Genomic DNA, 473,989 nt, shown 5'->3' on the forward strand with positions numbered 1-473,989 from the left:
TTTGCTCCCAACACCCTGTTTTTGCTCCAGGCTCTTCAAAAGTGGCAGTTGGGTTTTTTGGTCTCTTTATATCTTTGGGGTCCAGAATTCGTCCCAACTGCACATGCACGCAGTTATTTTTAGTCCCATAGAGCTTCTGTGTATTTCGTTCCTCCAGGAGAGATGTGTCCAGGTGCAAACACTGCAGCAAAGGGTCCCAGGTCCCAGCCTGTCTCAATAAGAGCCGGAGAGCAACTTCCCCTTGGGCTTCTTGGGGAAGGGGAGGCATCCACCCCATCTGCCTCCCGCCTCGTCGCTGTGCTGTCAGGCACCTCCCAGCCAGGTGCACCCGAGGCCCAAAGCCAACACCAAGTTTCCTGCTGGGCCGGGCGAGTGAAGCGTCGCCCCCGCTCTCCTGCACCCCAGCCTCAGACAGCTGCTCCCCACCAGGAACACGTGATTGATGGAACCTCTCCAGAGAAATCCGCCTCGGCCTGCGCTGTAGGCAGAGCTGCTAATGATCACAGTTTAAATGGCTTTGGCAACAACAGAGCACAAAGGTCTTTAAAAGAGAGTCATCCCTTGTCTATCAGAAGAGCAGAGCCAGTTGTTAATACTTTATTACAGTTTATCTCCAGAGATGGGGGTGGAGAAGGGAGGCCTGGGGAGTCATTTCCATGTGTAGATAGACTCAGGCCTGACGTTTGTATGTCACCCGTGGCCAGAGTTCTTTTTTCTTTTTACTCCAGAGAGGAAAAGTAAAACTGAAGCTGCCCACTTAGCAGCTCAAGGCATCTCGTGCTGCTCAACAGCAGCTGGCACCGGGATGCCTTGGAGCTGTGTCCTCGTCACCAGGGATCTCTGTGCAACGGGCACAGCCCCAGCAGCCTTTCTGCCCCACGAGGCCAGGCGCGTGAGCGCTCCTTTGGGATCCTTCCCAAATCAGTCTGGGACCAAAGGATATCAGCTGCTGCCCCCAAATCAATACACTGTCTTCCACCATTTGTCTTCTTCTTGTTTGGATGTCTTTGGAATTTGTGTCTGAGAAGAGCGTCCTGGGACGTTTGTAGGTGAGGCTTATGGACTGTGAGCTGGGGGAGAGATGGGGAGAGGTCGAGTGGTGTGAGGAGGAGCTGGTGGTGGTTTAACAGGGTTATTAAGGGTGGAAGTTGTTGGGGTGGGGGTGGGTATCGCTGTGGGCAGAATGTAGCCTTGGAGCCTGGGGACTGGATTAGACAGGCTCCGGGATTGGAGCAGGGACTCAGGACATTTGAGGTAAAGGTTTTGAACCCATGAAGGCCTTTCTTTGTCTCTGCATCTCATCCCTTCTTGCTTCCTTCATTCCCTTCTGCATTCATGCATCAGAAAATACCAGCGTTTTGCATAGCACAGGGAGATCAGCTCGGTGCTTTCTGACCATCTAGAGGGGTGGGATAGGGAGGGTGGGAGGGAGACGCAAGAGGGAGAGGATATGGGGATATATGTATACGTATAGCTGATTCACTTTGTTATACAGCAGAAACTAACACAGCATTGTAAAGCAATTATACTCCAATAAAGATATATTTTTTTTAAAAAGTAGCCATGGTGAGGAAAGTTCTCACTTAGTCTTTGTAACCATCTTTAAAAAGAGTAGAGGATGTCCTATTCTATTATTCTATAACTACTGCTTTATAGACATATATTAAATTTAACAATGTAAAACTTTTAAATTATCTGTTAAATCTTATTTACAGAAAAAAAAGAAAATACCAGCGTTTGCCAGGTGCCAGCTCCTGGCGGCACAGCGGTGTAAAGACAAATGTATTTGTTCTCCTCACAGGGCTTCCACCCTCTTTGCCTCTCTGGGCAAGGCCCCCAGAGGTGAGTCATTCTACTGCGGGAAGCTAACTCCACCCCCGAGGCCTGATGGAGGGGCTCTTGTCCATAAACAGCTACCATGGGGCACAGCAGGAGGTGGGCAGATGTTGCTGGAGAGGGCACAGCAGCGGCCCTGCCAGAAACAGCCCTTAAATGGAAAACATGCAGGCAGCTCATGGCTTATTAAGTGAGGCTGTCTGACAAACCAGCGGATCTAGCCTGGAGAGGAGAAGGCAGGGTGGGCGGGGCACGCTACAGGATCTTCAAGATCTGAAGGGTGTCACAGAAGGAAAAAGGTGGAGGCGTTTATCGTGACCTCAGAGAACACAGTTTACAATGCTGGCTGGAAGCTACAGGAAAATTAATGTTGGCTTAAGGTAAGGAAAAATTATCTAAAACATAGAGCTGTCTGGAAACACGTGTGCTGCTCCCTTGAGGGGAGGAGTCCGCCTCCTTGGAGGAGACAGGCAGCATCTGTACCTCCTGCTGGTCACGGCGCAGGAGAGACGCCTGCACAGGGTGCACAGTGTGTCTGCACGATACCCAGTGTCCCAGCTAATTTTATGATTTTGAGATGCTATGAAACATTGAGCAACTTTATCTTAAAAACCACCACCACTCAATTTTAATTTGAGGGCTCCTTTCACATACAACTTTCTGTGGAGTGGGGAAGAAAGTTTCCAAGGCCTTGCCCGTCTCTGCTCCCTCTGGAAAACCATCGGAGGCACCTTCTCTCTTGAGTGTGTCATCTGGTAAACTCTGGGCAAACAGGGCCCAGTGCCTTATAAGCACAGGGAGGTTACACACGCTTCTGCGACCCTGGAAAACACACACTGTCCTTGTCCTGGTCTATGGTTCATTTTCAGATGGTGCTCTGAGGTCTTAATTCATTCTTATTTCCTTTTCTCAGGTTGAAGAGGCGAGAGTTAAATGCCGGTGGGTGAGTCGCCACCAGGATCGCTTCCCTCTGAGAAAGCAGCGTCACTCTGAAGGGAAGCTGGAATTCCTGGGGAATTTGGGGCCACGCCTGGGATGGCAGTGCAAGCAGAAGGCACCTGCCATGCACAGTGAGTGTCTCTCTGGGGTTCGCCGTGGCCATGAGTCTGACCTTTGACTCTCCCTGGTGGCTTGTCCCCAGGCCTCAGTGCTGGGCTGGATCCTACACGTGGCTGCCGCCACCTGGAACTTGCCTGAGCCAGCCCTCCAGGTTCTGGGCCTTTCCTTGTGAGGCAGGGGTGGGCACTGCAGGGAAGGACAGGGTGTGGGGAGTAACCATGCTAGCGATCGTGACTCTGGAGTCTGGCGCCGGAGGTTGTTTCAGCTTTGGGTGCCGGGGGGTGCGGGGGCGGTGTCATGCCAGGGCAGCGTTGCCTTGGTAAAGGCTGCCTTCCTGCCTGGAAGAGACTTGAACCCACTTGGAGGTTTTCAAAACCAGCCGGATTGCAGGAAAGAAAGAGGATGTCCTTCCTGTCACCTTTGATCTATCATGTTCTTCCTTCTCATGCACATCATGCCCACGTTGCTAAAACCACTGCATTTTTTCCAGGCAGCATCTCCCTGGTCGAGAGCCCAGGTGTTGTTACAACCTGCACCCATGCCCTGGTATCTCCGTGACATGGCCTGGCCCACGGGAAAGGAGAGACACCGACCCTTCGGAAAGACACTCAGTGACACCAGAGGCAGAAGCAAACAGCAAGGCTGACGGAGCCTCTCCCCACCCCCGTCTCCAAATGTAGCTGTTTTCTAACGGTCCCCCAGGAAGGAGATCTGGCCCTTGCTTCAGCATCCTGCATCAGCTTCTAACAGCCCCATGTGGGCTGAACGCTCCAGGAGGAATCCTGTGCCCCGTGGGCCCTCTCTGTGTATCTCCGTCACCGTGGCATCAGGCTCCTTCTAGCCCTGTTTCACTCAACGTTGATTGCAGCCTTAATACTCAAGTTCTTGATGAAATCCTCTCTTTGACTTTTGCTAACTTATAACACCCCTTCAAAGCCCCTGGGGTCCCAGAGGCACTGGGTTCTGGACCAAACACCAGGCGCCATCCCCCAGTCCCCCAGGTGAGTGTAGCCAGCGCGTCTCTAAAATGCCAAGTGGCCAGGCTGCAAGGGGACAGCCTGCCGAGGGTGCCCTTGCTGGTGGAGTGGGGCCTGGCAGGCTCGGGCGGTGCAGGGCGTCCCGTTACTCTGTGGCTTGACCTGGTTCACCGTCGGCTGAGGCCGGAGCCCAGACGGCAGGCCCGACTCAGCTGTATCCTCTGGTCCCACACAACGTCTTTGTCATGAAGCTGGGCAAGGACTGCTGAGTTCTTCCTTTCTGTTACTCCAGAATCATGCTCTGGGAGGGAAGGTGCTCCGGCCGGCCTGTCTTGGAAGACTAGGTTGAGGCTCCTAAGGTGGGATTTCAGCCCCTGTGGGGCTTTGATGTGCAGGGAAAGGAGAGGGGGCTGCTGAAGGTCTCACCGAGACCCAAAGCCATACGCAGAGCGTGAGGAGTCCAGCGCAGGCAGCAGATTCATTAGGCCAGTCTGGGAAGGCTGCTTCAGTCTTGGCGACGGTCGAGCTCCCAGGGGTCGTGACTACACCGCATATTCACTTGAATTCCCTCACGTAACCCAGCACAGAGATTTGCCCAAGTGGACAGACTAGGTCAGCGGAGCAGGGGGTGCAGCCTGGAGCCTGACTGTCTGGGTTCGGATCCCTGCTCTGTCATTCAGCCTTGGGACGTGGCGGCCGCGTCAGCCGCCCTCTCTGGGCCTCGGTGTACTTGTCTGTTCAATGGAGGCAGCGAGAATCCCTGCTTCTGAGGCCGTTGCATTTATAACAGTGTTTGGCTGACTCGTTCCCACTGTGCAGCGCCCGGCAGGCACTGGTAGAGGAGAGCGGAATCCAGGGGGCATCAGACTGGCGGCTGCCCCCGGGCGTAGACTTGGGCCCCTTGTCTCTGGCACTTATCTTTAACCCTGGTGTTTGTTAACTGTTTTACACGCTGGGGACTTTTGGAATTACTCAAATCACGTGACCAAGACGGCCCAGAAGAAGCCGGCACGAGGACTGAAACTCCACGGCGAGGCCGTGAGCAAGGACCAGCTGCGTCCTTTCTACGGTTCGCGCTCGGGCTCAAATGTACGGCTCAGCGGTGCCGGGCTCCGGGTTACGCCGCCCGGCTCCTCTTGAGTCCAGGGGTGTGTCAGGAGTGGGGCACACCCCGGGGCCCCAGCCCAGAATGCCGCTCAGATGAGTCTCCATGGGAATTTGTACTTAGCCCCTGGCCTTGCTGGCCCCAGGCTCTGGCCACCTGAGAAAGTGGCCGGAGACGACAGAAAATCACAGGATAAGTCACAGGCCAGGTGTCCGGGGAAGGGCCTGCGAGTGACCGTCCCGGGAGTCTTGTGCGGGGGAGGACGCCCTAGCAGAGGAACCCATGCTCAGCTCGGGCCCTCCCCGACCCCTCCCTCCCGAAAGCCTCAACCGACAGAAATCATCCCCAAGCGTGGGCGCCCGGCTTCTCTCACCCCTTCCCTTGCGCTAAGCTCGCTGTCGGGCAGGCACTGCCTCTGCCAGGCCCCTGGGCTTCCCTGGGCCCCGAGCTGCCCAGAGAACACCAGCAGGATGACTGCTGGCCCAGCTGTTTGGAATCATTTTGAGGATGAAGACAGTTAAGCTTGGCAGGAAGCCCGCCAACAAACCCCATCTCTTCTGTTGCACTCCCAGCAGCCCCTGTTCTCTCGTCCTCTCCTCCTCACCTTTCTATCCATCCGTAGGCGGCTGAGAGCGTCGGCCAACAGGCCTCCAGTTCCAGAGGCACCGGCTCAGTCCTGCGGCTTTGGAGAGTCTGGGTACTGGGGGAAGGGCTAACGGGATTCCGGAAGCCTCCCTCCCCGGGGAGGCGGGGCCAGATTCAGCCAAGGCCCCACCCTCTGTGCGAGGAGATGGCGTGCATTCCCCAGGCTGCCGCCCTGCTCTCTGCAGCAGACGCCTGGCCGTGGCGGCGGATGTGGAAACTGAGGCAGGGCTGAGGGAGGCTGTGGGCAACCCGGCATCCACCCAGGACCCCCTCAGGCTCTGCGCTCTGGCGAGCTCAGCGCTGCATCTGAAGAAAGTCCTCCGACAGCTCGGTTCCCCCTGCAAAGGCAGGACCAGCTGAAGAAGGGTCTGGAACTGGAGGGGCCCTGGGACAGCCAGGGAGGAGGTGACAGGGACAGCTGTGGTCCCTTTTAGTTCCCAGGCTCCACACCACTGCTGAATTCCTCTGAGCAGTGTCAGGGTCCCCGCAGCCACTGTTTTCCCACTGCTGTACCCCAGGGTCTAGAGCTGTGCTTGGCACATGGTGGCCTCTTGGCAAACCCGCCTCGACTGGGGACGGGCAGCATGGAGAGGGGCAGCAGGGGCTCTCAGGGCTCCAGGGCCCTTTCTGTTTCAGTCTTAGAATGGCCTGGGGGTTGGGGCGGGGGACCAGGGAAGCGGGCGCAGTGTGTCTCCAAGGCTCTCAGCCACCCCACCCCCACCCCGCCATCCCTGCCCGCCTTTACCCCACTGCCACCCCGCCGCCCTGCCACCCCATTCCCACAGCTTCCCTCCCCTCCTCCACCCTCTGACGTTAAGATGTTCACATTCGGTCTCACCTCGGTTGTCTTAAGTGTCAAAGTCTTAAGCCAAAGAAATAAATCTCTAAGATGACAGATCTCAGGCATCAACAGGAGAGAGGAAGGCCTGTCTTGGGGAGGGGGTGACAATGGGGACTTCAGGGGCACAGAAAATTCCCATGAGACCCAGCTCCCCGGCTCCCAGCCCAGGGGTGCCTTTCTGCTCAACACAGCCCCTCACTGCAGCCAGTCCAGGGGTCAGCGGTCTGCGAGGGCGGCTCCCCAGCTCACCTTCCCAGCTGCCTGGGTGTGGCCTGGGGACCAGGAGCCTGGGCTTCCAGAACAGATGATTTCAATTTAAGACGGCATTTGGGGAGAATACTGTTCCATTTGCTCGCTTTTCTTAGTCCTCCCTGCAAAACTCGATTCGATCAGCAGTGGATGAGAAAGGCCTGTTCTCATCCACTGAAAGAAAGAAAGGCCTGGGTTCTCATCCGGAAGAGGGCACTTGTGGGGGTAAAGAAACAGAGGCCGAGCAAACACTGGGTGGCCCTGAGCCCACCACACTCCCTGGTGGTTGACCTTTCATCCCATGTGGGACCCCAGAAAAGGCACGAGAGCACAGGGAGCCCCAGTGATGATTACGCCCAGGGACACATACCTGCTCATTGCCTGGTTCCCATTAAACCAGCCTGATCTCTTTAGGCCTTTGTTTATTTTCACGGCTGATGCAACCCAAGCAGACTGATGAGTCTGAATCTTGCTTTTTCTTATGTTGTTTCCTGTTTAGTTGAACGTGTTCAATATTTCTGTGCATATTCATCTCTCATCTGATGCTGCCAAAGAGAACCATGGCCCTTATTTCCTCTTCCAAAGCCATGGTCTGGACACGGTTCATCGTCAAAGGGAGAGAATCTTTGGGAAAGATGAAGGGTTTCGGTCCAGCCTCTACACCCTTTTGGAGTTGGACAAGCTGAGTTTCTAAAGTGAAATTGTTGGCTGGACTCGGAGTCCCAGCCCTGGGCCAGAATGAGATGTTCAGGAAAGGTGTTTCTAGGAGGCATGTTGCTCTGAAAATTTCCAAGTCTGGGCTTGAGGATTTGGGATAAAGTGACCCTCCTACGTTTCTGAGGTTCTCTTTCTCTTGGTTTCCTCGGGGATCCCTCTACCAGCCTAGCTCCGGGCCTGGCCAGAAGTAATGGCCCTGGGTTTGGAAATATCCCCAAGTATAATCTCCTCCAAGGGTTTTACCCGTCACTTGGAACTCCACTGGGCCTTTTAAAGTAGATTGAATCCATATGTTTCTGATTCATTTACACTTAACTCATCAGAATGTTCCCTTTTTTATGAGCGATTTGTTGTCTTAAGATGCCTTTTGTAGTCTTGTTTATAAGCATTTCTTTTACCCTTAGAAACAAGATACCGTGTCTTGTTAAAGCATGGGGGTAGGGGCAGTGGTGGTAAAAATATAACTTCAGGTCTGAGTTTTGGTTCACAAGAGGAAATGCAGTGTTTCAGCAGAGCTCTTTGGTTGGTCAAAAGATTTCTGTATTTGCTCAGAGCATGAGATGGGCAGTGGCTCTCCACACCCCTCCTCCTAGGTTGGAAACTTAGTGAGTGCTTCTCTGAGCACCAGTGTAACACTAGGCAAATTGCTTCATGTCTTTTCTCCTCAAATCCTTCATCTGTAAAATGGGGCTGCTAATACTCCCTGCCTCACAGGGCTGTCGTGGTAATAATGTGTTGAGGCTGTTGCAAAAGCATGAGTCATACAGAATTAGCAAGAGTTCCTTTAAACAGTGCCAAGCCCATGCATTGCTCTGTCCTTTCCTTCATATGCCACCCCTCTAGTCCACTTTAACTCCAATTAATCCTCCAGGACTGAGTTCAAACATCACCTGTTCTAAGACCTTCTCTGCTCACCAGCCTTGATCGTCAGTTTCTCCTCCGTGTCCCTGCACACGTCTTACACACTTCTCTGTTGTCAGTCTCCTCGCTTGTTGGCTTTTTGTTTATATAACCTGACGACCCCATTTGGAAACTGGCATCTCCTTGAGGGCAGGAAAGTGATATTCATCTTGGTTTTCCAAAGCCCAGGACAGAGTCTGACCCATAGGAGGTGCTCAACAATAGTCTGAAATTAAGGAGATAAAAACAGAAAAGGGGACACAACGCTGCCCATTCTTTTTGTACTCAGGATGAATCTGGTTAACTGTACGTGGTTTTATAAGGAAGGAGACTGATGGAGTGGTACAGTGACCACAGGGTCTTCAGCATAATGTGGGCTGGGTGTGGCGAGGGAGAGAAAGGGACCAGAGGAGACTTGGGATCTGAGCCACAGAGGCAGAGCAAGTTCTGTGGAGAAGGTGAAGAGTTCATTTTGGGATGTGTGGAACGCAACACTCAGGTGAAAATATCTTGCAAAATGTGGAAGTGTGGGCTGGGGAAAGTTTGGATCTATAGATGTTGAAACACTGAAGGGACTTCTGAAGTTAGGGTAGGTCATACCACAGGGGAAGTGTGGTCTCTTTGAGACCTTGGAACATAAACTATCAGCCACTAACATTTTTTATTTTTCTAGATATTTAGAGTATAAAGTTAGGTCATTCATTAGAGGTCTTTCTACATCATTTACAGCTATAAATTTCCCTCTTAGCACTTCTTTCACTGCATCCCGTAAGTTCTGATATGTTGTGTTTTCATTTTCACTTGTCTCAAGATATTTTACAGTTTCCCTTGTGCTTTTTTCTTTGACTCATTGGTTGTTGAGGAGTGTGTTGTTTAATTTCCACATATTTGTGGATTTTCCAGTTTCCCTTCTGCAATTGATTTCTAGTTTCATTCCATTGTGGTTGGAAAAGACACTTTGTATGCTTTCAATTTTTGAAAATCTGTTAAGACTTGTTTTGTGGCCTAACATATGGTCTATCCTGGACAGTGTTCCATATGCAGTTGAGAGAAATGTGTATTGTGCTGTTGTTGGGTGGAGTGTTCTGAATATGTCTGTTAGGTGCAGATGGTTTCTAGGTTTGTTCAAGTCTTCAATTTCCTTATGGACCTTCTGTCTGGTTGTTTTATCAGTTACTGAAAGGGGATATTGTAGTCTCCTACTGTTATACAGTAGTGTTTCTATCAGTGTTTGCTTCATATATTTGGAGCTCTGATTCCTGTTGCGTATATGTTTATACTTGTTATAGCTTCTTGGTGAATTGACCCTTTTATCAATATATCATGTCCTTCTTTACCTTTTGTAATAGCTTTAGACTTAAAGTATATTGTGTCTGGTTTTTGTATAGCCACCTCAGCTCTCCTTTTGTTACTATTTGCATGGAATAGCTTTTTCCATCTTTCACTTTCAATCTATATGTGTCCTTAGATCTAAAGTAAGTTTCTTATAGGCAGCATAAAGGTAGATCATGCTTTTTTATCCATTCTGCCAGTGTTTTTCTTTTTATTGCAAATTTTAAACTATTTACATTTAAAGTAAGTAGTAATAAGGAAAGACTTATGCCATTTTGTTAGTTTTCTGTATGTCTTATAGCCTTTTTTCCTTCATATCCTCTCTTACTGCCTTCCTTTGTGTTTAGTTGTGGGTTTTTTTGTTTGTTTGTTGTTTGTAGTGACATGTTTTGATTTCCTTCCTATTTCCTTTTGTGTATATTCTATGTGGGTTTTCTTGGTGGTTATCATGGGGATTATATATAACCATACTAAAGTTATAACAATCTATTTTGAATTGATACCAGCTTAACTTCAATTACATACAAAAACTCTACTCCTTTACAATTCCATTTGACCCCAACTTTATGTTATTGATGCCACAAATTACATCTTTATATCTTGTATACCAATTAACATAGATTTATAATTATTTTTATGCATTTCTCTTTTAAATTCTGTTGAAAATAAAAAGTGAAATTATAAAGCAAAATTAGAATAGTACTCACTTTTATATTTGTCCCTGCATTTACCTTTACCAGAGGTCTGTATCTTCCTAGGGCCGTGAGTAGCATTATAGCATCCTTGCATTTCAACCTGAAGGAGTCCCTGCAGCGTTTCCTGTAGGGCACAACCAGTGGTAATGAATTCCCTGTTTTTGCTTATCTGGGAGTATCTTAACTTCTCCCTCATTTTTGAAGGACAGTGTTGCTGAATATAGAACTCTCACCTGACAATTTTTTTCCTTCAGCACTTTAAATATATCATCCCATTGCCTCCTGGTCTCCGAGTGTTCCAATAAGAAATTTGGCCGATAATCTTACAGGGTATCCTTTGTACATGATGAGTAACTTTCCTCTTGCTGCTTCAAGATTTTTCTCTTTGTCTTTCAACAGATTAATTATAACGTGTCTCAGTGTGGGTCTTTTTGGTTTTATCCTGCTTGGAATTCATTGAGTTTTATGAATTCGTAGATTCATGCCTTTCCTTAAATTTGAGAAGTTTTCAGCCATTATTTCATCAAATAAGCTCTCTGATCCTTTTTCTCTTCTCCTTCTGGGACTTCCATAATGCATATATTGGTCTGCCTGATGAGGTTTTGTAAGTCTCGTAGGCTCTGTTCACTTTTCTTTATTCTTTTTTCTTTCTGCTCCTCAAACTTAATAATTGCAAATGTCCTGTCTTTGGGTTCATTGATTTTTTTCTTCTTCCTGTTCAAGTCTCTTGCTGAGCCCCTCTAGTGAATTTTTCAGTTTAGTTACAGATATCCCACACTTTTTGAAAGTTTGCTTTATGCCACTTCAGTTTTACAAAAGACCTATATTAGTAATTGTTTTTACTAACCAAAAGAAATCAGAAGAAAAAAGTGAAAATAGCATTCAGCATTTGTTTTGCAGTGAGCCATTTTAGAGACAGTACTTCCTCAGGAACTAGACTCAGTATCTCAGCATCAAGTCACCATAGTTTTGAACTCTGTCTGTGAGCATCTATGCTTTATCCTGATTTATTTTGTGCATCCATTAGCTACATGTATCCTAAGGTAATTTCTTATTTACTTTATGCCATTTTGGCTTACAAAAAGTTTCACAGAAATGCTGTACTTTCAGAGAGTGGGAAAAACCTTATTGTACTTTTCAGTTTCAGAATTTCTGTTTGGTTCCTTTATGTAATTTCTATCTCTATTCTCATTTTGTTCATATATTGTTTCCTGATTCCTTTCAGTTCTTTGCCCATGCTTTCCTTTAGCTCTTTAAGAATATTTTAGATGACTATTTTCTCACAGAAACAAAGAACAGATTGATGGTTGCCAGGGGCAATGGAGAAATGGGTAAAGGTGGTCAAATGTACTTCTAGTTATAAAATAAATAAGTCCTGATGATGTAATGTACAACATGGTGACTAGAGTTAATAATACTGTATAGTATATTTGAAAGTTAAGATCTTAAAAGTTCTCACAAGAAAAATAATATAACTCTGTCTGGTGATGGATGTTAACTAGAGTTACTGTGGTGATGATTTTGCAATATATACATATATCAAATCATTATGTTGTACACCTGAAACTAATATACTGTTATATGTCAATCATGTCTCAATATCAAATCAAATCAAATCTTTGGTACACACATTGAATTTCCTTACTAAAATCTGAGGAATTCTGAATTCCAAAACACAGTTGGTTCCAAGAACCAGATAAAGGATGTGGATATGTGTTAAAAGCAGTTGTCTCTGAGTACTGGGACATATACTTTATTTATACTTTTTGCATTTTCAATACTTTCTATATAGTACATATATTATTTTAAAAATTATAAAAATATCTTAACAAAGTACATATTCATTGCAGATATCACAGGACATCTGCTACCCATATTCTTTTAACAATTAATCCAGTTAGTTTCTTTAATATTGAAAGAAAGATAATACAGTTCTCCAAAAATTATAGAATCATCAGGCTTTTCACCAACAGGAATTTTCTTCCACTTTAATTATTCCAGATAAGGATGGGGTATTGCCTCGAATTTTTCTCCCACAGCCATTCATTTCCTTTAAGGAATAACTGGAAGCCAGCAGGCTTGTTTTAGAAGGAATTCACATGTCAGGTGACAGTGATTTTCAAACTTTTCTGCCAAACGGAATAGAATGGACAGGTATTCCCAGGGGCTTAAGAGCACAAACCCTGTCTGCTCCGTTCTCTTCTGTAACCTAGTTGTTACAGAACCTGGCAGGAGTGAGCAAATGGGTGAAAAAATGAATAAGCCAATAACTAATTTTCTCTATAGAGCATTGTGCAAAAATAATTCTACTTGCTGTACTTTAAGGATCAAAGAAACTCCTCATAGAAACACATAACTTACTTACATGTCTCTTTGGAAGTTAATCAGTAACTCCTAGAACCAGTAATTTTCTCAGTGGTCAACCTAGTTAAAAAAAAAAAAAAAAAGACAATTGTTTGAAGTCTTTGTCTTGTATCCAATGTTTGTATTGCTTCAGGGATGGTCTCTGCCATTTAATTTTTTTCCTTTGAATGGGCCATGTTTTACCGTTTCTTACCTGTTTTATTGTATGCTTGTGATTTTCTTTTGTTGAAAACTGAGCATTTGAAAAAACAGCTACCTCTCCCAGTGCAGACTGGCTCTGTGCTGGGAAAATCCTTAAGCAATTAGCCAGGCACGTTCTGAGCCTCTGGATCAGCTCACAGAGAAAGCTTCGGGCCTTCTCAGGTCTTTTCTGAGCATGTGTCTTGCATGGGCCTGTGTGTGGCTTTTCAATTACCCCATATACACAGTTGCTTATAAATGTCTTAACTGCACAGAGTCTCACCTCAGTTTCTCCTTGGGGCCTTAGATGGTTTACTGTGTGTCTCCACCCATAATCCTTTGTCCCAGACACCTGCAGGTCTGTAGTTTCCCTGCAGCTTTCCTGAGCAGTGCCAGGTGCTTCACTCTGCCTCAGATCTGAATTAGGTGAAACAGAGACCAGCCCTCCAAGCAGCGTCCAGATAGGTTATAACATTGCAAATCTTCTCTGCTTCCTCCTGTTCAAGGGAGGGGACTGGGAACAGCTGTGTCCTCCAAACCAAGACCAGGCCACACCAGGGAGAGGGCAGGGAAAGGACAAGCAAAAGCACCACAGAATTTCCTACTGTTTTGAGGGCGGCAATTTCTTTGAATGTGGCATTTTCTTTTTTTTTTTTAACATCTTTATTGGAGTATAATTGCTTTACAATGGTGTGTTAGTTTCTGCTTTATAACAAAGTGAATCAGCTATACGTATACATATATCCCCATATCCCCTCCCTCTTGCATCTCCCTCCTACCCTCCCTATCCCACCCCTCTAGGTGGTCACAAAGCACCGAGCTGATCTCCCTGTGCTATGCAGCTGCTTCCCACTAGCCATCTGTTTTACATTTGGTTGTATTTATAAGTTCATGCCACTCTCTCACTTCGTCCCAGCTTACCCTTCCCCCTTCCCACGTCCTCAAGTCCATTCTCTACATCTGTGTCTTTATTCCCGTCGTCCTGCCCCTAGGTTCTTCAGAACGATTTTTTTTTTTTTTTTAGATTCCATATATATGTGTTAGCATACAGTATTTGTTTTTCTCTTGGTTGCTGTAGACCTTGGATTGTTTTTCCATAACTCATATAAGATTATTTTATCCAATTTTTGGTTGTTTTTTTTTTTGATGTCTCCATGAGGAAATAAGGGAGTTTCCTAGTCTGCCATTTATTTTGCTGGTTTTTCTCTCCATTATTATTTTTATGACTCCTTTTCACCCCCTGGCTGACGCATATTCCTGACAAACCAAAAGGAAGGCAGATGAGGGTCACATGTGTGATACCAGATGAGTTTCTCCCATGGGTAGTATCTCTGCTACTTAGGAGCAACAAGCTATGAGAAACAGAGCCTTGGGAAGGCTAGCTCTTCCCATCCCAACCACTATTCCCAAATATCAAACAACTCTATCCTGGTATAACTGGACCAGGTGGTGATTTTTCCATGGTTGATCCAATGTGTGTCTCATTTTAGACAAGCAGCTCTGAAAAGACTCAGTTTCCCTGAAAGCAAAGTTGGACACAGGGGCATCCACGTAAATAGTTTATTTGGGAGGTGATTCCAAGTTGCAGAAATGAGGATGGGAGAGGGTGATAAACAGAAGAAAAAGCCAATATGAGAAAGTTCTGTGGCCACTGGGGGCTCAATTCTGTTGGACTTCCCAAGAAGTAGACAGAGCCATTCAAGCCCAGGAATTGCCCACAGGAAGGCTGGGGAGCCAGAGTACTTATTAACTGTAAAACGTTGTTCTTGGGGACACTAAATCTTTCCTCTGAGCTACGTATCCTGCATTTCCTGGGCTCCCGTCTATTTCTGAGGTATTACCCAGCCCGTAAGGCAGCAGTGGACTCTGCCATTGGTCAAGGGTGTCTGTGACTTGGCTCAAGTGGTACTCCGTGAAAACTGAGGATGCTGGTGGGGGTTGGGCAGGGTCAAAGGTGTCTGCAACATGGCAGTCATGCTACAGCCTCATAAGTATGTATGTTTGTTGTTCTGTCAAGCAGAACTCAACAGAGCAAATGCAGCATCTCACTTCTCCTCTAGCTCCTTGCTCTTTCCCTTCTCTCCTTTATCCTTGTCAAATTTCACCCATTAAAAAAGGTGTCAGTACCATAATATAGAGAAGTGAACCCTATGCTTTTCCAAGCCACTGGTGATATACAAGTTTTCCCTTTGTTTTCGTAGTTTCCTAGTGGCTGGTAATCAGAGATATACATCTCAATCCCAGAGGAAAATCCTTAGCGTATTCTTAGACTTTCCAAGGTGACTTTCTGGGTGTTGAGGAAGCAGGGGATCAGGGGTTCCCCAACAGCTATGGGTCTGACTAGTGACCCTGCACTGGTCCGTATTGGCTTCTATATGGGAAATGCAGCACAAAGGAGGTGCCCAACAGCCCTGCGTGTGATCTGCAGCCATTCATTCTCTTCTCCCTTAGGATTTCTTTCAGCTGAACAGTGGGCTCTCTGGCCTCTGCAACTAGAGAACATCACTAACATAACATAAACGCTGGGGAGCTGCTGAGAGCTGGAGACGGTTCACGCTGAAGAGCCGTGTGAGGTTTGACCTTCAGGGAGAAGCAACACCAAATCCCACCACCACAGGCTGCTTTGCGTTTGGATTTAGTGCACATGAGGCATAATAACAATTCGACAGATGTATTTGGAGGGGAAGGAAATTAAAAAGGCATCTCATTTGGAGTAAGGAGAGGGGGTAAAGAGAGAAGAAATTCTGTGAATGACAGCAGAGAGAACCTCTTCTAGACCTGCCAGAGGTATGAACCGTCAGGAATCATCAGCTCTATGAGAGGAGGGGCTTTCACTCTTACTTATGTGATTCTGTACTAAGTAATCCACGACTAGAACACAAAACACCCTGCGGTTGCACAAGTGTGGCTGCGTGAAAGGAGAGGGTTAGGAGGAGAGGCTCTGTTCTTGAGACAGCTGGGGACACTGGGTCAGAGAGTCTGGGATGGTTGCTGGAGTTGGACATTTAGCGGTAAATATCTAGGCTAAGATGTTCTGGGAAAGGTTGTCAAGACATGGGGCTTTAAATCTTGGGAGAAGATTTTTTTTGTAAGTTCACTTCAAATTCCCTAGAAACTGCTTATTTCACGATAATAAAAGGAACAAAAATAATCTACATGAAAACATCAATCACAGGAGGTTGAAAACGCAAACACACTGTGGCTGTAGACACCTGCAGATAAATTTTGGTTGCCTTCCTTAAGCAATGCCAGCTGTGGGTTTGCTTTCTCAAACCAAGATGGACTCTGTGAGGAGAAAGGAGAGGTAAGGGTTTCTCCACCAAAGACCCTACGTGTGTCTGGGGTAAGACAACTATATTCTATTACTTTCCTCCTCGAATCACTATTGTAATTTGAGGCTTACAGTAGTGGTGTAATGAATGTTTGTTCAACTAAATATCTCAATAGCCCGAAGTCTACTTGGATTAAGCAAATTTAAATGACTGAAGCTTTCCCACCCATTGTGTTCAGAGATAGTTTTTAAGAGAAGTTGATCAAAAGGCTTCAAACGGTGAAGGTGTATGTTTTACGGCACAGCGTAGTGATAGAAAGCATGAGCTTTGGTGTCAGATCTGAGTTTCTGGTTCTGATCTCGGAGAGGCAGCAATGAGTGGTGGCGTGAAGCGAGATCTTAGTTCCCTGCCCAGGAATTCAACCTGGGTAGCCGGGATGAAAACCAGGAATCCTAGCCACCAGATCCCGTGGCTTTTGCCCCTCGTGAAAAATGCATTTCTCACGGAGATGGAAACTATAAAAACAGGTACAAAGTTTATTATTAAAGACATAGCACAACAACAAGTGGGAGAGCACACAGAGAAACAGTTTGTTTAGTTAAGACAGAAGCAAGGCAGCGATGCACACCAGAGAGAAAGGGTGTGGGCGTCCTCCCGAATGAGGAGCGCAGTAAAGAGACTGTTAAGTCATTTATATAGGGCAGTTCTTCCGGGTCTTTGTTTACCTTTGGCCAATTACCTTTGGTTTCTTTTTCCACACCTGACCTGTCTTTCTGCGCATGTGCAATGTCTCCCTTGCCCCAAGGATGGGAAATATATGACCGCTTGATCCTTTACTCAAACAGGGTTTAGCCCCTCTCTGTCCCTGCCATGACTGTTATCTTAAGGCATCTACAGGAGACAAGTCCTGGCTGTTTACCTTGTCTCTGTCATTGCTTCCATCTCGGAGAGCAAACAGGAGGCTGGTCGTAAATGCCTAACCTGGAGCCTACCTATCTCCTGTCTCAGGAAATGTAAACAGGAGGCTAATTGTAAGTGTCCAGTCTGAAGCCCACTTTTTTCCTGCCTCGGTTTCACCATTTATTAGTTTCTTGACTGTGGGAAAATTGTTCAGCCTCTTTAAAGCTTAGTTTCATCAATTATAAAATGGATACAATAACTGTATGTACCCTAAGGAATTACGGAGATTAAATGAGAGAATTTCTTGTAGAATACTTAGCACAGTATTGTGCACAGAGAGCACACTCGGTGTTCCTTGTAGTTGGTCATCAATATCCTCCTCTTTTTTTCCTCCTCACCTAGAACAAGGATGAGTAAACTATGGCCTATGGCCAGTTTTTGTAAATAAAGTTTTATTGGAACACAGCCATGTCCATTTGTTTACATATTTCCTAGGGCAGGTTTCACCCTACAGGGCAGAGTTGAGTAATTGTGACAGAGACTGTATGGCTGGGAAAGTCTAAAATATTTACTATCTGACCCTTTGCAGAAAAGATTTGCTGACCCCTGCTCTAGAAGCATGAAAATCTGGGGAAGTGCTCATGCTGTTCTTGATCTTAATTTACCAGGATAACTTTGATTGGAAGAAACTAGATGAATGAGCCCATAAAGCAACAGAATATTATGTTTACTTCATAGGTTTCCAAAACATACTAAGGGGCAGAGATGAAGAAATGCTAAGAGGAAAAACAGAGATAGAATTTTTGGCTTAAAAGAAAAGGCACAGAAGCAAGCAGAGAAATCCTACTGACTTAGAGGATAATTGTTTCCATGGGCATTGAGCGTGTCTTAAGTTATTTTATTAAGAGAGAAATTCCTGTTTCTGAGTCCATAGATGTAATATGGAGAAAGTCATAAGGCATGTATATCATGGAAGTATTTGCACATAATAACAGATATGGTATTTGTTCCCAGTAATTTTTTTTTCCTTTAAATCTGACAGTCAAATACAGAGTACAGTGGAATTCCTGGTCTTCTAAAATTCTCCTTTTAGACTCGTAGATGAGAAAATCATCTTAAAACTCACTTGGAAGAAAGGAGTGACTAAAGTTGGAAACTTAGTAACATATTGGAAAGAGCCTAAAAAGGACCAAAAACAATACCTGAAAGATTAGATAAAAACTGCTCTAGGGGGCTTCCCTGGTGGCACAGTGGTTGAGAGTCCGCCTGCTGATGCAGGGGACACGGGTTCGTGCCCCGGTCCGGGAAGATCCCACATGCCGCGGAGCGGCTGGGCCCGTGAGCCATGGCCGCTGAGCCTGCATGTCCGGAGCCTGTGCTCTGCAACGGGAGAGGCCACAACAGTGAGGGGCTCGTGTACAGCAAAAAAAAAACAAAAAACAAAAACAAACTGTTCTAGGAAGATCAGCTGAAAGAGGGGGAGAAACAGAAGGGGCTTTCCCAGGGAGCGGAGTGTCTCTAAAGAAGAGACCCAGGCCAGGGGAGACCACAGGGCAGGGTTAGGGTTAAGATCAAGAAACTGGCCAGCCTCAGCCTAGGAGCCAGGATCCCTTCTGAGGCAAACGCCCGTCTTCCGGCCCAAGGTGCTGTGTTAGATGACCTTCTTGTTTCCCGTTGATCATCCAGAAGGAATGATGGACAACCATCGGTGCCCTGAAGTTTTGCTCATCTCTTTTCAAACTACCCTACGTAATCCTAGGACTGCGTGGGGACGCACTCTGTGGGCACATGGTGATTGCTGGGAAGTCGTTAAGAAACTGGTGTCCAGAAGTTCCCGAGTGTTTCTCTTTGTCTCTTAGATTGTTCTAAAGTGTGTAATTGTGATCACTGAAAACAGTGCCTGCAGAGCATGGGCTTAATTCATGATAGCTATTTTTATTTTCATTGTTGAAACCCAACTAGAAACTTTGGTTTTTGCTGTTTCATAAAGAAATGCTGGTTCTTTACAATGAACAAGCAAAAAGCAGTCTGTCTGAAAAGTCAGTGTAGTTTTCAGATTCTCACCCTTAGAAAGTCCTAATCTTAAACGCCCCCTTTTCCTCAATCTGTGATAAACACCTCATCTGGCAATTGGCAGAAGGAGCCACTGCCCAGGACCATTCACGAGCTACACATGTACAACCCCAATCTGCTTTTTGTTTCTAATTCTTGAATGAATGTCCTAAAATTCCCCATATGATAAAGTCCCTCTACCAGCTCTTTCTTTCCCAGGAACTCTATGATTGCTCTTTTGTAGATTTGCAGGATAAGAGAAATTTGAACATTTAAATAATAATATATTTTAAAAGGCATAATGGGGTTAGTTTAGGGAAAACAACCTATCTCACATCATGTGCAGAAGAAATCGATATGTTTTGGAGTTCATTGGGGAACCAGAGAATACTTGATTTTATGAGAGTATTAAGGTTTCATTGAATTACGTCTTTGTTCAAAGCAATTGGGTTCATCTACTGAAATGGGAAGTTTAACTCAGTGATCTTTGGGTAAAATAGTAAAATTTAAACCATGATGAGAATCTTTGGATGAATCGGTTCTTTTAACAAAGACTCTGTTGGGCCAGATTTTCGATGTTCCGTGGAGATGAGGTTGGTGGTGGCTATTGACGGCCTCTACAAGTAGCCAAGGCAAGCATGCCCAGTGCCCTTAAGTGGCCCAAGCACGTTGGAATAACTAGTGGAAGAGGATGCAGGAACACCAGGTCTTACTTATTAGGGGTTTGCCCCTAAGAGTTGAAGCTCCCAAACATCTCTAGACTTCAATTTCGTCATCTGTTCAAATAAGTATACAAACCTACTGGTGATCCCAAAATGCTGCTCTGAGGTCAAGCTAGTTACTTAAAACTCTCCAGGAGAGATTGTTAAGAAAAGACACCTCTTAGCGTAAATCTGGAAACAACTGAACTGTCCATCAGTAGGGGGCTGGTTAAGTAAGCTGTGGTAGATCCAACCCTAAGTGCCTTTTAAGAAGCATGAAGCAGACCTGCATGGTTGGCGTAGAAATATCCCTCAGTAATGCTATCAAGTGAAAAAAGCGACGTGCAGAGCAACAGGTGTGGTGAATTCCTCTTGTGCAGGTGAAAATGCAGAGATGGGGCATTGACTTGTTTTCTGTTTTTGTTTATTGAAGGATGTACAAGAAACTGTAAATTTATCTTTGTAAACTAACTGCTCTGCACATTTCAGGGATTATTAGTAATAACAATGATAATGTTATCAGTTAAGGATGTGTTCTGATGCCTTGTTTCCTTTGTGCCCTTCAACTTGTATCTATTACTATGTGATCACAAGCAGCTAACCTGGAGTTGTGGGAAAAACACTGCATGAACCGCGTCGACCTGCGTTTAAATCATCTACTAGTGAGTGATCTTGTGCAAGTAACTTCCCTTCTCTGGAGCTCAGTGTTCTCATCTTTTAAATGGGGTGGCTGGACGAGCAATCAAATGTGGGGCTTCTATTTTAACTTGCACGTGGTGTTTATCACCTATCTTGGAGACACAGACTCACAGAAACACACTCAAACAGAAAAACGAGAAATGATCATGAACTGAGTCTCAGCAAATACTTATGAGTACTTTCTTTGCTAGAACTTTTCTGTGGAGAATAGAGAGGAAATAACTGTCCTGGAGAAACTCTATGACCTCGTGTGAGAGAAAAAACATACTTGCATGAAATAAACAGCAAATAACATGCAGCCGCATAGGAACAACCCTGGATTTGTTTCTCTCATTGTGTGGGGCTCACTTGAAATATTACTCACCTGAAACTCAGGAAAACCAGCCTTAGCAGTGAACGTCAAACCCGAGTCCCTTGACCACACTTGCACTGATCTGTAAAATAAAGGATGAGATGGATGGTCACGAAGTTCCTTGGCAGTGATGACATCTATGACTGTGCCGTCTCTGAGAGCAGGTCCAAACTGAGGAATCGCTTTTCCCTGACACCACATTCAGCAGAGTCTCCACTTCCAGTTTAGGGCTCTGACAACCCCGTACAACTGCTGTGTGCAAAATCCCCCGAAGATAAAGTCTAAGAGCAGGGGCCCTCCCTGAGTCAGTCCCATTGTTTCTCTTGGGTCCACCCTGTCTGCAGTGCGTCGGAGGGGACTGAACTGGGGCACCCAGGTGGCTGTCCGGCGGCCCAGTCACAAAGGCCCCAGTTAGCAGGGGGACCAGCACAGGACAGGGGCTCTGGGCGGGTCAGACTTGACGCCTATCTTGACCCCATTGGCAGCCGGAGTCTGATAAAGACGTGATTGAGCTGAGGATTTCTTCTTGACAGCTTAACGGATGGCTGTAATTAGGGGGCCTGCACGGAGGGTGTGCAGACACAGACTCCATTGTTGGGAGGCTAAACGCTAGAAAGGTCAAGGCCAAAATATGGTATGAAAGAAGCTCAAGGTTTTCCAATACGGGTTGACTGGGCACGACCGAGTACACGGCTTCCTGTTGGTTCCTGGCCCCAGGATTGTCCTCGATGGTGGGTCTCTGCACTGGAGCTTCGATCCTTCAAGTTGTGACCCCAGAGACCAGCACCATGAAGGTGGAGTCTGAGAGGTTATCCGTGGAAGATCTCCGAAAGCACTGGACTTTCTCTCCTTCTCTGAGAACCATTTCCCCAAGAATGATAATCATGAGGATGACAGCAATAACCAAAACACATGCATAGATTTCTAATGTTACATTTAATCAATATTTGTTAGGTCTGTTTATGCCTTGTTGTCAAAATGATGATCAACGAAAGTGGCTTTAAGCCCAAGACAGTTTCTGAGACTTCTTAGGCCTTTTTCTTAGAAGCTAGAAGTCACAGCGTGCCAGCCATAACAAGATCCAACTTACGACGATAAAAAATACAGTGAGTTAAACACACAAAAAAATACAGTGAGTAATGGCAGTAACGTCCTCATAGAGGAAAACAACAGCTCATGATTTGGACACAAACCCAGGGAGTCAGTGAAACTCCCAGCCCTGGAGGGGTTACAGGCTGGACTTGGAAATATCCTTACCTGTCTCAGCACTAGTGAGTTCATTTCCTGGTGAAGTTGGTAAAGTAGACATCTCCGAGGAGGTTCAATAATCAAAGAATTAGATAATCCCAAGGTTGGAAGGGACTTGGGAGGCCACAGAGTCCAAAGCTTGTATTGTGTCTCTAATAGTTCTCCAAGTAGCCGACCCTCCTCTGCTGTAAGGATTCTGGCGTTCCGAAGCTCTGCCTATTTACATAGCCAATTCCAATTTGGGCAGCCATGAGTTTTGAAAACATTTCCTAATATTGGGCTAAAAGCTGTTTCTTTCTACCTTCCACTGATCAGACCTGCTGTACCCCTTGGAGTTACGTAGAACACGGCTAAGTCCCTCCTGTATATATAAACAAGACTGCCTATATGATTTGCGGGGCTTGATGCAAAATGAAGAGTCGGGCACCCCTGTTAAAAATTGTTAAGAATTTCAAGGTGGTGCCCACAGAGCATTGAGCCCCGCATGGCTGGACAGGTGAGCACACCTGTACGTAACCGTCTTGTTTCAATTCTGAATGACTGGACGTGGCAGAGTGAAAACAGAGGGAACATTTTTCCTCCACTTTGTGTTAAATTCTTTCTCAATTCCTTCTTCCCTCCTGCAGATCCCGTAGAATATTCAGGTCATTTTCAGGTATCAAAAAGTCCAGTGCTGTCTTTTATCAAACTCCAAACTCGCCTCTGATCGCTGCCTTTGCCTCCCCTGCCAGGCCTGGGGGCTGGAAAGCCTGTAGAGACCCGTCCCCCTCACTGGTCTTTCTGTCCTTCCCACGATTCTTGTTGCATCAGCTTTTGGGGGGCGCAAGGTGGTGGCAGAAGGGCCTTCCTTACGTGATGGGTACAGGTGTGATGGGGCAGCAGCGCCCTCTGTGCTGAGGACCCAAGGCTGCCTCTTCCTCTCACGGGGCTTTTCTAGGTTCTTTGAGCCCCTCCCACTTGGCATGTCCAACTGCTGTTTTCTGGTGTGGGTGTCGCCTGCCTTTGCTGGCTGCTCACAACATCCTCCTAGCCTGTGGCTGGTAGCTCACCTCAGTCCTCTTCTGCTGAGGTCACCCACCCTGCACCCCAACTTCAGTGGCCCCCTTGGATAGAAAGGTTTTCAAGCTGCTTCATGGCTGGTCTCTCCCCTGGGGTTCGTAGTTGGACCTTGGGAAGCAGGTCTTTGTGTCCCGCCTCTGGTATCGCTGCTGAGGTCCATGCAGCTTCCTCTTCATTCAGCCAACACGGTCCTCAAGCCCCCAAGCCAGAGACGGCCTTTTTCCTTCAGACTTTCTTTCATGCTCTTTCCTAATCCAAGGGGCGTGTGTCAAAGCCACTGGCCATTGGTGATGAAATTCAATCTCCAGCCCCTCTCCCCTTCCCTGGAGTTAGGGGTGGGGGTGGTCTGAAAGTGACAAACATCTAATCACCAAGGTTGGTTCCCCTGGCAACAAGCCCCCATCTAAGGTGACCTGGGGCTTTCCAAAGTCACCTCATTAACATAACAAAAGACACCTTGATTGCTTTCATAGCAGAAAATTCCAAGGGCTTTAGGAGCCCTGAGCTAGGAATGGGGACCAAGACCAAGTATATATTTCATATTATAAATCACATTATTATAGTGGAAAAATGGGTGAAGTTCAAATAAGGTCTGTACATTAGTTAAGAGTATTGGATCAATGATAATATCTTCCTTTCAATCATTTTACTATTATTTTATAAGATTTTAACATAAGGGGAGGCTGTGTGAAAGATGTATAGGAACTTTGCGTTATTTTTGCAACTTTTCTTTAAGTCTATCATTATTTCAAACAAGAAGCTTAAAAAACAGATTCACTGAGCACCTACCTATTCTGGGCTGTTCTCTGGGCCGGGGAGATCTTGGTGAACAAGACAGACGCAACTCTGAGGCTCGGAGCTCTGTCTGCAGAAGGACAAGTAAGCAGGTATTTTTAGTAGAGACAGTAAGTTAGGACAGGTGTATGGACACCATACAATGGAGAGAATATAAGAGGGTGAGAGCAAGCTGGAAGTGACATCTAAGCTGAACCCTGAAGACTGGGGAGGAGTTTTCCAAATAAAGTAGGGGCTCGTGGGAGTCAGATCTGGGGAGCCGTCCAGGCAGAAGGGACAAACTGTGCACAGGCGTGTCCTTTGGGGAAAGTATGTCCTGCGTGTGCTGGAGGGCAGGAAGGGTGGGTATGTGTGGTCTGGGGACAGGGGGTGAATGAAGGCAGCACGTTTATGAGAGAGAACGTCGAGGGGAGTGGGACCAGTTCGTGAAAGGTTCATCCATCCTGAGGAGGGTGTAGGCCCGGGAAGCCGTTGAAGGGTTCCCAACAGGGCTTTGAAACGAGGTTTGCGATCTGGAAAAAGCTCTGGGGCTGCCGAGGGGCTGGCTGATGGGCGGGGGCGAGGGCAGAGGCAGAGGAGCCCGGAGAGGCCGAGAGGTCACGTGGGTGAGAGGCCGCGGCCTGAGGGGCCCAGAAGTCCGCAGGTGACCAGCGTCTCTGGGTCCACTGCTGTCCCTGTAGGATGGGAAGGGATGGATGTAGTGCCTCTCGTGAGTCGCGTTCCCTGCTGGACACCTGACTCCCATCCTTCACTCTGCGCCTGCAGGAAGTGTGTGTGAGCTGCAGGTCACCCCTGTGTCACTTGCAGGTGACTCTGGTTCTGGGAGGTTCCACGGTTGACCCCCAGTCCCAGGGGAGTAAACATGCCCAAGTCTGTGTGACCCAGAGCTCATCCTTTCTTTACGGAAAACATCACACACAACACGACATCCCTTCAGGCGCTGGCTGGGGATCAGCCTCACTGATGACACCAAAAGAGCGGGGTTCGCGCTCCCCGCGGAGCCTTCGTTTACCTGGCGCCGAGCAGGGCCCACGGGGCACAAAGTCTGTTCTGCCCTTTCACATGCTGTTCTGGTTAGGGGTTTATGCAATGATTTAAAATGATTTCTCTTTCAGATCTGTGTACAGTTCTTTCCCACACTCAGCTGTGTTTCATGCTCAACTTAAATCCAGGTTCAAAGTTTTTCACAAGATGTTCTTGGATTATAAACTAAAGAGACCCAAAAGGCAGAGCTTTCAAAACGAACTAGGTCTCAAATTATGCAATTTCACGTCGGGGTTAAGTCAATAAATACATTCTTGTGTTGCTCTGGGCCATCCTAACATGTCCGTGGTTTCTAAAGTCAGCTTCTGGGTATTTATTCTCAAGGTCTTTCTCTTTGAACTCTGATGCCTTCCCTCCCCAGCTACAAAGGAACCCTTCTTTCCCTCTGGCCATTTAAACCTCCCCTCTGAGGATACATCGTTTGCCAGAACTTTCCATTACTTATCTTTCTGCAGGCCCTTAGCTGTCTCTCTCTGTAAAGGTGCCCACCGTGGCTCTCAGCTCTCCACGCCACTGAGCCTCAGAAAGGAACACACTTCCCGCAGAACCACCTACATCCAAGCTTAAGGGATCCGTTGATCTCCCAGAGCCCGTGATAGACACTGTTGCTGGTAATTTGCGTTCTGCCCAGGACAGCAACAATTCTTAGGACTTAGTCTTTGTGAGAAGATGGGATCCTGGCCTTCCCCAACCCCAAACACAAACAATAGCAATGAACCCTCTACTTGAGTTCCTTTGGGACCAATCCACCACTTAAGAGGAGAATGCCTTAGAGAACATTTTCATTCTCGTAACTGAGATATTTATCACTGAGAAGCATAGCCATGCCTGTGTCGCCAGGCGTTCTGGGTTATTTCAGCCAGACCTCAGGGCTGGGGTGAGGCTAGGAGTTCTCAGGCCAGTCATTTGGAAGCAGGACAAAATAAGACGTTACATGATAGTCTGGGCAGGTCCCAGGCAGGAGGAGAACGCCGTCTTAATCCAAGGGAATAGATTTTTGATGGTGAAAACTTCAGGTACCTTGTCAGCAGAGAGTGAAAAATTGCAGGGGGCCCCTGTTTTGTCCTTTTGCGATGCAGACCTTCCGAATTTTCTATCACTTCCATGTATTTTGGTACACGTGGGGATATTTCAAGGAATTTATGATGTTTAAATGGTGAATAAAATACAGTTTTCTCAAGTCAAACATTTGTTTACTTGGATACCAGATATTCAAATGTAAGTAAGATAAGAGTCCTGCAGCAAGGGGGAAAGTGGGGGCCGGCGGTGGTGGTGGGATGAACTGGGGGATTGGTATTGATATGTATACACTAATATGTATAAAACAGGTAACTAATAAGAGCCTGCTGTATAAAAAAATAAATAAAATAAAAATTTTTAAAAAGGTAAATTAATTTAAAAAAAAGAGATATGAGTCCTGCATTTGAGTAGTTTAAACTCTATCAGAGAGAAACAGATTTTAGCAGTAAACAAAGGATCACCATACAACTCATTAACCAAGGTTGTCGTGTTATGCAGACTCGCCATGGTGACACAGAGGAAAGAGCGTGTCTGCTCCAGGGTCACAGGCAGCTGCCTGGAGATTTTGAAAAAGTAGTTTGACACCATTGCCAAAGGTAAGGTGAGAGGTGAGGCATGGGAGAGGCATTTCACGCAAGGGCGAGTGACCAGCCGTCCTGGGAGAGGGGACTGAGGGGTCCCACCGTGCAGGACCTTCTGCAGCCAGAACAGTCCCAGGTCCCAAGCAGGCCCGGTGCTCAGCCCCTGGGGAGGGATGCAAGCAGGGGATGCATCGGCCCCTCCCTTTTTTTTTTTTTTTAACATCTTTATTGGAGTATAATTGCTTTACAATGGTGTGTTAGTTTCTGCTTTATAACAAAGTGAATCAGCTATACATATACATATGTTCCCCTATCTCTTCCCTCTTGTGTCTCCCTCCCACCCTCCCTATCCCACCCCTCTAGGTGGTCACAAAGCACTGAGCTGATCTCCCTGTGCTATGCGGCTGCTTCCCACTAGCTATTTTACATTTGGTAGTGTACATATGTCCATGCCACTCTCTCACTTCATCCCAGCTTACCCTTCCCCCTCCCCGTGTCCTCAAGTTCATTCCCTACATCTGCGCTTGTATTCCTGTCCTGCCCCTAGGTTCTTCATAACCGTTTATTTTTTCTTTTTAGATTCCATATATATGCGTTAGCATACGGTATTTATTTTTCTCTTTCTGACTTACTTCACTCTGTATGACAGACTCTAGTCCATCCACCTCACTACAAATAACTCAATTTCGTTTCTTTTTATGGCTGAGTAATATTCCATTGTATATATGTGCCACATCTTCTTTATCCATTCATCTGTTGATGGACACCTAGGTTGCTTCCATGTCCTGGCTATTGTAAATAGAGCTGCAATGAACATTGTGGTCCATGACTCTTTTTGAATTATGGTTTTCTCAGGGCATATGCCCAGTAGTGGGATTGCTGGGTCATACGGTAGTTCTATTTTTACTTTCTTAAGGAACCTCCATCCTGTTCTCCATAGTGGCTGTATCAATTTACATTCCCACCAACAGAGAAAGAGGGTTCCCTTTTCTCCACACCCTCTCCAGCATTTATTGTTTCTAGATTTTTTGATGATGGCCATTCTGACTGGTGTGAGATGATATCTCATTGTAGTTTTGATTTGCATTTCTCTAAAGATTAGTGATGTTGAGCATTCTTTCTTGTGTTTGTTGGTAATCTGTATATCTTCTTTGGAGAAATGTCTGTTTAGGTTTTCTGCCCATTTTTGGATTGGGTTGTTTGTTTTTTTGATATTGAGCTGCATGAGCTTCTTGTATATTTTGGAGATTAATCCTTTGTCAGTTGCTTCATTTGTAAATATTTTCTCCCATTCTGAGAGTGGTCTTTTCATCTTGTTTATGGTTTCCTTTGCTGTGCAAAAGCTTTTAAGTTTCATTAGGTCCCACTTGTTTATTTTTGTTTTTATTTCCATTTCTCTAGGAGGTGGGTCAAAAAGGATCTCACTATGACTTATGTCATAGAGTGCTCTGCCTATGTTTTCCTCCAAGAGTTTTATAGTGTCTGGCCTTACATTTAGGTCTTTAATGTATTTTGAGTTTATTTTTGCATATGGTGTTAGGGAGTGTTCTAATTTCATTCTTTTACATGTAGCTGTCCAGTTTTCCCAGCACCACTTATTGAAGAGGCTGTCTTTTCTCCATTGTATATTCTTGCCTCTTTTATCAAAAATAAGGTGACCATATGTGTGTGGGTTTATCTCTGGGCTTTCTATCCTGTTCCATTGATCTATTTTTCTGTTTTTGTGCCAGTACCATACTGTCTTGATGACTGTAGCTTTGTAGTGTAGTCTGAATCCAGGAGCCTGATTCCTCCAGCCCTGTTTTTCTTTCTCAAGATTGCTTTGGCTATTCGGGGTCTTTTGTGTTTCCATACAAATTGTGAAATTTTTTGTTCTACTTCTGTGAAAAATGCCATTGGTATTTGATAGGGATTGTATTGAATCTGTAGATTGCTTTGGGTAGTATAGTCATTTTCACAATGTTGATTCTTCTAGTCCAAGAACGTGGTATATCTTTCCATCTGTTTGTATCATCTTTAATTTCTTTCATCAGTGTCTTATAGTTTTCTGCATACAGGTCTTTTGTCTCCCTAGGTAGGTTTATTCACAGGTATTTTATTCTTTTTGTTGCAGTGGTAAATGGGAGTGTTTTCTTAATTTCTCTTTCAGATTTTTCATCATTAGTATATAGGAATGCAAGAGATTTCTGTGCATTAATTTTGTATCCTGCTACTTTACCAAATTCATTGATTAGCTCTAGTAGTTTTCTGGGAACATCTGTAGGATTCTCTATGTATAGTATCATGTCATCTGCAAACAGTGACAGCTTTACTTCTTCTTTTCCTATTTGGATTCCTTTTGTTTCTTTTTCTTCTCTAATTGCTGTGGCTAAAACTTCCAGAACTATGTTGAATAATAGTGGTGAGAGTGGGCAACCTTGTCATGTTCCTGATCTTAGTGGAAATGGTTTCAGTTTTTCACCATTGAGAATGATGTTGGCTGTGGGTTTGTCATATATGCCCTTTATTATGTTGAGGTAAGTTCCCTCTATGCCTACTTTCTGGAGGGATTTTTTTATCATAAATGGGTGTTGAATTTTGTTGAAAGCTTTTTCTGCATCTATTGAGATGATCATATGGTTTTTATCCTTCCGTTTGTTAATATAGTGTATCACATTGATTGATTTGTGTATACTGAAGAATCCTTGCATCCCTGGGATAAACCCCACTTGATCATGGTGTATGATCCTTTTAATGTGCTGTCGGATTCTGTTTGCTAGTATTTTGTTGAGGATTTTTGCATCTATGTTCATCAGTGATATTGGCCTGTAGTTTTCTTTCTTTGTGACATCTTTATCTGGTTTTGATATCAGGGTGATGGTGGCCTCATAGAATGAGTTTGGGAGTGTTCCTCCCTCTGCTATATTGTGGCAGAGTTTGAGAAGGATAAGTGTTAACTCTTCTCTAAATGTTTGATAGAATTCGTCTGTGAAGCCATCTGGTCCTGAGCTTTTGTTTGTTGGAAGATTTTTAATCACAGTCTCAATTTCAGTGCTTGTGATTGGTTTGTTTATACTTTCTATTCCTTCCTGGTTCAGTCTTGGAAGGTTGTGCTTTTCTAAGAATTTGTCCATTTCTTCCAGGTTGTCCATTTTATTGGCATATAGTTGCTTGTAGTAATCTCTCATGATCATTTGTATCTCCAGTGTCAGTTGTTACTTCTCCTTTTTCATTTCTAATTCTATTGATTTGAGTCTTCTCCCTTTTTTTCTTGATGAGTCTGGATAATGGTTTATCAATTTTGTTTATCTTCTCAAAGAACCAGCTTTTAGTTTTATTGATCTTTGCTATTGTTTCCTTCATTTCTTTTTCATTTATTTCTGATCTGATCTTTATGATTTCTTTCCTTCTGCTAACTTTGGGGATTTTTTGTTCTTCTTTCTCTAATTACTTTAGGTTGTAAGGTTAGGTTGTTTATTTCAGATGTTTCTTGTTTCTTGAGGTAGGATTGTATTGCTATAAACTTCCCTGCAAGAACTGTTTTTGCTGCATCCCATAGGTTTTGGGTCATCGTGTTTTCACTGTCATTTGTTTCTAGGTATTTTTTTATTTCCTCTTTGATTTCTTCAGTGATGTCTTGGCTATTAAGTAGTGTATTGTTTAGCCTCCATGTGTTTTTTTTTTTTTTACAATTTTTTTCTTGTAATTGATATCTAGTCTCATAGCATTATGGTTGGAAAAGATACTTGATACGATTTCAATTTTCTTAAATTTACCAAGGCTTGATTTGTGACCCAAGATATGATCTATCCTGGAGAATGTTCCATGAGCACTTGAGAAGAAGGTGTATTCTGTTGTTTTTGGATGGAATGTCCTATAAATATCAATTAAGTCCATCTTGTTTAATGTATCATTTAAAGTTTGTGTTTCCTTATTTATTTTCATTTTGGATGATCTGTCCATTGGTGAAAGTGGGGTGTTAAAGTCCCCTACTATGATTCTGTTACTGTCAATTTCCCCTTTTATGGCTGTTAGCATTTGCCTTATGTATTGAGGTGCTCTTCTGTTGGTTCATAAATATTTACAATTATTAGATCTTCTTGAATTGATCCCTTGATCATTATATAGTGTCCTTCTTTGTCTGTTGTAATAGTCTTTATTTTATTTTATTTTTTTTTCCTGTTCTTTTTTTTTTTTTTTTTTAGTCTTTATTTTAGAGTCTATTTTGTCTGATATGAGAATTGCTACTCCAGCTTTCTTTTGATTTCCATTTCCATGGAATATCTTTTTCCATCCCCTCACTTTCAGTCTGTATGTGTCCTGAGGTCTGAAGTGGGCCTCTTGTAGACAGCATATATACAGGTCTTGTTTTTGAATCCATTCAGCCAGTCTATGTCTTTTGGTTGGAGCATTTAGTCCATTTACATTTAAGGTAATTATTGATATGTACGTTGCTATTACCATTTTCTTAGTTGTTTTGGGTTTGTTATTGTGGGTCTTTTCCTTCTCTTGTGTTTCCTGCCTAGAGAAGTTCCTTTAGCATTTGTTGTAAAGCTGGTTTGCTGGTGCTGAATTCTCTTACTTTTGCTTGTCTGTAAAGCTTTTAATTTCTCCATCAAATCTGAATGAGGTCCTTGCTGGGTAGAGTAATCCTTGTTGTAGGTTTTTCCCTTTCATCACTTTAAAAATGTCCTGCCACTCCCGTCTGCCCTGCAGAGTTTCTGCTGAAAGATCAGCTGTTAACCTTATGGGGATTCCCTTGTATTTTATTTGTTGTTTTTCCCTTGCTGCTTTTAATATTTTTTCTGTGTATTTAATTTTTGATAGTTTGATAATATGTGTCTTGGCATGTTTCTCTTTGGATTTATCCTGTATGGGACTCTCTGTGTTTCCTGGACTTGACTTGACTATTTCCTTTTCCATATTAGGGAAGTTTTCAACTATAATCTCTTCAATATTTTCTCTGTCCCTTTCTTTTTCTCTTCTTCTGGGACCCCTATAATTCAAATGTTAGTGTGTTTAATGTTGTCCCAGAGGTCTCTGAGACTGTCTTTAATTCTTTTCATTCTTTTTTCTTTATTCTGCTCTGCAGCAGTTATTTCCACTATTTTATCTTCCAGGTCACTTATCCATTTTTCTGCCTCAGTTATTCTGCTAATGATTCCTTCTAGAGAATTTTTAATTTCATTTATTGTGTTGTTCATCATTGTTTGTTTCATCTTTAGTTCTTCTGGGTCCTTGTTAAATGTTTCTTGTATTTTCTCCATTCTATTTCCAAGATTTTGGATCATCTTTACTATCATTACCCTGAATTCTTTTTCAGGTAGACTGCCTATTTCCTCTTCATTTGTTTGGTCTGGTGGGTTTTTACCTTGCTCCTTCATCTGCTGTGTGTTTCTCTGCCTTCTCATTTTGCTTAACTTACTGTGTTTGGGGTCTCCATCAAAGACTGGAGGCTTTGTAGTTTCAGGCTGCAGGTTCGTCGTTGCCATTGTTTTTGGTGTCTGCCCCCAGTGGCTACGGTTGGTTCAGTGGGTTGTGTAGGCTTCCTGGTGGAGGGGACTAGTGCCTGTGTTCTGGTGGATGAGGCTGGATCTTGTCTTTCTGGTGGGCAGGACTGTGTCCGGTGGTGTGTTTTGGGGTGTCTGTGACTTTATTATGATTTTAGGCAGCCTCTCTGCTAATGGGTGGGGTTGTGTTCCTGTCTTGCTAGTTGTTTGGCATGGGGTGTCCTGCACTGTAGCTTGTGGGTCGTTGAGTGGAGCTGGGTCTTAGAGTTGAGATGGAGATCTCTGGGAAAGCTTTCGCCATTTGATATTACGTGGACCTGGGAGGTCTCTGGTGAACCAGTGTCCTGAACTTGGCTCTCCTACCTCAGAGGCACAGGCCTGACACCTGGCTGGAGCACCAAGACCCTGTCAGCTACATGGCTCAGAAGAAAAGGCAGAAAGAAAAGAAAGAAAGAAAGAAAAAAGGAAGGAAGCAAGGAAGGAAAGGAAGGAAGAAGAAAGAAAGAAAGAAAAGAAAAGAAAAGAAAAGAAAAATAATTATTATTAAAAATAAAAAAAGTAAAAAGTAATGAAAAAAAACAAAAATGGACAGACAGAACCCTAGGACAAATGGTAAAAGCAAAGGTATACAGACAAAATCACACACAGAAGCATACACATACACACTCACAAAAAGAGAAAAAGGGGAAAAAATATATATATATATATATCGTTGGTCCCAAAGTCCCCTGCCTCAATTTTGGAATGACTCGTTGTCTATTCAGGTATTCCACCGATGCAGCATACATCAAGTTGTGGGGAGTTTCTTGCCTTTTGGGAGGTCTGAGGTCTTCTGCCAGCGTTCAGTGGGTGTTCTGTAGGAGGTGTTCCACGTGTAGATGTATTTCTGATGTATCTGTGGGGAGGAAGGTGATCTCCACCTCTTACTCTTCCACCAATTTGAAGGTCTCTCCTCTCCCATTTTTATAACGGTCTGTTCTATGCATCAGTGTTCTTTTTCTTTTTAGGGTCCCTTTTTTTTCTCTGAGCTAGCAAGGATTTTGCTTATTATATGCTATTTATAGTGAGAGCTTCAAGCTCCGCTTTCAGTAACAAATTACACCTCATTTGCTCTTCTAAACAAATGCGGTGCTTCGGCAAAGGCCTTAATCGGAAGAAGAGAGAGTTGAGATGCTGTTACTGTCCCTTCTTTCTCTTTCTCCCCTTTTATTGACTCCTCCCCCTGCTGGTCTCCACCTGCTCCTGGGGCCCCAGGACCTTCATTTTAACACATCTTCCAAAGAAGTAGCAGGGAAGCCCATCTGATCCGGAGAAACTTGTTCCTGGTTCTGGCAGCAGCGATGCAAGAAGCAGCCGAACTGCACAGAGCGAATCCGCTGAGAATCTCAAGAGGGAGGCATCTGACAGAGTCATACTAACAATGACAGTATTTTGCTTCCTTTAGAAGCACTCCAAGTGCTTCACCCGTATTAGCTAATCTCGTGTGGTGAGGAGGTGTGATTACACCTAGCCAGGGGGTTATTGTCAAAGCCATCAGGCCACAGGAATTCCGTTGGTCACAGTATTTATAGTGGCTTCTTTTCCGTGTCTGATTCCCCACCCCTTCCTCTTTTTTTTTCTTTTTTTTTTTTTTTTTTTTTGCGGTACGCGGGCCTCTCACTGCTGTGGCCTCTCCCGTTGTGGAGCACAGGCTCCGGACGTGCAGGCTCAGCGGCCACGGCTCACGGGCCCAGCCGCTCTGCGGCATGTGGGAACCTCCCGGACCGGGGCACGAACCCGCGTCCCCTGCATTGGCAGGCGGACTCTCAACCACTGCGCCACCAGGGAAGCCCCTCCACCCCCCTTCCTCTTAAAGAGCCTCAGTATTGGTGAGAATGCATTTGTATCCTCACTCTTTAAAAACTAAACACGAGGGCTTCCCTGGATTCCCAGGCCCCCAGTGCCCTCCTGACTTCCCAGAGCCGTGGTGCCCTGACAAAGCTTCTGTTTTCCAGGGAATAGCTGGTATTCCCATTGTCCTATTCCTTGTGTATTTAATAAAGATTTGGAAGCGAGAGTAAAAGCAGGTGAAAGTTATGTGTTTGAGCATCAGACACACCTGAGTTCCATTCTTGCCTCTGTCACTTATTAGATGTGTCATCTCAGGAAAATCGTTTAATAACTCAGAGCCTGTTCTTTATCTGCACAACGATGACAGCACAGACCACCCCCAAAGAGTGCTGTGCAGAGACTGGGGACATGGGGCCCCTGCTCCACATCGTCACTCAGGGCCTCAGGCTGAGGTTGCCGGGTGGCTGAACCAAAAGGGAAAGAGAGCTCCCAAGCGTCTCTCGTTAGCATTTTAAATGGGTAACAGGCCCACCTACATCGGATGGGCTAGGACCAGTCACACGGTGCCACCTACCCACCCACAAAGGTTCTGGGAAGTGCAGTCCCCACGGGTGCCAGGAAAGCTGAGAGCCAGAAACAGCTGGCACCCCGTGCAGCGTGTAAAGCGGCTGGCACTGTGATGGGTGCGCTCTAAGGGCTGCATCCAGGCTAGCTAGATTTTAGTTTGGATCTGTTATATATAAAATGTTGTTTACGTACTATCTTAGTACATTCAGGAGTGTCCACGGCTGATAATTCATTGACGTATTACGTTCTCCCTTTCAGACGTACCCACAGTTGAAGAGAAGATTCATGGAGATGTGAGAGTAAACCTCGAGGAATGAGTCTCATCGGTAGCTCAGATGGTGGAAGGATTCAGGTTTCCAGAGGAGGCAGCATCTGGCCTGGTTTGGGCGTGTGGGTAGCATCTCAGACACAAGGAGCCAAGGGCGACCTCAGCATGGGGCACGGAGCACCCGAGTTCTCCGCTTCGGGCCTGGGAATTTATCTACAACTTGCTCATTTGTTTATTCATTGACTGGTTACTGAACGCTCCTGTGTGCCGGGCACCGGGGCTGTGGCCCTGAGAACAACAGACACTGCCTTCAGATGATGCATTTTAGGGGAGAAGACACATGAAGCACAAGTAGGTGGTGGTAACTGCAGAGCCAAGGGTGTCGGGTGTGCCGGGGTGCGCAGGGTGGGAGGGTGTAGCTGCTTTATCTGGGGTGGTCAGAGAAGGAATTGAGGGAGCAGGCCCTTGGGGAGCTGGGTGAAGAGCATCCCGGACAGAGGGGCTGCAGGACCAGGGAAGAGTGCCACGGTGGAGAGAACAGGATCTAGGAGTGGAGTATCAGAGCTTCGTTGGTTCTGCTACTGATTTGCCCTGGTTCTTGGACCCAGTGACAAAGCAACGTGATTGTGAGGATGGGCTAGGAGCTGGACCACGTGGATGTGAATCCCAGCTCTGCCACTTATGACTAGATGAGCTGGCAAGTTACTTAACCTTCCCAAGCTTCCATTTCGCCATCTGAAAATATGGGGGAAACCCCCGTCCTCCAGGCCCTCTTTGGGAGGATTAAATGAGTTAATTCATATAGAGCACAGAAACCAGGGCCGGACCTGCTATGAGCCCAAGCTGACAGCAGCTATTTCTATGACAGCAAGTTGTTTGCCCTCTATGGGGTGCAGTACTGTCATCCCAGATTGTGAGCTTCGGAGAGGTGGTCTTTTAAGTGCTCAACCCAAAGATTCTTGGAAATCTGATGTTAATTTACATGTTATTTTATGGACCATTTCATGTCATTTGTTAACTGCTTTTTTTTTTTTTTTACGGTCTGCCCCCATCACTGTCCTCTTGCAGGGTTTAGCTTCCTTCCAGTGATGTTGAGTATGGGGTCCTTCACTTGTCTTTGCTAGAATTCCACTTCTCTCTGCCTCACTGGTGGGCTTTATTCCTTCCGGGATCTTTACACAGCACTCAGTGCACTTAGTTGATTAAAAACATTTTCTCTATTAATTTCAATACACTGGCAAGGGATCTCTGTAGCAGAAACTTCAAAAAATGAAATTTCATTAGGTCCCAAATTGAGCTATTTGTAATGAGGTGGATGGACCTAAAGTCTGTCATACAGAGTGAAGTAAGTCAGAAAGAGAAAGACAAATACCGCATGCTAACACATATATATGGAATTTAAGAAAAAAAAAATGTCGTAAAGAACCTAGGGGTAAGACAGGAATAAAGACGCAGACCTACTGTGGATAATGGACTTGAGGATATGGGGAGGGGGAAGGGTAAGCTGTGACAAAGCGAGAGAGAGGCATGGATATATATACACTACCAAACGTAAAGTAGATAGCTAGTGGGAAGCAGCTGCATAGCACAGGGAGATCAGCTCGGTGCTTTGTGACCGCCTGGAGGGGTGGGATAGGGAGGGTGGGAGGGAGGGAGACACAAGAGGGAAGAGATACGGGAACATGTGTATATGTATAACTGATTCACTTTGTTATAAAGCAGAAACTAACACACCATTGTAAAGCAATTATACTCCAATAAAGATGTAAAAAAAAAAAAAAGAAAATGAAATTTCAGGCCTGTTTTCTGTTTGGAGACCAAGTGTCTGGGTCCACAAAATCACAGACACTCATGGATGGCCCTCCCTCCAACACTGTCCTGGATGCCAACAAAGCTTTGTACGGCCCACCTGACTACTGCCCTGGCCACGGTGCCCCATACAGTGGGACACTTGAAAATCCCTCCAGTCTCTCCAGAACTCATGGTGCAGTGCGAGCCTCAGTGCTGGGGACCAGCTGGTGCTCATATTGGATGGAAAGGGGGTTTAGAATGAAAACTGAAACCAGGGATCCGATATCTCTGGGTACCAGAGACGCCAGACTTCACTTCCCCAGCTGGGTGGTCAATTCCATAAGGACCCTGGTGAGGAGGGATCGGAAAGCCCGGACGGGAGTGCCAGTGCCACCATTTATGAACTCTGTGACCTGAGTCTCACGTTTCTTATCTATAAAATGTGGGTCTGCACCTTTGTTTTGATGAATAAATGACAATATGTGGCTTTATAAATTCTTTACTTATTATCCTGCATAAATAATGAATGTGCATATTTATCTTGCTAAATAAATAGACGGCGGCTCTTCAGTTTTAGATCCTGACAAGTCCACAACCTACTGAGTCTATTGTATTTCTTGGTCGGGTTGGAAGCAGAGAGAACAGTGCCTGGAGAGGGCTCTGGGTCCAGGTAAACCCAGCAGAGGGTGGACCTTGTGAGGGTGTCTCCCCCTTCTCCTTCACCCTGGGGATTACTTATTTATCAACTAGTGAGTGCAGGTTCATGCACCTGTAAATAAATCATGCTCTCAGCGATTCTCCCTTGCCCAGAGCATGTGGACCCTGACACCCGGGGAGGGGACATCTGGACCCAGCCTGAAGCCCCCGTCTGGTTCCGCGTCCTCACCCGGCTCCTTTCCTGCCACCTGTCACTCACACGCGCCCGCTCAGCCTGCAGGCTGCCTTGGCCGCCTCTGCCCTGGCTGCCCCTCTGCCCACATCAGCTTGCAGGCCGTCTAGAATCTCCCCACACCCCTCCCCATCCTGCCCACCAAGACGCCGTCTAGCACAGGGATTGTCCTTTTCATTCCTAAGTCCTGAGCCCACCTGGTCCCACAGTATGGCTTTAATTTATGTTGGGCGAACACATGGAAGGTCGAAGAAGCTGCGGGGAGAGAGAATGAATGGACTTCCTACCAGGCCTCCCGGCAACAGCTGCGCAGCTAGAACCCCAAACCGAGAATCCAGTTCCTACCTGGAGCTTTCCATCGAGTCAGGCTAGCTGGGGCCTGGCTGTGCTTCTGGGGCGGGGAAGCCGCGTTTGGCGGGGCCGCGGCGTCATCTCCTTTAGGATCGCCCTCCGCCCTCAGGGGCGCCACCTGCTCGCCACGGGGACGCTGCCCTCGCGCCCAGCTGGGACCGCTCTCCCTGCTTGTGGATGAGGCAACAGCGCCACCTGCTGGCCTTGAGGCCCCGGCCGCGGCCTGCCTCCGGAAGTCTCGGGCGCCCTCTGGTGGGCATTCAGAAGATGCAGCGCAAAAGTGGCCTGGTTACCCCCAGGGCGCCGAGAACCATGATGTCCCTGGGGCCCTTTCCACCTTTGATGTTTGAGCCATGCTATGGGCCCGCACTGGAACCAAGCCTAGAAAGCAAGGCTTTATAGCAACTTAGGATGCAGACGACCAGAGCCGTATGATGGAACAAGTTTCCAGACACAGATGACATGGCATGCTCTCTGGTGACAGAAGGTCCACACAGCTCCCCCAAGTGGCACATAGAGCCGTGGGAAAGGCGGTGGTGGTGAGAAAGAATTGTGGAGGAATTGGGAAGTAAAAAGAAGTGGAGGGAAAGGAAGGGGTGCTATTCTGACCTCCACACCCCTCCTCCAGGACTGAAATCACCAAGGAGGCCATTTGAGAAGAGCAGGCTGCAGTGTAGACAGCCTCTCCCCAGGAGGAGGTCTGCAGCATGTCCAGTTACCCTTGTCTGAGCCCTTCAGGAACACACCCGGCCCTGAGTGTCCCCTTGTCGCTGTCCTATTACTGCCGATCATTGTTGGCTCTGCTGGAGCTCAGCCGCCCTCGGCTCCTGTGTCAGCCATGTAAGCATCTCAGAGGGTTGGGAACGCGAGCCCAGCTTGAAATATACTTCCCTGAAGGGCTTATTTTGTTTTGGGACAAGTCTCATGCCAGTCTGTTCTGCCAAGAAATGATTGGTGTTGAACCGTTGGTTTCCATTGCTGTCAAACACAATCTTACACGGAGAGTAAGGGGGCAGTCACTCTGGAGGGCCAGCTGGGAAGGAAGGCTTCTGACTGGCTGGGACTTTCTTAGAAGCCCCTGGAGAAGTTTTTTTTTAAAGGAACATCTGGAATGGCTGATGTCCGATGAGCAGGACACTTTTCCAGTGGGTCCTGTCCATCTAAAGTGGCTGCAGTCAGATTCCACAGGTGTCCAGGGAGAAGGGTGAATAGAGGCCCAGAGCCCCAGCTTAGCTTTGGGCACAGGCTTGGATTTCCTCTATTCCAAATGCAGACAGTCCTGCAGGGTCCCGCCTAGCACACAAAGGTCGGGAAGAATGCAGAAGCAATGTCCCAGTGTTTGTGCAGGTCTTAGGTGACTGAAGGGAGTCTGGACAACATTGGTAGAGAAGCTTGCTTTCCATTCATGCCTCTTAAGACACCTGAAGGTGTGAGGAGGTGAAATTTGACGCTGCTGGCCTTGTTCTCGTGTTTGTTTTGTTTTTCATCCTCATACAACTTAATTGAATGCAAAACTAGTAGAAAATTCATAGCTCAGAATCTGTTCAGATGAATCGTCCCGTCAGACCCTGTTTTAGGAAGAGCTGACAGTTGGTTAGAAGTCAAAGACACTGACTTTGTGAGTGTTCACTGCATTCATTCTCCCTCCCTGGGCCTCAGTTTCCTACTCTGTACAGTTGGGGGTTGACTGACTTTCAAGGACTTTTATAGTTCTGATGCTCTTTGGTTCTTTAAAATGAAGCCTCATGTCATGCCGTGGTTGACTACCCAACACATTATCGTGCACAATGGCCCTTACTTTACCAAGGAATGTTCATCTGCTCATGCATTTCCCCACCCATTCATTCAGCAAACGGTGAGTGCCTGCAACGTTCTGGCACTGCTGTGGGCACCAAGGACAAGCTGGGAATAAAGCGAGGTCCTGGCTCACCTGGAGCTTGCAGTCTTGTGCGGGTCAGTCACACACAATAAAAAAACAATCTAAAAATGTGTAGCGTCGTGTACTGTCCTACAGCGTGAGACAACGTGATGACAGCCAGCTGGTAAGAAGTGCTAGGGAGACAAAGCGGGCAGGGGCCGTGGGATGAGGAAAGCTGTTTTCTAGACAGCGTGACCAGGAAAGTCCTCTCTGAGAAGAGAAGGTGGCATTTGGCAAGAGACGACGGATGCGGGCGTGAGAACTGCACGTCCGGGCAGGCACGCGGGCAGGAGGGCCGCACAGAGGCCGGACGCGAGTGTGCTGGGCCTGGCGGGGGGAGATAAGGAGGCTGCACGTGGGAAAGGAGGCTGCATCCCTGGATCCCATCTTGGGTTTTGATACCAAGTGTGATGGATGCCATTGGAGCTGGTGTGTTCTTGAGTCAGTGTTGTGAGCACGCCTCCCGGCACTGGGGGCGCCGAGAGGTAAACTACAGTCTCCGCGTGCAAGGGCCTCGAAGGCACCCGGGTGCCCACATGTGGCGGTAACGGGCGGTGGCAGGAACTGTGTGCGGGATGGAAGCAGCGGTGCAGGCTCCCGCCCTCGAGGAGCTCCGCCTAGGGCCTGGAGGCTGGGCGCTCCGTGCTGTGCCCATCAGGAGGCATGGCCCGGACCACCGAGAAGCGGCTCGAGCAGCCGTCTGGAAGGAGTCAGTGGGGCAGAGGCAGGAGTGGGAGGGATCCGTGTGGGCAATGGCTGGGCTGCCACAGCAGTTCTCACGGCAGAGGTGGCGGAGTGAGTGAGTGAGCAGGCTGGCCAAGGAGGCCAGGGCCCGCCCGCACTCCTCCCCGAGCTGCATGGGAAGGGGCAGATCCCCACCCAGAAGGTCATCACGACTGAGCGGCCAGGCCCTGCTGCCCTCTCTTGTGCACAAGCAGTGCATGGTCCCCCTTGAGGCCTCGGCCCCTTCAAGTGCTGAAAGGGATGGTTCCTCATAGACCACCAGGCCCCACCTGCCCTGCGGGTGAAGCCGTCGCCCCCAGGGGCCCAGCTAAGGAAGGATAGCATCTCAGCGTGGCCGTGAGCCCACGCGTTTCATCGTGTGACCGGCCGCTCCCTGCATCTGACTGAGCCCTCCAGATGCTCAAGGGCCTCCCGACCAGGGACCGCCTTTCTGTGAACCAACGTGATTGTCCAAAAGTGAGCCTGTCTGCACCTAGGCCTGTGTTTCCCCGTGTCTGCTTCTGGGCGGGAAGAGTTGCAGGACCCCAACTTACTGGGCACAGATCGGAGCCTAGGGCCTCCGGCCGTCTGTCTGCTGAGAGTTGGGACATGCAACACTCCCGGGACCAGCCGCCTTGAGCCGGGGCTGCCAGCAGCACGCCGGTGCCTGCCTGCTGCCACCGGCCATGAGATAATGTCTCTCCATTTTGGGACTGTGACATAGTTACATCAGACCTCTACGGCCAGTGCGCACATTCCAGGCCTGAGACCAGGGTGGCAGCAGAGAAACCTGAGCTGTGAGGAGACATTCTTAGGCTCAAAAATCACAAACCCGAGAGGGAAAGGCACTTGATCAGAAAACAACACCATTCAGGTTATTTTAATGCCCTGGATTTGCGCTGCCCTTTAAGTGGAGCCCCTTCTGTTGTGGGACTTTGGTGCCGAGTGACCCTGGGTCAGATGACTTTCCCTTGTCGTTAACTGAAGAATAAGGTCACGTCTGGCTGGGTGCGCTCCCCGAGTTGTGGTTCCGTCTGCGTTTTCCGTGAGCACACCTTGCTCTCAGACGGTGGCACAGCCCAGGTTCTGAGGCTCAGCGGCAGCCGGCCTGGTGTGAGTATACAGAGAACTCTCTTCCCTCCCCCAAGACAACTCCTGAAACTTCTCCCCTTTTCAAGCACTGTGGTGTTGAATGCCACCTGGGCAAGTTCTCTGACCACCTGAACTTGCAGCCAAGGCGTGGGGATGATTGTCACCTACTCGGAGAGTCCACCACCAATCCCTCAGACAGTCCGTCCATTCGTGAATTAAGCACTGTTTATGTCCCTGCTGAGTCCTGAGCATTTGCTACGTGCAACGTAGAGTACAAAGCCACAGACAACATAGGCCGTACTCGCAAGAGGTACATAATAAAAGTGCAAAAGACAAAACTTGTACGCAGAGAGTCAGAAACCAATGGTCCAGAATCAACTAGTCTGGCACCAATGAAAATAGCAAGAGGAAGGAAGAGAAGAGAGACTTTTCCAGTGGACACTTGGCCTGAGCGAATGCTGGGAGGTAGGAGGGAGAATCACCATAGCAACAAGTCACCCTGAGCCTTGTCTCTTAAGACTGAAGGAAGAAGGCCTTTCCCCAGGACAGTGGGAGTGTCTGCCTTCAGGCTGTCAGTAATACGGGATGAGAGAGCTTGGTTTATACACTTTTGAAACTTTAGAGGGTTGACACCCTGCCCAGAGCAACGGGAAGCAGCTTTGTTTAATGGAGTTCCAGGAGATGTTAGCTCTGGACCCAATAAACAGAGACTTGGATGAGCTTTTCACTGAAACGCGGATGGCCTTAGGTTCTGGTCTGCACGCTGAGGATGACACCCGTGGGGGCAGTGGAAATATCCCTGAGCTGGAAGCTGGGGGACTCGGGTTCTAGTCTTGGCTTCGGCAATGAAAACGACAAACATTTATTATGCACTGGTGCTAGAGCTTGTACTAAGGGTCCTAAGTGTAACCCCTTCTCCCGCCTGTTCTCTGTGAGGAGAGCTCCATGTCATTCCCATTTAATGAATGAAAAAACTAAGGCGCGGAGATTTTAAATCACCTACCGAAGGACACAGAGCTGAATCAGTGGTGGGGCTGGGATTCACACCTGCTTGTCGGTCGGCAGAACTATTTAATCCCTGTGCTGCTGCCTCTTGAAAAAATGGGTGACTGACCTTGGGCAAAAGTTTCTTTTTCAGTAAAATGAAGACACTAATAACTCCCCCAAATTACCTTAAAAAGTGATTGTCAAGATCTAAATAAAACATTGGATATGAAATACTTCATAATTGAGAAAGTCCTATACATGTGTAAAGTATTACATTCCTCAGAGGAATGATGAAAAGATAAAATGGAAGAAGAGCTGATGGAAAAGACTCTAGAAAAATGAAAAGCAGAAGTGTGTACTTTGATGATCAACCCGAGACAGGCTAATTGGGGATGAATAGGTCCTTGGACTCCATGGAAGTCTGGGGGTGTGGCTTATTCCTCAAAGCTGTATGGTAGCCTTAATCCATGTGCTTTTGGAAGGCTTAGAGAGGGAGAATGGAGGACAGGGACTTTTACTCTAGGAGCCCAGAGAAAGTCAAGACAGTCCTTCAGAGTCAAAGCTACATTCTTTCCTCCCTCACTTTCATCATGCTTCGTTCCTTCCTTCCTTCTTTCCTCAAACTGAGACCGAAATGAAGTGGAAGAAAATCTCTACTGAGATAAGAGTCAAGATGAAATATAATCATTCATTCGTTTTGATGACAAACATTCAGAAAGCATCATCACTGTTCCAGAAACTGGCCAGGAACTGGAAGGCACAGTCTTTGCTCTCTAACTGATGTGACAGAGCTGGACAGGGTTTCATCCAATATCCAGCCCATCCTCTGTATGGAAAGAAAGAAAGAAAAGTCCAGGGAAGTGAAGAGGTTTGTTCAAGGTCACCGTGCCCAGGCAGATGTGTGTTTCCTCCCCATTTCAGACATTCCCTTCTGGGTGGATTTGGGGTGAGGGAGGGGGAATTTGTTCACAATCCATATACTGCCCTGTGACAACAGTTCCAAAGAATGCCAGGTGATGTTTTTAAAGCTCACCTTTGAAATGGTTCTTTCTCTGCCTGTATACGCCTGAAGAGTTGAATAGGAACAATCTACATAGGGGTCTCATGGACTATCCATCGCCTGCTTTCCCGTGTCAAGGAGTGCTTCCCTGTAAGACTGAGATCAGCACCCACGTACACGGAGTTGTGTGTTCCTGTGAGGTGAAACAGTCAGTTACGGCCACTGAACACCTAACCGGTCCCCGTGGAGCTGACTCTGCGCTCCTCTCCCGTCTCACCTTCCCTTATCACGTGCTGGTGGCCGAATCTGCCCCCCTGACTGCAAGATAATTCACATCCTCTGGTGTGACCGCTCCCTCCCATTTCAGCTCAGCATTATAAACAAGACAAGATGTAATAAAAAGGTAAAAAAGACAAACAAAAATACCTTTCACCAGGGGCTGGGTTGGGGACTAGAGAGTACCTCTGTCATTGGGGGAAAACAACACCCCTTTTTAGTCCAGAATTCATCAGATTCCTCCTATGGTGATAGAGAGGTCCTTTCACCCCAGCAACCAGGAGGCTCCAGCTGGGCATGTGCTTCTGAGATGGGTCCTGGCTAAGGGCCGCCAGTCTGGGGCCTGCTTCTGGGGACGTCGGCACCTCCGATGAGACGGTCAGCCTGAGAGGCATGGGAGGTGGGGCCCGGTGTTACTGCTGCAGCTCTGAAACCTACTCAGACAGCCTCCTCCCACACTGATCTGAGAAGCTGGCAGATCTTTACAGCGGGGGTGCTGACAGACGTCTAAGGCTTCACCTCTGCTCAGTGGAAGGTTCCTGCTGTCATCTGGCATTTAAGGGGGGTTGCAGGGGTGTGGCTCCATTGTGGGCAGGAAGATGGAGAGAAAATTGCCAGATGGTGTTGAGGATTCCAAGTCTACCAGAAGAGAAAGAAAGACATTACTCACTGACACAAGAAGGCTGCCAACTCCACTTACAGATGCAGGCCTTTGTGTGCAGGCAAAGTCTGTCCCGAGCCCGTGTGAGAGGATGAAGGAACCAGCCATGGCCTCTGAGAATTTGTGAGACGACAGAATATTTAAGGGGAAACTAGGGAGATGCCACGGTGTAGTAGTTGGAGAAATCACAGTACGCAAGACAATCTGCCCCCAAGGGCTCTACAGCTGCTGGAGAGGACAGACAGGCACGTCCTCAGGGGCAGGTCAGGACAGACCTACTCCAGGTGCAGCTCCATGAGCACAGCTGGATACAGTCCAAGCAAGGTGTGCTGAGCCCAGCCAATTCAAGGGAAGCTTCTGTTTCATTACGTTTCAGTTCTTAAAAAGGAACCTCTTCATTACACATTGCTTCTCAGGGCAGCAGGTAAAAGGCACGCAGAACTATGAACAGATACAATCAGCAACCACTTCTGCTTTTACATGGCATCTTTCCCACTTGAGCATTAATTATTTGGCATTTTCTCCCTGCTTTTCAGAAAGTTTTCTCTAGGAGGTTGAACTTACAGAGATGATTTAAGGGAGAGGAAAGCTTCAGCAGTATCTCCAGAGGCTGTTTTGCATTTTCTAATGTCTGAAGTTTTTACAACAGGTTTTCCATGGAAAACTCAACAAGTCACTAAAGTCTCTGAGTCTCAGAACCCAGACTTAAAGTCAGGGGAAGAGATTCCCATGGCTAACCTTTCTAGTCATCTGTCCTGTCAGTTTGGACTGCTATAACAAAATCCCACAGGCTGGGTGGCTTCAACAGAAATTTATTTCTCATGGTTCTGGAGGCTGAGAAGTCCAAGATCAAGATGCTGGCAAGGTAGGTTTCATCCTGAGGCCGTTTCTCTTGGTTTGTAGGTGGCCACCTTCTCACTGGGGGCCCACGTGACCTCTTCATGTGCATGAGGAGAGGAAGCGCTGGTGTCTCTTCATGCAAGGGCACTAATTTCATCATGGGGGCTTCCACCCTCATGACCTCGTCTAAACCTAACTACCTCCCCCTGGCTCACCTCCTGATACCATCACACTGGGGGCTAGGGCTTCAACATAAAAATTCTGCAGTGGGAGGGACACAAGCATTTTGTCTACAACATTGTGCGAATAGTTTGGAACATGTAAAGAAAGCATTTATGAAAATGTTTAATCTTAGGGTCGATGGTTATTCTGATTTCACAGAAGGGAATACTAGGGCAATCTTCCTCACAGAATATCAAATATGGAGACAAGTATAAGAAATATCATACATTTAAGGTTTACCTGTAATTTTAAGTTGATGTCCATATTAATTTATCATAGAGACAATTAGACTAGTGGGACAGCCGAGTCAACCCACAAAGACTGGTAAGCTGATACAGGAGAAAAATTTAAGGAATAAAGAGACAGCAATTTTTGAGTTGCATAAGAAAGGAAAAATGACAGAGCTATGAAGTCTTTATAAAATTTTTTTTTCCTGTTATTATTTACTTAGTTTGGTTTTTAAGAAAAGGGTTTCAGAAATAAACACAGGAAAGGATTGGGTGAAGCAAACTATTGGTCCAAGGCTGCCTGCTATGAACAAGACTAGATGAGGAAAATTTCTATCACTTGGGAAACATCTACAGAAACCCTAATCTTATATAGATCTCAGGTCACTCCACTCCAGCAGTGGGCATTCTCCACATCCCAAACCTCAGGACGCGGAGCCTGCTGAAAGACAAGCTCTCACTCACCTCAATCCTCTCCAGACTGCTAGAAGGAGGTGCACAGCCCTGCTCTCCAAGCACTGAGGCCATGAGTATTACTGCCGTCTCCACACATGCATACTTATCTCCCCTCTTATCCGTCCAGACAAGCTCTCGCCTTGTAAGCAAATGCCGTATGCCACTCACAAGCCCATATCTGTGCAAGGCACACACCTGTACATGGGGGAAAATTCTGTTTCAAACATTAAAACAACAGCTTCTATCTCATCCAAACAGATCGTTGAAAAGGAAACTTTCTGGGTCCTCACCCATATGCAGGATATACAAAGCTGTCTGGAACAGATCTGGTATTAATTACCTAGTGCTCTACACTGGAATAAGTGCTTAATCCCAAGGAGGTTTACACTGGAGACTGACCAACCTGCCCTGGGGTGGATACACAACCAGTCTTGGCTCCAGAGACTATTCCACATCATGTGTTGTGCAAATGTGCACTGGCACAGGAATGGACTTCATTCCTCAGCAGATGGGATCCTTCTTCCGTGGGCCGACTCTTAAGATAATATATGACCCAAGCACTACATTGTCTAGAGCTTCCTACTTTTCACGAAATGCATCACTGTCTTAATTCTCAGACTGAACTTCTTCCTCCTTTACCTGCACTTGCCCTTTTTCAAGTCATGGCCTGGAGGCTCCTTCTGGGGCCCAGAAACAGCAGGCGACTTTCATGTTGACCTGCAGCTAATTTGGATGTCTTAGGTTCCTAAGTTTTCATTCTGATGGCAGCTGCCCAGTTTTGATCTGTGTTTGGGCAAAGAGTTGCAGCAGCAAACTTGGTGGGGAAGATAGCAAACACCTGTGAGAGTGAAGCGGCATTTATGCTAGGCTTCCTTTTCTTCATGGTTATTACTGTGTCTCTGAAGAGCTTTCCTTGCCGTATCTTAGACATGACTTAAACTATTAGAGAAGGTGTGAAATAGAGAATTTTGGATCTGGGACCAAAGGATTTCCAGAAAGCAAATGGGAGAGAAAGTTGTCTTTCTCTTCATGGAAACTGCATTCCTTACAAATCTGTGTCTGGGGCAGGAAGAAGTTGAGAATATTTCTTGCAGGCAGATTTTTGTTTTGTCTTCTGATCCCAGTGCGGTAAAGAGTAGGTGAAGGTGGGGACTTGGAAAGTAAACAGGGCACGCTGGGTGTTTTCGTGGCTGGATCATTTTAGAAACCATTTTCAAATCAGGACCAATTTTCTTTAAAAAGCGTATAGTTTTAGAACCTTACGGCCTACATACTTAGATGGCAAACAGCACTCTTATAAAACTGTGTGGGTTTTGGCGATAGAAAAATGAACTTCTTTCACTTGATATTTGCTTTAGAATAAAGATATAAGCTCCTAAAAAGGAAAACCTGGCTTCGCCTCATCCCTTTCTCCATCTTTTGTCCCCAGCAAATTCTTCTTTCATTCAACTTATTCACATACTTTACCTCCTAAGAGCTGATAAGCATAATAGTCTTTAATTAAACGAGCTTCAGTATTTATTTTGCACTAGGTAGATAAAAGGGTTGAGAAGGCACCAGGATATAACGCGAGTAGAACAGATACAATGTTCGTTGCCCTTGAAGAATTATAACCTCTTGCTGAAGACCCCACATGTATGCACAAGGACCTGAGAGGCAGCGTGTTGATAGGTAACTCTGAGTGGCACAATCAGATAAAGCTTTAAGGAGAAGGTTGACCTTGAATGGCTCTGACAGATAGAGGGTGCCCACCCACGCACAGCTGGAGGAAGGAAGGGCATCTACCTGGAGAAAGGGCATGGGCCAAAGGACAGAAGCAGGAGAGAGCAGAACACTGGCCCCTAGACTTCTGTGAAACTATCTCATCCAACTTCCTGGCTAAACCAACTCCATAATACATTCTGTCCCCAAGTAAAAGTCCTACTGCCAACCAAGCCCACATGATTCTCCTAGAGACACATGAAGCCTTAATGAACGGTGCCCTCACTGTTCTGGAAAGAATCTGGTTTGCCATCACTATGTTGAATTTGGACTCTGTGTATTTGTAAAGGATATAAACTCTAAAGAAAGGGCTGGTTTTTCTCCTCAATAAGGTCTGTCCTCCCTAATGGCAAGATATGAAATGAAGTGCAGACATTTTGCTAAATCATGGTAAATCTTTCTGACAGCTACAGGGGCAGAATGATTCTTTATCAAGGGGCACAGACAAAAGGGCTGATGCCCCAAGCTTACAGATCACCACACAATGCTATACCCAGCACAGAGAAGTCACAGCTTCTGTGGTCACGATAGTGCCTTTATCTGCAACCTCAGACTTTTGTGTTTATCTGTCTTGGTCTTTATCCCCCATTGATTAATCCAAGTGTCTGGAAGTAAGTATGACCCACTCTCCATTGGTCATAATAATATAGTGCAACAGTAACAGGGAACATATGGAGAAGAAAAAAACGTCGAAGTGTGCACGTGACCACATGTAAAATAAACAACAAGGATTTCCTGTATAGCACAGGGAACTATATTAAATATCTTGTAATAAACTATAATGAAAATAATCGAAACATTAAAAATGGATATACACATATATACGTATAACCAAATCACTTTGCTGTATACCTGAAACTAACAAACATTGTAAATCAACTACACTTCAATTGAGAAAAAGTCAAAGTGCGGATTATTTATACATAAGCCGCAGATTTGCCTCCTTAACCTCTGTGGCACTTTAATACCAAAATTAGCTTGCATTTCCTAAACGAACATTGGTGAGAAAGAGGCCTATCTGGGATAGGCCTGCCAGTCACTTGAGGGAAATGGCAGAGCTGCCCGCTACCCGTTAGTGACACTTAAAATGTCACTTAGGAAACGTTTTCTAAGTTTGGATCTTGATTCTATTACTTTCCTTTCATTCCCCTCCAGCCCTCCACACCCAGAAGCAGTGTGCCAGTGGCCCCTAGAGAAGCGCCTGTGGGTGAGGTCTGCAGGATCAAGATGTGTGGGGAAACCAGACTCTGTCCTACTGGTGAAGACGTCAAAGCCAGGAGTAGTTCTCTGTATCCTATCACTTGCTTGTGTGCACTTCCAGAAAAGCCGAGTTCACAGGTACTTTCAGACCAGAGACAGGTGGGAGTGCGCGGGACGCGGCAGGAGGGCTCAGCGAATCTGAGAAGAGCGCAGTGCACGTGCCACGGGGGCTGCTGGCGGCCGAACTTCCTCCACCGCTTCGTGCTGCCTCTGCTTCAACCCCGCTGCTCCTGGCTCACGGCCGGGAAACGTTATGATGATTTTCACTTGTTTCTTGCTTGACACATTCTTCTGAGTTCGTGTTTTCCTGCCTGTTTTTAAGAAAACCAGACCCTGCCGTCTCTGTGCACTACGAAGTAGCAGACCAGTCTCAGGGTGCGGGAGGGGCTTTGGGGTAGCTGCCAGTGTTCCGTGTGTAGCGGCCTCCTCACCCTTTACGCCACAGAGGAGCGACGGAGGCTTGCTGGCTGGAAACCCTTCCGCCTCCAGCGCTTTGTTCTCTGGCCCACCAAGGCAGTGCAAGCAAGCGCTGCCCTGTGACTTCCGGCTCTCCCGGTGGAAAGGGGACAGAGGAGCCGCGTTATGGCGGAGCCCGCCCAGCGGGCCTTCAAGGAGCGCAGCATCATGCTTTCCCTTCTCCCCCGTTACGGCTCCTGCTCCCGTCTGCAGCGCGCAGGACGGCGAGGAGCAACTGCAGGCTCCCGGGCCGCGGCGGCGGGGTCTGGCCAGAGCGCGGCCGCCGTCGGTCCGGAGCCAGGCTGCTCCACGGCTCCGTCCAGGAGCTGAGGAGGGGCCAGTAATGGCACCGCTGCGTCCCAGCAGGGCGCCGGCGCTTGACAAACCTGCTCTTACACGTGATCTCGATTGACTCTCAAAAGGGTTTTAACGTTTTCGCCCCTTTTTCTACCAGAGACCTGAGTCTCGGTGCAGGTGAGTTACCCAACCACATGGCGTCCTCAGAGCCGACTAGGTGGCAGGGCGAGGACTCCGCCACCTCATATGCAGGCAGCGGCGGGAACAGGCCGGGAGGGAGCAAGGGGGTCAGGAGGGGCTGAGGCAGGAGCCGAGTCCCAGGGGCAGGACCAGGCCGGGCGGTTCGCGCGCGTGTGGTCGAGCCCCCCGTTCCCGGTAGCAGGCCTGCAGATGACAGACGCTCTCAGGGGGACTCTTCCTTGACCCCCGCCGTGCAGAGGGAACCCACCGAGGTCCCTCACCCGCCGGGCCCTCGTGCTCACAGGCCCCCTCCGCCTGACCCCCCCCCCCCCCGGGGCTCCCGCCTCGGCTCTCACCCCTCCCTCCCCACACACCGGGCTCGCCCTGTGCTGGGCTGCACGCAGCTGTCTTTAAAATGTCTGGATTGCTGTAACATACACCAAAATGTGCCGTCTCAGCCACTTCGAAGTGTGCAATTTAGCAGGGTTACAAACACTCACACTGGTGTAGACGGGTCTCCAGGACTGCTTCCTCTCTCGTGAGGCGGAACCTCCGCACCCGCTACACGGCCACCCGTGGCCCTCGACCGCCATTACATCTGTCCTGTGTGCCTGGCCGCTCGGGGCACCTCAGATAAGAGGCCAGACAGGATGTGTATGCGGGGGACTCCCCGTAACTCTACCCACCTGGTTCACTGTGCTCTCCACCTGGACACCTCCCCATTGCTTCACCGGCTAATTCCCGTTAATCCTTTAGGAGTCAATTCAGATGTTATCACCTCAGGCTCTCCCTGGCTCCCCAGCCTCAATTAAGTGCCCCTCCTGTATATTTAGTGGTGCATTAGCTGCACCCAGTTGGAGGTGGCGACCGAGTCCTAAGCCCCTGATACTTGAGGTGCGGTTGAGGGCCTGCATTCTCACTGGCTACCTCTGGGAGCTTGTGAGAATGCAGTTCGCTAGGCCTTTACCAGGGTGCCAGGTCACTCACGCACACACTCCAGTTCAGTAAGCACTGTTCTCACTGGACGAGGGGCCTGGGCCAAACCCGGCCGCCGCCCTCTGTGTGAACAAAGCTTTATGCCAACAGCCGGTCATCTGAATACACACTGCCTGTGGCTGCTTTCACACCACAGTGGAAGGGCTGAGCAGCTGCAACAGAGACCACCATGTGGCCACACAGCCTAAAATACGTGTTCCCTGGCCCTTTACCACAGACGTCTACTAGACCATAGGCTCCTTCAAAGTGAGAACCCGTCTTATTTTGCTTTGTAAGAAGAAAGGCAAATTAGCACAATGGTTATGTGTGTGGGCCTGAGGGCAGACTGACAAGATTTGTATCTCAGCTCTGCCATTTCCCTCAAGTGACTGGCAGGTCACCGTCTCTGTGCCTCGTGTTCCCTTATAAAGTGGGGACAGAGAGTAGAACTACCTCACAGGGCTGATGTGTGGGTTATGTAAGGTAACGGACGTGAAGGGCTTCACGTGGCACCTTCCGCAAACATTACCCTTAGCTGGTTCGCTATTTTTAGAGCACCGGGGACTTTGGTGATGTTGGCGGGATGGCCCCTGCACCTGACACTGTTTATCAACGCCCATCCTCTGCTTCTTCCTTGCTAACATCTAATTATTTTTTCAGGTATCTAAACTTCCGGGAGAGTGACCTCCTCCCTGGGCGACAAACACGACTACGAGCCAGTCGTGGTCATGCATCCTCAATGTCAGTGGACTGGCTTAGGGGTGGGCAGTTCTGGCCAACGAGTCAGGAGAAGAGGAATCTTGGAGGGCTTCTGGAAAACGGTTTCCTCATTCTTTAGAAGAAAACGTGGGAGAGATGCCCCCGTTCTTTCATGGATATTTGTTATATGTGAATGTGATGCCCTGAAGCGCAGCAACTATGAAGGGAGGCAGTCTGAGGACGAGCTAACATGTTTACAAGGGCAAAGCAAAAAGATGGGAAGAATCTGGGCCCTCTATGAGGTCAGAGTTGTTGAATCCATCAACCCCTGGGCCTCACCCACTCAGGTACTGATCTGAGGGAAGACAAATGTTTCTAGTAATTTAATTTCAGGCTAAAGCAACCTAACTCATATAGCCAGGGACCATGCTGACACATATTTTTACTCCGCCCAGGACCTAACAACTGTTGTTGGGTGCCATGAGCAAAGGAAGAGTGGAAGTTGGAAATGAATGGGCTGGGTAGGGCAAAAGGAGAATCACGGATGTTCCAGGTTAGTGTAGGTCCAATTCTTCATTCATCACTCTCTCTCTCAGCTGGAGTATCTTTTCCTGAGACCTGTGGCTCGCTCCCAAATGCTTATCTCCCTTGTTGTCTGAACCTACTACCTAAACATGGGAGGTCGTTTCAGAGCCAGATGGGGTTTGATTATTTCCTTGACGATATCCATTATTTCCCTTCTGGGTAGGAGGAGGGTCTGCAGACAGCTGATCTTTTTGAGGCAGAGAGTATGGAGGCGGGGTCTCTTATAGAACACGAAATACAAGGAAGTGTTCTTTGGGCTGGAAGTATCAAAAGATTGCTTAGAATTTACCGTTATAGGGGTTTAACGGTGTTGTCAGCTTGTGTACTGGTTTTGTGTCATATCTGAGCCAGAACTAGTAGCAGAGATTCAAAGCAACATAGGTGGCAAGTACACATGAGAGCAAAGCATGGGGAGAGAAGGGCAGCAGAGCACGGGGCTGCCCCCCACCTCTCCTGGAGAGCACCCTGGCCCTGGCGGTGGGAGGGAGGGGCAGCACAGTGTCGCTGGGCCCCCTGCAGTCCCTCACCCTGCAGACACTTACCACAGGGAGAAATGCTGAGCGGCTTCTCCTGTGAGTGCCCCAGGTTGGGAGATGCTCTGAGAACTCTGGAGCCATAAAGTGACTGTAACAATTAACTTTTTGTTTTGTTTTGGTTTTGTTTTTTTTGCCGTACGCGGGCCTCTCACTGTTGTGGCCTCTCCCATTGCGGAGCACAGGCTCTGGATGCGCAGGCTCAGCGGCCATGGCTCACGGGCCCAGCCGCTCCGCAGCATGTGGGATCCTCCCGGACCGGGGCACGAACCCGTGTCCCCTGCATCGGCAGGCGGACTCTCAACCACTGCGCCACCAGGGAAGCCCAACAATCAACTTTTAAGGCAGAAGGAACCAAGTGACATGACCTTATTCATCCCCTTGCCTTTAGGCACTAACAGTACCACTAAAGCCCCCAATTACCTCACTACATGTTTGATGGTTAAAAGCCTTCCGGGGTGGGGTGTGGGGAAGCAGAAAGATTTCACAGGTTTCTCCCGTGAGCCGTTTTAATCTAAGAGAACTTTGACACTTGTCCTAGACCCACCCTGTTCTCGCCAGTCCAACCCCAAGACCCTCTTCCAAGTGGAAGGGTCCCAGTTCAGTGGCATCAGGCACGCCCCAGCAAGCGCAAGCTAAAGGGACGAGGGTGAGCGAACCCCCCGCGGTGAGACCTATGTGCAGCGCCTACCTCCTGGCTCTCCGTCCCTCCTTTCCTTCCACCAATTTCTACGAATTGTCCGTCTTTCTAATGGACGCCATGCCTTTGCTTTCACCACTGGTGCTCTTCAAGACTAATTAGATCCTGAAGGAACAGGAAGTAAAAAGCGGTTTCTGGGTAAGCTGCTAATGTTCGTGGCTTAGAGCTAAAGTGGCCTGCCAGAGACCTGCAGAGAAGAGAACCCTCACTCCTCCCTCCGGGCATTCTCAGCCAAGAGGCAAGTGCTTCCCTTCCCTCGGGCAGCTCTGGGCTGAATATGCAACTTGCCATTTGATTGGGTTGAAGGAAGACTGAGGAGGCCACAAAGGTCAAAACTCACTTGCTCTTGGGGAGGGGGTTAGAAAGCTAGTAAAGAAAACCTGCGGTGCAGCTGTCTCAGGAGAGGGTACGGAGGGTTGGGTGGATCTACCAGAAGTGTTGTCAGTCTGTGCTGGGGTCTTTGGGACAGGAAGAGTACAGCCACCCAGGGAGAAAGCCTGCACTGACACCCTCTACGGGGCCGATGTGCTGGAAGCACGCCTTGAGAAAGGTTTCCCTCCCTCTTGCGGGGCTGTTGGGAAGCTACGTAGGACCAGGGGTCTGGCTTTCCAGAGTGGTCCCAAATGAATTTTCAGTTTCCTGGTGGGAACAGCGAACTCAGAAGATTGTCTTCTCTAAGAAAATCTGGCTATGGTTTTTCTCCTGGTCTACCTAGAGCCTGCACTGGTGGGTGAGGCACACGTGTGCACAGGGCCAGGCTATCGGCAAACAACCTTAGGGAGGAGGGCAAAGGAGAGGCAAAAGGGGCTCATTCCTCTACCTCACAGCTTCCTTTTCCAAAGGAAGCAGGATCCGCCCACCAGCAACAGTCCAAACACCACCAAAGAGGCATGGAAATGGGTATGCATGCAACTGGTCCATATACCCCCTCATCGCCTGGTACAAATGGAGTATAAGTTGGGGGAGAACTGTGCCACTGAGACCCCAGGCCTTCTGAGCCACAGCCCAGTTCCAGAGACACAGCCCTCCTGACTGGTCTCTGGGTGGCAGAGTAATGCTCCCTTCCTAACCTTCGAAGAAATGGGTGAAATAACCTCTGGCTAAGGGGAGATGCCCATCTTCTTGGGGCTGCCTGGGGTGTCTGCGGCAGAGCTGGTTATGGCGGACTCCTCAGCAGAGGCACTGAGATCCAAGAATTCCAGGATGATGTCCCAAAGGCAGTAAATCAAATGCCTGAAACAAATGAACAAAACAACTCAGAGGAGGGTCTGGCTCGGTCTAGAGACACCAGATCCTGTTTATGACATTTATCTTCCCTCTCCCTTTCCCCTCTACTGATATCCTTAGTGGACTCCAAACATCAACAGCTGGACAAAGCCTCTGTCATGAAATGAAAGTCTGTTGAACTCATAAAGGCTATGACCTCAGTAAAGGTGGAGATGGTACTCGAGACTAGATGTTAGGAAATTCCACATTGCTTTATAGCTAGCTACATTAGCACATTGGCACTGCTCTGAAGAACTCTGAAGGAGGGAAAAATCCCTGTGATAACAACTTACTAAGAATTTTCAGGTTACCTGTGATGAGGTAAAGCCAGGAGCCTTGAGGTGCGAGAGTGAGCAGACACGGTGAGCTGCAGGACGGGGGTGAGAGGGGAGTGGGCGAGCACTCAACACGTGCAGAAGATTCCACCCCAAGGTACCAGCCAGGGAAGCACTGACCTCTCTGCACTATTCAAGGAGGTGCACCAGCATTTCTGGTCCCCTTATCAGAGGCCAACTCATCATCTTGTCTACCTCACATCAGGCAAAGACCCATGATGAAAGTACTGCCCAGGCCAAGGGCTGCTCTCGAGATGCTCACAGGGGCAGGCAGGTGTCAGGAAGGACAGGCCTGGGGGTGACAGGGCCTTTTCAGTAGCTCACGTCGGGGCCTGCATCGAGTTCTTCCAAATGCAAATGGTGGCTGGTCCCACCAGCTTCCGACCACCTGACACCTGCTCAGAAGCCAGCACAGTGGGTTTTACCCAGTGTGTGTGGACCTGGTCATCACACTCTGGGGCCAGGGCCCAGGGCAAGGAGAGACTGCGGCACCGTTCCTCTCAGTGAAGCTGTTCACCCAGAAACCCGAGATGCCTCAGACCAGAGACGGCATCAGCCGTGCCTACCGGTTGATGAGGGGCTGCCGCAGTGACTCCAAGACAAGACTCCAGCTCAGCCGGCATTTGTTCACCCCAAGGATTTCTACGACGATATCTGAAGAGGAAAAACAGATGTGGTTTTAGTGTCACCGCTGAAGCTTTAGCTTCTAAGGGGTTTGTCTCCTCAAGATATCTGCTGTCTTTAATCATATTGGGTACTTCTGGCACACCTCTGAACCACACAGCCAAACTAAAATCGTCAGAAAATAGGGAAAAGCCGAGAAAAATGTTTCTTAACTTTAGGTATCTAAATTAGAATGGGCCTCAAGAAACAATCTGGTAACCCGTCACTAAAGTGCAGGTACTTCTGATACAACATGTTAGGCTGGAGAACAGAGGTAAGTAAGAGTGAATAACACTGTCCAAGGCTAAGAGTTCACTACTGTACCCTGCTTCCCCCAGCACAACCAGAGGCAACAAACTGCCTTCCCCGCCCTCCAAAAGACCATATAAAGCAAAGGGAAAAAACCTTCTTCAGAGTTTGTTTTTATCTACCGCTAAGGACCATGCCCTTCACTCACTGGCCCCAAGTTACCAAGCTCAGCTTCTGCAGGACCTGTATCATTTTCTTCCCTGGTCCAAAGCAGAGACCCAGAGGTCTTCATCTGGTGGGAAAATGAAGAGACCTGCCCTAAAGTGAGCCTTCCCATTCCCTTAGCATCACTGGAAGTCCTGATCATTTTCCTGTTAGCCTCAGAAATGGTGGGTCAACAAATTTTTGCGTTTAGCCACAGTCAAGGCCCTTTTAAAAAACGGGGAAGGGTGTGGCTAATGGTGGTGAAGCGGAGGGGAAGGAACAGTTATTGGTATAATCAGTCTCACTGTCCAATCACCTGGCAGGACTCCCATCAGGCTCTGCAAAGCCTGTTTCTCAGCAGCCGCCTTCTGCTCCTGGGTCCTTACGGGTCGAGGATACTCAGGCAAAAGCCCGCCAGGCCAGATGGATTCCTGAAGAAGCCGGAGGTACTGCACCCAGCGCTGAGGACACGTCAGAGTAGCTACCTGCACCTCTAGCCACCTGTGGTCGAAGACAGAAGGGTCAGGTAAACCTGGAGGAAAGGATGCAGCGAGGTGTGAGTCATGTGAGCAATCAGAACAGAGCAAAGCCAAGTGAGCACCGACTCTCACAGGTGAAACCAAGCCAATCCACAACTTGGGATCACAGAATTTGAAGATGAGTAATAATACTATCATAATTATTCACTGAGTGTCTGCTATGAGGCACGTGTAGTATTAGGGGCTTTAGAACAGAACATTAAAGGGGCCTGTGGCTCTGGGGAAGCCTGCACCTTTCCAGCTGTCCTCCCCTGGAAAGCACCAGAACTTCTCAGTAACGTGTACACACAGCCTTCAGAGTGCAGGGTTTGGTGATTTTGTACAAATTCCTCTCCCCAGCCACCCTGTCCGTATCCAGTTGCTCTTCAAGCCCCCAGGACCTGTCCTGAGGACTCCCTTCGTCTGCCCCTTGCTCCTTACACACCGTTCCAGTAACAGAAATCTGTCCCTCTGGCAAAACCTGTTCAAACTCCACCTCCTCCACGAAATCCTTCCTGAGCATTCCAGCCAGAAATGCTCTCTCTCCTCAGGCCTCCTCTGGCACTCAGTTCTAGAACACAGATTTGGCACCAGAATTTCACTTTGGAACATGAATTATCTTCTCATGTATGTACAGCTTGACTTTTCCAGCTGAACTGTAAGCTCCACAAGAGTCCCCATAACAGAAACTTCCCAGGTGAAATAGTGGTTGACTGACTGGCAATTGTTCTTATTACAATGACAATTTACCCTCTGTCTTGCTTTCAAAAACGAGTCAGTAACTCTGAGGGGGCAGGTATACCAAACCTGCAGTTCCTGCAAGGCGTTTCAACGTTAATTCTTCGTTTGTCTCTGCATTTTTTCAGAGTGATACGGTCACTAGCTGGGGTTTAAGACTGCAGAGGCCTCCTTCGCAGGTCCCATTTTGAGACTGGCATGGCTGTGGCTGTGATGAATGAACCATCAGCCACGATACTCACGCACAGAAGACTCTATTTGGTACCGCACCACATGCAGCTCATGCCATCACTCTCAACCCGAGCTACTTGTCGCCCATCCAAGAGCAGAGGGGGCTGCCAACGCAAACTTTATTTAACCTCCACTCTGCCAGACAGTCTGCATTCCACTCAAGCTAGGCATTCCAGCTTTGGGGGCTGCAATCTCCCAAGCCCACGGCTCACAAATGATTCTAAGAATAGGAAGTCTGAAAGGTAATGGCAGGGCAAGAATGGCAGACGTCGATGGACATCAAGAGCGGCACAAAGCTGCCCCTGCCTAAAATAGCCACCACAATTGTATTGTTATTATTAGGGCCGCATCTCCTTCTTACAGGGCTTTTCATTCAGTGAGTCTAAGACGCCTGATGAAAGGGATCCAGTAGCAAGAATTCCTGTTCCTGTTTATAGAAGAGGGTCACCAAAGGGAGGTGGATGCGATGACCTGATCAGGTTCTCTGCAGGGAATCAAGTGACCCAACTCGTCTTCACCTCAAGTCACATACACTTGTGTGACTTTAGCTAAGGTGAAGGACCTGCACCAGCGTCTCACCTAAGTGATTTGAGGGAGAGGGGCAACGACCTGAGAGTCAAAAAATTTAAGTCCTCCAAAGGAGCCAGGAGAACCCTCAACAAGAAGGCTTCAGCCAGCATTGGTTCTAGCTCAGCTTCTCATGCACAGACGCATACAACAGGCTGGCTTGCCCTTCTCTTTGTCCTCAGGAGCCAGTAGTACCTGTGACTCAACTCTTCAGAGAGATCTTAACATCCACTCAACCCTTCCTCAGCTAAGCATAGCATACGACAGCAAACCTGGGCACCTCGGTCACCTTCAGGGCACGTTTTACAACATATGAGTCTCACGGTTTTGAATTAATGGTCATTCACTCGATGGGAACAGGACCTCGAGCTGCATTTGGGCAAGGAGGTCCTCTTTGTTCCCTCCCACAGTGACTGTCTCATGCACACATCCTTGATGCAAAACAAATGTGTGCACATGGCAAAATATAAACTTATACAAATATACTAGACTGTACCTCATCAAACTCTAAATGGGGGCATTGGGAAGAAGAACCAAAGCGTGAAAAAGTTAAGAGTAAGCTGTTCTTAACCTAGGAGTGGGAAGGTTAAAAAGAAATCTGTGTCTTGAAGCAAAAGGAATGGAACTTATGTGTCTGCAGTCCAGTGTGTCACAACAGTTTCCCAGCATCAGTTTCTGGAATCTGCTGCTATCACTATCAAGCTAACAGACAGCTCAAGTTCCAAGGGGGATACACACACACATGTCCCTTGGACTATTTACTATTTACAAATTATTTATAAGAAATCATCTACTAAATACAAATGTTATTGTTTACGTAATACAAGATGCATGAGGTAAATACACTAAAATAAATATGGTAGAGAATAGCCTCAAATAGCACTGGTTTTATTTTCTACTACTATTCTAGTTCTGATATTCGATTTAGGTATCTTCTTCTACCATCCTACCTTTTTCCCAAAGAAAAGAAGAAAAAAAGCCAAACCACATCTGTTCCGTCTGGCCATCTCTGAATGATTCAGAGCACAAAGAAGCCTTACTATGGGGCCCAGAATAGGCAATAAAATGAGAAAAAAACAACAACAGATGTAACTGAGACATGCAAGAGCCTCTATGATGCCAGACGTGGGATGCAGAGATCAGGGCATCCATTCCACTGGGCGCACATGTCCAGTCCACGCTCAAAGGAACCTGGTCTGAAACAGCTATACGCAGAGGGATGAAGCAGTGGCTATAAAGGAGACAGTTTAATACGAGGGCTTAAGATGGCACTTCAAGGTTAGCAGAAGGTCATTTTCCATCAAAACAGCAGAATCAAATCTCAAGAGGAAGGGGAGAAAGCTTTAAGGGACCACATCTAATTAGCCAAATTCCCCTCACTTCCTTTCTAAGATTGCTGCTATGGCTGAGTAGGAAGGCCCTGAATGAGTATGGTTTAATGGGGAGGGAGGGGGAGAAGGACAGTGAAATAATAACCGAAAATATTCACAAGAGCAATAACTATATTCTAACAAAAATGCCTGGTGCAGTCTAAATGAAAGACACTAACAGACTGCTTCCTGAATCCTCTTCACCCACTGGGCTGTACCTCTGTATCCAACACAAGGGCGATGATGCCTCAGCCACTTAAAACCAACCGGAAGTACCAAATACAGGTCAAAGAAAGAGAGAGAAAAAGAAGATGACGTTAAAGCTTCTGTCACTTTAAACAGACCTACAGACTGCAGGTGTCCACTCATCCTGTCACCCTAGAGCAGGGTTACCAGTCATCTAAATGGGTTGTTGGGCCCAGGATGTTTTTCAAACTGTGGCTGAACAGCATTAGAGGTCATGGCGTCTACTCTGTGGTTTGTGACAATGTTTAAAAGAACACCTAAATGTAAATGGATAAGAACAGAAAACATAAAAGTGCACCTCAAGTTTTGGGACCCTTTTACTTATGCATGTATATATGGATATAGCAGATCTGTATTTGTGTGTGTGTGTGCGTGTGTGTGTTCAGAGTGGGTCATGATGTAAAACGTATTTTTTACTGTGAGATGAAGTTTAAAAAAAGTTTGAAAAACATCGATATGGTACAAGGAATTAAGAGTTCCACGAGAAGGAGGAAAAAGCTCAAGCCACATCTTTAGCCTCCTGGAGACAGTCCCCACCTCCACCCGCCCCCAAGCGGCATAAACCCGAACACTGTGTTCTGTAGCACAGTCCTAGCACACTGCTCTGAGCATTTGCTCATGAAATCAGTAGGCCCAATCTACTGGGTGGAGAGAAAGGAGATCTTGAGGATGACGGTGCGGATCCAAGGTATTTCCCATTTTACCCAAGTTGTTTTTGCCAACTTCACACCTGATAAAAGTAACAGTTCCCTTCCCTCTGATTCCTTTCCCAGGCCTCTGCCTTCCTGCTATGGCCCCTTCGTGTGTTTACAGACAGTCCCTCCCGGTCTCTGCTCAGCTCTAGGCTTCCCAGTCCTACAGCAGCCAGACCCAGGTTGCTCGGCTGTGCCTGAGAGAGTTCAGGCCCTCTGAGTGTGTATCTAGGTCACCATCCTTTCCTGCCCTGTGTGGGGAGAAGAATGAGGAGGAAATGAACTTCAAGGGCAAGAAACTCCTGCTTCTTCCTCCCAGTGACTGTTGTGAAATCTGAAGTGGCTTGCAGAGTCTCACACAATTTCTTCTTTGATTTTTGCTTTTTCATGGTTTAAATCATGGATCCACATCTTTAAAACATGTGCTTCAAAGGAAGACTACTGACTGAACATCATGATTTAAGAATCTGAGTTCTATAGTTTTATAACTAGCCACAAAGTTTTTGTTTTTGATTAGTAACATATAAGTTGCAAATACAAAATTAATATGCTTTAATAATTGAAATATTTTTAACCAGGGAGGTTAAAGAAATCCTCTGTTGAACCTTAGAGGTTATCTTTTCCAATCTCACCAATTCACGAATGAAAACACTGCGGAAAAACAAGCATTTCATAGCAAGAGGCTTATAGAAACATACAACTTTAGAGCTGGAAGGAAAGAGGTTACCCTATCTAACCTCCTCCCGAAGTAGAAATCCCCTGTGTGATATCGTGGCAGAGCCAAGGGTTCTGGCCTCTGACTCCAGAAAGTTGGGCTTTTATCCTAGCTCTGCCACCAATGAGGAATGTGACTTTGGGGAAGTTGCTTAACTCCTGAAGAGGGTAATTTCAATTTATTAGGGATGCTTCTTAAATACTGGCACCAAAATCTGCCTCCTTGTAACTTCCAGTCATTGCTCCTATTTATACCCTCAGAAGTTTAACAGGAGGTATTAAAGTTGCTTGGTCAAATCTCTTTCAAAAGACAACACTATGCATTTTTAAATTCAGCTATTATGCTAAGTCTCCTCCACAAGGTATACATCTTTGATTCTGCCAACGTCAAGGCTGAGCACACAGAACACACTCAACATCAGACGAATGAAGGAGAGAAATGAACCATTCCTCATCCTGGTTCCCTCCTCTGGGTGTGGGCTGCTTTGTTATTCTCTTAAAACGGAGTGCCCAGAACCAAACACAACTTCCAGATGTGCCCTGACCAGTAAAAAAATGCAGATTAGTGTCTTGCTTGATCCAGACACCATACTTCTATTAATATAGTCAAAGACTGTGTTGGCTTTTTGGGCACACACATCAAAGCACTGACTCATACTGAGTTTGCAGTCAATTAGAACCCTAAGTCCACGTATGTACTTTAACAAAAAATCACATGCGCCTGTTAAGCCTAGACTTGGCCTTTTGTACTTGTGTAATTTTTTAAAAAATCTAAATTATGATTTATAATATTTATTTCTATTAAATTCCGTCTTGTTTGCTTTAGACTATCATTCTAATTCTTTTAATCCTTTTGAATCTTGACTTCTGTCACCCAGAGTATTAATTATACCTCTAAGATTAGAGTTACTTACAAATTTCTGATCAACAGGATCAGTTCAATGCTCTGTCACTAGAAAATGCCCTCCAGGCTATCAATCTATTAGCTACTTGGGCTAAAGACACTCAGTTAGCCATGGACCACTTAAAAGTACCACAGTCCAGACCATGTGTGTCCATATGGATATTAGGAAAATATGGCATAAGCTTGTGGAAATTCACAGGCAATATAACAACCAATGCACTCCTTTCACTTAACGGTCTGATAGTCCTGCTGAGCCAGGAAAGAAACCTTGCTAATCAGGCAGGCGCATTCCCACTGAACGCACACCGGGTTCCAGGGCTTGCTGCTTCTCTTCCCGCGTGTTCACAAAACATCTACTTAATAATCTACTTCAGAAACTTCCAGAGATAAATGTCAGGGTCAGGAGCCTGTGTCCATTTTTTAAAAGGCCAGATATTTGTCCATCTCCAACACAACACATCTCTATATGGAAATTTTCTTAATGATCTTAGGTCTTCAATGATAAATACAAATTCTTTCAGTTCCATGGAACAGAATTCATCTGGGTCAGGTACATGAGTTTTAAAGCAGACTGAATGCTCTCATTATTTTCATTCCTATTTTAGTCTTCAATTCTAGTTTAATCACATTTGCTCAATTCTTCTCGTTAGACCCGTTTCCTTTACAGAAAAAAACAAATTAAATACCCTAGGCAAAAAGTATACCAATTCATTGTTGAATAAATGATTTCTCAATGTAACCAGTTAATACTACAGCATCTGTTCCAAACAATTTACCTGTATTTTCTTTATTCTTCTTGTTTTTAACATATGCCTTTTTTTAAAAAAAATCTTTTCCACTAACATTTATCCACAATGTCAGCTCCTTCTGAGTCAAGCTTTTTGGACGCCATTCTTATCAGTTTTCATTTCTGTTGTCTGCATTACTCAGTATGTTTCTCCTTTCTCTGTTTTTTATATGTGCTCAGTTAACTACTCTGGTTTCATCTGATGCTGATTCTTTTCCTTTCTCACTGGAGTCATGTGTTTGTTTATTCCATTCACTCAGTACATACTGGTTGAGCTTCTTAAAAGTGCCAAAAGAATAAGACTGCAAACTTTTGAGGGGAGGGATCTCAACTCATTTTGGTATATTCCTCAGCATTTACTGTAAGAGTGCCCTTCACATAATAAGGCATCAAATATATACTGAATGAATCATCCTTATTCCAAAACTCTCAGCGATAGCTTCCAGTGTTAAAAACTTTAAGTTCACTTGTTATTATGGCATATAAGACAGGATTCTTTGTTATGTTCTTCTGTGAATTCTAGTACCTCTCACCTACCTCTACTTTCCTCTCTGTCAGCTGTTTTCCATTACATCCACTTGTAGCTGTATCTGAGTTTTTCTTGCAGCTTCTTCGTCTTTGCTGAGTTGACGGGTCTCCTGTCAAGTATACTCTTCCTACTCCCCTTGAGTTATGTTTTAACTGCAGTCAGGAGTCCACCAGGTGAGCATCATTTGCCAGAGGAAGAAAATTTAAAAACCTTTCCTCTGTACCAGCTACACAATTAACTATTCATTCCACATTTTCCTTTTTCTTCCAAAGACAGAGCTTACAGCTAAAAGAAAGGATGAAAATCTAGGCCTCCAAGTCCTGAAGTTTTCTACTAAAAATCTCAAAATTGTTAGAGATATAGTCCATGCTTCCTCCTGTGTCATTATTTCTTTTTACACAAAGGTAGGTAATAATCTATTGATTTATTGATTTAATAAGCAACAAGAAACTTTCAGTATCACAAGTCAGACATCCTGTTGAGAGGATACTATGCCGTTTTGTTAGTTATGCTTCTCAATCCACAGGTAGGAGACAGAGTCGCCCTAAACTTCTCCTCTCCTCCATCCCTAGTCCATGTGCCCCACGCAAGACCACATAATTATTGCAACAATTACTGAATCTAGTTGAGTGACCTCCTCAGTACTCAGTTTCTCATGAATTCATCACCCCTTTACTCTCGCTGTAGCAATCATCTTAGTTTCAGTCCCCATCACCTTTCATTTCTGTCAGTGTAACTCTTTCATAATTTGTCTCCCCGGCTCTAATGTTTCTTCCTTCCATTAACCCTCGACAGCACTATTTAAGTGCTTTTTCTAAGTTACAAAGTTGATCATGTCATCATCTATTTAAATTCTGTACATGGTTTCCTAATAAATGGGGTCAAATCCTACATTCTTTGAACAGCGCACAGGGCTCTGTATGGGTCGGTGCCTATTGAACTCTTCGGTGTAATCTCTGGCCACTCTGGTTGCATGTCGTATATTCCCAATCGTACCCGACTTCTCCGAGTACCACAAACAGGCCACACTGCTTCACAACTCTGCCTTCAATGCTCTTTTCTACAATGTCAGCTCTCGATTTCCCTTCATCCTTTAAATCCTATCTCAGATGTCATCTCCTCTATAAGCCTTCCCTGGGCTTCTCATAATTTACTTAGTCCCTTCTCTTAATCATGTGTAGAGTTCTTTTTAAAGTCCTAACTTTATACTATACCTCTTTATTTATAAGATTGCAGGGTAGGAATTTGGGGTCTTTTTTTGTATTTTAATCACTTAACATAGTGTCTGGCACATAGTAGGTAATCAATAAATATTAGTTACTACGTGAATTAATGATGTAAATGGGACAAACACTGGTCTTAAAGCATGGTGCACAGCTCAACCTAAGCTGTGTAGAAGGCAAACCTCCCAATACTTAAAGCAGGAAAAGAATAGTGAGCTCTTAATTATTTGTGCTTATGGAGGAGGACAATAATTTAAAAAAAATATAGACAATCTAGAATCCTTTGTATTTGGCATTTGAGATGTATTTACATAAACATTTGGCAGATTTATTCTCCTAAGAACTTTTTGTTTAGGCTAATATTAAAATTGAACTGTGTGCCAATACACTAGCTGTAGGGTGGATACTGTAAGAAGTATACTGGGTAATAAGTCCGCTGAGCTACAATTATGAATTCGTCATGAATAATCCATGCAATTTACACCTGGTTATGTACTCCCCCGGAAGGGAAGAGAGGTGGAAGGCAAGGGAGTGGGTCAGCTGGGCTTCGTGTCTGGCACACTCCGTAAATCCTAGAGAGGAGAGACAGCTGCCAGCAATCTGTGTTTTTGTTAGTTTTCCTGGCAAATAGGCCCAGAGGACAGAAGGGACTGAAAGTCAGACAAAAGCAAAGGGGTTATGAGGGCTGTGAGTCACACTTGTATTTTGGGAAGTGCTCCTGATGGATGGGGCAGCATCGGGCTGATTCCAACCCATTACTTGAATCTAGTAAGAAGAATATAAGGTAGCAGAATGTCTGGGTACAAACGGCCAAAAGCAAAGGTCTGCCTACCTTCGTAACAAATACAGAATGAGACGGAGCCGCTTGGGGGTTCTGTGTTCATGGGATAAATGAGATTGATGGCAAGTGGAAATGTTTAGAAATGTGCTCTAGACTTGAGCAGTGTGACACTTGTAGGATTCCAGTTTTAAAGATGATTACACAAATCTATGCCCCTCTGAAGGCCTTCAGGACAACTTTTCTCAGCCCCACACTATGTGGCCATAAATGTACCATAAACCAGCTCTGAAAAATCGGGACCGACAGACCTCAAAGCTGGGCAAAATCAGTCACACGTTTTGGATATCCGCCCGTTCTTCATCTGACCCAAGTAAAAGCAGCAGCAGGACATCTGTCTCACAATCAGTGACTCCCTCCGAGTCTCTGGAACCACCATGTCTCTCCTCCAAGTCTGAGAGATTCCTGTCCAGAAGAGGCCATCACAGTTTTCACCCCAACACTGCACATAAAACTGGTCCATACCCTTCAGGGCAAAAAACCCTCAGTAGCCAGAAGAGCCACAAAGGCTTCACATAGCGTGCTGTAATGAGTGAAAACAGCACTGAAAAGCCACACAACGCTGGGTTCTGGATTCCTTCTTAAGACTGATTCTTGCCTTGCTTCCTTCACAAAGTTATCGAGATGAAAGGAGAAAAATGAAAGCATTTTTGAAAGTGCTTGTGCGTTTGTGTATGTGTCAGAGAAAGACTCCTTTGGATCCTCTTGAAAAATTCTAGCAGATCCAAGGGACTAAATGATGGCAGGATGCTGAGGGGGCTTGGCACTTCATGCTTTAGTTTTCCTTTTGTAAGACTTACTCTCCTCCTGGCAGGTTCAGGGATGTAAATATTAGAAGGGCGAACCATCTTGGTACTGTCTACAAAGGTTGAGGAGGGGCTCCCTGGGGTGATGGGTAACTTGAGGACACTATTTCAGAATCCTTCCTAAAACGAGACCTATCTACACTAAACTATGAAACAATCACCACAGGGATTGCAGGATCCGAAGTGACTCCCCTTCCTTCTTTCCTTGGTCCCGTGTGAACAGCAAGCCTGGCTGGTTCTCAGTCACCAGGTAGTTATCCTGACCCTTTCCTTTCTCAGCACCTACGGTAGGGAGGTGGGTGGGGAAAGGAAAGGCTGATTAAAGTGGCCACGCATTCAGGAGAATCCTGTGTCTGGTGGAGGGTAAAGGTCAGGGAGAGGGAGAGAAACACTAGAGCTGCAGCACTGGGAAGAAGGGCAAGACACAAAGGAGGGCGGCAGCGGGAATTTAGTGGTTGTCTTGACAACCAGACCCCTGTTGTTCCCAGTGACTCCACCTCACAGGGAGATCTCCAGGCTCTGCTCTGGGCAAAGACGGTCACTACAGGAGGGGAGAAAGGAGGGGGATTTCTGGAGGAGGGAGAGGTGATGAGGAAGCGTGTGCTCCACTCGATGCGCCGGCTCCCAACGTCCACAAACACTAGCGATCACAGATTTAGAGTACGCTCGGCCACGATGTGGAAGAGAAGAATGTGGGATGTAGGTAAACAAGCAGACATGGCAGTTTCAAATTACGCTGTGAAAACGGCGAGAGTAAGCTGGAAAAGACTAGCCTTGAAGAGAACAAAGGATGAACGTTTGTTCTCTGATGAAGCAGATGTGGAAGTTAAGAAAGCAGGACAAACACTGGCAGAAGATGGGGAAGAAGGAAAGTGAGTATAATGAACAGAATCATCTTGGAGAAGAACTACCCGAAGGTATCTGTTCTAAGTTAAATGTCTACAGGCAGAATTTAAAAAACCTTTCCAAACAGGAGGCTATCCATCCTGACACTAAGAATACAGGACACAGCAGTGACAACTCCAGAGTCTCCACACAGCAGAGATTTGGGGGGCCCGACTTGTGGTTGGAAAATAAGAGGGAGAGAAGAGGTGGCAGAGGGAATACCTTGAAGCTGCATTTACACAGCAAGCACACTGTGTTTACATAGGTTCTGTATTTATGGGGGTTATATCACCCCAAGAAAACCTTTGGTCCTATAATTATATCAGTGTTAGATAAAAGTATGTTTCCCACCAGTTCACCTCAACTCCCCCCCCTGCTCCAGTACCAGACAGGCTGCAGGACACTTGGTGAAGTCTCTGTCTCAAGACAGAGGTAAAGGTCAAAACTGAGGCATTAACACTGGCTCCGTCTCCAAACCAAAGCTGATAGGAAAAAGCCAAACGATATCCACCCGTGGCTGAAAGCAACAGGCTGATAAGGTTCCCAGTAGCAGTGCAACCTGACAATCTCTACCTCAGTGACATGTGTATCTAGGACTTTGGTATCCTAGAAAGGCCTTCTTGAGCATAGGACCAACTAGCTTACAGAGAGTATTGACAAAATTTTTCAACCTCAGATGTCCAGCTGATTTTATCAGCTATAACAACCCTGGTTCACTCTGGGCTCCTGAGTCAAAACTGTTCTCAACAAAGCAGCTCTGGCACTGAATCCCCAAGCGGCTGCTCCAAGGGGCATCTTCTGGCAGCACACACTGCTCAGAGAAGTGCATGCTGAAGGACAATCAAAACGGGAGGAGGGGGAAGGATAAAAGAAACTGGGCTGGTCTCAGAGTCAAGGGCACGAAGGAGAGGGCAGATAAGCTGCCTCTGAATCATGGAGTGGGACAGCGAATGGTTTCATTACTATCACCACCAGGGCAAGGACCTAAAATTGCAGAATAAACAGCTCCCTCAAAGAAGGTAAATAGGTATCGTTTAACCTGTAGCGCCACCTGGTGCCCAGGGAGAAATCCCATCCTAACTCCCCCAAGCAGCAATGGCAGGCGGGCTTTCCATAATGTATTTAACAAAACAAAAGGATCTCTCTCTCCGCAAACAGACACTCAGAAAGGGGCTGGCTGAAAATATTCAAAATATGTTTAAAGGTTACTTTTAATTGTAAAAGTAAAAATAATGTCCCTTTCCCTCTTTAAAAACGTTTCAGTGCCTGGGACATTCTTTACCCTAAACCGGTCTAAATGATTCCTATAATGCAAGGTCTAGCTTTAAACACCTTCCTCTCTAACATTTACCCCCAAGAATCCTTACGATTTTTTTTTTTTTTACTGTGTTTATGGTCTACACTGTGTCATTTGGCCTCACACTGTTCAGTATTTCTGATTCTTATGGATTATCTCTTCTCTTAGGCTGAAAGGACCTTAACATAGAAATGATGCCATAGTAGGTCTGAAGAGCTAGCTCCCAACAAGTACTTAAGTAGACACAGGCATCAAATCTTACACAGACTTTTCAAAAATTATCTGTAAAGAGATCACCATACAAGAACCAAATGAAGTGAGTTTCCTAGAAAGTAAAGGAAGAGGGCTGGGAGTACCTGGGTTAAGGGGCAGCTCCCTGGTTCTGAAGCTCTGAGTTTCTGCTCTGGGTATGGCTTGGGGAGATGTTAAGTATGTGAGGAGGAGAGGATGGCGTTCAGAGATAGCTAACATGAGGGAAGAGACCCTGATCTGAAGGATGCAGAAAAGGCCATCTGTCTCATGGGGTCTTTGCTACTAACAGATCACAAAGCAAGCTCACTATAAAGACCTCGCCAAAAAACCACTGCAATGTAAACACATTATGTCCTACATCAGACGTGTGACTGCCCTAGCAAATAAGAGTCCCAAGGAAATGCAGAGCTGAATTGAAAGAGAAATTTATGGAGCAAAGGAAGAAACCATAATCCATGTTTCCTGAGAAACTCTGAATCGTAACTCTGATAATCTTTTTCTGACTGGATGAAGGATTTAGAAAAGAGATACCATAGGGAGACTATATAATTTCTGATCCAGAAGTGCTTTAAGAATACAGATGGAAATGAATTTATATGCTACCATCAAATACATGTGTCTCTGAGGCCGGTCAGATGGAAAGTAAGAGAGATTAGATGGAAGTAGTGCACAGGGACTTTCAGGTGAGGCCAATTCTAGTGGCCACTGCTTCGTGAGAAAGCTTGCTCAGTGGGGAGGCCCGTATGCAGTGGGAGGAGGGGCATAGGCTTGCAGGCCAGGATGACTTAAGTGGAATCTCAGATGTAGCCCTTACGAGCTCTATGATTCTGGGAAGCTTATTTAATCTGAGTATTATCTTCCTCACTTATAAAATACATGTCTACCTCAGAGAATTGAACTGCACCTTAGTATATAAAGTACACAGCTGCTTACCTGACATAGTTAGTATTTAATAAATGTCAGTTCCTTTTCTGTTGTAATTGCTCATGACCTTTTAGTGGTGGGCCCGGAGCTTCCCGTAAGATATAACCATCATCAGAAAGACCATTTAACTATCTGCTACTTAGACATGCCCACCGAGAAAGAGGCCCTTGAACGGACTCCACTCAGAGAACATCTAAGATTCTGGAGTGACTGAAGAGAATGGCAGAGGCAGAAGAGCTCACGGTCATCCGTTCATAATTGCCCTTAAGGGAAATGAATGTTCCCACCTGCGAACACAGCCCTCTCCAATGGTCCCATACACTGTCCATAAACCTTCTCCTGACCTTTCCTGAGAGATGGTTTGTAGAGACCTCTTTTCTAAGAAAACGATTCCATGGCCTGGCACAAGGTCCAGAGCTTGCCATTTAATTTTCTCCTGGACCCACTGCTTGCTGAACAACTTAACCTGACATATTCTTTTTTTTTCTTTTTCCTCTCTGTCTGCTTCCTGACTTCATGTACTTTTCTACTCTCCTATACCCATAGATCGCAGAACTTTCTCTTTTTTCCCAACTCTTCTGCCATGCTACTCCAATCCCACGTGCCCTCAACACACACACATGCTCACTCACCCACACTCACTCTTTAAGAAATCCTCACACAGATGCCAGGAATGTGTCTGCTGCCCTTTGACACAGAGTCTGATGCCATCTTCGGGGCCATGGGGAGGGCAGAGCCACAGGACGTGGCATTCGTGTACTCTGCTGCTAGCCTGGCTCGTATTTTTATCGTGGCTTTGCTCTGGGCATCCAGGCAGGGAACCGGGCCAGCTTCTTCTCATTCCTTCACTCTACATCAGGACTCCATAATAATCTCACCCCTCACCTTGGCTGGGTCTTCCTGCCCCAAACCTTCTACCGTCAATGGAGCACAGTACATCTCTCCTCCTTCCCTCCAACCCAGTCAGTGTCTGAGTGCTTGTCCAGTTCCCTAAACCTGATTCTCACGCATGCAGGGATACTGTCGGTTTCTCCTGTTTGCGGACATGAGCAGCGTACACAAGCTGCACTCACTCCCTGGCTTAGACTCTACCCCCACTCCTCTCCCCTCCCTTAGACTCTAAGTCCAAATAAGGAGTGCTCCTTCTTACATAATTGGACGTTCCCAGCACAGAAGCTGACACACGAGGTCAGGCGCGCGCGTGTGCAAGACTTCCCTTTGACTTAACGATGCCTTTTTTGGGCATCTAACTTCTCTTCAGCTCCCTGCCCCCTCTCTCTCCACACCACCACCAATCAAGGGAGATTTATGGAGCCTGGCTCAAATCAGAACTCTTCCAACCTTGGCTTGGAACGAGGGGTCAGAAGGTTGAATTTACTCTCTCTCTTCTTTTTCCCTTGCAGGCCAGAGATAGAGAAGGAGGGGGGAGGGGAGGGGAGTGAGGGAGAGAGAGAGAGATTGAGCCTGTGCAGGAGAGAGAAAAAGTGAGAGAGCGCATGCTTCTGATCTGGCAGCAGTCCCTGCATCCCAGGCAGTTAGTTATGCATACAGGTCTGTTAAGGGAGCAAGGAGAATAAGGAAAGCTGGAAGCCGAAGAAATTAACTTATCTTCTTGGAGATGATAATGCTGGAGGTCGGAAAATGATGACATTTTTAAAAGGAGATGCGTCTAAGTCTAGATGCCATCAGGGATGGCAGTGTGTTCAGGATAACCAGAGAAGTGGCGGTAGCTACCTGTGGCATCAACACCAACTCTCCTTCTCTTTAGAACTTAAAGAAAGAGAATCCAAGTATTCTGCGAAAGGATATGGCTCAGACACAAGTGGTTTCAGGGAGGGAACAAACATGCTGCCTCCAGAGGAGCAGTCAGGGGACAGTCTTGGAGGCCAGCACTGAACCGGCTGCGACCACCCACACCTCTCTGGCGTAGTGAGGACAGGTGGGGCAGGAGGTGCTTCGGCTTTGGGGAGGTATCACGTTCCAGCATATTTGCTTACCAAAGCAAATAACGCCCAAGAATGTTCCCTGCATGAACCTCTTTTTAAAAATAAAAATGCAAGCTGCCCAGGGAACAAGTAACATGGGCTGACTTTAGGGTGCTGCAGAGTACTCTGTGTTATATGTGAGTGGGCGTATGTAGAAATGCAGTTTTTGTTTTACAAACTGACTGGCAGTCTCCTCTTGCGGAATGTATACTGCTTTGAGTCAAAGATTTTGGGGCTGGCTTTTATCCTTTCAAATCATAGGGCAAACATGTGATCCTGAGAGACAGTCACTATAGCTGAACATCAGACAAACCTGGGTTCAGACTGCCTGTCGTATACTTATTAGCTCTGTGATCTTGAGTGAGCAAGCACAGTTCTTTGTGAGCCTTCGCATCTCTGAGATGGGATCACAGTGGGTCTTTCACGCGGCTTTTGAGGGCATTCAGTGATATGCTTGTAGTGCTCAGCACAGTGTCTGCACAAAGTAAACTCTCAACAAAAGCTTGCTGCATGGTAAATCCTGCAGCTGATAAGACTACTAATGTCTACACTCTGAACCCTGAACTAAGACCTGTCTTTTCCATGTGTACCATGCACATGGAACTTGCTGGTGTAGACCATGGGCCACAGGCATCAGATCCTCTGAGCCTCTGGAGGGGGCACTGGGATTCCTTCTCCGATGTCCATGACTTCTTGACTGCTATCTTAAGGAAGCTTCAAGAACAATGCGAACCCAGCACAAGATAGTTGAGAAGAGGGCCAAGTATATCATTAAAAAGGCTGGGAGTAATGATTTATAGAGAAAGGTGAAAGGCCGTGAACAGGGAGGAGTGAGACTCTTCATTTAATTCTAGTTTGTAGAGGCTCAGGGCAAGGAGGGTGTCAGCAGCTGTGTTCCTATTTCTGTTGCTGCTCATACAAAACAAAATGGACTTAAGAATAAAGTTTTATTAGCTATAAGAACTTTCTGACAGGAAGAAATATGGGGCAAGTCAACAAGTACAAAACATCATCACTTGGAAATACCTAGGATGAACAGAGGTGAACAGACCACAGTTACAGAGTTTTCCAAAAGTAACTAGCCCCAAAATTCTGTTCTTGCACAGTATTCATTTTGGCTTCATTCAAATTCACTATAAACATTCAGAATTTTCTCCCATTAACAACAAAAAAAGATGCCGCCCAATTAAAAAAAAAAAGTGAAAAGAGAAGAAAGTCAAGGGAAATTCAGCCACAAGCCCTCTCCCTGATTTTGTTTATGGCATAAGCTACCTTCACCAGACAGCCATCTACCCAGCTAACCAGGTGTGGTTCCAGTGGAACTGTCAGGGTATGGGGACGGAAAGGGGAGGAACTTAGCCTGACTCCAAGTTCTTCTCGTGAGGAAAAGTGCGACTTGATTCCAGCAGCACCAGTAAACCTGCACCCTGTACAGAACCTGTGCTTGTCTGTGCTGCAGGGAGACCAGGTGGTCTGCCGCCTGCTGTCAGACGCAGGGATGCTCTGGTTGTCACCTTTGCAAGTGAGTCCATTGGTATAAAGTCACCTTGAAAGGCCTCACACGCGGTCCTGTTTAGAAGAACAGGGGTTCTGTGCAATCGCAGAGACAGGCACAGTAGGAGCAGTGGATGCTGCAGAAGGAGACTGATCTGGGTGGGGCATCCTGAACAGGGGAGAGACTTTGGGGCCACTAGCTGGAGGAATCAGAAACAGAATGCACTTTTTACCCTTCTTTCCTTTTCCTGAAGCGCAAATATGAAGAGCTAACATTTACTGGACATGTTCTATGTACCTAGATATCTACTGATAGACATCAATACTGTTCCGAAGCCCAGAGAGATTAAAGACAGCAGAGTCGTAGTATACTGGAGTGGATAAGAACTTGGGCTTTGGAATACCTGGGTTTGATTTCTACCCTCACCAAGCATTCATTTTTTGATCACGGATAAGGTCCTCAGTTCTCACCCCTGCTAAACCGTAAAATATGTAAAAGTAGGGATCATGTCTTATACTGACCAGCTCTTAATATTTTTTCAGTGAATAAAGGAATAAGACCAAAACAATCACCCAGCTGGAGAGAGAGAGGAGTATTTTAAGGTAAAGTGGGATGTTTGCCACAATGCAGGCTTACCCATGTCTATGGTCGGGTCAAGTCAGTACTTACACCAGAGAGCACCGTCTATTTACTTCACACCCCACCCTCCACCTTACTGTCTCCTCCCTATCACGAGGCAATTTATGATCATCGCCCACTGAGGTAATGCAGCCCGGCCTGGAATTCTCACAGCCTGCAATTCCCCCGGATTTAATTCTTGTATTAAAGCTCCCTAGCTACATAAAATACCATTTCTTCAATGACCTTCCTGTAATTCCCCAAATACACTTCTCTCTCCTTTCTGGCCCAAGCTCTTTAATATTCTGGGTCATTCAAACTTCAGGTAACCTTCCTACCTTTTTTATATATGACTCTCAATCCTTTTTGAATTTCTCCAGATTCATCTGTACTTTTCTGTTACTACTGAGTAATTTCTTGTGTTCTGAAACGAATTTATCATGTAAATGACTTCAGGAGGTGGGGAGTCAACGACGACACACTAGCTCGTTTAGGATGTTCCCATTTTGGGGGAAGGTGAGCAAAGATAAGCCTAACAAAGGAAGAGAAATGAAGCCTCAATCAGCAACATTCACACATGACTGAACAAAACATACGAAGACTCTACTTTCCAGTATAAAGGTATTGAGAAGGGAAATGTTTATTCTTTTGTCCAATATTTAATGAGCATCTTCTATGTCCCAGGCCCTGTGGAAGCTGCTGGGGACATAAGCCAGTTCTGGCCCTTAAAGAACCACTGGTCTAGGGCAAGGTTTCTCAACCTCTGCACTACTGAGGATGTAGATACATCCTATTCAGCGTAGGATAATTCGTTGTTGCTTGGGGCGGAGAGGGTGCTCTCCTGGGTGCAGGATGTTTAGCAGCATCCCTGGTCTCTAGTCACATCCTGCCTCCCTTCCCAGTTGTGACAACCAAAAATATTTCCAGATATTGCCAAATACCGTGGGGGAAAACTGATACGCTGGGTGGTTCACTAGTTTTGGGAAAGTAGACCATTTCTCTAATATACTGTGTTAAGTATTATTATCAAAACTTTGACTAGAGAAGAAGACTCCTTAGATCCAGGGGAAAATGGGAGAGGATGCCATAAAAAGTTTCACAGAATAAATGACACTGAATGTTAATTTTTAAAAAATATTTAGCAGTAGGCCAAGAAGACAAGACGACGGGAAGTTCAGGACACAGGGAGAGAGCAGGAAAAGAACGAGTAGAGAAGACAATCAGGCAGAGACCAGAGGATGAAGAGAGGCCTGAAGGAAGAGCATCCACAGAGCACTGAGGCCACAGTGGGTGGCGTGCATGGGGAGAACTGAAGTGAGGCTGGGACCAGATCACACAAGAAAGGAGTTGGAATTTTACTACAATAAATGAATATATATTTTAAACACAGTGGAGCCCTTTTTCAAACAAAACCTTATCTAGACCCCCAGTCTATTTAACTGATCAAAATGGTCCACTCGGTTTTCCCCGTGGCTTCCAAGTTGGCTTCTGAAGCGCCTCTGTGGAACCCTAGAACTCTGGAAAGCATGTTGGGAAAATCACTCTTGTAGGCAACAGAGCACCCTGATGAATATTAAGTGCAGGATATATGTTCATATTTGCTTTTCAGAAAAAGCAGCCTTGAGACAGAGCTGAGTATGGAGGAGGGACAAGGGTGAAAGCGAGGCACAGAGACCAGTCAGCATTTTATACGTGGGCTTCACACGGAGACCAGTCTTCAGGCTGCGATACGTAGGAAGAAGCACGTTGGCTTTGGAGTTGTGCACATCCAGTTTCAAATTCCACTGTGTCATTTACTATGACCTTGGGTATGTTGCCTGACCTTGCCAAGCTCTACTTTCTTATTCTGTGAAATGGGGCTACCTACCTCACTTGGTTGCTGTAAGAAAATATATGCCAACAGAGGTCAGGTGCTGGAAATGATAAACACTCAGCAAATATAAACGTGCATCCTCTTCTTTCACTTAGTTTCCTAACGATGAAACCTTATTAAGACTCCCTGATCCTATGTAACTTTAAGTGTGGAAGGGGCAATTTAACTGCTTGTTGTTAATGGATTTCCTACTTGTTGCAGCATAGATACATAATTCTTAAGTTTTTATTTTTATTTTCTGAGTGGCCTATTAGCATGAGCCACATGCTAACAGAAGAGTTCAGGATTTGGCTTCTTCTTACTCCTGAATTATAAAATCTAAGTTTTAAATCCAAGTATCTTTCTATTCCTTACCATCCTGTGTCAGTAAGTGCTTCTTCAGTAGTGAATATGTACACCCCTCCCGGAGAAAATAATCTCTATTTTGAGCACTGACCAGTTTTCTCCTTGTCTTTCCTGTTGCTTATCGTCACAGTGACTATACACTGTTAGTTAAGAGACACGTCCACTGTAACAAGGTGGAAGGTATAGGGCCCGGGGGTAAAACTGGGTGGAGAACTGATCCTAGAGGAGGAAGAGTTCAGCTGAAGTATCTGAGATCACAGGTAGTGCCTGTCATTCAGTGGATGATGCCAGAAGTCTTACAGAAGCAGACCCATTCACACTTTAGACAACAAGGTGATACTCTCCAGGCACTCTTCATCCCTGTACCCCTAGAACAGAGATTTTATCTTCTCTTATGGCCACAGGTTTCCTGGACTCTATACTTTCCCTTTCTAGTGGAGAATTGGGCATCACATCCAACCCCTGTCCAACCTGAGACTCTAATGTGAAGCAGTCCTACCTCTGAATCAGGGTCCCAAAGATGAGATGAATAACTTTCTGCACGTTCTCCGTACATAGCCATCTCCACTGTTCCATCAGCAGCAAGAGAAGCAGATCCAGGGCTGTGTCAGCCAACTCTGTCTCTGTTCCTGGGGAATGAAAAGGCATCAAGAGTAACTCAGAAGAGACCCATACTTGAGGAACACATTTCAGTGCACTGGGTCTTCTCCATCTTTATATCAGTCGTCTTAAATTTTTGTAATCTATCTGTTTTCAAGAGATGTTTACTTCATTTCTACCAAGTTCAGTAACAGGCTCTGTATTTCTTTACAATTCTTTTATGTTCCTTAGTCACTTAGTAAGTATTGTTTATCTTTAAAAAGATTTTGCATATAATTATTTTGCCTCCCTAGCTTCTGTTTCTTTTGTACTTCCCCCAGGAAGCTGAATACATTTTGTTCCAAGGAAGTGCTCACAACTGGTGACTAACGGGAACCGGCAAGGTCCACTCCCTTCCATCCTTGTATTCCACCAGCCTCCACAAAGTAGCAAGGAAATGTTGTGAGCAGATCTGGGATTCACTTTTCTGTAAAAAACGTTGCTTTGAAAGCATCTCCATTACACAGAGCTGACGGGTTAGGATCCAGGAGATTTCAGTTCCATTTTGAGATAATATGTGGTTGTAGGCAAAACACTATACCCTTTGGTAAAATGCTATGACAATTACTCATTTCTTTCCTGTTTCAAAGACTGGAAGGACCACAAATACGCTCATACCCGTGCTGAGCTGAACTCTCTTAAATAGATGTATTTTATGGATGCAAGCGCTGTTCCCTAACCCTGTTCATGGGGTCCCATGTCACTTCTGATTTGCTTCACAGGAAACTGCCCCAGAAATACATACTGTTCCTGAATAAACCTCAGCTATAACCACAGCTACAGCTGTGATTAATGTTATAATTAATCACCAACAATCATTTTATTAGCCTAGGACCAAAGGGTATTCTCTGCACCAGCTTGCCCCAGCATTCCTTGCTTAAGGGTTCTTTAGAACATGAATGATTTCAAATTTGGATAAATCTGCTAGAACTGAACCTTACTTTCTTCTTAATCCCATCCAGTATACATTTTCTTTTTTCTGTACTGTATTTCAAGGGGGCATGGGAGCTGATGTGTCTGCTTTCTAGTCATTTGCTCAAAATGGGATATTCAGTTCCTTGGAAAATAACATTCCTTATTCACCCTCTTCAATTCTATCATTTTCTCAGGTTTAGCATTTACCCAGAGCTGCCATCACGTGGTGACAATTACTCATAGCAGTAAAAAATAAGCGAAAGCAAACAAGGCACCAGGTCCTCTTGATAAAAGTGGTAAATTATCTACCACGTGAGCATGTTGAGTCTCTCAGGGCTGGTAGAAGGGCTCAGGCATAAATTATCCCTTTAGAGATATAACGTTCAAAATTTAAAGACTTGATTTTGGCTAGAATTATATTATTTTACCCATCCCATCTTATTTATAATTTCTTAGAGCTCTCTGATGATTCTGCTGTCGTAACACTTCATTTACTTAACCAGTGAGATGTAAGCTCTGTGAACAGAGATGGGGTTGTAAACTCCATTTTTCACAGAGTTAAGCTGAGGTCCGTAGAGCAGAGGTCAGGTGACTGTGGGCACCTGAGAAACAATGGTGAAATCAGTCCTTTTTCCTTTTCTGAACCCAAGATTTTGTGATCTTTTATTTTCAGCGGGAGCCTTTGTTTTGGGGGATTTGAAAAACTTTCTTCTTATAAAAAGTTCTAGTTCTGCAAACCTACTAATATCCAGGGCTCCCAATTTTTCCTCTGTAGAAAACATCTGCACTGCTGGGAAGTAAACCTGCCCTGCCTCAAATGCTTACGAGGCGAGAGTGGTGTCCTCACCTCTTCCTCTCTGCTCTACCTTGGGTAACTTGGTGGTGTCATTTGCCACAGCAGTAAGTAAACCAGAAGGAACAGATCCAGGGGAAAAGATAAATTCCATTCTGCGAATGCTGTATTTCAGCTGCCCTATAGTACATCTACGTGCAGACTTCCAGTAGGCAGTTGGAAATACACCTCCAGTATTGAGGCATCACCAGCATATGTGTTAGGGCTGAAACCAACCAACAGATGAGATCACCCAGGAATGCGCAGAGTAAGAACAGAGAGCCAAAAATAAAGCTCTGGAAGGCTGAGGAGCCAGTAAAGGGGACTGAGGCAGGGCCACAAGAGGGGCAGAAAGAGAACCAGGGAAGTGGCACCACAGACATCAAGGGAAGAAAATTTCTAAATAAAGGGAGTCGCCCAAAGATATGCCAAAGCATGCCAAAAATAAATAATGATGGTATTATAACCGTAGATCTTATCTTGCTGGAACTCCCCGTTTACGAGCCACGCTCCTCTGCTCGACTCAGCTCTGGGACTGTGTCGTATTCCTCTCCGTATCCCAGCAGAGTACCTCAAACATTAGTGTTTAACACCTGGCTTGCTTAGCTGAACAGATGAGAAACTGAAGCAATGAATCCCAACAGTCCCAGGTCCCAGGTGGACTGTACCCTGGCTCCCTTCTCTGTCACTTACCTGGATCACTGTTGCTGAGGTCTTGGGCTGGCACGGCTGCACCTGACACGCAGTCATCCACACATCCCTTGGAGATTTGTTCAGAATCTTTTCCTGGGGCTTCTGCTGGCTGCGTTTCTAGTAACTTTGTCTGCTTTTCAATAAAGGATTCCATCCCAGACATGGAGAGGATCTCTGACTCCTGAAGAAAGAGCCAGTGGCATGTCACATGAAGAATGCAGAAAGCATCAGGCCAACTGCAGCACTTGTGGTTCCTCTGTTCCTTCCCTGCAAGTGTCATAAGTAGAGGACCCACTGACTCTGTGACCACCTAAGTTTTTTTTTTAACCTAAATTGCAAGGAAAACCATGCCTCTGTAGTCTCACTTGCCACAAAAACTTTGGGTTTTCTTCCAGGAACTGGCTTTCTCATTCTCTCATCCATTAGTCCAAGCCCACAACTCTTGAGAAGCCAACCTGCCAACCCAGAGCTAGTAGGAATTCCAAACCACTCTGAGAAAATACTCCTAGAATAAAAATCAGAGACCCAGATGTTGGTTAAGTCCTTTAGGAAGGCACCTAAGTCCTTTCTGATTTTGGAGACTGTCTCAGCTACCTATAACTGCAGATGCAACATCCCAGCTATTAAGTCCAAGAATTCTCCAGGGACTTCTTACCACACTGCCTTCCCGGAGACAATAGAGAATCTTCTCTTGTGTCTCAGTTATATTCAGTGCTGGAGCAATTTTACTGGATGGGAACCTCAGTCTGGACCTGGTACAGAAACGAAGAGCAGAAACAGTATGTAATTCATGGTCTTGATCCCCATACAAAAGGGCTGACAGGTATTAATACCTCAAGACAAGAACACCCATACTTATTCTTAGGAGCTTACTATGGTTCAGGGTCAGAGAGACCTAGCCCTGAAAACCCCCAAACAATATATATTCTTGCAATTCTTAATATACAGTGCAACACTTGCACTAAGCTATGCCTACCCTGCATTTGTGAAAGGACTTTTGCTAATGTAAAATAAGGACCAGTCAGTCACGGTTGTATTCCCATAGGCTAGAAGAGTGGCTAGCACATACTATGCACTCATTAAAAATGTGTTGAAGATTAAACAGACAAGTGGCACGGACCAAGGTTGTCCTTGTTGTTCACACCTTTTTGCACATCCACTATTCCCCTTGTGTTCCAAATAAAACCAGGGAAAGAACCACAAGTGCTAACCTCAATGTTTCAAGGAACAGCGTTCTTATAAGCACAGGCACCATGGTTACCCTTCAAAAATGGGCCCAGTAAAAAAAAAAGGCTAAGAATTGTGAGTGTTATTGCCGGCCCATGAAACATGACACATGACAGACAGACAGACACACACACATTCTACAACCCTCCATCCCCCATTCTCTCTCTCCCTTCGTAATGGCCCAGATACAGATACGAAGTGTCCAGGAAGGAAAGTGTGGTGCCCTTCCTTTCTACATGCTGGCTCTGAGTGCTGCCAGAGAGCACCTGGGGCCCTAGTGCAGGACAGAGTAGCAGCAATAGCCAGTGACTAAAATTGGCCCTGTAGGTGTCCATTCTAGCCCATTTCTGTTTACTGCTAGTACACTCAACTTCTGAGCCAAGATTTCCAGAAACGATGACAAACAGAGATCAGTCATAAGCCTTAATTCTTAAAGGGAAAGAAACATCTCAATTTTCCAGGGGAATAAAAAAGGAGAATATCCATATTCCAGAATTTTCCTTCTAATCAAAATTCTCTGGTCAGTTGGGGCCCTGGGTTCTCATGGCAAGACAAACATTCAGCAAGTGTGCCTGTGCAGGATCTCAGGCTCAGTCTGTGGTCTGGCTTTGTATAAAAATTGGTAGGTATGACCCATCTCCTCTCTTCTAGGGCCTAAGTGTGGGAATGGGCTTTGGCTGAAAACTGGGGATTAACCTGAGAACTGGGAATGGTTTCTCACTTGGTAGCCTTCTTGCCTTCTGGCTGGGGCTTGCTTTCTGTCTCGGCCTCACTCAGCTCCTCTGTGGGGCTCTGGGGCTCAGAGCGAGGAAATGCTGTCTTCAAGGTGTCCACGATAGCGCTCACCACCACCTGCAGGGGTCAGAGATGCAGGGTCAGACAGAAACCACAAAGGTGCTTTCTGCACCCAAGACAAGTAGACGGCTGGCCTATCTAGCAGAGCCTTATCTATCCACACAGACACTAGCTAATGACTTAGTGGAAACTCTCTCCCCTTTTCTCTCTGGCCATAAAAATCTTCTTCCTCACAGAGTTAAGACAAACAATGTCATGGGAAAAGAAGCCAAAACAATGGGATAAATAATAATCTGGAAGTTCTACAGGCTGGTGAAATACTTTTCATTTTCAATTTTTTTCTTTTCATACAGAAGAATTTTTTTTTTTTTTTGCCACGTTGGGTCTTTGTTGCTGCGTGTGGGCTTTCTCTAGTTGCGGCAAGCAGGGGCTACTCTTCGTTGTGGTGCGCGGGCTTCTCATTGTGGTGGCTTCTCTTGTCGCAGAGCACGGGCTCTAGGCATGCAGGCTTCAGCAGTTGCAGCACGAGGGTTCAGTAGTTGTGGCTCGCGGGCTCTAGAGCGGAGGCTCAGTAGTTGTGGCACACGGGATTAATTGCTCCCCGGCATGTGGGATCTTCCCAGATCAGGGCTGGAACCTGTGTCCCCTGCAATGGCAGGTGGATTCTCAACCACTGACCCACCAGGGAAGTCCTCATACAGAAGAATGATTTTTCATTTCCAAACTGATAATACTTTCACCAAGATGTGACTAAGTGGAAGGAATACAGACAGGAATATATGGAGGAAAGAAAGAGTGATAAAGATTAAGAAATACCCTCTAGAAACATATGTGATATAAAAATGCTCAGAGCAATTCACACAGAGTAAAAAATCTGATTTTTCAGTTAATTCGAACAATTTCTCTTCTTTAACTAGAGAAAGAATAACAAAAACCACTCAGGTTAAAGTTAAAGAATCTGGAATTGATATAAACTTCTCTACTCATAAGGACGAAATGAAACAATCCTCACTGAAGATTAAAAATTATTTCTATTTCTCAGAATGGGAAAATGACATACAGACATTTGCTAAAAAGAAAAAAGAACAAACAAATGAAACCCTAAAATATCCAAATGGAAGGAGACGTTTACTTTTCCTTTGGTGCCTCTGGCTCATTAATGAACACTGCTGGCTCAGAGCAGCGCAGCACCTGCTTGACTCTCTTCTGTGCTAGTCCTCCACGAGCACAGCCAGCACAGCCGAGGCAAGGCTGAAATGGTCAAGCAGGACCACAGTAAAGACCGGGGAACAGCAACCCAGGGCAAGAACACAGAGAACTGCATGAATGCGGATAACGTAGCTGAGAAAATACAACTCGCTCTCTCAGCTCACAGGACGGTAGTCTGCGGTGAGCGTGCATATCTGTCTTGTTCACTCCTGTATCATCAGCAACGCATACAGTACGTGGCTTTAAGTAGGCATGCGGGGGGCAGATGTTGAAAAAATCAATGAAGGAACACGTCAGCATGGAGGAACACACCTGCAGGGAACTCTGGGGATTTTACCTCGTCTATCCCTTTCTGATTTGCAGATTTTTCCTCACAGCAGTGAATGTCTCCTAACTCCCACCACATGAAGTTCCACTGTATCACTTTATCTCCTGAAGTCTAGATGAGAAGAGGGAGTGGCCTCTTCTGCCACAAAAGTCAGTGTTTTCTAACCTCTTAAAACATATGCATTTTTTGATAAGCAGAAACCTCAGCCTTCTGCCCTGGAGGTGCTAAAATCAATTGGCAACCTCTGCTCACAGGCTCCAGTGTGGTGCTCAAATGTCCTTCTCCTACCGTCTCCAAAGGTTCTGAGTTACCATCTCGAAGAAGGTACAGTTCTCTCACACTCTGTTCTCCAGCAGAGAATCACTACACAAACCTAAGTCCAGCTCGGTGTCCTGTCTTAGGGCTCTTTCCTGAGTGACCGACCCTGGGAATGACCTTCGTCTCCGGAAGAGACCTTGCTGCCCCACCTATCTGTGGAGATGCAGAAGCACCCTTACATGCCTCCCCTGGAATCGCAACGCCATGACATCCCTGGGAGACGTGTGTACACCGACTGTGGCGGGGTATCGTATCCTCATTAGCTGTTCACTGTTGTCCGGCAAGTAGACGACCTAACCAATACTGGCAACAGGTCTTGAAAATTCCAGTGCGTGTTCCACTTACTGCTGGGTGCTGCGTCTCCCACCCCCGCCTCCACACTGATGAGAAACTAAGGTTGAGCACGGCGGCCCCGCTCGTACCTTGTCTATTCTGGAGACCATGAACGGTTTCTTGACAAAGGCAATACGAGCATCTGTGTTCAGAGCAAGGAACTCCTGCATCTCCTCACTGTTAGCGATCTCAGGAATGGCACAGAGTTGCTGCAAGAGACACAAGGACTTCAAAGAGAAATTCTGGTCCCCAGCTCTCTCCACCTTGGCTTGGGTGTCTGCCTGGTGGCTGGAACGAGAGCAGAGGGTGCTGACCTTCAGGAATGATTCCAAGAGGCTCTTGCGGGCTTCCACTCTGTCACTATCCATGTTTCCAAATGGAAGATCTGGAAAGAGCTTCTTAGGACCCTTCACATCTTAAAAAAAAACCCGAAGTTAATTCATTAACATTCATTATGAGCCATTCCATATAAAAAGCGTCCTGTGTGTAAAGGAAATAGAATTGTTGAATGCATTTCCCGGGGATTTGTGTTCCCTCACCTGCCAGCTGGAGCTGAGAGGCGGCCCGAGGCTGGCGAGGGGGCTGGGTCCCAAGGCCTGGGGCTCATCCCTTCAGAGTCCCTACCCGGGTCCTCCCCTCCTTCGGATTTTTTTTACTTCAGGAGTTCCAAATATACCCCAGGGATATAATACAGACAACCTACTTTCCTTATTAATGACAATATTAAGGTATAAGAGGCCAAACACTATAGTGGTTATGAATAAGGGCCCGGAAGTTTAAATTTTGGCTCCAAGCCCTACTATAATAATGATCTTAGGCAACTTGCTTAATCTTTCTTTGTTTCTTTTCTGTAAAATGGGGATAATGATAGTATCTATCTTATAAGACTGTTATGAGAACTAAAAGAGCTAATAAGTATAAAGTGCTTAGTAGAGAACTGGGCATATATTCTCGGTATCAATTATTGTTATTAAGAAAGAAAATGTGCAACTGAAATACACAATTTATGCCAAAACTTATTAAAATGTTTGAGTGATCGCTGGCATTTTTTTAAAAAACAAAGTAGCTGCTTACTAGCTTATTTTTCGAGTAAAATTTTATGTTTTCTTATTGTTCCTGTGCCTCACAAGTACCAAACAGCACACCAAAAAGCCTGTTGTTAAAGGAAAGCTGGCAAGGATTTCTAGATGATATTTTAATATCTAAGTGCAATCGACCTATGAATTTGGAAAAGTTAATTTAACACCTCACACTACCTCACAGGCACAGGTGGACTGTGGAAGTTTCCTTCCTAAGCTTAAACTAGATGGGGCCCCAGAACAAAGCATTCGGTGGCAAAGAAGCACCTTGGAAAGAATGTCATTAGCACCGTCCAGCACTAAAACCCAAAATACCCAAAAGCAAACTGGGGGAGCACAGGATCCCTGAGGCTGCACTCTCCCCCTCCACCCTCCCCACAAACCAACAGGCCTCCAGCCTCTCAGATCAGGGTGGCTGGATGTGAACAGCAAGCAGGCATTCTGGGGCTGGGGTAACTCCTGACTTTTGATGAACTTTCGTAGATCGGATTTCTCCTCCAGACGGGTCTGCAGATTCAGGAACTCTCGGTAACGGCGGTTCACGGTGTGGTAGGCCAGCTGCTGCAGGCCACTGCTGCTCTCGCAGTCAAGGGCGGTCTCATACTGCCGGGTGAACAAATTTGTTTACTGCATCAGCTTACTGGCCACACAATAAGAGTAGAGTAGGGGTAAAGGGAGCAAGATGCTCCTATTCTGTTCCTGAACGTATTAGATCTGCTGTTGCTCTAAGTTGTAATGAGTAACTCAAACGGAGTGAATTACGGAACGACATGCATTTCCCAACAGACGTGGCCTAGGAAGTGAAAAATGAGTTTTACTGCCCTCCACTCCTTCTTCCATCTCAAAGCTCTCCCTGCAAACACTCTCTTTACTTATAACTCTTTTCAAATCCCAAAGACACAGGATAAAAAAGAAGGTACAACACTGATAAAAATGACACTGCCTCTTTCATCCCTAATTATGGGGTTGGATGTTATAAGGGGATAACCATCTTGTCATTACACGCAAGCAGTGATTATCTGTATTAGTTGGGGGAAGAAAAAATAATCCAAAACAGCTGATGAACAAAAATCATTTGTTTGCCTGGAATGCATTAAAGGAACATGTGTTTTTGTTTTGCTTTGGGCAAATTAATTATCATTCTTGGGAGTGACGCTGAATTTTTCTTCCCGAGCACAGGTCATCTGTATGATGAGAAGTCATGTGGAGACTAGAGATGTTTTAAGGGGTCAGAGTCTGCTGCCTTCATAGGCTTGGAGAGCTGGTATGTGGGAAATGACATCGGTGCTGAAAGTTCCCCCAGAGCGAGCACCCTGAACAGCATGAAAGCTGCAACTTCATACCTACAGGGGGAGACTTTTTGACAGAGTAGTTAAGATATAATAAATTCTGTGCAAGAACAATATATGTGCTTGTTCTCATTAAGAGTAGGTTACTGTTATTGTTTGGTTAAGGTATTATACTGTGGCAAGTGATGGAAGAAGCGATCTCCGTGTTGGTGGGACTTGAGGCTGGTGTTTAAAATTTTTCTAGAGGCAGAGAGAGGTATTCCTTATGAGCTGAAATGAGCAAAGTAGTCCCTGAGACCAGTACTGAGAAGGAAGGGTCTAGGTAAGACATGCAGGTGGAATTCAGGTTAGAGCGCTCAGACTTGGAGCCCCTGGGAGTTATGATGCTCTCTGTGGAACAGTCTGCTCCTTGAGGGACACTATTTGATACTGACACGGTCCCAAGCTTGGCTGCACCTCAAAATCACTTGGGCTACAAACTCTGCTGTCAGAATACGGATTCTGATAGGCGCTGACGGATTCTGAATGAGAATTTCCCAAGAATGGGCCCCAAGATTCGTATTTTTTAAAAATACAACTCTCCAGTTGACTTGGAGGCAGCTTATCCCCAGACCAGCTTTAGGGAACTGCTGCTTTAATCGAACCAGCCACCTGATCCATGAACCCCCTTCATATCATTTCTGCCAAGCAGTTCCTACTACTGCTCTTAAACATCTCTAGGAATGAAGAACTTGCTACCTTTCGATGTATATGTAGGTAAATAACCTTCCTTCCTAAAACAAAAAGTATGAAAGATACCCGTACTTAAAAAAAGAAAGAAATTAGCACGGAAGAAGTTTGGAAAGAATCTCTGGACAAGACTGTATCCATTGGGAACCACTGAAAAATATGACTCTCAGTATACAAGATTCTAGGATTGTTTGTGACGGTATCAGACAGAGGCCTACTCTGCTTCACAAATGAGCTTCAGACCATTCACATACAGATGCTGGCTGAATTAACCATAGCAAACTAAGTAAGAGTAGCCTCTCCCTCTCAAAACACTAGCTCCACTGACTCTGCTTTCCGACTCATTCCCAGACCAGAGTGGACAACCACAGTTCTAACCCTGTTACCTTCACCGTGTAGAGCGTGTATGGGTGGAATCCGGTGCCGCTGTGCTCTCGAGCAGTAATGGTGCCGGTAATACGAAGGTTCTGGATGATAACAGGGCCATCTGGACTGCTCAGGGGCTCAAAGCTGAAGGTGGCTGAGCTGAGGGGACCAGGTGGAGAGGAGGAGAGCAGTACCTGTGGGAGACTAGGATCTAGGGAGCTCACACCATTGGTGAGATCTTTCTCTAAGCACGAGGGTCGTGGGGGACACATCCTTTCTGGACTGGCCAGCAAAGTTGTAACAGAGGTGACATCTCCCTGCTCTACGTCCTTGTCTGCTGTGTCAATCTGGATCTCTGGGCAGGAATTCAGCATGGAGACAAGCAGGCTGGTCTCTGTTTCTGTTCCTGGACCCTCCTCAGCTTCTGCCCCTTCAATTCCTTCAGATCCCTCTTCATCCTTAGACTCCAGAGCCTGGGAACCCCCTAGGGCACACAGGGAGTCCTGAATCCTGGCAGAGAGGAAGGTGCCTGGGTTCACGAGCATGATGGTTTCTTTGCCCAGTTCAGACAACGGAGACTCCAGCTCTGCGTCTTCGGACAAGAACAGAGGCTGCAGGAAGTGAGAAGAGTTGTTTCCTACTTCTCTCTCTTCTAGCACTCCCCCCAAATCTCCCTCCAGTGCTTCATGGCCTTCTTCGACTTCTGGGGAGGGGTGTGAAGGCTCACTATAGTTTAGGAGCACTGAGGCTGGAGAAGGGGCTCTCGCATCTGCTAGACTCTGGACCTCCACAATCAGTGGCAGAGATGTGGGCACTGAGGGCTGTTCCAGGGCACTGGCTGGGCAGAGTGGTTTACCCACTCCTGCTGGGCCAGTTCTGGCCTTGGAAAAGATGCCCACTAGCACAAGGTGTATCCAGTCCGGATCTGAGAGCTTGCTGATCAGTGGTAACATGACATTGCAAGTAATGAGTTCCACCACTACATGGCGGCCGGTCCGGGTCTCCAAGTGGGGCTTTGGCACTAGGCCTTGAAGCAACACGTTCACAATGCCACGTGTGTAGGCGACCTCAGCCCTGGGACTCTGTACTGCAGGATGTGGGGCGGTGGCCTGGCAGTAAGCCTCCCAGAGCTGGGAGGGCTCAGCTGTGCCACTCTGCTTCCCCGTCGTGGCCTCCTTTGCCTGAAGATAGCTCTGCAAGTGACAACCACAGAGAGTGAGAACCCTCTGGGCAAGAGCATGGCTGTCCACCCTGGCCATCCTCCTCCGGAGCTCCTGGACCAACCCTCGCATGGCTGCCTCCATTTCCTCCTCGAAGGCAGGCTCCTGGCTCACTGTGCGATACCAGGACGACACGAAGTCCCGCATGACCATCCGGATGGTGCGGTCGATCTCCTGCTCCAGCTGCCTCTCGGCCTCGGGGTTTGGGGGGCAGACAGCCATGGGGATGAAGCGCTCCAGGTGCAGCCGACCCGAAGGCCCCACGATGGCGTCGGCGCCCAGCCATCCTCCCAGCACCAACAGCAGCGCAGACAGAAGGCACAGGAGCCACACGTTGACCAGGAGGTGGATGACCAGAAGCCAGCCGAGCACGGCCCCCAGGGCCACCAGCTTCCGGCTACTCAGCAGGTGACTGACGCTGGGCCCGGCCGGGGGCTCCTGCGCCGCGGTCGCGGTCTCTGCCTTCATGGCAGGCGGGAGGGGGCTCCCCGGACCAGCTGCCCCCTCCTCCATGTCAGAGCCGGCGATGGGGCGCCTACTGCGGCGCGGACACGAGAGCCGGGCGGCGGGCCCCGACGTCCTACAGGCAGGGCCCGGCGACAGGGGTGGCTCGACGGCTCGGCCTCTCCGCAGCCCCCTCCGGCCGGGGCGCGGCCCTCGAGGAAAACCCTTCGGCCTTCATGGTGCCAGGGCGGCGGCCCGCGGCCTCAGAGGGTGGGCAGGGCCATGGGCCCACAGAACATTCACGGACGCCGAGGACCGGGGCGCCCGGGAACGGCTCGCGCTGCGCCCCGCCCCGCTGAGTCCCACCTGCAGTGAACTTAGCGGCGTCTCCTCCGCGGCCTCACAGGGTTCCTCGCCGGGCTGGAACCGCCGGGCACCGGCGCTCCGCAGCCCGGCTCTTGTCTAAGCGGCCGTCCGGCCCGGCACCGGCGACCACTTCCGGGTCGGCGGGAGCGAGGCATGTCGGGAGAGCGCCGCGCGCCCCGCGGCCCGATGCGGCCCGGCGCGGCCCGGCTCCCCCTGGTGGTGAGAAGCCTCCGTGACCGCACAGCGCGAGCTAGCCAAGCGTGCGCCCACTTCCCAGAGATGGGGACCTGCGAGCAGGCTTGCAGGTAAGGACCCTCCGAGACTCACTTCCCGCTCTAGGGATTAAATGAAGTTTGCAAACACCGGGTACCGTTTAAGCAAACTCAGTAGTCCAATTACTTTAATCTCATTTGGGCATATTTTAGTTGGCCTGGTGATACATTTTAACATTCACCCCCTACTCCCCAGCGCCCGTCTCCCAACACCCAGCTCAGCTCAGCGAACTTGTGCTCAGGAATTGCTGAATACAAGGCATAAAACATTAACACAGAGATAGATTTATTCCTAAAATTTCATAATACCGTATAATAAAATCTTTTTTTTGTGATTTGGGGTTATTTGCTGGTGGCATTGCCCGAGCAATTAAATCTTTTGAGCATCTGCTAGGTTCAATCCCTGTGATAGGTAGTGTGGAGGAGTAGAAGCGGTCCTTGTCCTCAAGGACCTTGCAGATAATTGCGGAGACGAGTTCTTGGGTCATGAGTGCATATTTAATAATGCACGTCAGTATGGGATATGGTCAAATGCAAATTATTATACGTATGAGGGGAAGGAAAGGTCACCGTGGGTTGTAGTGGTTAAGGGAGACCTCAAAGAGAAGGGAGCCTTTCTGCTGCCTTTCTATTCCCCTCCATCTCTTCTTCCCTTTTCCTCCCCAAATATATAGGAAAAGAAAGCAGAGATAGAGATGTATGTTCAGACAGTCTTCTGATAGATTTGCTTGGGAATGTGCTCTGTTTGATTGGTTTTGGGTTTTTTGCCTTCAGTTGCCCACACAGACGGAATTACCTGTAGGAAAATTAAGTATTCGACAGTAGCACTGACCAGGTGTAAGAGTGTTGGTGCCAGTTTCATGTGAAGCCGGCTTCCTTCTGCATTTTGGCCCCCAGGAGCTCTGTGTGCATGTGGCTTTCCTTTTTATTTTGGCACGGGACGTGTATCATTTGTACAGGGCTGTTCATGGTTGTCTTCAGCACTCTCTGTGCTGTTAGCAGCTTTTCATCATGATGGCCTTAGTCCCCACATATTTAGAGGAATCTTCAGGCAAACTCCAACCCAAAATTGTGCCAACAGGAAGCACATCGTGGCTTCTCCTCTCATCTCCGTTTCAGCTATTGGGGTAAAGATCTCTTTTGAATGCAAAGGGAACCATTGTTTAGATGTGGGGCATAGTTCATGACTATCACTTCTAAAGCAAAAGTTGGATTTAGCATCAAAGTGCCCACAAAGCGAACTGGGCACATTCCTGAGCTCCCAGAACGCTGGCCACTTCACTGGTGCTCTGCTTCTCACAGAAAAGGAGCCTCAGAAGTGAGTGCTGCTGTCTTTGTCCTCCCAGACCATTCCATTGTCCTCAGGGGCAGTTAGAAGATCACAGAGAAATGTCCCTGCCACCGAGCCAAGAACTAAAATAAGAACTGGATGATGAGGACTTCCCTGTTGGTGCAGTGGTTAAGAATCCGCCTGCCTGTGCAGGGGACATGGGTTCGGGCCCTGCGCCGGTAAGATCCCACATGCCATGGAGCAACTAAGCCCATGTGCCACAACTGCTGAGCCTGTGCTCTAGAGTCTGCGAGCCACAACTACTGAGCCTGTGTGCCACAACTACTGAAGCCTGTGTGCCTAGAGCTCGTGCTCCACAACAAGAGAAGCCACCACAGTGAGAAGCCTGTGCACTGCAACGAGTAGACCCCGCTCGCTGCAACTAGAGAAAGCCTGCGCGCAGCAACAAAGACCCAACACAGCCAATAAATAAATAAATAAACTTATATATATATAAAAAAGAAGTGGATGTTGGAGGGACTGAGGATGAGTCTGAAGAATTCCCCAAGATGGTTCAGAGAGGAAGTTTACTCTGCAGCAGAATCTGGAATGCTCCGGGCAGGAAAAACTGACCTTGTAAGTGGGCGCTGTGCCACCTGACCAGATGGTCTGGAGCACTGAGGTAGCCGAGAGTGCCTTCCTGCTTCTGAAGTGGATACGATGAAGCAGCATCTGCAGATGAACGTGCCAGCGCACTTGTCATTTTGACTGGTGTGAGCTGCTGCCTGGGGGTCTGGGGCGAAGGGCCTCATTCTCCAAACAGATTAATCACTGGGGGGAGGTGGGAGCAGGACTGGTGTCTGGTGGTGGTGACGGTGTGTGGACATGGCGGGGGAGGCTGGCTGTTTGGCCATATCATTCACTATCTCTGAGATCCTTCTTTCTTTCCTTCTTATCATTTCTCAAAATACTCTAGGCATCTTGCCAGAGTGCTGGGGATAACAGGACACATAGGACACTGTAATTCACCTAAGGGGACTCAGTCTAGTTACAGGACAGAGACACTGTTGTTGTGAGTTTGTTTTTGTTTTTTTACATTTTGGCCATGTGGCATGTGGTATCTTAGTTCCCTGACCAGGGATCGAACCATGCCCACTATGGTGGAAGCACGGAGTTCTAACCACTGGACCGCCAGAAAGACACTGTTGTGTCTTGTTTTTCTTACACCTTTATTGGAGTATAATTGCTTTACAATGTTGTGTTAGTTTCTGCTGTACAACAAAGTGATATGTATACATATATACATATCCCCATATCCCCTCCCTCTTGAGCCTCCCTCCCACCCTCCCTATCCCACCCCTCTAGGTTGTCACAAAGCACCAAGCTGACCTCCCTGTGCTATGCAGCAGCTTCCCACTAGCTGTTTTACATTTGGTAGTGTATATATGTCAATGCCACCCTCTCACTTTATCCCAGCCTCCCCTTCCACCCCGCTGGTGTCCTTTTTTTTTTTTTTTGGTACACAGACCTCTCACTGCTGTGGCCTCTCCCATCGCGGAGCACAGACCCTGGACACACAGGCTCAGCGGCTGTGGCTCACGGGCCCAGCTGCTCTGCGGCATATGGGATCCTCCCGGACTGGGGCACGAACCCGTGTCCCCCGCATTGGCAGGCGGACTCCCAACCACTGTGCCACCAGGGAAGCACCCCCCCCCCCACCGGTGTCCTTAAGTCCATTCTCTACATCTGCGTCTTTATTCCTGCCCTGCCACTAGGTTCATCAGTACTGTTTTTCTAGATTCCTACATATGCGTTAGCATATGATATTTGTTTTTCTCTTTCTGATTTACTTCACTCTGTATGACAAACTCTAGGTCCATCCACCTCACTACAAATAACTCAATTTCATTCCTTTTTATGACGGAGTAATATTCCATTGTATATATGTGCCACATCTGCTTTATCCATTCATCCAATGATGGACACTTAGGTTGCTTCCATGTCCTGGCTATCGTAAATAGTGCTGCAATGAACATTGTGGTAGATGTCTCTTTTTGAATTATGGTTTTCTCAGGGTATATGCCCAGTAGTGGGATTGCTGGGTCATATGGTAGTTCTATTTTTAGTTATTTAAGGAACCTCCTTACTGTTCTCCCTAGTGGCTGTATCAATTTACATTCCCACCAACAGTGCAGGAGGGTTGCCTTTTCTCCACACCCTCTCCAGCATTTATTGTTTGTAGAGTTTTTGATGATGGCCATTCTGACTGGTGTGAGGTGATATCTCATTGTGGTTTTGATTTGATCTAATGATTAGAGATGTTGAGCATCTTTTCATGTGTTTGTTGGCAATCTGTATGTCTTCTTTGGAGAAATGTCTATTAGGTCTTCTGTCCATTTTTGGATTGGGTTGTTTGTTTTTTTGATATTGAGCTGCATGAGCTGCTTTTATATTTTGGAGATTAATCCTTTGTCAGTTGCTTTGTTTGCAAATATTTTCTCCCATACTGAGGGTTGTCTTTTCATCTTGTTTATGGTTTCCTTTGCTGTGCAAAAGCTTTTAAGTTTCATTAGGTCCCATTTGTTTATTTTTATTTCCATTTCTCTACGAGGTGGGTCAAAAAGGATCTTGCTGTGAATAATGTCATAGAGTGTTCTGCCTATGTGTTCCTCTAAGAGTTTGATAGTGTCTGGCCTTACATTTAGGTCTCTAATCCATTTTGAGTTTATTTTTGTGTATGGTGTTAGGGAGTGTTCTAATTTCATTCTTTTATGTGTAGCTGTCCAGTTTTCCCAGCACCACTTATTGAAGAGGCTGACTTTTCTCCATTGTATATTCTTGCCTCCTTTGTCAAAGATAAGGTGACCATATGTGCGTGGATTTATCTCTGGGCTTTCTATCCTGTTCCATTGATCTATATTTCTGTTTTTGTACCAGTACTATGCCGTCTTGATTACTGTAGCTTTGTAGTATAGTCTGAAGTCAAGGAGTTTGATTCCTCCAGCTCCATTTTTCTTTCTCAAATTGCTTGGGCTATTCAAGGTCTTTTGTGTTTCCATACAAATTGAAAATTTTTGGTTCTAGTTCTGTGAAAAATGCCATTGGTAATTTGATAGGGATTGCATTGAATCTGTAGATTGCTTTGGGTAGTATAGTCATTTTCATGTGTATTGTTTTGGTATGGTTTCGAATCCACTTGTTTGTGACTTAAGTTGACTTAATCCACTTCTTTATGACAAAAGACCCAAAAAAGTTGTTTTTAGAAGTAAAGTTGTTTTGATATAAGAATAAAGTATGTTGTGACGTCATCTCATCACTTGACCTTGATAAGCACTTAGCAGCTCATCTGCTGAGGGAACCCCTGGGGGCTTATCAATAAGAACATGTGGGGAAGCAACCCTGGGGAGGGGACACTGAGACTCTAAATACTGAGAGTTTGTGAGGAATATCTGAGAGTTTCTGCGTGGGCAAAAGCCACCGTTTGCTGATCTAGGTCTCTGAAGATCCTGAGACACCTGCTCCTGCCGTGGCCAGGCTGCTCTGGGCCGGCAGTGGTGGGAAGCTGTGCAGTGGTCTCAGGCAGAGAGGGGACAGCGTTCCTGCCAGAGGGGTGCTCCTCTGGGCAGTGGCACCAGCACTGAGAAGGTCCCTGGAGTGATAACCCTTGGAGCAGCCTTGCCTGGCCCCAGCACCCGCACCTCGTTCCCTAGCAACGTACGCTAGCAACAACGGACTCTAGTTGTGAGCTGGCAGCTGGAAGTCATCTCTTGGTGGCTTTCCCAGGTACCAGCTCGTATAAAGGTACAACTTGAACTACATTTGGTCTTTATTTCTTTCATCTCCCCTTGCCCGGAACAAGAGTGAAATTGATCATTTGTTTGGTGTCTATTATTTCTTTATGGGCTTATTAAGAGACATTACCCTGTGTGCTCTTTGCTTGTACAATTCCCACAGTGAACCTGTGCTCAATAAACTATTGGCAAAGACAAGCTCAGTCTCTGAGCTTAATTTTGCCCCCAAAACAAAACAGACATGTAAGTAGATAAATATAACTAAATGTTATCCCGTGGGGTATGCTAGTTGCAGTAGAAGTACAATAACCTGGGAACTCAGAGGAGGGTGGTCAACTGGGGAATTGGGTGATGCCATTAAAGTCTTCATAGAAAGTTTACTCTTCAGTTGGAAAAAGAAAAAGAGGTAAGCTATTTTAGGTGAATGGAGGGTACAGAGAGCAAGGGGAATGGTGGGGGGGCTTTTAGGTAGAGGCAGCCGTGAGAAACAAGCAGGGACAAGGCAGGGGTGCTGTAGCAAGAGGACAGGACGGAGGCAGCTCATGTCCCACCTCGATTTTCTCTCAAAAAGAGGAGTCATGGTAATGCAGGGAAAAGAGGGGTAGTGACGGGACAGGTGACTTGGGAAGAGTTGATGGTTTGGAATTATTGCTACAAGAATTAGAAGGAAGTAATGAAGGTTATGGAGAAAAAGGAAGGGGGACCAAGGGCCAAGCTGAGGTTAAATATCATGACTTTGTAGTGGTGCCAGTATGTGTTATTGAGCTGTTTTCTCCCGAGGTGTTTAGCACTCTCAGTATAGGAGAGGAGAAGGAAGGAGGCTGGTTTGCTGTGATATTTGAGGTGTCTGGGTAGAGGAAGTGAAAGGATGAGGTGTTCAGACCTTGACATCCTGAGGAGAGAGCTGTTCAGATTTAAATTCATGGTATCTGGGTGTCCAGGGAAGGAAATGCAATAGGAGAGGGAAATGAGTTGTGAGAACAGGGTTAGGGGTCCTGGGAGAGAGGGAGCGAGCCAGAAGAACGGGAGTCTGTGGTTATAGATTTGTCTCTTGGAGCCTGGGTTTGTGTGCTGATGGTGCTCTACCAAATTACTACAAACTCAGTACATTTATTCTCCTACAGTGCGAGAGGTCGGAAGTCTAGGCTGAGTTGGCAGGGTGGCATTCCTTTTGGAGGCTCTAAGGGAGGGTCTGCTTTCTTGCCCTTTCCAGCTGTCTGCATCCCCTGGCTCACAGCCTCATGTTACATCATCCTCTGCGTCTGTTGTCACGTCTCTTTCACTCTGACCTTCCTGTCTTCCTCTTACAAAGACCGTTGTGATTGCATTGAACCCTTCCAGACAACCAAGGAGAGTCTTCCCATGTCAAGATTCTTACCTTAATCACACCTGCAAAATCTCTTTTGCCATGTATGGTAACATAGTCACAGGTTCTGAGAATTAAGGTGAGGACATCTTTGGGAATCCATTATTTGACTTTCTACAGAACCTTCGTATCTAGAGATGAAAATGTTTCTGTGATGGTGAAGTCTGGGTGCGGCAAAGTAATGAGTTCCTGAAGTAGGGTATGGATAACGTATTAGGGCTGAGGAAGAAACTCTGAATCTGTTTTTTAGAGGCTGATCCACACAGGATTGGCAGTCACTAATGCTAAGCTAGGGAGAGGGACCATGGTCTTGGTACACATGTTCTCAGTAAATGAGAAGGACGGCCAGGAGGTTGATGGATGATATAATGAGAAGAGTAAAGTATGGAAATACCAAAAAAGGAGGAGGAGATTTTGCATAAATTAGAAAACGAGTCATCTGAAAGAAGCTATGCAGGGGCTGGGACATTGCTGTGACATCTCACACCCTGCCTTAGACGCAGTGTTGAAAAATAAATAGGTACCAGAAAGCAGCAGGGAAAAATTGCATATTATTTATTCATTCACTCTCTATTCATAAATCCATCCATCCATTCATCCAACAGACATTAACCAGATATTGAGAATTTAAAGCTGGATTTTATATGGTTGCTTTTCTTAAAGGATTCACAGTCTAGTGATAGGCACTGACACAATGTGTAAAGTTCTATAAAAAAAATGTGTCAGAACATGGGAATGCAGAGAATTAGGGGATGTTTCATGGAAGAGGTGACATTTGAGTGGGCCTTGGAGGATGGCTAAATTTCCCATGAAGATGAGAGGAACTGGTCATTTCAGGAATAAGGAGTACTGAGTAAGCTCCCGAACTAGTTTGCTGGGACTCTTATAATAATCTATATACCACAGACCTTCAGCAACAGAAATTTATTGACTCACAGTTCTGGAGGATGGAAGTCCAAGGTTAAGCTGTTGACTGGCCTCTATGGAGGCCTCTCTCCTTGGCTTGCAGATGGCGGTCTTGCTGTGTCTTCACATGTGCCTTTCCTTTGTGGTGCCTCCCCGGTGTCTCCCTCTCTTTTAAGGACACCAGTCATGTAGGATTAGGGTCCACCCATGTAACCTCATTTAACCTTAGTCACCCTTTAAAGGCCTGTATCTGTCAGGGTTCTCCAGGGAAACAGAACATATACACATATACCTATATGTACATGTAGCTGCACGTTTATTACGAGGAGTTGCCAGTGAGGCTGAGAAGTCCCAGGATGTGCCATTGGTGAGCTGGATGCCCAGGAAAGCTGGTGGTGTAATTTAATCTGAGCCTGAAAACCTGAGAACCAGGGAGCTGTGGTATAAATCCCAGTCCAGGAGCCAGAGAAGATGAGATGAGATGTCCCAGTTTGGTCAGTGAGGCAGGAGAAAAGGGGTAAATTCTTCCTCCTTCCTCTGCCTCTTGTTCTGTTCAGACCCTCAGGGGATTGGATGAGGCCCACCACGTTTGGGAGGATGCTTTACTTTACTGAGTCCACTGATTCAAATGTTAATCTCTTCCAGCAACACCTCACAGACACACCCAGAAATCATGTTTACTTTGAGCGCCCTGTAGCCAGTCATGTTAACATAAAATTAACTGTCACCAGGCCCTGTTTCTAGATACAGTCACTTCTAAGGTATACTGGGGGTTAGGACTTCAACATAGGAATTTTAGGGGGACACAATTCAGTCCCTAACAGTTCCTTTCTATCTGTGGGTTCTCTGAATGGTCACATTTTGATGATCAAGATACTGAAAAAGACAATGATGATTTTTTTTTAAAAAATTAATTTATTTATTTTTGGCTGTGTTGGGTCTTCGTTTCTGTGCGAGGGCTTTCTCTAGTTGCGGCAAGTGGGGGCCCCTCTTCATCGCGGTGTGCAGGCCCCTCACTATCGCGGCCTCTCTTGTTGCGGAGCACAGGCTCCAGACGCGCAGGCTCAGTAGTTGTGGCTCACGGGCCTAGTTGCTCCGCGGCATGTGGCATCTTCCCAGACCAGGGCTCAAACCCGTGTCCCCTGCATTGGCAGGCAGATTCTCAACCACTGCGCGACCAGGGAAGCCCGACAACGATAATTTTAATAGTTTTCAAGATTTGTTTTCATGGCACATAAAAATGGAAATAACAATGACCTGCAAGTTAACGAGACCTAGGCTTAAATTCTACGTCTGGCTGTACAAAATACTAAGTGTTCTAACAGTCTCTCCCATGGCAGAACAACTAGGTCCCTATTATAGAAAACACTTTCTGATGCATTGGGCTCCTAAGAGGATGAGAAGTATGTGATGAGTTCAAGGTACACTGTCTTGGCCCACTCCATTAAATTCCATAGTCATTAGCTACATTAACAGTTAAAAGAGAAAATTCATATTATCTCAGCAGATGCAGAAAAAGCATGTAATAATATTCAATATTCATTCATGACTTTAAACTAAAAGCAAAACAGAGAAACCTCATAGCAAACCATGATAGGAGGGTGTTTCCTTGACTTACAATATCATTCTGAATGGGAAACATAAAAGCATTTTTTCCATGCAGTCATTCTATTTAAATATGTTAACAGATCTATTGAGGTCTAATTGACATAAAATAAATTGCACATACTAAAAGCACACAAGTTGATAAGCTCTGACATATGTATACACCTATGAAACCACCACCACAGTCATGATAACGTATCCGTCATCTTCACAAGTTCCCTCCTGCCCTGTCAGCATTGCCCTGCCCCCTCCCCCAGGCTTTCTTTCACTTTAGAATAGTTTGAATTTTGCAGAACTTCACATATATGAAATCATACACAATGGATTTTGGTGTGTCTGGCTTCTCTTACCCAGCATAGTTATTTTGAGGTGGATCAATTGTTTATTCCTTTTTATACCTGAGAAGTGTGTTCCACTGTATGGATATATGATAACGTGCTTATTCATTAACCTATCGGTGGACATTGGATTGTTTGAAGTTTATGACTATTACAGATGAAGCTGGTGTGAACTTTTGTGTGCAAGTCTTTGGAGAGTATGGAGATATCCTTTCATATCCTTTCATTTCTCTTAGAAAAATGCCTATGGGGGCTGCCGAAGGCTCCAAACAGCATCCCTATTGATCACTGACATTCAAGCACCATTGATCTGCTGGGTCATGTGGCCCAAGTGGCAGAGCAGCATGCATTTCAGCCTGGACCGGTTGCAGAACCTTCTCTTGTTCTGGGCCCTAGTCAAAACTAGCAGCTTTTCATGTCACTTGGAAGTGGGCCAGAGTAACGACCCAAATGAGGAATAGGTTGCCTCTAAAATCCAAAGTGGGCCGCTAGGCATTGTGCCTGGGATATACAGGAATATCTCAACATGTACCACAGCACTGGATTTCTAGAAATTTCACGGAGGTGGAAGGCATCTGAATTTTTCTTGTATTTATTTCCCACCCTCTGATGTGCAAATGTCTTACCAATAAGTCTAGAATAGTCGCCAGTTCTAGCCTGCTAGCTCATCAATGTCATTAATATTATCAGTGGACTGAAACAGCATGATGTTCTGTGGAAGGTAAAGGCAGCCAAGTCTCTGTGGACGAACTTAACGACGTAAGGCTGGAGCACGGATGTACCCCTAAGTTAGGACAGTGAAGGCATGTTGCCAGCTTAACTGCTTCTGGTGGTCTTTACTTATAGCCATGAAGAAAGTAGCCTTTCCCAGATGAACAGCTGCATAACAGGTAGGAGGGATGTGTTAATATGTTCAAGCAGTGAAATCACATCTGGATATTACATCTGGAACAGCAGATGTAATTGGAGTCCCCACCTGATGAAGTTTATGATAATCCACTGCCAGTCTCCAAGATCCATCTGGTTTCTGCACTGACCAGATAGGGGAGGTGAACGCGGATGTGGTGGGAGTCACGGGCCCTGCATCCTTCAAGTCCTTTATGGTGGCGCCAATCTCTGATCCATCCAGGAACATGGCGTTGCTTTTGGTTTACTGTTTTCCTAGGAAGAGGCAGTTTTAGTGGCTTCCGCTTGGCCTTTTCTATGATAATAGCTCTCACTCTACAGGCTGGGGAGGCAGTGTGGGGATCCTGCCAATCACTCGGTATGTCTGCTCCAATTTCACATTCTGGAACTGTGGAAATAACCACAGGATGGGTTCATGGGCCCATCGGACCCACTGTGAGATGGACCTGAACTAAAACCCCATTGATCATCTCACCTCCACAAGCCCATACTCTGACTGATGGGCCACAGTGACATTTTGGGTCTCCTGGAATTAATGACAGTTCAGAACCTGTGTTCAGTAATCCCCCAAAGTCTGATTATTTTCCTTTTCCCTAATGAACAGTCACCCTGGTGAAACACGTTCAAGTCTGAGAATTGATTGAAGGGGCATCACCTTCTGTTTTGTTGATTCAAGTTAGACTTCTATACACTTGACCTAGAGCTCTTCTGCTTCATTTAGCAGATTGCCCATCTATTTCTCCTCTAGGGATGATGATCAACTAGCCAATGCCATAGGACCCTGTGAGTCAGATTATTCTGACTACTGCTTTGACCCGGCTGTCCTATGGTAATCACACCCACCTTGTCTTTGACGGTTAAGTGCCCCCACGTGACCCCTGCTACCATGGGATCCAATTATCTCTATCGCATTTAAGTATCTTATTCAGAGACGGTAGATCCTGCTGTCATTTCTGGGCTACAGAGAAGAGTGACCACAGTTAAGGTTGCCAGGGCTCCCCTCACCATTTATTTCCCCCTGGTTGTGGCGAAAGGCATGTCACTTGGACCCTCTCACACAGAGCGAGCAGGTCTTATGTGATAAATTCATTGTAACATTCTAATCTCCCTAATAAGCCTTTGGATACTTTCCTCTACAGTACACCAAGGCAGTTCTGGCATTTCATTTTCACGTGGTGTTGGCCAACTTTTTGTCCGTGTTTCAGCTAATCAACCAAACAAACAGTTAGGGAACTTTCAAACCCCTGAAGCTATAACATTGAATCCTGAATCTCTGCTTAGTGGGCCCATATCAATAAATTTGACCTGATCCAGTTCTACCATTTTTCCCACACCCTTAATGTCTATTACTACACATATTCTCCAGAGTTCTGTCTGTATAAATTGGAAAACTCATGCAGTTCTTTTCGAGTGTAGTACACCTCCTAACAGGTCACACTTTGTGTCTCACCGGTGGGGGCCTGCTGGGATTTGAATCCTGCTATAGGTCTAGAAACAAAGATGGGTCATCCTGGGGGGTGGGCCCTGAGGAGAGCCAGCAGCATCTTGCAAGGCAGCTACTCAGGACGGGTCATTACAGTTTCCTCAGGCAAAGTTGGGCTAACCTCTTCAGACGGGGAGAGAAGGGCTGCAAAGAAGACTCAGCGGGATTTAAGGGTTTAGTATCCCCAGCTGCATCAGGATCTGCCCCTATGTCCCCATTCCAATCTTCAGGATCCTGTTCCTTCCCAGACAGTGCTCTCTGTTTAACAGAGTGTATACCCTGTGAAGTTGAGAACTCAGTTTGCTTTGTAATTCAGCTGCTCGTAGGATGAGACTCTCAGTTAGGCTTTCAGAAATCTCAGTTCTGCCGCTGTAGGAGATGCAGTTTTCTTTCACGGATGGCATAGACACTTTCAGTTAATTGACGCTGCGTTTGAGCTGGGAACTTGAGGGCTTGAACTCTTCCTTTTCTTTTCCTACTTTCTCCAGTGCACTTAGGAGCAACCAGCCAATCTCATTATCCTTGTTATTTTAACTAAACTAGGTATCAAATACAGTCACCCAGCACCTTGCTTTTTATAAGTATTTGATTAGAGTATCCAGTGATGATATTTTGTATATTTTTTGCCACAGCACACCACAGACTATCAGTGCTTTTTACCACTGGAAGTGATGTCATTAATGCCTTTAAATATAGTCTGATTAGAGAACCAATTCCAGAGATCCCAAACCAATTCAGAAAACTTATACTTAAGATTCTGTTTCTCTCTCTCTTTATGTATGTCCTGCATATATAGAGACTTTAAATAACAAATATACGTTTATTATAGTATTTTAAATAATACATGTTTATGAATATATTAACTAAATAATAAATGTATATATGTATAAATTATCTATCTGTCTAGAGATTTGTTTCAAGGAATTGCCTCATGCAGTTGTAGGGGCTTGCATATCCAAAATCTGTAGGGCAGATCACAGGCAGAAATTGATGCTGCAGTGTTGAGGCAGAATTTCTCATTTGGAAAATCTCAGATTTTGGTCTGAAGGACTTTCAACTGTTGCGATGAGGCCCACCCACATTATCAAGGACAGTCTCCTTTACTTTAAGTCAATTGATTGTAGATGTTAACCACACCTACAAAATACTTCCACAGCTGCACCTAGATTAGTATAGATTAAATAACTGGGTGCTATGCCTAGCCAAGTCGAGGCATCAAAACTAACATTCACATCATCTAATAATTTTTCTATATCCATTGAAATAATCATATGGTTTGTTAATATATAAGTTTCTCTGACTAATGTTCTAATGCTAACCCAACCTTGGATTCCTGGGACAAGCCCCGTTTGGTCACAATATATTATTCTTTTTAAAAATATTATTCGATTTGATTGGCTAAAATTTTGTTAAGACTTTTTGCATCTGTATTTATGAGGGATATGTATAGCTGTAGTTCTCTTCTCTTGTAATGTCTTAGGTTTGGGTGTCAGAGGAATAGTCGCCTTAACGAATGAATTGAGTTCTTTATTTTCTATTTCTCTGCCATTATTCTTTTTTATGCTCTGCTAAAAATTTGGCTAACAAGATCCCTTTCAAGCTATGTTCTAGCTTTATTAGTGTTGGAATGATTATGTGGTTTTTGTGCATTTATTTCTAACCCATTTGTGTTATGTTTAAAGTCGGTTTCTTGTAGGCATAGAGTTCTTGCTTTTTTATCTATGCGGATGTTCAGACCATCTATATTTAATGTGCCAATTTATATGGTTGAGTTTCAGTCTACCATCTTGCTATTTGTTTTTCATTTGTCCCATCTATTCTTTGTTTCTTTTCTTCTGTTTTTCTTCCCTCTTTTGGATTAAATGAACATTTTAACGATTCTATATCTTCTTCTTTATTGCCTCATTTGCTATAATTTTTTAAGTGTTTCATTTAAGGTTTATAAGACACATTGTTAATTTAATACAGTCTACTTTCAGGTAATATTATGCCACTTTACATATAATTTAAGAATATTACAACAGTCTACTTCCATTTTTCTGTTTCTGACCATGGTGGTATTGCTGTCATACATTTAACTTCAGCATATTTTGTAATGCTGAAAAATATACATTTTATTATTTTTTTAAAAAATATATTTTATTATTTTTGCTTTAAAGAGTGAACTGCCTTTTAAAGGAACTTAAGTAATAAAAATATATTTTATATTTACCGATGTAGTTACCATCTCTGGTGCTCTTCATTTCTTTGGTAGAGAAGATATTTCCTTCTGGAATCATTTTCTTTCTGCCCGAAGGATTCCTTAATATTCTTTGTGGTGCCATTCTGCTGGTAATAAAAATTTCCACATTTTTTAATGCCTGAAAATGTCTTTATTTCACCTTTTAAAGGTGTGTTCTCTGGGGATGGAATTCAAGGTTGTTGACAGTTTCTTTTTTTTCCTCAGTTCTTTAAGGATATTGCTTCACTTTCTTCTGGCTTCCACTGTTTCTGATGAGAAATCTGTTACCGCTTTTATCTTTGTTCCTCTGATGAAACATACCTTTTATCTCTGGCTGCTTTGAATTTTTCTCTTAAGCTCTGGTTTTTAGTAATTTGATTATGATGTTCTTTCTTGTATATTTCTTCATGTTTCTTGTACTTGAGGTTTATTGAGGTTCTTGGGTCTGTGGATGTATAGTTTTCATCAGTTTTGGGAATATTGGCTATTATTTTCACCTGTATTTCTGCCCCTTATCCTCTTTTTTTCAGATTCCAAAAATACATATATTTGGTCTCTTGAATTTGCCAAACAGCTCACTGAGCCTCTGCTCATTTTTTTTTGTCTTTTTCCTTTCCATGTGTTTTTAAAAAATAAATTTACTTATTTATTTTTGGCTGCATTGGGTCTTCATTGCTGCACACGGGCTTTCTCTAGTTGCGGCAAGCGGGAGCTACTCTTTGTTATGGTGTGCGGGCTTCTCATTGCAGTGGCTTCTCTTGTTGCAGAGCACAGGCTCTAGGCGCGCGGGTTTCAATAGTTGTGGCACGTGGGCTCAGTAGTTGTGGCTCACGGGCTCTAGAACGCAGGCTCAGTAGTTGTGGTGCACGGGCTTACTTCCTCCATGGCATGTGGGATCTTCCCAGACCAGGGCTTGAACTCCTGTCTCCTGCATTGGCAGGCGGATTCTTAACCACTGCGCCACCAGGGAAGTCCCCTCTCCATGTTTTGTGTTGGATAGTTTCTATTGCTATGTCTTCAAATTCACTAATATTTTCTTTTGTGATATCTAATATACTGTTAATCTGTTCATTGTATTTTCTATCTCAGAAATTGTAGTTATCATCTCTTGAAGTCCAATTTGGGAATTAAAAAAAATTTTCCCCATCTCTAACATGTTAAATATTTCCTCTAGTTTCTGGAACTTATAGAATACAGTTGTGTCTTTGTCTGCTAATCCTGTCACCTGTATCATTTCTGGATGGTTTTTATTGAGATTCATTTTTTTCTTTATTATGTTTAGCATATTTCTCTTCTTCTTTGCATGGCTGGTCATTTTATACTGGATGTCACAGATTGTAAATTTTGTCTTGTTGTATGCCAGATATTTTCTATTCCTATAAATATTCTTGAGCTTTGTTCCAAGACACAGTTAAGGTACTTAGAAACAATTGATCCTTTTGGGTGTTAATGTGTCAGCGTTGTTGGGTGGAACCAGAACAATGTTTGGTTTGGGGCTAATTTTGCCCTACTACTTAGGCTAAATCCTTCTGGGTACCACAACTGATGTTTTTTGAATTGTTAGATTTTCTAGTCTGGCTGGTAGCAAACAGTACCGTTCTCATCCCGTGTCAGTGCTGGATACCATTTCTTCTTTTCCTTTTGAATGTCTTTCACCCACTGGTTTTGGGGAGTGTCCTCCCTTGCATGTGCTGATTAGTACTAAGTTGAAGGTTATAGAGGAATCCTCTGCAGATATTCAGTGTTCTCTGTCCAGATTTCTCCTCTGCAGTACTCTGTCCTGCAAGCTCTAGCCATCTTGGCCTTGAGACTTCCAGTTATATCGTCTCAACTCAGACCGCCTGTTTGTCTGCAGTGTGGCCTGGAAACCCTCTTTAGGCCATTCATTAGTAGAGCGAGTGTAGATGTCACCTTGTTTGTTCTTGTTTCTCAGGGATCACTTTGTTTTGTTGACTAATGTCCAGTGTCTTGGAAGACATTGTTTCATACATTTTTTTTCTGGTTTTATTATTTCAGGAGGGAGGGTAGATATGACCCGTCTTACTCCATCTTTTTCAGTTGTGGAATTACCACTTGCTTCCCACTCCTCTTTCATAAGTCACTCTTTTTTCTATTAGGACCTCAGATGCAGAGGGTGGTTCATCATTCTTTGCAATTCATGGCAGGTAACATTGGTATACATGAGGATCTTCTATTTTAATTTTCCACGTTTTTCCTTGGGCTCCTACTCTCATTATTTCCCCTACCATGAGTAATTATTTTAACGAGTTAATTTGTATATTTTTGTTGGAGTTCATGCAAATATGTATGTTGGGTTTTTTGTGTATTTTACATTTATACAAATGGTATTAAGGCATGAATCACTTTTTTTTAACTTAGCACTATGTGTTTAAGTTTCACTTATATTACCATGCATATATCTAATCTATTACTGCTTTCTGCTGTGTAGTAAACCATTGTATGCATCTAACACATTCATGTATTTACTCTCCCAGAGATAAAGAGAGATTTCCTTCCATATCCTATCACCAAATAATGCAATGACAAATATCCTTGTACATTTTCCCTCCTAGACTTAAGTGAGAAAACTGCCACAGTCCCCGCACACATAGAGCAAAACTCTTCTCTAATAACCCAAAGTCCCATTCAGGTAATGCACCTGGTTCAAAATCCAGGTATCTGGATGATGCTTATTCCTCTCCATCAGGTCTTATTTTAGTTTCTTGTGGTTTACTGATGAGAAAATAAAAGGCAAAGTACCTTCATACCAGTACTTCACATTCAATATGAAATAATGGGTATATGATTGCTAATTGTCTCCAGGAATTTGTTCTCCCTTTCCTCCTTTCAGTAGTACAGTTTTACTTGGGCACATGGCTGCTTGGCTACAGACCATATTTTCTAAACTCCCCTGCATGGAGGTGTGGACATATGACAAACATGGAGTCAATGCAATATACGTAAAAGTGATGTGTGCACCTTATGCATTACCTCCTTAAAGAGAAAATACTCACTCTGGACTTCTAACTAGCAAGGAATTCACAAGTTCCTTGTAGAATCAGAAAAAGAGGCCACAATCATGTATTAAGGATGACAGCTCTACTCTGCCAGCCTAAGACCTTGGGTTGCCTCTTAGAGTCCATTTTCTTTAGAGTATTAGCTCAGGAAAAAATAAACTTCTATTTTGGTGTCTTTTTTCTATAACAGCTTAGCCTTATTTATTTATTTATTTATTTTTTACATCTTTATTGGAGTATAATTGCTTTACAATGGTGTGTTAGTTTCTGCTTTATAATAAAGTGAATCAGTTATACATATACACATGTTCCCATATCTCTTCTCTCTTGCGTCTCCCTCCCTCCCACCCTCTCTATCCCACCCCTCCAGGCGGTCACAAAGCACCGAGCTGATCTCCCTGTGCTATGCGGCTGCTTCCCACTAGCTATCTACCTTACGTTTGGTAGTGTATACATGTCCATGCCTCTCTATCGCTTTGTCACAGCTTACCCTTCCCCCTCCCCATATCCTCAAGTCCATTCTCTAGTAGGTCTGTGTCTTTATTCCTGTTGTACCCCTAGGTTCTTCATGACATTTTTTTTTCTTAAATTCTATATATATGTGTTAGCATACACTATTTGTCTTTCTCTTTCTCACTTACTTCACTCTGTATGACAGACTCTAGGTCCATCCACCTCATTACAAATAGCTCAATTTCGTTTCTTTTTATGGCTGAGCAATATTCCATTGTATATATGTGCCACATCTTCTTTATCCATTCATCTGATGATGGACACTTAGGTTGTTTCCATCTCTGGGCTATTGTAAATAGAGCTGCAATGAACATTTTGGTACATGACTCTTTTTGAATTATGGTTTTCTCAGGGTATATGCCCAGTAGTGGGATTGCTGGGTCATATCGTAGTTCTATTTGTAGTTTTTTAAGGAACCTCCATACTGTTCTCCACAATGGCTGTATCACTTTACATTCCCACCAACAGTGTAAGAGGGTTCCCTTTTCTCCACACCCTCTCCAGCATTTATTGTTTCTAGATTTTTTTTTTTTTTTTTTTGCGGTACGCGGGCCTCTCACTGTTGTGGCCTCTCCCGTTGTGGAGCACAGGCTCCGGACGCGCAGGCTCAGCGGCCATGGCTCACGGGCCCAGCCGCTCCGCGGCATGTGGGATCTTCCCGGACCGGGACACGAACCCGTGTCCCCTGCATCGGCAGGCGGACTCTCAACCACTGTGCCACCAGGGAAGCCCTGTTTCTAGATTTTTTGATGATGGCCATTCTGACTGGTGTGAGATGATATCTCATTGTAGTTTTGATTTGCATTTCTCTAATGATTAGTGATGTTGAGCATTCTTTCATGTGTTTGTTGGCAGTCTGTATATCTTCTTTGGAGAAATGTCTATTTAGGTCTTCTGCCCATTTTTGGATTGGGTTGTTTGTTTTTTTGTTATTAAGCTGCATGAGCTGCTTATAAATTTTGGAGATTAATCCTTTGTCAGTTGCTTCATTTGCAAATATTTTCTCCCATTCTGAGGGTTGTCTTTTGGTCTTGTTTATGGTTTCCTTTGCTGTGCAAAATCTTTGAAGTTTCATTAGGTCCCATTTGTTTATTTTTGTTTTTATTTCCATTTCTCTAGGAGGTGGGTCAAAAAGGATCTTGCTGTGATTTATGTCATAGAGTGTTCTGCCTATGTTTTCCTCTAAGAGTTTGATAGTTTCTGGCCTTACATTTAGGTCTTTAATCCATTTTGAGCTTATTTTTGTGTATGGTGTTAGGGAGTGAGCTAATCTCACACTTTTACATGTAGCTGTCCAGTTTTCCCAGCACCACTTATTGAAGAGGCTGTCCTTTCTCCACTGTACATTCCTGCCTCCTTTATCAAAGATAAGGTGACCATATGTGCGTGGGTTTATCTCTGGGCTTTCTATCCTATTCCATTGATCTTTCTATTTTTGTGCCAGTACTATACTGTTTTGATTACTGTAGCTTTGTAGTATAGTCTGAAGTCAGGGAGCCTGATTCCTCCAGCTCCGTTTTTCATTCTCAAGATTGCTTTGGCTATTCGGGGTCTTTTGTGTTTCCATACAAATTGTGAAATTTTTTGTTCTAGTTCTGTGAAAAATGCCAGTGGTAGTTTGATAGGGATTGCATTGAATCTGTAGATTGCTTTGGGTAGTAGATCCATTTTCACAATGTTGATTCTTAAAATCCAAGAACATGGTATATCTCTCCATCTATTTGTATCATATTTAATTGCTTTCATCAGTGTCTTATAATTTTCTGCATACAGGTCTTTTGTCTCCTTAGGTAGGTTTATTCCTAGATATTTTATTCTTTTTGTTGCAATGGTAAATGGGAGTGTTTTCTTGATTTCTCTTTCAGATTTTTCATCATTAGTGTATAGGAATGCCAGAGATTTCTGTGCATTAATTTTGTATCCTGCTACTTTACCAAATTCATTGATTAGCTCTAGCAGTTTTCTGGTAGCATCTTTAGGATTCTCTATGTATGGTATCATATCATCTGCAAACAGTGACAGCTTTACTTCTTCTTTTCTTATTTGGATTCCTTTTATTTCCTTTTATTCTCTGATTGCTGTGGCTAAAACTTCCAAAACTATGTTGAATAAGAGTGGTGAGAGTGGGCAACCTTGTCTTGTTCCTGATGTTAGTGGAAATGCTTTCAGTTTTTCACCATTGAGGATGACGTTGGCTGTGGGTTTGTCATATATGGCCTTTATTATGTGGAGGAAAGTTCCCTCTATGCCTACGTTCTGCAGGGTTTTTATCATAAATGGGTGTTGAATTTTGTCAAAAGCTTTCTCTGAATCTATTGAGATGATCATATGGTTTTTCTCCTTCAGTTTGTTAATACGGTGTATCACATTGATTGATTTGCATATATTGAAGAATCCTTTCATTCCTGGAATGAACCCCACTTGATCATGGTGTATGATCCGTTTAATGTGCTGTTGGATTCTGTTTACTAGTATTTTGTTGAGGATTTTTGCATCTATGTTCATCAGTGATATTGGCCTGTAGTTTTCTTTCTTTGTGACATCCTTGTCTGGTTCTGGTATCAGGGTGATGGTGGCCTCGTAGAATGAGTTTGGGAGTGTTGTTCCCGCTGCTATATTTTGGAAGAGTTTGAGGAGGATATGTGTTAGCTCTTCTCTAAATGTTTGATAGAATTCGCCTGTGAAGCCATCTGGTCCTGGGCTTTTGTTTGTCGGAAGATTTTTAATCACAGTTTCAATTTCAGTGCTTGTGATTGGTCTGTTCATATTTTCTATTTCTTCCTGATTCAGTCTTGGCAGGTTGTGTATTTCTAAGAATTTGTCCATTTCTTCCAGCTTGTCCATTTTATTGGCATAGAGTTGCTTGTAGAAATCTCTCATGACCTTTTCTATTTCTGCAGTGTCAGTTGTTACTTCTCCTTTTTCATGTCTAATTCTATTGATTTGAGTCTTCTCCCTTTTTTTCTTGATGAGTCTGGATAATGGTTTATCAATTTTGTTTATCTTCTCAAAGAACCAGCTTTTAGTTTTATTGATCTTTGCTATTGTTTCCTTCATTTCTTTTTCATTTATTTCTTATCTGATCTTTATGATTTCTTTCCTTCTGCTAACTTTGGGGTTTTTTTGTTCTTCTTTCTCTAATTGCTTTAGGTGCAAGGTTAGGTTGTTTATTCAAGATGTTTCCTGTTTCTTAAGGTAGGATTGTATTGCTATAAACTTCCCTCTTAGAACTGCTTTTGCTGCATCCCATAGATTTTGGGTCGTTGTGTCTCCATTGTCATTTGTTTCTAGGTATTTTTTGATTTCCTCTTTGATTTGTTCAGTGATCACTTCGTTATTAAGTAGTGTATTGTTTAGCCTCCATGTGTCTGTATTTTTTACAGATCTTTTCCTGTAATTGATATCTAGTCTCATAGCATTGTGGTCAGAAAAGATACTTGAAAGAATTTCAATTTTCTTAAATTTACCAAGGCTAGATTTGTGACCCAAGATATGATCTATCCTGGAGAATGTTCCATGAACACTTGAGGAAAATGTGTATTCTGTTGTTTTTGGATGGAATGTCCTATAAATATCAATTAAGTCCATCATGTTTAATGTATCATTTAAAGCTTGTGCTTCCTTATTTATTTTCATTTTGGATGATCTGTCCATTGGTGAAAGTGGGGTGTTAAAGTCCCCTACTATGAATGTGTTACTGTCGATTTCCCCTTTTATGGCTGTGAGCATTTGCCTTATGTATTGAGGTGCTCCTATGTTGGGTGCATAAATATTTACAATTGTTATATCTTCTTCTTGGATCGATCCCTTGATCGTTATGTAGTGTCCTTCTTTGTCTCTTCTAATAGTCTTTATTTTAAAGTCTATTTTGTCTGATATGAGAATTGCTACTTCAGCTTTCTTTTGGTTTCCATTTGCATGAAATATCTTTTTCCATCCCCTTACTTTCAGTCTGTATGTGTCTCTAAGTCTGAAGTTGGTCTCTTGTAGACAGCAAATATATGGGTCTTGTTTTTGTATCCATTCAGCCAATCTGTGTCTTTTGGTGGGAGCATTTATTCCATTTATATTTAAGGTAATTATCGATATGTATGTTCCTATTCCCATTTTCTTAATTGTTTTGGGTTCATTATTGTAGGTCTTTTCCTTCTCTTGTGTTTCTTGCCTAGAGAAGTTCCTTTAGCAGTTGTTGTAAAGCTGGTTTGGTGGTGCTGAACTCTCTAAGCTTTTGCTTGTCTGTAAAGGTTTTAATTTCTCCATCAAATCTGAATGAGATCCTTGCTGGGTAGAGTAATCTTGGTTCCAGGTTTTTCTCCTTCATCACTTTCAGTATGTCCTGCTACTCCCTTCTGGCTTGCAGAGTTTCTGCTGAAAGATCAGCTGTTAATCTTATGGGGATTCCCTTGTGTGTTATTTGTTGTTTTTCCCTTGCTGCTTTAATATGTTTTCTTTGCATTTAATTTTTGACAGTTTGATTAATATGTGTCTTGGCGTATTTCTCCTTGGATTTATCCTGTATGGGACTCTCTGTGCTTACTGGACTTGATTAACTATTTCCATTCCCATATTAGGGAAGTTTTCAACTATAATCTCTTCAAATATTTTCTCAGTCCCTTTCTTTTTCTCTCCTTCTTCTGGAACCCCTATAATTCGAATGTTGGTGCATTTAATGTTGTCCCAGAGGTTTGTGAGACTGTCCTCAGTTCTTTTCATTTTTTTTTCTTTATTCTGCTCTGCAGTAGTTATTTCCACTATTTTATTTTCCAGGTCACTTATCCATTCTTCTGCCTCAGTTATTCTGCTATTGATCCCATCTAGAGTAGTTTTCATTTCGTTTATTGTGTTGTTCATCATTGTTTGTTTCATCTTTAGTTCTTCTAGGTCCTTGTTAAATGTTTCTTGCATTTTGCCTATTCTATTTCCAATATTTTGGATCATCTTTACTGTCATTATTCTGAATTCTTTTTCAGGTAGACTGCCTATTTCCTCTTCTTTTGTTAGGTCTGGTGGGTTTTTATCTTGCTCCTTCATCTGTTGTGTGTTTTTCTGTCTTCTTATTTTGCTTATCTTACTGTGTTTGGGGTCTCCTTTTTGCAGGCTGCAGGTTCGTAGTTCCCGTTGTTTTTGGTGTCTGTCCCCAGTGGCTAAGGTTGGTTCAGCGGGTTGTGTAGGCTTCCTGGTGGAGGGGACTAGTGCCTGTGTTCTGGTGGATGAGGCTGGATCTTGTCTTTCTGGTGGGCAGGTGCATGTCTGGTGGTGTGTTTTGGGGTGTCTGTGGAGTTGTTATGATTTTAGGTAGCCTCTCTGCTAATGGGTGGGGTTGTGTTCCTGTCTTGCTAGTTGTTTGGCATAGGATGTCCAGCACTGTAGCTTGCTGGTCGTTGAGTGAAGCTGGGTGCTGGTGTTGAGATGGAGATCTCTGGGAGATTTTCAGTGTTCGATATTTCGTGGAGCTGGGAGGTCTCTTGTGGACCAGTGTCCTGAAGTTGGCTCTCCCACCTCAGAGGCACAGCAGTAACTCCTGGCTGCAGCACCAAGAGCCTGTCATCCACATGGCTCAGAATAAAAGGGAGAAAAAGTAGAAAGAAAGAATTAGTAGAAGTAGAAAGAAAGAAAGGGTGGGAGGGAGGAAGGAAGGAAGGAGGGAAGGAAGGAATAAAAGAAAGAATATAAAGCAAAATAAAATAAAGTTATTAAAATAAAAAAATAATTTTTAAGAAAAAAAATTAAAGAAAACAAAAGAAAACGGACGGATAGAACCTTAGGACAAATGGTGGAAGCAAAGCTACACAGACAAAATCTCACACAGAAGCATACCCATACGCACTCACAAAAAGAGGAAAAGGGGAAAAAATCATAAGTCTTGCTCTCGAAGTCCATCTCCTCAATTTGGGATGATCCGTCGTCTATTCATGTATTCCACAGGTGCAGGTACATCAAGTTGACTGTGGAGATTTAATCCGCTGCTTCTGAGGCTGCTGGGAGAGATTTCCCTTTCTCTTCTTTGTTCGCACAGCTCCCAGGGCTCAGCTTTGGATTGGGCCCCGCCTCTGCGTGTAGGTTGCCGGAGGGCGTCTGTTCTTCGCTCAGACAGGACGGGGTTAAAGGAGCAGCTGATTCGCGGGTTCTGGCTCACTCAGGCCGGGGGCGGGGGGAGGGGCACGGAGTGCGGGGCGGGCCTGCGGCGTCAGAGGCGGCGTGACGTTGCACGAGCCTGAGGCACGCCGAGTGTTCTCCCGGGGAAGTTGTTTCTGGGTCCCGGGACCCTGGCAGTGGCGGGCTGCACAGGCTCCCCGGAAAGGGGGTGTGGAGAGTGACCTGTGCTCGCACACAGGCTTCTTGGTGGCGGCAGCAGCAGCCCTAGCGTCTCATGCCCGTCTCTGGCGTCCGCGCTTTTAGCCGCGGCTCGCGCCCGCCTCTGGAGCTCCTTTAAGCAGCGCTCTGAATCCCTTCTCCTCGCGCACCAGGCAACAAAGAGGTAAGAAAAAGTCTCTTGCCTCTTCGGCAGCTCCTGACTTTTCCCCGGACTCCCTCCCGGCCAGCCGTGGTGCACTAACCCCCTGCGGGCTTTGTTCACGCCGGCAACCCCAGTCCTCTCCCGGCGCTCCGACCGAAGCCCGAGCCTCAGCTCGAAGCCCCGCCCGCCCCGGCGGGTGGGCAGACAAGCCTCTCGGACTGGTGAGTGCCGGTCGGCCCTGATCCTCTGTGCGGGAATCTCCCCGCTTTGCCCTTCGCACCCCTGTTGCTGTGCTCTCCTCCGCGGCTCCGAAGCTTTCCCCCTCAGCCACCCGCGGTCTCCGCCCGCGAAGGGGCTTCCTACTGTGTGGAAACGTTTCCTCCTTCACAGCTCCCTCCCACTGGTGCAGGTCCCGTCCCTATTCTTTTGTCTCTGTTTTTCCTTTTTTCTTTTGCCCTACCCGGGTACGTGGGGGGCTTCTTGCCTTTTGGGAGGTCTGAGGTCTTCTGCCAGCGTTCAGTAGGTGTTCTGTAGTAGTTCCACGTTTAGATGTATTTCTGGTGTATCTGTGGGGAGGAAGGTGATCTCCGCGTCTTACTCTTCCGCCATCTTCCCGGAAGCCTCAACAGCTTAGCCTTTATCTTTACTAATACAGATAAGAAAAGATAATTAGCATGAAACTCGTATTTGGAAAGCAAAGAATGAGGAACACCAAAGGTCGTCAGATCTTGCTGGGCATGAATTGTGACAGCTCCCACCCTGGCAGGAGCGCTGGTGCTTGCCTAGCCCAGCTGGCTGCCCTTGGTGCTACTCTCTGGAAGTAAGTCCAGTTTCCATTGTTCCTTGTCTTTGTCCTCTGATTTTATTTTTGCTTTTCTTTTTTTCCTTTCCCACTGCTCTCCATAGATGTATCTAGAAAAGGTATTGGAAAATGTGCCTTTTTGGAACTGCATTATCTACACAGCCGAGTTCCTGCTAGTACAGTTTTGGGGCCCAACTGTAGCTTTAAGGGTTGAACATTCTTACATTTCTAAAGGCAAGGGTTTGGTTTTTGCATTAATATAATGCCTCACAAACTAAATAGCCTTCAATCTTTGCGTTTCTTATCAGCTCCTCGTAAAAGTAAACATATCCAATGATTGTTTCAGGTTGTAGTTTTTACATCCATCAGATCTCTTTTAGTTACTAGCTTTTGTGCTCAGCTCATAACTCTCTCAGTCAGTTTAATGGTAGCTGTATTAAAAACATTTGCAAAGGTGGTCTGGTGTGGAAAGGCATCATCCTTAGTCTGAGTGTTGCCGCTAGATTATCTCCCATTCTCCAGTTGGTGAGAACAGTTAATGGGAGATTCTTGAGAAAGGCTCTGAGTAGCAATCTCATTGCCTGTTGTTTGGGGATACAGAGTCTGTTGATTTTTCTAAGACAGCCCAACCCCAAATCCTAGTTTCAGTCAGCCAGATTGCAGCCTGTCTTTAAGGTTATGATGTGGAAGTTTCACATATTATTTCTCCCCATAGCCCGTTGCCCTGAAGTTGGTCATTTGGTCACACCTAGCTGCAAGGTAGCAGTGATTCCAGATAAAACTCATAGTGTCCTATTACTAAAAATAGAAAAAAAAAATATATGGTATAGTTAGCTGTCTCTGCCACACATGTAGATTGGAAATAAGAAACAAAACTCTTATCTTTTCAGATGTAATGACTTTTCAGTATAGAAACCTCAAATAATTTATTGACAAATTATTAGAAGTAATGAGAGGGTTTATCTAAGTGACTGTCTAAAGAACAATATCTAGAAATTATTTACATTTCTACATATAGTCAATAAAACGTTAGAAAATAATATTAAAAAATAAAATTTACAATAACAAAATTTTTTTAAAAAGATGCTTAGGTATAAATCTAACCAAACTTGTAAGAACTTTGTGGAGAAGATTATAAAATTTGATTGAAAGACATTAATGGTCAGTGTCCATGGAAAGAAATTCTCAATACTATAAAGATATTAATTCTCTTCCAATTAATTTATAATTCAATCCCAATAAAAATCCCAACAATGTTTTGAATGAAACATGACAGATTGATTCTATAATGTATATGGAAATTAAAAGGGTCAAGAATTGTCAGAATAATAAAGGAGAGGAATAAGGTAGAAGAACTTGCCCTACCAGATGTCAATTTTATTATAAAACTATGGTGATTAAGATTCTGTGCTATTGGTGTGAGGATTGACACATTGTCCAATGAAACAAGAAAGAGTCCTGAAACAGATTGATAAATATATATGATCCAAGAAGCTTCTAGATTAACTGGAGGAAAAAGGAAAGAAGGGACTATTCAATAATCTTTCTGGGACAATTGATTTTTCCACACCAAAAAAATGGTATAAGATCTCGACTGTAGAAAAAATCAATTCCAGATGCATTAAGGACTTAATACAAAAGCAAAACTTTAAAACTGTTAGAAGAAAATGTGGGAAAATGTATTTCAAATCTCAGGGTAGAGGAATATCTTTTAAAAAGACAAAAATCACTAATCAAGATAGAAGGATTGATGAATTTTATTACAGTAGACTTAGAATTTCTGTTCATCAAAGTCATGATGAAGAAAGTGGAAAGGCAAGCCATATACTAGCAGAAGTTATTTGCAACACATACTTGAAAATGCATTTCTATCTATAGACATAAAAAACTATAAACCACCAAGAAGAAAACCCAAATAACCCAATAAACAACCTAGCAAAGTAAATGAATAGGCATTCCATAGAAGAGAAGATATGATGAGAAAGCATTTAAAATTATTTTTAAACTTATTAGTAAATCAGAAAAACATAAATTAAGACTAAAATAAATGCATCCATTAGATAGGCAAAAATCAAAGCATTTAACTATATTCAGTATTAGAGAAGATGTAAATTAATAGGAACTCATACACACTCTGGTGGGTATGTGACTCTTAAAAAACGTTGGAAGACAAATTGGCCCAGTGAAATGGAACATTTATGTAGTTCATTTCCCATCAATCCCCCTCCGAGGTGTATATCCTATAAAAACTCTTCACATGTACACTGAGAGACAGATAAGATTGTTCATAGCAGTAGTTTTCATAATATAAAAAAATTGGACACATCTTAGGTACTCATTCCCAGAAGTACACCTACATGTAACAGCTTGGATAAATGTCAGTGACAAAACAAGTCTTTAGAACAGTGCTCCTCAAACTTTGTTATGCAGGCATACTGTCAAAATGAAGATTCTCATTTAGTGGATCTGGGCCAGTGCCCCAGATTCTGCATTTCTAACAAGCTTTTGGGTGATGCTGTTGCTGCTGGTCTGCAGATCACATTTTTGATTAGCAAGGGCCTAAGACTACATATAGTAAATACCTTCATTATGGAGCACAAAACCAAGATATACCAAGCAGTGTGTTATTTAGGTAAATTGTGCATATGTGTGGGATAAACTAACAAAAAAGGCAATTATAAAATTCAGCATAGTGGTTACTATTTGGGGGATCAGGACCAAGAGGAGTGCATTAGATAGATGTTATAGCTCTTAAGTTGTGTAGTGGATCATGGATTTGTTGTATTGACTGGCTCTGACCTCAACCTTTGGACATGGATTCATAATCAGTAGGGAGGCAGGATTAAGTTAGTAGACATTTTCAATCCTAACTATGCACCAGAATCACTTAGAGAGATTTTAAAAAAACACCAGTACCTACTCCCAGTTACCTGATGTTCTGATTTAACTGGTCTGGGTTGAAACTTGGGTGTGGTGTTTACTAAAAGATTGCCCTGCAGTGCTCATGTGTGACTAGGTCTGAGAACCATGGTAACAGACCACCCCTGATATTCCTCATAATCGTCTGTGATTTGAACATACAGAATTTTTTTCTTATTAGATTGACTTCTTGGAAAGGCTTTCCTGGTTCAGCTTAAATATCATGTTCTACAGTAACTGAAATAGGGCCTTTTAAACTGTAATCTCCCTGACCAGCAGGGGCTGTGTCGTCTGGCTCACCTTTTGTTCCCCTGTTCCCCTGTATGATACCCAGCAGAGTTGTCACCAAATGCACCTATGAAGGTACTGGTGAAGGATGGGTCACTGAATGTTAACCAGAGGTTTCCTCCAGGTCAATTTTTATCTTTCCTCTGAGTTCCCACAGCAATTTACATTGACTGCATTAAGGCAGTACTACTCAGTACAACTGTTGGCAGGTCTGTCTCTCCCACTTTACTGTGAGCTCCTCAAGGCCAGGCTCAGGGTTGTATTATTTTTAGACCCTCAGAGCTTAGTCCAGTGCCTCAATAACTGGTTGGCGAAGTAGCAGATAAATGACTTTTGAAAGATTTTCTGCAACGTGCTATGACACTTTGCTGCTTCAGTCAGTCATAATTTAATCATCCAGGAATCAAGGCTTCAGAAGCATCGGTCTGCAGAGAGGGTCTCGCTATTCAATCTGCAGAAAATAGATTTAACATTTTAGGGCAGTTTGAGGTTCACAGAAAAATTGAGCAGAGAGTACAGAGTGTACCCAATATGCTCTCTGCCCCCCACATGCACAGCCCTCCGCACGGTCGACATCCCGACTTCCCGCACCTCAGAGGTACATTTGTTATAATCGATGAACCTACACTGACATTATTATCACCCAAAGGCCATAGTTTCCATTAGGGTTCACTCTTTGTGTTGTACTTTCTATGAGTTTTGACAAATGTGACAGGTATCCACGATTAGAGTATCATCTAGAATAGTCACTGCCCTAAAAATCCTCTGTACTGCACCCATTCATCCCCACTGGCAACCACTGATTTTTTTATTGTCTTCATAGTTTTGCCTTTTCCAGAACGTCACATAGTTGGAATCGTATAATATGTAGACTTTTTAGATTGGCTTCTTTCACTTGGTAACAACATAGTTAAGTTTCCTCTATGTCTGTTCATGGCTTGACTGCTTGTTTCTCTGTGATGTTGAATAATATTCTGTTTTCTGGATGCACTATAGTTTATTTATCTATTCACCTATTGAAGGACATCTTGGTTGCTTCCAAGTTTGGCCAATTATGAGTAAAGCTGCAATAAACTTATGTGTTCAGGTTTTTGTGTGAACATAAGTTTTGAGCTCCTTTGGGTAAATACCAAGGAGTGGGATTGGTGTATCATATGGTAAGAGTATGCTTATTTTTGTAAGGAAGTGCCAAACTGTCTTCCAGAGTGTCTGTACCATTTTGCATTCTTATCAGTAATGAATGAGAGTTCCCGTTGCTTCACATCCTTGCCAGCATTTGGTGTTGTCAGTGTTCCGGAGTTTGGCCATTCTAATAGGTGTGTAGTGTATCTCACTGTTATTGTAATTTGCAATTCCCTAATGACATATGATGTTAAGCATCCTTTCATTTGCTTATGTTCCATCTGTATATCTTCTTTGGTGAGGTGTCTGTTTAGGTCTTTTACTCATTTTTAAATTGGGTTTCTCATTTTCTTATCGTCGAATTTTAGGAGTTCTTCGTATATTTTGAATGACAGTGCTTTGTCAGATATATCTTTTGAAAATTTTTTTATCAGTTTGTGGCTTATCTTCTCAATCTCATGACATAGATTTGTTTTCATATCTTTGATATAAAACTGAAATCTGATTATTTGCATTTTTATGCCAGAAGTGGAGAAGAGAAAAAAAATCTAGTTAATTGAGAGTTTAGGCTAATGCCCAGGTTGATTGAGGCTTTATTATCTCTGGCTTTGGCAGGCAGTGACATACCCATCATTTCCCCATCCCTTAAGTTGGGTGAGACAAAAAGACTGTCATGCCTTTATACTCATTCCATCTTCGTGCCTGGTCTCACTCTATCTCCCCTTACCTGGCCAAACTATTGATGGCCAGAAACGTGGGTGAATAAGAGTGACAACGAGGCCCCTTTCTTCTCTATCCCACATACTCTAGACTTTTATGACAGCTGATCACCAATGAGAAGGGGTTAAATGTACAGAAGGAGGAAGTAGACCAGTTGCACGAGTTGTATATTCCGCACTGGCTGTCTGTGAGCTAATCATTCAGTGGATGAAAGACTTCTTTGGAGCCAAAAGTTAGAGAGAGAGAGAGAGACTTGGGAATGTGCCCAGCATTTACTCTTGGAGCTCCTTGGGAGATGAGAATGGACCCGCAGAAGTCAATTCCTCGTGAAGGACAGGCGTCTTTGATGATAGACAAGCAAGAGGCTGTGGCCCTTAGCTCTGCTTGGGTCTGTTTACCGGCACTGACTGAGCCCAGGCAAACGGCTGTGGGAAATTTCCTTCACGAGCAGCCTGGGCTTGCAAGTGGGGGCCTCGCACGTCTTCTGGGCTTCACTGGGAAGCAGAAGCAATGGCGAGGTCCCTGAGAGCAAAGTGAAAGGGCCTTGGGAGGACAGTTTCAGAGTGTCGGAAGCTCAGGCGTAGTCCCTGCCTGTTCCTCCTGTCCGTGCCACTGGCCCTGCAGACAAACCTCGCCTAAGTCTTTCCTCTTGTCATGTTCAAGGCCCTATGTGTCTTGTTCCAGTTCATCTCTCCACCTAGCTGCACCTCCTTATACTTCCCTGCGTGAATCCTGCCCTGCAGAGGCCTCCTCCTCAGTGTTTTCCTGACACGCACGATGCCTCCCTTTCGGGCGCCTTTCTACTCTCTTGGCCTTTAACCCTCTCCCCTGGTCCTCTCATTCCTCCCTTAATCTTACCCAAAGGGAATTAAAGAACTCAAGTGTACTAGAAAGAGAGGAACTGGTCTTTTGTTCTTTGGTAGTACACTTGACTCTTGAACAACGTGGGTTTGAACTTTGCAGTTCACTTATACACACATTTAAAACAATTTTTTGTATGTATTTCTTTTAAAAAAAAATTTATTTTATATTGGAGTAGAGCTGATTAACAATGTTGTGTTAGTTTCAGGTGTACAGCAAATTGATTCAGTTATACATATACACGTGTCTATTCTTTTTCAAATTACTTCCCCATTTAGGTTATTACAGAGTATTGAGCAGAGTTCCCCATGCTGTACAGTAGGTCCTTGTTGGTTATCTATTTTATTTTTTATTAATTTTTATTGGAGTATAGTTGCTTTACAATGTTGTAATGTTTCTTGTTCTATAGCAAAGTGAATCAGTCATTCGTATACACATATCCACTCTCTTTTAGATTTCCTTCCCATTTAGGTCAGTACAGAGCATCGAGTAGAGTTCCCTGTGCTATACAGTAGGTTCTCATTAGCTATCTGTTGTATGCGTAGTAGTGTGTATATGTCAGTCCCAATCTCCCAATTCATCCCACCTCACTACACACATTTTTTTCAAGAGTAAATAGTACGGTACTATACTGTCTGAGGCTGGTCAAATCCGCGGATCCACTGTGCGCAGGGTTGGCGCCCCTAACCCCTGCCTTGTTCAAGGGTTAACTGTATTTGGAAAACAGCTTTAAACATGTGTAGGTGACTGGGAATTACTCTTCTACCTTTAGGCAGAACCTCACTGAAACGACTGCCAGGAACACCCAATTCTCAGAAAATGTCCTCCGGGAATTTCAGTAAGATGCAGTTTTGAGAGAGGGCACTTACTGTGCTGGTTAAGAGCATAGGCTCTGGGACAGGTACCCGAGATCCAATTTCAGTGCCATAATTTGAAAACTCTGGGCCTTTGGCCAGGTCAGCAAACCTCAGTTTTCTCATATGGGAATATTGATAACATTTACCTCCTAGGATTGTAAGGAGGGCTAAGCAAGTTTATATGTGTAAAATGCTTTAGAATCTGGTACATAGTATGTGCTATAGAGTATATGAATGTTTGCTACTAGTTTTAATGAGAAGTGAAAAATTTGGTTTTTCAGTAGACAACATTTTTCAGGCTCTTGGCACTCTTCATTATCTTTTTTTTTTCTTTACATCTTTATTGGAGTATAATTGCTTTACAATGGTGTGTTAGTTTCTGCTTTATAACAAAGTGAATCAGTTATACATATACATATGTTCCCATATGGGCACTCTTCATTTTCAAATGCTTCCTGTTAAGGTAGTGAGTGGGAAGTGGAGGGGAGGCTTCCTGAACACTGGAAGATCATTCCAAACATCTAGGTGTGGTGCTCAGCCCCAGGCCGGACACGGAACATGGATGCCTCATACTTTCTATCAACAGGTTTCCCAGGAGCCTCCTCCTCACCCCACCAGCCACACAAAGCCATTCTCCTGCTGCCACTCAGGTTTGTCTTCTGTAGCCATCTGCAATAGGGACTTGTCAAGGGTGAAATGAAAAATTTTATCATTATTTCTAATTCTTCTGGATGTGGATGTCATCAACGCATCAGGTTTAAAGAGGAAAGATGATGAATCGTGAATGTTTATGAGGAAATGGCAGCAATTATCATGATGGTAATGAAGAGGGAAGTGAAGAGATTGACCCACTGGGATGTTTCTCCCAGCCCAGGATGGTGGTGGCGTGGCTCCAGTGGTCTTGGGCGTTACCATTGTACCAAGATGGATGGAGTGTCTTACCCAGCAGCCCTTGCAGATTCACTATTTTTTTTTAGAACGATGTCTTGTGGAACCAGGTTTGCAAGTTTTACGTTGAGTGAACAGCTATTTCTTAAGTTATTTCAGCTGTAGAGTAGAGAATTGTTGAAATAAATGGCTGGAGAATTTGAATTGCATTCATTCTTGACATTGGAACTGACAAATAGCTTCATTCCCCCACTGAAATGGAAAGTTTATTACTTTGATATGCAGGCATGCCATGCAGGCAGGGGAGATGGGGTGTCCGCATTTTATTTTAGTGTAACTCTTCTACGATGCTGTGATAGAGTGAAATAAAATGATTTTCTGAAATCCTGTTGGGATCCATCCCTTGCCCCATTCTCCACATTCGACTGGAAATAAAACCAATTAAAACATTAATTTATAACTAGTATAAAACCCAATCTGACAGCTGGTTATTACTGTCTGAGCACGGAGTTCTCAGGGGGAATAGAACTGGTAGGTGGTGGAGGCAGCATGAGAACTCAGCATCCGGATGGATTGAGTTGCATCACCTGCTAGTCGGAACCTGCCCACCAGGTGCTGGGCATCTCCAAAGAGAAACCATCAGAGCTGGAGATCTGGAGGACAGACTTGCCAGAGTCCTGGAAACGCAATAATTGTAGATTTCTCCTTGACATTTTCTCAGCATTGGGGGCTTCTCACCGCCCTGCCAGCAGGAATCACTGCAAGGAGAGAGGCAATGAGTGTGGCATTCAAGGAAGCCATGAACACAGCGGAGTTGAGGGGTGGCGGGGATGCAGGCTTGCTGGAGTTGCTGGGATACTCACCTGGGCACTCCTGCTGCAGCTCAGCCCATCCTTCTGATGGTGTCATCAGAGGAAATGGAACACAGCTGTTCATCCTCTGCATACTAGCCTTTCCCATCTTAAAGTCCTTGATCACTGCATCTCCTCACCTTTTCCTCTCAAACTTGTCAGAGGCCTGCACATCTAACAGACTTCATGAATTGTAGCTTACCCGGTTCCACACTGGAGAACAGCCACTCCACTCACTCTGTTGACTTAATGCTGATCATTAATTTATAAAGACCTGATGAAAGGGCCTCATCCATATGGAAAGCACAGATTTCTTCTTCTTGTCTCCTTAGCATCCGGTGCCCATGGAATGATTCCTGCTCCCTGGTGGGAATCTCCAGTGCGGAGTGTGGTCATCAGTGCAGCCTATGTGAGACCCTTGTAGGTATTTCTGGCAACTTTCAAGCCAAAATCTGTACTGGAGCTGGAATTTGACCCTGACCGTTCAAGCACAACACAGCCCAGGACTTCTGGGACCCCCTCTTCCACAGGGCTTGAGAGAAGTCTTGTGTGGTCTTAGGGATCCAAAAAGCACTGTATCAGAGGAGCATGGGTGTGTCCAGTTCACTAAAGGAAAGCTCTTTCGTAGACGAGCTCACCTCAGTCCCTCAATAGGACCAGTGCCCGTTTCTCTGGAAGCTCTAGAATCTTAACTGTAGCGTGTGATCTCTGGTAGCTTTGCAGATACAATTAAAGCAGCAGCTGTGCCTGTGCCCAAGCGGAATCCTCTCCTGCCACACTCATCCTGACACTCCTCAGTGTAATTGCTTCATCCACATCTGCTTGACTTGAAAGCTCCCGGTTTCTTCTCTACTCCCCCTTATTAGAAGAAAATCAGGAATTGAAACCTGTGGTTAAAGAAAAAAGCTTCCAAGCCTGGGACCAAATCGGTTTTTTGCAGCCATTCATCTGTGCTAGGTAGTCCTGAGTTATGAAGCAGAGCACCAAGGCGTAACTTGAGGGGTCACAGAACCTGCTGTCCTGGGTACCATCCTAGGCATGCACATTGGAAAGGATCTTGAAGGATAGGAATTGAGTGTCCAAGGTAGAAGCAATTATGCCTTCTTCCAAGAGTGGTCTGAATGTTATTTTTCTATAAGAACTTCAGTATTCTGTGGGCTGGATAATAAAATGCTGATGGTATGGTGATGATTTCATGAGTTGAATTTCCCAAGTTATCTAGCTGCTGTTGCTAATGATAGCAGTTATCATTTTTGAGCCCTTACTATGGGCCAGTCATTATACCAAGCACTTTAATATTTCATTTTATTCAATCATCTGGTTTAATTCTTCTCTACCCTTGTATTCAGTGAGTGAACCAGATCACTCTCTTATAACTTGGTTATACTTACTCTAGGCCCAGTGATGACATGACTGCCAGAGCTGTTGGCTGTCATTTCCAGGCTAAAAGTCAGTAAAGATCTAGGCTCCAGGACATTCAGAAGAGAGAATAGAGATTTAAGCTCTATCAGTTTGCCAATAATATGGGAGACGTAATCCAGTTTTTCTACTAAAGCGGAAGGAGAGAGTTGTGAGTTAGTATCTGTTCTCTGTTGGATTCTGCTGGCCTTGACTTACAGGGCAGTGTTTATCAACAATTTGCATTCTTCTATTTCCCAGTGAACTGTGAACATGGTTGCATAACTTCCATGGGAAATCAGGTGTGTATGTTTCTGGGGCATGGTGGAGGGATGAGAGAGGACAGGTAAGATGGAGCACCGATTCTTCAGACTGATCCAGAAGGTCAAAATTCATTTCGAGTGAGTGTATCACTGATGTGGTAGTTCTGTCTCTGGAACATGTCTTATCTATTCTCATCTCTGTGTCTCTGCACATTGTTCCTTTATTCCTGGGTGGTCTTGGTCCCTCATATCTGATTTCCGATTTCTACTCCTCACCTTACAGATTCTTTCTAATCCTTGAAGACTTTCAACTCCTACTTAGACTTCTTTCTTTCCTATATCCTTTCTTTCCTTCTTTCCTTCCTTTTTGCCTTTGATTCTTGTCTGTACCATTAAAAATTTGGTCATCATATTGTTCAGTATAGAGGTCAAATGTGAAAGCATGTGGGCTTTGAAGCAAGATGGTTTGGGTTTCAATCCCAGCTCTTACACTTCCTATCTATATGACCATGGGAAAGCTCTTTAACTTCTCTGTGCCTCAGTTTCCTCATCTGTAAATAGGATTGGCCTTTTCTTGATGGTTTCCTTTTCTGTGCAAACGCTTTTAAGTTTAATTAGGTCCCATTTGTTTATTTTTGCTTTTGTTTCCTTTGCTTTAGGAGACAGATCCAAAAAAATATTGCCATGATTTATGTAAAAGAGTGTTCTGCCTATGTTTTCTTCTGTTAGTTTTATGGTTTCCGGTCTTACATTTAGGTCTTTAAACAATTTTGAGTTTACTTTTATATATGTGAGAAATTGTTCTAATTTAATTCTTTTACATGTGGCTGTGCAGCTTTCCCAGCACCATTTAAAGAACAGATTGTCTTTTCTCCACTGTATGTTCTTGCTTCCTTTGTCATAGATTAATTGGCCATAAGTGTGTAAGTTTATTTCTGGGCTTTCTATTCTGTTCCATTGATCTACATTTCTGCTTTTGTGCCAGTACCATATTGTTTTGATTACTGTAACTTCGTAGTATACTCTGAAGTCAGAGAATGTGATTCTTCCAGCTCTGTTCTTCTTTCTCAAGATTATTTTGGCTCTTTGGGGTCTTTTGTGTTTCCATTCAAGTTTTAAAATTGTTTGTTCTAGTTCTGTGAAAAACACCATTGGCATTTTGATAGGGATTGCATTGAATATGTAGATTGCCTTGGGTAGTATGGTCATCTTAACAATATTAGTTCTTAATCCATGAAAGTAGTATATCTGTCCATCTGTTTGTGTTGTCTTCTATTTCTTTCATCAGTGTCTTAAAGTTTTATGAGTACTGGTCTTTTACCTCCTTAATTAGATTTATTCCTAAGTATTCTTTTTGATGCAATTGTAAATGGGATTGTTTCCTTAATTTCTCTTTCTCTTAGTTCATCATTAGTGTATAGAAATGCAACGGATTCTAATAGGAAAATTCTATTAGATTTTCAATATTCATATTGTCAAGGAATTTTCTTGAATATCAAGATTCTAAGGCCAGAATCTTGGGACCAGAGTCCTTATGGTACTGGAAAAAGTTGAGGCTGCTCAGTCCACAGTGCCAGACACCCAGGCATGGTCAGCTTGCAGTTTCATGTTCTGATTAACCATTACCAGTGGGTTAATTTTGAGGTTACATATATAAAGATTCTGAGGTTCTTTCAAACCTTTCCTGAGGTTTGCGTTTGTTTCAAAGTATATTCATGTTCCACTTAAATCTGTTTTAAAATTCATATAACCTTGAATTTGTAACAGAACAAGGACATAACTTTTCAAAAGAAGCTGAACCATAAACATTACCAGGGAGCTGCACTTTTAATGTTTAAAAGGTAAACTTAAGCAACATATTGAAATTTCCCATATCTGATGGGGACTGTGGGGCATAGAGGGTGGACTATTGGGCAGAACAAGAGGCTGGCTTTCCCTCCGTCCAAAGAAACATGCGTAAGAAGGGATTGTTGTGGTATTATATTATGATATGTTTGTCTTTTATCCATTTGCAGTGTTGGTTGTGATGGTAAACTGAAGATGATTCATTGCTGGTAGATTGGTCTGGCTGCTGCAAGTGTTATGAGGGTGAAGGGGAGAAGAAGAGAGGTATTAGGCTAGGGTGGTGAGTCTTTGTGTTTGCCCAGGGAAGACGGAGACACCCAAGGAAAGCAGGGAAATCAGATTTCTGGGGGATGTTAAGATTAACTGAGGGAGTGTTTTTTACACATCAGACCATTACATGGCACAGAAAATTTATATTACAGATTAAAGCCCAAGAGATCTCTGGGTAAAAAAAAATTATGAAAAAGAATGAAAGATGAAGACAGATTAAAACAGAATTTTTCAGTGGATCTCAGATGTTTTCTGTAATGAGTAGCACATTCAATTGTATATGAAGTTAAGGTTATTTGTTGGCATGTGATTGATACTATCAGTATCTGAAGGTAATCAGAATTTTGTAATAAACAGACTAATGGCAGACTTTGAGGTTATAAGGAAGGATTATAGTGCATGGTTAAGAGTCTGTGTTCTCTTCCCAGTTGGAAATGGAGACTTAGCAAGTGGTTAACTAGAGCAATGGATCCCTGCTGTCTACTTGCTACGTATATCTTAGAATTCTCGAGGCAAGATGAGATTTCCCGTGGGAGTGAATATGGCCTGTCCTCCTGCCCTCTCCCCTTCACACCTGAAGAGCCATCCTCATTGTCTATCAGGATTCCATCCCAGCCTTCCACAACCTGGGTCTCAGATTTCTTGGGAAAGGATGCATAACAAAAGCCAAAATTATATACTCTTATCAGGAGAATTAAAGGCTCTAAAGGAGAAAGACTGCAGAGAGAAAACTGATGAAAATGCTAAAAAATCAGAATCGTGCATCTATGCACAGAGGGCCTTTTAACCGAGGTCTACAGATTTAGCTGAAGTGAAGAAATTATTCAATGCAAGCCTGCAGGGAAAACCAGGGGTAGATTAAGCAATGATTGATAAATTTAGCGGGTAATTATTTCTATTTTTTTAAAAGTTTTCTTTAATTGCATTTCCCTTTAAATGTGGAAGGTAAATTCCATATTTATGTGTTAGCATATGGTATTTGTTTTTCTGTTTCTGACTTACTTCACTCTGTATGACAGACTCTAGGTCCATCCACCTCACTACAAATAACTCAATTTCATTTCTTTTTATGGCTGAGAAATATTCCATTGTATATATGTGCCACCACGGGGAAGGATAAACTGGGACGAAGTGAGAGAGTGGCATGGACGTATATACACTACCAAATGTAAAATAGATAGCTAGTGGGAAGCAGCCACATAGCACAGGGAGATCAGCTTTGTGACAACCTAGAGGGGTGGGATAGGGAGGGTGGGAGGGAGATGCAAGAGGGAGGAGATATGGGGATATGTGTATATGTATAGCTGATTCACTTTGTTGTAAAGCAGGAACTAACACACCATTGTAAAGCAATTATACTCCAATAAAGATGTTGAAAAAAAATGTGGAAGGTAGGAGTCTTACGAGGAGTTCAGATAAGTCATTCAATGTTTGGCAACCTAGTAAAGAAACTATGAGATGTAGCTTGGAGTGTGAAATGTTAGGGATTCCCAGAGGGTGCTCATCCCTAGGGAAAGGGAACCTGGCCTACAAGCTTGACCTGAATTAGAAAGAGAGCCTCAGGGTCTGAAAGGAGAGTGATTCTGAGTACAATGTACTGTCTGCTGCATGGATTTGTAGGAGCACAGAGCAAACGCTTTGAGCCCCAGGTTCCTTAAGGTGGAAGCTGAAGTCATTGATTTGAGACTTTTTTCTTTTCTGAGATGGATATTTAGTGCTATAGATTTCCCTCTTACTACTGTGTTAGCTGTATCTCACAAATTTTGATATAATATGATGTGTGTATGTGTATTATATATGTGATACATTATATATAATACTTTCAGTTCCAAATACTTTCTAGTTTCACTATTGATTCCTTCCCTGATCAGTGTACATCTTAGCAGTGTGTTACCAGCTTCCAAATATTTGGGGAATTTTCCATATATCTTTCTGCAATTCATTTCTAATTTACTTTCATTGTGGTCAGAGAACATGTTTTGTATGCTGTGAATACTTTAAAATCTATCATATTATGGCCCAGAATATGATCTGCCTTGGTATGTGTTCTGTATGCACTTGGAAAGAATATGTATTCTGCTGTTGTTAGGTGAGGTGTTCTATAAATGTCAATTAGATCAAATTCATTGCTATATCCTTACTATATCCTTACTTATTTTTGGTCTAGTTGTTCTATCAGTTATTGAGAGAGCAGCATTGACGCCTCCAAGTATAATTGTGGATTTGTCTATACATCCTTGTGTTCTCTCTGCTTTTTTCTTTATAGTTTTGGAAAATTTTTTAGGTGCATAAAAATTTTTTAGGATTTTTATATCCTCTTGATAAATTAATCCATTTAATATTATTAAATGAGCTCTTTATTTCTGATAATATTGTTTCCTATGAAATCTACTTTGTTTTATGTTAATATTGCCACTCCAACTTTCTTTTGATTAGTGTTATATCTTTCCCTATCCTTTTGATTTTCATCTACTTTTGTTTTATAGTTAAGGTTTTTTGATAACTGAATAATATGTTGTTTCTTGTTTTATTCATTTTTATTCAATCTGAGGATCCCTGTCTTTTAATTCAGGTGTTTAGACCACTTACACTTAATTTAATTATTGATGGCTGGATTTAAATCTACTGTCTTACTATATGTTTTCTATTTGTTCTATCAATTATTCCCCCTTTTCATATTTTTCTGCCTTCCTTTGAATTATTTATTATAATTCCATTTAATATCTTTGTAATGTATTAGCTATATGTCTTTGTTATTTTAGCTGCGTCATAATCTGGACCTTTAACTTGTCATAGTCTACCTTCCAGTGATAACCTATTATATGTAGAGTATAAGAGTTTTACCACAGTATATTTCCATTTCTCTCTTCTCAGCCTTTGTGTTATTATTTTTTAAAATTTTATTGGAGTATAGTTGATTTATAGTGTTGTGTTAGTTTCGGGTGTACAGCATAGGGATTCAGTTATACATATACATGTATTCATTCTTTTTCAGATTCTTTTCCCATAAAGATCATTACAGAGTATTGAGTAGAGTTCCCTGTGCTCTACAGTAGGTCCTTGTTGGTTATCTGTTTCATATATAGTAGTGTATGTATGTTAATCCCAAGCTCCTAATTTATCCCTCCCCCCACCCACGTTTCTCCTTTGGTAACCATAAGTTTGTTTTCGAAATCTGTGAGTCTGTTTCTGTTTTGTTAAATAAGTTAACATATATCATTAAAAAAAAATTAGATTCCACATATGAGTGATATCATATTTGTCTTTCTCTGTCTGACTTAACTTCACTTAGTATGATAATCTCTAGGTCCATCCATGTTGCTGCAAATGGCATTATTTCCTCCTTTCTTATGGCTGGATAATGTTCCATTGTATATATCTACCACATCTTCTTTATCCATTCTTCTGTCGATGGACACTTAGGTTGCTTCCATGTCCTGGCTATTGTAAATAGAGCTGCAATGAACATTGTGGTACATGACTCTTTTTGAATTATGGTTTTCTCAGGGTATATGCCCAGGAGTGGAATTGCTGGATCACATGGTAATTCTAATTTTAGTTTTTTAAGGAACCTCCATACTGTTCTTCATAGTGCCTGTATCAATTTACATTCCCACCAACAGTGCAAGAGGGTTCCCTTTTCTCCACACCCTCTCCAGCATTTATTGTTTGTAGATTTTCTGATAATGGCCATTCTGACCAGTGTGAGGTGATACGTCATTGTAGTTTTGATTTGCATTTCTCTGGTAATTTGTGATGTTGAGCATCCTTTCATGTGCTTTTTGTCAGCCTTTGTGTTATTTTTAACAAACTTTTTACTTCTATAGATGTTATAAAACACATAGTATATTGTTATTACTTTTGCTTTAAACAGTATCATATTTCTTAAAAGTATTTAAATAATAAGAAAATTATCTTAACATATACCTATATAGTTTCCATTTCTGGTGCTTTTTATATGGATTGGGACTATTATCTGGATTTTTTTTTTTTTTTTTTTTTTTTTTACTGATTTGCTTGAAACAATTTCTTTAACTTTTCTTGTAGAGCAGGTCTTCTAGTAATGAATTCTTTCAGATTTTTAATGTCTGAAATAGTTTTTATTTCATACTCATTTTTGAAAGATATTTTCACTGGGTAAAGAAATGTAGGATCAAAGTTTTTTTCTTTCAGTACTTTGAAGTACTTCTGGCTTGTATTGTTATTCATGAATAATCTGTTGCCATCCTTATGACATATGTTCTTTTGTATATAACTGCTAGATTTTCTACTTACCGGTTTTAAGCAATTTGTCATGGTGTAGTTTTCTTCACATTTCTTGAGCTTAAGATTTGTTGAGATTCCTTGGAGCAGTGGAATTGTAGTTTTCATAAAATTTGGATAATGTATAGTCCTTATTTCTTCCAATATTTTTTCTGTCCCTCCCATCTCTTATTTAACTCTGTTTCCTGAATTCAAGGCGGGTGCTGGGCTCTGCTGGGGTTCCTTCCCCGAGCTCTCTCCAGGAAGTAGACTGAGCAATAATAGGGCTAAGCTTGTTTATTTCTCATCACTCAGCAGTCATTGTCCCTTGATGCCTAATGTGTTTAGGACCATTATTTCATTATCTGTCTTGATCTTTATCTGTTTTAGGTGGGAAGTGATATCCAGTTGCTGTTAACTTCTTCTAGGCTTATGGTTCATGTCTGGAGTGTTCTGGGACATGGACAGAAGTGCGGGGCAGGAGACGACTCTGCCTGGAATGGGTCCTGTCTCAGAATGGCACGTGTGCTGTTCCCTCTGCAGAGAACACTCTTGCACATACTGTTCACCTAGTTAACTCCTGTTAGTCGTCTAAGTCTCAATCTACACGTGACTTTGTTTAGAAGCCTGCTCTATGAGCATCTATCCTTTTTTAACTTCCCCTTTTAGATGATTCCATGGTATTCTGTACTTTTAGCTGCACTCACTCATAGTATATTTCTTTTCCTTGTCTTTCTTCACCACAAGGTTATAAGCTCTATGAGGACAGAGACATAGCTGTCTTATTTCCTGCAACAGTACAAGAGGGTTCCCTTTCTCCTACTGGATCAAAGTAGGTGTTTAGTAAATGTTTTTTTGACCAGTAAATAGGAGAAGATGAAAGCATTTGTGTGTGGTAGGGGCAATGGTGCCTGGTGGGTGATGGGTACACAGCATAAACATTAATTGTGGCTTGTGTCAACCACGTGGTAGCTGACTGAAATTACTGACCAGACAATGTACAAGCATATTTGAGATATGTACTAAAAAATTCCAGAAAAACTTCAGGGTTGGGAACAAAGGGAATTCTATAGGGTAATAAGATCTTTCATGGATAGATTTGTGGGTCAGGGAGAGTCAGTAAAATCTAGGTTATCATTATTGTGATCTTATCTGTCTTTATAGGCTGGTGTGCATGGGGATATACTATGTATATCATTATCATTATATCATAATATATCATTATATACTATGGTATCATGTATCATAATTTATAATGTTATATAGGAGAAATAGGTATTTTTATCTGTTTGTGTGTTGTTTGTTTTACCCCCCATGACGTAAACTCTGTGAAGTCAGGTGCTTGGTTTTTTTGTGTTGTCTGCCCCATCCCTGATTCTAGAGCCATCTTGTTCACATTGCAGTTACTCAATAAATATTGGTTAAATACATGAGTGAGATATATTTATACTACTCTATTTTAATTCTGTTTAAGTAGTATGCTAAACTACCATTTTTTTCTTTTTTGTTTATTTTTTTTAAACACAATTAAGTGGAAATCAAACTACATTCTCTCTTCATTTTATTATGCCTATCGGGACTCTGGCTACTGAGATTAAAACCGCTTAACTAAGGCTCCAATGTCCACCTGGTGGCAGCTTAACTTAATCACAGTCAAATTACCTCAGAGGAAATTAGCAGCTTTCCAAGAGCTGAGCTTGACAACTCAAAGCATGTAGAAGCCCCAGGGCGCCCATGTGTCCACACTGCACCTGGCTCTGGAGACAAGGGCAGCCCCACATTAAGCAGTGGGGAGACATCATTAAGGTTATGATTAAACTGCCTTGCAGGGCAAAAAAATAGCCTGCTGAGAGAAGGCCAAAGTCCTGCCAAAAACATCACTGCTTTGTTATTTATTACAAATTTCTGGTGATTTCCCTTCCTAAACCAAAAGTAGTAATGGGAGTATTACTGCCTCAGCATGCAGGTTGGCAGGATAAATACTAGGATGCACAGGGTTGGGTGTAATAGAAGCAGTGAATGAACAAGGATTTATATGTGCCCAAGAGGTAGAGTTCTAAGGGACAGCCAGGGTCAAGTACAGGGTAGGGTGCTCAGTAGGGAGACTTAAGAGCTGACCCTGGGAGGATCAGAGATATGGCCAAGATGGTTTTGACCTGAAGCAGATGGACTGCCAGATATTTTTTCAACAAAGATGGGTTTATTCAAGATGAGTAGAGAATTGCAATTAAGGGGCTGCAACCATGGCGAGCCATGTGCATGTCCCCCCATTTCAAGGGAAGGAGAACCCTTTTATAGGGGGGAAAAAAAAAGGAAGCTGGGAGGGCTGGAGTAAACAAAGAGTCCATGGCTTTTCATTGGCTGAGTCCTCACCAGGAAAGAAGTGTCTTTCATCTTCCTGTTGGGCTCTGCTATGGTCACAGGGCATGAGAGCTCCCCCTTCTGGTCTCCCAGTTCTACTTAATTGAGATTTCTGTTTATTAATTTTTTACAAAGGACACCTGAAGATCAGTAATTTGGGAAAGTGTGTGTGGCACTGGTGTTGAGGGCGGAGCAAATAGTTTTCAGGGTGATCTGACTTAGATCATCAGGATGGCATCTTTCCCTAGAGCTGCCTTTAATGGAAAGCTAAGAACATGTCAGCTCTTGGTGCCTGGATGTTGAGTACCACCTGCCCCTCCCTCCGTAGCTATTTTGGCTTATGATAACAGAGTGAGTTCCAGATGGGAAAGGCTTGACTCTATGTAGGTAATGCATTTCATGTGTCTATTAGGGCAAAGCAAAAAAAAAAAAAAATCAAATACCAGTGTTATTCTTTATCCATTGTTGCTGTTAGGGTTCAGTGCATGAAACAGAAACCACTCTGGGTCTCTTAGGCAGAAATGGCCTTAATATGGAAAATTAGGTGCTTCAAAATAATTGGAATTGCTGCAGAATGGAGTTGAGGGTTGAAATTGTTGAGCTCAAGGGCACAACACTAGAGCTGCAATCCAGGGATCAGAAAGCCACCGTCTTTGTCACAAATGCCTCTTGACACTCGTGGAGCTGGGGACTAGGCACTGGGATGCCAAGTCTGGCTGCCACCACTGCATCTTGATTCTCATATGTTCAGGACGTTACCTGCCAGCATAAACAGCAAAGTATAGCAGCCTTTGTTCACTTCCATCTTCCAAATATCACTCCAGTGGATCCAATGGCTAGAACCTAAGTTGGGTGCAGAGTCTGAGAGACTGGGGAGTGTGGGATTTTGTTTTCATTTTAGTATTCCTTTCTCTCTGGTGAGGCCAGGACCAGGGTGAAGCAGAGAGGCAGCCAGGGGCATGAAATTTACAGAGGTGCTCGCTCTCAGGGTCAGGCAGGTGCAGGTGTTCACCTCATAGTAGTACTGTGATAATTAAATGAGATAAATCTTTTACAGAACTTAGTGTAATTTTAACACGTGATGAGTGCTCACTAATTGCTGGGTCAATACCTTTTAGCTCTAGGGAGAAATGGAAAATGACATTACTTTCTCTTCTCCTATGAATATTCTTCAAAGAATTTTTTCCTTCGATGAATCTCTAGCCTTATGTTATATAGGCTTTTGAGGGTGATGGTCATAAGGCCAGTTTGGCCACTTTTCAGCGAGTCGTGCTGTGTGTGTGTAGCGCCTCTCTAGAATGTATGGGCGTCTGTTACCTTTATCCTAAGCTCTGAGCATTCAGCCACAAGGAAAGATCTTTTTAACATCTTGTCACACCTCCCTAATTCTTCCACACATAATGGCAGCCTGTGAAAATTATACCTTAGAATGTCATCATTTTTTACTTAATGATTGTTTGAAATATAGATACCCATAGAACAACTGAGATTGTTTCCATATTTTGGCTATCGTGAATAATGCTGTGATGAACATGGGGGTGCAGATAGCTCTTTGATATCATGATTTCATTTCTTTCAGGTATACACCCAGAAATGTAATTGCTGGATCATATAATAAAAATTATCATAGCTTAATTTTTTTGAGGCGCCTCCATACTATTTTCCACAGTGGCCGCACCAATTTACATTCCTGACAACAGTGCTCAAGGGTTCCCTTTTCTCCACACCCTAAGCAGCATTTGTTGTCTCTTGCTTTTTTTGTTGATTTTTTTCTTTTTGCAGTACGCGGGCCTCTCACTGTTGTGGCTTCTCCCATTGTGGAGCACAGGCTCCGGACGCGCAGGCTCAGCGGCCATGGCTCACGGGCCCAGCCGCTCCGCGGCATGTGGGATCTTCCCGGACCGGGGAACGAACCCCTGTCCCCTGCATCGACAGGCGGACTCTCAACCACTGCGCCACCAGGGAAGCCCCATGGACACTTCTTTAAGAATAAAGAGTTTAATAAATATCAATTAGAGATACCCTATTATTTGTGTTATTTAGGACGTTGATATCACTACTGATTATATTCCATCACTTGATGATTCATGGACTGAGGATGGGGGTGGACTAAAACTTCCCTCACTTACGGGCTCTGGCCATGTCTCCACTTCCAGAATTCATTACCTTGTTCTTAGCTGGACACTGCCCTTCCTATAATTGCTGCTTATTTGGAAATGAAGTTTTCAGGAAAATGTCTCAATTACCATTTTACACTTAATATGAGACATGTAAGGAAAGAGATAGTCCCTTTTGCTTCACAAATCACCATGAGGTTTTGGAACTTTGAGGGCTTTCTAGCTTTGCTGGAGCATGCGGTCACATACGCAGCAGTAGGTCCTTGAAGACAAAAATAGAGCAGCTATTTAGACTTCATGAACATGTTTGATTCTCTCAAGAATACATGGGGGAGGGTCATGGAGAATTGGAAATAAATGCATGATAGAGTTGTTCAGGAGCTTGGTGGCATCAGGTCAACATCTCTGTGAATCTCTTGACCTTTGCTTCATGTTTGTCATCTCATGGTTAGCAGATGGCTGCGGGGGATCCAGACATCATGTCCACATTCAAGGGAGGAAAGCATGGGAAAGGGGGAAAGACTTTGTTAGGTACATCCATTCCATTCCCCCCAAAAAACATAATCTCTCCCAGGAACGTCCTGCATGTGTGTCATTAGCCACCCAGACACTATGAGCTTTCAGGGAGGATGCAGAAGCAAGCATGTAGCCTGACACAGTGACGCCTCAAATAAAATCAAAGTTCAGTCAGCAAAGAAGAAGGGGGAAGTGAGCATTGAACAAGTGACTAACAGTACCTAACACAGTAGGGATTCAACTTATTTTTCTTTATATAGTGAACCTGTTTCTCAGAAGAGAAAAAGCCATTACTGATTTTTCACGACAATCTTTAAATTACAGGTCTCTCAGTCCGTGGGATTGAAATGAAACAAATCCTAGCAATAGACCCATGCCAGACTCAGAATCACTTTTTTATTTCAGTGAATAGTGCTGATGTGTTGAGCTCATTTCAGTAGCTGGATGCTTCCTACCCTAATAGGAGCATTGTCCCAGGAGCCTCCTCAGCTATGTATGCAAATACGTTCCTGTCAGATCCTAACATCAGTTTGACATACATGCTTCAACATAGTTGAATTCCTGTGGAAATTATTCAGGTGAAGAATAGGGCAGATGGAATGGCACCACACAAGTACGGGAAAAGCTGAAACAGTAAAGAAATAACAAGTCAGCAAGCATAATAAGTCATGGAGAGATTGGCTGGAGAGCAGGAAGGGGCCGTGTCATGCACAGGCTTGGAGGTCAATGGTAAGGGGCGAAGATTTTATTCTAAGCACAGTAAGAAGCTGTTGAGGCACTTAGTTCAAACAGAGTGCATGCCTGGTTTACCAACGTCACTAGTGTAGTCATCCATGGGAAAAACAATTTAAATGTGTTCAAATGTCTTTTGTTAAGTTGAATAAGCAATTTGTCAATTTCAGTGTATTCAATGAATTGCTTTGATAGGCGTCTCCTGTATGTCAGACATCCAAGGAGGAAACGCACCTGTGTGCATCAGAGGGGGCTCTCTGTAGACGTCTCTCCTCCCACTGCACAGAGCTGCAGAGTTCTCTGGCAAGTAAGTATCCCTTTCATGGGTTCTAGTTTCTCTTTTGTACTCTTATGCTGTTATGTATGAGTTTCATTATGTGTGTGCTCCCCAAATAACTGGACCTATCATGTCTATTAAAGAAACCAATGGACATTCTGACTCTTAGAAATGATTACTTTTGCTTAAGAAAACGTTTGGCTCCTGTAGGGGTAGGTAATATGGTAGAGGGGTAAGAGTGGATGGGAAGGTAAGTCAGGGGTCAATTCAGTAGTCTAAGTGAGAGAGCACGGGTACTTGGGTTAGATTGGTGCTAATGGACACGAAGAACCATGGGTGACTTGAGATGTATTTTGGAGGAAAAAAATTGAATTAACGATGGATTCAGTTAAGGAAGGCATACAGAGAGAATAATCAAGTATAACTTCCAGAGTGCTGGCAGAGTACCGGTTGCATACTAGTAAGGCTTATTGCATGAATGAGAAAAGGGGGTATGATAGCCACGACATGTACAATGCTTTCCAGTTTTAAAATATTTGAACCTACATCTTAAGATATGGTAGGACAGGGTTTATTATTTTACCTTCTTTGCAGACGTGGAAACAGAGGCTCACCGCCTCATAGTTCTGCTTTTGCCAATCTGGAGACTGGTCAGAGACAAAAGATGTGATGTGGGAAAGAGAGAGGACATACACAAAGAGGTCAGAGGAATCTTAGAGAAGAGGAAGTTAGAAGGCGGCGAGGAAAGTTGTGCGGGGATGGGGAAGAGACCTGGCGTAGCCGGGACCTGCGGGAGCTGTTGGAGGCACAGTGCGCTCTGAGTGGTGTGGGTGTAGGTGAGGGTTGGATTTCCTTTTGATGTGCTTGAAGAGATGTAAGGAAAAGATTGTTTTGTTTTGTTTTTTTGGTGGGGGTTTGTAATGACTTTTGATGGGTGAGGTATTTCTGCTTCTGTGTGATTCCAGGTAGAGACTGAGTTCATTAAGATTCCAGCTTTCATGCTGTTCATATCGTTTTGTTGCCTTGAGCACACATGTGAAATGGAACTTGAATGACGGCTGATTTGGAAAGCAGAGCATGATTTGGGGGCAGTGAGAAAATGCGTTTGACCAGTTTTATGTTAAACTTTGTGAAAGACAAGTTGGACGGGTCCATTAGATACAGGTTATAGAAGGCCTGGGAAAGAATGTGAATTGAAATCCTTACTCGCCAGATGTGCTGTAAATGCTCTGTCCTGCTGAAAAAAATTTTTAGAAATATAGAAAATTATTAAGATGATAAAAAATATTCATAGTACCATCAAGTGGAAAAAAACTTTTACTATTTTAGGGTGTTTCTTCTAGCCTTTTATATGGGTGCATGTATAAACGTGTGTAAAAACTTCATAATATTTTAATAATTGAAATTATAATATACATAACATTTTACAACATATTTAAAGTGCTCGGTGGACACTTTCATATTAAATAATCTTCACAAAATAATTGTTGAGGGCAACACAGTAGTTCATCATACGGGTGAACCATGAGTTATTTAACCCTTTCCTTACAGACTTTATTTTAGCTATTCTGCCATTTCTCTAGTGAATCTTATCATTTGCTATTTCTTTTTTAGCCATTATAAATGGCGCTAATTTGGTACGTGAAAAATTTTTCAGAATTAGAATCTTTTACTGGTCAGAGGTAGGTGGACACTGGTGCCCACTTTGGCAGCACATCTACTAAAATTGGAACAATACACAGATAAGCATGGCTCTTGTGCAAGGATGACATGCACATTCGTTAAACGTTCTATATATTTGGATGTCAGCTAGATGGTGATCATTTCACATTTTATACAAACGTCAAATCACCATGTGTTGTAGCTGAAACTCATGTAATGTTGTGTGTCAATTATACCTTAATTTTAAAAAAGTAATGGACACTTTTAGAGCCCTTTGTAGATGTTGCCCAATGGCCGTCTAGGTTTGAACCCCTTCGGATGCCTTTTAGCAAATGATTCGATTTCCTATTTCACTGTCTCCTCCCCAATACTGGGAATTAACTTTTAAAACATGAAAAATAATATCTCATGGTTTTCATTTGCATGTCTTTGGTTCCTAGAGAGTTTATTGGCTATTTTTCTTTCAAAACTTACATTCATGTGTTCTGTTTATCTTTCTCTTCTGTCTTCATCACTTAAGATAGCTTGGACCCAAAACAGAGCGGTAACTAAATAAATATTTTTACGATTGGCTGAAAATCCATTGGACTACCACCCAGGAACCAGTAATGCATACAGTTTTTGTGGCTCCTCTTCTATCCATCTTCCCAAATTTAATGATTTCTCCTATGAGATGTAGTATTCAGAGAAAATGTGATTTTTTTCCCTACTCCCTGTAATCCTAAGAGACATTCTGTCAGTTGAAATTTTCTCTCATCATTTTCACTGTTCTTCATACATCATTAGTGGGAGCTGTTGCGTTATGGGAGGGCAGTGTCTGGACTCCATATTTATTGAACTCTAATTGTGTGCCCAAATGAATATGCCAGCCGTGCAACTACCAATGTAAGTCTTAAAAACAATAATTTGCGTAACTAGCCGACAGGAAGGCTTGAGCTATTATTTAAGTTCATATATAACATTACATCGTCAAGTGTTAATTTATGCTCTGTTCTTTCCAGAATGATTGAGCTGTTGGTAGTTTTATTTATGACTCATGCTTAGATCCATTTTCCAGTGCTGATAATGTTGAGATAATGGGGATTTATAGTTCACCCTGACAAGAGGCCATAAAACAAATGGCTGGATGTTTTCTCTATTGCTACAGGCTCAATTTGTATCATAAAGTACTTAATAATTGTTATTAATGAACGCTCTGTGGTTGGTATATAGACACAGCTGGGCATCACATCTGTTATCAGACGGCCTGTGTTGAGTAAAGCACAAACACTGCAGGGAACTAATAGCTGCAAAAGGAAATGACATCACAGAGCCATAGGAAGTGCCATAGATATTAGCTGCACTGAGACAGAAGAGAATTAGGATAGATTTTAGGAGAAATGACAGAATTTGGCTCTTTTTAAAAATTTCCTTTCATGTGGATCACAAATATCTTCAATTGTGAGCCTGAGTTCCAGGTTCAATCCATATATTATATACGAGTAAAGCATATATCTTAGTTTTTAGATAAAAACAAATAAAAATAGACAAATTCAGCTTACCAACTTACCCTTCCAGGCTTATCTTCTGCTGCTCCTCTTGAAACACTCTGATGTTCCATCCAAATTGAGTTATTGCCTTTGTTTTTGCAGACTTAGGCTTTCCTGCCTGTGTGCTTTCCCTTATGTTTTTACCTCTATTTGAATCCATTTCCCTCAAACTATTTCAAAAGAAAAAGAACTTTCTTTCTTTGACTTTTCTTCCTTCCTCCCTCCCTTTCTTTTTCATTTTTCCTCTCCCCTCTCCTCTCCTTCCTGCCCTCCCTCCCTCCTTCCCTCTCTCCCTTCCTTCCTTCCTTCCTTCTTTCTCTTTCTCTGTCTTTTTTCCCCTTATTTGTCCACATTATCAACTTTCATTTTTTTCATTCACCATTGGCAAACATATGAATATATTTCATATGTGTCATTTGATTATATGTAGTCTTACAAAATAGGTTGTGCTTTGGGTGCCTGTTTTTTTTAATTTAAGGAAGTCATGGTAAATTATAGACCTCATTTTACTTCTTTAACTCAGCAATGAAATGCCAACCATGGGGTCCCGTGAACATCTAGTCCATTCTTTCTAAAGTTTCCTAAAACTCCATGTGTATCCACCAGATCCGATCTGTCCACTCGGTTGGTGATGGACACTCAGCTTGCTCTGAATCCCTATCACAGTAAGCAAGGTGATGATGGACATTTTAATGTATGTTGCTTGTGGGTCTCTGGAAGAATTTGCTACATTCCTGGGAGTGTAACTGCTGGGTCACAAAGTGTGTGTAAACTTGATTTGACTAAATGCCCACAGGTAGCTCTCGAGAATGCTTCACCATTCTTCTCTCTGTAGGAGTACATGTTGGTTCTTATATCCCTATGTTCTGCCAATAGTCGGGATTGCCTAGTTTTACATTTTAATCCCATTAACAGAGGTACAATGATATTTCATGATTGTTTTCCTTTGTGTCTGTGATTACCACTGAGAGTGAACCTCTCCTCACTGGCCTATTAGTCCTTGTGGTTCATTCTATTTTAATCACCCATTCATATTTTGGCCCATTTTTTCTCTTGGGTTATCTGTCTCTTGTGGACTTAAAGGAACTTCTTATATATTTGTACCTTCTCAGTTTTAGATATTGCAAATATTTTCTTACCATCTGTCATTTCTCCATTGACGCTATCCGTATTCTTCTCCATTAAACAAAAATAATTAGTTTTGATGTAATGATAGTTAACACATTTATGCCTGAGGATTTCTGCTTTTCAAGTATTTCAAAAAGAATTCTTCCCCACCTCTAAATCACAACTATAAATTCTGACACTTTCTTCTATTGATTTTCTATTTTATCTTTCATTAATCTATCTGTATTGTATTTTTATATGTGATGCTATTTAGGGATACAATTTTAGTTTCTCCCTAATATTAGATACAAAACAACCCACCCTTTCACCTTTGATTCGTGGTGCTGTATTTCTGTATTTATCGTATATTAAATTCTCACATATACATGGTCTTCTCTGAGTTTGCTCTTTTGTTCCATTGGCCTATTTGCCCATCAGTTCTCATATCAATAGCTGCTTACTTTATTACTCTATGTTAGGACAGGCAGTCTACCATGGGCACTGAGCATCCCTGAACATTCCTGCTAAGTGCGCCAAACCACAAGGCTTATTTATCCCCAAACCGAGCAGTTTCTGTACCTGGTCACATAGACAACCAGGTAGGTACGCGACCATAGCATGGCTACTTCTCACTCTCTGGTGGAGGAGACGGGGAAGAGAGAGGGAGAGACTGTCTTGTTTACTGCTTATGACAGAAGGCGCCATAACCACCTGGGTGGGGCTGTTTGGACCGCCGTTGTGCACCATTTTTATTGCTCCTACTGCTAAATGTAAAATTAGTATTGATGTTTTACATGCTTGTGCTATGAACCCTCATAAAATTCAAGGGGGATAGTCCCAATGGAAAGAGTCACTTTTAGAGAAATGATAGTTGGTACGACAGACCACCAATGAGGCTTCCTGTTGCCCCCATGTTGTACAACGGAAACAGTACAGAATTCCAGGAAGTGAAAAGGAAATCACAGTCTTGGGGTCTGTAAACCCCAAGGACCCTTTTGAGCTACAAGTATCTGCTACTGATAACTGTGCTGACTGAAACTAACATTGGTGTATGTTCGAGCAACACATGAATGTGTACTCTGCTGTTTTGGGATGTAATATTCATTAATACCAGTTATGTCGAGCTTGTTGATAATGCTGTTGAAATGCTCTTTATGCTTACTAATTTTCTGCCTGTCTTGTCTATCAGTTACTGATTGAGGAGTATTGAAACCTCTTTTCATAATTGTGGATTTGTCTGTTTCTCATTTCAGTTGTTTTTGCTTCATATATTTTGAATCTGTTATTAGATGTAAGCACATTTAAAATTGCTATTTTTTTATGAATTAATCACTTTATCCTTACTTTTTATCTCTGGCGGTAATACTTGTTATGAAGTCTGCCTCGTCTCACATTGTCTTAGCCATCCCAGCTTGCTTACAATTAATGTTTATATGACATAACTGTTCCTGTCTTCCACTTTTAACTTACCCAGGTCTTTATATTTGAGGTGGGTTCCTTGGATATCACATTCAGCTATCTTTCTGAAGTCCAATTTGAGAATCTTTGACTTAAATAGGAACGTATAGACCAAGAGTCAACAAATCATTTCTGTAAAGGGCCAGTTGGTAAATATTTTAGGCTTTTGAAGCATATAGTCTTTGCTGAAAATGCACAACTCTGCTGTTATAACATGGAATTAGAATCTTTTTAAGTTTCCATGTTACCTCCATTTTTTTTTTTTACTAATTAGGTAAAAAAAAAACTCTTTGTGTTTTCATTAGTGATTGCTGTATGGTTTATAATATACGTCTTTACCTTTTCACAGTATACCTTTAAAATAATATTGTAACACTTTACAGATTAATATTCCTAAATACTTTTACTTTCCACCCAGTCATTTGTGCTATCTTCTGTCACATATTTGCCTCTATTTATAAGTACTATAATGCATACTCATTACTTTTCCCCTAGCTTTATTGAGGTAAAATGGCACAAAATTATAATATATTTAAAGTGTACAGTGTGATTATTTGATATACAAATACATTGTGAAAGGATTTCTACTTTCAAGTTAATTAACACCTCACATATTTACCTCTTTTGGAGGGGTGAGAACGCAAATTCTATCCTTTTAGCAAATTTCAATTATACCATGCAGTATTATCAACATAATAACTGTGTTATACATTAGATCCTCAGAACTTATTCACCTTATGACTGAAATTTTGTGTGCTTTTACCAACCTCTCCCTATTTCCTCCACCCCCAACCCCTGACAACCACCATTCTACTCTCTGTTTCTATTAGTTCAAAAAAAATTTGTTTTTAGAGTCCATATATGTGTTATTATGAAGTATTTATCTTTCTCTGTCTGACTTACTTCATTTAGCATAATGCCCTCCAGGTTTATCCATGTTTCACAAATGGCAGGATTTCCTTCTTTTTAAAGGCTCAATAATATTCCACTGTGTGTGTGTTTGTGTGTGTGTGTGTGTGTGCCTGAGTGCATGCGTGTGTGTATGTATCACATTTTCTTTACCCATTTATCCTTTGATGGACACTTAGGTTGTTTCCTTACCTTGGCTGTTGTGAATAATGCTACAGTGAACATGGGAGTACAGATGTCTTTGAGATAATGATTTTGCTTCCTTTAGATATATGTCCGGAAGTGGGGTTGCTGGATCATGTGGCAGTTCTCTTTTTAATTCCTTGTGGAACCTCCATACTGCTTTCCATAGTGGCTGTACCAGTTTTTATTCCTACCAACAGTGTACAAGCGTTCACTGTTCTCCACATCTTTGCCAGCATTTGTAATCTCTTGTCTTTTTGATAATAGACATCCTAATAGATGTGAGGCGATACATCTCTTTTTTTTTGGTACTTCCCTGATGATTAGTGATGAGAACTTTTTCATGTACCTATTGACCATTTGTATATCTTCTTTGGGAAAATGTCTGTTCATGTGGGTTTCTCATTTTTAATTGGGCTTTTTGGTGTTTTGGTGTTGAGTTGTATGAGCTCCTTGTATATCTTGGATATTAACCCCTTATCAGATATGTGGTTTGCAAATGTTTTCTCCAATACCATAGGTTGCCTTTTCATTTTGTCAATGGTTTCCTTTGTTGTGGAGAATCTTTTTAATTTGATGTAGTCCCACTTGTTTATTCTTGCTTTTGGTGTCAAATCCAAAAAATTATTTCCAAGACCAGTGTCATGGAGATTTTCCCCTATGTTTTCTTCTAGGAGTTTTATAGTTTCAGGTCTTACATTCAAGTCTTTCATCCATTTTGAGGTATTTTTGTGAGTGGTGTAATATAGGGGTCCAGTTTCATTCTTTTGCTTGTGGATATCCAGTTTTCTCAACATTATTTATTAAATAGACTACCTTTTCCCCACTGCATTGCATGTTCTTGGCTCCTTTGTTAAGTATTAATTGACCATATACTCATGAGTTATTTCTGGGCTTTCTGTTCTGTCCCGTTGATCTATATGTCTGTTTTAATGCCAATACCATATTGTTTTGGTTACTAAAGATTTGCAATAGAGTTTAAAATCAGAAAGTATGATGCCTCCAACTTTGTTTCTCTTTCTCAAGATTTCTTTGGCTGTTTGGGGTCTTTTGTGGTTCCATACAGATTTTAAGATTGTTTTATCTGTTTCTGTGAAAAATGCTATTGGAATTTTGATAGGGATTGCATTGAGTTTGTACATGGCTCTGGCAGTATGGACATTTTAACAATATTAATTCTTCCAATCCATGAGGACAGAATGTCTTTCTGTTTATTTGTGTCTTCTTTAATTTCTTTCATCAATGTCTTATTGTTTTCAGTATACAGGTCTTTCACATTCTTGGTTAAATTTATTCCTAAGTATTTTATTGTGTTTTGATGCTATTATATGTGGGATTGTTTTCTTAATTTCTCTTTCTGATAGTTAGTTGTTAGTGTATAGAAAGGCAAGTGATTTTTGTACATTGATTTTGTATCCTACAACTTTACTGAATTTGTTTATTAGTTCTAACAGTTTGTTTTTTTTTTTTTTTTTGGTGTAGTCTTTAGGCTTTTCTATATGTAATATGTCATCTGCAGACAAACAGTTTTACTTCTTCCTTTCTGATTTGGATGACTTTTATTTCATTTTCTTGCCTAATTGCTCTGGCTAGGAACAAACTTCTAGTATTATGTTGAATAAAAGTGGTGAAAGTGGACATTCTTGTCTTTTCCCTGATCTTAGAGGAAATGCTTTTATTGTATGCTAAGGACACTCAGCTTTTCACTGTTGAGTGTGATGTTAGCTGTGGGCTTGTCATATATGGCCTTTATTATGTTGAGATACGTTCCTTCTCTACCAAATTGTTGCGAGTTTTTCTCATAAGACGATATTGAATTTTTTCAAGTGCTTTTTCTGCATCTATTGAGATGATTATGATTTTATATTTTATTCTATTAATGTAATGTGTTACATTTACTAATTTGTGTATGTTGAATCGTCATTGCATCCCAGGTATAAATCCCACTTTGTCATGGTGTATGATCCTTTTAACATACTGTTCAATTCTGTTTGCTAATATTTTGTTGAAGTTTTTAACATCAGTGTTCATCCGGGATGTTGGCCTGTAATTCTGTTTTATTATAGTATCCTTGTTTGGCTTTGTTATCAGGGTAAAGCTGGCCTCATTAAATGAATTTGACAGTGTTTCTTCCTCTTCTAATTTTTTGGAAGAGTTTGGGAAGAATTGGTATTAGTTCTTCTTTAAATGCTTGGTAGAATTCACCAGTAAAGCCATTTAGTTCTGGACTTTTCTTTGTTGGGATGTTTTTGATTACTAATTCAGTCTCTTTACTAGTGATTGGGATGAGGAGAGTGTTGAAATATATCCATCTTTTTTTGGTGTGACCTCTGAGCTGATGTAGAGAATGAAGAGGCTGAAATACTCTAAATAAATACTTCTGGCATATACAGATGCAGAGTCCACATAGAGTTGATGAGTACATCTCTGTGCCTTTAATAGCACGTGCCCCATGACTTAGGAAATGAAGGTACTGCTATGATTTTAAATTACTTAGAAGCTGGCTATTTAAACAATTTCTTACACCATCAAGGGTTGATATTTAACTTGGAGAAGGCATATTTGTTTAGAAGTAAATGTGAGGTGCTAGGTATATTAAAAAGATAATGGCTATCTCTGTGAATTGCTTTGGAAATGAAAACATGCTCAGAGGCAATAGTGGAGCTCTTACAAGGAAATGTGGGAATGTTTGGAACTTTAATAATAAAGTTCTAAACAGTAATGGACTAGCAGCTTGGCAGTATACTGAGCCAGGGGAGATGATACCCAGCGGGTTGTATGATGGAATGTTACAGGAACCATGAGAGGATGAAGCAGAGTGGTGGATAGATCAAGATTACCAAGTCTAGCTGGTGTCTTTGTCTCAGGTCTGAACATATCTGGGTTCTAAATTTGGGAAGCAATTCTGGAGCTCATCTAGCCCAGATCCTATCAAGTGCAAAAATATTCTTTAAAATATGTCACCCATTTTTGTTTGATTGCTCCCATTGACAGGGACCTCACAGCCAAAACAACCCATTTTCTCTTTGAAAAGCACTAGTTGATTGAAAGTTCTTCCTTGACTAATTCTAAAATCTGCCTCTCGTAAACTCACTCACTGGCTCTAGTTCTGTTCTCTGGGCAAACCAAGAGGAGTTCTGTACTCTTGGAATAATAATGCCCCTCTCATAGGCTCCATGCCTCCTTCAGTTGGCAGGAGGGTGGAGAGAGGGTGCAAGATTCCTACATATACCTGCCTCTTACCATTCACAGCCTCAGTTGTAACCACCAAAAATGTTTCCAGATATTGCCAGATGTCCCCTGGTTGGGGGGCAAAGTTGCTCTCCATTAAGAACCATTGTCCTAGATTCTCAGTTTTCAACCTCCTTTCCTTCAAACATTTTTCTCCTTTACAGCCAAATGTTTTGAGAGTTATCTTTATTTTCCTCATTTTTGTCTCCTATAAACCTCTCTTAATTTCATTTTAGCCAAGGCATCTGACCATGTCACTCCTCTAAAGCTGATCTTTTTTTTTTTTTTCTTTCTGGTACGCGGGCCTCTCACTGTTGCAGCACAGGCTCTGGACGCGCAGGCTCAGCGGCCATGGCTCCCGGGCCCAGCCGCTCCGCGGCACGTGGGATTTTCCCGGACCGGGGCACGAACCCGTGTCCCCTGCATTGGCAGGCGGACTCTCAACCACTGCGCCACGAGGGAAGCCCTAAAGCTGATCTTCTTAAGGTCACCAAAGAACTCCATGTTGCTAAATCCCATGTTCAGTGGTCAGTCATCATCTTACCTGACCTATCAGAAACGTTTGACATAGTTGATCACCTTTTTTATCTTTAAAGAAATTTCTTTACCTTCTAAGTCACCACAATCTTGACTTTTCTCCTACGTTATTGACTGATCTTTACCTCCTTTGCTAGTGCCTCTTTATTGCCTCATCCCCTGTAACTCAGTATGCTGCAGGGCCATGTGCTTGCCTTTCTTTTCTATTCTATCTACATTTTTCTCTTATGACCCCATCCAGTCTTTAAATAATATCCATATATTATTGGCCCCATAGTTTGATATCCAACTGGGCTTATCATTTTAACTTCATTCTCTTATCCAGCTGCTACTCAACATCTCAATTTGCATATATATCAGGCAGTTCAAACATGACATGCTCCAAAGCAAACTTCCAATTCTCCTCTCTAAATCTACTATTTTTGTAGTCTTTTTTTCACTGTGACACTGATCCAAGTCCTAAACAGCATATGATCTCTACTCCTGGATTTCTTTATGTTGTACACATGAATTCTAGACCAAAGTGTCTGTGTGTGCTGCTTTATAATGAATAGATGGGGAAAAACATTATGCAGGATTATCATTGGGGTTGGTGAAAATGTAGGCCTTTGACTTAAGCTTTCTTTTTTAATGTGTAAAAATGTTAAAAATCCTAATTAGACTAATACGACATGATCATTATAATAAATCCATTAGCTTATAAGGTATTAAGAGAAAGTAAAGGTCACACTGAAATACCCACCATTAATATTTTGGTGACCATCCTTACATGCATTTTTTTTTCAATATGTACTACACATTAATTTAAATAAATGGGATTTTGTTAATGTGTGTGTTTTGGATACATGTTTTAATGCCCTTTCCTCCTCTGTGCTCTGCCTTCCCCTACCCTGCTCATACTTCCTGAGAATAACAACATGGGGGGTGTACTTTGCATGCACAGCTTTCTCCATATTTATATGGTCGTGTTATAATAAGGCATCCAGTTTTGGTTTTCTTTGTATTTAGCCCTCTTGAACTTCTTTGATCATCTTGGATTTGTGAGTTAATGCTCTTAAAAAATAACATATAGGATATTTAGACCATTATTTCTTCAGATATGTTTTTATTGCTTTATTGCCTCTTCTTTTGGCCCAAGTCTGATTACACATATGTTCAATCATTAAATGTTTTCCCATAGGTAACTGAATCATTTCATTTCTAAATCTTTTTGTTTTTCCTGTTCTTCACTTTCAAAACATTTTTATATTTCTGTCCTCAAATTCATTGATACTTTCTTCTGAAGTTTTCAGTCTAGTGTTAAGACAGTCCAGTCCTTTGTTGTTGTTGTTTTTCCAGATATTGTACTTTTCTGTTCTAGAGTTTCCATTTAGTTCATTTTTTCGTGTGTGGTTTCCATTTCTCTGGCACATTCCCCCATCTGTTCATTCCTTATATCCATCTTTTTCTTTGAAATCTTGAACAATAATAGCATTAAAGTTCTTGTTATCTATTTTCAAGTTCTTGTTATCTGGGTTATCTTGGGTTCTATTTCTGTGCACTACTTTTTCTCATAACAGTGGGTCATATTTCTTGTTTCTTTTTTCCCGATATCTGATACAATTTTCATTATATTTTGGATATTGTAAATGTTATGTTGTAGGGTCTCTGGATTCATTAATGTTCTTCTGAAGAGTGATTATTTTTACTCTAATAGGCAGTTAAATAACTGGCTAATTACCTTGAAATTTTGGAGGCCGAGTTTTACACTTTGTTAGCAGTTTTGTTTTGTATTTGCCCTCAGTCCTATGGTGACATTCTTAGTTCTGGGATGTTGCCTTTATTTCTAAATATGATACCTCTGGGATTTCAGTGGAAGCCCAAGGTGTTTCTAAGTATTTCTAATTTAGTGTGATTCAAACTTCAAATTCTGCTTTCACTGTAGGGGGCAACAGGTGAATTGTCTCCTCAGTTTTGTCTTCATCTGTTGCTTTCTGCTGGACTCACTGAAGCCTTCTTCATGCATGTGCCGTTTGTGGGTCAGCCAAGGACTGAGTGGAGTTTATACACAGATTTTAGGGCTTGTTCTTCTCCAGTTTTCTCCATTCCTGGATTTTTCTTTTCAATTTCCAGTTTCTCTGGAATACTTGAACTTTGTCCCACGACTTTTCAAGTTAAAAAAACTGAGATTTTCTGCTTGGGTTCTAGAGGCCATGTACCATAAGGCCTCAGTGCCCTTAGATAAGAAGCCATATGTGCTGGTTACTTTTGTATGTCAGTTTGGCTGGGTTACAGTACTCACTCAATCAAACACTGTGATGTAGGTATTTTGTAGATGGGGTTAAGATCAGTCAGTTGACTTTAAGTAAAGCAGATTATCTTCTATAATATGAGTGGGACTCATTCAGTCAGTCTTAAGTATTTTCATATTTTCTATTATAATTTCCTCTGATCTTTCAATTACTTAGAAATTTTAATACATATTTCCAGCATATATGATTGTTAGCTGCATGATGGGTAACCTGATACGAATTACTCTGCCATATGACAGATCTGCATTTTTCCAATAATGTTGGACTAACCTTGCATTCCTGAGATAAACTTAATTTGGCCATTACACTAATACTATTATACATTACTTGATTTGATTTGCTAACATGTGCCTTTGGAGTTTTACATTGACATTCATAACATTAAAATTTCATAACATTCATGACATTAAAATTTGTCTATAATTTTTCCTTCTTGTACCAACCTTGTGAAGTTTTAGAATAAGTGATATGCCAGTTGCCTAAAATAAATTGATGTGTTTTTCTGTTATCTAGAAATATTTGTCTACCATTACTTTGTTTTTCTTTTTCTTGAATTTTAGGCAGAACCTGCCTGTAAATTTATCTGGACTTGGTATTGTTATTATGGAAAGATTAACTACAAGTTCAATTAAAAATGGTTATAGGACCATTGATATTTTCTATTTCTTCTTCCATAAATGATAGTAATCTATAATTTTCTTAGAACTGGTATCTTTTCTTTATGCCTTAAAATTTAGTGGCATGAAGTTTTTGATAATACTCACCTATAATTATTTTATTATCTGCCATATCTCCAGTTATACCAAGCTAGAGATACTTAATATTTTATTTTGTTGTTGGTGGTGGTAGGGTGGTTGTGGTGTTCTCTCTTTCTCTTTTTTATCTTGTTATACATTTGTGAAGTTTATTGGTATTTTCTGATTTTATTTTATTGGCTTTGCTGATCTTCATTATATTAAATTTTTAAAAAATTGAGATATAATTGACACATAACACTGTCTGAGTTTAAGGTATACAATGTGTTGGTTTAATACATTTATATATCACAATGTAATTACTACAGTAGTGTTAGCTAGTACCTTTATCATGTCACATATTTATCATCTCTTTTTTGTGTTAAGAACAGTTAAGATTTAGTCTCTTAGCAACTTTGAAGTTTATAATACAGTGTGGTTGATTATAATCTCTCTGTGCTTTATTAGATCTTCAAAACGTATCTATCTACTTACTGTAAATTTATATCCTTAAACAACATCTCCTCAACTCCCCCACCTCCTAGCCAGTGGTAACCACCATTCTACTCTGTTTTCACAAGTTCAGATTTTTTTAGATTACACGTGTAGGTGATATCATACAGTGTTTGTTGTTCTTTGTCTGACTTATCTCACTTAGCCTAGTGTCTTCACGGTCTGTGTAGGTTGTCACAAAATGGTAGGATTTCCTTCTTTCTCATGGCTAAATAGCATTCATATATATATATATGTGTGTGTATGTATACATACATATATATATGTGTGTGTATGTATCTATCTCACATCTTCTTTATCCATTCATCCACTGACAAATACTTAAGTTGTTTCCATATCTTGGCTGTTGTGAATAATACAGCAATGAACCTGCGTGTGTAGATATCCTTTTGAGATGATGATTTCAATTCTTTCAGATATATCCCCAGAAGTGGGATTGCTGGATCATATGGTAGTTCAGTTTTTAATTTTTGAGGAAAGTCATACTGTTTTTCATAATGGCTGTAGTAATTCTTTATTATTTTTTGCTTATTTCATTAATGGCTACTTTTAAATTATTATGCCCTTCAACTTTCTCCATATTTATTCTGATGTTCCTTTTTAAACTTATTAATGTTTATTTCTTTTTTCTATAATCTTTTCATTTTATCTTTTCTGTGTTTAATTTTTTAAAGAGTTGCCACGCTGCTTCCCACAGTGGCTGTACCATTTTACATACCCACCAGTAATGCACAAGGGTTCCAATTTCTCCACATCTTTGCTAACACTTATTATTCCCCTTTGTTGTTTATTGTTGTCTGTTATACTAGAGTTACCCACTTACTCAGGGGCCATATGCTGCCGTAAGTCATGAGAAATGACCAGGACTGGAGAAGTCACTTACAGAAATCCTGTTGTCACTTCACTGCCCACCCCCATCTCCCAGCTGACACTTCTTCTTTCCTTGGAGAAGAGCATCTCCTCCTTTCTCATTGCCTGCTGAATGGGCAAATCATGTAGAGTGATAGAATAATGCAGGAAAAGAGAGTTACTTTCACTGTTACATCCCTAGGTACCAACCTTCTTCACCACGTGAGCACTGCCTTCTTTGGAGGTGCTATGCTTGGAGAATGGTGGGGGGGCAGACAGAATTGAGTTCTTATGCAGGAAAGAGGCATCTAGAAATTGACTTAAGAAGGAATCCAGAAGAATGTAGTCAAAGGGGGTAGGTAAATCGAAACAAAAATCGGTGACTCACACAGATACAAACAGCCTACACTGCACCAAATGTTACCCCTACTGTCACCTGGGTTAATAGCACGGAGTTTTTCTTCACAAATAACTCTCTAACTATTTGTTGTCACTCAACAGTTATTTTTCTTTTCATAGAGACCACCCTTGGTGTTCATTTTAACCTTATGTCCCCTTTAAAAAATGCTTAAGACCAAAGAAAAGAAGAACAAAGTATAACAAAACATGAGGTAAGGTAAAAACCATGCTCAGAAGAAAATATATAACATTAAATACTTTTATTATTAAAGAAAACTAAAACTGAAAGGAACTTAGTAGTCCTCTTAAATTAGGAAAATACAACAAAAACTATTTCAGAAGAGGAGGTGGAGATTTAATAAAGAAAAAGGCAAAAGTCTATAAAATGTAAACATTTATTTTAGCAGTGTGATGTACAACGCATACAAAAGCTTGAAAGTACTTGCTAATATATATAAATATTTTACATGCTTGCCTGAGCTGCCATAGAATAAAGATCTGAAAGACTTGAGAAATGCAATGAACAAGCTTGACGTGATGGCCATATAGAGAACAATGTTAGGAGGAGGATACCCCTGATATGTCCTTTCCTGAGGGGGTAGATTCTACTGGAGTGACACCTCTGACCTCTCTGCAGTCCTGGCACACTCTTCGCTAAGGGATTAATTTGGCTCTTCAGAGTAGAAGGAAAAAGTGACATATAGATGCTAGACGCTTCCTCTTCTCTTTCCCCTGGAACCAAGCTTCCAACAGGGACCACACACTCTGCTTTGCTACTCGGTGCCGTCGTTGACCATAACAGCCACCACCAATTATCCAAGAGGGCCACCTGAGCCCAGCACTCTCTGTGACCAGATAGAAGCTGCTGCCTAAGTCTGAGGTTTAGTGTTAAAACACTTACTTTCCCATGGATATAAGCCATATTTGCTAACGTCAGCGCGGTCAGTAATAGAAATGATAGTTTGGACTCCATCTGTCAACTTTTTGTTTTACTCTTTGATTGTTACCAGCCCTCTTGTGGAAAAGTTAAGTATATATTGTTGGCAGCCTTCTAAAATCCGACAATAACTTCAAGAGGCACATTTTATGCAAATTCACATGGGACACATGAAAATGTACAACATGTAGGCACTATAGCAAGTCTCAAAACACTTCCAGGAATTGGTAACATACAAAATATACTCTCCTTCAGTTAAAAAGTCACTTAACAGAAATCAGTAACTGTGAGAAAACAATTTTTAAACTAATTTCTGAAATTATAAAATAAAGCATTTATAAATGATTGAAAGTTCAGAGGAGATATAATGGAAAATAAGAAAATGCTTAAGACTGAAGGATTAAAAAAAGTGCATATCAAAACTTGTGGGATACAGCTAACGTGGTACTTAGAATAAATTCCTGATCTTAAATCTTTATATTAGAAAAGAACAAAGGTTAAAAAGATGAAAAAGGGCTTCCCTGGTGGTGCAGTGGTTGGGAGTCCGCCTGCCGATGCAGGGGACATGGGTTCGTGCCCCGGTCTGGGCAGATCCCACATGCCGCGGAGCGGCTGGGCCCGTGAGCCATGGCCGCTGGGCCTGCGCATCCGGAGCCTGTGCTCCGCAGCGGGAGAGGCCACAGCGGTGAGAGGCCTGCATACCGGGGGAAAAAAAAAAAAAAAAATTAAACACAGAACTACCATATGATCCAGCAATTCCACTTCTAGGTGGAAGCATTGAAAGCAGGTACTCAGATACTTGTTCATAGCATTATTCACAACAGTCAAAATGTAGAAACAATCCCAATGCTCATTAATACATGATGGGATAAATAAAATGTGATATCTTCATACAATGAGTATATATTTATATAATGGAATATTACTCAACTGTAAAAAGAAATGAAATTCTGACAGACGCTATAACATGGAAGAACCTTGGAAACCATATACTATGTGAAATAAACCAGACACAAAAGGACAAATACTGTATGATTCCACTTATGTGAGGTATCTAGAATAGTCAAATTCAGAGACAGAAAATAGAACAGGTGGTTATCAGAGGCTGGGGGAAGAAAGGAATGGAAGTTATTCTTTAATGAATATGTTGGGGATTATGAAAAAATTCTGGAAATAGATAGTGATGCTTTTTCAACATTGTGAATGTACCTAATACCATACCACTGAATTGCAAACTTAAAAATGGTCAAAATGGTAAATTTTGTGTATGTTATTCCCCAATAAAAAAGCAAAAAATTGGGGAAAAATAACTCGTATAGTTCTTTAAATGCTTTTGCACCCATTTTCTTTGATCCTCTGGGTTATCCTCCCTTGCCATGCTCTTCCAGATCATCCTGTACTCATCCTTCTATACCACTGATCCCAGAAGGCTATAGTATTTGTTAAATTGTTGCCATCGCTAGACTGCAAGTTTTGAGAGGGCAGACTGTCTTTGTGTTGTTCACTGTTGTGACCCAGGACCTATTATGATGTCTGGCAAAGAGTAGGAGTTCAGATATTCCTTGAACACAATAACAAGTCTTACGGATATGTTAAATGATAGCTAGAAATCTCACGTCTTCTGACTCTAAATCTAGTCTTCTTTATTGGGGCAACTCCATATTTTCTATTGACTTCTCTACTTCCAAGTACTTCTAGCGTTTAGGCCAAACTGTATAGGTATGGATGGCAGCTTTATCTTTCCCTGAAATAGCTTTTGCAATGGGCACACTACTTTAGGTTTTAATTGTCAATTCCACTACAACCTGGAAGGTTTTTCCTGGTTTACCTGACATCACCTTTCCCTCATCACCTATAAGATTAGTTCTGAAAATATTAAGGTGGAATTTCCCAGGAAAAAATGGAACCGACAGGGACTTCCCTGGTGGCACCGTGGTTAAGAATCTACCTGCCAGTTGGCAGGGGACACCGGTTCGATCCCTGGTCCGGGAAGATCCCACGTGCCGCGAAGCAACTAAGCCTGTGCGCCACAACTACTGAGCCTGCGCTCTAGAGCCCACAAGCCGCAACTACTGAAGTCCGCGCGCCTAGAGCCCGTGCTCCACAACAGGAGAAGCCACTGCAATGAGAAGCCCACGCACCACAATGAAGAGTAGCCCCTGCTCGCTGCAACTAGAGAAAGCCCACGTGCAGCAACGAAGACCCAATGCAGCCAAAAATAAAAATAAAATAAATAATTTTTAAAAATGGAACTGACAGATCTGCAGCAATACTCCTGAATAAACCAGAGATGTAATCACTCATTATCATATTTTTGTTGAAAAGTTTCCTCTTACTCCTCACATCCTCCATCAATCCAAAGAGTTTCTAAGGCACATTGTTTTCAGAATGAAGGTCACCTCAATACCAAAAATAATGGACGTTTCCAGATAACAGTTTCCAAATGCATTATTTGTAAACATTTGGCTATTTTGGAATTTGGTGGAGGGCTGTCAAAGGCAAGTAGCCGAAAAGCACAAGAATTCTGTCTGTGTCCCAGGAGGGGAGAGGAAGAAGGCTTGAGAGGTAAGGGTGTTAGTTGTGTGAACACAGAATGTGGTGGGCAAGTTCGTTGGTGCTGTGACAGGACTGCCCCCAGCAGAGGGCGATGTTGGTCTGTGTGAAGCCTCCTGGGTACCCCCTCAACCCCGGCCCCAGCATCCTTTGATCATTGCAGTTTTGTGTTCTTGCCATTACTCTTTTTAGCTTTGGTGACCATAACCTTAGGAAAGCCTTGAGATCTGAGGTTTGGGCAGTGGTTCAAGGTTTACTGGGAAATACCGTATTCACTTTCTCAGGAAGGAAAGAGCTCTCTCTCGTTGACACCAAAGGCCTGGGGACAGTGGCTGGAGCTAAAATTAACAAGAAAGCGTTCAAGGCAAACAGCTCCATCTCTTCTTGCAGACACAGCTTCTTCTTCTCTTTGAACACTTGGCTTTGAAATCAAACCTATTTTCTGCAGGTTGGAAAGAAATGTGGGAGCAGGCAAGCCCTGTTTAAGTATGGCTTGTCTTGGAGAAGTGTGCTTCCAGGATTAAATTAGCTGAGCATGTGAGCAGATGACAGCCCAGAAAGACAGGGGAGTAATATAATTTTCATTCGACAGCAAGCTAAGGGACATCTTTGTAGCTCACGCAAGAAGCCTGGGAAATGCCAGGCAGTCATGAATGCTAAAGCCTTTGGGATCCCTGCCAAGGGGATGTGGCTTACATGCTCCAGGCCATGACATCTTCATAGGCAACATGGAGAGTGACAAGCTGGCTTACGCCGGAGGTTTTACACTTTGTATGCTTGAAGGCACTGCTTAGCCACCACTTCCTACTTTTGCAGACACCTGCACTTCCAGAGAGATTAGAAGGCATCTTTTACCCTTGAAGTGATAGTATTCAGTTACCCACGTGAGTGCAGAAGTGGGCATTGTGGAAAGAATTCTGTGGTCTCTTACCGTAGACGGCTGCTGGGGGTATTAATTCATGGATTTTTGCTTTAAAGTGTCAAGGCTCTTATTAAGAGTGGGGTGAACAGGAATCAGGCCTTGTGGCTAAGAGCTGGGGAAGGGTGGTTAAGGGGAGAAAATGTACGTTTACTGGACACTTGTGTCGTGCCTGCACTTTTCCTCTGTTAGCAACCTCACAGCCTTGTTGCATTGGGGCTTTTTTCTCCTCCTTTACCCTGTAGTCTACTTAGGAGAGTTTAAGGAATTCATCTGAACTTGCAGGGTTAGAGCCAGGATTGAACTCAGTTGTATCTGCCCACAAATTCCTGGCTCTTCCCCTGCGCCCCCAGCAACACTGGACTCCTCTGGGCTTAAGGAGATCAAATCTTTCCACATGTGTAGCTCAGCTGCCGTCCCAGGGAAGGTGCAGAAATTGTTAGAGGGAAAAGGGGCCTATGGGAGATGGGTGCATCCGCATCATAGCTTCTTTCCAGTGTCAAGGATGCAGACCAGCCCCCAAACTGCTTCTCTCTTGGGAAGGTTACAGCCCAGGCCAATATGGTCTGAGAACCATATTTTTTTTTTTTTTTTTTTTTTTGTGGTACGTGGGCCTCTCACTGTTGTGGGCTCTCCTGCTGCGGAGCACAGGTTCCGGATGCACAGGCTCAGTGGCCATGGCTCACGGGCCTAGCCGCTCCGCGGCAAGTGGGATCTTCCCGGACCGGGGCATGAACCCATGTCCCCTGCATCGGCAGGCGGACTGTCAACCACTGCGCCACCAGGGAAGCCCTGAGAACCATATTAATCAGAGCCCATGCTGTCAGGCTCCTGGGCCCAATCTGTAAAGTCTGCGTTCACCATGCAGAGGGCTCGGAGGCTTCTGGGAAGAAAATATTCCCGTGAAGAGGCTGTTTGTGGCTTTATTAAAACCTCTAGGAAGGAGTGCATTTTGGTACAGAGAAGAAATCATTGGGTCTAGGAGACAATGTAGTACTCAAATGTGTTCTGCTGACCAGCTTTGCCTGCATAGATTCTGAGGACGTGATGATGATGATGATAAAGACAGGGTGCCTGGCTAGATGAGGTCCCCGAGCAGCAGCTTTGGATTTGGTCCACATGAAATCAGCATGACCTCTGGGTCAGGGGTAAAGTGGGAAGTGGTGAACTCTGGCCAGTAATATGGTGCAGACAGAGTCCAGGAGGTGGGAGGACCACCGAGGAGTGAAGCAGTTTGCTCTGGGTGACTGGGAATCACTCATTATTTCTAAACGTGACCTGATACACTGCAGCCCCAAACTCCTCAGGCGTGGGAGGGGGTGCTTACCAAGACGCTGTCCTGTACGGGGAGAAGATGAAAGTGTTCCCCCAGATACAATGCAGTTTAAGCCCCAGCACGCGTGGGACGGCCCCGTTGTAAGCCTTCCTGTCTTTGCTCAGTTGCTGTCTCCTCTCAGAATGCTCTGTCTTCTGCAGCTGGTTCAGTCCTAGTCATTTTTCAAGACCCAGTTGTCACCTCTCTTTTCATTTTTCCTTCCTCATTGTCAAACATGGCACCAAATAGCCTGTTGATAAGTCCGAGCTGAGCTTGGCACTTACTGTGCTGAGAAAGAACACTGCATTGACAGACTTCTCAGAGGGTCTTAGGTGGGCTAGGGCAAAGCCAGGACACTCATGAAGTTTTGAAGTCTTGTTTAAGGCGAGTCTTTAAATGCAGAAGCTTGCTTAGGATTGCAGAACAGTGAAGATACGAGTCTACGATTGGTGGATACAGGGAGGTGAGGGTTTTGAGGACAGGATGGGAAGTGACTTGGATCATAAGCAATGAATTTGATGTTATCTATTGAAAAGTTGATCCATTTTAAATGGATTTGCAAGGATGTTCAGCTATTTGCAAAAGGTATCTTCCTGGGCAAGGGTTTCCTGGAAGAGTAGAGTCCTATTGGGGAAGATGGCAGGGTAGCCCCATCGTATGATACGGTACGATGGTAGCCCCATCATACGATGTGAGCTGTGAGCTGTGTGGGTGTGGATGGCTTTTGTTCTCACCATCCACGGAAGACGACTTCTCCCGCCGCGGTGAACATAGCCACCTGTTCACATTGCATCACAGCGCTCATCCCTGGACATGCCAACCTGTCCCCACATGTATGTCTCTTGAGGCCAGAGCTTACAAATAATCAGACACGCAAGCATCGAAAATGCTTGTGGAATTAATGAAAGAACATTTTCAAATGTGGTCCCTACACCACTAACGGTCTGTGTTATAGTTTACAGAGAAATTCTTCAATCCGTGTTCAGGTATGCTACTCCCCTGTCTTCCCTCCTCTTGCCCTGCCTCTGACACTCAAAGAATATGGGAGAAAAATGTGATCAATTTGGAGAGAGGAAGAAATATGAAGCTAAACCTCCTGCATCTAGTCGTTAATCAGAAGCATGGATGTATATTTCTGAGGGAGGGAAAATGGTCAAAATAAGCATTAAAGATGTAATGTAACTTAGATAAACCTGGCGTGAATTGTTGGCAGCCTGCCTTTTTCTTCTGAATTTGTGCATAAATTTCAAGCCGGGTTACTTTTCTGGCTACAGTATCATCATGCCTTCGTTTTCTTGCTTACTCTTCCAGAATCACTCAGAATGCAAGGTCTGAGCTTTGCTACAGTAATTGCTGGAGAGGGAGCTTGGCCAAACTAATCAGGGGTCACTTCACAAGTTTTCTCCTGGGTCCACAGCAGTCACTAGAAAGGAAACTCGGCCAGGACTCAGAGCCCCTGTGTTATTTGCCGTTTGTGTATTCAGACAGTACAGGGGGAGCATCTTCCAGCACTTTCTTCCCTATCCGTGACTCCACGTAGTATTGGAGTCTGCAGATTTTCTACTAGAGCCATCAGTGAAAGGATGAAAGAAGGTGAGTGGGGGGAGGGAGCTGAACCAGGGCAGGATTACAGTAGTGCCAGATAATAAGGATACCAATAATGCAGTGGGATGGATTCACATTTGCATAACAGCCTTGTCAATAAAAGCCCTTCCCATTTTCACTGAAGAAATTAAAAGGCAACAATCGATTCACTCTTCCTCCTGGTTACACGTGTGTGGGTCTCTTCTCTCTGTAGGCAATCTAGCTGACCAAATAGCAGGGAGGTACCATTTAGGGTTGCAGAGTCCCGAGAAAGGGAGGAAGAAAACAGGTGGTGTGTCCACATTGGTCCACTGCTGGTCAGAAGAGCAGTTCTAGACGGAAGGTGATGTCCTTTGAATAAAAGGGTGAAATTAAGAGTTAGCAGAGGATGGTTAATATCTTGGTGAAGAGCAAGGAGAGGTGACTAGTATTGACTAATAGCTGAAACTAATAGGTAACATTTATTGAGCCCTTAAATAATTTGTCTCACAACAGAATACTACACAGAAGTGAAAATGAAGGAATAACATCTATAACATGAACAAATCTCCCTAACAATTTTAAGGGCCAAAAGCAGGTCCCATACATGTCATACAATACTCTTTTTTATAAGGTTTAAAAATTCAACAGCACATTGTTAGGCATATACATGTTTATACAAATAAAACAGAAAAACTGGGAAATGATCCATACAGCATGCAGGTGGGCGGTTGTCTCTCTGGGAGAGGGAAGTGAGTTGGGAGGAGCTTATAGGTTGACGGGTTATTGGATGTTCATTATATTATAAATAAATGCATAAAATAAAAGAGAGTGCTGCATAGACAAATGATGGGCATGTGTCATGGGCCAAGGACACTATTAATTCCAATTCTGTGTACCTGCAGTGGACACAGACACAGACTCAGACACAGATATCAAACAAACAGCCGAACACAACACATCAGACTCTGAGCATGTGCCCTGGGCAGATGCTGGGCTCAGCATTTGGTATGTGTCATCTCATTGACTCCTTATGACCACTTCATGACATAGGTATGTTATAAACCCCATTTTACGTACAAGGGTATTAGGCTCAGAGAGGTTAAATCACTTGCCCGAGGTCCTGTGGAGGTCAGATGGTAAAACCAGGACTTGAACTAAGTCTAGCAGCTAAGCTCTATCTCTATCGTTCAGAATTCCTAGCTCAGTTCCTTCTTGAACCTTGACACTCCCTGGAGCTCCTCACTTTGGTTACACCTGCTGCCTTAGCACCTAGCATGTTATACAGCACTGGTCGGTCCGTGTGAAACACCCAACATCTCCTTTAGGCTGACGCTGCCACTGTGGGCCCTGCCCGAGGGAGTGGTGCTGGGTGGTCCTTACACGGACGTGTCCACTGCCTGACTCGATGTGAACACCTTACCCACCAGGGGTCTTGCCATAGTCTGGTGGTTGTTATGTGAGACGGTCTGAGGTAAGGGACTCAGCCTCGGAACTGAGGGTGCTAAGCTAATCAGCCTTGATTTCCCACAATTTGGATTGTAGGGTATGGACAGCATGGATGAGCTGATGGAGAATGGAGACAGCAAAGGGGAGAGAGGTCATGAGAAGCCAGGCAGGGCCTGAGACCAAGGAAGGGACACAGAACATAGTTATGACCTGTGATTCTCTAGATACATGTATGTACTACGCTTGCCCACCGTGTCATGTGTTCTCCTGAATGCAGTAGAAAAGCGAAGCAGGAGTAATTGTGGATGAGACATGGCGAACACCCTTTTCTTTATAATGTGTGCAAAAGACGCTTGTAAATGCACCTGCTTTTCTCAAACTAGAGATTTCCTTATAGCAGCCTTTTCTTAGGACTGACTTAGAGGCCACGGAGCATCTGGAGAGCCCAAGGAAGAAACCAGCATGAGGAAATAAAATTAAGTTGCAAACCTCCTTTGACATTTAAGAAAAATCAACAACCATCTAAGTGATGAGAGAGACCAGAAATATAACTGGCTGAATGTCAATTTTAAAACTAGAAAGATAGCTGCTACTTTATCTCACTGAGCAGGTGTTTCTGAGCAGTAAGTAACTCACGGATGGTCTATTAAACTTTAATGCTTGTGATAACAGCAAAGAGCATCTTGCTGCCCTCCTAAAAATACATACATACATATATATATATATAAAAATAAACGGCAATTTCCAACATTTATGCTTTACACCATTTTCTTTTCACAGTTGTATTACTGTGTTATCTTTTGCTATTATCTTGACCACAAGCCCCTGCTGCATGAAGCTGATTTGCCATCGTGGACAGAACAACCTAATGTAATTAACTATGTGGGAAGTGTACAGTGATCATTTCCACATAAAAAAGATTCTCTCCTTGAATGAGCACCCTCCCAATAAGGCACTGATTTCACTGCTTATAAAACAGGGGATGAGATGTTAATTTTTCTTGGAGTGGGGAGGCATGTTTTTTCCTTGCTTTCTTCATTTAGTTTAAACTCATCATCTCTGTGAGGTTTTTATTGAAATAGTAATTATGGCACATCAAAATGACTTTAAAAAATATACAGAAGAAAAAGATGGAGCAGTGTTAATTGGAAAAAGTTTAGATAGGAAGAGAGTTGCTATTTGAGTCAGCCCGATGAGAGTTATTACCTAATAATGAGGGTTTGCACTCCTATTACGCTGGCTTTTGTATCTGAGCCTTTAAAAACCATGAGCTAATGAAGCTTCCTTCCTGCTGTCATTGCCAGCTGATGAGTGGAGAAAATAAGGACCAGGTGAACTTGGCTTTTCTTCAGTTCAAACCGCTTATTAATGCCATGGTTTGGAATAAAACTTAGAAACTCCACCTCTCAGGTTCTCGTGCTTGTTTGTTTCTGAAGGGTAGAAAAATAAGCCACTCCAAAACATGCCATTTATGTTGAATTAAAGTTACTTAAGAAGCAGCCGGTGCCAGAAGGACTCTCTGATCCTCCTTTGTCCCCCCAAAGCATCTCCCAGGTGAACGATACCCTTCCTGTACCAGGAGGAAGAGAGACAGCCTTATCACCAGAGATTCAAGGCTGAGAAGGCTGTACAAACAGACCTTGATACTTCTCCACAAATTTACTACCCCAAGCCCAAATCCCACTGTCTTGTCAGTTCTTCACAAATGCACCGCCTCTTTGTCTAAAAGGTATACCAGCTGACTGCTTTGGTTATTACTTCTTTGAGTCTCATATATTTCCGGATTACTGTACGTGTGAAATTTGTTTTCCTCCCACGAATCTGTCTTGCGTCAATTTAATTACCAGGCCAGCCGAAGAACCTCGACGGGAAGAAGGGAAATGTTTTCCTCCCTACCTTCCTTTTTCTGGAAGATCAAGGTCCTCATTCTCTGCCCTGTACAGCGAGCTCCTGTAACCAAAAGTGGGGTTCAGCTGCTCGCTGCTCAGAAGCCAATAAAGAGGCCAGGGTGGTGGAAAGGAAAGTTTGCTTCATTTTGCATGCTGGCCACCGGGGTGGGGTGAGGTGTGGGGTGGATGCCTGTCCAAAGGCCGACTCCCCCCGCCCTCCTGCCGACAATCAGGGGGCGAGAGCCGTTATAGACAGAGGGAGGGGGCTACATGCAGAAACAGCACAGGTAGCTCTGACAGTCACCTTGAAATTGGTCATCCGTGGTCTGACCAGCATCACCTTGATTGTTCTAGATACAGTTAATCTTCAGTTCCAGGTTTGGTTTGTTTCCGTTTTTTGAGGCCAGTTCTTGGAATTGTGGAGGCTTATGTCATGGCTACAGCCTGGTCATCATGCAGTTAACTTCTTCCACCTGGTGGGGGTTTCAGTATCTATAAGACAGCTCACAGGTTACGGCTCAGAATAGTATCTATAGCCCTTAAGGAGGAACTAAAGGTCCTTGATGACTAAACTATTATTATTTGGTCTCCTTTGTTTTCCTTTGTTTCTGCATTTTCTCACTTGTCTGATTAACTTTGGCTAAAGTTCTTCCACAGACAAAAGGCAGGCTGAGGACACCGGGTTAGGGTTAGGGTTGGGGGGGCAGGACCTTAGGGTCCTGCTCTGTTTCAGTCCCAAGGTGCAGAGGTGGTGAGGAATAGTGGTGCCGTGTTGGGGAGCCGGATGTGAGAACTCATACCCAGTGGGGCTTAGTAGACCTCGCGGTTGAAACCAAGTCCTCTCATGGAAATGAGGAGGGGAGGAGAGTGGCACAGCTGTGTACAAGGGCAATTGTTACATAGTCAGGAATTTGCCCGCTGGTTGTTAAATCTGAGGTCGCTGGAAATCAGTCATAATGGGAGTATTTCACCTCGGATATCAACAAACACCGCGGTTAGGGCTCCCTCACAGCCACCGGAGGGAGGCCACCCCCCCCCCCCCCGCCAGCCTGCCCCAAGCCAGTTCACCGGCACACCAGTCAGAGTGTGTAAAGGGAACTGAGTTTCTGGGGTGTCAGAAGAGGGTTAGGGGCGGTGCAGGGGTTAGGCCTCGGTGCTCGCACTGCCGAGGGCCTGGGTTCGATCCCTGGTCGGGAACTAAGATCCCACAAAAAACTGTTTTGCATCCTGCATGAGAAGTAGGATGCTATAGTCCTAAATCAGAAGGTGACACTGAAACGGAGAGAGGGAGAAATTCCCTGGGAATTTAGGAAACTTGGGTTTATGCTGTAAATGCCAGTGAAATCTGAGTTTGGGGCCATCAATTAGGTGGCTTTGGGAAAATCTGTCACCAGAATCACGAAGTGTGTCTTTACCTTCGCTGGGAGTTTTGCCTTCTTGCTGTGTCCTCTTCCATCTCCATTCAATTCCTGTCATTGATCCATTAATTCATTCAGCAAGTTAGTGTTAATTCCTCCCTGAAGGAGTATTTTTATTTTAAATGGAAAGGCAGGAAGAAGCGGCCAAAACAATAAGCTAATGCTTAATTTCACATTTTGTGCAGATACTTTCCTACACATATTATAATTATTTACTGATTGAATCCTCAAAAACCCAATTAGATGCATATTGTTAATATCCATATTTTACAGACAAGAAAACAGGTTCTGAGAGGTTTATGTATCTCTCTTTTGGCAGTGCCTGGACAGAGCTTTTGCTCAATTAATATGTAGACAGTAACCTTTACATAGACATCTGGGTGCTAAAGAAGGCCATGCTGGGGTCCCTTTTCGAATTCTGTAGAGGAAAGAATACTGAATTAGAAGTCTGAATACCTGCATTCTAGAATCCTCCTCTGCTACTTATTTCATCTCCTGGAGACTCTCTTTTTCATGCAAATACCGATAACATCTCGTTTTCCTTCTTTGTTTTGATGATGGCTGAGGAGACGTTGTATGGAAGAGCTTTCTGGTTCATGGTGAGTTGTTTTGCAAATGTAAAACTAATTTCATTTTCTTCTTACTTGAGTCCTGTCTGCATCCCTTTTTTCTTACCGTCAGCTTTTCCCCATGGTCTCCATCAATCTAAGAGATTAATTTCTACGCCAGAGAAGGTGATGTTTTAAGTTATTTCCTTAAAATTTGCTAAGATCCTTGAACTGACAAGCAGTATTTTATAAAAATGCCGAGTTATCACACTGATGTCCAAATTTTTTCTTTTTCTTTTTCTTTTTTTTTTTTTTTTTGAGGAGCGCGGGCCTCTCGCTGTTGTGGCCTTTCCCATTGCGGAGCACAGGCTCCGGACACGCAGGCTCAGTGGCCATGGCTCACAGGCCCAGCCGCTCCGCGGCATGTGGGATCTTCCCGGACAGGGGCACGAACCCGTGTCCCCTGCATTGGCAGGCGGACTCTCAACCACTGCGCCACCAGGGAAGCCCTGATGTCCAAATTTATGCCTAATTCCTGGGAGAGGGGTCTCAGGTCCTCAGAACAAGCCTTAACCCATTACCCTGGCAGCACTCCAGGTACATACATACACGCATCTGTATGTGCAGTACGTTCATTTAAACTGATGGGGGAAACGGAGATGGACAGGACCAGTCATATGGCGAATGACTCATGCAGCACCAATAGCAAAACTGCAAGTCATCACGTCCTCTGCTGCTCTGAGCTTGCTGCAGAGAGCAAGGTCATATCAGCCCATCGCATCTACTGTCGCCCTTGTCTTCCTAATGTCCTTTCTGCTCCACCCACACGCGCTTGCCTTCTCTCAGAGCCTCAGAGCCTCTGGACCTCATCTCTCAAATCAGCCTCCAGGTCTGTCCGTCCACTCATCCCAGGAGGAAAGCCACCTTTCCTACACCAAGTTGCTCGTTCTGCCACCTGGGTCATACCCACCCACTCTAAAGGAAATGTGGCCTCCCTCCCCACGCACTGGGCAGGATCCTTCAGCCAGGGAAGGGCCAGCTTGCAGAGGCAGAATCGGGTCCCGCAAGCACAACAGACTTACCCTGCTGACAGCTTAAACTCTGCCCTGGGTGTCAGCAGTGGCTCTACGCCTAACTGGCCAATGTTGGTTCAAACAACCTAGAACTAGACTGTACTGTTCCAAGTCTGCTGCCGAGAGGAGCGCGCTTATAGGTTAACATGACTGAGCATTTATTAAGTGCCAGACACTCTCCTAAATGATTTACAGGCATCATCGCTTTTAATCCTCCCATCAACCCAGGAGGTAATTACTACTCTAATTCCCATCTTATAGGAGAACAAACAAACACAGAGAGGGAAGGAAAGTTGCCCAAGGCCACACCCTCAGTAGAATTGAGGAGCCTTACCCAAGAGTCTGCATTCTTCGACACACTCCTCTATTCCACCTCCTCCAAAAGTGATTTGGTGTATTACTTTCTTCCCACAGTGTAATGGCAGGGTGGGCTGTGTTAAGCAGTATCTTAAGAGGGGCCCATCATCCTGGTGTTACATCCTGTATAGTCTCTTCCCCTTATGTGTTGGGGGACAGGGCCTGGGACTTGCTTCTACCAGTAGAATAGGGCAAAGGTGATGGGGTGTCGCTTGTAGGACCTCGTTGCCTTATCTGAGCCTCGTCTCAGCAGCCTGGAGTGAAAGAGACTCCGATGCTGGCCTTGAAGAGGCAAATAGCCATGACCCGCCCATGGAGAGGGCCACATGGCAGGGAGCTGCTGGAGGGCTTTAGGGCCAGAAGGCTGTCTCTAGCCAACTGCCAGTGAGAAGCAGAGACCCTCAGTCTGCAAGGAAGCGAGCCCTGTCAGCAGTCTGAATGAGGTGGAGTTGGAGTTTCCCCAGTCGGGCTTCTCGGTGGGAATGCAGCCTGGCTCATACCTTGATGGCGGCCTCATGAGAGTCTGAGCACAGGGCTTAGTTAAGCCGGGCTGGGATTCCTAATACACAGGGTCTGTAAGACGACAAATAGGTATGATTTAAGCTGCTAGGTTTATGGTAGTTTGTTTGGCTGCAGTGGAAAACTAACCCAGGCTAAGGAATTTGCCCAAGGTCGAATCCTTAATAAAAGACAGAGCTGGGATTTGAACCCAGTTCAAATCGGAACACAGTGCTCTGCCACAAGTGCCATTTTCTTAGCCACTTCTTTATTCCACATCTTTCAAAAGTACATTTATAGATGATTTTCTGTTCAATAATGTAATTATTTCTTCAACTTTCTACTGCTTTAGCAACTCATAGCCCGTAATGTTCTTGACAGGAGAGAACTTCGAGGGGGCATTTGATATACCTTTCAAAGAGCTCATCCCCTCTTTGACTTTCTTTTGGTTGTTGACAACACTGCCAGTTGCATGTGTCACAGTCTCTGGCCACTTTAGACCCACTAGTGCCCTCACAGTAGTTTCAGGTTTTGAGGGGTCTGTACAGTGTCCCCTAAATTACATCATATTATATCGTAGGTAGGAAGATTAGATCTCTACGAAGAAAGCCATGAAGATTTTAGATGTGAGGAAATGTAGAATGTAAGAATGACATTTAAAGCACTTAGCTGGAGACGCTAAATAAATAAAGAGACCGAACAGGAAAGAAAGCTGACCAGGATAAAGGGCTATTTTGGCCTTGGGGTAGTATGTCAGATCCCTTGTTAAAAATGATTTTATAATTTGTGCCCTTGAGTCCACTCAGAATCGGGGCCATAATTTGCAGGACCCAGTGTCAAAGGAAATGCAGGGCCTCTTGTTCAAAAGTGAAGAATTTCAAGGCAATGAGAGCAGAACATGAAACCAAGCACGGGGCCCTTCTGAGTGGGGAGCTGTGAGGGGCTGCACAGACTGGTTCCATGAGGCCAGTCCTGAGCACAGTTCCCACAAATCCGAGGCGTCCTGGCTCTCTGGTGGTGATTGTTAGACGTGTATTCCTATTGTAATAATTCTTTTTCTCTCTGTGCGTCTAACCTGCCCACTTACTCAAAAGCGCTCTCAAGCCGATACCTAGAATTTACATAATGTCCCCCTTCCATCCCAACTGCCCTTCGCTACACTGGAGTGGGTTTAAAAAAAATTTTTTTTTAAATTTTAATTTAAAAAATTTTTATTTTATATTGGAGTAGAGTTGATTGACAATGTTGTGTTAGTTTCAGGTGTACAGCAAAGTGATTCAGTTATATGTATACACGTATCTATTCTTTTTCAAATTCTTTTCCCATTTAGGGTATTACAGAATATTGAGTAGAGTTCCCTGTGCTATACAGGAGGCCCTTGTTGGTTATCTGTTTTAAATATAGCAGTGTGTACGTGTCAATCGCAAATGGACTTATTTACAAAACAGAAACAGACTCACAGACTTAGAGGTGGACTTATGGTTCCCCGGGAGGAAGGGCTGTGGGGCGGGCAGGGATAGACTGGGAGTTTGGGATGCACTGGAGTTTTAATCTGTGAGGTAGGGTGAGCTCTTATCTTTACAGATCAGAGAATTTAATAGCAAAAATGGTTAATACTTTGCTCAAAGTCACACAGGAAATGTGGTTCGCTTTTATCTGCATCTTCTCCTCATAGGATCGTAAAGCTAAGTGAGGGCCAATTTCTCATCCTTGTCCTTACTTTGTGCCCCCTGCCCTCTGCCCCAGTCCAGCCCATCGTCCTAGTACACGCAGTGCCCTCAGGGTGGTGGCTCAGGATATACTGATCGTTTACAAGGTTGGTTGAAATTCATTGTTATGACCCAGGGAAGAGGCTTTTTGTGGGGATGAATGGAATGGACTTTCTGGGAGGTGACCAAGCATTCCAGTCCCACCGCCACCGGATCCTGGTCTTCTCCATCCCATCCTTTGTTCCTTTCTTTTCTATAAAGCCCTTGGGGAAGAGATTTCTCGCATAAGAAGCTATGTCCTTATGACAGCTCCTTTTGTGAACATTGTAACTGTTCTGAGAGGCATTTGGAGGTTTAAGCAATGAGGTTGAGGGGATTCAACTTTCCTGTACCATCGGATCACCTGCAGCCTAAGGTGCCAAGGCAGGCGGGGACTCAACTTTGAAAGAGCTTAGAGGTCCTTCTTCAGCACAGGCTGCCTTCGTTTCTCTCCCGTCCTTCTAACCCCTCAGTCTACTGACAGCACTGTCTGTAGTCTATAGCTCTCCTCCTGTTCTCAACACTGTTGGGGCAAAATCTATTTGATTTCTGCTCATCTTGTATGATTACAGTTACGTGTGTGGTCCAGTCCAGTTATGAACTTTTAGAGCTGGGACTTTAGACTAATTTAACCCAATCTCCTCTTTTCATCAAGAGGAAAACCAAGGCATTGCAGTTTTTAGGATAACACAACAATCACCAGCAAATCCAAGGCAAGACTCATGGCTTCTAATTGCACACCCACTGCGCTTTCCTGCACACCAGGCAACTCCTTTCTCTATGGAGTTATTTATTATCTTCCTGGCTATGACCTCAGCATGTTTATTCTTCCACGGTTGCCCTTGGTCCTAAGGTATATTAAATATCATTCTTCTTCAGCTGTGCACATGACTCCACACCAGGACTGTGTCCAGATCATCGTCTTGGATTCATCTCCTCTTCCCCTCTTCTTTTTGCAGGTGTGGGTGGGTGGTAGTGGTGATGTATACCAAACAGTTCCAATTCATTTATCCCTTCTCGATATTTCGTCTTTATTGATACTCAACTGTTAAAATTACACAAATTCTAACTTGAACACTGTCCAAATATTTGAGACCCAGCATGTTTAAAAGAACATAAAAGACCCTTCCCTCTCTCCTCCCATTCCCTTCAGTGTCTTCTGGCTGCTGCCCTGTGGTGAGCTTCTGTCCTTGGACGCTGAGTACCAATGATGATTTCTGTTGCACAGTCTGTCTTCTTGTCCTCATAGTTTACCTTCAAGGCATCCTCTTTTACGGTAGGATTTCAAAACTACAAGGCTCCAATTCACCATATGTTAGATACATCTATTGACATGAATTAAAGCTAGGTCTACAAGTGTCCAGACTCTGACTTTCTCCATTTTGTCCTCTCCATTTCCTTCAAATAGGAGCTAGGTCTTTGAGAAGAAAAATGGAAGAAATATGAGATCAGCAAACTACCCTTGACTTATTGGCTGACATTTGGTGCACAGATCACCACAACCTGTATGTGGAGGGAATGTCCTTTGGAAAGAAACACACTTCTGTCACGGTTCTCTCCCTCCAAGCTGGGCTCTGGGACTCTTCTGGGGGTCTAGCCATGCATTTTATCATTTCATAAGGTCTGATAACATCCCAAGATAGATTCCCTGGGTCAGATGAGTAGCTGCCCCAGTCAAGACTGGGGATATCTACCCATGAAGAGGCTCTGTCTGCCAGGAAGTGGAGTAGGGGAGAGAGGAACAAATATCCAGAGCTGCTGGCTGGCCGGGTCCTGGAAGGTAAGATTCTCGGAATCAGAGGGAAAGCGGAAATCAAGGGTGGTGGCCATTGAAGCACCATGGTCACTGCCAGAGATCTGTGTGTGGAGGCGCATCACTGACAAATGAGGCCAGCAGGAGTGTGCCACGTGCTGGATGGTGTGGCAGGAACTATTCAGATGCAGGCCTCAGTCGGTGGCATCTCCACACTGTGTTGACTTTTCTTTCCCATCATTTTGCATAATCCAAGTCCGTAACTCACTCACCTCTATTTCTGTTTTCTAACCTACTTCTTTTATTCTTTCTGCGTGACCCTTGCCAATGAACTGGGGGAGTGCAGCTGGTCACATCTGTGCTGAAACCCAATTGGACACAATGCTGATGTGTCCACAGCTCCACTCTGTCTGGACAAAATGGGCTGGAGATCAGTTCTATAGGTTTGCATATGTGGTGGGGTGTGTGTGTGCGTGTGTGTGTGCTGCAGGATTGGCTGCAAGCCTTTGATAGCAAACTGAACAATACTGTTTATATTCACATGGGGAAAGACTTGACTACAGTACTGAGCTCTTCACAGCGTAATTACAACTTGCTGAGTGCTGCGGCTCTGGTGAACAATGAAGATATAATCAGTGCACCTATTTGTCCTCCTGGATTCCAGCTGCTAAAGCAATTTCTTTTTTCACAGAACTGACAATTTGGCAGTTCTTGTGAAAATCCACCATTTCCCCCCTGAAATCCTGTGAAATGGAGCTTGCCGGAGGAAACACTGTGAAAGCAGCCCGGTCCCTGCATCATCTCCATGAAATTAGGCAGATCATATTTCCAGCACCGCCATCCTGATTGCATGTTTGTTTAAAATGACAGTTGATGTTGTGTATCTCTTTCATTAGGGAGGCTCAGCGATCTTGACATTATTAAGTAACGGCAGCCTTTCCTGCATGTAAACACGAATCCACAGAGACATCTCAGATAGCTCTTGAAGGAAAAGAAGGCTCTTGGAATGTGGGGAACCAACAGAAGGATCTCGGCCATATTTGCAATTTGGCAGGTGTATTATTAGCCACTCACAAGCAAGTCATTTTCCACGAGGCCTAAACACCAAGATTCAGAGGGCAGCCATCAGCATCTGGGTTCAAGCGCTTCAAGTGGCCCAATCAAGTAGAGGGGAAACGGGGGACTTCTGGAGGAGAGAGGAAGGCAGGGTAGGGCTCGTCGACTTTCTTTTCTCTTGTTCTTGGAGCCCTGGCTGCATTAAGCACCTCCTGCTGGATAATGACTTACACACAGACAGGAATGATCTCTTTGTTTTCTGAATATTTTGAATTGTATAGGCACCCTGAAGCCTTGATTCTAAGTGATCAGAGTTTTGTGGGCTGGGAGGCCTGGATATGATTTTTATGGTGTTTTCTCCTCAGGTGTTTTTAGGGTAGCCTGTTGCTACCCCTTTAATACCTAGGGTGCCCTCCATCAGAGGCCTTTGTGACGGTGGAACGTGGTGACACTCACTTCTGCTCCTCAGTCAGACGCATTTGTGGCTGTCCCTTCCTGGCCTGGAGTTCTTGCCTCCTGTCTCTCAGGCACTGACCCTCTGAAAACCTGCCTAGCTGCCTGAGAGCTATTCCAGCACAGCCTCTGCTTCTGCTCAGTCGTTGCCCCACCATCTTCCTACTCATCCCATCCAGATCCTGGCCTTGGGCCAGGTCTAGGTCTACACCCCACCCCCACCCCAATTCCAGCCACCTGTCCTCTTGTAGGGCTCCCCCGAGAAGTTCACACCACGCTGTGTCCTTAAAGAGGTGACCCCAAATTAACTCTTTGCTGACCTCATGTGGTCCACTGTGGTTCCACACAGGCCTCAGACCTCCAGCCCCCAGTCCCATCCCTGTGTTGGGAATGGAACCAACAGCAGGACAGTAATGATTCTTGTGAGAAGAGAGGGGTGGGCTTAGGTCTAAAATTATGCTTAGGTCTGTAAAAAAGGAGGCATGACCTCGGAATCTCAAAGTCATTGCTGTCCCCTCCCTCTCTCCTCTCTCCTCTTCCCCACAGAAGTCATTAATTTCACCTTGTAGGTCCTTCTCCAGAATGCGGAGTGGGAGGGTAGAGAAGGTGTTCCTGCCCAGACAAGTGTGCTAAAAACCACCACATACCACTCGAGCGCAGCAGAGAGTCTATTGTAGATAAATGGCCTCCAGATGGGGCACATTTTAATGTAACTACATTGACCACCACTGAAGGCTTGAATACACACTTTACTGAACTGCACAAGAGGCTGGTCCAACATCAGCATGAGAGCAAGAAAGCTCAATTACTCGCCTTATGTTATCAGTACACCCTGGAGATAGTAGCATCCGTCTCCACATAAGAGGATTGCAGTCTGGTTTGCCCAAGACAGTCTCCAGTTACATCCAAAGTCCTGGGTGAATTATTAAGAGCGCCTCCTTTCACTTTGAAAAGTATTCTGATTTGGATGACAAATTATGTGGTCACCCTACCTGCAGGTTACTTGGTGTCTTTAATTGTCCTAAGCCCCAGATGAGCAACAGTCAGAAAGTTTAGAGAGATGATTTTTATGTCCAAGTGAAGAAGGGTTTGGAAAGTGAGTTTATTAAGAGAACAGGTAAACAATAAGAATATATAATCAAGCAAAATACTGGAGATAGAGAAGAAATGACAAAAACTAGGAGGCTCGAGGGAAGTAAAACTTAGAAAGACTCTCAGAGGTGACAGTAAGTAGGGAACTTTCCTGGCTACTCTCCTTGGGAGGAGAGAAAGCAATTCTTTGCTTCAGCAGTTTGGACATTAAGGGTGTTTATTAATCAGGAAACTTTGATCTCTCTTCCTAGACCCTTGTCCCTTTGGTTCTCTTGAGGGTCTGTTTGGGTAAAGGATCAACCAGGCCCCTTGTCAAAGGAAGTGATGACATATTCTTCTTGTTCTCCAAAGTGCCTTTGTGGGAATCATCAATTTCTTGAACAGGAGAGTTGAGCTGGTGTTTGATCAGACAGGGGAAACCCACCATCTGCAATAGGCCGTGTGTCCGTCTGGAAAATTACTGAACTGCAGTACATCAAAACTATACACAAACAGAAATCAGTTGCTCGAGATCCCAGCTCTGACCACAAAGTCAATAAGAATGACAAGAATAAATTTGTTCTTCCCTTAAATGCTCTTAGAACACAAATGGAATGGGACTCAAATATGGCCAGATGTGTAAGAGGGGCCTTTGAAGACTGAGGATGAAGAAGAAATGAGAGAATCCAAGAGAGGATGATGTAGTCAAGGAAAAAAAGAAATAGACCAAGGAGGTAGATACGGTGGAAAGTACCAGAAAACAAGAGGGAGCTCCTCTTCTTCCTGAAACATTGCATAAACTATTTTTCTATAACTTTTTTTGTACCTCAAAGGAAGAAAAGGATAAATAGGTAATTGCCAATAGCTCTGTTATACTTGCCAGAAGCTTGGAAATGGCGATATTAGAGCCCTATAGAAAAGCATGCAGAATCATCACATTTAGGCAAAGTAATCATGATGATATATAAAAATAGTAATAATAGCTAATTCTTGTTGGACTCTAAGGATGTGTCAGGCATTTTCTGAAGTGTATTATGTTTATTAATTCATTTGATTTTTACAACTATTTTATGGGGTAGATCCTATTATCATCCTTATTGTACAAATGAGGAAACAGGTACAGAGAGGCTGAGATAAGTATGCAGTTCACATAATCAGTAAATGTCAGATTTGAGATTTAGGACAATTGGTTGGGAATGGAGATGAATGCCAGTTCTTGGTTCCATTCAAGATTCAGTGCATGGAGCGAGGGACATCGTGGAAGTTTTCCAGAGCCTAAATATAGAAACAAAGACACCTCAATCTTATGTATGTATTCAGGAAAGAAAACCAAGAGCCCATGATCGTGAGTGAGGTGAATGGATTTCCAGATATAAGTCACCCAAGATGTATTTGTGATCAATTCAACCTGCTCCCTTAATATTCATTATGTATGTGTTTCATAACTGAACTTGTTATATTGTTATTATTGCTTTTTTATAAGCATACTTGCCTGATATGTTAGCCTGAGGGTTGGAGATGTGGAGGATAAGTCAGACTAACATTTTATGAAACAGGTTTCTGGAGACGAATTGTGAAAAACAATGATTGGGATTCATAAGGAGAAGAATATGTGTCTTACAGAATGGAGGGAATTCATCCAAGCTCTGGCAGCAAGACCACAGAGCAAAACCAGGTCATGAAATTCCAGGAAAATGCTCTGAAGTTAAGCTGACCAACACTCTAGTCCTGATTTTCTGTTGCCTTTGTTTATCACTAGTAAAGCAGTTCTAAAGTATCTTTTCCCTCAAGGAGCTTATTATCTAGTTGGGAAGATGATCTTCATAAAAGTGTATGTGCTAATTTCAACCCAGGTAGACTGCAGACTCTTCAAGGTCAAAGACTGTATTATCTCAAGTAAAAGGTAATCCAACTAAAAGTGGCTTGACCAAGAAGACACCTATTATCTCACAAAGAGTTCAAAGACACGGTATGACCATGTTGATTAATGTGCTGCTTCAAAGTTATCCAGAGCTCCAGGGTCCGCTTCTCTGATTTTCTTGACTTTTCCCTCTTGGTCACAATATGGCTGCTGCACTTCCAGGAATCACAGACGATGTCAATGTCCAGAGTCAGAAAAGGAAATATCTATATCTTTGTTTCCTTTTTAAGAATAAGCAAGACCTTCCAAGAAGTCTTTCCACATACTTATCCTCATCAGTCATAGGCCAAGGTTGCCCCATATGCCCAGGACTAAACCGCTAACTTGGCAAGGCAGAATGAAGTTACCATGATTGCTGGCTTAGATCAGCAGGTCTCAAACTGTGGACCATGGATGTGTGGGGCCTCCAAGGTCCTTTCAGAGGGTCAGCAGAATCAAACAATTCTTGTAATAAGATTAAGACATTATTGGTCTTTTTGACTGTGTAGATATTTGGTATAAAAGCAGTGATGGGTAAAACAGATGGTACCTTATCATGAATCAAGGCAAAGGTATCAAACTGCACGAATAGGCACTGTGTTCTCCACTGCCACAAGCTCATAGTCTAGAAAGATGCCAGTTTCACTTTAAAACATCCTTGATGAAGCAGTAAAAATGACTAATTTTATTAAATCTTGTCCCTTAAATATTTAAAAAAAAATTTAACTTGTTTTAATTGTTAATTAAAACATGGATTTATAACATAAGTTTCATGTGTACAGCATTATATTTCTACTTCTGTATACCCTACAACGTGCTTACCACTAAAAATTAATTTTCCAGGGTACAGTTGTTTCTCTTTGCCCATTTTGCTCTCCCCCAATGCCCTCCCCTCTGGTAACCACTAGTCTGTTCTCTGTATTTATTTTGTTTTTGTTTGGTTTGTGTATTAGTTTTTAATATTCCACATATCAGTGAAATCATATGGTATTTGTATTTCTCCATCTGACTTATTTCACTTAGCGTGAAAACCTCAAGGTCCATCCATGTTGTCACAAGTGGCAAGATTTCATCCTTTTTTGTGGTATTAATCCATTGTATATATGTATACATATGTATACATTTTCTTCATTCATATGTCAGTGGGCACTTAGGTTGTTTCCATATGTTGGCTATTGTAAATAATGCTGCAGTGAACATGAGGGTGCAGGTATCTTTTCGGATTAGTGTTTTTGTATTCTTTGGATAACTACACGGGGGTGTAATTGCTGGATCATATGATAGTTCTATTTTTAAGTTTTTGAGGAAGTGACTGCACCAATTTACATTTCACCAACAGTGTCGGAGGATTCCCTTTTCTCCACATCCTGTCAACACTTGTTATTTCTTGCCTTTTTGATAATAGCCTTTCTGACAGGAGTGAGGTGATATTTCAGTGTGACTTTGATTTGCATTTCCCTATCAGTGATGTCTTTTCTTGTGCCTATTGGCCATCTATATGTCTTCTTTGGAAAAATGTCTATTTAGCTCCTCTGCCCATCTTTTTTTTTTTTTTTTTTTTTTGGGCGGTACGTGAGCCTCTCACTGCTGTGGCCTCTCCCGTTGTGGAGCACAGGCTCCGGACGCACAGGCTCAGCAGCCATGGCTCACAGGCCCAGCCGCTCCGCGGCATGTGGGATCCTCCCGGATCGGGGCACAAACCCGTGTCCCCTGCATCGGCAGGCAGACTCTCAACTACTGCGCCACCAGGGAAGCCCTGCCCATCTTTTAATTGGGTTTGTTGTTGTTGTTGAGTTATATGAGTTTCTTAATATATTTTGGATATTAACTAGTTATTGGATATATCATTTGCAAATATCTTGGCCCATTCCGTAGGTTGTCTTTTCATTTTAAAAAATTATTTATTTATTTATTTATTTGGGCCACAACATGTGGCTTAGTTCCCTGACCAGAGATCAAACTTGGGCCCTCAGCAGTGAGAGCACGGAGCCCTAACCACTGGATCACCAGGGGAATTCCCTGTCTTTTCATTTTATTGATGGTTTCCTTTGTTGTGCAGAAGTTTTTCAGTTTGATGTAATCCTATTTGTTTGTTTTTGCTTTATTCTCCCCTTTCCTGGGGCAACATTATCTAGAAAGATACTGCTAAGACCAGTGTCAAAGAGTGTACTGCCAGGGCTTCCCTGGTGGTGCAAAAAAAAAAAAAAAAAAAAAAAAGAGTGTACTGCCTATGTTTACTTCTAGGAGTTTTATGGTTTCAGGTCTTACCTTCAAGTCTTCAATCCAATTTGAGTTAACTTTTGTGTACAGTGTGAGATAGTGGTCTAGTTTCATTTATTTTGCATGTGGTTGTCCAGTTTTTCCACCACTTTTATTGAAGAGACTATCCTGTCACTATTGTATGTTCTTTGCTTCTTTGTCATAAGTTAATTGTCCATATATGCGTGTGTTTATTCTGGGGCTCTCAATTCTACTCCATTGATCTGTGTATCTCTTTTTCTGCCAGTGCCATGCTGTTTTGATCACTATGGCTCTGTAGTATAGTTTGAAATCAGGGACTGTGATACCTCCAGCTTTGTTCTTTTTTCTCAGTATTGCTTTAACTATGCAGAGTCTTTTGTGGTTGCATGTGAATTTTAGAATTTTTGGTTCATTTCTGTGAAAAATATCCTTGGGATTTTAACAGGAATTGGATTGAATCTGTAGATTGCTTTAGGCAATAAGGACATTTTGACAATGTTAATTCTTCCAACCCATGAGCACAGAATATTTTTCCATTTGTTTGTGTCTGCCTCAGTTTCTTTCGTCAGTGTCTTATAGCTTTCAGTGTACGGATCTTTCACCTCCTTGGTTAGATTTATTCCTAGGTATTTTATTCTTCTTGTTGCAATTTTAAATGGGATTGTTTTCTTAATTTCTCTTTCTGATAGTTCGTTGTTAACATACAGAAATGCAACACATTTCTGTGTGTTGATTTTTTATCCTGCAGCTTTGTTGTATTTATTATTTCTAATAGTTATTTTTGTGTGTGTGTGTGTGTGTGTGGCGTCTTTAGGTTTTCTATATATAAAACCATGCTATCTGCAAATACTGACAGTTTTATTTTTTTCCTTTCCAATTTGGATGACTTTTAACTTCTTTTTCTTGCCTAATTGCTCTGGCTAGAACTTCCAATACTATGTTGAAGAGGAGTGGTGAGAGTGAGCATCCTTGTCTTGTTACTAATCTTAGAGGTATAGCTTTCAATTTCTCACTGTTGAGTATGATGTTAGCTGTGGGTTTATATGGCTTTGATTATGTCAAGGTGTGTCCCTTCTATATCCACTTTATTGAGAGTTTTTATCATAAATGTGTGTTAAATCTTGTGAAATGCTTTTTCTGTATTTATTGAGATGATCATGCCATTTTTATCCTTCATTTTGTTAATGTGGTGTATCACGTTGATTAATTTGTAGATGTTGAACCATCCTTGCATCACTAATAAACCCTACTTGATCTTTTTGACGTATTATTGAATTTGGTTTGCTGATATTTTGTTGAGGATTTTTGTATCTATGTTTTCCAGAGAAACTAGCCTGTAATCTTCTTTTTTGTGTGTGTTGTCTTTGTAAAATGAATTAGAAAGTATTCCCTTCTCTTTAATTTTTTGGAATAGTGTGAGAAGAATAGGTATTAAATCTTCTTAGAATATTCGGTAGAATTCACCTCTGAAGCCCATCAGGTCCTTGTCTTTTGTTTTTTGGGGAGGTTTTTTGATTACTGTTTCAATCTCTGTACTAGTGATCAGTCTATTCAGATTTTCTATTTCTTCCTGATTCAGTCTCAGAAGGTTGTATGAGTCTAAGAATTTGTCCATTTCTTCTAGGTTGTCCAATTTGTTGGTGTATAGATAGTCATGATATTCTTTTATAAGTCTTTATTTTTCTATGGTATCTGTTGTTATTTATCATCTTTCTTTTCTGATTTTATTAAATATTTTTTTTAATATTCTGTGTGACAAAATGGGAAGTACACATAAAGCACTTCTGTTGCATTCTGAAGTATAAAGGTTATCTTGAGGCAAAAACACTTGGGTGATTATTTGAGTAGTAAGCTAAAGTATCCACTTTTTTCACAAAACACCACTTTCAGTTGAAAGAACCACAGACAAACTGTGGTTATTCAGACTTAGATATTTGGCAGAAAATTTCCCCCAAAGGAATGAAGTGAGTCACTTCAAAAAGAAAACAACTGACAGTATAGTCATCCCTCAGTATTTGTGGGGCATTTGTTCCAGGACCCCCGCAGATTCCAAAATCCATGAATGCTCAAGCCCCTTATATAAAATGACATAATATTTGCATATAATCTACACACATCCTCTTGCATACTTTAAATTATTTCTAGATTACTTATAATACCTAATACAATGTAAATGCTATGAAAATAATTGTAAAAGCAATGTAAATGCTATGTAAATATTTGCTGGATCATGGCAAATTCAAGTTGTACTTTTTGGAACTTTCTGGAAAAAACCTTTTCTGAATATTTTCAATCTGTTGGTTGAATCCACAGATGTGGGACCCATAGATACAGGAGGCCAACTGTATTTGTTGCCAAGGATAAAATTTGAGCTTTCAAATGAAAATTAGAGTTTCGGAAAAACCTGTATCTGTTACTGGCAGCTTGACATTGTCTTAAAGACTTTTTCTGATGAAATTAGTGGTGATATTAACAAATGTGTTCTTTTTTGATATTGCATAAGGGAAATAAGTGAACATTTGGAAGATCTGCATAATTTAGTGAACCAGTATTTTCCAAATGACCAAGGCATGCTGTTGTAAATTCATACATGGGTAAATGGTCCACTCAAATAGCAAGATAAATCAATGGATTTTAGTGCAATACAATATGAAAAGGTAATTCACTTGGTTTAAGATTCCACATTGCAACTAAGCTTAAAGAAACCACCAATTGCAAGTTTTCAAATATCAAAAAATATCCACAATTACCTGAAAAGCAAATACTCCTCTCTTTTAAAAATTGCATACCTATGTAATTAAAGGCTAAGTTTTCTTCATATACTTCAACCAGAACAAATATTACAACAGATTGAATGTAGAAGCAAAGATGAAAATTCAGCTGTTTTCTATTAAGCCATATAGGAAAGAGGTTTACAAAAGTGTAAAGCAATGCCACTTGTCTCAGCAAACTGTTTTGGAACATGTATTTTTCATTAAAAATATGTTAATTATGTTAATGTGTACTGGGTTCTTTTAGAAAAATTTACATACACATATTTAAAATTTTTCTCAATTTAAAATTCTAATCTATAGAATTTTAAATATCAATAGATATAAACCACATAAAACACATTGAGGCCCTCGATTATTCTGAAGGTGTAAAGGGGTCCTAAGACCAAAAAGTTTGGGAAGTGCTGGTTTAAAGACACAAGACTTATTTCTGGGCTTGGGATGGACCCAGTCTGCCTGGAAGCACGTGGCCACCTGAGACCTGGACCAGTTAGGAATCCTGTTAGAAAGGAACAGGTGGAGGCAGGGTGGTCGCCCAGTGTTTATCACAGGCTCCTTGTGAGGAAGGGAAAGAGGAAACATCAGCTACTCCTTCAGGGAGAGGAGACCATAGGCCAGGGCAGGAGACAAGGCCACTAGGTGATGATGACTCCTCCCCCTCCCGCTTTTATTTTAGAAAAGAAAGACTCAAACAATGTGGTACATGAGGAGGACAAGCGTCAGTGTCCAAAACAGAGTTGGAAAAGGCATCACAATCATTTCATCTCAACCTTCTTTCTTTTTTTTTAGCCTGTTTCTTATTTTTTTTTTTTTTTTGCGGTACGCGGGCCTCTCACTGCTGTGGCCTCTCCCGTGGCGGAGCACAGGCTCCGGACGCGCAGGCTCAGCGGCCATGGCTCACGGGCCCAGCCGCTCCGCGGCGTGTGGGATCTTCCCGGACCCCTGCATCGGCAGGTGGACTCTCAACCACTGCGCCACCAGGGAAGCCCCCTCTTATTTTTTTTAACATTGAACAATTTCCCATTTTTTTCCCGGGATTCATAGGTACATGCACATATACATACACAAAAGTTTGAAACATATACATACATTTTCCTAAAAGCTACTTTCCAGTGGGGCTGAAAGAGGTGTGCTTCAACTGAAACACACCAATCACAAACTACACAATTGTACGTGGAAAACCTTCAAGGAAAGTGTTATGTTTTGTTTTACTCTTTTGTTTTTCTTTCTTCTTTTGGAGGAGGCTGAAAAGGGGCAGGGGTAAAATAAGATTAAGTGGTGTTCTATCTTACTAAGCCAGATAATGTCAAGGATAAAACTATTAGAATGTTTTTAAAAAGACATGAATCTTCTGGGGCTTCCCTGGTGGTGCAGTGGTTGAGAGTCTGCCTGCCGATGCAGGGGACACGGGTTCGTGCCCCGGTCCGGGAGGATCCCACATGCCGTGGAGCGGCTGGGCCCGTGAGCCGTGGCCGCTGGGCCTGCGTGTCCGGAGCCTGTGCTCCGCAACGGGAGAGGCCACAGCAGTGAGAGGCCCGCGTACCACAAAGAAAAAAAAAAAAAAAGACATGAATCTTCTGACTTGACCACCAACACCTTGCCATGGAGCAGAAGGGAGAGGATCCAGCTTAAGCTATGGGTCTCTACACTGACAAAAGGATCATTGAAACTGTGGATCGGGCTTCCCTGGTGGCTCAGTGGTTGGGAGTCTGCCTGCCAATGCAGGGGACGTGGGTTCGAGCCCTGGTCTTGAGAGGATCCCACCTGCCGTGGAGCAACTGGGTCTGTGCTCCACAACTACTGAGCCTGCGCTCTGGAGCCCACGAGCCACAGCTGCTGGGCCTGCACACCTAGAGAAGAGGCCACCGCAATGAGAAGCCCGCGCACCGCGACGAAGAGTGGCCCCTGCTGCCCATAACTGGAGAAGGCCCACGCGCAGCAATGAAGACCCAACGCAGCCAAAAATAAATAAATTTATTAAAAAAACAGAACAAAATACCCCCAAATCTGCGTGGATCCAGCCCCAGATTCTTGAGGCTCCTTCCTGATACAGTCACCTCTGGATCATTGTCGTTCGTTCTACCTACCCTAACCCACATACTTATACAAGCCCTATCACCTCTCTGTCTCCTGGACTAGACCGTAAGCTGGTAGCAGGCCTTGTTCATACTCTCGTCTTCTCTGACTTTGCATTTCTAGGCCTAACACGTGTTTGGTATGTATTGGGGACTTAGTAATGCTTTTAAGGATAGTTGTGACCTGGAGCTATTTTCTACTCCTGAAGGAATACAGGTGTGAGGGCACCCCTGAGGTTACATGGAGCTTGGCGGGATACAGCTTGGCAGTCAGTTCCAGAGGAGACCAAAGGCCTGGTTTGGAGATGTCATATTGAGCTATCACTCTGGGGCCACCTGTAACCACCTTATTCCTGCCCCTTTTCTCCCCGACTCCTTGAGATTCTGTTTGTCTCCTGTTCCCCAGGGTCATCCCAGATCTGAACTAAGCTTTTCTTCAGCATCTTGGCCCCTGGCTGTGCAAGTCTGGGTTCCCATCTTGCTCCTGGTTCCATCTTACTCTCTCCCTATTGCACAAGCTGTTCCCTTGGCCTGAAATATTCTCCCCTCGTTTCCTCTCCAGTAAACACCCGCTCATCCCTCAAGACCCAGCTCCAGAGTTTCATGTCCTGTGACATTTTCCCTGGTTCCTCCAGGAAGGATGAACGACCTCCTTTCCCCCATAGCCTTCTGTTTGCATCTGTGTTACAGCCCTGCTTACCAAGGATCAGGCTTTGCTGTTTTCACATCTCCCGGACATGCTGGGAGCTCTCCGGGCCAGAGTCTTCGCCTTATCCCTCAACATGCGTACAGCACCTAGCAAAGAAGCAGCATGTGCTACGTGATCCACAGATGCTCGGGGTTCAGCGAGGGAACGAGGACAGCATCTCAGGTCTGAGTCTCTGGACCACTTGTCTGACCACGTCTTCATTTTCTACATAGTTCACCAGACCTGCTCACTCTCCTTTCTTTTTTCTGCTCTTCTTTGCCTTCAGAGCTGGAGCCTTTCATTGGGAGTCCTGGGAGCCCGCGTCTCACCCAGGGCCCAGCTGCTGAATAATCACTGCCAATTAGGATACACGGGTATTGTCGCAGGCCTCTCACTGTTGTGGCCTCTCCCGTTGCGGAGCAATAGGCTCTGGACGCGCAGGCTCAGCGGCCATGGCTCACGGGCGCAGCTGCTCCGCGGCATGTGGGATCTTCCCGGACCGGGGCACGAACCCGTGTCCCCTGCATCGGCAGGCGGACTCTCAACCACTGCGCCACCAGGGAAGCCCTGTTGCTGTTCTTAATGAAAGTTAGTAGATATTCTTTTGTTTTTTGTTTTGTTTTGCGGTACGCGGGCCTCTCACTGTAGAGGCCTCTCCCGTTGCGGAGCAACAGGCTCTGGACGCGCAGGCTCAGCGGCCATGGCTCACGGGCGCAGCTGCTCCGCGGCATGTGGGATCTTCCCGGACCGGGGCACGAACCCGTGTCCCCTGCATTGGCAGGCGGACTCTCAACCACTGTGCCACCAGGGAAGCCCGTATGCCATTATTTTTATGTGAAAACCCATTTTGAATTTCAAGGCAAGACCGCAAGCACCCATTTTTTCCCCCAGCCCAGTTTTGGGAAGGGAGGGAGTCTTCACATTTTCTCTTACACCGAGACTCAGCCCTGGGAGTGGAATTTGGAAGATGGACAGCCAGGGACTGTTCTGGTTCAGACCTTGTGTCCTTGCTCACCTGTGACTAGTGCCTGGTTTCACTTTCAGACGTTCCCAATTTGCACAATGCCATGAAATCCCTGAAAGATATGCTCCCCGCCATGACCCAACTTCAGAGGTGCTAAGAGCGACCCCAGGGGAGGAAGAGGGTGGGGTGGGGGAGGGGGAGAGCCTGGGGGGTATCCCAGGAATGTCTGTAGGGGCCCAAGGATCTCTTGTGACCACACCAGCCAGAAAGGTTGCTAACGAAGGCTCTGCCGTGTGGAATCCTGTGAGGGCTGATTTCTCCTTCAGGAACAGTGTGTGCTTCCAAAGAGAAAAAGGAAGAACACAAAATGGGAGGAACACCGGAGAAGCTCATTTCAAACTGGGCTTCGTGAGCCTGGGCGTCTCTTCTCCCCTCTGGGAAGAGAGAGAGGCAGCAGGTTTTATTCCCTGGAAATCCTGCTGACCACGGGAAGGAGGGAGATACAGCCAGATGCTCAGAGCGCCTCCTCCTCCCGGGCTGACGCTGTTTCCTGCCAAATAGAAAACGGCTGTGAAATGTCAGTTTGGGAGGTGTTGCTGAGCCTTCGCCGGTAACTCCTTCTCCTGGGGGTTTGGTGCAATCCCATCGTTCTGCCAGCGATTCCCCCTTCTGTCAGTCAGTAGACCCCCAAAGAATTGCCTGCACCAACTCCTCCGTTTCCCAGGGAAGCTGATCCCTAAGGGGAGGGGAAACGAGCTAATGAACCACATCAGAAGGCGAAGCAGAAGGCAGATCTCTCCTAGGAAGGTCAAGGCAGCACAGGCCTCCTTACGAGATGATACGGCAACAGGGTCCGGGACTGGGAGAGAATCTTCAGCGGCAAACTAGACCGAGTCGGAGGGGAAACGAAGGGAAGAACAGCGTCGGCGGCTTTTTACCCTGTGCGCCTCATAAAATGAATGATCAAAAGTAAATTACAGACTTGCAAATGGGTGGTTAACGACTGAGACAATATGAGTGCAGAGAGAAGCTCATCAAAACACACTGGGCAAGAGCGGGAACGGGAAGCACGGAATACAAATGACGCGCAGTAAAGTCGGAGCATCAAAGCGAAGGTCCCCCGGCGGGGGGCCGGGGTCGTCCCCCCACCATCCGGGGCAGCGAGGGGAGAACTCGCCGAGGCTGCTTTCAAAGGAGGAGGAGATGAAGGGACTGTGTGCAGGAAGGAACTAATAAGGGGGAGCACGTGCAAAGGAGGCAGCACAAGGCACAAAGCCCTGCTCCCTGGGAAGCTACGGGAACAGCCTTCTTCCTCTCCGGTGGGTGGGCCGGCATGGACCAGGGGCTGGGGAGAGCAGGGGAGGCGGCAGCCTCTCCACACCACCAAGGCCCTGCACGCTAGAAGTCACAGAGGAGGTGAGGCTGGGGTCAGGGAGCCCCAGGTGCAGGGAAGACCTCTGTGGAGCCTGCTTAGCGACCTAGCCCGTCAGCTGCTGCTAATTCCACGGGGACTTGAAGAAGAGGTGGTGAACTCAGGTTCCGGCAGTGCTTTAGTGGGAAGGAGGGAGCCAGGCAGAGCCCTGCTGCTGCGGTGAAACCGGCAATTCTAGGAGGCGTGCCCCACGGTAGTAACATCTTCACCATTTTGGAGGAGGATGGGGGCCTGAGGCGAACCTGTAGAGCCGCTGCTTCTCTAAGGAGGGTGGATGCCACTGCAGCCTGCAGAGCCATACACATACATCCAATGAATTCATCCAGTGAATTCCCTGGCAGTCCAGTGGTTAGGATTCCGCGCTTTCAGTGCAGAGGGCCTGGGTTCGATCCCTGGTTGGGGAACTAAGATCCCGTAAGCCTCGCGGCGCAGCCAGGAAAAAAAATAGACTGTGTTTGTTGTTGAATGTTGCAGTTTGTTGAGGGTATGGTAGGGGCACAGGGGAGGTAGTGGGGATTCTCAGCATCACAGCCAGTGCAGAGTCAGGCCATGCTAATTCTGCTCTAAAGCCGGCACATCTTGAGGTTGTTTATTGTGGGTGGAGAGAGGTTTCTTTTCTTTTTTATTGTATGTATATTTTTTTATCTTTTGGCCACGCCATGTGGCATGTGGGATCTTTGTTCCCCGACCAGGGATGGAACTTGCGCCCCCTGCATTGGAAGTGTGGAGTCTTAACCACTCGACTGCCAGGGAAGTCCCAAGGTTTCTTTAATTCTCTCTATGCCATCCTGTAGAAGGACCTCAGTGGGGTGCCCCAGAATCCACAAGGTGCCCTCAGGTGGTGATGCTCTTGGAAAGGGAATTAAGAGCAGCACTCTCTGTCAGAGGATTATAGAGGAGACGAATGACAAGGGAAAATGGAAAGGAAACGGACAGACAGCCTGCAGAGAGGTATTTCAACCTCAACACGAAACATTTGGTAGTAATTATAGAATAACCTTCATTTTAATGCAAATAAGCCTGTAATTAAGATAAGGGACCCACCATTTGGCAGCGTTTTTGTTTTTATTTTTAAAATTTTTTGGGGGGGTGACAATTAGGGTTTCTCAGACATTCCTCTGCTTTATTGATGAGTAGTCATTACGTTTATGGATTGTGTTGTGAGTGCAATATTTGGATAACTGCAGAATAGAAATTAGTGTCACTTACTTTCAGCTGCCCCCAGCAAAAGAAAAAAAAATGCGTGCAGTGCATAATGTTGACATAAGCAAAACTTGCTAAGTGGCATGGCCCTGGACGACACCACATAATGTGTTGCCCCAGGTCTCCAGGAGCCTGAGACAAATGCACTGAGTCTGGAATTACAGGAGGAAACAAACAGCTTTGGTGATGACTTCTAGCAGAGATTCTGAGTGCTTGCAGAGCGTCCTCAGTTATACCAAGTACCTTCCCTTGGTGGAAGATGGGAATCAAGGGCCCAATTTTTAGACGTTCTCTCAATAGGGTCTTCAGAGAGGGAGTATGTTGACCTGGCCTGCATGTTAGTTTATGACACGGAACAAGGCTCTTAACCTCTTTTGCCAAGTTAATATTGATCACTTCACATATCACCTGCTATTGACTCTGGTTGACTCACACTTTGGATTAGGAAAAGTCAGACCCCCAAGGTATATTGAAAACAAAAGGGCTCTTTGAGAGGTAAGCAGTCATTCATTTATTCATTCAACACACACACACACACACACACACACACACACACACACACACATTTATTTTTCTGTGTGTGTGTTTTTTTTTTAGCATCTACTAGCACCAGAGCTATTCTAGATGCTTGGTGATACAGTAGTGATACACAGGCATCTACCTGAGCTAAACCATCCACAGCATGCCTGGATCACTTCTGCAGGCACATCCGGCTGCCCTTTCTGGAGGCTTCGTCCAGCCACCTGGCCTTGATACCTCTTTTCTCTAACTCGTTGACTCATTTTGGGATGGAAACCTTCTTTTCAGCTAGAAAACATTAGAAGCGGAGGGTTTCCAAGCAGCTGAAAGGTCCAGCAAGTTCAATTTATTTCTTTAATTAGCAAGGGTGTTGCTTTAATAGTTCATTAGCCATCACTTAATTAAATAAAACTTTTTTTTCTCCTAAAATATACGGAACTCAAACTCAAAGCTCCTCAGACATTGTTCTCTTCCAGAGGTTTGTTAAGCAGTCTGAATGCTATGCTGTATCCGTCAGGAAGTAGTCACATAGTTGCCTCCTTAGGTTTTTTTTTTCAATTGTGCTTCGAAAGGATGCAGTATATTTCTAGGCTCCTTTGCTGGATTGGAGAAGTTTGGGACAATAAGCTGGGTACCCCGAGCAAAGACAAATTCAGATGCAAACCGGACAGGTCTGCCTCTGCTCACACAGGCTGCGGCAGACCCACACCACGCCCCCATTCTAACTTGTCCTCTGACACTTTCCTTCTCGATACTGAGAGGATTTTACAAAAAATTATATGCTTGAAATGAACATACCTTGCCTGAAAAGCTGATTTCATAGCTTTCCTTAGACTCTCTTTATCTCTATTAGGCATTATCTGTTTGTCTGGCTATAGACGTTTCCTAGGGAACCTAAGACACACACCCTTGGTAGAGTTTATACACGGCCACCAAGGACTGAGGTGTGTTGTTGGATTAACTGGGGGCTACTTAACAAAACCTTCATGTCTTTGAGTGTCTACTGTTGTATTCTCTGTGTCTACTGTTGTATCCTCTGGGGTGATTGTTAACTTCAAAAGCCATTTCAAGGTTCAGTAAAAGTCGTGGAGGTGAGGGGCCCACAGAGCCTTGGGTGCCCATCCTCACCATTCTGTATCACCCACACGGTGCACTGGCCGGCCGTTCTTCGGTGCCCACAGATATGTACGCTCATCCTTCATTTTAATCCAAGAGACACCTCCTCCATGGAGCCTTCTGTAATCTCCCTTAAGAGCACTGGAATAAACAAGCCATTCCTCCGTCCCTGTTCTGTAACAGATGCCTCCTTCCCTCTGCCCCCAAAGTGCTGTGTGAGTGCTAACAATAGTTGCTCCTATTCTCAAGGTAGAAAATGGACCTTAAGATTGTTGAAACTTACCATTTGGGGAATTGTATGCAGCTTCTACATTGGAACAATGTAGAACAATGTAGAAGCTGCCTAGGATTCCCCAAATGGTTCATTTTGGGTGTGTCCTGCCAAGCTTCCTTTGTAACGGGAGGGTCACCTTTTCAAGCATTGTATTCACGCGGCTTTGAGGCTAATATTGCCTGGAGTTCTTAGGAAGCCTGGAACTGGGGGACATGATCTCAATTCCCATACTTCAGACTTAGATATTCTATTTAATAGTTAAATAAGAATGTCTTCCTATCGCGTTTGGAGAGAATATCATGACGTTCATGGGCTTTGATTCCTCTAGTTGGAGCCTGAGAGTTGGGAAGGGCAACCTGACCTTGAGGCAAGGAGGACAAATTGAAGGGACTCCTGACCCGGGTGGTCAGTGGGCGCCAGTCACATGGCAGAAGGTTTAGAAAAAAGGTGACCATTCACGACCCCTGTGGAGAGACTTGTCGGTGGATTTGGGAGAATTATACATCATCATTTAATTTTAATTCTCCCTTTTAATTCTTGTAGTTCCTTTCCCCCCTAAACTTCAATCACGTTTTTAAACTACTGCAGTTCTGGGTGAGCTGTGCTTAGAGCTGTAATGGAGGGATCGAGGTCTATACCTTGGGGGATGGAGGTGGCGGAGGGCTGGGGTGGTGCTGAGAAGCAGCCGTGAGAAATCGGAGGGAATGGGCAGAAAAACCTGAGGCGGTGACTTGCAGAGAAAGCTGATGCGCAGCATGAAGATAGATTTGTGCAAGGTTCAAGTACTCCCGCCGGGGGAAGGGACTGGATTCCCTACAGTGCATCAGGGGGCCCAACCCCGTAATTCGGTTCTATCATTTGGTGTCCAAATGAATGATAAGCCCCCCCTGCCCTGCGAGGTTTTTTGGCCAGAGAACTTACTCACTCCGCTTGCTCTCTGACTTCTAGCCAGTTAAAAGTGGATCCAAGGATCTACATGGAGATCAAAAGGCAGCATTTGCTTTTTTACTGGTACATCTACATTGGAAAACATAGGAAAATTCAGGCACCTTAAATTTTGGGACCTGCAGAACGCTGGTGTGGGCAGGGACCACCAAGCTGCGGCAGGATGAAGAAGAGATGAGCATAAAAGATATTTTCAGATGTCTGCAACAGATACTGCTAATAATTCTGGGGTTCCTTGCGTACATTCAGCTTATTGGGAAACGTTCGATTCAGCTAAAGAGTAGTGAAAAAATATATATGTTATTTTGCCATCCAAGTTCATGGACTCCCTGAATTCTCTCCTTGGCTTCCCGAGGGGTCTGTGGACCAGATTAAGTAGTCCTTCCTTAGGAAGAAACTTAGTGAGCAAAAAAACCATCAACCAGCATTTTTAAGGGATCGATTGGGCTACAGAGACCCCGGTATCTCGACCATCCCTCCAGATGCATCTCCACAGTGAAGGTGGGGGAGTGTGTCTTTCTGGCCCAGCTGCCTCCGCCTACCCTGTGCTCTGCTCCAGATCTGCCCTGACTTGAGTTTTTTTGCTCTCTTCACTAGCTCACGGTGCCCTGAGCAGCCACCCACAGCCTGCTTCATTCTGAATTTCACAATGTTCCAAAGTGAGAAAAGCTCATTTAGTTTCCCCTCACTGTCTCCTGAAGGAAAAGCAAAACAAATACACACAAAATGACTGGTATCTTTCCAGATGCAGACAAATCACCTCCTTCCAGGACATTTTCTTTTCACTTTAGACAGCAGTGGGGGACTTGATCAGGAACACACAAGGATGGTTCATTAGGGATGGGGGAGGGGCACCCCAACAGTCACCGTCCTCACCCACTGCCTGCTGCTGTGAAGACCACAGGGAAAGGGGTACAGTCAGAACAGCACATGGTGGTTGGGGTGGGCTTTTTGTTGACCTTTCCGACAAACACTGGAGAATAAGGTCCCTCTGTGACTTCGATGTTGTCTTTGTCAAATGAGCTGTATTTGGACATGTCCAGGATTGTGAATGTCTTCACGAACCATTTAGCTGAGGGCCTACTATGTGCTCAGCACTATACACGGCGCTCTGTTGGCTGCAAAGAGGAATTCAGTGGTGAACAACAGTACACATCAGTTTTACTTCCCCACCCCTGCCTGCCACAGATTTTGGGATGGTTAACTTTATGTGTCAATGTGACCAGGCCATGGTGCCAGACACACGATCAAACATTGTTCTGGATGTTCCTGTGAAGGTTTTTTATGGAATGACATTAACATTTAAACTGGTGGACTTTGAGTAAAGCAGATTGCCCTCTGTAAATTGGGTGGGCCTCGTCCAATCAGTTGAAGGCCTGAATGGAACGAAGTCTGAGCTCCCAGAAGAAGAGGGAATCCTGCCAGCAGATGGCTTCCCGACTAGAACTGCAACATTGAATCTCCCCTGGGTGTCCCTCCTGCTAACCCACCTGGCAGATGTTGGACTTGCCAGCCTTCACCATCACATTAACCAATTCCTTATCATAAATCTTTTTCTACACACACACACACACACACACGTGCACACACACATACACACTGTTGACTCTGTTTCTCTGGAGAACCCTGATTAATACAGATATTTTACACCTTTCTCTTTCATCTGATTTGCTACTTTTAGGGCACATTTCCCCTGGTGCACGTTGTCTATGATCAGGTGCTCCCACAGCAGCATTGCTCTCTGTTTCCTTGGGGACTTGGCGGAGAAATTAGTCTATATCTTTAGCCTTGGATTTCTGCAGGGAGCATCCAGACTTGCAGGAATCACCTTTGACTTAAGCAAAGGAATAAGCAAGCTAAAAATGATTATAGAATACTCAAGTATTTGCTTTCTTCCATGAACTTGGAATAGAGTGATTCTCTCATCTGACAATGCAGTTGTTATAATCCTGGGCTACAGAGAAGGGGCTAAATCCCTGATACATCTAGTCCAGGGTTTAGAAGAGACAGGGTACAACTGGGAAACAGGCTTTGGTTCTGCCAGTTTCCTGCTATTCCTGCCCCATACCCTCTCCTCAGGGCGCACATGCTAATCCATGGCCTCAGTCTCCAGTGTCATGCTGGTGACTGTCGTGGCCCAGAGCAGCACTGAGTCCACAGTCCATACATCCAATGTGTCTTTTCTGCCCCTCTGGGATGTTTCATGGGCTGCTTAATCTTAACATGTTGAAATCTAAGTACATCATCTTTGCTGCAGATTCCAAGTCCTACCCCTTTCCTGTCTTCTGCCTCAGTGACTGTGCCTCTGCTTACCCAATTGTCTAAACCGGAAACCTGGGATTATTAATAGAATAGCCTAAATCTCTATCTTTTTCTTCCTTCCTTTTCAATAGTTTTGGTACAGTTCTTTATCCTTTCAGAACTACTTTATGGTGGTCTCTTTTCAGGGATCCCCTTTTTCTCTTTCACATTACCCTCCACACTGCTAACCCAGTGACTTTTCCCATGTTCAAATAGTTGTCTAGCCCTTTAAAATCCTATAAAGGCTTTCTATCAATTTCAGGATAATGTTTAAACCTCTCAGCATCGTGTATTATTACTGCTGCATAAAAAATAATTCCCAGACTTAGCGGCTTAAAGCAGCAAACGTTTACTCTGTCATACGGCTTCCGAGCGATAGGAATGTGAGTGTGGCTTGGCTGGAGTCCTGGCTTAGGGTCTCTCGTGGGGCTGCGGTCGAGCTTTTGGCCTGGGCTTCAGTCTCTGGAGACTTGGCTGTGGGATCTACTTCAAGCTCATTCACATGAGTGTTGGCAGGAATCTTCACTTTTTTACCTCATGGGTCTCTCCAGAGAGAGAGAGCACGAAAGATGGAAGCCGCAGTGCTTTATAGCCTAATTTCAGGTGTGGCACACCATCACTCCTGCTTTATGCTCTGGTCATACAGACCAACCTCCATGCAGGAGGGGACCACACAAATGTCTAGATGCTAGAATGCAGGGTTCATGGTGGGTCCACTTGGAGGCTGAGTACCATACACGGCATTTAGCGACTTTCAAAGATCTTGCTTTTGCTTACTTTTCCTGCTTCTTTTCTTATTATATTCTGTCAATCTCCCTCATCACCATTAACTACTTCCTCATACTCTGGCCTCTAGCTTCCAATGCACTGTGTCTTTCAAAACTGTTGGCCATTACGTGCTGCTCCCTCTGCTTGAAAAATCCTTTTAACCCTCTTTATTTTGCCTGGATAATTGTCTTGCCTTTTATGACTCCCTACTGCCAAAAGCCTCCATGACATCTTTTCCCCCAACTCTAGGTCTTTCTCTGTACTTTCACAGCAGCCCACATTTACCTCTCTCATGCTTCTTTAAATTCTCTTCTAATTATTAGTGTATGAATCCCCTACATTCTACTGTGATGTTTCTGAGCTCAGAGACAGTGGATTTTTTATCACCTACTTTATTCCCAACGTCACTCAAAATGCTGGAACACAATAGGAGTTTTAATAAATGTATGATGAATGAGTGAATAAATGAATGCACAGTTTGCTGCAGAATATGAATTTTAGGGAGGAAGGAATACAAGCCCTTCTATCAAATTTTATTACATCTCATAGCCTTGTGGGTCAGGAATACAGGAAAACTTACTCTGGCAATTCTTCTGCGTCACATGGCGTTGAGTGAAGTCACCTCAGTGGTATACGGCTTGCACATAAGCTTGTCTGGAAAGTTAAAGATGGCTTTGCTTCAGTGACTGGCACCTTGTAAGCCATGGCTAAAAGGGATCAGGCTCAGTTGGGAGGATCTATGTATGGCCTCACAAGAACAGGGGCTGGGCGTAGTCAGACTTCTTGTATGGCAGCTAAGGGCTCCCAAAGAGAGTGTTCCAGAAAAGCAAAGCAGAAGCTTCAGGACTGCTGACCTAACCTTGGGAGCATTGCTTAAACTGCATTTAGTGATTCAAGCGTGCAAAGAGCCAGCCCGTGTCCAAGAAAAGGATAATAGAAGGTCACGAGCACCAGGTGGCAAGGCTCACTGAGGAGCCAACTTCGGAGATTGGCTCCCACAACTCTAGCCAACTATTGTCCTGTTCTACCGGTGCTAAGTTTCTCTGCTATTGTTCCGGAAGTGTAATTTTCAAACGTTTTCATCCTGTCTTCATTAATAAGAAAGAGAAATGAGGATTACTGTTGTACATTTAGGTGGATGTGTAGCTGGATAAAAATCATAGACATAGGATATGTCTTTTGTTTTCACCATAAAATACATGTCAAACCTTAAAGGAAGGCTATACTGGCCTGACCAAAGGCTCCTTTCTTCATATTGCAACATGTCAGTGGATAGTTTGATGAAGAGTCTCAACTGCAGTGGAATCTCTTTCTTAAGGGAGTTTTGGAGGTGTAAAGGCCATTTTTGATTGTCACAAAGACAATCAAATGTTGTCACTAATACTTAATTGCATCCTGCAATGTATGGGCCAGTCCCATACAGCAAAGAATTATCCTGACCAAAATTCCATTAGCACTCCATATTGAGAAACACTGAACACATGAAGATAAGCCTCCCCCATTTGCTAATGTCACAACCTAATATGATTATGATGGGAGAGCACTGGCTCAATAGCAGATTATGGAGGAAAAAACAGAGGTTTTAGTTGGATGCAAGCTTGATAATAGCCAACACCACGATGTATCTGCCCAAAGTTACTGTTGTGTTAAGCTATATTAATAGAAATTTCAGTGCACTATATACTGGTCAGAGTTCTCTAGGAGTTTTATGGTCACTTCTGGGCACCTGGTTTTAAGAGTGGCATGGATGAATCAAAGAATGGCCACCAGGAGGACAGAGAGTCTAGAAGTCATGCCTTATGAGTGGGAAACACGATAGCTACCTTCAAATGTTTAAAATATTGTGTGGAAGAAGGATTAGGCATAGTCTTTGAGATGCTATAAAGCAACATTAGTATAAATGGAGGAAGACTTTTCTAACAATTGAAACAGTTTGTCAAAAAATGGAGCGTTTTGCCTTGTGGGATAATTAACCTTCCTTAGGAGCGTCCCGGTAGAACAGAACGGACTGCCGTGGACCATGGGGTGATTTGAAATGCACTATTACAAAGGGGACACTTGTATGGGGTGGTACCTCTAAATTACCTCCCATCATTATTGTTCTTTTAGGATTCGTGGACTCATGTTTATGAAATACTTGTGGACAACGTCTCTCCATACTTTTAGAATAATGTCTCAGCTCTTAATACATTTTTCTCATTTTGTAACCCCAAATAAGTCCCTTCAGCTATCTAAACTTTTGTTTCTTTGATTATAAAATAGGAAATCATAGTGCCTGACATATTTTCCTAACCAGATAGCTATGATAATCGAACTACATAATAGTATTAAACTGTAAAGTATATGAAAATATGAGAGATGATTTATTTTGTGTTCCACAAAAGCTGTGGCCAGTCAATGTGCATTCCTACAACTGTCTTATGTCAGAGAGAAATGTTTTAACATTCTTTTTAAAGGCCATTTGAATGACTTATAATTGTTTTCCTTTTCCCGATAAGGTGTGAAGGTCTCTAATAGCTGTCAACAAAGTGTCGTGGAGTGATTTAAGTGGCACTCACTCTTCTCTTATTGGTTGGCCTTTATTTGATCCAATACAGAGAACAACTTTTGAACAAAAGGGAGGAGGCAAGAAGGGGTGAAGGGGAAATACGTTAGATAAGCTGTTACTTAAATGATGTCTATTTTGGGAAAAAATGCCATCATCATCACCTTCAAAGACCAAATGTACATCGGCATCTACTCTCTTCCTTTGACATGGCCCCCTCCACAGTTACTGCAATAGCCCAAACTCCTCTGCTTGTTAGCAGAAACCATCGACAGGAAAAATAACACATGGACATAAGCTAACTTTTGTGGTTGTGGTTAAGAGATTCAGGTTTGCCAAATCAGCCCTTCCAAGTTCTAAGGAAGAAAACCAAATTATTGTTCATTTAATGTTTAATGAAATTTATTATAGCTAGTATGCTGGTTTCAGGTTGAATTTATGATACACTAATTTTCGAGTTTTATGTGTTTTATCTGTACTTTATAGCACATTGGGGTCTCTTGCATAATCAACATGTACAATACACTTATGCCCATTTTATGTGAGTTGGAGCTCAATTTTACTATTTTAAATGATTATAGAAGTTTATAGTTCCCCCCTTATATCATACTGCTAACAAAGTCTGTGATTTATTTGATGCCAAATTCTTGATGAGGAACACAAGTCCCAGTTATAGCAGTCTTCCTGTAGGGAAATGGCGTTTGGTTCATAACAATCCGCTTTAGTATGAGATTTCTAGGAATGCAGTTACACAGTGAAGCAACGGTATGCATTTTCACTAGAGGCCAGTGGCTGTTTTTGTTTGTTATTTGTTTTCTAAGGATAAAGATGATACTTCTTCCCAGTGGAAATACACATAAGCCCCCCCCCAGGAGTAAAAGTGATGCTTGATCTGTCCGTGGACCCGACCATTGTTTGTCTTCCGTGGCACTGAGTCCAGAGCCATGCCTCCCTCTACCCTTCTGCAAGGGTTCCCACATCAAATAACACACCGGAGAGGAATTGTTGAGAATACCTTGTGCAAGTCCCAGCCTGCACAACCAGCAAGAACACTGAGGTCCAGTGCTCCCAGGAGGGACTGATCAAGGCCACCGCACACTGAATTCAGATCTGAATGCAAACCCAGGGGGGTTTGTGCTATGCACGTGTCTCCTTACCATGGTGGTACCATAGATGCTGAAGCAAGCGGGAGGCACGTTGTGGATTTGGCATTCGATGCCTGCTATGGAAATGCCCCCACCCCCAGCCCTGCTGTTCCCCCCGACCCAGGTGCTCCGATTGTAATCCATACTCTCCCAGGGCATTGGGTAAAGTCTGGGAGGTTCTTTTTTTTTTTTAATTAATTTTTATTGGAGTATAGTTGCTTTACAACGTTGTGTTAGTTTCTGCTGTACAGCACAGTGAATCAGCTATACGTATACATATATCCCCTCTTTTTTTTTTGATTTCCTTCCCATTTAGGTCCCCACAGAGCATTGAGTAGAGTTCCCTGTGCTGTACAGTAGGTTCTCATCAGTTACCTATTTTATATATCGTAGTGTATATATGTCAATCCCAATGTCCCAGTTCATCCATCCCACTGCCCCCTTCCCCCCTTGGTATCCATACGTTTGTTCCCTAGAGACTGCCATACAGAGTGAAGTAAGTCAGAAAGAGAAAAATATGATATAATATCGCTTATATGTGGAATCTAGAAAAATGATACAGATGAACTTATTTGCAAAGCAGAAGTCTGGGAGATTCTAAAACCTCTGCAGAGAAAGGGGAAATGCCGTTTGAGGTGCCAGAGGAGAATTAATGGGACGGCCCCTGTGGTGGTTGCCCCCCATTCGCCGACCCCTCTGGGCCCAAGGCATCCCACGCCCAGATAACCTGCTTCCTCTGTGCTTATGTATGTGCCATCAGCCAACCCTTCAGCGAGAGCAGCAGCAGCCTTGATTTGTTTTCCCCTTCTACAGCTCTGTTGCTGGGAGAGGTGGATGGAACATTTAATTTGGCATTAAATTCTATTCTGGGGCATCGTCCCCTGTGGCAAAGGTGATGTGGATGGTTTGCATTTATGATTTTGCTCAGTTAAACTCATTTTTATGCCCAGGGGAGAGTTCCTGCTCAAGCTTTTCTTGCTTCTCTTGCAGTTTTATTTCTGATTTCATATAGGCGATTTCACAGAGTGAAAGAGTCTGCTTTCCCTTTGTAGCCAGACTGCCATTTTTCCATTAGAAGTGTTGGCAACAGCCTTGTTTCTGCATCTATGTGCAAAATAGCGCATTTGAATTCGGAGGGTAGTTCTGTTCTTGAGGGATGTGGTCTGTGTCAGCGGCAGACATGCCAGGGATGCGACGTGCATGTCGGGGAAGGGCGTTCATCTCAGCTCTCCCTTCCTTTTTGCGTGTTTACCTCTGATTTCATAGTGGGTGGTACGTACAGGGGAGGGTTTGCTTCTCTATCCTTGAATCACCTTCAGCTGGGTTGACAGCCAGCTTGCTCTGTGTATTAGTGTGTTAGATCCAGAATACACAGGAAATTGCTATCCTGCCACCCAAGGTGAGATCTCTTAAAGGCTCACGGCTTTGCTGAATTGCTGCGGCTCCCAGATCTGCTGGCAGCCCCCGTCTCGAGACCCCACAGCATTCTTAATTGCTGGTTTCTCTGCTAACAATTGCCCTCTGCCCTGTACTTCTTCTTAAGGTGGTCGCCTCTCCTCAGCACTCAGTTCCAAATTCCTTTCTCCAGAAACAAGAAAAAAAAGTTTCCCCCAGTTACGAAAGAGATAACAGGCCCCAAATGGAGTCACTTGTGCTCAGTCACCAAACTGTGACTTCATACCTCACCTAATTGCAGTTTCAACCTCTCCAGGGAGTGGGGTCTTCAGGTCATCTGGCATGACCTGGTCAGCACTGGTGAGGGGTCCTGCCTGGGAGACCCCTGACACCGCCCCAGGGGAAGGTGACCTTGCCTGACACAGTCGACTCTTTGCTGGAAACGTCCTTGTCCTGCCCTCTTTTACCTAGAAAAGTCTTCCATTTTGTACAGCTCTTCAGCGCTCCTTCCTATCTGCTGGGTGAGCTGGTACCCGATTCATGAATCAAGACCATAAGGCCTTTAAAATACACTCCGTTGAATTCTGTTTTCAACTCCCCAACTGTCCTTCTCCCACTGCAGCACTGACCACACTGGTCCTCTCGCCATTTTTCTGGCCTCTGTCTGGCCTCTTCCTTCAGTGTGTCCTTGGCAGGGATCAGCCTGTGTGTGGATACAGGAGTAGTGGGGGACAGGGCTGAGGCGAAGGGAGAAATTGAGGCACGAGGCACGGGGGGTGGGGGGGTGGACGGACATCGTCCCCTACCCCTTCTCCCTCTGCCCCTTCAGGGGTTTCTCCATCACTGAATCTTCCAGGTGGATACTTGCCCCTGGCACCCAGCCTGTTGGAATGCAAAACCCTTTGTTTCTGAGGAAGGCTTTCTTCCTCCTGTTTGTGAGGGAAAAGAAATAAAAAAGGAGAGAAAACCACAGTTAAGCTGCAAGCCCCACATAGAGCCTGAGGCTGTTGAAGACAAAAAGGTTTGTGAAAAATAAATTGAGAAACAGGCAAAAATGCCCCATAATTTTCTCTGTGCTTGGCCTGTTTCTACAGTTCCACTGTGGATGAACATTCTGTCCTAGCAGTGGCTCAGGACGTGGCTAACCAGGAACCAGTCCCCTAATGCCACGCAGACCCCACCACCCCAGAACTCTGGGGTGTGGACCCCCAGAAGGGGTCCCCCGAGGTCCGCGGGGCAGTAGACGCCATGAACGATTCCAGCGCCCATCGCTAGATGGAGCCGTTGCTACGCACAAGTCCAGCCCCCAGGGCCCTGGGGTAGGAACGAAGCCCTTAGCTGGGGGGGTGGGGGGGGGGTGGGCAGCATTTTTCGAGTGGTACTTGGTTAAGAGAATCCATTTCTCTTCCAGTTAGGCCAGAAGCCCAGCTCCTATCACAGGTGCGCAAGAATTCTGGGTGTGGATTCATTCAAGCATCCTTATGTGCGTGCGCACACACTCCCACCCACTACCTTTACCAACTATTTTCTTGAGGCCTGGACCAGTCCCACTGGCAGCCGCAGTCTCTCCAGGCGGCTCTTCTGTAGCCTGAAGCTCCCTGTTTTGGGGTGAGACTCTGGCTTTGTGAACACACAGCTTCCATGTAATTAGCTGTCTAATTGCTCGCCCACACTGAGCCCATGTGTGTGTTACTAATTATGATTTATTTAAAAGCCCTCTGCCATTCTTTGCTCTCTGCTTCCTCTCTGTTGAAGGGCCAAGGGAGGGATTTGATTTGCAAACTGTCGTGAATGGTAAGTTTACCTTCCTCTGCATGGTCTGGACTCTTCCTTCAAAATCCAGGCCTTGTCTTGGACCTCATCTCAGCAGCCTGCCTGCTGCCTGCTACCTCTCCCTCCTACCACACAGGGTCTAAGGACGGGGTGGCTGTACCACCTGGTAGGTAGCAACTACCACATCAGGTGTCACACGTGGTGACCCCCAGATCTGTATTTCTAACACAGAAATTACACCCGCCTTTCACACCCATGTGCACGGTTGCTCACCAGGCATCCCCCCCCTAAGTGCACATAGGCAGTTTCAACTCAACATGTGCACAACTGGATCCCAGCCTTAGCCCCAAACCCGTTCTCTCTATACCTCCTCTTGTCCGAGTTAGAGACCTAGAGTCCTTGAGTCCTCACTCTCCCTCACTCCCAATTTCTGCCTTCAGGTTTGATTAATTTACTTCCTGCTCTCTCTCCACCTGTCTGGGCTTCCCTGTTCTCCCTGCTGCTGTTGGAACCCAAACCTCCCATCCTGGCCTGGAGCACAGCCATGGTCTCCCACTTGTCTCCCTGTGTCCAGTCTTGAGACTCACACACATCTCACTCCATCCACAGCATGGCTGTAGGCTGATCTGCCTACACACCACGTGCCCTTGCCCCTCGCCTGTTCGAAAGCCCTCGCAGACCCCAGCACGTCTCATCAGGCCTTTCCCGAGGTGCGCTCTGTCCCCCCGCCCCATCTCCCGGGGTTCTTCAGCCTCGCCTGGCCTGCAGCTCCCTCAGGCCATGCTGCAGAGACACCCTCTCCATCCTGGCCTGGAGAGACCCACGTTCATCCCTCGGCTTAGCCTCACCTGTCCCCACAGGTGTAGGTGTTACACCTTCTGTCGGAGCCCTTATCGCAGGCAATTTCAGTCTTCCTTGCCTTATTCATCCCCCCCCGAGACGACCAGCTCCATGAGGGACCCCACTGGTCTCCCCAGCTCCCAACACCTAATGGTCACCCTGCAAGTGCTGAGTGGACAGACAGAAGCCACGATTCGCACCGGCTCTGCAGTGTGGTGTGTGTGTGTGTGTGTGTGTGAGAGAGAGAGAGAAAGAGAGAGAGAGAGAGAGAGAGGAGAGAGAGAGAGAGAGAGAACAGGAGTTATGGGGCTCACAGCAGGCCCTCAATCTCTCCCTTTTAGTTAATTATTATCTAAATGAAGACCCGCAGGGCACATGGCAGTTTGCTTGCCACCTGCCGGAGGCTGCCCACAGAGTGCAATATTCAGAGTATACAGATGTCCTCATAACAAATACATGCCCTGAAGGTGAGGAGAACCTTTGATAAAGGGATCCCTGCATAAGCAAAGGGCTGAGAATCAGGGGCTAGTCATCAAGGGCCCTGGATTCCGGACAGAGGGTGACTGGTCCCCCTCACTGCGAGGTGTAACCAGGGACAAGGAGGCACAGAGAGGGACGGGGGAAGACAGCGATGCTACTGCAGGCCTACTTTAGCTTGGAAATGGTCCCGGTGAAGCCTGGATGTGGACGTGGTACTTCCTGAGTGTGGGGGACACAGGGAAGCTGCGAAGGGCTGCCCAGGTCCCTGGAGCTCGCTGCTCAGCCCGGGGAAGGCCCTCGGCATCCAGCCTCCGACCCCCAGCCCCTTCTGGGTCTCCTTACTGCCTCACCCATCATGCCCTTCCCAGAGCAGCCTGATCTGGTGACCACGCCAGGTACAGGAATAGAGAGGCCCCGCCATCCTGGCCTGGCCAGGGACACGGTGATGGCAGCTGTCACCGCGGAGCCCCCGCTGCTGGCTGAGGTTTCGTCAGGTCTGCGTCACAGTTGGACTTCCCTCTTCCCAATCCATTCTCTTCTTTGTTTCCACAGATGTTGACCCCTGACTAATATATTGCACCCTGAACTCCATCTCAGAGTCAGTTTTAGAGAATCCAGCCTAGGGTGCAGCTGACCCAGGTTGGTAGTAAGATGCAGTTAGTCTACGGGGGAATTTTGGAGCTGGCTGGCTCACTCTCTGGCTGGCAAGAGGAGTCCTTCACTGCAGGCAGGTGGACTAAAGAGAGTCACCAGCACAAAGTCAGGGTCCAGTGGTTAAACCTCACTGATGGGGCACTGGCAGGAGGGGATACACTAGTGGACACCACATATCAGGTGTTTGAAAGGTATGGAGAAGATATTAGCTCTAAGGACAGCAGGACTGGATGGCTATTGCTAGGGGTTATTGATGCTCTGCAGAATGAAAAGAAACAGCTGAGAGTAACAGGCAACGGAAAGCCAGGTGTGAAAGCCAGAGGGTGTCTTTGGTTGCGAACAAAAGAGGTCAAGCAGATGGGCTGAGGAAGTTGAGGACCAGGGCCAGCGCTCTCGGGCAGAACAGTTGAGCTTCAATTACTAGGTTAACCACCCAGGTCGATGTGTGATTCAAAATATAGAAATTCTGAAAAATGCAAACTAACCTGAAGTGACAGAAAGAAGATGGGTGACTGCCTGGAGACAGAGGGGAAGGAGGGATTACCTAGGGCACTTGGGAACTTTCCGGTATGCTAATTATCTTGACTGTGCTGTTGGTTTCATAGATGTATACATGTGTCAAAACTTAATTGTATGCTTTGAACATGTGCAGTTCATTGTATGTCAGTTATACCCCCAATAAAGCTGTTGAAAAGAAAAGAAAAAAGAAAACAGTTGAGCTTCAATTACTAGGTAAAAGGCAAGTCTTTTATACCACGGGCAGGGCCCAGGTTCGTAACACTTGGGATTCTGGCTGACTGGTCAGGGGCCTGGAATGATAAAGGTGGGAAGATTGGAGGGTGGGGGGATGGGCACACGGAAGTGAGAGCCATGTGTGAAGGTCTTTGTACCGCACGTTAATGCCACCTGAGGTCATCCCCGGGGAAGAGGCACTAAACAACTGCCGAGATAAAATGACAGGCAAGTGGACATTAGCCATGGGCCTATGAATGAAGGGGCCGTGGTGGCCAGGATGGTGGGCACCACCAACGTGGTGGTTCTTGGTGGCCTCTCTGGAGGTGACCCTTGGGATGAAAAACCAGCAGTGTTGCCTTGTGAAGCTGTGGCCATCTTGTTAACTCACGATCTCGGACCTTCGGTTTGCTTTCCCTCCTTCCCTGTTTCTCTTCCTTTTCCTCTCATTCTTGTTTCCTAGCGTTTTGCCTGTCACCTCCCTTGTTGAGGGTTATCACTGAGCTTTGCCCCACGATCCATTTCCCAGGGAACCCAGGCCAAGACAAACAACTCACACTTACTGAGTTCTCAGTGAGTCAGACACTGTTCTTAGTGTTGTGTGGGTATCAACTCCTTTCTTCTCCATGTTAACATGACCAAGTGGGCACTATTTTCATCTCCATTGTGCAGATGAAGAAAGTGAAACAGAGGGTTTCGCTGACTTGCCCGAGGTCCCCCTGCTAGTCAAGCTAAGAACCAAGATTTAGGTCAGACATTCCGGCTCCTGAATTTATTGTCTTGCCTCTTGACGAACGGCCACTGTCAGAGCATCAGCTAAGACGTTCATGTTTCAAATATCACATGAGCTGGTACCTTTAGAAAGTCTCCTCTGATGGATACAGAAGAGGTATTGTTTATTTCTGAAAGGAAACTCCCTTTAACACCCTCTGCATTGAAAGACTTCTGTTTATTGAGTGTCTGTGATCGTTGCAGCCTGGGTTCGGAAAATGAATCTAGCCACAGATTTATTTGTTTATTTTTGTTCTTGTAGTTTGATTTTTGGTTGTCAATGCTGTCCGTTGACAGATACTCCCAGCTAGCAGCGCCTTCCTCTCTCCTCCTCTGTGTTTGCCCCACCGACCAGGTGTTGATAAGCACTGCCTTCCACTGATGCTCTAACTCAAAACCACAGAGAGGAGCTTCTGGTGGGCTGTGTGGCCTCGAGTGAGATGTTGGGGGAAAGGTGAACGGAGGGCCTGCCAGAAACTCGCGGCTTCTTACCGTGTGTCTGTTAACCTTCGCGTCCTGTTCCCACAGGGGTCTGTGGACACATTTGAAGTCCGTGAATAGCCTGAAATGTACGAAAATTTATGAGTAGATCAGCATCTGCATTTTTTTTTTTCTGGGAAGGAGTAAAGGGAGGATGTACACCTTTCATCAGGTTCTCAGAACCATTGCTATTATGGAAAAAAAAAACCCCTAAATTTTAAGCCTGGGTATTACTCCTTTCCGTGCAGCCTCATGTGAATCATTTCACAGTTGGGGGTCTCAGTTTCCTCGTGTGGAAATGGAACACTAGTACTTCATAATGTCCACATTTGCTGCAGTGGTCCCAGGAGATAAACACTGTCTGTAGAGGAACCTGATCTCCACGGGACCTGATCAGCATGGGGTGGGCGGTCATTCCTCCCTATGGATCCAAGATTGTAGGGGGTGGAAGGGGTGAGACTCTGACAGTAACCAAGTATGCATGTGTTAGGTTTGGCCCATCTGGAAGTTGACCTTCAGAAAGGACCTGAGTGTGAGTATACGTGGGAGGTGATGCCAGGATGCAGGTGGAGAAGTGCTTGTGTGAACGGGAGGGGACAGATCAGAGGCTGTTTCCGCGAGCAGCTTGGACTCAGTCCCAAAGTGACTGTTCCAACATGCCCCTGAGTTGTCAGCCCCAAGGGCCAAGCGTGCTCCTGAGGCCAGAGGAAGCGCTCGCGCAGAGGCACAGGTGCTGCATGAGTGGCCACCCACGTGGACTATCGTGTAAGGGCCAGGAGCAAGCCTTGTGGGCCTTGGCAGGGGTGGCCACAGCAAACTGTGGGGTAGAAGACAGCCACTTGCATTATTCGTATTGTATCCCAAGCATAGCTTCCTGCTAGAATCACCTGGAAGACTGAAAAAAAAAAACAATCAGTTTCCAGGACCTGTATTTGGGAAATTTTAATTCACTATGTCTAGGGCAAAGTCCGATAATGGACATTTTCCAAAGGATCTGTAGATAATTGTAATGATCAGTCAGTTTGGGAGACATGGCACTTAAAAAACCCATTTAATGTAGATATAATTTGCTCCATTTTGAAGGTAAGGAAACTGAGTCCTGATATGCTAAGTATTTTATGCAATATTTCTTGTAGATTATGGTGAAAGCAGAGTTCCAGTCAGCACCCATCTCTTTACCTTGGTGTCACGCTGCCTCTTCCAGAACCTCTTTCTCTTTTAGATGCCGCATCTCTTGAACTTCAAGGGAAAGGGTGGGACACGTGTCTGATGAAGTGGAGAATCCTAGCCTTGCTCCCGCCAAAGGCATCTGTGTTACCTACCAACAGAGCGAAGCCTCTGAGTGGTCTCCAGATATGCTCCTTTCTTATCATTTCCCCTGCCCTGGCCAGCTTCCTGACAGGCCATGCCTGGATTATTGAAAGTCCCCCTGCCTCACCTCCCTGCCTTCAGCCACCCCTTCCTCCAGCTCTGTGACCCCTGCCAACACAGCCTTTCTTTCCTGGAAACCAGCAGGGACTCCCCATTCCTTCTCTATCAAATGGGGTCAAACACTCCTGATGAGATGCAGAGCCCTCCACAACCCAGTTCCCATCCTGCATCTCCAGGCTTCATCTTGTGTCTCAAGGATGATTTATCAGTCAGCATCCTGGTAGGAAAACAGAAACCTCTCCAGGTATTTGAACAGAAACAGTTTAAAATAGGGACTTGATTAGCTGGGTTTTGGAGGACTGAAAAAAGCAAAAAGGGGACACTGGAGTATTACAGAGGCTAGAACTACAGGAAGCAGCTATGATCCTAAAGCTGGAAGGTCAAAGGGAAGAGATTGGGATTGTTAGAACCTGGAAGCTCCGAGGAGCTCTGTGGAAATGTGGCTCGGACCTTGGAGGAGGGGGAGCTACCCCACAGCTGTTGGAACCTCAGGAGCTCAGAGGGGGTCCTTCAGAGGCGGTCCCCACACCCGTGGGGGCTGAGGAGGGCTTACTCAGCTTCGGCGGTAGCTCAGGAGTTTGGAGAAAGTCCCTCGTGCTCCTGGGTTTACCTCTCTGATGAGGGGGGCTTGTATCTCTGAGGGATATAATAAGTCCAGCAGTCAGAGGGTTGGAGATTGGAATAGTTGTTGCTGTCAGGGTGACGAGCCATTGCTACAAGCCCACAGGAAGGGAGGAGTCTCATGCATGCCCCTGCCTTCCGGCCTCACCCCCGTGTGCCCTGTTGGTACGGCCTAAGAGGGAGCCAGCTGACAGAGGAGATGGGTAACGGGCAGCTCCCCAGCCCTGGCCCCATGTAGCTGGGTAAGGATGGTGCTTCCGCGCTGAGAGACGGCAGCTCGGGCGGGATGCTCGTCACCAGATACACTTGGCCCCTGTGCCTCTCAGTTGGGGCTCATGCTATCCTACCTTGTTGCAATTTTCTTTCCACCCACAGATTGGTCCACATCAACACTCAATGTCTCCTCTCTGTGCAGCCTTCCAGGCTGTTCCCAAGCCAGAAAAAAAAGCCTTTCCTTACTTGTCTTCCTCCAGCGTTCGTTCTTCTGTAAAGCAAGGATCACGTTGTGTTACCATTGCTTCCTTCAAATCTGTGTCTTCTGCTCAAAGGTGAACTCTTCAAGTGAACGATGTTGCTTTATTACTCTGTCTTCAAGAGTTCAGTGAGTGTGTGTCACATTGCCAAAGGCCAGGTGTATGAATGAAGAAATGGAGGAAGCGGCAGATTCCCGGCTTTCAGAATACAAAGTGCGAACGAGCGGACAGATCTAGGGGAGGTGGGTGGGCCTTGCCCTTTCTCCCTGTCAACAATCTTAACTGTTGCAAAACATGGAAACAAGAAAATAAAACAAGCGTTGCTTCTAGGATTGTTTTAGAATTTAGAAATCCCATTGGATTTCTAGCTCCCATGTCCCTTTGGTCCAAAGAAAACAGAATCTGACAGATGTTTGGTTCCATTCAGCATAGCTCACTTCTCTGTTCCCTTCTCTTTTACCTCTTTTCTCTTATTTCTGCAAGACCTTGATTGTTTCCCCCTAGCAAATAATTCCTGCTGAGGTGTTAATAATTGGTTTGAGGTTCTGGGGTAATTTTTGTTTTAATGTGAATTCCCAAAGACTGACAGTTCTTCTAGAATCTATATTGCTAGTGGCAGAATTTTAGATCTTTACAACAGGCTGTGAGTGAAGGTATTTTTGGAAGCCTTTGTATTCATCCTTGTGTTCCTAAAAACTCATTCAAATTCAGATCCAGCAAGTGCTCATCCAGCATTAGGTTATTCTCAGTATTCTATTAAGCACTTTTGCATTTGATGTATCACCAAATTGGATCTTCACAGCAACTCAGAGGTATTTATACCTAAGGAAACTGGGGATCAGAGAGATCAAATGAGTTGCCTGTGATCACACAGCACATAAGTGACAGGGCTGGAATTTAAATGCAGGTCCGTTTGACTCCATGCTCATGGCCCCTTTTCCATTAAGTCTGCTTATAAGTGGTCTCAGCTCCAAAATAGACCCTAATGCAGAAGGAAAAGCCAGGACCCTGTAGAGCAGGACCTTCTTCCTCCAGAGGGCAAGGATATATGGGTCCATAGTGCTTCAAAACGTCAGCCCCAGGTGATGCATGAGTCTCCTTCTCCCAAGGAGAAATTGACTGCAAGGCTGTGGTCCAGTAGCAACATCCCTTTGGATGGCCTTTCTGCTGGGTCACTTGACTTCCCTGACTGTGGGCTTTCTCTGCTGTGGAATTAGAGACTTGTGTGATACGATCTCCAAGGTTCCCTTCAGGTTGAAGAGAGAATAAATACCCCTGTTTTGGAATGCGGGGCTCTTTTACCTTCAAGGTCAAGGCCTCCATTGAGTCTTTAAGGACTCTCAGAAGATGATGAAGAGTCAGAAGTGTTGGGAACCTCAAATCTCTGGTTTAAAAATCAGCTGTTGTGGGGTAGGAGCCCCAACTGCCAGTTTATGACCTGTGGGGGAGATGAATCAGCAGGTCTTGGGCCCCAGCATGAACAAGTGTCCCCAACATAAACTTCAGGGGTCTAGGCCGACCACTCATGACAAATCCATGCCGATTAACCCAGTGCTTGCTTGCGCAGTATTTGGAATGGGTCTTAAGCTGCCTTGGGTAAATGCTAAATAATTCATGACGCTCTGGTCCTGCTATTGTGGCCTCCAACGGCTCTCGACTCTGCCCTTTTCTGCCGCCCCCCGAACTCCTGTGAATTACGGTTTGGGGAGGAAGACATGTGAGGATGCCAGTCCCCAGGGATCGGAGACACACACAGTCATGGTTTCTATGGTACCCTCGAGACCCCACGCTGCTGAGCCGCTCACATCTCTGATCCCAACATTTAGAGCTGCCTTGTAGTTCACCCGAGGACATGTTCCAGGGAAATCATAGAATATTTCTTAGTGTTATTACATTTTCTCCTGCACCTTTCATCCCAGAGGATACAAAAATGCTTTGCTAACAGAATATCCAGGGAGATTTTACCCATTTCTAAAATCAAGCTGCCCTTTCTTACTTTTTCCTCTCACCACACCCCTTCTATTTGCCTTCCCTCCCTCCATTTCCACCTGAATTTTTATGACCCTTCATTGCCTAACACAGATGTCTTACTCTGGTTGTGTTAATTTCCTATGGTGGCTGAGAAAAATTACTGCAAACGCGGTTGCTTATAACAATACACGTTTCTCCTCTTACGGTTCGGAGTCAGATATCCGGAATGCCTTTCACTGGGCCGAAACCAAGGTGTTGGCAGGCGGTGCTTCCCCCGAGGCTCCGGAGGAGACTTTTTCCTGCCTTCTCCCACTCTTAGGCTTGCGTTCCTCACACTCCTGGCTCACGGCCTCTTCCACCATCTTCAAGGGCAGCAGCATAGCATCTCTGGTTGTCTCTCCAGTCCATCTTCTCATTGCTTTCTCTTCTACACTGAAACCTCCCTCTGCCTTTCTCTTATAAGGACACTTCTGAAGACGTTTAGGGTCTACTGGCATAACCCAAGATAATCTCGTCATACCTGCAAAGTCACATTTGCCAATAAAGTAACAGGTTCCAGGAATCAGAGTTTCAGTATCTTTGGGGCCATCATCCAGCCTATCGCACCTGGCAATGAAGGCTCTTTTCACCTGACCAATGTCACCATATGATTTCCCACCACTCCCACCATACACCTTAGGCAACTGGACTGCTCAGCTCTGTTCAGAAAGTTTTGCATATTTCTGCTTTGGTGTCTTTACTCATGATTTTCTCTTTCTTTGGACCAGAAATGCTTCCTTTCCCCCATGGTTACCTGCCCTCCCCCTTCACCCGAGCTGGAGCGAATCCCTCTGAAGTGTGTGCCATTCCTCAGCTCGCTTACTTAAGGTTGGGCAGGGTGCTTTCTGGCTTTCCTGCTAGGCTGTGTGATCCCTGCCTGCGAGGACTCTCCATCCCTCACAAGACCCTCTGCCTGCCTTTCACATGGTGGGGGCCTTGAGTAAATGCCACATAGATTATTCCCACAGGAATGAAAGGACGGGGAAAGTTTGCAGGTTGATTCTACAAGCCACAATTTTGTCATGCATCAAATGTTTATTGTTCACTGAAAAATATTTATTAGGTTTTTCTCTGATTCCAGTCCAAATGACAGTGATGAACAGGTATGCCTTAGCAGTTAAGGAACTTAAGACTTTGAGACTTTGGACACTGAACAAACAAGTATGATTCCTGCAAAGTGAAAGAGAGGATCTGGGTGCTGTAGGAGCACCCACCAGGGGCCTATCTGACCTCACCGTGAGAGTCTGTGGAATTCGTTCAGCAATTAGAGCTTCTATTAAAAGGACAATCGTAACATTATTATTCATAACAAAGATCCACCTTTCATTTGCATAGTGCCTTTTATGAGGCGTGACCATAATGTAATAGAATGCTTTTTTAGTTTTTAAACAAACATAACAAATTATATTACGGGGAATCTCAGCGTTGGAAAGGATCTTAAAGGCCATGCTGTTCAACTCTCTTTCCGCTGCAGCTGTTCCGTGTGCAACATGCCTGGTGTGTATTTGAACATTCTGTAAGGAGTGTTGTTTTTCAGAAAAGTCACCTTGGATATACGTGTACATTAGAGAGTACAGAAGAAGGCAGGTGCCATATACATCTATCAATATATAAAATTTGTATATGTATCTATATTGTATATATAGATACATATGGGTATGTGTGTATATATGTGTAAATATGTATACACACAGAAGCACACACACATGCATATATATATGCACTTTTTAAGTCTGAACAAAACTGAAAGACAATTCACCATGTTTCCTGGCCTTGTATGTGTATAAAGACTTATAAAGACAGTTTCTGGTGAGGGGTTAAGTCTAGGTGGGGGAAGGAGAGAGAAGCTGCTCCAGTTCCGAGGTCTAGAGTTCAGTGAAACCTCAGTGCTGAAGGGAGAATTCGGTTAACAGATTAACCTAATAGCAATATATTAATACATTATGGATACAAATGATTTGTAAATGCAAAAGAAATTGGCTTATGCTAATGTACACACACATTTGTATGTATGTATGTATATGTACATGTTTGTAGCAACTGTGCTGCAATTCTGCAATTCTGAGAGAGGACTTCCAAAAATATTTTGGAAAATAGCATTATTGTTGGAACCCGCTGGGATATACCTATACTCTCTCAAAGTGACTAATTTGACCAGGAGCACATACATGCATATAAAAGTCTGGAGGTGTTTTAAAATTATTTCCTCTATAATTATCTCAAAACAGTTTCCAAGGGATAACATCTACACAACAGCTCTTCCCCTTTCCTAAAATGGAGGTCTAGGCTCAAGCAGGAGATGGCTTAGTGGAAAGACCATGAGCCTCAGGGTCACCAGACAGACATGAGGTCAGATCATGGCTCTCCCACTTAACTGTGTGGCCTTAATTAAGTTACTTGCTATCTCTTGAGTCAGTTTCATCTATAAAGTGAGGCTACTAACACTTTCTTCACTGGACAATTGCCAAGAGTAAATCTGCTTAGCACGTAGTGGAAGCTCAAGTTACAGTCTACCCTTTTATGAAGGGGCTGGGACTGGTCTTATATCCAGTTTTATGGTAAATAAAATAAGAATGTAAGATGCTTTTCCTAAGGTTCTATAATTTTCTGAATACAAAGGCCAGGTTAATTGTTTCTATGATTCTTTTTTTGTCCAAAAAGGTGTGCATGGGTTTTCCTTTTTTTTTTTTTTTGGAAATAAATACAAACATATGCTTCTGTGCACACGAACCTATACCCTCTTCTGACACTTTGTCTGACTTTTCAGCTACGGGGATTGGCCTCCTCACAGACTCAGGACAGGGTGCCCTGGGACCTTGTTTTTTGAAATCAGAATCTGTATCAGATGGCTTCATGGGGTAGCATATTTTAATACAAGGCTGCATCTTACAGTTTTCGGATGCTCTGATGACACAGGAAAGCTCACTTGAAGTCTAATCTCCTGCTTGACTCCTACCCCTGCAGTAGGTCGTTTGCCTGCAGGACTGTGCCCCGTTTGCCTCCAGCATGCAGTGCACTGAGCCCGCATCACCCTTTGCTCTCATTAAGTGAATCCACCCTAACCCTGGGGGTGAAAGGGTGGCTCGATCATAGGCAGGGAGCCAGGGTCACTGTGTCAGTGACTTGGGATTTATTTTGATGGTTAGATCTTACACAGCTGGGAAGGAACTGGCAAAGCGAAGGTCAGAAAGGGAGTGGGAGGGAGAGAAAATGAGCCAGCAACCAACCGGACCACCTGAGACTATGTCCAGCCTTGGGAACACAGGGGAGGCATTGCTCTCTGCAGCTGTCCCCTTTGTGGGTCCTCAGCAGGTGCTGAGCACGAGTCTGCGGCCGCTCGGCAGGGTCGGTAGATGAGAGGATAGACGATTGGTACGGGTTCACTCCTGCCTTCCATATCCTGTGCAAATTCTTGTTTTGACTGATTCCAACTTGCAAATATACAGACAAGAGATTCTGGGGTCAGTTGTTTCAGTTTCACCAAGTTGACACAGCGTCATCCATCAGTCACTTACTGAGGGAGACAAAGAAAAGCAGGTCCATTGCATGTGCACTTGCCTCCTCTCACCTGTACTCACCTCCAAGTCCCCGGCCCTTCTTGTGATGGGAAATTGGTATAAATAATAATTACTTAGTATTATTATTATTTTTATTGTGGTAAAATGTACACACAACTCTCATGGGTGATTCAACATGTTTTGAAAGATATCTATATGTATGTACATATATATATATACACATATATATACCTATGTAATCAATGCCCCAGTGAAACCTTGTAAGCTTGGAAACCAGTTCTCGTGAGCTCTCCAAATTTGTTCTTTTTCAGATTGTAAAGGCTATTCTAGCCCTTTGGTTTTTTATATACATTTTAGAGTAAAATTCTTAATGCCTGTGAAATGTCTGGTTGGAATTTTTATTGGGATTGCATTTACTCATTAGAAAATTTGGGGACAGTTGACACTAATAATATTGGCTCTTCAAATCCATGAATGGCATTTATCTCTTTATTAATTTATATTTTCTTTAATCTCAGCAATATTTTATAGTTTTCAATGTGGATCTTCAGCACATCTTTTGTTAATTTTATTCTTAAGGGCTGTATGTCTCGTGATGTTATGGTAAATGGTATTTTAAAATTTCATTATCCAAATGTTGCATACTGGCTATTGTAACCTTGTATCCTGTGACCTTACTTTATTCACTTCTAAATTTTAATAGATTTTTTTTTTTGGTAGCTTCCTTAGGATTTTCTACATAAACTCTCGTAATACCTATTGTATAAACAGAATTTCTTTCCTTTCAATTTTTATGCTTTTTGTTTACTATTCATGCCTTCTTATCTCTGGCTAGAACCTCTAGTACAATTATGAATAGAGAAACATTCTCACTCTTTTCCTCAAATAAAGGGGAAAGGGTTCAATATTTCACCATTAAGTGTATTGTTAATCATAGGCTTATTTTGTAGATGTCATCAGATTAAGAAGTCCCCTTCTATTCCTACTTTGCTCAGTTTTAACCATGAATGGGAGTTGAGTTTTGTCAAATGATTTTTAAATTTAAATGGTTATCTATTGATATAATATATAACTTTCTCCCTTGCTTTGTTAATATGGTGAATTATATTGATGGGTTTTTTTTTAACATCTTTATTGGAATATAATTGCTTTACAATGGTGTGTTAGTTTCTGCTTTATAACAAAGTGAATCAGCTATACGTATACATATATCCCCATATCTCCTCCCTCTTGCGTCTCCCTCCTACCCTCCCCATCCCACCCCTCCAGGTGGTCACAAAGCACCGAGCTGATCTCCCTGTGCTATGGGGTTGCTTCCCACTAGCTATCTATTTTACATTTGGTAGTGTATATAATGTCCATGCCACTCTCTCACTTCGTCCCAGCGTACCTGTCCCTTTCCCTGTGTCCTCAAGTCCATTCTCTATGTCTGCGTCTTTATTCCTGTCCTGCCCCTGGGTACTTCACAACCTTTTTTTTTTTTTTTCTCTAGATTCCATATATATGTGTTAGCATACAGTATTTGTTTTTCTCTTTCTGACTTACTTTATATGACATACTCTAGGTCCATCCACCTCTCTACAAATAACTCAATTTTGTTTCTTTTTATAGCTGACTAATATTCCATTGTATATATGTGCCACATCTTCTTTATCCATTCATCTGTTGATGGACATTTAGATTGTTTCCATGTCCTGGCTATCGTAAACTGAGCTGCAATGAACACTGTGCTACATGAGTCTTTTTGAATTATGGTTTTCTCAGGGTATATGCCCAGTGGTGGGATTGCTGGGTCGTATGGTAGTTCTATTTTTAGTTTTTTAAGGAACCTCCATACTGTTCTTCATAGTGGCTGTATCAGTTTCATTCCCACCAACAGTGCAAGAGGGTTCCCTTTTCTCCACACCCTCTCTAGCATTTATTGTTTGTAGATTTTTTGATGATGGCCATTCTGACTGGTGTGAGGTGATACCTCATTGTGGTTTTGATTTGCTTCTCTAATGATTAGTGATGTTGAGCATCCTTTCATGTGTTTGTTGGCAGTCTGTATATCTTCTTTGGAGAAATGTCTATTTAGGTCTTCTACCCATTTTTGGATTGGGTTGTTTGTTTTTTTGATATTGAGCTGCATGAGCTGCTTGTAAATTTTGGAGATTAATCCTTTGTCAGTTGCTTCATTTGCAAATATTTTCTCCCATTCTGAGGGTGGTCTTTTCGTCTTGTTTATGGTTTCCTTTGCTGTGCAAAAGCTTTGAAGTTTCATTAGGTCCCATTTGTTTTTTTTTTGTTTGTTTTTACTTCCATTTCTCTGGGAGATGGGTCAAAAAGGATCTTGCTATGATTTATGTCATAGAGTGTTCTGCCTATGCTTTCCTCTAAGAATTTTATAGTGTCTGGCTTACATTTAGGTCTTTAATTCATTTTGAGTATATTTTTGTGTATGGTATTAGGGAGTGTTCTAATTCATTCTTTTCCATGGAGCTGTCCAGTTTTCCCAGCACCATTTATTGAAGAGGCTGTCTTTTCTGCATTGTATATTCTTGCCTCCTTTGTCAAAGAAAAGGTGACCTTACGTGCGTGGGTTTATCTCTGGGCTTTCTATCCTGTTCCATTGATCTATATTTCTGTTTTTGTGCCAGTACAAAACTGTCCTCATTACTGTAGGTTTGTAGTATAGTCTGAAGTCCAGGAGCCTGATTCCTCCAGCTCCATTTTTCTTTCTCAAGATTGCTTTGGCTATTCGAGGTCTTTTGAGTTTCCATACAAATTGTGAAATTTTTTGTTCTAGTTCTGTGAAAAATGCCATAGGTAGTTTGATAGGGATTGCATTGAATCTGTAGATTGCTTTGGGTAGTATAGTCATTTTCACAGTGTTGATTCTTCCAATCCAAAAACATGGTGTATCTGTCCATCTGTTTGTACCATCTTTAATTTCTTTCATCAGTGTCTTATAGTTTTCAGCATACAGGTCTTTTGTCTCCTTAGGTAGGTTTATTCCTAGGTATTTTATTCTTTTTGTTGCAGTGGTAAGCGGGAGTGTTTCCTTAATTTCTCTTTTAGAGTTTTTCTCATTAGTGTATAGGAATGCCAGAGATTTCTGTGCATTAATTTTGTATCCTGCTACTTTACCAAATTCATTGATTAGCTCCAGTAGTTTTCTGGTAGCATCTTTAGGATTCTCTATGTATAGTATCATCTCATCTGTAAACAGTGACACCTTTACTTCTTTTCCGATTTGGATTCCTTTTCTTTCTTTTTCTTCTCTGATTGCTGTGGCTAAAACTTCCAAAACTATGTTGAATAATAGTGGTGAGAGTGGGCAACCTTGTCTTGTTCCTGATCGTAGAGGAAATGGTTTCAGTTTTTCACCATTGAGAATGATGATGGCTGTGGGTTTGTCATATATGGCCTTTATTGTATTGAGGTAAGTTCCCTCTATGCCTACTTTCTGGAGGGTTTTAATTATAAATCGGTGTTGAATTTTGTTGAAAGCTTTTTCTGCATCTCTTGAGATGATCATATGGTTTTTCTCCTTCAGTTTGTTAATATGGTGTATCACATTGATTGATTTGTGTATATTGAAGAATCCTTGCATTCCTGGGATACACTTGATCATGGTGTATGATCCTTTTAATGAGCTGTTGGATTCCGTTTGCTAGTATTTTGTTGAGGATTTTTGCATCTATGTTCATCAGTGAGATTGGCCTGTAGTTTTCTTTCTTTGTGACATCTTTGTCTGGTTTTGGTATCAGGGTGATGGTGGCCGCATAGAATGAGTTTGGGAGTGTTCATCCCTCTGGTATATTTTGGAAGAGTTTGAGAAGGATAGGTGTTAGCTCTTCTCTAAATGTTTGATAGAATTCGCCTGTGAAGCCATCTGGTCCTGGGCTTTTGTTTGTTGGAAGATTTTTAATCACAGTTTGAATTTCAGTGCTTGTGATTGGTCTGTTCATATATTCTATTTTTTCCTGGTTCAGTCTCAGAAGGTTGTGCTTTTGTGAGAATTTGTCCATTTCTTCCAGGTTGTCCATTTTATTGGCATAGAATTGCTTGTAGTAATCTCTCATGATCCTTTGTATTTCTGCATTGTGAGTTGTTACTTCTTTTTCATTTCTAATTCTGTTGATTTGAGTCTTCTCCCTTTTTTTCTTGATGAGTCTGGCTAATGATTATCAATTTTGTTTATCTTCTCAAAGAACCAGCGTTTAGTTTTATTGATCTTTGCTATCGTTTCCTTCATTTCTTTTTTATTTATTTCTGATTTGATCTTTATGATTTCTTTCCTTCTGCTAACTATGGGGTTTTTTTGTTCTTCTTTCTCTAATTGCTTTAGGTGTAGGGTTAGGTTGTTTATTTGAGATGTCTCTTGTTTCTTGAGGTAGGATTATATTGCTATAAACTTCCTTCTTAGAACTGCTTTTGCTGCATCCCATAGGTTTTGGGTCGTCGTGTTTTCATTGTCATTTGTTTCTAGGTATTTTTTGATTTCCTCTTTGATTTATTCAGTGATCTCTTGGTTATTTAGTAGTGTATTTGTTAGCCTCTACTATGATTGTGTTACTGTCGATTTCCCCTTTTATGGCTGTTAGCTTTTGCCTTATGTATTGAGGTGCTCCTATGTTGGGTGCATAAATGTTTACAACTGTTATATCTTCTTCTTGGAATGATCCCTTGATGATTATGTAGTGTCCTTCTTTTTCTCTTGTAATAGTCTTTATTTTAATGGCTACTTTGTCTGATATGAGAACTGCTACTCCAGCTTTCTTTTGATTTCCATTTGCATGGAATATCTTTTTCCATTCCCTTACTTTCAGTCTGTATGTGTCTCTGAGTCTGAAGTGGGTCTCTTATAGACAGCATATATACGGGTCTTGTTTTTGTATCCATTCAGCCAGTCTATGTATTTTGGTTGGAGCATTTAATCCCCTTACATTTAAGGTAATTATCAACATGTATGTTCCTATTAACATTTTCTTAATTGTTTGGGGTTTGTTATTGTAGGTCTTTAACTTCTCTTGTTTATCCTGCCTAGAGAAGTTGTTTTAGCATTTGTTGTAAATCTGGTTTGGTGGTGCTGAATTCTCTTAGCTTTTGGTTGTTTGTAAATGTTTTAATTTCTCTGTCCAATCTGAATGAGATCCTTGCTGGGTAGAGTAATCTTGGTTGTAGGTTTTTTCCTTTCACCACTTTAAATATGTCCTGCCACTCCCTTCTGGCTTACAGAGTTTCTGCTGAAAGATCAACTGTTAACCTTCTGGGGATTCCCTTGTGTGTTATTTGTTGTTTTTCCCTTGCTGCTTTTAATGTTTTTTCTCTGTATTTAATTTTTGATAGTTTAATATGATTAATATGTGTCTTGGCGTGTTTCTCCTTGGATGTATCCTGTATGGGACTCTCTTCCTGGACTTGATTGACTATTTCCTTTTCCATATTAGGGAAGTTTTCAACTATAATCTCTTCAAATATTTTCTCAGTCCCTTTCTTTTTCTCTTATTCTTCTGGGACCCCTAGAATTCGAATGTTGGTGAGTTTAATGTTGTCCCAGAGGTCTCTAAGACTGTCCTCAATTCTTTTCATTCTTTTTTCTTTATTCTGCTCTGCAGTAGTTATTTCCACTGTTTTATCTTCCAGGTCACTTATCCATTCTTCTGCCTCAGTTATTCTGCTATTGATTCCTTCTAGAGAGTTTTTAATTTCATTTATTGTGTTGTTCATCCTTGTTTGTTTGCTCTCTAGTTCCTCTAGGTCCTTGTTAAACATTTCTTGTATTTTCTCCATTCTATTTCCAAGATTTTGGATCATCTTTTCTATCATTACTCTGAATTCTTTTTCAGGTAGACTGCCTATTTCCTCTTCATTTGTTCGGTCTGGTGGGTTGGTTTTTTTTTTTTTTTTGCGGTATGCGGGCCTCTTACCGCTGTGGCCTCTCCTGTTGCAGAGCACAGGCTCCGGATGCGCAGGCCCAGTGGCCATGGCCCACGGGCCCAGCCGCTCTGCGGCACGTGGGATCCTCCCGGACCGGGGCACGAACCCACATCCCCTGCATCGGCAGGCGGACTCCCAACCACTGCGCCACCAGGGAAGCCCGGTCTGGTGGGTTTTTAACCTGCTCCTTCATGTGCTGTGTGTTTCTCTGTCTTCTCATTTTGCTTAACTTACTGTGTTTGGGATCTCCTTTTCACAGGATGCGGGTTCATAGTTCCCATTGTTTTTTATGTCTGCCCCTTTGGGTAAGACTGGTTCAGGGGGTTGTGTAGTTTTCCTGGTGGAGAGGACTGGTGCCTGTGTTCTCGTGGATGAGGCTGGATCTTGCCTTTCTGATGTGCAGGACCGCGTCCGGTGGTGTGTTTTGGGGTGTCTGTGACCTTATTATGATTTTAGGCAGCCTCTCTGCTAATGTGTGGAGTTGTGTTCCTGTCTTGCTAGTTGTTTGGCATGGTGTGTCCAGCACTGTAGCTTGCTGGTTGTTGAGTGGAGCTGGGTCTTATCCTTGAGATGGAGATCTCTGGGAGAGCTTTCACCGTTTGATATTACGTGGAGTCTGGAGGTCTCTGGTGGACCAATGTCCTGAGCTCAGATCCTCCACCTCAGAGGCACAGGCCTGACACCAGGCCGGAGCACCAAGACCCTGTCTACCACATGGCTAGAAGAAAAGGCAGAAAAAAAGAAAGAAAGAAAGAAAGAGAGGGAGGGAGGGAGGGAGGGAGGGAAAGAAAGAAAATAAAATAGTTATTAAAATAAAAAATATTAAAAATAAAAAAATTCAAATGTAATAAACAGAAAAGAAAGAAAGAAGAGAGCAACAAAACCAAAAAACAAATCCCCCAATGATAACAAGCACTAAAAACTATACTAAAACAAACAAAAAATGGACAGGCAGAACCCTAGGACAAATGGTAAAAGCAAATCTGTACAGACAAAATTACACAAAGAAGTATACACATAAACACTCACAAAAAGAGAAAAAGGACAAATATATATATATATATATATATAAAAGGAAGCTAGCAACCAAATCAACAAACAAATCTACCAGTGATAATAAACTGTAAACACTAAACTAAGGTAAACATAAAACCAGAAACAAATTAGACCCAGAAAGCAATCCCAAGTCTACAGTTGCTTCCACCGTCCACTGCCTCGATTTTGGGATGATTCGTTGTCTCTTCAGGTATTCCACAGATGCAGGTACATCACGTTGATTGTGGAGATTTAATCTGCTGCTCCTGAGGCTGCTGGGAGAGATTTCCCTTCCTCTTCTTTGTTCATAGAGCTCCTGGGGTTTAGCTTTGGATTTGGACCTGCCTCTGTGTGTAGGTCGCCTGAGGGCATCTGTTCCCCACCCAGACGCGATGGGGTTAGAGGAGCAGCTGATTCGGGGGCTCTGGCTCACTCAGGCTGGGGGGAGGGAAGGGTATGGAATGCAGGGTGAGCCTGCGGTGGCAGAGGCCAATGTGACATTGCACCAGCCTGAGGCGCACCGTGCGTTCCCCTGGGGAAGTTGTCCCTGTACCCTGGGACCCTGGCAGTGGCGGGCTGCACAGGCTTCCGGGAGGGGAGGTGTGGATAGTGACCTGTGCTCGCACACAGGCTTCTTGGTGGCTGCAGCAGCAGGCTTAGTGTCTCATGCCCGTCTCTGGGGTCTGCGCTGATAGCCGCGGCTCGCACCCGTCTCTGGAGCTCGCTTAGGCAGTGCTCTGAATCCCCTCTATTCGCGTACCGGAAACAATGGTCTCTTGCCTCTTAGGCAGGTCCAGACTTTTTCCTGGACTCCCTCCTGTCTAGCTGTGGCGCACTAGCCCCCTTCAGGCTGTGTTCACGCAGCCAACCCCAGTCCTCTCCCTGGGATCTGACCTCCGAAGCCCGAGCCTCAGCTCCCAGCCCCCACCTGCCCCGGCGGTTGAGCAGACAAGCCTCTCGGGCTGGTGAGTGCCAGTCGGCACCGATCATCTGTGCGGGAATCTCTCTGCTTTGCCCTCTGGACCCCTGTTGCTGCGCTCTCCTCCATGGCTCTGAAGCTTCCCTCCCGCCACCCCCCCGTCTCTGCCAGTGAAGGGGCTTCCTAGTGTTTGGAAACTTTCCCTCCTTCAGAGCTCCCTCCCAGAGGTGCAGGTCCTGTCCCTATTATTTTGTCTGTGTTTTTCCTTTTTTCTTTTGCCCTACCCAGGTACGTGGGGAGTTTCTTGCCTTTTGGGAGGTCTGAGGTCTTCTGCCAGCGTTCAGTAGGTGTTCTGGAGGGAGCTGTTCCATATGTAGATGTATTTCTGATGTATTTGTGGGGAGGAAGGTGATCTCCACATGTTGCTCCTCTGCTATCTTGAAGGTCTCCTCTATTGATTGGTTTTTGAATGTTAAAACTAACTTGCTTTCCAGGTGTAATGGTACATATGACCTGGTATATATGACTCTGTGTGGACATAATTTGAAATCCTTATATATTGGTGGGTTTGATTTGCTAATATTTTGTGAAGGATTTTTGTGTCTTTGTTCAGGGGGGATATTTGATCACAATTTTTCTTACTTAAAATGTCTTAAGGTTTTGAAATGAGGATTTTGATGACTTCATGAACCAAATGTAACATGGTCCTTTTTTTCATTTTCTGAGGGAGGTTGTGAATGACTTCGTTATTTCTTAAGTATGTCATATAATTACTGGTAAACCATCTGGACTGTAACTTTTCTTTTTGGTTATGAATTTCACATTAAAAAAGCTAGATATGGGCTACTTTTATTTTCTATATTTTTGTGTCAGTTTTACAAAATTGTGTTTTCAAGGAATTTGTTCAGTTCATCTAAGTTGTTAAATTTATTGGCATAAAGTTGTTATAATGTTCCTTATTATGCTGTTTATAAGTCTGTGGGATCTGCAGTGATAGTCCCCTTTCTATTTCTGAAAATGATAATTAAACTAGTCTCTATTTTTCTTGATCATTCTTGCTCAGATTTTCTCAATTTTATCAATCTTTCAAAGATTATCTTGTGTTCTGTGTTTCTTCTATTTATTTTGGGTTTAACATTCTCTTTTTTTTCTAGCTTCTTATAATGGAAACTTAGATCACTTACTTTAAATATTTATTTTACTTTTAATATAAGCCTTTAAAGTAATAAATTTCTCTCCTAGCGCCATTTTAGAGGCATCACATAAATTTGGACATGTTGTATTTTTATTATCATTCAATTCAAGGTATTTTCTAATATCTCTTATGAGTCGTACTTTGATTCATGGATTGTTTAGAAGCATGCTGCTTAATTTCCAAATATTCAAGTATTTCTACATGTTTTTATTATTTTCTTATTTGATCCTTTGTTGTCGGAGGACATATGTGCAAGATTTCAACCTTCTGAAATGTATTGAAATTTATTTTATGGTCCAATATGTAGTCTATATTGACATATATGTGTACATATGTTATATCATGTACACATGAAATATGTGTATTCCATAGTTTTATGGTTATATTATTCTAAAAATCTTAATTAGATCAAGGCAGTTTTTAGTGTTGTACAAATCTTTGTGTTTCCTTATTGATTTTTTTCTCTAGTTTTTCTAACAATTTCTGATTGAGGGATTTTTAAATCTCTAACTCTATGTATTTTCCTATTTCTCCCTTTATTTATGTCATTTCCTGCTTCATGTATTTTGATGCTCTGTTTTTACAAGCACTGACAGGTTGTTCTAGCTTCCAGAAGAATTGATCTCTTTTATCACTGTGATATTTCTCTCTTTGTCTCTGGTAATTCCTTGTCAAGATATCTGGTTTTTCTGTTAGCAGTATAGCTATGCAAGCCTCTTTTGGTTACTGTTTATGTGACTTATCTTGTCCCATTCTTTTTCTTTCAGTGTATCGGGGATTTTATATTTATAGTAACATCTCTTGTAGATAGCATATGATTGAGTCTTGCTTTTTTGCCCAGTCTGAAAATCTCTTCCCTTAATTGGAGTTGTAATCCACTTGCTTTTTAGTGTAATTAATGAAGATTTTGGATTTAATCTACCATTTTGCTATTTATTTTCCACTTGTTTCATCTTTCTATTTTGTTTATTAGTATCTCCTTTCCTGCCTTCTTTTGAATTCCAGATATTTTAGAATTCAATTTCATTTATTCTGTTGGCTTTTTAGCCATGCCTCTTTGTATTTTTTCAGAGTTGTTCTAGAAATTAACTTCTCAGTGTACTTAAAGTTAATATTGCATCTCATCACATGTCGTTAAGAGTACAATTCCATTTACCCTCATCTTTTGTGCTACTGTTTTCACGTATTTTACTTTTAAATGTATTAAAACCAGAAAATAATTGTTTTATTTTTGCTTTAAAAAGTCAGCTGTTTTTTAAAGTAATTAAGAGAAGAAAAAATAATGTTGTTTATATTGGTCTAGTTATTTATCTATTCCTGGGCTCTTCATTCCTTCTTGTATATCAGAAGTTCCATTCTTCAGTGTGAAGAACTTTTAGTGCAACTGTAGTGAAGGTCTGCTGAACATGAATTCTTTCAGTTTCCAGTTACCTAAATATATGTTTATTTCACCTTCACTTTTATTTTAAAGATTAGTTTTGCTAAATATAAAATTTTAGGTAATTTTGGGATTTTGTTTTGTTTTCTTTTTCCATTAAGCACTTTACAGAATTTGCTCTTTTGTCTTCTAGCTTTCAGTGTTTCTGATGAGAAATCAGGCATCATTTGTATCATTGTTCTACTGTCTGTAATGTATTTTCCACTGGCTTTTTAAAGATTTTCTATTTCTATTTGGATTTCAGTAATTTAAATATGATGTACATACATTTTTGCGTTTGTTTTTAAATTCTTCATGAGTTCACTGGCCTTGGACTTGAACTTCAGAATTCTTGGTTTATATGGGAAGGTTTGGGTTATTATTTCTTTAATATTTTTCTTCTCCATGTTTTTTTCTTCTTCTGGAGATGAACTATGTGTATAACACTTGTGACTGTTTCACAGAACAAGGATTCTAAATTATTTTATTTAAAAAAGTTTTTTTCTCTCTCTTCTTCAGTTTGGATAATAAATATGGGTCTATCACATAAGCTCACTGACCCTTTCTTCTGAAGTCTCTGTTCTGTACTTAAGCTCATTCAATACATTTCACTTCAGATATTGTAATTTCAGCGTTAGAATCTCCATTTAATCCTTTTAATCTCTCCTTAAACTTTTATATATTTACTTGGTTATAGTTATACTATTTTTGAACATATTTATTAATAGCCACTTTAAAGTCCTTGTCTACAAATTCCAAATCTGGGTCACCTTAGGGTCTGTTTCTATTGACTACTTTTTTCCTTCGATTATAGGTCACATTTTCCTGCTTCCTTGCATATCTAATAATTTCTTATTGTATGCTGGACTCGGTGGGTAATGCATCATAAGGAGACTGGGTTATGTTGTCCTTTTAAAAAGAAAGTTGAATTTTATTCTAGTAAGCAGTTAAGTTACTGGTGGGTCCTTTTGGCCCTGTTAGGATTGTTCTTCTTCTTTATTAAGGTGGACCCAGTTCAGATTGTCTTTAGTCCTAGGGTGCGGCTCTTACTTTAGAACCTGGTCCTTACTCTTAAGGGATGCCCTTTCTGAGGTCTCAGCGGAATGCCTAAGGTTCTCAGTGAGATATCTTTACTGTCTCCTAGAATTCTGTGACTTCTGATATCTCCACTCATCTCCATCTCCCAGAGCACCCATTCTCTGCTAGGCCTTGTGGACACTCACCCCTTCTGAAGTCACCCTTCTGTGTAGCTCCCTTCTCTCCTTTATCCTGTCCTGTAAATTTGAGGAGCGTCGCTCATCCTGAACACTGATCTCTGTTTCCAGAGAGCTCTGCTCGAGCTCCACTTCGCTGTGCCATTTTATGAAAAGTATTCCTGGTCAGAAAGCATATGCAAATGGGAAGTTCACCTTGTATGCTTTCCTTCTCCAGGATTATGGTTCTGTGCTTCCTGCTGTCCAATGCCTGTAAAGAGTTTCCTTGTACATTTACTCGGTTTTATAGTTGTGTACAGTGGGAAGCTAAAACTGAAAGTCTCACAGTTGCTTCAGGTCATTTTGGATACTTATATAGTTTTTCTTTCTTTTTCTCCTTTTTTTTCTCCCCATCTCTTTCTTTATCTCCACTCTTCCTTCTTCCCTTCATCTCTTTCTCCCTCTCTCCTTCCTTCCTTGCCTCCCTCCCTCCCTCCCTTCTTTCCTTCCTTTTCTGCCATCAAGACTATAACACCAGCCACTTTCAGAATTTGCCCACTTTTCCCCTGTTCGAAATACATCCAGTACAATACCTCCCCTGAATGTTGGTAACATTCATTATCTTCCTGGATCCCTCTACAGGTGAGGGGTTGGTGACTATTCTGAATGGCAGCTTCTTGGTCAGCAGAGAGTATACAACGGAGCTGGGTAGCAAGTTTCTTTGAAGCCATTTGTTTGAAGAGCTAAAGTTTCTATGTTGCCCACTGACTGCATCACGAGGGACAGATAAAGTGGACTAATGAAATATTGAATGTTGGAAGAGAAGTCACCATCTAGTGTGTTCCTGAACATTTTAATATTTTTAAAACTTTAAAATCTCACTTCTAAAGACAAAGAAGTTAGGGTTGTTACTTTGATTTTCAGCAACTACAAGGGAATCTGATTAAATAATTAGGGTAGAAAATTCCATTCTCTTTTGAATAGCAGTCAGGTGGCCAGTGAACTACAGTAGTTCTCACGGATCCTTTATGTATATATTTTTACCCATTCTCTGCTAGAATTGGGTTATTTATATTTCAACAGCCTCCAGGTTATTCTAAAGTTTTTGGTCATTAGTCTGTTATAGGTGCTGAGTCTCTTGCTCTGCATAGGTCACCAATGGACAAATGCAACAACTGCAGTAGTATTTGCTTATTAGAGAAGAAGATTTTACATTCAGAGGCCTGGGGTGTTACAAACCCAATTCCAAAACTAGATCGTACTTTCGGTTCAGCTACAAAAAATCTCATGAGAAAAAAATATTGAGCACTTCATCTATTTCTCTATTACGTTTTATCACATTTCATCTTGTATTATGTTTTAATGTAATGGATCTTACTTACTTATCTGTTTGTTTTTCATCTGTTTTCCACACTAGCATGGTCAGGTCCATTAGAACAGAGTCCTTGTGGGTTTTATCCGTTGCTCTCTTTTCAGAGTCTCGAATAGCTAACAGTGGGTTCTCAGTAAATATATATATATTTTTTGCATGTATATATCTCATCTCTTCTTTCTGGACTACAGATCCTTGAGGATATGTAGTGTCTTACCCATCTCAAACATTTGTTTGCCTGTGGAACAATTAATAATGGCTGAATGATTTGATAAATGAATGAAACCTCTGAAGAGTTCAGTTAATGCCACCAAATATTAAAGTTGAAAGAGGGGTTGAATACTCAGCAGCAAGAAAGAGGCAAGATCCAGAGCTTGGAAGGCAAGGAGGCACGCTTGATTTTTGTGAAGAGCCCTTCCTGCCTATGGCTAGCAGCTACAAACTCTCATTTGGTACTTTCTGTAGAGACACTGACTCCAGACAGAGTGTTGTTGAATTATGGAGGTCAGGGACTGGAGGTAGGATTCTGCAGTCTTTTCCTGGCTGCTTAGCTGTCTGTGCACAGAATGACCTTGGAGAATCATAGCCTCTTCGTGCTGCTTTGTCCCTATGGAGATGAGAGAGCGAAGAGAAGAGCCTTCTTCCCCCTTCCCACATAAGTGTTTGTTTTTAGCCTCATGAATTTGCCAGAGTGCTTAGATACCAAGGTGACAGACGTCAGAGAAAATGTGACAGCAAAGTAACTTGTTAGGAAGACATGTAGAAATGAAGTGCTTTCCTAAAGGGGGGTGGAGCATGGGGTCTGGAATCATTTAGTGAAAAGTTTGGAGATCTTTCTATGAATTTGGTAAGTAGGCAGTTCAGTCCTGATTCAGACAGGAGCTTGGCTAGCGTTAAGGGAATGAGGTAGTTCTAATGAGCAGTGATCTGCGTCACCCCATAGGGGTCTTAGGTCGGGCATGAACGGCAGGAGCTGAAGCCAGAGAGAATTAGAACTGAATGTGCCACTTGTCTCCACTAACACGTTTGGCCTGCTGTGGCGATTGCTATTCCGACACCGAGAAGCTGCCTGTAAAGGTCCCATATATTCCAAGGCCCCACAAATCATGACTCTCTTTTCCAGCTCAAGCCTTCTATGGTTCCATGTTTGTTATAGTCGGAAGTAATACTGTGGACGAGCAGGGAGACATAGCCTTTTATTTACCTGTTTTTTTTTTTTTTCTTTGTTACCTGTATGTAGGGGGCGGATGGGGACTGTCACGTAGAGATAATAATGAGGATGGGAAAGGGCTTGGGGAAGAGACTGGGAAGAGTAATACCCGTCTTTATTTTGCTGGCATCTTCATTTGCAGCCACATCACAAGAGAGAAGGACTGAGAGCCCTCAGAGTTGCCATAACAACTAATAAACTGTAATTAGTCAAAGGAGGGGGTAGAGTCAAGAGTACAAAGAAACAAAAACAAGAAAGAAAGAGAGAGAAAGAGAGAGGAAGGAAGGAAGGAAGGAAGACATCTAAGAAAGGGAAGTAAGCTTTCAGTGTACAATGATGTGGATATAAAAGTGTGTTTTAGAATGTAGCGGTGAAGGACATAGGATAATGAATTAAAATATGGAAGGGGAGATGAAGAAAATGACAACCATGTGTGTAAGGGTATATGTTTAAAAAAAATTGAAAAGTGAGAGAAAATTCTAAAAGAGAGTTGATTTGAGATAGCAAACCAGAAGGATATCTCACACACACACACACAAACACACACACACACACACACACACACACACACCCTCCAGGAGAGGAGTTTGAACCATCACGCAAGACCAGAACGACTTAGGTGATTTTTGTGTCACAATTGCCAAGAGTGCCTTTCCTGATTGAACTGATGCATTGCATGTGGGGTTGCCTTGTGTCCCCATGGGTCAGTGCCTTTTCATTACTTCCTCTCCACCTCACAGACCGCAGTCTATTCCACATCTACTGCCCTTCCAGCTTCCTGGAGAACGGTGCCCGCGAGAAGTGACAGAGGCGTGATAGCTGGATGGGAGGCAGCGGACATGCCCGACAGCTTCCTTCAAAGCCTGGGCTGCTAAGTCTCAAGAGATCAGTGGATTTATTCATTCAATAGACACTTTTTGAGTCCCAAATCCCAACTATAAGTTGGGTGTGAGGTGCTGGAGAGTGGGACAAATATGGTTTGTAACCACAGTGAAGTTGAAGTTGTGTCTATAACGGAGAGTGAAATTTAGCGAGTTGGGCAGGGAAGGGACCTCATTGTGTCTAAAGTCTATTCATAAGCTCTGTTGGGAATCAGAGGAGCCTCACGGTGGTGGCTACCCTGGAGCAGGAGGAGGGAAGAGAAGCTGAGGAGGGAGAGTAGTGAGCATGTTCCCCGGTAGAAAAATGTTTCAAGTGTTTGCCATTCAGAAGATTAACATTCCCAGCGATCAAAGACCTCTGCTTCTTCCACCTTGGATGTGTAACACATGGATTCCTTTTGCTGCTGATCTGAGCTCACCTTATCCCTTGTGAGCAGGGAGGATCATGGTTCCCTCAGTGGACTTGACAGCCGTGTCTTAGAGAAGAATGAGGCTGATGAAGTGTGGCTGTTTCTGTTTTCAGTTAGAAACATTAGCAAACTCAACTACAAAAGGCCACCTCGCAGAACAAAAAACTCGTAACTGCAAAGTACAATAGAAATCTCCTGGCTGCAAACAGAAGTGTCTTTGGCTGCCAAGACAGAGGGACCTTACAGAAGATAGAGCATGAAAGGGATTCTGCACAAAACAAAAGTCAGAACACAATGGTATATATTTCAGGCCCATGAAAGGATGTGTGGCAGCAATACTAAAGAGACATGATTTTCCTACAGAATGAGGGCAGGGGGAGAGCAGAAACCCAGTCCGCCAATGCAACTAACGGTGCAGAGAAACAGATTGGGTCCTGTAAAGGGAGAAAGGAAAAAAGGCTTATTTTTTATGAATTAATCTCTAGTTGGTTTTCATAAGTTGTTCAGAAACCAGCAAGCATATGAATAATACATACTGTACACAGCCCCCGAAACACAGAGCTATATCCAGTGGAGATTGTGAAAATGAAGGCGTTTGGAGAAATATAATTGAGTAAAGGGAACAGAGAGAAGGCATCTGATGGTGCAGTTGTGAGCAGCAATGGGGAGCAGATACCCTGGGGAGGGGGGAATGTCTGTTTCTTACTTCCCCAGTTAGGTTGCAGATTCTTGGAGAGCTGGGAGAACCTTTTCATCTCTTACAAATGTGTTTTTCCCCAGGTTGTATAACACAATACTTTGCACATAGCAGATGCTCAAAATATTAAGAGCTAAATTAATTCATTGTTGATGCGGTGATGAATTTGGCTGATTACAAGGCTGGTAATCATTGTATCATTGGGATGGAAACAGAAAGAAGAAATTTATATCCTTGGGACCAACGTTAATACAGGTGAGGCGCTCTTTAGTTGCCTACATGGATAAATAAACCCGGGGATGGTGTGCCTCGGTGATGTTTTATATGGTGGTACGATTTATTGATTGGCCAGTCAATTCCAGAGCGGCGTACTTACCTTATCTAAAGCCTGCAATAGTGAGCTGAAGTTTGAGGTCTTGATCGGTGCTTCTGCAGAGCAATAGCCCCACAAGAAGCTCTGCGGAAAAAGGATGCCGCGGCCAGTTAGGGTTAGGAAGTGCTGCTTTCTGTATTCCCCTCATTATCATGTAAAAGGCTCAGAGAAATCGTACAGTAAATTGTCCCGTTGAACCTTGTTTAATCCAATGCTTTCCAGACTAAGTTGACCATGGAAGGTTTTCTTTTTCTTTATTTCCTTCACTTAAAAAAAAATACTCATTAGCATCTTTCAGAGCTCGTTTTCCATGAAGTGAACTTTGAGGAATTCTGGTTTGGGTGAGCATTAAGAAACAGGGCATTTACCAAGTGTCTTCCCTGTTCTGTGAATGGAGGTGAGGCTGGAAAGGGTAACCTACACAGGGATCCTTCTCCTAGGGGGCTTGGGATGTAGTAGGGGAGACAAACCATCAACCATGCACACCATGCCCATATAGTTCTTTGACGGGAACCATAGGCTGTGCTCCTTGGAAAGCCGACCGTGGATGTCATCTCATCATCCAACAGGATCTTCTTACTCCTTCCTTCCCTGAGCCCCCAACATTCCATCCACTGTGCCTCCTTTGCCTGGGTCATGGTCTCCATCCCCAACCCAAGCATCCTGGACCCCCAACCAAAGCCACTGTGATGTGTGCTGCAGCGACCAGCTGCTATGAGGCATTGCCACTCAGCAGTCTCAAAACAGCTGTTGCAGCCACTCGTGGACTTTTCTGATTGGCCCACACCACCGCTGCTCAGAAGAGAGGTACCAAGCATCCTTCACTCTTCAGAGGATGTGAGGGGCTGCTCCAGGTGACTCTGGCTGCTGAAGCTCTCTGTAAACAGGTCATGTGGACCCTGTTGTGCAGCTGTTTCCATAGCAACACCTCACAGGGCATGAGACCCACACTTCCAAGTCTCTACCAGCAACCTGGGTTCTGTTACACAGACCTTCTGTCATTGTCCTAATGTCACCGCGTTCCTCTCGAGCCCCAGTGACAGAGGGCTGAGCCCAGGAACCCCCTGGAGGACCCCTATGAGGATGAATTTTCAGCCAGTGATGTTATCTGATCCCCATCTTGCACTTTTCCACAGTCCTCGGCCATGTAGTCTTGAGGGACTCTCAGTCCTTCCTCCCGTGTGGAACAAGGCTGACCTTTCCGTGAAGGTGGCAGCTTCTGCTCCTCCCTTGGAGGTGCCTGGTGAGGAAAGGGGGCTGCTGCTTCTACTAAAGTTAGCTATTTGCATTTCTGGCCCAATCCTTCACCATCTGCCCCCTCTGCATCCATATACACCTGCTCTATCTTATCCTTTTGGTCCCATCATAAGACTGTAGCTGAGTTTCAAGGCTAGTCCTAGATTTACCAGCTTTGCCACTAACTAGGGGGACTCCGGGCAGATTAACCTTCTCGAGCCTCCAGTTCTTCATCTGGAAAGTGAGGATGACATCGTTTGCTGTAGATTATCTCATAATTAAACGAACTACTGCAGTACAGAGATCCCAGTGTACGGCAGGCACTTAACTATGACTACTTTCCTCACTTACAATGTTCCTCCCAATCAGTGCTGTCCGGTAGAGTGTTCTTTGATGATGGACATGTTTTATACCTGTGTTGTCTGGTGTGGAAGCTATGGACTGCATGGGTAGCAGTTGAAATGTTGCCAGCGCAACTGAGGAACTGAAATTTTAATTTTACTTAGTTTTATTAATTTAAATAGCCCCAGAAGGCTAGCAGTTACCATATTGAACGACAGAGCTCTCTATAAATTAACTAACCAGCAGTTTTTAATACCCAGGGTGTCCAGAAGATGAACCAGAATTCAGCCTGGGGATCAGAGGCCAAAGCTCTTGGCTATACAGCCTCACTATATTTCCCCGAGGGATTCGATACCATTATGAACACAGAGAGCGTCTAGAAATATGGCCAAGATAGGGGCAGCTGCCACGCCTCTCTGCCCTGAGGCCTGGGGGGAATTCACACGTCCATTTGCCTGGACATGCTCCTCAGAGAAGGAGGCTGGGTCTTGGTGGGATTTCAAATATGCCTGAGTCTGAAGAAGATGTTATACATAGTGGAGAGGCTTTGAAAATCTTGCCACAGAAATGTAGGAGGCCCATCAGATTTCATTCTACTCGATTCCATACAATTATATCCATCACTGGTCCAGAGATGAAATAATGATATTTGCCAAAGAGATTTTAGAACCTTGCCAGTTAACTCACTGCACCATCTAACCTAATGTGAAGTCACTTCTCCCTTAGACCCACGTGAAACATATAAATGTCAAGGTCTTAGAAACCTTAAAACCATCAGAGATGGAGGGTTAGAGAATTTGGTGGTGGGGAATGTAAATTTGGTGAAGAATTAGAATAACATACAATATTTATTTTTGTAGTACAATTTACATATCTAAAATCATTTCGCTAAGAAGAAACATAAAATGTATTATGTATAACTTGATTTGCTCATAAAATTATCATTTAGGTAAAATTAGAGATGTGAAGAACTGGAAAAACAAAATGGAAAAAGTAGGAGAGAACAGATTTTTTTACTGATTCATTTTCTTTGTATATTTATTTAACAAAAAGCATCCTCGGTGGGGGGCTGGAAAGTTCCTTCTGATAATATATTCCTTTCTTTCCCTCCCTCCCTCCCTCCCTCCCTTCCTTCCTTCCTTCCTCCCTCCCTTTTTTTCCCTCTTGGGTCGTCACATCTTCATCTAAAACACTCCTTTTTCAGTTTCAGCCTATTTTCTTGTTACAGTTACAGCAGTGGAAAAGAGTTGCCCATCGTCTCCCTTAAACCATCCTCCCAAGTCACAGTTACTTAGAGACGTCTCAGGTGTCTCCCTGTTACAGTTGAGCATCCCTATTTTTTCCCATCCTTCCCCTCCTCCCACCCTTCTGCTCTCAAGCCCAGAGCCCCGAGGGGAGCAGGTGTTGCCCAGCTGTCTGTTTCCGTGTGGCTTCCGTGTGGATCCATGGGTCTCTCCCATCTGGTCTGTGGGTAGGCTGGTGCTGGCTGGTAGAGGAGGGAGAATGAGAACCCTAATCACAACAACTCCTCTCTCTGAACTGTTCATCATGGGCCAGGTTCTCTCCTAAGCACACTGCATTCTTTACTCCCTTCAATCCTCCCCCAACTCTGAAAGTACAAAGCTGTGGTGATTCCATTTCAGAGATGGAGAAGGCACGGCTTAAGGAAGGTTAGGTAGCTTGCTTGAGGTCATGCAGCTGGTAAGCTAGTGAGCCAACCTGTAAGCCTGGATTCAAACCCAGTTTGTGTGACTCCCACCTATGGCCTATTACCCACTACCCAGCAGTGCCTTAAAATAAGAATCCTATTTACAGAGGCCTTGATGGTTAAAAAAATTTCTACACACACTAGCTTATGTGATTTTCACTGCAACAACTTTCCTGGGGGAGATACAGGGGAAGCTAGAATCCCCATTGTAGAGATATACAGATAGGGTCAGAGAGGTTAGATGCCCTGCCCAAGATCACACAGTAAATGGTGCTGGCATTCAAACAGCATGTTTCCTACCGGAATTTCTCTTCTCTCTGCACAACAGTTGGCCTGAACGGAAGGACATGTCTTTGGAACTAATGTACGCACATACACAGACTTTTCATACCTGATGCCAGTGAATCAAGTGTTGGGTAGAGGGGTTCGAAGGCTGGCATAGCCCAGGGGGTTTCTACCGCTGTCCTGATACTGAGTTTACAACAAGGATTGAGAGACAAAGGAGGGAAGGCTTCTGGCCTTTCTTGCTGTTTTTGTTTATTTGTTTCTTCTTTCAAAATTCTTTTTATGAGGCTGCCATAAAAACACTCATTAGGCAGTGTTGATTTTCATTAGTGTTGATTCTCCAAGAGCTTAATCAATCTTCTGTGACCAATGACCTCCTTCCCATGGGAGAAGAAAGCTGTTTAACAAATTAGCTTTACAGATTGTAGGTAAGGCATACAGATGTGAGGTAGCCTGTGTTGCCAAAACAGGACGTGGATTAGTGGTTTAATTTGCACAAAACCAATAGGGTTCACATGTGTCCTTGCTGTTCCCAAAATGCATCACTGGAAAGCAGCCCTCCCCCTCTCCCCTCCCCGCTCCAGCCCTTCTTGCTCTCCTTCCTGGAGCTCACTTTTGCCTTCTGTGAAATCTCTGCTTTGAATGCACCCGGAGGCAACAGCACATGTGTGGTCAGTGGGGAGGAAACGCAAGCCCCAGACGCACAGAGGAAAGCAGGCAGAGGGAAATCGCAGGGTTGCCTGCGTCGACTTGGAGGCTGGAGGCTTCACTAGGGACCGTGATTGTTCAAGGTCGACAGGTAGAATCTTCCCTCTCGAACGGAACCCCCATCTGGGAGTCCCTCGGCTGAACTTCCACTGGTACAGAGACTAGTGCTGTGGGTGAACTAGGTATCGTGTCCTTTCCAGGTGGCCTTTGCAAAGGCAGGTGTCTCCTGGACGGGTGGCCCCAGTCGTCACTGGGAGAAGCCCTGGAGCCTTGGATAGAAGGGGTCATGGGCCTTGGGCTAAAGGCGGGGCAAAGACACCCTTTCCCCACACTGCAGCTCTGCTCACGCTGGGTCTGGTGGTGCTGACCTCCACTCAAGTCTCCAGTTCCTGCTGTCAGTGCTGGTCCAGCTGCTGCTCGTCTGGACAGGAACCTCCTCCGAGGACCCCAGAGGAGCTGGGGTCGGAGCAGCACACACACCAGCTTGTGCTTATGCTTCCAGGGTCCCCGCAGGTGCCCCCTTGTTTTATCTTCCTGGGATTCCTGTGGGGGTTGAGGAGGGCCAGGGTTACTGTACTCCTGTGATGGAGAAGGCATGGCCCAGAGACGAGGCTCCACCCCACAGACCAGGATCTTCCAGGACCTTCTCGCTGTTTTTTTTGATTTTTTTTTGGTATGTGGGATCTTAGTTACCCAACCAAGGATCGAACCCGCGCCCCCTGCATTGGAAGCCCAGGGTCTTAACCACTGGACCGCAAGAGAAGTCCCTTTTTTTTTTTTTTTAAATCAGGACCGTCTCTTCTGAGGGGAGAAGGGAAGCGGGGCAGCTCTTCCTCTTCTGAGTCCAGCTGGTGGGGTGAGAAGTTCCCTTCGTTCCATTGACAAGCGTCCCTGCCCACCTTCCGGTTTCCCTGTCCGCCCCCTTGGGCTCAGGTGCTGAGCTGGCCGCCCTCCTGGAGCAGGAGAGTGAGAACTCTCTGTGCTTCGTTTATATGTCTCTCAGAATATGACAAACTCTTATTCGGGTTGTCACCTGAGGCCTGCAGGTGCAGGGAGGCCGGGACAGGTTGGGGCGCTAGGGTTGCTCGCAGCCCCCGTCCAGCCCTCTCCCGGCCCGGCCGTGTGCCCAGATGGCCCGGCTTATACAGCAGGGAGACACCTCCCTCAGCCCACCTGCCTCCTGTTCCTGCAGCCTGTAGTGCAGTCACATGTCCAAAATCTGGCCACCGTTGTCAGCCCTGCAGCCACATGCCCAGCCTGACTGAGGATCCTGCAGGACAGGCTACAGGGTCGGGGTGGGGAATTTGCCGTGGATCCCCAGAGAACTAGCTCTGGTGGTGCAGGAAGGAGTTTGTAAGACCGCAGACTTTCCTTCTGCCTGCATCCCTTTCGCTCTTCTTTAAATTGGTCAAATATATGTTGAATACCTACTGCACACGCAGCCCTGTAACAGGGGGGAGGGCCAGGCAGAGATGAGTGAACAAGACTTAACTCCCTGCCCTCAGGGACCTTTCCTGTTCTCAAGTGGAGTGCCCTTTGCCTGCGGGGTTTTTTTTTTTTTTTAAACATCTTTATTGGAATATAATTGTTTTACAATGGTGTTAGTTTCTGCTGAATAACAAAGTGAATCAGCTATACATATACGTATATCCCCATATCACCCCCCCCCACCCCCCCCCACCCCCGTCTTGTGTCTCCCTCCCACCCTTCATTGCAGCTCTGTTTACAATAGCCAGGACATGGAAGCAACCTAAATGTCCATCGCCTGTGGTTTTTGTGGAGATGTGATTATTTCCTGACTTCTGTAAGAGTATCCTGAAACAGTGGCCCTTTGGGGCTGAGCCCCCATTGTTTACTCTAGGCAAACCAGCTGTTTAGTTAGCACCCAGCACTGTGCCCTTTGCTTAGTTGGTCCTCAATCAGCCGTTGATAAATGATACATCATTGGACCTTTTGGACACATCTTTTTCCTCCTCTTGGGAGGAGGGTCTCTATTGATTAGTTGCTACAATTTCTTGAGCACCTACTGTGCGTGAGACAGTCTGCTGAATGAATTAGATGCAGCAGTTCTAACCTTCACGACAGTGCTGCAAGGCATGTGTTTTTATCTCAGTTTATGGATGAGAAAAGGGAAATGCAAAGAAGTGAACTCATCGGTCCAGGATGACATAACCAGGGAAGTGCAATCCAGGCTGCAAAACCACGTTTTCAATCTTCAGAGCCCTGGTCTTCCCCCTGCTCTTTATGACCAGGTGGAACAATCCGACCATTAGGCCAGAGTTTCTACCCATTGGTTGTTACATGGGAGAAGTCAAAAAGAAAAGGTAAAGTCGTAGCCCGAGTGCCCTCTGGCCCGTGACACCTCCATGTTTCGGGGGCGCTTCTGAGGAAGAGTCGGGGCTCCTGGGCCTGGCCAGGCCTCCTGTATTCCTCTGTGGCCCTGGGTAGGACTTCTGCCAAGGCCTCACGTTACCCTCTAGGGGATCACGGGTGCAGGACAGCGTGGAAATAGACGCGCAAGCTCTCTCCTTGAAACTGGGCACAGTCTTCAGTGGAAACTCAGATTCCGACGTTTCCTGGTGATCTTGGAACTCTTCCCCAAGAGCAGTGACTTTCAGCCACAGCCGTCCCTTGGGCTGGAAGTGAGGCAGTGACCTCAAGGTGAAAGTCTCTGTATCCCATTACCAATCCAGTTACCCCGGCACTCACAGGTTAGATGGGAACTGTCAGACTGGAACCCAGCAGTGGATCATTTAGTTCTGTGTCTTGTCTCTGACAGTAGTCAGGCCCGAGAGTTTCACTCAGACACTTCTTATTGTCAGCCTGCAGACGCACCAGCTTGCTCTCCTTTAAATGAAGGAACGGAGCTGGTCGTGGAGATGGTGGGCAGCACAGAAACCCACTGTATGACTGTAGCTCCCACCCAGTCCCAGCCCTGATACCCATATTCGTTAAGTCGTTGAACAAATGTTTATTGAGCAGCTACTGTATGCTGGGCTGTGCTAGGCACTGGGCACACAATGGTGGACAAAGTCTCTGCTCTCACGGGCTGGCATTGGGTTGGGAGAATCTAGGCAATAATGATTAAACAGATGGACATATGTTATGACAATTGTTAGAAGTACTACGGAAGAAACACAGCATGATAAAGAGGATGCACAGTGGTGGGGAGTTGGTTCTCTGGCTTGCGGGTGGCCAGGGAAGGCATCTCTGATAAGGTAACATTTCAAAGGCTTGAAGGCATTGTAAGGGCATGAAAAGGCTGTCTGAAGGCAGACACGGGAGATAGCTGTCCTTGGCCTTGTATATTGGGGGTTGGGGGAGGTCTTCAGGCTAGAAGCAAAAAGCTAAGCGCAACAGAAATATATTTGGGTGCTTGAGGAATAGGAGAATAGCAAGGTGGCCGGTGTAGCCGGAAGGAAGGAGTGAAGAGAGCAGAGATGCTTTCAGGGAGGTTGTATGGCCCAGATCACAGAAGCTTCAGGGACCACAATGTGGACTTTGGCTTTCATTCCGCGTAACATGGAAGACATTCGTAGGGTTTGAGTAGTAAAGATCACATCGCACCTAAGCATTCATTAAACATATCTGCAGGTAAATATTTGTTGAATGAATACATGAAATCCTTGTTGGGTGATTGAAAGAGCAAATATCACTGAATCACACAAGTAACTACACAGAGATGAAGAGTTCCTAGAATAACATCCTGTGTCCATATTTGCTCAGAAGAGAGGGATGTCTTCCCCCTGAAAAAGCAATTAGCTGTCAGGCTACTTTGCTTTTTGTCCTCCAAACGGAGGGTGGATCTTGGTACTAGGAGCAGAAAAGTAAAAGGATACAGGGCAAGCGATAGAAAGCATGCAATCCCGTATTCTTTGGGGGAAGGCAGTGATTCTCCTGCCTGGACAGGCAAGGACAGCGCCCCTCTGAATGAGGCCGTTTTTCTGGAGACGCAGAATAGGCACTTCTCACAGGGCTTGGTTTGAGGCAAGGTCCCTGCCCAGGTACCTCTCTGCCTTCTGTTTCAGGGCCTGGAATTCCACATCACAGGTCCATCCTCTTCTTGAGCTTTGAAAACAACTTTACTCTTTAGCAGTCTTCTCTGCAACAGGATGGGGGTAAACCCCTTATACTGTCTCCTCTCTTAGTACCAAGTCTCCTGTTCAAACGCCACCTTTTTGAAGATACCTTTTTTACTCCTCTCCCTGACTCCCTTTCTTGCAGGACTCATAGCTTCTCACTTCCCTTGCTCACGGTTTGGCCGGCGCCCTGGGCCCCATCTCCACTTGTTTTCCTTTCAGACCCGGCTTCCTTGATTCCAGGAACATTGACCTTCATCTCCGCCCTCCGCACCCAGCACGGTGTCTGCACACAGTGCTCACGGCATCTTGCATTCTTTTCCTTCTTTCCTTTTCATCTTTCCTCCCTTCCTTCCCCCCTGTTTTCTTGCTTTTGTTTTTAATTAAGTAGGGTGACAGTCGTTAAGAGAGCACACATGCAGTTCGACAAGTCTTTGGGCATATCCCGTGTGTGCCGGATTTCTACTGAGTCATGAGCCAACCAGGTCATTGGATTTTTTTTTTTTTTAAAGCTTTTGCTTTTATCATCAAGGCAGCACGAGATCACTATGAAAAGTTAGAAAATATAGGTAAGCCTTCTTACCTATAAAAATCAGCTCTATGCTACCGCCCCAAGAAAATACCTGTTAATATTTTAATGGTCATCCTCCTGAACTCTTCTAAAACGCGGGCCTTTGAGAGGCCCCACTTGCTGGGATACATGCAAAAACCAGGGAAGGGGTGGAGGTGGGGTTAAGGGCCCCGTGCTGGGTAGGGACTGAGGTGGTGAGATGACATCGGAGAGGCTGCCGACTGCTTGGCCCTGATCCCACCCTCGGCATTTCTTGCCCTTGTCAGACCGAAGAGCCCAGGCCGACCATCGATCTCGCGGGCTCGAGCTGTCAGAGCCACCAGCAGCGTGACATTCTAATGTCAGACAGTCTGGCGCTTCGGAGTTTGAGCATCACCTCCTTTCCCAGACTCTCCGGGGCCTTCTTTCCTGCCCTGGGAGGTCCCAGGCATCCTGCTACGCACCTGACAGCCCTCAGTCCTGGAATCCACAGGTATCTGCCTTTACTGAGGACTTCACAGCCTTGACTCAATAACCCACCTGAACGTTACTACTTAATGGACTGAACCTATGAAAAACAAACCCATGCTGATCGATAGAGAAATAATTTTGCAAATTGTGGGCATATGTCTTTAGAGATCTGTGTGCACTGCCATTTGCTAAAATGCTGAAAAGGTAAATCAATTTTCTTTATTAAAACACAACTGCTTCATCTATTGCTAGTTTAGGCAGAGGCCAGGGAGGCAGGGTGTGGGGAGGGAAGGGGAGGAGTCTTTGAACTGCTTTCTTGCCCTTCATTCAGGGGTCACTTGTTAGTCTAAAGGGGTCAAGTGTTGGGGAGGAGAGGAGAGCTTTCAGGTTGGCAAATGCTTTAACGTTAGGAGAAAAAGCAGTCCCGGGCTAGTGTGATGTGTAGGAAAGATCCGCTTGAAACTGTAGAAAAGGGGTGCAAAGGATAAAGAAAAAAAACAAGACGTCTCTTATCCTCATAATTCCAGAGTGTGTCAGCCAGGATAAGTTAGATTAAAGCCATGGTAACAGACTCAGAACCTCAGTGGCTGGAGATAGCCAAGTTTTACAGAGCCTCTGTAGAGGCTCTGTTTGCCATTGGGGACCAGGCTGATGGAAGAGCCGTCACCTCACACTTGGTGGCTCACCTTGCCCGAGATAAAGAGAGGAGCAATGGACCACACGTGGTGGGGACTCAGTCCCTGCTGCTCTCATGTCTTTGGCCGGGAAATGGGGAGGGGAAGTGGCATCTTGTCACGTGTCCTGATGGAGGAGAGGCAGGGCTCTTGGGGGCAGTTCTGGTGACCACCACACACGGCAACCTGGAGCCTCTCCTTTAGGGCATCTCAATGAATTGGTCAGCAACAGAGAAAGGAAGCTCAGAAGGTAGGGGAACGGTACAGAGTGTGGCTGTGAGATAACGTCTGTGGAAGCATCTTCTCTTGGGCCTGGCACAGGTGACCTTGTTTTTTCTGCATTTTAACGTGCCCAGCACTGGGCTAAGTTGTTCAAATACACTCTCTCATTCAGTCCTCACGACAGCTCTCTCGTTATCATCATCTTGAAGATTTGGAGGCTCTTTTCCTTCCACAAGAAAGATCATCATGGCTTTTGATCCATCATGGATCATCAGGTCCCTCCCAGCTCCCATCACCCATCATATCATGAAAAATTTAAAGGACCAGACACTGCTGGTGGCCTTGGTAGAGTCACTTGCCTTTTCTGGGCCTTGGTTTCCTTATGAGCTAAAAACTGAGACAGATTGGCTCAAACCAGACTCTAAGATCCTCTCCCAGTCTCTTGTTCCATGGGATTTTAATGGCTTACACAATTTTAGTGGTTTTGCACCTGGGTTAACTGGACAGTGAAGAAATGTGATTTCTGGTATCAGTGTGTACAGAATGTTCCCTTTAAATCACACCTGAGGAAACTACAACCAACTACAAAGCAGTTTTTTAAAAAATTTATTTTATTGAAGTATAGTTGATTTACAATTTGTGTTAATTTCTGCTGTACACCAAAGTGATTCAGCTCTACATACATATACATTATTTTTCATATTCTTTTCCATTATGGTTTATCACAGGATATTGAATATTGTTCCCTGTGCTATACAGTAGGACCTTGTTGTTTATCCATTGTATATATAATAGTTTGCATCTGCTAATCCCAAGCTCCCAATCCAACACTCCCCTGCCCCCCTCCCCCTTGGCAACCACAAGTCTGTTCTCTATGTCTGTGAGTCTGTTTCTGTTTCGTAGATAAGTTCATTTATGTCATATTTTAGATTCCACATATAAGTGATACCATATGGTATTTGTCTTTCTCTTTCTGACTTATTTCACTTAGTATGATCATCTCTAGGTCCATCCATGTAGCTGCAAATGGCATTATTTCATCCTTTTTTTATGGCTGAGTAGCATTCCACTGTATATATGTACCACATCTTCTTTATCCATTCCTCTGTTGATGGACATCTAGGTTGCTTCCATGTCTTGGCTCTTGTGAATACTGCTGCTATGAACATTGGGGTGCATGTATCTTTTCAAATTATAGTTTCCTCTGGATATATGCCCAGGAGTGGGATTGCTGGATCATACGGCAACTCTATTTTTAGTTTTTTGAGGAAACTCCATACTGTTCTCCATAATGGCTGTACCAATTTACATTCCCGCCAACAGTGTAGGAGGCCTCCCTTTCAAAGAAGCCAAGTTTTGAATCCACAGTGTCATAACATTGTTCAGCCAAAGGCTTTCCAATGTTAACAAACTATTATTAATGTTGAATCTCAAGAAGCATTTTGTGTCTCCCATGCGAGAAAATGTGCTCAGGAGTCATCTGAGGAGGGAGCCTTCGGGAGCAGAGTGTCAGGACGTGTCTTATGCAGCCTCACTGCCAGGGGCTATATGTGGACGTTTACACTCCCCATCCCACGACAGATCTCAGAACCACCCAGAAGTAGGGCCCTGACGACCCCTCTGCTTCTAACCGCTTTGCTTAAAACAGACACTGACTCAAAAATCAAGTGCCCTTGGCCAGACCCGGGGAGGCTGGGGTCGTAGCCAGTGTCCTGTCTGGATTGGGTATGACAGAGGGACGGAGCCGAGAGTGTGGTGGACTGAGGGGCACCAAGCGGTCTGATGCACTGTGGTGGGACAGGGACAGGGAACGTGTGCAACTCCCCCGGGACGAAGCCCCAGCCCTCCTGGGGGTGCCTGAGACAAGTGGGGACACAGGCTCACCATGCTGGATACTCTGTGTAGAAACTGTTCTCAGCCCTTTGCCAGCTTATTTCCTTTAGTCCTCTTACCATCAACACTTTGCAGAGGAGAAAACTGAGGAACAGAGCATTTAAGGAACTTGTCTAAACACGCACAGTCCTGAGTGATGGAGCCAGACTCTGCAGCGAGGCTGTGACGTCATACGCTCAATGGTTCTCTGCAGTCTCAGTGGGGCTGGGTCATTTAAAAGTCACAGGAGATCTAGACACCAGATAGAAACCACCAGGAGGGGACTGCCCAACCCCCAGGCCCCAGGCGCCCTGTGGCAGCTACGTCTCCAGCTTCTGTGATTGCGGGGCTCGCTCCCTGAGGTCCTGGCAGGCAGGAACTGTCTCCATGGTTTCTATTTCCTAGCACTTCACAGCATCCATACACAGGAGGTGCTCACTAACTATTCGCTGAAAGAATAAACATGGTTAGACTGGGCTCTGTACTTTATAAAAGAATTGAAAAATCTGGGGATAGGTCACTGGGTAATTTAAAGATGGTTAGTGGAAACCCAAATATTTGAAGGGTTGGGAAGAAAACGTAATCTGATTTTTTTTTTTTTTACCCAGAGAAAAGAAGACTGGGAGGTATAAGGATGGTTTCTCCCCTGAGAGGTTTTTATACAGTGTTTTGGACCATTTATCAAAGTTTTTTGAGCACTCACTATGCGTTGGGTGCTGTCCTTTGCCCTGGGACAGCAGTGGCCACAAGACAAAGACCTGCCCTGCCTAGAACTTGGTCCCTAGCACTCTTGCCCTGTACAGGGGTGGATGGAGGCTGCACAGACACGGGATTTTCCTGCCTTCGCCCTAGAAAGTAATGAACAGTGGAAGACTCACAGGTCCTCAAGATTTTTCAACAGAGGAGAATTCTTGCTGTAGGAACTTCGTTCAGACAGAAAAGAAATCATCTCATGTCTGCATCAGAGGGAAATAGCTGATGGAGTCAAGTTAGCTATTCTAAAATTCTGTGCTAATATTTCAGCAATTTTCATGGACTCCCAGGGTTCTGTGGGGCTGCAGGAGCCAGGCGGAGGGGAGGGGGAGCTTAGCAAGGGTTCAAGGCTTCCTGCTGCTCTCTGATTGGAATGGCTGTTTGGTTCTGTGTATTCAGGGGTCACAGGTGAGACCTGCACATCTGACTCTGTTGCTTATTGCCTGTGTGTCCTTGGACACCTTTAAACTCTCTGTTTCTCAGTTTTCTCTTGTAAAAAATAAGAGGATCGTGCTCCTTCAAACAGATAAACACAAATGGCTCCAAAAGTCCCTGTTTAGGATTTGGCCTGGTTTGTCCTTCCCCCTCACAAGCACTTGTGGGAGCCGTGAGGGGAAGTGAACGCCCTCACCCCCCAGGTGCAGGGAGGCTGTAATGAGAAATCAGCTGCTGCATTGACTTCTGAAAACAAAACACTCCCTTATGCCGATGTGCAGAGAACAGCCTCTAGCTGAGCTGAAGGCGGGATGTCGGACTCCCTGGGCAAAGACCTAGAAGCACAAGACACACAGGCTTAGAGAAGGGGGGCAGTCGGGGTTTCCTTGCAGACAGTGGATGGAGCAAAGGGGAAGTGAGTAGGGGAGACACTGTCCACACAGACGGCTGCTCAGGGATGGATGAGGGAGCGCATAGATACGGGCCCACCGGCCTCTTTAGTCTCTGTGTCCTGGGCTGATGATTAGACAGAGAAAGGAGATGGAAACCCTAGGCTCCGAGGCCGAGAAGCTGGGCTCAGATCCTAGTTACACTACTTAATGGCCATGATGTCAGGGGCATCTTAAAACTTCCCTGTTTATAAACTGGGAAGGCCACGTGGGTCTTAGCTGATAGGATCAGTAACGTGTCTATCACAGGCTCAGCACATTTTAGTTGAAATCATTTCAAAGCCCAACAAACCAACCTGTTGTAGAGAAAGTCACTGTGGGAGGGACAAGTTCCTGCCTTCGGGACTGTCCTCTCTCGGGGGACGACAAAGGACAGATGTGCAAACCCGGCGCGCAGAGAAGGTCGTGCAGGTGTGTGGGGAAGGCGGGCAGAAGACATCCTGGAAGAGCTGGCATGGATGAGGGAACTTTCTTGGATGTGCAGAAGAGGCATGTGTGAGTGATTAAGGTGAGGCGGCAGAAAGGAGAGGCCCAAGTTAGTGGAGTCCAGTGCCTGGTACAGGCCTCACTGATCACCGTCTGTCCACCTGTCAGCCACGGCAGGAGGGTGGCTGGATCTAGAGGATGTGGCCAAGTTCTGCAGGGACTTTCTGGAGATGGAGAAGTGGTGGAGGGTTCTGGGGGAGCTGGTGGTTCCAGCTGACAAGGTGATGGAGTTGTGACTAAAAAAATAGAGAGGAAGATGGAAACCCACCATCAATCCACTTTCTCAGGCAGTGGAGACAGATAAACTCTCTTCCTCGATGTCAGAGATTACTTTTCCCCCCTTCACCTTTTCAGGTTCATTGAAGGTGACACCAGGTTACCGTTTTTCTTCCCGCCTGGCCCCCTTGACCCTGGACTTCCTGAGTTTTCCTACAGGGGCTTCCTCTAGCTCATTTTTGCATCCATGTTCAGGGATGTGGGGTGTTACGCTGAAGAACAGCTTGTGCTGGTTAGAATATGAAGATACCAAAGTGGGGTGGTCTCTCCAGGGCCCTGCTCAGCCCTTAACCCTGATGCACTCACCCCAAAGTGCCACCCCGATGTCCACACAAATCACTAGTCTATCTTTCTTATCCCCTCCCTTGTACTTTCCTTCTTTTCATTTTCTCTGTAAGTACTGATAATTCAACTTCTACTGTAGCAAAGAGTTTACATTTTTAGTATTTCCTTTATGTGTCATGCGAATGTGCGTTTTTATCTGCATTGTAGTGATGAGTAACCTAGGATTCAGAGCATTTAGTGAGGATTAGAGTCAGGCTGCAAGTAACACCAAACCTCAACTAATAGCCGTTATACAAAAAACATTTAAAATGAAGTTTGGGAGTAGGCAGCCCAGGGGTGGTATTGTTAGGGATCCAGGCTTCTCCATTCCTGCGTGTGGACCTTTTCCAAATGGGTCCATGATGGCAGCTAGAAATAGCGCCAGCCATTGTGCATATATTCCAGGCAGCAGAAGGGAGAAATAGGCCAAGAAAGGACAAAATCTCACACACCTGCCCCTTTGGTCTCATTAGCTAGAACTTGGTCACCTGGCCACACTTAGCTTCAAGGGGACTAGACAATATTGTCTTTATTCCAAGAGGCCATGTATAAACTAAAAGCGGGAGTTTTATTATTTAGTGATGAAGTAGATAACAGATATTGTGGGGTGGGTGGCTATCAGCGTCATGCACATGTGATGCCCATGTGTCTTGCCCAGGGTCCTAGACCAGCAAGGGAAAGTACTTAAACCTTGGTCTTTGATTTAAGGTCCAGTGCTCTTTTCAGTACATGGGGGTAGCCCAAGGGGGACCCAGCAGGCACTGGCAGGACCCTAACCAAAAGGTGAGCTGTACTTTCTGCTCTGCAGTATTGTCCGGTCTTTGAGATGTCTAACTTATGACATATACAATAAATGTTAACTAGTGTGTATCCAGAGGGTATGTATGCATTTACATACTGTAACTGCAACCAGAGAACAAAGAAAGGACCATTTCCCCATGGGCTGGGGCTGCCAACCCTGGTTCCGGGTCTGAGCTTTGGAGGCCTGCTTTGAGGACTGGCTTGTTCTGTAGGTAGAGGGAACACGGGGGCTCTTTGATGGGGAGCTTGTCGGGGAGGTGGCCTTCTTATCTTTGGAGGACAGGGTGCTCCTGACAGAAGAATTGCCGCTCAACTGATGTCTGAGCTAAAATGTAAAATAAAATAAGCCTATCCTTCCGCACACGTATACTCTGAAAACTCTTTACTGCAATAACAATATCGATCCGCACCTCCCTGCTATAGTAATAGTAATGGCTAACGTTCACTGAGGGCTTATGTGTTCTGAGCCCTCAATGCTCACTTGTTCTTCTCACAGTCTTCAGGAGTAGGAATTATTTTGCTTTTATTTTATAGTCAAGTAACTGAAGCACAGAGTGTTTTAGTAACTTGCCCAAGTGAGAGCTAATGTTCAGATTTAGGCACTGATTCCGGCATCTTCGTTCTGCACGTGAGGGTCTACGACTTTTCCTGCAGCAGCCCTGTCTTTGGGAGCAGAAGTAAAGCTGAAGACTGAGAAATGTCCTTGCTGTAAGAGAGGGTGTTCCGGGGAACACAGGGTCACGTTTACAGGGCTGAGGGCAAAGCCCATGTCCCGAGAGCCTGATCGTGGGAGCTCCTTTGCTGCTGGGTTGTTTTTTATTATTATGGGTGAAATTATTGTGCCCAGGCCTTCTGGACATGATAAATCTTCCAGTTCTAAAAACAGAAATGAGAAGGGTGAAGCCCAGAGATTCGGGTAAGTCTTTGGGTTTCCTTGGCCGTAGTCCCCGCACCCGGGTGCTGTCTGCAGTTTCCAGTTTAGTTCTACGAACCTCTGTGGCACTGTGCAGCGTTCAGGTGCTTCCTCATCCTGTCTTCCCAGTTATGAAACTAAAACATAGACCGAGGCTCAGCTCAGGGTGGCAGCAACAACTCCCCCTTCACGGTTCCAGGTATCACTTCCTACCTCTTCGATCAGTAATGGTTGAGGCCTGCAGCTCCCAGTGAAGCCTACACACCCACCTTCATGAACCCTGTGCAGACAGTCTGCACCCATTCACCAAGCATTTGTTAAGCTCCTACTATGTTCCACACGTTGCATTGTGCCTGGAGACACAAAGGTGAATAAGATACTGGCCTTGGCTCCAACAGAGTAGAGATTCTTTTTTTGGGGGGGGGGCGGGGTAGGAGTTTATTAATTAATTAATTTATTTTTGCTGTGTTGGGTCTTCGTTTCTGTGCGAGGGCTTTCTCTAGTTGTGGCGAGCGGGGGCCACTCTTCATCGCGGTGCCCGGGCCTCTCACTATCGCGGCCTCTCTTGTTGCGGAGCACAGGCTCCAGACGCGCAGGCTCAGTAGTTGTGGCTCACGGGACTAGTTGCTCCGCGGCACGTGGGATCCTCCCAGACCAGGGCTCGAACCCGTGTCCCCTGCATTAGCAGGCAGATTCTCAACCACTGCGCCAGCAGGGGAGCCCCAGAGTAGAGATTCTTAACCTGAGTCCCAGGAATGGTTTTGGGGGGATCGGTAGACACCCTAAAACTGTGTGCAACATTTTGTGTATCTGCTAAGGTGCTCACATTCTTCCCTAGGGAGGCATTTCATAGTCTTCATCAAATTCTGTAAGTTTATAATCCAGAAAAGAGTGTGCATCATTGACCAGGTAGTCAAGACAGACTTCTAAACAAATATTCAGAACATAGTATCATAGCTCTATGTAGAGACATGAGTGAATTGCCATAGAATTCGGTGGCAGAACAACTCACACTTTCACCTGGGGATGGAGGTGGATCGGGCTCCCTCAGCAGGTGCTGTCATCTGGGGCTCAGGGAATAAGTGGGCAGTGGGTTCGTGGGGAGGCATGGGGAGGGCCCTACATGGTGTGAACTCGGGCCCAGTAGATCTGAACTGTCCTGTGCGAAGAGAATACACATCTGGATTTCGATGTTGGGTGTACAGGCTGGGAGGGCTTGTGAAGTGGGGATGGAGGAGGAATGTTGATTTTTGAAAGTCAAGGCCTTGGGTTTTCTGTTTGGGTAGGGAGGGTGGCGGCTGGGAGCAGGCAGAGGAGAGAGCCCCTGATATGTCCCTGATCTGAGTAGCAGGAATCTGACCTCTGCAGACAGGCGGCCTGAATCTCGGAGAAGGTCAACTTCCCATCTCAGCTTCCCGTTCCTGCAAACCGGGCTTGATTTTTGATAAATAAATCATGCCATCTTCCCTTCACATCTTGCCCTAAAGAAAAACATTCACGTTACCACCACTTCACAACTGGCCACTGTGGGCCCCTGACAATCAATTACCCACCGGAGATGAAATTATTGTTTAATGGCTCCTGGAATGGGCTCCCACTCTTGACATTCATCACAATCAATAATGCATCAGCAGGGACAAAAGAAATTACCTGCCTCCTGCTAAGTGAAAGAGTCCATTTCTATGCAGCACAGCCCCTTCACGCCTCCTGAGCAGCCCAGCATAGGTGGGTTTCCACATCACAGAGCTGCTCCCTTGGGGAGGTGAGCAAGTATGTTCTTGGGTGGGAGTATGTCCGTCGCTACCCACTCGGGCTGGGCAGAGTCGGTCAGGGCTTGTGGGTGGGCCAGAGATGGGATGGCGAGCGAGTGGTGATGGCTCATCAGATTCACAGGGAACCAGTCGCCACTCTCCCTTCCCATCCTTTTCAGTGGACATTGCGTCTCCATGATTTTCTATAGAGGTGGACAGGAAATAACTTCCTTATAGATATTTTGTAGGCCACTGGGTTTGGCTTCTGGTGAACCCTGGCCCTGCCACTTCCTGCAGGATGACCGTAGATGAATTTTTCACCTCTTAGATCTGAGTTATTTTACCCATATAATGTACTTAATAACACTGACTGTACACACTTGTTGTGAGGATTAAATGGAAGATCATATATAATGTGCCCAACAGGCAATCCTTTCCCTTCCCACTCGTATTTGGGAAAATATTCTGTAGATGGTGTGATTCACCCTGGTGTTGCCAGTGGGTGAAGTTAATTGTAAACAAGGACAGATTACGAGAGAAATCATATTTAGATTTCAAGTCCCCAAATCTTAGAGAACTTCCATGTTATTTCATCAGCAAATAGACTGGAGACACCAATTCTATCATTAGATCAGCTCAGAGTCATTTTAACCAAACCAGAGCCCAAGATACAAAGATTTCCCTCTTTCCTTCCCTCCCTCCCTCGTTGATCCACCCATTTACTTGTTCACCTATTTTTATTGGGTGCCAACTGTGGACCAGGTGTTATATTAGGCCCTGGGGATACACAGATACAGATTCACTGCGTTTCCCTCTGAACCCTCTCGCAAAGAACGTGCAGTAGAGTGTAGATAAAGAGTCCCAAGTAGTTAACCACAGAGTGTCCAGTGGGTACCAAGTCTCCTTGGGTAGGCATAGAAGGCTTCCATGAGGAGGCAATGCCTGAGCTCACTCTCACCAGCGAGGCAGGCGTTTGCTGTTGCACAGGTAGGAGGGACCCGAGGGAGAGGGCGTGTGTCTTACTGCTACTTGGTCATGATTTCCCCCATCAGTTCCTTACTGTTTTTCCCAGTCTCAAGATTTCATGCTGTGCTCATGGGTAGATTAATCCAAGGGGAGCCAAGGGCTTTGTCTGACATCATTGAGAGGTTAGAGATAGAACCAGAACTGGGATTCCCTTGTCCTGATTCTCAGCCCAGGCTCTTTAACCTTTGCTGTGCCTATGAAGAGCCTTGTATGGAAGGAGCAAGTTCATTCAACACACATCAGCCTTCATCAAGGTCCACAGCCTGCTAAGCCATGGTGAGGAAGAAGGTGACATAAAGATGGAAATGATCTCAAAGTGAGACATGCAGATAACTAATAGCAGTGCCATTTAGCAGGTGCTGAGAAGGGGTAAAGCGAGGTACCGGGATGCACAGAGGAAGAACAATGCACTTTGCTGGGGAGGAAATGGTGTCCTAGACAAGTTGGCATTTAAGGAGTTTGTAACCACCTAGAGGGGTGGGATAGGGAGGGGGGGAGGGAGACGCAGGAGGGAGGAGATATGGGGATGTATGTATATGTATAGCTGATTCACTTTGTTATAAGGCAGAAACTAACACACCATTGTAAAGCAATTATACTCCATAAAGATGTTATGGACTGCACATAGCTCAGCTCACTGTTGCCTTGAAGTAGCCAGGAATTCTAAGATCCCGTGATTCAGCGTTGCTCCGTTTGTTAGCCAGCTGCCCACCTTCTTGACATGTGGGCTTCCTGACTGATTAAAGCTGGAATCTGCTCCTTCAGCTGCACACTGAGTCCTTCTCTGTCTGTGTTTCCTTCTGAGCCCGAGTCCGGGTGCTTGGCAATAGTGAAGCAACAAGGCGTGCGTGAGACCAGCACTCTCTGTCTGTGGAGGAGTGTTTTATTTTGATTACAAAACGCAATTCCTTACAACAGCAGCCCATATTGGTCATTATGTGCTGAGAGCCATCAACTCTGTGCTCTGAAGGGGGCAGCTTTATTGGCAAGAACACTTGATTGCTCTGCTTTTATAACCTTGGGTTGCACCTTAGGCTCCATCCTACAGATTAGTGGAGAACCCAAGAATGAGACCTTGGCAAATCCAAAAACTTGGATGAATTTCCCCCCGCAGATTCCTATTCCCTGCGGAGATGGGCATTGGGATGACTTACCTAAGCGGCTGCAGACACCTGGGCTGGCGAGTGAGGACTGTGAACCCTGGGGCTTCCCAACGGAGAAGTCAGTGCCTGGAGAGGTGGCTGCATATGCCCAAGCAGAGATTCATGCTGTTCATCGTATTTGATGTTTCCCTGACTTCGTTTTTAATTTATTTTCCCATTGGCTAAACATCCTGAAATTCTACCACTGGGCAGCCATTGCTCTGGGTTCATGAGGCCTCACTCTTATTATTCACTTTCTTTTCTCCTCTTTCTCTGTCCCTCCTCCCTCCCTTGTTCTTTCTTTTTTTTTTTTTTTTGCGGTACGAGGGCTTCTCACTGTTGTGGCCTTTCCCGTTGCGGAGCACAGGCTCCAGACGCGCAGGCTGAGCGGCCATGGCTCACGGGCCCAGCCGCTCCGCGGCATGTGGAATCTTCCCAGACCAGGGCACGAACCCGTGTCCCCTGCATTGGCAGACGGAATCTCAACCACTGCGCCACCAGGGAAGCCCTCTTGCTCTTTCTTAACACAAATGTAGGGGATTATTTTAGTCCTAGTCTTAGAAAACTGAAATCACTTAAGGACATTTCTCTGCAACTTGTTTTTCTCTGAACTATATATCACAGAAATCCCCCCAGGTCAATCGATACAGATTGAACAAGACCACAATCTTTTTATTAGTTGAAGAAGATTTTATGGTGTGAGTGTTCTTGGGGTGTTAACCGTTTCCTGTATTGAGTGAGTTTCCACTTGTAGTCACTACGGACTCTGGTGCAGTGATCATCCTGTACGCATACTCTGACACTCTACTTTTGTTTCTAGGGGTAGGAGCTCTTAAGTGTGATTTAGGGGGCAAAGTAGGTGTATGTTTTGAATTTTAATAGATCTTGCCAGGTCATTGTAGCCGTTCATGTTCTCGCCAGCCATGTTTGAGAGGGCCTTACCTCCAGGATTCTTACCAGGTGAAAATCTCTTTTAAAATGCAGATTCTTCTGGAAAAGTGTCTAACCAGCAGTAGAAAATAACAATGTCTACAATGTGTATAATTGTTTTGCAGTTTACAGAGTGCGTTTATCACATGTATTATCTCATTCACCCCTACAGAAGTCCTTCTGGGTGGTTTCCGTATAGAAGCAGAAACTTAGACTCAGAAAGCAGAGCGATTTGCCCAAGGCCAGGCTCAGAGAGACGTCAGATCCAGAACCGATCATCGATGACGCATTCCCTTACACCAGCCCCGTCTTTATATTTAAGTGTCAGTTATTTGGTCCCCAGATGCAGTGAACACAGTGCCTGTCAGTGCTCATGGCCGGGCCCTGCTGCTAAGGACCTGGCTGGCATTGGGCAAGTTTGCTTCACTTCCTGTGACACCAATTCCTTGTCAGTAACATTGTAGCCAAAATTCCGCCTCTGTACCCTGGTACCAAATTGAATCTTGGAGACAGTTTTGGGTGAAGTAGAAAAGAATAACCTTATTGCCTTGCCAGGCAGAGGGGGCCACAGCTAATGCCCTCAAAACTGTGTGTCCTTCCCTGGAGTGGGTAGTGAGGAGTTTTACAGTAATCGTTCAAAGAGGGCGTGATCAGCTGGTGGACATTCTTCTGGCTGGTTGGTGGGGAGGTAAGCGGGAGTCGGCATCATAAACTTTCTGGTTCCGACTGGTCTGGGGTCTACGTGCTCATGGGTGGCAGACAGTTAACTTCTCCCACCTGTTGTGAGTTTCAGTATGTGCAAAACAGCTCAAAGACATTGTGATGTGCATCCCCTGAGGGGGCGCCAGGACCTGCCTCAGGGCTGCACTGTGGTTTCTCCTCTGCTCCTCCCTTGTCTCTGCAGCCCCTCCATTCCCTGATTAGCCACTGTTAGAAACTGCCCTTTGGAACTTAGAGAAGATCAAGGAGGCTGAGTGAAGCCTATTTCCTACAAATAAGAAACAGCGGACACAGAAAGGCTTTTGTGCCCAGGAGCCCCACAGGGTCCTGCTGGGTTTCAACATGAGAGGCTGAGCTGGGTGCTCTCCAGTATCCTTCCAGCTCTAACAACAGTGGCTCAGAGGAGGGGGATGATGCTAACAGGGCTGTAGAGGCCTAAGGAAAAGGGAATTCTAACGGGGGTGGAGAACACAGTGGGGAAAAGGAGGAAGGGCTTCTTTAAAATCATAGAACACTGTACGAACCACACATTTTGTGTATTGAGGATTGAAGCCATACAGTTCGAATTATGTCCAGCATAACACCCGGCCTGCTGCCCCTGACACTGGTTGTCCGCCACTGGGATGATCGATGTGCAGTGTTGGCAGCAAGAGCGGGTAAGGCCAGGCAGGAACTGGGGAAACTGGGATTCTTCTTTCTGCACCTTGAGGCAAATACTCAAATGATCTTGGAGCATGTGTTCCTGAAGTATTGGGTTGGCTAAAAAGTTTGTATGGAAAAACCCAAACGAACTTTTTGGCCAATTCAATACTTATAAATTCTGGAGTTTAAAGACTTATTGTGTGCCAGGCAGACTGTTAGTAGCTTAATGTCCTTTGAGCTGTCTTCCCTGGAGGATGGTCGTATTCTGTATGAGGGTTTTTCTGGCAGATTCTTTAGGTCAGATAGGCTTGATGCGCTCAACTTATTACCACTGAGACGACTTTGGAAGCCTCATGTTGAGGTGGGTCTGCTGCACCCTTGGGTCTTTTTTTATACAATCCATTGTCAATCCGGTCTTACCTGTCCTATCGATTAATTTTTTTCTGATTATACAAATAATGCATAATCATTATAAAGGTATTAGTAAGCATTAACATGAGTGTAAATAGCCTTCTAGTCCTTAAAAAAGTTTTTAAAAACACAGTGAGGTCCGGCTGTGCGTGTGTGTGTGTGTGTGTGTGTGTGTGTGTGTCTATAATTTTGATCCACTCCATGTTAGGACATCAGCATTTTCTCTGCCCCTCACCTGGATGAGATGTCCACTCCAGCCTTGTCCAGCAGGGCAGGTGGAGAACTGGGAGAGAGTTTTTCACAGATGCACGTTACTCTTCAAAGCAATGGCTTCACCCACTGTAGAAATGAGTTCCCTTAGGAACTTAGTCTCTCAGTGATCAAATGAGCTGTTCCTCCCCCCTTGAGGGAAAGCTGGGAAGAGAGCTGAGAGAAGGCGGCGGGGTTTCCTCTCCCTGAGCTGGGGCTGCAGCCTGGATAGGAGACCCCAAGAATTCCCTCCCCCAACACGTGTTTCCCTTACCAGCTTCAAGACGGCAATACGAGAAAATAGAGACTGTTGGGTAGAGATGCCTTGACTTGGTGTATTTCCCTATGAAAGACGTCAGGATCTGGGATGACTGGGTTAAAGATACACGTTTTAGCATTTCTGCAGATTTGTTCAATTTACCTTTAAAACTAACTGTATGTGAAAATACTTTGAAACTGAAAAGCGACATCTAAATAACACTAGGATCATTATTGCTGTTAAATTGAATTTTGTTGTTTGGGGACCCGGTTTTCAGTCTGTATTGAAATATTCAGGCACATGTGAATGTAGATTAGTTTCATCTGTTTTTTCATCCATAAAGTGAGTATGATAATAATGCCTACTTTGTGTGGTTTTTTTTTTCTTGAGGATTGGATGAAATAATGTGGACAAAAGTGCTTTGTAAACTGTAAAGTACTAATCAGATGTTAATAATAATAATATTTATTATTAAATTAGCCATCCTTCCTACCTTTCCAGTATCTGAAGCATTTTAAGCAAGTCTTCAATCCATTTCTACTGAGGAATATTGGATATGCCCCGGGGAGAGAAAGCTTGAGGCTGGTCACCTGGTCCACAGTGAGTCCTTGTATTGATGCTGGATGGACAGAGTGGACGTGATGATTCCCCAGCCTGACACGTCATGACTCCATGGCTGTGATGCTTGGGATAAGTGCCTACAGCTTCCTGAGCCAGATAAAACATATAACCCAGAATCTGTATGGCATGTGTGTACATAAGGACCAAATAGCATACTGCTTGGCATATCCTCATGGCTTACTAATAATTACTCTTAGTTGAAGGTTACCCTTAGCTCCATGGTGAAAGGACAGTTATCACATATTTTGGCTGAGCAAGGAGAGCAGGTTCAGACTGGCCAGTCGGCGGACCTGAGGCTGCTAAAGAACGTTAAAAAACCTCTAAAAAGCCCTGATACTAAGTTCTTTTTTTTTTTTTAAACACTAATGGATATTATTACCTTTATCCATCATGATTCAATGGAGCAATTGCTGATTCTGGGAATTATATTAGGAGAATCTGAGCTTTTTAAAAGTTCAAAGTAGCAGGCAAAGCATCATTGGAAACTGCATAGTTTGGGGGAAAACTCAGTCAGGGAACAGGTGTTTGACTCTGGTTTTGTCTTAGCCTCACGTGGGGTGGAGCGGAGTCTCGCCTCTTGACTTGCATGAACCTGGCTCTGAACTTGGAATTCCCCTCACAGCACGCCCTACTGGTTTGTTATCGTACTGGGTCTGACTCAGACTTGGGCGGGGTGGGGTTGGGCGGTGGCTGCTGCCCCAGGACTGCAGGGGGCTCCCAGGCGGAGGATTCTGTTAAGTTCAGGGGAGGGGAGTTTCGTCCAAGGTCAGGTTTCTCAGGGACAGAATGTGGAGCTCTGCGAATTGAAGCAGCGTTTCTGAGCATCGAGGGCCAGTGAAGCTGGGGTGTAGGGGTGGAGCAGGTCAAACCCGCAAAATGAGGAGAGAGAAAAGGAGGCAGATGGGAATCACGCGGCGCCCGTGTTTAGCTGTAATCTAACATGACTTGCCCCTCTGTCGGCAAAGGGGGCACGTGATGTTAACATTCATTATCATGTCATATTCGATTGACTGCCCGGATTTATTATACTTTCTGCTGTTACACCCGGAATACTGACGAAACCTATTCTCTCCCCCAAGGAAGGCCTCTGCTTTCTAATCTTCACGGAATAACAGGGAGGTTGAAGGCCATCAATACCAGAGTAATGAATGTCAGAGTGAGGCCAGACCGGCGGCACCTTAATTCCAGAAGCGGCAGGAAAAGGAGGGAAGAGGGGCTAGAGGGACGTGAGCCTGCCTCTGGAACATGAAGCACAGAGCTGGGCTGGCGGCTCACTGTCCGGGGCCAGCCGAGGGGTGGCTCCCCGTGGGTGTGTCGGTGTAGACAACTAGCGCGTGGCTTCGTACAGTCGTCCAGGAAGAGCTGCGGACCACAGTGCAGGGAGCAGAGAAGCCATTCCCACCATCAAGACCATCCAGCATTTTGCCTAAGTTACTTAATTACCCCCAGAACTGTTTACTGAGGATCCCCTAGGGTCCAGGCACTGTACTAAGCTTCTAGGGATCCAGGAACAGACAGATGACCTAACAGCTACTGGACAAGGTTGTAAGTTCGGTCATGGAGTGTCACTGGTTCACTCGAATATTTATTAAAGCTATTTGTTTAAGACACTGAGCTAGATGCTAGAAATATGAAGGTAAATAAAACAGGATCCGTGTGGTCTGGGACTTCGTGGAGAGTGCTAGGGGAGTCCAGGGCAGGGAGACCTAGCACCTGGGTCTGTGCTAGACCCTGTCTGAGGGGGGAGGAGAGGCACAGCGCTGGCCAGAGGGCAGCTGGTAGCCAGTAGCCAAGCAGATGCGGGGCAGCAAGGGTTCCTGGAGAGGGACCGTTGTGTGAAAAGGCTCAGAGCCAGGAAGGGAGCATCTGGTTGAGGAACTTCCCCAAGCACGGGGTGCGCTGGAGCGCAGGGGGCTGTGAGGGGAGGTGGCAGGGAAGCCACCAGCCCTACCCCGCTAAGTGCCATCAAAGGAGGCTTATGTCCTCGGGGAGGTCACTCTTCCAGGCTGCATTTGCCTCCCAGCAGTGCATTTCCCCGTTTAGGGCTCCTTTTCCCATTTCTCCCTCACCTCCTCTCCATCTCGTCATCTGTCTACCTCACTTCTCCCTTCTCCACCCTATTCCCTCCCCACCTTATCCTAACTAACATCTCCAGCAGCATTTTTGTCTCAGTTAGGTATTAGGTGACAATGGCTGATGAGCCCAAGGGACTTACTTTTCAATGGAGATTCCTAAACTTTGGACAACTTCTCCTTCAGACCCCTGAGGCCTGGGTGGGATGTGTATGGGGGGATGGGCAGAGGCAGTCAGTTTTCCCTGCACCTCTCAAATGATGCTACCTGTTCCTAAAACTCATCGGCTTAGGGGAGGGGAGGATGGAGAAAGTGATTTCGGGGTGCCCTGAGTTCAGGTAAAGGTGTGATTTCTTTAGTCAGACTGTTAAAGGCCAGGGCTATGTCCAGGCCTGAATCCTGAAGGATGGAACTCAAGCATGGGTTCTGTTTTTTTTATTTGGATAGAGAAGATTCCAGAGAGGTTTTGTTTCTCACATTTATCTTAGCCCTCATGTACATCACGAGGAGTCTAAAATATCCTTGATTGGTGGGGGGGGCGGGCAGAGACTCAATGTTTTAAATTCTGAAGGAAGAGCTCTCGTGTGGAAAGCTGGGGTTTTATTTATGTTAGAATGATTCTGATTTGCTGGAGCCCTCGGGTGGGTCAACTGAGGTAACGTTATCTTACCAGTTTTCTGTAAACCAAAGGATACATTTGCATCTTTGTTTGCACAGATTAAAATAATCATTTACATACACATTTGCATAATGTAAGAACTCTGTGTACATAAGATTAAATCAATTAGTAGGTCTGATAGGTACTTTGTATCTAAAAGCACCGACAGCATGATCTGGCGGAAAAAGCTCGGGTTCTGAAGCCTCTGAGGCAGAATCAGGTCCAAATCCTTCATCTGCCACTTACTGGCCATGTGGCTTCTCTTTGAGTCTCGGTTTCTTCGTGTATAAACGTAGGTAAAATGATCTCAGCCTCACCTACCTGTTGTTTAAGGCCTGGATAACTGGGTAATGGGCACAGCGAGTCCCTAGCGCAGTGCCTGGTACAAGGCGGGTGTGGGACGTAAGTCTGTTCCTTTGGCAGCTCAGGACTGTGGCCCAAACTGAGAAGCTCCTGAGGAGCAGTCTGGCAGGTGCCTCTCTCTGTTTTCTCTAAAGAAAGAGGGGGTGAGCCACTGGATGGTTGTGAGATGAAAACAAGGATGAGCTGAGCTGGGCGCACGGCCGACTGTCCCAGTGTTTAGGGACCATCGTGTTTCCCGGGTCTCACTGCTCTTCTTAGCCAGCGTGATTCCACGCTCAGAGATGAGTCTGCACGTGTTCGGAACGCCATTCCTCGGCCCCCTGTCCCTCCTTTATGCTCACCCGGAGAAGTCCAGCCCTCTGCTTACTCGTGTGTGGACCGTGATGAGAGCAGGGGCAGGTGGCTGGAGGAGAAGACCCCTCACCACGTCGTGTTAGCTGGAGTCAGTCGCTGAGAAGTAGATGCCAAGCTGGAGCTCGAGGTGGGTGGGCAGGGCTGACCCCTCTGAAGGATGCAGCTGGGGAGGGAGGGGTCGGCAAGGAAGACTTGCAGAATGTGAGAGGGTCTGCCACCTGTGACAGAGTAAGGAGAGCCCGAGATCGTGCTGCAGTTCTGAGAAAGTCTCGGCCAACGCAGTGACGAGCCGTGGAGCAAAGGCAGCCGGTGGAGCCATCCTATGCGGGGAGCCCCTCCCTCAGCCACGGGCTGGGCACTGCCAGGAACAGCATGGCTTTGGCTCAGATGTCCTGTCCCATCCTGAAGGCGCTGCCCTGGGGAGCCTGTTGGGTAGCTGCCCTCCTCCAGCCACTGCAGGTTCTCTCTTGAAACGGAGTCTGAGTGACACACCTCCCTGGCTGCTGCACAGACCGCTGCGGATGTTCCTTTAAATGAAGGCCAAAAACATCAAATGGGTCTTTAGCGCCACCGGCCAGCACTACCACATGGCCTTTGTCAATTCACTCCCCCCGACGGAGCACTTCACATCTTCATTGCTCGCCTCAAAGTTCTGAAGGTCTCCTGCTCTCAGAAAAAGTCTGTCCTTTATTTCCCTGAGGGACCATCAGGGATAACCCAGCACTGCGAGCCTATCACGACTTCTGCGCCTGTACCCACACGCTCTGCCTTCTCGCCCATTAGAGGCTGTGCCCTCCAGTCTACAGCCCACCCCTCCACCTGTGTGCCACGTCCCGTCCACTTGGATGCTCAGGACCCTCAGCCCTCACCTCTTACCCCTCAGCAGAGAGCTGTCCATGTAGCATCTCACCCCCGCACTCCTCTGAGTGACACTCCTGGAGTTGCTTGTCTGTGTCCTTCATTTCCATTTTTCGCTTCCAAATTTTTCGGGATCTCAATCCAATGAAGATTCTGTTCTCTCCACACACCAGTGAGGTGGTTCTGTCCAGGGTGTCTCACTTTCCATCTGTCTCACTTCTCACCCACATCTTCCGGTTTTCCCTCTCCGCCTTCCTGGAAAGCCGTCTTCACCTGGTTTCAGAGATGCTGTGCTCTTGCTGTCCTCGTCCTCACGGTCACCCCTTAGTGTCCATTCCTCGCTTCTCCTAACCTCTACTGTCTCTTAAACTGGAAAGCTGCAGGACTCAGTTTTCACACCTCTGTCAGGTCTAAACGTACTCCCTCAGCCATCTCGTCTCCTTCATGGCTTTGAACAACAGATGTTCATGGGCATCTTCCATCTCTGGCCCTGTCCTCCTTGCTTACCTCCATACTGGTGTGTCCAACCATCTCCACTTGGATATCGAATAAATATTTGAGAGTCAACAAGTACAAAACAGAATTCTTGGTTCCTGCCCCTCCTCCAGACCTCCTCCTCTCTTCTTTATCCAGGAATTCAGACCAAAATTCTTGCTGTCATCCTCGAGCCCTCTTTCACACCCCACATCGAAGCTATCAACAAACTATCCATGCTGGACCTTTGAAACACATCGTGGATGCGGTTACTTTTCAGTTCCTCCAGCTCCAGCCTCTCCTCCCAGCCCTTAGCGCCTCTCACTGCACAGCTAGGATGACCACCAACTAACCACCTGCTGCCACTCACTGCCCTGGGCTCTGGTCTCCACATAGCTAGCGGTCAGACCATTCCCCAGCTAACAAGCTTCCTGGGGCTTCTGTCCCACTAAGCCCTCAAGCTTCAAACTGCCCTTAAACCTAGTGGCTTAAAGCAGTGTTATGGACTGAACGTGTCTCCCAAAATTCACATGTTGAAACCCTACCCCCCAATGTAATGAATTAGGAGGCAGGGCCTTTGGGAGGTAATTAGGATTAGATGATGTCATGAGGGTGGAGCCTCATGATGGGATTAGTGCCCTTATAAGAGTCACCAGAGGACTTCACTGGTGGCACAGTGGTTAAGAATCCGCCTGCCAGTGAAGGGGACACAGGATCGATCCCTGGTCCAGGAAGATCCCACATGCCGCGGAGCAATTAAGCCCATGTGCCACAACTACTGAGCCTGCGCTCTAGAGCCCGCGAGCCACAACTACTGAAGCCCGTGCGCCTAGAGCCCGTGCTCCACAGCAAGAGAAGCCACCGCAGTGAGAAGCTCACACACTGCAATGAAGAGTAGCCCCCGCTGGCCGCAACTAGAGAAAGCCCGCGTGCAGCAATGAAGACTCAATGCAGCCAAAAATAAATAAATAAAATAAATAAATTAAAAAAAAAAGAAAGAGTCACCAGAGAGCTTGCTTCCTCTCTCTGCCCTCCACCGTGGGAAGGTCCCAGGGGAAGTCGTCAGCCTGCACTCCAGAAGAGGCTCTCACCAGAGCCAGAGCATGCTGGCACTCTGATCTTGGACTTCCAGCCTCCAGAACCGTGAGAAATACATTTCTGTTGTTTATAAGCCACCCAGTCGAGCAGATAAGACAAGCAGCAACTACTTTTATTATGTCTCATGATTCTGTGGGTCAGGAATCCAGGCAGGCCTGAGTTAGGTATGCTTCCCTTCTACATGGCATCAACTGGGGCCACTCAGTAGGATTCAGCTTGTGGCTGGGCTGGTGGAGAGAGTCCAAGAGGACTTTTCTCTCATGCCCGGCACTTTGGCAGGAGGGTTGAAAGGCTGAGCTCCACTGGACCCAGTTGGGCCCCGCTTCCTAACCATGTAGCCCAGGGCTTCTCCACAGTGTCTCTCCAGCAGCACCTCTACATGGTAGCTAAGGGCTCCCAGAGACCAGAATAGGAGATGGAAATTCTCCTACGCCCAGGTCCAGAGCGGGCCCAGCATCACTTGTCTATGGGGCAAAGCCGTCACTGGCCAGCCCAGATCCATGGGGAGGAGAAGCACACCTCTCCTCTCAATGGGAGTGGGAGCAAAGCATTTATGGCCACTTTGAAACCAGCACACTAGGAGTACAGTTATACAGAGCACAATGCCCTACATGATCTGTCTCTGGCTACCATTCCCACTTCATTTTCTCTGCTCATTTTATCACAGTCATTCCAGCGTCCTTGCTGTCCCTGGAATATTTTTCTGATTCAACATTTGCACTTACTGGGATCCCCCAAACATTCATGCCCATCTCTCGTTCTCCATTCAGGCATCTGCTCAAAGGCTACAACTCAGAGCGACGTTCTCTCGGCTGGCCCAGCCTCTCTCTTCCTGTGACCCACACAGTTACCCTTCATCCCCTGGACCTCTGTTCCTTGTGGTTTGCTTACTCTTTGTTTTTCCCCCGGAATGGGATATTTCCTGTTTGGCTACCACTGAAGCTCCAGCCCCTAGAAGAGTGAAGTACACTTAGAAGGCCCTCAGAAAACGTTTGTTAAATGTTGGAGAAACCAAGTAACTCCTGTGTCTTCAAGAAGCTTAGCAGTGATGTGGGGAGACCAGGTAGCAACACAGTTGTCCTCCCAAGCGCCTCGTTAGAAATCACTGGACTTGACTTGCATTTATTTCCTATAATTGTGTGTGGGAATCGAAGGAAAGGAAAGTCCCAAATGTAGTGATAGAAGAGAGATTCCCGACCTTCCTTGCAATCACTGAAGCTGGCAGCCTCTGGCGTTTTCTGTTTCGTTCCGGTACATCAGTGTAATCGAAGCCTGTGTGTGATGGGCGGGTGGTCCTGCGTTTGCAGATGCTCTTGTCTTGCAGTGGTGGTGTGTGGGCGGGGGTGGAATGTTCACTCAGAGTGAACGCTTCTTCCTGAGACTTCTAGGATGAAAATGAGTGTAAGGCACCGTGGCTTTGCCAGTCGGTTGTTTTCTTCGTCCTTAAATTCCCAGCACAGAGCCGAGTGCCAGTCACATAATAGGCACTCAGTAAATATTAGTAAAAGAATGAATTCTATCGGGGATTACGTAAGTGGCTCCTGTTGGATTCGAATGTGACTTGGTGCTACTGACCAGAACCCTGGCCAACTCTGCGTAGCACTTACAGGGCCGAGGCTGGCAGCAAAAGTGTAACGGGGTGCCGTGGACAAGTCTCCTGGCCTGGCCTACCTGTGCCTCTGTAAGACTCAAGACCGCCGTGGCAGAAAGCGACAGAGACCCACCATGAGCTACCTCAGCAAAGTGGCCTCCACGATGGAGGAACCCTGGGGTATCTTGTGGAATCCATGGAGTCTGAGTACCAAGGCAGGCCTGGGAAGGCCAAGGTGGCAGCTGGGTCTCAGGAGGGAACAGAGCTGGTGCTTGAAATGCTGGCAGGACACTCCTTATCCTGCGCACAGTTTTTCCTGCTGTGTGTTGGCAACTTTCTTTCATGCTGGGTACCAGGTTTCCACTTACGGCAAAAAAAACATGCCCGCCTACAACATTCCAGGTGTATGGTTTTGGTGAAAAGAGGGAAGGTCATAGGAGTCGATCATAGACTGAACCTCAGTAAATGAGTAGGAGGGACCTGTTGGTCCAGCTGTTGCAGGTGTTGTACCCTGAGAAAATCAACTGTGGTCAGAAGGTGGAGTCAGGTAAGAACACAATAGGTCACGTGACCTGTAAGACTTGGGGGGATAAGAAGATGGCTCTCAAAGAAGGGCCGAACCCTGCTGAGCGGACAGTCATGTTGCTGCCACATCCACCTCTGGGCGATGCTGATCCCCGTATCACCACTCTGAGGGATGGATGTAGCTGTGTTTTTTTCCACGTGGTCACGTCTTCCATCTACAGGTGATTGTGCCTTGGCCCCGAGGCAAGGTACCTGTACCTGTCCATATGCTCCATAAGTTATGCACTAGCCCAAATGGAAACACTGGGCCTGAGTAGATTATTTTCTAGGAAATGTGGAGTTGGGAAACGTGGAGATTGAAGGAGTTAGCACAGGAGCAGAAGTCGAAAGGCTGTATTGGGAGATGACGCAGCATAGAGTTGGACTCAACAGCCAAAGCCACACGGTGCTCCAAGTTATCAGGGGGAAAAGCCAGTTGTAAGCAAAGGAAGATGCTCAGAGGCATAAGTCTGGAGCTGAGGCACAGGCAGAAACTGATGGCCGTGACAGAGGTGAAGATGGGGTGGGGAGAGATGTGACCCCCCCCCCCCCCAGAGAAGGACTAATAGCTGATTCTTAGTGATTGCTGGACTCCTGTTACCATTCTAGTTTCAGTCTCAGGCTACCTGTAAGGTTGGTGTAAACTCTTTTATATAAGGGAGCTCGAGAAGGTCTCTTCCTTAACCGAGAGAAGTTTGAAGGAAAACTTTGTCCGTATGGTTTCCTGTCCCCCTGTCCTCGGTTGTGTGCTCTGCCCCCCTGCTCAGGCCAGTTCTGGAGGAGAGATTGGTAAATTAAAGGACTGGGTATTCATGGTGAAAGTAAGGAAGTGGAAGAGGATTCTCCCAGGTAAAAGATGAGGAAACTGGGGTCATATAGTTAGACATCTGGCTGGAGGTTAGACAGTGGGTGACAGATTCCAAACCAAGTCCAACACCTTTCATTGCATCACAGTGACCTCACCTTCCTTTACTTCCACCAAAGCTGACAGGGTCCCAGGACTATCCAGTAGAATAACATTTACAAGAAAAACTCTACAGAGAAAGTGAATTTTACTTTGGCACCGCTAAACAGCATCCTGCGTTACGTTTAAGTTCACCTGTTACGTCTCTCTCTCTCTCCCTGTCTTTCTCTCTCTCTCTCTCTCACACACACAGCCGAAGAAGAGAAAAAAGCACACAGTTCTACATTAAATCATTGCTGTCCTCTGAAAAAATGTTTTTATGAAGATAAATACTTTTCCACTGTGATTGATTGACTAACTGTAATTAATACTACTGGGAATGTGATTTTTTTTTAATTACCTTAACTAAATTTTAACCTTTAATTTAACTTGAGCAATCATTGCTTCATTAATACCTGTAGTGGTTTGAATGGTGGTCCCCCCCAAAGGATATGTCCACATTCTAACCCTTAGAACATGTGAGTGTGAACTTACTGGGAAAAAGGTGTTTTGCCATTAATGTAATTAATTTGAGGATTTTGAGATGAGATAGCTGGGAGGAACCTAAATCCGAAGGCAAGTTTCTTTATGGGAGACAGAAAAGGACACACAGACACAGAGAGGAGGAGGTCATGTGAACACAGAGGCAGAACTTGCAGTGATGTGACCACAAGCCAAGGAACACCTGGCACCTCCTGGAAGAGGCTGGGAAGGGTTCTCCCTGAGAGCCCTTTTGGGGAGCTTGGTCCTGTTGCATCTGAATTTTGGACTTCTGAGCTTCAGAGCTGTGAGAGAATAAATTTCTGTTTTTTAAGCCATTTTGTGCTAATTTGTTACTGCAGCCACAGCGTACTAAAACCATATGCTTCCTTTTTCGTTTAAGAAAATTTTTACTTTCTTTTGCTTCTGTTTCCTCAAGCTAATTCATAACACTTGCTTTGTGATCTGGTCATGGTTTTATGAGCATTTATTGAGTATTTACTACATTCAGGCACAACATCAAGAGTTTTAGAGGAATATCCTCCTTCTTCTTTTTTTTTTTTTGGCCGAGCCACGCAGCATCTTAGTTCCCTGACCAGGGGTCGAACCTGTGCCCCCTGCAGTGGAAGCACAGAGTCCTAACCACTGAATCATCAGGGAATTCCTCAGAATATCCTCTTTTCACTTTACTATAAACATATGAGCTTATAACATTATTCTCCTTTTATGTGCAGGAAACCTTAGTTGGAGAAGTTAAATTATTTATTAATGAAAAAAACTGGAAAATGAAAAGATCAGATTTGAACCCAGGCCATCAGAGTCAAGAGCCCACAGGTTGTACCCTGTAGGGTTCAGTTTTGAATCTAAAGTCCTGCTCTAGCTGCTTTAAGGCTTTAAAGACTAGACATTTCAGAAAATCAAAGTCTGCCTCTTTGGCTGGTCAGCTGCCTGGACAAATCTATATGGTGTTATCTCTTACCTGTCCATTGCATCCAGGTGCCTCCCTTGCTAAAAAAGAGCTACCTTCCTCCATGCACCTTTTCTCTGCCACTCAGCTCATTTTCAGCTCACGTCTTTATCTCGTGCCTTCCCTCCAGTCTGAAGTGACATGAGAGGTAAACAGTTCCAATGTGACACGCCCTGACGTCTCTTTCCAGTGAAATTAAGGTTATCCTATAGGGACCAGTTTTCTAATCTCTCTACAATGTCCCTCCTCACAACAGACATTCAATTATTATTACTTTTTTGCATATGATCCTAGAAATCATCCTTTAAACTCTTCAGTGAAAGACCACTGGCGATTGTATCAGAGGGTCAGGGCTAAGCTCGTTCTTTCTCTCTGAAACATGTAAACATTAAATCTACTGAACATTTAAAATGGAAATCCATAAAAGAGGGGATATATGTATACGTATAGCTGATTCACTTTGCCGCACAGTATAAACTAACACAATACTGTAAAGCAACTATACTCCAATAAAAATTTGTTTAAAAATGGAATTTGAGTAAAGGGAAACATTTTTCGAGCACACTTACACAGTAGTTTTCATCCTTCAAACTTGGCTGGTTAGGAGGAATCCTTAACTGATTGTTTTCTTGGCATAAGCCAATATTTCTCTGAGTTGATAGGAAACTGAACAGAGCAATGAAATGTTACCAGCCCTTGCCCTTCCCCGGAACTCTACAAGGTTTGTTCATATGCATGTGCTCTCTAGGGGGCCCCTGACTGTCCTTGTCACCAACAGTCCCATTTCTGCCAACGCCCTCACAAGTGATATGAAGGATATTTCAAGACAACCTAACAATCTCCTGAAACACTGAGGAAGCAGGAGAGAAACGTATGCATCATGGGTACCATTAGCTTTAAATTAAAACACTACTCCCTCTCTCATCACACACACACACACACACACACAGACACACACGTGTGCGCATACACATACACACACACCCAGCCACCAGAATTTTTTAAAAAAGTACATGCCTAGTCAGGATTATTTATGTAAACGCTTTAAAGAATGGGCCTAAAGATATTTTTCTCCTTAGCAGCCTTTTGAGCAGTTTCTATCTTTTTCATCTGTTTTCATCTAAGCTGTACTTCAATGCCTTTTAACTTTATAGTTTTATGTGTCACCACTGATGCTAGTCGCCAGATAAATACAGCAGGGAGCTGGCGTAGATCTTCTTTATGGGGGATATATATACAAAGTGGCTTTCACATTTGTACACGTGCTCCATATTTTTGGAACCTGAAGCTGTCAGGAGAAATAATAAACCAACTTTGTAAAGTAATATATTCCCAATAGTTTAAGGCGTTGAAGAAATCTTAACAACCCTCTTCATTATGATGTATTGACAGCATTCATTCAGCAGCAAACATTTATTTTGTGGCTCCCAAGTTCTAGGCACTCTGCTAGGCATTGTGGATGCCTCCATGACTAAAATATGGGCCGTGCTTGAGACTTTTAAAGTCTTGAAAGGCAGGCCTGGGTATACGTGAACTGAAACAAAACAATGCGATAATTTAGAGTGTCTTGGGAGCGCAGAGGAGAGAGCAAGCGACATTTTCCAGGAGGTCAGCAGAAGCTTCAGAGCACGACCAAATTCAGTGGCTTCCTGGGACCAAAGAGTTAATGGAGGCATATTCAGTGCAGAAAATAGCATTTACTCTACTTGAAAAAATAGGACAGTAAGTGGGTGACAAATTGCTGCTGTGTTTATTTTTTCCTTAAGAAATGGAAATATTACAGCCACCGTGAACCCTTTTTCCTGCTCGCAGAGGTCTGCCCTTAGCTCATGTGGGAGAAGAAAATAATGAGAAGTAGAGAGGATAACTGCCTTCAAATATTTAAGGTGCTGTCTGGTGGAGAAAGAATAACACTTGCTCAGAGTTACTCCAGAGGGTCATGGCTGGGGCCCCAAGACAACAGTTAGTAGGAGGGAGATTTTAGCTTCCTGTGAAAAAGAGCTGCCTCGTGGAACTTGGTTGCCTAGTGGGGCAGTGAGTTCCCCATCACCAGTAGGATGCAAGCAGAGGTAGAGGATCATGTCTGGAGGAATAAGGAGTCTCAGCTTTCTTCTACTCCAGCGGGTTCTTCACTGGGTACATTCATTTGTGTTGAATTAGGGAGCAGAAGGAGGTTTGGGGGAAACAGTGGGGTTTAGGACAAGATCTCTAAGCAGAATAATTCTGCCTGTGATCCAGTCAAACTTCTTCACATCTCTGGAGGGAAAGAGGCCTGGATATTATCATTCCAATTCCATAGAGGAGGAAGCATCCAAAACTCAGCGAGGATAGCATCTACCTTCCATTAAGGGAGGTGTGGGAGGCTTATTTCATTATGAGATGGTGGGGCTTACAGATGCTCAGAAGAAAGGAAAGCGGACGGGCAACGTGGTGTTTATTTATAAAGACAGATTTTACATACAGTGCCTGCAGAGGATTTAGTGCCGCGCTGCGAGTGAATAAATCCCTCCAGTGTCAGAGACATAAGACGTTGTCAAGCTGCCTCTGAGACAATGTGATCATAAAGTCTTAGAACCGAAATACCTCCAGTCACCTTGGTAAGAAAATAATCCTCTCTCAAGTGATGCTTTGAAATTTAATGGAGTCACTCCCTATCCAGTAAGTGAACTGCAGAGGTGTGCCGTGGCCGACACGTGCCCTGGGAACGGGGCTGCTGAGCAGAGCAAGGATGCTTCTTTCCCTCGCACTCCAAGGCCGCCCCAGGCTGACCCCAATCTGCTTTTATAGTCCCGTTTCCCATAACTGTCCTCCCCGAAGCATATGCCTCATCTAAGTGGTCTCCTCCACCTGCCCAGCAAGGCCATGGTGAAGAGTTCCAGCCAGCGGAACAGCCAGGGCTGGGCAGGGAGCACCCCATCTCTTGAACGTGGGTTTGGATGAACAGGAGGGATAAAATGAAGGCCAGGCTGCGTTTATTTTGATAGCCAGAGTTGGAGCCGATGGTCATAAATGCATCTGGCCAGGTGACCAGGGGGTGGGAGCCTTGTAGGAATGTCCCATCCCCACAGCCCGCTCCCGGCCATGTCACAGTTGAGTCCATGTGGGTATGGAGAATGGGACAGGGGGACCGTGGTGCAGTCTGAGGTCAGGAGAGGAGTCTCGGAGGCAAGAGATGGGGTATCAGCCAGCCTGGGGTCCACAGCAGTCATGCAACTTACCCCAGAGAGAGGAGTTTCCCTGAAAGAGCCTTGCAACCAAATGCCATTTCAACGTGGGATCGACCTAGAGAGAACTCAGTCTCGTTAAGACAGCATTCTGTGCGGAAGTGAAGGGCGCATCTGTTCCTGCCGCGGCTGTGGGCCTGGATCTTGACGCCAATCATCAGGAAGGATCTGACCTCACGGACCTGGCAGTTCTATATAACAATAGCCAGAGAGATTCTTTAACGAGGAGCCTTGTGAAGGTGACAAAAGGATTTAAGTGTGACAGAACTCACAACATGTAATGAGAACTACCTACAGTTCATTTTACACTGCAGTAGAGAGCAAGGGAAGAGCAGAGTTTCAGCTTCTGTTCACTAAGGGATTGATGATAATCCTTACGGTGGTTTAACTCATTTGGTTTTGATATAATCTGGATCCCTCTTGACTATTTCCCATATTGACCTTAACTCACAATATCTATGCTAGTGTAAATATTCCTCGCTAAAGGAGTTTGCCAATGCGCTTGTTCCAAAGGGCAGTTTTTAAGGCCTGAGTCATTATTAGCTGAGTTCTTTGGAAAGCTAAACTTCCCCCAGTATGTTCCTCAAATTGTGCTGACATGTCTCTGAGGTCCTCTAACCTGAGCACCCTTTGGCCGCTACCTGAGATAGATGAGGCTGGGTCGATAGACAAGAACCAGACCAGAAAGAGCCCCTGCCAGACCATGTTGAAGACCTAGCCTTGAGCTTTATACTGTGGGCCGTGGGAGTCATGGAAGGCTATTAAGCAGGGCAGTAGATGACTCTGGAAGCAGAACATTGAGAGTGGATGCAGAGAAATGAAATCCTGGTAATCTATGGGCGTGTTATCTGATTGATTTCTCTTGAGTCTGGACCCATTTTGTATATGCACCAATAGGCAGAGCAGGATGCTGGTAGTGAAATGCCGATTGCTCCCACAGTACATGGACATAAGGAAAAGATTTTCAAGTACTTGAATTTGGAAGTTCAGAGTAGAAATGAATGAGAAAAAGATTTTGAGGATAGAGGGGTACTTGGTGATGGGAATGGAATTAACTTTATCTTTGGAAGGTTGGATTAGAAGGAACCATTACACAGAGAATCAAATTGTTTTCCATTTGCCTGGGAACTTATATTTTTGACTTGAATCCCGTGCAATTCTTTGGCCTTCTGAAGCTTGTGAGACTTCACATTTCTAGGAAGAGTCTGTCTGTGGCTGGCCCAGCGGTGGAGCCATGGAGGAAATGACTTGAATACCAAACTTGTTCTCCTGTTGTGTGAAGGCCCGATGACCGTAGGAGAGATAAACATGGTGGTTGGTAGAATGGCACTGGAGAGCCCTTCAAGGCCATTAGTCCTTCCTGTCTGTCAGCCTAGGGTGAGGAAGATAGGATGGGTGACTGAAGTTACAAAGTGAAGACAGAAACACATTTCTGTCAAAACTGGAAATCAAACGGAGGCCCTCAGACAAAGGTGATTGGGTGGGGTAGCTAGGAAGGTGGACTCTTTCTTGGATGAACAAGCAGAGTCCCTTAGAAGAAAGAGAGACATTTCATGAGTGTGCCAATGACTATGACACTGACATTGTCACCTCATAGAGGTGGTGTCAGTGATAAACCAAACCAACCAGGGTCAAGTAGAGTTTGGCAATGATCAGTGGAGAGTTACAGACGTCTCAATCCTCTCTTGGCACGAACAGGTCCTTCACAGGTATTGGGAAACTTTGGTATCTTCTTGGTAAATGATCACTAGATTTCTGGCACTGAAACCCGAAGGATGAATTGGATCTAATGAGGCGAAGAGTGGGGAGGTGATAATGAATTAATTCTCAAATGTCCCTGCAAAGAAAATGCCGTGTCCAAAAGCCTGAGAGCAAGAAATGAGGTATGGCTTTCAGCATGTCGAGCTTATGACGTGGTCAAGGAATCACAAGAAATAGGTTCGTGAAAATCCTTGTAGGTCCTGTTAAAGAATTTAGGCAACGAAGGTCTTTAATAAAATTTAAAGTGGAGAATAAGGTGACAGACTTGGAGTCCAGGCAGCCGAGGTGATGGGATGTTTGAGATGGGGGGACCTGTGAAGAGATCCTGGGGTGAAGCCTTTAGAGGTGATGAATATCTGAACTCAAGCCTCGGCTGCAGGCATGGAGGAGATGAGAAGGATCCAGAAAATAGAAAGTACGATTGGTCTGACTTGGGGATTGTATTAGTCAGGGTTCTCCAGAGAAACAGAACCAATAGGATACATATGGAGATAATGAGGAGAAGATTTATGATGGACATGAGGTCACATGATTATGGAGGCCACGAAGTTCTGTGATCTGCTGTCTGCAGGCTGGAGCCCCAGTAAAGCCAGTGGGGTAATTCAGCCTGAGTTTGAAGGCCTGATAATCTAGGGCCAATGGTGTGAGTCCTGGTCTGCGTCTGAAAGCCCTGTTACCCAGTGTTTGAGGGCAGGAGGAGATGGATGTCTCAGCTCAAGTGAATTAGCTCTTCCTCTGCATTTTCTGTTCTATTCAGGCCATCAGTGGGTTGGATGATGCAGCCCACATGGGTGAGGATGATCTTCTTTACTCGGTCTACTGATTCAAATGCTTATCTCTTCCAAAGACACCCTCACAGAAATAGTGTGTACCAGCTTTCTGGGCATCTTTTACTCCAATCAAGTTGACACATAAAATTTACCATCACCGTGATGAATTAATATGAAAAGTTAGAGGGAGGAGACAAAGGTGATGGCCAGTTTTCTAATTTGGATGGTGGGCCCCTCAAATAGTAGATGACAATCAATGACAATCAAATTAGGCAGAGGAGAAGGTTTTGGGGAAAGAGGGTCACCGATTTTTAGATATGCCGAGTATGATGTATTGCGAGACAAGCTAGAAAAAATATCCATCTGCAGCTCTGGTAAGAAATCCAGACTGGAAACTTGGGTTTAGGAGACATTAACTTATGGGTGGTGATTAAGATAATGAAAGAGGATGTGCTGGCTTGGGGAAAGCCTTCAGCACGTATGGGACAGAACACATTGGGCCTCTGGTAATCAGGTGATCTGGGCCTTGGAGATGCATTCCCTCCCTGTTTTGACAGCACAGCAAGACACCAGTGAGACAGGCCTGAGATAGCTCGATGGACAGGCTGAACTCCAGAGCCTTTTCCTCTTTCCAGTAACGTCATTTCTTTGAAAAGGAAGTTTCCACTTACACTGTTGACTGCATGTTCTCTGCCCCCTTCTCAACTCTCCCATAAATGTGGAATGTAATACAAACGTGTACAACATGATAGGGTCTCTTAGACCACGGTGTACCCAACCATGTGTAACCTAAACAGAGGACCGAGGCTGCCTGTGCTCTGCTGCTGCTTTCTCATAGGTTTCTCCTCAATAAGTCTTTTTTATGTTTTCAATGCATGGTACTGGTGGTGGTGGTGGTGGTGTGTGTGTCTGTGCCCCCTTTGCGTGGCATCTGTCCTTACCTGACTTGGGGGAAGTGGACTTGGGTCAATGAAATGACCTCAAAACCAAGGTTCTGGCTAATACACCCAGGACTCACTGGGAATTAGCTGGAGAGATTAGGAGCATGTAATTTATTCCATTCAGAAGTCAGTATAGGATTTTATGCAAGAGAGTGTGATGGTTTTCAGTTTTCTTTTGGAGGATTGGCATGAAATTCCATAATAAAAATAAAACCCAAACCCTCGAAGACTGTCTTTGAAAGGAGAAGGTCATAGTAGGAAGGGTTCCTGGAACTCAGGACTCTGATTTTTCTTCTAGAAACTCCTTTTGTAAGTTTCTTCCTGACATCCATCATCTTAGCCAGTTCAGCATGATGGGGACATTTTCACTCTAAGACCCTTCCCTTCACACCCCTTCCTTACAACCCTGCAGCAAGGCCCAGTGCTCTCATTCATTGTTTCAAACATTGATAAACAATAATTCAAATGAGACTTTACTAAAATTAAGGAGATTTTTAAATGACAAATATAGCAAGTTGTTATTGAGTGTTTACTTTATGCAGGGGTATCTGGAGTGCAATAGCTTATTTGCTCTTCACAACAACCCCATGAGGTAAATCCTGTGATTATTCCCATTTTAGCGATAATGAAGGAGGCAGAGGGAGACGAAACATTTCCAAGAGGACTCAGCTAATTAGTGGTGGAGTCAGGATGTAAAAGGAAGCAGTTTGCCTCCAGGCTCTGGCTCTTAACTACTCTGATGTGTTGTCTCCAAGAAGTAAACAGAAAATAACACACATCTCAGGAATCTTGCCATGGATGGCTTGTCCTCGATTGCCGGGTTCAGAGAGTCCTCTTCATAAATAGTCAAGGGCAGGTAGGAAGTAAGTCCTTCCTTTTGCCCTAAACTAGTCCCTTGTTCTAGATATCAGCTCAGCACCCATGGCCCAGGGGTACATACCTCCGTCTCTACCACTAGAAGCCCAGGCCCTAGAGACTGAAGACCAGAGAGGGACATGAAAGGAGTCCTTTCCTCCCTGGAGCCTGCTTTCTATAGTCTGGAGTTCAGCCTGAGGCATCTGCTGTGTCTGGGAGATTGTCAACAGCAATTATTTCCCTTTTTGGTGCTGGCCCTCCCTCCACAAAAGAGCAGGTCCCTCAGCTCTGTATTTCCATCAACAGAGCAAACCCCCAGTGCAAATGGGAATTGCCCACTTGTTCCACCATTGTGTAGGTTGCTATCTGGGGTGGTTGGGAATTTCTTGATCCCTCTAGGTAGAACCCCTGTCTCTCTCTCTCTCTCTCTCTCTCTCTCTTTCTCTCCCTCCCCCTCTCTGACCCCGACTGTAACCTGCTTCTGATTCAATCATGGTGCCTGCTGTATTCTCCTCTGGGCTAGTCTGTAGGCACCTTAGGGACAGTGATTTGCCCTCTGCTTCTGTAGCACCTCTTGTTTTACCAGGTGGGTTCATACAAAATATGTGTTCAATGGATGAATGAATGAACGCGTCACCTTAATGCAGTGCAGTCCTGTTTTGAAACATCAGGCCTCCTGCCCTGAGGCCCCTCTCTCAGAAGGCCTCCCGAACGTTTTAATCTGTTGAATATTCTAGAAAACAGATCACACAATTCAGTGGTAACTTAATATATTCCTGTAGACTCTTCTATTAATCAACTTAGTGATTTAGCCACACTGGACTTCATTGTCATTTTATAGTGCTTTGCTAATCTGTCATTTTTATTCTCATCCTGTTTCCCTACCCCCTAATCTGTACTAATTTTTACTATCTTCCGTGTAGCAGTTTTTATCTCTCGTAATTAACATTAATTTCATTCTAAGATCACATTTGGAGATGTGTTTGCTTGGTTCAGGTTTGGAGCTCAAGAGGTAGTTTGTGGAATCTGTGTTTTCACAGGAAATTTGTTAAGATAATTATCTGCCAGGCTAGGAGGACAATTTCCATCTCGTGGTTGCGCAGCTCCTATACTACTAGGTTTCTGCTTCAAGGTGACGGGGTCACTCTTGGAGAGAGGTTGCCACAGCCTGGGTGAAGGGAGCGTGTGGGGTAGGAGGGAACGGAATCCAACTGGCAGGTGGCATTGGCCCCGTTGCCTTGGATCTGTGTACAGCTGGCGCCGGGGGGGCTTGGCGTTGGGAGACCGAAACGCCGCTCCAAACTCTCAGAAGCATTTGATACTCTGCGTGGAGTGACAGTTCTAGGATCAAAGCCATCAACAAGAAGGGGCCAACGGGAAAAAAGGTGGGGATGCTGATGAACAGATATCAAAGCCAATATTCAGGAGAATTGCAGACGTCTCAGAACACAATTTAGAAATTAATGGCAAACTTTTGCCCCATATTCCAAATACTTTATGAATTCAAGACATCCAGTTTGTCATGAAACGGAAAAGGGTTTTGGTGGAATTATGTTTATTAAGATGAATAATAGGAATGACTTATTCATCATTTAAAAAGTCAGGGTGTTGCTCTACCATTGCAGAAGAGGAGCTAAATAAGAAATCACTTCTGGTCTTTCTGGAATCGGCATTCTGAAAATTCAGAATGAGCCTTTCTTTGCTTGGCTTGTTTTTTTTTTGTCAGGAGAACGTTATCAATTGAGTAATTATGTAGAGGTTCCCATGGGCTAAATGCCGAAACTGGACATGACTCTTTAAAAAGGGAACATAAATAACATCATGGCTTATTCACAAAGGAGTCCCTCTGGTTCATAAATAGATCCAGGAGATGACGGAGCTAGAGGCAAAACTCACCTCCTGAGGATGGGAACGTCCGTCCGTCTCTTTTCTCCGTGCTCACACATTAGTCTGTTTCCTTCTCCCATTCTCTGTCTGAACAGCTAAATGAAAGCTGCTCTAGCATCCTGCCTCTTTCTCCCTCCTTCCTTTTCCCATTTTCTCCTCCTCCCTCTCTCCCCTCGTCTTCCTCTCTCTTCTCTCCCGTTCAACATTCTCTCCAAACTTTCCTCTCAGATTCCCCCCAGAGTATATGCTAATTTAAAAAATTACATTATTTTCTTCAGGCTTTTTTTGGGGGGGTGGGCTCACACACTTCAGTGCTCATACCTAGCGCGGGAGGTGCCCACTAGTAGCATCTTTTAACTGCGTTTTTGCTGTGAAGGTCCTATTAGGGTGTATTTTGTCTTCTCATTTTCATTTTTTAATTTGATCTTCAGAAGCACCTTGGAAAGAGGTAGGGAAATGTTTTCCCTAGTTTGGTGGATGAGGAAACCCAAACAAGACATGTCCCCTGTGCAGGCGGCCTTGTCTGGAAAGCAGAGCCGGGTTTCATTCACGGCCTCTTGCCTTTGTGCCCATCCAGCTCCCGGGGCATCACCGCCCGTGTCTCCTGCTGTCTCCACATCACTCTGGCCATTCTGTGATTTAATCTCCAAACAGAAGCTCAAGTGGCCTTTTAAAATTCACATCTGATCTTGCCGCATCATGGCATAAATGGCTTCACTTTGCTGGTGGGATGAAGCCCTATCTATTTCATGTGCCCACAGGCCTGCAGTTCCACCCCGTGGCTCCACCGTGGCGGTGCCTCCACGGTTCCCACCCCAAGCATGATGCTGTCCTTTCAGCCCCTGGTCTTGCTCTGCTCCCTCCCATCACAGCTGCTTTGTTCCCTCTGAATGGAGTGATCTCTCCTCATTTCCTGACTCCAGGCATTGGCTCAAGTATTGATTCCATGAGCAATCTTCCCTGACCACCTGCCCCACAGTGGTACCTGGTCAGGTCCTTCTCTCCCTTCTTCTCAGGTACAGTAGAAATTTCACACTCACGTGTATGAAATGTTGCATATACTTTACAAATATTTGATTCATGGGTATCTCCTCCAATAGCCTTCAGGCTCCATGAGGCCAGAGGCTGTCTTTATTTGCTCACGATTGTATCTTATTAGATGCTCAAAGTATATTTATGGAACCATGTCAGTGATGATAGAACTGAACTGTGTAGGGGCTAAGGACATATGATTCCCCTACGTGACCTGTCATGGGACGGTGTGACTTTGGGGCCTGGCCAACTTAACCACTTCTTTAGGGACTGGGTCAAACACAATGGCTCAGTATGGAAACTGAAGGCAGTTCAAGAGAACCTTGAAAACTAAGAGGAACCATTAACAAAGGTAGTGGAAGATGGGTCTCCAAGAGTAGTGTGAGATGCTGAGTCATCGATGAAGATTTTCCTGATCAACTCAGGTCCAGATGGACGTTACCTACCCTTTTTCCCCTCCCACCTTTTGCAGTCCTGATCATTACATGCCTGCATCTCCAACGCCACTCAGCTCTCTCAGGGCAGGGTCGTGTTGTATTTCTGTTTGCCCGTCCACCTTCCCACATGGTTTCTAACATGGAGGAATTTAACTAATATTTGCAGAATGAATGAATTGCACTTATTATTAAGCAAAGCCAACCCACACCTCTATATAATCAGGAAGAACCCACTGAGCTAGTGTTCCGTGAAGGGTAACAGTGGGTCTCAAGCCAAGGGAGGGTCCTTTGCAGTGTCTTTGGTTCTCTCTCCCAGGCCTACATCTGCTTCACTGAGGGGTGATAAGAAGTTTCATCTCGTTGTTGTCATGCCAGATTCATTTCCTCTCTTCCACGGGACACTTGGGGTTTGGTGGAAAAGGGGTGACTTTGGTGCCACACGTACCTGATTTTGTCACTCGTCAGGTCTGTGGCCTTCCACAACTCACCTGGGCTTCAGCTATCCCACCTTGGAGAAGAGAGAATAATTTCTTCTTCTCAAGGTTGTCATATGGCTCCTGAGACAGGGACAAATTTCACCAGCGTGTGAGTGTCCCCAGCCCCCCAGCCCCGGCCACCAAAGAACACGTCATCTTTGTCCACAGCTGCATGACTCTCCTTTCTCTTCCTCCTAATGAGAATTCAGTCTCTGACAGCAAGTTCTGCGGGGTTTTTTGATGCAGAATCAAGTGAAAGAACAAAGAGAGATGTGATTAGAGACATGGGTGGTAACAAGGAAGGAACAAAAGACCAGGACCTGTGGCTGGAGTTCGGGTGTTTTCGGGGAGAACGTGGGGTGTCAGAGAGGCTCCCCGATTCCAGGGCAGCTGTGGGGCAGTAGAGAGCTGGAGCTGACAGTCGAGGTGTTTTGTTTGTCTGTTTTTAGGCAATATCGCTCCGTCTTACGAACTGGATTCTCTTTACGTCGTTTAAGAGGGTTGAAATTGCAATCCCTTTAAACACTCATATTTATAACTTTCAGACTGTGATCCTTTGAATAAACCACTCTTCCAAGATTGGACCCCATGGAGGCCCGGACCTTAGTGGACATTTTCTTAGATGACACGATACATGCGAGGCCCTCCAAGGACAGCCTGGAACATAGTAGGCACTTAATAAATGACTCCCATTCTCCCCACATCCTCTGGCCATACTGACACAGTTCTGGGTCAGGTGGACAGGGTAATGAGGCAGATGAAGACAGTTATTGAGGTAGGTCACCCCGAAGCCCCCTTTGCTTCAATTATTTGAGTGTTTCTAGGGGAACTGTGTTTGGGGCTTGAATTATTTAGATAATTGATCTGAGTCTCTGGTACACTCGCCCTTGAGTCAGAAAGCACTGCACGGCTTGTTGCAAAGTTGGCTTCTGGGGTTTACTTCTCTTTCCTAGGTTGTTTATTGAAACAACTGATGTTCTCCAGCCAGCTGCCAATTATGGGTGTGAGCCTGGGTCCGAATGGCTAGACGTGAGTTGACGTAGAGGTCAGCCTCAGGGCCGCAGCGACATGGTGATGCTCCAGCTGCCAGAGCTGGGCCGACCTTTCCAGTTGACGTTGGCAGGTTCAGGGCTCTGTGGAGAAGACGGCTGCTCTGAATGGCAGTTAAGACAAAAAAAGGAAAGAAGAAAAAAATCAAAACACAAATAAATAAAACACAAGTAGAGAAAGAAGATTTTGACATCAAAGGAAATAAATGCTGTGAAAGACGACGGAGAGAAGTTTCTGATGGTTCAGATCTCATCGGTGGCTGTTTTGGGAAAAACAGAGGGAAACATTCGCTCTGATTTTTGCCAAGTGAAAGATGCTTCATATGGTAATCAGCCCCTTCTGAGGAGGAGAGCAACGTTGGTGGAAGTATAGCTCCAACAGCAATGATTATCCAGTCCCTAATTGTCTCTGGTGTTGGCCCAGACCAAAAAAGATGAAGGAGAGAGGGGCGACCCCCAAAAGAGGCAATTTTAATCGTGTACCATGGGGCGTTCTGGACTTCTCAAACCGAGGGGAGCAGAGCTGGTGCTGGGGAGCTGGACGGATCCTGGATTTTTACCTTGATGCTCACTGAAACTGACTTTGGGTCATTACTTCTGTTTTTAATTTCCATAGCTTGACTCCCCCTGAAGGATGTGGGCATTTGCTTAGGAACTTGTGTTGAATCCTAATCTGCCTGTCTCCTCCCAGGCCCGGTGAAGGTGGCGTTAAATGGTGGGAGGGGCAGCCCTGGAAAGGGAGCCCTGCTGCCCCATCCCGCCACGGCTCAGGCGGCCTGCCCACGGCCTGCTGCTGTCCCTCTCATGACTGGTTTAGGGTTTTCTCCAGGCTCATAAAGATAAGCCTTTACTCTCCGCGGCACGTGGAGGGAAGTCCCTTCAAAAGCAAGCCTCGCTCAGGAGCCCTTCAGTGGCCTCTTGCCATCCGCACCTGCCCATTCAGCCCTGTCCATGGAGGGGACACGTCATGGCGAAAGCAACACGTGCTTCTGAGCCATTGACCTGCTCTCTTACCTGCCAGCTGTGCCACCTTGGGAAAGGGGAGACAGTTCCTGTCCATTCAGTGGGACTGTTAAGCGGAATGCATACCTTTGGGGAGGGTAATTAGACCCAGAAATACAGCAAGGGAAAGAGAGAGTGAGGGTGAGTGTGCCTAACGCACTGCCAGGCATACAGTAGGCATCATTACCAGGGAGGAGTGTCCAGCTTCCGCGGACACTGAGAGCCGGCTCCCTCCGGCACACCCATCTGGGTACTGGGGTCACAGGAGGAAAAGCGTGCATCCCATAGGGAACTGCTGGGGAATCTCGGATTATTTTCAGTCTCTTACACATGGAAACCACAGGCTACACTCCTCTTCGGGCAGGCGGTGGCCAGGCCTGGAGATCGGTATGCAGCCCGAGAAGCAGGCAGGCATCTTTGACGTGTTAATGATATTCTCCCACCACGGAGCTGCTTCCTCTGGGCTGGTTTACATCTCTGGTGATTAAGGAAACAAACACACGGGCTTATACTAAACGTTGTACGTGAGGGCTGCTGCCGCAGAGTATTCAGAAAGCCCCATGGGTGAGAGACAGAAGGTCTAAGGGGAAAATCTGACATTATCATTCGTTGAAGGTCTGCAGAAGTTTGAGGCCTGCAGAAGTGGGACCCCATTATAATACTCTATATTGCAACCTTTCTCAAAAAAACATTCCCAGCCTTAATTGAGAAGTGATTAATGTATAAATTGCAAGCATATCTAGCATAACTTAATGGAAGGAGATATTGGGGGTGGGAAAGGGGGTAGGGTCTTTAAATGTGTCTCATAAATCAGTGCTTCTGAAACTGCATTGTATAGGGATCACTCGGGACTTTTGTTAAAATGCAGATTCTGATGCAGTTGGTCTGGGGTAGGGCCTGAGAGTCTGCGTTTCTAAAGCTCCTGGGTACTGCTGGTCCGCGGACCACACTCTGAGTAACAAGGCACAACATTTCCCTGGAGATCTCTGCCCCCATGCTGAGAGCGTAGAGGCAGGAGGGGCCTGATTCATTCAACTTCCTTCTTGGACCACGTTTTACATTTCACTGGTTCTGCTTCAGCTTGGAATCCCACTTGATCCATCAGGGGCGTCCTCCCCCAGCGTCCTGGAGACACATCTAGAAAGACTAACAAACGCCGAAGCTGGGGGCTTCTATCCAGAGCTCAGTGGGTGAGAGATGGCACAGCTCCCCGGGATCTCCCCAGCAAGAATTCCGTGTCCAGGCTGCTGCTCTTCCCATGTTTGGACAGTAATGATTAAAGGCCCACACGTTTCCAGCTAAGTGTTGGAGACTGGCTGGCAGACTTGAAAATACCAGCTTTTCCAAAGGTTGATAAGCACCTGGGAAATGTTGTTCATGCTGAGCAGGGCTACGCAAATTACCCGGCATCTGGAACCAATTGCTGGGCAGGTACCTGGGCTGCAGAGGAGCAGGTGAGAGAAGGCTGCCAGCAGACAAAGGAAGAGCCTCCTGACTGCAGGCAGAGGGGACGCAGCTGCAGCCCTGGGACGCTGCGTGGCCTCCGTCTTCAGTGGTGAGAGCAGCATCTCCCTGGTGGAGCTGAGAGGAGCAGAGGAGTCAGTCCTGCCCGCTGGCAACCCAGAGAGGAGGGTTTTGCAGAGAGTGTGGAAAATGTAGATTCTCATCACTATAGATTAGAGTGCATGGATCACGCTGAGCTCCAAGTACCAGACACAAGTGATAGCACAAGTCGCGATGGCTAAGCTAACATCCTTCAAGGGCTTCTATGCGCCAGGGCTGTCCCCTTGTGCCTACATGCACTACTCTGTGAATCCTCAGAATGGCTCTTTGAAGTAGGTGGGTTCTTTGTTATTCCCATTTTATTGATGAAAAAACTGAGGCCTAGAGTGGTGAAGGGAGTCACCCAGGAACATGCCCCAGGTGGGTGGAGCTGAGGAAACTCAGAGTATCCAGTGAACATAACAGATGGTGGAGAAACAGGGGAGGGGCCACCAACAGTCTCTTCCCCTCAGCACGTCCTCCTGCTGGCAATGCCAATTTCCCTCCCACCCTGCCTTAGGGCTCTCAGGTATCCACTCCCGACCCTCGCCCACCCCTGCCATCCTAGGTCCACATAGGACACATCCTGCCCTCAGTTCTTCTTCCTTGGCGATGCCCAGGGTCCCCTGATCGCTACTGGAAACCTGCACATCCTACTGTCCTTGTCTCTTTGCTGCGTCCTCTGAAATGACCACGATAACAACTAGCACAGCTAATGGTGCGGGTCCCCTGCTGGGAGCGGGCTGGCTCAGGTTACCCTGACTGTGTGTCCTCGTCCCCTGCAAGGGGGCACTCGCAGAATATGATGCTAGTAGAACTCTAGTCCTGAGTTAAGGATACACATGGCTACTCCCACCCTGGGTCAACGGGTAGAGATGACGTGCGTAACCCAGCAACAGCAAAGATTCCTTCTCTCAGAACTTAGCACTACTAGCCTAGCCTTTTACTTGCCTTTGTTTTTTTTTTTTAATAGATCTTGGAATATAATTGCTTCACAAGACCGTGTTAGTTTCTGTTGCACAACAAAGCGAATCAGCCATATGCTTACACGTGTCCCCGTATCCCCTCCCTCTTGAGCCTCCCTCCCACCCTCCCTATCCCACCCTCTCCTGAGGCTCCCCACCTCTTAGAAATTCTCTGCAATATTTTAGCCCTTCCCATTTCTAACTATTTCCTTTGATTTCTTCTCCTCTGCCTGGAGGGGAACTGCTCCCCATGTGGTAGGCTAAAAAAATGGCATCGCAAAGATATATTCGCCTCCTAATCCCTGGAGCCTGTGAATATCACCTTATATGGTAAAGAGTGAATCTCACCTTATAGGGCAAAAAATGGAATTAAGTTAAATATTTTGAAAGGAGGATTACTCTGGATTATCAAGTTAGGCCCTAAATCCAATCATAAATGACCTTATAAGACTGTGACAGGGAAAGTTTTGAGACAGATACACAGAGAAGGCAAAAATAGACATCAGTCAGGATTCTCCTGAGAAACATAACTGATAGAAGATGATAGATAGACAGATAGATAGACAGATAGATGATAGGTTTATTACGATTATGGAGGCTTAGAAGTCCCATACAATCTGCTCTCCATAAGCTGGAGACCCAGAGGAGCTGGTGGCGTAGTTCCCATCCAAATCTGAAGACCTGAAAACCAGGAGAGTCTCAGGGCAGGAGAAGGTTGATGTCCAGCTCAGGCAGTCAGGCAGAGAGCCAGTCTCCCCTTCCTCTGCCTTTTTGGCCCATTTAAGCCGTCAAGGAATTGGAAGATGCCCTCCCACGCTGCGGGGAGGGGTGGTCTGCTTTACTCAATCAATCGATTCAACGCAGACACACCCGGTAATAGTGTTTAGGCAAATACCTGGGCACTCTGTGACCCAGTCAAGGTGACGCATAAAATTAGCCATCACGACATAGGAGCAATGCAGCCACAAGGTAAGGAAAGCCAAATGCCCCCAGAGGCTGGGAGAGGCAAGGGTCAGGTTTGCCCTCAGCGCCTTGTCAGAGGGAGGGTAGCCCTGCTGACACCTTGATTTTGGAGTTCCCCAGATTCGTGAGAGAATACACTTGTATTGTTTTAAGCCACCCTCATTGTATAAAATCATTTTTCCCACACACTGCCTCTCCCCAGAAGCTGCTGCATCTCTCCCACTCTCACTACTGTTTAATCCTCCACAACCCTCCGTCTCTGCACCTCCTGTGCTCCTCCTTGCTGCCCGGCACGGGCTTCCCGGCCCTCACGTAAGGACAGCAGCGTCCTCTTGGTCACCAGCCTGCATGCCTTCCTCCTCCTCCGGTCACCTCCGCTTCTGTCCATCCTTTCTGTGAGGCTGCTCCTTCCTTCGGGCTTCCCTTCCTCTGCCTGCCTTCGAAACATGGGTTCCCCTCTGGGTTCCGTCCTTAACCCATCTCTCCTCTCAATCCGACGCCCCACTCCCAAGGTTTGAGCTACAAGGCCCATGGTCATTTGGGAGGGCTCTAACCACGTCCTATTCCAAACCTCGATCACTTCTCCCCTTCTGCTCTCGACTCCCACAAACCAAGCTAGACTTTCCCTCTTCTGGCTTTGTTAAAAAGGAGCAATCACACATGGCCACTAAACCAAAGTGTATTCAGTGGATCAGAAGAGGCCATTGACACAGCAGGATCTGTATACACAGCTTTAATTGCAGCCCTGTTGTCCGCTCTCCATGCTTTCCAAACATTCTTTGTCCTGCGCTGTGATGACACGGCCAGAGGGGGGACCAGAAATAGCTTCCCTGTAGCTGGGGGTCACGCAGGCCTCCACCCTTTCGCTAGGTAATTCCATCAGTGTTTCAAGCTCATTCACTCGTTCCCGAGAAACAGGAGGATGTCATTGGGCATGAGCCCAGCTCGCTGGCCACTGGCTCATCGGACCATGTGACCCATTCAGTCCTGCAGTTGCCGTCAAACAAGAAAGGCTCAGCAAGGGGACTTTGAGAGCCATGAGTAAGGGGGTCAGTCAGCCGCTGTCCAGCTCAGCTGCAGAGGTGGCCCAAGACCCTGGGGAGAACAGTGATGTGTAACAGGCTAGGCTGGTGACTCTTAAAGGTGGGAGTCAGAATCACTTCCCTGATTATAGTTACTTAGGTGGAGTTATTTTCTGCAGTTAAACAGGCTTCTCTGACCATGAGGGGCTACCACCTCTGTGTGAGTGACTCCCAAGTCCTTTCCCCTACCCGGGGCCGCTCCCCTAAGCTTGTCTTGCCCTCATCTGCCTGGATGTTGTTACTGACCCGTGGCCCCACATACACCTCATGCTCCAGGTTCCAGACTGAGTTCATTGTCGTTCTCCTCCTGTATTTTAAATTTCGCCCCTAATTTACTTACATTTGTTAATATCCCTCTCCCCTAGTGACTACGCAGGACAGCGGGAATCACTCTGGATTCCTCCGTGCCTTCCCACCCCTTAGCCTCCCTTTCGGTATTTTGCCTCAGCTGGCCTTCTAAATCTTCCTTGACTCTTCCCCCTCTCCTTTATCCTACACCTTTTTTGATGATATGGGCTTGGACAAGCTCTTGGCCTCCCTGTACTCTGTCTTCTCTTCTGTAAAACAGAAGTATCAGTAGTGCTTTCCTAATAGAGTTATTGCAAAAATTAACTACGTAATACTTTGAATTTGAATGATGTCCGGCACATAACAAGCACTTGGTTCAGATCTTCATCATCTTCTCTCTGTAAAACTGTGATACTGACTACTGGGCTTTCTTCCTTATTTTGTCTTGCTCAAAGCTACTCTTTCCAGAACTACCGGCATGATTGGGGGTCTAACCCACAGACCTAAGCACATTACTCATCTTTTAAAACTCTTCAGTGGTTCCCCGTCACCTACAGGAGAAGACAAGAATTTCTTAAGAAGGTAGATGAGCGCCTCCATGTACGGTCTAGCTTTCAGCCCTCGGCATCTTCTGACTCGCATTTCACTTTCTGTCTTTACTAATCTGTGTGCACGTCACCGAGTCACTGAAGGTGGGAGAGCAGGTGCTTCTGACCTTCCTTTTCTCGGAGGTGTCCCACCGCCACTTAAACCCACACCTTTGGCCACATGGCTTCCCCTGGTCAATTTAAGACTTAGTTCACGTGTACCCCTGTACCTTTACAGACGTGGCTAGGTGCCCCTAACTCCAGGCGCCTCCGTACACACCTGGATGATAAAACCCCACAGACTGTACGTGCGATTCTGCGTTTACCTCCCTACAGCCTTTTCCTCTTGTATTCACGGCACGAGCCTCCACAGCACACAGTGAGTGTCCAAAGATACTTGCTGTGCCAGACTGTTTCCTAGGCTGAGGTGTTCTCCAGATGGGTCCGCGGAAGCCCCTGCTTTGCACTTTGAGCTGGGGAAGCGAGAGGAGGGGACTGCACGGTTCCAAGGCTGTCTGTTCTGGCAGGATGCAGCGTGGACGGCGGCTCCTGGAGCTGGGCAGGGGGGCGCCGCCGTGGAATGAACTAATCGTTAGGAAGCAGTTACGATTAACACGTAACATTGAGGCCAGTTAAGGCCACAGGGGCCAGGTGCTGAAATGCAGAAGGCTGGCACCCCTGGCCGGCACAGGTCTAGAGGGTGAGACAGCTGTAGGGCGGCCATGGGGCACAGCTGGAAGGGACGAGCACGGTTCCTGAGTGACCCCGACTATAGGTAGATGGTGGGGTTTGCAGGAGTTTTCATCACATTGCCTCGCTTCCTGTCCCGGGAAGGCGTACGATAGTCTCCCAGCCCAGGAAGGCACGTGAACTTGAGCAGAGCAGGGGGGCAATGCTGCTCAGTTGCTAGGTGAGGTGCGGCGGGCTGAGTTCAGTCGTGCCAGGACGGATAATCAGCCAGAACCAGAGAGAGGTGACCCAGGCAGGCTCTGAGGCATCTGGGCACAGCGTGGCAGGGAGAGCGGTCAGGATAGCCTGGGGTAGTGGTGGTGAGGATGCCGGGGCCATCTTTGGGCGCTGTCTCCCCGAGGGAGTGGCAGCTGGAAGCCATCTGGAGTGACAGGGTCATCAGGCAGCTGGGCCCGGGTGCGGGGTCCTCGGTTGAAGAAGGCGGCTAATTCCGAGGTTCACCAGGTGTTGGGGCACTGCTGACCGGCCACAGTTTCTGGTTCTTAGATGCAGTGTCCGTCCTCTCAGTGACAGGGTGCAGCATCATTTTAAAAGTAGCTTTCGGGGAAGACAAGACACACTTCCACGTGGAACGAGCACGTGGATTGTGAGAGGGGTCCTGATTTCAGAAATATTCAAGTCTTCCACCAAGAGGAATGCGGCTTTCATTAGCTCTGTGATTGGCGCCTCAGGAAGTGGGGCAAGATGGGTCCCACGGTGGGCACGGGAGGCAAAGGCAGGCAGCCCCAGGACGTTCTGCGTGTGCAGGCTCAGGGGTCCTCCAGTTCCCGTGGGGAACAACGAGGAAGGCAAGCAGCCCCCCCGCCTTCGAGACCGCCTCCATCCTGCTTTGCTCACTTCTGAAGGCTGCCAGGCCCCAGAATGGTGCTGCTCTCTCTCTTCCCTCCAAGCAGGGCTGGGTTGGGATTCTCCTTGTGCTCTGATGCTTCCAAGATCCCCTGGGAGATGCCGTCGTCCTCATCGCCTGTCCAAGGGCTGTGCGTCCTTCTCTGTCAGGGACGGGCGTCCCTGTCACCATGGGCCGCTGTATACGATTGGCTTTCATGAGGAGCCCCAGAGCAGCTGTCTGTTCCTCTTTTGGGGTGTTTTTATGCTGGTTCTTCATCTTTTCCTGGGTTCGCTGTCCCAGATGATGGATATTCCATAAGAGCCCTCCTCACCTCCTGTACACTGTCAGGGAAGCAATTTATCACTGCATTTAAAAAAATCCTCATTAAGACAAATTAAGGCAGCCAAGCTGGCAACAGAGGGTTTTTTGAAAAAAATAGCATTCATGAAATATTTATTAAAACAGCCATTGTAATAAATATTTGAAAACCAGTTATTAACTTTAAATCATATCAGTGTCAAGCATACGTTATATGCCGTCTGTTTCGCTAATTGAGTGTCAGGGTCAGACGCTCCGTCTCCCGGCAGGTCAGCTGGAGCAACGCGTCCACGCGTTCTGGTGGCTTCCCCAAAGTCTCTGCCAAAGAAGCCTCCAGAACCGAGATCGTCTGGAAACAGAGCAGCTCCTGGGATCCATGGGCGTCTAATGGCTCCCTGTCCAGCCGTAGACAGGAGCTTGGAGCGGCAGCGATGTGGCGACATCAGAATGGGCAGGAGGGGACTTACGGGATCCCCCAAGACAGAGGACTGTGTCTGCCAGCATTTACGATATGTTTGGAGATGGGATTAGTAGCCTCACAGAAATATTTAATTCTAGGAAATACTAGAGATCGCATGGAGCCAGCGCTGAATCCAGCCAGGTGTGATCTTCGCTGCACCAACCACATCTGTTTTTGTTTCCGTTTGGTTTGCTTTCTTTTCTTGTAAATGTGATGCGTCCGTTTGTGATCCCAGCCCGTCTCAGCACCTGTGAATCCCGCCTCTACCCACATGATACCCAGGACCCTCGTGGAGACCAGGGCACGAGCCCTGCCTGCACGCCCCTCTGTGTCTGCGCTCAGCCTCCCCAGCCACTGTCCCCGCCATGTTCTCTTGTCTCCATCTTCACCTCCTGCTTGGCTCTTTATTTGTCTTTTTCATTAATGCAAAGAAATTGTGAAGAGGAAAACGCAAACAATCCATGAGCCCCTCACCAGGAACGAACCTTGCCATGTGACCCTGCTCTGTGGGCGTTATCCGTGTTGCTATCGGCTCTCTCCATTCTGACCTCTGTCCCATGGGCTCTCCCCGCTGCAGGGACATTGACCCTTCTTGGGTTCCTCGTGCTCTTTGAGCACCTTCCGGCAGTGGGACTGTTCCCTTGCCTGGAATGCTTTTCCCTGCATCTTAGCAATCAGCTTTGTCTCCTTGTTTCTCAGTCCTCTGCTCAAGTGCCACCTCCTAGGGTTACAGCTCTGTGATGGGCTTTCAGAGCTCCCCGTACCTGCTCTCGTAGAGCTCATCACAGCTGTCATTTTATGTTTGTTTGTGGGACTGTTCCACCAATGTCTGTGTTTCCAACAACTGTAAGATCCATGAGCAGAAGGATCTTGTTTTACCCCCCTTGGAACTCTAGCACCTTGCGCAGAAGCTGACACATAGTGGGTGCAAATATTTGTCGAGTGCATCAATTAAGAGGGAATGACTAGGTGGATGACCCACAGCTATCTTCTCTCTAGACACTTTGCATAAACGCCTACATTTTGACATAGTATGAACCACTATACATGATTATTATTTATCTATTTTATTTTATTATTTATTTATTTGTGTGTTATTTATTTAACACACAAAACCAAACAATAGGCATATTCTTGTGTTATTGTTCCCATTAAGAGAGGACTCAGAGGCTCAGAGAGGTTAGATAATTTGTTTAGGGTCACACAGCTAGTGAAGGATAGGTCCCAGGCTCGTTGACTTCTGATTTCATGCTCTTTCCTTTATGCCTTGCAGCTTCCTCTAAAGTTTAGCCCACCTGTGAAATATTCCAGTGCAAAAGCACATATAGTGAATATACGCGTGTAGTGCAAAAGCCACAGTGAATATACGCATATAGCGCAAAAGCCATAGTGAATATATGCACGTAAAGATTTGTTTTCTTGACGCTATCATTTCCTCCAGTCAGCTCCCTTGCTCACTTCTTATGACCACCCCCCCAAGACATCTTGCATCTGGCTTAAGGTATATTCCTTGAATCCTGTCCCTGACAGTTCCAAAGCCTGCAAAGATGCTATCACAAAGTACCAGCAAATGTAATAATAATAAAGCTGTTCAGACCTGATGAGGGGGCAAAGCCAATTATTATTTTTCAATACAGTATAAGCTGAATGATTTGCCAATGGGGCAAGATAATTATCCCATGAGCTTTCCTGAAAGAACAGAATAAATGCTCATTCTGTAAACTACAATCTCATGCAAAGCAAAGGAGGAAAATAAATCTTAATGTCAGGATAATAACAGATACAGTAAAATCAATATTGATTATTTGGAGGAAAAGGCAGTAAAAACGTTAAGTTCTAAGGCTAAAATTATACTTTAAAAAGCTGGAGTTTAAGCACAGAGTAAGGCTCAGGAATGCATGGAAAGCATTTTCTGAGCACCAGTACAAATGCTTTATTTCTGGTGTCAACACGCTCTGTTTATGGGAAGATGCTGCTGCATGTCTGAGGCCCTCAGAAGCAGAACGCGGGGCGTCATCCCAGCGGCTTCTATTAATTGCGATCTCGAGGGTTCTGTAAATCTCTTACCTTTGTTTTGGGCCCTGTCGTACTTCTCCAGGGCTATGGGGGAACAATGGAGAAACATGTATCCTTCACATTGATATAAATGCAAAGAAAAATCGAAGAGCAGAAACAGCCAGGAAAAAAGTCAACTCAGCTGCTCCTCACGTGACATCAGGCGGACCACCCGCTCGGCTTTCCTCTTCTGGGAAGTGGAGGTCTCTCTGCATCAGGATGAAGAACCGGTTCTCCATGGAGGCGCACAGAGGCGCAGAGAGAGGAAATTGAAGACCAAGTGGAAGGAAAATGCCGGATAAGTTAGTTTATTTTGAAAGGGAAAGTGGCCTGAAGCAGACTAAGCATATCCAGCTCAGCACGAGAAAACACCCCCAATTCAGTGACCCTGAGCCGTGTCTCCTGGGATGTGCCGTCTGTGTTTCCAGCACAACAAAACGGGAAGGAGAAAGAAAGGCTCGCAGAGCGGACCGGCAGGGCAAGGATGAAAGGGGGAGAGGGAGGCGGTCCAGTAGTGGGAGAGACACCGCAGAGAGAAGCATGCTGGCACCCACCAGCCCCACCCCTGCTTTCAGCTGGTCTCATCACCTGTCACTCAGCCTTCCGGGACACCAGTGCCCTCTTCTCTCAAGCAGGGAAGGAAGGGCAAGGGGATGGCCGAGGCCTCCTCAACCCCATGGCCCTGGAGGCTGTAATGCCCTGGACCACGACCTGCCCGTCACCTGGGCTCTGTGCCTCGGAGATGCTCCCTGTCAACTCAATTTCCATCAAGATGATATATGCATATGGCAATAAATCAAACAGAATAGAAGGCTGATGGTGCAGATAAGTCCTCCCTGCCCCCTCCCCCCATTCCCAATCCCACTGAGGTCCTTTCAGAGCAGCGACTGTCAGCCTTGACTACATACTCCAATCATCTGGGGGCTGAAAACATCTCAGCGCTCCAGCCTCACCCTACAGGAATGACAGCAGAGCCTGGGGTGGGACCAGACATCATTGTTCTTTGCAGCTTCCCCCAGTGATTGTCATGCGGCCCCGAGGCTGAGACCAGATTCTAATCTAGGGCCTAACGATGACTAGGAAGTAAGTCTAAAACTCGATGTCTTGATTTATCAATTTTAGTCAATATTCATTTACTTCTTATACGAATGGCAAGAATTTAGATTACGAATGCTCTCCTCATACACACACACATCTCTCAGTATTTGAAACTTTTCTTGTTGTTTTAAAAATTACCCTTGACAAGCCTGATACCTCATTTACATTCGGGTCTGTGGCACAAAGAAGGCTTCTGGTTTTCGTCCACAGGTTTCCTTTAAGAGCTGAAAACTAATCAAGAGCATTTACATTATTGTGACCATGAAGAATATTATTCAATCTCTGGCCAAGGGAAGGGCTGGGATTGCATGTCCTGCTCTCTGGGGGTCCCCTCTAGGAGATTGTTCCTAGATTTGGAGTCAAATAGAGTCTTTGCTCAGACCCTATCATTTGCTTAAAATCGTGCCTCATTTTACACTGCTTCTTATTTAGAACATGAATTTCTTATGCAGTATTTTCTCATGAGGAATTAATGAACTTGTCTAGTACCATTGCCTTTGTCACACCCTCAATTATTTTTCAAACTCTCAGTGACACCTGCCCTCCTGAGTCCCCGTGTTCCCTGCTCACCTCCATCCATCGCTCCATCCCCCCCACTCAGTCTCTATGGGTGATTTTTCGGCTTCACACACAGCAGCTGTCGTGAAACATCCTTCGCTGCTCTCTTAAACGAAGTCCTCTGTTTCTCGGATCACACGTTTTTTCTCTTCTGGGGTTATGGAGTACATTCCCAAATAATTTCCCCAAAAAGGGTGGTTTAGAAGTAAAATTTTTTAGTCCTTACATTTTGAAAAGTGACATTATTCTTACAGTTGATTGATTGTCTAGGTGAGCATTAAGTTCTGGATTAAAATTATATTTCCTCTGAACGTTGAAAGCATCACTATACTAGTTTCCTCCATCCAGGTGGCTAATTGGGAATCAGATGAAATGCACGCCTGATTCTCGTAACTTGGTAGGTAACTCTTTTATTGATACTCTGGAAGCTTTTAGAATCTTCTATTTAGAATCTGGTTGGAGTAGTTTTTTGGCTCGTATTTTGTTACTTCGAAGCTTTTAGAATCTCCTCTTTATCACTGATAATATGTCTAGATGTAGGTCTTTTTGTTTTAATCTAAAACACTCATGTCCTTTGGCTCTGGAAATTCTCATCGATTATTTCATCAATAATTCTTTCCTTCTATTTGTTCTGTTTATTTCTGTCTAGGCCTCACATTAGTTGGACGTTAGATCTTTTGAATTGTTTCCCTTCAGCTCTTAGTTTCCCTCATTTCTTTTCTTTAACTTCTTGCTTTATATCTGGGAGATTTTCTTAAGTTTGTTTTCCATTTATAGTGCTTAAAATGTATCAGTTATATGTTTAATATTTATGAGTTCATTCTTCTGCTCCACTTACTCTTTTTCATAAGGAAGAAAATATCTTCTTGCATCTCTCTGAGATGGTGATGATGATGATGGTGGTAGTGGTGATGGTAATGAAAGTTGTCTTCTGTTTTCAAAATCGCATCTTGTTCTTCCAGGGTTCTTTTTTATTTTTCTGTTTGTTTATCTAAGCCTTTCTCTTTTCTGCTCTGGTTCACATATTACAATAGATCTTTGTTTACCTCTTAATACTTAGGAAAGAATTACTGGGGATTCTGACTGTGGGCTCTGGGCATGGTGGGGCAGAACCACAGAGCACCAACCTGCTTAACTAAAAGCCTTAACTTTCTACAGTCTGTTCAACTTCTTGAGTAAACACTTTTCTCCTTTGTTTTCAGTTTGGCTTTTCATTCCCTCCCTCTGCTGTGCCTGCTCGCTGCCCACCCAGAACCATACTGGCCTCCCTGGGGTGGCTGGACCCCACCTCACGTGAAGCCCCTTGTAGGCAGTGGCCTTTGGTACTTGCTTCATTACTCACCCCTGCTTTCCATCTCCAAGAAGTGCATGTAAATGTCTGTTTGTTAGCTACACTCCCATATCCAAGCTCCTCTTCTCATAGCTCATACATGTGATGTTATCCCTTTTTACGTGTCTGTACTTGCATTTCAATTGTTTCTTAGAAGGAACTGGGGACCTAGTCCACTATTTTAACCCTAGCAGAATTCTTGAAGATGTTAAATTATTGCCGGATAAAAGGTCTTCAATTCCAACTTATAGTTAAGTCTTCTGAATTTCTGTTCTGGATCAGGTAGCTTTCTGAGAAAGAAACATTTTCTGGACTCAATTGTCAGGGATCCTAGCTATATGACCCTGAGCTAGGTAAAACCCAGTCAAGGACTAGCACCTGCCCATCACAGAACCACAGCACCAGAACCAGACAGAATCAAACAGAACTGCTCACATTTTCTGGTAATAGCTTCTCATTTTAGGAATCAGAGAAACCAACTGACCTGCCCAAATCAACAGCCAATGGCGCTCAGTCTTCTAACTCTCCTTCCACTGTTCTTTCCACTGCACGACCCTTAATTTTAATTAAATTGGTGTTGATTAAAATAAAATTCAGATCCTTTACCCGGTGGTTAAAAGGGCTGTCTTTGAATAAGCCCAGCTCCTGAAGCACAAATGAGATCATATCAGAGAAGCACAAATGGGATCATATCAGAGAACCACAAATTCTAACAGCAACTTTAAAATCAAACTCAAACTTTTTAAGTATGTTTTTGTAGGGACCACATGGTGGACTCAAAATGTAGACACAACTGTTTTCCCCGGTGGCAACATGGTATTTTGGGGACCTACTCCTGCAGAGTCAGGGCCAGCGGTGGCCGCAGCAGAGCAAAGCCCTGTGGTCCAGAGATCCTGGCTGTGGCCAGGTGGGCACAGCACCTGGAAGACGGTCCAAGGAGGCACCTCCATAAGCAGGTGGCTCGTACCATCAACCAGAGCAGAGACCATGGGTCCCAGGAGTCCCAAGTGGTTTTCTCTAAGGGAAAGTGAATTCGTGTTATTTACAAAGCAAATCATCTGAGTCTGCTGGAGACTACATTTTTTTTTTTTTAATCCGAAAAAAAAGAAAGAAAGAAAAAAGAGGATAATGAAGGCCAGCCCAGGCCTGGCTCACAGGCTCACATAAAAGCAGATGTAAAACAGATTTACAGCGGCACACTGCTGTGCTTTTATGTGAGGCCGAGGTAAGGCGGGCCCCATCCATCTCTGAGGGAACTGAAGTGAGTGAGATTTAAAAGGTGGCCTTTCTTTCTTGCATAATAGGTTGGACTCTTCAGAGTAAAAAGAATCGAGTGTTAAGCATGATATTTATAACGGCAACATTGCACACCAATTTTGGTAATAGGCTTTAAGTACTTAAGACACAGAATCATCTTATATTTCATGTGCTAGGCTGTGTCTCTTCCTCTGTCAGTTCGTCACATAGGAGTTGATGTCAACACAGCCTGCAAGTAAGTGGTTGTTAACCCTGAGAGCTGATGTCTGGGGCCTTCATTAGCTTAGTATTCAAAAGGTCTTAAATTCCCAGGAGGATTCAGAGGGTATGGAATTGGATTGTTTCATGGGATACAGGGGCTGATCTACAACGTGGGAAAACGCTGGGTAATAATTACAAAGTTTACTTAATCTTCCAGAAGTTTAGTCTTTCTGTCATGAAATACTCATAAATCAGATACATCCCAAAAGTCTCCCCCTTCTGTGTTTTTTGTTAACAATGTAGGCAGAGTTGCAAACCTTTGTGATGGTTTTTGCAGGGAGGTTATTGCTTCGGAGGTGAAGTTAGAAAATTTTCAGGACCTTCACCAGGTCTGGTCATCGCCGTCACCAACACATTTGGACACTTGGGTTTTCTTCCAGGTGCCTGGGAGAGGAGGGGAGAGGCTGTTGAGTGCAGAAAGGGAAACTGAGAAGTTTTTCCTGGCGTGATCCAGCGGGAGGCAAGGCTCCAATATTGCACTAACATCCCAAAAGAAGCCAAGGAGCTTCCCGATTCATTGCTGCAGAAGCTAAAGGCAGGTTATGCTGGATGAGGTGAGAATGAGTTTCAGAGTCAGATAAGGACACCTGAGCTTTGTAGGGAAAGTTGAAATGAGAACAATATCTTTGTCCATATTGAGTGCAGAGCAATTAGGTGAGACAGCAGAGGAGATAGGAGAAGACGTAGGAAGAGAGAAAAAGTTGATTAATTTCCCCACTTCTGGTGTGAAAAGTTCATCAACTGAAAAGCCAAGAGTGCATGAATAAGTAGGTAATAATGCATTTCACTGTCATGATGCCTCACTTAATTCATTCCTCCCCCACCTACTCCTCCCGCCTGTCTTAGGTTTATCATATTAACGTACAGTTTTTGGTATCTCTTTGGATCCCTCAGTTTTTTTTTACAACCTCCCAGCAAGGGTCAGTGACAAGTTCCCACTGTTAGAAAGAGAATAAAAACATTAACACAGATTTTTTTTTCTTTTTAATTTTTTTATTAATATTATTTTTTTAACTTTTTATTTTAAGTTGGAGTAGAGTTGATTAACAATGTTGTGATAGTTTCAGGTGTACAGCAAAGCGATTCAGTTATACGTATACATGTATCTATTCTTCAGATTCTTTTCCCATTTAGGTTGTTACATGATATTGAGCAGAGTTCCCTATGTTATACAGTAGGTCCTTGTTGGTTATCCACTCTTCAAAATTTAATTAATTTAATTAATTTATTTTTGGCTGCATTGTGTCTTTGTTGCTGTGCGCAGGCTTTCTCTAGTTGCGGTGTTCGGGCTTCTCATTGCGGTGGCTTCTCTTGTTGCGGAGCATGGGCTCTAGGCATGCGGGCTTCAGTAGTTGTGGCACGTGGGTTCAGTAGTTGTGGCTCGCGGGCTCTAGAGCGCAGGCTCAGTAGTTGTGGCGCACGGGCTTTGTTGCTCCATAGCACGTGGGATCTTCCCGGACCAGGGCTTGAACCCGTGTACACTGCATTGGCAGGCGGATTCTTAACCACGGTGCCATCAGTGAAGCCCTGGTTATCCATTTTTAACACACATTAGTAAAACCAGATCTACCCAATATTCTGTAATAACCTAAAAGGGGAAAGAATTTGAAAAAGTATAGATACATGTATATGTATAACTGGATCACTGTGCTGTACACCTGAAACTAACACAGCATTGTAAATCAACTATACTCCAATATAAAATAAAAATTTTTTTAAATAAATAAAACCAGTCTTGCCTGGGTCTGTGCTGTCCCTCTGAGCAGGCAGAATCACCGAAGAGCCCCAGGTAATCTTGAGGGCCTTGATGATCTCTTCACACCCAAAGAGGAAATACAAGTTAATATTTTCTTCCTTTTACTGTAAGAATCTTCAGCGCACCAACCTTTTGGTTTTCGATGAGAACCCACAAATGTATATTAATAAATCTGTGTATGCTTAAAATTTTGCATAAGTTTAATGCCATCTTCCTTCCTTGTCAGTCATGGATCCAATAATAGCAGCAGTGGGCATAAGAACCACGTATGCATTTATATAGGTAAAGAGTCACATCCTCTTTTTCTGGAAGATTTCTGAGTCGACAAGAGAGCTATTAGCCTACCAATTTATGTGTATTTCTCTCCAGGGCAAACTAAGACCAGATGTTCATAACCTTAAACTAAGCATACATTTGGCAATTCAGCAAAAAAAAAAACTGGATTTTGTTTGGTGGGGAAAGCTCTGGACATTTTGGCCTAGTCTTGTCCAGTTTCAGTCCTGAATTTCTCGTCGAGTCACCCCCAGGGCTCACCCTCATCAGTTAGTGACTCACGTCACTTGGGTTCTGTGCTGAGTAGATGCTCCCTTCCTTGGGCTGTACATCCCCCACTCCCCCGGAATGCTCCACGGACACCCTCTGCGGTGTAAACGACAACGGGAATTTCATTAGCGCAACAGAATTTAATTATCCGTTTTTAGAATCAAGCGAGGATGTGGGGCTTACAGCTTAGCACTTGCCAGAAGTGCCCGGGGACCATCTTCTCTGAAGATGAGCGTGTGTGGTGTGTTCAGAGGCTGGGTTTTCCTGCTCCTTCTGCAAACCTACAGAGGCTGCTCCATCCCCACTGCCAAGCTCACTTCAAACCCTGCTGAGTACTGAGCCTGAATCCTAGGCAGAGAATCCCAGTCCTTAGATCTCACCAGAGTTTTTGTTTTGATCATGTTTCCATTTATCTTGGTTTTTTTTTGTTGTTTTTTTTTTGTCACGTCCTCTTTTATCCACAGTCCTGTATATGACCGGGTCAGTTTATGCCTTCTTCAATCACTGAGCTCTGTTTCTCTTTGAGTTATTATTATTATTATTATTTTACTGTTGGATTAGCTAGTTTGACGGAGGAAAGAGAATCATTTCAGCTTTGCCCCTGTTTGAACATGCTTTGTGCCTCCGCACCTCCCACTGAAGTAGTGGGCTGATGTGCCGCGTTTGACACTCAGGAAAAGCTACCTGCCGTCAATGGAGAGCTGCTGTTGGCCCCGCCGGATGGGGCTGCCCCGGAAAGGCCTTTCCTCCCAGCTTCCTGGATGATGTTCGTGGGCTCACAGGGACTGAATAGCACGTAACTTGCAGACACAAGGGCATTTAAACGTGAGGACACTTGTTCCGATGTCCTTGGTTTATGCGTCTCTCCCTAACAGTCTGAGTGTCCTTTGTGCAACCTGATGTTCCAGGACAAAGGGAAAAGAAAGGGCCTTGAAGTTTGCCAGAATCCCTTTTAAAAATTCTTTCTTTCCCTCTGACAATTGGGATAACTCTTGACTTCAGAGCTCAAAGCCCTAAACTCTCTCCTGAACCCCAGGTTTGTCTGTCTCAGTTCCTAATTGACCTATTCATGGAAGGGTCTTCAGGCCCCTCAAATTGGATGGCTCCCAGCATCTTCATTCTCCCTACCAAATCTGCTCCTTCCCCGGTCGTCATCCTAGTAGATTGTACCACCATTGCTTTAGTTGCCCAGGCAACTACATCTAATTATTTAAGTGAGGATGTCGCCTTGCTTCCTCGTCCTTCATTGCATCTCCCCAAACATAAAATCTAACAGCAAGTCCTATCAACTTTGTCTCAGAAATATGTCCCAAATCCATCTCCTTTCATCCCTCCTGCCTTCTGTGAGAGCCCCTCATCCTTCTCCTGCTCTCTCATCTACCTACCAAATCATTTATCTACCTAATTTTAAAATAGGGAATAAAAGAACATTTTCTCATGATTTAATAAAGCACGAAAGGGCATACAGTAAAAACCACCCCACAATACTGTACCACGTCTATTCTCTCTCCTCTAACAAATACTAAATACAAACCAAAAAATAATTAACAACTTAGGCCAAACCATATGCAGTTGCTAATGTCTGATCATTTTTGACCTCCAGAAAATATGCTTTCATCTCTTAGTGTCTCAAAATCCCTTTTAGCTATTTTGCAACGTACAGACATGTAAATACAACAGAGTATAATTTGTGGCCCACTCCCCTGTTTTGCACAGAGAGGCAGTCTGGTTCGTACCAACTCTTTTTTCATTTAAAAATCTCTCTTGGGGTTATTTTGTTAACAGTAAGTGGAGTGATTTTATTTTTTTTAAACAACCGCTGAGCAGTTCCATTATATGGGTAGACCCTTATCAATTGTCCTTCTCTGCTATTGATGGGCATTTAGGCTTTTCCCAATATTTTGCCATTTCACAATGCTGCAATGAATAACCTTGTATGTACACTGCTTCATGAGCAGTAAATTCTTATCGAGGTTTTTTTCTGTCACTCTTCCCTTCCTCCAATCCATTCTCTAACAACCTGGTTTTAATGTATCTTTTCCACTTACTATGGTTAAATATTCCTACAATACAGTCTTTCTGTATTATATTTATGCTTCTGTCTCATGATTTTTTCAAGCTGTTATATCGGTTGTAACCAATAGTATACACATTGAATCTCACTTTTTATCTCTTGAAAAAAGAAAAAAAAATCCACCAAACAATAAACTTGGCTAGACCTTGTTTTGGGAATTTTACAAGATGTCTGTAGCATTTAGATTTTTTTTCTACATTGAAAGTACAAACTGCTTTCTTCCTTCCTTCCCATCAGCTGTTGATCTCTCAACTGTTATAATCTAAAGTATATTAATATCTATGTAAGCCCTGAATGAACTTTATTCAATAAAATTAAACTTTTTGGCTACCGAGGTGATCTTTTTTAAAATGTAATTCAAATTATGCTATCCTTATGCTTAAGATCCTCCAATGACTTCCCATCACATTCAAAATAAAAACCCCAAAGTCAGGGCTTCCCTGGTGGCGCAGTGGTTGAGAGTCCACCTGCCGATGCAGGAGACACGGGTTCGTGCCCCGGTCCGGGAAGATCCCACATGCCGCGGAGCGGCTGGGCCCATGAGCCATGGCCGCTGACCCTGCACGTCCGGAGCCTGTGCTCCGCGACGGGAGAGGCCGTGACGGCGAGAGGCCCGCGTACCGCAAAAAAAAAAAAAAAAACACAAAAGAAAAAAAACCCAAAGTCAAGACGGGCCGATATGGCCCCAAGGGATCCAGCTTCTGCTGATCTCCACCCTCGTCCTGTGCCCACCACCCCCTCTCCCAGGTCACCAAACTCCAGCCTTCTCAGTGTTCCTCAAACATGCCAAGTTTATTCTGCATCGTAGGAACTGCGCACGAATTGCCTACAATACTGTCCCCTGGATGTTCACATCGCTGTCTCCCTGCCACTTAGGTTGTGATGTGCTGGTTGGTGTTCAACATTCAGCTCTCTGGAAAAAAAAGAAGCCATGATTTGTAGCACTGGAAGCATAGAATTTGTAGATTTGTAGCATAGAACACGTGATAGATGTTCTGCTTTGGCCTACTTAAAGCTGCCAATGGAATTTCAAACAACTCACACAACTGTGGAAATACCTGTTCTTCTGAATCGGTAGCCAGCTCCAGCAGAACAGTGCTATAAATATTTCTTTTCCTGAACACCAAATTTAGAGTAGGCTCCGATCGCTATGAAGGGGCTTTCTTTTATATTTCACTTTAACAGTATCACCATTGATCTAATCTTTTCTTCTTCCTTTACTCATTTGACTATTGAATGCGAGCGCGCGCGCACACACACACACACACACACACACACACAAAAGAATCTGAGCTCCAGGAAAGTAGGGACTTCCATGTTTCTGTTTCCTGTGCTTAGATTGGTATCTGGAAAATAATAGGTACTCGTAGAATGAACATGTGAATAAATGATTTCAATCACTGATCAATTCCTTAGCGTAATTTTGACTCCAAATCTTTAAACATTGTTCTTCCTGGTTTCCACCTGAATATGTTACAAACATCTGATGTGACTCTCGTAGGACCAGTCTCCTTTACATTTTCCTACTGTGTGGTCACTGTTTCTCTGATGGCTTCTGCGGCGGACCTCTTTGTACTCTGCTTCCGCGTGGCTGTCCAGCCTCGCTCTCGAGCAGCCGCTACCTCATCGGCCAGGTCTGCTGGGCACCACTGCCCACGAAGAGCCACGTTGCTTCCCATTTCTGTGTCTTTGCATACAATATTCACCTACTCCTATTTGAACATTTCCTCCTCTTCCCTTTTCTATTACAGTTCTTCACAGCCCAATTCAAATCCCAGTTCCTTCTTGAAGATTTCTCCTTCTATTCAACGCATACAGATATTTTCCTTCTCTGAACTTGTATCTACAGTAGAGAAAATATCAACCCTTGACCTAAAAAAGAGGGTGCACCTTTTTTGGGGTGTGTTTTTGTTTTATTGAAGTATAGTTGATTTACAATATTCTGTCAGTTTCAGGGGTGCAGCAGACTGATTCAGTTAGTCATACATATATGTAGATACCTACATTCTTTTTCTTGATTCTTTTCCATTATAGTTTATTACAGGATATTCAATATAGTTCCCTGTGGAGGGTGCACCTTAAACATGGACTGTTTAATCTGGTGACATTAATGAATTGATATTAATTTTCTTAGGGATTATATAGAATGTCTTTATTTTTGGAAGATACTTGTTTGAAGTATTTAAGAATGGGGGGTCATGATGTCTACAATTTACTTACAAATTATTTTTGATTGAGGGGAGAGAGGAAAAGAGGGGATAAAGAGAGAGAGAATGGGGGAAAATGTTAATATTGGTGCACCGAGATGAGGAGTATGTAGTTGTTCATTATTGTATTATTTTTTCATTATTCCTGTAGGTTTGAAAATATTAGTATGGAACGTTGAAAGGTAAAGATGCATCAGAAATCTCTGTTAAGCTTTATGGCATACAGTTTTCTGGATCCTACTCCTGAAGATCTATAGGTTCTGATTCAGTAGGTCTGGGTGTTTAGGTCCAGGTATAGGTATTTTTATAAAATTCCACAGTTGATTCTGATGTGCAGTGTCTTAGGTTGGGCTTCCTAGAAGGCTGGTGTGAGCCCACGTGCTTCCCTGGGAATAGCTGTCAGGAGGAGGGGAGTGAGGGAAGCCGAGACAGCTATGGTCAAAGCTAAGAAGGACGTGGCCTCAGCTGGAGACATCAGGTTGATCCCATGGGAAAGCTCTGGAGCACAAGTCACCCTGCAGCTCAGTCCCATTTTAGTTCAAGGGTCTGGCTTTTCGTATCCCCAGCCACTTGGTCACTGCTGAGGTCTGGTCCAGAAGCGGGGCTAGTGGTGGGAGGGAGGTGCCCAGATGAAGATCTGCCCCGGGCACTTACTTCTCTGTAGGAGACGTGGGGTGGGGGACACAGGAGCAGCACGCAGTGAAGGGCACCTGGGCAGGACCTGAGTGTTGAGAAGCATCACTGCCGTCAAAGAGGCGTGGGTTCGAAATATATGGCTCCTTATTTTCTATGTCCTGTCTCCCCAACCTGAGGGCAGAGACCATGTCTTCAGCCGCAGAAGTCTTCTGCAGAAGTTAGCACGGTGTCGGGCACATGATATACAACCAGTAACTTCTTGCTGGCTACTTGACTTGGCCTAGCTCCGCACTCATAACAGCCTCTACCCAAGCCATCGGAGAAGTTCCCTTAGGAGACAGGATTGCGTGCGTGGCGCGGTAAGAAGTTGAATCGCACAGGGATAAGAGGTACAGTTTTCAACTTGCACAAGAATCCCATCTCTGGCTGCTGGGTCGTTCTCATCACCTGCTCTCTATGGTGCTCCCTGTTCAGAACAATACAGATTATCTCAGCGGGGGTCTCCTCAGAAACAAACCCCAAGACATAGATTCAAGGACAAGTAGTTTATTTGGGAGGTGATTCCAGGACACACCAGTAGGAAAGTGGGGACTGAGATGGGGGAGGGAAGGCAAGTTACCACCACGGGTTCATCATCAAGTTACCAGCATGGAATATGCACCTTAGTGTTTTCACACCCAAGAGCCTAGGGAGCTAAGATACTTATCTGCCAGTCATATCGATCATTGCTGGGGGGCTCCTCTTGTGGGATTGGGAGACCTGAACGCTCGGCCCTTCTTGCCAGCGCTTGGTGGCGGCAGAGCCGTGTCCTGCCACGAGCGAAGGCCCTGAGGCAAAGCGATGCACCAACAGGACACTGGGCGGGAGCACACCTGCAGCTCCCAGCCCACCTCATTCTACCTGCACAGTATCCCTTCACGGGAGGCAATGATATCCTCTCTTGTGGACTAGGAAAGGGAGACTTCCAGATCTTGCCTATTTCATAATTGGCAAAGCGGAATCTGAGCTCTGATGCCTTTCCCAACAGTCTGTGCTCTTACTTCTAACTGAAATGGCCTCTTGACACATAGCAGCGCAGGTGCCGGTAGCAACTTTGTCGATGGTGCTCACGATGATTACTACTGTGGAACTGATGGATGGGTGGTCTAGGGTGGCTGGCAGCTCTCTTCAGGCCAGAGCTCAATGGTGAATAAAAATCCCCTGGGTGTTAGTAATTTGGAAATAGGTTTAGAGGCAGCACATACCCTCCTAAGTAGCAAAGGTCAGCCTGTCTGGAGAGCCATTCCTGCAGGAGCCGGTGGCACTGAGTGATTTCTCTGGAACCACCTAAGCCTCTAGGAACACCTGTCATTTCTCTGTCGGTCACAGCTCTAGCCTGTGTGGGTTTCCAGTGGCTGCTGCCCACCTTCACACGAGTCCAGAGTCCCCGCTTACGTCCTTCTGCATCTCCACCAGCTGTCAGTGCCCGACTGTTCTCTTCCAGAGGCGTCAGCTCAGCTGTGCTGATTGAAGACTCTGAAATCCGTGAGCACAAGGAATAGAACTCATGGGGAGGGGCTGAGGCTGGAAGAGCAGAGCTCCAAGTTGACTCATGAGGATGGACAAGCTGTCGCTGTGGCGGGGGTTTCTGTGTTCAAAGTGCGCACGAGTCTCTGATATGTCCTGATTACTTTTTTGGGGTTTCCCCAGGTCTGTAAGACCTGCCACTACATTAACCAGTCCTGGGGCACCTTTCACAGGAAGCGTGTGCCCATCACCTGGGCACCATAACGTGTTTGCTCAGTCAGCTGGGTGCACAGCGCTTCGCTGGGCCTAGAGCTGGGGTACCTAGATCTGAGTCAGAGAAAAGAAAGGATTAATGTCTCCATTGCCATGAAACAGTGTCAAAGAAAACCACGTGGAAAGCTGCAGACTCAGAGTGCTTCAGAGGAGGCTGGCGGGTTGATCCTAGAAATCCTAGGGAGTGGGCAGAGGCGGGAAGTTGGATTTGATGGTCACTAAATTTCCTTCCCAATTCTAAGGTCCTACGATTCTATATCAAAGGCAAAGGATATTTTTATCTCTACCTGTAAAATAAATTTGAGAACTACTCTGTCTATATATATTTATTTATAAATTGTATATATATTACTGTACTAATGAGTGCAGTATGCAATGCTTTGAGAGTCAGAGGAATGTCCTGCTTCAGGGACTCAGAGACCTTTCTTCCCAGAGAGTGAAGTTGCTCCTTTCATTATCTTTTTTTTTTTTTGAGCACAACACATTACACTTTTTTCCTGGCCAAGATTAAAAATTAAGAGGTGGAACCAGAATTTGCCATTTATGAGTTGTGCCACACTGGGGAAATTGTTCACCTAGGTATCAGTTTATTCATCTTTAAACTGGGGATATAAATCAGAATAGAAATGGGTGACGTAAGGAAAAGTGCTTTGTATATATTTCCATACATATGTCAGGAATTATTTTTGGTTCTCTCTCTGAGGGGAAATGGTATGATAAAATTGTGAACAACCAAAGATAAACTGTATTTTGATACTCTGTGCCTCTGTGGATGCTCTCGCTGAGAGAGAGAGAGAGAGAAAGAGGGAGAGGGAGAGAGAGAGATTTCTCGGTGTGATTTCAGTAAGCAGGCTTCAGAATTGGAGGGGAACAAAATGAAGGGTGAGGAATTTATTATAATGCTGATCTATTGCACCATCTAGAAAAGACGTCTATTTGAACTCCTGTTCAAGCAGCAATTACCTGGAAAATAAATGTAATAAGAATCTCCTAAGTTGGCGGTAAAATTAGCATCACTGAATTTTAATTAATAGTCCAGCTTGGAAGGAATATACTTCTCCTTAGATGAAAAGAATGACCTTAACCATGGAGCGAGCTCACCCAAATCAGTACTTTCAGTAGGTATTTTTTTCCTCTCTGAGTCTCCTGGAGATTTTTTGCACCCCGATGTCACCGGGAGCTCATCCCGAAGAAATAAGGTTGATCACCAGCCTGCTCTGTGGGCCTCCGTTTCCTCCGTTGTGAAATGGTGGAAACGTGTTTGGATGGAGAAGACTTGGACCCATGACCTCTTGGGTCCCTTTTAGCTTTAACACGTTCTGTATTTTGATTGGGACATTGTTGCTTCCAGGTCTCTCTGTTCTAAACCTTGCGGTAGTAACGGCAATGAGGCTTATGGTCATGAGGGCAGGGATTTATTGAGAACCCAGGATGTGCCGGGCCCCGAGTGAGGAGCTCTGCGAGCATTATTAACTGTGGTTTCCTGGCATCCCTTTGCAGTAGCTGTTACCTGCATGCCCATTTTACAGATGAGGAAAAAGATGCTCAGCTAAGCCTTGCCTGAGGCCATCCAGGTGGGCACCAAGTGGCCATGGGTGGTAACGGGGGTGATAAAAATTAAGTGAAGGTTTTTCACTGCAACTGTTGGGAGTCGCAATGCTTTGAGAGTCAGAGGAATGTCCTGCCTCAGGGACTCAGGGACTCAGACTTAGCAGGGCCAAGTCTCTCACGACATCCACAAACACCCAGCACATCACAGTTCCCCTGCAGAGTCCCTGCTCTTCCCACTTCCATCAAAGGCAGTGTGATTATTTCCTTACTCTAGTACTCTGGGCGTTTTGAGATCACCTTTGGTGATTTCTCCTTCTTCATTCTTCATATGCAGGAATTCATCAAATTCTGTTCTTTCATAACTTGATTCAGTGATAGTGTGTCAGAGATGGCAAGAGAGTTATAATAATAACTCCTTAATTTACATAGTGCTGTAGCATTTTTCAGAGGGCATCCATGTGCATTATCTTATTTAATCCTCACAGTGGCCCCTGAAATAGATGATCTGTATGTTACAGATGAAGAGATGGAAGCTCAGAGGGGACCACATCAGACAGCCAACACAAGGCAGAGTCACGATGGAGCCCAGGCCCAGCGCTCCCTGCAGCCTGGTTCTCCACTGTGTCTCCTATATTTGTCTTCTGTTTTTTATTGCCACAGTTTCTACCAAAGTCTAAGTCCACATCAGCTCAACTCTGCTTTCTGTAACAGCCTTGGGGCTGGTATCCTTGATTTCTGTCAGTCTATTGAAATCCAGGTTTAGATCCTAATTCCTGATTTTAAACCTCCAATAGATCCCTATTACTTGGATCTAAGTCACACTCCCCTAGACTCTCTCAAGGTTCCCATAACCTGTCCTTACTCTACCTTTGCAAGTTCACGTCCCACCTTCCTCTCTTATCACTGGGTCTTCCTACCATCCTCCGTATATATCAGGCCGTTTGCTGTGTGATTTGTTTAAAGAAGTGCTTCCTAGCAGATGTGGTTCATCTTTGCAGCCCCAGCACCTGTCACTCTGCCAGGCGCCTGGTAAGCTCTCAGCTCCGTGAATACATGGCCATGACCCTTTGCATTCTATTCTCATCACTAAAAGCCTCAATTCTTTTCTTTTTTTTTTGCGGTACGTGGGCCTCTCACTGTTGTGGCCTCTCCCGTTGCGGAGCACAGGCTCCGGACGCGCAGGCTCAGCGGCCATGGCTCACGGGCCCAGCCGCTCCACGGCACATGGGATCCTCCCAGACCGGGGCACGAACCCGCGTCCCCTGCATCGGCAGGCGGACTCTCAACCACTGAGCCACCAGGGAAGCCCAAAGCCTCAATTCTTAAAGACCCAACAGCATCCCATTGGAATAATCCTAAATTCTGGGTAATACTTGTAGTTTATATCTTTGCTATTTAAAGTCTGGACCAGCAGGTTAAGGACCACCTTGGAGCTTGTAAGAAATGCAGAATCTCAGGGAGCCTCATCCTTAATCAAGGTCTACAGTTTAACAAGGTCCTAGGTGACTGGCTATCACATTAGGTCCTAAGACGCATTGAACCAAAGGTTCTAGTCCTAACGTGATGGCCAACAGAGGCTTTAATTCACAAAAGCCTGATTTGAATCCCAGCTCTACCACTTACTAGTTGCGTGGCCTTGAATAAACTTGTAAAATTGTTTGGGCCTCTGTTTCTTTATACATTGACTGAGGATAATAATAACTCGCCCACCATGAGAGAGAGATTCTGTACGCATTATTACTAGCCAGCACAAACACTTACGTCGGGCATATTCTTACCCCATTTTAGAGCTGAGAAAACTGAGGCTGCTTGGTGCTGGCCAAGTAACACAACGCATTAGCTGATAGAGTTGCAATTCAGACCTAACCTACTTGATGATAAATGTCATTTTCACTCCACCTCACCGTTCTGTTCTCTGCATTGTCAGGTGAGAGCACATATTATTGTGAAGGTTGAATAGGACTCCGGTTGTTACGTGCTTTGTGCCCTGCAAGCTGCATACAAACGTTATTAGTCATCAATTGTATTACTAGCTCAGATTGTTCTCTAATTGCCGTAAAGATTTTATTCTGTTTCCTTGCGGTTAATAGTGTTCTTCCATATTGCCTGGGTATTTGATGTACCACTTCTTGCTGTGAACAAGAAATATCAAATACACGCTGAATGTACATGTGGGTGCTTGCATGCACTGATGAGTGAAGAGCCAGAGAGGAAATGAAAGGAGGTAGGACATAGGGAAGAAGAAGATAAATTGGCATTTGATTTATCTGGGGGACAGGAAAGTGTGAAAGAAAATTGATTAGAAGTAGGGCTAGGAAAGTAAAAGAGATGAACCTGGAGTGTTTCTGATTATTCAAAGAGGAAGTTGGGATTCTTGAGAATGTCCCAGGTGGCAAAAGCTAGGCAAGAGCTGGTCATTGGGTTTAGATCTGGATTTCTGTAAGCTGAGTGTGGTATTTTCCCAGGAAGTTGGACTTTCTCATGCCATGCTGTTTGACCTTTTTGTATATTAATGTATTATTCACCCATCGGTGTTGCTGTGAGAGTTTTAAAACAGGAAGAATAATCCGGTGGTCAAAATAAGACCTTAGCAACATCTAGAAACTAGAGAGAGTTGGTGTTGTTCCTGGAAGTACTTGCACAGTTGGTGACATCACCGAATGCATCTACCGTCACCCCCGCCCCGTCCTCCTGCCTTGGTGCGCAGAGTGGTCACCACTGTGGTGGGAGCACAGCGCCACCGCGGGACCTGACTTGTGCATTCCTCCGGGGACCCCCCCAGGGAGGCTTTGTTCTCGGTCACAGCAGAGGAACTGAAGCAGCATATCTGGTTTCCAACAGGGTAGGGACATTTAGAACCGGGGAAGAGAGAAGGCATCAACCAGCTCAGGATGCCTGGAACTACTTTAGATTTAAATTTAAACTCAAGGATTGTGTATAGAAAACTGCGAAGAATGAATTTCTTAAGGACTGGAAGCTGAGAGAGTTCTAGCTAGTCTAGAAGCTGAAGTCCTTAGGGAACTAAGGGGAGAATCCAGAGTCTCTTCCTGTGCTGGGTCCAGCTGGACCACGCGTCTGCACTGGGTGCCTATAACGTACAGATTTGCCTTGAGTCAGTATTCTTAGACCCTCACACTGCTTCCAGCTGGGTGAAGAGTAGCCCAGTCCCAAGGAAAACGAAGGGAAAGGGCTAAACGTCCAGAGCCCTGTGTAAGGAGCAAAGAAGGCAGTATCACATACTCCGATTTGGGGAATAACTTTGTATTTCATTATACATCCCAGTAAAATAATAATCTGCTTCAGGGCAGGGACCAGGACAACTGAAATGCCATTAGAACAATACTGACCTCAGAGTCAAAATGCTTTTGTTTAGACGTTCAGCTTTGCGTTTAATTGCCGTCTGCTCTGTAAATTTACTAAATCTTCGTCTATAAAATGGAATAATAATACATTTCATGGTTATTAAAATTAAATATGATGCCTGAGAACATTTTGGTAACTGCTGGTTTATCTGTTTTCATGTTACTCTAATATTTGAAACGTGATTTCATATATGGAAACTTTAAAAATCAGTGATAGTGACTTACTGAATGCTCACTCTGTGCTAGGCACTGCATTAAAGGTATTACAGTCATACTGTCTAATCCTTGGGATACCTTTTTGCATTAGATACTATTATTGGCCACATTTTACAGATGAGTGAATTAACAAGATGAACTAACCAGCACAAGGTGATAGACTTGCTGTACGGCAGAGCGAGGACTGGAAGTTCCAGCCATCTCTCTAAAGCTTGGACCACCTTGGCCTTTCAGTTCCAGCATCATGAGGGACAGCTGGCCGGCAAGCCCAGGGATTTGATCTGTAATAAGATGAGGCAGGAGCAGGGCTGTTGGTTGAGTCGATCCTTGTTTGCCCCAAAGTCACAGACCAACATCTTTGGAGGAAAATATGTTTTTGGTGTAGGGGCCCAGTTAAAGTTGGATTTCAGATAAACCATGAATGTATATCCCATACGTAATCTGGAACATACTTATACTAAAAATTATTTGTTATATTTTTTGTTTGCTAAATCTGGCAACCCTGTTATAGGAAGGCATCAGTCTCAGAATTGATTAGAATCTACCAGAACCTAAACCTATAATTTGGTCTCAGGGCTTGGCTGGGATGTGAGGCGTGTTTCTGGAATTGGGAGGACCAACGTCAGTGCACTGCAGCGGGACAGTCTAGATTGGGCCTCGGGACATCTGCTTCCAGTCCCAGGGACACTTGCCTGGATGGGGTGGCCCTTCCCCCAAGCCCACTGGCTCTACAGTCCCTGCAGGTCTTCCCACAGTCCCTGACAGCAGCCTACCTTTTGTGCCTGGGCTTTGCAGCAGAAGATGTTGGAGTCGTTGCAGTGTAAGTGGGTGTTGTTTCCAGGAGCCAAAATTTTGGGCAGAGAAGTGGCTGTGAAGCAGGGGATGTCACAGGACTGTGTGTAGGAGCCAGGGGTGAGGAGGGAATTTACATGTAACATCTGAAAACCAATTCATCCCGAGCCAACTTCAGCTCAGATTAGGGGGAAAATTGCTGTTCAAGTTGGTATTTCCATTGCCAGGTTTATTGAAAAAATGAAATAAAAAAACCCTCTTTGTTTTATGAATTTGTTGTAGATTACCAACAAAAGGGGGGAAAAGGGGTTTATGCTTTCTAGTTGGTGGCGAACCAGATTTTGACAGCCCTTTTGTAAGAGCAAAAATGCTCATGGATGAGCCAGGATACATCCTGTTCCATGAAGAGCCCACGACTCGGGGTCTCTGGATGGAATCTTTCCTCTGGCATGCGTCAGTGTATTCTGCCCTCCTTCTGAGGCTGCGAGCTGCTTGCCCCCATGTCAAAGCTGGGGAGTTTTGGTAAGGAGAGTGGCTTTCCCAAGGTCACAGGTGGGCAAAGCAGGTGGTAGCTGCTGGGCAGAGCAGGTGAGATTCCCAGCAGCTGGGCCTAGACCCTCTTCCTTCTACAGATGCCCCAGACCTCCTCCCAGGCCTGAGCAGGAAGCCTAGGCTAACGATGCCCCTGGAAACACTTGACCTGTCCCCATCGTTCCCTCAAGTTTACGGCCACCTTAAGGCCTGAAGTCTGCTCCTCTCCCTGGTACCCTGTCACCTGCAGCCCTCCCTCACTGGTGTTGTCACTCCTTCCCGGCTTCTCTCAGTCTGCAATGTGCAGGGATCATAACTTGTGGGGTCGTACAAGAAGCCAGCAGCCCTTCCATAATTGCCACTGACATGGAAACACAGGAGCAAATGAGTAGCCATTCATATGTCTCTGCATGACAGAACAGAAACCTCTACTGTGGAATTAAAGCCATAAATATCCTACAGGGCCCCTACCTGCAAACCAGCTCCCGACATCTGGAACGGCAACTCCATCGAGCCACTCTGCTGTTACCGCGCTGCTGCCTGCCGGCTGCAGCTCAGCTGTCAGAGCAGAAGGGACAGGATGGGAGGTGTGGGAGGAGGAAGGAGGGGGGTGACCAATCGGAACCTGGTGACAAAAGGCCCCTTCCCCTACAGTGACCACAGCGACAGAGAGGCCCCACCCACCCCTGCATGGAGGCACTCAGAAAGCCTGCTTGTGACAAAGGCCCTGTGCTTGCAAGAGGCATTACCCGCTTTGTGGCTGGTCTCCCATCTGGTTGACGGGCATGTGACAGCTCAGAGTTCGTGCTCCTGGAGGGAAAAGCACGGGGGGCCGAGAAGAGGGGAGACGCTGCAGGGTGGGGGCCGCCCACGTGGCCATGTCTGGGTCCCCGAGAGGGACAGCGCGTCACTGCCAGGGACGACTGAACCACGCAGAGGACCCAGGAGAAATCCAACCTGTGATCCTTAGAAGTGGGAGCCTAGCGAAGGGGGCTGTCTTGGGGCAGAGGGGAACTATTTCTGGCGGTGGGAGGGATGCTGGCGGAGGGGATGGCATCCCCTGCTCGAAGCAGCTGGTGAAATGTGACTGGTCTCCTGGGGCGGGAATTCCCAGGCCTGGAGCTTTTCGCTGCTTTGCCGAATGAGATGGATCCTTAGCTACTCGCAGCCACTTGCATGGAGTTTGCGGGGCCTTGAGCTGAGGGTGGGCTGGAGATGCCTCCCCTTTCCTTCCCTTTATCTCCTTTGCCCTAGGCTCAGCCTTGTGCTCCAGCAGTGGCCCCTGCATGCGGCCCAGCTCTCGGGAGCCAGTCTCAGAAGGATGGCCTGGGTAACTTGCCCCTGGAAACTCTTTCTTAGGTCCTTTGTGCCTTACTTTTCCTATTTGCGAAATGGGAAGAGAAGTATTGGCTGGACACCATCTCTGAGTACTCACCTGAGTGAGTGAGTCAGGGTCTGAGATTTGAGACCTAAAGTCTTCATCCCCTAGTTTACCCAGATGAGAGCTGCCACAGCTGAAATCCTCCTGTTTCTAGGGAAATTGAGAAGGGTGAAAGTGAGAAAAACAGAAAGGAGTCCTTCCCCACAATAATTTAGGGGTGAAATAGAAAATACAGTGTTTTTCTGTATAAACCAATTTTGAGATTTCATGGAATGGTGCTAAAAATAAACAGCAGGTTATCCTATTTTACATCAAGGCAAAATGAGTAGGTGTTACTTCCAGGTGTAATCCTGTTGCTGGTTGTCATGTGGCTTTAGTTCCCAGGAGAACATGGGCTGACCGGCAGGAGAGAAAAATAGGGCTTCTAAGCAGACCTTCTCTCCAGCCAGCAACCAGGTGTGAGCATTGCTCTCTGCTTACCTGTGACACCTCACTGAGGCCTTGGCATCAGTCAGTCTACATATTTTTTTGTCTTAACATTCACACACATTGCTCTAAAATTCCTGGACTTTTCAGGACTTTTAAGACACTGCGGGGTGGGTTGGCAAAAGGGAGGAGTGTGGGCTCAGAGAACAGTTTCCACTCCAAATCCTGTTTCCCCACCCATGAACCATAGGCAGGACCACAGGCAAACTTTGCTCCCCAAGCCTGCCGTCTTACCTGCCAGTGGGAATAGGAATCTCACCCACTAGTGTGGTGGGAAGGTGGAGGGGCCACGGCAAGTACTTGGTCAGCACACACCTGGTGATGAATAAATTATTTCCTGTGCTTCCTGGGCCGGCCTCAACAGTAATCATCAGATGTCACTTTTCTGCTAAGGGATAGAGTGAAACAAAACAGCAACATACGCTATTATTTTGAGTTCATTTTTATGAGGGGAGATGGCTGGTTTTAGTCCCACCACCTCCAAGTTGGAACCCAAGATAGAGTGCTGAAAAAGCAAAGAGAGTGTGTGTGACCTACACAGCAGCCCGGGAATGGGTGGCTAGTCGTGCAAACGCAAAATCAAAGAACTGAAAAAATCTTCTAGGAGTCATCTGATCTGGGATCCAGTCTTTTGTATGTAAAAAACATATAAACTAGAAATTGATGTTTGGCTCATGTAAAAATATTTTGAAGATTCCCATTAAAGAGACTTTACCTGGAGGATTATATAGCATATCTTACCATCTATGCAAACTAAGGGGCAGAAAAAGCATATATATTTGCCTGTATACGATAGACTATTTCTGGAATGATTCATTAGAAATCAGTAATTGGTCCCGGGAACTCTTTCTTAGGTCCTTTGTGCCTTAGTTTTCCTATCTGCAAAATGGGAAGAAAAATACTGGTTGTACACCATCTTCAAATACTAAAAGGATGAGTCAGGGTCTGAGGTTTGACACCTAAAGTCTTCATCCCCTAGTTTACCCAGATGAAATGCTAGTGAGAGGAATTTGATGGTGTTGATCAGGAATCCGAGGAAACGATTTCATGGGTTGCCCTCGATATCTTTAAAATTTTGAACTGCGTGAATGTATTGATTAGCTATTCAAAGTAAAAATAAATAAATAAAATTCAAACCTAGAATAGAGACTATACCTAGTGAAAATCAAAGCAATTGCTGTTACTTTCTAAGAAGTTACTTTAGTATTTGTAAAGCACGCTGTGGCAGATGTACTTCAAAGATAAAATGTCGATTTTAGTTAATGCCCAGAGAAAATCACCTTCTTTGTGTCTGTGCCTGGGCTGTCTCATCAAGGATTAGCCCCCAGAAACAGTATTGGTGCCCGTGTGGACTCGGCGTGTGGGTAGCGAGCTGGCCTGGTTAGGGCTCAGCCCGCTGTGAAGCTGAGGCCTTAGGTTTGAGCCCTCACTGGCCCTTTAAGTCCCCTCCCTTCTGGAGACACAGATTGTGCCCCTCACTGTGATTAGCTGACTGTGGATGTGGCCGCTGGCCTCGCAGTGACAACCCTGGAAAGTCTAGCGATCAAGTTCATTACCGAGTAGAAAGACAGCTGAGGGGGTCGGCGGGTGGGGGGTGAATGTCGCGGTGGCGGTGTCAGAGGTGAGAGGACCGGGGGATACACGGGGCCCGGCACCCAGGCATTGCCTGTGGCAGCAGTGGGCCCACAGAGGACAACCTGGCAGGTCTTATCCTAGGCACCTTCAGTCTTCCTCACATGGTTCCCCACCTGCCACTTCTATTCCTGTCCCGGATGCTTAGACGTTATGGCCAGGATTGGGGCAAGTGCCTAAGTTGGGATGGGGTTGGAGCTGTGGCTAAAACGCCTAAAAAGCTTCACTGGACATTCAAACTAAATACCTGATCATATCTGGGGAGTCTTCAGACCTGGCATCAATTCCTCCTCTGCATTCTTGCTGGAATCAGTACTCCTAATATATTTTGCATGAGAAAGTTTTGCAAGAGTGGCATGCCGTGTGTGTGTGTGTGTGTGTGTTGGGGGGCATATGGTGGGCGAGATGCAGCATGAACAGCCTTTACTCCCCTTCTTAGTGCTGAAGGTTTTCTAGATCCCCCTGGGGCTGGGAGCAGTGGGAGTGGGCTGGGCTCTAGTCCTTGTCTAACCATGTCTGTCTCTCCTACAATTTCCCGTATAAGGTTCACAGGCCTCCACAGCGTCAGCCAGGTTGGAATAATAGTTTTAATAACATCCACTTGTAAAAATGGTTTCTGTTTCTAGCCCTGCTCCCACGTTAATTGTCCCGTTCACTAGACAGAACAAGCCCATGAAATGGGCTTATCTCCATTTTCCAGATAAAGAGATTGGGGCCGGCCTCAAGTGTCTGGTTCAGCAGAGGGACGGAGACTCACAGAGCTCTCCTGGTCCCTAAACGTAGCTGTTCCTCCCAACACGATGTCCTGGAACGCTTGGTGTTTGTGCTTCAAGGTCTGATTAGAAAGCCAGAAGGGCACACCATTGGCAGGGAGCTTGCTCACAAATTAAATGATATTCTTCCAAGAAAGTTTTCATTAGAGCCTAGATTTAAGCCAAAGTCCAGACTAGTTCTCATTTCACCTGAACTTAGTTTGAATGGCTACCTGTTAGTGTTCACTGGTGCTTACCTAGCAGGAAGTTATTGGTAAATATCATGCATTTACCCATAATTACACAGCCATGCAGATTACTCACTAATTACGCTCAGCACGTGCAAAAGTCACTAGCACAACATATCGCCAGTACGGGGGGCAAAGGAGGCATGCTATTCTGTATTAATTTGGTAATTGCATATTATTTACCATATCAAGGGTTATTTTGACACAGAACAGTAACGGAGAGCTGTGGGCTTCACCTGCTGAAGCCATTTGCCAGCGCAGGTCACGGGCAGTGTGACTGCTCCCTCACATCCTCCTCGTGTGAACTAGGGGATGGCCAGCCCACGAGGGACTCTTGGAGGTCTTGGGCCAGCCCTGCGGCCGAACAGCCGACTTGCCGTTACCCACGTGTGTCTGTTCCAAACAAATGAAAAATCCTAGCCCAGCCTCCCCAAAGCCCAGCGTGTTCCTGAGCTGCTGTGTGCTCAGGGAATTAACACTAATTTTAATATTAGCCCTAAGCAAAACATAATTAGAAAGATAAATCTTCAGCAACTCTCTCCTACCCAGACTCTCCGCCACCACCTCCCATGCACATCCCAGCCCCCTGCCATAATGCAGTATGAAGCCAAATAAATATAAGTGGCTCTGCGATGATCTGTAAGACCACGAAACACATTTGTTCAGCTAGTTGAACGCTGGTTCCGACGTCAGGCAGAAGCCAGTGGTGTGACACCTGTGAGGGTGGGACAGCCCTGCCTTCGACCCTTGGAGGAGGGCACTGCTGGGTGTGGACCTTCCCCTGCTCGTGCCATCGGCTCGAACACTGTACATCATTTGTTCCTGGAGCAGCTGCTCGCTTATCGTCCCCACAAGAACCTGTAAAGCCAATGGTGAGATATTTCTTGCGTGAAATGACGCTGCCTTGGACTTCAAATGCCCATCTTCATCTCCAGAAGTAACTGTTAATCTTTCATAGCTTTTTATCACTGCAGAAGGACTCTCCTTGTTTCTCCTTGAGAAGCACACGCAGATAAGCAGACGAAGCCCTGGTGACTTAAGGAAGGAGGGACCATGATACCAATCGGATCGGCCTGATCCCCAGAGGCAGGGAACATGGTCTGACATTGTGGTCGGTAGGCTGCTCTCCATCCCTGAGGTCGGGGAGAGCTGAGCCCGTGCAGACATGAGTACAGCTGGACTCTCAATTGTTGAGAGAAAAGAAGGTATAGGATTTAGGGAGAACTTGGTATGTGGATTGGGTACCTTTGAACTTTCTGCTTCACTCTGTTGCAAACGGGCTTGGCTGGTGAGAACAGGCCATCTTGGTTCAGAAGACAAAACTCTGTTTCTCGTTCTTATTTATCTTTCTTCAAAGAGTCACTAAACAGCCAGCACTGTTTGCCTTCACACCTGCCTTCACTCAGGGAACACGTCCTCCTTTGGAAAGTGCTAAGTACCTTGCTGACAGCCTCACCACTAGCCTGCAAAGTGGCTACTAAAGGGAAGAGTGAAGCAGGCAGCTTGGGAACAGAGCCTGGCAGCCAGGACCCTGGAGTCGGCCTCTGCCCCCGGTGGGGCATGAAAGACTACGTCCAAAATCACCCCAGGCTCTGGCCATTTCCTCAGGTCCTTTCTGCCGCTCCGGCCCCAGGTGCAGCTATTGTGGTTTTCCTGCGGACACCTCGTGAGCTACTGACAGCAGAGCAGGATTCTGTTCTGTTCCTCGCATATTTCCCTCACTTTTTTACCCTACAACTGTCATCTTTGGCTTTCTTTGTAAACTTCTGCTCTTTATGTTAATTACAAGGTGTTAAATATGGGAGGTGGGTGGACAGTGGGGACGGTGGATCACAGCTCATTCGAGAACTGTGCAGCAAGCCCGCTCCCTGCTGCTGGCGCCCACCGATTTCTAACCTGCCCCAAGGTAAAGTTCTAAACCTGGAGGGTCCGCCCACCCACCTACAAGCATCCTCCGTGGTGCATACCCCCAGCCTTTCCTCCTAGGTCCCCAGTTACCCACATCTCACGATGTGTGGTTAGAAGGCAGGCCTGTGAAGGGGCTGGGGTGGAAGGGGTGCACACACCCCACTTCACCCCTGCTCCCCGGGCTTTGTTCGAGGTGCTTCCACGGGATTTGCAAATCTACAACATGCGTGTCCTCCGGGCTGTTTCTCACGCTCTTTCCTCCTCTTGGAATTTCCATTTTTTTCCATGTTTTCTCCATCTTTTTTTTTTGAGATTTTTAAACAATTGAAGTCCAGTTGATGTACACTATTATATGTTACAGGTGTACAGTATGATGATACATGATTTTTAAAGGTTATATTCCATTTATAGTTATTATAAAATATTGGCTATATTCCCCGTGTGGTACCGTATGTCTTGAAGCTTACTTCATACCTAATGGTTTGTACCTCTTACACCCCTACCCCTATATTGCCGCTCCCCACTGTAACCACTACCGTTGTTCTCTGTATCTGTGAGTTGCTTCTATTTTGTTATATTCACTAGTTTGTTGTATTTTTTAGATTCCACATATAAGTGGTACCTTACAGTATTTGTCTTTGGGAATTTCTGGGGTTTTTTGTGGGGACTCATTCATGGACCAGCTGTGGTTTCCCCTTTGTCACTGTTTCCCCAATGACCTCTAGCTGATTTCATCCCTCTCTCCTCTGATTTCCTATTGGCTGCAGACACAGACAGAACAAGCAGTTGGGCATGGGCGGGGTGTGCTTTTTCTATTAGTTTGCAGGCTTCTTTTTTTTATTGAAGTAGAGTTGGTTTACAGTGTTGTGTTAGTTTCTGGTATGCAGCAAAGTGATTCAGTTATATATATTCTTTTTCATATTCTTTTCCATTATGATTTATTACAGGATATTGAATATAGTTCCCTGTGCTATACAGTAGGTCCTTGTTGGATATCTATTTTATATTTAGTAGTGTGTATCTGTTAATCCCAGACTCTTAATTTATCCTTTCCCTTGCTTTCCCCTTTGGGAAGCATAAGTTTGTTTTCTATGTCTGTGGGTCTGTTTCTGTTTTGTAAATAAGTTCATTTGTATCATTATTTTAGATTCCACATTTAAGTGATACTATATGATATTTGTCTTTCTCTGACTTACTTCACTTACTATGATAATCTCTAGGTCCATCCATGTTGCTGCAAATGGCATTATTTCATTCCTTTTTATGTCTGAGTAGCATTCCATTGTATATAGAGACCACATCTTGCAGGCTTCTGTTTTGAGATCTGGATTCTATCTTATTCATCTTAACATCCTTGGTGCCAAGAGCGATACCAAGACACAGAGCAAGCCCCACGTGAGGCCAGAGGGGGCCTAACTCTCAAGGTGAGCGAGACCCTCCAGTGACGGAGGGTCACCTTGACCTTTCTAAATACTAGGGAATCTATGGGAAAGGGCCTGACATCTCTTAGTACCTACTATGTGCTAAATGCTGGGTAAGCCCGTCACATCTGTTTCTCCGTTTAATTCCCAGGATACATGAAATAGGTATTCCCGCGCCCTTAACAGGTGGGGGAAGGCTAACAGGGGTTGAGGTGCCTCAGGCTAGTAAACGGCAGATTCCTCTGCAGTTCGTGTTTCTCTGTCTGGAAAGCATGTGTGTTTTCCCGCCCTGTGCTGCCTCCCCGGCGGGGAGGAGTGGGCGGTGAGGGCAAAGAGGGGTCTCCCTCTCCACCAGGAGCACCGTCTCCTGGGAGCTCGGCTCTCTTCCAGTCCTATGGGGATGTGCTTCTCTTCTTTCCCAGGGTCACAGACCCTGCCTGAGGGAAACCAGGTAACACCCACCTTCTCCACGTGTCATGCTTTCTGATGAAGTGTCGGACTCAACCCGACAATTTCTAACCAAATTTCAGGCTCCGCCATGTGCACCGTTGTCTGTGTTCCAACAGCCTCTGCGATCGTCGCTCAGGGCAAGTCGTTCTGGCTCCTGCCCGGTAGAACCAGAAATTCACTCTGAATGTGGGCCATGGCTGCCTGAAAACAGTGTAGTTTCCCAAACACGCTCCCTCTGAGCCCGCCGCCCCGCACTTCTCTTGTCAAAATGCCACTCACTGGATCTGTCAGCCATATACAGGTTTTCTGTGATCTCTTGTCTGCTGCTTTAATTGCTGCTGCTTATTTATTATGATTGTATCTGAATTGCCATGGAGAGCCAGTGCTGAGTCGGCGAAGGTACCCAAAGACGGCGTCACAGCCTTGCTGTCAGCGAGGCGGCAGGTCTGGGTTACAGAGTGGAGGGCTACGAGGATCGGGCGGACGGGACGGGACAGTCCCGCCGACCCGTGGGGCTGGTGTGTAATGGCGAGTCTGCATGGAGCCGCGTCGGAGGAGGGGGTCTCTGTGTAGACTAAGCGCTCCTAGAGACAAGCAGCTGAGCATCTTCCCGAGCCTTGCACAGCCCTTGTAGGACTGACTGAAGTCAAACATGCTGTAGTTCCCTTATCAGAATAACTCTCGCAGTCTGGTCTCGTGTCTCCTCCCGCAGCTATGATGGTGCTGTCAGGGTCCAGCCAAGAGTCCCCTCACCCAGCGCTCGCCCACCCCAAGGACTGAGTGACATAAAAATGTCCCACGTGGCATCATGACTTCTCACCGGTCAGCCTCACGTTCGAAGTGGCCGTCGCCACACAGGGTTCACATACGCTAAAGCCCATCCCTCCGTGAAAGGGCTCTGCTCAGAGTGTACAAGCCGGGCCACTGAAGGCCATTCATCCACCAGTGACTTACTGAGCCTTTAATCTGGCCAGGCCCGTGCTAGGTACTCCCTCCCCACCACCATCCTTGGTGATGGGGGGTAAGGAGGGGCTGGTAGGAGCTGCAGAGAATGAGAAGATCTGGTTCCCATCTCCCTGGAGCTAGGTCTGGTGGGCGGGTGGAGGTGGGAGGGGATAGATACACAGAACTACCAGCAGTAGCATCACACGGCAGGTGAACTGTGTCACCTGCTCCCCTCTCTGCGCTCCAGCACTACTGCGCTACCGAAGAGTTCACGTCAGTGTGCTTAGGTGCAGAACCAAGATGTCCCTGCATTCCATGACCTCAGAGTCCTTGTGTCTGTTAGGAGGAAGGGTGAACAACAGTCAGCTCCTCGAGGAAGTAGTCTCTCCCTTTGTGCATTGCTTCAGTCGGAGAAAGCATCTCTGTTCTTCCCTTGGTACTTTAGGCTTATTGGTGGGGAAAGTATTGTAGGAAAAAAGTAGATCTACCTCCGTGGGATGAAACTGTGGGCAGAGAGGCCAGGGGGAGGAGGGGGGTGGGCAGCCCCAGCAGGAAGGCGGTGGTCTCGGGGGGTGATGGGCATTGGGGAACCCCAGGGTAGGATCTGCTCTGAGAAGAAAGTGAGGAAGCGGCCATCTGTGTGCAGAGTGGCTGGGAGCCAGGTGGGCACGGAGAATCTTCAAGGGGATAAATACTAAGAGATTTCCATCCCTTTTGGGATGAGTGCCAGGGAACACGGCCAGCACACGGTTATTGTAATCCCTGGGAGGATTCATTTGCCAGCTACTAAAGCAAAAGCAAGAAGCGCCCTGAAATGGAGACTAGCTGTTTCAGAGCAATTAGCCATTGGTGCCTGCTGCTGTCTTTGGAGAAACTCCAGAAGCCATCGGGGTGAGAGGAAGGCAGGAAGCTGTGGTCGGCTGCGGGGAGATGACTCCATCCTGGGTACCTCTTCCCACCTGACAGCTCCCTGTGGACGCAGCTCAGGGGCTTCTGTTCCCACGGGGGGGGGGGGGGGCAGTCTACCCCTGCCCTCAGGATGGCACTGAATCGTCTGTCACAGCCTCAGTCCACAGGACACTCCCTACAGCCGAGAACACGCGGTCCAGGTTAGAACAGGTCAGGTTCTCTGCTCACATCAGCTGCTCTCAGCCTGGGACCCAGGGACCCTTTGGGGAATTTGCCCACACCTGACCCTCAAAGGAAGCAGTAACTGTGCAGGTGACCCTAAGGCAGGAGATGGATGGGTCCCAGCGTGAGCAGCTGGAGTTCGTTCCCTGTGGACAGAAATTCCAAAATACCAATAGCAGGACAATCGAGAGAGGAGGCTGGGCCCTGCCCAGATAAGAAATAAAAGACCACATATTCCTCGTTCTCGGACTCAAGGAGACCTTCCTGACTACACATGCACAGAAAGGCTCCCTGGAGGTCAAAAAGGGAGGGGGCACCACCCCATAGTAAGTGATGTCAACTACCCATAGGCCTCTTTGCTAGAATCCATCTTGGCTAAAAGATGAGTGCACACATGGGAGGACCTTGAGATAAACCAAATACAGACTCAGAACCAGGCAAAGCAAGATGATTGGCCAAAGGAAATCTGGAAGAAATGCCCATATAAGTGATTTAGGCTGCCACGAGGGAACGACTCTCTCTTGCTGAACCCGCCCCTGTGTCTATCCACACGTGCTGTACTCTTTTCCTCCTAATAAACACTTTACTTGTTTCACTGTTTCCCATCTCTATGTGGAAATTCATTTCTACATAGCTGACAGGCCAGGACCTTGTCACTGGCCACTAGTCCCTGGTGATCTAGTGGCTAGGATTCGGCTCTCTCACTGCCGTGGCCCGACCCCAGCCTCCGGCCAGGAACCAGAATCCTGCTTCAAGCCGCTGCAGGCCGAGGCCACCCGAGATCAACCCCACCTCCCGGTCGTGGATGGGTGTGTGTGTGTTTTATTTTACCTTCCCAGTCTTGTCTGGGGAACAGTGAATCGCCAGAAATTGTTTATAAAAACAGAGACAGGCTAGAGAAGTCCTTACTACTCCCATGCTGTCATTAATATGCTATAAAAACGTAGCTCCCCACCATGACCGTCTCAAGAAGAACCAGTAAAACGTGGATGTACTGGGGTGCAGGCAGGATGGGGGCACAGGGTGGACGTGAAATCATTAACTCATTGCTCAGTACAGGAAGAGCTGCTGCCTTCTCTCTCTTTACTGCCTCCTGGAAGTATTTTAGACTCTGGTCTTACCGACTCGGGTGCCTGTGGGTCCCTCCTGGCTTCCCGGGGCTTGGAGCTCCTGGGAGCACCTCCAGCTCGTTTGTCCTGCATAGTCCTGGGTGTGTCCTGTGTCCACTTCCCCGCCTGTCCCCCCAGGCCTTCCTGTGAGCTGTGGCCACTTTCTGGAAATAAATCCATTGGCGTAGAAAGGGATTAGGGTCATTACAGTTGAATAATTAGCAACAAACTTCCAACTTTATGAAGCAAAAGAAGTGGTACATGTTTCATTCAGCCTGCATCACTGCATTGAACACAGGGAGATCTGATTGCAAGGAAAGTGTTCCACCTGCCTGGGTAGATGAACACTGGGGAGGGAAGAGATGGGATGAATGAACACGAGCTACCATTACAACGTCAAGTATAAATGCAGGTGTCCCAACAGCTCTTTAAGCAGGGATCTCCTTTGTGCAATGAAAAATAACTTTCCACCTCTTTCCTGTGGACCATTCTAGATCCTGGTCCTTTCCCCACCCCACTGCCAGCCACCGCCCCCAAACTGCTCAGGCACTGCCCATAGGCAGGGCTGGCGCTAGGATGGCCCTTGCTCCAGGCTGAGAAGAGATGCCCTCTTCCCGGTGTTTTGTGATAGGGTTATTGGGTTAGCATCTTACTAGCCTGAAGGTGAACTTGGATTGCCTTTTGAGAGATCACGTCTCTGTGGACGTGTGCCGGGAGGTCACAGAGGTAACAGAGAGGACAGACCGTGATCCCAGCAGCAGTCCCAGGAAGCAGTCCCAGGAAGCTCTGTGCTGGATGCTGAAGTGGGGAAGAGAGGAGACAACAGAATGTCACAGAGGGGTGTGGACAGCTAATCCCCAAAGGGCTTCCCCATAGGATGCCCCACTCCAACTACTAAAGAAGAACCAGGTCCCCGAGACTCTCCCCTTCACTGGGAGGCCAGGAGGTACCCAGTGACGCCCGGCAGAGGGAGCCTTCCAGGCCCCAAAACACAGCCCAGCGTGGATGCCGGGTGCTTCTGTGTGCTGTCCGGTCTCTCTGAGGTTGGATGAGAAGAGAGACCTGGGAGAAGGGAGAGGAAAGACTTTGCTTCAGGTCATTGTGACCCTCGAAGGAGGCAGCAACTGTGAGGTTGGCCCCGTCTCCCAGTCACGGATGGGTGTCTGTTTTCTGACCTCTCAATCCTGTTTCCCAAGGACTTACATGAAAGAAGTTAGTATTTCCAAAGCACCCCTCATTTGGAAGGCGACCCCAGGGGAAGGCAGTTTGGAATTCAATGTGTTATTTTTCGAGGCCTAACAGAAGTAAGGCCTCTGCCCATGATGGTCGTCCTTCTCTGAAACCCGTTGGCCTTAGGACCAGTCTTCCCCCACTGCACCTAGATGCATCCCCGCTGCGCTGGTACTCTTTCCTGCGCACGAGCCTCCCCTCCCTTGCTGGAGCCTAGCCTCCTGGGTGCAGAGGCCTTGCCGTGCCTTGCCTCCCACCCCCGTCCCCGCAGTGTGGCCTAGAGCAGGGCCCTGGCGCGGGGGTCAACGGGCTAGGTAGTATGGAGACAGGGGTGAGTCATTCCTTGGCCCTCCTCTCCCGCCTCCTGTGCTCCCCTTCCCTCACAATCCCTAGCGCTCATGCGAGGCTGAAAGATGATAAAGGGCTACCACAGGCCGTGTGGACTGGAAGGAGAGCAGCCCTCGTCTTTGCTTGAAAGATGGAAGAGCTTCTTGCACACACGTGGCCAGCAGTCTCCCTGCGTCCACGGTACATCAGTTAGCTGGCTGGAGGATGGCTCGCCAAGGACACTGACAATTCACCTGCAGGACCTGCTCTGCCGGAGTCATAATTGGAAGACAACTCTGGGCTCAAGTCATACCCAAGACAGTGTGTTACCTCTGCACACTCGCCAGGGGAAGCACAGCCGTCAAAGCCCCCTGGGAACCCTGGGTGAGCGCAGGCTGGGCAGGGGAGGGGGGGGGGTCCTAGGACATAGCCCCAGGCCAGAGAGGCCGCGGCTGGGGGCCTGGGGGCAGGACCCGAGTTCTGGTGGGACCACTGCCACCCACCAGCAGGGCCCCTGCTAATGGGAGGGAGCCTGTGGGCAGGCCCAGCTGAGCCCCAGCTCGGGGACGGGTGCTGACAGCCCGCAGGACCGCAGGCAGAGGGTGAGCGGGACTTGGAGAATTCAGAGGAGAGCCTGGCATTCGAGAAAGGGGCTGCAAGGCTGTCAGGGAGCTGGAAGCCAGCACAGGCCGAGCTGCTGGCCTCAGCGGGGAGGTGGGAGCCCCGTGTGCAGCGGCACCATCGGAACATCTTGATATGCTGCTAATTGAGCAGCCAACACAGCAGAACCGTGTGGCCCCGTGCAGCTGAGACCTGAGACTCAAGTTCCCCTGGCTCTCGGGGAGCAGGAGGACCACCTGCCAGGGCTGCGGGGAAGGCTGGTGGTGCCAGGGAGAGCGGGCTGGGCAGGGCTGCCAGCCAGTGTGCCGGGGTCTGGCCCTGGTCCCGAGGAAGGCCTGGCTCCAAGGCTCCGCTTCCCGCAAGGCCCTCCTTCCAGCTGGCAGGACGGGCATCTTCTGAGCCATGATGGTGATTCTAGCCCAGGCCCCATCTGTGTGGCTTACGTGCAGCCTCACACGCTATCCTTCTTCATCCTGCCACCCCTCACCCCATCTTAGGGGTGACGCAGCTCAGGGTTCAGGGAGGCTAGGTGACTAGGTGACAGCTAACAAGCAGCAAGGCTGGGACGTGACCCCCGTGGTTCTTGGCTTCAGAAATGTTGCTTGACAGCCTCGGTGTAATCCGGGGGAGAAAAGGATCTGTCCTTGCTGTGAGTGCTTATTTCACTCAGCCTGACATCCTCCAGGGTCATCCATGCCGTCCCGTATGGCAGTACGTCAGTATGTTTTCTTTTTTAAGGCTGAATAATATTCCATTATGTGTGTGTGTGTGTGTGTGTGTGTATCTATATATGATTTTCTTTATTCAGTTAATGGGCACTTAGGTTGTTTCCACATCTTGGCTATTGTGAATAACACTGCAGTGAACATGGGGGTGCAGGTATTTCTTCAAGATCCTGACCTCAATTCTTTTGGATAAATACCCAGAGGTGAGGTTTTTGGATCATATAATAGTTCTACAATTCCACTTATATGAGTTATCTGAAATAGCCCAACTCGAAAGGAAACCCTCTTACACTGTTGGTGGGAATGTCAATTGGTAGAGCCACTATGGAAAACAGTACAGAGGTTCCTCAAAAAACTAAAAATAGAGTTACCATATGATCCTGCAATCCCACTCCTGGGCATATATCTGGAGAAAACCGTAATTCAAAAAGATACATGCACCCCAATGTTCATAGTAGTACTATTCACAATAGCCAAGACGTGGAAACAACCTAAGTGTCTATCGACAGATGAATGGATAAAGCAGACATGGTACATATATACAATGGAATACTTCTCAGCCATAAAAAAGAATGAAATAATGCCATTTGCAGCAACATGGATGAACCTAGAGATTATCATACTAAGTGAAGTAAGTCAGAAAGAGAAAGAAAAATACCACATGATATCACTTACATGTGAAATCTAAAATATGACAAAAATGAACTTATCTATGGAAAAGAAACAGACTCTCAGACATAGAGAACAGACTTGTGGTTGCCAGTGGGGACGGGGTGGGGAAGGGATGGATTGGGAGTTTGGGATTACCAGATGCAAACTATCTCATATAGGATGGATAAACAAAGAGGTCCTACTATGTTCAGTATCCTGTGATAAACTATAATGGAAAAGAAAATGAAAAAGAATGTAGGCATATATGTACACCTGAAACACTTTGCTGTACAGCAGGAATTAACACAACATTGTAAATCAACTATACATCAATAAAATAAATTAAAAATAAAATAAAATAGTTCATCTCCTAGAAGCACAGACTAGAAGGGCAAGGGCGGTGGCCTGGGGCTGGGGGGAGGGGAAAAAGGAGTTGTTCAACAGGTATAACGTTTCAGTTGTGCAGAGTGAGTAAATTCGAGAGATCTGCCTGTAGATGACATTGTGCCTGGAGGTTAACAATACTGTATTGTGCACTTAAACATCTGTAAGAAGGGAGGTCTCATGTTAAGTGCTCTTACCACGATAAAATAAAATTTTTTAAAAGGAAGAAAGAAAGAAGGGATCCACGGTGACCCCATCAGTCATAACATTCATGAATTTCTTTAAAACTTTTTGATTCTAAACATAAGTGGGGAGGATTTGGGGCACTGGACTATCTCATACTCATCTGATACTTTGCAGTCTAAACAATGCTTTTACAATAACGTCATATTTGGTCTTCACCACTTCACAAGGTAGATATTTACTCCATTTCTTCAGATGTGGGTAAACAGGTTCAGGTGATGAGGACGCTCCCTTGGTAACGGGGCTGGTACCCACCTTTGGACACTAGCTAAGGCGCCCGCCCCACTCACCACGTGGTGTCCTCGGCAGAGACATCCTGGGGGCGGGGCACTGATCTGAGCCCCGCCTTCACTCTGAAATCAAGCCCGGCCGCCCCTCCCACCTCCCGTCCCCACTGCCCAGCTCCGATTTGTCAAATGCTGATGCGTCTGTTCCAAACACGCTTCCATTTGGGGGGTGTCATCCTTCAAATGCATTTGTCCCGTCATTTGACTAATCCAGGAGATTAGGCCACTGCGAGGAGGCTTTGATGTAGCGGGAGGAGTGTTTAAATACGTGTGCCCCTCTCTCCCTGTATCTGGGTGCTTCTCCCTCCTGGCGGCCCCGAGGAGGGGAAGGCTGGGCTCACACAGGTGAGGGAGGGCCCGTGTGCAGCCCCGTGTGTCCCCTGTAGATGAGAAAGCCAGCACAAATGAAGAGAAAGGTCTGAAGTCTCACATTTTTTTTACCAAAAGTGAAAAATCAATTGGTGACCTTAAAGAAGTTTATGAATTCCTAGCTTAGGAATCAATGCGCATTGATTTCTGTGCCTCTGCATGGCTGTACATGTACACCATCAAATGATGAAAGCTGTGTTTTGTCGGGCTTGCAGCGGGGACAAGCAGGCACCATTTCTAACAGATTGCCAAGAGTGAAAAAGGAAAAAAAAAAAAAAGTCCACTGTGCAGCATCTCAGCCTGGAGCCTGCGGCCTCTGGCTGTGACTGCCGGGTCCCTGCTCCGGCTGAGATCAGGGGGTCAGCAGCAGGGATCCCTGACCCAGCCCCTCACTCCTCTTCCTCACGCCCCTTCAGCTCCACGCCTTCCCACACACACCTGCCTTCCTGGAGGTGGTTTTCTCAGTTTAGATTTACAGGGTGAGGGATTGCTAAGGAGGAGAAAGATGGAGGCAGGACAGACAAGCACAGGTGTCACATAGGGTGACTTGATAACTTACATTTGAACACCGTATCCCGTTTAAAGAATGCTTTTCCATACGTTATGCCATCTGATCACCTGACACCCCTGGTTTTTGGTCAGAGTAGCCCTCATTTTACAAACAAGGGAGAGGATACTAAGCTTGTGATATAGATGGTATGTAACACAGCCGGCACTGACGCGAGGTCCCTGCACCCCGTCTCACGCACTGGGGCGCCTTCTCCAGTGCCCAGCGGACAGGGCAGCTCTGCCGTGTTGGGACCTGTAGGCTAAAGGAGAATAATCTGTATGTAGAGGGAAAACCTACAGACGGGCATGTAACACTGACAGAAGGTAATGCAATTGAATGGGTAGGAGAATAAACACAGATATTTGGGGGGCACGGAGATGGGAGAATCTGGGCCAGAGAAAGAGGCAAGTGAAGGTGGACTTGGAGTCCTGCTGGGCAGAGGGGGCAAAGCCATGGGCCACCAGCTTCAAGACTGCCGGCCTGAGCTGCAGCCTAGCGGCAGGTGACCTCTGTCCCCCACTCCCACTCTCCTGTGCCTGCTGTGACTTCTAGCTCAGTGCGTGCCATTTGTCATCATTTGGTCCAGGGGCCCAGAGCCCTCTCCCTTACCCTCCACCACCCATCGGTCACCAGCTCTTACTGATTTTGCTTCTTCCATTTTCTTGAATCCCCTTCTTCTATTCCTCCTCTGTCTCTCTTAGTTCAAGTTCCCATAACTTCTTACATAAAGCGTTGGTGTCCCCTCCGCAGATACGTATATCTATATGATTTTTAAAAACCCATTGTGAGGGAATAAGCCGATTCTGGTCTTAGCTGTGATTTCTCCCTTTTCTCTCTCCTCTCCCTTTCCTCCCTAAATAGACAGGTCACGAGCACTGGCCAGGACCACAGGATCCAGAAGTAACTGACATGGAGAGATGGCCTGGAACTGCTGAAGGACTCCCCAAACCTCCTCAAGTCTGTGGGAGGGAGTCTCTCAAAAAGATTGTGGTGGAAGCTTTTTTTAGAACCTGGTCACATAGGGAGCGTGAAAGAGAAATTAAGGTGACTTATAAAAAGATGTATTTCTTATATACACCTAAATTTCTGGACTGTGATTCACACACACTAGCCCCATGTATTGCCAATAAATTTCAGAGACTTTCAAATTTCAGTTTAAAACAAAGCGATGTTTCACGTCTCTCCCTACAACTCCCCCTGAGGCCTCAATAGCCGCCTGAGTGACCCAGCTTAAATGTGCCTCTGATCATTTCATTCCCAAATTGAAAACCCTCGGGGCCTCTGCATGCCCACAGGATCAAGTCTAAAGGTCTCAGTGGGGTCGTCTGTGATCTCCACCCCTCCCCCATCTCTCTGGGTTCCTTCCTCTCTACCTTCTCTCTCCTGTGTTCTAGTGTGGATCTCAGCCCCTTCCACGCTGTTTCAGGCCCCATCACCTTTACTCACACTGTTCCCTCAGATGACATCCTTCTCCCCCAGTTCCTTGTCACCTGGACGATTTCCACTCAACCTTAGAACTTAGAACTTAGAACTTAGAACTCAACCTTAGCCTTGTCTCCTCAGAGATCACTTCTTCCAGAAGCCTCCCCTGGCCCCAGGCTGACCCCGCAGTGCTTTCTCCGAGGACCCCTCTCACACCACCACACCCATCTTGAGCCCAGCTCTGCGGGAGGGCTTGGTGTGCCTAGGTAAGGTCGAGGTCAAGGTCACAGTTGCTGGAGGGGCAGTGGCAGGTGAGAGAATAGCCTTCAGGAGAAACCTGTCTGCTCCCTCCACTTTCTGTCTCATTTGGGGCCCTTCATGGGTTGACTTCCACGAGGCTTTCAGCTCTGGAAAAAATAAATACTGGGGGCTTAAATGAGTGTGTGAAATGAAAGGTCAAGGAGTAATAGCCAACCAAAGTGACTTCCGGCACAAACGGTCAGCACTTCGGGAATAAAATTCCCTCTATTTCTTTGGGGCTTCTAGGCCCTTCTGTTTGCTGAAGGCTGGTTAAACATGGCTCGGAGAGGGACAGAGAAGAGAGAAGTCCCCCCACCTCTGCGCCCCCAAAGGGGTAATGGGCTCCAGAGAAAGGGGAGGGGGGCGGTCCACAGGCTTCCATCTGTGACCCTGTTCCCTGTTCTCTCCCTTAAGCTCTTCTGCATCGTTGGCACTGGGACAAAGGCATGGGGGCATCTCGAGCTGGAAAATGTTGAGCTGATAATAAGTAGGGATCCTGGTCAGTGCCCGACACCACATTCGCCTGACTTCGAGGGCTAGAGTACAACGAATGGCTGGAGATGGCGGCCGTGCAGCACAGAGCACGGAGGAGAGCTGGGATGGAGGGAGGTGGGACCGGCCTTTGAGCCCCAGTCCTGAGTCCTGCAGCAGAGCCAGCAAATAATCAGCCCTGGGGACCCCACAGCCAGAAGCCAGGCTTCCTCTGGCACCTGCTAGGATGCCTCTTGTTTCCTTTTGTCCGTGTGTGTATCACTGTGTCTGTGGATCATGTGTGCTGCATACATACGCATACATTCGTACGTGCGGGTGAAGAATTGCGAAAAGAGGGGCCGGTTGCTTGGGTCCTTCTCTCTCACAGGTTTGCATTTATTTGGTCTGGAAGGGAGCGTCAGTTGGAGGATGCCTGCTCAGAATGGTGCAGAGCCTTCTGCTACCCACTGTGCACACAGAGAGGGACAAGAGACAGGGAGGGTTTCAACCCAACCTGTGAAGCCGGCGACTCTTTTTTTTTTTTTTTTAACATCTTTATTGGGGTATAATTGCTTTACAATGGTGTGTTAGTTTCTGCTTTATAACAAAGTGAATCAGTTATACATATACATATGTTCCCATATCTCCTCCCTCTTGCATCTTCCTCCCTCCCTCCCTCCCTATCCCACCCCTCCAGGCGGTCACTTAATCAGAGCAGCCCGTTATAGAGGCTGGTTTGTAAAGGTGAGAAAACCTCCCTTAAAGATCCCTGGAAATGCTTGTGGGGAGACACCCCTGCTGTGGGGTCAGTAAACAGTCATCCTTGGGCTTGCGGGGCTGAGGCAGGTAAGGAAGGGGGAGGAGATGATGGGGATTGTTGTCTGAGGCAGGACAAAAAGGTGCAGTTGGAGACGGGGCGGGCCCAGCAAGATGGCCGGCGTCCTGCTTTATTTCGTGGAAAAGAAAATTCACTCAGAAACATCATAAGGAGGAAAGTAAACAGCCTGGAGTCAGGATGCGCCAACTCCTCACAAACCAGTCATTTCAATCGTGATGGGGAAGGCGGCTGGGAGGAGGATTGGGGCTTGATCTCTCCAGTTGGCAGCCAGAGGCCGTCCAGTGGGGTGGATATCTCTGCTTGGAGGTATTGCTTTTCATGTGTATGTCGGCGGGCGGGGATCATAGGAGAATGGGGGAGAGGAGCTACGAGGAACACGTATTGAGAGACAAGAGTTTCTCAACCTCGGCAACCTTGGCATTTGGGGCAGGATAATTCTTGGTTGCGGGAGCTGTCCTGTGCATTGTAGGATGTTAGCGGCATCTCTGGTCCCTACCTACCAGATGCCAGTTGTATCTGCTTCCCCCCACCCAGTTGTGACAACCCAGAATGTTTCCAGATATCACCAAATGTCCTCAGGGGGTAGAATCAGCCCTGGTTGAGAAACCCTGAGTCTGTGCTGGGCACTTCTCCCTCATTCTCTCCTGTAATTCTCACTACACACAGGCCTTTCTCCCTTATTTGAGACAAGAAGCCAGGCTGGAACTAGACACCAGATCTGTCTGATTGCAAGGTCTGGTCTCTGTGTTCCACCAGCTTCCACGGGAGTGGAGTCCATGCCAAGTCCCCTGACTGAGGACAGTCTCTGTTCAGGGAAAACATGCAGAGACCTGATCGGAATGCCCTTCCACGGTCCAATGACCTTGGATGTGACTCTATGAACATCTGGAAGACCTCCTGTCCCTCTCCTCTCTTCTTAACTTCAGCCACACCAGAGATTCCAAGATGGGAGAGTCCATCCATCCTTCAGCTCAAGTGAAATCTTGGTCTGCAGGGGGGAGAGGAGAGAGCAGAAGAGGAAGCACAGAGAAGGAACAATATGTGAAGCCAGTTCACATCTCAGTACGAAGAAACCCACCAGGCTCAAATTCACTGGAAAGTAAGTGTCTTTCTCTACCAGCTCCTATTTAAAGTAGAAGTAGGAGACTTTGTAGGAGAAATCAAAGCAACATCCTTTCCTGTTGATATTGGGAACCTAAGAAAAAAATACCGTGTCCATTGGTTAGGTTTCCAGATGAGTTTACTATTTTAGTACGTGTAATAATACTTTTATTATGGTGAAATTAGCACCACTGGTGGTGTGCTGTGTGGTTCACTATCACTGAAGAAACCACGCGTAAGAATCAAACACTTCTAAATGTTCATCATTGATATTTATGGCTGTTTTTCAATTTAGGGCCTTACCTGTTCTTACCTGAAATTTTTGAACAGTCCCTAAACAGGGTTCCCCAACTCCAGTCTCCACCTTTTCTATTTCACCAGTGTCTCCTCTATATTTATGTGAGACTGATATTTCCATAGTGTAAATCTGCCCATCCCTCTCCTCTTTCAGTGCTGCAAAGGCTCCTTCTCAAACCTCAGGATAAAATTTAAATTACTTGGCATGACTCACAGGATTTTCTGAATATGAGTTAGAATTATTGTTTGCCACTCGTATACCGAGCTTATATTTCAGTCACACGGAACCAGTGGAAATTCTCCAAATGCTCTTGGCTTCTTCGTTTCTTTATAAACTTTTGTAACTGCTGTACACTTTGCCTGGAATATCCTTCCCATTTTTCTCTAGCTGGTTAATTTCTTCTTGTTTTTGAAGACTCAGCTCAGAGGTCTCTTCTTTCTAGAACTCTTCCTTAATGCTCTCCTCCTTTGTCTACTCTGTTTGCCTTCTGCAGTAACCCAAGCAGGCCATGGTGACATCCTAAGTCAGAAAGTTACTTGCTAATTTCTCTGTCTCCTTCACTAGCCTGTGAGTGTCTCAAGGGCCGGGAATATATCTCAGTCATCACTTTACCCTCAGTGGCTAGCACAATGCCTGACGTAGAACAGATGGAAGAAATACTCAATAAATGTTTGTCAGATACTTGGCTGGCTGTACCCATTAGTCATTGATGGTTCAGCCCAATCATTTACCTTCTCCTTTTGGACACCCCAACTTAGATCATATTCAAACCTTAAAATTGATCAGAAACACTCTCATCCAGATCTTAAGAAACTAGTAAGCCATTTTGGGAGGGATCAGTTAGTTTTTATTATTCCTCTGTGAAGTATGGTATTGAGTGACTGAGCTGTCAATGTTCAATCTCTTCCACCACTTGAACACTTGAAAACCAGAGGGAGTGAGGCTGGAAAACACAGTAGATGTCAGGATTAAAGCAAAGGGAGTGTCTTCTGCCTTTGCTGGATTTGAAGTCCCCCTCTGACACATGCTCACTGTTTATTATTCATGGTGCCTTTTACTTGTTCACAAGGTTTAAGAATCGTTGCTATTGGGTTCGGGGCATCCCAAGTGGTCTCTGTCTTCCCAGTTAATTACTTATCTCTTCACCAATACCAAGATGATCCTTTGCATACAGTAGGTGCTCTATCACTGGATCTACTAACTGACTGACTTAGCAGTTTGTTCTGCCTGAGGGCAGGAAAGAAAAAGAAACCTCCTTAGGATGCTTTATTCCAAGACCGGTCATGGTAAGGATTCAAGCTGTGCTGAGCTGAGCTGAGCAATTTACGTAAACTCTTTATTTATTAATTTATTTAGCCTGCCCACCCACCTTTCTTCACAGCTGCAAATGCCTTTTAACACAACTGTGGATTAGGAAAGGTGTCAGAAATGTGTTAGGAGCAGAAGGTTTGGAGTCTGTTTGGCTGTTAATAACTTGTGAGGAGTGTCAGTGGTGCCCCTGGATTAGCCAGTGCCGGATGGAGCCCAGCTCAGCAGCCCTGCCCGGGACCCTTTCCCCCTTGGGCTCTGCTTTCTCTTGGGAAATCCTGTGCCTCATGTTATCCGAGGGAAGAAGAAAGTTTTCGTCTTCCTTGGCTACGGCAGATTTATTTGTGAGCCAAATGTAGTGCCAACTTGACAGTCCAAAGGGTCAGACTGTGAACGGATTGATGAAAATTTTGTAATAGCACATGCATCTAATCACCGACTATCGGTAATGGGTGGAATTGATTTTTTAAAAGTAACTGGACTTAGTATTTCCTTTCCCCCCTAACTCCAGGAAGAGACAGGAACGATGATGTTTGCAGAGTTTTGTTGGGGAGGATGGTGTGGGCTTGTCCCCAAAGAGGAAGGCCTGGATGGTTCATGAGCACTGCAGAGGTGGAAGTTGTGAGCTCAGAGCTAGAGTTGGAACCCTCCAGAGACAGGTGGGAGGAGAGACCCGTTCCTTGACATGTCCCAGGTGTGAGGCCTGGATTCTACAAGGCAGACTGTAGTGGAGGCACATCTTCAAAGCCCAAGAGATGGATGGCAGATGACAAGGACAAAGGCTGGTGCTGGGCGGTGACCTTCGTAGGTGGCCGTAGCAATAGGAAAAGTCAAGACCGGGACCATCGTAAGAGTCCATGGAGGGAAAAAGAGAGGAGGCCCCAGATTACTGAGCCTGGTAGCTGGGAGCTCACAGCAGATCAAGTCTGATTTTGAGAAATCAAGTGACGTTCCTTGGATGCTGCTAGCATACCAGCTACTATTTTTGGAGAAGCTGGGAACCTCCTAGAAACATGGGAATAAAAATAAACAGATTGTTGATTAGGCTCCATGCTATATGAGCCACTGTACAGAGAGCTGCCTGTTCTGTCTGCCTAAACTGGGCTAACGTAGTTTCTGTCCTCGAAGAACTTGGATTCTGAGAAATTCTGGTAGTCTGTTTTTACAGGAGTTTAGAATTAGTTCATTCTTTAGCATGCCTCCCTAGGAGAGAAGAGAGTAAGGAAGGTAGGTTGGGAGCAAGGAGGTTTTCAAGCCCTTTTAGTTTTGACACTGAAGCCACATTCAAGCCTGACTCCCGTTGGATATAAATGTATAACCTAGAATCCATTGCCCGCTGCCTGGAGGCTCTGGTTGGGAGCGCTGGCTCTGGAGTCAAAGGCAGACCTGGGTTGCAGTTTGTGCTCTGTAATTCATGGTCGCACCACCTTGGTGAAGCCCCTGGCCCCATAACCTTAACAGTGTCTCCATCTGGAAAACGCAGTTCTTTTTTTCTTTTGGCCACGCGGCTCGCCTTGAGGGATCTTAGTTCAGGGATCGAACCCACGCCCCCTGCAGTGGAAGCTCAGAGTCCTAACCACTGGACCGCCAGGGAAGTCCCTGGAAAATGTAGTTCTTAATAGTTCCTACCTCATGGCGCTGCTGAGGATTCCAAATGTGATGGGACTTGCATCTTAACAGAGCATATAGGCTATCTACAAAGAAATAATTATTTATTCTGATGTCAAAAAGTGAAACGTGCTGTGAAATTAAAACAGAGCCAGGGTAGGTGGTTATTTTCGGTCCTGGTCGTTGGGAAGGGCCTGCTCCCAGGAGACGGCGAGGTGAGGGTGTGAGCTGATATATATAAAGAACATACTTTCTTTCAGACCCCAAGCTGAATGTTCCAGAACTGCTTGTTACTCTCTTATTGAAACACACAACAACTGATTCAGGACTAAGGCCCCGCTCATGAGAACAGGGGTTAAGGAGACATGGCAACTCTCTTTCTTGTATTGAGTCTGAGTCTGCAAGGCTCTGGCAATGACAAAGCGTACATAATTTGCTACCTTGGAAGATGTCCTAACTATCGAGACAGTACCCTTGAAAGATTGCCAAAGAGATGTAAAGAATGAAATGTAAAAGGAGCAAAAAAGGGGATATATGCAGGGTAGAGAAAAAGAAAGCATATAGGAGTGTGTGTGTGTGTGTGTGTGTGTGTGTGTGTGTGTGTGTGTGAAAGAGAGGAAAAGCTACCAGAAATGAGAAGAGGTGTAGAAACTAAGAGATGCTTTTTATAATTTTTTAATAAAGGATATATTGTGAGTCAATGGATTTCACTGGGTCTCAGTGGGTTTCTGAGCCCCAAGTTTCTTGCGCTGCATTAGCCGGACTGTATAAAGAATTGGCTCCCAGAAAGGCACGGTCATTTGTTCTCAGTTCTGTGTGCTCCCCAATCCCTCACCGCTTGATGTCAACTTTTGACATTTTCCATCCGGCAATTTATACACTGTCACCTGCCAGCCCTCCCATAGTACTCGTGTTTGTTTGATCTCATACAAACTCCCCTCTCCGATCTGTTGATGCAATAATAAATCTGGGGACCTTTGAAGGTAGTGCGCTGTGGGAGATCACAAATGGAAGTCTTTTCTTGACACTTAAGCATCCTGAATGCTGAGTCCCCAGTGCTGATGGGGCTACATTGTGCATCTCCTTTTAGACACATTTAGACAAATCCATCAAGCAGGAGTCCCTAAAAGCCTGTAATTTTCCAGGCAATATGGGAGCTACCACATTGGTAATGGAAGATTCCTATAGAGCAGCGTGATCCTGAGCTAAGCTATCTATTTGAATTAAATTGTTTTAAGCACTTCTGAGCTCCTGGTGTGATAGCAGGAGCCTCACAAGATTTAACTTAAAGACATGGGCCTGACCCTCAAGAAACCTAAAGTCCCAAATAGCATGTTCCTTTGGGATATTACTATTTCTCAAACGCTTTTTGGTATCTCATAGCCCTGTGTGAACATCTGCAGGGACTCAGTTGGTTGCTGAATACATTTTAGGCTCTTTAACCTGGACTTCTGTCTTCCCCAGGTGCTTTGCTGCCTGTCTCTCGATTTCCTCCCTTAAAAACCCTCTTCTCTGACCCCCTGCCCCACTCCCAGCCCCTGAGCACTGCCAATCACTGCTGTCCATGCCCTACCCATTCCTGAGAACTCGCTTCAGATCCTACCTCTTCCATGCATTTCCTCATCCCTCTTCTTTTATTTTTTTTTAGTGGCTTTCCTTTTTAGAGCAGTTTTAGGTTGACGGCAAAACTGAGCAGAAAATACAGAGTTTTCCCATATGCCCGTCTCCCCACACCCAAGCCTCCCCTACTATCCACTTCCCCCACTACAGAGGTGCATTGTTACAGCTGATGGACCTACACTGGCACGTCATCGTCACCCCAAATTCACAGTTTGCGCACGAGGATTCACTCTGGTGTCCCTCATTCTGTGGGTTTTGACGAACGTATAATGACAGGCATCCTCATCATAGCATCGTGCAAAGTAGTTCCACTGCCCTAGAAACCCACTGGACTCTGCCTGTTCAGCCTTCCCCCCCAGACCCTGACAACCACTGATTTTTTATTGTCCCCGTAGTTTTGCCTTTTTCAGAAAGTCATGCAGCTGGAATCATACAGTATGCAGGCTTCTTTCCCTCAGTAGCAACATGCACTTACGGCTCCCCCATGTCTCCTCGTGGCTTGATCGCTCATTTCTTTTTCGTGTTAATAATATTCCATTGTCTGGATGTGCTATGCCTTGCCGCTCCTTCAGAAATGCTGGTAGTTCTTAAGGTCTAGACCTGCTCTGTCTGATGCACGGGCTGCTAGCTACATCACATTTAAATAAAATGGCTGTTTAGATTTAAAATAATTAACATTAAGTAAAATTAAACATTCAGTTTCTCAGTCACATTAGCTACAGAGACTGCTCGGTAGCCCCATGTGGCTGGCGGGTACTGTTTTAGCCCAGATACAGGGCAGCTCTGATCATTCAGAAGGTTCTACTGCATACATAGCCCTGCTCTAGACTATTGATGTGGTCACTAGGCATGTTATTTTTTTTTAATTTTTAAATTTTTTGCCTGCACCACGCGGCTTGTGGGATCTTAGTTCCCAAACCAGGGACTGAACCCGGTCCCTCAGCAGTGAGAGCCTGGAGTCCTAACCACTGGACCGCCAGGGCATTCCCACTTCCCACTAGGCATGTTAATGTATTGAGGTTCTACGGTACTTCGATGCCTTGTCTAATTAATGTACGTTAACTAATTTAATCCCATTCACAGCCCTGTGGGTGTGGTGCTATTGCTATTCCCATTTTACACAGGAAAATCTGAAGGTCAGAAAGGTTAAGTGATACATCCAATGTCGCAGTTAGTGGCGGCGGGGCCAGGACTGGAGCCAGGTGTCCCCGACGCCAGGACACTCTCCTCAGATGCTAAGCATCCTGCCGGTCATCTGCTCCGTGACAGCTGCTCCTTCACTTCCGATCCTAAAATCCTGCCTCAGCAGGGGTTGCACATAATCCATCGTTTACAGATGAGAAAACTGAGATTTCAAAATATGAGTGAGTGTCCGCGGTCCCAGAGGGGAAGTCATCGGCAGGACAGCGGCTGGACGCCCGGCCCCTCCCGGCCAGACCGGCAGCCTTTGTTCCGCCCTGCTTTCCGGGACGCAGGGGCTGTCGCGTACTTCGGCAGCACCGAAGCAGTCAGCACAGAGCCTTTGGCAGACCCAGATCTCTACTTGCCGAGGGACGCGGAGAGGAGAGACCACAGTCTAGCTTCCTCCCCGCCGGGAGCTGTGAGGGGTTTGTGAGACTAGAATGTCTTTCACATGCCTTCCTGGGCTATGGTTTGCCTTCTTCTGAGAAAGACAGGAAGCAGACGTGAGGTGGTGAAGAAGCACACGGCACTGGCCGTCGGGAGCAATGACTCACTCATTCACCAGCGTTCGACACTTATTGGGCACCCACTGCATGCCAGACCCTGAGACAAGATGGGTCCAGATGTGAGCAAGGAAGCTGGGAAGGCGATGTGCAAATTCAAAGCTGGAGCCAGAGACAGAGGACGCCCTGGGAGCAGCAGGCAAGCAGTGGCGGGATGGGAGGGGCGAGACCGGGCCAGATGCTATCTTTTGCAGACACAAAACTTGTGGAGGATGAAGTGGCCTCCTTGGAGAATGCCTGGTAAATGCTAAAAGCAAGATCAATTTCTGACTTTTTCTCTATATAGGGGAAGCCTCCTGACCCTGGTGGAGGTGCCTGTAGCTACAGAACCAACTGTGATTTCATATTTACGGCTGGAATTTACAGCTCTGCCCTCCCAACCCCCTAAGACAGCCAAGGTCCCTTCAGATGGACATTTGAGCTTGGGCTGATTTTCGGTACTTCCTGGGGAGAAGAAAGAAAAGAAAAGAGTTGGGAGGATGATGGTGGAGGGAGGAAGTGTCCGCCTTCAGGTCTTGGGAGAGACAGTCACTGGGTGGTGACTATTGAGTGGACGTGCACGGCCCCCCCTGGACCACAAGGGCAAGGCAGGTGGGGAGCAGGGCAGTTTTCTAGAATTCTTGTACAATCCCTGTGCAGACTTGCGCCCACCCCCTGGAGCCTCGCCCCAGCAGCTCAGGAACAGCTGGAGGACACGGCAGCTGCTGGCCTTAGCTGAGTGCGTGGCTGGCGCGGCCGCCCCCATCGCTCAGGTCCTGGCCCCACCTGCCGCTGCAGCTTCGTGCCCTTCCTGCCCTGGAGACGTGACCACTGCTGCTCCTTGTGCGCCCCTCCCCCCGGGGCCGGACCTGAGCCCCCAGCCCTTTCTCCTGCCCGCCTGCTCCTCTGGTGGCCGCTCCTCTGTGACCGCCCTGCTCAGCATACCCTCCATCACTTCTGTAGCCCCTGTCCTCCTCCAGTACTTTTTCCTGCTTGCGTGGTGCCGAGTCTGGAGACAGAATCTCAGATCCCACTGGCTGAGCAGATGGGGTGCTGCTGTCCAGCTCTGCTGTTTGCCTCCCGCCCCTGCCCTCTCCTCAGACACAGGTGACCAGAGCGACCCTTTTAAGTGTCAGTTGCCTCTTGCCATTCCTTGACTCGGGGCTCTAATGGCTGCCATTCATTCTGAGAGCAGAGGCCAGGTTCCCTTCATCAAGGGACAACAAAGCTTTACACGGCCTGACCCCGGCCCATCACTCCCCCGCCCACTCACTTGGCTCCAGCCACACTGGCCCCCCTGGCCGCTCCTCACATGTGCCAGCTCACCCTGGACAAGGGCTGCCCGCTTCTCCTGTCCCTGGGGGGCTCTTCCCCTGGACGCCCACATCGCTCACTTCTCTGCTGCCTTCAGTGTAGACCAGCCAGGCTAGAAAGAGAGCTTTGCAAAAGGATAAGATGAGAAAAACATCCAAATTCACCTCCCCCACCTCCTTCCCTTCCCTTCTGGCAGTCTCTAGTCTCTTCACTCTGGTTTTCTTTTTCTCCGGAGCATGTGCCAGACATGGCTGAATCCGGGGCTCAGCCACCTCTGAAATCTCTCCCATCTCACAGCTCTTCTTTCCTCTGGTTCAGTTTCACTCCCTTCTCCACAGTGTTGGCAAAATAGCCTCCAGCCTCTCTGGGCTTTAGCGTTCAGTTTGCAAACCCAGTACAAAAAGCAGGCTCCATTTCCAGTGGTTCCTGAAAGAGGACAAGGGCTGATTCTCCCTGGACCAACTTGAGACTTGGCTTATTTTTGAACCACACTGTGTGGCCAGGGGAGGGGACCCTTCTGCTTGGTGAGGCCCGGGTCACATATCTGTCCCTGGAAATGGAGTGGGGGTGGGATAAGCCCTGCCCAAAGCACCGAGCTTGAAACTGATGAGCAATGGTTCCCAAAGGGAGATGCGGGCACAGCTCCCAGGAGAAGGGGAGATGGATCCAGGGCAGATGAGAAGACTCTATATTCACTGGGTTCCCCCCAACCACTTCCCCGTTTGCTTCCCAGCTCTTCCCCCTGGGCCCATCCTGTCTGCACCCTGCAGTCATTTTGAGCTCACAAAATATACTGTATCATCTGTTACTCTCCTGTTAGTAAGTCTTTGGTGCCTAGAGGTTACAGTCCAAGTATCTTAGACCAGCATTAAAAGCCACCGCAGATCGGCCTCACCTCATCTTTCCCATCTTGTCTCCTTGAAAGCTCTCAGCCTGGCCTGGTGGGGCTGCTCGCTGCCGAATCCCCCTCCCATGCTTTCTCTGCGTGAGCCCCCCCCCCAAATATAGCGGTGTCACCTCCAACCCGACTACTTCCTTCAATTCTTGGCCGTGCGTTTCTGAAGCCCTAGAATATTGACCACTTCTGGCCTTTCCTATACATTGTCCTACATTGTTAGCTATCCACTCAAGACCTCTCCCTCCATTCCTCCAAGCCTGTGGTAGGTCACTTGAGGGTAGAGACCATCTTGCATGTTCCCCGTAGCCCCAACTGTGAGAACCCGATAAATCATGGCTGCTCGTTTAGGTGCCACTCTTCCTACATATCAGCCTGATTCCAGAGAGCTTGCCTCTGCCTCCTCAGGCCCCGCAGCTGGATGCTGAGACTGTGGGTTGTGTGTGACACCAAGGACAAGTCAGTGGGTCGCTGAAGGAGTTAGAAACGTGAAGAGTCTTCACACACTCTGTCCCCCCCTTCTCTCTTCCTGCCTCCTTCCTCAAAAGGAGGGATTTCCTCACCAGGGAACAGTGTGATCTCTCAGATTGTTCCTAGTGGTCTCTCGTCCTCTGGAGATGGGTTCCGTGCTCTCATATAACTGGTCAATCCCTGCTTTCTTGTCTTCACCCCTCCCCCACTGCTTGCCCCCCTGCTTGCCCCCCTGCTTCCCCCACTTCACACTCTCCCTCGGACACTGCCGTGCTGTTGTGGGCACTGCCCTCCAGCCAGGAGTGCTGGCCGTGTGACCTTGAGCTCTCTGAGTCTCAGTACTCAGATTGTAAGGTAGAGATGCAGGATGTACTTCACAGTTATCACACAGACCAAATGAATAAGGCATGAAAACGCTTTTGATGGCGCTAGATGCAGAGCGAGCGCTCAGCTTCTGGTGATGGAGCACAGTCCGTCTCTCTCAGCTGCTGCCTCTTTGGTCACCGCTGACATGAGACTGCCATCTAGTAGGCTTGCCGCTGACCACTGTGAGGGGCTGGCGGGGATGGGGGCCAAGTCAGGCCCCACGTCCTCCTGGGGCAGGGAGCGTGGATGTCTGCTCTGGCTCTGAGGTGTGAGCATGCGGCTGTCGTGCCTCTGTGGGTCCATAGCCCAGTCCCCAGGCGTGGATCTGCCAGCATCTCCAGTGGTCTCCCTGCTAATCAGAGGGTGGAACAGAAATCCTAATCTGACCCGCACGTGGCTCTGGGTCACTTTTCCTACCAACTCCTGCTTCACGCTGTAGGTGGCACACAGGGCAGGGGGCTACGCTGAGTTTGCAGGTTTTCATTTTTATGAAGCTCAGGCCCACCTTCCCTCCACTTTTTAGCCATTTTCCAGATCATCAGGTAGAATGAGTGTGTTGATGGGGACATATCCAGTGCTCCTATGGTACAGAGACCTTCAAGTGAACGGGAATAAAACAAACCAAGAGTGGCTCTGTGAGGATAAAGTCCTACCGTGAGAACGACCTTTAGAGTCAGACCCCCGTTCTGAATCATAAAGAAGTCGAGAACTTGAGCCCAGAAAGGAAGAAGGAACAGGGAGAAGAAGCAGAACTCAGTAACACGGCACAGCATTTCCAAGAGTGTGTGCACCTACCCCTCCGGAGCTGACTAGGTGGGAAACTGCTCGGAGAACGATGCGTGTGACACCACCCACTGGAGCTCTGCGGTGCACATCGACGTAACCTCAGAAGTCGTAAAGGGAAAAAAATGTGTTTGACTTGATGTAGCTGAGTTTTTGCCAGATTAGATGGGTAGAGCTACACTTTTTTTCTGCATAACGACTATGAACACTTCACAGAGCTGTTGTTTCTCCGAGTATGTCATCAACCACGCAAAGTTACACACAGCTCCATATTGGACTCTGTGTACATTGTAGGAGTTCATTCACTCATTCAGAAATATTTTTGATCCCCTACTGTGCGCCAGACCCTTAGGCCCAATGATGAGAAAGACAAATCCTCTACCTCATGGAGCTTACCTTCTCCTGGGCAGAGACCGACAAAAAGCACACCAGATGGTGACAAGTAGGGTAAACAAGGGTCCCTGTCTGCAGAGAAGGTGGGAGGGATGGACTAGAATTTCAGGTGTGTGTATGTGGGGGGTAGATAAGTCACCCAGACATCCCAGGAGTGGAAGCGTCAGGGCCTGGCCCCAGATGTGGGATGTGCCACCTGGATCTGAAGAGCTGCAAGGAAGCCAGTGAGTTTGTGAGGGGCGGGCGTGGGGTTTAAGGGACAGGAGGAAGGAGGTGTCAGAGTGGGTGCTGGAATGATTCTGTCAGAGGCTCAGAGAAGGGGAGGCCTGGGGAAGGGGCAGGAGTGAAAGAAGGGTAGTAGAAAGCCCTCATGGCATTCCACACGTGGGGAACGATCACAAGGGAAGGTGGGAGGTGGAGAGCACAGCACATGCTCTGGGCTCGAGGTCACAGGGTGTGGACTCAAGTCCCCCCCCCCCGCCCCACAGATCTCCGTCCCACAGTTACCAGGCAGGAGAGCGGCAGCCCTCCCCAGGATGCTGGGTGGTTATACATGATGCTGTGTGGTTATGTGTGTGCCAAGTGCCACAGAAAGGGACGGGATGGTTTCCACAGAAACAGGTACTCGGGCACCTTTGCCAGCAGTGATGTGTGAACTGCTCTATTCCATCACGGTTCAGGTAGAGGCAGGAGGCTGGTCTCTACGATGCCTTGGACATCTTTCTTGCTCTTAATACCCTCTCCCAATCCCCACGCCTCAATGAAAGAAGAAATAGGTACTATTGCCCATCACGTTTTAGAAACAGGGAGACAGTGAGAGCAGTTAGGAGTTTCGTTTGAGTTCTTCCTGGAACTCAACACTTGGAAGTGGAGCCAAGATAGGGCTCCACAGTTGTGTCTGTTCTGCTGACCATGACTCATTTCCAGAAGCTAGCCATGCATTCTATAAAAAGTTTTAATTGTGGTAAAATACACGTGACATAGAATAACATCTTAACCGTTTTTAAGTGTACAGTTGAGTGTTAAGTGCATTCACATTGTTGTGTAACCCATCCCCAGACGTCCTTTCATCTTACAAAATAGAAACTCTGCCCATTAAACAAAAATTCCCCCATTACCCCTCCCCCCAGCCCCCGGCAACCACCATTCTACTTTCTGTCTCTATGAATTTGATGGCTCTGGGGATCTCTGATAAACGGAATCATACAATATTTATCTTTTTGTGACAGATTTTCTTCACTTAGCATAATGTCCCCAAGGTTTGTCCATGTTATATGTGCCAGAATTTCTTTCTTCTGTAACACTGGATAATGTTCCATTATATATATTTATCCATGCTTCCATCAGTGGACACCTGGGTTGCTTCCTTCTTTTGGCTATTGTGAATAACACTGCTTTGAACACAGGTGTATGAATATCTGTTTGAGACCCCATCTTCAATTCTTGTCCAGAAGTAGAATTGCTGAATGGAAAATATGGTGATTGTATTTTCAATTTCTTGAGAAACCTTCACACTGTTTTTCATAGTAACTACACCACTTTACATTCCCACATATAAGGCACAAGAGTTCCAATTCCTCCACATCTTTGCCAACACTTCTATTTTATGTTTTTGTTTCTTTGTTTGGTTTGACTTTCTTTTATTGTAGTCATCCCATTGGGTGTGTATGTCTCACTGTGGTTTCGATTTGCATGTTTTTAATTATTAGTGATGTTGATTAGTGATGTTTTCATGTGATGTTTGGCCATCTGTGTATCTTCTATTCACGTCCTTTGGCCATTTTTAAGAGGGTTGTTTGTTTGCTAGTCAAGAAATTTTAATTATCACTGGGATAAGATAATAAATATAAAGGAATAGGGCAAGCTGGGCTAAGAGTTTATCAGCCCTGACTCCAATATCCCAGCTGGCCAAACCTCTCAACCTCCCCACGGACATGGCAAAACCTCCTATTCAGGGTGGCTGTTGAAACTAGTGGTGAGAAATTCTGCCCCCCGAGAAATGACTGGGGAGAATCAGGGCTGGCTTTAGGGCCCTACCTTTCATCCAAACTGAGGTTGAAGAAGAAATTATTTCTGTGTAAACAAAAATTTTTGTCCCTTCCCTTTTCCCTTTTTCAGCCCAATCTGAAGTATTACTATATGCACAGCAACCACAGCAACTAGAACCACCACCATCCCGACCACCACCACTGCTACCAGCATGGATCACGAGCTCACCGTGGACCACATCTGGTGCCCCCAGATGGAATCCGTCGGTGTTCAAATCCCTAGGTGAGAAATCGCCAGCCATTAAGTCATCTGATTGGCTAAACATCCTAAGCATCTGAAAATGAGAAGACAACGTGCGTCGTCTTTTTTTGTTTTTCATCCGTACCAGAAAGTAATGAAACGGAGGTTGGGAATTTTAAGCAGCAGCTTCAGTCAGGCTGGGTGGTTTACAGAGATTAACTTACCCCCTTGGAGTGCTCAGCAACCAACCAGAAGGCTTTCCCCAACGAAGCAATTTTATAATTAAGTGATAATTGTTTTTTGGAGGTTTCTTTTTCCCCCTGGGTAGCCTAGAGAAAGATAAACAGCTGCAGGAATCAATAAGCATCAAGGTCATAGGCTGAATTATTTACCAGTTCTCTGCTATTTATCTCAAACTTTCCTCTCTACAAGGAAAAAATTGTGTCTACTTCACATGAGATTTAGAACGTACCTAGTTTAGTTTCACAGTTGTTATTACTGTCTTTACCTTTTTATGACTGAGCAAAATTGCTGTTTCGCTAACAAAGTCTAGAGAGTGGGAGCATGGAAGGGTGTGATGCCAGGGTTCATTCACTGGGCTGGGCCCTAAGCTGTAGGAGTACTGGGGTTGGGGCATGGGCAGCAAAAGATGCAGGCTGTCTGCACCTAGCCCCATACACTGCTTATTTTCATGATTACTACAATGTCTCCCTAACAGCCCTCCTAACCTTCTGGTTCTTGTCCCACCCACTGTGGATGCCTCAATCTTCGGTCAAAATGATCTTTCCTAAACACAAATCTGTCAATTCTCTATGAAGAAGTCTCTAGGATGATCTAAATCCACATAAGGAACCCAGCCGTACATCCCTTATGGGTTTTGCAGCATCGTTCCCCTCTGTGCACACCTGGCCTCATGTCCTACTGCTCCCTGACTTCCGCACTAAATTCCTGCCGTACTTCTTTGAGTTCTTCAAACCTACCACGGGTCACCTCAGGGTGACCCCTCAGGGTCACCTCAGCTGTTGGTCCTGCTGGAATAATATCCTTCTCTTTCCCAGGGTAAGCCCAACTCATCTACATTCTATTAGCTCCCCCCTCCCCTTTTAAGTCTGGGTGATTGCCACTTCGTGGGTACCCCCAGAGCACACGTCCCAACCCCCATGACATGTCTTGGGTCATTTGAGATGAAGGACCATCCTTATATGAGCATGTATAATATCACTAATAATAGTTCAATGTCTAGCCTATAATAGATAGTCAATACCTATTTGTGCAGTTGATGAAGGAATCTCATAAGTTACCTTGGGCCACGGAGAAGGAAATGGGGCTCAGGGAAAGTGTTGCCTGGTAGAATGTTGCTGTGAAATTGTAACTAAGCCTCTCTGCAGAGCACCTTGCTTGCCTTTGGCTGAACCACACACTAACAGAAAATAGCTGTGAAGGTTTAAAGAAAGCACGATACGCTATAAAAATTAATATTAAAACTCAATATATTGAGAGTTGGTTATTTTTTTATAAGATTGTTATTCCTCTAAGCAAACCTGCCCATTTCCATGTATTTTACTATTGAATCAATTTGTATACAACCTTCAATAACCTGTTCTATAAAACAACAAGATACCTGCACCAAAGATATGTACTTTTTGGTGAGTCCTTCACTTTTTCAGACCATTAGCACATTCAATAACAGGTACAGGAATAAAGAGAGATTCAGGGGACCATCTAGGCAAGATAGGTATGCTTGACCTCTGCCAATTCCGAGTTGAGTTAGAAGCACCTACACCCCAAATCAAGTTGACTTAATGTTATTTCATGTCCTTTGCAGGCACATTACCAGTTTTTCTTCTTGGGCTGGTAGGTAACTTTGAGTCACCTCTATATTTGGATGGAAGGCTATGTGATAAACATGAACAGAATCTCTGGGTAGATAACTCAGATTTTCCTTATTTGGAGTTTTGAGTGCTTTGTAGACACATCTAAGACACGTGGTCTCCTATCTGAGGTCCTTCATCTTCCTTGTGGTCTTGGATGTTGACCCTGGCTCCAGGCCAGGGACCAGGCGCTCTGGCTCAGTGTGCTTGCAGGGCTGTGAGCAGCTTTGGAAGAGCTCCTTGATCTCTATTAAGGGTGTAGATACCAATGATGCACTCATTTTCCCACTTTCTTTCTCACTCCTCCATTAGTGACCAGAAACTATTAGTGAATGACCAGAATCAGTCTGGCTGCTTGGTGAGATTAGAAGACTTTTACTTGTCTTGCAACTGCTTGTAGAAAGCCAGGTGCAGCATCAGGTTATCGTGAACTCACTTTCTCTCTCTGCGTCTCTCCTATTAAGTAACGCCACCCTGGGGCTTGTTCCTGATAAAGCAGCTTTATAGAATGCAAAGTGATGGGTCTCCACACAACCCTGGTTATTATTCTCCATCCAGGGATGGCTTAAGTTAAGTACGGCAACATGTTGGCAACAGTCAACAGTCAGGAGGCAACAGTCCCTCCTGAGAATCTTGGTTTTAATTCTGAGACAGTGTTTATCTTGAGAAGAGATTTTTCAGAGGTTAGATAGGGGCAGGCCTACATAGGGGCTGAGAGGCTGGATAGGACGCACCACTGGCTATTTGGAAGGATTCAAATAACTCTACAGCAGGAACTCGAACCAGCTTTGCGGAATATTCTGAAACCCAATTCTTCACATTAATCATTCTAATCCTAACATCCAGAGACTGGAGGGGAGCAGTGTCCCCATGAGGACCACTGAAAGGAAAATCCTGAGAACAAATGGAAAGTGCTGGAAATAGGAGCAGCTGAACTGAGAGCCCAGAAAGCCTGCAGCCCAGAAAAAGCTGGTTTAGGATCAGGCAAATGATTAGGTGATTAGGAAATCCTACGCAGTACAGTGAGCAGGCATGCTTATTATTCTTCTTGCACTGATTAGATACCAGCAGAGGTTTGGAAGGGTGAGGGCATATCCCATGCCACACAGGTTGACCCTTGAATCTATATATGTGTATTGTTTTCCCTTACTGAAAAACTGCATTTACTATTTATCCACAGAACCGCTCTACTTTCTTAAAGACTATCAATCAACTGCCCTGTTTTTTAAGAAATACGTTGATTCTACCATAAACAAAGTTAGCAAGCATTAAAGTAGGGATTGGATACTCTTTTCAAAGTCCCTGTCCCCAGTTAAAAAGTGATAGCACGTTCTAATTGTTTGCTTTAAATCGGGATAACACAGGGCTTGCATAAGAAATTTGAGATACCATGCAAAGTTACCAAATTTTCTTGGGCAAAGAAAATTAAAGAAGTACTATATTAGTTGGGATTTATTCTAAGCTGCTATTACAGAGACCCACTCAGTGCAATGCTTAAATGAGAATTCAAAATCTCAGACTTTTTATTAAAAGTACTTCTCAGCCAGTAGACAGGGGGACAGAAACTTAGGACACAGACACACACACACCTTTCCTTTTAAGGCACAACTAGGAAGTGGCAGCCCTCAGTCACATGGCCACACAGCCAAGCAAGGCTGGGAAACCAGCCTTCAGCTGGGTACCAGTGTTCCCAGGTAAGAACCAGGAATTCTGTTACTGAAGGAAGAAGGATCAAATGATATTGGTGGACAGTTTGCAGGTTCTTCCACAGGTGCACACACAGAAGGTATGTAGGACAACATGGAACTCAAGATATTAAACTACTACTTGGACTGAGGTTGTAATTGAAATAAAAAAGAGGAGAAAAAGGAACTTGAGGTAGGTAAGTGGCAGTCCTCCCAGACTTAGATAAAGAGGATCAAACATAGATATGTATGTTGCAATTAGAAGAGGAAAGGAGTATGTAGTCCACTTTCAAGTCCTTTAAATTTGGTCCAAACTAGCCTAAATGGTGCTCAACTCTATTCAGTTGTGTTGCTTGATAGTGGCAGTCCCATAAGGCAGTTCTCTTTAATTGGGCTGGATTTGAAAATTTGTAATTCTTTAGCTCTTTATTTTGAAATGTCCCTCTTTATTCCCGGTGATATCACATGTTCTGGAGTCTACATTATCTGAAATTAACAGTCTCTCCAGCTTTCTTATTGTTAATGGTTTGCTTTTTTTGTGTGTGTGTGGTACGTGGGCCTCTCACTGTTGTGGCCTCTCCCGTTGTGGAGCACAGGCTCCGGACGTGCAGGCTCAGTGGCCATGGCTCACGGGCGCAGCTGCTCCGCGGCATGTGGGATCTTCCCGGACCGGGGCACGAACCCGTGTCCCCTGCATTGGCAGGCGGACTCTCAACCACTGCGCCACCAGGGAAGCCCTGCTTAACATATTTTTTTATACATACCTGTGTCTTCATATTTAAAGAGGTTTCTTGTAGACAAGACATAGTTGAGTCTTGCGCATGTATTCAGTCTGACAATTTCTGCCTTTTATTTGATGCGTTTAGACCATTTATATTTAATGTGATTATTGATATGGTTGGATTTAAGTCTACCATGTTGCTACTGGTTTTCCTTTTGTTTCATGTGCTCTTTGATCTTATGTCATCATTTTCTGTGGCTTTTTTGGATTAATTAAGGATTTTCTATGATTCCATTTTATGTCCACTACTGGCTAATTAGTTACATTTTTTGTTTTATTTAATTTAATTTAATTTTTATTTTTTAGTGGTTGTTCTAGGGTTTATAATATGCCCTTAACTTATCATAGACTGTTTTGAAACAATATCCCATCATTTCTTATATAATGTAAGATCCTTACAACAGAACACTTACATTCTCCTGTTCATCCTTTGTGCTATTTGGATTGTACATTTTACGTATACATATGTTATAAAATTCCATAATATGTTACTGTTTTTTTTGCTTTGAACATTCCTTTATCTTTTGAGAAATTAAAAGATGAGGAAAAAAGGAAATATTAATATTTTAAAATACTTTTTATTTCTTTGTGTAGATCTATAGTTCCATCTGTTACAATTTTTCTTCTGCCCAAATAACTTCTTTCAACATTCCTTGTAGGACTGTTATACTGGTAGTAAATTCTTTCAGCTTTTGTTTGCCTGAAATAGGTTTTATTTTGTCTTCAGTTTTAAAGGCTATTTTCACTGAATGTTATGAAATTGTACAGAAATAGTAGTTATAATATGAGGGTCTTTTTAATGAGGAATTGTTAATATTCACTAAAATGAGTTGGCCAAAATGTTTGTCTGTACACCACTGGCCAGTTTTATTACATGGCAGGAATGTAATTATTTTGTTGAACAAAATAATTTTTTTTAATTGGGGTATAGATTTTTTTAAATTGGTATATAGTTGCTTTATAATGTTGTGTTAGTTTCTGCTGTACAGTGAAGTGAATCAGCTGTATGTTTACATATATCCCCTCTTTTTTTGATTTCCTTCTCATTTAGGTCACCAAAAAGCACTGAGTAAAGTTCCCTGTGCTATACAGCAGGTTCTCATTAGTTATATGTTTTATACATATTAGTGTATATATGTCAATCCCAATCTCCCAATTCATCTGACCCCCACCCTCCCCACTTGGTGTCCATATGTTTGTTCTCTACATCTGTGTCTCTATTTCTGCTTTGCAAACAGTTTCTTCTGTACCATTTTTGTAGATTCCACATATATGCGTTAATATACGATATTTGTTTTTCTCTTTCTGATATATTTCACTCTGTATGACAGTCTCTAGGTCCATCCACGTCTCTACAAATGATCCAATTTAATTCCTTTTTATGGCTGAGTAATATTCCATTGTATGTATGTACCACATCTTCTTTATCCATTCATCTGTCGATGGACATTTAGGTTGCTTCCATGTCCTGGCTATTGTAAATAATGCTGCAGTGAACATTGGGGTGCATGTGTCTTTTTGAATTTTGGTTTTCTCAGGGTATATGCCCAGTAGTGGGATTGCTGGGTCAAATGGTAATTCTATTTTTAGTTTTTTAAGGAAGCTTCATACTGTTCTCCATAGTGGCTGTATCAATTTACATTCCCATCAACAGTGTAAGAGGGTTCCCTGTTCTCCACACCCTCTCCAGCATTTAACAAAATAATTTTTAATAAAAACTTAAAATGATTGTAGTAAGTATGAATTCAACATGTACTCATTTTTCTCTACATTAACAGTGGTTTTTGTTGTTTTCGTTTTTTTTTTTTTTAAACAGTGGTTTACAAACATTGATGGTGTATATCCTGGAGGGCTTGAAGCTATGAGGAGCAGAGGAGGGATATTCCTGGGTGAGGGTGTGGTGTGTGTGTGTGCAGGAGTTCTAACTGAAGCCCAGTAATTGAAGCTTGAAGCATGACTATAGGGATTCCTCTATTGACAAAGACATTGAGCAGCCACTCAAGTTGTAGATGAAAGAATAAATATCTCTGTTCCACTTTGTCTTTCGTCCCTCAACACTGTAAAGGAGATAGGACTGAAAATTATCAGGATGTGAAATTAATACTCATGGACTTAATAGTGAAGGAATGGACAAAACATCAGAAGCATTTTAGAAAGTATCTTTTTGGACAACCAATCAGGGTACTTTGTTGGTCTGTCTCTAAAAGGAGCCACACACTGGATAAACAGTCATTTTATTTTATTTATTTATTTTTTAATATCTTTATTGGAGTATAATTGCTTTACAATGTTGTGTTAGTTTCTGCTGTACAACAAAGCAAATCAGCTATATGTACACATATATCCCCCATCCCCTACCTCTTGAGCCTCCCTCCCACCCTCCTTATCCCACCCCTCTAGGTGGTCACAAAGCACCGAGCTGATCGCCCTGTGCTATGCGGCTGCTTCCCACTAGCTACCTGTTTTACATTTGGTAGTGTATGTATGCCAATGCTACTCTCTCACTTCGTCCCAGCTTCCCCTTCACCCCTGCATTCTCAAGTCCGTTCTCTATGTCTGTGTCTTTATTCCTGCCCTGCCACTAGGTTCATCTGCACCATTTTTTGAAAGATACATATAGCACAATGTTCATTGCAGCACTATTTAACAATAGCCAGGACATGGAAGCAACCTAAATGTCCATCGATAGATGAATGGATAAAGAAAATGTGGCACATGTATACAATGGATTATTACTCAGCCATTAAAAGAAATGAAATTGAGTTATTTGTAATGAGGTGGATGGACCTAGAGTCAGTCATACAGAGTGAAGTACGTCAGAAAGAGAAAAATACCGAATGCTAACGCACATATATAGAATCTAAAAAACAGTCATTTTAGAGCTTCCCTGTAAGGCATATTTCAGATGTTTTCCAGATGGGCACACTATTGACAAATAGTTTATCAAGAGTTTTATTAAAAAGTCAAGGCCAGGGTTGTCAAGCAGAGAAGCCGAATAGCACAGGGAGATCAGCTCGGTGCTTTGTGACCACCTAGAGGGGTGGGATAGGGAGAGTGGGAAGCAGACACAAGAGAGAGGGGATATAGGGATCTATGTATCCATATGGCTGATTCACTTTGTTATACAGCAGTAACTAACACAACAATGTAAAGCAATTATACTCCAATAAAGATGTTAAAAAAAAAAAAAAGATGACTTTCTTCTGGCCTCAGCTAATGGTTGCCAATGCGATTGCCAATAGCAGCTTGTTTCGAGGAAAAGAGAGCTTCCTACTCTGGTTGAGTGGGAAGGCATAGGAGTATATATGTGCCAGGCCATATATACTTTTAGGATTATGTTCAGATAAAGTCGTATTCAACTCTCATATACTCTTGTCTTCAATACCAAGGGTTACCCAATTTCTAGGTAGTCCAAGATATCCCCAAAAAGCATGATAATAATCTTTTTTATCTGATCTGTGCAATATTAGCTACCAATTACATAGGTCCCTCAATAATCCCCAAGGATAACTTGGAAACCATCTCGCCCAGCTGTACACCTTGCTTTGGCTATTCGGGGTCTTTTGTGTTTCCATACAAACTGTGAAATATTTTGTTCTAGTTCTGTGAAAAATGCCATTGGTATTTTGATAAGGATTGCCTTGAATCTGTTTGCTTTGGGTAGTATAGTCATTTTTACAATGTTGATTCTTCCAATCCAAGAACATGGTATAGCTCTCCATCTGCTTGTATCATCCTTAGTTTCTTTCATCAGTGTCCTGTAGTTTTCTGAATACAGGTCTTTTGTCTGCTTAGGTAGTGTTATTCCTAGGTATTTTATTCCTTTTGTTGCAGTGGTAAATGGGAGTGTTTCCTTAATTTCTCTTTTAGATTTTTCATTATTAGTGTATAGGAATGCAAGAGATATTTGTGCATTAATTTTGTATCCTGCTACTTTACCAAATTCATTGATTAGCTCTAGTAATTTTCTGGTAGCATCTTTAGGATTCCCTATGTATAGTATCGTGTAATCTGCAAACAGTGACAGTTTTATTCTTTTCCAATTTGGATTCCTTTTATTTCTTTTTCTTCTCTGATTGCTGGGGCTAAAACTTCCAAAACTATATTGACTAATAGTGAGCAACCTTGTTTTGTTCCTGATCTTAGTGGAAATGGTTTCAGTTTTTCACCATTGAGAATGATGTTGGCTGTGGGTTTGTCATATATGGCCTTTATTATGTTGAGGTAGCTTCCCTCTATGCCTACTTTCTGGCGAGTTTTTTACCATAAATTGGTGCTGAATTTTGTCAAAAGCTTTTTCTGCATCTATTGAGATGATCATATGGTTTTTATCCTTCAATTTGTCAATATGGTGTATCACATTGATTGATTTGCATATGTTGAAGAATCCTTGCATTCCTGGGATAAACCCCACTGGATCCTGGTGTATAACCCTTTTAATGCGCCACTGGATTCTGTTTGCTAGTATTTTGTTGAGGATTTTTGCATCTATGTTCATCAGTGATATTGGCCTGTAGTTTTCTTTTTTTGTGACATCTTTCTCTAGTTTTGGTATCAGGGTGATGGTGGCCTCGTAGAATGTGTTTGGGAGTGTTCCGCTCTCTGCTATATTTTGGAAGAGTTTGAGAAGGATAGGTGTTAGCTCTTCTCTAAATGTTTGATAGAATTCACCTGTCAATCCATCTGGTCCTGAGCTTTTGTTTGTTGGAAGATTTTTTTTTTTTTTTTTTGTGGTACGCGGTCCTCTCACTGTTGTGGCCTCTCCCGTTGCGGGATGCACAGGCTCAGCGGCCATGGCTCACGGGCCTAGTCGCTCCGCGGCATGTGGGATCTTCCCGGACTGGGGCACGAACCTGCGTCCCCCGCATCGGCAGGCGGACTCTCAACCACTGCGCCACCAGGGAAGCCCCTGTTTGTTGGAAGATTTTAATTCACAGTTTCAATTTCAGTGCTTGTGATTGGTCTGTTCGTATTTTCTATTTCTTCCTGGTTCAGTCTTGGAAGGTTGTACTTTCTAGGAATTTGTCCATTTTTTTCAGGTTGTCCATTTTATTTGTGTAGTTGCTTGTAGTAATCTCTCATGAGCCTTCGTATTTCTGCAGTGTCAGTTGTTACTTCTCCTTTTCCGTTTCTAATTCTGTTTATTTGAGTCTTCTCCCTGTTTTTCTTGATGAGTTTGGCTAATGGCTTATCAATTTTGTTTACCATCTCAAAGAACCAGCTTTTAGTTTTATTGATCTTTGCTATCGTTCCCTTCATTTCTTTTTCATTTCTTTCTGATCTGATCTTTATGATTTCTTTCCTTCTGCTAACTTTGGGAGTTTTTGTTCTTCTTTCTTGAATTGCTTTAGGTGTAAGGTTAGGTTTTTTATTTGAGATGTTTCTAGTTTCTTGAGGTAGGATTGTATTGCTCTAAACTTCCCTCTTAGAACTGCTTTTGCTGCATCCCATAGGTTTTGGGTCGTCATGTTTTCATTGTCATTTGTTTCTAGGTATTTTTTGATTTCCTCTTTGATTTCTTCAGTGATCTGTTGGTTATTTAGTCACGTATTGTTTACCCTCCATATGTTTGTAATTTTTACAGTTTTCCTGTAATTGATATCTAGTCTCATAGCATTGTGGTCAGAAAAGATACTTGATATGATTTCAATTTTCTTAAATTTACCAAGGCTTGATTACTATGATTGTGCTACTGTCGATTTCCCCTCTTATGGCTGTTAGCATTTGCCTTATGTATTGAGATGATCCTACGTTGGGTGCATAAATATTTACAATTGTTATATGTTCTTCTTGGATCGATCCCTTGATCATTATGTAGTGTCCTTCTTTGTCTCTTCTAATAGTCTTTATTTTAAAGTCTATTTCGTTTGCTATGAGAATTGCCATTCCAGCTCTCTTTTCATTTCCATTTGCATGGAATATCTTTTTCCATCCCCTCACTTTCAGTCTGTCTGTGTCCATAGGTCTGAAGTGGGCTTCTTGTGGACAACATATTTATGGGTCTTGTTTTTGTATCCATTCAGCCAGTTTATGTCTTTCGGTTGGAGCATTTAATCCATTTACATTTAAGGTAACTATCAATATGTATGTTCCTATTACCATTTTCTTAAATGTTTTGGGTCTGTTATTGTAGGTCTTTTCCTTCTTTTGTGTTCCTTGCCTAGAGAAGTTCCTTTAGTATTTGTTGTAAAGCTGGTATGGTGGTGCTGAATTCTCTTAGCTTTTGCTTGTCTCTGAAGGTTTTAATTTCTCTGTCAAACCTGAATGAGATCCTTGCTGGGTAGAGTAATCTTGGTTTGTTTTTTTCTTTTCATCACTTTATATATGTCCTGCCACTCCCTCCTGGCTCGCAGAGTTTTGTTGAGAGATCAACTGTTAACCTTATGGGGATTCCTTTGTTTGTTATTCGTTGCTCTTCCCTTGCTGCATTAAATATTTTTTCTTTGTATTTAATTTTTGATAGTTTGATTAATTTGTGCCTTGCCGTGTTCCTCCTTGGATTTATCCTGTATGGGACTCTCTGCGCTTTCTGGACTTGGTTGACTATTTCCTCTTCCATATTAGGAAAGTTTTCAACTATAATCTCTTCAAATATTTTCTTAGTCCCTTTCTTTTTCTCTTCTTCTTGTGAGAACCCTATAATTTGAATGTTGGTGTGTTTAATGTTGTCCCACAGATCTCTGAGATTGTCCTTAATTCTTTTCATTCTTTTTTCTTTATTCTGCTCTGCAGTAGTTATTTCCACTATTTTATCTTCCAGGTCACTTATCCGTTCTTCTGCCTCAGTTATTCTGCTATTGATTCATTCTAGAGAATTTTAAATTTCATTTACTGGGTTGTTCATCATTGTTTGTTTGCTCTTTAGTTCTTCTAGGTCCTTGTTGAACGTTTCTTGTATTTTCTCTATTGTGTTTCCAAGATTTGGGATCATCTTTACTATCATTACTCTGAATCTTTTTCAGGTAGACTGCCTATTTCCTCTTCATTTGTTTGGTCTGGTGGGTTTTTACTTTGCTTCTTCATCTGCTGCATATTTCTCTGGCTTCTCATTTTGCTTAACTTACTGTGTTTGGGGTCCTTTTTTCACAGGCTGCAGGTTCGTAGTTCCTGTTGTTTTTGGTGTCTATCACCAGTGGGTAAGGTTTGTTCAGTGGCTTGTGTAGGCCTCCTGGTGGAGGGGCTGGTGCCTGTGTTCTGGTGGATGAGGCTGGATCTTGTCCTTCTGGTGGGCAGGACTGTGTCTGGTGGTGTGTTTTGGGGTATCTGTGAGCGTATCATGATTTCAGGCAGCCTCTCTGCTGGTGGGTGGGGTTGTGTTCCTGTCTTGCTTGTTGTTTGGAATGCGGTGTCCAGCACCGGAGCTTGCTGATCGTTGAGTGGATCTTGGTCTTAGCCTTGAGACAGAGATCTCTGGGAGAGCTCTCGCCGATTGGTATTATGTGCGGCTGGGAGGACTCTGGTGGTCCAGTGTCCTGAACTCGGCTCTCCCACCTCAGAGGCTCAGGCCTGACACCTGGCTAGGCACCAAGACCCTGTCAGCCAGGTGGCTGCAGCATCAGTCTGCCATTATTTTTGCTTTCTTTCTCTCTCAACAACTGAGCACGATAACATACACCCTCTTTCCCCTGAACCGGGAGAGGCTGAAGGAGAGCTGGTGGGAGCAGGAGTAGCCAAAGTCACAGTGGAGGCTTGAGTCCAGTGGAGTCAAAACAGCACGAACCACCTTTCTCCTGTGCCCTGCACCATCTTTCCTAAAGTCATCTTAATTAGTTTATCCACAGCCACAGGGAGCCCACCCCGATTCTGGAATTGGAGAAAAACTACCATAGTGTATTGTCATTACCGCTCTTAACATATAGGAGTCTATCAAGAACCTATAGGGTTCAAGTTCATCTGTTCAACGTTAAAGCATGCCTTTATCTAGCCATGCTTTCCAAGAAAACTTGTTTTTCATTTATAATTTTTTTCTTGTCCTAGAAAAAATATGTACTCCTGTTTGAGTTCATCTGAATTCAAATTCTAGAGGAAAATAGTCTTGTGCTACTTTTCCTCTCATTAGAATGCAGAATGTGACAGTGGGTAGGCTGTGGGCTCTCACACCTGGGAGTAGAAGTGGCAGTGAAATGGCTTTGCATTCATCCCGGAAATACATTGAATGACCAGTGCTGCTGCTGGTGATGAAGACTCAGAGATGGTCAAGGTGTACACGGTCCCTGCCTCCATGGAGCTCCAATCCAGCGATAGAGAAAGGTACTAAAGAGGAGTCACACACATAATTATCTGAGTAGTGTCTGGGGTGGGGGAGCCTAAAGGGCTCAGAACTAATGTTTTGGGGGTGTTTAATTTATTCTGGGAGTTGAAGGCTGAGAAATGAAAGATGAGAAGTTCAGAGGAAAAAGGGCCAGGGTGGGAGTACGTGTGGTGGTCCAGAAGTGGGGAGGAGCTTGACTGCATTTGAGGACAGAGAAAAAGCCAGTGTCCAGGGGCCAGAGTGAGGGAGAGGGTGGTTATATGGCAATGAGGTGCTGATTTGGGGCTCAATCGTGCTGGACCATGGAGACCATTCTAAGGACTTGGAACTTCATTCTAAGATCACTGGGAAATCATTGAATCCTTTTAAAACATGATCGTGATTTAAGGCAAAACGTGATTTGCCTTTTCAGAGGAAAATGGGCTGGAAAGAGGTGGGAATGTATGCAGAAAGATGTTGCCGAAGGGTGAAACTGAGCTAAGATTTTAATACTTTACAGATGGTCTTGGCCATTCTCTCATCCTTCTGCATGCTCCAGCCAAATTAAATACTCTTTTGTAACACTTAGGGAATAGAAATCCATTTATTAGGCAAGTGCACAAGGAAGAAAAGAGAAAAAAAATGGCACAAATTACCTGCTCCTCCACTGCCATTACGCCAGACTCTCCCTCACCGGGGACGTGACTTGTGGTGCTGGTGGAGCTAGTTTATCATCCTGGAGAGAGCCAGGGGAGTAGATGTGGATGTCAGGGTATTAACTTAATGAATTCGGATACGATACAAACTGCAGTAGCCCTCGTCTGCAGACAAAACTTTCATAATTCCTCTCCTATTTCTGCCTTTTGAACAAATCTAGTTTTTCACTGTATCTCCATCTTGAGTTATCTCAGGAACAGGGGACTTGTCTGTCAGGATGTACCACACTCCCAAGGTCCAGGAAAGGGGCTGGGGGAAACTAGAGTCTAACTCTCATTGGGTCAACATGTCTCTCTTACTTAGACAAGTTTACTGAGTTAAAAAACAACAACAACAAAACAATTCAAAAAACCAGTCTTCTATTGGGACAGATTAACCAGTAATAAATTCTTTTTGATTCACGTTGTTTGGAACCAATCCTATGGAATGTTTGCCCTTCAGTACCAATATGGCCTTGGTTTTGTTTGTGCTTTTTGCTTATTTGTTTCAGTGGTGGTGATAATCAGTAGAGGAAAATTCCTGTAGAGAGGCGGAAGCATGCTTTATGATTTTTCTTCCCATCATCCAGGGTTAGCAAACCACAAAAATACTCTTTTATAGCACTTAGGGTAAAAGATATTTTAAAAATATCCTCTACAGGAGACTGTCTCTGTGATAGGATCATCGAGACCAAAATTATCCCTGCTACACTCAAGCTTAGTTTTCATTTCTCATCTCAGAAGATCTCCAGAAGGGCTTAAAGTGATGCTACTTAGGTGTGGTCCATGGACTGGTGCCAGGCCATGAAATGCTTGTCACTGAACTGCGATGAGATGCACATACAAACTGAAAATAAGCATATAGAAATTTTCATAAACATTTCTATAACTTTTTACCTGTTCTGTGGAATCGAATAAAGAATTCAAGCTAGTATTTTATATGTCTTAATTTTTTTTTCATTTTCCTTGTAATTCATTTCTGTTGTATTTTATAAAATCATTTAATCCAGAAAGGATTGGAAAAAGAACCAGAGCCTCAAAACGTGGTCCTCCCTGTACTATTTGATTTTTTGCAACTTCTTATTAATCTATAAAGAGTTTAAATAAAAAACTAAAAACTATGAAAAAATGTTAGAAAAAATAGCTGCTCCCTCCCCACAGATAGAGAAGCACTATAGCACTAGCCTTGGACTGAATCAGCTAGACAAACAGGGGGAAGAGTAACTTTTTAAAAAAATTGTAAGTTCATGGTCAGTAGTTATGGCAGGACTCATGAGGATATAATCTATTACCCCCTTTTTTATCCATTATCTATAATAGTGCTGTGTAAGGAAATCAAGCAAACACACACAAAGACCAGTGGCATAAAGCAATGAACACTGGGCCAGCTGTGGCCCACGGGGATCTCTCAGTCTCCAGCGGACTAGCCTGGGCTTGTTCCAAGAGGGCACAGGAGAGGTGGCAAGGCCCCTCCAGGCCTGGGCTCAGAACTGACATTCTCACTGTGTTCCATGGGCAAGTTATGAGGCCAGAACGGATTCCAGGGGTGGAGGAATGGATTCCACTCGATAGGATGCTGGATAAAGAAAGGGGAAGAATCGGGGCCATTTTACAATCAACTTACCAGGTCCTGGTCATCGTATGAGCTTCCACATTCTCCAAAGAATCAGGGCGAGGTCAGATTTCAGATGTTAGTGCCTGACTTCCTGGCCCTCAGGGCTGTTGATGAAATACTGCCCCTCTCTGTCAAGTGACCAAAATAGACACCATTAATTGATCACTCTACTCTGCTGATGAACTTGGAAGTGAGTTTAGAATCTTTAGAATTGGATTTACAAATTGAAATCTATCACTTAATGCTGCAGTTATGGACAGTCACAAGCAGCTCGGGAGCCATGGCCCCTCGGAGGGCAGCACGTGTGTGCTGCATGGTTAGTGAGAGGTGAATCTACTTTCTTGGCTACTAATCTTGACCCCTCACGGTGACTGTAGTCCAATGATAAGGCCCATGGATATCTGTCTACAACCTGAAAAGCGGAAGAACAGCCAGGCCTTTGTCAAGGCAAGCTGTGTTCTCCCACCTGTGGCAGGTAGCGGCAGGCTGCACGTGGAGGTCCGTGGAGCTTCTGTGGGTTAACCCACAGTGTAGTTTTGTTAGTCTTGGGATTATCAAGGGTAACGGATGTGGTTAGAATACTAGAAGTTCTCAGGAACGGCACAAATGAAGCCTGAACACCTTATGTAACATACTGGGTCTGAATTCAGGGCATGGATGAAATCATATTTTGGATCCTCTCCTATAATCTTGGAAGACTGAAGGAGAAGGCAGAGGGAACTAGGAGCTGCATGAAATGATGAGGATTTCCCCGCTGCGGGAATGCTGTTCCTTGCCCAGTGGGCCGTAGGAGTTGCCACGGCTGAACCCAGCACAGGTGAGCCCAGGAGATGGGCTGGAAGCCTGGGCAGAATTCTTGACAAAGCAGAAGTTCTCCTGAGCTTGGCATTTGTTGAAATCTGTCTCTGTTACAATGATAAAGCTTCCAAAGAACAATTGAAGAGACCTGGGGATGTAAGAGAGGCAGAAACAATCCATCAGCCTTTCTTCAACAGCATCTCTGCATTGGCCCTTGTGATAAAAACATCACCTAATTGTATTGAACCTTTACACCAATTCAGGAAGATTGTAGGCCCACTTTACAGGGAGTCAAGGTTGGTTAAGTGAGTTGCCCAGGGTTCCGTGGGGGATCAGTTATAGAGTCAATATTTAACTCAGATATGTGACATTAGAACCTGTCTATCTACTATACCCTATGACCTCTCAGGATTTGAGAGCTTTGAAAAGGCAGGGCTTGGCCTGGTTTGTTCCAGGGATAAGGGTGCGTGAGACTCGATGGTGGAGAAGCAGTGTGGTTTGGATCCAGGGAAGACTGAGGCAGCTGTAGCTAGACCGGGGCACAACGTGGATCTTACTGCTTCCCGTGGAGTCCTTGAAAGACACAGAGACCCCAGTGAACTTCCCTGTGTGCTTTGGTTGGCCAAGTAGGACCTAGCCCACCAAGAGGCAGGCCCCAATAGCAGGTGGACTGGGAAGGGTATGAATCTGGGGGTTTAGATGCATGAGAAACCTTCAGGGGTGAAGAGCCGCTCATCACACTAGTCCAGTAAGAGGGAGTGGGGTTGGGAGGAATAAACGACTGGGGAGGTGTCAACAGGTAAGAGAAGTCCACCTGGGCTGTCAGTCTAGAGTGGTCTGACAGACGTGGGCAGGCCCTGCCATGGAGGGGGACACAGGGACAGGGCCTAGGTCTCAGGGGCTGGGTGAGTCCCCCAAGGATAAGGCAGATAACACAGAGACAAGAGCACAAGAGGGGCCTGACTGCAAGATGCACCCTCTCCTCAGCCCCAGCATCCCCAGTTACCAGACCCAAGACAGAGCACAGAAAGGGGCAGCCTGGGAGCGAGTCGGCTCGAGGATGTTGCGTGAGGATTCTTCAGCTGCCCTGTCAAGGACTGTATTGGTCCCACCCCGCGCTCAGGCCTGAACGGATGGACAGAGGCAGAAGGAGCAGAGTTACTTGCAGCAGAAGGCTTGGGGCAGGGAGACAGGAAATCCAGATGGTTTCATAGTTAGCAAAGGGGAGAGATTTGTCAGTTTCTCCTCTGCCCTGTTGTCTCAGCCCCTGCTTCAGAGAGACCCAAGACTTCACAAACAAGGCCTGGGGAGCTCTATTTAATTTTTTTCTTTTATTTTGTAGCGTTCTGAACCAGTTAATTGTCACAGTCTCGTATTGGGCTGGTTCCAAAAAAGAGTTAAATTGGCTGGAATTACAGGAGAGATTTGAGTTAGACGTGTCAGAGAACTTCCTGATCTGAAGGGCACCGATGGGAGACAGTAGAGTTGTCTCCTCTGCTTTCACGCTTGCTCTGTTTCTCCGCCCAGTCCCTTCTCTCTTTGGAGTATTTTCCCCCTCTTTCCTCTTGCGTTTCACTTATTGATTTTAGCCGGAGCCAGGAGAGAGCTCGTTACCGCGGCCTTGTTCCTGAGGGGGGAATTGACATGGAGATGCTGTATCCTGTGTGCTGGGAGAGGAGGGATGACAACCTCATGTTAAATTTATGTGTTCTCATTTTTGTTGAGGATGACTATTTCTGTGCATTTTATTTCACCCTTTAAACATTTATGTTCCTGTGTTATGATTAATTAAGTGTAGTAAAATGAAGTGTTTGCAAAGGTAAAAATACCCTGACTTCTCTGGAGTCTTTGTACTTCACCTTCTTTTTACTATTGTCAGTTCGTATTTCTCTTTGTTCTTTTCTCCTTTTTGTCACCTTTCTTTATTTTTCCCTTTTGCTCCTCGGGGCCAGTCTTTCGGTCCCCACACCAGCAAAGTGTCTGCGGATGCCGGATGCTTTCATGACAGCAGGGGGGATGTAAATTGATACAGCCGCTATGGAGAACAGTAGGGAGGTTCCTTAAAAAACTAAAAATAGAACTACCATATGACCCAGCAATCCCACTACTGGGCATATACCCTGAGAAAACCATAATTCAAAAAGAGTCATGTACCACAATGTTCACTGAAGCTCTATTTACAATAGCCAGGACATGGAAGCAACCTGAGTGTCCATCGACAGATGAATGGATAAAGAAGATGTGGCACATATCTACAATGGAATATTACTCAGCCATAAAAAGAAACGAAATTGAGTTATTTGTAGTGAGGTGGATGGACCTAGAGTCTGTCATACAGAGTGAAGTAAGTCAGAAAGAGAAAAATACCGTATGCTAACACATAAATATGGAATCTAAAAAAAAAAAAAAAAAAGGTTCTGAAGAACCTAGGGGCAGGACAGGAATAAAGACACAGACGTAGAGAATGGACTTGACACAGGCAGGGGGAAGGCTAAGCTGGGATGCAGTGAGAGAGTGGCATGGACATATATACACTACCAAATGTAAAATAGATAGCTAGTGGGAAGCAACTGCATAGCACAGGGAGATCAGCTCGGTGCTCTGTGACCACCTAGAGGGGAGGGATAGGGAGGATGGGATAGGGAGAGTGGGAGGGAGACGCAAGAGGGAGGAGACGTGGGGATATGTGTATATGTATGGCTGATTCACTTTGTTATAAAGCAGAAACTAACACAACATTGTAAAGCAATTATACTCCAATAAAGATGTTTAAAAAAAAGAATTAAAAAAAAAAAAGAAAACGGGGTTATTCTAACCAGCCCTCTTTCCTCTCCCTCCCACCCCTGCCTCCTCTTCCCTTTCTTCCTCTTCTCTTTGTTTTTCATCCATCTCCTCCCATTTTCCCATCCCAATGGATCCTTCCCAAAATAAGTTCTATCCAGAAAAGGGCAGTGACCAGTAGAGTCAGCCCAAAATGTCACAAGCCGAGGGAATTTCAACAGCATTGGTGAGCGGGCATCTCTTGGGCCTCTGTGCCCAAGTCAGATAGGATGATGAGTTATGGACACCAGAAGAACATTCTGGGGTCACCATCTCTAACTTGCAGGTCGATAGTCTTAATGAAGTGACTAGAAGTACAAATAAAAGTTACCTTCAAAGTTAATTTGTTTAAACCTTCTGATACTCGATTCTAAATCTGTCAGAAGGGCTTTGTCGAGCGTTGGTTTAGAGATGCCTCCATCCAAGGTTGAAATGATTTACTAAAGGCTTTGGGAGCAGACTTAAAGGTGCTGATGGACAAATATTCATTTGACTAAGTCAGTGGTTCTCAGACATCCAGGTCACTTGGTGGGCTCATTAAAATGCAGGTTCTTGGGCCTCCTCTCAAAAGATCCTGGTTCAGTGTGTCTGGGCAGGGGCCCAAGAAGCTGCATTTTCAACAAGGTCTTTGGTGATTCTAAAGCAGGCCATTCCTGCACTGCACTCTGAGTGCTTAAATGAATAAAGGCTGTCATTATTCTTGAGATGAGGGTGAGGAAAAAATTGTAAGTGATCTGTGAGGTTACTCAGGTATTGTGCCCTCAGTGCATGTAAAGTTCTGTGTGGGACCCTGAGTGGGAAGCAAGGAAATAGAAGGCCAGGTCCGTATCAGCCGTTCTTCACATGTCTTTTTTTTAACTGAAGTATAGTTGATTTACAATGTTGTGCAGATCTCTGCTGTACAGCAAAGTGACTCAGTTTTATACAAATATACAATATTTTTAAAATATTCTTTTCCATTATGGTTTACCCCAGAAGATTGGATATAGTTCCCTGTGCTATACAGTAGGACCTTGTTGTTTATGCATTCTACATGCAATAGTTGATCTGCTAACCCCAAACTCCCAGTCCATCCCTCTCCTTTCCCTCCTCCCCTTGGCAACCACAAGTCTGATCTCTGTGTCTGCATTCTTCACCTGTCTTTAATTGCTCCTCCAAGGTTTGAACCTTGGTTAATTTATCCACATCACAGTGCGGTCAGGTACGCCCTTTTCTTGCATTCGCTTCCCTAGGTCTTATACTAGGCATTTAGTGTATAAACACACAAACAATCCAGGAAATAAAATAAAAAATATTGTAGTAGTTGTAGTAGCAGTAGTGATATCTGAACGAAGGTCTAGGGCTACATCCAACCAAGGGCGTCCTGCGGTCTGCATGGAAATGATGCTGAACACACTTCATAGCATGGCCTTTCTTCTAAAGTGGGGCAGCCAAGGCACCTGAACATGTTCAGATCAAGGTTTGTGTGCTGCCTCATTGCTTCTGACAGAGCTGGGGTCTCAGGGCCTCGCCCCAGAGGCTTGGGTGCAAACCCCAGTGTCCTGGCAAGGCTCCCACTGGGAGGGTCAGCTTCGTGTGCTTTAAACCGCTCAGCCCCTTGTTTACATCCTGCTTCTTACCCTCCTCCCTTAATTGTGGTCTCGTAGTCAGGATTGGTGGAACCGTCCTTGCTGCCCTTCTCAGGACAAGATATTTTCTTGCCCTTTGCTTCACCTGCCAGCTGTGAACAACCAGCCTAGGGCAGTGCCAGGGCCCGGGAGATGCCTTGAAAGACTTGCAGGTTCCTGAGAGGCAGGAGACTGCAGACACAAACTCTGTGCTTTGCAGCTGCCATGGCCGGGGTGAGGACATTGAGCCGGCGGCAGTGCAACTGTGTGTGTGTGTGTCTGTCTGTCTGTGTGTGCCCGCATGCTCATGTTTATGAGAGAGATCTGAGTGTAAGTAGATGGAGTCGTCCTCTACTTTTTTTTTTTCCGGTACGTGGGCCTCTCACTGTTGTGGGCTCTCCCGTTGCGGAGCACAGGCTCCGGACGCGCAGGCTTAGCGGCCATGGCTCACGGGCCCAGCCGCTCCGCGGCACGTGGGATCTTCCCGGACCGGGGCACGAACCCGTGTCCCCTGCATCGGCAGGCGGACTCTCAACCACTGCGCCACCAGGGAAGCCTCCGTCCTCTACTTTAAGAAGAGTGATTTCTTAAAGGGTTTCTTCAAATTAGCCTTTTAAAATTATATAAAGAGAGTATCAAAAGATTATCTGTGTAAAAATCGACTTTGGAATTTTACATATTTTAAATTGGTTTGCCATCAATATTCTGTGTGGTATAATTCAGTTTGGCTTCATTTCTTTGGGGAGGATACAAATCGCTCTCATCCCTGCCCTTGTGAAAGCTATCGATGGGATGCTCACATGAACTTAATGTACTATTTTGTTTGTTTCACAGGATTATGATTCCTGAAAAGTCCATCCACGTGCTCCCGGTTAAGAAACGCTGGCTGGGGTGGATAAGAAACACCCTTGTATTTCTTGAGTATAAGCTGGGGTCAACACCCAGAAAAGGTAGGTATCAAAAAGGTGTAAACCCGGTGTGGATAACAGAACTAACCTGAGCATCTTAAACCGAAAGGGACTCAGAAACTGGCTGTTGTTTTACCTCGTATTTTAGGGGTTTCATTCTGGTCTGACTGGGATCAAATTGCTCATGAGAAAAAAAGAAAGAATGACAGTTATTAAGAATACATACACATTTTTTTAAACATCTTTATTGGAGTATAATTGCTTTACATTGTTGTGTTGGTTGCTGCTGTATAACAAAGTGAATCAACTATACATATACATATATCCCCATATACCCTCCCACTTGCGTCTCCCTCCCACCCTCCCTATCCCACCCCTCTAGGTGGTCACAAAGCACCAAGCTGATCTCCCTGTGCTATGCGGCTGCTTCCCACTAGCTATCTATTTTACATTTGGTAGTGTATGTATGTACATGCCACTCTCTCACTTTGTCCCAGCTTACCCTTCCCCGTCCCCATGTCAAGTCCATTCTCTACGTCTACGTCCTTATTCCTGTCCTGCCCCTAGGTTCTTCAGAACCATTTCTTTTGTTGTTTTAGATTGCATATATATGTGTTAGCATACGGTATTTGTTTTTCTCTTTCTGACTTACTTCACTCTGTATGACAGACTCTAGGTCCATCCACCTCACTACAAAGAAGTCAATTTCGTTTCTTTTTATGGCTGAGTAGTATTCCATTGTATATATGTGCCACATCTTCTTTATCCATTCATCTGTCGATGGACACTTAGGTTGCTTTCATGTCCTGGCTCTTGTAAATAGAGCTGCAGTGAACATTGTGGTCCACGACTCTTTTTGAATTATGGTTTTCTCTGGGTATATGCCCAGTAGTGGGATTGCTGGGCCACATGGTAGTTCTATTTATAGTTTTTTAAGGAACCTCCTTACTGTTCTCCATAGTGGCTGTATCAATTTACACTCCCACCAATAGTGCAAGAGGGTCCCCTTTTACCACACCCTCTTCAGCATTTACTGTTTGTAGATTTTTTGATGATGGCCATTCTGACTGGTGTGAGGTGATACCTCATTGTAGTTTTGATTTGCATTTTTCTAATGAGTAGTGATGTTGAGCATCCTTTCATGTGTTTGTTGGCTGTCTGTATATCTTCTTTGGAGAAATGTCTATTTAGGTCTTCTGCCCATTTTTGGATTGGGTTGTTTGCTTTTTTGATATTGAGCTGCATGAGCTGCTTGTATATTTTGGAGATTAATCCTTTGTCAGTTGCTTTGTTTGCAAATATTTTCTCCCATACTGAGGGTTGTCTTTTCATCTTGTTTATGGTTTCCTTTGCTGTGCAAAAGCTTTTAAGTTTCATTAGGTCCCATTTGTTTATTTTTGTTTTTATTTCCACTACTCTAGGAGGTGGGTCAAAAAGGATCTTGCTGTGATTTATGTCATAGAGTGTTCTGCCTACGTTTTCCTCTAAGAATTTTATAGTGTCTGGTCTTATATTTAGGTCTTTAATCCATTTTGAGTTTATTTTTGTGTGTGGTGTTAGGGAGTGTTCTAATTTCATTCTTTTACACGTAGCTGTCCAGTTTTCCCAGAACCACTTATTGAAGAGGCTGTCTTTTCTCTGTTGCAAATTCATGCCTCCTTTATCAAAGATAAGGTGACCATATGTGTGTGGGTTTATCTCTGGGCTTTCTATCCTGTTCCATTGATCTATATTTCTGTTTTTGTGCCAGTACCATACTGTCTTGATTACTGTAGCTTTTTAGTATAGTGTGAAGATGGGGAGCCTGATTCCTCCAGCCCTATTTTTCTTTCTCAAGATTGCTTTGCTATTTGGGGTCTTCTGTGTTTCCATACAAGTTGTGAAAATTTTTGTTCTAGTTCTGTGAAAAATGCCAGTGGTAGTTTGATAGGGATTGCATTGAATCTGTAGATTGCTTTGGGTAGTAGAGTCATTTTCACAATGTTTATTCTTCCAATGCAAGAACATGGTATATCTCTCCATCTGTTTCTATCATGTTTAATTTCTTTCATCAGTGTCTTATAGTTTTTGGCATACAGGTCTTTTATCTTCTCTGGTAGGTTTATTCCTAGGTATTTTATTCTTTGTGTTGCAATGGTAAATGGGAGTGTTTTCTTGATTTCACTTTCAGATTTTTCATCATTAGTGTATAGGAATGCCAGAGATTTCTGTGCATTAATTTTGTATCCTGCTACTTTACCAAATTCATTGATTAGCTCCAGTAGTTTTCTGGTAGCATCTTTAGGATTCTCTATGTATAGTATGTCATCTGCAAGCAGTGAAAGTTTTACTTCTTTTCTGATTTGGATTCCTTTTATTTCTTTTTCATCTCTGATTGCTGGGGCTAAAACTTCCAAAACTATGTTGAATCATAATGGCGACAGTGGGCAACTTTGTTTTGTTCCTGATCGTAGAGGAAATGGTTTCAGTTTTTCACCATTGAGGACGATGTTGGCTGTGGGTTTGTCATATATGGCCTTTATTATGTGGAGGTAAGTTCCCTCTATGCCTACTTTCTGCAGGATTTTTATCATAAATTGGTATTGAATTTTGTCAAAAGCTTTTTCTGCATCTATTGAGAGGATCATATGGTTTTTCTCCTTCAATTTTTAAATACGGTTTATCACATTGATTGATTTGTGTATATTGAAGAATCCTTGCATTCCTGGGATAAACCCCACTTGATCCTGGTGTATGATCCTTTTAATGTACTGCTGGATTCTGTTTGCTAGTATTTTGTTGAGGATTTTTGCATCTATGTTCATCAGTGATATTGGCCTGTAGTTTTCTTTCTTTGTGACATCCTTGTCTGGTTTTGGTATCAAGGTGATGGTGGCCTTGTAGAATGAGTTTGGGAGTGTTCCTCCCTCTGCTATATTTTGGAAGAGTTTGAGAAGGATGGGTATTAGCTCTTCTCTAAATGTTTGATTGAATTTGCCTGTGAATCCATCTGGTCCTGGGCTTTAGTTTGTTGGAAGATTTTTAATCACAGTTTCAATTTCAGTGCTTGTGATTGGTCTGTTCATATTTTCTATTTCTTCCTGGTTCAGTCTCAGAAGGTTGTGCTTTTCTAAGAATTTGTCCGTTTCTTCCAGGTTGTCCATTTTATAGGCATATAGTTTCTTGTAGTAATCTCCCATGATCCTTTGTGTTCCTGCAGTGTCAGTTGTTACTTCTCCTTTTTCATTTCTAATTATATTGAGTCTTCTCCTTTTTTTTCTTGATGAGTCTGGCTAATGGTTTATCAATTGTCTTTATCTTCTCAGAGAACCAGCTTTTAGTTTTATTCATCTTAGCGATTGTTTCCTTCATTTCTTTTTCATTTATTTCTGATCTGATCTTTATGATTTCTTTCCTTCTGCTAACTTTGGGATTTTTTTGTTTTTGTCTTTGTCTAACTGCTTTAGGTGTAAGGTTAGGTTGTTTATTTGAGATGTTTCCTGTTTCTTAAGGTAGGATTGTATTGCTCTAAACTTCCCTCTTAGAACTGCTTTTGCTGCATCCCATAGGTTTTGGGTCGTCGTGTTTTCATTGTCATTTGTTTCTAGGTATTTTTTGATTTCCTCTTTGATTTCTTCAGTGATCTCTTGGTTATTTAGTAATGTATTGTTTAGCCTCCATGTGTTTGTATTTTTTACGTTTCTTTCCTGTAATTGATATCTAGTCTCATAGTGTGTGGTTGGAAAAGATACTTGATACAATTTCAATTTTCTTAAATTTACCAAGGCTTGATTTGTGACCCAAGATATGATCTATCCTGGAGAATGTTCCATGAGCACCTGAGAACACAGTGTATTCTGTTGTTTTTGGATGGAGTGTCCTATAAATATCAATGAAGTCCATCTTGTTTAATGTGTCATTTAAAGCTGCGTTTCCTTATGTATTTTCATTTTGGTTGATCTGTCCATTGGTGAAAGTGCAGTGTTAAAGTCCCCTCCTATGATTATGTTACTGTCAATTTCCTTTGTTATGGCTGCTAGCATTTGCCTTATGTATTGAAATGCTCCTATGTTGGGTCCATAAATATTTACAATTGTTCTATCTTCTTCTTGGATTCATCCCTTGATCATTATGTTGTGTCCTTCTTTGTCTCTTGTAATAGTCTTTATTTTAAAGTCTATTTTGTCTGTTATGAGAATTGCTACTCCAGCTCTCCTTTGATTTCCAGTTGCATGGAATATCTTTTTCCATCCCCTCACTTTCAGTCTATATGTGTCCCTAGGTCTGATGTGCATCTCTTGTAGACAACATATATATGGGTCTTGTTTTTTTATCCATTCAGCCAGTCTATGTCTTCTGGTTGGAACATTTAATCCATTTACATTTAAGGTAATTATCGATATGTATATTCCTTTACCATTTTCTTAACTGTTTTGGGTTTGTTATTGTAGATCTTTTCCTTCTCTTGTGTTTCCTGCCTAGAGAAGTTCCTTTAGCATTTGTTGTAAAGCTGGTTTGGTGATGCTGAATTCTCTCAGCTTTTGCTTGTCTGTAGAGTTTTTAATTTCTCTGTCAAATCTGAATGAGATCCTTGCTGGGTAGAGTAATCTTGGTTGTAGGTTTTTTCCTTTCATCACTTTAAATATGTCCTGCCACTCCCTTCTGGCTTGCAGTGTTTCTGCTGTAAGGTCAGCCGTTAACCTTATGGGGATTCCCTTGTATGTAATTTGTTGCTTTTCCCTTGCTGCTTTCAATATTTTTTCTTTGTATTTAATTTTTATAGTTTAATTAATATGTACTTTGCCGTGTTTCTCCTTGGATTTCTCCTGTATGGGACTCTGTGCTTCCTGGACTTGATTGACTATTTCCTTTTCCATATTAGGATATTTTTCAACTATAATATCTTCAAATATTTTCTCAGTCCCTTTCTTTTTCTCTTCTTCTTGTGGGGCCCCTATAATTTGAATGTTGGTGTGTTTAATGGCCCAGTGGTCTCTGAGACTGTCCTCAATTCTTTTCATTCTTTTTTCTTTATTCTGCTCTGCAGTAGGTATTTTCACTATTTTATCTTCCAGGTCACTTATCCGTTCTTCTGCCTCAGTTATTCTGCTATTGATTCCCTTTAGAGACTTTTACATTTCATTTATTGTGTTGCTCATCATTGATTGTTTCCTCTTTACTTCTTCTAGGTCCTTGCTAAACGTTTCTTGTATTTTCTCCATTTTATTTCCAAGATTTTGTGTCATCCTTACTATCATTATTCTGAATTCTTTTTCAGGTAGACTGCCTATTTCCGCTTCATTTGTTTGGTCTGGTGGGTTTTACCTTGCTCCTTCATCTGGTACGTATTTCTCTGTCTTCTCATTTTGCTTAACTTACTGTGTTTGGGGTTCCCTTTTCACAAGCTGCAGGTTCGTGGTTCCTGTTGTTTTTGGTGTCTGCTCCCAGTGGGTCAGGTTGGTTCAGTGTGTTGTGTAGTCTTCCTGGTGGAGGGGGCTGGTGCCTGTGTTCTGGTGGATGAGGCTGGATCTTGTCATTCTGGTGGGCAGGACTGTGTCTGGTGGTGTGTTTTGGGGTGTCTGTGAACTTATTATGATTTTAGGCAGCCTCTCTGCTGATGGGTGGGGTTGTGTTCCTGTCTTCATAGTTGTTTGGCATGGGGTGTCCAGCACTGGAGCTTGCTGGTTGTTGAGTGGAGCTGCGTTTAGCATTGAGATGGAGATCTCTGGGAGAGCTCTCGCCAATTGATATTACATGGTGTCAGGAGGTCTCTGTTCGTCCAATGTCCTGAACTTGGCTCTCCCACCTCAGAGTCTCAGGACTGATAGCTGGTTGGAGCACCAAGAGCCTGTCAGTCACACGGCCAGGTACATGCTTAGTTTCTTGCTTTTTGGGAGGTCTGAGGTCTTCTGCCAGCGTTCAGTAGGTGTTCTGTAGGAGTTGTTCCACGTGTTGATGTATTTCTGATGTATTTGTGGGGAGGAAGGGTGATCTCCACGTCTTACTCCTCTGCCATCTTGAAGGTCCTCTTGGGTTCCTAATAGTTGTATTTTTTTTCACAATGATACTGTGATGTGATTATTTTTATCCCCATTTTGCAATGAGGAACTAAAGGCTCAGAGAAGTTGAATTACTGACCCTAGATCCCCCAGCTAGTGACAGAGGTACCAGCCTTGATCAGCTGGGTTTTCCACCCTCTGGCCTCTGCTGTTACCTGGACCACCCTTCTTCTTGGTGCTGCCCAGGAATTCCAGAGCTGAACACACAGGTCTTCACCAGATCCTCATGAAAACCAACCCTCTTATCCCCTCGTATAAATGAAGGATGGGATGCTTAGAGAAACAAGTGGAATTTCCCAGGCCAGAGCGTGCCCACCTTTGTGTGCATGTTTTATGTTCCCACGTGGGTTTTTCCTCCTCTCACCACCCACTTCAACACCCACCACCGCCTCCAAACCCATCCTGCCCCCTGTCTGAGCAGCATCTTCAACAGAACAAGCCAGCCCTCTGCACAGCCGCAGGCTGCACCTCTCTCCGGCGACTCCTTGGACCAGCCTTGCTGAGGCCTCCCTGACTCAGGTGGTGTCCAAGGAGGTAACACTCTCCTCACCTCTTATCATACAACGAAAACTCTTGGGGAAAAATAAATTAAGTCCAGACCAAAAAAATATATAAATAAATAAAGCAATCCTTTCCTCCAAGTTAATTAATTTGAGCACTATTTTCAGGAAAAGCATTTCTTAAATTCCTATCGCTGAAGGCAATTTTCCTGCCACAATCACTCAGTGTTCCTGACAGAAAGAAGCATAATCACTCCTTGAGAGAAGGTGACTGGCAGAAGAAGGCTGAGGGGAAAGCAGATTTCTACAGCCACTGAAGGGGCCACAGAGGCCTTGGAGGACCCACTCCCCAACCCCAGGGAAGCTCTGGTGCCTGATAAACATGGGTCTCTCTCCAGGGAATAGTGACTCCTGTGGGTGCACACGTGTGCACACATGACAGTATGTGTGTGATGTGCGCGCGTGTATCTGTATGTGTATGCGAGCACACGTGTGCACATGTGTGTGCATGTCTGTGTCTGTGCATGTGTGTGTGTATGTGTGCTGTGGATGGAGGGAGTAGCAGGAGTTTTGCATCTGCAGAGACCCTGGGTGTGGGCGCCAGCCCGTGTGTACAGGCGGGGTAGCTCGTGTGTACAGGCAGGGCCGCCTTCCACAGCCCTGGAGGCCAGCTGTCTCAGCGTATCTCTGTTCCTACTTCTGTGTCTTGGCATCCTTTCAAGCCCAGACCCAGCCAGGCTCTCTGCAGGGCATGGAGTTGACCATTACTGCTGGGGAAACTGATGGAGCTTTTTCTGCTCTTGGAAATAGGGGCAAAATATAGGGTCAGGGCCCTGGTTCCCTTAGCCAGGAAGGGTGATAACAGCTTCCATTCATCAAGCAGCCAGGCGTTGGGCAGAGCACTTTCTGCACTGGCACACATTTCTTCTTAGTATCCTTCCCACACCCCTGACAAGTTGCCATTTGGATCACTGGTTTACGGGGGAGGAAACTGAGCCTCAGGGGCAATATGAGTCCCCCGCTTCACACAATACAGCCAGGCTTTGAGCTCCAGTCAGCTCAACTGTCAGGGCTCCGCGCTGAACCACTGCGCTGTCCTGCAGCCCATTACCAAGTCCTGGGCTCCCCTCTGGCTGGGCCTCCTGCCAAAGGAACCGTGGACCTGGGACAAGCTCGACCAGGAAGACTGTCAGAACGGAACTAGGGCTTCTTCTCTCTGGAACGGAAAATCTCTCCATGGACTTCGCTAGCTGGAGGACAGAACCCACTTCTGCTCTGAGGGGTAAGGGTGATTCCGAGCTGGGGTAGCCCTGAGAGAGGCAGAGACGTGGCCTGAGCTGCTTGCACACAAAGGGCCCGGGGCAGGGCGGCGGCCTCAGGGCCCAGCGGGTCAGCGCTTCCCCTGGCGCCTTTGCTCCTTACGGCTGTGGCTCGCTGACATCATCCCGGAGCCGGTAATCACGCAGGAGTAACTTGAGGATACGATATGATTTCCTCCTCCAAGTGGCAGGTAGCAAACCTGCATTTCCTGCTGCAGGTCTGCACCTGTGTGCATCAGGGTCTGAGCAGGCGTGGCCTGGATCCCACCTGCATCTGTTGCTGCCAGTTCTGTGACACTAGGCACAATGTATTTTTCTCACCCAGAGATGAGTGTCACCCAAACAATTCATAGCTCATTAGAGGAGGCTGTGTCCTGCTAAACAAGGCCCCTGGGAGTTGAGGACATTTCTCACAAGCATTGTAAGTAAACCTGTGGAGTCTGAAGCCAGGACAGAGAACGTCTTTCCTCAGGCCTGTTTGTGCTCCCTTTGGACCAGCATACCCTGCATCTGAGCTGACAGCTCTTTCTTCTTTCCTAAATCACAAGGGCTGGAAGCACCACTGCAGGGCACTGGCATGTCCCCTGAGAAAGCATCAGGCTTTCTCAGGGGACATGTGGAATATGGGATGTGCTCGCCTTGCACACGACTTTGGGACTTTATCTGTGTCCCTCAGCCCTTGTCTGTCAGACCAGACCAGATTTAAGGGTTCTCATGCTTTTAGTCTTTTTCTCCTCTGCCTTACATTTATTCATTGACGTTTTAGCTCCTCTCCAGGTCTGATGTGTTTCCCTTCTATCAATTCATACACAGATGTTTGTCTAATTTGGTGGCTCTCTACCTGGTTATAGGTTAGAATCACTTGGGGGAAATTTTTAAAATCCTGGCACCTAGAGACCGGATGGGGGGAAGATGGGCTATTGATCAAGGGGACAGAATTTTAGGACCTAATGTACAGCATGGGGACTTCCATGTATACTTGGAATTTGCTAAAAGACTAAAGAATAGATCTCAAGCGCTCTCATCACACACAAAAAAGGTAACATGCGAGGTGAAGGATGTGTTAATTAACTTGAGTGTGAGGATCATTTCACAGTATATGCACGTATCACAGCACACACTGTATGCTTTAAAAATATATACAATTTTTATTTGCCCACAAAAAGGAAAAGCAAAAAATGAGCAGGGAAGGTCTGTGCAGGGAATGGGAAAGGAGGGCGTGAAGGTTGGCATATCAGAGTGTGGGGTACTTGGGGCAGGACAGTCCTTCACGGGAGGCTGTAGAGGGGGTTTAGAGCCAGATGGGGTACAGGGCACATGATGGGGGTGGGGATGGGAGGCAGGAAGGGACTTTAGCAAGTTGAAGGGAAACACGGTTTCTTTTAAAGCAAGGTTAGCCAACTATGGCCCATGAGCCGAATCCAACCTTCTGTCTGTTTGGTACAGCCCAGCTAAATGTCTGGAAAAAAAAAAAACTGTGACACAAGAAAATTGTATAAAATTGAAATTTCAATATCCATTGGTAAAGTTTCCTTGTAACAAATGTACAAAAACCAAGATACTGGCACCCATGTCCCATCTCAGATCAACTAAAAAGGGTTAGGCGTGGGGAAGAGGGGTCATGCGTTTCCGTTGTTCTTTCAAAGCTTCTCAGGTGGCTAAGTAACCCAAGCTGAGAATTAGTAATCCAGCTCTCACTCTATGTTGGTAAGAATCCCCGCCTTGCGAGGTGGATGCCAAAACTCGAAATGCGATGGTGTCTGTAATTCTTTGTGAACTAGACAGAAACATGCATACAGATGTTTCCTGCTGCCCTGGGCTCTTAGACAGAAGCTCTCGGTTGGATTCCAGGTGTTGGTGCGCGGTGAACACAGCTCTCACCTGCAGTCCTAACCCCCCACCTGCCCGCTCTTTGCAGCCTCCTTTCCTCCCCAGCTCACCCCAGGCAGCCCGCGTTGACCTGCACCTGCCTCGGGGTGTCTCTAGGCCTGGCTGATGTCACAGGTAGCTTCCAGCCAGAGATCCATCCCTGCAGCCGGACAGAGTCCTCAAATTCATGTCACTTGTAAACGGATCTGACTGCTGTCGGTCGGGAGATGAAATGGTCCCTGACAGGCACTAAGGTGATCCTCTGAGCTGCACCTTGTCCACCCAGGGCACTGCTTCCTGGAAATGGGCCGCTTGGCCAGGTCCACCGAGCAATTACCGCTGCACAGAGAACAACTGCCTTGCAGCTGTGTTCATCAAGTCAGACAGAGCCTGTGTCAAATCCATTGTCACACGGTGTTACCCCATCCCCAATTCCATATGTGAAATAAATTACCACACATTAGGGCATGTTCAACACCATAATGGAGCATTTGTCTGTACTATTGTTTGCATAGAGGGGGCAGGAAGAATCATTATCAAGTGATTGGAAATCGATTTTATATCTGCACCAAGGGAGGAGGGGCTGGAGCTAAGGTAACTGGATTTAGAGCCTTGGAGGGAACCCCATGGAGTCCCTGTGCCCTGCCCCCAGGGCTGGAGGACTCGGAGAGGATGCTGTGTGAGGCTCCTCCAGTCAATGAAGAAAATATTTATTCACACCTGGAGGGTAAGAATAACTTCCTTTGCATCTTTTAGGTTCTATTAGGTTCTTTGACTCCAGAGAGCTGGCTTTTGTCCATCGTAACCCACACACAGCGTAGCCCTCCCACCAAGAGGATAGAGAAGCAAGCTTGAAAGCCTAGGCTTGAAATAAGACCACCTTGATAGGAATCCCCATCCAGCCACTTCATTGCTGTGGGGTTGTGGACAAGGCAATCGCCTCTAAACCTCAGTTTCTTTACCTGTAAAATGGGGGTAATAAAAGCACCAGCCCAGTTCTCCCTCTCTGTTGGAGGAATTAAAAGAGACAATGCATATAAAACGTTTAGTCCTGTACCCGGTACTATTTTATTTCCTAAACCTTAGTGTCTTAGTCAGTTTGGGCTGCTGAAACAAAATGTCACAGACCGAGTGGCTTATAAACGATAGAAACTATTTCTCTCAGTCTGGAGGCTGGGGCGTCCAAGAGAAAAGTGCCAGCAGGCCCTCTGTCTGATTCAGAGATGCTGTGTCCTCACATGTGGAAGGGGTGAGGGAGGTCCCTGGGGTCTCTTTTACAAGGGCACTAATCCCTCATCACCCCCCCATAGGCCCCGCCTCCAAAGAACATCACATCGGGATTAGGTTTCAACATTTCGGGGTGATACCTTCAGTCTTTAACACAGCACTGAGTACTGTTTTAAATTAAAAGTTTTCTTCTCCTGCCTCCTCTAATCACAGAGGCTCTTGTCCTTCAGTCACGCTAAACACCTTCTCAGAATATCATCTTCTGAAGTCATTTTTCTTCTTTCTCCCCTCCTGCACACCTGCTGGGGAAGGAGCTGGCCTTGCTTACCGCTGAAAACCTCCGCAGCTCCGAAGTCCTAAATGTGGCTGGTGAATTCAAATACACACATGCACATCCACACACGCCACCCTTGCGTGCACAAAGGCAAAGAAAACCGATGAAGGTTAATTTTTTTGGCCCTTCTCATAATGACTCATCCATAACGATTTCTGCTGGTTGCATTTTCTTCTGTGACAGAAACAATTTACTGCGTTCCTGCAAAGCCCATTTTCTCAGCATGATCTAGTTGTGTGGTGGTTTGGGAAGTCATTTACTGGTATTTTGCTTCAAAATAGCTTACAAAGACAAAGGGGTTCTGTTGACACCAAGGTGCATTCCTTATGGGCTGGAAAACTTAGGATAAAACCATTTAAAAAGTAAAAACATGGTATTATCGTCACTTTGAACTTCGGCTGTAAATCACACACCCCTAGGTGAGACGGGCCTCTCCTCCCCTTCATTCCCATGTCTTGCTCTGAGTGCCAGCTGGGCACTAGCTTGCTCTGTGTGTTTGCATGGGCAGATTCACGTTACATCTTGCTGGAAGCTCGGTTTCCTGTTTGATCCTGAGTCCCATCCTCAGAACCCCAGTGCACACTTTTCTTCTGTGTTCTGCCTGCCTTTCACACCTGTAGAGGCAGGTAACCCATGCCAGAGCCATAACTCAGAAGTCCCACAGAGACCTCACCTTCAAGGATGCCGTCCTTGGTCCCCACTCTTTTCTCCCCTGGAGATTCCTCTGTCTGGGAGTGTCGATGCGGGCTCCCCAGGGCTTCTCCGTTCAAGTTGCAGAGCCGAGAACTTTCGGGCTGTGACCCCGGCCAGTCCCTGACTTGGGGCCGAAGCCATGAACTTTGTCTTCATCCTTCAGCTCCCCAGGGAGGGAGATTCCTCAGCCTCGCCCAATAAGCCACTGCAGGCTGAGCTCCTCCAAATTAGACAGGATTTAGGCTTCGTCTTGGTCTTAGAGCTGGAATACATTTGTTACTGGTTTTGCCCAAGGTTTTCTACTCCCTTTAAAATTAATAGTGGTTTTAGGATTTTATAATGGTCAAGGTTTATGATCGTCAGTCTAATCCTATAAGCCTAAATCCTAAGCCAACATGAGCTATGCTCAGGACGGCCCCAGCAGCTGCACAGATCTTTCATTTCCTGAGCAGTTGACATGAGGAGGGGAGAGAGAAGCAGCCACCAATAGCTCCAAACTGCATTCTCGCCAACTGAGGAGACCCTGTGGAAATTTACTGCTAAAGGAGAGGACTTCATGGACCTTTACATTCGTCAAAGATGAATTTGTTTATGTTGCATTTATAATTTTCAGCAAATATTGGGTTACTGTACTACACTTCTGGGCATTTTATAGTTTACTCTCTAATCATTTGCTCATTAGCAAACGTCTATTGAAGACCTACTATGTGCTAGGCCTTGTGACAGACTCCAAAAATATTTTTTTTTTAGATGTTGGGGGTAGGAGTTTATTAATTATTTATTTTTGCTGTGTTGGGTCTTCGTTTCTGTGCGAGGGCTTTCTCTAGTTGTGGCAAGCGGGGTCCACTCTTCATCGCAGTGCGCGGGCCTCTCACTATCGCGGCCTCTCTTGTTGCGGAGCACAGGCTCCAGACGCGCAGGCTCAGTAGTTGTGGCTCACGGGCCTAGTTGCTCCGCAGCATGTGGGATCCTCCCAGACCAGGGCTCGAACCTGTGTCCCCTGTATTAGCAGGCAGATTCTCAAGCACTGCGTCACCAGGGAAGCCCCCCAAAATATTTTTTAAGTGGTCTCTGCTTTGGAGGCATCCTCCCAGTTTAGAGGAGGATGTCCACATTCTCAAAAACATCCTTTTCTTTCTATAGCTGTAATTTTCCACTCCTTTAGCTGGCTAGTTAGAGCTCGAAAGTGATGAGGATTCCCAAGAAATGCTGCTGACTTGATATGGGTAACGTTCCCATCCATGTCTGCCTCCTGACATCTTGACTCTTCCTTTCTCCTTTCTGTTCCTTCAGTAGAGGAAGATGTATGTTCATTTCTAAACAAAAATACCCATGACTCATGAAAGTATCCGAGAAAAGGTCACATTTCAAAGAAGTAGCCCAGAATCCAGCCTGTCTCGTTTTTTCTGTCCTGATTTCTGTTGAGTCCTGAGCATGTGCTAATCTGTACTGCATTGTCATCGTGACAACTGGGATCCCGGGACAGAGAGCTAATTCTCTGTTTCTCAAGTCTCCAGAGTTAGGCAAGCAGGTAAGAAGTCCAGTGGGTCTGCAGATGGAATACTTAAGGCTGGAATTGTGCCGTCTCTACTCCACCTTCATGGCTGGTACCAATGTCCTGGAGTAACCTGGGAGGGGCATCACCAAGGACTGCAACCGTGACCACACAGTTATCACTGGGCCTCTCCTGGGCCACTTGGCCAAATTCAGGGCATTGTTTTCCTCACCCTTCCCTCCTGGGAGGTGCTGAGCACAGCTAAGTGACCCTGGCGTCCTGAGGAGGAGGCCGACAGTTGTCTTGACCTGCCAGGGAGTCCTGGAGACACAGGTGTCTGGTTAGTAGTAGAACCAGCTACTTGACAAGGATCTTTTTTTTTTGCGGAACGCAGGCCTCTCACTGTTGTGGCCTCTCCCGTTGCGGAGCACAGGCTCCGAACGCGCAGGCTCAGCGGCCATGGCTCACGGGCGCAGCCGCTCCGTGGCATGTGGGATCTTCCCGGACCGGGGCACGAACCCATGTCCCCTGTATCGGCAGGCGGACTCTCAACCACTGCGCCACGAGGGAAGCCCAGGATCTTTTAATTTATTAGAGGGAGGCTTCAGATGGCAGGTGGTTGGAACCAGGAAGGAAGAAAGTGGGCAAACAGTGTTTCTTTTTGCTAGTGCCATTGCCTTCGGAAACAGCTCTCACCCCCATCTCTTTGGCCCATTGGGGGCTGGGCTGATTGACCACCACCAGTAGGAAAAGACTTCATCACAGAGCCTCTTCCCCCCACTAACAGAGACCAACGCATTTTATTTGACTGGCATCATCCCATGGCACTGGGGCATCTAGAATTTGTCTCTGTGGCCTTTTTTATGCTCCAGGCAGGACTCCTGAGGCCAACCCCAAAGGGCAGCTTTGGCTGTTGAGCAGGTGACTCCATTAATTTGGATGAACTGAGTGTCAGCAAATTGGAAATCAAGGGCAGCCCAGGAAACTGTCAGTTTGAAGCAGTCTGCTGTGTGTGTCCAAACGATCCTTAGGAGCTGGATTTTGGAAGCTTGTTTACATTGGTTTATGTAATAGCTACAATACCCCAGGTAGATTAAGTAATTTCTTCATTTAGAACATCCAAACCTCTATGACTTTGGAGAGATTTCCTCCACCTTGTCAAGGGCAAACACTTGCTTTATTCCTTTCCCCGATTCTTAAAGACAGCAGACTGCTTCCTCCCACACGGCGACTACAGGAGCAGAGGTGAGCGGAAATTACCACAGATGTTTTATGATGTTCAAGCCCTTGCAGTCTTACTCCACAGACTGGCTAATAGCTTCTCTCCTGTGTTTTCTCATTCTGTCTCCTGTAATTTTTCCTCCCATTTTCTTTCCAAGTCAGGATCTTTGCCCTCTGCATGAAGCATAATAATACTTAGCATTTATGCGAAGCTCTGCGGCTCCCCCATTGCACAGATGGGAAAACTGAGGTCCCAGTGGACCGGCTCACAACCCAAAGCTAGGTAATCCTTCTCCCACATCAGAGCCTCTGGCTTCAAGTGAAGGCTCCCTTCACACTTGGCGCCCAGGAGTAGTCGAGAGAGAAAGGGAGAAAGATCAGAAGTTGCCTTCTCTATTAAATCCAACCCGTTCCCATTTTCAGTGATTTTCTCAGTGATCTGAACTGTGGAGAATTCCAGACCTGTCCAACAGAAAGTGCTCACCCTGCACTTTTGGGGCTCCTCATGGCTTATAAGTCCATCCCTGCCTATCACCCACGTCATCAATGGAAACCAGAAACACTCAATCAGGACTCAAGACTAATTCCTATCCAAAACCTCTTGTGTGGCTTCCTCTGAGTGCACCCACCTTCTCGTGTGGTCTCCTAGGCTCGATTTGATTGGCTTATTTATGGGGCAGAATCAATAACTCCACTGTAGTCAAGCTACAATATGTTTACTGCTTCACCATTTCTACAAGGTTCATCTTCCTTTTGGGGATTGAATTGGTCGGACATGATGGGTTCCTTTTAAAGCCACATTGGTGATTACCCGACACATAATCATTTTTCTCCCCATTTATTCTTTCTTGATTTACCTTGGGAATATTTATCATGGGCAAGTTAGGTGTTGTTACTAATCTCTCACTTTCTGAGTCCTGATCTTTCTGCCTTTCTAAAGACGTACATTGTGTTGGTCTTTCTCTAGTCTTTGGAAAACTTACAAGTCTTTCATGAGTTCTCAAAAATGGGATTTGCTGAAACTAAAATTCCATCCATCATTTTTTTAATGACAGTATCCGCTAGGTTATAAGACTTCGAATGGCAGGGGCAATATTTTATTCAATTTTTTTATTCCCCATGGTGCCCTGGAAGATGAACAGGTACTTAAAACCTGTGTGAAGTGCACCCAGCCCTCTGGGAAATGCTGTGGAATCTATTATCTTGCCCAAACTTCTAGGAATTTTCAATTTAGGTGGGCGAGCAAGTCTTAACAACCATGAAAATTTTAGAAAATAGTAAATGACAATATGATCAAGGGCCAGAACTGACCATAAAGGCCATGTGTGTAATGCTCCGGCAAGTAGGGTAATTAAGAGTGGGATCTTACAGCTACGCGCCTGGCAGTGGGCTTTGAGTACAGCGAGAGACAGTTGGGGGCTTCCATTAGAGGTTTGGAGTCAGACAGATTTGGATTCAAACCCAAGCCTTCTGCCATTGAGTGGCTGTGTGATTTGGATGAGTTACTTGATTTCTGCAAGCCTTGGTTTACTCATCTGTAGTACAGGAATAATAATATTTCCAACAATGCAGAGGAAAGAGAGTTCCGTCCCTTTGGTTCACTACTGTACCCTCATCAGCTAGAAAAGTACCTAAAAGATCAAAACATATTTGCTGAAACAATCGACCTCACTCGGTTTTTATTAGTTTAGGTAATACACATATATTAAATTTTTGGTAATACATGTATATTAAATTTTAACACGGTATTCGGCTTAATAAAATCTTTTATTTTCGTTATTATCATTTCACCCGGGCTTAGGAGTCTGACCTCCTGGTCATGGAGGATTTGAGTTCTATTTTTCCTGTAGCAATGAGGCAGCAGCATTTTTAAAAGAGTCTCAAGTCTGTAGAAAGCTGTGCACACATTCTGACCTGGTCCATGCATCTCCTCGCCACTTTACCATGTTAATTCATCATTTGTTGACGCCAGTCTTTCTGGATGATTTTCTTTGGTGTTTTCCTCAGATTATGTGACTTTTGCTGCATCTCTTTTTCTGCAGCCTCCATCTCTTCTTTTTTTTTTAAATTTTATTGAAACATAGTTGATTTACAGTGTTGTATTAGTTTCGGGTTATAGTAAAGTGATTCAGTTACACACACACGTGCATATATATATATATATATATATTCTTTTAAATATTCTTTTCCATTATAGTTATTAAAAGGTATTGAGTATAGTTCCCTGTGCTATACAGTAGGTCCTCGTTGGTTACCTATTTTATAAATAGTAGTGTGTATATTTTAATCCCAAACTCCTAATTTATCCCTACCCCTCTTTCCCCTTTGGCAATCATATTTCTTTTCTATGTCTATGAGTCTATTTCTGTTTTGTAAATAAGTTAATTTGTTTCATTTTTTAGATTCCACATATAAGCAATATCATAGGATATTTGTCTCTCTCTGGCTTCACTTAGTATGAAGATCTCTAGGTCCACCCATGTTGCTGCAAATGGTATTATTTCATTCTTTTTTATGGCCGAGTAATATTTCATTGTGTGTGTGTGTGTGTGTGTGTGTGTGTGTGTGTATATACACACACACACACACATATATTTATATACCACATCTTCTTTATCCATTCTTCTGTTGATGGACATTTAGGTTGCTTCCATGTCTTGGCTATTGTAAATAGTGCTGCAGTGAACATTGGGGTGCATGTATCTTTTTGAATTATGGTTTTCTCCGGATATATGCCCAGGAGTGGGATTGCTGGGTCATATGGCAGCTCTATTTTTAGTTTTTTAAGGAACCTCCATACTGTTCTCCATAGCGGCTGTATCAATTTACATTCCCACCAACAGTGCAAGAGGGTTCCCTTTTCTCCACACCCTCTCCAGCATTTATTATTTGTAGACTTTTTGATGAGGCCCTTCTGACTGGTGTGAGGTGTTACCTCATTGTGGTTTTGATTGGCATTTCTCTAATAATCAGCGATGTTGAGCATCCTTTCACGTGCCTGTTGGCAATCCTCCAACTCATCTTGATAGCTGTAGGTAATTTTCTTATGAATGACCAATGCCCAGTGTGAGTCCATGAGATACAGTCTGAAGTCCTACTAGCTCCTGGACAACTAGCTTATAGTTCTTGGGGAAGGTCTTCAGACCTTCTGGGAAATTGAAATTACTCCCTGTCAGATGCGAAGCATTTTCCCAGCTACCTGAATTTTTTGAAATTCAGAACAGGACCAATTTACATTAGAGACACTATTTTTATAAAAACAGTACAGACTAGGGGTCCAGACTCTGACATTTGCTGGCTGTACAATTTTGGAGAAATTAACCTCTTTGATTTTGCATTTCTTCTTCAATAAATTATAGTTAAAAATACCTACCAAATCAGGTGGTGGGCAGTGTTAAGAAAAATGTTGGGTGTAAAGCACTTTATATGCTGCCTGGCATATAAGTTGCTTTTATTTTTCTGTTTCTTGTCTCCAGAAACCAAGTCCAGCCATTCATAAGTTCTCCAAAATGGGTTCCATTGATCCAGAAGTCATTTTTCATACATACAGAGAGTGATGCTCAAAGAACCAACTTCTTGCAACTGAGTCTGGGTGTGGCCTGTGCTTTCAGACACTCCGGAGTGCTGAGGGCTGCAGGGGATTCTCAGCATAACTAGAGTCCAAACTAACTCTGGCACCTGAGACCACAGCAAGCAGTACAAGGTGTCAGGTCATGAGAGGGACGGGAAGGAGTGCAGAATCCCAGTGTGGCGGTGGTTCAGAGCTGGGGAGTTAGGAAGGTCTTCACTGAAGATGCCCTGGAATCCTGCCTGGCCCTTGAAGAGCAAATCTGGCGGGCAGGGGAGACTGAGTGAGGTTTCTACTGTCAGAATATTGTAAAAAAAAAAAAAAAAAAGGAGCTTTTCCTGAACTAGACTTACCAGATGTTTTAGGGGTGTAAATATGAGGTTATATACACTACCTGGCAGTCAGGAGACCCCAGCAGCCCCGCAAGAGGCCATGGTGAGAGCAGATGAAGATCGAGGGAGACACAGGTCCCAGCTCCATGCCTCTAGTACAGAGGGCAGGGCTCTCAATGGCTCTGCAGGTGGACCTGGCCAGCAGGGGTATTACGACAGGTGCCCGGGGGCTGAGGACATGAGTGCATATTTAGGGCCAGTGCATTTCACAAATCTCTGGGCACCATTCACGGAAAATTCAGTAGGAAAGGTCCCGCCTAAAGTCCACACAAGGCGGCATCCCCGAGGGTGGTCCATCCTGTACGGTGGTTCTTGCCCAGTCTGCATATGCCCTGGGAAGATGCTATCTGTAGTGAAGAAAGCCTGCAAACTCCACTCAGTCAGACGAGATGGGTGCTCAGATAATGTTCACGCGGTGAAGGACCAGGCTATTATACTTAGATTTTGCTACTGCCACGACCTTTTATATGTCACGTGTGGCAACACTGCAAAGTGCATCGCGCATTGACTGTAACTTGGAATTCCTTCCATTCAAAGTGGGTTTTTATAGGCACATGTGTCTCCATGCTGTGTGGGTTGAGATCATTTTAAAAAGCAGTAAAAGGTCCTGCAATTATCTTCACTGACTTGCTCATCTTTAAAATGTCTTCCCTCTCTTTCTTTCTTCCCTTCCTTCCCCTTCTTTTCCTTTCCCCTTGCCTATTTCTCTTTCTTCCTTCTTCCTTCTGTTGGCAAAGTGAGCTGTACAACATGCTTTCAAGGAACTCTGGCTGTGAGCATGAGAACTACCTTGGGGCAGCTGACATCACATCTGGACCACATCTGGTCCCTCTGGTCTACTTCTCCTCCCCCTGCCTATATTTTATTTCTAACGCCACCTTCGAGTCTTGGCTTCTTTTTTCTCCATGGATTTTGTATTTGTCCTTTTTTGGAGTCTTTCAAAATTTTTTTGTCTGTGAGATACCATATGAAATGTCCTTTACATGCTTATCCCAGCACACATGGACAAATATACACACACATACATACAAAACAAATAAAATCGTTGCTAAACAATATTTAACCTCATGGGGGATGCACTCTGACATTCTGTACTCTATTCTGTTCTCCTCTATTTCATCCCATCCATCCAATTCCACTTAAAAATAATTCACTGGATTCATTTCATAACACATTAATGGATAATTGGGAGTTTGGAAAAACTCTTTTTTAAATGATCATGGACTTCTGAATTAGTTCCGTCTCTGAGTGGTCTTTGGTTTCTACCTGATTCCTGAATATTTTTGATTGGATTGTCTCCTTGAAATCCCAGCCAAAAATGATGAGACCAATAAATAATGTGTAGTAAAGAGCATGTAAACAAGTTTGAAATATTTTTGTGGAAGCAGCCACATGAAATTAGTTTAAAACTGGAGATCTCACATTTTATTCAGTTTTAAAATTTTTTTTCTATTCTGTTCTAATCTCCACCTGCATTTGGATGAAAATCCTGGCCCGTGCCTTTTTTGCTCTCTATTAAACAAGTGTGCACACTGGCCAATCAGTGCGGACAGTGGCAGCGGATGATCCTTGTGAGTGTCCCGAGACCCTCAGCTCAGTATCCGATTGGCTCTTGAGTGACCAATCTGTTGTTTAAGTCACAAATGCAATCTGAGTTAGGAAATTAGAAGATGCCATCTAGCAGAGAAAGACAGATCTCATATGCTATCGCTTATACGTGGAATCTAAAAAAAAATGATGGAAATGAACTTACATATAAAACGGACCCACAGACATAGAATACAAACTTACGGTTACCAAAGGGGAAGGGGGGGCTACATTAGGAGTTTGAGATTAATAGATACACACTATTATATATAAAATAGGTAACCAACAAGGACCTACTGTAAAGCACAGGGAACTATACTCAATATTTTGTAATAACCTATAAGGGAAACGAATATGAAAAAAATATATATATATACGTATACACATATATATAAAACTGAATCACTTTGCTGTACACCTGAAGCTAACACAACATTGTAAATCATTTATACTTCAATTAAAAAAAAAAGTTAGCCTTGAGAAGCAAAGAATGCCCTTACCAGAACATTTTAGCCAGTTTAAAAAAGAAGGCCGTCTAGGGTTTTCATCACAATTCTGAACTTGATTTAACATCAAATCAGCCCTCAGTCAGCATGACAGTAGCCTGGCTCCTCTCCCACCTCGGCGTGCAGATGCCTCTGAAGGGGGTGGGCGGGGGCTGGAGATGGAGGAGTGCTCATGGGAACAGGGCCCTGCTTCCCGTGAGGGGATTGGGACCTGCCAGCTGAATAAAAAGGTACGTGTCCACATCGGGAGGATGGTGTGAGAGGTCCCAGCTGGTGGGAACTGTCGTGGACCCTCGTGTCCTGTTCCCTCCTCCCTGGCAGGAGCCCTCTTGGACAGGATTCAGACTGGCCCTGGCCCACCTTTCCTTCTCTGGCCTGGCCTGTGTCTGGCCACGGGACGCTGGGAGTGCTGATCTCGAGGTAGCCACCATCTGATTATCCTTTTCCTGTGAGTCAGGCAGAGGTCCACTGTCCTGTACACCGATTACCACAATCCTAGCCAGCTCTCTTGGGAAAAGAAAGAAGCCTCCTCCTTCCCCCCAGGGCTTGTGTCTGGAAGCGTGGTGACAGCCCTTCCAAAAGAAACACACAAAAACTCATCACATCTTCCCTTGACCCTTTTATGTCTTGAAAGCAGGTGAAATGCTCAGAGCTGTGCAGTGAGCTTTCATTAATTTCCTTTGGTAATCTACATTCCTCTGACCACTAGCTTTGAAATCTCCTACCTACTGCATCTTGGCACCTCTGCTAAAACTTAATTGTTTTTCCTGTCACTTTATGAAAAGTATTTAGAACGACAGGAGGTTATAAAGAAAAGGTAAACTGTTTTGCATTATAACCCTTTGTGTTATTGTAAACCAGGTCAAATCAATCAACCTCAAATAAAATATTCTGTTGCATTATTTAATTATGCCTTGCTTTGCAGTAGATCTGATTTTTCAAAATCAATGTAAACTTACTCTCTGAATAATCTTTTCATATTTAGGATTTGCTACTAAGATAATAGCAAAACAAAATCTGTAATCCACTCTTTTCTGTGTTTACAAATGGAGTCTTAAAACAGGTGTTCCAAGAAAAGAAAACATGGTGTCCTTTTTCTCAGTGACCACAATAGTACTTGGAGGGTTAAGTTCAAGGTATAGATCCCCACCCCCTACCATCCCCCATCCCACCACACTATGAAGTAATGGGAGGAAGAGGGAAGCCCAGTTAAGCCATGAATTGAGTCAGGAAAATAAGGGATCACCATGGTGCAGGGGCTCGGGCTGGAGAGAACAGGGCCGAGGAGGGGGACGGTCCATAGGGATGCAAAGAGGACCCGATGTCTTTTGTGTTCCAGGCTCCTGTCGTCCACTTGCTCACTTTAGCCTGGCCTTCGGGTAACTCAGTGTGTCCCGGTCTCTTTGCATACTGCTAGCTCCTTTCTTCTCCTGGGTCTTACGGCCAGTAATGGGAAGATAATTGTCATTTAGTTTTGATCCAACCTTCCAGGTGGCAATATTTTCCTATTTTTCCTTCTTTTGATGACGATTGAAATATGTTTACAATTCAACAGCTTCTCTTTAATAATGAGAGTTTGGTTTGGAGGATGGGGTTTTCCAGGTGGAGGTCACACAGAAACACTTTGTGGATCGTAAAGGAACACGTAGAATAAGTACAACTGAGGAGAAAATATTGCTATTTAAAAAAATAAATGACTTCATTTATGACTTGTGCATTATAAGGGACGGCAGTTTTTATCTCAGAGAAGATGGCTCTTTTGTTTAAGAAAGCCAATTAATAAGCCTTTGGGTTAGGCTCCAAAGCCTAGTCTGCAGTGGCGGATTGAGACAAAAGAGAATTAAATCTCTCTGCATCATAGAGCAGAAGCCGTGACCCACGTGATCTAATTCCAGAGCTGGGTCACAATGAAAGCAGCACAGTCGGAGCTGGAGTCCCGTGTTCGCATCTCTTGAGTCTGTCTTTGCCAGGGTCTAAGGACAGAGCCCGTGGTTCTAGTGCCCCTAGGGGCCCTTCTTCCAAAAACCATTCAATCTCCTCCATCTGGCAACCCTCTTCACCGCTTTCCCCCTGCCCTCCCTCCTGCAGGATTTGCCACTCATGGGTTGGGTTTGCAGAGCAGTAGCCCCTGGAGGGTCCAGTCTGTTCTCATTGGAACTGTGGCTCTGAGAATTCTCTCCTAGGCTACTGTCTCACCCAGTAGAGGAAGGAGCAGAAGCCTGGGGAGGAACTCTCGCTTGCCTTATCCCAGGTGGGGGTGATGGGAAAGATGACAAACTCTCACATGTCAGTAATTTTTGTTCCTTCCTGAAAGTTACTGGAAATTACCTGCAAAGGAAAAGCATTTAGCCACCCTGGGAACTTAGGGAGTAAGACAGCGGTAGGGTGCCTTGGGGATGGAGTATGATCTATAGGGCTCCCAGGAGGTACCCAGAAATGGGGGCCGGAAGGAGAGTTCTTGTGCTGGGAGGAATTGATGGTTTTTAGGAACAATGGTATCTGGCATTGAATTTGATATGGTTTCTCTTATAGCCTAAAATTTCCTGCTCTTATCTTAAAATCTTCAGTAAAAGCCTGTTAAATTCAACCACCGGTGTTTCTCTGGGGAATGAGAGGAGGAACCACGGCCCAAGGTTGAGATGGAGCAAAAAGCAGCTCGAGGGTGGAGCGAAGGAGCCAGGGCGAGAGAGGAGACCAGAGACTGGACTTCCAGACAAAAGAAGGGGAGGTTCTGGGGGGGGACCCAGGTGCTGTGAGACAGTGATGCCTACGGGTCATCCGCGAAGCAGATCGTTCACCTCCAGGAACTAAGAGTTGTCTCAGCTCCTGGGCATGTCCAGCCCTAATGTGAGAGGGGCAGGTGTTCATTCATTACCCTCACCTCACCCTGGTCCTCCCAAGGGTGTCCCCGTCGCATCGCTGCAGTCAGCAGCAAAGATAGCATCCTCTGATGACCTGCAGAGAACTGCCTAAGACAGCATTTCTTCTCTGCGGGAGTAGACACATGTTCTCTCCCTCTCTCTCTCTCCCTCCCTCTCTCCCCCTTTCTCCCCTTCTTTTGACTGATTCATTTGACACTCCCAAGGCAATCTTTCGCTCGCAGATTTTCTTTTAACCTCCAATTTATTCCCTTCATTTTTAACTGTTGCTTAGTTGCTTCCAGAAATTTACTTCTTTCACTCTCTCCAGTCTCCTTTGTTTTTCCTCCTGCCCCTCCCTGTCTCGCTCTTTCTTTCAATGTGTGAGAGGAAGATAAAACTGACTCTAATTATGGAGGATGAGCATAAGTAGTGCTAGGGATACACCTGCAGCAAAAGAAAGGCACCCCATAAGTTTCCAAGTGAAATGACACGTCTTGAAGAGCGAGCGCCATCAACCTCAACAGCCCTTGAGGTAACCCCAAAGCCTCCTTCACCGAGCACCGCATGGGCTCCATCTACCTCCTTATCTTTCTCCAATTAATCTTACTTTCCTCAAGAATGAATGTTCATGTCAAAAAAAACGACATTTCATCTTATTGTTCTACTGTTTGGTTTAATTACCGGTATCGCACAGTGATTGTTTTCTACAAAGTTTTCTTGCAACTATAGCATAGTGGAAGCACATTACGGGTGAGAGAGGCCTTTGTGGGCTAGGCCAGAGCACTATTTATAACATTGTTTCTATGGGAAAGCCTATGCCAGGTCCCAAGCAACTCACTTAAAAGTGAACTTCTTGATTAGAGCTTGGATCAGAGCCTGCACCTGGGGAGGTGCTTGGTCACGCATCTACGGGATAGGTTTGTGATGGCTGCATCCATGCGTGTTTCCAGCAGCACACAGCTCTCTTACCTGTTCTCGTAACACATGGCTATTGGTCATGCTCTGGGCAACTTACTGGCTAAAATGCAGAATCACTTGCAAAAAGGCAGGGGGATCCCTACTTTACGTAAGGGGCTCCCGTTCACGTATACAGTTCTGGGACTTTGCTTCTGGGCATGAGAGGTGGTTTCCAGGAAAACTTTGTTTATTCATAGGGAACATAATCCTCTGGAGGGCTCAGAAGTCCTTTTCTGCCGGACCCTGGGAGCAGCGTTTTATGGTGGGAAATGCACAAGTGCTCTTTCCATGGCTCATCTTGAGTCAGTCAACTTAGCTTTTCAAACCCCTTCACAACAGTTATTTGGGGAAGACGTGTGTAATAAGCATCACACACACACACACACACGCACCCACACACACACCCCTCCCCATTCATTTTCCAATCCCTTGTGATTCTTTGGCTGTACTAGGGTTGGCCAACGGAGGCTGTTTTCTGAACCTAACAGCAGTTTGCTTTATGGATTGGGAACTTTAATCTTCGGAGCATTTACCTCCAGTGATGATCAACTGGGGAAAAAGAAATTGTCAGGGCAATGCTGTCCCAGGCTCAGCTCCCAGAATGAGTCCCCTGCGGAGAGCCATTTACACTTAGGATGAAATGTGATCACCTCCTGCTTACTGTGGTGTTTGGGGTGATTTGAATTGCAATGTAGTGTATCCAGTCCACAGAGTAGAGAAAACTGAACCGGTATCATTAAAGCTCTGAGTGTTGAAATAAGTGGCCTGGGCCTGGCTTTCCTGGCAATAAAAAATTCAGCTGGTCGCAGCAGAATAAAAGAAGCCCTACTAAATACTGCCTGCGCCAGCTTCTCTGGTAGACGGTCTAGGGCGCATGTGTGTATGTGTATGTGCGTACGTGAGTATGTATTCACACACACACATTTTTTCCTCTGGTCACTGCTTTTTCTCTCTTACATACATGACTTGTCAGAGGAGCCAGATTGTTCCTCTGAGGGGCAGGAATATTTGCAAAGCCTCTAATTCTTTTCCAGCTCCCTCTGAAAGATAAGGAGCTGAGGTGCCCTGGGGCTGTTGCAGGAGGGTTGTGTCCACACAGCATTAGCACTTCCTGATATACAGGCACCTTTGAAGCTGCTGGCAGCACCGCCCTTAATAACAGTCTTCTTTACAAAGTGCTTGTTGTTAAATATTTATGAGGCCTTGCAAGATGGGCCCCTATCACTGCCTGGGAATACATAAATTCCAGGTTGCTCTGCAGAAGGGGGACCTGCGAGTCTTTCCACCCCCTTCTCTGTGATGCTGCACAGCTCTGGGCTGATGACATCACTGCCTCAGTGGAAGGATGCTGCAGAGGTGTGGGTTCCAGAGCCAGAGCGCGACGGGGGTGGGAGGGGACGGGGTAGGACTTTTCCCGGCCAAGCAGGCTTTGCTCCTACCATCACAACATTTTAAATATTAATAGGAGCCAAAAATACGCTCATAAAAAATGAACAAAAGTAAAATAAAAGCAAAGGCGATAGACTGGGGTGGGAGGGACGTTTGCAGTAAAGATGACGAATGAAAGGCCAGTGGCTCTTTTCGTCAGCCCCTCGCGTCTCAGGTAGACAGGTGTTCAGCAGGAGAGCACAGCCACTGGTTTCCTGAGCTCGACTGTGTCTACACAGCACCTGAGGATCCGGCCACCTGAAGCTCCCAGCGCAGAAGGGCTGGAGCGGGGCCAGGGCGTCTGCAGCTCTCTGCAGCCCCCAGGTGAAACCGAGCTGTTTCTGGTCCTCCTGGGGAGGCGGGGCCCTCGCCGTGCAGTCCAACAGAACTTTCTGTGTTGACTGACAGGGTCCATATCTGTGATGTCCAGTCCAACCCAGTGGCCACCAGCACATGTGGCTACTGAACCCTCGAAATGTGGCCAGTTGGCTGGGGAACTGACATGTTAGTTTTATTCCATTTTAATTCACTTAAATGTAAATAGTCTCATGTGACTTTTGGAGGAGGAAGGAGGAGGTTTCTGCCAGTTGTCTTGGTGGCCAGCTTTTATCAGTGAAAGGTGATGTCTGGAACTTGTCTGCCGCCCAAGGTGAGGACGCGGCGGAGCCCAGGGCACCCGGCACGCTGAGCCAGGCTGGGCTTCAGCCTTGCTCCCGGCTTCCGGGTGGCGCCTTCTTGGCCCGACTGCCAACCTGCCTCTCTCCTGCCCACCCTGCCCTTGGCACAGATTAGACCCTGTGCCGTGTAACCCGGGTGAGGCCGGGGTCCCACCCAGTCACACGTCCTTGCTAGTGTCACACAGCATGGTACTGAGCACCCTTTTGCGGTCACCCACTCCACGGAGCCTGTGTGTCCCCATCAGCCCCTGCGGCCCACGGACACCCCTCCTCTCTGACTGTGGTTTGGGCTGTTGACAGGCTTCTCGTGAACAGGTGAGGCCACGGGACGTGGAGAGAGCGGGCACCAACTTCAGGCAAACACAGGTTCAAAACCTGACTTGCTTCTTCCCGCCTGTGTGGTCTTGGGCAATTGCAACTTCCCTGAGCCTCAATTTCCTCACCTAGAAAGTAGAGCTATGATTGTATCTACCCTTCAATAATGCTTTGAGGCGTAGAGATAATATTTACGGAATGTGCTCAGTAAATATCTGCTGCTGCTAATAATTAATAATAATAATAATAAATTCTATGCTTGATTTCTTCAGCTGGCCCACTGGCTCCATCTCCACTTATTCCTATTATTATTCTCTTCTTTCAATGAGCCCACCGTTGATGTCCCCAAATCTTTAAAAAACCGAATAAATGAAGACAGGGTATAAATTCCTAAGAGGGATTGCCAGATTTACTTCATTAAGTAGAGCACATGTGAGAGAAAACACCAGTAGAGAAAAAAATCTCGGAATTGTTTTTAGGCCTGCTAATCATTGAATAAATGAAAAGAAAATCACTGCTCAAGCTACTAAAGCGTCTGTAAGAGCAGTATAACTCTGTGCTGGTGGCACTGTAATTGGGGTAATAATTCTGGAAAGTAATCTGGCAAAACTCATTCGTTCAGGGAACATGTACTGAGTGCCGACCAAATTTCAGATATTTTGTTAGGCTCTGGGGATACAGAACTGAGTAAGAGCAGATCTTTATCCATAAAAGTTTATAGAATGAGCATTATGGAACACGTGTCCTCACCAAAAATGCAGCCTGCTTCTTCACTCAGTAACCCCAAAGAAGTTATTTTTAAAAATATCTTCTTACAGTGATGTGCTTTGCTATGCCATCTATTATAGTGAAAAACTAGCTATTCTCCCAGATAACCAACAACTAAGAAATGTTTAAAATTATAATAAATTATCAACAGTAAAATGTAACATTGACATTCAAATTACAAACATGAGAACTATGGAGTCGTTCAAGATAATGTCAGATGAAAAGAACACAGAATAGCATGCACAAAATACTTTGACTATGAAAAATGATAGATGAACAAAGTAAGAATCAGATATCAGTACCTGTTAGAAATGGGGTTTTATGGGGTTTTTTTGTTTTGTTTTGTGGTACGCGGGCCTCTCACTGCTGTGGCCTCTCCCGCTGCGGAGCACAGGCTCCGGACACGCAGGCTCAGCGGCCATGGCTCACGGGCCCAGACGCTCCGCGGCACGTGGGATCTTCCCGGACCGGGACACGAACCCGTGTCCCCTGCATTGGCAGGTGGACTCTCAACCACTGCGCCACCAGGGAAACCCGGGTTTTATGTTTTGACTGGAGCTTTACATTGTGGCAGTCATTAGAGCTGCTGTGCACACGGCCTCCCACTAATCCTACGTCACCGCCTTCCTGCTTCCCGGATCGTGGTTTCAAGGGAGGATGGCAAGTCCCTGACCCCTGAAGTTAAGCAGAATCATGAAACTTGCTTGAATAAATGACATGGAAGTAGAAGGGCCACACAGTACAGCTTGGTGAGAGCTTCAAAAGCCAGTCCTCTTAAGCTGGACAACTCACATCCCCTTCCCTGCCCTGGCAACCAACTACAGTCCCCATGTCAGATGCTGCATCCGCCTGCATCCTGGAGGGAAGAGGTAGGCAGCAGAGTCCTAAACCAGAAATGCATATTTACCACGAGTGAAGGCAAATCTTTGTTATTTTTAGCCCTGCAGATTTCTTAACCAATATCCTGATCAATACAGATATCTGTATTGTTTACTAATTTTTAAATTGTATCGATCACGTATTGATTCTAAAATGACAATAATATGGCCTCGCAGAGCTGTGCCACAGATCACAAGATGTCATGTTTTGACCTTGGAACTCACCATTCAGGGGGCCTCTCCTCCATAAACGTTAATGAGTTTGGACATCACTTTCCGTGTTCTAATTCGGCAGTTCTAAGACGTGGTCTCAAAATCCCTTTATACACTTTAAAATAATTGAAGTCCTCAAAGAATATTACGTGTGGGGTATCGCGATCAATGTTTGCCGTATGAGAAAGAAAACCTGAAAAGAGAGAGATTATTTATTAACGTAAAACAATAACCCCTTTATAGAAATGTATTCATGAAAAATAACCATAGTTGCCAAAATTGAAAAAAATTAGTAAGAAAATGTCATTATTTTACATTGAGCAAATCTCTTTAATGTCTGGCTTCAGTTGGATTCTCAGATCTGCTTTTGCATTCAATCTGTTGGAATAGGTTGTGTTGGTTGAAGCAGATGAGGAAAATCTGGCCTCACACAGATGTACAGTAGAAAAAAGAAGTATCCTAATAGGCTTTTCCAGTAACTTTGGATATTCTTTGTTACTACACCAAAACTTGACAGGTGGTCGTAGTTTTTTAAAGGTCAACTGCAGTGTGAACTCTGAAACTGTGTCAGTGAATGTCTCAAAGTCTGTTCTATAAAAAGTCACGGGTCCCTCTTGCACTCCTGATGGCTCTTTTGCCCGTGTGTGATTGTATAACGTCAAGCATTGGCCATTTGGAAAATTCTGGTTTGTTGAGTTATTCAGATCATCCCAAAGCTGACACATTTCATAATACAATATCAAAAGTCACATTTATTAACATAACTACTGATCGTATCAGAGAAGTAGTCTTGAGTATTGGGAAGCTGTCAAGCTCATGGCGGCAGAGACACATTTTTTTAAAAATTCTGATTTTTGCTCAGAAGCTCATATTTTATCACTGGCAACAAATACTGTCAGTTGTTTTCCTTTAAGTGACAGCTCACTTTGCTCATTTTAAAGGAAATGTCTGCCAGATGCCTGAGTCTGAATAACCATGGCTTGTCTAGAATTTGCTCTTTCAAGCAAAAACTGGGTTGCAACAGCAAAAAAAGTAGCTAGTTGAACCCATAACTCAATCACCTTGAAATCATCATCCTGCTTGGTTTTGCGGCATATGTGCATTATGGGTACATCGGTTTCTCAACAGAATATTAAAAGGGTCTGTATTTAAGGGTTGAGATTTAATAAAATGAATACTTCTTACTGTTTCATTAAAGCGTGTTCCTAAGTGAACTGGCTTTTTATTTTTCTCTCTGTGGGCCTATGGTGGTGAAGAGTAATACACTGGCCACCAGGACATTTTGGTGCCACTACTGGATCCCTGCTGAGGAGCCAGCATTTTTACCCACCATTGCGTCTGGATCACCGATGCAGGCATCAATGGAGCGGAAAAGCCGAACAGCATTCTTAGTATAATGTGAAAATGATTTTGACCCTCACGGACTCCCGAGAACGTGTTGAGGAGGCCTGGAAGCCTGCCATCATGCCATATGCTGCATGGGGTGCTGCAGTGGGACGCCTGTCTCCTTCCCCATCCTGCTTTTGGTACCTGTATCTATTGCGCTCCAGTTTCCTTGTCTGCAAAATAATAGTATTCGTTCACTCATGCATGTGTTTATTCGTTTAACAGATATTTATAAACTGTTACGTGCACTACCTGTGTGAGGCACTGGGGAATCCAGCCAAGAAAAGGTGGACAAAGTTTTTGAACTCATTTCATAGTCTAGATGGGACCGAAACAGTACCTATGCATGTCTCTCTCTCTCTCTCTGTGTGTGTGCATTTATTTAGATAAAAATGATATATAAACACTTAACAAATCATACATGAGTGAAACCAGTACAGACTGTGGTATGTGCTAGAAATTACATTAACCAAAGCGCTCTGATGGGAAATGTCTGTGGGGCGGGGTGTGGGGAGGACCACAGTGGACCCAGGATGGGCAAGGAAACCTCTGTTCTAAGAAAGAGACATTTGACCTGAGACATAAAGATGAGCCGGTACCAGCAGGCACCTTTCCAACCCTAATTTCCTGTGATCTTGACAGAGCCCCACGGGGAACCTCAGATGTTTCTTTGGGATATAAAAGGGGTGGTTCAAGAGGACTTGGAAAGGGGTAGATAAGATTAATATCAGTCAACATTTATTAAGCACATATTACCTCCTTAAAGCAGGTTTTAAGGGCCTTACTTGTAATAACTCCAGTAACCCAGTAACTCCATGAAATAGAATTCTATGATTTCCACTTTGTGGAAGATAAAATCAAGGTCTGGAGGTCACACAGGTAGGCAGTACTAGAGGCAGGATTCAAACCCAGGGAGTCTGAATCTCGAGGTATTAGCCGCTCCCTGCAGTACATAGGAAAGACTGTACCATTTCATAAAACATACAGAAACCCCCCCAGATGGGTATCTGTTATCACTAGTATTGCTATAAAAGCATTTTAAAAATACATGTGTCTAATGGACACCAAGGGGGGAAAGGGGAGGTGGGATGAATTGGGAGATTGGGATTGACATATATACACTAATATGTATAAAATAGATAACTAATTAGAACTTGTTGTATAGCACAGGGAACTCCACTGTACAGTAGAAACTGGCACAACATTGTATAACAACTCTACCCCAATTAAAAAAAAATACGTGTCTAAATAATACAAACTGGGTTGATTTTAAAATATTTCAGAAATTACAGGACATGTTATCTATAGACATGACTAAAATTGGAACAGTGGTAAGAGGAATGAAATTTGAGCTATATAGAAGGGGTCAGGGAAGGAAAAGTACCGGGGATTAACTGTCTGCTTCTGGCCTCGTTCTGAGCCTGAAGGGGAAGGTTAAGTGTCTGAGCTTGTGTAAGGAGCCGGCTCTGTACAGCTGCTCACACCTGAGGGGCTACTCTAAGAGCAAAGCAGGGAGAACGTTACTCATGATGCATGTCTAGGGGGCAAACCTCAGGACTGCTCTTTTTGATCAATTTGCTCCAGCTGCCTCTGCGCTCTGAAAGACACGTCCACTGGCCTGTTCCTGAAGTCCTTTCTTACATCTTACAAAAGCCTTCTCTCCTCACACATGCACACACTGACCTTGGCCTAAGGAGGGTTGGTGCCCCAGGTCTGGCTGTATTTCCTGTGAGAGGCAACACTGTTTTAAGAGCTGGTATTTAAATACTCTGCTGGAATGTTTTGTAACTGAGCACCGGGGCGACCTGCAGAGACCGAGGTTTTATTAGCGGTGGCTTCTGGACTTGCTGTTACAGTCATGCAATCACAGGACACAGGTGTGCTTGGTCTTGACTTTCCCTGTCAAGAAACTTCTTTTTCTTGAGTAGCGTCCTTTAAGTTTGTTCTATTTTCTCAGGATGGATTTCAAATCTGGTCTTTTTTGTTTGCTTTTTTAACCAGCAGATAAGGTTCTGGAGAAACCAAACTAGAAGACCATCTGAATAAGAGTGTCTAGGAAATCGGTAGTTTTCATAATTTGATAGATGATGAAGTGGATGTATCAGTTTGAAAAGGAAGGTTAAGTTGGAGTCAGCACTGTGGAGGTTTTTGAGCGATAGTCCCGGTTCATTTTGACAAACCAACTTACGTATCCTGTCAGCAGAGACAATGTGGACTCTAAAATTCTGATTTGTTGTAGATTCATGTCTCCTTTTTAGAGGGTGCGTTGGGCAGATGCAACCTGAATCTGGATGTTGTAGTTCTGTTCTGCATGGAACACCATCTCAGCCTCATGAAGGGGACGGGATTAATCATTGCATCAACCAGGGTTCAGAGAGCACCTACTATGTACAGGATGCAGGAATCATGCTGGGCACCGGACAGACAGTGAGCAAGGAGGATGCTGGCATTGCCCCACAGAGCTGGCTACCTCGCTGCTGCTGTGAGTGACATGTTATTACAGAATTTAGTCCTGCTGACATACAGATACAATGAAGCCCATGCTGTTAACAAAGATATGAAAAGTCTTTATGATAAAAGGCCTAAAGATATGCCATTATTATTATTACAGCTGACAGTGGGTAATGGTGGTAACAAGACCCACATGTATATTAAGGTTTCCTTGTACCAAAAGGAGGATGGGTTTCTCCTAAGAATCTATTAGATAAAAATTTTAGGTATGAATTCTTTCTTCTTCTCCTTACCCCCAAACACTCAGTTTTCTTGTGCCATGACCTTGCATGCCAAAATTTGGACAACAGTTCCCTATAAGCATTGTCCTTGGGGGAGGGTGGGCGAGTATTAAAACAGAGAAGTCCATTGTCTAATTAAATATATAATTTAATATGCAGCAGAAACAAAAGTCTTGGAAATGAAAACTTTCAATTTGTAAGTGTTGGGCTTTTGGAGAGAAACAAAGTCTCAGGGCATAAAACGTATTCTACACCAACAATTGGACGGAATATATTACATGATGGTATGAAAGTTACATTTCACATGACCAGAAGAGATGACCAGAACCCTTTCCAGAGAGATGCAGAAGTGAGCATGGAGAAAAGGTCACCGTTATGGGCCCCCCTGCCTACCAGCCCTCTCCACACCATCCCAGAGCTAGTGGTGGGCGGATGGCACGTGATGGATGAATAGGCAGATAAGTTCAACGTGAAGAGAAAAGGGAAAGCTGACACATTCTTTCCTCGGTCCTCAGCTATGGAGGGTCCAGGTAAAGGAGGCGCCCGGAAAAATTAGCCTGGGGCCATTTCACAGAATCCTGGCACTCCACGTGGTCCCAGGGAGCAGACGGGAGGTCCTGAGCCCCCAGGGAGGCACCGAAGGATGAGCAAGCGTAGAGAGAATTGAAACGGCCTGTGCTTGGGGCAAAGATGACTCAGAAAGTCTGCCCCTGCCTGTCCCAGGACACGCTGGGATAGTGGGTGTCAGCAGAAGACACCAGGGGAAGTGACGAGGTCCGGAAGAGGCAGGCTGGTCCCATCCCAGAGGGAACTGGCAAAGACAGAGGATGGAGATAGACCAGTAACAATGCCCTCAACAGCCCTGGATGACGCCCAGCCTGCCAGCCTCCTTCTTCCCCTCACCCCGGTCGAGGTCAGTCAGGGAGTGGGGGGCCATAGAACAGAGCATTTAGCCAAAATACGTTGTTTTAAACTAGAAGAAACAGACCAGCTTGAAGGGTCCAGGTTAAGTTTTCCACAACAGAGTACAAATGAAGGCTTAGGAAAGCTCAGTAATGGAGAAACCTTGACATTCCATCTCAGTCCATGTGAATTTGTGACACAGCAAGGTTGTGACAGTCAACATAATGGTTGATTCCCTCGTGGTTTGCACTTTGTTAGAGCTGCATCTGAGTGTTGGCTTAGATGAGAGCTCTAAGGTGATGTGTTGACAGCAGGAGCTACAATCACTTAATCTGTAGGTGAACAAGGGACAGGGTTTCTAAAGAGTTAACATAAGAAAGAGACGATATATACATCATGTATATATTCAATCCCTGATGTGATTTCTGTCTGCAGGGGGGGAAACAAATCACATCCCTGACCAGACAAAATCTAAGCATTTTGTGGGTGAGTTGAAATTTTTAGTGAGTGCAAAGTTGCTTTGGATGACCTGCCAAGTTGATGCCTAGCATGAGTATGCCCTTAATGTGCCCAGATCAATATAAATATGGATATCCCAGTGTGAATTAGGCAGGAAAAGTGGGGCAACCTGACAGCCCCTTGCTGAGACACAGCAGCGCCCATCCCCTGGAAGGGCCTGAATAGCTGAGTGCAGCCCTGATGGACTACAGGAAAGAACAGCAGCCTGGAAATGCAGGTGCTTTGGAGATGTTCGCTTGACAGACTGAAGCCTGTTTGTCATCTGGGCTGTCACCTCTCAGAGCTTTAAATAGGAACCTCTATAGGATGTTACATAACCTGCTGGCTCACAACAGCCCCAGTGGAACAGAGCCCAGGGCAGCACGGAGGAGAAGCTGGCTGTGAGATGAAAGACGAGGGCCTGCTCTCCTTCCCCTTAATGGATTCCATGCCTCCTGCATCGGCATGCTTGAACACACAGCAAGGGGAAGGAGACACATGCTCTTTAAGGGCTATGTCCATCAAGAGAAGAAAATTAGTCATGGCAAAGTTGGGAACAGAGTGGGAGTGAAAGGAGCTGTGGGGCTGGGCACTTGGGACAGTGCCCTGGGCGATGTAGGGACCTCACCCCCTTTCTGTCCTCCATCTACTTGATTGACGCTGCCCCTCCGCAACACCACTGGCCAACTGAAGGCTGAGAGTTGAACTCCATTTCCCCCTTCTGGGAAGGGATGTAGCTTCAGTTGCACAAGACTATAATATGAGTTGAAATGTTCACAGGTTGGAAATCATGTAATGGTATGAGCTTTGGAGACGTCCTGTGGGCACAGTGTTGCTGGTTTGATTTGTACACTCTTCCAAAAGGACGCAGCCCTTTACTGATCCTTCCAGCAGGGAGAGGTTAAGTCAAGCAGAGCCAGTCAGGGAATAATCAGTACAGAAATACCTTGTTACATGCAATTGGTGTAATCCTGAGAATTTACATGTAAAGTTTGGTGATGAGTTTTATTTTAGAGACCCTGGAGGAGCTGGCTATTTTAAGAATTCTGATGTAAGAGTAAAGAATTCTATTGTGATGGGATGACTTACTCCCTATTCCCTAATTTATCTGTTCTGTAAATTTGAATTTTGCATATTAAGTTTTTCTTACCTCACTTACATTACCCACGTGCTGCTGAGTCATCAGAGGGCATGAAGCAGAGAGTGAGATTTTGGATGTAAGTTTTCACATAATCATGATTATTTCACTAAAATAATGCTAAGGTAGGTTGATAGGTTAAGGGGCTTGTTGATAGGTTAAGGGGCTGCACTCAAGTGTGTGGAGTTTTCATACATTCTTTGTGGCCACCTTGTGTTATGTAGGGGTGACCACGTTAGCAGGCATGACAGGTTATGTACGGTGCACATAATCTGTAGCTGCAAGTTCCCATGAAATGATCGTTGAGACTGTCATACTTTTGCAGTGTGGTGGCAGCTCTACCAATAGAGGAGCAGGTATGGCTGACAATATCCGTATAGTCCACTATTTACAAAGTGCCAGCAATCATTTCCCTTGTTTAATCTCCTCCCACACTGATGGGTTTGCCCACACAACTTGTGTTGGCCAATGAAATACTAGCAAATGTAACTTAAGCAAAGGCTTGAAAATTGCTTGTGTTTTGTGGCTTGCTCTCTCTTGCTCCTCTGGTAAATGCTGTGACTACTACCATGAGAAGGAGCCCAGGCTAGTCTTTTTGATGACAAGAGATGTGCACATGAGTCATCTTTATTGCCCCATAGACATCCTCAACCAGCAAGTAAGGAAAGCCATCCTGGACCATATAGCCCTAGCTGAGTCACCAGCTGACCACAATGATCAACCAAACCATCCCAGACAAGAACTGCCTAAGCAACCCATTGGAACTCCTAAAAAATGTTTGTTATTCAAAGCCACATTTTTGGGGTTATTTGTTATGCAGCAAAAACTAACGGGTACATGAGGTAGGCACAGTGAGTTACAAGTGTGTTTGTATAAAGGGGGAGGGGCATTGTCTGGATGACTTATGCACTGACAGCTGTAACCTATCAATCAATTGATTATATAATGGGAAATTTGGAAACTAAAGAATTGATTAAGAGAAGTTCACATAGGACGATGGCTGAATTATACAGAGATATATTAAATAATTAACCTAGCTACGTATGTCAATAATTGAAATACTTGTGACACAGGTGTGACATTATCTCACGAGAGAATTAGCACATTCTTGTAGCTTTAGATAACTCCTGGCAAAGTCTCAGAGTTGGTCCCATTCTTCACAGGCTTCCCTTGGGCTCCACATTTGTCCCTGCAGTCTGGTCCTCATCTTATGTGATAACAATGTCTCTAGAGTGTGTTGGCTACCAGTGAGCCTCAATATTGCTCTGTATTTATTCAGATCCAATTTATGTCGTTTTAAGCATTTTTCCTTAAAAGCTGCAGCTGTTACTGTTATGTCGTTGTTAATTTTAAAAAATTTTGCTATTCCTATATTTTTGTATGTGCACATCTGCACGTGGCATGGTACTTTTTTCAGTCTTGTTTGGAAAAGTAATTCTACTTCAGTCTTGTACTTTCTATTTGATGTATATCATTGATCCATGCTGGTTGTGGCTTCCCTGAGCTTCACCAGCAACTGAGCTGTGCTCATGTGCGTGACTTTTGGGGGCCATTTGCACCCACTTCTCAGTGATGGAGTCTTCCTGTCTTAGCTTGGCTGCTATAACAAAATACCATAGACTCGGTGGCTTAAACAATACTTGTTTCTCACCATTCTGGAGATGAGAAGTCCAAGATCAAGGCGCCGGCTGACCCAATGTCTGGTGAGAGTTCTCTTCCCAGTTTGCAGAGGGTTGTCTTCTCCTGGTGTCCTTACAGTTTGGAGGGAGCAAGTTCTAGTCTCTTTCTCTCCATATAAGGGCACTAATCCCATCCCGAGGGCTGTACCCTCATAACCTCATCTAAACCTAATGACCTCCCAAAGGCCCTGCTTCCTAATGCCATCCCACTGGGGGTTAGGGTTTCAACATATGAATTTCAGGAGGACACAAACATACTCCCTTTAGTCATTTGTTCCCCTAAGCTTAGCAGTTAGACGTCCTGGAACCTTAAAGGTCTCTACTCTGCTTGCATGGCTATTTGGCCGTCCCCCTGCCTGGCCCTATGTTGATCTGACTGTGCTGGCTGACTTAGCCACAGTGACAGTACCCACTGCTGCCCGGCTTGACCCCTTCAGGGACAGCACACGCCATACACCGGAGGGACCACCTCTGTCTTCTCCACTGCCTCTTAGACTCAGCGATTTCTCTCATCATTGCTGACCCTAGGGTCGATAAATCTTGCATCTCCTCGTAGCTCACTGGGCTGGCTGTGTTTCTCATTCTTTTTGTTTTGAATGAAAAGGCCAGAGAGGGTCCCAATAAGCCTTTTGTGATGGAATTTCATGTGTCAACTTGACAGGGCCACAGGGAACCCAGACATTTAGTCAAATATTATCTGGGTGTATCTGTGAGGTTGTTTTTGGATGAGATGAACATTTGAATCTTCAGGCTGAGTGAAGCAGACTCCCCTCCCCCGCGTGGGTGGGCTTCATCCAGCTGAATACAACGGAAGAGCTGAGCCCCCTGTGGGCAGGAAGGAGCTCCTCCCACATGCTGTGGGGCTGGGATGGCAGTGGTTTCCTGCCTTCAGACTGGAGCTCACCCTCGGCTCTCCTGGGGCTCTCATCTGCTGACTACAGATCTTGGGATTTCTCAGCCTCCAGCACTGCATGAGCCAATTCCTTCTCATAAATCTCTTTCTGTACAAGACACACACACACACACACACACACACACACACCACTGGCTCTGTTTCTCTGGAGAACCCTAAGTCACTTATCTCTGAAAGCTATTTGTCTCAGGAGAAAACAACAGACCCTTCCCTCATTTTTTTTCTTTACAAAATGCCACCCTTCTCTAATAGCTATAGAATAAAGTGTAAATGGTCATGCTTAATATACATGATCCCAGGCATGCATTTAAATCAGTACTGTTCTAGAACAAGCTGTCAAGTAGCATTCTCAAAATCTTTAATCTTTTTCTGACCCAAGATAAGCAAATTTTAATGACTTGAGAAGACAGTAACCTGGAAATGAGTCTTCTTATGACCTATTGATGGAAAAAGAAAATCACACGACTGCTTTGGGATAAAGGTGGGAAGCAGATAAAGTAGAGAGGTGCATAGGGTGCGGTGAGAGAAGAAGGGAAACTTAATTTGACCCCTCATTCTGGGTTGTGCTCTAGGGGAAATGAAATGAATTCAGGGTAATCTGTGAAAACGTGGTGATGTCACTGAGTTAGGCCTCCAGTGATTTAAAAATAGAAATTCAACTTGAGATGGGGGTGGTCTTGACAGGTCATAGACAGGATGGGCTGTGCTTCTCAGGTGCCAAGGGTGGGAGAGAAACAACTCCAGGTTCTCTGGGGCTGAAGTGAGAGAGAAATAACAGGGGTCCCGAGCAGCTGTCCAAGGCGGGTGTTGAAGGGAAACTAGGTCAAGCTGACTTGAATTAACTGACTTGAAGCCGTGTCCCAGAGATTCCTCATATGTATCCAATACTACCCCAAGATTCTCTGCCGCTCTAGTACAATAGTTTGTGTCCCTCTGTTTACTGACTGATGTGCCAGAAAGGACAGAGTGGGGAGTGGCACCCCAGAGTCAAGCGGGGGACGGTCACCCCCATGGCGTGAGGGAAGAGCATGGTACTTGGAGGACTGGCGGGTTTCCCAAGACCCCATGAGCACATTTCAGCAGCTGTGTCCTCATGGCTGCTGGCATCACCCCAGATCAGACGTGCCCAGAGGTCCGGGTCGCTCCCGGGTCTGTAAAGGGAAGGGCATTCACAAAGAGAGGTGCTCCTCTGAACACGGGATTTCCTGATCTCGGAGGTACAGTGAGAGGAATGAGGCTTTCTTAGAAATTGCACTCTCCGTGCTGGACTTTCCTTTTTCTTCTTGTGCTCACATATCCCTGTCTCTCAACTGTTTCATGTTTGGGTTCAATATGGAAACACTGGGGAATCCCGCTACCAGTGGAGGCCAGACTGGGAGCTGCCTGCAGCTAGGAGCTTGTTTCAAGCCTTCTCATGTTTCCACCTCCAGCAGCATCTCTGTGTGGCTGAGAAAGCATTTCAAGGGCTGTGCTGGTGTCATCAGCAGGGGAAACCACATGGGGAGGCAAGGGCTTTGCCGGGGCGTCTCCTGGCTATGCTCTGGGAAACACGGGCAAAGAAGCATCTGAGCCAGGAGGCAGGCAGGGCGATCAGTGACAGACACGGTGCCCTGGGCTGGTCTCATGCCAACATGCCCGTCATACCTCTACACCCGCAAAGGGTTAGCCTTGCCTTGGTTAGCGGGCCCACCGAGGCAGTTCCTCTTTTGCAGTCTGGCGTGTAAGTGTACACAACAAAAGACAAATATTCTAACAGTAGAATGAGAAAGGGAGCGAAAAATCTAGATTTCCCAGCGCTCTACAAGCAGGGAGCTCTTCAGCCTCCCCGTGCGCCTTTACCCAGCACGTTCGAGCAGGTAACAGTTCTGATGCTCTGACCTGTTTGTCCCGCAACTCAGAGAATCACAGTGTGCTTGAGACCGAAGGACTTCTCAGATCATATAAACCAATGTTCACTCCTGGTTTGAGTTTCTTCAAGCAATCATGTCTTGTAACCTGTCAATAAATGTATGTCCGGTTTGCCTGTGTGTGTCTGTGCATATAATGTTTACATTTGAAAAAGGCAGGGATGAAAGAATCAAATAGGTGGTTTACAGCAAGGTAATTCAGAGGTTTTAAGATGTTGGTGTATACTGCAGTATTTCTAAAGAATGTGAAGCCAAAACCTCCAATAAGAAAGATACACGCACGTAAACACACACACTCATACACAACTTAAGCAAGAGTTTTATGAAACAGTATTTACCCTTACTATGTGTGATGCCCTCTGATATCTTTTATTCTAATTTCTTTTTAAAAAAATGTGCATTGAAACCTACTTAATTTCATGACAAATTTATTGGTCATGACCTGCAATTTGAAAAACTGGCAGAGTACAGTTTTCTATGAGGGAGACATATTATCTGATATTTCCCCCATTTATTTGACCGTTGCATCCTTTCTGGTGGAGAGAATGTCCTACGGGACCGGTGTTCCATGGAACATGCTTTTTGGAAATGCTGACCTAGTCCAGGCCCTTCTTTTCATAGCTCAGAGCATGAGAACCAGAAAGAGGACACGGCATGCCCAAAGTCACACAGCAAATTAGTTAGTGGCAGAGCTGGAGCCCAATATCCAGGTGACCTGATGCCTAGATTGGCTTGCTTTTTCTATACCCGTACCCCGAGGAAGATGATGATTATGTCTATTGCCTTAAGAGATAGACTAGTTAACAATCAATCAACACCTGCCAACTAGAGGGTAATGAAGGAAGAAACACAAAGGTGATCAAGACAATATTTCTTCACTTGAGAGACAGACACATACAGGTACCTGAGATATAAGCCAGACCATGATGGATGCTTGAATAAAACCATGATCAGAGAACATGGGGGAATGGGGGAGGGGAACAGAACCAAATGAACATGGATGGGAGAGCTGAGAAGACTTTTGAGAGCAGAATTTTAATAATGCCTGGAGGGGTGGCCAGGACTTTCATACACACAAAAGGGAACAGATAAATTAGAGGTAATTAAGGGCACTTCGGGGGAAGAGATAGCACGAGCAAAGGTAGGGGAGGTACTTGAGTGTAGGTATTGGGGAAGAGTGCCACTAGAGAAAATGCCTGTTGGGAGGAAAGCTAGAACAGCAGGGGATGGACATTGTTCACGTAGGGCCGCAGTGCCTGGCTCTATCGTTGGTATTATTTTGTAGGCAATATGGGGTCAATGGGATATTTTTAAGCACTGTTTCCAGTAAGATTTTTCTGGCATTCTGGAAGCTAGAATGTCAAGGAATATGTAGAAGAGAGAAGATTCAGGTATGAAGTTGCTGCAATAGTTTAAGTACAGGGTAATAAGGACCCAAACCAACTCAGAGAAAGTGGGGTTGAAAAGGAGAGTGGGTACAAGAGATATATTTAAGTTAGAGTCATGGGGATTTGACAAGTAATTAGGTAAAGAAGAGGAGAATAGTGAGCTGAAAGGTCTCAGCACTTGGGTGAGTAGAAGGACGATGATAATATTATCCAGTGTACAGCGCCTTGGAAATGAACTTTTAAGGGGAAGATGGTGATGTCTTTGGAGGAGATGGGGTTAATGAATTTCAAGCCAAAAGATACTATCCATAACGTTAGAAAAAAGCCAGTGCTCACGAGGATCATTTGCAGGTTGGAGATTGCCCCTGGTTAACCCTGTCACACCATGGGTTCAGAGCTACTTGGTAATGAACTCTTTCTGGAACTAAACTTGATTAGTTACAAGAGGAGTGTTTTCTGACTACTTTTCTTGAAATATTTTTGCCCTGAGGTCTTTGTGCAACGGGGCTCTTTTCTTCAGTAGCCAGAGATACCAGAGACTTCCTCTAGGAATGGAAGGCATTTGGGTATTTCTGCAGTATTTACAGTGTTAAGGTTGAGCATAAATGGGTGAATAACAATAATAGTCATCATGAAATGTGAGTGGCGATGAACATGAAACATGTGAAATTTGGTAATGAAATCAGCCAGACTAAGGTGGAAAAGTCATGACAGGTAGTCAAAAGTAAGTTTTCAAGATAGAGAGTGGTGAGATGCTGGAGGAATCTTAATGTTAAGAAGAAAAAAATGTAGATATGGTAAAGCTGAAAATAGAAAACCATTACCTTCTTGGGGAAATTACATACTGCAAAGATGTCTTTAACGAGGTTTGTCTAGCATAAAAATTCTTGGTGAATCAAAATTGGGGAGTTACTCAAGTCAGGGAGACCTCTAAGGTCACTGCAGTGAACTAAAGGAGTTGAAGAGGATCGTATCTAGTATGAGGAATCTAAAATTGTTCTTTCCAGGATTATCAATAACCTCTATTTAAAAAACATATGATATTCATTTGCTGTCTTTGGTATATTTAATCCTTTAACATCTTAGACATTGTCAATCACCATCTTCTCTCTGAAACTCATCTTTTAAGAAATTTGTTAACTCAAGTATAATATGTATAAAGAAAAATGCACAAACCAAAAGTGCACACATAAATTAGTTTTCATAAAGTCAAAACTCCCATGGAACCAACATCCAGAGAAAAGAATAGGACATTAAGCAACACCACAGGACTCCCCTTCTGTCCCTTCCTATTTACTTGCCTGAGCTCCAGAGCTAACCTCTATCCTGACTTCTACCACATCAGTTAGTTTTGCCTATCCAGTTAATCTACGTAAATGGAATCATATACCTTTTATTCTTCTGTATCTGACTTCTAGTGCTTTATAGTACGTCTGTAGGATGCATCCATGTTTTTATACAGCAGAAGTTTGTTCATGCTCATTGCTGAGTAGCATTCTATTCCATAAATATATCATGATCTAAATATTGTAATGTTACTAGATAGTTGAGTTATTTCCAGTTTGTTTCTACTATGAATAGTACTTGCTATGAAAACTGTCATACATGTATTTTGGTGCATATATGTATACATTTCTATTGGGTATTCACCTAAAAGTGGAATTTCTAGGTTATATATTCACCTTCAGAAAATACTGCGCAACAGTTTTCCAAAGTGGTTATATCAGTTACACACCCACAAGTACTGTATGTCAGTTCTAGTTGCTTTATCTCATCACCAATACTTGGTGTTATTGGGCTTTTCAACGTAAGCTATGTGGTGATATTTTAGTGCTTTAAAATTCATGTTTCCCTGATGACTACTTAAGTTGAATGCTTTCTTATGTGATGATTGCCACTTAGATATCATATTTTGTAAAATGTCTGTTCAAACATTTTGCCCATTTTTAACTGAGATTTTGTCTTTTTTTTTTTAACATCTTTATTGGGGTATAATTGCTTTACAATGGTGTGTTAGTTTCTGCTTTATAACAAAGTGAATCAGTTATACATGTACATATGTTCCCATATCTCTTCCCTCTTGCATCTCCCTCCCTCCCACCCACCCTATCCCACCCCTCTAGGTGGTCACAAAGCACCGAGCGGATCTCCCTGTGCCATGCGGCTGCTTCCCACTAGCTGTCTACCTTACATTTGGTAGTGTATACATGTCCATGCCTCTCTCGCGCTTTGTCACAGCTCACCCTTCCCCCTCCCCATATCCTCAAGTCCGTTCTCCAGTATGTCTGTGTCTTTATTCGTGTCTTACCCCTAGGTTCTTCATGACATTTTTTTTCTTAAATTCCATATATATGTGTTAGCATACAGTATTTGTCTTTCTCTTTCTGACTTACTTCACTCTGTATGACAGACTCTAGGTCTATCCACCTCATTACAAATAGCTCAATTCCGTTTCTTTTTATTGCTGAGTAATATTCCATTGTATATATGTGCCACATCTTCTTTATCCATTTATCCGATGATGGACACTTCGGTTGTTTCCATCTCCGGGCTATTGTAAATAGAGCTGCAATGAACATTTTGGTACATGACTCTTTTTGAATTATGGTTTTCTCAGGGTATATGCCCAGTAGTGGGATTGCTGGGTCATATGGTAGTTCTATTTGTAGTTTTTTAAGGAACCTCCATACTGTTCTTCATAGTGGCTGTACCAATTCACATTCCCACCAGCAGAGCAGGAGTGTGCCCTTTTCTCCACACCCTCTCCAGCATTTATTGTTTCTAGATTTTTTGATGATGGCCATTCTGACTGGTGTGAGATAATATCTCATTGTAGTTTTGATTTGCATTTCTCTAATGATTAATGATGTTGAGCATTCTTTCATGTGTTTGTTGGCAGTCTGTATATCTTCTTTGGAGAAATGTCTATTTAGGTCTTCTGCCCATTTTTGGATTGGATTGTTTGTTTTTTGGTTATTGAGCTGCATGAGCTGCTTGTAAATTTTGGAGATTAATCCTTTGTCAGTTGCTTCATTTGCAAATATTTTCTCCCATTCTGAGGGTTGTCTTTTGGTCTTGTTTATGGATTCCTTTGATGTGCAAAAGCTTTGAAGTTTCATTAGGACCCATTTGTTTATTTTTGTTTTTATTTCCATTTCTCTAGGAGGTGGGTCAAAAAGGATCTTGCTGTGATTTGTGTCATAGAGTGTTCTGCCTGTGTTTTCCTCTAAGAGTTTGATAGTTTCAGGCCTTACATTCAGGTCTTTAATCCATTTTGAGCTTATTTTTGTGTATGGTGTTAGGGAGTGATCTAATCTCATACTTTTACATGTACCTGTCCAGTTTTCCCAGCACCATTTATTGAAGAGGCTTTCCTTTCTCCACTGTACATTCCTGCCTCCTTTATCAAAGATAAGGTGACCATATGTGCATGGGTTTATCTCTGGGCTTTCTATCCTGTTCCATTGATCTATCTTTCTGTTTATGTGCCAGTACCATACTATCTTGATTACTGTAGCTTGGTAGTATAGTCTGAAGTCAGGGAGCCTGATTCCTCCAGCTCTGTTTTGCGTTCTCAAGATTGCTTTGGCTATTCAGGGTCTTTTGTGTTTCCATACAAATTGTGAAATTTTTTGTTCTAGTTCTGTGAAAAATGCCAGTGGTAGTTTGATAGGGATTGCATTGAATCTGTAGATTGCTTTGGGTAGTAGAGTCATTTTCACAATGTTGATTCTTCCAATGCAAGAACATGGTATATCTCTCCATCTATTTGTATTATCTTTAATTTCTCTCATCAGTGTCTTATAATTTTCTGCATACAGGTCTTTTGTCTCCCTAGGTAGGTTTATTCCTAGATATTTTATTCTTTTTGTTGAAATGGTAAATGGGAGTGTTTTCTTGATTTCACTTTCAGATTTTTCATCATTAGTGTATAGGAATGCCAGAGATTTCTGTGCATTAATTTTGTATCCTGCAACTTTACCAAATTCATTGATTAGCTCTAGTAGTTTTCTGGTAGCATCTTTAGGATTCTCTATGTATAGTATCATGTCATCTGCAAACAGTGACAGGTTTACTTCTTTTCCGATTTGGATTCCTTTTATTTCCTTTTCTTCTCTGATTGCTGTGGCTAAAACTTCCAAAACTGTATTGAATAAGAGGGTGAGAGTGGGCAACCTTGTCTTGTTCCTGATCTTAGTGGAAATGCTTTCAGTTTTTCACCATTGAGGATGACGTTGGCTGTGGGTTTGTCATATATGGCCTTTATTATGTTGAGGAAAGTTCCCTCTGTGCCTACTTGCTGCAGGGTTTTTATCATAAATGGGTGTTGAATTTTGTCAAAAGCTTTCTCTGCGTCTGTTGAGATGATCAAATGGTTTTTCTCCTTCAATTTGTTAATATGGTTTATCACATTGATTGATTTGCATATATTGAAGAATCCTTGCATTCCTGGGATAAACCCCTCTTGATCATGGTGTATGATCCTTTTAATGTGCTGTTGGATTCTGTTTGCTAGTATTTTGTTGAGGAATTTTGCATCTATGTTCATCAGTGATATTGGCCTGTAGTTTTCTTTCTTTGTGACATCCTTGTCTGGTTTTGGTATCAAGGTGATGGTGGCCTCGTAGAATGAATTTGGGAGTGTTCCTCCCTCTGCTATATTTTGGAAGAGTTTGAGAAGGATAGGTGTTAGCTCTTCTCTAATTGTTTGATTGAATTCGCCTGTGAAGCCATCTGGTCCTGGGCTTTTGTTTGTTGGAAGATTTTTAATCACAGTTTCAATTTCAGTGCTTGTGATTGGTCTGTTCATATTTTCTATTTCTTCCTGATTCAGTCTTGGCAGGTTGTGCCTTTCTAAGAATTTGTCCATTTCTTCCAGCTTGTCCATTTTATTGGCATAGAGTTGCTTGTAGTAATCTCTCATGATCTTTTGTATTTCTGCAGTGTCAGTTGTTACTTCTCCTTTTTCATTTCTAATTCTATTGATTTGAGTCTTGTCCCTTTTTTTCTTGATGAGTCTGGCTAATGGTTTATCAATTTTGTTTATCTTCTTAAAGAACCAGCTTTTAGTTTTATTGATCTTTGCTATTGTTTCCTTCATTTCTTTTTCATTTATTTCTTATCTGATCTTTATGATTTCTTTCCTTCTGCTAACTTTGGGGTTTTTTTGTTCTTGTTTTTCTAATTGCTTTAGGTGTAAGGTTAGGTTGTTTATTCGAGATGTTTCCTGTTTCTTAAGGTGGGCTTGTATTGCTATAAACTTCCCTCTTAGAACTGCTATTGCTGCATCCCATATGTTTTCAGTCGTCGTGTCTTCATTGTCATTTGTTTCTAGGTATTTTTTTATTTTCTCTTTGATTTCTTCAGTGATCACTTCATTATTAAGTAGTGTATTGTTTAGCCTCCATGTGTTTGTATTTTTTACAGATCTTTTCCTGTAATTGATATCTAGTCTCACGGCGTTGTGGTCGGAAAAGATACTTGAAACAATTTCAATTTTCTTAAATTTACCAAGGCTTGATTTGTGACCCAAGATATGATCTATCCTGGAGAATGTTCCATGAGCACTTGAGAAAAATGTGTATTCTGTTGTTTTTGGATGGAGTGTCCTATAAATATCAATTAAGTCCATCTTGTTTAGTGTATCATTTAAAGCTTGTGTTTTCTTATTTATTTTCATTTTGGATGATCTGTCCATTGGTGAAAGTGGGGTGTTAAAGTCCCCTACTATGAATGTGTTACTGTCGATTTCCCCTTTTATGGCTGTTAGTATTTGCCTTATGTATTGAGGTGCTCCTGTGTTGGGTGCATAAATATTTACAGTTGTTATGTCTTCTTCTTACAGTTGTTATATCTTCTTCTTGGATCGATCCCTTGATCATTATGTAGTGTCCTTCTTTGTCTCTTCTAATAGTCTTTATTTTAAAGTCTATTTTGTCTGATATGAGAATTGCTACTACAGCTTTCTTTTGGTTTCCATTTGCATGGAATATCTTTTTCTATCCCCTTACTTTCAGTCTGTATGTGTCTCTAGGTCTGAAGTGGGTCTCTTGTAGACAGCATATATATGGGTCTTGTTTTTGTATCCATTTAGCCAATCTGTGTCTTTTGGTGAGAGCATTTAGTCCATTTACATTTAAGGTAATTATCGATATGTATGTTCCTATTCCCATTTTCTCAATTGTTTTAGGTTTGTTATTGTAGGTCTTTTCCTTCTCCTGTGTTTCTTGCCTAGAGAAGTTCCTTTAGCATTTGTTGTAAAGCTGGTTTGGTGGTGCTGAACTCTCTCAGATTTTGCACGTCTGTAAAGATTTTGATTTCTCCATCAAATCTGAATGACATCCTTGCTGGGTAGAGTAATCTTGGTTGCAGGTTTTTCTCCTTCATCACTTTCAGTATGTCCTGCCACCCCCTTCTGGCTTGCAGAGTTTCTGCTGAGAGATCAGCTGTTATGGGGATTCCCTTGTGTGTTCTTTGTTGTTTTTCCCTTGCTGCCTTTAATATGCTTTCTTTGTATTTAATTTTTGACAGTTTGATTAATATGTGTCTTGGCACATTTCTCCTTGGATTTATCCTGTATGGGACTCTCTGTGCTTCCTGGACTTGATTAACTATTTCCTTTCCCATATTAGGGAAGTTTTCAACTATAATCTCTTCAAATATTTTCTCAGTCCCTTTCTTTTTCTCTTCTTCTTCTGGAACCCCTGTAATTCGAATGTTGGTGCGTTTAATGTTGTCCCAGAGATCTGTGAGACTGTCCTCAGTTCTTTTCATTCTTTTTTCTTTATTCTGCTCTGCAGTAGTTATTTCCACTATTTTATCTTCCAGGTCACTTATCCGTTCTTCTGCCTCAGTTATTCTGCTATTGATCCCATCTAGAGTATTTTTCATTTCATTTATTGTGTTGTTCATCATTGTTTGTTTCATCTTTAGTTCTTCTAGGTCCTTGTTAAATGTTTCTTGCATTTTGTCTATTCTATTTCCAAGATTTTGGATCATCTTTACTATCATTATTCTGAATTCTTTTTTAGGTAGACTGCCTATTTCCTCTTCATTTGTTAGGTCTGGTGCCTTTTTATCTTGCTCCTTCATCTGCTGTGTGTTTTTCTGTCTTCTCATTTTGCTTATCTTACTGTGTTTGGGGTCTCCTTTTTGCAGGCTGCAGGTTTGTAGTTCCCGTTGTTTTTGGTGTCTGTCCCCAGTGGCTAAAGTTGGTTCAGTGGGTTGTGTAGGCTTCCTGCTTGAGGGGACTAGTGCCTGTGTTCTGGTGGATGAGGCTGGATCTTGTCTTTCTGGTGGGCAAGTCCACATCTGGTGGTGTGTTTTGGGGTGTCTGTGGACTTATTATGATTTTAGCCAGCCTCTCTGCTAATGGGTGGGGTTGTGTTCCTGTTTTGCTAGTTGTTTGGCATAGGGTGTCCAGCACTGTAGCTTGCTCGTCGTTGAGTGAAGCTGGGTGCTGGTGTTGAGATGGAGGTCTCTGGGAGATTTTTGCCATTTGATATTATGTGGAGCTAGGAGGTCTCTTGTTGACCAGTGACCTGAAGTTGGCTCTCCCACCTCAGAGGCACAGCACTGACTCCTGGCTGCAGCACCAAGAGCCTGTCATCCACACGGCTCAGAATAAAAGGGAGAAAAAGTAGAGAAAAAGAATTAGTAGAAATAGAAAGAAAGAAGGAAAGAAAGAAAGGAGGGAAGGAAGGAAAGAAGGAAGGAAGGAAGGAACAAAGAAAGAAAGAAGAAAAGAAGGAAAGAAGGAAAGAAAGAAAGGAGGGACAGAGGGAAGGAGGGACAGAGGGACGGTGGGAGGAAGGAAGAAAGGAAGGAAGGAAAAAAGAAAGAAAGCAGATAAAGTAAAATATAATAAAGTTATTAAATTAAAAAATAATTATTAAGAAAAAAAATTTTTAAAAAATGGACGGATAGAACCCTAGGACAAATGGTGGAAGCAAAGCTACACAGACAAAATCTCACACAGAAGCATACACATACACACTCACAAAAAGAGGAAAAGAGGAAAAAATCATAAATCCTGCTTTCACAGTCCACCTCCTCAATTTGGGATGATTCGTTGTCTCTTCATGTATTCCACAGATGCAGGGTACATCAGGTTGATTGTGGAGATTTAATCCGCTGCTCCTGAGGCTGCTGGGAGAGATTTCCCTTTCTCTTCTTTGTTCTCACAGCTCCCAGGGGCTCAGCTTTGGATTTGGCCCTGCCTCTGTGTGTAGGTCGCTGGAGGGAGTCTGTTTTTTGCTCAGACAAGACTGGGTTAAAGGAGCCGCTGATTCGTGGGTTCTGGCTCACTCAGGCCGGGGGCGGGGGGAGGGGCATGGAGTGCGGGGCGGGCCTGCGGCGTCAGGGGCGGCGTGACGTTGCACGAGCCTGAGGCACGCCGTGCGTCCTCCCGGGGAAGTTGTCCCTGGATCCCGGGACCCTGGCAGTGGCGGGCTGCACAGGCTCCCCGGAAAGGGGGTGTGGAGAGTGACCTGTGCTCGCACACAGGCTTCTTGGGGGCGGCAGCAGCAGCCTTAGCGTCTCATGCCCGTCTCTGGCGTCCGCGCTTTTAGCCGCGGCTCGCGCCCGCCTCTGGAGCTCCTTTAAGCAGCGCTCTGAATCCCCTCTGCTCGCGCACCAGGAAACAAAGAGGTAAGAAAAAGTCTCTTGCCTCTTCGGCAGCTCCTGACTTTTCCCCGGACTCCCTCCCGGCCAGCCGTGGTGCACTAACCCCTGCAGGCTGTGTTCATGCCGCCAACCCCAGTCCTCTCCCTGCGCTCCGACCGAAGCCCGAGCCTCAGCTCGCAGCCCCGCCCGCCCCAGCGGGTGAGCAGACAAGCCTCTCGGGCTTGTGAGTGCCGGTCGGCCCTGATCCTCTGTGCGGGAATCTCCCCGCTTTGCCCTCCGCACCCCTGTTGCTGTGCTCTCCTCCGCGGCTCCGAAGCTTACCCCCTTCGCCACCCGCGGTCTCCGCCCGCGAAGGGGCTGCCTAGTGTGTGCAAACCTTTCCTCCTTCACGGCTCCCTCCCACTGGTGCGGGTCCCGTCCCTATCCTTTTGTCTCTGTTTTTCCTTTTTTCTTTTGCCCTACCCAGGTACATGGGGGGGGGGGGTTCTTGCCTTTTGGGAGGTCTGAGGTCTTCTGCCAGCGTTCAGTAGGTGTTCTGTAGGAGTAGTTCCACGTGTAGATGAATTTCTGGTGTATCTGTGGGGAGGAAGGTGATCTCCACGTCTTACTCTTCCGCCATCTTCCCCTCTGGCCTAACATACTCGATTTTGTCTTTTTTCTAAAATTATTATTTATATACTCTGGATATGAGTCCAGTCCTCTGTCAATTACATATATTGCAAATATTCCTTTCCATTCTATGACTTAAGTTTTTACTTTCTTAGGTATGAAAACATAAATTCTTAATTTTAACAAAGTCCATTTTATCCACCTTTTTCTTTTGGCTAGTATTACTTACGTTCTTTTCAAGAAATCGGCCTAAATCAAGGTGATATCGATAGTGTTCTTTTTATCTTCCAGAAACATTGTTTTTTATTTTCGTTAGAAACTGAAATCCATCTGAAATTTGCTTTTGTATATGGTGTGAGGTAGGGGGTAAAAAAATTTCGTTTTTCCCACATTGATATTAAATTTATTCAGTGTCACTTATTGAAAAGATTATCCTTTCTTCACATCACCACAGTATTACCGTTTTTGTAAACCAAACAACTACAATGAGGATTGATTGATTTCTTTCTTTCTTTTCCCTAACACAGCCTATTTATTGGCTTTGTAATGACTGATAGTACATTTCTCTTAATGCAGTTATTCCAGTTTTGGGGTCACCCATCTAGCGTGTATGGGATCTGATTTTATCTCGTTTGCACCCCTCCTACCATATGGTTGTGGCTTCTTCTTTGTCTTTGGACATAGAATATCTTTTTTGGTAGGTTCCAGTGTTTTTGTTGATGGTTGTTCAGCAGTTAGTTGCGATTTTGGTGTTTTCATGAGAGGGGGTGAGCTCATGTCCTTCTACTCCACAGTCTGCGAGAATTTCTTTCTGGTTCTCTATAGTTCTTGTATAATACTATACTTGCTTAATTAGTGTAGTTTTATAGCTTTGTAATGACTCACGATATCTAGTAATTCAAGTGGGCCAACTTTCTTATTTTTCCAGAGAGCCTTGGTTGTTTTTATTCCTATGTATTCTGGTAACTTTAGTATCAGTTGGTCAGTTTCCACCAAAAATTACTGTTGGGATATTGATTAGGATTGCCTGGAATCTATGCATCAGTTAGAAAGGATTTAGCATTTTCACAGTATTGAATCATTGAATCACCATCTATACCATGCCTTATTTCTCCATTTATTTAGAATTTCTTTAATTTCTCTTAGGAATGACTTGTAGTTTTCCGTGCATGTGTACCTTTTGGTTAAATTAGTCCTTGGTGTTTGATGTTATACAAAGTTGTAAATGACAAGTTTTGCAATTTTCATAATTTCATTGTTTGTTGATAGTATATAGAAATATAACTGATTTTTATATAATTAACTTATGTCCAATGACCCTGATAAATCTGCTTATTAATTCTAGCAGTTGTTCTCCATAGATTATTTTAAAATTTTCTAGGCTCACCAGCATGCCATCTGTAAATAAGGAAGGTTTTATTTTTTTTCTTTCCAATCATGATACCCCTCTTTTTCTTGCCTTATTGCACAGGCTATGAGTTCCACTATAACTTTGAAAAAAGGTAGTGATAATGGTTATCCTTGTCTTGTTTTTGGTCCCAAAGAAAAGTCTTCAAACTTTCATTAAATATTATTGCTGTAACTTTGTTGTTGTTGACAATTGTTATCAAATTAAGGAATCGCCTTTATATTTCTATTTTGGCAACAGTTTAAAAAAATTTATATCATAAATTGTTGTTGGATGTCATCAGGTGTTCTGCATCTAATGAAATGTTAACAGATTTTTTTTTTAATTTACATATGTGCTAAATTATATTGATCATTTTGTTTTGATTTTTCAAAACTGATTTTGAAAGAGGTGGTTTTTACTTTTTTTTGTAATGTTTTTGTCATATTTTGGCAACAAAAGTTATGTTGGTCTCATAAAGCTAGTTAGAAATAGAACTAATCTGCTGTGAAATTCCTCTGTTGGATTTATAATTTCAGGGCTTTTTTTTTCCAGTTTAAGAATTTCTGTTTGATATGTTTATGTATGTGGTGCTTTCTGGCACAATTCTCCATCCAGTCATTCATTTTCTTAAACATATGAATTACAGCTATTTAGAGTTAATTTCTGAAAACCCAAGTCAGTATCCCCTGTGACAGTTTTCTACTGTCTCTTTTCCTTTTGGCTTGTATTTTAATGTGTCTGATAATATATCTTTTTAATTCTAGACCTGGAATATAAAGGCTTAGAGAGGCTCTGGATGATGTGATCTTTCTGCAGAGTAGTTCACCTTACTCTCTGGCAGCCAACTAGAGTAGAAATAGACCACATCCATCCAATCAGAGCGTGAGCTAACAAAAGGCAGGGTCCCAGACTGTGAAGCCACCTTCTGAGTCTTTCTCACTCCTAGGGTCTAGCCCTTCAAAGGTTCTGACTGAGATCTGAATGTAATAGATGCCCCCCAGATATTTAGTAAATGAATGAATAAGTGAATGAATGTTGGGAATAGAGGGGAAGAGTAATTGTGATGAACAATGCATAAAAAAGAAATGTTTCCAAATAGTAAATTAGATTTAAGGACAAAGAGGGAGGGATTATAAAGAGCAAAACAGTTTTAGACTGTGTATCACGGTATCACTGATAACAGTCAGTCATTGAGAGCAGGCTTGAGGTGTTTGGAATGGAGACACATAGGAAGAGGCAGGGAAGGTTATCAGTTCTGTTTTAAGTTAGATAACATTGGGTGATATAAGGCAACCCAAGGGCAGACTTATGGTAGACAGTTACAAACATGGGATACAGGTCGAGAGGTGTAGGCTGAAGGAGGGGAAAGACATCGCAGCTACTTTCCAGCCCACAGGTTACAGCATGTGCAAATTTCATAAGATTATATAGATTTGACAGCTGTTTAGAATGTTATTTATGGATATAGCAAGAGAAATTTGGACCCAATGAGAACAAGAACTAGAACTCAAAAGTTCTGCCTTCTGAAAAGTCCAGTTATGAATTAAGTTCTCTCCAAAGTTCAAAGAGATTTTGAATGAACAAGCAGAAGGTATTTGTTTATTTTTCTGAGAGAAAACTTCTCAAGGGGTTATCTTTTCTGCTCATCTTCCTGGATCCTTTGTAATCTCAGGGCTGCTAAGCATGGTTACAGGGAACACATTCCTTTATAAAAGAAATAATTTTAATGGTTCCTTAATACTCCCTATATAGGCTCCTGGCTATTTGTAAGGTCTTTCATTGGTTAATCCATTCCTGATCTGTGAAGTTGTTCTGTTATTTGTCCTCCTGCATATCTACATATTGATAAAATACATGATTCAGTACCAGAGTAGGCAGTTGAGCTGCCAGACTCACCTAGGTAGCCTACTGACCGTTCTCTTTAGAAAGCTACTGAACCACACAAATCTATTTAGTAACCTACATTTTTCTGTTGTGGGTCTGTATATATTCCTTGGGAGAAATATTCCGGACAGTCACAGTGATGGCTCAGGACTGCATTTCTCTCTTTCTGGGCAATGATGGAGCAGGAATCCATGTATTTGTGGCTTCAGGTGAGCCTCCAGCACGAATTGTAGTAATGGTTCCAGGGACCCGTTAGTATCCTAGAGTCTGTAATAGGTGTTTCTAGTTCTCATGAAAATATTGAACAAACATCAAGGAAAGATGTTTTACAACCTGAAGCTAATGCAGAGGGTCGTTACCATTGTTATTAGAAACAATCCAGATGATTTAGCCAAGACCTTTGACAAGGGTGTACACCTGCCTGCCTGTCTGTGGATAACGGGTGGCTGTTTATTTCCCATGCTGTTAATTAGGTGAAGGATAAGGCTGGGGATGGGAGGGATGTCCACTCCAGAGCATCTAAATTGGGAGAGGGCGAGCTAAGAGATCACAAGGACTCCGTCACAGATGGCACACTCGGTGCCCAGGTCAAGCTGTGGGCACAGGGACAGCAAGAGACTGCCCTCAGGTCGTCTGGCTGCTTTCCCTCCAAACTCGAATTGCATCTTCTCCCAGAATTCTCCTTAACGTGAACACTGCCAACAGTTTGCATCCTTGTTACTATTGTGATACACCCTTGCCATTATTTTGGGCATTTGAGGCTGGTGAAAATCTATGCCTTTCTCCATTCTACCATCACCATTACTGAGTTACTTCTTCCTGATAATACTGGGATTGTGTAACTGCTACCGGAATAACTTGAGCCTCAAGCTGAATCGTGCTTTGGTAAAGTGAGTGAGAAATTCTGGGTCTACTATGCAGTCACTTTTTTAAAATTAAAAAGTAAAATAATACTTATTTAGAAGAGTTTAAAGCGACCAGTTTACTTTAATGAACAACTTCAGTAACAAATCAAACAATACCAAAATGTTTGGTAAATGACCAAGAAAAAAACATACACATAGACTCGCAAGAGCCATGCATTGTTTTTCTTAATGAACTTGTAACCCGTTTACCTGTCTCAAGCCTGTTCACAGCTAGGCTTTACATAAAGCCACTTACACACTCTGGAGCAGCGTAGCAAGTTTCCGTTGTCTTCTCCACCTCTTACATGTCTCACTCACAGTTGGGATGTTGAGTCTCCGTCCTTGTCTCGTTTTCTTACTGCCTGGACAGTTTCTCCATTCTTACAACACTATAGCTCATTCTTTTTTTTTTTTTTTTTTCGGTACGCGGGCCTCTCACTGCTGTGGCCTCTCCCGTTACGGAGCACAGGCTCCGGACGCGCAGGCTCAGCAGCCACGGCTCACGGGCCCATCCGCTCCGCGGCATGTGGGATCCTCCCAGACCGGGGCACGAACCCGTGTCCCCGGCATCGGCAGGTGGACTCTCAACCACTGCGCCACATAGCTCATTCTTGAGCCTGTCTTCTCATTGCTTGGTGGTTGGACGATTATAAATACCAACAATAACCAACAAGTTCACTAATACTTTTTGAATTCTCTTTATTATATGTCAGGTCCATTTCCTAATGCTTTAAATGCATTATCTAATTTAGCATGCCTAGGAAGTCAGTTCCTAGTTTGGGGATGGATGGAGTCTCGTGGAGATAAGATAACTGGCTGTCCCCACAGTGAGAGAGAGCACCATTGGGGTTGCACATACCTCATCCTTTCTCTGAATATCCTGAGACCATAGTAAACCCTCAAACTTTGATGTGTCGGCAAATCACCAGTGAATTTTGTTACAATGCAGATTCTGATTCTGGGAACTGGGATGGGGCTAGGATTCTGCATTTTTAACATGCTGAATTTTTAACATGCTCCCTGGGGAGGTGCTGCAGCTGGTCCTGGATCAACACTGAGTGATAAGGCCCAGATGGAATTCCTTCTTCCTTGAGGAAGGGGTGGGGGTCGGATACTTGGAGGGTATCCTCACATCATCTAAGATCTGAAAGTGTCTCTTCATCTCCATCCCATTGCATTTTCCAAGTCCCAGAGGGAAATAAATTCAGTCTTTCTTTTTCTCTGTTTCCATTTCAACGGACTATCCCTGTGGACATCCACAGGGAAAGCTTTCTCTGTTGCAGGGGGTCTAGTGCAGGCCATTGCCCCTCTGTTTTTCAGCAAACACCCTTGGATGATGAGTTGCTATTGGATAGGAGCAAAACTTTTGATCTTCTTAGAAAGTCACTCCATTGTTTGCTTCAAAAATGCCCCGAGGCTGCCAGTTCCCCCAGTTGAGGCTTTAAACTTATGATGGCCATTTATCTATTTTCAAGCCTTTCAAATTCCTTCTCATTCGTGTGATTTGGGACAGGGGAGAGGGCAGCACCTGAATGGCCACTACTCGCCATTCATTATCCAATAGATCTCTATTAAGCCAAAGAATTTTTTCCCAATTGTTTCTTTCCTTGTAGGGATAAAGACCTCCTTTCACCCATTATGCCTCTGATCATTTTGCTGCCCTTTTCTGAAACTTCACTTTGTTGGGTCTGCTTCTTTGAGGCAAAGATGATCAAAGCAGCTCTAAGCACGCCAGCAATTTTTACAATAAATAGCATTTTCTGGGTTATTTTTCATTCCCATTTTCATGCAGCTCACTCACCTTGCTTGTTCTTTAAACTGTCCCTGTGCATTTTCTATGGCTTTATATCAAACAGAAAAGTCACTTCAGATTACATCAGAGTACTTGCCCCTACCGTGAATTCGCTTTAACTTAATGTTGAGGTTGGAGAAATTCAGTAAATTGTGTTCTCCACAATGGTTTCCTTTTCCTTTTTTTTTCTTCTTCCTGGACTTTATTGGAAGCATAGTGGTCTGCCCTGGCCAGAAGTAAATCTGAAAAGAATTGAGAATTTAAGAGTTTTTCAAGCCTTTATCCAATCAGCCATTCCAGTCAGCAAGATAGTGTTCCCATAGCCTGTGTTCTTCTCACTTTCTGGGTCTTCCCAGTGGATAATTAATCACCTACTAATGGCATCTATTTCTGCTTTTCCAACTCCAACTCACTCTTACTACTATGACTGCTTGCTACCATTCCTATTAAAGGCTGAAATTTCCTGAACACGTACTATGTGCCAGGCACATTGTAAGAACATCACACATGTTAACTCTATACCACTCAGTAGGTGGGTTCAATTATTATTCCACTTTACAGATGAGGAAATCAAGGCCCACAGAGGCCCATGGTCAGACCAGGATCACACAGCTAGTAAGTGGAGGAGGTGGGGTGGAACTCAGGCACTCTGGCTCTGGAGACCCAAATTTTTACCACCAATCTCCTTACTATGTAATAGTCAGTGCATTCAGTGCTTTATATACGTGAATTAAATTTCAGTAATAGTATGCCTTATTTGAGGAACTCCACATTTCATTTAAAACTAAATACATCTCAGTCCTTCAGAAAGAAGTATTGATTAAAATAAAGGAGTAAGCAAAGTCCAGAGACTCCATCTACAAATCATAAGGTCAATGCCATGCTTGTCACAGTTGATACTTATGGGTTTACCTCTTGCAGGCTCCATATAGACACTGAGTACCTTGAGGGCAGGAGGTGAGTTTTATTCATCTAGGAACCAGCCTGCAGTGGTCCCTAAGGGAGTTCTATGCACCCTTCTCCCTATGGCTGTGGAACTGGTGCAAGGCTGCGTGGTGTCTGGGGTGAGTCTGGGGGGCTGGGTGTGGGCACCCTGGCTGGGCTCCTTCCCTCATCGCTTGGCTCTGGAAGGTCGCGCCACATAAATGCTATTCTCTCTGACTTTTCTCTTCTCTCTGTACTCTGAGCAATCTTCCCTTTGCTTGTGCCGGCCACATTTTGCAGCTTCTTCTGGCTAAACGTTTTTGTCCTTAGAGGGGAAAAGCTGAATTCTGGCTTCCATGGCACTGTTGACTGTACAGAGCTCACTCTTCCTCCAAATTCCTTTTATGCCTGTAATTCAACACACTGTCACCATCAGGATTAGACAACTCCCATCTGGTCAACCCAAGAAATCAATTCCATTGACTTTGTTCCTTGTGACCTAGTACACCGGCCTAAGAGAGGTTCTCCCAGACTGCTTGATATCCTGAAGCTCTTGTAGGTGACAAGGACCATTGTCCCCATCCCACATTATATACCCACCTTACATCCCTGGTGGGTGTGGGATTAGTCAAGACATCTGAGTTTTCCCGGTCATGCCTTCCATGTCCCTCAATATTCAGAGAGGTTGATACTTACCTTGTAAGGTCCTCAGCTGATGAGATTTCACAGGTAAAATGCCAAACACAACACAAGAACACAGTAATCATTTTAACAAGTGCTGCATGCCCCTTCCTGTTGTTCCTCTAATTCCCTCTCCTGTCTCTATTTCATCGTCACACTAAACTCTGAGCGGAGAGAGTAGACTTTGCTGTATTTGTGTAAAGAAAGTGAAACTGAGGCCAAGAAAGACTTGCCTACAGTAACAGTTCAAGTCACAGGCCCAACACCTCACTCAGTAACAATCGACCAGGGCAGCTTTTATTCTCAGTAAAGTATATTCACTCTCTGTGGTGGGGAATTTGGGTTCTAGGAATCCAAATGCAAATACAAAATCATACCAGCAAGCGTTTAAAATAAAATGGTAACAATAACGATGACACTAGCATTCACGTAGTGAATTTGTTTACTGGCTGTGTTGTACACAGCATGTTTATAGGTCTCTTTCCAAACGCACTTCAGCTGAGTACCATTTCAGTGGTGTAATAGAAGGTAGCATCGGTAGGAACTCTCAGTTACAAGTGACAGAGGTTTATTTTATACTTTGTTATAACAAAGACATGGTGGTAGGCAGTGGCTCATGTTGGTTCAGCAGCTCAGTGATGTTAGGGCTCAATTCAGCCTGTATGTAATTCTATTCATCTCCTCAATGTCATAAGATGGCTGCAGCAGCACCAAGAATCAAGTCCTACATTCCAGTTAGGAAGCATGGAGCAGCGCAGGGCATTTCTCTTACCAGGGCGGAAAACCCTTCCCTTTTACATCTCTTTGACTAAAATGGAATTAATGTCCACCTCTGGATTAGAGGCTGAACTCACATTCCTAAAATCAAAGGATCCCCTAAACAAATGTGGGGTGAGGTTCTGCCTGTTAGCAAGGAGAACTGGCTTTTAGGAAGGCAGTTAGCAGTGCCTGACATAAAAGAACATTGGCCTACAAGGAAAATGAGCAAGAGGTCAGTTCTTTTTCTCCCACTGGCTAACTGATGTGCATTGTAAAATCCTCATGTCTCTGCTCACCTGCAAACTAAAGACAATAATAGAATACTTCGCAAAGGGATGCAGTGAGGAAATATACGTATGCAGAAATGTTCTGAAGATTTAAAAGTACTGTGAAAAGCAAATTATTATACTTAGAACAGTTTTTTTCATTTGGGGGAATATTAGAGGGGCATAAAACTATCTTTTCCTGATGGAAGTCACAGCCAAGTAGGAAACCCAAGCTGCTCATGTATGAAATTTGAAATAATCTAAGGTTTAACTCTAAACTCAACACAACAATAGCAGAGTTATTACCAGTAGTGTAAAGAGACAATACAAAGTGATGGTTAAGACTTAAGGATTTGTAAGTTACATATACTTGAGCTGAAGTCCCTATTCCAGCACATCTTAGCTGTGTGATCTTGGGCAATTCACTTATCTTTTGAGTCCCACTTTCCTTATTTTTAAAACAGAAAAAAGTTCCTTCCCCACAATGCTTTTAAGGTTTTAAATCACATGAAAATATACACAAAATAGTTAGTACAGTGTCTGGCAAAGGAGATGAACTCAGAAAATGTTAATTAATGAATAGTAATATGTGATTTACTAGACATTTCTCTTCCCTCCAACCATTCCCCCATCCGTTATGGAACCAGGTGCCCCTGTCTCCCTGGGAGATCACTGTCTTTTATCATATTGAACAGGTCCTGAATGATCTCAGTCCTCACGCAGGGTCCCTGAAGCTCCAGATTAACCTTTTTCCCAGGATGATTATTGACAATTTACCCTTAGTCTTTGCTTCCTGCCTCTTAACTGATTTTGGATTTGCAATGAGACTGTGCTTCTAGCCCTGAGTTTGCAAATGAACTCATTCCCTTCTTTGCCTGAATCTTGGCCTCTTGTTACATTGAGTGAAAATGACCCAAACTGAATTTTTCCCTGGCCTGGAAGAGAGCAGGGAATGAGAGATGGGAAAATGTCAAGTGATCAGTCAGAAATAGGGAGACCCCCTTAAACAAGGTCTCCTCTGTCTCTGATCCTATTTCACTCGCATGAATACAGTTCAGAATTTTGGGAGAAAAGGAAGAAGATGACCAACTGTCATGGGTTTGGGGCATGATTCTTTCCATCTTAAAAAAAAGTATTTAACACGTGAACACTATTATTTGGAGACTTAGTTTGGGGCTGTTTCACTTGTCAGAAATGTAATCAGGAATTGAACTGCTACAGTAGCACACTGCAATTTAAATTAGAATTGCAGGAGGGCTAGACCACAGGGAACAGGATTTTAACCCTTGATGGTTACAGGGAAGGCTGTGTAGACCCCTTCTCTGCTGTAAAACAGGACGGGATTTTAGGTGATGTCAGTTGCTGTCTGTCTCAGCCATCTCTCAGCTGTTGCCACGCATTCATCCTAACGTTAGTGCATTCTTCCCTCCTCCCCTCCTATGCCGCACCAGGCTAGAGAAGGCAGGACACCGCAAGCTCAGACCTGTGGGCTGGTAGGGTCTGCAGAAACCTTTGAATGATCGATGGACTCAGGACAGGCCTGCAGCCCTCAGGCGCCCACCAAGTTGCAGCTTCCTACACACGGTTCACTCTGGAGACCTGGATGTACCGGTGTCCCTCTTGGAGCTGCTGCTTAACTGGGTTTTGTGCCTGCTTTTTCTTACAAACCCCCTTCAGCAATGGCTGAAAATGGACCACAGTTCCCCAGCACCGAGTCGGGTCCTGCTGCAGGTTGATGGTCCCCTGTGCCCGGAAAGCCCAGAAGCCCAGGGGCCAGCCACTGCCCTGAGCCCTAGTGGGACCTTGCACAGGTTGGCCAACCTCCAGTGGCCAGTCCCCAAATCGCATCAGCTTCCTATTCTCAGCTTCCCCTCTGCCACCCTCCTCCCCAGGACCCCCCAGAGCTGAAGACTGGGTGTGCTCTGGAGCCAGTCCACCTGAACTGTAAACATGACATTTTTCTGCATGAACTTTCAGATACCACCCAGTTCCACTTTCCAAGCTGGGCTACCAAACCCCAGGGGTATCAGCAGTGGCCTCTTGCAAGGTATTGGAACAAATATATCCGGTTCAAATCCTGACTCTGTCACGTACTGTGTGTCCTTGGGTAAGTCACCACCTTCTCTGAGCACCCACCTCCTCATCTGGGGTTGGAGATAACGAAACCTCACCGTGCAGTCACTCAAGTAACACGCTCAGAACCGCACCTGGCGCTGAGTAAGTGACAATACAAAGTACCTGTGATATTATGATAGATGATTCAGGAAGGTAAACCTTTGTTATCCTGTGCCTTCAAGTGGCAGTACTTGACTGCAATTTTTTAAAAAAATGGTTTTAAACATTAAAACAAACATGAACTCACTGTGAAGCAGAGTACAACATCCACATAAATTTTTAAGATAAAACAGGTGACTTCCAGAAACTTCCATGCTTGTTGTGTACTGCTTCAGGCTCCCCCTCTGACAGCCCGGGGGGAGAAGCTCTTTCCTCTGCTGTTCGAGGTATTTCAAAGACCTGAGCGATAAACAATAAAGCTTAAGTCAGAAAGAGAAGAATGCAGGAAATTTGTGGGGAGCAGGTCCCTGTGTGAGCTATGGATAACGATTAAGGAGATTCAGATGGTTCTGGGCTGTTTTCACAATAGACATTTACCGCTATATCCTTCATCAGCCCCTTCCAGCCCTTCCTATCAAGCAAACACTCCCATCATGGCTGTAGAGGAACCGCCCAAGATGTAATCTGGAGAGAAGCTCAGTTAGGAAACTTTGTGAGCAGAGATGTTTCTTAAGTTCTTTGCACCTCAGTTTCCTCATCTGGAAAATGGGTGGGTAATTCTTATCTCACAGAGCTGTAGTGGAACTAGATACGTGTCGCTAAATTTTCTAGCACATTTCCTGGCCCTTCCCAGCATCCCTACTCCTGCTGCCTCGGCCCTGACCGCCTCCACCCCTGACCTGTGCACAGCGATGGCCTCCTCACCACACCCCCTGCCCCTGCCTCCACTCACCCCAGGGCAGCCAGAACGGTCTCTGAAGAACTGAGCTGCCCCTAGAACAGCTCCTGGGTGGACGGAGCGGAGCAGGTGGACGAGTCAGTTGTAGCTGAGCTCCCGTTGCACACAGGACGCCCTTTGGTGGACTCCCTTCCCACCGCTGCACAGGTCTGGCTGTGGCAGGGATCCACGGCAGTGACCAACAACCCTCCATCTGCCCACGGTCTGCAGAGAAGCCCAGCCTTGCCTGCACCGTCTTCTGGCTGCACACGGCTTAGAGAATCACTCTAAACCAAAGAATGAGATTTGCATGCGGGCATGAGGCCAAAAAAAATTAAAGATAATAAAAAATAAAAGAATTTCTCCCTAAGCAGGAAGCCACACAGCCCGTAATTGGGGTAGGTATCTAAGGTGCCAGGATTCTGCTGCCCAGTGACGCTGCAAACCAGCTTTTTCATCATAAGGGAATGAGCTGCCAATGATTTTCATAGCTTGATTAACACTCTTCAAACTGATCTCCATTGGGTGCAGAAGTGAAGCCTGGGGAAGATGGATGTTTCCTATTACTTGATGTAATGACTGTGAGGCAGGCTAATGAAATCTTTACAGCCTGAGTTTATAGGAAAAACCCAACAAACACAGATCAATACCTGAGTTACAGTTGGAATGCATTGATAAATGGGCGACAGGCTGTGGGCCTGGCCTCCGCATAGGAAAGGACTGTGGGGAAGAGGGCTTGGGGCTTGTTGAGACGGAGCTGGAGATAAAAAAGATGAAGGAGAAGGGTCCATCGGCTGGACTGATGGCGCCTGAGGGTGCTGGGAAGAGGCTATGATCTGAGCGCCTGGATGTCACGGGAAAGAAGCACCAGATGCCCAGGAGGTGAGAGTGAGGGAGAGAGGAGGGCGTCTACCCAGCTGGCTTTGCGGTGAAGTCATCGGGTCCAGAAGTGAGTGATGGTGGATGCTCGTGGCCAATGGCGACCCGCCTTTGGGTCATGATGAGAACGGGCAGACTGTCCCTTCCGCTAATTAAAACCTCACCCCCACTGTTTCCGTTCCTAGCGCTCATTAAGATTTCCTTGCCATGCTGCAGACATCCTTTTGTTTCCTGAGTCCTGGGATCAGACCCCCGGCCAGGAAGGCCAGCGCGTGTGCTCAGCTACAGCCTCTGTTCTGCTGCCACTCAGAAGCCACCCTGGGGCAAGGTGACACCAACTGCTGGCCAGGGCCAGCCAAGAAAGTCTCAGCTTCTGACACACTGCCCATTCATTTTCTCAGACAGCATTCCTGGGCACAGCTTGTGGCTCAGGGAAGGAATGCAGGCTGGAAAAATTCATAGCTTTGGCAGAAAACCCTTCACCTCCTCCACGTTCTTAGCCTCTGCTTACGTTTGCTGCAGTGGAGGCTGCGGTGGCCGCCCTCTCCCCAAGCCGCTCGCTGACTCCCCCGCCCCCTCTCGACTGTGTTCATTGTCTGTGTGGCCCAGGAGAGGGATTTTTGTGTGTCTTCTCCTTGCTGTGTCCCCAGCTCTGAGCATCCCTGTGTTAGCAGCCCACTGCGGACAGGTGTGTTGGGTGCACGGGCCTGTGACAACAGACGGGGAGTCCGCAGTGAGAGACAGATAGGAGCCTGCCCAGCAGGAGGCTGCTGCCAGTGACCAGCCGGGCCTCCAAGGATCTGGGCTGCGGTCCTAAAGCCCACGGCCTTTCCCCGTCACTCGGCTGCATCCCAGAGAAGATTCCAGGCCTCACAACTAGCGGAGCTGGCCCACAGCCTCCAGGCACGGGACACGTGGCCAGAGACTCACGCGGCACATGCCAGCACGTTCACGGCCGCCACCTCGCTGGGCGGTAATGAGAACCACCTGCTGCAAGACAAAGGCAGGAAGAGCAGAGCAGCCCGGCCGTGGGCTGGAAATAGCTGCGGGGCACAGCAGCAGGCTGGCTGGGCACAGGCGGGAGGCCAGGGGCCGGGCGCACCCTCTGTAGCCGGGGCCCGGGCACAGAGCCCAGGAGACGGCGCTTCCTCAGGACCTCCGGCCTTGGCCTGACAAAGGGAAACGTGAGCTAGCACGTGTGAGCTTTGAACGCGTGTCACACACTGTGCTACACGCCTCTCTACGCTACCCTTGATTTGCTACTTAAAATAACTCTGCGCGACGGATCTCACTCCCGTCCTGCAAGTGAGGAAACTGAGGCTCAAGCAGGCCGCCCTCTGGGGAGTGGGGCAGGTGGCTCAGGAAAGGAACGCAGCCCCTGGGCTGGACTGCGCGGAGCTGGGGCCCCGAGGCACCAAGGGAGGTGGCTGCTGCCACCCTGCAGATGCTGCGCTTCTTCCTGGGAGCACTCCTGTCTCCCCACCCCGACTCCACCATGACCCGCGGCTCAACCTTCGAGGTCAGGGAAACCATCACATCTCTGACACCCTCCCCAGCCTCCCCCGTTAGACCCTGTAATTGCAGAACCTGACCTAATGCCTAGCATGCTGGCGCCTGGCTGGTCGGGGCTAAGATATTCAATGGCACACAAATCAGTGACTAAATAAAAGGTCTAGAGCAGCACCGCCCAACAGAACCCTCGGCAGGGACAGAGGGGTACTTTAGTCCGTGCCACCCAGGGCAGCAGCCTCTGGTCACAGGTGGCCCTGGCTGTCGTGTTGGACATCACATCTAGAGATGCGGGCTTTCTCTGCTTCCACCACTGCTGCCATCTGCCAGCTCGTTTAGTCATGACGATGTCGAGGATGGAGACCCAGCTGATTCCACTCTTGGGTGGATCCAGCCTTTCAGAACATGACGAGCTCATCTTGAAATATCTTTGGGGAACTTCCTCCATGTCCTTTAGCTGTCGGTCCCAGCTAGCCACCAGGATCATAATTTTTAAAAAGCGTGAGGATTCGGCTCTCCACGGGCCCCAAAGCCCTCTCTGACAGTAAGGCAGGCTTGTTCAGCAATTCAGAGGACCATTTTGGGTCCATTTTGCGTCTCAGTTCATTGCCAGGGGAAGCCGACCACAGAGACAAAACCCGGGTGTTAGCAGACTGGGGGCCTTTTGGGTGGAGATTGTGGTACAGAGCGGGTAGCAGCCAGACCAGAGGCATCTGCGGGGGAGCAGTTTAGCACCTCCCAGGGTTCAAACACCAGGGCACGCCAACAGCCACCCCAGGACCTGGTGCAGCGGGAACAGATGGCCACTTGTTTAGAATGATCTGTTCTTCCTTCCAGAGCACGTGGGACCTACCTGAGAGTTGAACAAGGATCAGGGATGACAGGTGGCAGGAGTTTTGGTCTCAGACTGTAGACGGAGCCGTGAGCCCAGCTCTGAAGGGAACATAATCTAGCTTCCTGCTCTCCAGTGTGGTTTTGGGGAGAAAGCCAGGTGGATCAACGGCCCCTGGGTGATTGGAGGCCCCCGGGTTTAAATGGCAGAATCACCATGTTTCCCAGTTAGGCCGAGCTTCCAGGGGAGGCGCCAGCTTGGGGCACCTCCTGGCTCAGTCCCCACTGACCTGAGACCTCGCTCTTGGAGAAGTCTTTCAAAGATGCTCTCTGGGAAATGAAGAAGATGTGATTGTGGCTCTCACCCAACCCTGGGGCGGGGCGGGGGGGGGCTGGGTTCTAGGTGTTAGTGGTTTACGGGAATGTTGAGCGTAGCAGGGAGAGACAGGGGAGGCCGACAGTCCTCCAAGTTGTGCTGGGACACGAGACGCAGTGGATGTCATATGCCTGCTGCACCCCAGCCCCGTGTGTCTCTGCCATGCATCCCCCCACCCTGGGCCAGACACGCTTCCCACCCAGGAGCGCTTCTTCTTCTTCCTTCTTTCTTTCTCTCCTGTCCCAGGCCCCCTTTCCTCCTGAGCTGCAAAGGCACTTTCCCTCCCAGCGCCGGGGGGTGCAGGATTCCATAATCCGAGCGCTGACCCCGGAAGGGAGGCCCATGGTGGCTGAGCTAATCCAAGCCAGCTGCCTTCCGCCCAGAATTCTCAGGATGCTCTGAGGAGTGGCTCAGGATGGAGCAAATCATTCGGCCCAAAGAAATGGGTTTGTGTGGTATTTGTTGAGGCAGCTCTGTACAATGGAAAAAGCCTTTTTTCCTGGCTGTCGGGATCTCTCTAGACCAGCCTCTGTTGCAGCCTGAGGGCAGGGCCTTAGCATATAGGGCCTCAGTTTCCTAATGGGTCGAATAAGGGCATTGGACCAGGTCCCATGCTTGTCGGGTTATGTCCCTCAGAGGCCGTCGCAGGGATGGAGGGGCTGGGACCCTGGAACCCACACCTCGGCTTCCTCTAGATTACCCACGCTCTTCTCTTTTTTGTTGGTTTACATTCCTGTGTAAGATTTGGTTTGGGGGCTAAAAATACTTTGAAATTGCTTGACTAGATGGTCTCCTAGGTGCCCTTTCCGCTCCATAATTTTAAGGTAGCACCTGCTAATTGGCTCCGATCGTAAACCCAGGTCAGGGACCAACAGCCTGTGGTAAGAAGTCCTGAGACTCTGTTTTAACTCATTTTAGCAATTTGCTCACTTCTTTACATTTGACACTCGGGGTTACGTCTGTAGCTGTTTTTGTGTGTCTGAGCAGTTTTGTTTTGAAGCGAAATCTCTGTACTCTGGGAGGTTGTACAGGGGGAGTCTGCCTCCCGTCTCATTTTCCCTCTGCGGTGGCTACAGGACTGTGGTCAGGTCTGTGAGGGAGGCCAAGGTCGTGTCTTTGCCCATCTCTTCTGGAGACTCGTGATGCCTCTGCCCCAGGAGGGGTCACCGCAGGAGGGGTGAGAGTGGTTTCATTCACAGGTCACGGGAGAAGGTGTACCTTACTACCCGTAGGCCAAATGTAATGACACACGAAGCACTCAGTAGTCCCCAAAGGTCACCCATAGGATGGATCCAGCGGCTTTGTCGTGAATACCCACTCTAAGTGCCAAGGCTTCAGTTCACCTCTTCCTGCTACCCTGCTCTTTGGGTCTGTGTGCTAGGAATCATTCTGTGAAACCTGCTTTCGGGAAGAGAGCTGAAGAACTCCTTTACTCTCCAGGGTGCTTTGTTATTTTCTTTTTAAATCAACTTTATTAAGGCGTAAATGACATACAGTAAAACAAGCCCGGTTTAAGAGCACAGTTCAACAATTCCGAGAACCGTGTTCCCGTGTGACTACCACTCCAATGAAAACAGAGAACATTTCTACCACCCAACCCTCTCTGTGTACTGTGGGTGCCAGAACGGCATGGTGGGTAAGAGAGGGCAGGGGGTGATGGGGACCCTTTGTGTCTTGACTGGGTTTGAGTTACATGGACTACATTTGTCAACATCCATGCAACTGGACGCTTAAGATGTGCCCGATTTATAATCAAAGAAAGTGAAGCTTAGAAAGATTAAATCGATTTCTCGGTGCCACACCCTAGGGCTGACCCTCGATCGGCCCCAAGGACCAGCGGATTTCTCTCCCGTGCTCTTAACTACCCTGCTGTTCTTCCTCCCTTCATTACCATATTCAGAGATGGAGGTGATGCAAACTGGAGATTAGCAGTCTGGCCCAACCTTCTCATTGCAAATAAAGAAGGAAACAGACCCTGGGAGATGAGGTGCTTTAGGGAGCAAATCAGTGGTGAAGTCCAGACCAGTGCCCACACTCAGCACGCTCTGAGTTCAGGGATGGTGCCACGCATGGTCACGCCAGTGATTTCATACCAAATAAGACTTCTCAGATTTCGCAGGGCCTCCGCACACAAGAAGAGCTCTTAATGTCCTATTTTATGACAATGACACTTCCTGTGAACATGGAGTGCCCTACAGTCACACTTCTCAGACGGAACCAGAATGCACAGTGAATCCTGCGAGGATCTTGCTAAAGTACAGATTCTGATTTAGAAAGGCTCGGGAATCCCAAAACATCTTTGAAGCATTCAAAAACAAAATTAAGTAAATTCAATGTAGACACTCCCATAATTTTCCTCTCTCCCTACAGAAGACACACAGGCACACACATCGTAGTCATAGATCACTGTGAGCTTCTGATACCAACCTCAATTTGATCACCAAAAACCTTGACTGTAAGACAAATTCTTGGACATGGATTGATTGGTCACACCCACAAAGCACAACTGAACATTTCATTGGCTTACATTTTCCAGCTGGAATTAGATATCACAGGATTGAGTATTTTGATTGACTTTGCATCTGGGTCAGTTATAATTGCAGGTCCCAGGGACGGCTCTGCTGCACTAAGAGGTTTTCATCTCACGTTGTCAGAACCACGTTTGGCTAGTGATTAATTGATAGATCCCAATCCAAGTCCAATTGCTCTTCCTTTCTGTCTAGAAGGATTTGGGATTTACTGATTTCCGTCCAAGCTCATCTGGGGAGAACAAGGCTGCTACAGCAGAGAGGATGCCACTTGGGGTCCTGCATTGTGTGCTTTTGTTTCTTCTGCCAACTCCAACCAAGGCTTTATCTGCAGTACTTTCGGCAGCTGGCAGGCGTGATTCCTGCCTCAGACGAATCTGATTCCCCATCCCACTGCATGTCCTTTGATGGCATATTCATTTAGGCACATTACAGTCACACAGATGCAGGCTGACCCAGTTAGCTCTACACGCGTTGTGAATCCAGTTAATTGTGTATCAACTAATTGCATAATTCATTTATTAATGGACTGAATTAAAATCCAAGTGCTGCAGCTCGTCTTCAGAGCATCAGGGTTGGTGAGAAGCAAGGCTCTGGAAGAATTTCACTTTTCAGAGCCATGATTCTGCTCTCCCCCAAACTTAATCATAGGCTCTCTTTTTTTTTTTTCTAACTTTGAATAAAGAGCCATTTCATGAAATTAGTAAGTATGAGATTTTTTTTAAAAGCTACTTTATTAAAATTATTGATAATCCTCGATATCTTGTTGCATAATATTGGGGAACAAATATAGACAGATCACACTGGTGCCACCCAAAAGAATAGTTTTGAGAATACCTACTCCCAATTTAGAAGGAATTCAGGTTTTTCCTCTGTCCCTCCAGGTACCCCCTCCTGGAATGACCGTCCATTGCTGAATGGTCAGGGCTACATGAGGTCTCTGATCACTGGGAGAGATGCACTCTTACCACCTGTGGGCCCCAGAGCCCTGGCCTTGGGTGATGGTTTCTACAGGAGGTTGCCTCTTGCCAGCTGCCAGCAGCAGAAAACAAAGGTGCAGGGTGACTTCTTCCTAACAACCTGCCATAAGCAACCACCCTACTGTTCCCAAAGTCCTCTCAGTGCTGGTTCGGGGAGCAAATCATCACACTTCTTTCTGTGGCTTTCCCACAAGTGTAGGAATAGCCCTCTCATTCTATGTCTTAGGTTGGGCTTCTCCAGCATTTGAGTGCAAATTCTTTTTTTTTTTTTTTTTTGTGGTACGCGGGCCTCTCACTGTTGTGGCCTCTCTCGCTGCGGAGCACAGGCTCCGGACGCACAGGCCCAGCGGCCATGGCTCACGGGCCCAGCCGCTCCGCGGCATGTGGGATCTTCCCGGACCGGGGCACAAACCCGTGTCCCCTGCATCGGCAGGCGGACTCTCAACCACTGCGCCACCAGGGAAGCCCCAGCCCTTGTTTTTTACTCTTCCCCACATCCCAGAGTCCTAATTTTCCGCCTCAGGATTAAGTCTCTTCCCAGACAGACTCTCACTGTGTCACGTAACTTCTTTTCAGGGGAGGCACATCCATACCCACAGGAGTATATTCTGTCCCTGTTTCCTGAGAAAACAGTTACAACGTTATCTGTCTGTAGGATGTTTCTCAGTATGGGGGTTGGCTAAATCCAATACAGTATTACCTTGTTAACAATAAAATAGTAACACCTTCCTTTCATATTCTTTTTATAATTTGCAGTGCACTTGTATTTCTGAGTTGATTCTATCCAAAACTGGTAAGAGGGAGGCATCATTAGAGATCAGCAAGAAGAAAACCGAATCTCTAACAGGGTAATTTGGACCCTGGGGCAGCATGAAATAGCTAAGAACTCAGTTGACCTGGGTCCCAGTGTCGGGTCCTTCGTTTACCAGCCGTGGGCCCAAACACGACTACCTGAAACCCCCGAGACTGCTTCGTATTCCTCAAATACGAAGTGAAATTTGGAATAGTGAATCCATTGGGTTGTCTCGAGGCTTAAATGGGATAATGAAGTCAGGATGAGTCGTTGGTACTTAGCATGAACTGACTCAGTTGAAGTCCCCCAGCACATCCACGGCCTGAGCCGGGCTCCTCTGGCTGTGAGGCTTGTCCTTTGTCCCACCATCCAGGTTCCTTGTTAAATCCTGAGAAACGAGCCCAAATCAGGCATTTTGAGGTTGGGTTTGTGCTGAACTTCCTTTTCAACTCCTATAAAACCTGTAGGCCACCTTGGTGTAAGAAGCGGGAGGAGGGGGCTTCCCAGGCCCGCGAATAGAGAGAAAGTGATTGAAAAATAAGAATAAAAGCATAAATCGACCCAAATAGCTGCAGCTTCCACGGGCTTAAGAGAATGAATGTCATGTACCCGGCACAAAACTATCTTAACCAGAATGAATTTGCCTTTTTATGCTGAGAGGAGGCTGAAAAGAAGCTTACAGGGTCTTGGTGTCACTGGCATCATCTTTATGTTTTTCAATGAATAACAGATAAGGGATTTGTCTTATTACAGGAGAAAGGGCCAAATGTGTTTGCTTTCAAGTACCGAATAAAATGAAATGCATATTCTCAATGTGGAACTTCATTTTGATTATCCGTCTGGAGGAGGTGAGCAGAAAAAAAGCCTCCCAGACCCACCCAAACTCTCCCCCCCTGCTTTTTTTTGTTTGTTATTGAAGCAAAATGAGGCCAATTGTTGGAAATTTCTGTGCAGGCCTGAATGCCTCAATGGTGACTCTCACTGAAATTAATGCATTTAATTTACCTCTTTAGTATATCAGAGACGCTATTCAGAAGCCAGTTGGGAGTCCCTGGGCCTAGAAGCTGCGCCATGATGAGATGCACTCCGGCTGTCACGACATGGGCTTGTCTGCAGGGCTTTTGTGCAAAGGAAGAAGTGGGGTGGGCCTTCTGTGTCCAGACCCCCGCCCCTTCCTCCATAGGTGGCTGTAGACTAAAATAACGGGAAAGGTTGAAATATAAGGCAAGACAAACACAAAAGACCTGTAGTTACCATCCTTCCACGTGTTCTGTACTGTCTTCTGTCACGGTGGCCTCACCAGTAAAGGAATCACTTCCATTCAAGGAAGAGTTTCCCACTGGGGGGATGAATTAAGGGAGCTGAATAGTTTTCTTTGTGGTTCAGCAGTTCTTGGCTTTTTGACGTTAAGTATCCGCTTTGGCATCGCTCAGGATGGAGAGTAGCAAAGCTGCTTCTCCTTCCTCATTTATTCTCAAGTATCCAATGCCGGGCACTGTGCTAGGTCTGGGAGTGCAGTCGGTACAAGAGACACATGATGCAGGTCCTCCCAGAGCTTCTGGCCTGTTAGGGGAGGTCAGTTGTACACAGACAATCACACAGATCTACTTAATTACAGTTTTGATAAATGTCACAAGAGGAATACACAGGAGACCCAATCCAGACTGGAGAATTTCAAGAATGTTATTCCATAGGAGGCGTAGGGAACATTAGATTTTGAAGCATGAGGAAGGGCGTGTAAGGGCGGAGGCAAGAGTAGAACCCAGGTTCCCGGGCTTCTAACCTATAACTCATTCCCTGGCCTGTATCTGATCATGTTTGTGACATCTCTAGAATTGGGGCTGTCTTATGGCAAACACCTAATGACTCTCCAGAGGGCAGGAACTCTGCCTCTTTGATCGTTTTTCTTCCCAGCATTCAGTGTGATGCTTTTCCCCAAGAGCCCGGTAGGATGAGAGATACTCTCCTATTTATTTTCAACATTTCCTAGGTGCCTGTCCTCAGTGTAGAGTTGTAAATTGCTCTACACTATCTCCTCGAAGGATAGGGGGATATTTAGCGGCTTCTCACTCCACTCCTCCGATCCCACCAGGAGTATCTTCAGCAGGAAATCACTCCAAAGGATTTACCTTTAGAAATGGAAAAATAAAGCTTTCATCCAAGACTTCCTAGGCAACTTTATGTACGGTTAAAGTAGAAGTACCTGCCATCATGCCTCAGAGACATTGCAGGCTCCATTCCAGATCACTGCAATAAAGCAATTATTGCAATAAAGCAAGTTACACAAGTTTTTTTTTTCCAGTGCATGTCAACGTTATGTTTACATTCTGTAAAGTGTACAATAGCTTTATGTCTAAGAAATGTACATACCTTAATTTAAAAATACTTTATTTAAAAAAATGCTAACCATTATCTGAGCCTTCAGTGGGTCATAATCTTTTTGCTGGTGGAGGGTTTTGCCTCAGTGTGGATGGCTGCTGACTGATCAGGCTGGTGGCCGCTGAAGGCTGGGGTGGCAATGTCTTAAAATAAGACAATGATGTTTGCCACCTCAGCTGACTCTTTCTTTCACAAATGATTTCTCTGTAGCATGTAATGCTGTTTGATAGCATTTTATCCACAGTAGAACTTCTTTCAAAATGGAAGTCAGGGTTTCCCTGGTGGCACAGTGGTTGAGAGTCCGCCTGCCGATGCAGGGGACACGGGTTCGTGCCCCGGTCCGGGAAGATCCCACATGCCGTGGAGCGGCTGGGCCCGTGAGCCATGGCCACTGAGCCTGCGTGTCCAGAGCCTGTGCTCTGCAATGGGAGAGGCCACAGCAGTAAGAGGCCTGCGTACCGTAAAAAAAAAAAAAAAAAGGAAGTCAATCCCCTCAAAATCCTGATGATGCTTCATCAGCTAAGTTTATGTAATATTTTAAATACCCTGTTGTCATTTCCACAATCTTCACCTCATCTTCACTAGGAGTAGATTTCATCTCAAGAAACCACTTTCTTTGCTCATCCATAAGAAGCAAGTCCTCATCCTTGAAAGTTTTATCATGACACTGCAGCAATTCAGTCACATTTTCAGGCTCCACTTCTATTTCTAGTTCTCTTGCTATTTCTACCACATGTGCAGTTACTTTCCTCCACTGAGGTCTTGAATCCCTTGAAGTCATCCATGAGGGTTGGAATCCACTTCTTCCAAACTCCTGTTAATATTGATGTTTTGACCTCTTCCCAAGAATCACAAGTGTTCTTAATGACATCTCAAATGGTGAATACTTTTCAGAAGATTTTCAATTTACTTTTCCCAGATCCAGCAGAGGAATCACTATCCATAGCAGCTATAGCCTTACATTATGTATATCTTAAATGATGAGATTTGTAAGTTGAAGTGACTCCTTGATCCATGGGCTTCAGAAAGTATATAGTGTAAGCAGCATGGAAACAACATTAATCTCATTGTCCGTCTTTGTCAGAGCTCTTGGGTGACCAGGTACATTGTCAACGAGCAGTAATATTTTGAAAAGAACCTTTCTTTCTGAGAAGTAGCTCTCAACAGTGGGCTTAAAATATTCAGTAAACCATGTGTAAACAGATGTGCTGTCATCTGCGCTTTGTTGTGCCATTTATAGAGCACAAGCAGAGCAGATTCAGCATAATTCTTAAGGACCCTAGGATTTTCAGGATGGTAAATGAGCCTTGGCTCAACTTAAAGTCACCAGCTGCATTAGCCCCTGACAAGAGAGTCAGTCTGTCCTTTGATGCTTTGAAGCTAGGTATTGACTTCTCCTCTCTAGCTATGAAAGTCCTAGATGGACGACTCTTCCAATATAAGGCTGTTTCATCTACAATGAAAATCTGTTGTTTAGTGTAGCCTCCTTTGTTAATGATCTTAACTAGATCTTCTGGGTAACTTGCTGCAGCTTCCACATCAGCACTTGCTGCTTCACCTTGCACTTTATGTTGTAGAGATCGCTTCTTTCCTTAAATCTCATGAACCGACCTTTGCTAACTTCAGACCGTTCTTCTGCAGCTTCCTCACCTCTCTCAGCTTTCATAGAATTGAAGAGAGGTAGGGCCTTGCTCTGGGTTAGGATTTGGCCTCACGGAAAGGGTCTGGCTTAAGGGTCTGCTAGCCAGACCCCTAAAACTTTCTCCATTTCAGCAATAAAGCTGTTCGACTCTCTTATCATTCGTGTGTTCACTGGAGTAGCACTTTTAATTTCCTTCGAGAACTTTTCCTTTGCCTTCCCGACTTGGCTAACTGCTTGGTGCAAGAGACCCAGCTTTCAGCCCATCTCAGCTTTTAACATGCCTTCCTCACCAAGCTTAAACATTTCTAGCTTTTGATTTAAAGAGAGACGTGTGACTCTTCCTTTCGCTTGAACATTCATTCATTATAGATTAATTGACCCAATTTCAATATTGTTGTATCTCAGGGAATAGGGAGGCCTGAGGAGAAGGAGAGAGATGGGGGAATGGCCAGTAAGTGGAGTAGTCAGACACACACATTTGTGGATTAAGTTTGCCATCTTATTTGGGTGCAGTTTGTGGTACCCCCAAACAATACAATAGTAACATCAAAGATCACTGATCACAGATCACCATAACAAATATAATCAAAGTGAAAACATTTGAAATATTGTGAGAATTATCAAAATGTGACACAGAGACACGAAGTGAGCAAATGTCGGAAAAATGTTGCAATACACTTGCTCAACGCAGGGTTGCCACAAACCTTCAATTTGTAAAAATTGCAATTTCCCTGAAGCACAGTAAAATGAGGTATGCCTGTATGTGGTTCCCTATGCATGGATAGATTTTCCCTTGATACTCAGAAAAATCCTATAAGATGCTGCCTCTGAAGATGAAATTCAACAGGAACACAAGATGTTATCCCTTCAGAAGGTAAACAAATTTTCTAGACCAGAGCAAGGTCTCCAATGTAATTTCCCACCTGCATTGTGGCATGGTGAGGACTCCTACAACAGAGAAGAGCAAACACCACCTTTGAAATTCAAATCATGGATAATATATGTAGAATTTGGAACTAGTGTTTACAAAAGAATGTGAATGCATGTTTCAAAACCAGCTTCAAGTGCAAATGGAGACTTTCTACGTGACATCGGGAGCTTATGGCTTCTTTGGGGGCCTCGGTAGTTCCCTTTTCCAGCATGGGACCCCTGCTGTTGTGATAGTTTTTTCCTGATTACGATAAAGATGGATGAGGTACTTGGAAAATGCCAGAGATGGGTATGATCTGAAACGGTGTCATTACTGCTTTGCAACGCCTGCATGTCAGAGAGAACCGACTGAGGGTGGGACACAAAGCCCTGCCCTCCCTCGCCCCGCATCCCCCCACCCCCGCCGCCGCGAGTCCTTTAATGGCCTGACTGCGGGGTCTGGAGGAAGCATTGGCCCCGCCCACAACCCCACTGGGCGGGTTGTCAATCAGGAATGGTCCCAGCTCTCTCCCCTCCGCGCCCCGCCCTGTGCCATCCCTGTTTCCCCACCGCGGGGGACCCTGAGCTCCAAAGAGTAGACACATCGCGCAGCATGATGTGTGAGCCTCGGAGGGCGCCATCATTCACCCTGAAACGCTGTCGCGGAGCCAAGTTCTCCTGTGACATTAAAAACCTCACTTCAGTGAGGAAAACAAACAGATAAAGAACACCAAATAATGACTTTGGAAGGCCAGAGAGCAGCTGAAGTATTGTTTTTTTAAACGCAATAGATTTTAAACGGCATTTCCGACGATGACTAAGTTACCCAGTTACAGCGCTCTTCTCATTCCGAACACCTGTCCCGGTGATTCTCAATCCCCGGAGTGACTTTCATTTTTAACAATATTTATTACCACGAGTGGTACCACATTAGATGAAGTCCGCTGAAGCCAGACGCCACGTGCGTTGATGACACCCAAGGCAGTGCGTCCAGGAAGAGGTTTTCATCTTCCTTCAGAGGCTGCAGCTGTGCTGGGCTGCCGTGACTGCCAGTCCCCAGCGGACCAGGAGGTAAGCTCAGAACCACGCTGCAGGATAAGATCACCCGAGGGTCTCACATGACTGTCGTCTCAAAGGGACTCTGAGCCTTTCACAAAGTGCCTTCTGGAGACACATCTAAGAGGAGCTCCGCTTGGCGTCCAAAGGCCAGTGCTTCAGGGTTTGGGAGAGAGCGGCTCTGTCATTGCCACACAGCAATTCCTTCTGCTCCTGAGAAACTGCTAGAGAAACTTCAGGAAGGCAAAGGGACGAGGGCTCAGACATGGCTTTGGTGCGTCCCTTTTTGCTCTTCAGACAAGACCTGAAATCAGCAAAGGGTAGATGGACGGTCCCTGCCTTGTCTCCAGCACAGGGTGTGTCACCTGCCCTTGCGAGTGATCTAACCTCAGAGAGAAACTCAGCCACATTCAACCGCTAAGGAGCATGTTATCAAAGAACATTCTTTTAGCCATTTATTAACATTTATGGGAGTCTGCTGTATATTTTATACGTGGCCTCTGATATGCCAGTTTGAAGACTGAGACCCTGCATTTAAGAGGGCTTTGATCCTAGTTACTAGGGGAGGTGGCCATGTACACTAATAGTTTAGTTGAGGATGGTAATAATAGTTAGCAGTCTAAGGACCTGGCAGTGTCAGCTGTTCAGTCCTCACTACAACCTCCAATCCACACACTGAGACACAGAGAAATAACTCATCCAAGGTCACATGACAGTAAGAGGTAGATCTGGGGTTGGAACCCAAGAAGTTGGTGCCCAGAGTCACACACCGAAGCACCATGCTCGACAGCTTCCCACAAAGATGGGCAGGGAGGATGAAATTACTACCGTTTTTGGCTTGTTTACGCTGCAGGCTAACCGATGTTACAAGCATTTAACACGTGTTACATAATTTAATGCTTAGAACTACCCAGCCAGGTAGTCAGGTCTTTGGGTTGTAAGAAACATTTAAATGGGACTTAAGTGCTTCCCTCGTGGTCCAGTGGGTAAGATTCTGAACTCCCAATTCAGGGGGCCCAGGTTTGATCCCAGGTCGGGGAACTGGATCCCACATGCAACAACTAAGAAGTCCGCGTGCCGCAACTAAGAAGACCGCATGCCTCAACTAAAGATCCCGAATGCCTCAAGACCCAGTGCAGCCCAAATAAATAATAAATAAATAAATATTAAAAAAAAGAAATAGACTTAAATAAAAAGACGTGCTTAATACAAGTCGCTAATAGAATCAAACAATCAGGGCAGATCCCAGGATCACAATGGCCAGAACTAGGTACATGAGCATCGTCAGGACTCTCTCTCATTCCCTCTCGTTCTCTCTCCTCCCCTTCCTCTTCTCCTCCCCTTCCCTCTCTGCCTCCCTCTCCCCCTTTCCTTCCTCCCTCCCGTCCTCTCTTCTTTTCCTCCCTCTCTCTTTCTCTCTCTCCCCCTCTCTCTCATCTCTGGTCTACTCTTCATGTTAGCTCCACTCTGACCTACTATACACCAGCTATTATGACACAGTGAAGGCAAAGAAGTCTGGAAGCCCCTGACTTACACCCTCACATCTTTATCTTCAGAGTAAAACGTTCCTCTCCCCTACCCCCAGCTCTTAGAAATCTCTTAGTGAGGACATTGGCTTGCCTTGTATTGAGTGCCTACTCTTAGACTGAACACTATGCCTGATTAGCAAAGAAAGGTCATAAAAAATGCTATTTCTATTCAGACCACACCTTAGGCTGGGGGGTGTGGGAAACAAGTGTTTTTTCAGAAGAAGGGGTGAGAAGGGTGACATGACCATTGACAGAATCATTAGAAACTTAAGCGCCAGCCCGATGTATGTTTATTAAGTGTAGATGTATTGATACCCTATTTGCAGATGAGAAACTGGGACTGAGAGGGGTTAAGTAACTTGCTCAAAGCATCATCTATTGCTCCTGAGGGATTTGAACAGGATGGACGGGGACTGCGTAATCAGGCTCTGTGTGGGGCGGCTTAGCTTCTAAACCATCTGGCACATCATTAGGGATTGAACCACATACGAGTCCTCAAGGGAGAGCTGGTCTGCGCCCTGCTAACAGGAGGTCTCCATGGAGTGGAAGTTTTTTGCCTGGGTCAGAACAACAGGAGTGACGATTGAGTCCCTTCACAGAGATGCGGGGCACTGGGCTCTCTGTGCCCACACAAGTTGCTTCGTGGTTGGAGTTGGCGCCTGGGGCTGAACGGTCATGTCCCCTCAAAATGCAGCTTGTGTTCTTGAGGCGAAGCCATCATCACCTCACTGCGACATAAGGGCTATTCACATTTTTGTCTGTACCTGGATCTCACAGTCTCAGCCTACAGTTTCTTTCACTTCCCAGATCCTCCAAAGTTTGGAAATGAGGAAAGCCAGGTTGCCGGGTTGAACCATGCCCTGCAGAGTTCACGAGGAAGCCGTGTATCTGCAATTCAGGCTCAAGCCTGCTTTAACTTGGAACTTCCCAGAAGGCTGGGTTAGTGGTTCCCATCCCTGAATTCCATGGCCATCTCCACCTCCATCACTCTTCCTAAGCCCTGCTTGAGTTACTTCCTCTAAGAAACTTTGTTTTAATCTCGAAGGACTGTCTCTCTCCTTCGCGAGACTTCCGACAGTCTCTGTGAACCACTGCTACTGCTTTGCAGTGCGTTTCCTCCTGTCCTCTTTTCCTTAGTCAGGACCTTCACCTGCCCGCCCTGTCCTCAACCCCCTGGTCCATGCATGCTTCCTGGTTCCTGTTCCCTCTGGTAGGGAGCCAATTCATCCCCCTACTGTCGGACACTGTCTTCTAGCTCTTTCTGCCAAGTAGGCTAGAATCCTAAGAATGTGCCCAGTTTGTCTTGTGAATTTAACTCCAATGACAAAATCACTAGGGCCTCTTGGAAGGCAGCTAGCTCCCAGAATCCACCATTTCTCACCTGGCAGCTCCACCCTCGGGAAAAAGAACCAGCCACTTATCGGTAAGTTTCTGGCTCTGGACCCTCCTTTGTCACCTCAACTTCATCATCACTACAGGGGCTTTGTTAAACGACCCCATAGAACCTGTCGTGTTTCACAGTCTTTTCGGAATAAAGAGAGGGGTTGTCCTTTAATCACAAAAGAACGAACCGGAAAAAAAGAAAAAAAAACTGGCACAAATCCTTAAGAATACTAATTATGAAGCATATTCCTGGGCCCTGTCTCCTCTAGAGCCTAAGCTGAATACACCCTAAGTTCCCTGTGGTTCAGTCTCAGACTTCTGTTGTTTTCAGAGAACAAGTGCAGTGTCTGAAAAGTGAGGGGAAGTTTCTAAAACCTTCGTTCGATCCCTCGAAGGGGGTGGTGTCTCTTCATGAGCCTCTCTGACTCTTCTTCCTGTCTCTGTCTTTACCCTGGGTTTTTCTTATGTCCTCAGCTAGTCCCTTCTGAACTATTCATTTTGGGGGGGTTTCTCCCATTACCCAGATTTTTGCAACAAAGCAAAGCAGAACGTAGATGCAGCAAGAAGAAAGCTCCTCTCTAAGCCGCGTGCCTGTACATGAGTGTGCATGTGTCCACCAGTACTGTCCTGACTGCCATCCTGCTACAGAGGAGGCCTGAGTCCTTTCTGCCAGGTCAGCAGCTGAGCGGCCACAGGGCTTTGGCCCAGGGACCTTCTGGTGCTGGTCTGACTCACAGGCAGACCTTTGCTGCTTTGGCTCCCTGGAGGGGGGCAGGGAGGACTGGCTTGAGTCTCAGTTGTTTCAATTCACTTAGCAGCTACTTCATTAAAGTTTCCCTCCATAAGAGAAAGATATTCCCCTTGTAGTTTATAACATTTTTTTGAGAGTTGCCTCTCCGTAGATCCCCAAGTTAGCCAGAGAAGAATAAAGGTAATGAATGAATGCCCCTGCCCTCAAAGAATGTGGACATTAGGGAAGAGGTCTGTCTCTCTGTCTCTCCCTCCCTTTTCCTCTTTTCCTCCCCTTCCCTCTCCCCCGCTCTGTTTCTCTCACAAGTACATAAACATACACACTCATACACTATAGAAACACTTAAAAACCTACATGTAAGGAGCTATAAAAATAGAATTCCAACGACTGCACACTTCTAAAGTGTACGGGGAGATTCTTTGACACTTCTTGGACGAGGTGGTCAGCAAAAACATATTCTCAAAAGATATATTTTATAGGTGCTTATTTTCTCAACTTGAATAATGTGTTGCTTTAATCACTACAGAATGTGAAATTATCAGAATCAAATATATGAGTTTCTTCTCAGAATTGTGACCCAGACAGTCTCCCTGGATTCATTCCCTTCTCAGTTCTTCACTGAGCCCTGACTTTGTGCCAAGCACAAAGTCTGGGGGTCCTGCATGCAGAGATGGCTGAGACTGGACCCCGCCCTCAGGAGCCCAGAGGTCGCGTGGGCAGTGCCCCTCCAGGCACGTGGTGATCCCACAGTCCAGGTGCACACAGCAAACTAGGACAGGGGAAGGATACAGCACCTTGGGTAAAGGAGCCATTAAAGAGAATTCCTGAAGGAAGTGATGCCTCAGATGTGTCTCCAAGGGCCCGTAGTCGTAGCCAGGTGAAGACCTGGTAGGAAGGTCATTGCAGCAGAGGCCACAGAGCAGCAGGGCCCAGAGGTGAGATCTGGCTGGAGCAGCCAGGAGCGCTCTTGAGTTGGGGCGAGGACAACCTCACAGTGTCCGATGCTCCTGCGGCCTGACCTCCAAAGGAGGGCAGGTTGGGGGATGACAGTGGACAGACACAGAGGCCAGATGACGATGGTCCTGTGAGCCAAGAGGGGGATCTTGGATTTTCCCTGCAGGGTGCGAGTGGGGGACGGGAGTGAGTGGTGATTTGAGTCTGGGAGGAATGTCGTCAGACGTTGATTTTGCATAGCTCGCCGTGTGCCGTGGTTGGATTTGGGAACCGTTAGCAGACAGGGGATCAGTTTGTGGTCTGCTGCACTAATCCAGATCAGAACCAAGGGTGGATGAATTAGAATGAAAGAAGAGGATTCTAGAAAACCCTAGGAGGTAAAATTAGTAGGATTGGTAAGTGAATTTTAATCACAAATCATCTTGGCGAATGTCAGCTCTGTTCTTCCACTGGATCAATCCAGAGAGCCATGGAGTGGAGTCATCCCTGAGTCCAGGTCTCTCCAATTCTCAGCATCTCTGGTCAGCCTCCCCCCTCCACTGTGACCGTGGCCCTAGCCACCAGCACACGTCATCAGGAGACTATCGTCCATCCCGCCCAGCCTTCAGTGTATTCTCTGGACGGCAGACAGGGCCGGTTAAAACCTGTTGCTCAGAATCCTCCAGAGCTTCTCATTTCACCCAGCAGAAGTCAAAATCCTTAAAAAGCCCTAAAGCCCCACATGGCCTCCGTCCCCCTCCAGCCTCTGCTCCCTTTCTCCTGCCCGGGTCCCTGCGCTTGCTGTTCCCTGATGAGTGCATGGCTCCCCTCGTCACTTCCCGTAGGTCTTTATTGACATGTCACCGTGGCAAGGCCTTCCCAAGGCCCCGGGTAAAGTTGCAATGGTCGCCCCTAGCCCCGCATGTTCTCCCTCCCCACTTCATGTGTCTCCTTGCCCCTCTGCACTGTCCAACATCTAAGGAATTGTCATCTCTACACCAGCATTGCCTGAGGGTTCCCAGCTGTATCCCTATTGCCTGGAATAGCGGGTATTCAGTGGCCCCTTCTTGTTGAATAAGTGAATAAGCAAAGGCACTGATTACACGGAGAGAGGGGTGGCTGGTGTTCCTGGTGAGGGTGGGTAGGTAACCAAGAGCGCAGGATAGCAGGGCAGGAAGCAGGTGATGCTGACGTCTGCGTGTGATACACACGTTAGACACTGTCCAGTTCAAGCCCCAGAATTCCCATAGATGATCCCAGAGGACAATGTGTCTATATAAAAGTAAGAGTGAACTGACTGTTAGGACAGACTGAGAAACAAGACCACAGATGCCCTGCTGCGAGCCAGAGTCGGGACCCAGTGCAGCCCAGGGAACGCATGAGCGGGTTCAAAGCAAACCCCAGAGACATGGAAGCATGTACAGGGATGGGGAAGACTGTCCAGCCACCCCGTTGATTTCCCATTGAGAAAGAGCTGACGGTGTCCAGGGCAGCCTGAGTGCCGGGCCTTGGAGCCCAGGCCCACACTTGCCGGACGACCACGTCCTTGTGCCCCAACGTGCTGGGGACTCCACTCACCACAAGGACAAACTTTTGGGTTTTCTTTCGGCTCCTGGTAGGTACTTATCTGTGTGCAAACACCCACACAGACGCATGAGAGTCAGAGAGTGCTCTGTGTTGCTGAATGGGAGTTTAGACTGTACGCCCAGCATGACTTCCAGCCGGCACGCCTGGAAAAGGCCCAGACGCTGGGGTCCGCAGCTCAGCCCCCTCTCACCAGGGTCCCTGGGGAGCATTTGGAGCCTGGATGTTCCCACTCCCGGTGAGGTCTCTTCACCCGCATCTCCCCTTCTGCACCCTGCTCCATGCAGCGCACATGGGGCAGAGCCCCCCCTCTCGAATCCTTTCCGGTCCTTCCCATAGCTGAGCCTACAGTGCGTGTGTGTGTGTGTGTGTGTGTGTGTGTGTGTGAGTGTGAGTAGCGATGTATGTTGTCTGTGCAATGTGCCCATGTACGCAGTAATGTCTGCGTGTCTCTGCATGTGGGTACAGCCGCATTGTCAGATGTTGCATGGCTGACACAGGAAAGCTGTCTGGCACGATGATTCAGAGCGTGTGGGGCAGAGTCTTCAGATCTGTGTCAAAGCCTCGCTCTGCCATTTGCTGACTTTTGATCTGAAGGAAGTACACAATGTCTGGAAGCTTTCCTTCTCGTCTCGAAAGTGGGGAGAATAATATCTGCTCTTCAGGGTTTTGAAAAGAATTCATTAGACAGAGTGGGATAGTGTAGGGTTAAAAAGTGGGATAGTTAGTGGTTATTGTTAAAAGTTTAATAAAATGACAACGGACCCTTGATACAGAGTAAAAGGCACATAGAAAATTGGAGAAGAAAGAAATATATGGAAAGAGAAGTGTGAGTAGGTTTGTGGCATGTTTGCAGGCCTTGGGAGAGGAGGTCTCTGCATGAGGCCGCCGGGCTGGCCTGGCCCGGCCCACCCTTACCGGGGTCCGGCACTGCCAGTGGAGACCCCCGAGCAGACTCCCCCGACACGCCCACATTGAGTGGAGCCGTGTCCCAGCCAGCTCAGCAGGACTGCTCTTATTCTGCATTAAGAGCATCTCCTCTTCCCCATCCTTGGATGACTCTCCGAACAGGAGGCCAAGGAGAAGGCCAGGCAGGAACAGGCGTGGGGACCAGGTGGCCTCTGCCCACTTCCAGAACGCGCCTGCCTGGGAGATGGGGCCTCCTTTCCTAGTAGCCTCTGTGGAAAGTAAACACAGGATCTGGCTCTCAGGGGCTCTTAAGCCAACCTCCCTGGAAACCAGCTTCACTCAAAAACGTTTAATTAACACGCTCCCACCTTCCTAAAAATAGGAAAGAAAAATCGACAAACACTAAATGGTTACAACCCTCGGATCAAAGTGGTTTTAAGTAGGTTGTACTCAGCTTCAGCCCCTCTCTCATCTCTAATCTCAAGCCAAAGATGTGGACTAATTCTTCAGGAAGGGGCCTGACGTGTCCCAAATGCGTCACGTGGACACCTGCACACTTGCCCATGGCGGCCGTGGTCTCTTCCATTTTATATGCAGCTTAATAGCTGGATTCATAGCAAAGGAGGAGCATTTCAACATCTCCCAAACCCTTGCTCCTTTATCCCTGGTGATGGGGTTGTTTGCTAAGCTTAGCAATTTGGGGTGAGGACGGAGTGTGGATCCAGTGAGCAAATACTTCCAGCAACACAGGCCTCAGGGCCTTTGCACTGGTCCCTCAGCCTGGAAAGCTCGTACCCCGTATCTTCATAGCTCCCTCGGCTCCTCTGTCTTGATTCAAGCATTGATTTCTCAGGGAGGCTTTCCCTGGTCCAGAATTTGAACACTCCCCACACAGAGACTATCTTCCCCCCTTCCTGCTTCACTGTGTTCCTGGGCGCGGACCACTTTCTAAACTGAAGACACTTGACTGCTGTAAGTTGTTCATCTGTGTCCCTCTCCAGGAGGCAGGGAACAAGGATCTTTTTCTATTTGGGGCTCTGATGTATTCCAGGGTCTGGAATAGCGCCTGGCATTTAGAAGGGGCTCACTCGATATTTGTTGGAGGAGAGGCAGTGGTTAAAAGGCTGGATTTTACAAGAATCGCCGAAACTCAAATCCCAGTTCCGCCACTGACCAGCTCCTGACCTTGGGTACCGCTTCACCTGGCTTCTCTGTGCCTTGGTCTCTTCATCTGTAAAATCGGGTGATGGCAACAGTACCTACTTGCAGAGTTGTTATGACTATTAAGGGGTGCTGATATATAAGATACTTAAACAGAGCTTGATACGTGATGTGGGATTTACAAGTGTCCTTTTTGACTATTGCTGGTAACAAGGACACCCCACAGTTATTAAGTACTTCTGTGCGCCGACAGTCCGATTGAGCGGGCTAATATATGTAGAGTACTTGGAATAGTGCTTGGCACGTTTACGTCGATAATAAATATTAGCTATCATTTTATCTCGTTTCATACACAAACCACACGGTGAGGCAGATACAATTACTACGCTGATTAAGCTCGGGGAGGTTACTTACCTCTCCCCAAGCCAGCCTGCAGGAAAGTGCAAATCCAGAGCCACCCCCAACATGAGGCATCCTTACGGGGGGACTGACTGGCCTCAGTCACATCTCCAAGGCACAGGTGTCATTGTTTGCTCACTGGCTGGTCTCTTCTTGACTAGTTGTTACTTTTAATAACTGTAAGGGGAACCCTGAGACTCTTTGGATCACCACGCCCCCAAAGTTCAAAGTCTACGCAAGTCTATTCTCTCCTTTATAAGGACGGGTTACAGGTAATTTGTCATCTGGGGACTGTTGAATGAAATTGTTTAAATTGGTTCAGTACGGACACTAAGTCCAGAGCGCGAAGCTTCCGAACCGACCTGGTTTGGGAACTGAGGCTGTGGCTTTCCCCTGAGGGCTTTCAGTCTATGGGCCGCCCTAGAAAACCCAGCTTTTTCATGATCCTTCCTGCAGGGATGCTGCCTGGTAGAGCACTCGGACGTCCCTCTCGGCCAGCCTGATGGGCGGGCAGTGGCCCAGCACGGCCAGGGCCAGGGATGGGGGGACAGGCAGAAGCAAACCTGACACCGTCGTAAGATCTCAAGAGTCGAGGGGAATTTTCAGAACTGAGGGCAGGAGTGGGAGACAGTCAGCGGGTGAGCTGGACAGTGACAGTTTTGAGTGGCAGCAACGCCTGCAGGGACAGCCCCAAACAGCACTCCTTGGGAGGATTCGGCTTCTCTTTGGTTCCTGGCCTGAAATCCCCTCTTGCCTCAGCAGGTAGGTCATCACCGCTGAGAGGCATTTGTTTCTGCAGCTAAGGAGACAGTGCCCTGGATCTGCAGCCTCAGGGTCCAGAGCTTGTCCCGGGAGGATGGTGCGGCGTAGGATGCAGGAGAGCCTTTCTGCCCGGGGGCAGGCTACGGATACAGCCCTAGGCTGTGCCTGCATCAGACTCGGCGAAAGAGCAGCTCTACAAATGGGCAATGGGAGAAGTCACCCAGGTGGGACCAGGGAAGGGGGATGGAATAGCACAGGGAGGGAAAGAAAGCATGCAGCCTGACGGGCTCTATTAATAGGAGGAAAGAGAACAGGACACAGGCAGCCGAAATAGCAGGTGCAGGGATGAGAGAGATGGAGATGAAGAGGGGATGACCAGAGAAAAAAAGAGAGGATCTGGGGTGGGCGGGGGCCAGGGGAGGTGCCTCATGGAGCTGATACGTAAAGAAGATGTTCTTCCTCTTTCGGAGGCCTGCGTGTTGGCCCAGACGGCATCCAGGAGCTCATTTACTGCCGAATGTCAGGGGCAAGGCTCACAGCATGCCAGCAAGGGCAACCTGGGCGAGGGGTTGCAGGTGGCATGAGCGTCTTTAGGAATCACCTGAAGACCCTTCCTGCCCCTACATGAGCCTCATAGCCTACTTCTCCCTCCTTCCTTTTATTTTTTGCTAAAATGTCGAAATTTGATGTCACTTTGGGGAGTAAAGCACACATTGGTCTCTGTAGGGGAGCTCCTTGAATAGCCTATATTACCAAAGAAAGCTGGCGGATCTGGTTGCCCTCTTCCAAGGGCACCAGAACCTTGCTGAGCTGTCCCGTGGGAGGACACGTGCAGAGTGAAGCTTCCAGCACAAGAGGGGCAGGCTGGCCTTCCTAGTGGGACCCCTGGAGAAACGAGGCCAAGTGAGAGAGTGTGGGTGTGCTGGGTGGAGGGACAGCCAGGGTGGGTGGTGGCGAGGCCCAGCAATACGAGAACATATGGCTGGGCCTCAGAAAGCATCGTGGCGGCCCCGAGTCACGCCCCGGAGCAGAGCTGTCTCCTGCCCTTTCCTTCCTTTGCTGTTACCCCTCATGGAGCAGGAAGCTGCTTTTCTCACAGGACATTTCTCTGCCATCTCTTCTTTCCTCTCTGCTCAGGATGGAATCTCGGAACTCCCAAATATCTTTTTTCTTTTTAATTTTTTTTATGAAGAAGCAAATAGTCGTTCTGACAAGTTTCTTGGAACACCATAATAAAATATTGGAGAAAAGTAGAACAGCCCCACACAGATTTGCTCAGTGCCTCTTGCTTCAAAAACTACTCCTCCAAAGCTGTGTATTATGAAACTAAAACATAAACACGTCTCTTATCCAATAGACACCTGCGTGTCTGTGACATTGCGTGTCACCGGTGTTCCTTGTTTCTGCTTCGCTCTTTTGGCTTCCTCCTCTTATACTGGAGCAGGAAAGGAGGAGGGGGGAGCAGTTGGAAGAAGAAGGGCAGAGAGGCAGAGGGATGCAGATGGGTGTTGTCGAAATTTGGCCTCTGTTCACCGGTGCTGAACAGAAACGTGTAGAGAGAGTTTTGAGTGAAGGAGAAAAGAATGGCTTTCTAGCTTTGCCAGGCAAAGGGGGCCACAGCGGGCTCATGCCCTCAAAGCTGCGTGTCCCGCCCTGGAGGGGGTCCTGAGGAGTCTTACAGTGTTCGAGGAGCAGGGCGTGGTCAGCTCGTGGACATTCTTCTGATTGGTCGGTGGTGAGGTAATTGGGAGTTAGCATCATCAACCTTCCGGTTCCAACCGGTCTGGGGTCTCCGTGCTTGTGGACAGCAGACAGTTAACTTCTCCCACCCGGTCGGGGTTTCAGTATCTGCAAAACAGCTCAAAGGACATGACTCAGAATATTATCTGTAATTCTTGAGGAAGAACTAAAGGCCCTTGGCTTTGTTTAATAAATAAACTATTATTCTTTTGTCTTGCTTGACTGTTTTCTTTTCTTCATTTTCTCACTTAACTGATTAAATTTATTCTTTGACTAAAGTTTTCCTACAGACAAAAGGCAGGCAGAGGGCATGGCTGGGGGGTCTATTCTGGGGAAACCTCATAGGGTCCTGCTCGGTTCCATGGGGGTGAAGGAAGAGAAAGAGGAAGATGAGACACAGGGCATCCGGCTGAGTTCAGGGTTCTGGGAAGCACGTTTAGTAAATCAATTGAAAATCAGACTCCTCGTCAATATTTTTTAAATGTTTTTCTTTTGAACAGAGAGGAGAGATGTTGCGGTGTTGTTTGGTTTTATTCATTAGAGAGAGATCACTTTCTGTTTTTGGCAAGTAAGATTCTGCTTTGAGAGTGGAGAGGGTGGTGCAGTGGGAGGGTTTGGTACTCTCCGCTCAGAGTAGAAAGAGAATCCCAGAATTAGCACGCGTGGACTGTCAGATTCTGTTTAAGGCCTTTTCTTGCATCCAGAGAGATTACACCTAAGCCACTTAACGCTAAGTCGCAAGGGCTCCAGTTGGTCCCACTTCTATTAAAAATCTCGCCTAACAGGAGAGCATCGTATTTTTTTTTTAAGAGGAAAAAGAGAAAAGCTGATGATGGTACTACTCTAACTCTAAATGATACTAGTTCTTCTAATCACTCAGTGATGCAGTATGTTTGCCATCTAATTTCATCCAAAACACCCTAAACTGAAAATAAAGTGCTGTTTAATAGGCATGCAAAGATGTCATTTCATTTTGCTGAATGTTCTAGTAGCAACTACTAATTATTTCAATGTATTTTTTTCCTGTAATTATTTGAAACAGACTATTCAGAGTTCCCCATTAACTTCAAAAATATTTCGGTGTCCTACAGAAATTCAATAGTATAAATTTAAATAGCTTTTTCCCTCCTTTCTTCAATTTGCTGAGAATACAGCTGCATGAGATTGAGGGAGGGAACACTTCTTGTGCAAACAGAAAGCAGCCGAAGAAGAAAGAAAAATCCCATCCCTAAACCCTCTCCTTCTCCTTGGAGGCCCCTTTCCTGCTGCATCCAGTTTCCTTCTGGTTCTCATGGGCAGGGGATAGAACTAATCCACCAGATGCTATTTGTAACTTCCTCTGGCCAGAGAGAGGCTGGCAGGATGGGGATGGCAGATACAGGTGCCGAGCTGGCTGAGGAATTGTGTCACCGTTTGCAAGGCCACCTCCTCCCAGAACCAAGCCCCGATTCCCACGTATACAATTTGAGAGGATGAAGAAGGACCAGCCAGACCGTGACCCCGTGGCAGCCACCGAGGGGCTGCCCTGCGGGGTGCAGACATCCCGGCAGTGGTTCCCATGGCCCTCTGAAAAGGAAGCCCGCACCACGTGTCTTTCTCTCCCAAGGAACTCTCAACCCACCGGCCATAGCATGGCCAGCACTGCAGTGAGGACATGGCGGGTAAGAGCGAGCTGTACACCTCCGAGGGTCACCTCCGAGGGACAGCAGAACGGAGAACCTTGATCCTGTCCAGCTTCTTTATTTGACCCTCCTGCGGCATCAACATTGTGAAGGAAGTTTCCCTGGAGCGAGATGAATAAACTATATATAACAGCAGGTACACTCAGCCACGCATATTGGGGTTTCTGTTCTGCAAGGAGCGTATTCATTGCACACAAGTCCACGGACCTTCCCTAAAAGCCACGGTGCTCAGAGCCAACATTATGTGGCGATAACGCCCTTTCCCATGCATCTTCCCACGTGGAAATAAGTGACAGGTTCCAGCCTGCGTGCTGGGCCGGCTCTGAGGGGTGAGCGGTGTGGGGCAGGGCTGAAGCTGGCCGCTGCGGGATGGGCCTCAGCCCACCCGCTTCCTGGCTTGGCTTCTTCCCTTCCTCGTGCTGTTCCTCCAGCCTGAAAGGTCCTTTAAGGATCTATTAAAGATCACTTGCACATGACAGAAATGAAAAACACAACGTATTTCTAGAATCATGCTGCCTGATCTCTAGCTGTGTGGCAGAGATCAAGAAATGGGGGGAGAAGTTATAAAAAAAAGTCAGCTTTTCTTTCCTATCATTGAAGAGTTTCTACTTCCATGTGTACATATTCTGTCTTCCATTTCATCTTTTCAAGGATATCTTAACAGTGTAAAGCAACTGTACTCCAATAAAAAAAAAATAAGAATACCTAAATGCAGCTCTCAGCTAGGCACAAGTTAATCACACAATATTTACTTGAGAGATAAAGAGCTGTAGGAGGAGTGATCCATCTAGGAAGAGGAAGTTCTACTGGCCAGTACAGAAAGCCCAGGGGGCATCACCATGGCTCCCAGCCCCGGGAGCAAGGACCCTCCAGGAATATTGCCATCAGGAAGCAAAGCTAGACAGCAGGACCACATTGCTCTCTGCAAGTGTGCTGAGAAGCCATGAAGTGACTTCCCTGAAGCCTTAGGGTGGGTCCTGCCGGAAGCCCAAGTTTGGTGAGTCCCACCTCGGGGGAATTTCCGACTTTAAAACGTCCTGATCTTTTGCTCACGTGTTTCATTTTTACTGGCTGAGGGAGTCGTTAAGTAAAACGTGACATTTATATGTACGTGAATGGTGTTCGGAATCCTCGCCTGCGTTGGTTCTCCCAGCACCTTGCGTGCTCACTTGGTGGATGAGAAAATACGCTTTGAGATGGATGTGGGTTCCCAACCTCACCCAAGCTCTTAAGTGGCTAAGTGGAGGGATGTCCTTGCTGTGACAGCTTCATATCTCCTTTAATTTCTTAATCCATACCTCAACCTAGATGTCCCAAGAGTACATCACAACCTTCATGTTCATTGCCATTTTCTAAAGTTGTTTATCCTCCTTAAATGACCCCTCCCCATTCCCTATAACCATCAGTGGAGCCAAAAACATCAAAGTCAGCCTTGATTCTTCCCTCTCCTGGATGCTCTGGTCACTCAGGTAATTAGTCGTCATTTTTACCTGCTAAGTGGATCATAAGCCTTCCCTTCTTCTCATCTTGCTAAACATGCATTCCTGTCTGTCAAGGTTTGTCCCCTGAAATCCATCCTCCATACAGAGCAACCTCTGTCCATTCAGAATCCCTCAGCTTGGTTTCCACTTAAAACCCTTCAGTGGTCCCTCACATCCTTCAACATTGTAGTTGGGAGTCTGGGGTCCAGACTACTTACTTGTTTGCCACCTGACCGTCCCTGAAGGAGGGCGAAGTCTGCAGAGCCTTAGGGGCTCCAGGACATCCAGTTTGAAAGTCACTGGATTATAGAATAAAAAGATCTTTCTAGCGCTTCCCTGGTGGCGCAGTGGTTGAGAGTCCGCCTGCCGATGCAGGGGACACGGGTTCGTGTCCCGGTCCGGGAAGATCCCACATGCCACGGAGCGGCTGGGCCCGTGAGCCATGGCCGCTGAGCCTGCGCATCCGGAGCCTGTGCTCCGCAACGGGAGAGGCCGCAACAGTGAGAGGCCGGTGTACCGCAAAAAAAAAAAAAAAAAAAAATCTTTCCATGCAGTGAAAGCTCTCCAAGCCCTGGCCTTAGCCCACCTCTCCAGTCTCATTCCTTGTCATTTACTGTCTTCCAGTTTATATAACACAGGAAGGAACACTGAGAAAATGATAAATATTATTTTCTGTATTTGTTTTACAGATGAGACCACCAAGTCCTGGTGTGCCTAAGTAACACGCTCAAGGAGATGGTGTGAACCCCTGAGGCAGGTGGACCAGAGCCCACACTGCTCTTCACGACTAGCCACCTGTGCCCCTCATCAGACACCTCCTGGGAAGGCCGTGCCTGAGTGGAGTCCAGGTTGTTTTCTGTGCCCATAGAGGAGGCAGAATATTTGCTCCTGGCCTTCAGAGAATCCAAACAGAAACACTTACGTATCCTTAAATGCACTCACAAAAAAGGGCAACTAGTTCAGCTCTGAGAAGGACAGATTCCGATCTATAAAATATTGACCCCATAAGGTGGCAAGGATAAATACAATAATGTATATGGAAGACCTCTGTGCTCTTGAAAGCAGAGAGCAGAAGCACAAAGACTTGCAGGAGCTGGGCAGGGACCATAAATGATTTTTCTATCCAAGGGGAATGGCGGTGCACAGGGAATCCCCGCCACATTTCAAAAAGCAGCAGCTGCTCAGTTCTAACAGGCTGTTACTGCCCGAGATTTGGAAGGAAGCTCTCAGTACCGCCAACACTTCTGATTTTTAAGAAGAAATCTTGTTTCAAAATGTTGTCCCACCCAATTGTTTGTTGTCATGTATGGATCAAACAAAACAGCAGGAAACTGGGAGAGGGCTTTGGCCTGGAATCTGCCAGTTTGCAGCCTCTGCCTTACAAAGGGCTTCGGGAAGGCCGGCTTTGTAGTTAGAGAAGCAGAATCTCACAAAGCAAACCACCTAAGGGCCGAGGACTTTGGAGTTGGCAGAAGTGTCCTCCCTGGGAGGGTGCGGTTGTAGCGGGCTCAGGAGAAGGAGACCGAGGACCGTCTGAAGACAGGGAAACAAACATCAGAGTGAGCGTCACCAGGCAGGCAGAAAATTAGAAGTGTCGGAATCGATCTGCTCTTCAGAGCCAGAGGACTCAATCAAGGTGGAAAACAGTAAAGAGCAAACTAAAATCAGCGAGCTCCAAATGGTTTGTTTGGGGCGCTGGCTCGAAAAAGGAGTCGCATAAGATGGTGCCGTCTTCCGCGGCCCTTTAGTTTTCTCACTTCTCCCAAAGCCGAGGAAGACAAAACAAAACACTCTCCCTTCACATCGAACTTTGTGAAGGATTCTCTCATCCTCTCGCTAAGAACCTTTTATGACTTTCCCAGCTATATTCAAGGAGATAAAAGGCAAACTCAAAAATTTCAGCAGATAACCAGAACCTATGAAACACATTTCAGAAGGTTAAAATAGAAATCGAAACATAAAAAAAAAAAGCCTGCAGTAAACCATCTGTCCTCCAAACCTGTTTTACCCAGCCTTCCTCATCCTCTGATGGCAGTTCTGTCTTTCTAATTGTTCAGGCCCATTGGAATCAGTGCTGACCGCCCACTCTGTCAACGCTCCACACTTGATCCATCAGGAAATCCGATCGGCTCCACCTTCAAAATATACCTGAAATCCAAGCGCTTCCTTCAGCTCTGCTACTAATACCTTCACTGAGTCAGCGTTGTCTCACCTGGATCATCGCAGGGGCCTCCTGGTTGTTCTCCAGCTTCTATCTAGGCCCCTACATCAGTAAGAATAGGCTACCTGTGGAGCAGAAATAATTATCAATCTCGCAGTCACTTAACCAGCAAAGTTACGAGAACACGCACTCTCACGGTTGAGATAGGTTAGTTGGTGGAGGGACTCTGTTCACCTCTTGCCCACCCAGACAGATGAGCAGCTACCATTGCCATCACATGGTGCTGGCAGAACTGCCCAGAGGCCCTGGAAGGATCCACCGGAAGTGAAATGTGTGACATCTGGTTACACCTCACTGGCCAAGCCAGTCACAGGAGGGTACAATCCAGCCGTGTCCCAGGAGAAGCAGACATACTCTGTGGATACACGAAGGACCAGCACACACCCCTAGGATCTGTTCTCAGCCCAGCAGACTGAGCCATCTTTTTAAGACCTAAGCTGGAAGGTGTCACCTTCCTGCCCTCCATTTCCTTGAGACAAACAAAGCCAGAGCTCCTGTGGTGACGGCAAGGTGCCACATGACCCCATGCCCCATTATGTCTCTGGTCCCACGTGTCCTACTTTCTGTTCCTTTGCTCACTCCATTCCTGAGCCTTTGAGCTTCCTCCTTCCTGTTCCTCAGACAAGCCAGGTGCAGTCCCATCTTTGGGCTTCTGCAGTGTCTGTTCCCTCTGCCTGGATGTATATGTGCATGGCTAGTTCCTTCAAGTTTCCATCTGACCCCCTTAAATTTTTTGTTCTCAAATGTCTTCTTACTTAAAATTGCATCCGTACATCCCTGTGTTTGACCAGGGGAACCATAGCTGCTTAGCTGCATTATCTTGAGAAATTTGCTTAATCTCTCAAAGTTTCAATAGCCTCCCTTGTAAGATTAGGTTGATGGTATGTGACTTGCTGGGTTATTATGAAAATTGAATGAGAAAATATACACGTGACGTTACACTCTTAGTTGTCACCAGCATAAGGCTGGTTCCTCTCGCCCATCCCCAGTTGTAAAATAGCGCAACAGCCATTTAATGGTCTTTTGTAGAATTTCATACTTTGGGGGGTTAGAAGGGACCTTAAAGTTTATCTGGTCTCGTGTTTCCAAATTATCTCCAGATCCTTGTCAATGCAAACCAAAGCATAACAAAGCAAAAATAGAACAAAACCAAAACACAACCCCCCTCCCAATTCTGTGGCCAAATAAGGAAGGGAGGAAAGTTTCTCCTATTTATGCTCAATTTTTGGAGATTCAGAACTCACGTTAGCATATTGAAAACTCTGAGAATCCTTGCGGTAAAGAAACCTGTTCAACTTTGTTTGAACCAACATTCTCCAAACTTAATTGACCACAGAACCCTGCATTTTCCCCTTCACATTAATGCTTGTTAACATCCTGTAGAACTAATGTTCTGTTGAACACAACTTGGGAAGTGCTGAGCTAGTCTAAATCTCACAGTTACTTGAGAACTAAGCTGTAGACCAGAGAGGTTAAGTGCTCAGCCCACTGTGGCACAGAGGCAGGGTGAGACTGGACCCTGACCTGGACACAGTCCAGGGCCAGGTTCCTCATTTCACGATAAATAAAGTCATCAGATGTGAAAATGGAAAGACACTTTCTCCTATTTACTGACATTGTCAGACTCGCTCTCGTGCCCTGGGTCAGAGATCAGGGCTTTCACTGTCCATTTTCATCCCCTCACCTTGTTCTTGCAGCAAGAACTTTTGTTTACCCCTGAGGTCCTCCTTCCACTTTGGATTTCAGGGTGCAAAAAAAAAAAAAAAAAAAAAAAAACCTTTGAGAGCAATGTCCAGGCAGAACTGTTAGTTATTATTTATCTGTGCCCGGGTGTCTTAGTAGACTGTATGTCTAAATGAGGGGGGAAAATGCTCTATAAATAAAGCAACAATCACCCCGTGGCTCTGTCGCGTGGGAGAGCTCACAGACCAAAATCTGCGACAGATGAGCTGTCATTGCCTAGACCCCCTCCCCACCCTTAAAGCCTACCTACCACATGCTCATGCCTTCTTTATCCTTTTCTCCTCTCCTGGGCAACGGGATGTGACAGGTGGACATTTTCTGAGTATAAACGTTTTCAAACGAGGTGGACGGGCTGGGTCCATGGGCTGAACATATACTGTTGGGAAGCTTAGCTCCTGGCTGAGTGTTAACGATGCTTTCTTCCCCAGCGTGCCCTGGTTTGTTTAAGAACAGTCTATGAGCGCTTCCTCTGGAGCCGTGTCTGTATCTCTGTTGTCGTTCATGTCGATGAAGATTATGTATCTCAGTAATGTACTGTATTCGCAGACATTGTGACACTAGTTGCAAGATGATGTCTCTGATTGACACTGGGCTGTATGTATCACACTTTCTTCTCGGATCTTTATGAGATCTTGGTTCTGATTGGCTTGTTTATGCGTCACAATCACACCCTGAGATGTACAGGGACGATACGACGCCTCCTTTTCCTTTTCATAGGTAAGTTGAGGCACAGATCAGAGAAGTGTCTTGCCCAAGATCAAATGATCAGATGTCTAGACATTTGAAGAACCTGGACTTGAATTCATCCTTTGACTAAATCCTGGACTGTCTTCACACTCATGATTCCTGACCTTGGAAAGGTTGTCTTAAATACTCCTTCCTTGTTCCTGCATGGGCTCCTCGGTGACTTGGAAACTGCACATGGTGGAGGCCAAGGTCAGGGCTGACAGATGTGTAAGTGCCCAGGATCCTAGCCTTCCAGTGAGACGCACGCTACCATCACCACCATCATGGCCGAGCAGACAGACTTCCCAATCTATCCCCGGCCCTGGGCTAACTGAATAAGAGAAAGATGTGATCTAACCACAGTACCAGTCCATTTTGTGTGTAATACATTTGTAGGCGTTAGTTAACAAGGGATGTGTACAAGTAGTAAAATATATAATATCTCCCAAAATAAGAACAGCTTTAGTGTGTTAGCTTTCCTGATTATAAAAGCATCATTTACTGCAAACAATATGGAAAGTACAGAAACCTATGGAAAAGAACGTGAACATCAATTATTTCCCATTCCCCAAAGGAACCCGAGGCAAACATCTTGGCTGGACTCTCTCCAGGTACAGGTCTCGCTCACCTGCCCACGAGCCTGTGCAGGAGGTGACATCTCTGCTTTCCGACATGGCTGCTTTAGTACCAGCTATAAACACAAATTTAGTCAATTCTAGAGGGTGCCAATGGAAGAAAAGAAAATCCGGTTTGCTGTGGCTGGAACATATCAGTTGTTAAACTTTATAAGATCATAGACCTCTCTGAGATTTTGATGAAAGCCATGGATAATTCTCAGAGGAAAAAAAAATCTATCCACATACACAGGATACTTTGCATATAACGTTAAGGAATTCAGGAGTTCTACCTGTAATTCCCCTGAAGCCCTTCAAGTCAGAAAGACTCCTGCTGTAAATGAAGAAAGAAGTATTCATAACTCTTATCACAATCTATATATTTGTTTACTTACGTAATATTTCTCTCTCCCACTAGATTATGAGTTTTACAATAGCAGAGACGGTTTATTTTATTCAAAGATGTACAGGCGGTGCCTGGTAGCTAAGATGTCTCAGTTATTTGTGAAATGAAGTAACGAATGAATGAATGTGTGTGTACGGGTGTTCCTTTGCACCAGCAGCGACTTATGCATGATATAAATAGGAGGACTGGTTAGGGGAAAAATAGGAAGGGGGAAGTTTTCATCTGCTTTTTTTATACAGATATAAAAAAAGATGGTAGGGTAGGGTGCCATTCTGTGAAGAGATAGTATTAGTTGTTTGGCGGGGGTGGGGATTATAAACTTTTCATCCAGGTAGGGAGGGCAGCAGTAGCCTGGGTCCTTGGAAACCCTGCCTCATGGTGTCATCACAGGAGGATCTTTTCATGTACTTGGTAGATATTGTCTGACCCAGATGCATGATGGGAAGGTATAACCCGGCACTGCTCACCATTTTTCCTTCCTGTTTATGTTCTTCCAAATGCCTACTTTTCCCTGAATTCAACACCAGTCTGCTCAGGATCCAGCCTCTGTCTCCCTCATACTCAGTGTCTGGAAGCTCATATCAGATTGTTCACAAACAATGAATTCCTTATTGGCTACATTTCCATGGAAGACAACGCTCTTTACTCCAAATCATTGGTCCTGCCAGTGACTAGGTTTGCCTCTGCAATGCCCCTTGGGCTGCATTCCACTTCCTAGATTCCTAGGTTCCTTCTTGGAAGTTCAGGCTTGGATGTGTCATGCAGCTGTGCTTCAGAGAGAGAAAGAGGGGTTAAGTGATGTACAGAGCAGGGCGTCATCTCCTGGTCTCTGCTGCTTGTCATTACCTTGTTAGGTGCACTCGGCACTAATCGCGCAGTCAACACAAATATGCCTGGTGAGCTGAGCAGTGCAGAGCAATAGACTGGACGGGAAGGTTAGATCACAGCCACTCGAAGGGGGCGAGAGGCACAGGCGGGCTGGGTGGGGAAGAGCCCGGACGTGTGGAGTGGCCCTGAGTCGGCCTGCGGGGAAGCAAGCGGAGCTCTTCAAGGCAGGACCCCAGGGACCACTCAGCTCTTGCTTCCTCTCTCTTGACGTCACCGGCCTTTGAGACTTTCTAGCTTCTAACCCCAACTGTTAGAATGAGAATACCTGGCACCTAGTAAATAATCAGCAAACACATGCTGATTTAAACAGAGGGAATGATTTGATGAAATTATTCAAACATTTATTGAATGTCTCTCTTCCAGAGATGGGGCTAGTGCTCAAGATGCCATTGTCTGTTCTAGTCCAGAAGAAGGAAATTCACACACAATAATAATAAATGTATAATATGTCGAAAGAGCTGGAGTAGACTTAAGTGACTGTTCTGTGAAAAGTGCAAAGAAAGAAGTGACTCTCTTAGCCTGCAACATCAGGAGAACATCTAAAAAGCGACACGTGAGTCTGTATTTACTTGATCCACTAATATTGAGCTCCTACAACATGCCAGGGGTTGTGGAAAGCACTGAGAAGAAAATGGTGCAAAATCATTTTGGACTTAAAGGAGCTCACGTTTTACTGGGGAAACAGACCAATGAAAAGGCATTTGAGGGGGAGTGCTTGTGTTTGGTTTACTGTTGTTTACAGTGATGCGTTTGCTCCTCTGTGGGAGGATTATTACATGTGATCATTCCTCTCCTGCGTCCTGATGATAGGCTTGGCCGTGCTCTGGCCAGTTGAATGTGAGTGTATGTTGCCTACACCATGTCTGGTCAGGGACTTTACATCCTATGGATGCTCCATTCAGTCTCTTATGTTCCTATGTCACCTGCCATGAGAAGAGTATGTCTCAAAAGGGGGCTGTCCCCCAGGCAGGGCCTGAAAGAGAGGCTGCCCTGAGCAGATCTGAGCCTGACCCACAGCCTGAAGCAGAGACTCAGCAGCCAGGTCTTATCTGTAGACATGCAACACGAGCAACAAAGACGTCTCTCTGGTTTTGCTCTAAGCTAATGAGACTTGGGGCTGCTTGTTACACAGTGTCACTTAGAGCAATCTAACTAATACAGTGGTAATAGGGGTAAAGCAGAGACCATAGTAAGGAAACATGAGGGAAGTTCAAATGCCAGCCTAGAGCAATGGTCAGCAAAGACTGCCTGGGAGAAGAGGGGCATCTAAGCTGAGTCCTGAGCAGAGAAACGTTGGAAGAAGAAGGATGATCCAGAAAGTGGAGATGCTCAGGTAAAGGCCCAAATAAGGGAGGCTGGAGATATAACTGATGGAAGAAAGCCTCTGAGGAGGAAGGAGGAGGGAAATGCAGTCCAGAACCTTGAGGACTGACAGCAGAGGCAGCACAGGTGGAGGTAGGTACAAAGATGCTTGTGTAGGCAAAGGACAGGAGCTTGAGACAATTTCAGGTTGATGTTCCTTTGGAGTCTCTGCTCAGGTATTACCTTATCAGTGAAGATCCTCTTTACCATCTTTTAAAAATGTCCGTTTGTTCCTCCCCTGCCCCCTTTTTATTTTTCTCTGTGACAACTTCACTATTGGACATACTGTGCAGTAGAGAACTTGCTCATTTGTTTGCTGTCATTCACTTCCCACTGGAATGTAAGCTCCGCAAGGTTTTGTCTCTTGTATTCACTGCTGTATTCCTAGAACCCAGAAGTATCCCTTGCTCACGGAGGGACTCAGTAAATACTTGTTAGATGAATGGATGGTTGGATGATGACTTCTAGTTTTTCAAGTGAAACAGGAGGCAAGGTCGTCTGCCGAGGGCGTTTGGGGAAGCATAGAAGGGCACCAGGCGATGTTAAGAGCCCAGTGGAAGCTGGAGACCTGAGATAATTTGTGAGTTGTGATTTTCTCCAAAGGTTCTTCACAGATCCCATGAAGGAGGGGAGACGGATCCAGGGTTGAAGGTTTTTCAAGGTCAGCATAATGGAAAGAAAAAGATCAAGGACATTTTGGGAACTTGGCAGCAGGAGGTGCTTTTGCTGGAAGTGTTAGAACCTGGGGTCTTGCCTGGATGGAGAAACGGAATGAAGACAGGAGGGGACAGATGGACAGGGGAGGAGGAGGAAACAGCCCTTATGATAATGAAATGGAGAATTCCAGGCCCAGTGAGTTGCTCATCCTGATGAATGGGGCTATGGGGGAGAGCCCTGTGTGAAATGAGCCAAGTGAGACAGGAGATGTGGAAGGGTCCTATGTACCATATTAGGGGGATTGTCATGGAAAGGGCTCCAGGTTCACTTTGGACTCTGGAATTTACTAGTGCATGACTCCATGTGAATTATTCTCTCTAGGTATCCGTTTTCTCATTTTTAAACTAGAGATAATAATAACATCTTTCTCATGGAACATTTATGAGGATCGAATGAAATAAGATATGCAAATGCAGCTAGTATATTTAAGAGAATAAATCAGATAACATATGATACTGCATATTGCCTGCATAGAACAAGTGTCCCATAAATGTTTGTATTCTATTTTGCTGTTTATTTGCTTATTTGGTTTTCTTTTTAGGCTAGAGGTTCACCCCTAGAATGTAGGTATGAGCAGGGTATGGGAGAAATGAGAGCTATTTGATTCATCTGGGGAATGTTTTTAATACTAGACATGATTTCAGTATTCCCTCCAACTTCATCCTCAACCTTCAAAGAATCGCTGCAGGAGGTAGTGGGCTCGCTTTAAAAGTTTTTCTGTAGGTGAATAACGGGTCCTGATCTGCAAACACAGCTCTGGCGTTAGTGTAAAAAAATAGGTGGTGGGGGCTTCCCTGGTGGCGCAGTGGTTGAGAGTCCGCCTGCCAATGCAGGGGACACGGGTTCGTGCCCCGGTCCGGGAGGATCCCACATGCCGTGGAGCGGCTGGGCCCGTGAGCCATGGCCACTGAGCCTGCGCGTCCGGAGCCTGTGCTCCGCAACGGGAGAGGCCACAACAGTGAGAGGCCCGCGTACCGCAAAAAAAAAAAAAAAAAAAAAAAAAGGTGGTGGAAGAGACCAGAGGGCATTACAGAGAGTAATGTTGAGGGGTAATGTAGGGGTCATGTTGAGGTCAAGATGCTTCTTTTGGCAGGAGACTGGGAAAAAGAGAGGTCCATTTGACCTCTGATTAACTTTTTGGGTGTCTAAGGAATTAGATATTAGGAAAAATGACTTGGATTCTCTATAGTTTATGTTTGAAAGACTGGTCAAGATTCAAATCCTGACTCTTCCATTATTGGGTGTATAACCTGGACTACTTAGATCATCTTTCAGCTCTTTTTTTCTCATATGTAAAATAGAGAAAATAAAACTCACCGCAGAGGACTACTCTGGTGATAAAGTGAGATTATGCATCTGAGGGTCTGTCATGGAGGTCCCATCAGGCACTAAGTAAGTGCTCACTAAATGGCAGTAGTGGTGATTGTTGATTTTGGTGTTATTGGTTTCCGTGGATCTCTGGGGTGGGGAAATCTCTGAGTTTTACAACAGGTAGATAATCGTGAGCTCTGTCGATAGAAAATAATGTTTGGTTGATGTATTATTTAGGGTAGATGATAACCTCCATAATAAAGTGATTCTGAATTACAATGTTTTAAACAAAAGAGAATTTTATTCCTCCCTCACCTGACAGCACAGAGTCTGTGGAGTGGCTCTCCATTCCCAACAAGTGGGTCTACCTCCAAGTCCAGGCAGCTGCTCTGTTCTCTCATCTCTAAAACTCAGGGAAGACCTCTCACTAGAAGAAGAAAACGAGCAATGAGCTACAAAGAAAGGACGGGGTGACTCTGGGCAAGGGAACTTGAGTGGGAAAAACGTCAGAGACTCATCCATTTTAAGCATCTCTATGACTTGGAAAATTCTTAGCAATGCATGGTTCACCCCTCATCTGCTAAAGCTGAATCAGATGTAACCTGGTCCAAGCGGCTAAGTTCCAGAGAGTCCTAGAGCCAAAGACCCAGGAGGGTGATTACCACAGAAGTCCTGTATGTGGAGAATCAGGTGGCCTTCAGGTAGGACCTTCGTCCTGGTTTGCCTGGGACAGCCTTGGTTTTAGCAGAAAAAGTCCCACATCTCAGGAAACCACTCAGTCCCAGGGAAACCAGGATGGTTGGTCAACATTTCTTCAGGTTTTATTTAGATTTTTTTTTCCATTGTTGCTTCAGTTACTGCCAAGGAAGAAGACCGTTCTTTCTCCCATCCCTATAATAGCAACATGCCCAGACACACACCCCACACACACATACACCCTAGAACTTCTCCATTGGGTTGACGTGCTATGGTCAAGCTCTTATGGAAATATCAGGATCAAGGAAAAATATAATTCATTCATTTATTGAGCACTTATTACACACTGACAGTACACCAAGTACTATGTTAAGCACATAATATACAAGGACAAATGAGACATGAATTGCGATTCCCAAATGTTCACAGTTGACATGGGGGGAGATATCAGTAACCTGATGATTACAATGGAGTGTGGAAAGTGCTGTGACGGAAAGAAGCTCAGGATACACAGGAATAGAGGGGAAGGTGTCCAGCCAAGCCTGAGGAAAGTGGGGCAGGTCTCTTGGACATAGTGACCCTGAGTTCCTGCTTGCAAGACAGATACTAAGTTTTCAGGCAAAGTAAGTGTGGGGAGGAAAGTGGGGCTGAGTGTGGGGAGAGAGTGAGGGTAGGATGAAGGGGGGAGAGAGCTCTGCGAAGCAAAGGGAGCATCTGAGTAGCTGGCACATGGCTTTGGAGTTGAGACTTAAGAAGCTGAGACTTAAGTAAGTTGGCTGAGTGATACCTCTTCCCTTCAAAAGCCCATTCCTTTATCACTTCTTCCCACACTGGGGTGAGCTGGTCGTTAGAACTGTGCACGGGTCCTAATGAATCTCTGGAAAGTGAGATGGTTTCTTCTGAAATCTTTAACGCCACTCACCGTTCTGAGAGCAGGTGGATTAAGTCCATCAGAAGAGGATCACACACGAATCCAGAAATGTCCCTGGAGTCCTGACTCCCATTCCTCTGCTCGCCCAGCCAAGAAGCATGCAGAGAAATACTAGAAAGTGTGAGCTCTCCAAATGCAGGTGAAGCACCTATGAATTCATCCTCGTGCTCCAGAGCTGTCTCCTGCTGGCCGCACGTCTCTAACGGGGCTGTGTTAAGCTGCTCTAGGGTCCGAGGAAGGTACAAAGTTAGAGGTTCTTCCCGTTGCTTCCATGAAGAATATTTAAAATGTTGACTAAAATAAGTAATTAAATCACAGGTTGCCATGATTGAGTCCAGTCAAAATCCTACTCAATATTTACACTAACATTTGTCAGAACTTTAAGTTGCATGAGCTTCTTCTCCTGAAACCAGATCCTGTCCTGCTCAAGGTCTAACCTCACAAGTCTCTTCTGTCTCAGATAAGTTATTAGCGATGTCAACAGGTACGTGTGAGAGAAACACCTGGGATGCATTTCTTGGTCCTGACTTGAAGAAGAATATGGACTGAACTGTGTCCCCTCAAAATTCATAGTGGAAGCCCCAATGTGACTGTATCTGAAGATAGACTGTATCTTAATTAGATATCGAATTAAGGTTGAATCAGGTCATAAGGGTGGGGCTCTCATCCAACAGGACTGGTGTCTTTATAAGAAGAGGAAGAGACATCAGATCTCCCTCCACCCCGAAACTCCAGGCTGTGCACACCCAGAGGGAAAGCCACGTGAGACAAAGCAAGAAAGCAGCCGTCTGCAGGCCAGGAGGGAGCTCTCATTAGAAACTGAGTGCTGCACCTTGACCTTCGACTTCCAGCCTCCAGAACCACGAGGAGACACACTTCTGGTGTTCAAGCCGCCTGGTCCATGGCATTTTGTTGTGGAAACCCCAGCAAACTCATCTGTCCCCTTCGGAAGATGTCTTTGGTCCTCCTCAGATGAATCTCTTCTACCAACTGCCACAACCCCAGCCTCTTCACTGGATAAGGAATAAAAAGAGAAGGACCTGTTCCTGAACCTCAACCGCCCAGAGGACAACGCTCTTGCTGGGAGAATGGGAGCGACCCGGTCCTGCACAGACCTCTGCATCCTTAGTTCCTCTCTACCCTGAATAAGATGAGGGAACCCTAGGAAGAAAAATGAAAATAATTGACAATAGCAGTAGAACTCTGAACCTCCACATCTTAGCAGGGTTGCAGGGGTGTTTCAGAGACTAGTCCAGGTTACAGTGTATCTTTGCTGGAAATATTGCTCCTTTCCTGGTCTGGGGGCAAATGGGCACCTCTGCCTCCGAGATCTCCCCAGGGATCCTTTCTCTCTAGAGAAACGAACGCCAGTCCACCTACACGGGACAGCTCTTATTTCTCAGCCAGCAGGAAGCATCGCCAGTGAAGAATGTTCCCTAATTATCCGCACACCTCCCAGCAGAGCACGGGTGTGTGAGCCGGGACGAGTGATGACGATGCATCTGGAAGGCTCACGGAGAGAAGACGGAGGCGCTCCCTCGCTGGCACTTATGAAGAATTCATGGATATTCCTGCTGCAGCCCCTTCATTTAGCCAGAACCCTTGCATAAGATGCATGCATAATTGAAAGGCCCAAACCGTCGGCTTCTCCATGAGAGCAGAGGCCGGCATCCCGCAGGCGGGTGGGTGCACACACACGGAGGTGCAGCGTGGGCCCTCTGACAGCTGCTTCTGTGGCCTCAGCGTTACTTTATATTTAGTGCCTTATAGTTAGTGACAGCCTATCCAGCATGGGGTATTTCTTATCTAAGGAGATGGGTGCTGGACGGTCCCTGTGGGATGGACAGTGTCGGGAGGGTCTCTCCATCTCACGGGTGGTTGATCTAGAATCTAGGTAACTGTTTTCTAACTGCAAGCCATGCCACATTATGGGTCACAAAATCAATTTATTGGGTCATGGTCAGCATTTTTAAAAAAGAATGCAATAGAATAGAATAAAACTTTTTGGTATACACACATACACACTCACACACACAATGTGTCCTGATGTAAAATGTGGATCACAATAAAAATTTTGAAAGGAAAGTCATTGGGGTCTGTGAACTTTAAGTCCCTTTTAAACCTGAAATTCCATAATTATATCAATCTTCTACTTTGTGCTGAGTGCTGAGCAAGGCATTGTGGGATTCGAATAGGTTGAAGATGGTCCCTGAACTAGGGCCCTGGTCCAGGGAGGGAAGCCAATAAATAGTATACTTCCAACGTATACTTTGGCCAGGCACTCTGCTAGGCTCTTTCTTATTGTCTTATTTCTTTTAATCTCAGCAAAAATCCTGTGAGATATGTATTTTTCTTTTCATTTTCTGGGTGAGGAGATGGGCTCAGAAAGATGTATGTCACATAGTGATCATGGATTGCAAGACTTCACATGAAATAATGGGGGAAAGATTACATTCCCAAGTGTTTGCTTCGGGCAATAACGGTCATAGAGAACCCGTGAGAGAAGGGATCAGTGTGAATTGTCCCTGCAGGCTGACTGGTTCTCAGTGGTAGCCTTTGTGGACAAGGCCCTTCTAAGTTTGGGGAACAGAATAAAGAAAGAAGCAGAATAAAGTTGAGATCAATTCAAAAAACAGGAACTGCATTCCAGACTCTGTGTTAGGCCCTGGAACACGGCAACAAGCACCAAACATCCCTGCCCCCAAGGAGCTTAAACTGGAGAGCAGGCTCTTGCAGAAAGGAGCATTTGGGGGATGCTGCCTGTTTTTATATCTGACAGAGTATTTAGGAGACTCAAGCAATTCCCTGTTACCTGGAACTTACAGTTGTCAATGGGTGGCCCATGTAAAAAGCGTTCTTGTTTCCCCAGGCTACCAGGTTTCACTGATTAGAATAAGAACAATTTACCGAATAGCACAGAAGGTCTGGAAGAGCCTGGTGCTTTTCCAGAGCAGCCAGGAATACAATCAGGGAGTTTCGCAGGAAGGGAATGCTGTCAATAAAACCCGAAGTCTTAGCCAAGCAGCCAGGGTGTGGGCTCGGATGCGGTTCCCAGGATGCTTCACGTGCAGAGCTGGTGCCAGACATTGCTCCAAAGACCCAGTCATCCTCTGGGTGTCTCATCTTTGCCTCTCAGTCATATGCCTCATATTATTCTGACTCGCCATGCCAGGGCGAAAATATCTCCCTGGTGTTTCCCTGGTACCCACCAACCACTTCTCTCCAACATTTTCTCATCTCTGTTTCACATCTTCTGACAGAGCCAACCACTGTGTCCTGGATTCCATTCTTTGTCCTATTCTGTGTTCCTTCACCAGCTCTTCTGTTTTTGCAAAAGCCAGCAAAATGTCTCTTTGTCCGTCTCCTCTCTTTTTCCAACTCATGTCATTCCCAATTCACGCCTCAGAGAGTGGCTATGAGGCAGCTTTTACACACAGTGCATGCCAACTCCCTCAAACACCTGTCATCTCTCAAACTAAGCTCCTTTAGGAGGTTTTCCCGGACTGTGGATCAGAAAGGCACCATCTCACCTTACAGAAACATCCTTTATATAAAACTGCTTCTCAAAATGAATTCAGTGCAGCAGACACACAAAATCCTTAAGAATGGCAGTCTACCTTTACAGTGTGGGCTTAGGACAGGTGTTTCCAGTGGGGGAATACCTTGTCTTTCTACTGTCTTACGTGGTGCTTACAAGCTGGGAGGGTTCAGACAGCAGAGGCAAGACTGGGGTAGACCAATCCATTCACACACAGCTAGTGAATTTATTGTGTGCAATGCCGTGTTGTGGACAGACGTACTGGGGAGACAGAAGATGAAAGGAGAAACTCTGTTCTTCAGTAGTTTGCAGTTGAGTTGGAAGAGGGGGATGCAGATGTATTTGTAAGAATTCCTGACAGAGGACAGAATCCTAAGGCAAGGTGACACGTGTGGTTCCCAAGTACTCCGGGCAGGTGCCTTGCTTGCTTGCTTGTTTGTTTCTCTTTCCTCTCAAGCTCAACAGGCCCACAGTCTTCCTGGGAACCACCAGACAGCTTCTGGGTTCTTGGCTTCCCCTCCCCGACGCGTGTCCCCGCCTCTCAGCCTCCCCGCCTTCCCCCGCAGTCAGGAGAGGGCTCCCTGAGGATGGATAAGAGTGGTGGTTTCATCTTCCACGCACTGTGTTCAGGGCTGGGAAAGGCATGCTGATGAGTCAGGAGCTTGGAGCAACTGCTGAGGGCATTAAATAATACAAAACTCAGTGTCTGGTTTTCAAAATAACCCAAATAAAATCAAAATATTTTCTGCCTAATTTTGTCCATGAGAGTTTCTTGGCTCTTTTATTACTTTTATGATACAAATATTTCATGACCATCGTTTCAAAAGAATAAACGAGGGACTTCCCTGGTGGCACGGTGGTTAAGAATCCACCTGCCAATGCAGCAGACACGGGTTCGAGCCCTGGTCCGGGAAGATCCCTCATGCCGCGGAGCAACAAAGCCCGTGCACCGCAACTACTGAGCCTGCGCTCTAAAGCCAGTGAGCCACAACTACTGAGCCTGCGTGCCACAACTACTGAAGCCCGCGCGCCTAGAGCCTGTGCTCCGCAACAAGAGAAGCCACCGCAATGAGAAGCCCGCGCACCGCAATGAAGTATAGCCCCTGCTCGCTGCAACTAGAGAAAGCCCGCGTACAGCAACGAAGACCCAACACAGCCAAAAATAAGTAAATAAATAAATAAGTCTTTAAAATAAAAGAATATGAAAATATACTAAGTACAATCTGAAAGCTACTCTTCACCCCTCCTGCACCCCACCCCCGAGGCGAGCACTGTCTGCCCACTGACTCACCTCCATTCCCCTCTCAAGATAGACACGGACACTTATATTTGATCGATGACTGGAATACTACACTCATTGCTCTTTGATTCTTTTCTTGTAATAATAGCGTTCAGAGACACATAAGTACGTTAGCGATACCCCATGTGTAAACAACTGTATAGCACTCTGTGAAAGGGAAGAACAAAAATGAACCTTAAAATATTCCTTACGACGGCGATCTATGTGGTGCTTGTTTCTATTATTAGACAAAACTGCACTCAGCGCACTTGTAGCCGGCTCCTTGTGCCCTTGCATGTTTCTCCAGAAAAGAGAACCTCAAGGTAGAATTGTTGACCAATAGGAAAAACACGTTTAAAATGTTGATTGATGATGTTTCACGTATGGCCCAATGGTGTGTGAAATGCTCTTCTCTTCCACCCGCAGCAACCCTTGACATTATCAGTATTTTAAAACTATTGCCAATCTATTGCAGGGCGTGGAGTGGGGAACCTCGTTATTGTTTAAATTTGAATATCTCTGTTTACTAGTTGGCTTGAAACTCTTCTCCTACGTTTGTTTGTTTTTTTAGTGTTTCCTTTCTGTGTATTGTTTACTTGCCTGTTTTTATACTGTGGCGTTGATGGGTATGGAGATGTACTGCATCCCTCGCATATACTCAACTTCCTAGGGACTCCAACCCCTGGCAGGTTGCCTGTCTTATCATGATGATTGGCAGGAGTGCCTTAGGTATTCCGGATGCCAAATGAAAGCTGCAAATGTAATGGGTTCCAAACCCATCAGCCAGAAGTGAAACTCTCCTCATTTCTCTCTCGCTGAATTTGATGTCCACCCTTTCCACTAGATGGCAGAAGCTGAATCTCAGACCCAACCGTCATGGCTCTTTTCCTCAGCTTGGGGTCAGGTTTCTGGGGTATGGGTACCAAGGTGTCGTTGGCAGGAGGCATCTGGTCTTCAGTCACATTTTGTCCACCCTGCCTCCCCTGAGAAAAGCTTTATATCCTCTGGTTCTTGATCTTTAAGTTAAAGCTGAGTCATTCTTTGTTCCCGTTCAAGGTGACTTGAGCTGATGCTTCAGTGCTGTTACTTGGTGCATAGGGATAATTCGGCTGTTTTTGCGCGTGTTACACATGAGAGAAAACGCTGAGTACCTGTCAAACCCATCCTTCCAGACACACCACACAGGCATTTTTTGAGCCATTGCTCTCCCACCACACAGGGCTGGGTTAAGGAGAGGGCATGTTGGGGTCTTGTGTATCCCCGGGCCTCACTTAAGAAAAAGAGATGTAAGACTCCTTGTTTCTGAGTTTTCTGTCACTTGTACCTCCACCATATGCACACACAGCCCCTACGACAACAGCTCAGCCTGTGGCAGGATTTCTTTCTCAAGATAACGAGTTTCTCAATTCTCTTTGTTTCCTTTTCAACTCCTTTTCTTCGCGAAGCCACTAAAAAATCTTGATTGAGAATGGAGACAGTCAAATCTGCAGATTGAGATGGTTACAGACGCCTTTTTCCAAATGTTATTCTATGCCATGTCCTAGGCTTTTGAAATTTGAAAACTGAGAAGGGACCCTTTTGTTTTCTGCATTATTCTGTGTCATGTGTCCTCTGAGGCAGGGAACGTAGAACGCCCTTGCTGCTGCCGAGGTGAGGAGGGGGCAGCTGGGTGAGGGGACAGGGGGCCCACGTAACAGGAAGGTAGAGAAAAATCAGTTATTATATCAAAATATTATTCCACTGCACCAGTATTTCTTTTACTTGTCTTTTAGCTTTGTTTATGGAGTCTTTTGTCATGCAGACATTTATAATTTTTGTACAGAAAAACCTGTCAATCTTTTCCTTTATAAATTCTAGGTTTTGTATCTTACTGAGGAAAGCCTTCCAGTACACAATTTAAAAACACATTCTCTGATATTTTCCTCAAATACTTAAAGAATTTTGTTCTTTATATTAAACTCTTCATCCCGTCTTGAATTAATTTTTTTGTAAGTTCAAGAAAAAAATTTGTCTCTGTCTGTGTTGTCTATTTGTCTTTCTCTTTTCCTTTTAGATAGACCATTATCATTTTCCCAGCACCATTTATTTAATAGTGAATTCCTTCCCCACTGCTTTAAAACAATCTTTATTATAAACTAATTGCCCGTAGGTGCACAAATCTTATTCTAAACTGTATTCTAGAGTATTCCAGACACAGAATAAGGAAGAGATGGCAGTTGTAATGCTTCTTCCTCAATTGGCTTCCTTTCCTGTGTGTATTTCATGAAGATGAATGTGATTCTAACGTCTAAAGAGAATGTTTGCAAGCAACAAGTTTCTAAATTTAAACAAGTGGCTTCATTTTTGATCCACCTCTAAAAAAAGAGTGAAACCTTCCAATTCTGGAGGAAAAAAATGCTTATGCTAGACTCCTAAGGGAGTTTAAAAGATCATCTGACTGTATGTAATTTTATATCTGATGGAACTCCACTGTGTTCTTTGGCTGGTAGATGCATTTTTAAATTTATTGGCTGATTATTTTTCTATTCAGGGTTTCTGCCTACTGAGTCAATGTTGGCAGTTCCATATTCCTAAGAAACCATTTATTTCATCTAGATATTCAGCACTATTCGCTTAGAGCTGTACCTCACGTTCTCACAATATTTAAAATTTAATTCATGTCTTCTTTCTTATTTCCAATAGTGCTTGTATAAAATATTTCCTTCGATGACACTAGCCTGGGTTTTATCTACTTTATTGGTCTTTTCAAATGACCAGATTTTATTTTTATTGATCAGGTTTTTTGCTATTATTGTTGTTTCTTTTATATCATTCTCTTTTATGGTTATTTGTTTCCTTCATTGACTCTGTGATTCATTTTCAAATTTTCCCTTGTAGCCAACATTGGCCATTTGCTATACCTCTGGCCAATGAACACTACTAGGATTTAAGGAAAACATTTGTTTTCCTTTAAAATGGGGTGGACGAAAGCTAACACACTCTTTTCCTTCCTGCTTGGATATGAATGACATGTCTGGAGAAGCAACAGGTATCTTGAGTGATAAGGCAAAGGCTAACAAAATGGTAAAACCCTTGGCTGGATACTATTTAAGCACTGGCTTAATTCCAGTAACCACACATTTCTGGACTTGCTTTTTTTTTTTAACATCTTTATTGGAGTATAATTGCTTTACAGTGCTGTGTTAGTTTCTGCTGTATAACAAAGTGAATCAGCTATACAAATACATATATCCCCATGTCTCCTCCCTCTTGCGTCTCCCTCCCACCCTCCCTGTGCCAACCGTCTAGGTGGTCATAAAGCACCGAGCTGATCTCCCTGTGCTATGCGGTTGCTTCCCACTAGCTATCTATTTTACGTTTGGTAGTGTATATATGTCCATGCCACTCTCTCACTTTGTCCCAGCTTACCCTTCCCCCTCCCTGTGTCCTCAAGTCCATTCTCTATGTCTGCATCTTTATTCCTGTCCTGCCCCTAGGTTCTTCAGAGCCTTTTTTTTTTTTTTTTAGATTCCATATATACGTGTTAGCATACGGTATTTGTTTTTCTCTTTCTGACTTACTTCACTCTGTATGACAGACTCTAGGTCCATCCACTTTACTATAAATAACTCAATTTCATTTCTTTTTATGGCTGAGTAATATTCCATTGTATATATGTGTCACATCTTCTTTATCCATTCATCTGTTGATGGACACTTAGATTGCCGTCCTGGCTATGTAAATAGAGCTGCAATGAACATTTTGGTACATGACTCTTTTTGAATTATGGTTTTCTCAGGGTGTATGCCCAGTAGTGGGATTGCTGGGCCACATGGTAGTTCTATTTATCGTTTTTTGAGGAACTTCCATACTGTTCTCCATAGTGGCTGTGTCAATTTACATTCCCACCAACAGTGCAAGAAGGTTCCCTTTTCTTCACACCCTCTCCAGCATTTATTGTTTCTAGATTTTTTGATGATGGCCATTCTGACTGGTGTGAGGTGATACCTCACTGTAGTTTTGATGTGCATTTTTCTAATGATTAGTGACATTGAGCATTCTTTCATGTGTTTGTTGGCAGTCTGTATATCTTCTTTGGAGAAATGTCTATTTAGGTCTTCTGCCCATTTTTGGATTGGGTTTTTATTTTATTTTTTTTGATATTGAGCTGCATGAACTGCTTGTATATTTTTGAGATTAATCCTTTGTCAGTTGCTTCATTTGCAAATATTTTCTCCTATTCTGAGTGTTGTCTTTTCGTCTTGTTTATGGTTTCCTTTGCTGTGCAAAACTTTGAAGTTTCATTAGGTCCCATTTGTTTATTTATTTTTTTATTTCCATTTCTCTAGGAGGTGGGTCAAAAAGGATCTTGCTGTGATTTATGTCATAGAGTGTTCTGCTTATGTTTTCCTCTAAGAGTTTTATAGTGTCTGGCCTTATATTTAGGTCTTTAATCTGTTTTGAGTTTTTTGTGTGTATGGTGTTAGGGAGTGTTCTAATTTCATTCTTTTACATGTAGCTGTCCAGTTTTCCCAGCACCATTTATTGAAGAGGCTGCCTTTTCTTCACTGTGTATTCTTGCCTCCATTATCAAAGATAAGGTGACCATATGTGCGTGGGTTTATCTCTGGGTTGTCTCTCCTATTCCATTGATCTATATTTCTTTTTTTGTTCCAGTACCATACTGTCTTGATTACTGTAGCTTTGTAGTATAGTCTGAAGTCAGGTAACCTGATTCCTTCAGCTCTGTTTTTCTTTCTCATGATTGCTTTGGCTATTTAGGGTCTTTTGTGTTTCTATACAAATTGTGAAATTTTTTGTTCTAGTTCTGTGAAAAATGCCATTGGTAGTTTGATAAGGATTGCCTTGAATCTGTAGATTGCTTTGGGTAGTATAGTCATTTTCACAATGTTGATTCTTCCAATCCAAGAACATGGTATGTCTCTCCATCTTTTTGTATCATCTTTAATTTCTCTCATCAGTGTCTTATAGTTTACTGCATACAGCTTTGTTGCCTCCTTAGGTAGGTTTATTCCTAGGTATTTTATTCTTTTTGTTGCAATGGTAAATGGAAGTGTTTCCTTAATTTCTGTTTCACATTTTTCATCATTAGTGTATAGGAATGCCAGAGATTTCTGTGCATTAATTTTGTATCCTGCTACTTTACCAAATTCATTGATTAGCTCTAGTAGTTTTCTGGTAGCATCTTTAGGATTCTCTCTACATAGTATCATGTCATCTGCAAACAATGACAGTTTTACTTCTTCTTTTCCGATTTGGATTCCTTTTATTTCTTTTTCTTTTATGATTGCTGGGGCTAAAACTTCCACAACTCTGTTGAATAACAGTGGTGAGAGTGGGCAACTTTGTTTTGTTCCTGATCTTAGTGGGAATGGTTTCTGTTTTTCACCATTGAGCAAGATGTTGGCTGTGGGTTTGTCATATATGGCCTTTAATATGTTAAGGTAAGTTCCCTCTATGCCTACTTTCTGGATGCTTTTTTTCATAGTGGGTGTTGAATTTTGGCTAAAGATTTTTCTGCATCTATTGAGATGATCATATGGTTTTTCTCCTTCAATTTGTTAATATGGTTTATCACATTGATTTGCATATACTGAAGAATCCTTGCATCCCTGGGATAAACCCCACTTGATCATGGTGTATGATCCTTTTAATGTGCTGTTAGATTCTGTTTGCTAGTATTTTGTTGAGGATTTTTGCATCTATGTTCATCAGTGATATTGGCCTGTAGTTTTCTTTCTTTGTGGCATCTTTGTCTGGTTTTGGTATCAGGGTGATGGTGGCCTCGTAGAATGAGTTTGGGAGTGTCCCTCCCTCTGCTATATTTTGGAAGAGTTTGAGAAGTCAATCTCTTAATATGTATGTTCCTTTTACCATTTTCTTAATTGGATTTCTTATTGTAATTCTTTTCCTTCTCTTGTGTTAGCATTTGTTGTAGAGCTGGTTTGGTGGTGCTGAATTCTCTTAGCTTATGCTTCTTTGTAAAGATTTGAATTTATCCATCAAATCTGAACGAGATCCTTGCTGGGTAGAGTAATCTTGCTTTTGGGTTTTTCCATTTCGTCACTCTAAATATGTCCTGCCACTCCCTTCTGGCTTGCAGAGTTTCTGCTGAAAGATAAGCTGTTAACCTTATGGGGATTCCCTTGTATGTTAATTGTTGCTTTTCCCTTGCTGCTTTTAATATTTTTTCTTTGTATTATTTTTTGATAGTTTGATTAATATGTGTCTTGTCATGTTTCTCCTTGGATTTATCCTGTATGGGACTTCCTGTACTTCCTGGACTTGATTGACTGTTTCCTTACCCATATTAGGAAGTTTTCAACTATAATTTCTTCAAATATTTTCTCAGTCCCTTTTTTTTTCTCTGCAGTAGTTATTTCCACTATTTTATCTTCCAGGTCACTTATCCATTGTTCTGCCTCAGTTATTCTGCTATTGATTCCTTCTAGAGAATTTTTAATTTCATTTATTGTGTTGTTCATAATTGTTTGTTTGCTCTTTAGTTCTTCTAGGTCCTTGTTAAACGTTTCTTGTATTTTCTCCATTCTATTTCCAAGGTTTTGGATATCTTCACTATCATTTCTCTGAATTCTTTTTCAGGTAGACTGCCTATTTCCTCTTCATTTGTTTGGTCTGGTGGGTTTTTACCTTGCTTCTTCATCTGCTGTGTGTTTCTGTCTTCTCATTTTGCTTATCTTACTGTGGTTGGGGTCTCCTTTTCCCAGGCTGCAGGTTCGTAGTTCCCGTTGTTTTTGGTGTCTGCTCCCAGTGGGTAAGTTTGGTTCGGTGGGTTGTGTAGGTTTCCTGGTGGAGGGGACTGGTGCCTGTGTTCTGGTGGATGAGGCTAGATCTTGTCTTTATGGTGGGCAGGACCACATCTGGTGGTGTGTTTTGGGGTGTCTGTGAATGTATTATGTTTTTTGGCAGCCTCTTTGCTAATGGGTGGGGTTGTGTTCCTATCTTGCTAGTTGTTTGGCATAGGGTGTCCAGCACTGTAGC

At 45.1% G+C, this 473,989-nt stretch overlaps 1 protein-coding gene, 1 long non-coding RNA gene and 1 other non-coding gene across 14 annotated transcripts; 2 read left to right on the forward strand and 1 right to left on the reverse strand.

Annotated features, from left to right (window-relative positions):
* Positions 1 to 41,293: 41,293 nt before the first annotated feature.
* SNX19 (sorting nexin 19) lies at positions 41,294 to 89,134 on the reverse strand. 11 transcript variants are annotated; one of them, XR_010946381.1, is made up of 13 exons: positions 86,983 to 89,133; positions 85,043 to 85,181; positions 83,814 to 83,914; positions 83,589 to 83,708; positions 81,238 to 81,368; positions 79,945 to 80,041; positions 79,290 to 79,470; positions 76,710 to 76,839; positions 56,690 to 56,874; positions 55,824 to 55,911; positions 54,727 to 54,889; positions 44,324 to 44,443; positions 41,294 to 44,188 (listed from the first exon to the last, which is right to left on the reverse strand). XR_010946381.1 is itself a non-coding variant. In XM_067751598.1 (12 exons), exons 1-11 carry the CDS (start codon positions 88,693 to 88,695, stop codon positions 54,757 to 54,759), a joined length of 3,018 nt encoding a protein of 1,005 aa, XP_067607699.1. In that variant the 5' UTR covers positions 88,696 to 89,133; the 3' UTR covers positions 41,294 to 44,443; positions 54,751 to 54,756. The 11 variants fall into 11 exon arrangements, 10 of the variants coding, with proteins under 10 accessions (XP_067607699.1, XP_067607697.1, XP_067607698.1 ...); XM_067751598.1 differs by having other exon boundaries at positions 41,294 to 44,443; positions 54,751 to 54,889; XM_067751596.1 differs by having other exon boundaries at positions 41,294 to 44,443.
* Positions 89,135 to 89,175: 41 nt separating this feature from the next.
* LOC137231068 (uncharacterized) lies at positions 89,176 to 466,363 on the forward strand. Of its 2 annotated transcripts, XR_010946383.1 has the most exons (7): positions 89,176 to 89,297; positions 136,385 to 136,496; positions 325,949 to 326,121; positions 339,022 to 339,174; positions 360,069 to 360,184; positions 367,784 to 367,962; positions 370,625 to 370,858. It is a non-coding gene; the product is annotated as an uncharacterized lncRNA (long non-coding RNA). The 2 variants fall into 2 exon arrangements; XR_010946382.1 differs by lacking the exons at positions 367,784 to 367,962; positions 370,625 to 370,858 and adding an exon at positions 451,245 to 466,363.
* On the forward strand, positions 138,163 to 138,266 carry LOC137231407 (U6 spliceosomal RNA). The gene has a single exon (XR_010946527.1). It is a non-coding gene; the product is annotated as a U6 spliceosomal RNA (small nuclear RNA).
* Positions 466,364 to 473,989: the final 7,626 nt, after the last annotated feature.

The sequence above is a fragment of the Pseudorca crassidens genome, chromosome 9 (assembly GCF_039906515.1).
Source record: "Pseudorca crassidens isolate mPseCra1 chromosome 9, mPseCra1.hap1, whole genome shotgun sequence".
Classification (NCBI taxonomy): domain Eukaryota; kingdom Metazoa; phylum Chordata; class Mammalia; order Artiodactyla; family Delphinidae; genus Pseudorca; species Pseudorca crassidens.

What these genes read in the sequence shown, in the direction of transcription:
- SNX19 (XM_067751598.1), bottom strand. Translation starts at nt 88,695, where the DNA reads ATGGAGGAGGGGGCAGCTGGTCCGGGGAGCCCCCTCCCGCCTGCCATG. An exon ending in TCTACGAAAGTTCATCAAAA is followed by an intron (nt 83,915 to 85,042) that starts GTCAGGAGTTAC and finishes TTTTTTTTTAAG; the next exon opens with ATGTGAAGGGTCCTAAGAAG. An exon ending in CCTGATGGGAGTCCTGCCAG is followed by an intron (nt 55,912 to 56,689) that starts GTGATTGGACAG and finishes TTTCCTCTTCAG; the next exon opens with ATATCGTCGTAGAAATCCTT.